The 548,402-nt window shown below is 32.6% G+C and overlaps 47 protein-coding genes, 3 long non-coding RNA genes and 1 other non-coding gene across 108 annotated transcripts; 27 read left to right on the forward strand and 24 right to left on the reverse strand.

Moving 5' to 3' along the window:
* Positions 1-405: 405 nt before the first annotated feature.
* Positions 406-11,232, forward strand: LOC146527714 (uncharacterized). The gene is made up of 5 exons (XM_085204577.1): positions 406-520; positions 1,293-1,418; positions 3,217-3,405; positions 3,870-3,992; positions 10,341-11,232. Exons 2-5 carry the CDS (start codon positions 1,305-1,307, stop codon positions 10,413-10,415), a joined length of 501 nt encoding a protein of 166 aa, XP_085060703.1. The 5' UTR covers positions 406-520; positions 1,293-1,304; the 3' UTR covers positions 10,416-11,232.
* A 344-nt stretch (positions 11,233-11,576) lies between these two features.
* Positions 11,577-15,155, forward strand: sing (MARVEL domain-containing protein sing). The gene is made up of 4 exons (XM_085204575.1): positions 11,577-12,305; positions 12,509-12,691; positions 13,863-14,003; positions 14,638-15,155. The coding sequence occupies exons 1-4, from the start codon at positions 12,162-12,164 to the stop codon at positions 14,713-14,715; spliced, it is 546 nt and encodes a 181-aa protein (XP_085060701.1). The 5' UTR covers positions 11,577-12,161; the 3' UTR covers positions 14,716-15,155.
* A 5,196-nt stretch (positions 15,156-20,351) lies between these two features.
* On the forward strand, positions 20,352-28,594 carry LOC146527716 (uncharacterized). 2 transcript variants are annotated; one of them, XM_085204991.1, is made up of 4 exons: positions 20,352-20,592; positions 27,103-27,178; positions 27,584-27,734; positions 28,027-28,594. In XM_085204991.1, exons 2-4 carry the CDS (start codon positions 27,139-27,141, stop codon positions 28,190-28,192), a joined length of 357 nt encoding a protein of 118 aa, XP_085061117.1. In that variant the 5' UTR covers positions 20,352-20,592; positions 27,103-27,138; the 3' UTR covers positions 28,193-28,594. The 2 variants fall into 2 exon arrangements, with proteins under 2 accessions (XP_085061117.1, XP_085061118.1); XM_085204992.1 differs by lacking the exon at positions 20,352-20,592 and adding an exon at positions 21,038-21,088.
* Positions 28,595-30,620: 2,026 nt separating this feature from the next.
* LOC146527717 (uncharacterized) lies at positions 30,621-36,867 on the forward strand. Its single transcript, XM_085204988.1, has 4 exons — positions 30,621-31,275; positions 32,889-33,178; positions 33,388-35,240; positions 35,545-36,867. Exons 1-4 carry the CDS (start codon positions 30,947-30,949, stop codon positions 36,034-36,036), a joined length of 2,964 nt encoding a protein of 987 aa, XP_085061114.1. The 5' UTR covers positions 30,621-30,946; the 3' UTR covers positions 36,037-36,867.
* A 548-nt stretch (positions 36,868-37,415) lies between these two features.
* Positions 37,416-47,774, reverse strand: r (carbamoyl-phosphate synthetase 2, aspartate transcarbamylase, and dihydroorotase rudimentary). Its single transcript, XM_085204987.1, has 11 exons — positions 47,654-47,774; positions 46,877-47,029; positions 45,709-45,850; positions 44,726-44,999; positions 44,247-44,563; positions 40,998-44,139; positions 40,747-40,851; positions 40,363-40,611; positions 38,457-40,214; positions 37,961-38,344; positions 37,416-37,726 (listed from the first exon to the last, which is right to left on the reverse strand). The coding sequence occupies exons 2-11, from the start codon at positions 46,992-46,994 to the stop codon at positions 37,520-37,522; spliced, it is 6,696 nt and encodes a 2,231-aa protein (XP_085061113.1). The 5' UTR covers positions 46,995-47,029; positions 47,654-47,774; the 3' UTR covers positions 37,416-37,519.
* A 327-nt stretch (positions 47,775-48,101) lies between these two features.
* On the reverse strand, positions 48,102-57,481 carry Ect3 (Ectoderm-expressed 3). 2 transcript variants are annotated; one of them, XM_085204990.1, is made up of 13 exons: positions 57,312-57,481; positions 54,623-54,754; positions 53,110-53,267; positions 52,387-52,537; positions 52,234-52,297; positions 51,618-51,712; positions 51,315-51,495; positions 51,007-51,228; positions 50,656-50,774; positions 50,123-50,398; positions 49,728-49,862; positions 49,179-49,415; positions 48,102-48,972 (listed from the first exon to the last, which is right to left on the reverse strand). In XM_085204990.1, exons 2-13 carry the CDS (start codon positions 54,743-54,745, stop codon positions 48,745-48,747), a joined length of 1,989 nt encoding a protein of 662 aa, XP_085061116.1. In that variant the 5' UTR covers positions 54,746-54,754; positions 57,312-57,481; the 3' UTR covers positions 48,102-48,744. The 2 variants fall into 2 exon arrangements, with proteins under 2 accessions (XP_085061116.1, XP_085061115.1); XM_085204989.1 differs by having other exon boundaries at positions 54,584-54,754.
* Positions 57,482-62,617: 5,136 nt separating this feature from the next.
* Positions 62,618-79,887, forward strand: LOC146527720 (carboxypeptidase A2-like). Of its 2 annotated transcripts, none has more exons than XM_085204876.1 (9): positions 62,618-63,402; positions 71,720-71,914; positions 71,991-72,250; positions 72,318-72,527; positions 72,720-72,909; positions 72,989-73,139; positions 74,491-74,680; positions 78,673-78,819; positions 79,442-79,887. In XM_085204876.1, exons 1-9 carry the CDS (start codon positions 62,688-62,690, stop codon positions 79,649-79,651), a joined length of 2,268 nt encoding a protein of 755 aa, XP_085061002.1. In that variant the 5' UTR covers positions 62,618-62,687; the 3' UTR covers positions 79,652-79,887. The 2 variants fall into 2 exon arrangements, with proteins under 2 accessions (XP_085061002.1, XP_085061003.1); XM_085204877.1 differs by having other exon boundaries at positions 62,618-63,390.
* A 3,182-nt stretch (positions 79,888-83,069) lies between these two features.
* LOC146527721 (uncharacterized) lies at positions 83,070-84,967 on the forward strand. The gene is made up of 4 exons (XM_085204667.1): positions 83,070-83,319; positions 83,401-83,538; positions 84,152-84,389; positions 84,837-84,967. The coding sequence occupies exons 1-4, from the start codon at positions 83,192-83,194 to the stop codon at positions 84,951-84,953; spliced, it is 621 nt and encodes a 206-aa protein (XP_085060793.1). The 5' UTR covers positions 83,070-83,191; the 3' UTR covers positions 84,954-84,967.
* A 439-nt stretch (positions 84,968-85,406) lies between these two features.
* On the forward strand, positions 85,407-95,854 carry LOC146527722 (neural cell adhesion molecule 2-like). 5 transcript variants are annotated; one of them, XM_085204662.1, is made up of 16 exons: positions 85,407-86,155; positions 86,733-86,850; positions 87,343-87,533; positions 89,274-89,411; positions 89,889-90,092; positions 90,736-90,911; positions 91,108-91,258; positions 91,593-91,729; positions 91,984-92,137; positions 92,440-92,655; positions 93,034-93,215; positions 93,347-93,536; positions 93,929-94,105; positions 94,523-94,794; positions 95,018-95,335; positions 95,423-95,854. In XM_085204662.1, exons 1-16 carry the CDS (start codon positions 86,083-86,085, stop codon positions 95,462-95,464), a joined length of 2,739 nt encoding a protein of 912 aa, XP_085060788.1. In that variant the 5' UTR covers positions 85,407-86,082; the 3' UTR covers positions 95,465-95,854. The 5 variants fall into 5 exon arrangements, with proteins under 5 accessions (XP_085060788.1, XP_085060789.1, XP_085060791.1 ...); XM_085204663.1 differs by having other exon boundaries at positions 87,346-87,533; XM_085204665.1 differs by lacking the exon at positions 87,343-87,533.
* Positions 95,522-108,448, reverse strand: Nup154 (nuclear pore complex protein Nup154). Its single transcript, XM_085204661.1, has 25 exons — positions 108,267-108,448; positions 108,004-108,141; positions 107,770-107,926; positions 107,326-107,559; positions 106,798-106,979; positions 106,435-106,706; positions 106,171-106,302; positions 105,300-105,427; positions 104,526-104,717; positions 103,929-104,071; positions 103,207-103,375; positions 102,536-102,894; positions 102,321-102,456; positions 101,773-101,887; positions 101,281-101,437; positions 101,020-101,106; positions 100,395-100,582; positions 99,761-99,899; positions 99,121-99,214; positions 98,564-98,744; positions 98,263-98,497; positions 97,616-97,850; positions 96,878-96,998; positions 96,287-96,467; positions 95,522-95,996 (listed from the first exon to the last, which is right to left on the reverse strand). The coding sequence occupies exons 2-25, from the start codon at positions 108,139-108,141 to the stop codon at positions 95,925-95,927; spliced, it is 4,047 nt and encodes a 1,348-aa protein (XP_085060787.1). The 5' UTR covers positions 108,267-108,448; the 3' UTR covers positions 95,522-95,924.
* Positions 108,449-110,175: 1,727 nt separating this feature from the next.
* LOC146527724 (uncharacterized) lies at positions 110,176-115,930 on the reverse strand. Of its 2 annotated transcripts, none has more exons than XM_085205145.1 (11): positions 115,779-115,930; positions 115,514-115,698; positions 115,107-115,258; positions 114,605-114,719; positions 114,155-114,301; positions 114,013-114,079; positions 113,778-113,871; positions 113,000-113,213; positions 112,423-112,552; positions 110,778-110,983; positions 110,176-110,480 (listed from the first exon to the last, which is right to left on the reverse strand). In XM_085205145.1, exons 1-11 carry the CDS (start codon positions 115,819-115,821, stop codon positions 110,337-110,339), a joined length of 1,497 nt encoding a protein of 498 aa, XP_085061271.1. In that variant the 5' UTR covers positions 115,822-115,930; the 3' UTR covers positions 110,176-110,336. The 2 variants fall into 2 exon arrangements, with proteins under 2 accessions (XP_085061271.1, XP_085061272.1); XM_085205146.1 differs by having other exon boundaries at positions 115,514-115,695; positions 115,779-115,851.
* A 2,328-nt stretch (positions 115,931-118,258) lies between these two features.
* Positions 118,259-127,414, reverse strand: LOC146527725 (uncharacterized). Of its 2 annotated transcripts, none has more exons than XM_085204993.1 (10): positions 127,127-127,414; positions 124,582-124,733; positions 124,182-124,296; positions 123,468-123,614; positions 122,525-122,579; positions 121,994-122,087; positions 121,436-121,649; positions 119,747-119,876; positions 118,904-119,109; positions 118,259-118,529 (listed from the first exon to the last, which is right to left on the reverse strand). In XM_085204993.1, the coding sequence occupies exons 1-10, from the start codon at positions 127,283-127,285 to the stop codon at positions 118,398-118,400; spliced, it is 1,404 nt and encodes a 467-aa protein (XP_085061119.1). In that variant the 5' UTR covers positions 127,286-127,414; the 3' UTR covers positions 118,259-118,397. The 2 variants fall into 2 exon arrangements, with proteins under 2 accessions (XP_085061119.1, XP_085061120.1); XM_085204994.1 differs by lacking the exon at positions 127,127-127,414 and adding an exon at positions 126,277-126,409.
* A 2,567-nt stretch (positions 127,415-129,981) lies between these two features.
* On the forward strand, positions 129,982-155,114 carry Cht10 (Chitinase 10). The gene is made up of 52 exons (XM_085204107.1): positions 129,982-130,243; positions 130,323-130,384; positions 134,311-134,453; positions 135,237-135,339; positions 135,459-135,541; positions 135,622-135,671; positions 135,884-136,090; positions 136,679-136,879; positions 136,968-137,076; positions 137,449-137,635; positions 138,065-138,250; positions 138,503-138,622; positions 138,791-138,914; positions 138,995-139,172; positions 139,340-139,439; positions 139,561-139,639; positions 140,284-140,472; positions 140,657-140,919; positions 141,019-141,243; positions 141,444-141,645; positions 141,717-141,823; positions 142,291-142,510; positions 142,716-142,940; positions 143,408-143,578; positions 143,780-143,956; positions 144,031-144,207; positions 144,344-144,445; positions 144,710-144,895; positions 145,266-145,417; positions 145,639-145,867; positions 146,100-146,215; positions 146,304-146,490; positions 146,607-146,783; positions 146,943-147,154; positions 147,346-147,624; positions 147,725-147,922; positions 148,053-148,252; positions 148,359-148,670; positions 148,986-149,119; positions 149,339-149,550; positions 149,820-149,955; positions 150,035-150,177; positions 150,259-150,444; positions 150,655-150,946; positions 151,274-151,383; positions 151,843-151,977; positions 152,437-152,570; positions 152,961-153,094; positions 153,186-153,397; positions 153,476-153,748; positions 153,839-154,021; positions 154,100-155,114. Exons 2-52 carry the CDS (start codon positions 130,361-130,363, stop codon positions 154,361-154,363), a joined length of 8,748 nt encoding a protein of 2,915 aa, XP_085060233.1. The 5' UTR covers positions 129,982-130,243; positions 130,323-130,360; the 3' UTR covers positions 154,364-155,114.
* Positions 155,115-155,833: 719 nt separating this feature from the next.
* LOC146527727 (serine hydrolase-like protein) lies at positions 155,834-158,819 on the forward strand. The gene is made up of 3 exons (XM_085204110.1): positions 155,834-156,511; positions 156,841-157,051; positions 157,275-158,819. Exons 1-3 carry the CDS (start codon positions 156,413-156,415, stop codon positions 157,952-157,954), a joined length of 990 nt encoding a protein of 329 aa, XP_085060236.1. The 5' UTR covers positions 155,834-156,412; the 3' UTR covers positions 157,955-158,819.
* On the reverse strand, positions 158,134-160,526 carry LOC146527728 (tRNA methyltransferase 10 homolog A). 3 transcript variants are annotated; one of them, XM_085204112.1, is made up of 4 exons: positions 159,713-160,526; positions 159,428-159,570; positions 159,140-159,245; positions 158,134-158,404 (listed from the first exon to the last, which is right to left on the reverse strand). In XM_085204112.1, exons 1-4 carry the CDS (start codon positions 160,224-160,226, stop codon positions 158,247-158,249), a joined length of 921 nt encoding a protein of 306 aa, XP_085060238.1. In that variant the 5' UTR covers positions 160,227-160,526; the 3' UTR covers positions 158,134-158,246. The 3 variants fall into 3 exon arrangements, with proteins under 3 accessions (XP_085060238.1, XP_085060237.1, XP_085060239.1); XM_085204111.1 differs by having other exon boundaries at positions 159,428-159,574; positions 159,717-160,525; XM_085204113.1 differs by lacking the exon at positions 159,428-159,570 and having other exon boundaries at positions 159,717-160,526.
* Positions 160,527-160,787: 261 nt separating this feature from the next.
* Argl (Argininosuccinate lyase) lies at positions 160,788-164,334 on the forward strand. The gene is made up of 8 exons (XM_085204109.1): positions 160,788-161,232; positions 161,311-161,508; positions 161,736-161,957; positions 162,039-162,139; positions 162,557-162,750; positions 162,845-163,188; positions 163,587-163,774; positions 164,151-164,334. Exons 1-8 carry the CDS (start codon positions 161,224-161,226, stop codon positions 164,317-164,319), a joined length of 1,425 nt encoding a protein of 474 aa, XP_085060235.1. The 5' UTR covers positions 160,788-161,223; the 3' UTR covers positions 164,320-164,334.
* Positions 164,335-166,556: 2,222 nt separating this feature from the next.
* Pitslre (cyclin dependent kinase 11B pitslre) lies at positions 166,557-182,688 on the reverse strand. 2 transcript variants are annotated; one of them, XM_085204299.1, is made up of 12 exons: positions 182,407-182,688; positions 182,130-182,282; positions 181,292-181,983; positions 180,763-180,987; positions 179,700-179,913; positions 179,210-179,381; positions 178,781-178,963; positions 169,437-169,581; positions 168,920-169,041; positions 168,489-168,713; positions 168,194-168,412; positions 166,557-167,882 (listed from the first exon to the last, which is right to left on the reverse strand). In XM_085204299.1, exons 1-12 carry the CDS (start codon positions 182,481-182,483, stop codon positions 167,676-167,678), a joined length of 2,634 nt encoding a protein of 877 aa, XP_085060425.1. In that variant the 5' UTR covers positions 182,484-182,688; the 3' UTR covers positions 166,557-167,675. The 2 variants fall into 2 exon arrangements, with proteins under 2 accessions (XP_085060425.1, XP_085060426.1); XM_085204300.1 differs by having other exon boundaries at positions 181,292-182,032.
* An 887-nt stretch (positions 182,689-183,575) lies between these two features.
* LOC146527731 (sorting nexin-29-like) lies at positions 183,576-190,797 on the forward strand. Of its 4 annotated transcripts, XM_085205223.1 has the most exons (12): positions 183,576-183,626; positions 184,646-184,812; positions 184,901-185,028; positions 185,146-185,287; positions 185,589-185,692; positions 185,785-185,907; positions 186,145-186,523; positions 186,597-186,720; positions 187,074-187,247; positions 187,484-187,624; positions 188,009-188,136; positions 189,019-190,797. In XM_085205223.1, exons 1-12 carry the CDS (start codon positions 183,591-183,593, stop codon positions 189,107-189,109), a joined length of 1,737 nt encoding a protein of 578 aa, XP_085061349.1. In that variant the 5' UTR covers positions 183,576-183,590; the 3' UTR covers positions 189,110-190,797. The 4 variants fall into 4 exon arrangements, with proteins under 4 accessions (XP_085061349.1, XP_085061348.1, XP_085061346.1 ...); XM_085205222.1 differs by having other exon boundaries at positions 185,785-186,523; positions 188,009-188,182; XM_085205220.1 differs by having other exon boundaries at positions 185,785-186,523.
* Positions 190,798-190,992: 195 nt separating this feature from the next.
* Positions 190,993-208,686, reverse strand: Khc (kinesin heavy chain). Its single transcript, XM_085205219.1, has 19 exons — positions 208,357-208,686; positions 207,620-207,791; positions 207,360-207,503; positions 207,136-207,279; positions 206,930-207,054; positions 206,553-206,806; positions 206,230-206,338; positions 205,803-205,937; positions 202,712-202,884; positions 200,041-200,230; positions 199,561-199,851; positions 198,928-199,089; positions 197,924-198,090; positions 197,518-197,619; positions 195,024-195,141; positions 194,725-194,952; positions 194,389-194,503; positions 193,957-194,076; positions 190,993-193,254 (listed from the first exon to the last, which is right to left on the reverse strand). The coding sequence occupies exons 1-19, from the start codon at positions 208,501-208,503 to the stop codon at positions 193,244-193,246; spliced, it is 2,907 nt and encodes a 968-aa protein (XP_085061345.1). The 5' UTR covers positions 208,504-208,686; the 3' UTR covers positions 190,993-193,243.
* A 323-nt stretch (positions 208,687-209,009) lies between these two features.
* mys (position-specific antigen beta subunit myospheroid) lies at positions 209,010-224,317 on the forward strand. Of its 2 annotated transcripts, none has more exons than XM_085205224.1 (17): positions 209,010-209,191; positions 213,292-213,617; positions 213,696-213,872; positions 214,024-214,252; positions 214,383-214,467; positions 215,259-215,429; positions 215,852-215,959; positions 216,221-216,373; positions 218,792-218,911; positions 219,128-219,295; positions 219,553-219,789; positions 220,265-220,439; positions 220,571-220,677; positions 220,914-221,058; positions 221,746-221,879; positions 222,570-222,722; positions 223,160-224,317. In XM_085205224.1, exons 2-17 carry the CDS (start codon positions 213,326-213,328, stop codon positions 223,223-223,225), a joined length of 2,520 nt encoding a protein of 839 aa, XP_085061350.1. In that variant the 5' UTR covers positions 209,010-209,191; positions 213,292-213,325; the 3' UTR covers positions 223,226-224,317. The 2 variants fall into 2 exon arrangements, with proteins under 2 accessions (XP_085061350.1, XP_085061351.1); XM_085205225.1 differs by lacking the exon at positions 209,010-209,191 and adding an exon at positions 212,072-212,410.
* Positions 216,705-218,740, reverse strand: LOC146527734 (uncharacterized). The gene is made up of 2 exons (XR_014879200.1): positions 218,701-218,740; positions 216,705-217,330 (listed from the first exon to the last, which is right to left on the reverse strand). It is a non-coding gene; the product is annotated as an uncharacterized LOC146527734 (long non-coding RNA).
* Positions 224,318-226,312: 1,995 nt separating the features above from the next.
* On the forward strand, positions 226,313-275,061 carry Rbfox1 (RNA-binding Fox protein 1). Of its 16 annotated transcripts, none has more exons than XM_085204164.1 (15): positions 239,408-239,684; positions 249,239-249,283; positions 260,010-260,264; positions 261,314-261,559; positions 261,640-261,693; positions 264,310-264,402; positions 265,174-265,228; positions 265,413-265,448; positions 266,229-266,249; positions 267,021-267,123; positions 268,582-268,642; positions 268,788-268,808; positions 269,978-270,189; positions 270,654-270,717; positions 271,555-275,061. In XM_085204164.1, exons 1-15 carry the CDS (start codon positions 239,673-239,675, stop codon positions 271,597-271,599), a joined length of 1,323 nt encoding a protein of 440 aa, XP_085060290.1. In that variant the 5' UTR covers positions 239,408-239,672; the 3' UTR covers positions 271,600-275,061. The 16 variants fall into 16 exon arrangements, with proteins under 16 accessions (XP_085060296.1, XP_085060302.1, XP_085060292.1 ...); XM_085204161.1 differs by lacking the exon at positions 267,021-267,123 and adding an exon at positions 267,194-267,332; XM_085204165.1 differs by lacking the exon at positions 267,021-267,123 and adding an exon at positions 267,194-267,332 and having other exon boundaries at positions 270,014-270,189.
* Positions 275,062-275,318: 257 nt separating this feature from the next.
* On the forward strand, positions 275,319-282,991 carry LOC146527736 (cGMP-dependent protein kinase, isozyme 1-like). Its single transcript, XM_085204191.1, has 11 exons — positions 275,319-275,587; positions 277,944-278,308; positions 278,544-278,827; positions 278,914-279,083; positions 279,364-279,602; positions 279,841-279,941; positions 281,101-281,317; positions 281,394-281,625; positions 281,710-281,808; positions 282,215-282,471; positions 282,678-282,991. Exons 1-11 carry the CDS (start codon positions 275,486-275,488, stop codon positions 282,835-282,837), a joined length of 2,226 nt encoding a protein of 741 aa, XP_085060317.1. The 5' UTR covers positions 275,319-275,485; the 3' UTR covers positions 282,838-282,991.
* Positions 282,992-283,844: 853 nt separating this feature from the next.
* Positions 283,845-297,350, forward strand: LOC146527737 (ATP-binding cassette sub-family C member 9-like). Of its 5 annotated transcripts, XM_085204180.1 has the most exons (27): positions 283,885-284,174; positions 285,600-285,838; positions 286,370-286,509; positions 287,212-287,587; positions 287,978-288,187; positions 288,278-288,607; positions 288,689-288,886; positions 289,134-289,434; positions 289,521-289,705; positions 289,795-290,113; positions 290,221-290,326; positions 290,416-290,567; positions 290,870-291,114; positions 291,248-291,466; positions 291,574-291,713; positions 291,944-292,060; positions 292,180-292,250; positions 292,521-292,654; positions 293,377-293,532; positions 293,704-293,925; positions 294,011-294,168; positions 294,786-294,981; positions 295,228-295,444; positions 295,582-295,706; positions 295,796-296,087; positions 296,266-296,468; positions 296,646-297,350. In XM_085204180.1, exons 3-27 carry the CDS (start codon positions 286,373-286,375, stop codon positions 296,799-296,801), a joined length of 4,965 nt encoding a protein of 1,654 aa, XP_085060306.1. In that variant the 5' UTR covers positions 283,885-284,174; positions 285,600-285,838; positions 286,370-286,372; the 3' UTR covers positions 296,802-297,350. The 5 variants fall into 5 exon arrangements, with proteins under 5 accessions (XP_085060309.1, XP_085060306.1, XP_085060305.1 ...); XM_085204179.1 differs by lacking the exon at positions 285,600-285,838; XM_085204181.1 differs by lacking the exons at positions 283,885-284,174; positions 285,600-285,838 and adding an exon at positions 286,170-286,271.
* Positions 297,351-297,356: 6 nt separating this feature from the next.
* Positions 297,357-311,637, reverse strand: Mondo (MLX interacting protein mondo). Of its 3 annotated transcripts, none has more exons than XM_085204186.1 (17): positions 311,176-311,637; positions 309,506-309,612; positions 307,829-307,902; positions 307,618-307,743; positions 307,305-307,479; positions 307,101-307,196; positions 306,837-307,007; positions 306,551-306,763; positions 305,983-306,356; positions 305,496-305,630; positions 305,189-305,390; positions 304,531-304,658; positions 302,439-302,636; positions 301,919-302,046; positions 301,008-301,131; positions 300,427-300,556; positions 297,357-300,005 (listed from the first exon to the last, which is right to left on the reverse strand). In XM_085204186.1, exons 1-17 carry the CDS (start codon positions 311,466-311,468, stop codon positions 299,884-299,886), a joined length of 2,796 nt encoding a protein of 931 aa, XP_085060312.1. In that variant the 5' UTR covers positions 311,469-311,637; the 3' UTR covers positions 297,357-299,883. The 3 variants fall into 3 exon arrangements, with proteins under 3 accessions (XP_085060312.1, XP_085060313.1, XP_085060314.1); XM_085204187.1 differs by having other exon boundaries at positions 307,305-307,455; positions 311,176-311,636; XM_085204188.1 differs by lacking the exon at positions 311,176-311,637 and adding an exon at positions 309,654-309,874 and having other exon boundaries at positions 309,506-309,574.
* A 262-nt stretch (positions 311,638-311,899) lies between these two features.
* LOC146527739 (RPA-interacting protein-like) lies at positions 311,900-317,626 on the forward strand. Its single transcript, XM_085204211.1, has 3 exons — positions 311,900-312,549; positions 312,624-312,838; positions 317,106-317,626. Exons 1-3 carry the CDS (start codon positions 312,454-312,456, stop codon positions 317,419-317,421), a joined length of 627 nt encoding a protein of 208 aa, XP_085060337.1. The 5' UTR covers positions 311,900-312,453; the 3' UTR covers positions 317,422-317,626.
* Positions 317,627-318,653: 1,027 nt separating this feature from the next.
* On the reverse strand, positions 318,654-323,616 carry S6k (Ribosomal protein S6 kinase). Of its 2 annotated transcripts, XM_085204204.1 has the most exons (10): positions 323,267-323,616; positions 323,061-323,101; positions 322,709-322,970; positions 322,461-322,594; positions 321,233-321,424; positions 321,059-321,149; positions 320,658-320,900; positions 320,442-320,549; positions 319,609-319,796; positions 318,654-318,939 (listed from the first exon to the last, which is right to left on the reverse strand). In XM_085204204.1, coding segments are annotated over exons 1-10 (1,359 nt in total). In that variant the 5' UTR covers positions 323,366-323,616; the 3' UTR covers positions 318,654-318,938. The 2 variants fall into 2 exon arrangements, with proteins under 2 accessions (XP_085060330.1, XP_085060329.1); XM_085204203.1 differs by lacking the exon at positions 318,654-318,939 and having other exon boundaries at positions 319,608-319,796; positions 323,267-323,567.
* A 1,125-nt stretch (positions 323,617-324,741) lies between these two features.
* On the forward strand, positions 324,742-361,253 carry LOC146527741 (phosphatase and actin regulator 2). 9 transcript variants are annotated; one of them, XM_085204194.1, is made up of 14 exons: positions 324,742-325,008; positions 328,639-328,743; positions 339,592-339,759; positions 340,095-340,193; positions 340,527-340,724; positions 350,986-351,093; positions 351,332-351,526; positions 351,915-352,128; positions 353,280-353,312; positions 354,293-354,481; positions 356,160-356,287; positions 356,370-356,509; positions 356,898-357,034; positions 358,247-361,253. In XM_085204194.1, the coding sequence occupies exons 1-14, from the start codon at positions 324,918-324,920 to the stop codon at positions 358,260-358,262; spliced, it is 1,821 nt and encodes a 606-aa protein (XP_085060320.1). In that variant the 5' UTR covers positions 324,742-324,917; the 3' UTR covers positions 358,263-361,253. The 9 variants fall into 9 exon arrangements, with proteins under 9 accessions (XP_085060320.1, XP_085060321.1, XP_085060322.1 ...); XM_085204195.1 differs by having other exon boundaries at positions 354,296-354,481; XM_085204202.1 differs by lacking the exon at positions 324,742-325,008 and adding an exon at positions 330,419-330,572 and having other exon boundaries at positions 328,644-328,743.
* Positions 327,397-328,504, forward strand: LOC146527742 (uncharacterized). Its single transcript, XM_085204210.1, has one exon. It carries the CDS (start codon positions 327,643-327,645, stop codon positions 328,471-328,473), a length of 831 nt encoding a protein of 276 aa, XP_085060336.1. The 5' UTR covers positions 327,397-327,642; the 3' UTR covers positions 328,474-328,504.
* Positions 352,234-354,384, reverse strand: LOC146527743 (uncharacterized). Its single transcript, XR_014879147.1, has 2 exons — positions 354,245-354,384; positions 352,234-353,461 (listed from the first exon to the last, which is right to left on the reverse strand). It is a non-coding gene; the product is annotated as an uncharacterized LOC146527743 (long non-coding RNA).
* Positions 361,254-361,491: 238 nt separating the features above from the next.
* LOC146527744 (atrial natriuretic peptide-converting enzyme) lies at positions 361,492-377,577 on the forward strand. 2 transcript variants are annotated; one of them, XM_085204189.1, is made up of 12 exons: positions 361,492-361,783; positions 368,760-368,952; positions 370,204-370,408; positions 372,600-372,753; positions 372,834-373,091; positions 373,382-373,565; positions 373,892-374,107; positions 374,499-374,694; positions 375,058-375,257; positions 375,430-375,608; positions 375,798-376,166; positions 376,462-377,577. In XM_085204189.1, exons 1-12 carry the CDS (start codon positions 361,718-361,720, stop codon positions 376,645-376,647), a joined length of 2,406 nt encoding a protein of 801 aa, XP_085060315.1. In that variant the 5' UTR covers positions 361,492-361,717; the 3' UTR covers positions 376,648-377,577. The 2 variants fall into 2 exon arrangements, with proteins under 2 accessions (XP_085060315.1, XP_085060316.1); XM_085204190.1 differs by lacking the exon at positions 361,492-361,783 and having other exon boundaries at positions 368,822-368,956.
* LOC146527745 (uncharacterized) lies at positions 375,294-381,150 on the reverse strand. Its single transcript, XR_014879148.1, has 2 exons — positions 381,023-381,150; positions 375,294-375,612 (listed from the first exon to the last, which is right to left on the reverse strand). It is a non-coding gene; the product is annotated as an uncharacterized LOC146527745 (long non-coding RNA).
* On the reverse strand, positions 377,826-378,083 carry sloth2 (ubiquinol-cytochrome c reductase complex assembly factor 6 sloth 2). The gene has a single exon (XM_085204213.1). The coding sequence runs from the start codon at positions 378,081-378,083 to the stop codon at positions 377,877-377,879; it is 207 nt and encodes a 68-aa protein (XP_085060339.1). The 3' UTR covers positions 377,826-377,876.
* Positions 377,826-378,457, reverse strand: sloth1 (sloth 1). Its single transcript, XM_085204212.1, has one exon. It carries the CDS (start codon positions 378,301-378,303, stop codon positions 378,085-378,087), a length of 219 nt encoding a protein of 72 aa, XP_085060338.1. The 5' UTR covers positions 378,304-378,457; the 3' UTR covers positions 377,826-378,084.
* A 44-nt stretch (positions 381,151-381,194) lies between the features above and the next one.
* Positions 381,195-388,792, forward strand: LOC146527748 (uncharacterized). 2 transcript variants are annotated; one of them, XM_085204185.1, is made up of 6 exons: positions 381,195-381,400; positions 385,142-385,300; positions 385,387-386,725; positions 386,831-387,410; positions 387,506-388,323; positions 388,489-388,792. In XM_085204185.1, the coding sequence occupies exons 1-6, from the start codon at positions 381,344-381,346 to the stop codon at positions 388,587-388,589; spliced, it is 3,054 nt and encodes a 1,017-aa protein (XP_085060311.1). In that variant the 5' UTR covers positions 381,195-381,343; the 3' UTR covers positions 388,590-388,792. The 2 variants fall into 2 exon arrangements, with proteins under 2 accessions (XP_085060311.1, XP_085060310.1); XM_085204184.1 differs by having other exon boundaries at positions 387,506-388,792.
* Positions 388,790-393,832, reverse strand: Ciao1 (cytosolic iron-sulfur assembly component 1). Of its 2 annotated transcripts, XM_085204206.1 has the most exons (6): positions 393,654-393,821; positions 391,074-391,291; positions 390,194-390,325; positions 389,842-390,018; positions 389,438-389,634; positions 388,790-388,998 (listed from the first exon to the last, which is right to left on the reverse strand). In XM_085204206.1, exons 2-6 carry the CDS (start codon positions 391,274-391,276, stop codon positions 388,814-388,816), a joined length of 894 nt encoding a protein of 297 aa, XP_085060332.1. In that variant the 5' UTR covers positions 391,277-391,291; positions 393,654-393,821; the 3' UTR covers positions 388,790-388,813. The 2 variants fall into 2 exon arrangements, with proteins under 2 accessions (XP_085060332.1, XP_085060331.1); XM_085204205.1 differs by lacking the exons at positions 388,790-388,998; positions 389,438-389,634; positions 389,842-390,018; positions 390,194-390,325; positions 391,074-391,291 and adding exons at positions 391,929-392,864; positions 392,946-393,133; positions 393,218-393,526 and having other exon boundaries at positions 393,654-393,832.
* Positions 393,833-394,020: 188 nt separating this feature from the next.
* On the forward strand, positions 394,021-396,744 carry LOC146527750 (methylosome protein WDR77-like). 2 transcript variants are annotated; one of them, XM_085204208.1, is made up of 7 exons: positions 394,021-394,174; positions 394,249-394,390; positions 394,470-394,636; positions 394,902-395,078; positions 395,363-395,528; positions 395,857-396,028; positions 396,519-396,744. In XM_085204208.1, the coding sequence occupies exons 2-7, from the start codon at positions 394,279-394,281 to the stop codon at positions 396,715-396,717; spliced, it is 993 nt and encodes a 330-aa protein (XP_085060334.1). In that variant the 5' UTR covers positions 394,021-394,174; positions 394,249-394,278; the 3' UTR covers positions 396,718-396,744. The 2 variants fall into 2 exon arrangements, with proteins under 2 accessions (XP_085060334.1, XP_085060335.1); XM_085204209.1 differs by having other exon boundaries at positions 394,042-394,390.
* Positions 396,745-397,842: 1,098 nt separating this feature from the next.
* Positions 397,843-404,942, reverse strand: Tdc2 (Tyrosine decarboxylase 2). The gene is made up of 10 exons (XM_085204192.1): positions 404,414-404,942; positions 403,264-403,315; positions 403,055-403,125; positions 402,593-402,829; positions 401,195-401,734; positions 400,913-401,102; positions 400,765-400,829; positions 399,403-399,620; positions 398,263-398,343; positions 397,843-398,015 (listed from the first exon to the last, which is right to left on the reverse strand). Exons 1-10 carry the CDS (start codon positions 404,726-404,728, stop codon positions 397,904-397,906), a joined length of 1,881 nt encoding a protein of 626 aa, XP_085060318.1. The 5' UTR covers positions 404,729-404,942; the 3' UTR covers positions 397,843-397,903.
* An 8,310-nt stretch (positions 404,943-413,252) lies between these two features.
* On the reverse strand, positions 413,253-414,834 carry LOC146527752 (uncharacterized). Its single transcript, XM_085204214.1, has 3 exons — positions 414,486-414,834; positions 414,147-414,304; positions 413,253-413,545 (listed from the first exon to the last, which is right to left on the reverse strand). The coding sequence occupies exons 1-3, from the start codon at positions 414,733-414,735 to the stop codon at positions 413,423-413,425; spliced, it is 531 nt and encodes a 176-aa protein (XP_085060340.1). The 5' UTR covers positions 414,736-414,834; the 3' UTR covers positions 413,253-413,422.
* A 1,404-nt stretch (positions 414,835-416,238) lies between these two features.
* Rpp25 (ribonuclease P protein subunit Rpp25) lies at positions 416,239-417,828 on the forward strand. The gene is made up of 4 exons (XM_085204226.1): positions 416,239-416,444; positions 416,529-416,713; positions 416,939-417,058; positions 417,309-417,828. The coding sequence occupies exons 1-4, from the start codon at positions 416,349-416,351 to the stop codon at positions 417,424-417,426; spliced, it is 519 nt and encodes a 172-aa protein (XP_085060352.1). The 5' UTR covers positions 416,239-416,348; the 3' UTR covers positions 417,427-417,828.
* Positions 417,823-419,662, reverse strand: Mob4 (MOB kinase activator 4). The gene is made up of 4 exons (XM_085204225.1): positions 419,404-419,662; positions 419,156-419,319; positions 418,792-419,001; positions 417,823-418,341 (listed from the first exon to the last, which is right to left on the reverse strand). The coding sequence occupies exons 1-4, from the start codon at positions 419,455-419,457 to the stop codon at positions 418,095-418,097; spliced, it is 675 nt and encodes a 224-aa protein (XP_085060351.1). The 5' UTR covers positions 419,458-419,662; the 3' UTR covers positions 417,823-418,094.
* Positions 419,663-420,085: 423 nt separating this feature from the next.
* LOC146527755 (T-cell immunomodulatory protein) lies at positions 420,086-422,891 on the forward strand. The gene is made up of 2 exons (XM_085204223.1): positions 420,086-421,611; positions 421,684-422,891. The coding sequence occupies exons 1-2, from the start codon at positions 420,264-420,266 to the stop codon at positions 422,112-422,114; spliced, it is 1,779 nt and encodes a 592-aa protein (XP_085060349.1). The 5' UTR covers positions 420,086-420,263; the 3' UTR covers positions 422,115-422,891.
* Positions 421,640-424,722, reverse strand: LOC146527756 (corepressor of RBPJ and splicing regulator). The gene is made up of 5 exons (XM_085204224.1): positions 424,375-424,722; positions 424,210-424,304; positions 423,853-424,103; positions 422,885-423,137; positions 421,640-422,493 (listed from the first exon to the last, which is right to left on the reverse strand). Exons 1-5 carry the CDS (start codon positions 424,444-424,446, stop codon positions 422,433-422,435), a joined length of 732 nt encoding a protein of 243 aa, XP_085060350.1. The 5' UTR covers positions 424,447-424,722; the 3' UTR covers positions 421,640-422,432.
* Positions 424,723-425,376: 654 nt separating this feature from the next.
* Positions 425,377-446,711, forward strand: LOC146527757 (receptor-type guanylate cyclase Gyc76C-like). 4 transcript variants are annotated; one of them, XM_085204215.1, is made up of 25 exons: positions 425,377-425,536; positions 425,913-426,103; positions 432,832-433,039; positions 433,674-433,871; positions 433,947-434,012; positions 434,301-434,541; positions 434,743-434,889; positions 435,237-435,433; positions 435,933-436,116; positions 436,443-436,603; positions 437,051-437,341; positions 437,699-437,818; positions 438,192-438,332; positions 438,699-438,770; positions 439,686-439,775; positions 440,070-440,145; positions 440,224-440,382; positions 440,725-440,896; positions 441,211-441,351; positions 443,328-443,550; positions 444,104-444,248; positions 444,576-444,778; positions 445,099-445,234; positions 445,497-445,596; positions 446,068-446,711. In XM_085204215.1, the coding sequence occupies exons 3-25, from the start codon at positions 432,860-432,862 to the stop codon at positions 446,579-446,581; spliced, it is 3,957 nt and encodes a 1,318-aa protein (XP_085060341.1). In that variant the 5' UTR covers positions 425,377-425,536; positions 425,913-426,103; positions 432,832-432,859; the 3' UTR covers positions 446,582-446,711. The 4 variants fall into 4 exon arrangements, with proteins under 4 accessions (XP_085060341.1, XP_085060345.1, XP_085060343.1 ...); XM_085204216.1 differs by having other exon boundaries at positions 425,412-425,583; XM_085204219.1 differs by lacking the exon at positions 445,497-445,596 and having other exon boundaries at positions 446,068-446,210.
* LOC146527758 (guanylate cyclase 32E) lies at positions 446,665-481,153 on the reverse strand. Of its 3 annotated transcripts, none has more exons than XM_085204220.1 (26): positions 480,932-481,153; positions 475,582-475,717; positions 475,199-475,314; positions 473,839-473,946; positions 473,180-473,302; positions 472,858-473,059; positions 472,708-472,785; positions 472,006-472,250; positions 470,284-470,429; positions 465,073-465,190; positions 464,088-464,178; positions 460,589-460,765; positions 459,864-460,093; positions 456,596-456,700; positions 456,038-456,109; positions 455,178-455,349; positions 453,271-453,493; positions 452,819-452,953; positions 452,457-452,569; positions 451,171-451,322; positions 450,835-450,933; positions 450,393-450,537; positions 449,663-449,761; positions 448,517-448,736; positions 448,107-448,215; positions 446,665-447,768 (listed from the first exon to the last, which is right to left on the reverse strand). In XM_085204220.1, exons 1-26 carry the CDS (start codon positions 480,986-480,988, stop codon positions 447,562-447,564), a joined length of 3,678 nt encoding a protein of 1,225 aa, XP_085060346.1. In that variant the 5' UTR covers positions 480,989-481,153; the 3' UTR covers positions 446,665-447,561. The 3 variants fall into 3 exon arrangements, with proteins under 3 accessions (XP_085060346.1, XP_085060347.1, XP_085060348.1); XM_085204221.1 differs by having other exon boundaries at positions 459,864-460,089; positions 460,585-460,765; XM_085204222.1 differs by lacking the exons at positions 473,839-473,946; positions 475,199-475,314; positions 475,582-475,717; positions 480,932-481,153 and having other exon boundaries at positions 473,184-473,302.
* A 1,375-nt stretch (positions 481,154-482,528) lies between these two features.
* LOC146527759 (uncharacterized) lies at positions 482,529-488,184 on the reverse strand. The gene is made up of 6 exons (XM_085204943.1): positions 487,982-488,184; positions 487,488-487,684; positions 487,035-487,145; positions 486,682-486,846; positions 483,168-486,586; positions 482,529-482,957 (listed from the first exon to the last, which is right to left on the reverse strand). Exons 1-6 carry the CDS (start codon positions 488,014-488,016, stop codon positions 482,946-482,948), a joined length of 3,939 nt encoding a protein of 1,312 aa, XP_085061069.1. The 5' UTR covers positions 488,017-488,184; the 3' UTR covers positions 482,529-482,945.
* A 974-nt stretch (positions 488,185-489,158) lies between these two features.
* LOC146527760 (syntenin-1-like) lies at positions 489,159-492,563 on the forward strand. Its single transcript, XM_085204597.1, has 4 exons — positions 489,159-489,694; positions 490,017-490,348; positions 490,562-490,825; positions 490,923-492,563. The coding sequence occupies exons 1-4, from the start codon at positions 489,467-489,469 to the stop codon at positions 490,969-490,971; spliced, it is 873 nt and encodes a 290-aa protein (XP_085060723.1). The 5' UTR covers positions 489,159-489,466; the 3' UTR covers positions 490,972-492,563.
* LOC146527761 (sterol O-acyltransferase 2) lies at positions 491,422-503,604 on the reverse strand. 2 transcript variants are annotated; one of them, XM_085204596.1, is made up of 10 exons: positions 503,228-503,604; positions 502,330-502,547; positions 501,454-501,605; positions 499,800-499,936; positions 497,964-498,106; positions 497,190-497,319; positions 496,505-496,651; positions 494,512-494,649; positions 493,937-494,114; positions 491,422-492,937 (listed from the first exon to the last, which is right to left on the reverse strand). In XM_085204596.1, the coding sequence occupies exons 2-10, from the start codon at positions 502,542-502,544 to the stop codon at positions 492,780-492,782; spliced, it is 1,398 nt and encodes a 465-aa protein (XP_085060722.1). In that variant the 5' UTR covers positions 502,545-502,547; positions 503,228-503,604; the 3' UTR covers positions 491,422-492,779. The 2 variants fall into 2 exon arrangements, with proteins under 2 accessions (XP_085060722.1, XP_085060721.1); XM_085204595.1 differs by lacking the exon at positions 503,228-503,604 and adding an exon at positions 503,069-503,212.
* Positions 498,277-498,349, forward strand: TRNAF-GAA (transfer RNA phenylalanine (anticodon GAA)). Its single transcript has one exon. It is a non-coding gene; the product is annotated as a tRNA-Phe (tRNA).
* A 2,689-nt stretch (positions 503,605-506,293) lies between the features above and the next one.
* On the reverse strand, positions 506,294-508,094 carry LOC146527763 (fungal protease inhibitor-1-like). The gene is made up of 3 exons (XM_085204598.1): positions 507,937-508,094; positions 507,155-507,354; positions 506,294-506,616 (listed from the first exon to the last, which is right to left on the reverse strand). The coding sequence occupies exons 2-3, from the start codon at positions 507,351-507,353 to the stop codon at positions 506,498-506,500; spliced, it is 318 nt and encodes a 105-aa protein (XP_085060724.1). The 5' UTR covers position 507,354; positions 507,937-508,094; the 3' UTR covers positions 506,294-506,497.
* Positions 508,095-519,487: 11,393 nt separating this feature from the next.
* On the forward strand, positions 519,488-543,404 carry LOC146527764 (5-hydroxytryptamine receptor-like). 2 transcript variants are annotated; one of them, XM_085204967.1, is made up of 6 exons: positions 519,491-519,629; positions 519,715-519,870; positions 539,839-539,926; positions 541,263-541,523; positions 541,764-542,007; positions 542,112-543,404. In XM_085204967.1, the coding sequence occupies exons 4-6, from the start codon at positions 541,292-541,294 to the stop codon at positions 542,971-542,973; spliced, it is 1,338 nt and encodes a 445-aa protein (XP_085061093.1). In that variant the 5' UTR covers positions 519,491-519,629; positions 519,715-519,870; positions 539,839-539,926; positions 541,263-541,291; the 3' UTR covers positions 542,974-543,404. The 2 variants fall into 2 exon arrangements, with proteins under 2 accessions (XP_085061092.1, XP_085061093.1); XM_085204966.1 differs by having other exon boundaries at positions 519,488-519,870.
* Positions 543,405-548,402: the final 4,998 nt, after the last annotated feature.

Raw genomic sequence — 548,402 nt, forward strand, 5'->3', positions numbered from 1 at the left:
AATGGCGGAATTCAACGCCGCGCTTTCCCTCGTTACTATAGCGATTATCAAAATATTAAATATTTCATTATTTTATTGAAAATATTGGATATGCATGTCACGGCTGCGTTTACAGCCACAATACGATAGTGCCTCTTTGCTACAACAGGAGGCCTGTTTTATTTTATAAATTATGGATTAGGAATGTTACAAAATATAATTAAAGTCGTCGCAGGTGAAACAGCCAAAAATTATAAGATATAGTTACCAAGTATATGATCTTAATCTTAAGTCTAAAAATGAATAATTATATAATTATTGATTTTTATATTAATATTCGGTTTTAAATACATTAATACCATGAATCCTTATCCTATAAACGAAATAATATATAGACATATTATATGTAAGTATATATTATATATGTATAAGTCTGTCTGACGTTGCGAAACAACAAGTGAGTCAGTGCCTGAGTTGCAGTCGCTTACGAGCGCCGTGTCGCGCTACCGTTTATAGCAGTCAGGAGTTGATAAAAACAAATGTAAGTAAATACCTTCATATAAATAACAATTAGGACTTCTAATTAATGAATTATTTCGATAATTTATTTTCTATTGGTAATAATCTATTTCGTCTCTTTAGATTTCTTTCTTATCTTATTAAACAAATGTAAATAACTGATAAATTGTGTTCAATATTTATATATATATTAAATTGGCATTTATTCAATATCAATCTTGTTTTATATATATACAAGTTATTATGATGTTGTGTTATTAAAAAATAAAAGGGCATATTCCTTAAAAGAAATTTAACGTAAATTAGAATTAATTATTGTCTGGGAATTGGATAATAATTGTTTTAGGATGGTGGGGAATTTTGTTTATGTACGTATATTCTTGTAAGTAGGTGACCCTGGCATATAAAATTGTAAGCCTTGCTTGTGTGAACCCATCGACCTAGACATCTCTTTGGAAAATCTATTGATGGTGTACCTAACATATGTATATGTCTATCTTAGATCTCTATGTTGATATCACAATCAATAGCCCTATTATCAAATAGCAATAAAATGTTGCAAGTAATCAATTCTTTAAATTTAAATGTGATAACTAACATGAGTATTACATTAATTTTATAAACAATACTCATTTTTCTCTTTACAATCTTATTTATAAATTAGTTATTAATTTAGTCTGCGAAAAGAATGAATATGGGTTTTTTATATCGAAACCTCGGGTCCAATGGCATGTTAAAATAATAAAACGAGGGCTTGGCGACCTACAATAAGTGATTCATTATGCCCATTTCAGCTGACTTCCACAATGTCGCACACGGTCACAATTACGAGGACAACCACTACCACATCTGGAGGTACATTCTTCACGAACACCGGGTACCTTAGCTCTACTCCAGGGTTCCTCAAGCTTGTACAATTGGTAAGAAAATTTGATATTTAATCAATCCAGAGAGAAAATTTTACAATTCCAGATACACAAGTCGTTTTTGTGCTAGTTCTTTTAGTATTAGGTACTTTATTTAATAATTATGTGTCAACTATTATACAAAATGTGGATTAAATATAATAAATTTATTTATTTTGTGAGTAATGTTTGCTTACATCTTTAGTGGAATTTTATGAGTTACACAAACTGTAGTCATATTTATTTTTAGCTTATTAGTACACATTCAGAATTGTGATATATAGTTTCCTTAAATGAATTAGGTGAGGATGTATGAATGCTTAAAAATATAAGTCCTTCCGATTTGCCTTGGATCGTGTAGATGATGTCAGCGCTTGCGTCACTGTCATTGTTTTTGCACGCGACTGCTAAGAGATTGGGCGTAAGCGACAAACGGTAGCGAAATTGAGTTGAGGATTTTTATTTTGATGAGTGAACATTCTTAAATATGTAAATTATATAAATATGATAAAATTTTATAAGAAAATTCCATCCAAAATTAAGGCCGGCAACGTATCTGTAGCTCCTCTATTGTTACACTCTGGTGTTGATCGTGGGCGGCGGTGACTTACCATCAGTTGGTCCGTACGCTCCTTTGCCTTGTCTTTTCCATAAAAAATAGTTATTGGTTTCGTATAAAATAGTTGTTTTATTGCAATATCCACTTATATCGTTCTTGTATAGAATAATTAGAATAAAATATAAACAAATTAGAATAACTATCTCTCCCTATAATATATCAGAAGATTATTTCGTACATTTAAAAAAACTAAGATATTTTTAAAGAGTAATTTAAAGCAATATGAAAGTATAAATCAATCAATTGCTTTAATTTGCGACGCATAGGTACTATAAAGATATTTCGGGATGTTGTATCTCAACATTGCGCATGCGCTACTTATTTTAGGTGAAGCGAAAACAGCTCTCCATGCAAATTTTGTAAATATTCCATCTTACACGATTTGAAGCAACCCAGCTCTCCTCTTAATCTTGAAGTAGAAATTAAACAGAATAATTACGTGTAAATAAATATATTTGATATATTTATTCTAACAATTTTAAAGTTTATTATATAAATAACGTTAATAAATTTATACAAATAATTGTTATTATACAAATAACTTTATTAAATTTTCTTTAATTTAAGCTATATCAGTGAGCTCGTTATCTTTTATAAAATTAATAAACAATTTGAAAACACGAATGAAAAGACAAAAAATATAATCTATGAAATATTAATAATATTATATTACTGTTAACTAGATACTATATGTTTTTTTAATTTGTGAAATATATTAAATGGCATATAGTTTTTCTTTTTTTTAGTGACATGCTATATCCCGTACTCAGGAGGTGGTAGGCAGGGGAAACCTAGTGGTAAGACACTCCGTTCCTCAATTTCCGCCGAATTCTCTAGAATGCGTCTTGGCATTGCGGGTTGAGTGGCGGAGCCCGACGACGTCGCAATTTGCCTCAACATCAGGGCGAGGAACTGAAAATATCAAATATTTCATTTCCTCGAATGGGAATCGAACCCACTACCTATCGTTTTTGGAGTCACACTTTGCGTCTCTGCGCCACGACTTGCCTGAATATTGGCTTATGTTATAATTATGATTGATATAATTTCTTTAAACTTTACCAAACCCTGCGATCTGTTATATTTGGGAAATGCATAAAACAAAAAAAAGGAATATGAGTAATAAAATAATTAATGTCAAATATAATTTATAATGATCGTTATATTTGAAATAACAATAAAAACTTCTTCCAGCTTTTAGGCGCAGCGTGTGTTGGCGTCGTGGGTTACTATTTAGATCCCGGCTATAGTCGGTACAATGGACAAAAGCCTGAGTTATTTTATCTACTAGTGGCGGTGACGTTCTTAATCGGTACCTTCTGCTTGTTCATATCATGCCTCATGTCCTGGTCGACGGCTTCTGTGATATCAAAAACATTATATGTAAGTTGGTTATTTCAAAAATATACCTACTCGATTATGTTTCATAACAATTCATAAAAAAGTTATATTAAATATTGTTAGAAAATACAGCTTCACGCTGTATCCCGCACACAGCAGGGTAGGCAGAGGGAACCTAGTATTTTTAAGACACTCTTTCCCGTCAGTTCCCCACTTTCTGCCAAATTCTGGAGACATTGCGTGTTGAGTATTTGAATTTCATAATAATAATTAAAATTATTGACTATTATCACATCAAAACAATTTGGGTACCGAATGAATATGGGTACCAAATGAAAATGAGGACGGGTATATGGTTACTACTTACTTTAAAATTTTGTTGCTAGATTAAAGTAGTGCCTATAAAAGTGTTCTTTGTTTTGGAAACGAAACTATTTGGTGTATATCATCAGTATTTTCACTTTGATTATTGAAACAAAATTAATTTAAAGTTTTATAATTTTCAGGAAGTTATCTACCACGGCGTCGCATTTGTTATGTACTTAGCAGCTGGTCTTACCCTAATGATTGAAGTTAATCATCAAAAAAATAGTTACAGGCGAGACTTTGAGCCATATTTGGCAGCAGCGGTCTGTATTTTATAACATATTTTGATTTTCTTTAATAGTTATACCTAATATTTTACTTGTTATAATTTACAGCGTGTATGTTATAAGATATTAGCTTGACCCGTGTTGAATATTTTAAAGTTAAATTGACGCAAAAATACAGTACATTTAAATGAAATATGAATTATGAAGCAAAACATAAGGATGACACTAGGCAGAAATATTTCTTGTAGAATTGCTCCCACCACCTCAATCACTTGATCTGAACTCTATCGAAAATGTGTGGAATGAATTGGAGCGTATACAAAGGATTAAAATATTAAAAAAAACTTGCTCTAAAATTATACATTTCCGAAAGTGTCTATATAAGTGTAATATTAAAGTAACCTCCCTACATAGATGCTAACATAAATTGTAACATTTTCGACATAGCCCGATGAGAACGTATGGCTTAGTTAGTCAGAATACTTGGACGCTTTTGAAGAGGCGCGGGTTCAAATCCCACTACGTGCAAATTTTATATATTTTTAAAGTACTCATATTTTATTAACCTAATAATACTGAATTTTCAATAGTAGATAGGTATATAATTTACTAGTGGACCCGGACGCGGCTACGCCTGCTTGAACTATAAGAATATTTTCGCGTCGGTCATACTATGCCGCCCGTAGGCTAGGTCATTTCGAATCAGTGACATCTCCTTAATTATTTATTAGAATGTTATACAGTAAACTATAATTTCAATCTAGATAAAATGCTAAAAGTGACTTTTATTTAAAACGCGCGGAGCGCGTAGCCAAGTGTTTTTACAAACAAAACTGGCGAGCAGCACCGTGTGTTATTTTACACGAACCATTTGAAGCCACTTTTTACCTATTCGTAACTCAAAAACTATTCCATCTAAAGCTGTCATATTTGGCTCAAATATTTAGACCCCCTACCAGTATACGTGCATTAAATTTCATAAACACAGCTCAAACAGTTATTTAGATAATGACGTCCAAAAATCGTAAATTTTTAGGGGGGTGACTGACCTATAGACCTTAATGTTAACCAAGTTCCAGATGACCTAGAATGGTGAAATTTAGCATCCGGTTAAGTAATTGGGTGTATATTAAGGGAAAAATCCGAAACTAGTATTTTTTTAATATTTTCTTATAATTTTTCAATAAATAGATTCAATTAGTAACATTTACTTATAGTGCCTGTAAAGAAATCATAGCAATCAAAGTACATGATAATTGATTTTTAGGCTTAGCGCCTGACAAAAAAATAAGAGCAATGCATTATTTATATATATGTTGCTTTAATTTATGTCACGCGTTAGTAAATATTTTATTTGTTATGGAGACTAACTTCACTATTACTTACGTAAGCCATCTAAAACAACACGATGCTTTCAAGTATATTTTATAATATAAGATAAGATATGTCTCCATTTGTAGCTGAAGATGCCTCTAATTTATGTCCTGACAAAGCCTGCCATCATGTGGACTTCAAGGGCTTCACGTACAAATATAAAAATATAATAAATGGATTAACATCCTTCATTATTATTTATTATAATTTAAACATATGTTTTAGTACTTATTATACTAAGAGTATTTGCATAGTCGATTAACGTATTTGATATTAAATTATTATTACAATATTTAAGTACTAAGTCCTATATAAGATCCTATAAGGGTTCTGTTTTATTGCTTTCGAGGTACAGAACCCTAAAACAGAAAAAATACACTAAAAAATAAATATATAAAAAATAAGTATATTGATAGAAATATATATAAAATTTAAGAATAATATACTATCTGTAAGGTCAGTCGTGGCACAGGGGCACAAAGTGTGACTGTTAAACCGACTGGTAGTGAGTTCGATTCCCACTCGAGGAAATGAAATATTAATTTAAACTTATATTTCCATTTCTTCGCTCTGGTGTCGAGGCAAGGCGCGGCGGAGAGTTCCGTGACTCAACACGCAATGCCTCCAGAATTCGATGGAAAGTGGGGTTACTGAGTGTATTAACACTAGGTTTCCTCTGTCTACTCTGCTGTGTGCGGGATACAGCGTGAAGCTGATTTTATTTTTAATTTGATATATTGTCAGCCTACCAGCTATCTTAACAGAAGTAATTGTAAAGTAATTATTAACAGTAAAAATTTAAGTAATTGTTAATAAAAAAATAAGAGAAAAAAAGAGAAAATTAAAAATTACTTAAACAAAATAATAAAAAATAAATAAATCCGCTTTACGATGTATCCCACACATAGCGGGGTAGACAGAGGGAACCTAGTGTTAAGACACTCAGTTCCCCTCTTTCCATCGAACTCTGGAGGCATTGCGTGTTGAGTTATTCCAACAAAACAATGAAATTAGAAAAAAATAATAATAAATATATCAGATTTCTAAACGCAGCATACATTCATTATTTTCTAATCTGACAACTGCCATTTAATCAACAAAATAAAAACTATAGTCGAGATTCATAGATAAATATAATCTATTTTCATATATAATTAAATATCGTCTTAAGAGTAATAAAACATAATATTATTGACCATAATAAAAAAGTAAATACCTAATTATATTAGATATATTTTATTGTACGAAGGCGCTCATATTTTAATGGTTTTTTTGGCCTGGGTTTCATGATTTTACTGGTTTTAGGAACACTTGTGGAAACGGCAGAGAACGAAGTCGACCTTGGGATCATATCAATTCAGATTTGTACCGTCAGCACTTAATAAACTTATTGTTTATATTTTTTCCAAGACATGTTGAACAATGAGTCGTTCAATAGAATTGCTTGTGGTTGAAACAAGAACCTTACACCGAATTGTTCCAATGCCTCCCGATGGGAGCTGTCTCTTCCATGCTATTGCATATTCTTCGTTTGAGCGTATTGATATACAACAAAGTAATAAATTGCGCGAGACTATGGTAGAGTACGTATGTCGTAACTGGAATGATTTAAGTATCTACACTAGCGCTCGAAACGGGAATCTTTACTCTTCTAAAGAAGACATGCTTTGCTTAACTACGTACGGAGCTACTTCCGAAATAAAGGCTGCAGTAGATTTGTACAGTACTAGCGGACGCGCGCAGCTTCGCTTGCTTATTGCTTAGGGGTGAATTCTAATAAACTTTGAAACACGTGTTCAATAAAATATTTTTAAGAGTCTCAATTTCAAATTTTATAAAAATCGGTGGCGATTTAAAGATTTTTCCATACAAACTTTCAACCCCTTATTTGCACCCTTAGGGGGTGAATTCTAGAAATCCATGAAACACATGTTCAATTAAATATTTTAAGAGTCTAAATATCAAATTTTATAAAAATCGGTGGCGATTTAAGAATTTTTCCATACAAACTTTCAACCCCTTATTTGCACCCTTAGGGGGTGAATTCTAGAAAATCATGAAACATATGTTTAATTATATACGTTTAAGAGTCTGAATTTCAAATTTTATAAAAATTGGCGACGATTTCAAAAAAACCTATACAAACTTTCAACCCCTTATTTGCACCCTTAGGGGGAGAATTCTAGAAAATGATGAAACACGTGTTCAATTAAATACTTTTAAAAATCTAAATTTCAAATTTTAGAAAAATCAGTGCCAATTTAATTTTTTTTCCATACAAACTTAGAACCCCTATTTCACCCCTTTAGGGTTGAAATTTTTCAAAATCCCTTCTTAGTGGATGTCCAGATTACGAAAGTAAACTTTTGTCCAAATTTAACGTTTCTACGCACAGCGGTTACGGCTGTGCGTGCGTCTTACCTCAGTCAGTGAGAACAAGTCCTTTTATATATATAGACTAGTGGGCCCGGACGCGGCTACGCCCGCGAAAATATAAGCCTAAATCATTAAAATAAGTTAAAAAATAATAATAAGTGGAGATTTATTATTAGAAAAAATATCTGAGTAACCGAAATGAACAAACCAAAGAAGTAAAAGTAACTAAAGGAAATTCTTAATATTAGAAAAAAAAACCTAAAGTTTGCTGTGCGCGCGTACTAAACATTTTTCTATATTAAATAATTATTAATTTTTGCGAACAATATTAAATAAAATCTCAAATGATTAAAATTACGATATTTTAAGTGTATAACATCGGTATAGATAACCAAACTGAGATAAATTAATTATAAGCAGCAAATAATTACATAAAAAATAATAGTAATTCGAAAATCTATAAAAATTTACAAAATCATCAAAGTCATCCGCCCGTTCGCGTCGGTCATACTCATATTATGCCGCCCGAAGGCTAGGTCATTTGGAATCAGTCACATCTTAATTATTTATTAGAATGTTATACAGTAAACTATAATTTCCATCTAGATGAAATGCTAAAAGTGACTATTATATTTATTTTCATAAGGATGAATATCAAATTATAGAAATCATCTAATTTTTGTTAATGATTTGTATAAAGAGATTTGTATAAATCTATATCGGCGCGCACCATGTATGCATTAAGCAAACTCACTGTGGGTGACGTTTTCTTAAAACAGCAAACTTTGCAAGCCGTTGCTTAGCAACGCGTAGCGACGATTGTTATTAACATGGCGGAATAAATTCCTTGTCAAATTAATTATTTTAATATATTGGTATATAACGAAAATATTACAAATATGAGAAAAAAAAAGTATCCTATGTTCATCCCGGGACCCTCAAGTATGTCTATATGAGTATTTTATCACAATTAAATTAGCGGTTTGGCCCTGATTGCGGAAAAGACAGACAGACAGACAGACAGACAGAGTTACTTTCGAATTTATAATATAGGTATGGATAGATAGATTAAGATAGAAGTGTATTATCACAATGGTGTCCTACTTGGTTTATTCGGCGAACAGAAATGTCCTATGAGTTTTTTATTGAGCAACTATTGAGTTTCTTGCCGTAGTAGCTTACTATAGGAAAAGTACTTGTAATGGCCAAATTGAATAAAGAATATTTCGATTTTGATTACATTATAAACCTTTCTGCTTATGATTTCTGTACAAAAAGTAATGATATCCCGTCAAAAACATAAATGTAAAATGAAAGCCAAGTTCAGTAATAAAACATATGCTTTCAGCGATAAAAGAAGTGAGATGTAAATGTATGCCAAGTTCAATGGTCAGTCCTGAAATTTATTTTTAACAATATAAAATATTTTATAACAACTGTAAATGCCCATTCTTCTTACAACTTGGAGACTTTATTTATGTCTAATATCTGATTTGGCTAGTTTTCAAATTAATTTACATCGATATAAATGAATGTATTCAAATTGTATTCTACTCAGATTCTATTGTAAATTCATAAGAAAACTAGCCAAATCAGATATTAGACATAAATAAAGTCTCCAAGTTGTAAGAAGAATGGGCATTTACAGTTGTTATAAAATATTTTATATTGTTAAAAATAAATTTCAGGACTGACCATTGAACTTGGCATAGATTTACATCTCACTTCTTTTATCGCTGAAAGCATATGTTTTATTATTGAACTTGGCTTTCATTTTACATTTATGTTTTTGACGGGATATTTATTTTCATAAGGATGAATATCAAAATGTCGCGGTAGCGGTTGCGTAGCGACGCGACGGTTGTTATTAACATGGCAGAATAAATTGCATGTCAAATTAGAAAGTACTTTAAAATATATTAGATTATATGTGTAATGTAATGTTATATAGCCTATAGGCTATATAACATTACAGTACACATACACTTCTGAAGAATGCAGCTTTCATACAAAACAAAAACATAGTAAATCGGACCAGTAGATCCAGAAATCTTAGCGTTCAAACAAACAAACAAACAAACAAACAAACTCTTCCGCTTTATTATATTAGTATAGATAAATAATTTCATTTACTTTATTTTCAATTCTTTTTATTTTGTGAATATAGGATTTTACGTTAGGATTTTAATGGATAAAATTGATTCGATTTGAAGTAAAGTTTTCTTAAATTATTATAAATTGGTTATTATTATTTATTTTTATTAAAGAGTAATCCGATGGGCATCGGATTTTATAGACATTTCTTCACTGATGCTCATATTATGTTTAATATTTATAAAATATTAATTTCATTACTCTTAATGTCATTCTTCGTACACTTAACACTTCGTAAAACTTTACACCTAACATTTCAAAAATATGTAATTTAATAATTAAGTAATTTATATAAATTTAGAAGAGTATTCCAGGAGGAATACAAGAATGTCCATAAAAACTTATCATTAGGTTCTCGCTTGAATTAATTTCAAAACTTTTTAAATTCTAACAAAACACACCACATCTGTATATATTTTACAAACGATAATATATATTTATAATATTCTAGTCTATTTTTATTTTCTGTTTCTTTTGCAGGTAATGGGACTGGTGATGGCAGTTCTATATTTATTTAGTACGTTCATAGCAGTGAGGTCCTATCGCGGTATTTAAGTTGCCGAGAATCTCTATAACACTAACTTTATTAAAATGCATTTCTGTGTTGTTTGTATATTCAAACCAACAAGTATTTTGCTTTGTACTTTTTGTAAGACATTTAACTATTCCTAGGCTCTATATTAACTATGGCGTCCGCCTGTATGTTGGTATGAGATATGTCTATTGACGCTTTTGCAAATCTGTATACAAATATCGATGCTATTACATTGCGAGGCTAGGTTGCTTATTGTAATGTCTACTACAGGATAGTAAATTTATTTATTTTCAAAAAATAATTTTTTTCCTGTTCAGGTTAGACAGGCAACGACCGTCATTGACTTTTGTGGGTCGAATAAGGTCTTTATTTATTTGGAAAAAGGATATTAAGTACATTTTCTCTTTGTACCGAATACATTGTGGAAGATAATTAGAACCTACAAGTAAAAGCCATAACAACAAATTGTTTTAGAAACCACGTTTAAGTGTTCAACAATTTTTTATCTGTAGCAAATTATAACTTAAGTATATTTTTTTTATTTAATTTTATGTTTGTTTGAAAAATAAGTCATGAGTTTATTTAATTTGTTATGATTTATAAGAATAAGATGCAATTGATCGATAGATCGGTACTTATGCAATTGTATAAATGAAAAATATTTCTTATTCTTGACATATTTATTGAGTTTAATATATTTATAAAGTAATAGAATATTTATAGTACCTATTATATAAAAATGTGGACTATTTCAATGACGATTTGTACTGTGAATGTTGTGAACTGTATTTTTTATATATTTATAAACAAAATAAGAAAGTAAAGATTTCTTCATAATTTTTTCTTTTATTTTTTTTTTATTTGGTTAACAAACAGTATTTGATGAAAATAATGATGTTTTGCAGGTTAAAATATTCAAAGTCAAAGTATAGAGACGATAGTTGTGGAATCAATGCACTCTCATGGGGTTGAATATATTTAAATCCTTTTGTAGGCAAAGATGCAAGTCGTAATGCAAGGTTCCCTCTGCCTACCTTTAACACACTTCCGTTGCACAGTTTCCGCGCAATTCTGAAGATAGCGTGTATAATGAATTCAATATTGCGCTATGCTTCGTTATTATAGCAGGAAAATGGCAATATTAAATATTTTACCCTCGAGTTGGAATCGAACTCGCAACTGTTTACAGACCCATGCTTGTACCCGTTCGCCGCGACTGTTGTTATTTATATATTTTATAAATGCTCTACTTTATACGAAATTCGGTCACTGTAAGATAAAAGTCGAAAGATGATGGTATTAAGTTTAAAATAGAATTAACCCTCCACGTTGCGCTCGTGTTAAATTCTATTTTTAAAAAATCCTAACTCCTAAGCACACGCCACAGACAAATATACTTTCCAAGTGTCCTGACGTATCCTTCGACGAAAATTAAGTATTCTAAAAATTAGATAATATTTTAGTATTTTTAGTGTTACTTGTATTATTAAATGAAAAAACAACTGTACTATAATTAAAGTATGCGTTAAAACTGGGTCACTGAACTTTTTAGTGTTTATGTCTACGCAAAACATCTAAATATATTGCGCGTGAGTAATACTCGTATGCGTGAATGGTGAAATATTCTAACCAACCCGAATTTCCTGTCAGTTCATTGTGTTGCGGCTTTGTCTGGATACTGACTCTATTCTCTACTCTACTATTCTTTAAATTGATCCAGTTTTCTGGTGTGTGAAATTTGCCACGTTTTTTTATATATATTAATAATGGCCCGGGGTCCAACTATAGTACGAGTAGCACCAGGGGGCGGCGGTGGGAGTGGGATCAAATGCTGCTGTTGTCGGTGTTGTGAATGTCTTAATTTGGGATATTTAACAACACAGCATGGTGCAATTAAACTAGCGGAAGCAGTAAGTTCTTAATACCATTTATTATTCTTTCTCAAGATTATTATAAAATTGAAAATTATATGATATTCCTAAAAAAAAAACATGTAAATATTTAAAAGTTTTTATTTGTATGTTCATCTTTATTGAAAAAGCTTTCCTTTATCAATATAGTCGCATTGTTATAGCGATTTATTTTTTCATTGTTGTTATTTTGACATCAACAGATGCTAGGATCTTTATGCCAAAGTCTGTTAGTTAAATATGGATTATCAGAAGCTAGCAGTATGGGTTCAGCATTCCATGGTTTTCTTACGACAGCGTCTGCCTGTCTGTTTACAACAACTCTGTTAATCTCCTGCTACATATTGTCAGCAAATACACAACATCTCATACGACAATCTATTTTCGTAAGTAGATTTTATTGTTACTTTTTTAACTTTCCTTATATAAAACATTATCTTTTATTTTTTACATTCCTAGTTTCTCAGTTCCTATATTTTGTTAACGTAAAACCAGATCAGACTAAAATCCATTTTTTTACTTAAACATTTGAATAGTTAACTTTGGCGTGCATTGCGACAAGTCTTAACTCTACCACCAGTCTGTTATTTTGTAGTGTCAGATCCAATTTGTCTCTACGTTAATACGAATTTTAATAAATACAAATACCGTGTATAACATTAAAGGCATTGAGAATTATTCGAAGATTAATTTTTTTTCTCCACAATATATTTATCTTTGTATGAACAATTATGCCAAAAAATTATGATCGTAAATACTATGCATTTCATAAATACTATGCGCAGGTTGCGCCAACAAATTAATTGTAGAGAAAAACTGAGGTTAAAAAATAGCTAGTCATGGCGTAGGGGACCAGTTGACTGTAGACGAGACTGGTTGTTGGTTCGATCCCCACTAAATGAAATATTTATTTCAAATTTATAATTTTCATTTCTTCGCTCTGGTGTCGAGGAAAAGCGCGGCGTTGAGTTCCACCACTCAACACGCAATGTGCGTGAACCTAGTGTCTGAACACTAGGTCCCTCTACCTGTGTGCGGGATACAGCGTGACGCTGAAGTCGACATTTGCAATTCAAAACACTGATTGTCGTTATTGAGTAGGGGCTTTTGATATGTTGTTAATAGAATAATCGCATAATGACCTCATCAACAGCGTCATTAAGGATGTAATCTTTTGCAATCTCTAAGTGGTTCTCCAGTTTTATCTTATCTTTCTACCCAGTGAAAGAGTACAATAACAAATTAATCTAAGGTATTTTTATATTAAATCGAATTTCCTAGTATAAGAAGTAATCCCGTCAACACATAAATATGAAATGAGAGCCATGTTCAATATTATCAATGCGTTGTTATCGACTTCACCGATAAAAGAGTTGGAGATCTGCACGCAAACAAAATAATTTAATCCTTCGAATGGGGATTAATACTTAAACAGTGAGACTGTATTTCATTGGGCAACGGAGGGCTTATTAATATTATTTATAACTTAAAAATTACTAGATATTTACATATGTGGGGGGGATGAGTATATTGTTTTTAACGTAAGAATTTTTTTAGGAATGTATGTACAATGCTGTGGCGTGTTTCATGTACCTTTCTGCATCTTCGTACATGGGTGTAGCGGTGAATATTTACTTGTATCCAAGATATGCTATAGTCAATATGTACTCGGCGTACCCAGCGATGACCGCGGTATATGTAAGTATATTTTTTAATCAATACTTACTCTACTTTACATTCTATTATACACTTAGGCACTTGGAACTGAAACGTAGTGGGAATTTAAAGTAGAAATAAACAGAAAAAACGAAAAATGGTTATTTATATGTGGAAAATATGCTGTTGCATGTCAAAATTTAAAAGTAGAACCTCCTGTTCACCTATAATCATGAAATTGGCTTAGTATCGGTCAAGTGCGAGTCGGGCTCGCCTTTATTCGAATTTTAGAGATTTGGAGTTGAACCATACGGCAGTGCTTTGTACTTAAGGCTTAACACATGTTCTCAACAGATAATTAGGTGCGAATTTTTAAATTAAAATTAAATCAGCTTCATACTGTATCCCGCACACAGCTGGGTAGGCAGAGGGAACCTAGTGTTATGACACTCCGTTCCCCAATTTCAACCGAATTTTGGAGGCATTGCCTGTTGAGTGGTTTCAACTCAACACCGAACTTTGTCTTGTAACTAAAATGAAAATATTAAATATTGTATTTCTTCTAATGGGAATCCAATCCTCAACCTGTCGAGTTTCCAGTAACATGCTTAAGCCGCTGCGCTACGTCCAAATTTTTAATTCTATAATAGTATCTAACTCCTTGTATTTGTTTCAGTATATCGGAGTAGTTCTTGGAATACTGCATGGCGTAGATGCTTATATATCATATAAGTACTATAAAGGAATTCGGTGAAATAATATATTTTTGAATTACCAAGGTTTCATAGTCATTACGAAAGTTATATAACCAAGAGAAGGCTACCGTAATTATAAAGAAACAATAAGCACTTCTATAAACCATGAACTCTACTGTGCGCTGTGGATAGATTATAACCTTTGAATTATGTATGTATGTATGTACGTTAAATGTATAGAAAAAAATATAATAACAATATTTATTTATTACAATTACAATTTATTTATTATTTTATTATAATGTAATTGTAAAATATTAGGTTAAATATCTATTTCTGTGTTATTTAACTTTGTACCGCAACAATAAATGTTGTTAAAATTCAACCGAAGTGATTATTATTATTGTAATTACCTAATACGTACTGTTAGTTATTTGTACTATCATTTAATTACCTATAATATCAGAAACGATAAAACAGCCATTAACTCTGTCAAGATACGGGTGAAATTAAAAAGAAATTGTGTAATTAATATAGAAAAATATATAATAAAACAAAACATAATATGAATTGTTTTATTTTATTATATTTGAGACCGTCATGGCGCAGGGGCACAAGGGTGTGACTGTAACGCGACGGTTCTGGGTTCAATCCCTATTCGAGTGAATGAAATAGTATTTCTTAATATTTTAATTTCTTAGCTTATGGTACCAAGGCAAAAGCTCGTTGATTTCCCCTAGTCAAGGCTCGGCAATGTCTCTAAAAATTTGTGGGAAACTGGGGAACGGAGTGTCTTAACTCTAGGTTCCCTATGCCTACTCTTCTGTGTGCGGGATACAGCGGGAAGTTGATTTAAAAAAAAATATTAAGTGAAGGAATAAGAGATGAATTGATTGAATTCAATTATTTTTATGTGTGGAGCGGTGTTATTGAGACGTCTCGTACCAGGCACGACTTGGCGCCGTTCGCTGTGTTACTACTTATTAATTCTACTACGTACTAGTACGAGTAAGTATTAACTTAGTCTCTTGTATTGTAAGTATATTAGTAAAATACTAAAATATGTGAAAATTACTAACTTATTACTACTTCTGTTAGTAAGTCCTTGAATTTTCTGGAAAAGCTTTTATATACTAATATATATAAAAAATATAAACAATTTAAACATCGAAGTTATACATTCATTCAATGAATATTAAAAATAGTTAAAAAACTAAAACCACGATTGACGTCAAGTCTCTGCTATGACGAAAATAATTTAAAGTAACTTATGCTAATACTACTCATTTGAGTAGCAGCAGCAGAGTGCAAGCCTACAGTTTTCTTAATTTGTCGTCGATATTCCGTCGCGGATCTTCAGGCTCTCCTATCGCACCAGCTCGATGGTACCATAACATTGTATTGTCACCTGATCTATGTATAATTGCCAAACTTCATGACAATAGATTAATTAGTTACAGCTACGCAGCTTACTAATACATATTAAAAAATCGTAGTGTCTTAACACTAGGTACTCTGTATATTTACTTTGCTAGCGCTTGTGAGGGATAATTTTCATTGTATTTTTTTTTAATGTATTTTTTAGTAATTTTGAAACATATACATCTATACTAATATAATAAAGCGGAAGAGTTTGTTTGTTTGTTTGTTTGTTTGTTTGTTTGAACGCTAAGATCTCTGGATCTACTGGTCTGATTTACATTGTTTTTGTTTTGTATAAAAGCTGCATTCTTCAGAAGTGCTATAGGCTATATAACATTACATTACACATATAAACTAATATATTTTAAAGTACTTTCTAATTTGACATGCAATTTATTCTGCCATGTTAATAACAACCGTCGCGTCGCTACGCAACCGGTACCGCGACAATTTGATATTCATCCTTATGAAGTTTGATAAACAATTAAGGAGATGTCACTTCGAAATCACCTAGCCTTCGGGCGGTATAGTATGAGTATGACCGACGCGAAAATATTCTTATAGTTTAAGCAGGCGTAGCCGCGTCCGGGTCCACTAGTTATAAATAAAGAACAAACAAACAAATTTAAATATATTTGCTAAGTAATTTAGTCTTACTAAACTGCTGTAGAGTTGCGTATTTAACGTTATATTGTCCTAGATAAGCTATTCTTTCCCTAGATTCAACTTATCTTATCACCGAGAGTAATGCTCTAAAACTAACACCTACCCATGTGTGTGTAAAGTAGAGAAATTTCATAAATATTACTTTGTTGCTTTGATGCATATTTTTTATGTTATGAAAATGTTCTTTATTTTATGAGATTAGTTTAATATTTTTTTAGCGTAGGTACCCTTATAACATTTATTGTACTGTTGGTTGTCTAGAATGATGAAATTTGGCAGCTTATATATTTGTGGTTAAATCCTTATAAATAATAGTTTTAAAAAGGGGGATACAATTTGATATTAAAGCTGTTGTTAGTTCAAGTGAAGTACCTATCATATGAAAGGGCTCTAGCTAAGCTAAGCCTAAATTTCAGAAAAAGCTTGAGCCTTCCACGGAACCATCGATAAGCGAGCCCGAGCCCAGTCAGCTTTTTTATTAATGAATTCATCATTTTACACTATCAGAATTTGATTATACATTAAATATCAATTGCGCTAGGTTAACAGAAATTCATAATGATAATTTCATCATAACAAGTATTTTTTTTAGCTGCACCCTGCATCTTGTACCTACATAGCAAGGCAATTCCCTGCTATTCACCGACTTCTAGAAGCATTGCGATACCAGAGCGAGATGAAAAATTTCGGCTAGTTTGTGTCTCTGCACCTAGCAGTGCCGTAGCTAGGGGGGCATCAAAAGGAAAGGTAGCCAATGTGACATTTTTTTTAAAGGTAGCCAATGTGACATTTTAGTGTCTGACACTTGATCTACGTGAGAGTAGAAGACTTTGTTTTTATAGACCTTAGACCATTTTAAGGGCATCAAGTCCCCTAAGCCGCACCGGGCAGCAAATACCTTAGCTACGCCAGATTTTAGACGCCACGCGCTTGATTAGACGCCACGCGCTAGATTAGACGCCACGCGCTAGATTTTTTTCTGGAGGTCACTCAAGAAAACGGCCTGTTGTGTACCAATGCTAGCAAGTTACAATGGTGCAGCTATCGATGCAATCTCAGCATCCGCAGGTGAAGGTAGTATTGGAAAGTAGGCCAATTCGGTAGGGATCTTGTTTATTTCTTAAATAAATATCAACTTAAAAAAATTATGAACACGAAAGAATGAAGTGTTATTATGAACATAAATAAAAATATATACAAAATTTAAACTTCATAAATTATGATAAAATTTTGTAATGCTTCCCGGAATTTGTATTTAAATCATAAAAGGAAATATTAAAGATTACATATTTCTGGTAATTATTAATCATATTTTGATATAATCAAACTTATGATATAAAACGAAGGGGAATACCAAATACTATTACGAATATATCTATATATGAATTAAATAGTGGACCCGAACGCGGCTACGCCCGCTTGAACTATACCAATATTTATTAAATATATTTATGAAATTATTTTCAGTTTTCAATAGAGAGATGCGTTAAGCAAGCTCATTTTGGGTGACGTTTTCCAACAACAAACTTTGCAAATCGTTGCTTAGCAACGACGGTTGTTATTAACATGGCGAAATAAATTGCATGTCAAATTAATAAGTATTTTAATATATTGGTATATATCGAAAATATTACAAATATGAGAAAAAAAAGTATCCTATGTTCATCCCGAGACCCTCAAGTATCTCTATATGAGTATTTTATCACAATTAAATTAGCGGTTTGGCGCTGATTGCGTAAAAGACAGACAGAGTTACTTTCGGATTTATAATATAGGTATGGATTACATTTATAATATGTACTGATTTACCTACATCATACATACATGTATGTATATCTAGTATTGGTTTAACAACGACTCGAAATTCAGTTATCATCGAATGTTTATTCATCTCATGATGAAGATAAAATTATTGAAAAAGTATTCCATTTTTTTCAATAATTTTATCTTTGATCATTATCTTATCAATAAATTAATTAACAATATCTTTATTAGAATATATTGGTATTATATTTGTCTTATTGTTAGACTTTTTTATATCCTGTTTTTTACAAAATTTTATTAATAAATTTATTTATTTTTACTGTAATAAATAAATAATAAGAAAAATAACGTTTTTAGCGAAATATTATCCACTTATCTGTTATTGTACGTTTATCTCGCCCTAATGCATCCAATATCAGAAAATATATGTAGATAAATAAATAATTACGAACTTCTAGTAAATAAAATTGAGATAGTGGTTAGAACAACGACATTTTTTCTTAGAATCTCATAATGGTGCGATAAAATAGTCTCCTAAATAATAGCTTTCACTATAACTACACAATTTTTCAATATCTTTAATACTTTTATAGATATATAAAATATCTAATTTGATTTTTATGACTGAAGTAAACTGAAATTAAATACAATCATGTTTATCTCATTAAATGTAAATAAGACACGGCTGACTTAACTCTATAACTATGTTCGACTGTTTTATATAAGTTTATTATTTTATTGTATCTTTTTTTGCAAGGACTCAGGTTCAACACATAGATGCCTCTTTAGAGAATATAAAAGTATTTTACTATGACGCATTGGGCGAGATTCATCTCTAAGTAACAACTGGTAATTGCCCAGAGACGATCACAGGATAATGCACAAGAGCTACGGTTAATATGGAAAACAAAATTTGGACTGTGCAAAGGAGTTTTAATGTTTTCCATCAGTTGGACTATTGAAGGAAACAAGCGGACGTTCGAATTTTGAACCATGATTTGTTTCCGGCTCGATGGGCCTCGACATTAATTAAAATATTTTAATGTCATCTCGAATTTGGTTACGGAATTTAAAGAAAATTGTAATATTTAGGCATCTATAAACTTTATTTTGATTTCCTTGGATTATTACAGTTTTTTAAATAGTTTTATCGTTAATTGTTTCCGCGAATAGTGTGTCCGATATTAAATTATGCTGACGTTTTGTACTTATGTACGTGACGTAAAGACCTGTTCTGCAGGTTCTACTTTCACATAGGAAATTTGTAGCTCACCAACAATTATAAATGACTCTAAAAGTGATTGCTAAAATTCACAAAGACAATGTCTTTTCGAAAGATTTTTAAAGTTTTCATTGCTATAAGCATAATAGAGTGTATTAATATACAGTTATAAGTATATATTTATTTTCTAATTATTAAAGATTCAATTAGAAACAGGAAACTTAAATGATAATAAGATAAAAAGTGTACGGAAAAATCCGCAGTGTTATAAAAGATATTAATAATATATAATAATAAAAAAAACTACAATTCTAGCACAATAATATAAAACATTATCTTGCGGAATACTATTTTGTATGGAAAAAAATAAACCTTATCAGAGCTATCTATGTATACTGTACAGACGGGGGGCGTAAATGAGATACCACTATACCAGCGAACATTCCTATATGAGTCACAGGTTCCCAACGTCACCACAACGTGTACGCACAAATATCACCGTTATTTGATTTCCTTTTTGTTTATCTACCCGACATTTAAAGTTATTCAAATTAGTTTTTATGTGTGTCACGAGTTGACAAAATATTATTGTTAGCGGTTTAAGGTATCACAGTAAGGTGATCTCGTCGGTTACCGACGCAGTAGTGACAGACGCGCCTTGGAGCGCAGCGCTTGCGCCTACATCTGGCGCTCGGATCGCTTTTTTTTGAATTACCAAACTAACTCGAACTATTCATTCTGTGATATAAAAGCATTGTAATAAAACTATCACAAGTTAATATTGAAAAAGTAGATTATATAAGAAGATTGTTTAAATAATCGAAGTGAAAGGATACCTGAGAAACCTCCTCGTCGCCTTCATGTAAGTTCGTGGAAATATACTCGAATGCGAGAACACTAGCATATTACTAATTGATTATTCGCATTCCTTTATATTGATATAAAGCGTAAAATTTACAATTGAATATAAAGTTATATAGACAAAGATAAGCTATTCTGAACTAAAAAAACAATATACAGTTTATAAGTAAGAAATATTATATAATATACATTATTTACTAATATATAATAAAGTATAGTTATTTCTAAATCACAACAATGCTTATTGGGTAATATATACTAATCGAGATAGGTACTAAGTCTACAGATAACAAATACTTAACATTGCTCAGTTTTAATCAAGGTAATGATAATTTAGAATTAAGTATTCCAAGATATGTGAGTCGTGATTTGTTTTATTTCATAACGCTATCGCAGTTCAAATATTTATATATCATAGTTTAGACAACATTAAACTACCATAAATATTTGGACACAAGACAATGGGAACTGTAAATTGATGAAGAATGTTAGCCGAGGTAATGACGCCCTAGGTAATGAGGATATTCAGATATATGTGATTCGTTCTTGACACATTTTTGTTGTATTATAATTCCACGTAACACTATCACACTCCTTTAGAAACAGGTAATTTAATTTAACAAAAAATGTTGTTAGTACTATTATATTAAGTCAGATCTCATATTAAAATAAATATAATTATATATTTCCATTTCTTCGCCCTGGTGTCGAGGCAAAGTGCGGCGTTGAGTTCCGCAATTCAACACGCATTGTTTCCAGAATTCGGTGGAAAGTGGGGAATGGAGTGTCTTAACACTATGTTCCCTCTGCCTATCCTGCTGTACGCGGGATACAGCGTGAAGCTGAAAAAAAAAAGCAAAAGCAAAAGCACAAATAAAAAGATGGAAGATTATACCACAACTACCCGTGATCAATGGTAAAAAATAAAATTAGTATCACATAGTTTATTATTTAATTATTTATTTGTTAATTTGCTTTATAAAATAATATGATCTTGTACATACATTAGCACTATGCTAGACAGCAATAACTTAAATCAACAAAAAAATGCGAGTTATTTCAAGGATTATTTGTAGAGATCTTAGAGGATAGAGATACTTAGATTGTAAATATTTTTCTGTTATTATAATATGTTGTATTTTTTTAAGTGGCATATAAATAAATGAAAAATAAAAATAAATCGTTAAAAATCCTATAAACACGCTTTACACATTAATAAAACGAATATAATGAGCACAAACTCGATATATTTTCTACCAGCCATCTTCCAATTCCATCATCAGACCAGCTCGATGGTACCGTACTATTGTATTGCCATGATGAAACTTGGCAGATAATTGTCAAGTATGATGATGATGATGATTCTTAGATTTTGTTATTACTTAATTACTGCTCGACTGTGAAAAACGTGTGCTAAAAAAATACGCGTATTTTTCTCAACATCAAACCGTAGCAACGGCTCTTTTTTCATTCAAATTGATAATTTTTTTTATGGTGCAAAGAAAGATAAATATATCTTTTTAAAGAGGGCTATAAAATTATATTTAACCGTCCTTAAAATGTTATCTTCCTTGCCTGGAGTTTAAATATATTTAAATATAGATAGCCAAAAAAATATTTTTATTTGAAAAGTTTTGTTGCCAACCCAAAAATTGTTTCATATATTTAAATCCTATGAAAAAAAAAACCAAAATATTTCAGGCGGAAATGTAAACACAGATATACTCATCAGTTTATTTTTTTTAATTTGCTAACCGTATTAACTTTTTATATTAGTTAACAGGCCAACTTTTATATAATGAACTAGACAATGAAATAATATTAGGTCCTTGACGTGTCATTTATTTATAAAATGTGAACAATACATTTTATAAGAACTAAAGATATGCAATCGATAAATTTAAATCATTATCCGAGAAGATAATCGATTGATATTTAAAATAACAAAATTTTAATCAAAGTATGTAATCGCACACAAAAACATCACAAGAAATGGCGGCTTACGTTGTTATATTTTTGTTATAATGCAAGCGACCGAACAAGCTTCCAAGTGCAAGTTCTTATATAGTTTTTCCAAAATTTTCTAGATTCGTTTTGCCTACCTTGCGAAATGCGGGATAAAAAGCAAAAAAATTATGTATATTATTAATTGACTTAGGTACTCTTATATTTTTCACTATTTAGATTTCAAAGCTATCAAAATAATATGAATAGACTGTCACATGTCACGTACTGCGCTGGAGAATTATAGTTTAAAGAACACTTATAGATTATAATAAGTGTAATACTTCATGAACTGTTCAGTGCTTTATTGTTATATTTAATTAGTCACGTAGGATCCAACTATATTCGTATTGTTACCTATATTGCCTTATCGGAGGGAGAAGACACACAAACGACTGTCTGTTAACGCGACGGTTGTGGATCCGGTATATCAACTCAAGGAAGAGATTTTTTTTTAAATATTTTAATTTCTTCGCTAAAATTCGGCAGAGATTGGGCAACGGGGTGTTTTAACATTATGTTACCTCTGTTATATGCGGGAAATAGCAAGGTAGGCAGAGGTAACATAAAGAATGAAGCTGAAAAAAAAACTACTTCATTTCGAATATATTTCGAATTTGGTTAGGTACGTGGAGGATCTGGGACAGTGACTCTTGAGCCCTTGGGTCGTATTTCCAGGCTCCTTCCCTGCAACGTGATGGCCCTGGCATCCGCATAGCGAATCCGTAGAATGCAGTGTCTTTTCAATTGTCATATGTCACATCAGAGACTTGTAGCTTATAATAAATTCACAAAAATATGAATAATAACGATTATTATAAATACAAAGAAATACGTCCGTAGATATAAATCTAATTTAATATGTAATATTTTAATATGTATTTATTTAGAGATAATTTTACCACTTATTAGATACTAGCTGTTGAGTGTGACCGTGAACACCGCGCTTGCGTCACGCAAGCATATAGCAGGGTAGGCAAAGGAAACCTAGTATTAAGACATTCCTTTTCCCACTTTCCGCTGAATTTTCGAAGCATTGCATGTTTTTGCTTTGTTACCAGAGGAAAAAAAAAGAAAATATTAATAAATATTAATCCCTCTTCCGAGAGGAAATTAAATATACAACCGTAGTGTTACGGTAACACGTTTGTGCCCCTGCGTATATCTAATTAATAATTAAAATTAGCTATATTTTACGGGTTTCAAAATATATCCATGACAACAAGACCTGTTAGTAGGTATTCAACGTAGGTATGCATTTACGTCTTAATTAATCTACTGCATATATCTAAGATATTAAAGATAATTGTTATTTATCTATAATGCATGATATTAACATTTTTCATTTTCATGATGTGTGTTAATTCACAAAAGCTATATTCAACTTGTATGATGCAAATATGAAATTTAGAAGAATTTTTTTAAGAACTAGTAGATGAACATTAAATTATAATTTGATAGATATACTGCATATATTTAAGGTTTGATTTTACGAACAGAAATATATGTTTACATTTGTGTATATATATATATATGTATATATATATATATTAGGCGGTATATTGCCATTAAAAAGAACTTTAATCGACTGCAAAAAATCTATCAGATAATATATCGCTACCTCATATTAATATGGTAGTCTTCATATAGATATAATCAAAATGCGATCGATACGAACAACTATCGAAGAATCTTAATTACACCCGTCATATTTTCTCCATTTCTAGGAATTGTTTTTTTCTTTTCCATAAATATTTATTTTTGTTATAATGTATATTTAGAATTTTGCATAGGGAGGAAAAATTGGTTGGTTATTTTACTACGGGTATCTATAGGTACCTACTGTTATCCACTTCATAAATCGTAATTTAAAACGTTTAGCATTTTATTTGATATCACGAAAAATTCGCGCAAAATTTACCGTATTTAATAGATAAATGTTTGTTTTGCTCACGTTAATATCTATCTCGTTGGAAGTCTGCGATAAAAACCTATATGATATTCCACAGGTTCTTTATCGGAAAGTGAAAATTTGGCTTTTCCAAAGATAAGCCAGAACAAACAGACAGACAAAAAAATTAAATTGTTTGTTTGTGTTTTAGGATCGTGTAAATACCTATATGCACTTTAATAAATACGGTTATTTAGAAATCACCGAGAACCATTTTGATTTTTTTAAATACTTAGTCTTGTTAAAGTATTGTTACAAAGAAAAACATTTATTTTATTGTATGTAGCATTTATTACTAATAGATAAATATAAAACCATTAACCAAAAATATATATAAAGCTTGTTCGAAGGTCCATTAGTTGCAATACAGTCCTTTACAAGTCCTTTAACAGCAGACATTCTTGCAGATTTTTTTCTGAAAATTCTTCATTGCCATTCGTAAGGATTGTTTTAGGGACTCTAAATTATTATAACGTTCAGAGCAAGTTCTGCTGATCTTTAAAACTAACGATAAATCATGATACAGTATTCAAAATGTACGTTTAGTAAGATGTTTTCAGTATGATGGACAATGCGCAGGTGCAGGGGCACAAAGTGTGACTTTAACGCCGACTGGTGGTAGGTTCGATCCCCACTCGAGGAAATGAAATATTTATTATAATTTATATTTCCATTTCTTCGCTCTGAGGTGAGTTCCGGCACTCAACACTCCTCCAAAATTCGGAGGAAGGTGGGGAACGGAGTGTCTTAACGCTAGTTTCCCTATGGGTACATGGTATACAGGATAGCCTGTTTTAATTATTCGATTTTATAAACAATATCTTCTATATATATAAAATCGAAAGGTCACTCACTCATCAGGAAATCTTAGAAACTACATGAGGTAGGAATCTGAAATTTTGCATAGGAATTACTAATAGGACGTAGGTGCTCGCTAAGACGGGAATTTGCAATATTCGACTTATAAGGGGTTGTTTTTGGGGTTGAAAGTTTGTATGAAACTTTGTTACTACAAATGCTAGGAGTATCAAATTTTACATGAACTTATAGGATATAGGTACTCATAGAGACAGAAATTAATAATAACGTAATTCGCGCAGGCGAAGCCGCGAGCGGGCCGCTAGTATTATATAAGTAGATAATGACAAATATGCTCGGATTGCTCGGAAAACGAAGCATCCAAGTGTAATATAAAATATAAAATTTTATTTAATAAAATATTAAATACCAATTAGTTAAGTAGTTAGTAATTTACTAGTAAAAAAATTGTAAGTATTATCTTACTAATTGTTTTTAAGAATATGCAAATAATACAGTTTAAGTATCTAATAAATTGTTTAGATATTATTGTCTTAATTTTCGACATTCAATATCGTTCACGATATTAAAATTATTCCAAGAGATCAAAGAACATTTCCAAATTAGACTTTCACAAAGCGTTGTACTAAGTATCTGCATTGTGAAAAATCGGTTTTTTCTAAAATAATTTATTAAAAATTCAATAATTTATTAAAATATAAGTGGTCATAAAACTTTACTTTTGTAATTTAAGAAAATATCCATATTTTACACTAAATATGGGTGATGCCTAACTTACCACGTAACCTTGAGACGATATTTCACTGAATACTTTCAGTTTTCACAGCCTTGTTTCAACAATGCATGAAAATGAAACTGATAAAAAAGGCAGTTAATGGCGTTGCTTTGCTTAAGTTTGCTTTGTATAGTTGTCTTCTTATTTCAATTCTAACCGGCATGGTATTACATTTAGCTAGCGGTCCAAAATTATTAATAAATTCACTATGCTAACAATGAATATTGAACTTTCGAAGCTAATCATATTTTATGAATAAAAATTGATGAGCCCAACTCCATTCTATGTTAATTATTTCCCTCAGTCTAATCTACCTCTGTGTTATTTACACGTTCTCTGTCTTTACATGCTACTCCTTATTTCCGAATTTCAAGGGTTCTGGACGTCCTGGCGCGAGCATTTGGATTCAGAGTTTTTAAAATAAATAAATATAGTTGCATCTTACGTGACTAATTAAATATAACAATAATGTATTCTTTATGTAGTATTAATAATATGTATAATCTGTGCGCGTTCTTTCAAATATAATTATCTAGCAAAGTACGTGACAACGTATACGTTATTATTATTTTGATAACTTTGAAATATAAAATGGTAAAAAAATATAATGATGATGTTCATTTTGTGTCAAAACTACTTGTTTTGATTAATATTGATTTTCGTGTTTACAGCCATGTGCTGTACCTACTTCTGCACCATGACAGCCTCCTCAGTATATGTGATATATATAGTATTTTTAATATTTAATGATAAATAATATTTATTTCGCTAGCACGTACTTAAATTTTACTACTAATAGATAATCTAAAGATACAACAATCTTTACTTTTTATTTATTGCGACTGGATAGTTGACTTAGATACTTTTATTTAAAAAAAAATCCTAATAGGACTAAATTCATTTTTTTATATGTTTAGTTTTAATTATTCTTTTTATAAATATTTTTAAATTATTTTTTCCAGATATGATTGGAATGAATCACAACAAGTTAGAGCAAGATGGATACAAACATAAATGACTCTAATTGGGATGATGGAGGTATTATAACATTCTTTTTAGCTTCATACTGTATTCCGCACTTAGCAGGGTAATCAGAGGGATTCAGGGCTCTGGTAACGGGGTAAAGCACGGCGTTGAATTCCGCCACTCAACACGGTATGCCTCCAAAATTCAGTGGAAGGTGGAGAACGGATGTAGATTTCTATATAGAGATGTCTTAATGAGGAACAGAGTGTTTTAATACTAAGTTCTCTCTGAATACCCTGCTGTGTGCGGGATACAGCGTGAAGCTGATTTAATTTTGAATAAATATTTTTTGTCATGTAAATGTCCATTTATTAATAATTAGGTACTTAATAATATTTTTTTAAAATATGATTATAAATCGTATTTTAAAAAAATAATCATACTATAATAAATATTAATATATACTTTAAATTGTAGATTTCGACTCCACAGCAGATCCGAGCGTATTGATGATAGCTGAAGAAGTTCCTACTTTAACCCTGGCAACAATTCTAGGAGTTACCGTAGTTTTACTTATTGCTATAGTGCTAGTTTTCGTTCTGGGTTTTCTCGTTGACTGGAGACAACAGTAAGTGTGTTGATTTAGTTTTTTTTATTTTAGTAGACTTGCAAGTTATAATGCTATACAATTTTAATTGAATCTACTTATAGTGTAGTAGGAAGCCCAAGCTCTGTTACTTACAACTGTTTGAATATCATGTTAACATTTAAAACGTCAAAGTTATCAAAAGTTATTAGTGTTTTTTATAACTTTACGGACTTTCGATCTCTATCTCTATCTGAGATAAATAGGTACCATATTACATTTTCTAATTTATTACTAGCACCTCAAATGTTGATATTACATAAATGGTTTACAGGCGTTTGCTTGACAAAAGAATGGGAGAAGTGAAACGAAAGAAAGCTTTCGGAAGAAAAAGAACCAAGGCGGCTGGAGATGTTGTGAGCATAGCGAACAACATGGAGGAAGCCAGCACGAGCACCCCACCTGCGGAAGCCCTTAAGCATATAGTCACCATAAATTAAAAGCTGATTTGCATAGAAAAATTAGGATTTTTTTAACGTTTTGTATTAGATTAAGATTCATTTATTTTTAAGGTAGTTCTATAAGTATTAACAATTTTATTAGTTGTATTTATTAAAGAAAAGAATCCTGAATATAAATATAAAAAATTGTGAAGTTTTTGGTACTTTCTTAGAGACGAGAATAACAATGACGAAATATGTAACGCTCTTGCTGGCATTCCGTTCAATTAAATATCTTGCTAGAGATGGATTTTTTTACTTATTTTGGTTTTAAAATCTCTCATTTAATATAGCTACTAGATAGCATATGTATAGATTTTATTTTACAACAGACTTTATGATAAACCAAAGTATAAATAAAATATGAAAAATATCGATTTTAATAAATTTGTCACATAGGTATTTATTTTATTTTATTCTTCCTTCATTAGCTGTTCATTTATACCAATCACGTAGTTACCTCTGTCTCATCTTTAACATTTCAAGGGTAACAGACAATAAGTAGGTAATGTAATGATGTAAAAATATTAAATTTTTCCTTCTAATCAATCGAAAAAATATCCTTCTCAAAAGTATTTAAATTCTTTTTATAAATTTTGAATTTTGGTTTTGATCCCGAATTTTGAAATCTCGGTGTTCTTTATCATCATACAAATTGAATGCTAAACATTCAGCCAATTCAGTAAAACAGTTGTATAAAATAACTTATAGCTATTAGCAATTAGCAAATTTGTCGAAGTTTTAATTCAAATACTACTTAAAATTACACAACATTACGTTACTTTAAATTCACATATTTTTTATTTATGAACCGATTGTAATAAACAATAGTGAATACGGCATTTAAATCGGTAAAGCCGATTCTGAGATTAGCGTGAACAAACGCACAGACAAACAGACAAACGAACAAACAGACGAACAGATAAAAGTTTTAAAAATCGTTGTTTTGGGTTCTACAGTAACATTTTTTCTTATACAGGCAAATGCCGCGAATGACTTTAATACGTTTATGTCTGAGTGCATCGTTCTTGACAAATGGCGTAACAACAATAAAATCACTTTTTTTTATTTTTGGCAAAATCTCTTTTGTTTTATTTGTATTAGGTTATCATAGAGTAGTTAAAACTGTGGCGATGAGTAAAATACACACACTGGAAACATTACATGTTAAGTGACGGGACTCTATGTTGCGCTTTACCTCTTCATCAGAGCTAGGAAAATGACAATATTAAATATTTAATTTTGAGTGGGAATCGAACCCTTAACATTTCGCGTTTGTAGAAGCATGCTTGTGCCCATGCGCCATAACTGTTCTATAAAGTTACTGAAGGCGTCTAGGTTGCTATCCTAATTTATTTATCACTTTGTCAATAAATTCAGTGTCCTCTTCCAGTGCCTTCGCTCTGGCGTCGAGGCAAACCGCGTCATTGAGTTCCGCCACTCAAAACGCAATGTCTCCAGAATAAGGAAATTTGGAAAAAATGGTCTCCAAAAATTTGGAACGGACTGTTTTAACACTAGGTTCTCTCTGCCTGTGTGCAGGGTACAGCGTGACGCTAAAAAACGGGGGTTCATTGTAATATGTTACATATTACATAGTACAGTTTGTGTAAACATATGCAATGTATATTAATTAAGCACCAAAAAAATTAGATCACACTATTACGTGTTTATTGCGGTAACAACTCGACTAACTGCCGGGAATGTAGTCTGGCTAGGTTGAATTATTAAAACTGAAAGTAAGTCTCACATTGACTAAGTTTTACGCAAATATAATGCAGTTGTTATATACATATCTATATAAAATTTATAGTTTTAAAGTGTCTTAGTAATAAATTCCTTATGTCTACCCTTGCTTTATAAAGGATACAGTGTGAAGCGTACAATATACTCGGATCGACGGACGATGATTTCTCATGATTACCTGAAAAAATAGTATTTCTACATTTACTAAAAAAAAATATGGCCATTTATATCGCAAAAAACTTGTATTTTGCACACTGCAAAAGGCACCAAAATTAATAGGGTGCTTCCGGTTGACCTAGCATTATGAAATTTGGCAGCAATACTTGCTATAGAAAACTATACATTTTTAGTTAAATCGTAAAAAATAATATCCTTAAAAGGGGGGCAAAATTTGGTATTAAAGCCGCTAGTTCAAGTGAGATATCATTTGAAGGGGCAAAGCTAAGCTTGAATTTCAAAAAAAGACCTCTAATATTTGTAAGGAAACCTCGGTGGGAGAGTGTGACTCGCGCTTGTTCAGTTTTTTATACAATATAATAAAATTAGATATTAGATATCCCATTATTTCACTAGATTCAGCATTCAGAAGTTTTCTTCGAAGTGTAATAACATTTTACTTCCGTTGTCTTTCTTCATGTTAAAGATAATCACAAATGGTCTATTACGTGTAAGTATAAGGATTGCAGTCAGTCAGTAGCATTGTTTCTAGTTAAGCGCACGATTTTTATGAAATATTGCAATTACACGTAAATCAAACTCTTTGATGACGGTTGATAAATTAATTATCGACTATAGATTAGATAAATAATAATGATTCGGTGTCATGAATATTTATACAGTGTACTTTGATATATTGAAGGAGTAGAGTGCTTTTGTTTTTCTTTTAATTCATTTTTTTTACCGGAAAACACACGCTATGTTTATTTCGTTATTTTAGTTGAAATATGTACCTTACTATAGATTTTTTATTATGACAATAATTTGATTATTACGTGAAATATAAACGTTATGGGTAATTCTAAATCTAAGAAAGTGCAGAAGGAGCCCGATAAGTTCTTCGAGCGGGAGCGATGGAAGCAACAAAAAATAGAAGAAAAAAAAAAGAAAAATGCAAGCCAATTGAATAAAAGAGCAGCAGTGAAAGAGCCACCTATAGCTCTTTCTGCAACACTATCTCCACCTATCCCTGGTCCTGGGCCAGCGCCGACGTCGGCTCAAGTTCGTTCGTATGACGACGAAGCCTTGGATCGAATGCGCTATCAACTTAATAATGATAGCGATGCCTTTTTACTGAATAACATTTTATTGTCAGTGCAATTCTTCGAAAATTATGAAAGGTAAGTTAATCTAATGTAAATTCAATAATTTTATTTCCATTAATTGATCATAAATGTACAAATTTGTATTATTATTAAAAAAATATAAAATTTATCAAAATGTGTTTTGTTAAATAGTGTTCAAGCAGGATAAGAAATACTAGAATAAATGTATCAAAAATTAAACTGTGATATATTTATGATGATTAAATAAAGTAACTATTAATACTTTCTTCTTTTTCCTCGATCTCACCTGATGGATAAGACAAAGCGCCATTAGGTTCGCCGCCCGATACCCAATGCCTTTAAAATAGACGGAATGTGGAAAGTGGATTGTACAGGCATCCCTCGTATAACACGGTTAATTCGTACCGTGCTATATCAAAACCGTGTTATACGAAACCAGGTATACCATACTGTACCCCGTGTAGTATCGAGACCTCGTCTTGTGTTATATCGAAACCGTGTTATGCGAAACTTTGAAATCATACAAATAAAGGCAATGCGTACCGTGTTATATCGAAACCAAATCTTAAGGTGTAAAATTTTATGATAGTGGAAATTTTGTTCCAAATACTACATAAATGAAAAAGGAAGTTACCTTGAAGTTTTTATTAAGAAAAATAAATTAAATTCAATTTTATGATGAAATAGAAAAATTAGAAAATACAACAATAAAATATATTCAAAGGCTAATAATAATAATTACATAGTATAAAACAAGTAGAAACAGCTTATTGAACGAAAAAAAGTTCAAATTTAAAATGCATATTTTTCAAAATAGTGTTGTACTAATATCATTTCTTGTATCGTGTAATATCGAAATCGTGTTATATTAGTCTCAATTCTTGGACCGTGTAATATCGAAACCGTGTTGTATAAGTACCGTGTTATACGAGGGACGCCTGTATTCGAACTCGGTCGTAAATAGAAAATTAAAAAAAATATTTATATATGAAAAAAAAAAACAAGCACCTACTCCATTCTAAATAACTTGTCTCATTACAATTTTTTTTTTAAATATGGAGAGTAGAGGTACCTCTATCCTCTCTGTTCTAAAATAAACCGTTAATCTTTCTGAACATATATTAAATGTTAAATATTGAAGCATAATTTAATAAGAAATTGTGAAGTAATTTAAATTAACTCGTCGGCTCCTTTAGGCCTTAAAATTTATCATCAAATATTAGGTATTGCTTTAAATTAATATTTAAGTTATACAAAATTATCATTTTAAATTCAAAACTAAAATTCTTAAAATTCTCTTATTCTCTATTACTGTTAAATTTAATGGATTTATTTTATTTTGTTTATGTAAAAATTATTTAGCAACAATAAAATTATCAGTAATCACGATATAAGTTGGGTAATTGAAAGTAGTGTATAATACATTAAGATATTTATTTATGTTTAATGTAAGGCTTTAACAAAATACCGACAATAATAATTAAAATTGACGTATATGATATTAAAGTAAGTTATTATTATAGTGATAACAACTCAAGAACATGTTGATTCAGATACCGTTATCACAGTTATATTAGCGGTGATTTCTTTGTGATTTTAAAAATCTCCAATCTATTGAACGTACATATTTTATTTTGAATTAATATGAAAGAAATATAAATTTTCAGAGAGCTGTATCTGATTAAAAATAACCCTATCTCTGAGTGGCAACATGAAATGGACGAAGCGATGGTAAAACGTCATAAGCATGTATTTTTTGCTGATAGAATACAAGAATGTGTACAGGAGCACGTAGTTTACCAAAGACAGAGAGATAGGTCGGAAACTTTAGTAGCTTCTAGATTATTCGTCATATATGATAACGTAGAAGCGAGTGAACCTGGAGATAGTTCTGATTACTCTGCTGTTCTTGATGCACCCTTTTATAAGCTTCGTATAGAAGATTGTAAAGAGCCAGGTAAGTTTAATTATGTTAAATTATAAACACATTATAAATTAATCCTATAAGAGTTTCGTTTGTTTCTTTTGCGGTACGAATCCCCTTAAAATCAACTGATATCAATCATCTTCACTCTCAGACACTGACTTACTGTGTCATAATAGCGTATCTGTATTAAAATTAATTAAGCTGTCAGTATTATATTAACATGTGCTATACCTTTTTAGGATATATAAAGCTAAAAAAACTTGAAATTTTGGAAAGTTCTCTGGCTAAAGAAACAGAATCTAATATTATACCTCCAGTGAACTCTGATGATAGTATATATACTGACTCTGAAAAAGAGTCTAATGCCTCAGATGAGATTTTATGTTCCTCTAAAGATGGGAATGTAATAAAAAAAATTGAAGGAAAATTGACGGAGTTAAAGAAAGATCAACACGTCGATTTAGAAAATACTGCGAGCGTGTCTCACGAAGAAAATAAAATAAAATCTTCAGATGATGTTTGTGAGGCAGGCACAACAAGTGCAAAATTTATAAGTGGAACTCGTCACGAATTATCTTATAACCATGAGGAAAATGAAACTGTTACAGATCAAGATATTAAACCTAGAAAATCAATATTAAAAACTGTAAAGAGGCGTTTTAGCGGACCAACAAAAGACATTCTCAATAAAACCCAACTTGGTGAACCTCGTTATATGTCGTCAGATAACATAACAGCCGAAGATACAGAAACTTCAGGATATAGATCAAATACCAGTAGTCGTCACACAGAGTCAAGTGAAACTGAATCGGATTATGGATATGCAACAATTACTGAATCGACAACTCCAAAAAAACTGGAATTGACCTTACAATCTAATTACACATCGACTTCAGGGGTCCTTCCAGATAATGCTTGGGTCTCTATAAATGTAAAAGCTATTGATTGGAGTGATGACGAAGAAGACGATACAGCTTCTAAATTGTCCTTGAGTAGAAATTTGTATGAGACACATCAGTATCTAAGTTCTATTACATTTATGCATGATTTTGTTGATAATTTTATACTTGATTTAGGATCTGGCCTAGGATTTTCTCAAGAGGCTATCAAAAATGCTTTAACCCAAGGTGCTAGCATTTATTGCAATGCTAGTAAGCCTGGTAACAATATCAACAGTAACTATGAAGTTTTCCCTGCTTTGATTGCGGCTTGGCCAAATGCTGCAAATCCATGGATTATTCGAGAAAGGAAGATAATCCAAAATCCTAGAACTAATTTTGCTTATCAATGGCCAACTAAATACATGGTAAGCAAAGCTATTGGATTTGGATGCCTTCTAGTACCTATAGGATTTAGACCAAAACGTGGAGTAAATCCGGACCAGCAACTACAGTGGCGGGTTATATTCCCAGCAGCTGAACGTTACTTGGAAAGTTGCTTAGCTCACTCACACATGCGTTGCTACTTGTTTGCTTTAACTTTACAGAAAACTTTTATGGAGAGCGAAACTTCGAAAACTGGTATAGATGCTGGTCATCTTAAAAATCACTTATTTTGGCAATGCGAGGATAATTACGCTAGATGGCCTGAAGATAGACTAGGTGAATCACTGCGTTTATTTTTAAGAAGTTTCTATGTACAATTTGGGAAATCTCGATTTCCAAATTATTTTATGGAAAATTGCAATGAGTTTAAGTGTATTCCAAAGCCTTTATTGCTCAAATTGCAAAGAAAGCTGGCTGATATTCTTGAAACACCAGTAATGCATTTACTTCATGCAATTAATAAAATTAAATATACAAAAAAGGATTTCTATCCAACATTTAACGTAAATAAACTGTATGAAATTTTAACCTGCAAAAATCCACTGCGTATGCTCAATCCACATATACCTGCTATTGTTCCAAATTATAATGAGAGCTCTGATAGTGATGATGAGTTCACTAATATCTGGGACAGAACAAAAGCTCATGATAAACATTATCAATGGAAAAAAGAAAGACAGCGACAAATGAAAGAAAGAAGGCGGGTTAATACAACAAATAAAAAAATGAGAAGTAGCTTGAAGGCAGAAAAGGAAATAAATGAGAAAGTGAGTATTAAACTATATAATTTAAAAATTAGTAAGGTAATTTTTCTACTTGTACAATATTTTTTTATACTGGTTTTAATTTAAAAAAAAAGATCTGTAAAAAATAATTATCAGTTTTATAATATTTACTTATTATAAACCATGGCTTCAACTTAGAGAATTAAAAAAAAAAACTAAAGGAAGCGAGAATTCACGAATATGAAAAAATAAGCCCTGTTACGATTTTTTATGAGTAAATTTCTATTACTTTTGGTATTGTATTGATTGTACCCATCTTTAATATAAATGTATTGTTTTATTTTAGATAATATTGCCATCTAAAATGGAACCTGAGCGACGTCGCCTTGTGATAGAGTTCTTTATTCCTCATTTCATCGCGATGGCTCGTTCAAGTGAGAAGTTTGATGCATTAAGACAAGCTATTATTTACTTAGAGCAAGCTCAGAGGTTATGCTACCTTCTGCGCGAGGAACCAGGAGGTGACACTACAGCAAGTGAATATTTAGATATCATTCGCGACAAACTAGCAGACTGTCAGCGTAAAATTGTAAGTCAAGGTGGTTACAAAATGCCATTAAGAGAGAAAAGTTTTTTGGAAAAAAAATCTCCTCATGCCAATTTAATTCGTAAACAGCGTCCAAGGTATGAGCATATTGTAAATCAAAACTCTCCTACTGATGGTACCAACTTAGCCCCACTTACTTTCGTAGATATTCATGCCGAAAATTTAAATAACCAAAATTCTAAAAAATATTTGGAAATTAATGATATTAATTCAGAGGAATCAAAATTATAAATTTGAACGTGAATATTCACATAAATTACATTTTTATATTTTTCGATATAATTGTAATTCTGAGTTAAGTCTTATAATAAAAATGTAATCTAATTTATAATCTTAAAAAAATAATATAATTTTTACATTTTTATATAAAACTTATGTTATAGGTAGGGTAGAGTTAAAAATTACTCAATGAACTTGTTTAATAAAAAAAAAACACAATAAATTGGAATCTCTTAATATTAAAATACCTATTAATACTTTATAAGCTATGTGATAAAAGGATATGAAAAAAAAAGGATTTAATAAGAATATACTTAAAAAAGCAATATTATTTTGGTAATGAATCTTTATTGTTATAAAAATGTAATTTTTTTAATGCTAAGTAGATTTAAGTCCATATGCTATTTCAAATTATATATTATGTTAATAATATTTTGACTATGTGAAACTTTAATTGGCTGTCTAAATTAATAAATTTAACCCAGTAAACTTGACGAGTAGTGTCATTGCACATACCCTGCATGTAGTTATATATTAAGCTCGCTTGAGGCGGGCAGCTCGCAGATCTGAATCAAATCTGGCACGGCTTCATCTTCGGAGATGATTTTAGTTGCAGTCAATGTCGACGTGCTCGCACCATTAATTGTGGAGAAACAACCAAGACAACGCGCAACTAGAATATCTCTTAACATTAAAATAAGTTATAATTATTTATTAATTTGTGTTAAATATATAATTATTTACTAAGCAAAGCAAATCATAACAAGTTGCTTAATAATAATAATAACATTTTTTTAATATTGTTAATTCAAATAAATTCATCTAAAATATTTTTATTCAAAATGTTTTTTTATTTACTATATTACTATTACTACTACTATTATTACTATACTATTTTTAATTAGTTATATCTTTAATATTCATCCGTGTATTGTATATAACTGAAAACATTTTCATTGAAAGAATTTTCGATTAGAAACCATTTAATTAAAAAAATATATATATGCGTCAAAACTATCTTTTCGGATCATGCCAGTTTGAGAATAGAAGGTGTCTATAGAGCGGCGTGAGACAATAGGTAAATAAATCATAAAAAGGTTACTTTATAGGTCACGATTAATAGAGTTTTATGAAAATAATTATGGCAGTAGTAATGGGCTAACAGCACTGTAAATAATACTATATAATAATATCTCTGGAACTTATAATATAACCTCTTAAAATTTATTAGACAACGAATATCATAAATATGTACTTCGTACACATATCAATACTAATAAATTATATAGTAAAAATTATTTTATTTTACATTTCAATAATAATTATAATTGTTTATGTAAAAGTTACAAGTTTATAGGTATAAGAATGATTTTAAGTAAAAAACTATATACGTACTTATCAATATTTTATTTTAGTATATAAAAAACTTATCACTTCGTTGATATTTTTGCTTATTTAAAAAGATGATTCTGTGATATATTACAGAATTATTTTTTTATATTATAGGATTTACTCCAGCCACCATAGCGAGGAGCGCCATTCGGACGTACATGCCATATTCTGCTTGCCTGAAGTAAGCAGCTCGTGGGTCGGAATCGAACTCGGGCGAGATCTCATCTACGCGGGGGAGTGGATGCATTACGATCATACGACGACGTGCACGTGTCATCAATTGTGGAGTAACAACCAACAAGCCACGCATCTGAAACGCATAAATATAACATTCTCAGCTATCATTTAAATAGATGTATTTTGTCACTTTTTAAGTAAGATATTATTATTAATATCTTAATTGAAATAATACTTATTAATATTTTCATTTCTTCACTGTGGCTTTAAGACAAAAGCCAGGGGTTGAGTTACGCCGTGCGGAAAGTAGGGAACGCAGTGTCTTAAGCTTAGGTTCCCCTCTACACAAAAACAAAAATAAATTTACCTTTTCATATTCTCCTTCACTTTCAAATCTTTCACGCTGGATACGAGTCATATATAAAACATGAGTGTCTCCTAAAACATCTTCTAAGCGTTCATAAACAGTTTGACGTATTCCTTTGCGTGCTACGTAGTCCATAATGTGTTTTGGCATTCCTAGACCTGGTGGACTAACATATTGTAATTGCACTTGATATAACGTCAGTAAGCGCGCCAACGAATGTACAGTCCGACCATTTTTGAGATCCCCTACCATTGTGATAGTGAGACCGTTAACAGTACCAATCTCTTCTCGGATAGTAAAAATGTCTAACAATGCTTGTGTCGGATGTTCACCAATTCCATCTCCGGCATTTATTATTGGTTTTCTTGATTGTCGTGCGGCACGCTGAAACGATGAAATTGACGAAAATTATTGTTATATTGTATATATTGTAATTTTTATATATATTGTAATTTTTATTCTATCTCTAAAAATTTAACTGTTATATTATACTCACCGCTACTGCTCCTGGTTCCGGATGACGTAACACAACTACGTCAGCATAACTAGCCATCACGGTTACACTATCCTCTAAAGTTTCACCTTTTTTAGCCGACGAACTCGTTGCATCTGTATGAATTACGGATCCACCGAGTCTCTGCATAGCTGCAGCAAAGCTACAACTTGTTCGTGTGCTAACTTCGTAAAATATTGACGCCATTACTTTACCACGTAATATATCATCTAAGACGCGTCCTTTGTTAACACTTGTTTTCATAAATTGGGCTAAATTAAATATATCATTTAAAATATCTTTTCCAATTGTATCAACTGTTAATATACTTTTTCCAAAGAGATCGCTACGTTGTCGCTGTGAGCCTTGTGAAGGATATGAAGAGCTATCGCATCTTTGTCTTGTGACAGGCGGTTGGGGAGGTAGTGGTGAAGCACTTCTTAAACCAGAAATATCGTTAAAATGTACATTCAGCTTATTACCTTCAGGTTTATTCATTTCCATATGCTCTAATTCGACATCACTGTATCTGCTTAATTCGAAAGAATTGTGTATATCAAGTGCAGAGCTAGGCCTACTCGTTTCTTTCTCAATCTTTTCAATTGCAAAACTAGGCAATATTTGTTTTTTAGGTGCGGGCCAATCACGCACATTCTGACCGAATCCAGGTGGAACAAGTATTTGGCCCTCCACATAAGCTATCTCTCCTCGTAAAGTAACACGGTGTATTGCTCCACATACTCGCATGCCGGCAAAAGGGGTCCATTTGGATTTTGAAAATTCTAACGCTTCGGGTATGGTCCATTCATAATCCATATCAACTTCTACATATGTGTTAAGTTGCTCCGGTAAATTGAATATTTTGCGAGGATTTCTATGGAATTTATTTATTATATCATCCATGCTTAAACGTCCTTCATTAACAGCATTTAATAAAAGCGGTAAGACAGTTTCTAACCCTGGAAACCCGGGTGGAGGTTTTTCAGAACTTTTTTCATCTACAGAATGGGGTGCATGATCTGTAGCAAAAACGTCTATAATATCCATATTTTTCCACAGCTCTGCTTGATCTTCAGGGCCACAAAGAACCGGACGCACCTCAGCTCGACCTTTACCAATTCTATCGATATCATCGGTACTTAAAAATAAATGATGCGGACATACTTCACATGTAACTTTTAGGCCTCTTTCTTTAGCCGACTTTATAATAAGAATTTCCTCCTTTCTGGCAACATGACAAATATGGATCGGCCTATCTAATAAAGAGGCCATTAAAATAATAGCACCAGTTTTTTCCCGTTCAGCGTGAGCACATATTGGCATTTTCTTTGGCCAGTTTTGAAGGTGTCGTTGCCAAACAGTCATATCATCAAGTTTTAAAGTAGTAAAAGTTTCATTCAAGTACATTTTTAAGGCGGCAGCCTGTGGTGCCATCTCGGCAGCTGTGTCGCAATTTGTTGTTGAAGCACCAACAAATAAAGCGAAATCACATCGCGCGCTTACGCGGGCCAAAGTTGAGACATAATCATATGAAGTGCGATCAATAACTGGAGGATTCGTATTTGGCATTGCACATATCATTGTTATACCACCCGCTAATGCAGCAGCAGTACATGAATCAAAATCTTCTTTGTAAGTAGCTCCCGGCTCCCTGACATGAACATGGACATCTATAAATCCAGGCAGCTTTATAATATTACGTGAGGTCATACAATCTGTATGTGTCTTCATAGGTGGAGCACCGCCACACTGCAACATTGCCTGTAAGGAAATTAGGGTCTTTCACTATCGAGATTTACAATTTTGGCCAGTAGAGCAGATCGTCGCTATGATATCAAAAGACGATCGTCATACACCATCTTGCGTTTGTAATAAAAATAAAGACATTTAAAATATGTATCTAACAAACCTTAACAAGAAGCTTAGCACATTTCACATCGGTAACAAGAGGAACAGCATAGTCAACAGCCAGACGACGAGTACGATAACCATGTGTACTAAATGAGGAAACTCGGCGAGCTCCACCCCGCATTGGTAAATTAATGACAAGATCAAGTTCCCTTCTTGCCATAAAATCTGCTAAATGCATAAGTTCACCGTCTGATCTGTCATCTTCAAGATCGCCGATGTGGTCAAATGTCCATTGAACACTTTCAACCTAAAATTGTTTTATAATTCATATTATGATCAGAAAAATATTTCAGCTATAATGGAACTATAACAACCATGGTTTATATAAGTTCATTTTATTAGTTGAAATTACTTTATAATTTATTGTATGTTACAATAATACCTCGACTCCATGTTCTGTGTAAAAATCTCCTGTCCCCATACTAGCATATAATTTATAACCCAGCTTCTGTAAATTTCGAACACTGGGCAGGAGCTCCATCTTATGCTGAAAATTATTAATATATATGTAATTTGGAAATCATCTCATTCTAAAATAGAGTAGTTTAATATTTAATGAAATAAAATAATATTAATATGTTTTTTAAAAATAAAGGAAGTAATATTAAAAATAATTATGAAATATTTTATTACCTTAAACGTCCCAATAGAAAGTAATATAGCTTTTTTGGGTATTCGAAATCCTGTACTCATCAATGATTTTAAATAAGCTTCATACCGATTCTCACCGAAACAGGCTACCTCTCCAGTTGATGCCATTTCCACACCGAGCATTACATCTGCACCAGATAATCTTGAAAAAGAGAATTGTGGTACTTTGACTCCGACTTTTCCACATCCGCCCATAACATTTACAGGCTCAATTGATTTGCCAAGTATTACTTTGGTTGCCATAGCGACAAAATCATGATCTAAGGTTTTTGATACAAATGGAAAAGATCTAGATACTCTGACGTTACATTCTATTACTTTAAGTTCATTGTTTTTAGCAATTAATTGCATGTTGAACGGTCCGGTAACATCGAGCGTTTCTGCAATTATTCTAGCTATTTCATGAATTTTATCTAATGTTTCATTATTAATATCTTGAGGTGGAGTAACTAATGTAGCATCTCCAGAGTGAACACCTGCATTTTCAACATGTTCTGAAACTGCAATACAAAGAAGGACACCATCAGCTGCTACTACATCAACGTCTATTTCTTTTGCGTCCAATATGTATTTTGAAATGACAACAGGATGATCTTTATTAAGTTGACTAGCAGATTTTAAGTAAGTGTCTAGCTCCTGATTAGAATACGCTACATTCATTGCTGCCCCACTTAAAACATAAGAAGGCCTTACTAAGCAAGGATATCCTACTTCTTCGCAAAATTGAATAGCAGATTCAAGATCAGTGAGTTCTTTCCATTTCGGCTGCAAAATTCCTTTGCGATCGAGCATTCGAGAAAATTTAAATCTATTTTCTGCATTGTCAATCATATCAGGAGATGTTCCTAAAATTATAGCTTGCTGTCGATGCAAGTCCATTGCAATATTATTAGGTAGTTGACCACCCATACACAGTATAACACCTGAAGGTTGTTCTATATTATATATATCCATAACGACTTCAAATGAAATTTCTTCAAAATATAACCTGTCACTCATATCATAGTCAGTGCTGACTGTTTCAGGATTATAGTTAACCATAATAGTTTTTTTATTTTGATTTTTTAATTCCCGTAAACATCCGACTGCACACCAATCAAATTCTACTGAACTTCCTATCCTATATACTCCTGACCCAAGAACCATAATAAATTCCCCTGGAAACTGTAAATCATGTGTACTGCCATTATAAGTAAGATAAAGATAATTCGTTGATGCAGGCCATTCAGCGGCAACTGTATCGATTTGTTTAACAAATGGAGTTATTTTAAATTCTTCTCTTAGTTTCCTTACAGCTAACTCTGTACTTTTTATTGCGACAGCTATTTGTTTGTCGGAGAATCCCATCTGTTTTGCGCTTTTTAAGATTTCGTGAGTAATTGAGCCGGAATTTATTGATTCTAATATCTTATAGTACTCTACTATATTTTTGAATTTTTCAAGGAACCATCGATCAATTTTTGTTAATTCATACAACTTTGCCACGGTATAATTTTCTTTAAGAGCTGCTGCTAGAACAAACATTCTCTTATCTGTTGGTTCCCTTAGTTCATTTTCATTAACTGGCTTTATATATGGGTCAAATCCATTGACGTTTTCATCAACCATTCTCAACGCTTTTTGAAATGCTTCTTCGAAATTTCTACCAATAGCCATAACTTCTCCAACGCTCTTCATAGAACTTCCAATCTTTGTACTTACTCTATTGAATTTTGCCAAATCCCATCTGGGTATTTTTACTACACAATAATCTAAGCTGGGTTCGAAACATGCTGTTGTTACTCCAGTAACTGAGTTCTTTATTGTTGGTAAAGGAATACCAAGCGCTAATTTTGCAGCAACATATGCTAGCGGATACCCTGTTGCTTTACTGGCTAATGCAGAACTTCTTGACAATCTTGCATTTACTTCTATAATATAAAATTCTTCTGAATTGGGATTTAAAGCGTATTGTATATTACACTCCCCAACAATTCCAAAATGTCGTATAACTTTAATAGCAGTGTTACGTAGCATATAATATTCTCTATTGGATAACGTTTGACTTGGGGCAACAACAATAGACTCGCCAGTATGAATTCCTAAAGGATCTACATTTTCCATATTACATACTGTTATACAATTATCAAATGCATCTCTCACTACTTCATATTCCACTTCCTTCCATCCTTTCAATGATTTGTCGATGATGAGTTGTTCAGAGTGTGACAAGGCTTGATGTGCCAAAATTTTTAATTCATCTTCGTTATTTGCGAATCCTGAGCCAAGACCTCCCAAAGAAAATGCAGATCGTGCCATTACTGGATATCCAATTTGTCGTGCTGCTGCAAGAGCTTCTTCTATTGAACATACAGCTGCACTTGGTGCGACTTTTTCACCTATTGCATTAATTTTTTCAGCAAAAATTTTCCTATCTTCTGTGTCCACTATAGATTGAACTGGGGTTCCTAAGACATTCACGTTATACTTTTCAAATACTTTTGATTTTTGTAATTCGACTCCACAATTTAAAGCTGTTTGACCACCAAACGTTAATAAGATACCAGTCGGGCGTTCAGCTTTGATAACTTGCTCAACATACTCTGGTGTAATAGGTAAAAAATACACTTTATCAGCTAAACCTTTCGATGTTTGGACAGTGGCTATGTTAGGATTAATTAAAACAGTTTGAATTTTTTCCTCTTGCATTGCTTTTACTCCTTGTGAACCAGAATAATCAAATTCTCCTGCTTGCCCGATTGATAAACCACCCGAGCCAAGAATTAACACTTTTTTTGGTCTTTCGTGTAGGATAGGAACATATTTAAACTTTTCATTTATCTTATCACTTATTAAACATGTTTCATTCCTCTTATATGATTTAATAGCGTCAATAAATACGTCAAAAAGACATTCCAAGTCAGTTGGACCTGCTGTATGTTCCGGATGAAATTGAACACTAAAATAAGGGTGTGACTTGTGAATTATCCCTTCATTAGTTTTATCGTTTTCGTTTGTAAACAAAATATCCCAGGAACTTGGAAGTGAATTTGCATCTACCGCGAATCCATGGTTTTGGGAAGTCATAAAACATCTACCAGTAACAGAGTGTGTGCAAGGTAAATTATGACCTCGATTTCCATATCTGTAATGAATAATTTTTAAAATCATAAAAGTGAATTATGATTATATAACAGAATATTATAAACCATAAATCTCCAAGAGTCCTAAACGTGTAAAAAATATAACTACCGTGTTTTGTAAGTTTTACCACCAGCTGCTGTTGCTAGTAGTTGATGTCCAAGACATATTCCAAAAATTGGCTTTACAACAGCCTCATTATTCATGACATTTCTCAAGTTTTCTACTACTTTTTTACAAACTTCAGGGTCTCCTGGACCATTGCTGATAAATAAGCCGTCATAGTCTTTTGAATCAAATTTATAATCCCAAGGAACTACCACAACTTTGGCATTTCTATTGATAAGACATCTTATTTGGTTATATTTCAAGCCGCAGTCGATCGCTAATATTGTAATATCCCCGTTTGAATTAAACGTTTGCAATTGCTGTAATTATAAAAATAATTATTTAACCTTAATTTGTAGAAATGAATTTCATTTTAATTATAATGGATATAATATAGTGTGATGATATTATTTTTATAGATTTATTAAATTAAATTTTAAGAACTAAAAAAATTGTAAAAGACCATTTAATAATAATAATACCTTTGTTGATACTTCAGCTACTAAATTTCTTTCATTAGGATCTTTAAGCGGCGGTAATGGTCCAAAAGGAGCAACGCCTTGAACAATTCTTCCTAAGGTTACACCTTCTCGAAGTCTGTACGTAAGTGCTCGTGTGTCAATATCGCATAGACCAGGAACACCTTTGGACGCCAGCCAACTCCCTAACGATGTATGTGCACGCCAGTGGCTGGCGTGTGTACTAATTTGGCCAACAATAAGACCAGCAGCCCAAACACGTTTCGATTCAAGCCACCTGAAAAAAAATATAGATATAAAAAAATACATATTATATTTAAATAATACGTCCATATTAATAAATACTTAATTTTAAAAGTAGCTAATATGCAAAAAGAAGAAAGATCAAAATAAAAATTATTAACAATAATTATGTCATGATTATAACGTAAGAAGCCGTCATGGCGCAGGGACACAAGGGTGTGACTGTATCGAGACGGTTGTTGTCGATCCTCACTCGAAGGTACGAATATGTGTTATTATTTTCATTTCTTCGCTCTGGCACCAAAGTACGAGCCCAGCGTTGAGTCTCGAAAAAATAGGGCGGAAAATGCCTCTGCCTACCCCGCTGTTTGTGGGATACAGCCATACAGCGCGAAGCTGATATAATTTTGATAAAAAATATTTTTTTATTATTATAAAAATTTTCAATTAGCATTTCCAATTAGTTACAATTAATCACGAGATATTTTTAAATATAATAATAATTATAAAATATAATTGAATCGCCGCTGTGGCACAGTGGGAATGCGTCTAAATTTAAAGGCAATGAATGTGGGATCGACCTCCTCTTAGGGGAATGATTATATTCAAATTATTTTCATTTCAAGTGCAGTGATATTGACAAAAATTGAGTGCCACTACTATTTTACTATTATATTTTAGAAAAGGCTCTACAATAGCTTTAAGTTGTAAGTAGGGAAAATGATTAATTCATATAATTGTACCTTGGCAAGTTAAACTCGTCGTAATCATTCTCATCGGGTACGCCGTAGTTACCAATTAGTGGGTACGTCAGTACCAACAACTGTGCGTGATACGAAGGATCTGTTAAGGATTCTGGATAACCTACCATGCCCGTTTGAAATACTGAAAAGACATCATTGTTATCGAATGTAGAACACTTATCTTACCACATTTTCTACATCATTTCAATCTACGTCTAGGACCACAAACCAAATTCGGATCACGACCATATATGATAATGTTATCTACTATTATATAAATTTCAGGACGTTATTTCCTGAAAATTTGACTGTTGTACATTGTACAACTAGTGATATTTGAAACAAAAAATATTAATATACTTAGGTACTTTGTGAAAAAAAAAAGTTACATACACTTGAATGATATTATATAATATCATTAGAGCGTGAAGTAGGTAATTCAGATTAGTAAATAAATAATTATATAGTTCAAGCGGGTAATAGTTATTATTAATAAATATATAAAACTGTTTCAAATTTCCTCGAAATAATACGTACAAAGTGTTTTGAGGTAAACACAAGCGGAATCGATTCCCATTTGGGGGAAAGAATTATTTATAATTTTAATTTTCTTGCTCGACTCGACACGTTATATCTTATAAATTCGATGAAAGTATAGTGAAAAAGAAAATGGAGTATCTTAGGATTAGGTTCCCTCTACATACACTGCTTTATGTGCAAATAATATATTATGCACTATGTACATGTATAGTACAGATATAACACACATTTATGGCATAAATGTATTTTTCGTATTTTCCATTAAAATTACATAAGTTATTCATAAGCAAATATATAAATAAAGTAAATCACAGTTAGCTTAAATGTTACAAATAAATTATAGCATTAGGTCTAAGATATAAATACGCTAGCGCTTAGACGATTTAATTAATAATTAATACATAAATGATAAGCCGATTAAGATAATTTGTAACATATTTACCCCATCATAGAATAACGACAACAAGATTATACGTATTTATACGTACTTACTATACAGGATATATATTATGAACTTTAGTAGAGACTAAAATTTAAAAAATACTAGAATTAAAATAAATAAAAAAAAATAAAAACCCCGACCCCGTTTAAAATAAATTTATTGTTAATATATAAATAGTGCACCCACCAACTTCTCCTTCAATTGGTACTTGAGCACCAAAACTTTTCCCTTCAAAAACTGTACCATCAGCCAGTATCAGGCTACATGGTGGCCCGACTTTGCAGCTTAATTCGTGGTCTTCCATAGTTAGTGGACTAAAACTCTCTCTTTTTTATTATCCTAATAAAAATAAATTTAAGTTATCTTACAATAATAAATATTATTTTTAAAAATATTTTTTTTAAGCATGGAGCATGGTGTATACTACACTGTTTAGATAATTATACTAACGTAGATATACATGTGTACATATACAACTTTTTACTAAATTATGGTATTTTTTTGAATAAGCCTTGAGAAATATTGTAATCAAATTTAGAACACACTTAACACATAACGAAGGTCATCCTGTCAAAGGTTGAGGACTATTTCCGATTTAGGTTAAAATTTTCTAAAAAATGTAATATGTTCAACAACAGTACGAAGAAAATATGTGTACGTAAGTAAACCTAATTCTTAAAACTTATAGATAATACAACTAGAACAATACTTCTATTAAATTAATCATAAAAGTTATACATAAATATAACTGAATAGGATGTAAGTAACATAAAATTTATAGTAAACAATAAGCATCGATCTTAAGCATTTAAAACAACACTCGAATTACGATGACATCGTGGTATTTTACAGCGTTATATTTGATCGTGGACTATATTGATAAGAGAGCAAGCAGAAATAATTGACTTATAAAAAGTTATTATGAAGTCTCCTTCAGTAGAAATAAGTGCAATAAAAACTTACAAAACTTTTTAGGGCTAACTTGCCGGCCACGTGGTAAGTTGCGAGTGCCGTGAACAGTCCGGCGCTGTCGCGAGCCTCGCTACGACAGACCCAGGTCGTTCAACATAGCCTCTAATTCCAGCCATTGCCATCTTATCATCACTAACCAGTTTATTACCATCTCTCTCGCTCTCATCATGATAATATATTTCCTTGTCCTTCATACTGCACGTAGGAACCATTCATCCAATGGTGTCACTTTTGTGATTAATACAATGAAGTTAGGTGCGTTTGTGTGGCGTGAACGCAAGTGTGCTCATTTTTATTTGTTCGACTTTCGATTATAGAATATTATTTTAAACGTTTGTAAAATATTTTATGCTATCCAGACTGGCATGAAAGCCCCTTGAGATAATCATTTCAATGAAATAAACAACAATAAAAACAATAATAAAAAAATAAACAACAATTTATAATTAAAATAAATTTATTTCAATATCTGTAGATCTTAAGTTAAAGTACATCTTTGGGTGATTTATAAAATGCAAATCAAATCGTAAGAAATACAATTTGTTATTGATATGTCTATAATAATAAACAATCATGATATAATATAGATAGGTGTAAAAACATATAGTGTATAAAATTGATTTACACATGAATATCTAAAAATTGAAGACAGTCATGGCGCAAGGGTAACGTGACTGTAAAGACGACTGCTTGTGGGTTTTATCCCCACACGAGAAGATGAAATATTTATTTAAATTTATATTTCCATTTCTTCGTTCTGATGTCGAGGCAAGGTGCGGTATTGGGTTCTGCCATTTAACGCAATGCCTTCGGAATTCAAGGGAACGTGGGGAACGATGTGTGAACACTAGGTTAGCTTTGCCTGCCCTGTTATGTGCGGGATACAGTGAAGTTGATGTATTTTGATTTAATTTAATATTTAAAAAAAGTTTAGTTGTTAATAAAAGTTAAGAAATGTAATGTTTACTTTTAATTGTTAATATATTATAGTAAAACTTATTTATAAATGAACTAGCGCCTGATATAAAATATAATATTGTTATTTTTATATTTATGTGCAGGTTTGCATTAAGAAACAGTAATTATAACCCGAAATTTAAATAATTTATTAAGCTGCCTGTTCTATTCAATATTGGGTAGTCTATAAAAGTAAGAGAAAGACATTGCGGTGTTTGTTCTAATTCAAGAACTTTGATAATATTTTGCGCAGGCGCTGCTCGAAGCCACACACCCGGAAGATATAGAGTCACTTGAGGTCCGACCTTTGGCCAATATCTACCAAGGTTGTGCCCGTTTACAAATATGTATCCCTAAAATAAAACAAAATATATATGACATCAATATTTAAAAACAGAAGATGAACGTAGGTTTTCAAATCAAAATACTTTAATTATAACATATTAGAAAAAAAAAATAGGTAGTATCTATAAATAAATATTTCAGTTACGTTTAATATATTTGTAGAGTATAACACTATAACTGTATAAATTTATACATAAATAAATTCTTCTATTACCTTTCCCCAACCTGTAGTATCTATGAATGTATCAAGCGGTTGCTCTCCTTCTGGTAGTACCAGTATTCCTTCAAGCAATGATGGACCTTCGCCAGTTTTTATTTGGCTAAGGGCTAAGCTTTGTTTGTGTAGATCTATATTGTTTTTAACTTCCAACGGATAACCAGTGATTGACCAAGGGCCATCTAAATTGACAGAACTGTTTTTGCTATTTAAGTTTATCGGACTTAAAATTCCCTGAAAATAAAGATATGTATAAAGGTTTCTTTTTCATATCTTATATTTGTTATTTAGCATGGAAAATGTAATGTCAGCACTCTTCATTTTTCTATTTTCATTCAATTTAAACACATTAGATGTTTGGTAAAGGACATACTGGTGAACTCGGAAATCGATTCCGTAACTGTTATTAAATCGGTCAAATATTTAGTAATTAATTTTAATTAATTTTATTAATATTTTGTAATTATCTTATAATTTATTTAATTAATTAATTAATTTTCTATATTACGATGTGAGAAAAATACTAAAAATATTCATGTAACTTACCTTGAAATCATGAAGCCTGTCACCATAGTTTATACGTCCTTGATTTTCTACCAGCAATGATAAAACTGAGTTTTGTTTAGCTTTTATTTTAAGTTCGTATTGTTTCAACATTCTACTTATAACTCCTTGCAGTTTCTATAAAAAATATATAAATTTAAATAATAAAATAAATTTAATTTGTGTAATAGATTCTCTTGCTTCTTAAATTTAGCAGGCGCATTTTAATATAATTATTAATATTGTTTGATATTTAATTGTAACTTTATTAAGTCATTAATCATTATCATTATTCATTAATTCAATTAAAATTAGAGCTGCACAAGGCTTCCGGGTACCCTACACAACAATCGAGATATATATATGTTTATCTTATATACTTTTGGTAATGTACATACACTGTCCACGTAAACTAAAATCCAATCCCGAGGTTCTGTTATAGTTAAAACTCCATCAGTTTCATTGAGTGTTGTTTCATACAAAACTAGTCCACTGCGTTGTCTTAATTTTTCAAAAGTAGGTAAATTTATGCCTTGTATGTCTTCATATTTTTTACCGAGTTTTGATCGACCTTCTGGACTTAATAGATTTATTTTTGGAATGAGTTCTAATTGTCCATATTTTCCTTTTTTAGATGTTACAGGAGCAGGCAGATTATATGGCACCGAATGAAACTGTAAATAAAAAACAAATGTCTCTATACACACTAAGCACAATATCGTCATTTAGATATGCAAAATATAACAAAAAATCTCATCTCATAGTACTTTTATGTTAATATTATAAACCTGAAGATCTTATTTGATTAAATTCTTTGGATTCTTTGGAACTACTACTTCGAATCGAACAACTTTTTTTGAGCTGGATAGTCCATTTATATGTAGGCTAATATATAAGTGTAGTTGAGAATAATGGATACAGATTTTCATACTTGTGCTAAGGTATTACGGATGGCGTTATATTTTGGTGTTGGATCACCGGCTTCTGTCAGAGGTGCATCATAGTCGTAAGAAGTAATATCAGGTTGGTAGCTGGAACCATAATTTGCACCTAAAAATTATAAATTAATATGTAGTAAATATGTATGTAAACAAAACATTTAGGTCAATCTATAGATGTACAGCGTATAATTAAATTTAATAGAACGTTATTTTCGTATCAATATCTATGAAAAAGTATTATAAGTACTAACCGAACTTCAATTAAGTATTAACCAATTCCACAAATGAAGTCAGACTTATCATCAATTGGTCATTTATCTATTAAAGTGGGTCACATATACCTGCACTAAATTCAAAGTTGGTTCCCCCAAAGAACATGTAGAAGTTAAAATGAATATTGTTGTTAATCATATCCTGAAGTGTAAACACAACACGCTCTGTGGATACCTGCTGGATTTCTTCGCTCCAGTGCGTGAGCCATCCTGGATAATACTCCGAGTTCATAAGAGGACCGACTGGCATGAACGCACGTAGTTGTTTAAATGAGTCTGTAACGCGGCCACCTGAAAGAAACATTAATGTTTAAAGCTTGAGATGAATAAATAATATTGTAATTATACATATATCTAATAATACATATTTTTTTTACCTGTCGGTCCAAAATCGATAGTAGTAAGTGCACCAGGAACAGATCCATCATAAAAATAAGAACGATATTGTCCATCTGTCGTATACAGTAGGGCTTTATCACCAACATGCTCCTTTATTATATCACGAATTGCTTTCATATATTGTTTTGAACTACTGTAGCTGCCGTATTCATTTTCCACCTGGATATGTATAACAGTATTTTATACGAGCTTTTCACGTGTTTAAAAAAAATATACAAAATCAATAACATTATATTTTAAATAATAAATTTTTTTGGAGATAACATGTTAAAGTACTTTACCTGAACCATTATTATGGGACCACCGTTACCATATAATAAAGGGCTTAGTTGTAAAAAGAGCTTTGCCATCCATTCTCTAGTTTCAGCAATAAAATCTGTAAATAAAAAGAATTATGTATTTTAATGTTTAAAAATTTAAAAGGAAAGTAATAAACTAAAATACTGTCCAATTTTTTTTAAATGTTATATTTCTCATAGGTAGTCTATTTCACGTCTGGTAAGAAAGATAAGATAAGTGGTAGAAAGATATCGCCTAAAACTCAAAAAATTCTGTAAGTGAAAGTGTATAAAGTAGAACATTAGTGGACGAGTAGAATATAAAATTAAAATATTTTTCGGTCTTCACTTTCTATGAAACTAGTGTAACAGCAACTGGTTGTTCTACATTAAGGAAAATCGTATTTTGTACTTTCCATTCAGGATTATTAGTATGCAGTCGCTGTCGATTGATCTTGGTCTTAATCTAAGAATAAAATAGTTTGTGACCCTTTTTTATTGTTTTAAATTTGAATAGCAAATATTTAACGGTAAGTATATATTAATATAATTGGTGTTTTTTAAATTAATATACTTAATTGGAAAAAATATCAACTAATTGTTTTTATTAGGTTTTTACCTTTGTCATTGGACCGCAACTTTATTTTTGGATATTTGCTGAGTAGCCAATATGGCAAACCTCCCTGAAAGTAAATTTATAATAAGAGAATTATAATTAGTTAATTAGAATTAGAAGTTAATTATAATTAAATATATATGTTATTTCAATTACCAAGTCTCTCTCAGCGCATATATACGGTCCCGGTCTTAACAGTACATGGAGATTTTCTTCTGCAGCGATTTGAACAAAGCGTTTTATATCATTATCACCATCAAATAAATACAAATCTTCTTCTGGTTCGTGACTACTCCACTCTACATATCTAAAAAATATTTTTATTATATTCTTATATATTTTGTAAATTAATTGTCATATACATATTTATGTACGTTGTTACATTTTTACATGTATGTACGTTGTTACAGTTGTTACATATTTTAGGGTTCCTTACGAAAATACAAAAAACCAAATCGCTTTTCAATCAAATATACCTAACTACAAATATAGTAGACCAAAATTAGTTAAAATTACTTAATTTTTGTGTGGTTCCAAAATGGGGCCGATGATGATAATAGATAACGTTATCATATTTTTTTACTAAACACTCTCCAGAACCCTCCAAGCGATCATATCTCGCATTCGACTCGATGTTTTTTTAAATTGAACAAGCTTGCGTTTGACAACATCAAGCCTGATGAGCGTTAATGCGGTCTACGGTGGTGTGGTCTTCTGCAGTATGAGCTAGTGACCCATCGGGTTTCAGTAGTGCAGAAAGTGAAGAGCGAGGGACGTTCGCTTCAATTGATTTGGATAGGGACCAAAACTCTTTACTACCAATGTTTTTCATATATTACTAAAAATCCAAAATATTTAACATGCGTAGTCTATACTTACGTAGATACTGTATTGAGACCAGCTGCTCTAAGCTTTCTTAATCTATCCCGCCAATATTCTGAAGGTAGGCGGAAGTAGTGAAGGGACCCCGACATTATCCGAATAGTTTTGCCATCCAAAACAAAATCATTTCCTATTATACTAATATTGCGGTCAATCTAAAACATTAAAGATTGGTTTATGGATGGATGGATGTATTGGTGGTACATGTTTCTTAAATCAGCTTCACGCTGTAGCGTGATTAGACACGGGATACAATCCCGCACACAGCAGGCAGAGGGGACCTAGTGTTAAGACACTCCGTGCGTGTTGAGTAGCAGAACTCAACGCCGCGCTTTGACTTAGCACCAAAGCGAAAAAGTGAAAATATAAATTTAAATAAATATTTCATCTCCTCGATTGGGGATCGAACCCACAACCGTTCACAGTCGCACTTTGTGGCCCTGTGACACTACGGAACCCCACAGGCCGCGTTTTCGCTATCTATCTTACTATTAGTAACAGACCTACGAGTATGACAATAATTTACAAATTGTTTATGTGCCTAAAGTCTACAATAAACTTATTTATTTTATAAAAAAAAAGACGTAATAATTTTTTAAAGACATTGTTTTCATTTAAGAAATATTTATCACCTGCAACGTCATTAACGTAAGCTTTATGGCCATTGCTGTAATGTTTTTATTTATCGGTTGTCAATTATTTTACTGAGCTCAATGTGGAACAGATTAAAAAAAAAATTAAAAAGGAATCCTATTTTATTATTATTTTTCACACATCTTTAATAATTTTTCTTAAATATATAAAACATCAGGTACATATGCATAATTCCAACAATATGTTCAGACAGATGCAGTTTTTATAAGAACTACTATTCTTAGAAAATAACAGGTTATGTTGAATGGCAGCTATAAAAAGCAGAGTGGGGCTTAAACATTGAACATCTCACACAAGTTCTTACGGTCTTTTTTGTATTTTATATTAAAAAAATAATCAAATAGGTACTTATAAATAATTCATCCATTGCACTTACATAAAGGAATTATTGTGTATTTATAAATAAACAAAAGTATATAAGGCAATGAAATATTGATTGATGTTAAGTAAATTAATCAAATCCTAATAAAAATAGTTTAGTGAACTCATCCAATGTTTACATGGAAATATCTAGGTACACGTTTATCTTTTTCGTGTAGATAACGCTTGGCATTTGGTTTTGTCCAATACACGTACATTACTTGTATTTAAACATATTATTTACATTTTTACTTGTATTTAAACATTTTTTTTGCTTGTATAGGTATATTCAATTTTTTTCATTCTACATAAAGCAGAAAAAAAAATTGCCTAACCTAAACCTATAATATTTACATGTTAATTAAAATAACACTAGTATTCTTTAATAATATTTTCAATATCACTTTTTCTTTAAGTAACCCTAAAGTTTATAAGAATTAGACAAATCAATATTTACTTGGGGCTCCCTCTCTGATAGTTGATAATTTTGGCTTACACTATCTTTCAATTGGATTACTTCTGGTGTTACATCAAGACTGCTCATGGCTTGAGACCCTCGTTGTAAAATGAAGTAAAGTTGAATGGACCAGATGAGACTTCTCCATGATGTTTCCTTCATGTCGCAAGCCTGCGCAAAGAAAAATGATGTTCATATCAGTGTTAGCAGCATTTAGTTAACTCGAAAACCATCTTTATTATTTGGACTCCTTGTCTTGTAGAATTTTAAGCTAGTTTTAAAGTTGTTATGACGGAATTAAAAAGTGTCTGATATTACGCGTTAGTCTAACGGACCCACTCCATTATAATGTACCCTCGCATGAAGCGTGGTCTCAGGTTGATCCACCCAATACTCAATATCTTTCAATGGGCAAAACTCATCAACACTTGTCCTGGTGTCAATGATGACTGAAATGACTCGAAGTTCATACATGGCGTAGAAAAGTATTGGTACACTTATAATTAAAAAAATAATAGTTAATTTAATTAAAATAAAAAAAAAATTGAATAGAGATGTATTTAATTCAAATGATGTTACCCTTTCTTATTTAAGTACTGTTATATACCAATAAAACTTTTCCTAATTCGACTAACAGTTAACTGATCTTATCGTAGTGCAGCTCATTAACATATCTAAACAAAAAAACAAAGCCAACGATGAGTTGGTTTTTAAATATGTCAATGGCCCATCATCGCTGCTTTCAGAATAAGTAACCATTTAATTGTATAAATAAACAAAGTCAGATAACGTTAACTATTCTTAATAGTAAATTGTTCTAATAATTTTGAATTAAATATCTTATATCTATTACAAGTACGTATTTATTCCGTTCTATGACGCTCCTCTATTGCATTAAATAACGGCTGTATAAAAATCTTTTACCTAGATATATTTAAAAATTAAATGAAGAACAAATCAATAGACTTGGCCGTATATTTGTCCGAAGCACTTCTACATTTTTAATTATTTTTTAATTTATTTTCTTTAGCTTCACATGAGAGGGTAGGCAGAGGGAACCCGAGGGGAAATTAGTGTTAAAACACCCCGTTCCCTACTTTCCGCCGAATTCTTGAGGCATACTCGTGAGTGACGGAACTGAACGACGCGCATTTTCTCGTTACCAGAGCGAGGAAATGAAAATATTACATATTTCCTCAAGTGTTAATCGAACAAATAATCTTTGAACTAATAATCCTTTAAAATCGCATACTTTTTTCCCTTCGCCACGACGACCTTTTTGCCAAATTTAATTGCGTCAGCCAGGGCCGAGTACACGTAGGGTTCGTCTACCACCACGTAAGTAAATATTTAGTAAACAGATCTATGCATCCTTAGCACTGCTCACTTTTCAATCATAATTTTTTTTTGCCATTTTGCTGATTATAAGAATTCAGAAATATATTTTTTTATAAAACTGCTATCCGTGGTGGCTATAACACTCGTAATGTGTGTACATGGTGTAATTATTTCAAGGACCACCCCTCCCCTATTCCTACGCCCATCTTGGTAGAGCTTTATCTTTTACCTATAAATAAAATGTAGTTTTTGTTAAACAAAATATGAATGAAAAACAACTAGGTAAGTATGAAGCATTTTGAATTTTTAAATTACAAAATAAATGCATTTAATATTTAAATACATCAGTCGACCATTAATTATCCATAATGATATTACTAACCGTAACCATAACCGTATTTCTTAAAATTTATTCGTAATTTAGAAAAATAGTCTTTGTTTTATTATTCCAGCAGTTACATAAAAGTATTTAATGAAAGCAGGTTTCTTTTTTCTCATAGAGATTCGAATAGAATTATTCGTAAAAATTTAAAGGATATATAAAAATTTATCCATATAAGGTCGAGTTAAATTCCAAAATTTAAACTTAACACCGGAAATTAATGCGGTAGAGGATTTATATAAAGCGTAATACTAATAAATATTTATTAGTTTTTTTTGTAACTTATTATATCTAGTAAGTTGTTTAAAAGAATATTTGCCTCGTATGCGATTGTTATCTATATTTTAAACTCACGATAATTATTATCATTCAAAATAATATAATATTGTAACGTGCAAATGTATGCAAATTTCATTTAATTTTATTCGCTAAGTTGGATCTTTACAGAAACAATAATAATCGTGACATATGCTACCATACATATAAATATGTTAAACACTTCTACATACTTTCTGTTATATTTAATCTTGTTGTCGATATACAAATCTATATATACTAAATTTCTGCTTTAATTGTATTATTTCTTATTATCTACAAAATATAGATATTTTAGGTAAGCATAAAGAACTAGTGAAACATCTAATGGCAAAGGTCACTAAGATGTACTGTGCTAGTGTGCAATAACCTGCCGTCTTTATCTTTAGTTTTTTTTTTAAATGTGTGCAAAGATATATATTATAATAGTGATATATATAAATATAAAAAAAAATAATTGTTTATCATTATTTAGTACTACATAATAAATATAATTATGCTTTATTTATTAAAGAAAATAAAATTCACAGGCATTTATTAAATTAAAATGCTAATGGAAAAAGTAATAACAAGACGCGGCTAGCATCTACCGTTCCTCCATTTCCAGTCGGCAAATTGTCGTTGACGGGAATAGACAATTGGTATTCGCTCGTACAGAATATCATATTACGAATAGAACATATGGTACCTTACCAGTCGTACGGCAATGACCCCGTCGTGCGGCTAGAGGTGGAGACTGCCAGTGAACTCTTGACAGACGCAGTCGAGCTAAGCAGCTAGGTTATTAGAGCGGACGAGGCAATACGTGGGCACGTTACACGACCGCTCGCTATGCCACTCCCTCGGAAACTCGATGACTTTGGCCCTGTGGCGAAACAGACGTGCGGCTATGCCAAATCGCATTATGCCATTCCTGACATTTTTTCAACATTTTACATAAATAAACGCATAAAAAAAAATTCTAATCATGTTGTTGTTATCAATAATGTTATTTTATATGAGTGTATTTATTAAATTTGAGTTTGAAGCCAGTCGTGGCGCAGGGGCACGAAGTGCGTTTACAGAAACGCGATGGTTGCGAGTTCGATTTCCACTCGAGGAAATGAAATATTTATTTAAATTTATATTTTCATTTCTTCGCTTTGCTGTCGTGGCAAAACGCGGCGTTGAGTTCCACCACTCAACTCGCAATGCCTCCAGAATTCGGCGGAAAGTAGGGAATGGAGTGTCTTAAACAATAGGTTCAAACAACGTGAAGCTAATTTAAAATTTTAATTAATTTATTAAACATTTTACCATATTGTTGTTTTAAAGTAAAAACACAATGGAAGGCAGTAGCAAAGGTAATAAAACCTTCATTAGCGGATGGCACGATCTCAACTAAGAAAACTTAATAACAACGCTTAATAAAATTTATGAAAATCTAACGGTACATTGTTCTTTATAATGTGTAGGTTCTTGTGCTCATAAAATAAGTACTTACACTGACATTAGGCTCAGTATACATTTATGACATAATAGTTAAAACCAAGAATTTCCTACTCGCTTAATGATTGGTTTTAAAAACTTAAATGACTAGTTAAAATTATAAAGTAACTAATGTTTATATATTAAGAGCCGCAAACAGTTATTTGTTTACCTGCTAACCTCATTTTTTATTTCTACTGTACAATATCATTATTTAGACGAACGTTAATTATGTTAGAAGAGAAAATTTTCTGATAATTATTGCTTAAAATCTTTCTTAAATAAAGACATCATGATGGATCGTAAAGTAAATTGTAACAATATAAGATTAACTCTAATTTAAATTAAAAATATAAAGCAGGTGTTAATGTAAGTTTATCTTTTTTTTGTTTTTTATATATATGTATACTTGTCGTGATTCTTTATTATGTAGGTAATTCGGTACTTCAAATATAAATGATCTTTAGTATCTACCTCAATCGTGGAGCAGTGGCACAAGCGTGTGTAAGTGCCAGGCGCACTTTAGGTTCGATTCCCACTCGAGGAAATAAATTATTTAATATTTTAGTTTCCTCGCACTGGTATGGAAGCAATGCGCGGCGTTGAGTTCCACCAATTAACACGCAATGCCTGCAGAATTCGGCGGAAAAAGGGAACAGGAGTGTCTTAATGGGGGCAGAGTTTCTTAACACTAGATTCCCAGGTTCCCTCTGCCTACCCCGCTACATGCGGGATACAGCGTAAACCTAAAAAAAATATATAGTATGATAATAGTGAAACCTATGTACTCGTATGTAGATATAATATATAGGTAATTTATATGCATGTTGGTAGCACTGTCGTTAAAGCGAAAACAAGCTATTAAGTACAATTTTATTGCTATATGTCTATTTTATAATCACTATTAAACAGAATAACTATTTATAGAGTCGTAATTAGGAGAGACGTGCTAATTTTGATGAGAATACTTATAAATTCAGTGAAAATTCGTCCTTCTATTCTAAACATTAATCTTATAGTAAATTTATATATTTATATATATTAATTAATATATTTATTTTAAAATAATTTCTGAATAAATTAAGCTTTTAGTGTCACTAGGTCTTCTTACTGATTCTTAATAGACTTAACATCTCACTTTTATGTGGGTTATACTTTAAATTAATCATATTATACATTAAAAGAAAAGTAATTGGCAAACTGTAGATAAAAGTAATATAATTTAAAAATTACAAAAAATAATAATAGAAAAGAAGAACCGTAATTAAGTTAATCTAAAATGATAATGTTTTGATAATATTAATATATGCTCTAAAGCAAACCAAAATATGCTTACTTACCTACGTTTACTTTTTATTGCAAAATTATAAAGAAACTAGAGACCGTCGTCGTGGCGCAGAGGAACAAGCGAGCCACACGCGTGATAGTTATGGGTTCAATTCCCACTCGAGGGAATGAAATGTTTAATAATTTAATTTTCTCTCTCTAGTAACGAGGCAGGTGCTGCGTTCAGTTCCGTCACTCAACACGCAATCCCTAGAATTCAGTGGAAAATGGGGAACGAAAGTGTATTAATGGTGTTCCAAGTATAATACGCGTTTCCATAGCAACGTGTATAACATGATATGCTACACTTTTACATATTGTCAAACATATGGTAAGTGTATATCACATTTATTTTATAAGATATGAATATTAGCATTCTGCACTCTTCTTCCATATTAATTATAACAGTGTCAAAGTTTTGGCTTCCCGTATTAATATACCTATAGCCATATATTTGTTCCTTTGGCAAAGCGGTTAGATTTTTGAAGCCAATTTTTAGGTTGCCCTTGTACCTTCACCCCAAAATGTCACAGACAGGTTCATAAAATTACCAAATTGTTTTTATATATTTCATAAGAATAAGGGAATTGTAGAGTCAAAGCTTGTAAACCTGAACAAGCTAGGGCCAGTGTTTTAAGTTCTTACCTTAACGTTATATTTTGGGAACTAAAGTGTGTGCAAAAGGAACCTAATATTACGTAAGACATTCTATCTTCTTCTATTATTGTTATGAATAAAAAAATATTTTATAAGTTAACCTCAATCCAGTATTAATCTATATGTAAGCACAGTGAGTAATCTTAATTCTATAATCGCCAAATATACTTATTTAGCAAATTAAATAATTTACAAAATCTCAAAATGTTACCTACCTAACAATTAGACCAAAACAAGAAAGCGCTTAAAACAATTATATTGTTACGTGGAACTGGAAGCTTTTCATTGATAAATTTAATAGAAAGTGATTAAATAACTAGCCATTTAGAAGTAGACAGACATACATACATATATATATCCTCGATAGACTGTACGCCATTAGTTGTTTAGTGAGAGTTTAATAATTATATTTTTACCATTTGTTCAAAATTGTGTTTTTGAATTTATTTCTAATTTGTTATTCTTTTTTAGTCATTTTACAATGATAAATATAATTCACCATTCCAACTACCTTAAATGGTTTTTAACTTTTAAAATATTTTCCTATTTATTATTTTCCCTCTATTTTATGTTATTAATAGGAATTTAAAGAAGAAGAATACATTATATTATATTTTCGTAAAAAATAATTAATATAAATTTCGTGTTTGTTTTGGGCAATAGACATTTCTGAATATAAAAAGGCCACACACATCTTCATAAGATCATCAAAAGAAAAACTTCTTATTTAGAAAAATAAGAAGTTTTCACTAAACTTCAAATAAGAAGTTTTCAATTCACTACAATGAAATATGTATATAATAGTAAGCATGATACAAAGAACACAAGTACTCCTCTCCCTTTTTACTATTAGGTAAAAGTCATTGTATTCTCTCTATTAATCTCTTATTTCACACGCTATATTGTCATTATAAATACGACAAATGCATATTTAAGGATTAAAGATAAATATCTAAATTTCCATTTTCTTATCAATTGTTATTAATGAATAGAACCTTATATTATTTACTTTAAACTAAAATTGCAAGCGAAGTAATTTGAATTCTAGGAAGGTCAAGGGCTGATTAGTAGTGTAATATAAGCCTCTTAAAGTTTATAGTATAGGCACTACTGGTTAACGGTATAATTCTATTCAATTGGATATATTAGTCTTAAAGTAAGAAATACTCGCACAATTATAATTTTATTAAAAGTTAAAAAGGTTAACGTTCAAATGGTTACAAAAATTGTTTTCTGTAGACAATTTGGCACTACTAGTATAAATAGGTTATAAAGTTATATAATAGGTTATATATTAGCACTCTCCTCTTCTAGATTGCAAAAATCATCATCTATGTATATAAGATCTATTATTGCGGGCATTTATTAATGTAATGGAAGCAGAGACAATGATTTTTAGCGTATTGTACGTTTGTGTACGCTAATCTCAAAAACGACGTAACAATTTGGATTCGGTTCGGTTTTGCCTTTCATCCGATAAAATTGCTACAAACAGAGTGAATAGGCTGAAATTATAGTTTTTAATCATTCGATAAAACTTTTAAAACAAGAAAGAAATTCCGATCAGTAAATAACAGCGGATGCGGAACAGCCCACTTCCTAGTGAGTAATAAATAAAATCCTATACTTAATATGATATAAGTCATAACTATATTTTACAAACATATCAATAAATTGGATAAATAAACATCATTAAAAATTTCTATAGAAATTTTTGGAAAGCAAAAATAATATATAGATTAAATTTTGTTATGCTTAGTGCCATTAATAACTATTATGAAGCCAGTGAGTTGTGACCCCTCTCTATAATATCTGTTGGTCACTAAGCTGTCAAGCGAACCATTTAATATGGACTACATTTCACGCATCGAGGTATTCACTTTTGCAAGTATTTCTCTAGATATCTAATATCTAAGTATAATAGCTAATTCGGTGAAATCTGAATTTTTTGTATTAATTTATTTTATTTGAAAGTTTAATAAATATAGGATATCATCTTAATGTCATTAATAAACATGCAGATTCATCATTCATTAATTTCACATTTCATTTAAGATAATTTTTAATGTTAAAAAAGTATATAGCGTTTACAAAGTTTTTTTTTATTTACATATAAAAAGTCTTATTTGCATAAATGTAGCTTACATTTTTTTATTTAAAACAACTTCGTGAGATTATTAAATTAGATTTATATCTATCTAATAAATCATATTTATTATGATTTCGAAAAAATATACCTATTTCCTTTTTAGTTTTTATCATCATTAGATATTTAAAATATTTATTTCAATGATATTTCTTAAAATAATATTTACCTATTTACCTCTACATTCATTATAGAACATTGGAAAGCGGTATTAGAAACAAGTAAAACTAGGTAATGCTTAAGGGCGAAAGGAATTGCTAACGAGATGAATTAAGCGTAATTGATGATTTGAGAGGTAAAGCTAGGGTAAGTTAACAGTAGAGTCTACTTATGGAGACATAGCACGGTGGTGGTAGCGTTGAAAACGACCGTCGCATAATGACGGTGGCAGGGAAGGTGGTCGCGCTGGCGCAAGTAACCCGCGTCAGTGAGTACAGTGCGCGCGCACCTCGCCATGCGAACACGCTCACCACATGGCGCGTCGCCTGGCGCTGCTTGCGCTGCTGGCGTGCGCGGTGCTCGCGAATCCGACCCGCCCGCCTTCAAGACTTCCAGACAGTTCTGATTCGTTCGATCTAGTTCTGTGGGACGATTATGAAGAATCCATCGAAAAATCTTTTCCGTCGCGACACGGTACCGTTAAACCGAATCAAATTAAAATGACTCTTAAAGTTCCCAAGTTGAATGTGACAAAGAAAAATGCTAAAAGTAGTGACAAAAATAAAGTAATTAAAACTACTATTAATATTTCTAGTTACACAAATATAATTGTGACGAAACGTCCCCCAACAGTGTACTCCGGCACACGTGCCCCCCAACAGGTATATGTCGATGTAAATAGTAATCACAACGGCGATATTTCATTGGAAAGTGTTGGCGAGGTGGTGACTACTAGTACGACGAAAAAACCTGCAAAATCACGAATATCTACCACCACTCGACCACCAGTTAAGACTTCCCGCCCTCGGATAAAATCTACCACGCGTAGAACACGCGCAACTACCAGGACAACCCGTCGTTCTACCACAAGAACCATCCGAACCACGCGCAGTACCACCAGGACAACAAAAGTTTCCAAGACAAAAGTGCCCTGTATACAAAAAAATACAGGATGGATATCAACATACTTTGAGAACAATAAGATAAAGAAGGCACCTAAAAAGGAAGAAAAATCAGGTTGGTTCGTAGGTAGGTTAATTACATATTAAATTCAACGTTCAATCGTCTTTAAAATTAAAAGAATTCATTCAAACAATTCAAACATTAGACCTTATAGTAGTTAATGTATTTTTTATAATCGTTTTTAGATCATATCTTCGTAAGCCTGTCGCGATACTTAGTGTTCTCGTAAATAGATAGAAATAGCTGTATTTTAATAAGCGCTAAGGAGAAAAGCTGCCCGTACCTTTTGCCCCATGGTGAAGCTTTGAGGTATCACTTTAATCTTAACATGGTTCGCATTGTTTGGTAGACAGGTAACAGCTATAAGCGAATCTATCCTCTGAATGAGACGCTTTAAACGCGACATTGAGATGATGAGAGATGATTCTCTTTATGGAGAATCCTTCTTTTCGAAGGGAATCGGACTCACAACAACTGTGTCACTCTATTCTCATTACGTTATTTCTGTTCACTGCTTCCCGTCGAATTCTCGGGGTTTTGCGTATAGAGTAGCGGAACTTAACGCCGCGCTTTGCCTCGTTACCAGAGCGAGGAAATGAAAATATTTAATATTTCATTCCCCCAAGTGGGAATGGAACCCACAATCGTAACTTTTACAGTCGCACGCGTTCGCCCCTGCGTCATGACGGTTTCTTATTATGTGTATGTCATAGGCCATATCGAATTTGAGGCCAGTCATTGCGTAGAGGCACAAGCGTGTAACTGTAAGCGCGTCAGGTTGTGAGTTCAATTCTCACTCGAGGAAATTAAATATTTTCATTTATTTGCTTTGGTAACGAGGGAAAACGCGGCGTTGAGTTTCGCCACTTCACACACAATTCCTCCTGAGTTCGGAAAAAGTAGTCAATGGAAGTGTCTTAATGAGATCGGAGTGTTATAACACTAGCCAGGTTCCCTCTGTTGACCCTGTTGGATACAAAAAAAAAATATTTACACAATAACAAATGGAAAAGTTTACAAAGTAAAAATACGGTACAACACATATTTTTTCTGTGAAACAAATTAATTAAAAAGCTACAATGTTATAGCGGACCACGAAGTCCACAAACTAGTCTTAACGCGTTACCATATATGTACGTGTTTTATAGCTATGAAGTACGTATGCACTATCTATATTTTTATAAAAGTAAAATTATATTGTACTGTTATTATGCATAATAAGACACAGTGGATAGTTTTCTTTCCATGTCGTATGATAATTTTCTGAGCTTAGATACGATCAAGTTTAAGTTTTATCTTCAACACAGATTTATTAATTAAAGAATAATTTTAATTTTATAGTCATATTTTATAAGTGTATAGCACCTACACAGTGTAGTCGTATAACTAATGATCATTCGAAATTTTTAATTTTTAATAACAACTAAGACGTTGTTTAATCTCGTCTTTATTATTATTTATTGTATAGTATACCTAACTAGCTCGCTTAATTTATATAAGGTAAAACGTAAAAATCAGTTAGTTTTATTCCGTTCCTGCAGCAATTCTGGCGCTAGGGCTTCTCTATACTCCCCCAAGGACTTCCCTTTACCAATGGCGAATTTCAGTTTTCTATAATGAGTAGTTTGTGTACCTAATGATTTTTTATATATATGATAGAGAGTTAACTAACTTCATTTGAACTATTATCGCATATTTTCTATTTAGCGAGGTAAAACGAGCTAGCTAAATAATACAATTCAATTTTTTACTTAACTTAGCTTCATGCTGTATCCCTAGCGGCGAAGTCAGGAAGAACGGAATATCAAACGCTACGGTTCAATCAATTTACAAATAAACTTATTGATAGATTATAATTATTATAAGCCGCTCCTCGCTCTTACAAGACAAAGTGACCACACTTTGTGACCATTTCCGTATTACCCGTTATCTCTGACATTTTTAGTTAGCATTACGGGACCCCGCGCTTTGTTTTCCCGGGGCGCAACTTCCCATTTTTATTTACCCTATATGATTAAACTTGAAAATATGTTGTTTATATTTTACTATAATCACGTATAGGTAAAAGGCACTTTCTTTTTTATTTTTATCTATGTTTTAATTTTAAGTAATTTTTTTACTTGGACTGTAAGCTATCAGATAAAAGTTCTACCCATTCGTATATTTTTTTACAAGAAAGTATTGAGATACCAATAGCGGTAGACTTTCTTTTTTAAGTTTCTATTGAGCGTCTCGTGAAAATTATCCAGTAGTAATTAGTAATAATTATGTGGAAATACTTAATAAATAATTAACGTTAATAAGTAGAAGTTAGAGAAGAGTGTAATTTTTTACAGAAAGAACATATTTATTTAATTAGATAGTCAGTTTAACAACGAGCGCTCACCAGCTCTTTTCGGGCAATATCGATTGGACAAGAAACATACCTCTCTAGTATATTTTTTTGTTTTGATGTGATACTGACATTTCCAAGGCTGTGGCTTGGTTATCAGATAGTTAAATTAAATCAATTGGTTTTGTATACATTTTACGTATATTAACTTAACAGGAAAAATGATAAAGTAAACGTACCGCAGAAATTCCAGTTGGGCCTCGTTCTACTTCGTGCCCTACTGACATATAAAGTTTCACCTTTTTATAGATCTGTGTAATTTTAAACACATCCTTTGCATTTCGTATTAAATAGTTATGACGCAAAAGAAAGTAAACAAGATAAAATACGAAAGAAAATATACCACTCTAGGATACGTCGGATACGATCTAGCTTATTTATTTATTTATTTATATATACTTTATTGCACAAAATTACAAAAAAACAATGTACAAAAGGCGGGCTTAACGCTAAAAGCATTCTCTCCCAGCCAACCTTGTCATGTGGCATAATAAGTATGCAGGTGTGCAGAAGTAAAATATACATACATATACATACATACACATCCAATAAATATATGAATATACATATAATAAATAGTTATACATATAATATATAATTATAATAAAATATTACGGATATTATAAATAAAAGAAATAAAAAAAAAATACATAAAAATATAAACCATATAATAATATAGCATACCATATATACTCCAATATATACAATTAATTAAATAGATGAATATTATATATTTATGTTATTTTTAAAAAAATACTCTTTTACCCGGCGCTTGAATACCTCACGAGAGGGAGCTTTTCTTATGGGCTCGGGTAGCTCATTCCATAGCCTGACACCGGCGACCGCAAAGGAGTCAGACATGAACCCTGACGTATGCCGGGGTGTGGACAGCATAAAATTGGATTGGGAACGTAAGGATGTATTGTGGAAAGAGGAAAGGAAGGAAAAGTCAGAAGATAGATAAGTGGGAGACTGAGGATTGAAGAGGATGGAGTAAAGTAAACAAAGGACTCTAGACTTCCCGCGATCAGCCACAGAAAGCCAGCCAAGCTGCCTCCTATAAGATGATATACGGTCATACTTGCGGAGGTTATAAATAAAGCGTATACAAGTGTTGAGTATCCGCTCGAGCTTGTTTACCAGTTCTTTATTCATATCCAAGGAGCAAGCATCACCGTAATCAATAATAGGAAGCAGCAAGGTATTGACCAACTGTAGTTTGGTCTGCACAGGTAAGAAATTTTTGAGGCGCACCATTGAATGCAAGGAAGCGTAAATTTTGCGGGACATATCTGCCACATGATTGCTCCAAGTTAATTTATTATCAATTATAATACCTAAGTCTTTTACAGTGGTGGTGAAATTGATGACCGTGCCATTATAAGTTAAGTTGGGCAGTTTGCTGTAATCGAACTTGGCTAGCTGTCGCGAGCTGCCGATAATTATAGCCTGACATTTGTCAGGATTAACATTTATTCCGTATTTGGACGACCAAATCGAAATGTTACGAAGATTATTGTTAAGAGAATTAACAACACCAACAATATTATCTACACTAGCGTGTTCATAAAGCTGCAAGTCATCAGCATAAAGATGGTATCGAGATGTTATAACGGAAGTGATGGAGTTAATGAATAATGAAAAAAGAAGAGGAGATAGAATACCGCCTTGAGGGACACCAGCGGTCACATCATGCCAGTCAGAAGAGGTCTGGCCTACACGAACCGACTGCCGACGCCCCTGAAGATAAGACGAAAACCATTGTAAAGCTGTGCTGGAGACGTTAGCGCAGGATAAGAGTGCAATAAGAAGATCATGGTCTACGGCATTGAATGCATTACTGAAATCTATTAAAATAAGCACAGTTAAGTGCTTATTTTCCATTGCTGATCTAACGTCTTCAGTGACTCTCAGTAAAGCAGTAGTGGTGCTGTGACCAGTTCTAAATCCGGACTGTAGAGGGTTTAATAGATTGTATTTAGAAAAATGCCTAGAGATTTGTTGGTAAGCGGTGGATTCTAGAATTTTAGAGAGGAAAGGTAGGATAGAAATGGGACGAAAATGTGACGGTAGCGTAGGATTAGATATTTTAGGAAGTGGGAGAACAAATGTCTTGCGCCACATCACGGGAAACTGACTAGAGGAAAAAGAAAAATTAATAATGTGGGTTATTACAGGAACAAGGATGTGTAAAATAAGGGTGATCATACCACGACTAATATCGTCAGATCCTACTGCTTTAGAGGAGATAGCTAGAATGGTTTTCTTGGTATCATTATCACTGATAGAAGAAAAGGTAAAGGTAGGGAGGTTAATTTTCGGCAAACTGTGAATTTCAGAAAGAGTACAGGATTTAACACTAATATCAAGGGCAGAAGATGATGAAAAATGCATATTCAGGACATTCAAATTAAGATCAGGATTAATTGAGGAAGATGAAAGTTTGCCAATACCGAGGGACTTTAAAAATTTTAAAGTCGCTTCGGGAGAAGAATTGCGTATTTTATTAAAGATGTATTGGCGTTTTAATTTTCTACCCAACTGGTTACACTGATTCCTTGCAGCCTTATAAATGGACCAATTGAGATCACATCGATTGTTTTTAAATTTTGAAAAAGCCCTATCTCGCTTAGCCCTGGCTTTACGAAAATCGTCGTTAAACCATAAAGCTGGTTGGTTTTTGATTCGGATGAGTTGCGGCTTACTATATTTTGTAACTTTTTGTCAGTTATTAAAAAAACACACAAAACCCACACACAATAAAATAAATATATATTTACGTATAATATATAATATAAAAAAAAATATAGGGTATTTTAAATTCTGCAAGTATAAGAGTGTTCATGTGCTCCTGAGCTGACGCCAGTGCCAGTGCGATTGCTCCGAGTACAATAATACATGCACGTGAACATGGGCGTCCCCCAAGATTGCGTGTTGTTACGCGTTACGCTGTTTCTTTTGCATATTAATGACATATTAGAGGATTCTAACAACACAGTAGATGCTATATACTCCGGCCGCACAAGTCTCTCTCGGGAAAAAGTCGACCAGAGCCGGAATAAACGTCTGTCTTTTGTTGAGACTCTGAAATGTTTCCTTATGGGGTGAAATGAACTTGGTTCAATTCAATCCCCAGAAGATACAAGTTAGCGCGTTAACCACTAAGAACAACATCAGCACATTGGGCCTTAGCGTTTCGAGTGACTGTTAGTATCACGATGATCTGGAAAAGAAGACCAAGTTGACCGCAAAGAAACTGGTGGACACAAGCGAGACAGTACTTCACGCCAAAACACCGATTAATCCGGCCATATGTGATGTACTGTTTTCATCTCTGGGCCGGTGTACCAACCGGAATAACAGCTTGACCCATTTGATCGCATACAACGTAGAGCCGTTTGAATCGTTGGGGACCCAATGATCTGTGAAAAACTTGACACCTTGGCTTTGCATAGAGACGTCTCTTCGATGTGCGTTCTCCACTGCATTTATCATGGGGAGTGTTCTAGGAAACTATGTTGACCTGGTATCTGCTGCAGAATTTCTATCAACACAAACTCAAATGGGTCATAATCAGAAAAGTGGACATTTTCGAATTCGTAACGTAACTGATAAGTAACAACACTGATAATGTTTGTTACGAAACTGATGATATAAGGCATTATACACAACAAAGTAAGGATATTATACGAATAAAACTACTGTTGTTTTTATTTAATGAGACATAAATTAAAATTTTAAAGATTCAATCGTTGAATTAACAGATTATAAATGTAAGAAAACATAACAAAGTGACAATATTAACAATATAATAATGCTAGTTCGTAACGTAATAAACTTCTATTTCTAGTTAGAGATCACAAAGTTAATGATAAAATTAAATCCACTTTAAAATATATCAAAATTTGAGTCGTTATCACGGGAATTAAGTTTAATTCTTTGTAAGTGTTTATTCCGCATATCTTCATATTTAATAGGATTGGTATTTTTAAGACGTTCTCTATATCTTTTATGTGTTTCAGCATTTGACATAGGAGCCATGACGCTTACTGAAAATAAAAAATATTTATCAATAGATATTTAATAATATTTTATGTTTATTGTTTAGATCTTTAACAACGCTAGTACAGAACGTATTTGTTTTTAAATAAAAGCTTCACCCACTTGAACTACATATTTATTAATTCACTATCTCCAGAGAAAAAAATAGTAATTACAAAATCACAACTAATTTCAGGAAGAATAAAAAAATGTTTTTAACTAAATCGGTTAAGCCGTTTCTGAGATAAGCGTGCACAAACACATTAGACAAACAAGCAAACAGGCAAAAAACTTAAAAATCATTATTTTTGGTTACTTTACGTTATCAAAAGTCACCAATTATTTTTTTCATATGCCAGCAATTTTTTTTTATATACATATCTTCCGATGGTAACGTAATTATGAACTAGGCTTCATATTTTCTCAGTTTCGTTACGTAACGAAATATAACGCAATTGAGAATAAAGTCTGAGAAATTCTAACCTTTTTAAATATTTGCTCATAAGCCACATGTTGCATGTGTAAGCACTGAAGTTCTTTTTTGAGATTTTGTAAAAAGAAGCAAATAACATAAACAAGAAAACGAAATTATTGAATACTTACCAAAATAAAAGCCGTTTATAACCCTGAGATGTAATTTTACATATTCCCTCTAAAACATTTGAACCCCTCAACTGCTGCGAGAACACTACTTGTTGTAGCTACGACAGCATTGACTTTTAGAATTATGGTGCCACAATAAAAACTAATATTAAACACCATCCAAAATAATTGCATTCATAATTTAATTGTACGTTACTAGCCCTGAGTAACAAAAAAGACAATATTTTGGGACAAATTTACTTAATTCATATATATTATTTATTAAATAATATATCAATAAAAGTACTTTTGTTTAATATTTTGCATAAAGTAAAGTAATATAAACATATCTGAAATCAAATAAAACCATAAACATTCGTAACAAATCAATTTTTAAAAAGTAAAGTGGTGAATGGGACACGAAAAATTGTATGGAAGCATTTTGAAAAGTTTTTTGCAACTAACAAAAAATACTATTAATAGCCATAATACATTTAAAATATTACAAAAATCTTTAAGTTAATAAGTAAATTTATCTTAAATGGCAAAATATTTAAATTATCTTTAAAATTGTATTTTTAAAACGCATTCAAAGTAGCGGGACAAGAAAAGACACAAAATGTACACTTTTTCTGATTATGACCCAAATATCATTCGCACCATCTAGATATGTGGCATTCCACTATTTAGCGGTTTCTTAGGAAAGCACTCTCACTCTTCAAAAAGCAGCTTTTATCTCCGCTTCAATGGCCGGCAGCGGTCCTGTAGCACCTCCTGGGGTCGTGGGCGGCAGTGATCACTTACCATCAGGTGATCAGTACTCTCTGTTGCCTTGTATTTTTCCATAAAAAAAGCAATATCCTACTTATCGCCATTGTAATTTGTAGTTTAAATATGAATTTCATTCATTATAATTAATATTTAGTATATGTAGGTACGGATTCACCTGAATCGTGTGATCGTTAAATCAGCATCCTTTACAATATTTATAGTATATCATTAAGCATCAATTCATTTTATAACTTACATTTATGTATAATTTAATAACTTTCGTATTATATTGAATGACATTTCGTTTTATGATCTACATAAGTCTATGTAGGACAATGGCACTAGTAATCAACACTTTAAGTAAATAGCATATTTTCATCACTGGTTTAAAAAAAAAATACAAAGCATTGACGATAATTATAAGCAAAATCATTAATTAATTAAAATAATAATCAACAGCCAGTAATCGATATATAATTATCGATTAAGAATATAATATGGGCCCCATGGTGATATATGTATGTCTTTTATTCGTATTTTTGGTATGTTATAAGCAGAATTTTTATTTTATGGTAACGATATCATTTATATTCGTAGGTTTATTATCCAGAATATATAGCTGGTTTGTAGAATCTGAATCTTCTTGGTTTGGTAACGGATGGTCTGAAAAGAAAACAACTGCAGTAACTGCGACTACGACACCAATACCACCTACCACTTCAACTGGCAATTGGTTTCAAGTATTTCTTGATTCTGAAGATACGGACAATACAAATGCGGCAAGCGAAACCAGTTAGTAAAGCTTAAAATTGCTATTGTTTTAAATAGGATATTTGGACAAATTCGTAACACAATTGTACTATTTCAGTGAAAAAATCTGCGAAAAAATCGATTAAGAAATCATATGCAGGATATCAATTGCTTAGAGCATTTCCAGACGTGCAATGGAAAGTACATTCTTTATTGGATTTACAAGATGAAGCCGAGGGATCCGGGTTAATGTGGTGGACTTCACCGTCTTTAAACGGCACAACCGACATTCTAGTGCCGCCAGATTTACTTGAAGATGTCAAGGACCATTTAAAATCATCTAAAATTGATTTTGAAGTAGTTATATGGGATTTGCAGGTACTGTTTTTTAAATTTTTACTTTACCAGATGTTATCTACATTATAAAGAATTTATTATTTCGCAGAAAGCTATTGCTTACGAAAATCCAAAAATGTCGAAAAAGCAGCGTCTTGAGCTAGAGCAAATACGCGGTCATCCAATGACATGGCGGCGCTATCATCGCTATGCAGACATAATGAGGTATTTAGAATACCTGCAACATTCGTACTCTGATATTGTGGACTTGGTGCCACTGGGTCTCTCCTCTGAAGGGCTGCCTCTAGTAGCTGTTAAGGTATGTTTATGGTTTTTTAATATACAGTGTAGCTTGAGTTCGGCAAGTCAGCCAGTTAATTTTGTCAATATTCGTTTCCATTTTTGTTTTGGAAACTACTTCTTTTTTTCAAAAATATTATAAAATAGTTTTACCGTTTTTTTTAATTTAGCGGCAACGTTAAAATGTATTAATTAATAACGTTATTCAAAGGTTTCGTTTCCTACAAATGAAACTCAAGCAAGAAACTCTAACAATAAGTCTCAAAAGAAGAAATGGAAATTACGATCACATCTAAAACCTGCAGTATGGTTAGATGGTGGAGCTCACGCACGTGAATGGGTAGCTCCCGCTGTAGCGACTTGGATCATTCATAACCTAGTGGAAGGAGATAAAGGATCCGGTATATAAACTTTGTAAAATTATAATATTATTTAAATACGTCAAATATATTTTAATTAACGTATATACTTTTAATATAGGTGCTGACCAGGATGCTCTCAAAATGGCAGACTTTTATATTATGCCAGTGATGAATCCGGATGGATACGAGCATTCGCATACTCATGATCGACTTTGGAGGAAAACTCGCTCACGCAGCCCCGACCACTCCGATGATTATTACGTTGGCTGGTTAGTAATCATAATCTGTTCCTACAGACTAGTTGTTGTTGTTGTGCTTTATTTAGGGCGTTCCGAGCGTGCCAGTTTAGCACGTTGAATGAAAAACACACTTTGTGTGTACGGTAAAAAAAGACAATATTATGCAATAGGTGAATGCACGTTAAAAAGAGATCCAGCTAAGATACTGCCTTCAAAAAAAAAGGAGAGACTAGAGTCTATTATTTACATAGCATTGACAGTTGACACAAATAAACTCATCTACACATAAAATTAATATCTAAGATTTATTTAAGAATTAGCTATTAATATCTGAGATTCATTTAAGAAAAAAATACACGTCTTTTTAATCTCTCAATAAACTTATATTAAAAAAACAATTAGTTTCGTGCGGTCAAAGGCGAGACTAAGAAACGCACTCCGTATATTAATATTGTTAACCTCTTAGAATTATTTTTAGTATTATAATAACCTCTTGGAAATATTGGATTTAATAAAAAATATTTAACCTGTAGCAAACGTATTTAAAAGCAAGTTTCTTTTAAAAACCGGATGAAGTTTTTTAGCTTATCACTATATTTAAGTAAGACACTTCAACAACACTTGTTTCCTGTGAAAGCGTCGATTATTTACTTTGGAATTTGCTACGACTAAGAAATCTAATATTTTAAATATGTTTTTTTTTCATTTCTCGCTAATGCCATGTACCTAGTTCTTTTTAAGTGGATGAATCACATATAAGATTTAATTAAATTAGTAATATTTAGAAATCGTTATTGAAATACAGCGGGTAAATAGTTTATACTGTCATATACATAAATGTTATTTTTTTGCCGTAACAGTATAACCATTTTTTCGGCCGAAAACGGGACATTGTAGGGTAGTTTTCTTTTTTTCTTTAGGGTATGCTTTTGTATTTTTTATTTTTTAAGTCTGATGATTTTTTCGTCTTTTTAGGGTGGGTTTCATTATTTTTTAGATGTGAGCTTTTGTTTTTCTTAGAGTGTCTTTCGTTTTTTTAGGTATAATTGACACTTTAATACTTCTTTGCAAAATGGCGATATACCGTACTGCGACAATCGAGGAGGACGTTGTTTCGATCGACGAAATTTACATGCCATTCCGAAAAAACGGGACTTTTTAGTGTCCCGGTGACATGTTTCGGGATACCGCGAAACACAAGCTAAAACCGGGACAGTCCCGTTAAAAACGGGACGTAAGGTCACGTTAAATATAACCCATAACACTAACAAAACTTTGTACTCGTAAATAGGTAAATTAGATTACAAAGTCCTTCAGTCAAAAACATTAAAGACGATAAACTCTTTTAAAGTTTAGTCACATAATATGAAATTTTTGCCAGGTTTCCCTGGAACTGGGGGCGTACAGAGTGTGTGGGCGTTGATGCAGATCGCAATTGGGATTATCATTGGAGTGAAAAAGATTCATCAAAAGATCCATGTGCTGACAATTACGCCGGCTCGCATCCATTCAGCGAGCCAGAAACACGCGCCGTTTCTGAATTTCTAGCAGAACATAGGGGGCAGTTGCAGGTAAATATTGGCCCTCATATAATATCCTACTAAATATTGATTTATTATAGGATCATAGGTGTAATTGAGCTCCTTATCTACTAAAGTAAAGGAAGTTATTACATAGATTAATATTTGAAATTAGTTCCAGCAAGTAATAAATATTTGTAGTAATTGGCGTCAGATGCTTCCACAACAGATGGGCCACTTCATGGCCAGTAAAGATTTTAAATAGCACTGAACTCTTGGATAGTGATTATAAAAGTTTTTTTTAGCTTCACGCTATATCCCGCATATTATAGCAGGGTAGACAAATTAAACCTGGGAACTTTAAGACACTACGTTTCCAATAAGTTCCAGTTCCCTACTTTCCGCCGAATCCTGAAGGCAAAAACGTAATATTTATTCCTTTCATTCTTAAGGTTTCGTCATTCTTGAATTTGAGTGGCGGAATTTAACGCCACGCTTTGCTTTGGCATCAGAGCGAAGAAATAACAATATTAAATATTTCATTTCCTCGAAAAGGTATCGAACCCACAACCTCTCGCGTTTACGGTTACACACTTGTGCCCCTGCGCCACGACTGGCCTATAATTAGTTCGCGCTGTAAATCAGTTTCACGCTGTATCTCGCACATAGCAGGGTAGGCAGAGGGAACATAGTGTTAAGACACTGCGTTGCCCACTTTCCGCTGAATTCTGGAGGCATTGCGTTTTGAGTGGCGGAACTCAACGCCGCTCTTTGCCTCGACACCAGAGCGAAGAAATGAAAATATAAATATAAATAAATATTTTATTTCCTCGAGTGGGAATCGAACCCACAACCGTCGCTTTACAGTCACACCTTTGTGCCGGCCACCAGACATTTTTTTATACTATCAATTTAAATGTACATGCGGATGAGATAAGAAGGAACAGAAAGTTCAATATCCGTTTTGAAATAATTTCGTAGTTTTAGATTTCTTCCACGCGTCTTTGCGGAGCATATCATAACATTTTAAATGTCTTTATGTCGTGCCCCCGATTTACGTTAACGATTACTAGACGAGGCTGTAATTGACCATTTAATGTGTGCCTGTGCACCGTATGGTGAATCGTCTTTATATAAATTTATAGGATTGTATTTAAAATGTAATATTAATTTATATGTTTCTATAAATAGATAAAGACTTTTTATTTTTATATACATACTAGCGGCCCGCCCGCGGCTTTGCCTGCGTGAACTACTTTATTATTAATTTCTGTCTCCATGACTACCTACGTTCTATAAGTGACGAGCATGCAAAATTTGATACTCCTAGAATTTGTAGTAACGAAGTTTCATACAAACTTTCAACCCCAAAAACAACCCCTTGGAAGTCGAATATTGCAAATTCCCGTCTTAGCGAGCACCTACGGCCTTTAAATAACTCCTATGCAAAGTTTGAGATTCCTAGCACTTGTAGTTTCTGAGATTTCGCGATGAGTGAATGACCTTTCGATTTTATATACACACACCGGCATAATTAGAGGAACACAAACAAAAGAGGATTTTTTTTTACAATTTGTGGGTAATAGTACAAGTGGTTCATTTATTTAAATTATTACTCTCGTTTAATATAAAATTTTGAGACATATTGACATTTTTCAATAATGCAACAGAAATTATACCCTTTTAAGTGTTTGTTGACAGGCAGCGCTTTTAAGTGTTTTCGATAAGAAGTTTGTTTATGCAGTCAATGGTGGCCCTAGCTCATTTTGTTGATGTTGTTTGGAGATTTAACATTGTATTGCATACAAAATGAGTGATTTACCTGCAACCGAAGTCGCCAGAGCTGTGACATTGATAGAGGAAGGTCACACATACCGTTCAGTGAGTCAAATGTTGGGTGTATCAGTATCTGTGATCCACCGTAATGTGAAACGATACAGACAGACAGGATCTTATGTGCGGAGGCGGAGACAAGGCAGAAATCCTGCAACCAGTGTTTTATAAGGGTGCAAACTTTGAGAAATCTTCGTCAAACAGCTGTTCAGACCCGAAATCTCTTGGAAGAAGTACGTAGCGTGCATGTAAGTGAACGAACGACTAGAAGAAGGCTTAATGAAGTTGGTTTAAAGTCATACGTACCAGCCAAAGCGCCTAAACTTGAGGTAAGTCATCGAGTTGCAAGATTATTGTTCGCTCGTCAACACCAACATTGGTCAGATGAATGGAGTCGTGTTTTATTCTCTGACGAAAGCCGGTTTTGTGTGAATTTCATCGATGGACGGGAAAGGATGTGGAGGTATCGAGGAGAACGATATAATCAAGCAAATTTTACCGAAACAGTGTCATACGGTGGAGGGTCTGTCATGGTGTGGGGTGGCATAACTTTAACAGCCCGCACCGCTTTGGTCATAATTGATAGCGGTTCCCTTACTGCACACAGATACATAACCGATATCTTGGAACCTCATGTAATGCCTTTTGCCCCATTTATAGGCCCAGATTTTATATTTATGCACGATAACGCACGGCCCCACACTGCTCGCGTAGTTTGTGATTACATAAATGAAGTCGGAGTTACCCAAATGGACTGGCCAGCACGATCTCCAGACATGAATCCGATAGAGCATGTCTGGGACATGATTGGACGAAGGCTACAGAAGAGAATTTCATCCGCCAGGAATATTGAAGAGTTAAAATTAGCGCTGATTGAAGAGTGGGACAATTTGCCCCAGGAAATGATTAAAAATGTCATTATGAGCATGGGCAAACGTATTCGAGCTCTATTAAGTGCCCGCGGAAGCAAAACAAGATATAAGAGCAGAACAAGAATAATGATTGTCAATAACCTTTGCAAAGAAAAATTGATTTTAAAAAATTATCGTAAAATTCAAAATTTCTCAAATTTGTTTTTTTGTCTGTATTTTTATAAATAAATAATGTTCAACCCTAGTTTCTGTTGTCTAATATTCATTTTGAATAACAAAACTTAAATGAACTGAAAAACATACACGAAAATCTAGTAATTAAAAAAATATATGCTTTTTTTGTGTGTTCCTCTAATTTTGCCGGTGTGTGTATACCTATAGATATATGTATGTACAATTATACATTATTATTTTAAGTGTATTTAACGTGATTAAGTATATGACGTAGTAAGTACAAATTGTAAAGAGTCTCGTATGAGTATGACAATTTATCACTCGCTTACAACTGAGGTAGACCGCACATTGCTCGGGGAATTGTGACGGAATACGGTATTTGCCCACATCGTTACTTTCAAACATTTTCTACTACACTTTCGACAATTTCCTTGTAGAGAACTTGAATGGAGCACATTATTATTGTTTTTTTTATGTTTATCTAAATTAGACGAATAAAAATCAGAGATTCGCTTAAAGATTTTTTATTAAATCGTTGTAGGCCTCGTTTACTATTTAGGTATGGTAGGGTAATAGTTTAAATTAATGTAATAAATCCTAGATATATTATACTAGATAGACCTATATGTATGAAGTAAAATTCCAAGTCTCAGAACATCGAAAGAAAATAAACAGTTATTTGCATACATACATACTTAATATACATTTCTTTTTCATAACTTTCTAAACTCTCTTGAAGGATGAATTTTCATCTGCTATAAATACTCCTTTTCAATTTTCGTCTTCATAGGTTGAGCAGTTTTCTCGATTGAGTGATATTTTTCCAAGAAAAACTTACGCAATTATTTATAAGTATCTCTTACAAGTATAATTACATACTCTATAGGTAGCTGAAGTAGCATCTATTTAATTTAAATTTCATTTATAAGTGCAATTACATTTAACCCGTAATAATAATACGTCACAATATTAGTTTTATAATATATTCATCTGGTAAGTAGGTACTTATAAAACAAGTAGAAGAGAGAAAAGAGAGTAAAGCAAGCTTGCGTGCTTAAGTTCTCTCTCTCTACTCTGTATCTTTTTTAACCGACTTTTGTAAGAAAAGGAGGTTATCAATTCGACTGTTTTTTATTTTTTTTTATTACTTTTTATTTGTTGCAGGTATATATATCGTTGCATGCATATTCTCAAGCTTGGCTACTACCAAGCACACACACGCAAGCAACGTTCGCCGATGACGGAATGTTATTAGATATGGGTAAGCTGGCTACAGCTGCTCTCGCTGATATCTATGGAACGAAATACCAGGCAATATATTTTATTATTATTTCATATTTACACTTTATACATTTATTAGTGTATATTTTTTATATTTTTATTTAAAATAAATTAAAATTAAATATCCCGCACAGAGCAGGGTAGGTAGAGGGAACCTAGTGTCCGTTTTCCACTTTCCGCCGAATTATGGAGGCATTACGTCATGTTGAGTGGTGAAAGTCCACGTCGCACTTTGACTCGTCACCAGAGCGAAGAAATGAAAATATAGATTTAAATAAACATTACATTTCCCCGACTGGGAATCGAGCCCACAACCAGTCGGGTTTACAGTCACACATTGCCCTCCGCCTCTATAAAAAAATAAAAAGATACGAGCGATTATTCTTTATTTTTGGCGCATATTATATGGAATTCGCCATGTCTAATGTAGCCTATACTCTTATACTATGCCTAAACTATTAAATTTGGCAAGAGGACATAAAGAGGATAATAAATAAATAAAGAGATACGAACGCTAATAATAATGGTATACTCGTAGATATAACACAAAAAAACAATACAAATTTATTTTTGTACTTAAAATTGAACTTAACTCTTATAAATTGTACTTTATATTTTTCTATAATCATAAAATGTTTTCTTTTTGTTTCAGGTCGGCACAGCCGCCGAGATTCGCCAACCGGCTTCGGGAATGTCTCACGACTGGGCGAAAGCTCGTGCTGGTATAAAGTTCTCTTACCACGTTGACTTACGTGGTTCTCTAGGTCCTTACGGTTTTCTATTGCCAGGATCACAGATCGTGCCCACTGCTCGAGAGACTTGGCAAGCCGTTAAAGCAATTATAGATAATATTTCGCCTTGATCGAAATATCATTAACGGGAGTCGGGACTTTAATTAATACTCGTATTTATACTTCCAAAAAATTTCTTGTTTAAGATAGTTTTTAAGAGTGTTCCTATTAAATGAAATCAAATTTATGAACTGTTCGGGCTCATTCTTATAAGTTAAGTGATAATTTAATGTAATGTTAAAAGCACTATGTGAAGTTTTAGATTGCTCATTATGAAGTTAACAAATTATTAATAAATGGTTTATAAGTAGAAATTAAATTTGTTTTATGTACCTTCTTCTAGAATTTTTCTAGCTTTTTTAGGTTACGGTTATTATTTTAAGGTAAGTATTACTTGATAAAAAAGACGCATACAATAATTGTTCAATATAAGATGGCGTAGTGTCCAATCACTAAAAATACTGGGCTCTTGACTCAAAAATTAACAATATTCTTTAGATGTCGGTCGAGTATTGCACCGTTATCCACAAAATTATTCGCCATTCAATTCATTCATCAACTTGACATATTAGACTACACTTGGTATATTTAGAAGCCACCTGTTATATTTTTTTTATTTAGTCGTGATTATTATAATAATAATAGTATGCTCAGCCCAAAGAGTTTCGGTATAAAATTTACAGCTTGTCATAAAATTTAAATGTTTTGAAAATTTGTCACCCAAAAAACAAAAAACTACAACATTCAGCCAGTTTCAAGTTGCATAATTAAATGGGACATACGTCAGAGAATACAAAACACACTAATATAATCAGTGGAAAAATACTTAGAATAAGTTAGAGCATTTTATTGCACACATATTACTAAAATAATTTTTTTGGGTCAATATACCGAAAACTCTTTTCGAAAATTTCCGATTTGGAAAGGATTTCCTCTATCACCAGTATCACCTATATAAGTTCAACTGTCGAGCTTCGTAGCTTCGACGTACTGAATTAAGAGAATTTAAGAGGGATTAGTATCTACTCTTTTTTTATAAAAAAAAACTACAGAAAGAAGAGAATGTAATTTATCATAACGACCTTTTTATTCGGAGTAAATAATATAATTATTTATAATAAAGCATTAAAAGTATATTTGTATAATAAAAATTAATATAAAAAACACTATCATGTGTTCGACATACTGTTTTATATAAGTGATAAACATGTTGCTAATGCAATTTAACGAAACTGATACAACATGTGCAATTTATTAAATAACGTTCGATAATAACGGCCTGTTTCGAATCTTTTGTACGATTAATTGCTAATATTATTTAAACGATAAAATAATTTAATAAAAGTTTATTGTATAGCTTTAAAATTAAAATAGTAATATCAGTTATAAGTATATTAAAATAAATAATACAAACACAACAAGTATTGAAAAAAAATATTTTATTTTTTCAATAACGAACAAAATTTCAATAGAATTAATAAAATTGCATAAAATTCTTGTCTTATTAAGGTAACTTTAAATTGTTATATATACTTTGGTTAAATACTCATTATTTATTTGATCTTTACATGACAAATATAAACGAAAGAATGAGGATATAATGCACATACCATGCAAGCAGTCTCTTTTCCATTTAAACTCACATCACCACATACTTTAAACACAGTGTCAATTTTTCTCATTTATCAACTGACAAATAAAATTCACATAGTTTCAAAATTTATTTCATTACAGTTTTATGTTTAACTTGTTTGTATATTTAGCCATTTTAGTTAACCACGACAAATATACGTACCCACTAGGTCCATATTCTATTCGTGGTACGAATAGAATATGCCGCTGCCGCTTAAGATAATATTTATGTTACATTAAAAAACAATTAATTAAAATTTATTCTTTTATAAAATACATACCTTAATAAAGTGATAAATAGTTGAGATAATGACTTAATTAAGAAGTTTAAATTATACAAATTAGCTTTTCTTTCGAGTCATCGACATTATTATACTCTGTATATATTTTATTATTTTTACGAGAATTGCATTGAACACCAGGATGAAAACTATCCTTAAAGTTACTTTAGGCCTTAACATATTCATGGCATGTCAAATTTCATTTACTTTTATTCAGTAGTTTAGTTTATATTCTTTTTTACGGAAACTCATAGGGATAAAACTTTAAAAAGATGTACCTCTCGTACGCTCATTGTTTAAAAATTATTATACATAATATTGTTAGCATAAGTCAGAACTACTGAATGCATAAAATTAATAGAATAAAAGAAATAAAAAAATATACGAACATTTTATACATAGTTGAGTAGTTGCAATAATATAAACTATAAAGTTTTATTGACTCAAAAAGAATCTGAAACATGAACATATACATAGACTATTTACTGTTCTTTATTTAAAAAAAATTAAATGTGGTGTCGTGGGACACGAGGTAGGAACGAAGTTCCTTCGGCTAATGTAGAATCGAAAAAAAATTGCAAAAAAAGTCGTGCTCAATTTTATGTAGGTTTTCTTGATTTTTCTCTTAAATTTTGCTGATTAGTTTTTATTTAAGTACAAGAAAGTATTTAGGAAATTCAGTATTTTAGGAAATAATAAATTACTTAAAATAAAAAAACATCGTAATTCAAATTATCAACTAAAATAACAAAATATGTCTCTTTATTTTTGTTTGACAACATAAAATTACATAGAAATGTCGCGCCTGCGGACGTCTCATTTAACGGTTTTATTCCACGCATTTTTCTTACGGTTTTACTATAACATTTTTTTCAGTTCGGTCACGCAGTGAAATCCCTATCCCTTCCAAGCCTGCCGTAAGGAACTTTGTTCCAAATTGCGGTCATATGCGTCAGTCCTGTAAAAAGTCATTATTTCACTAAAGGTTTTAGAAACTTAAAATATTGTGTTCTCCATACAACCTGACATTGGCGAAGTAATTGGGCTCAACTGGCACGCTCGAAGCGCTTCAAATTAAGTACTGAACTAAACTTAAAAGATATAATTTGACTGAACTAATAGTTCCTGGGAGCTTTGATAATTAGGTTAAAAAATGCTCAGATACATTACTTAATAGTAAAAAGGAATAATTTAAATACATTTAAATTAATTAAACGTGAGGAGGTTTCTGCTACTCACAGATACTATATTTTTAAGCTCTGCTTTTAACTACAAATAATAATGTAGAGGACATTAAATATATTTTTATCAGTTTAAAATTCGACAATCAGATTTTGAGCTAGGTGTTAGCAGCGCCATCTATGTAGAGTGTTGCGTTTTCTTATCTAATACTATAATGAAGTCTTAGTTAAATTGAGTAATAAATTAATATCAATTTTCTACTTTATATTTGTTTTAATGATACCGCAACAAAATTGATTATAGCTAGTGCGGTAGGAGCTTGTTATAATTATTATGTTCTGTACAGTTCTTAATTATTGTTTCTTTTTGACATGCTTCCTCATGACAGCTTTGAGTTTTGACTTTGACAATTGACACCATATTAATGCTTAAATTTAATAGCTTGTTGACAAACAAATCAAGCATTTATTTTTAATAAATACTTTAATTATATTGAAATTACAAGCAGATTTTAATATGGACAACGCGTCTAATGAAATTTGCAAGCTACCTACTAAAAATCTGATTGATCCAACGGGATTTGATGTTACAATGAGTGCTTTATTGATTGGCTTAGGCGCTGAAAAATATATTGAAATATTTAGGTAATTAAGATTATCCTACTGATACTTATGAAGAATATTTTTAAAAAATATTAATTAATGCTACTACGTTTCTATTTATAGAAAACATAACATTGGCCAACTTACTTTGATGGAATTATCAGATGAAGATTTAGACAAATTAGGTGTCGATGATTATGAAATAAGAGTACGATTAATAGAAGAAGTCAAAAATTTACCAATTTATGACGAAAAACAACCGTAAGATTATTGATAATCTGAAAACTGGCTTAATTATATTTCATTAGAATAATATGACTTCATTGTGACACAGTTGAGCAGAACGCAGTTGTATTGTAGTATTATTTCCATTTTCCTGATCTTATGAGACAAAACTGGATATTGAGTTTCATCTCTTAACCCATAGTTTATAAAAATAAAATACAAAAAATAGAATCAATACTCAGATATCTCTTACTATAGAAAAAATATAAAACCAATTTCCCAAAAAATATATATTGATTAACATTTTTTTAAAAACACTTTAAAAAAGGAAAGGAAAATACTGGTACTTTTTTTCTTTCCTAAGTGTAGAATAACACTTAGAAAATAGTATTCTCTCTTGGCAAATGAATATTCTAAGTAATTATCTTTGGGTAGCGGAAATTTATAAAAATCTCCCTACAGAGATGCTATCAACAAATATAAGTTGAAACAAGCATATAAAAATTTCAACAGCTCGATACAATTGTATGGCTTAGTTGGTCAGGGTACTTTGACAATTTCCAAACAGGTGCAGGTTCAAATCCCACGATGTTCAAATTTCTATGTTTTCTTAATAAGTAAGTATATTCATATTTATGTATTTTTGCAGAGCTCATGCATCTAATTTAGATCTCATGGAAATAATAGATATTTTAGAGGAAAATGCACAACATATATATAGAATTTACTTAAGTATGATGACAAACTCTCTAGCCCTCAAAAAGAAAAAAATTGAGGATTGCTTAATATACAAAGATAAATATGCTTCAAACATTTCTATTGCCACACTGAGTAATATGACAAACATTTTAAATTCTATGGATATTGCACTACATACTCAAGTTAAGGTGAGTTAAACAAAAAAGAACAAACATAGTTTTAGGTAATTTTATAATAAATAAATATAACACTTGAATTAAAGATTAAAAAGAACTGGATTTGTATTTGTTACTTTTTAAACATATGTTGAACATATCTTTTATATCTTAATTGGAAGTTAGATATAACAGATATGTTATTTATTGTAGATCCATTTCATTTCTTTTTCCATCTCTAAGCCACACCTTATGTATATTGCAAAAATATTATTTTAAGATTTGAAGAACTATTTATTACTACTGTGTGAATAAAATTATCAGTAGTAATAGTTCTTCAGATCTTATATCTGTAGGTACTAAGAGATCTTTATAATTATATGAATTTAATCACCAAATATCAGTATTCATAGCCACATCTGTGGATTTACACTTAACAGTCACAGTGTAAAATACTTATATTTTGCGTATTTGTTACAGATAACAAGAAGTTCAAAAAATAAGAAGATTAAAAAAATATTAATTGGGTCTCTAGGTAGTGCACTTGCAACTGTCATAGCAATTTTATTTGTTCGTTCTTTAAGAAATCTTGAGTAAAAGTGTGAAATATATTGTTAAATATTTCATTATCAAACCCGTATACTTTAAATTATTATTTTAGAAAACATGATAATTTGGGTGTAATGGTGCTTAAACTTGTATCACTTAGAAACCACCCAAGCACTTTGGCCACTAGGCCATAAATTCTTGTAATGTAAAACTAAGTCGAAATTCTTATATCACAACTTAGTTATGTTGGATTGAAAATGTCAAAGTAGTTCGACATCTTTTCAAGTAACATTTTTAGAGTTTGTGCTAATGTAGGTAGGATGTTTTAAAAAAATAAAATTATTTTTATTAGATTTGGTTTGGTGTATTTAGAATAAGAAGTTATCTATTTGTAAGGAGTATAGATGTGTGTTCATATAAGCGGACATGTGGTCGCATTTATGGATACGTAATCACAAGCTTGGATGTGGAAGTGATATTACACGAATTTCAGAAAAAACTCGAGACCTCAAATTTTCCCGATTCGCCCGATTCGCGTTTGTCTGCCTTTTTTTTATTTGTCAACATAAAAATGTATGTGCGAAATAAAAAAAATGTTTATCTGTGTCATAGATCGGATCGGATATAGATCCGTAGTTAGTCATAATTATAGTAAGTAACTTTAAGTCATGCTTGAATTACTAGTGGGGCCTATAAAATGGAGAATAAAGGGAAAAAAATATACCCAAATATTACATGATAATCAAGTGCCTGTTTATTGTGTGAAAAAGGAAGCAGACCCTCAGGAGGATAAATAAATAAATCGGAAGTGCTAAGTGACTCAAAACAGCCGCACAATAAGTAAATCCAGTTGATGTGACCTAAATCGCAATTGTTTCGACCTCATCAATTAAAAAGTGTAAGGTAAATGATGAAGCGGGCAGTGGCAGTGTTTGAACGGGCCGGGCGGGCGTGACGTCACGGCCGGGCTCCGGAAGTGACCCGGAGGCTCCCTGGACCGACGGCACCGTTTATTGCAACCGAACGCGCCAATTGAAGCGCGTGTCCGCTGCTCGCCCACTCGAGCGCTGCTCGCGCCGTAACTCGACTTCGACTCGTAATATGTACGATTTTGCGCATCACAAACTAATATATAAAATTAAATATTTATAATTTGTTATTGTGCTAATTGTGGAAAATGAAAAGTTCGCTTTTGGGCGTTATTGCGATACTGATACTGAAAAATTCCAAAGCGCAGGATGTTATTACAGGTAAGTAGATAGTTATGTATTTTTTTTTATTTTGGGCCTAATCTTTATTGTTTAATATGTTTTCGTATATAAACCTTATAATTAGTTACGATTTATTAAAAAAACAAATGTTCAAGAAACTTTAAATTTTATAATATTACAAGATTAATCATTACATTATTTGAAAACTGCAAATGTAATCTTTAGGTATATCCTGATTATTGGCAAAAGTATTCTCACTTGGTATGAGTGTAAACTCCAACCACAATATAAGTAGGTAGATATTCAATTGAAGCATATCTCTTCAAAAAATGCATAATTACTGTCTGGAGAGTTTTACTTCTTAGTGAGTTGAGTCCAAAATTTTATCTCCACTTAACTTTTTACGTAAATATATTGTTGTTAATGATGATATTAAAATAATTCATTCAAAATATGTACAACCCTTTCTAGAGTGGCTTTGTCGTTATCGGTTTTTTAAAACTATATAAATACTTTATTTAAATGATTATGTATAGTCATCATATAAACATTTAAAATAGTTATCAGCGATTTACATATCATTTATATTGTTTACACTAACACAATCATACTTCAGTGGAAGGAGTCGTAGGGAACACTGCGGAATTGCCTTGCATCGTCGTTGCTGAGAAAGCAGATGACAAACTGAATATCTTAGCGTGGTACAGAAATGGATCGACAACTGCCTTTTATAGGTGATTATTTTTACTATAATATTTGTTAATTAAGTAGCCTTATCCTTATAATAGGCGTTTAGACAATCTATGATATATCTACATTTAGAAAAAATATTACACAAATGTTTTTATGACGCCAAAATTGACAAATTATTACTTTTTTGGGCCTTTTAGTTGTACAATATTTAGTCCTAATGTATAGAACAACATTTAGTTTAGTACCCATCGTAACGTAATTGGAAAATGATTTGTGACCTTAAACGCGTGGCGGACCCTACTACAAACCCACTGACATTGTAATTATATTTGTTGCCTCATTCATTGATGAACATTAATATACCTACATATTATAAAATATAACTTCAAAAAAGTTAGTATAATATGAAGGCAGGGGTAATTTTAATAATGTACCCGTGTGACCCATGAGTCACCTACAGATTCTTTCATTTTATAATATTTAAAATTATCTAAACATTGAATATAAAAAATACATGGCAAAAATTGTACTAGCAGTCGGGACCAGCGCGGAGAAGGGAGTGTGATGTCTTCAAACAAAAGGTACAGGCTGGTCTCTCAGAGCGACGGAGTAGACAGGCTTCAAGTGCTGAATGTACGTCCCTCTGACGCCGGCCTTTACCTCTGTCACGCAGACTTCGTCAGCAGCCCTACACGCAAGACATATACACAGTTAATTGTTATTGGCAAGTTTATAACTATTTAATTTTTCCTCTACTATAACTGGACTGATTTTAATTGAAAACTTATACCTTTTGGAACTATTTATGCACAACAGTGACATGGGTCGTAAAGTCCACGAAAACATTTACTATTTTAATAAAATAGAGCTCTTGAAATATGAATCTGAATTGATTTTATTTACATTTCTTATTTTATTTTACATTTATATTTCTTTTGGAAGGTTGTAAAAGTTGATATATTAATATCCAAAGACTACACTATACAACGATATTTGAGTAGATTAACATTGACTGTTAGTTGAGAAGCCTGTAAGGCTGTAAGCCGATCTTAGATACTAGGACTTGTACACGTGCACACATAGATAAATCACAATTTTAAGATTCTTAATCATAGAAAGACCTAAAGAATATATTAATTTTATAAGACGACATAATCACACACACCAAATACTATACTATAGGTTGTCGTGGTATAAGCGTGCTATTTTAAAAGCGACGGTTCTAGGTTTGATTCCTACTCGGAGAACGAAATATTTAATATTTTCATTTCTAGGCTGTGGTAACGAGGCAAAGTTCCCCTTAATCTACCCTACTATGTTCAAAATTAAGCGTAAACCAAAAAAATACCATAAACATCGTAGTAGAGTTGCGTTTTGATTGATAGCAATGGCTATGGGTTCAAAGCAGATTTATAAGTTTTTACTCTATCTGGCTAAACAATGCGTAGCGTTGGGTGAAATGGGCTGAAAGTGGATGAAGTGATGAACTCCGTTCTCGACTCACCGCCAAATTATCAAGACATTACCGAGTTAAAATAGAATCCACAAGCGCCGGGCTTACAGTCAGACATTGTGCTATTATGCCACAGCAATGTCTGAATAGGTGAATAGTTTAGAGTCTGAACAATTAAATAGTAAAACGTGTTTTTAGCTTTAATATTATTAAACTTGCAATATTGATTGCACTGTCAGAATTCTATATATATTGTATAGGTAGGTTATCTACTATTTCTCAAATTGTAAAATAATAATGATGATCAGAAAATTAAGTATTACGATCTGGTAAAAATCTGAAAAAGAAGTTTAAGCTATAGCTATGACAGCTTTATCTCTTTTTTTACATCAATGAAAGTAAACGGTTATCTGAAAGCTGGTTTGCAAATATTTACCTTTCTAGTGAAATAGCGCTCCGGCTTCTATTAATTGGTCCGCGGGTTAATGAGGAAGCTGACAACGCCGGAACAATTCACTCCATTTACCACCAATTACGTGTTGTAAATATTACATAATAACTATATTTAAATTTTCTTCAATTATAAACTTGTTTAAAAAAATAATTTTATTGACATAATTTGAATTGGTAAAAATCTTATGCACTTTTTTATTTTTGTCTAGTTTAGTTTCAATTCTTCGTTTAGTTAGTATATAGTTCGTATAGCATAAGTTTTAAGTAAACTATGAACAATTTTTTTTTTAATTGTTACTATAATATGTTAATTACGGTACCATCCACTTGATTATGTCTCACTTAAGTTTTTAGTTCTTATTATTTTCTAAGTATAAGATCAAATCTTATAACCTCTTAGGATGTCTGATCAGAGAAAGCAAGGTTCTGAAACCCAAAATTTGGAAAGGGAATGGTGGTTCGTCAACATTTTTTTTTCCTTACTTTCCAAATATTACCAAAAAGTAGAGAAAATGTTTCTTTGAACCGATGTATATTACTTTTTTTTATTTTCTACAGAACCCCCGCAAAGGTTATGGGTTGTGCACGAGAATGGGACCCGAATTGCGATGGCTAGTATTGGTTCTAACACCAGCAAAAACATTGGCCCTTATTACGTAGGAGATACGATTCACCTCGTGTGTGTCGCTTACGAAGGTAATTTTATAATTTCCATTTACCATATTTTTTTTTCTTCAGGGTAGGCAGAAGGAACCCAGACACTTCGTTGCCCGTTTTCCGCCGAATTATTCGAGGCATTGTGTCACCGTAAGATGTCAACTGCGAGCTTAATATTAAAATTCCCTCTAGGATCGAACTTACGACCGTCGCGTTACAGTCACATCCTCGTGCCCCTGCGCCACGACCGACTTTTTTAACATAATATTTTTGTAATATAACAAAATATTTTAAATTTTAGTACAATATTGATTTTAAGACTATTGAAGTGACAAAAAAATTATTAGATTGGATTTTTTGTAAAATCATATGTGAAAACCGTTTAGATTGTTTGTCTCTTTCTTTTTATATGAATAGGCACTAGATCATTGGAATGCCTAAATGGCAGTCACAACAGTACATAGACCACTACAAAAACCATTTTTATAATGTAAATTTTCTTTATTAATATGATAGGTAAACCGAAGCCAACGCTGTCCTGGTGGACGGAGCAACGATTTCTCAAAAACACTAACACACCGCTCTCGGAGCAACGTGTACGCAGTGATCTTATATACGGTCCTCTGGGCAGAGAAGACCACGGCCGAGTTTTCACGTGTTATGCTGAAAATAACGAAAAAACGGAAAAACTTGCTATTGATGTCGTTATTGATATGTACTGTAAGTATAATCTATTATTTAATTTTATTAAACTACACTTTTCCGTTGTTTATATTGTATAAACAATAGTTAACAGACCATCATGGTGCAATAGGCTTGATAGTAAACGCGATGGTTGTAGGTTCGATCCCCACTTGGTATAAGGAATTAATCAATAATAGTTCTACGTTCTGTAGTTGAAAGTTTTGCTTAATTTGGGTTGCTGAAAAAAGCTGAAAAAAAACTAGTTTTATTAAATCTGTACGTCAATGTATAAAATACTTTCTTATAAGAAAGTATTTGTCATACATATCACATTTCAAAGTCATGATAATTATAACATTAGCGCCACCTAAGTATAACGCCATTTAATATTAGGCATACCTAAATATAGTTCTACACTGCTCAAAACAAAAAGGGATTTGTGTATAATATTTTAATGTAAATTAAAAAAACCTGGTAACGTTTACTTTAGTGCAGTACCTGCTAATGGAGATCTTATTTTGTATTGTAGGTTACTAATTGTGATCATATTTAAAGAACTATAAAAACTCTGACACACGCCTACAAATAAAATCTTATTAAAAAAATATTACATGTCATAGAGTATAAACGTTTTTGGTGTAGACGAACATGGCGAAGTAGAAGTAATTTTTATATTCAGTACCACCACAGCTGGTCTCGGTGAGGCCCGCGGGTGGCGCCGACGTGGCTGCCGGGAGGGTCCACGCGGGGGAACCCTTAGCGCTGCAGTGCCGAGTCATAGGAGCTCGCCCGCTACCCTCCGTCATTTGGCGACTGGATGATTCACAGCTAGTGAACTTAGAGCAGAATGTTACGGTAAATGTCAAACTCCTTCACAATTACTGTCTTGTGCTAACTTAAAAAGAGAAATGTAATGATACGATAAACATTAGTTATAACATTTAAACATAAAAAATTACCTACTTAACTAGCTACATCTACAAAACTTCGTATTTAGTAACCATATACTGTTAATTGTATTAATATATGTTAAGCAAGTTTTCTTATATAGATAGATTCGTCTCAACGCCTGGTCGTAAGCGAGATCCAGCTCAGCATCACGCACGAGTACGACGAATCGCAGCTCACGTGCTGCGCGCCGGCGCACCAGCCGCGCGCCGAACAGTTCATCTGCGCTACTAGCTTTCCTCTCACCGTTCTCTGTAAGTTGGAAATTAATAGTATGTGTAACTCAGCTTCAATTAATAAAATTAATGACTGTTATAATATCAGTCGTAGCGCAGGGACACAAAGTATGGCTGTGTACGCAACTGGTTGTGGTTCGATTCCTACTTGAGGAAATGAAATATTTTGATATTTTCATTTGTTCAACCTGGTGTCGGGTGTTCCGCCTCTCAACACGCAATGCCTCCAGAATTCGGTGTAAAATGGGGAACGAAGTGTCTTAACACTACGTTCCCACTGCCTACCCTGCTGTGTGCTAGATACAACATGAAGTTGAAAAAAAACTGTTATATCATTTTATCTCTTCACCAGATCCTCCAGTGTTACAAATTGACGTAGACGAGGAGCTCATTAACAACACTCTGTCCGTGATAAAGGGTTCGAACGTTTCATTGAATTGCAGCTACCAAGCAAATCCTTCTATTTATCAACTTACTTGGTTCCATGAGGTAACTAGTCAACAATAATTAATTTAGTAAATATTTTTGTCTACTATAGGTATCTGTTCTAAGATTTAATAGCCAATCATTATTTATTTATTATGATTTATATTTTCATTCCTTCCCTCTGGTGTCGAGGTAAAGCGCGGTGTTGACTTTGTTTTCGTTTTTTTAGCCCTACGTGGCTTTATTTGTTAAAACATAAGTATTGATATTTAATCTTATATATGATTTCATTTTCAATTTTCTATTTTATATTATAGGAAGATATGTTGTCTCACAGTGTATATGAGAAAGCTGTAGTACCAGTGTTAACACTTCCAAACGTGAGCGAGGAAAATGCAGGCGAATACGTTTGTGCTGCCACCAATGACGAAGGCTCTACCTACAGCGAACCCGTCATTATTGACGTGACATGTAATGCTACTTTTTATATTTTTTAACTAGTAATATATTTTTATTATATTTGAATACATTTTATTAACTATTGGTTAACTCCGTGGGCGTAGGAATGTGGGGAGGCAGGGTAATTCACTAACTAACCCGCCTAATAAATTATAACATTTGGCCGAAAGAAGGAATCTGATGACATCATTTCTTTTTCCACTTCTTGCTTATTTTTTAAAAAACAATATAAGAGTTCAAATTTAATTACTAAGCGTCGTGAAATTTCAACATAAGTACTATGGTTTAAAGATGAAAAAAAAAAACTATTTTAGATCCACCTTTCTGTGACGACGACGAAGCCTTAGTTGAATACGGTGTAGGGGACGACGAATGTGTCAATCTGACTTGTAAAATAAAAGGCAACCCAGAACCGACTACTTACTACTGGCTGTTGGAGAATATGGATGCAAAGCCACGGGAAAGCCAGCCCGTCACTTTAGAGACAACGGAGCCTTTGTTAATGTATAAGCGACCTAATGGAACCACATGTAAGTAGCATTTAGAATATTTAAATTCGAGAGGCCAGTCGTGGCGCAGGGACACAAGTGTGTGACTGTATACGCGACTGGTTGAGGGTTTGATCCCCACACGAGGAAGGGATATGTTTATTTAAATATATATTTTCATTTCTTCCCTCTGGTATCGAAGCAAAGCGCGGCGTTAAGTTCCGCTACTCAACACATGATGATTTGATTTAATTCCCTTTGCCTACCCTGCTGTGTTCGGGATACACCGTGAAGCTAATAACAAAAATAGAAACAAGAACTTGAAAGTTAAGATACTAAAGTCCACTGTTTGATATAAGTAGTAATTGCCATAAGTAAATATGATTATCTACATTGATTTATGTTATTTTGCGGTTACAGCTAAAATTTCATGCTGGGGAGTCAACGGAGTGGTTAGTAATGACCTGCAAACGAGTAAGTGTAGGTTCATGGTTACGGACCAGACGGTGCCGTTCGCGCCCACCGACTGCCTCGCCGTCAAGAGTACCGCCAAAGAGATTACGGTCACCTGCGATAAAAGTTATAGCGGCGGTTTGGAACAGGTGACTATTGAAAATATTTAGAAATTTAGTTATAAAATTCGATTTCTGAATGGAATTTAGTTTACATATAATTATTATAAAATTGATTTCATTTACTTTGAGGTATTTGAGCATTTTTTTTATTGTTTTAGAAATTTAAATTTATGGTAATGTCTTTGGATACCGAAGATCAAATCGTGTCAATTATTAATATGGAACCCAAGTTTATGATTGAGGAACCAAAGCAAGAAAATTATAAATTTGTGATTCTCGCGTTTAATGATAAAGGGGAGAGTGCAAGCGTTGAGATTGACAAGGACAGTATCGTTGATGAAAGTGAAGGTATCATATTTGTCATTTTAGCGCACATTTAACTTTATATAATTATCAACATCTCAAGATATATTGTTATTTAACTTAGTATTTGAAAGTTGAAACCCTTTTATAATATATAAAATTTGTAAAAACCCTAGTTTTTTTTCTTCACGCAGTGGGAACCTAGTGTTAAAACACTTCGTTCCCCACTAGCAATACTAACGCCGCGTTTGTTTTGTTACTTGAGTGAGGATATGAAAATTACACATTTCCCCGAGTGACAATCGAATCCACAACCTTTGTATTTATAGTCAGAGGTTATGCTGTTCAACGTCCTCAAAAACTTCTGTAAACTTTTGAAATTAAATCCGTATGTAATAAAATCTTAATCAAGTTATACATTAACTGTAAATAATCAGCAACGCGGGAGACGATCAGCGCGGTCACGAACATAACGACGCTGGCGCTGGCGCTCTGCGGCGGTGTGGCGCTGCTGGCGCTGACGGCGTGCGGCCTCGTGCTGTGCGCGCACGAGCGCGCCGCCCGCGACGCGCCGCGCGCTCCCGACCCGCCCCTGTGCGCCTACAACACTGATGGTAATCCCCTCTAACGACGTTGTTAACATATATTAACTTCACGCAGTATCTGGTATATTTATAGGGTAGACAGAGGAAACCTACTGTCTCAGCTCAATTTTTGAAACATGCGTTTTAAATTGTGGAACTCAATATCGCGTTTTGTGTTGTTACCAGAATGAGGTGAACGAAAATATTTCTTTTCTTCGAATGGAAATCGGACTGACGACAGTCATATTTATGTGGCTTATAAAAAAACATTAAATTAAACAACATTAACTACAGGTACAAGCAGCGCATAAAAATTATAAACAATAATCCTTTTCTTATTTAATATCCGATATGTTTTAACTAAACCTCTAGCTATTCTAAACCTAAACGCATAGACTATAAAGCTAACGGTCGGAACATAGTTGATTTCTCAAAGCTTGTTATTAGAATCAAACTGCGAGACATACCACGACAGCGACGAGGGCAGCGAGTGCAACGTGCGGCGCTCGGAGTCGTTCCGGCGCGCGGTCACCAAGTACCCGCCGAGGTACGACGTTCAGCGCACCAGCTCGTTCCACGCGCACTCGCCGCACGCGCCGCGCCTCGCCGCCTGTCGTCACTCGCTGCAGAACATCAACCGCAGAAGGGACGCCGACCTGCTGTGCGACCACCTCGTTGTTCACCTGCCCACTGATGCCGACTACAATGTGCCTAAGCCGGTATGACTCTCCTCCAATTCGAAGGTTAAACAGACTCCTAAGCAAATATTTTACATGAAACTATCAAATATTAACAATGATATTTAAACACACGAATAAAATTACAAACAAGTCCGTAGAACATTAAAAAAAAACAAAAAGATTAATCCAATATGCCACTACACAACAATGCAACAGTAATACTACTTATTAGTTGTTATAAACAAGTTTAACATTATTCTAGATGAACACGTTCTACACGATGCCGCGCAAGATGCGCCACAAAGCAGCCAAGGAGATAAGCGACGAAACGTCAGAAATGACGCAGAACTCGGACGGGTTCTCATTGCCGCCGCCGCCCGACGAGTTCGGCACCTACCGCGCCGCCGCGCGCATACGGGACGTGCCGCTGAAGTGCACCCCCACATATACCACCATCACCAGGCACAATTCCGTCAACAGAGACCCAATTAAGTATATGAACACTGTGGGACTACCCACTATGCCCACAATGCCCGGGATGTCCACACAAACTGCCTACACGTATCCAGATGACGATCAGGTAAACACGAATCCTTTCGATGATTCTTCGTAGTGCAATTTTATACTTAGGTACATTTAGTGAATTAATATTGTTTTATTTCTAAAGGACTTGCTATATGGATTCGAAAGTAAATATACGTACATTTAAATGTCTATTTAGATCTCACTGTATAAAAATCACGAAGTAACAGAATGAAACAACAAATTTACTTTGAATGACAATTTATTTACAAAAATAGAAATCACAGTGGACTATGACTGGCAGAACCACTTTAATATTTTTTATTTGTAGAAGCACGTTTAGAAATAAGTAATTTAAGTAGCTTACAATATCGCATCGAATGTATATAGCACTTAAATATATAGATACTGAACATGATTAAATATTAAGTTATTTTAATTTGTCAGTCACTCACTGCCATCCTATAGATTAAATGAAATGATACAATATTTTACTTTATCATTCTAAATATTTGATGTAACAAAATATGAACTTTTATAATTTTATTGTAATTACAAATATATTATTTCAGAAACATGTCAAGGCAATTTTATTTCCTAAATTAAACCATTGTATTCATATGAACTCGGAATCCTATTATTTTAAATTAATCCATACGATCAAGGTGCGCCTGCGCAACTGTAAGCTTATCTATGAGGTGTTGTGTATTTGGCCGGCTCTGCAAAAATAAAAATATATAATTTTTTTATGTGTGAGTAATGGCTATCAAATAACTACAATTAAATTTATGATTTATTACGCCCATTTGCGTGGAATTAACACTTTAAGGTAAATGAGCGGAGCGGCTAGCATACCAACCAGTAATTAATATAATTAAGTAATGGAAACAAAAAACAGTTCTATAAAAAATGTTTTAACAAAAGGTATATGTGCAACAAATTGTATTAGGAAGCGAGAGGGGAGATTGGATAATGGAGTCGTATAGTAAATAGTAGGAACACCAGGCACCTGCAGCGCGGACAGAGCGGCCTCGTACAGGTCCTTGCAACGCGCGAGGGCGCGGCGACTCGGCGCGGGCGGCAGCGGCGCCAGTTCAGCGCGCGCGGCTCCCAGCAGCAGCGCCGCCGCCGCGCACACGTGCGACTCGTCGCCACACCCCAGCCACACGCGCTCGTTCACGCTCACCAGCCTGCAAATATATATGTACACGTGTAAACATTAGGTCAGTCGTGGCGCTGCACTCGATGAAATATTATTTAAATTTCGTTGAGTGTAGCGCCACGACTGACCTTTTCATTTCTTCGCTCTGGTGTCGAGGCAAAGCGCGGCATTAGTTCAGCCAGTTAACACACAATGCCTGCAGATTTCGACGAAAAATAAGGAATGGAGTTTCTTAACGTAAGGCTAAGTGAATCTGATTTTTATATACATTCTGGAGCCTGTACTTCAAGAAAACAAAATGGAACCTTAATCGGCGTGAGCCTTATTCACAATTTTTAAAATTATTATCAAAAAGTACAATTTTCCAACAAATTTTATGATTTAACATAATAGTATTATTTTATGAAATTGTTTCAAATACAAAAACACTACACTCACTTTGTGTATATATCTAACACCTGCTCCAAAGATACTCCAATGTTAAGCACAGCTCCAAATACCATACTTTTTTCGGCTTGTAACTTGCAGCTCATTATTTCTAATTGTCGAACGATAAAATCTGTAACAGATGAATGTATAATATTATAATATAATTATTAAAAAGGTTTCCATCAGAAAGGCAATATAAATATCAGAAAAGCGCGGATATATCTATAGAGATATAGAAGAGTAATAAAATCATATTGCCTTCTCATACTTATATTGTCTTAATATATAGATATTTAACATATAATTAGCACTACCTATTACCTCGATGATACAATGAACATAAAGGTAAAAGTAATAAATACGAAAGTGTTTAAAAAGCTAACAAACAAAACTCTCATTCTATTTCTTTGTTATTATTACAAAGAAATTCGTCAGATATCTGCTATGTAAATATTCTACTGCCATCGGATTCAAACTCGTGTAAATTTTGAAAAAAGTCCGCCAGAAGTTGGCCTAAATACTATTGCATATTTTTTATATTGACAAATAAATAGATAGATACAGGTAAAGTGATAAGTGTATTTAATTAAGGTAATCGTGGCAAAATAAGACAGCTTCTAACTGTAAACAAGATAGTCATGAGTTCCATCTCCAATTGGGGAGGCGTTTAGTGACACTGAGCATATTTCGAATTTAGGCGGAAAACAGTAAATAAGATTCTCTAAAAAAAATTAAAGAATAACTCACACAATGGGAAGCAGTGCCCAGTATTGACATACTCCCTGCCCAGTGCAGTAAGTTTACTGAGTACGGATGCTAAGCGTTCTTCGGGTGAAGCGAGCGCACGTGCGGCCGCCTCCGCCTCACCAAGGATGTTGCTCCAGATATTCTCCACCAGCAACGCGTCGTTGTGCCCCGAACATTGCACTATCGCCAGTTTACACTCCCACAGGTTGTAGCGGTCCGCATATTCTTCGTATAGCTGATATTTTTTTATTTATGTAGATTTATTTTGATAAAACAATGTGTATTACACACTTCCACTTTAATTGTATATAGATATAACAATTCTAAACTATTTTAAACTTCCCAGACATGTAGTCAAATTAACGACCATGCATCTCTTAATACTAAAATTGGCTTTCATATTTTTTTTGAAGAAAAATGTTTTATTTTAGTAACTTATAAATGAAATTAGATTTATATTACTTAATTTAATAAATTTAATTTGTAACACTAATATTATATAATATACTTTATATACTACACATTGAGTTATGAAAACAGCCTGATTCTTAACGAGATTTCTTCTATCTCATCTTGGGGAAATGACACTCGATACGCAATACCTTAAATTATAAACTAAGGGTTCGGTCTGAGCAACCAGCATTTACCTGCGTGATCTCAAGTAGCTCATCGTCTAGCCTCTGCAGGAGGTGCGCGGAAGGGTGTGCAGCGGGCGCGGCGCGGAGGGCAGCGCGCACGGCCGCCTGCACGCGCGCCACCTCGGCCGCCTCCTCCAGGCGTCGCAGCAGTTCGGCGCCGCCAGCCGCGCGCGCGCCCGCACCCCGCACGCACACCACGCCTGACGACACCCACGACATGCGCTGCGCCAACGTTGCACCCGTACTGTAAAATATAATTCTAAATGAACTTTATTTAACACTTTTGCTATGCTATTAAAACACAACATACCCAGGTTTGGTGGCTAGCCCCTCGAGCACGTGGGCTGCGGCGAGGTGGTCGCCCGCCTTCTCTAGAACCTTCCACAGCAGGTCGAGCAGCTGCAGCGCGGCAGGCGCGGGCGCCTGGCGCGCCGCCGCCTGCAGATACGTGCGCAGCGACGGAGGTGGGGCTCCATTCAGAGACAGCAACTCTAATTATAACACATAAAATATTTTGATTTTTTTTGGATATGACTGTGAGTGTGACTGAAAACGGGACAGTTGTGAAAGTGTGTGTTGAAAAGTATCATTTTAATATCCCCACTCTGGTAACAAGACGAACAGCGTTAAATTTCGCCAGTTAACCCGCTTTACCTCGAAAATTGAGGAGTTGGGAAACGGAATGTCTTAACAGTAAGTTCCCTCCACCTATGCTTAACAGCTAGGCTTAACAATATGGCCAATAAAGAAAAATAGCAAAAAGATTTAGAGAAACTCAAATCTGATGGTTTAATGTAACGAAAAAATATTATATCACTTATAATTTATTTCCCATTCTAATTTTTTTTGACATACTACACACATTACCTGATCCAAGATTTTTCGATACTAGCCACTCGTACACAGCGACGTGTAGAATTTCGTCATCTCTACACAAGCAGTCCCACACCAATTTTCTTCCCTATAAATTAATATATAATATTTTAAAATATTAAAGGGATTGCACGCTTTCTTGTTATTTTTTCACCTTATAGAATAATAATATTTTTTTATTCTCCTAATAAATAACATATTAAAGCAAGTATGCACCTATTAGTTTTCTGCGTTTTAATATTAACTTAGTTCAGTTAATACAGCGTTTTTTTTAAATAAGCTAATTCAAAAATCTCTTCGATTAAAATTAATGTATTTTATGCTGCTCTTTTCAGCACAACTGCTTTTCAAACGTGTGTTACCAATGCACTTTTAAGCATACTGATTTAATTAATTATTCGACAGTATATGTAAAAGTCTGATATGAATAACGCTCATTTAATTATAAATTAAATTTTAATGTAAACTTGGTGTTATGTGTTCGGCTCCCACTCGGGGAAAAAGGGTATTTTCATTTCCATCATAATGTAAAACAAAGTGCCGCGTTAATATTTGGACTTAAGGCACGCATCCGTCTCGAATCCGAGCAGAAAACGCAGGTTTTCTGTGATCACAAAACAAGGAAAAAAATAACCTGGCAATTAGCATCAGCAGCGGACATGGCATGCAGCGCGTCGGCGGAGGCGGCAGCAGGCGCGCCGTTGGCGGCCGCGTCCGCGCTCCGTTCGTACAAGCGGTCCAGTGCGTTACAAACCTCGCGGTACATTTCCATTCTGAAATAAAGTAAATGAGTTTAAAAAAACACCTTCCCATTTTTGCCCGCATACCAATAGACAGAGACCTAGTGTTAAGACAATCTGTTCTCCAAGCACCAAAAATTTTTCCAAACTTTGCGAGTTGAATGTCAGAACTCAACGCCGCGCTTGGCCTAACAGAATCCAGAGCAGTGAAAAAAATAATATTTTAAGCATAATAATTCTACCGAACGAAGATGGAGCCATTCTCTACCACCACAATACCCATATCCGTATGCCTAAAAAAGGTACACAATATCATTCACAATAGAATTTTTCATTCGCTTATTTTTGTCCAAATCATTTTAAACAAAAATAACGGACCTCTTTCTATATACATATTACAAATAATAATAAATTTATTTTAGTTTTATTTAAAGTGAATTGAATTGAATTCAATTTGAAATATGATTATATTTAAAATACACTAAGCAACATATGAACACTTTAAATATGTTTAAAATATTCAAATACCTTCTATAGTAGGCCAAGTGACCTTCTCTGTCCTGCGAAGGCTGATCGCTTTTGTAGTAATAAAGCGCTTTATCTTGCGGGTCTATTTTGCTGGCGCACGCCACGCACAGCTCCACCACACCCGAGTAGAAACCAGCGGACACCAGTTTAGAGCACACAAGAGGTAGATTCACATTAGGTGCTACATCCTAAAACATTTTTTTGTCATTATCTTCATGCTGCATGTTCTAAACAGCAGGTTAGGCAGATGGAGCCTAGTATCATAGACAGTGACACTTTTCCTTACGCAACGCCATTTTTGAGCCATTGCATTCTGACTAAAGGAATTTAACACCACACTAACTCTTATTACCAAAGTGGGGAAATGAGAATAGTTAATTTCCTGAGCGGTAATCAAACAACCGTTGCGTTTACAGTCAGATGCAGTAGCGCTGCGTCACGAAAGGCTTTACAGTTGCAGCTTTACGCTATATCCTTTCCAATCCCTCACTTTTCCTTTACATTCACACACTTGTGTCCCTTGGCCTCAGCTGAGGTTAGTCATGGCTATTTTAAACTATTCTGCCCGGCCTATTTCATAAATAATATCAAATAATAAAATAACCAAGCAAATTCTTATAATTACCTTGCAAAGTTTCAAAGCTTGTTGAAGCATTTCTTCTCGTTCAGCTGGATTTTTTTGCTGCTTTGCAAATATTAAGAGTTCATTCGCCTGAAATAGTAATATTTATTTACAAAAAACTATCAAAGTTACTTAAATTAATTTCATAATATAATACTTTAAAATGATAAAGAAAATGATAAAGATGTTTACTAAATGATAAAGTTTGTAAAAGAAAGAATTTAGAATGAAAAATCTGTATAAAACAATGTAAAATACACTCACTTTAGAACAAGTGGCATCTTCTTGTCTATATAAAGTGGGGCAAAGTTGCCTAAGCTTTTGTGAGATTCCATCAACGGAGGCGTTATCGCGTAGATATCCGGCCACAAGGGATCCCAACAACAAACATGCTACTTCTTGACCTCCTACCAATAGTTCCCTAAAAGCAAAGTAGAAATAAAAAATTCTATAATATAAAAAAAAATATTTGCAAGATCTGCAAATGTTGCATATTTTTCAAAATACTACAAGCCCGATAGACATTGTCTTGTCTGTTACTAATGTTATCAAAATAGGCTCATCATGCCAAAGTTGTACTACTATTCCAGTATCATTTATGGTGTATTTTCAAGAAATTCAACGTATTTTGAAACCATCTGAGAACTTTTAAAAATATACACACAAAATTTTCTCTAAATCGATCCAGCCGTTTAGGTGTGGAGTGACAAGAAAATATATACAGGAAATTTATATATATAAAAAAAAATAACATACCTAAAACTCGCCGCTTGTAATGCACTCTGCTGTTCAGGAGGCAGGCTAGCTGCTATTACATGAAATTGGTGTTCACAAAGTACTTTCCAAAGACTCAACATTTCTATTGCCATGGCTATAAAGAATAAAAATAGATTATTGATGTAATTACGAATTCTATCGAGGCAAAAAGCGCGGCGTTGAGTTCTCAACACGCAATGCCTCCAGAATTCGGCGGAAAGAGGGTAATGGAGTGTCTTAACACTATGTTCCTTCTGCCTATCCTGCTGTGTGCGGGATACAGCGTGAAACTGATTTCATTTTGATTTTTTATTTATATTTTTTACTCATAAATAATTTATCTTAATGATTTTACTTTAATTTGTTGATAACTAGTGTTTTTCTCACCGTTACATGTTTAGGTTACACTTGGTTACATTTTAATAATATGTATTTACATATTACACATATGAAAAATCTACGTGTTCATCGGTGGGGTGAGAATTTATTTTGTACTGTGTAAACATAATAGTGTCTAACATAAAAAACCAAGTTAATAAAATACTAACTGATGAACAGCTTTAATGAATGCAAAGACGCTTGTTCCTCAGGCTGCGTAGCGGCTACCACACGCATAAACGCAGACACACGTTGCAATTTCTTCACTATATATGCACAGTCTTCACCAGTTACCTTGCTTGACATCTAAATTAACAAACTTTAATATTTAAAAGTATCACATATACAAAAGATTTAATACACTAATATGTATAATTTTACTTACAAGCTCTTTGTTATCAGCCGTCATTGATTTAGTAACGCATTTCAAATTCCATATAGGAGAGAATATCCTTCCCACATAAATATATAGGCCGTTATGTTTCGCACTGTACTCCACTTGCATCGGATAGTTATCTCTTTGTTGCTGTGTAACATTACCCATGAAGGAAGACTGGTTAAAATTGGTTGGACCCATCATGTTTTGTTGGTACCCTTGAGGCATCATGGACTGATTTGGCATACCCATTGATTGGTTCATTTGTAGTTGTTGGTAGGACTGATTTAGTTGACCCTGCCTCATTTGATCTTGAGGCCTTGTTGACATTGGTGTTGACACTTGTCGCGGTGAAAATTTCGGAGAACCTTAAAGAAATATGACAATAACATATTGACAATTATAAAATCTATTTTCAGGGTTATAACATATTTACTATTGTAAAATTAGTAGCAATTTTACCATTTGATGATCAAAGAGATTTACCATTTAATGATTAAAGAGATTGGCGGAACTCAATGCTGGGCTTGGTGTTACTATATTGAGGAAATGAATATAATTTAAATATAATCCGCGTGGGAATTAGACTCCACAGCTTTTTTTTTAGTAGACAGAGAAAGATACTCTGGGAAAGATACTCTGTTCCCATTAAGAGATACAAAAATTAAAAAGACTTATACCAATGACGTTAGTGGTTTGCGAGTGCGTAAAAAGAGGCACGGGCGCCGGCTGGCTGCCGTATAGAAAGAACGCGCGCGCCGCCCACTCGCTCACCGATGCGTCGCCGCCCGACGAGTCCTCACACGCCAAGTACACAGCGCACGCGCACGCTTGCTCCGCTCCTTGTAACTGAAATACAACTTTTTTTTTAGCTTCATGCTATATCCCGCATATAAAGGGTGGAGGGAACCCAGTGTTGACACAAATTTATCCCACGCACCAGCCTATTTTCGACACATTATTTGTTTAGAGTCGGATGTCGTTCCACTGCACCATAATGGCCCCAATATTCATAAGTGCACGTGGGTTATTATTCACCAAGTTAGATTGAGACTAATTATGTAGAAACATAAGGAGAAAAGTATTACATATGTTTTAAAACATTTATCTTTTTACAAAATATTATATAATATAATAGCTAGGTATAAAACTAAATAAAATAACAAAGTCGTATATTTATAAGAGAAAGAAAATAAGGTGTAGAATTAAAATAAAATAAATAAATAAATAAATAAATAAATAAAATATAAATAAATAAATAAAATAAATAAATAAATAAATAAATTGTCACTTACAATAACATAAAATGATCACATTTCATAAAAATATATGCAAACCATATGGGTCATTGATTACTAGTATGGCCACGAAATAAGTATACATGGATTGTACGTCTTTATACCTGAAACATATCCTTGACCGGCTGCGCGTCCGGTCCGCGGTAGTCGCGCAATAAGGTACGCAAGAGGTCCGGCGCCGCGCCCGCCGCTAGCAGCGCCGCCCCCCACGCGCTCACCACCGCCCATCGTGATGATGACCAAATTTCTAAAAAAATATTTAACATATTTTTTTTGTACTTCAAGCTGTATGTCGTACAAAGCAGTGTAGGCAGAGCGAACTTGGGAACCTAATATTAAGCCACTCCATTCGTCACTAAGACACTTTCCTTCCCCACTTTCTGCTAAATTCTTAAGGCATTACTGTCGCATTTACAGTCCCACGCTTATCCTGGTTATTGACTACCACAGTATTACTACAGTATTCATAGTATATAATTTGTTTTTAAGTGACTAGTAGAATTAAGTCTGTTTATTAAATTTCTCATAATCTTTTGAATGTTCTTAATAAGCACTAATCCAGAAAAATGCCAGTTAGAGATTGATGTTAGCAAGGCAACTTCTGCATATTTTTGTGTTCTCTACTGTATTCTCTCTGTATACCATAAAGTATATCTATATTTCTGCTTATTTATCAATAAAATATAAACAACAAAACTGACCTTTTTTGGCAAGTAGCGCAGGTGATATGTGGTCGGCGTGCAGCGGCGGCAGCGCGGTGAGTGCCCACGCAGGCCCATCCAGCGCCAGCACGGTGTGCGCCTCGCTGAAGCCGGGCGCCGGAAGAGCGCGCGACAGACACCACAGTGACTCCGCCTCGCCGCCGCCCGACGAGCACACCATCACCAGTGTACCTGGAGAGTTTAAAATATATATATTTAATTGATAATTGCCACGTAAATGGTTAGACCGACAAATACTTTATGACGTTAGTGAACACTGGCACGAGTCTAACTGGCACATGTACAGTAGTGTGCATAATATTCGTCATTGTGTGCGTTTGTACAAACTGTCGCAGTATATGACTCAATGTCGCGTTCTACTGTACTTTTAGTGTTGTGATCGGGGGGTAGCGGTGAGGAGCGACGGAGTGGACGGGGGCATCTCTTTGTCGATATTAAAATATGCATTCTCGTAATGTAGGCGCGATAATTCGTAAAGTTCTTGTCGAGTTATTTAATTTTTTTTCATTAAACATTGGGTGCCATACTTGCAAAGTGACATACTTTGACATCAATAAATCTAACAAAGAAATGCGCTGATATTGATAATAACTTATACACCAAGGTTGTGTTGATTACTTGATAAAATATGTCATTATATTGTTAACTTAACAATTATTTAACAAAATAGCTAATATTACATTTCGCTTCTCTTCTTACTAGACTTCAAAAGTATATAAAATAAAAGGACATTTAACAAGAAAACATACTAACCATTGTCATATACAGCACTGTGCACTTGTTTAGGTTTCAGCACTGAGGCATTAGGTGTGAAGCCAGGAGGCAGTCTCACATGAAGCAATGAAAGATAATGCGGCCTTTGGGATCCACCTTGGCTGGCACTAAAAACATATTTGTTTTCATCCAACATTATGCTATATATGATTTTTTTAAAAGTTTTTAAAATATAACAATTGCAACTTAAAAATGTAGAGTATTAAACAAATGTATATTACATTAATAGATGTATATTTAAGAAATATAAATTAAATAGTAGTATAGATATTGTGTAGTATAATAAACATATTGTGTTAAATAAACTGATTGAATAAAGATTCTGGTACTCCAGTTAGTCATATTCAAATTACGATAAATAAATCAAAATATAAACATCCTTCAAAGGAACTTGAAGTTATAAATCCTTTGTTTTGATTTAACATGGCAGTCATTTATATGATAAAACCAATTACAATAATGTAATGTGTAATTGTGTAGGGATATAATATATTGTGTCCTAAAATTACCACAAGATTTAAATGCAATAAAAAAGACATTCTTGTGATTTTGATTTTTATTAGTCTATAATGTATGGGTTATTAATACCTAATTAGTATTAGTATTTTGTTGATGTAAGTTTTTTGTCTAGTAATGGCTTGTGGTGGTCAGATTGTTGAACTTTGACTTTAAACAACCTGATATGAAATCTCATGTTGCTGAGTGACATTAGCAAAGGGGTCAATTTTAAAATTAAAATTCAACTGTCAAATTGTTGATTTTCCAGGGTTTGATACTACTGTAAAAATGAGAGCAAAATTTAATCTTGCGTTAATATAATATAGATCAAGAATTATGTAAATTAACTTACTCTCCACTGCCAGCACTAAAATAAAGTCTAGCCCCGGTCTGTGTGACTGCTACTAAATTAACATGATCTGATTCCATTTCTTCCACAGCTGATATTGCTATGACTGGCTTGAAGTTATTAGCTTCTAATGTCCTAGGCAAAAATATACATATTTTAAAAACATTTTCATATAATACTAATAATAATACTTTACACATCCACTTTACTTTTCATAATTGGTTACTATATAATAAGTAATTTTAAATTTTTGAATTTTATACTTACTTGACAATATCCAAAGCTGCCGACACAATCTTTCCTTGAGATAATCTCATCACTTTACTTATACCTTCACCATCAGCTCCTAAATCAAATATTTCTATACAACCTTTTTCACTTAATGTGTACAGAATGTGACGAGAATTGTCTACTTCAATTTTTACTATGGGATCTTCATCATATAAAGCGGCATTAAGAAATGAAGGTACTAAAAATGACAGAGCACTTGTGGAATGATTTACTTTTTTACAATGTTTGCCGAACCATCCTAATTGTGCCTGGAATTTTAATTTACAATTTCATTTGTATAAATTGCTTATTGTAGAATAACTAGAGGACTTTATTTTTTAATTACTGGATTTAATTTACCTGATATGTTATTTCATATAAACAACCATCTTTGCCTCCCATAAATATTCGACCTTTTGAGGTAGATTTGACACATAACATTGATGCACCATCAGTAGGTAAAACAAAAACAGGTTCAGGCACTAGGTGTATTTCTTCAAAATCTGCATTTCCTTCTTGTTTACTATTTGAAAATGTTACCCCTGTTTAAAAGTATGAATGTATTTTTTTTCTATTATAACCATTTACACATATTTGACAGATAAAGACTCGTAGTCTTATTAGTGATATTTTAATATGTTAAATCGCTTTATGGGTCTTTAACAAACTAACAACATGGTTACAGTGCCGAAGCACAGTGACCAATCCTGCAATATGTATTTGTAACTCTCTTTTATAAATAATAAAAGAGATTTTTGTATATTTAAAATTTTATAGTTAGATAACTCCAAAGAAAGAAAAAAGAAAAAACAATCATTTCCAGTTATATTTTTTGTAAAAATTCTATAGTTTGTTGTATAGAAAAAAATAAAATTGCCATCAACTCACCTAATACCACTATTTCTACAGTTGTTGTTAATACTAATAAATATTTAACAAAACTTTGAAAAACTCCAGGTTTAGGCTTCACTAACCCCACACTAACAATAGTTTCACCGAGGCCATCAAAATAGGCTACATCACTTCCATGTTCAAAGGCCCAAACATAAATATTACTATCTATTGCCAACCATACCCTGCTTATTTCTGGAAAAACTCCCATTAAACAATGGCACTGCATATCTGTCGTATATTATCAGGAATATTATTTTTATTTTTTTTATATTTTCAAAATATAACTAATGATAATTTAAATGTTCATTATGTGTGCAATGCATAATGAACATTTAATTTATCATTAGTTATACTAGGCATATTTGTTTAAAGAAGCACAATAATTATAAAAATGTTAACTGTAATAGAAATATTAGTCCAAGTCTATATAAAGGATACGGGCGAAATGTTCCATTATTTCCGGTGGCAATGGAACTTTGTTCAATATTTTCAATTGTGATAAATTTGGATGATTGAGTAAAGCAGATAAATTTCTGTAATCTCCTGCATTTAGGCCACTGCATGTTGGGGTTCCTTGAGACGCTATACCAGTTATCTAATGATATAAGAATACAAAAATGAAACAAATATCAGTAGTATGACAGTAATTAAACTTTAAATTTTGCAACAAACCTCCAAAAACGAAGGGCGGGAATTGTCGGCACTTATATACCGATCAAGAGTACATCCAGCAAGTTCTAAGCACTCAAGCTGCATCTTTGGTGCTTCAGGCTGTCTCAGTCTTTCAGATTCACTTATCACACTCGGCATCTAATATTTCCATAAAACATGATTTTAGAAAATTTTTATATTATTATTTTTTTAGAGGTTATGTATGTTTCACTGTCACTAAATACTGTCAAATTTTATAGTTGACGATACTCTTATTTACTCACCTTGCATCTGTATTAATACTGTTTTGGCCGTGAATGTCTATGTTTATTATAATTAAAATGTCATATTTAACAAAGTTGTCGTATTACAAACTATTTTTAGCTTTTTAAGTACCAAAACCGGACACTTGGGACATTTAGTCTTTACTCTTATTAAGTTTTTAGTTTTAAAAACAAGCGACGGTTACGCCAATTACCACAGATAAGGTTTTATTCAGTATAATGTTCCTTGGTTTTACTTAAGACACAAAATACTACCTAATAATTTTTGTTCTTTTTTTTTTTAATTACATGCATAAATTTAAATGACTTAAAACAAAAAAAATATGTTCACAGATGTTGAAAAAAGGTTATTCTGAAATCGTTACCATAATTATGATTATAGGATAAAAGTATCTCTACTTTCTATACATATGTATTAGTTAAATGTATTAGTTAGTTTATTTTGAAGCTGACGTACTAATACTATTTATATATTTTTTATTATCTGGGACATAGCTGCTGTCAAGGAATATATACTATAGAGGTAGAGGTATGGACTAGTGCCCAGTAAATGTGTTCTGTGCTAGTGCCGTATCCATATATGAAAAAGTGTCCATCAAAAGAAATAAAATAAAGGTGGCGCTGTGATACCATAGGATATACCATTTGGTACACAATAACTTACGATTTTTTTTAAATACCTATAAATTTTTACTTTTTTCCTTTATCTATATATATAAAATCGAATGGTCACTCACTCATCACGAAATCTCAGAAACTACATGTGCTAGGAATCTGAAATTTTGCAAAGGAGTCACTTATAGGACGTAGGTACTCGCTAATACGGGAATTTGTAATATTCAACTCCTAGGGGGTTGTTTTTGGGGTTGAAAGTTTGTATGAAACTTCGTTACCATAAATGCTAGGAGTCTCAAATTTTGCATGGACGTCACTTATAGGACGTAGGTACTCATGGAGACAGAAATTAATAACAACGTAGTTCACGCAGGCGAAGCCGCGGGCGGGCCGCTAGTCTATGTTATAAGACGTTGCTTCGTATCAAATTTCAAGATTCTAAATTAGGTTTTGATTCTTTTGAGAGTTTCTAACCTCGGCTGTAACTTTTGAATGCGTTGGCTTAGACGTTTAATTTTTTTCACAACTCCAAAGGGACGGTAGACCTGAGTATTTCATGTAAATTTCAGCTTGATACCTTCCACGCGTTCCTGAGAAAAAGGGTCTTGAAAGACTGATGGTTTGTTTTTTCTTTTCAAGGTACGGAATCCAATGACACAAAAAATCTTTCTATGTAGTTTTCTTAATGGTTGTGGTTCAACATAGGAAAATAAATTATTTAATATTTTCGCGCTCGCTTCCTCGCGCTGATGCATGAAGTACGGCGGCGTTTAGTTATGTCAAAATAATGTATTGTATGTTTATTATTTATATTATATACTTATATATTTATAAAATGTAAGGAATTTCATTAGAACTATTGAGTTAAGTATTCTATAATTATATTATTATTAATTCATGATTGTTGTATTTTTATAATAATAAATATATCGAAAGCTACAATATGTTTTAAATACTTGTAGCTTTTTAAATCTCTCGAAATGTACAGAATCGCACTATTTTCAAAAAAAAAATTCAAAAATCATAAGAGATTGCGTGTTTTTGATCGACTTACTTATATGTCAAGACTCAAGAGTTAAAATGTTAACGCAAATGAAATCGGGGGAGATAAGTATTTACTCGTATCTAAATTTAAAGTTTTTATATCGCTTAACATACACGAAAATATTATTAATTATATTGTTGTATTGTTATATCATATAAGTAATATGGAAATTGAAGCTTATCTTAGTATTTATTTCTTTTAATTTATTAATACTTACAACTAGAGCGATTTGTAATAAAATCCTTCAAATAACTATTTAGTTTCAGTTTTATTCGCTTCTCGAGTCAGTAATATTACAATATTTTTTTCTTAAACTAGGTACATGTGCTGTACAAGTAATTATTTATATTTGTAAATTTGTAAAAAATAGGTAATATTTAAAAACAGTCCAACAAAATATCGTTTCAATATCATAGTTTTGACAACACATCTGCGTTTATTATCAGCTGTCCTACAGGACTTTGAATGTCTTCACCGTTTGAGTAAATTTGTTGACCTCTTAAATATGTTTGCATGACCTTTCCATTAAGTACTCGCTGCATATAAGGACTTAGCTGAAAGCACAATGAGAATGTAGCTATACATTTTTATAGGCGAATAATTATATAAGTAAATTTAATAATGTAAATTAATCTTTAACTCCATATTGTTTTAATTAAACATACTAAGTATGCAATTGTAGCATAAACCTAAATATAGAGGCCGGTCGAGACGCATGAAAGAGCGACTATAATCGCGACGGACTGTGGATTCGATTCCCCCTCAAAGAAATGAAATATTTAATATTTACTACGAGGTAACGAGGCAAAATCTGAATAACAAACACATCTACTATTCTTATTAAATATTACCTTGTTTTTGTATAAAATAATCTCAGGCGTGACCACGAAGGATGCTTCAGGGTCAAAGAAAACAAGGTCAGCGTCGAGGCCAGGTTTTAAAGCACCTTTTCGATTTTGCAAGCCGACCATATTGGCAGGACCGGCAGACAAATAATGGCTCACGGTGCTCAGACTGTATCCTCGAGCTTTAGCTTCAGTCCAGAATAATGATAGACCTAAAATATAAATTTCAATCAGATGCTTATTCGAACTTAGGTTCGACTTCAATATATTTCAAGTTTATTGAGTTTAAGTTTACAATAATCAAAGGTTCTAAAATATATAATATTATCGTTAACTCAAGCCAGATAAAGAGCCAGACCCACTAACAAAAAATATTTTCTATAAAATAAACTAATAAAAATACGTAAAAAAAGCATAAAAATAAGGAAAGAATCGTGTAAACTGTAAATCGCTAAACATAATAACGAAAAAACGTCAAAATAGTTCTCTTGTGCCTAGTAGCGTTTTTTTTTCAAATTATCGGATTGCTTTCTAATAAGTTTAAGTAATTTTCTTTACTCTTTAAATAAATTAGCACTGCCTGTAAAAATCATAAACAAATCAAGATTTCAAGGCTTTTTAGTTATAATTATGCTATAGGGAAAATTACGCATGTTAAATTACTTAAATGTAATTTATTACAGTTAATTAATTTTGTTTCCCCAACCACAGAGTTAGGGGCTGTATTGTAAAAAATAATAAAACCGTTTAACAAGTACAGTCCGTGAGGTCTAAGCTAAGCTGACATCAGCGTCATATTTTACATACCAGTATTTAATCCTTAATAAATTTATTTTTGTGTTCGTTTTATTAAAAGTTCAAGATAAAGTTGGCTATGACTGCACAATAATGTATTTGTATGACTAAGCAGTAAAAAGAGAACAAAAAACGTTGGCACAAGGCTGTTATTGATTATATGTATAATTTAACGAAATAATTAATTATCGATTCAAACCACCCATCAGAAGAAATATTGCAATGATGAGATGAAAATGACGAGATTGCAATGTACGATATAAAAAAAAAAAATTTTTAATCTCTTATAATAAACTTAAAGTTAAAAAAAATCTTAACTTAAAGTTAAGAACTTTAACTTAAAGTTAATTAAATTCTGGCTCTACTTGTAGAGACTCGCAGCTCAGCTTGCGTTTATATCTATGAACTCTTAATCGTCAAATTTTATCAAAAATATGTCATGGGGTCGTCAGAATGTATCGATACTTAGATATTTTTGTATTTTTTGTTTTCCTTGTAAAGTATTATCTAAAATAATCTCTCAGTAGGTTAAATTTATGTAACATGATATTTGTTTATCAATATATAAATATCAAAACATCCAATTTTATGTAGCTAATTATTATTTAAAATGTGTGTAAATGAGTGTTATTATATAAAATAATAATTCCATTAGTAATAGTCAATAATAATTAAAGAGTAATCTGTTAATATTAAAATGAAACGAAAACGGAAGGATGGGCAAAAGCTAGAAGTTGCGGTAAAAATGTTATCTAAGGAAATCGATTCATAGAAATGAACTTTTATGCATACCTTACAAGTTGTGTTCATAAATAGACGTATATTACGTACTAAATAAGGTAGGTAATTTACGTACCAAATTGTACAGAAGAGACTCCTCCCCACGCGGTCATGAAGTTTGGCCCCTTTAAACTAGCGACAGAAGGAGAATGGTCTGACGCTATCAAGTCAATTCTTCTATCTTTTATGTACTCCCATAGTTGTTGCTGATTAAGATAAAATTAATATTATAAGTATAATTTTTTTGACCCAAAATATTAAATATCTACTAACAGAGCTTTCGTGACTGTTCTGTAATAATATATAAAACACCTGTAAATTGTGTTTAAGCGTAAAGTAACTTGTCCTCGTTTAGGACAAAAAATATTGCAACTAAAAATAAGAAAATTTAAATATATGTATAATGAATACTACGGAAACGATGTACCCACATAAATAAATCATCAAGCTCTATATATCTGTATTTGGCAGTATAAATATTACAGAAATTAATTTGTGGCTGTTAATTAATAAGAACTATAACTATTAATGAACTATTAAACGAATATTAGTTTTATTTAACTGTTTACTTATTATGATAATATTTATATTATATACTATTAATTTTATAAAGTAAATTTAACAAAAAGATTGTAATTTTGATAGCTAATTACCTTATTGGTAAGGTTTCTAATAGGTGGTGAGCACTTGAACTCTGTGTGTCCAGGTGGTATTTGCTCCGAACTGAATGTTAGGTAATGATGACATGTTTCAGCTGTTACGCCGCCTCGCCAGCGCGTCGAACCAGCCTTAATTCTTTCTTCTCTTGCTTGTTCTAATATAGGAATGACACCCGCGGCTGACACGTGTACTACGTGCACGCGGACGCTATGAAATATTCAATATTCAATTATGTTAGGTATATCAAATTTATGATAATAAATAAAATTATGATAATAAACTACTAATAACTTTTAGAACTCTGTTTTTCTACAGAGATTATATTTAGTGAAGGTATCTTGACTGGAATTTAAATATGTAAAAGTAAAATCTGTTAAACAAATTATTTATCAAGCTGAAAATAATTGAGTATCTGTGGTAGGTCCAAATTCGTTATTATGTAAAGAAGCAACTACATTTTTCGTCATAAAAACTATATCAATAAAAAAGAAACCTTGAGATTAGATCTCAACTGAATTATAACAAAAATTAAAGCATTATTAGTTACACGTGAAGGCGGTAATTGAAATTTAAAAAATATATATATTTAAAAAAATAAAAGGAGGGGGAAGGAGGATATTTCTATTAAATTTCAGATAAGTTGCCTTTAGGTAATTCACAATAATTGTTATTGTATATTTAATCATACTTAGTCTTATTGCCATGGCTAGATAAACATAAATAACGTTTTAATAATTATTATATTCAAGGAACAAATCAATTATATCTTACTCATATTTAGGTATATAACTGGCCAATAATGACGCAGCCTTCTGTTCCATTTCTGGAGGATGAGACGCAAGATATGTGCTGTACAAATTTGGATCTGTAACAATAAAAAGTTTAATAATATATATGGAAATGTAACTTAAAAATGACGCATTTCTTTTGTGCTATGAATTCACAGCCATTAATTCAATAGCAAATAATACCTTATTATACACAAAAGTAATTCATTGTTATTTACCTGGACAATCACATTTTTCACATTGACTATTATCAACGCTATTGCTTACTGGTAATTCAGCGTGAAACTGAAAACAAATTACAAATTCTATTAGCATCTTTTAAACTGAAACAATGAAAAAAAATAAACAATAAGTACTTACAGCTATTACCACATCGGATCCATTTAAAGTAGAGAAAATGTCATCTAACTCGATAGACTTCACGTTAGGGTATTCTTCAATGCCGCTGTCTATTAAATACGCTTTAAATCCTATGACACCAGCACTAATCATGTTTTGTAATTCGTTCTGAAAAAAAAATTTATGTAATATAACTATACTTTTTCAGTTTTTTTTAATTCTATATTTATGTGTAATAGCAGAGAGCAGAGAGAATATGGGAATCTAGTGTTAACTCACTCAGTTTCCATAAAGACACATCCCACGTTTCACACTTCCTACGGAATTCTTGAGGAATTGCGTGTTGATTGGTGAAAATTAACGCCGCGATTTGCCTTGTTACCAGGGCGAGAAAATGAAAATGTTAAATATTTCACTCGTCTCAGTGGGAATCCTCAAGGTTTCCTCAAGGAAAACAGGACAAAACAATACCTCATTTCCTGGAACGACGCCACCCCAGAATGCTACATCTATGTACACTTCCTCCTTTGCAGCTGCAACTTTGACTTTCAAGTTTTCTACAGTTGTTGTAGGCGGTATTGAATTCCTATTAAATAATTATGTAAATATTTGTATTTACTATCCCTGTTAAAAAAACATATTAAAAATGGCGTTTCCCATTTTCCGCCGAATTCTGAAAGTATTGCGTTTAGAGAGGCGGAATTGAACGCCGCGCTTTGCCTCGACACCAGAGGGGAGAAATGAAAATTTAAAAAAAAACATTTCCTCGAGTTGTAATCACCACGCCTGGCTTCTATTATAGATATTGAAATACATTTTTTATTGTTTTCCCTAACACTGACCTTCTGTGGTTTTTGCCTCGAACTGACTAGACTAGAGTTATTACATAGTAACCTTTAGAACGACAATGCGCTTGAAAACGAATTATTTATGATAAAATATGACGTAATTTGTCATTTTGTGTATAACTCACAGGGGCATGTCGACGAGCGTAGTGATGCCACCCGCTGCGGCTGCCTTTGTAGCTGTTGCGTATCCTTCCCATGACGTCCGACCGGGTTCGTTTACGTGCACATGTGAATCAACCACACCAGCCATTAGAGCCCAATGGCCCCCATCTATCACCTAAAAATTTTCAATATGTGTCAAATATAGTACATAGTGAATACATGTCGGTATGTATGTTATCCTACATATTTATTAAAAATATGACATTATATAAAAAAAATGAGGCAGCGAAAAAACATCAGTTGTGAGCCAAAATTTATACTATTAAGTATGTGAAAAAAAATAGTATTTTTTAAGTACTCATAAAACAATAAGAATCTACTGCAGCTATAAAATATTTAAAACATATATTATACATAGTTCTAACATTACCTGCAGCGAGCCATCGTTATGTAAAAGATTTTCGGCAGATTTACGTGTATAAATACCACTAATAATACCATTTTCGTCCACTAAAACACCTCCGTCAAATTCTCTCGTGTCTGTTACTACACGGCGACTAAGAAATAGTTTTTTACTATTTTCTTTATTTCGTAATCCTCTACATGATACTCCTACTGCGTAAAACAAACAAAATATATTAAATGAAATCAATATGAAGTTGTTTGAATAACGAAAAAAGTAAATATGAAAATACCTAATATAGTCGTTATAAGAAATATTAACCGAAGAGACAACATCCTAGAGCGGCGTTAATTATCAACTGCGCTCTATAAGTTTTTGAAGTCTCTTAAGAACGTGACGTTATCATTAAATTTTTAGTTACAATTTATGCTTCCGACTTTGTGCGCTATAATGGACAAAATCGGGAAAAATGTTATTAAATATTTTTATTTATATTTATAAGACAATTGCCGATGTTCGCACACGCACCACAATTTTGTAGGATGTCGTGGATAACTACTATTTATCTAAATACCAAACAGTCAACCCTTTCCAAAAATATTCTTATGCCTCGATACCAGAGCGAAGAAATGGAAATAGAAACGTAAATAAATATTTCAGTTCGTCAAGTGGAGATCGAACCCATAACCATCGCGTTATAGGCACACCCTTGTGCCGCTGCGCCATGACGGCCTCAACAACTCACAACAATATCACCTTCTGTAGTATTTTATTGTATATATTATTTTATATAATAAACACAACAAAATTGTTGTTGTCGTCCAATGTGTTATCAGAAGCACAACTTATTCTGTAAATTTCAATATAAATCTTGACACGATTATTTTTTGTAAAATAATCGAACATTTCGTTTACGTTAAATATTTTATAAATTATATTCTTCTTCTATTGACGTCATTTAGTAGATATGAACCAAATTAACGAAATAATAACACAATTTGGTTAGTAAATAATTAAATATATATCTCTATACTTAAAATTATATCTATAATTATTATTATATATGTATTTCTTACTTTTTTCGTATTATATATCTTAAGAAATTCATTTAGAATATTAATTGGTCCGAACAAAGAAAATGTATGATCTAAATTAAGCACGTACATAATGTACCTACACAGTACTGAATAATTACATTTAAAAAGAACATCTTTATAAAAAGAGCAGGTAAGCTTCAAGGGTACAGCGCGATGACGAATAAATGCTCTATTTAGCATATAGGTGATTATTTTTCAAGTTATGATTTCTAACACTAAAACATAATATATATTATGCAAAATATATAAAATATCGTTTTTTATATATATAAAATACCTCTTTCCTATGAAAAGCAAACTCTAGGGTTGCAATTTGCAGGTTTAACGAATATCGTGTATTGCGTACGATATAAGAGAGTTCTACGGAGAGAAGGAACGCACTATGACATGTTTTTAAATTAATTACCTACACAAATTTTAACTTAATGATATATTTATATGACATATTAATGACGTATTATAATTAACTTAATGACATACAAATGATAATTTGCCTATAATTTTTATTCGTAGCTGAATACACATAGGTAATGAAGACAACTTTGCGAAAATTCTTTTTCGTTAATTTGTTCTTATCAAAATAATTAAGTGTAACCAAACTACCTTTAAGTTGCTCATTACTGTGAAAACCTGTTTATTTCTATATGTTTTATCAAAACATATTTAATTGTATTATTTTATAGGGTTCTTTAGCTCAACAGGAAAAACGGCAACCTTATAGGATCACTCTATTGTCCATCTGTCCGTCAGTCGAATTGATATCGAATATTCAAGTCTACGGGTACGGTCTCTTGGAGTACCAAAAATTCAACGCATTCAAAAGATACGAGCAATTATGCATCGTTTTTGTTGCATTTTGTATAAAATTCGTCACAAAACCTGTCTATGTGCTTCACGTGCACTTACTTCCGTGCACTACTATTAAGAAATTTAGCAAGAGTTTTTTTTTAACTTAACGCTGTATAAAAAACCAAATGCTACTTGACCAGGAAACCAAGAGCTCCTTGACACTCCGTTCAATGCCTCTAGAATTCGGCAGAAAGTGGGGAACAATTCAGCAGAATGTCTTACACGGTTCACTCTGCCTACACTGCCGTGTTCGGGAAATAAAGCGTGAAACTGATTTATTTATTTTACATAATATTATGGCAGATGCCATATTAGTATTTCATTGGCATTGTGGTCCGAATAAGGTTTCAAAAATATTTTATTGGAGATTTATACTACTAATAAAAAATAGATTTATATTATTAGATGTTGTTCAAGTGTTCTGGTCAAATATATAATGAGACTGCAAATGAGCTTATTAGTCTTTTAGTGGAAATTCTAAATACGTAGTCAGTTTCCATTTATTGAATTATTTTTTAAATCAATTCACTTTGAAAATATAAATATTCCCTTTTTTATAATAGTACATACTGTCTAATAAAAAAGTTATTGTTACTAGATTTAAGGATATGTCCTTGCAGAGACGAAAAGACTACCTCAGTAATTTAGTGATAATGATCTACTCAGGTTTTTTTTAAAAAAAAACCAAATAATAAATAACAATAACATACTATAACAATAACAATAACATTTTCTAAGATTCATATTTTCACAATGATCTTTAATGGTGTCTAAAATTCAATAATCTTAAGTGTTATACATAAGAAATAAAAAACTAAAAGACAAGTTTTAAAATTAGCATAATTTATTTTTATTCATAATATATGAAAAAGTCTTGTTGCTAGAAGCTAAAAACAAATGAAGTGTAATTTTACCGAAAACCAGTTAGTTGCTCTTGAAATAAATAAATCAGAAAACATTTTATACTATGGTAAGTTTTTTAAAAGAAGTTTGCCCTTTGGTTGCCCTGTGATTTCGCCATCGGCGTAAATTAGCTGACCACGGAGATATGTTTTCTTGACGACTCCTTTCAATTTTTTTCCAATATATGGGGTAAGCTAAAAAATAAAACGTTTGATATAAAAAAGCATCATAATAATTATGCAATTACGATTGAGGCCATAAAATAAAAAGATTTATTATATTTTTTGTTTCAAAAAATTTAAGTTACATCATAAATTAGAGACCATGATTTTTTTAAATGAATATATTTGTCAATTTTTAAACCAACGGGACAACCTAACGGTAATCCAATTGTCAATATTAATCAACAGGTACTAGGCTACTTTTGTGTCTCATATGGCTTAAAAATTCGCTTTCAATAGGGAGAGAATTAGACACTTTTGTAGCTCGTACCAGGGACTAAAAGCGACCTTTTCATCAAGGTGCGACAAAAGAGTATATTTAATGATTATGCATTTATTCATGATACCTTATTTTTATGGCGAATAATGTCAGAGGTGACAATAAAGCTGTCATTAGGATCAAAGTATACTAAATCGGCGTCAAGACCAGGCTTGATAGATCCTTTGCGATTTTGTAGACCGCACAAATAAGCTGGACTATTACTTAGATATTTAGTTATTGACCTCAAATCTAAACCACGCTCGCTTGCTTGGGTCCAAAATAATGACAAGCCTGAAACAAAAAGGTGTAAGTTAAATATGTAATAAGGGCATCTTTATCTTCGGCGTCAGTGTAGGAACTTCTAACTGCAAAAATATTTTTTTTACAATACTTAGATAGTAAAAACGACCTTAAACTACTACGAGCTAGATTGTAATGTTTTATCAAGTCAGCCTGCTTACAAGTTAATTTATCATTGCAACACTGGATACAGAGATATTTTCAAATAATCATTAAAAAATATTTGAAGCTATAGTTATTCCTTTTGGTGCGTTAGAAAAACATAATGAGAGTAAATTTTAACGATGCAAGCTCACATCTATTTTTAAAAAATATTTTTAATGCGGTATAGATTTCTTTTAATATTAAAAAAATATTTTTATTTCTATTATTACTCTCTCTTTCTCTACAAACAAAGGATAACACAAAAGATAAATTTTTTAGAAAGATTTTTAACTTGTTATAGAAAAAAAAATAGCAGTTACATCTATAGAAGCTCGCCGTCGTAGGTACTGTACCTACTGACGCGGACGATAAATGCAGTAGCCATTATGATTAAATGAGACAGCAAAGCTATTTAATTAGAATATAATAAAAAAATATATAAATATTATAAGATTTAAGTAAAATATACATATTTCGTTTATACCAAACTGTACAGAAGAAATGCCACCCCATGCTTCCAAGTTGTTGCTACACTTTAAATCAGGGGTACAAGGTGAGTGATCCGACACAACCATATCCAATTTGTCTTCTAATAAATATTTCCATAGTTTTTCCTACAAAAGAATAGAAAATAATATAGGAAAATATTATATGTATTTTTGTAAATCCAATGTTAAACGAAATATCAATTATATACAGGGTGTCCCAGGAGCCAACGATAAAACGAAACCAGGTGATAGACCAAGTCGTGACAGTTATGAGAAAAATATAAAAAAAAATCTTTGTCATGTATTTTTCATATTATATTGATTTTAAAAAATATCGCAAAAACCGACACCCTGTGATGGTTTTTCACGTCCCTGGACTACAAATATTACTCTTTCTTCATTTTTTTTTCTGTAATGTAATCATGAGTAACCCTTCTGTGAATTACAGTTTAAGATTTAAACATACCTGCATCAGTTTTCAATAAAATGTGGTGTTTTTGCCAAACATTAAATTCAAAATATTTACTACACCCAACTTTAACCGACTGTACTATAAAAAAAATGTACTACACTGTTTTTGCAAGTAACTTTAAAAGTTGGCGCATTTAATCTGGATTCCGAAATGGTACGACACTTGCTGGATTACTTCTTTGTTGAAGAGAGAAAAATCGAAATACACGATAATCGGGATGACATTCAGCTTTTTGGTATCTTTTCCGATACATTCTAGCTGCAGCATTTGCGTTACATAACCATTCTCCATGAATGAAATGCATATTGGCAATGTGTCAAAGACCGAGTATATCGCCTGCGAGACCCCGGACTCGAGCACTGTCCTTATAAGTCCTGGGTCCCCATCCCCTAAGTTGGAAAAGTTCAGGTACCTTGGATCTTTGGATTGGAGTCTGAAGGCATCGATCACGATCTCTATAAGACGCATAAGAGTTTGGACGGTATCCTGCGATCACAGACCACACCAGTCACCTCCCTAAACTAAACACTTAGCCCAGGCAACGCTTATCCGACTTAGGGGCTGGCCCAGGACTTATAAGAACAGTGCTCGAGTCCGGGCTCTCGCAGGCCATATACTCGGTCTTTGACACGTTGCCAATATGCATTTCATTCATGGAGAATGGTTATGTAACGCAAATGCTGCAGCTAGAATGTATCGGAAAAGATACCAAAAAGCTGAACGTCATCCCGATTATCGTGTATTTCGATTTTTCTCTCTTCAACAAAGAAGTAATCCAGCAAGTGTCGTACCATTTCGGAATCCAGATTAAATGCGCCAACTTTTAAAGTTACTTGCAAAAACAGTGTAGTACATTTTTTTTATAGTACAGTCGGTTAAAGTTGGGTGTAGTAAATATTTTGAATTTAATGTTTGGCAAAAACACCACATTTTATTGAAAACTGATGCAGGTATGTTTAAATCTTAAACTGTAATTCACAGAAGGGTTACTCATGATTACATTACAGAAAAAAAAATGAAGAAAGAGTAATATTTGTAGTCCAGGGACGTGAAAAACCATCACAGGGTGTCGGTTTTTGCGATATTTTTTAAAATCAATATAATATGAAAAATACATGACAAAGATTTTTTTTTATATTTTTCTCATAACTGTCACGACTTGGTCTATCATCTGCTTTCGTTTTATCGTTGGCTCCTGGGACACCCTGTATACTTTGTTATCCAAATCTCGAATGGGTGGAGCACACTTGTATTCACTTTGTCCTTTTGGTATCTCGTTAGAGCTAAGCGTGAGATAATGATGGCAAGTTTCGGCAGTCACTCCACCTCGCCACCCCGAGTTGCCTTTAGAAATGCGTACTGCGCGGGCTTTTTCTAAGAGAGGCACAACTGAAGAAGACGACACATGTACTATATGAACTCTTACACTAAAACAAGAAATTATTTATTTAAAGAACACATTAACTAAATATTATTTCTTTTTTTTTTCAGGTTCACGCTGTATAATGCATATAGCAGAGTAGAAAGAGGGACTACGACACTTTGTTTCCCTCTTTTCGGCGAATTACTTTTGACGGTTTAATACCAGAGCGAAGAATTATAAAGATTATATAATGCAAATATTTTTGTTAAAGCAGCTTGTGAGCTTTGCTCTCACGAATCAATCAGGCGATTCTAAACACTTTTTTTTCATCGCAAGATTTTTTCTTCTATCTTCTATATTCTACGTTTTTGTATCAAAATAATTTATAATGTGTTCCACTGTACGTACTTTGTTTTTTCAACAAAATTTGTAATAAGGTTGATAGCATTTAATTCCATCGTTGGCGGTCGTGACTCGAGATAGGTTTGATATTCTTCAGGATCTAAAAAGATAAACCAACCATATAATAACAAAAAAATATAATTTAATTGATAATATATTTGAATGTCAAAAAATAAATAAAAAATAAAAACGTAGGAATAATTGCTGTTAGCATTAATGAAAAATTATAATTCTTCAGCAGTTACATCACATATTTTTAATATTGTTGTCTTGACTGGTGTCACAAACCAATGAACATTTTTCAATATTTGTTTTCTTTTACATTGAATTATTGGCGCACCTGTCCAAACTATGGAGATATACATATAAATATAATTTGATTTAAATATTGAAATAAAATATTTCCATACGTAGGACAGGCCATTAACCTGCGAAACTTTAAGACCAGTTTATTTAAATTTGGAATAGTAAATCAATTTAAACAATATCGACCGCTATAACAAGATAATTTATATAACTGAGGAACTAGCATATCACCTGTATTATTTTTTTTCTCAGGGCTAGGACTGTCTTCTTCGAGTTCGGCATGGAACTGAATTCAAAAACAACAATGTTAGAAATTGTAATATCAAAGTGTTTTTTTTTCGGATTCTATACCACAATTTACGGTCTTTTGAACCACAAAAAACCTCAAGCTTCTAAGTCAACACATTCAAAAGACAAATATGCAAAAACGATGCATAAACGTCGCGTAGAGTTTACTCTGTGGGGTTCGTAGCGCAGTGGTACACGGGAGTAACTGTAAGCACAACAGTTGTGGATTCGATTCCCACTTGAGGCAATAAATTATTTATTATTTTTATATCCTCGCTCTGGTAACAAGGCAATGCGCAGCGTTAAGTACCTCCATTCAACACGCAATGTCTCGAAAAGTCGACGAAAATGGATGTCTTAACGTTAGGTTCATTCTGCCTATCCTGATACAGTGTGAAGCTAAAAAAAGTTTTTCTGATTTTAAACCATTTATGAAGAAATCATTTGAATAACGTCTTTCTTAGAAATATGTATAGTATTTAAATTTACTAAGGCTGATTTAGTATTTTATATAGAGAATAAAAATAACGGACTTAGTCTCTACATGGCGCATGTTAAATCAAATGAACGGCACTCGATATTATACTATCAGAATTTTTAAAAAAATGTTATGTAATCCAAACGCGTTTGAAGCCTCTTAATCCAAACTAACTCTTCAGACGTCCTAAAAACGCCTAAAACTTGCTAAATAAATTATTTTTTTGCTTAAATAGGTTAATACTGATTGAAATTAAAAATATTTATTAGGTTTAGAAAAGACAGATAGATAGAAGTAGAATTTAATTTTTCCTGTAACATAATAATAATATGCGAAACTATGTACAAAATATTTATACATGAATTATAGTGAAAAATCCATGATAGCTATACTTAATAGAAATCTTACCGCTAAGACTGATCCAGTTCCTTCAAGTGCTTCAAAAGCTAATTCCAAATCTTTGACTCCAACATTGGGAAACTCATCAACGCCACTTGGACACAAGAAACACTTGAACCCTACAACTCCAGCTTCAACCAAATCTCGTAAAGAATCCTTAAATAAGTAAATAATGTTGTTTATTTATTTGTCTATAAACATACGTTTTAAGTATAAGTGCCTAAAATAATAGTAATTTTAAAAGTAAATAGCATTAAATTGTTTGATGGTTCTATTTGTTTAAATCAAACAATCTTAGCTTCGGTGTTAAGTGATAAACAAAAGGCTGATTCATAAGTGCAGGTAACTTGCCTCTCATACAAACAGTATAGAAAGTACATACATACATTTTATACATACATACATAAATTTTGTTTGATCACTATATTATATTGTATGAAGTCATTGATTTTTAATAGGTACCCTACCTTCAGGTAAGAAACAGGTTACCTTTAAAACATCTGAAGTCTAACCTAAGATTTCGTCGCCCATCCTTAATATCTTCCAAAGACCAGTATCTACTTCTGAGTATCTTATAATGCATTAAAACAAATAGAAATTTTTACTAAAAAGTAAACTTAGATTTTTTTACTAACAAATCAACAATATCGTACCCACCCTGGATTTTAGCATTAAAAAAATTAATAATCAATGAAATCTATGTCACATACACAATTGACTCACCTGATTTCCAACAATTACTCCTCCCCAGAAACCAACATCCACATAAACGTGTCCTGTGGCCGAGTTCGCCTTTAATTTTAAATTGTCCAATGTTGTAGTAGGTGGAATAGAATTTCTGTAAACATATATAGATGTACATAAAAGCTTCTCCACGCTATATCCCCCATATAGCAGGCTAGGCAGAGGCAACCTAGTATTAAGACACTCAGCCAAATATTTAAGAACTCAACGAAAACATTAATAAATAATAATTCATTTCCACGAGTGGGAATCAAACCCAAAACCATCGCGTTTATAGACACGCTGGTGCTCCTGCGCCACGAAAGCCTCAAAATGTAGTTCATTTATCATTAATATTTAATATCTTTATATGATATAATGTATATATTTGTGTATTTACAAAGGCATATCAACAATTGTAGTTATTCCTCCAGCTGCTGCAGCATTAGTGGCGGTCCGGAACCCTTCCCAGGCGGTCCGTCCTGGTTCGTTCACGTGCACATGAGAATCTACAACGCCGGCTATTAGCGCCCATTCTCCACCGTCAACTACCTGTAACAATATTATATTATATACGTAATTGAATTATTACCTAAACTAAAAATTACTGAAGTATTGTTTATTTAGCTTAGCGCTTTATCTTGCATTTAGCATTTATCACGCGTATGGCACAGTAAACAGAGAGTATTTAGTAGTTAGACACGAACCTACAACCATCGTTCATTACTGATTTCTCCTTTTTAAGGTTCCATAACTCAAAAGAAATAAACAGAACCCTTATAAGATCACTTTATTGTCGTTCTGTCTCTACTCGTACATCTGTTCCTCTGTTAAGACCGTTTATCTCAAGATCGCGTGGAGATATCAAGCTGAAATTCGTGTCAAATATCTAGGTCAATAGTTCCTAGGAGAACAGAAAAAATACTTTTTATATAAAGAAGAAACGATACGAGCGTTTATACATTGTCTTTGCAGTTTATTAACCGATTTCTGTAAGAAAAGGAGGTTATCAATTCGACTGTATGTTTTTTTTATATGAAATTCGTCGAAAGTCTATAGGATATTTCCCGTGACCCTACAATAATGAAATTTGACAAGAAGAACTTACAATACAACCGAAAGAAAAAAACCAAAATATGGAAATTTATAAACGTATAAGTGTCTAAGAAAAAAAAGATCAGAAATAATATCGCACGTTAACTTACTTTACTTACATCCCTTGTCTTTTAAAGTAAAATATTCTTTATTGCACACCAAATAATTAATTACAAATATGTTTATAATGATACAAGAAACAGCGCAATAGGCGGCTTTATTGCTAAGCCAGCAATCTCTCCCAGACAACCTTTGGATAGAGGAGAGCATTTCATTAAATTAGGAGGGATGTACTAAATAAATCTGAGTACTAAATAAAATATATAAATGGGCAAATATATACACATACACATACATACATACACTTATACATACACATACATACATACAAACACATATACATATATAATAAGATTTTGTGGGAACAGTAAACGTATTAATTAAATTAAATTTGTCAACTATACTTAAGATTCTCAAAGTGTCAAATAATATTCCTTCAGCTTTTTTTTAAAGGTCATTAAAGTTCGAGATTGCCTAATTTTAACGGGTAAAGAGTGCCACAAGCGAACAGATTTAACAGAAAAGGAATTTGTGAAGAAGGAAGAAGAGTGGCAAGGGATTTTAAGAGATAATGTGTATTGGGAGCGGAGGGAGAAATTATGTGATTCACATAAAAACTTAAATCGTTCTTTGAGGTATGAAGGGGAAGATGGATTAAACAGAACGTTATACAGAAGACAAAGAACATGAGTATTCCGGCGAAATCGAATAGGGAGCCACTTGAGCTTTTTTCGAAATTCGGAAATATGATCGTATTTGCGGAGTCCAAAGATGAACCTTACGCAGACGTTTTGGAGACTACTATTGTTATAATTCATGTATTTTAAATTTAATTTATTTATTCTATAAAGTTAACCATATCCATTTATGTATTATAAAAGTCTTTTAACTCTGTTTTATTACAAATATATCACACCATTAATAACAACCGATTCCTTACTTTTATGGCGTTTCGCCAAATCCACAGTAATGCCAATAATAAAAAAAGTTACGGCCATAATTTTATATAACCTAAGACAAATATTACTGCTCTGTTCTTTAATAATGGCAAAAAAGAAAATGTTGCAGAACACAAACATTAATGAATTTAGATACATCGATGTCTATCTACAGAAGAAAACTTCTAAGTACCCACATAAGTTAGTATTTAACGTTAAACATTTTGTTATATACATACAGCTTTTATGGTACCACTTAATATATAATAAATAACCTGTCGCAATAATTGGTCATAATTTAATAAATATTTTATTAGAGGCGATTGTCTTTTTGTTTAATAACAACAAAAAAGAACCGACCATTAAGAAATGGTATAATTTTGTGATATCTTAAATGGTAAAGTTCAATTCAAATGCTTTAAAAGTGACGGTTGTAAAAAATATTTTCGAAAAGTACCTTATAATAATAAAAAAAAACATAATATTATTGATAGCAATTTCATATTTATACCGTAGTGGTTATAAAAAATAATCAGAGGACAGAACAGAGACATAGAGTTAAGTTACATTTTACTTAATAGAATGTCTAGTATAGAGTATCTAACCTAAAATAAACAATACATAATGTTTTCACTAAAGTCTAAAGTGCTTTGCAGATTTAATTATTTTCCGGCGTCCTATATTTTTATTTTATCAAGAATTACAAATATGTTGAGCACGCCTGCAAAAAAATACAGGCTGTCGCCCTTATCGACCTCTCAAGGTTGGATCTGCAATGCCGGAAAGAGACGGCTAACCACATGTTTAAAACGCTTAAACATAATATGCTTCTATATTTAACACAATTCTTACATCGATCTCGTTTTCTTTTTCCTCGATTAATTTATTTGCTTCGTTCCTGCTCAAAATCTTTTCAATGAGTCCATTTTCGTTGACCAGAACACCGCCATCGATAATATTAGTTTCTGTTACCAAATGTTGGCTTAAAAACACTTGACGCCGTCCTGTCATCGCTGGCTGAGTCACGCACAACTACACTAATTGAGACACGCTCTTCAACTACCAGAATAATGTGATAACGGAATGCTGAAATACTGATCTTGCCATAAATCCGTTTTAACTATTTTCTTTATTTTGAGTGACATGTTGATAACAATATAAATATATTACGATAACCCACTCGAACGCTAGGAAGATTGAATTGTTACTATGTCGTCAATATTGTTTATTCCTTGTTAATTTAATTGCTGGTAGTCAATAATCATAGCTAATAAAATAAACTTAAAAACACTAGATTCCCTCTGTCTACCCTGCTGTGTGCGGGATAGCGTGAAAGCTGAGCGAGAAGCTGAATTTTTTTTTTTTTAAATATACTTAGATAGATATATTTCGTTCACTATAATGTAATTGATTTCAATTTATAAATAGCATAAAAAAGTTAATTTGTGAATGCTTCGTTTACGAGTTTATTTTTTAATCATAAAAATTAGTTTTAATTTTATACATTCCATGACCTATTCTAGATTAATAACGACACTGCTCGCAAGAGACATCTATTGTTTTATATTATATTTTCTTATAAGTATTAACATTTTATAGCTAAACTAAATAATTTCATTAAATTATTTTAACTGTATCTATCAGAAAAAAAAGATAAAAGCCAATAACCTATTCTATATAAAAATAAACCAACATGTTTTGCTATTTATGAATATGCATAAGTATGTACCAATTCAATACCTATGTATGTAGTGACTTTGCTTTAAACATGTTGACGAATCATCTAACAAATGCCAACGATTCACCTTGAACTTGACGTGCCTTAATTAAGCACGCGGGATGCTCCCGTTTGTCAATGACTTCGGTTAAGGTTTACCTCAATACCTACTACAAACTATATACTTGTTCTATATACTTGTTCTTCGTCCGAGGAGTTTCTGAAGACCTAGATCAAGTACAAGCTGGACCGGTTCCAGCTAACATTTTTAAAGGGCAATGTCAACCACTTAAAATGTTTTCACTACAGTGGATAAGAACGATATATGATTATAATAGCTTCCTGCAAGCGCACTAATCCATATCTAATAACATTTGAATTAAATTTTATTAATTGATCGTAAATCTTTATTGTTTCTAAATAATACCTAAGATTATAATTATTATTAGATACAAAATACAATCCTATATTCTTTTCGTGCATAACTCTAAAATAATTATTTTGTAAATTATTGATGTTATGTCAAGAAGCCGTTGTAGCAAAGTGGCACAAGGTGTGACTGCAACGCGACAGGCGTGGCTTCGATTTCCACTCGAGGTAATGAATTATTATTTATTAATATTTTCATTCCTACGCTCTGGCATCAAGACAAAAACCCGGCGTAGAATTCCGCCACTCAACATGCAACGCCTCGAAAAATTCGGCAGAAAGTGGAGAATGGAGTATCTTAACACTATGTTTTCTCTACCTTCCGCATAACAGGGTGAGGCTGATTTGATGTCACGTTAATTATGACTTTCATACTCGATCTCTGTTATTAGGTATAGAAAGTAAATTCAAACAATAACTTCCTTAAGGAGGTTAATTTAGCGGTTCATTTATTCTACATGTACGAGTATAACAAGGGTAAAGCCAATTTCAGGGTCCACTTAGTCAGTTTACTGTTAGCTGGCGATGCCTCGGCGACTGTACGGCAGTAAACAATGTGGTGACATTGGCGGGAAGAAAGGAAGACACGCTCGTAGAATAGTAATCGTGCTTCACCTCTACACTCGCGGAACCACGTACCAGCTCTACTCTACTACCTGAGCCACATTAGCTGGGGACACTGCGGTTTACGATAACTATAGTTTATTGTGATTTATTATTTTTATAATAATTGTGTTTAGTAAAATATTTAATTAATTAATTTAATTAATGTGATTTTCACTTAGTGTGATGTAAAAAATAATTTTAATGTAAGTACATTTTATTGATAGTATCTAGTTACAGATTAAAAATTAGTTTGTAATTATTTTGTAGCATTTCATGGATATAGCAATTGTTACAATTAAGAGATATTAAAAAATGAATTATTTAAAAATGGAAGGCTTATAGTGTACTTGAAAATAAAATAAATTAGATATAAGTACATAAGTTTTTAAAAACAAAGAAAAGAAATTAACTAAGCTTTACAAAATAAAAAAGAAGTTATACTGAATAAAGTAAGGCAAAATTTTATGTTACTAATGGACAATAAATATATCAAACACCTTTACTCTTTAAGCGAGTATAAGGGCAAAACAAATGTAAAATTAAAAGCTGACAATAAAATTTTTTTGATCGATGAATTGATTTTGCATTCCTAATTGTATCGATTTGTTGCAATAAAATACTGTTTATGATGTTGAATATTATTTATTAATGTCTGGCTATGGAAATCTAAATTATTTAAGTAACTCATGTCTAGACTGAATTTTTTTTATTGTCTTAAATATCACATAGTTTTTTAAAGAAAAATATTAAGTAATTAATAATGGCCACAAAATCATTAAATGAAAATATTTACTGGGCCCAGCATAGCATTTAAAGATTTTAAACCTTCTACAAAATAAGGCTTTACTATAAAATCTTTGCGTAAACGACATATTCAGACTGAAACTGACATACCTATATGAAATACTGAAACTGGAAGTGTCCTATTGTTGTTGAAGTGTCCTATTAAGTTAAACATAAAAACATTGATTATGATGAATATACTTTATCTAACAAATTGGTTTGAATTCAAGTGTTAAGGATGGACCTGTTCTAAGATACCAAGATACATAATATACGCGTAGGTGAGATGTGAAGCTCGATGACACCGAGGTATTAACACTAGGCGACGCATGCGCAGTCCGCTCAGTCGCACGCCGTTCGCGACGACAACGCAAACACCGAGAAACCTTCACCTTAGCCAAAAATTTGCAATTTGTAAATATTCATTAAAATTTGTAAGTATTTTTATAATTATAAAAATTCTTGTTATTTTGTTTAATTAACTAGGTAATCATTTTTAAATCGTCTTTTCAGATCGTTTTGAGGCATCCGAAGAAAACAGTTTCCCCGTTATGGGGCACAATATTTTAATTTGGGTAAGTTTGTGTAAAATTTTACATTTATAATTATTTTCGTTTTGAATAATATAAAACACAAAAATGCAATGTTTAAAAAAATTAGGAAAACTTTAATATTGACTAACTTATTAATAATAAACATAGTTAAAAAAAATAATTTTTAATCTATTCATCGCTACCCCAAAATTTACCTAGCAAAGAGTTTTAAACGTCTAAAATAATAAATCTAAAGGGCTCTCTCAATTTAAATACTATACTTATTGTTTTATTTTATAACATTTTCTACTTCACAATTTCCTACGAATTAATATTCATTTAAATTTTAAACGATACCGATACCGAACGATAGCCGAATAATATTGTGACTTAATAGGACAGGCAATTAGTCATTAAGGTCATAGATATATTCATAAATTGATTTATAATAATTTCGACAATTCAAGTCAAGTTTCTGTAGCGGTCTTACTGATTTTGTAGTTTCGGCTCACACACTCTTATGCGTAGAACTGCATCGTACTATTAATACATTTTGTATCCTTATTATTTCACCTATAAGTTTTTATAACTAATTTAATATGCATGGTACATACAAATTCAAAGTTATGACTCGTTAACATTTATCGGGCAGTAGGACATAGTGTGGCCACTGGCATGTATCTATGTATATCGTCGGCGCCATTGCAGTACTTTTAAACTGCAATCTGGATTTTTTTTTTTTGGAAAAATTATTGAAAATAGCACAGTCTAGTCTAGTCTTTAAAGTATTCACTTCGCTTTTAAGGCACTTTTTACTGCTGTAAACTTATTTTGGCATTTAGAAGATCCTGCACTAATGCCGGCGATATGTATTGTATTTTGACGACGCCTAATAAATCATTAAGGCATTTAAGCTTGTTCAGTCTCTAATCAAAATATCAAATATTTATGAGTGAGTCGCATATATGCATTCTAGATGTTATTCTTTTTATCTTGATAGGTGTTTGTTATAAATCGTTGAGCTTTTTATTATTTCAAATGACATTCAAATATCATTGCATATGTGCCTTCTGATTGTAAACTACAATTTAGTTGACATATAATTTTATACATATCTCAAGTTGCTTTTAATATTATATTTTTTAACATGACATACTACTTTGACTTATTTTAATTGTTTTATGTTCTCTTAGATTTTATCTATTCCTACAGAATTTTACGTTTCTTATATTACTATATCTTCTACGTTCAACCTATTTAATAGAAAAGAATCATATATACGAGGAATTGCTTAATTCCCTCAAAGTGTCCTTTAACATTAAAACCTTGGCGGTTTGATATTCTAAATAAATAGTTGAAAATTCAAAGCTCATATTTAATTGTAGAGTTCGGCGGAAAATATGAAACCCTGCTACATGCGGGACACAGCGTGAAGCTGAAAAAAATTGTTAATGTTCATGAATATACCTACATAAACAATGAAATTACTAAGGTAATTTAAAATTAATTTACATATTCGATGAACCTCTTAGTTTATCATATCAAAATAGTTCATTTGTGCCTACTTAATATGAATGTGATTAAATGTTGCTGTATTTTAGTATGCTATTCACGCATATAAGAAGGTCGAATAAAACGACATTTCTTTGTATGTATGTACTTATAAGTTATTTAAATTGTATAAGTATTATTATGAAAATGTTTAATGTTAATTTTAACTTAATAAAAAAGTTTATATGCCATCAACATTACCAATGTATAGTACCTATTAGATACGTAAAATCACAGAACGCTAAATACATCCCCTTATAATATACCTAACATTATTTCTCATTGTAGTTTATTTATTTTATAATAATAAGAGCTAGTTTAGATTGTTCATGATTTGGAAATATAACTGAACGTTATTATGATTATAGAAAATCTGCAAAAATTGGTTAAGTTTCAGTACCTACGTTAAAGCTGAATATGTTTATTTTAGTTTCTTATTAAAAATACTAAAATCTATATTACTTATAATAAAATCGTAACCGGTAATCGTAACTTTACAAAAATTATTAAAAAAAATTAAAATAGTCTGTTTGTCTGTATGTCTGTGCGTTTGTTCACGCTAATCTCGGAAACGGCTTTACTAATTTAATGACAGTTTCACTGATGTATTTTGACATGCTTTCCTTAACATCATCCACAAAGTGTTTGTTTTATCTCAATCGGCTTATAAATAACAAAATTGTACCATTTTAAAGAATGTTGTTCCACAAAATTGCTATAAACATTTAATTGAATTGGCTGAAACTTTGCTTTCCATTACAGACAACTATAGATATTGTTTTTAAAATGATATTATTATGAGAAAATGAAAGTAATATAGATTAGTATATGAATAATTATGTAGTTAAAGCCTGCGAAGATGCGAGTGGGTCGCTAATATAAAATAAAGAAGAGTTCTTAAAAGTATAAAAAGGAATATTTGTCCTAAACGTTGCCAAGATGTCACTTGAAAATAGGTGGAATGGACTTGTCCTGTTGTGATGACGATGACCCCAAAGCGACTTCGACTACCTGCCAATGATGCCTATATGCAAATCGTGTATTTTGAACGAGGCGTCAATGTACCTACCAGCTCGTTTAGAAAATATTTATTAGATCATGACCCGATGTTAGAAGAAAAACCTTAATCACATTTTTTACAAGCTTCAATTAATTTTAATGTTTTTTTTTCTTTATAAGCTTAATACATTTTAAATGATCTAGTTTATTAGGTTGCCTATACATAGGACATAGAAATGGTTATTTCAACATCTACCTATATATAAATTCTACAATATAATATGACAATCGAATCTCTTTTTGCAAGGAAGGAGAAGCGAGGACATTTTATTTTCTCGTCTTTTTATTAAAAATTGACTATGCTTTGAATAAAATAATTTTAAATAGAATGAATCTTCAAGTTGGATCGAATCTTCAACTATTGTGTACACAATTAGGCACTTCACCATTATTAATTAAGTCTTAACGTACCTATTAAAATTAATTATTAACAAAATTGGGATAAATTTAGTTTAAAGCGTATTTAGTATTTATTAGTTTTTTTACTTCCGATTTGTATATGGTCATCGACTTCAGCTGTGGCTATTTAAAAAAGTAAATAAATATTAAGTTTCGTGAACCTGTCTCAAGTGTTGATCTTGGTTTCGACTCTATCACGTTATGTAAATTAAACGAAGATAGAGCTTTACTTGATTGTCAGTTCAGTGACCGACGATATCGCCGGCACCCACGTTTACGTTTACAATTCGGTATGTCACGCAAGTACCACAATGGTGGACAATTGAACATAAATCATATTCGAAACTTAAATTAACTTCAGCATTCAATTCATTTCGTCAAATTTACTTGTAAAATCAAATCAAATCAGCTTCACGCTGTATCCCGCACACAACATGGTAGGCAACCTAGTGTTAAAACACTCCGTTCCCCACTTTCCGAAGGCTTTGCGTGTTGATAAGCGGAACTCAACGATGCGTTTTGCCTCGACACCAGAGCAAACAGATGAAAATACAAATTTAAATTAATGTTTATTTTCCTCGAGTGGGAATTGAATCCAGAACCAGTCATTTACAGTCGCACTTTCTGCCCTTGTGCCACGACTGGCCTCAAATTTGCTTGTGTGGTCTTTTATTTCATCTAAGATGTATTTCAAATGTTAACGGGACTTAAATAAAGCTGAAAATTGTCTCCATGTAATTGTTCGCAATGTATTGTTGACTAATGGATGTAAAGCTTTTTTATAAGGTCAACAACCGCCAAGCCTTTGTTCGATAAATCGATTATTTATCCGAAAATTGATAGGTATAAGTGGTATCTAAAATATCTTATTATGTTTATTGTGAACACAAACTGTTAATAAATATGTAAATATTATGGAATATTTTTAGCACATTGGCTTTTTTGTTATTTTTGTATAGTTCTCAGTACTATGTGCTGGCGTGACAGCCTCGCCAAGGTATCCCGATGAAAGCCCTTTCGCCCGTATTGCAATTGAAACAACTCCTGAACATGAACCTCTTGCTCCCCCTATTCGGTCTTCAGTTGAGAGCATACCATTGAGGTAAGTTTTAAATTAAAATTATATATACCTAAGTGCATATACCTAATACCTAAGTGTACGTCGTAGCGTAGGGGCATACGCGTGTGTATGTGAATGTGATGGTTGTGGATTCTATTCCCACTCGGGGTAATAAAATACTTAATATTCTCTTTCTTCGCACTGGTAACAACACAAAGCCCATTGAATTCCGCTACTCAAGGCGCAATGTTTCAAATATTCGATGAAAAGTGAGAGCTAGAATGTTTTAAACTAGGTGCCCTCTGCTTACCCCGTTTTATACGGGATAAAGCGTGAAGCTGAATAATAATAATAAATAAATATTGTTGACAAAAATACCTAAAATAAAATACCTTGTATTTGAACGTAATAATAAAATACCTTGTATTTTAAAGAAGAACCAAGAATTCAGTGGTAAACACGCTGTTCATCATATGTGCGATATAAATGTTCCTTCGACTGCATCCAGAAGCCACAACCTTTATCTGAATAAATTGAAAATTCCATCCATTTTGAAACATATGTATAAAAAGAAGCGATGAACATATTTTGACTATAAATCTACTTGATAAATGGTCCATGTAAGGCCATAAAATCTTATAAAACTGTTATGATAAGTTTAACCTTCAAAAATATTTTTCTGTTTATAATATAAAAATAAAAAATGTCTCCACACACTTATGCCATTACCGTATATGAGATTGTGTTGATTTATAAGCAATATTTCTTTTGGGTAAATAATCATTTTTATGTTAAGTACTTATTTGCTATTCATTACCTTTATAGAAACTTATACGAGGAAAGGGAAGGAAGATTACCTTTAAGAGACGCCGTTGAGAAACGCCCGATCCCGGTACCAGACCGCGAGACGCTATATAAATATTTAGAGGTAGGATACATAGATATATTGCCTCTTTGAAATAAAAAAATATATATTTTTAAAACACACAACACACACATATTATTTATAGCTTAGTATGAAAGTTAAAATTTTTGTAAAATTTTAAGGATGCTGCTGAAAGAACAGCAGACGATGCGGAACGTTACGAAGAATTTAAAAAATATTATGGAGCTGCCAGTCATTTGAACAAGTAAGTATTATACTATAGTTATTATTAGATGCTTATTTAAAATTAATAAAAGAAATATTAACATATCATTCTTTTTCCAGCGTCTCACGTACTGAGGAAAAGTTAGAGCAAGGAAATGCTAATCTTCAAGGTGTGTTTAATTTAAATTTTTAAATAAAATCAAATGTATTGTTTTAAAATATTGGTATTTCCAAGTTTTTCATTTGGGTACATATAATAGGCAAAACAAAATAATATTTATGCTTAATTATATTAGACATAATTATAATAATAATATTTTTTACTAACAATATATTTGATTTATATCTATAATATTTATTGTATGATATTTTTTGTTTTTAGAAATGCAACAAACAATGACAGAGCCCAACACTAGACGGCTCGTAGTCTGCTACATAGAGTCTTGGGCGGCGTATCGCGCGCCACCACTGGCCTTCACCGGAGGACTTGTGCCTAAATCTTGCACTCACCTGCACTACGCGTTCGCAGTCCTACACCCTCACACTTACGCGGTAATATCTGCAAACGAAGATTATGATCTTATCAAAGGTAAATGCATAAAAAAAAACATATTTTTTAGTGGTTTATTAATTTTTATCTACATTTACATTTCATTTCATATCATAAATACTCTTTATAAAACATGGTGTCGATGCAAACGAAATAATGAATGAGGATTATTTAGATGATGAGATATTTATTGATTGAAGTAATTTATTATGAGATTAAAAAGTTTTAAATATGGTGTAAATAAAAAAACATGAACATCACCAATTAATATTTATTTTAATGTGCATTAGTAAAAGTTTCAACTGTCTAACCCCACGGTTCATAAAATACAGCTCGGTCACAGACGTACAGACAGACAGACGGGCGGGCAGCGTAGTCTTAGAATTAGGGTCCCGTTTATCCATTTGGATAAGGAACTCTAAAAAAGAACTACAAAGAAGTGTCGTTAGAATATTTGTTTGGACAAAGAAAACATTATTACTAAGCCGTAAAACCTTATACCCACTCAATTCCACATCAAACTAATGATCGCAATATATTTAAGTGCGTATGTTTACAAATCTTTGGGTAATAAATTAATATAATTTATAGGAAAATTATTTTTCATTGGCCATTACAATTCACCAGGTGGATATCGCATTGCGACGGGCTTGAAACGTCGTATCCCGGGGCTCCGCGTCCTTGTCAGTGTGGGTGGTGACGGGATGGAGCGCCTGTTCAGCGAAATGGTTCAAGAGCCCTACAGGCGAAATTCTTTTATAGACAGCGCGGTCACCTTCCTACAAGAACACGATTTCGACGGACTCGACCTTCACTGGGTGTATGCAGGTAAATACTTTAAAAATAAAACAAATCACGTCTATGCTATCCGTCGACAAACTGCTCATCTCTTAATTATTTTTTATGTGTTTTTTAGGTGACAAAGATGATAGGGAAAAAGAATTATTGACCACTCTACTATACGAGCTTCGCGAAAAATTCTCTTCTTATGGATACCTTTTATCTACAGTCCTGCCTCCATTCAGGTAAAATTATGGCCATTATAAGATTATTATTTCTTTGGAATGACTTTGTCTTTACCCGTCCTGTTTGTAAATCACTGTATATATGTACATGCATCACATAATACAAAATAGTGCCTACTTAAGGTACACCTACATTTTTCTCCAAGATAAAAGTTGTTTATTGCTAACTCTGTTTTCCATTTTCCACTTGAATTCGAGACAAGCAAAGTGACAATTTTGAATGGCAGGATTTACCGCCACGCAAATGAACCATCGCATTTAAGTACAGTCAGTCTGTCCCATGCGTTACGTTAGCCTCATAATAAATTAATAGTAGGTAATTAATATTTTACAAATATAAACTAAACATTATTACTATTATTATTTGCGTAGATATCAAATAGAAGACGGCTACGACCTGAGCGCCGTAAGTGGTGTCACCGACTACACGATCCTGCAGGCGTGGGACATGACGCACGCTCGTCACGGCGGCCAGGAGGCACCGCCGCGCGCCCTGCAGCATAGTCCCTTGCACCGCGACCCTGGTGCCGCCGCTCGTGACCAACGTTTTGACAATATCGTAAGCTTAATAGTTTTTCTTAATATATCTTTTTTTTAGCTGAAGTACAGCAGGCTGAGGGAAAGTAGTATTAATACAGTACATTCCCCACTGAATAATTGATTAATTGATTTCATTGCGTGTTGAGTTGCGGAATTATAAACGCCGCGCTTTAGTGTGGTACCAGAGCGGAGAAAAAGAATATATCAATAAATGATAAATCAATCCCTTGAGTCGAAATTGAACCCATTGCTATAGCGTTTACTAAAACACGCTTGTGTCTTTTAGTATATACTTACTATTTAGCACTCTAATTTTATCGTTTTTCACTTATCGCTGCTTAATGTAGAAGTACTAGTCGAGGTAAAAATAATCACATACTTAATTTTAACATTCTTTTGAATAGTAGATATTTCTGATATATCATTAATAATATTCTTTATTCAACAGGAATTTATGGTTAAATATATCCTTCGCCACGGTATGTCTGCCGAGAAACTAGTCTTAGGCATCCCATTATTTGGACGCAGTTACACACTTGCTGCCCCCACACTATCAGCACCGGGGGCTCAAGTAGATGGCTGGGGAGACGAGGGTCCTTACACGCAAACCAAGGGGATGCTATCATATTTTGAGGTATGAGTATATCTTGAAGATTAAAATTAATTAATTATGACTTAAAATACTATTTAAAGAGAGTACTTACACATAATTAGTTAAAATTCATATTGAAATTAAACCCGACTCCCCGGTTTTATAAAAACAACGCGATATTATATAAAAATATTTTTCTGCTTATCCTATAAAAATAACAGGATACGTGAAAAGAAAACTCAACATGATATTTAATTTATTTACGTTGTCTTCATTAAAAATGTTCATTTCCAGATCTGTATGAACGAACGCGAAGGTAAAGGAACCATTGGAATGGACGCAGCCGGAAATGCTTACGCTGTTTTTGACAACCAGTGGATCAGCTACGACACCCCAGATACTGTGATAGAAAAGGTATTATTCTTTTCCTATACATTTAAACATAAAACAGTCAAAAAAAGTTAATAATTGTTTAAGTAAAAATTATATCCTTTAATAAATATAAAATATTAAATATAATAAAAAATATATAAAATATAAAATATTATATAATTAAATTTTATTTCTTCTATGTAATCTTAGATGAAATTTGTTACGAGCATGGGACTAGGCGGAGCTGCCGCATGGGCCATCGATATGGACGACTTCCGCGGCCTGTGTGGAAGACCATTTCCCATTCTAAGCGCAATATCTACCAGCTTAAACAGTAAGTTTCTTACGATATTTAGAATAAATATTGTAACGATTTTGTTGAGAATTAATAAATATTTATCAACGAATCTGTAGGTGAAGCAACACTCACTGACCAATCATCACTCAAAGTCGGCTCATGCGAGTCAAATTCACCATACTTGGCGTCAGACGAGGAGTCCTGCGCCCATTTTCACTTTTGCACCGGCGGCATTAGCTACAGAATGATCTGCGAGGATGAGAGACTGTACGACCCTTCTACCGGCTTTTGCGGGTAAGTTTAATATACGTATGGCATCTTGTAGATAAACTATATAGAGAACTATATTTACACGTATCCGGATCTGGTAATATTTTCGAAGCATGTTTAATATATATTTTTTTTATTTTGAATTTTTTAATTTTTTTTGTTTTTTTGTTTAATTTTTTATTTTTTTATAGGCACCGAGATGTTGGAAAATGTATTCCTGGGCAAAGCTTGAGGATAAGCGTTGAAGATGCTGCTCGGTTTCTAGCTCAAGCTTATGAAAATGATTTTGAAGTGAGCACATTTTTAGTTAATACAATATTTATTAAATTATATTTAACGACTATAGAATTGAACCTAAAAAAACTTAATATCTTTAAAACATGCTTAATAATAGTTATTTGTATATTTCCAGTGGAATAGTGCAGCAAACAAAGACGTCCACAATTTAGAAGCTGATAGATTACTTACATATCAATCACAAAAAGGTCAAGGTATGTACATATCTATATTAATATATTTTATTAAATCTTTTCTATTATATCTATCGATGTCTTTATTTTTCCTATTTACTTCTGCTTAAATTTCCGCTTGCTTTTCTTAGTAATGCATAACATCGCTGCACTTAAAAGGAACATAGGAAAACTTGCCAACGTTCGCCGTATGCGACGATCACTAAATTATAGATTGAAACAAAGTGTGTATGGCCCTTGGTTGAGAAAACAATATCGAATATTAGAGAAAAATATTGTTAATATACGAAATAAAGATCAATATAAAAATATCGCTTTAGATGAGGAAGGTAAGACTGCTTAATGCTTTTCACAATTTCTTTACAATGTTACTAACAAGGCTCTTTACATGACTTTGCTTGTTATTTTTGTTTGATATAAATAACATATTAACCATATACCTAGGCGAGTCCCGATTATTTTGCATGCTAGAAATATACGGACATTGACTGGAACTTTAATAGGTAAGTATATTTTTTTTCGTAGACCATTAAACGTAAAACTGTATTTTTTTTCAAACCTAACTCTCCAAGAACTATAACTCTGATTTCTACACTGTGTGGTTTCAGCTTTGCATTGTCTGCCAGCCAGTTACTCCAACTACAGGAGTTTTTTTCTGCTTTCAGGGAAAGACAATGGAAAACGCGTAGTCTGTTACATGACCAGCTGGGCTTTCTACCGACGAGGTGACGGCAAATTCGTCCCCGAGCACATCGACACGCGCCTCTGCACCCACGTCGTATATGCTTACGCCTCTCTCTCTCATGACGAACTTGTCGCTAAAGAATTTGATCCTTGGGCGGATATCACTAACAGTAAGTCGTACAAAAAATATTTAAGATAATTTCGAAATATCGTATCATAAATTTGACTGGGAGAACTAGGGATAATAAAATTATAAACATTTTAATTATACATTGTTTCAATATATAACTACTATTTATTATAACCCATTTTACCTACAATATTTATAAAAACTAATAAATAATAATGTAACAGATCTTTACGAACGTGTGACGTCATTAAGCGACGTGAAAGTGATGCTGGGTCTTGGAGGCTGGACGGATTCTGCTGGGGACAAATACTCCCGTCTAGTCTCATCTCCTACACTCCGAAACCGCTTCGTAGATAGAATTGTCACTTTCTTGCGCATGCACAACTTTAAAGGACTACATTTGGATTGGAACTACCCAGTGTGTTGGCAAAGTAATTGCAAGAAAGGTGCAAAATCTGATAAAGCCAACTTCGCTAAATTTGTTCAGGTTAGTTCAATAAGCAAATAAGTGAGTTTTTTTTATATCATATTTTATGTGTATTTTATTATATTTTTATTTCATTTTTCCATATTTACAATTTGGCAGGAACTATCGAAGAGCTTGCATGCGGCCAATATGGAGCTGGCCGTGGCTCTCTCCGGTTATAAAGAAGTAATCGAATCTGCATATGATCTCCCAACAATTTCCTCTGCCGTGGACTTCATGAGTGCTATGACGTACGATTACCACGGTGGATGGGAGCGCGCGACCGCACATCATACTCCACTAGTGCCCTTGAAGAATAATGATCCTCTTCCTTATTATTCTATTGTAAGTTTGTAATAACATTATAATATAAAATGTGTAGTTAATGTGCAGACAATACTAGTTATAAGCTACGTTGTCTATGGTCCTAATTTTTATACCTTTGCATTATTTGTTAAATAGTAGTTTATAAATTAACAATTATTTTTAATTAAATAATTTTAAAACAAAAATGTTTTGTACACACACGGAAACATATTTAACAGGAATACGCAATAAAAGAGCTGATAAGCGGTGGAGCAGATCCTAATAAACTGCTCCTCGGATTGGCGTTCTACGGACAGTCATACAGGCTGTCGGAGACGGAAGGCACCCACGGTCCCGGAGCATCTGCTGCGGGACCCGGCGAGCCTGGAGAATTTACTAAACAACCCGGCATGCTCGCATATTATGAGATTTGCTATAGAGGTAGGAATTTTATTATAAAACTAAAATAACAAAAGAGGTGATTTAAACTATAACGTAATATATCTTTACAGTTAAAAATCTAAGATGGAAGACAGGTCGACAAGAGATGGCTGGACCTTATGCATATTCTGATAACCAATGGGTTGGATTTGACGATACGAAATCCATCACAGAAAAGGTGAAATATAAATCCTTATAAATTTATAATCCTTATCCTATTAAATATTGTTTGTGATATTTTATAAAATATGTGTTTTAATTAACAAATTACATTATAAAAATAAAAATTATTACTACTATAAAACGACCGACTGTAAACGCAATGGTTGTGGGTTGATCCCCATTGAGGGGGACGGACTATTTTCACTTCGACATTTTACCAAAAAAAACAGGCGTGTTGAGAGATGTTTATTCGTTCTTGGTTATCTCTGTCAAAATCACATTATACTGTTTAAATTATTACAGTATATTAATTCACATTATTTCTTCATCTCAAAATATTATGTGGTACCTAAGTAGTTGACATAATTCAAAGCCGCATTTTGACTATAAAAAATAGGCAGTATGGTCCAATACCTACGTAGTACGTACATATATTATTGACAATGAAGAACTCACGTTTAAGTAAAAAAAAATCCAATACAGGTAGAGTGGGCATTGCGGCAAGGGCTGGGCGGCGTGACGGCGTGGGCGGTCGATTTAGATGACTTTAACAACCGTTGCTGCAACGAGCCCTCGCCCTTGCTCCGCGCTGCAGGGCGAGCACTTGGCCGGTCCGTGCCACCGCCGCCCTCTGCGGCCTGCGAGCGTCCCCCTGAACCCGTCACCCCCGCGCCACCCACCACCACCCCCGCTGAGTCTGATGGTCAGTGCATTTTTGTTTGTTAACCAAGCTTCTTTTTTATTTTGTTTATATTGCATAATATGCTCCGTATAACAGCCACTTAAATTATATCAATAATGTTAATTGAATTTAATATATTAATCCCATTAGATTTTAGTTACATATATAAAATTATTTTCTTCATGTTTGTCTACATTTCATGTTTTCAATATTTCTAAATCTACAGGATCTGCCGTTGGTGGTGGTGATCATGGCAACCATGGTCAGCATACATCCACAACCTGGCCAGGTTGGAGTCCTTCCACAACACAGAGTACCACAATGCAGACGTGGTGGTCACAACCTACCACTACTCCCATGACTACTACTTCAAAGAAACCGACAACAACATCGACAACAACTCGTCGACCAACAACGAGCACGACAACAGCTGCACCTCCTACAGAAGATGGTAATTACGATCTTAAAATACACATAAAATTAACAAAAAAGTATATAATACGGCAGGAGATATTTTTATTAAAAGACTAAAGTTAAGACGTACGCAGTGACTGTGCGTTATGATTGTTAATTCAAATGATTAAAATAGTAAAATTATATCCATAAGATAAATAAAAATTTGCTCTACTCCTAAAAAATATTTTAAATTATAATTATTTTTTTACCTTTACCCAAGAAAAATATCCTGTTTTGGCAACCTGTAAAAAGCCATAAAACTAAAGAGATGAACTCGCTCATTCCTGAAATTAGATCTACTGATATACATTAAAAATGTCTATTAAATAAAGGAAACATATAAGGCATAAGCTACATTAGGGTCATGGACAACTCTTTAATTGTTTCCATTCCACCATGGAACGAAGATAAAAGCCAGCAAAATAATATGGAGCATAAACCATGTATGTATTTATAATATAGGAGAAGAAGGATCAGTATGTGAAGCTGGCGAGTACAGCGCGGCTTCAGGTGACTGCGAATCGTACTTGCAGTGCGAGTCGGGTCGCTGGCGCAAGCACCGCTGCGCGCCCGGTCTGCACTGGGCTGCAAAGGAGAAGAGGTGTGACTGGCCAAGCTATGCTAAATGTTCTGGTAAGAGCACAGTTCTCTTTTTCTTTTTTTCAGCTTCAAGCTGTAATTCCACATGTAGCAGGGTACGCAGACTAGTGGATACTCCGCTCCGAATTCTGGAGGCATTGTATGTTGAGTTAACATAAAATGTCTCCAGATATAAAAATAGGTTCCACTCTATAAAATTCAGTATAAATTTAAACTTTAAATATAATTTTACAGAGACATCAGTTAGTGAAGCAAGTACAGCTTCAACTACTCTAGCGCCTACGACATCAAGACCACCTCCCAGGCCCACTACGAGTAGAAAACCGACAACTACGTCAACTACTACGACAACCACGACCACTACCACCACATCTACAACTTCTCGCCCGTCAACCTCAGCTCCAAGTGAAGGTAGATTTTTTTAAAATTCGCTTATCTCTCTAATCTGTATTTGTATTATAAAACAAATATTTTTTTTCTTGCAGATGATATATCAGAAGGCCAGCCCTGTAACGGGCAGGATTACCAAGCGGTGGCAGGCGACTGCAACTCGTACCTGCACTGCGACGGGTCGGTATGGCGCTTGCAGCACTGTGCTCCCGGATTACACTGGAGTGACAGACAGAAACACTGCGACTGGCCCAGATACGCCAAATGTGAAAGTAAGTATTTTACTTTTTAAGATACATTTTACAAAATATACACTAAAGAAATAGAATCATCATACATTAAAGAAATAGAATCAAAATTTGCGTTTATATTTAAAAATCGTTGTTAAATATCGGTCCTATTTCATAGGTTCATCCTCATCATCGACAACTACCACGACTACTACTACTACGGCAAAGCCAAAACCGACAAGACCAGTAACTAAGCCCCCGCGTCCTACTACTTCAACAGGTATTACTTTTGTAATATTAGATATGTTTTCTTTTTAATATTTAAATAGCTTAGCTAATTTAAATATTGATAATATTTATTCAGATTAATTTTAAACCTTTGATACGCGCTAATGGTTATTTAAACCGGCACCATTTCCTTCCAATACTCTATAGCGCTAATAAAATTTTAACTTATCTGTATCACTCTCTGCCAATGGACCTAAAAGAACTGCTGTGTGCTGTATAATAAATACTATTTTAAAAATAATATCTATGTCGGCAGCGCCACCAGACAAGCCACAAGAGAACGGCGAGTGTTTGCCCACTGAGACACACGCACCGGCACCAACGTGCGACGCGTACCTGCAGTGCGTGGGAGGGCACTGGCAGCGCCACATGTGCCCGCCCGGACTGCACTGGGACAAGCGCACCAATCGTTGCGATTGGGTTGAGTTCGCTATGTGCGAAGGTATGTTACACTTTTTTTTTGTATCCTGTATATAACAGGGTAGACACTAAGCAGGAATCTAGTATTGAGACTCTCCGTTCCTCACCTTCAGCCTCATTGGGTGGAACTCAACGCTGTTCTTGGCTTCACGTGGGAGTCGGACCAAACTGCATTACAGTCAATCAACTCCAATCTAAAATGGTGTCAAGCAACAGCTTACTCTTAGACGATAATAACTTTTTTGTCTCTATTTTCTATTCAATCTATAAAATCTTTCAAATATTTTAATGATATTATGAAATTAAATTATTTGACTTTATGTGTTTTTTCAACTATATTTTGTTATTTGAAACAGATGTTTACTTGTATGTGTATTTTTTTAAATTTACAGTGAGACAACCAGAGAAAACTACAAAATCTCCATTACACAATCTTTTCACCACTACCAAGAAACCTAAGACTACAAGGAGGCCTACGTCGACCCGAACAACTACTACAACAAGGAGACCTGTCACCCAATCCGGCCAATACCAGAAACCAACGGTAAGGATAGCTATAAACTGAAAATTATTTTTGATCGTTTCAATAATATTTTTCATTTCTTACATTTTTGCCGCATCTTGCTTGATATATGCAGCATATTGAAATCGTTAAGTTTGTTAACTTTTATAAGTAAATTGTACCTTCTTTCCGTTGATTTATCTTCGGTGGACGAGTCCGACTCGCACTTTACCTGTTTAATTTCTTTTTTTTTACATTCTTAGCGTTGCACAACCGGCACGTACCATGCGCACCCTCGCTGCGAGAAATTCTACGTGTGCGTAAACGGCGCACTTGTGACACAGAGCTGCGCGCCAGGACTCGTATGGAACGCGCCGCGGTCCCAGTGTGACTTCCCATCAGCAGTCGCCACCTCCTCCTGCACCGACCGCCGGCACGTCACCACCGCGGCGCCCAAACCCAGTGCCAACTTGCAACTTGAGGACAAGCCTCGTAAGCTTGAACTTGTTATTTCTTATTTCTTAACCTACAAACATTTCATCTGTATCTTTTTTTAGGAAAATGCCTCCGCTTTTTCTTTTGAAATGTACGTATACTTACCCTTATAGGATCACGCTATTGTCCATCTGTCAGTCTGACAGTTTATTTTAAGTTTCAAATATTCAAAATGTATTAAAATAATTCCTAATATTAATTAATGGCTAACCCTTCTTCGTTCTTTTAGAATCTTGTGATAATGGACAATATGCTATGGACCCAGGAAGTTGCTCTCGTTACTTACATTGCTTGTTTGGTAAATTCGAGGAGTTCACGTGTAGTGCTGGCTTACATTGGAACCAGGTAATAGAACAAACATTTTTCATAATGTAATGTTTCGTATATGGATACATATATTTATGATGATAATGTAAATAATAAATTGTTATAGGAAAAACAAATCTGCGACTGGCCCGACAGTGCTAACTGTAAAGTACAGAAAGTCACAACTTCATCTACAACATCAACAACAACAACAGACGTAGCTATAATAGATGCTGAATCTGAAGAGGTGTCGCCGCCCTCCAAGCCAATTATTGATATTGTTGATCCTAATACTAAACCAGAACTTGCGAATAGTAAGTTTTACTGATATTTTTGTTTTATAAATATATATAGATGAAAAGATGAAAGAAATGCCACTTAGTATTAACTGTTTTTTAATATAATTATAATGCCTTTTTTTGTTTTCTAGCACGTTACAAGCTCATCTGCTATTACACAAACTGGTCCTGGTACCGCCCCGGCCTCGGTAAATTCAATCCTGAGGACATAGATCCATCTATTTGTACCCACATAGTATATGGATTTGCTGTTTTGGGTGACGACGGCTTAATCAAAGCTCATGATCCTTGGGCGGATACAGAAAACCGTAAGTAAATACAATGTTAATTATAGACATAATAATTGTAGCAATGTATTTTAACTTAAGTATCTACTCCAAACTTTAAATTGCAAATTACGAGAAATAATTATTTTTATGATCTAATTGAAATTTAAATTAACTATTTTTTAATGTTTCAAATAATAGGATTCTACGAGCGTCTAGTAGAATTCAAAAAATACGGCGCTAAAGTATCTCTAGCAATTGGAGGATGGAAGGACTCTGTCGGAGATAAATATTCCAAGTTAGTAAATGACCCTCAAGCCCGCTCCAGATTCGTGACACACGCCGTACAATTTATTGAAAAATATGGATTCGATGGGTTAGACTTAGATTGGGAATATCCAAAATGTTGGCAGGTTGGTATACATTATAATGGTAAAACTCAGAAGAATAATTATGAATGTGAACAAATGATTCAATATAATAAGTTTAGTATATGACTACATACGTGTACAATGATCTTATGTACCTACTTATAAGTACGTATACATATATTAAGAAAATAAGCTTATATTAATATAAATAATAAAATTATTATATTTTTCAGGTGGATTGCTCAAAGGGTCCGGATTCAGATAAAGAAGGATTCGCTAACTTAGTCTTGGAACTTTCATCAATATTAAAACCCAAAGGTCTTCTATTATCGTCAGCGGTTTCACCTAGCAAAATGGTAATCGATGCTGGATATGACGTACCCATACTTGCCCGCAATATGGACTGGATTGCTGTCATGACTTACGACTTTCATGGACAATGGGATCAAAAAACTGGTCATCTTGCTCCTCTTTACTATCATCCTGACGACGATTACACTTACTTTAATGCTGTTGGTATTTGTTTATATAATAAAATAATGATATTATCATTTTCTTTATCACGAGTCACGACAAAAGTATACTTAAATAAATATTTTTTGTTATTTTTAGAACTACACAATGCACTATTGGATGGAGAAAGGTGCACCCGCTTCCAAATTGGTTATGGGTATTCCTCTGTACGGGCAGTCTTTTACCACTCATTCCAATTTAGACAACTATGTTGTAAATGGCTTAAACATACCAGCAATTGCGGGTGGAGAGGCTGGAGAGTACACGAGAGCCAGCGGTTTCTTAGCTTACTACGAGGTAGCATATTATTTTATAGAATTGTCATAATAATAAAATATGTTATTTTATAGTGTTGTCAAGTTGACATTATTAAACTTTTAAACATAATAATATCCATTGAAATAAAGTGTACACGTTATATTTTCAGATTTGTGAACGAATTAGAAATAGGGGTTGGAAAGTTGTAAAAGATACTGAAAATCGAATGGGACCTTATGCATTCAAGGGCAATCAATGGGTGTCATTTGATGATGAGGATATTATTAAAAGGAAAGTTGACTTTATTAAATCGCTTGGATTAGCCGGTGGAATGGTGTGGGCCATAGATCTTGACGATTTTAAGAACAGGTAAATACTATTGACAGTGGTTTTTAAAGTTATAACATTTTATAAACCACTCTTATTTTTGATAACAATAATAACAATGTTTCTGTATTCTCTCCGATGTTTTCAGATGTAACCATGGAAAGTATCCATTGCTGAATACTATAAAAAAATCTCTACTTAATTCTAATGTAAATTCACAAGATATACCAGATGAACCTTTGTCCGACCCACAAAATACCCTAGATGATGACTTCGAAGACATTGAAGTAAAACCTGTTTCCAAACCCTCGAAACCTCCTAAGCCTTCTACTTCTACACTCGCTCCTAGACCTATCACTACAACCACTAAAAAGCCTACCACCACCACTACTGAAGTGCAACATGATGAAGAAGAAGGTTTTAAAGTCGTATGTTACTACACTAACTGGGCATGGTACAGGTATGAAACGTTCATTAATAAATATTAAAGTAAATTTTATGAAAACTTCGTTCCTATCCCATAAAATAATCGATACCTCTTTTATACTCGTCCTTAATCACAAATTATTTTAAAGATCAGGCAGCCAGATCTTATTGTAGATAGTGAATTAATGATACTACATTTTTCCGATTCCAATATTTTGTATATGAATCAAATTAGGTGGTCTAAATTAAACATAAAGAAATTTACTGTGTTCTTCGTCTGACCTACATTTGAAGAAATTGATGAAGTTGTAATGCATAATTTAAATTCACAATATTCGTACTTTTTCAGACCGAGCGCAGGAAAATTCACACCTACAAACATCGATCCGTCTCTATGTACGCACATTGTTTACGCTTTTGCAGTACTTGATAGTATGAAGTTAATTATGAAACCTCACGACAATTGGTTGGATATTGAAAATAGTTAGTAAAATTTTTATTTATGGTGACGGTAATATCTAAAATTTAAATACATGCTACCTCCCTCTATATTATAAATTAAAAAATTGGGTAGTGACTAAATAGTATGAATTGTATGAAGTATCCTATCGCTTTACAACACTAACTTTTCTATATCTACTGTGTACTTTTAATACTGCGACAACATAAAGTGATTTTATATGTTTTACCAAAATGTTTTAGAATTCTATGAGAAAGTCGTCGCACTAAAGAGTAATGGTGCTAAAGTAGTGATAGGATTGGGCGGATGGAATGACTCAGCTGGGGACAAATATTCCCGTCTTGTTAACAATCCTTCAGCCAGGAGAAAGTTCATATTACATGCTGTTGACTTTATGGCACAGTACGGATTCGACGGCTTAGACCTTGATTGGGAGTATCCTAAGTGTTGGCAAGTAAGTCGAGATATCTATTTTTACATGCAATTACGATAACATTCATTTGAAAACATCAAGCCGTCGTGCCCCAGTGGCAAAGCGCGTGGCTTTAGTCGTGGCGGTTGTGGGTTCAATTCTCACTCCAAGGAATTAAATTTTTCTATTTCTTCGCCACAGATGAGAAACGAAATGTTTTAAAACTTGACTTTCCCAATCTTTCCTACTATATGCTAAATATATTTTCACTTGGTTTCTTTTCAAATATAACTTTTGTCATTATCGTTTAGGTTGAATGTGAGAAAGGACCCAGTACCGATAAACAGGGTTTTGCTGCCTTAGTAAAAGAATTAAATGCCGCTCTTGCTCCACGTGGCCTTTTACTGTCTGCTGCAGTCTCGGCCAGCAAGTACGTCATCGATTTGGGTATGTAAATATCAATAGTTATTTTTTGCAATTATTATTTATTAATTTGAGTATTAAAAGTAATTCATACGGTTTTTAGCATACGATGTTCCAGTATTGGCCAGGAATTTAAATTGGATTTCTCTCATGGCTTATGATTACCATGGACAATGGGATAAAAAAACAGGACATCTTGCGCCGATGTATGCAAGCCCGGAGGATGATGACAAAACTTTAAATGCGGTAAATATTAATTTTATAGTTTGATGTAGCTAATAACTCGTAAATTACTTATTTCCAAATAAAATATATATTTTTTTTCAGAACTTTACAGTCAGCTACTGGATAAATCAAGGTACTCCACCCCACAAGCTGATTTTGGGCATTCCTTTCTACGGACAGTCATTCTCTTTGACAGAAAACTCTGGTAATGGCTTGGGAGCACCAAGTTACGCTGGCGGAGAAGCCGGAGACGAGACTAGAGCTCGAGGCTTCATGGCCTTCTATGAGGTAGTACTAATTCTAATTTTTTAAAACAAATAATAATAATAAAAAAAAATTTAACCTATTGATGATATGATAATCTGTTCCCCGCTATCCGTCCAAAATACTTAATTCCTTTGGTATCCTCTACACCGAACCCACAAACTTCGCGTTTACATTTTGATTCTCAAACTACGGCACTACGGCAGCTTATTTTATGCCTATTCAATATTTCAGATATGCGATCGTGCACGTGTAGGCGGATGGCGCGTGGAGCGCGACGCAGGCGGACGCATGGGGCCACACGCGTGGCTCAAGGACCAGTGGGTGTCGTTCGACGACGACTACATGGTGCGGCACAAGTCGGAGTACGTGCGCGCCATGGGGCTCGGCGGCGCCATGGCGTGGGCGCTCGACCTGGACGACTTCACCGGCTCGCGCTGTGGCTGTGGAAAATTCCCGCTGCTACTAACCATCAACCATGTGCTGCGAGGGAGAGAAGCGCCACCGACGTGCCCTCTGGAAGATGGTATTCTTTTGTTTTAGACAACGTATAATATATTGAACATAGGGGGGGCTTTATACGTATATCTCATTGGGCAGAGCGCTTGGACGGTTTCCGAGGCGCGAGTTCAAGACTGTACGTTCAAACTTTATAAAAAAAATAACTTCACGCTGTATCCTGCATATAGCAAGGTAGGCAGAGTAAACTTAGCCTAGTCTTAAGACATTCCGTTGTTCGTTCCCCACTTTCCGCCTAATTTTCGGAGGCAATACGTGGCGGAACTCAACACCGGGCTTTTGCCTTGATGCCAGAGCGAAGAAATGAAAATATTAATGAAATTAACATTAACAGTGCAAGTGGAGAACGAACCAGATGCTGCAGTAATACCTGCTCCTGAAGATCCAATAGAACCCGAGGAAGAGCCTTCTATGCCTCTGTCAGACACTGAACTCTCAAATGAGGTAAGCTTTACAATCGTGATAATTATTTTATCAACTTGGTTGATGGGAGCACAAATTAATAATAAATAAATAAATATATATATATTCCCATCCTACGAATTTTACGAATTAGTTATTGCAAAACTTTAAACTTATTACCACACAAAACTGCAACAATTTAGTGCCTTATATTGATGTCATCGATGTGGGTATGTAATTCTCATGTAACTATTTTTATGTTTTCGAATATATAAACATTACCATTAATTGTTAAAATATACACTAACGATAAGTAAACGATGTCGAAAATATAGGTTGAAACAACTCGACTTTGAAATACCTATAATTCGTTTTGTTTTAAGTAAATAAAGTGCTATGAGATAGTGCCTTACAATTGTTATGTCTAAAAGAGGCAACATTAACATTAAATGACTGAAATAATTGAATTATATTGGATATAATATTGAATTATTTTTTTAGGGTGCTTCCTATGAAGGCCAGTCCTGTTCCGGTATAACATTCCGGGAAGAAGAATCGGACTGTGCCAAGTATTACTTATGCATGAACGGCCACTACATGCAGCTCCAATGTCCTGCGCCATTGGTTTGGAATCAGGTAAAACATCTTAGTCTATTACAACTAAATAGATAAATGTTTCCAACGTAAAGAAAATATAAATAACTTTTTTTGTTTAAATTATACAAAATCAGATAATTCACCTTTATCTACCTATAACTAAAAGTAATGCGGAACACTCATAGCATGTAGTGCGTGACAATCATCTATATTAGTTTCACAAATGATAACACCTGAGTAGCTGTTGTTAACATAATATTTGTTATTGCATACGTTATCCATATCAATATGATAAAGAAAAAGCGTAACTTTACCTGTCTGTTACTAGTTTGCTTAATTGACTTCAGTATTTTTTTATGCAAAAAAAAACACAATCTCGTAGAAAAATCCTAGCAAACAGTTTGCTTTTTATAAGCTGCATCCTGCTAAAATTTATTGTTATATAGTTTATGGTTATAAATAAGTATTTCCAATACTTATACGAATGTATATTTACAGAATCATTGTGATTTTCCTAATAAATCTAAATGTAAGGGCAAGAACAGCTTGAGAATAATTGATGGCAGCAATGAAGTTGAACCTGAACTAAAACCTATTATTGCATGCTACTTCACGAATTGGGCTTACTACAGGTAAATTTACAAATTACAAATAAGTATTTGCTACAAGTTGTTTTCTTACATTTTTCAAAATAAGCACCTACTACCTCTGTATATGGCGGCGGAAGATAGAAGATGAAACTGGAAGAACATATCGAATTTTACATACTTACTTTAATAATTTTACTTTAAGAAAATAAAAAAATCTTAACCAGGGATTACAGTTCACAGATATTACGTATATTAAAAAAGTCTTGTTTCTCATTAAAGTAAATTTTCGCAACTTACAAATTCAGATGGAATTGGTTTTACCTTGGAAAACTTAAAACTTATTCCATAAATTAATTGACATACCTACAATCATAGTTATCCTGTTTATGATTTAAATTAATAATTATAAATAATTTGTGATTTCATTAACAGGCATGGGAATGGCAGTTTCGGACCTGAACAAATAGATCCCACTCTATGTTCTCATATTATTTACTCTTGGGCACATCTCGACGGTGACAAAAATACAGTCGTCGCTGGCAATGCAGAATTGGATATAAGGAATGGTAATTAAGGCGAACTATTAACACTAATTTGTATTTATCGAAACAACTGCCAAATTAAATACACATTGACATTATTTTTTTCTTGTTTTAGATTTCTACGGCAAAATAACAGAATTGAAACTGAAAGGCGTAAAAGTGATCCTAGGTGTTGGTGGTATCGAAAACTCCATAGATGGGAAGTGGAGTCGCATGGCTGCAAAGCCGGAAAAAAGAAAGATATTCGCACGATCGCTTTTGAAATTTATTAAAAAATGGAAGTTCGATGGAGTACAAATAGCATGGCAATATCCTGCATGCAAGGAGGTGAATGAATTCTATATTATCATAAAATATAAAAATTAATTATAATTGTATCTGTCTCTAATGGTTTATTTGTTTTAGGCGCCTTGTTCTGAAACAAGTTCTGAAGATAAAGAAAACTTTAGTATTCTGTTAGCAGAACTCTCAAAAATTTTCCGTCGTCACGACTTGGAGCTTTCTGCGATTGTTGCTGCTGATCCCGAAGTAGCATCAGTAGCGTATCAACCCGCTGTACTCGCCGCCACGCTCGACTGGATCGCCGTAGCTGCCAATGATTACTATGAGTCTAATTCTAAGAGAACTGCCTATTTGCTACCTTTGATAGCCAATGACCCGTATAAACTAGACAACTTGGTAAATTAACATTCATCATATTGGCTTTTCAAAAACTTTACTAGATTAAACTTTAGTATATTTTTAACATATGCTTATATTTCTTTATAGCAAACCATACTAGAATTCTGGTCGAGCATAGTCCCAGTGAGACAGCTAGTAATGGGTCTGCCGGCGTACGCCCGCTCCTACACACTGCGCAGTGAACTAACTGCTGGTGTGGGCGCCCCCATCGCTGGTCCTGGCGTTCCCGGACTTTACACCAGGATACCTGGTTTTCTTGCTTATTACGAGGTAAACATTGATAAATAGGAAAATATTTATGTATATTTCTTAATTCTCTTGTATTAACCGATTCTACTTTGATCTCAGGTTTGTCAAAGCAAATCGAACTGGAGAGAGATATCAACAAACGAAGGAACCTACGCTTTGAGTAATTCCCAATGGATATCTTACCTCCGGCCGCAGGAGGTGTTTAACGTAGCGATGGAGATGGCTCGCGCGCGAGTACGGGGGGCCGCATTGTGGGCACTGGACCTGGATGAGTGGCGCGGCGCTTGCGCGTGTCGACGCCCCCTACTTTCCGCCTTAAGACAGGGACTACTTGAACCTACCTCGCAAACTCTAATATGTTAATACTCATAACAAATAAACGACATTTATATATATAACTACATACATACTGTAAAAGTTAAATTACTAATAATGAAAATCTCATTATGGACGAATTATTTTTTTAGTTAGTAAACTACTAAAGTAATTCATGCGATGAATTCAGCAAAACAAAGGTACAAGCTGCAATCTGTATATAAATTTATATATTTAAGGCCATACATCCAATTATTAATAATTATAATATTTAACTACTGCTTACCTTACATATAAGTATGTTGTCAAAAATGGATCTTATCTAAAGCAAATCACAAAAAATAAATGCTCTTATAGCAGAGTACTAATTAATTAATGCAATTTAAAATTTATCATTACTTTTTATGTTCTACATTTGAATTAGTCGGTTTTAAGTTGTTTTAGTAAGTATTTTTATTATAGGTACACTACCTCGAGCGCTGCTCACATTGTTGTATGAGTAAAGAGGTAATACGCGAATTATAAACATTTCCTATTAAAATATTACATGTATAAAATATCTTAGGTATAAAAATATAGTGATACACTTATTCTCAAAATGTATGTAAAATACTTTGATAAATTCTAATGTGATAAATTTAAGTTAACTCATAAGTTATAATGTAGGTACCTACTTTGCATTTTTTTACTTTAATTATATATTCAGTTGTAAAATTTGACTCTACACATTGTACATATATTAAACAGCCCTTTTAAAATTACGAGAGTAATGGAATGTTTTGTGGTAATAAATTTTTAAAAGTGACAAGCGTTTTCTTTTTAAATCACTTGACTTTTATTTTGATTTAAATAAAAACACAATTGTTCGTGGATCCATTTTCTGAGAGAATGAGATATTTTTTAATTAATTTTTCATTTTGTACATGGCAGAAAGTACAAGAACAATTTTATATATATCGTATTATACCACAAACCACTTAATAAATATACCTATTGTTAGAAATCGGAAACCGTTAATATTTTCAAAATAAACATGATAAAGTTACATACCATACTATATGTTTTTAACGTACTCGGATAAAGGTTCACGTAATTATAATAAGTGACATATCACTCAATAACAACACTACACACTAGATACCTTCCAATCAAGGCTTCCCTCTACAAGCAACTGTTTCCGTTTGACACAATTCCACTGCTTTTTCACCTAAATCTACCCACTTTTACACGAGTACGCTAACAATATATTAAACAATACAATATATTAAAATTAATCAATAAACGGTGGAACGATTACAAGAATCTTTAATATGAATAATTTGAAGTCTTGATGTAGAGCTTACAGTGCTTTATTTTTTTATTTTCTCATACTTATCTAATAGAAAATTTTGTGTTGCAACAGATCATTTTTATTTTTGGGCACATGACAACATTGCACAATTAGAAACTTTTAAATAATTACGCCACAATAACGTTAATCCAATCATGTCTAAATTATTACAACAGGTATATATAATTTATAGAGTAGACGCAATAAAGATAGTAAAGTCGATAAAGTGGACTTTGACCAATATACGTTTCTTTATATGCCTAATTAAATTAAAAAGTTATTTTATATTTTTCATAATCATCATAATCTTATAATTCTTATTAATTACATTTTATACAATATTATACCTATTAAAAATGCTATCGTACAAATGAACATAAACAAACCAATAATAAATATAATTATAAACCTACCTAAGGTTTAAAGTCCTTATGAATTTTAGTTTTCCTGAATCGTGACCTTGATTATACGTATTTGCCGAGTCTTGTTTTACTAGCTCTAGCAGTACTATTATAGGTTATGACGAATTTAGTGAAGGTTAACTGTGTTTGTGTAAATACTTAATAGTAAATCAAAATTATTTTCTAGTTATGTAATACTTAATATTAATTGTAAGGAGGATATTAAAAGTACAAATAAAATAATTGTAAACGAATAAGAAATTTATGTGAAGTCTTTTGAGTAAGCCATAATAAAATATACATTGATCGCGATTACTCCGATGATACTTGACGTACTGTACTGTTAGTATTCCACAGTAACAGAAAATGACTTGGAAATTATTTTCATCATTAATAGTGCACCCTAATAAACAATACATAAGATCGATATTTCTAAATACAACATTGAAGAAACTGCATACAGAGGTACGTTTTATTGTAGCTTTTGTTTATTTTAAAAAGAAAATTGTTTTTTTTATATAACAACAAGTCCTTTTATATATATAGATAGTTTGTGTCATCACATTTAATTGATGACATAAATTATTGTTTTTGCTTTTGAATTCTTTATATAATTTTTATAAAATTAAATGTGGGAAGTACTTAATTATTTATATATATGTATATATATCTAAATATTGTTAGTACATGTAAAATATATCCAACCCAAAGGTCATTAAAATAAATCTGAATTCTCAAATATTTACCTAATTTGCTTTACCAATTTGGGTTTAAATAAATAATATTTTTCATAGGTTCCAGTAAAAGAGATTCAAATTCCTGTCAAATGGGGACATATAGCATGCAAATTGTGGGGTAATGGCAATGAGCAGCCCATACTGGCCTTGCACGGTTGGCAAGACAATGCTGGCACCTGGGATACACTTGCACCCTTACTTTCTGACAAGCGACCAATATTAGCAATTGATTTCCCCGGACATGGGTATTCTTCATGGATTCCAGCAGGTATTACTTACTATTAATGCAAATAATTTTTCTACATTTTTTATACTGTTAAAATTTGTGAATTTTATATCAAAATAAAATTAAAAAGGGAATAGAAATTTAAGCAAATTATACTTAAATTTCTGAAGTTACTACATATATTTTAATATAGGCTGTATGTCCATCTTTTAACATATATTTGCATAAATAAAAAAAATTAACAATTTTAAATTGTTTGATTCAGGAATGCAGTACTATCCATGGGACTTACCTCGTCTAATACTGCAAATAAAAGATTACTTTAAATGGAACAAAGTATCACTCTTGTGTCACTCCATGGGCTCCATAGCTGCTATGCGGTTTGCCTGCGTATTTCCAGATGATGTCGATTTTTATATTGCAATTGATAGTCTTATTATAGATGACCATGACTTAAAACAATATGTGGATAATTTACCTAATATTTTACGAAAAATACAAAAAGTACATCAATTTAAGGGTGAGCCTCCAGTTTATACTATGGAAGAAATGATAAAAGTATGGCATTTAGGTACTTCAAAGTCTGTAGCTATGGAAAGTGTACCTCATCTTATCACCCGTGGAGGTAAAGAGTCCAGTACAGAGCCCAATAAGTATTACTTCACACGAGATCCCAGACTAAAGAATACCATATTTAGTATTGAAGATAAGAAGTTTGTTGAGACATTAGTAAGGAGATTAAAATGTCCAACACTTTACATAAAAGCAATTGACTCACCATATGCTGCAGATGAATATTCTGTAGAAATGCGAGATATTATTGCAAAAAATAACAGAAATTTTGAATGTCACTTCCTGCCAGGCACTCATCATATACACTTAAACAATGCTGATCTAATTTTACCTTATATTTTGCAATTTATGAAAAATCACAAATTTTTATAAAGGAAATTCATGTTTCAGTATCCTTAGATATTCTCGTTTTTGTATGCACTTGAAATTTTTACACACAAATTATGTTGATTAGGAATTAACATTATACTTAATTTATTTTTTATAAGTTATAAGAACTTGTTTTAAGTGTCAGTGTAAAATAACTTTTTTATAAAAAAAAAATAAACAAAATCGTAAATAAAGTATATTTATATTAATTTATTACATAATTGTAAGACTAATAAGCCAGTACATATATAGTGTTATTAAATAACTGCTTCTATTCTAAGTTGTCAATTTATTGTTATTCTATTAATTCTTTTTCACAAGAATTATCTGTCATACTCGGTGAGCGACTGCTGGTAAATTCACAAACATGGACTCCTTTTCTTACAGGTAACACTTTAATTAATGCTTCTTGCCATGTCATTCCTTCACAAACTCTCAGAACAATTTCAAAAACTGAAAATAAAAATGCATTATTAACTTTATATCTTAACCATAATTAATGTTGTTATTCATAAAAATAATTAATGCTTGTTAATATTTTTGTCTATCTGTTACACAGTTTTAAGTTTCTTAATTTTGGACTTTGTCTTTTTTGTCTGATCCTCAATGATTTGTAAAACATAATAAACAGTTAGTAATATTAAGTATTATTTTGTGAGTAATAATAATAATCTCTTAATGTTCAGTTGTGAAAACTATTTATATTTGAATGTTACATGTTCAGTTCAGTTCTTTATTTATGGCGCTTCGAGCGTACCAGTTGAGCACTAATCACTTTGCCAATGTCATGTTACATGTTACAAATTAGCCATTCTGTGATTTTTATAAGCTACCTTTAATATTTTAATTATTAAATGTATTATATTTTTATATTGTTTTTATTTTCTAAATTGAAGTCCACCTGTAAATACTAACAGTTTCACCCCTCAGCTCACATATAACAAGGTAGGCAGAGAAAAGTTAATGTTAGTATGCTCCGCTCTAAGCCTTCCATCTCAATTCAAAACATTACATGTGTTGAGTGGGAGAACAAAATGAAATTACTCATTCCCTTGAATGGAGAAAAAACATCTCATTTAACAGATGCTGTCCAACAGGACACTAAATATAACAGATTTGTTGCCCTGTTAGCTCTGCCTATACTGCAATTAGTTATCTAAGTAGAAAAATCATATAACTTCTACATACCATGATCTATTGTCAAAACTTTTCGAGTTTTCATATTAACATATTTATTTAATGGTAATTGACCATGTCTTATTCCCTGTTTAACAGCAATTTTATGACAAAGTCCCTGAAAAATATGAACTTTAATATTACTAAAATATTTTAACTTAAACAATATTATAGAACTCTAATAATGCAGAAATTTAACTGATACTTTTTAGGTAGAAGTTTGTTTGTCATAAATTTTAAATAAGACATAAAAATAATTATAGTGTATTTAAGTAAAATAATTAAAGTAAAACTTTATACTTTATATTGGTTGTGATCAACAATTCCTCCTATTATGTAGTAGGTATCTTCTTCAAAATTCTCAATTATGTTATCTGATTCACTTGTCAAATAATATAGTTTTTCTTTTGGGAACACATCTAAATAATTTTCTTCATGAAAACCTATCTGAATAATAAAATTACATAATACAATATTTATTATTATTAAATGTGAAATTTACGAAATAAATGTTGTGCATTATAATAGTTCAATTGTATAATAATTTAAAATAATAATAAATTATAGGTACTTTCTAAAACTTACTTACGTCCCAATTTTCATACCCATTATGTCTCGACATATCAATTTTAGCTTGATTTCCAAGGCTAGTTATAAAGAATTTTAGAGGTGATTCTGATCGCCTATTTAATGAATAACATCTTAAAATCTGTTTAATGACTTTATATCTGTCTTTTTCAATCATTAAATTATCAAAACTCAAATCTATTATAACTCCAACTTTGCTTTTTGGTCTTTCTAATTTCATTTTCTTCAGCACTTTTCTACTAGGACCTAAATCAATATTAGCAGCAATTGCTTCTCGTTTCCTTTCTTTAGCACGGGCTTTTTCTTTAGCGCGTTTTAGTGCTTTATTATTTTCCCATCTAACTTTCTTTAACCATTTACGCATTTGACTTTTCGTAAACGGTCTCGGTATTTCAAGACCTTCTTCATCTTTCAAGCCGGGGTCAACTTTAACATCAAAAAGAGTAATTTGGGAAAAATTTACTTCATTGTTCACTTCTTCTAATGAATCAGTAGATTCTTTTACCTCCATTAGACATTAATTTATTATCGTTGTTGTTGTTTTTTATTTACGGCGTTAACATTAATTTAGAGATTCTTTAAATAATATGTGTTATAGACACACTTCAGTCAGCCTTTTTTTAAAATGAATATACGGCTAAGTAAAAATTAAACAAGAATTGAAATTATTATAATATTATATATAATTCTCGATATATATTATATTAGTACTTATTAGATATTTGTAGAGTTGTAAATATATTTTGTTATCAATTTAAATACCCAGACCCACATGTGCTTGTGACATGGATAACAGATGCAAAATTTATAATTGACATACAATTGTCAATTTGTCAGTGTTAACAGTATATTTCCGACAATTGTCTCATTTCTTAATATGAATCAAATGGGAGATAAACATTTTAATTTAGAAATCCTTTCTATTATATCTTATTAATATTGGTAGACATCTTAAAACAAACACCAATATGCAAAAATGTTTCATTTCATATTTTATAATCTAGCTTCACGCTGTATCCCTAGCGGGGTAGTCAGAGAGAACGGAGCGCCAATCACTACGGTCTCTGCATACCTCTTTCGCCTCGTCTCGTCCACAGTCATCAACCACGTCGTACATGCCCTAGGAGGGTCCTTAATTCCTCAAGCTTTTTACGTGGCCTTCCTTAGGTCCGTTTTCGATGAAAATGAACTCAATGAAAAGGAATGAAGTTGCGGGCACCATCTAGTTAGCATAAAAAATAAGTATATCTATTACAAAAAAAAATATCTCAACATAATAATGTAATAATGATTAGCATTATTTGACCTGCGTTAACCTTAAAGATATAACAGGCTCACTCTACCCAGTAAGAATACAGACACAAGAATATTATCTCATTCAAGTACAGAACAAACACTGAACTGAATATTCTTTGTTACGTTACATAAATCACGCGACAAAAAAAATAAGCTATACATGTATATAAAACTGTAATATATAAAAACACCGACAAAATATTCATATAAGAATGTCTGAGGTAAGTGTTATTTTCAATTATATGTAACAAGTCCGTACTGTAAGAACGAGTGTAACAATAAACGAATTTTATATTTAGGATCGTTACAAACTATGGGGTGGTTGTTTTGAAGAGGAACCTTCAGCAGTTTTAAGACGTCTGAATGACTCACTCAGCATTGACTCACGTCTATTTCGAGAAGATATAAAAGGAAGCAAAGCATGGGCTGCAGAACTGCACGAAAGCGGATATTTATCCAAAGATGACAATGAGTCAATACAGACAGGATTAGATATTGTAAGTAAAATGTTAATGTACTTAATTAGTTTCTATCTGTTATTATATTATACTATTATAATTAACCATTATAGCGAATTGAATAAGCCTCCTCGACTTACTTATTTTCAAACACTATTTTGCAAGAATAATTCGTCAATAAAAGTCATCAGTCAGAATTGTATGTATCATATTTTGCAGACCAATAATCTTGTTATAAGTATGTATAACTTTTTCCATTTTCGTAGGTAGAAAAAGATATCGAAAAAGAACTTGTTTGTGGGCCTCTAAATGATCCTGAGGAAGATATTCATTCTGTTGTCGAAAGACGATTAAAAAAATATGCTGTAGAGTCTGCTTTGCGCCTGCACACGGGGAGAAGCCGAAATGATCAGTCGGCTACTAATACGAAATTATGGATGCTAAAATCGATGCCGGGAGCACAGTCTGAAATATTGCGTCTCATCTTGGTATATATTTGAATATATTTATAATAACTTTAATTGAATTAGAATAGGTAAATTATTAAATGTTTTTCTTTTATGAAAAAGGTATTAACAAAACGGGCACGTGACGAAATAGACATTATAGCTCCGGGATATACTCACCTGCAAAGAGCACAACCAATTCGCTGGAGTCATTTTCTGCTAAGGTAAGGTGTAATTGTAATTTTATATATAGTTAGTTTATTTTATAACTAATCGTCCCCTCGCGGCTTCGCCCGCTTGAATTATTCGAATATTTATTTAATAGGAATATAGGTTGGTTAATGTAGTATCGATATCTATAGATACTGTAATACATAATAAATCGTAATATAAATCTTTGGAATTTTATTTGATTTTGAAATATTAATTTATTTCATATTGGTATTATTGGTTAGTAAGGAACGCGCGCACGACAAAAGTGTTTTTCCCCATGTCACACTCGATCCCAATAAAAGTAGCCTATCCATCCATCCATCCATTAACGTCCACTGCTGGACATAGGCCTCCCCTAAAGTAGTCTATATTTTGATTCAAACAGCACTCAATGTTTTTATTACAATGTACTTTTAAAATGTTTTTAGTTATGCTTGGATGTTTCGCGATGATTTTATAAGACTAGAAGAACAAAAGAAACGTCTCTCAATGTGTCCACTTGGCAGTGGTGCCATTGCCGGTTGTGCATTAATAATAAATCGAACTAGACTAGCACAAAATCTTGGATTCGACAGTGTTACTCCTAACTCTATGTTTGCTGTTGGCTCGAGGGACCACATCGGTAATCATAGTTATCATAGTTTTTCACATTTAATACACGTACCCTTAAGAATACCATCAGCACTTTTAAACAAAAATATTAATAATGATTTTAGTGGAATTCCTCAACTGGGCGTCCTTGTGTGGCATGCATCTCAGCAGATTAGCTGAAGATTTAATTATCTTCAGTTCTCAAGAGTTTGGTATAATTCAACATTCAGACCAATTTTCTACTGGATCTAGTCTTATGCCTCAAAAAAGAAACCCCGATGGTCTGGAACTCGTGCGCGGAGCAGCTGGACTTTTGTTAGGCGATGCATTTTCATTGAGTTGCATATTAAAAGGCCTACCCAGCACTTATAATAAAGATCTACAATCTGATAAAGAAATACTGTTTAGATCCTACGATAGATTGATTGATTGCCTAAAGGTGACAACTGGAACTATCAACACAATGAAAGTAAGAAGTCATGGTTTTTTAAATACTTCACAAACAATAACTATAATTAACGCAATTTTACTTAAAAAGTAGATACTGACAAGCAATAATAGAGTCTTTTTTATAAGTACAAATTTCTTTTAAAATCTGTAATAAAAATATGCTACAACTATAGGTGTCGACTGTTGGTAGAGTTACACTAGAATAAATTCTATTATTAGCTAACATGAAAACAGACACTTTTTAGTTAACACGCTACGGATACAATATGAACACTACTTAGTCTGTTCTAGTTAGTTATGGTGCTCTATTTAAATTGAATAAGTCATAATGAAATCTATCGATATCGAAGCAATAATCGAGTATTAAATATAATAACTATTATAACAATATATTTGTTTCTTTCACTTTAAATTCAGGTAGACGCCAAGAGAGCTTTAAGCTTGTTAGATCCTGGAATGTTCGCAACGGATCTTGCTCATGCGCTAGTACACAAGGGAGTGCCGTTTAGGCAGGCACACCATCTTGTGGGCTCTCTTCTACGCCGCGCTGCCTCGCTGGGTGTCGACCTGCAACAGCTACCGTATCCTGAATACATATCCATATGGTACATATTTGTTATTTATTTACGTTATTAAATTTGTATTAAATTTATAAAACATTCATTTATTAGATAAGTAATATATTGATCTTTTGCTTCTAAGAATGATTAGGAAATTAAAATTCAATGAGTGAAAATATTTTAGTTTCGCAATATATTTCCAATATTTCTCGTATAAACTCTTTATTTACTTAAGAATACAAAATAAACTATCAGTGTTACCGAAGTGGAAGCTAATTACTATGTTACCATCTCATTTTTAATTCTTGAAAAAAAACCTTCGATCTCATATTATCTTTAATAGTGCATAGGTAACATGATTTAATAAGAATATCTATTATCGTATGACATTTTTTTAATAGAGCCGTTATTTTCTTTTCAGCCCTGAAATTGGAACTGAAGACGAATTAAGAAGAATTTTTTCGGTTGAAACAAGTGTAGAGCAATACAAAAGCGAGGGTGGAACCGCAAAGAATGCTGATTTTCTTCAGTTACAACAAATCCAGCATTGGGCAGAGCACTATGAAGCGCTTTGTGGAATTAAAAAATAAATTCATTTCATATAATTATTTTACTTTCACTTTATTCCTCAATAATTATTTAGCATAGAAATTTTATCATTAAATAAGTTTACTTAATGATAAAAAAAAAACAAATCAAAACGCGCCCAATAACACCTGATTTCTTATCATTTCAATAAAATGCTCTGTAAGTCTGTAATATATTAGCGTCACTAGAGAAATAAAATTGAAATATACATATTTCCGCATAATAGTGACAATCAAGAATTAATGAAACAGATTTTATTACTAGTCCTTTTGATTGAAACCTTTGAATTTCTTTACGTTTCGATTACGTAAAAGGTAGGTACCTACCTACACATTTATTTTCTATGAAACTACTACTACTACTAACTACTTTCTACTACTGCTACTAACTACTTTCTATTTACATATAAATTTTCACTTTGTTTTTTTTCTATCATTTGTATTATAAGTCTTCACCTCATTTCGTGCAAAATTTCATAACTAATACTAACGGGAAGTAGCCTGTTTACCTTCCATTTGATTACACGAAACCCTAAAAAAAGTAAACAGATTTTTTTTAATTATACGCAGTAAGTAATATACCCCAAATAAATATAAAAAATTCGCCTTCCCTCTCTATAAATAAGCACCTAAATAGATTAGTACCGATGCAAGTGTACACCCACGTAACATGATATATAGTAACCATGGGATTCATCACTTTCCTTTCAACACTGGACGAAACACCAGGTTTCCTGAAAATAAACAAAAGTAAGAGAGCCACTTTATTTCGATTATAGTTAAGTTTATTTACAAAACAAATAAATATCAGTTATAGATATATTTTGTAGTATAATACAATATAATATCCTTTCGATAGAATTAAATATTTATGTATAAATAATAATTTCAGAATGTCTCTCCCAGTGCTATTGAAAATGTCTTTGATACTTAGCGTTCTGCTCAGTGCACACAAAATTTTGGCATTTGAATTGAATTCTATGATCATAGAACCATATCCACACATTCAGAGTCTACAAGAAACACCAAACTATTCTAACAGCGACGAAAACGTAAGTTTCTTGCCAAGTTTATACTGAGCTTTGCGTTTATGTGAGTAATTACTAAAATAAGAGATAGAAAAAATTAACTTATTAACAGAAGTTATTATTATATATCAATAAAAAATGTCGTAGCCTGTTAAGACACGAAGCTCAATGGAGCTATTTGAGATCAGATCGATCAAATATAAACATTAGAATTTTCCCGGGCGAAAAATCGAATCTACAACCATCGCATGTGCAAAACAGTTGCACAACGCCGTAATGACTTCTACCTTTTGTGTTTAGCTGGCGTTGTTTTATACCTACGAGCTCTCTTTTGGTTTTTTTTATAAAAAAATAGCTGTTTATTAAGAACATTATATTAAGCAATTAATTTATGTTATTACAATTAAAAGCAAGCGAGTTTTTATACTACTATTGTTCTGGCACAGTTATTTAACGCGTGGTATCTATTCGATTTAAATAAAAATGTAATAACATTAAAATTTGACAGTTTACATATATTTTTTTTAGTGTCACGCAGTTATCAACATTACTCGCAACCATGCCATGATTACATAAAAAAACTTCGTAACAGTAAAAATTTTTATTTCTTTTGAACTTAAGCACATAAAAATTAGGTATTTCATTAATTTTTCGGCAAAAGAAACAATACAATTGCTTTGTGTATTGATTTAGCTAAGGTAGGCGGTGCGTAGGCATTACAAGGGTACGATGCGTGTGATATTAGTCACGCTATCTCATCGAAAACTCAACTACCCGTAACTATTAAAGCTGTCATGAATGTTTCTGTATAGAACATTTAAGCAACGTTAACATTATTTTATATATATAGATTGATCATTATCAAAAGAATACTGAAATCAATATGAAAATATTTCGTGTTTTAACAGTACATGCTTTTTACTAATGTAACTATTCAATATTCATATTTTATTTCAGTACATTCAATACATATATTCATTGGGGAAACCATATAAAGAGAATATGAGTAGAAAAATATTCGCAAAATCTAATGAATTTGGTAATAATAATCGTCAAAATTGGAAGCGCAATGGTGACCTCATCAACTCACTCTTAGGTTTTCCGCTTGATATGATGGAAGCTGGACGTTAAAATTATTTACTTGGTATGGATATAAGATTAATTTCTTATGAAAAGGTTCAAGGATCAAAGAAATAAATAAAAATAAATATATTTTGTCAAAACATATATTGTACCATATTATTTCTAAAACTAGCCCTTTCGTGTCTCTATTCAATTTATGAAATATTTACATTTTTCTCTAATTATATAAACATTTAGTAGTTGTAGGTTATACATTATTTTTAATATACCAAAATATTTGCATATAAAAAAGGTAGTGTAACAAAAATCTATTGATGGATATACTGTAATGTTTCTCTCTCATGTTTGCAAAATCTTTAAAGATTTTTGTAAGAACAAATTAAATTTATTTTTCATTTTTTAATCTCTTTTTATTTAATTTATTAATTTTATATAAGTACAATTATTTCAACAAAATTTACTTTGATTTGACAAAGGTTTATTTTTGCTAAAGCTAATATTTACTAAAAGAATTACCTGTATTTATGTATAATTTTAATACAAAATTTAAACAGGGAAAAATTTGTATATTGTAAGAAATGAACACAGCTCTTTGAATATGGCAAAGAAGAATGCTAATAGAAATAAACATATGTTTATCTTTAAATTATACTCAGTAATGGTCGCAAGTCACTTTTTGTATCAGAAATTAACACAATTTACATAGCATCCCAGTTGCACATAAGTAACAAAGGATAAAAGTTATAATAACCGCACCATTATTTTCAAACACATTCTTTCATCTTATTATAATTATCTTAAAAAAATCAGTTTTACGATTTTATTGTTACTCATATCTAAAATATCGTTGATAAACATTCAACAGAATAATATACATATAAACACACTAGAGGCGAAACGTACGAAGTACAGACATTTGGTTTAAATATAAACGTTTCTCTATATCATGGGCTCCCAAACCTTCCTTGGCCGCAACCACTAGTTATTTGCAGAGACCACAAATTAAGTAAAAAATAAAATTTGATTGTAGTTGTAAAAATCATTTTTTAAATAATCTAAGTAAAAACAATAAATTACATTTTTTAATACAAAAAAATATTTAGTGATGGTGGGTATATGAAACGCTACTTTTGATTTTTATTTACGAGTTTTATGATTGACTGCAATTGGATACAATAAAATGACTGACTCCTTCGTATACGAAAAATAAGAGCTCAAAGCGTATGTAAATCACACGCGCTTTGGTCGCTAGAACTTAAGCGAGAAGCCGGGCGCGACATTGAGCGCGCGCGCCTGCACGTGGAAGCCGCGCGTCTCGTCGGAGTCGGCGCGCGCGAACTGTGCGTAGGCGGCGCCGCCGGCGGGCGGTTTCGGGCTATGTGTAGTGCGCCGGTTGCCCTCCGACTTGGCAGGCCACGTGGGGAACATGGCCGGCTCAATCGCCACCGGGTGCTCCTGCGAAATGTTACCTAGTGTTAGGACATTCCATTCCCCATGCACCACCCAATCTTTGGGACATTGCGTATTGAGTCAAAGAATGAAAATAATTAAAAGCCTACAGTCAGACGCTGCGCTGCTGCACCACGGCTAAGTAAATTAGTCCATTAAAAATTGAAATATCAATTTTAAAATAAAATATGAATTTTTATTACTTTAGAGGCCAGTCGCGGCGCAGGGACACAAAGTGTGACTGGAAAATCGTGGATTTGATCTCCACTGGAGGAAATAAAATAAATATTAACCGAAAAGAAAATTATGTAAGTTACCTTAAAATATGCATGTTCTAAAGCGGCATCGGCCGTCAATCTTCTAGCGGGATTGTAAGTTAGGAAGCCTTGTAGCAAAGAGTGTCCCGACTCCGAGAGCAGATCGGAGCCGATGCGCTGGCGCAGGCCGCCCGCCGGGTGCTCTGCAAACGTCATCTTTTGCACAGCGGGCAGCTCCTTGTAGCCCGGCCAGAGTAGCTCTGAAGGTGTACCCATATCCTAAGGAAAAATCGGTAATTAATATTTTGCAAAAATTATTAAAATAATAATAATTCAAGATATATAAAAAACTCACTTTAAAAATTCTATTCAACTGATCGACTTCAGACTTGCCAGGGAATAGTGGATTCATACTGATGAACTCCGCAAATATACAACCTACACTCCATATGTCGATGGGAGTCGAATACTCTTTGCAGCAGAGCAGCAGTTCGGGGGCGCGATACCACAATGTGACCACTATAGGCGTATATTGTCGCAATGGAGATCCGTATTCTCTAGCGAGACCAAAGTCACCCACCTGCAAAGGACACTCGATGTTCAAATATAATTTAATGAGGTCGTCGTGGCGCAATGGCATTACATCCGACTTTAAAGGCGACAGTTATGGATTTGATTCCCACTCGGGTAAACTTTCCTTTGCCTCCCGACACTCAATGTAATTTATATATCTACCTATATTTATATATGTAACTAATAACAGAAACCAATAAAAAAAAAAATTACCTTTAAAACTCCTTTGTGGGATAATAGTAAATTACTTGTCTTGAGATCTCTATGCAATATCCAATTATCGTGTAAGTGATGGACAGCTTTTAGTAATTGTGTCATTAAGCATTTAACTTCACCTGAAAAAATATATTTTATAAAAATTAAAATCAATTTATTATATTACACAAACTGACAGATTTTAAAAGTAACTATGCTGACTCATACTAAAAATAAATAAATCAGCTTCTCCTTAGAAACTATCTCTTCTTAGTACCTAGTGTTAAGACACTGTTTGAGACACACAAGATATTTGCCGCCGAATTCTGGAGGTATTGCTTTATTATATGAACTGTTCTTATAAGTCAGTAGTCTAGTCATATAGTAAATAAATTACTAATTAGTAGACTTCAATCTTACCTTAATTCATTAGCATTCTTAAACAAAAAACGTACTTCCAATATTTACAACACGTCCAAGCATAGCACATTATCGTGTACTTGTTACATAAGATGCTAGCAAAACCATTACAAACCTGGCAGAAACACTTGTTTCTTCGCTCGCATGGTCTCCATGAGGCTCTTCAAATCGTGCTCGACATAGTCCATAACAATGAATATTTTGTCCATGTTCGAGCCGACGACGATCTCTCGCACCGTCACGATGTTGGGGTGTTGGCCCTGCAACACATAAGTAGAATGTGCGACTTGTCAGTCATAGGAATATAACAAAATTTCGAGATATTGCTTTAGCTAAATGTAAAAATATAATATCATATATAAATCTATACTTTTTTAGAAAACATATAAAAAAATTGACCATAGAGGGATTTGGAACCGCCTCTCATGAAGACCGTCCAAGACGGTTCGATTTCCAAAAGCGCAGGTTCGAAAGAGTTCCTCTATATTGAAATTTTTGGACATTTTCTAAAAAAACAACGTATTTTTCTTTCCTAAGTGTGGAATAACACATTAAAAATGATAAAAATACATATCCATGTTTAGTACATGATAAAAAATGTATTATATGTTTAAAGTTACAGAAATGAAAGAAAATATATAAAAAATACAATGTTAAAGACATTTAAAATAATTGAAACATGCCTCAATCACCTATTTTATAAATATTGCAACTCATAATAAGATTTCCACTATTAGAAGATGAAATATAGTCTTAAAATTCAGTGTAACTTTTATATATCGCTCACGATTTCATTATCTCATATAAAATTCAATATCCCAATAGAATATGTACAAAACGAAACAATTGTTTAAATTGTACTTCTTATAATATAGTTATTTTAGCCGTGCGGTTAAAAGAACTATTAAGTAATGACTTCCGAAGCATAAATTGTGTATTAAGGAGAATCATCAATACTAAAACCTGTAACATAAATGTGTAATTGTATGTGCAACTCTTACTTATAAAACCTATTTAACATTTTTCAAGTTAATGTACACAAGAATTGTTAGAAAACTATATCTCCTCATATATCCTCTTTAATTTATTCACTTCATTTTTGTCTGTATATAATATAATTATGTTAATATTTAAGTTTTTTTTTTATTAAATTCATTTAACACATTTCTTTTTTTATATCTATGTAGATTTTTGTAGGTCTGAAAACCTGTACGACAATATAAAATCGAATTTAAAAACTACTTTTAACTTTTCACTGACAAATATATAAACGAAGTTTATATTAAACTAAGCGGGATTTTACCCAAATAGAGGAAATCTGCAAAATATATATTAGCCCGTCTAATCTCGTATACATAACAGTGATATTTACACTAAGAGTACAAAAATTATAACAAAAAACAATCTACATACATACATAGAATCGATAATTCAATTCAATTAACCCAACATATCACACACAAATATTAAAATAAGTTTTTATAAATTAATACTCCATACATAATCACAAAAAAAACATATAATATTCACAAAATAGCAGATGACTCCCATAAAATCCACCATAAGCCAAATGTACCAATCGATTAGTACACAAATTACAATTTTTAAACATATTCATATTAAGATATTGAATTTAATTACAAAAAACCTCCGCCCATCTTTTATTTAAAATTATTTAGATATATCTATATATCATAGCCATTATAAAAAACACCGTAATTGCATAAAAGTAATGTTCTATATTAAAAAGTTTAAAAAATATAATTTCTCAACAAAAAAAAATATATATTACGATTGATTATGAAATCCTAAAAGCAACTTGTATACTATTATCACCACACAGACTATTATAAATATATGTACAATTTAATTTTAATGCTAGCTCAATGTGACATAAACATAGTATATCATTATATTATACATGTATTTTAATACAATAAACATTACATAACTTTAAAATTCTTGAATTCAAAAAATGTCATTAAATATATTACAATGCAACTTTTTGTTAAGAAATTACATTAGAATATTACGTTCTCGGAAAGTTATTTAAAAAACATAATAAAAAAAATGTTAGCCATGATATATAAACTCTTTAATATCTAAAAAACTAGGCGGTATATATCAACATGATACATAAACACATCACTCAAATTATTTTAGGATTTTTTGATGAGAAGACTTATTAATGGTAATGTTAAAAAATATGAACGAACAACAGAAATGTCGATAAAATTGGTGGTAAAAATGAAAAAGATCATCACAAAATGAACGCCTTTTAAATTTACATTCTTAAGATTAACATAAAAATGTCTCCCAGTCATATTTTTTATTATGAAATATATATTATGAGCACCTATAGTTCTGATATGGCAATACAAGATGACACTATTTTATAGTTAATTATACCACCCACTACGCACACATAAATTTAAAATTTTTACTTAAACAATATATACACTGATAGCTGTATTACTATTATACTATACTTTTAACCACTGCTCCAAAAATGTAAAAAGAAATATTTTTTTCTTAAAATTTACTTAAATTAAAACCATTTACCAATTAATGTTTGAAATATTAGCCTTTGAAAGGTAGAAGAATTAAAATCTATATTAAAAATTGTCGGTTGTGAATTAAGTAATCATTTTTTAAATATCATTTACTAGCTTTTTACCACCGGTTTTACCCCGTGGTCAAATGAAAAAAATAAAGCACATGGGAGCTTCAAGTAGGCTATAGCCTTAATAGGCTTTCCCATTAAATTCGAACCAAGATTTCTTGAGATTAGTATGTTGAACTAAACAAACTCTTCAGCTTCATAATAAATATAGATGTGAAATGGCAACCAGAACATAAAAATCTATATATATAAAAGGACTTGTCCTCACTGACTGAGGAAAGACGCGCGCACAGCCGTAACCGCTGATGGTTGAAACGTCAAATTTGGACAGATGTTTACTTTCGTAATCTGGACATCCACTAAGAAGGGATTTTGAAAAATTTTAACCCTAAAGGGCTGAAATAGGGGTTGAAAGTTTGTATGGAAAAAAAATTAAATCGGCATCGATATTTATAAAATTTGAAATTTAGATTTTTAAAAGTATTTAATTGAACACGTGTTTCATCGTTTTCTAGAATTCTCCCCCTAAGGGTGCAAATAAGGGGTTGAAAGTTTGTATAGATTTTTTTTAAATCGCCACCAATTTTTATAAAATTTGAAATTCAGACTCTTAAAAATATTTAATTGAACGCATGTTTCATGGTTTTCTAGAATTCTTCCCTTAAGGGTGCAAATAAGGGGTTGAAAGTTTGTATGGAAAAATCTTAATAACGCCACCGATTATTATAAAATTTGAAATTTAGACTCTTAAAAATATTTCATTAAACATATGTTTAATAGTTTATTAGAATTCACCCCTAAATAAGCGAAAGCGAAGCTGCGCGCGTCCGCTAGTTAATTATATAATGTATACCACATTACATTAGAGGCGTAAGCTGGGCTTTGAATTTGTGTAAGTGTACACAGATAATGTAGGTTTGACGATGGCGTAATTGTAAAGCGTAATTGTAAATGCGACTGGTTGGAGGTTCGATCCTCACTCGAGGAAATGGAATATGTATTTAAATTTATATTTTAATTTCTTGGTTCTGACGTCGATGCAAAGCGCGGCGTTCAGTTCCGCCAGTCAGCACGGGGAACGGCCTGTCTTAAACTCTTGACACTGGGTGCCCCCTGCCTACCCTGCTGTGTGCAGGATGCAGCGTTGAGTGATTACCACAATAGACGAGATAATTGTTTTGTTGATAACTAATGATATTTATTTTAAAAATAATTCTGAATCTACTTTTGGCGACCACTCACACAAACACGAAGCTCAGCTTACGCCTCGTGGACTGTACAAACTCGCACTTTCGATTCGGATTGTGATCGAAAACTTATGTTGCCCATTTTATAAACACTAGTAAATAACTTTATTAGTTTTAAAGGATTTTTTTTATTTTAACATTTGGTAGTTATTGTGTAGTTGAAGTTACTCTTGTTACAGATCTACAAAGACATACACTGTGATACATATGAAGCAATATTAATTTTCGTTCAAAATATTTACGTTATAATAAAAATATAAGATACAATATAAATTAACCGCTAATTAGTTTATATAATGGTCTAGAGATATTTAAAACAGGACATGACTTTTTAAAATGGCCGATTATAATTTTTTTTCAATTGTCATTTGAAGCTAGAGAATTTTTTGATAAACACAAACACACAAACTACGCATTACGCTTATTTTATGCATAACCACTAAATAAATATTTCGTTATTTTTTATACATTCAAATATTTTAATTTTAAATGGTTGGGTTATGACAATGGAGTAAAATGTAAAGATCAAATATTTATAACTATAATGTGCGAAATGAGAAAATACTAATAGAAATAAAAATTAAGATCAACGTCACAACTGTCATATTTATAAACGTTATTTAACTTAAATAAACATTATTGGAATAAAAGTAAAGAAATGAGCTGTTATAATAACGCATCAACATATCATGTCGAGGTAATCCTCCCTACTAATATTATAAATGTGAGTTTGTCAGGATCAGTGGGGAATGGCGTAGTGTTGTTCTCTACCTATCCTATTATATGCAGGATACAGCACGAAAACTATACAATCGAATTGATAACCTCCTTTTCTTACAGAAGTCGTTTAAAAAGTATGAATCTTTCTGATCTTTTTTCCGTTAAAAATGAATTTGTTATTTTTATATACCTCAAAATCGTCTTAACTGTCAATAATCTTTGCTATATTAAAAAAATTGCGCTAAATTTATGAGGTATATTTATTGTTTGATTTTCATATTATTTTATTTACTCTGTTTATTTTATTATTGTTATTGTTTATAATTTAAATTGAAAGAAGTTACGATGTGGGTTGTTATTGTTTTATGTAGAGTTGAACGCGGACTTATATAATCTAAATATTAAAATGTATGGAAGGCATGTATGGATAAAAGTGATATGTCACTAAATTCAGATTAAGAGAAAATTAAATTACTTTTAAATATGAAAAATAATTAATTATTCCGAACAAACGCACAGATTAAAAGCATTGTTTGGAGTTCTATTACATTGATAAATACCCTCAATAATTGCTTTTCTTCCATAGATATATTCAGATCAGTTACATTTTTACGGATATATGGCTTACAACACCGCAATACCGACATCTTGGTATTGGATGTGATGGAGAATCCTCTCAATATTGGATCCCATATCACATAGAAAATTATGTAGATTAATTAGGGTTAACATTTAAGCTATAAATTAAATAGAAGCATAAGTTATGAATTTATATAATGTACCATATCAAATGAAAGCACGCTTCTACTCTTATTTGTTTTAAATAATTTGAAATAATAAATAAATATATGTCTTAATCTTAAAAGTAAAATTTATAGTAAATTATGTAAAAACTTAACGAATTATAAGTACATAGGGGTAAGATCGGTGATGGGACAAGACTTGCCGGCCGGACCAAATTGCCGGCTAATTACGAATATTTTTTTAATATTACCGGCACTTAACGCTTTGCCATTTCATGTCGACTTGGCGGTCAGAAGTTGCCACAATCTCCGATAGGTGTCTAACCTATGTGTTTAGGAGGTATATACACTAGTGTTATACGCTGATAAATGAAACAAGGTAATTTTTGATAAATTTTGCGAGGACAAAAGTCTTCAATAGACTCTTATTAAAGCAACAGAAGTTAATTTAAATTAAGTCCGAACATACTCCTTCCTGAACAATTTACTGTCATGATTTAAACAATATCTTGAGTTTACAAGAGTCAAGACCGCAATTTAGAGCTTTACTAACTTGAAGCTGAAATTTTTCTTGTTATACTGTTGTAGCACATCAAAAACACGCCCATTATTACCCCAACGTACCTTTAATTATATCAAAAGAGTATTTTAATTATTGTTATAGCAATATTAATAAATTATTTATTGAGATTTATGGTATACCGCAATCAAGTGCTTTTGTTACTCGTCGAATACAAAAATAGACAACAAGGAATCGGCAGATTTGGCTATTTTTCGCCGAAATTGTTTTTTTTTTTCAAAAAAAGGCTAAAATCGAAACTGGACCTGCGGTCGGCTTATTATCTTATTTTTTCGATTATTTTTATCATGTCTCGTCTCTTTATACGTCTTTTAATTTTTTATACGCATTTAAAATATACGATTATGACTTATATACATTTAACTACCATAATCAAAAAATGTGACTTATCACCTTTATCCATGAATATCTTTAATGGTAATATCATTTATGTTTCACTCTATATTAACATTTTAACTATTTTTATAACAAAGTACTCACACATCCACTTTACGAGAAAGTCCGCCAGTACAAGCTCCTTCTAATCTTAACACAAAACAATTTATTAAATGCTTATATAATTTATGATCAATGGTTAAAATAAAATCTCTAGACCATTAAAAAAGTAATTAAAGTAATTATTATAAAAACATGACGATTTATTAACACAACTAAATTTGGTGAATAGAAAATAAATAGGTATATAATTCTTATTTCTATGCGCGTTTTAGATTTCAAATAAAGTGTATCTATTATATGATGCATAGTTATGAGTTAATATATCTATGTAACATTTAAAGTTTTTTTTCTAGGGGTATAGTTTAGTATAGTATATGTATAGGGTTTTTATTATTGTATAATATTAAGGAACCCAAATAACGTCCTAACTTTAGCCGTCTGTCAAAATTATACGCAAAATACAGATATAACAGAATTACAAAATCACTGAATTCATATTTTGGAAGCGTTTTTATTTTTTATGTATTTTACGCTTGTTAGGCGTTTTTATGATAATTTGCTTTATTTTTATCGAAAATTCAATCTGATTCATTTTAAAATTATATTGTTAGCTAAAAGTACGAATATAAGAATAGAATTGAATATTTTAGTCATATGACTTTAATTATAATCACCATATACTCAAAGGTCAAATAAAAAATTATCAATATTTGTTTGATCTTATCAAATACGTATTAATATTATATAGTTTTTACTCTCGTCTGACGTATCATTTGTTAATAATGAATCTTTGTATTATATCATTAATCTTAGAACAGTGTAATATCTGCAATTATATTTTATCTTTCTTTACTTAATTTACTGCTTGGTACTAATGCTAATAAATAAAATGTATGTACATTTTTCCATTCTTGCACAGTGATAGTGCCAATTTTATCTTTCATTTTTAAAAAATCGAACACAAAAACAAAATATAAATAATTAAATGTGTGGTGAGAGAGGTGTAGGCTAATTGTCAAAAAGCAGTATAAACCGGTTTGGGCGACACAAGTGACGTCACACCTACACTGTATATAAACACTCACACAAATACAAAGCTCAGCTTAGACTCCGCGGACGGTACTTCTTTTTACATCATATAATTATAGTAGTAGTCTTTACCTTTTATCTTTATTCTTTGTAAAAGTACAAAAAAAGTTCTAAATACTTTTATAATTTTATATGTTACTAGCCACTCACTGGCTTCTTCCCCTTGAAATTCGTGAAATGCTTCACTGATTTTATTATTTTAATTGAGGTCAAAGCGAATATCTAGCAACTTCTTAAAGTTATCGGGTCATGTGACATTTCATGATACTTTATAGTAGTGACCGCACTCTATCTGTACAAGTGTACTAATTGTTTTTTATTAGAAAGTAATTTATTTTTATTTCTATATATTTTTTCATTATCGGCTAAATAAATATTCAATATCATCTGTATTTCCTTATAGTTTTCTTCTTATTACTCAATAAATAAAAATATATAGCCATGTAAATAAATATATATTTTAAAATACAATTCAACTTAAAGTCCATGTTTAATCTTCTTTATATAAGTTATCATGTGACTTTATGTAGAGCTGTATGATAAGTTAACTTCAATAAGATATATAATAATAAGATAAAAGAATAGTTCACCAACACATACATCTAATTCATTAGTAACAAATGGTTATCATGTATAAACCCAAATAATCATGTAAACTAAATATAGTGTATATAATGTTATCTAAAACGAGTTAAGACGGAAAGGTATTTCCGACAACTTGTGAAGTTTGTCGTGACCTTACAAACAAGGAAGCACAATGTGTATGATTTGTATTGTTGTTAAATAAGAACATTTTGCAATTATAAAATACTACTTGTTAGGTTCCCGTCGTATCCTGCCTTTAGCAAGGTAAGAAGGGGGAACTTACTGTTTACAATCAGTCTCCCACTTTCCACCGATTTGCGAGACACTGCATGTTAAGTAGAAGAACTCAACGCTGCTCTTTGTCTTGTTAACAGAGAGAGGAAATGAAAGTTATCCATTCCCGTGAGTGTGAATCAAAATTGCATTGATCCAAAATAAAAATCAATTTATATGGTCTATCAATTCTATGCAATTAGACCCATAAAATGTGTTCTTCAGGCCAATCATGGCGCAGAGCATAAAGTGTGACTCTAAAACCGACTGGTACCAAAGCGAAGAAGTGAAAATATAAATTTAATATTAACTTTCCCCAAGTGGGGATTAAACTCACAAAGATGTGCTGTTGGAGCTGAATTCTGCCATCCAACTTATATCTAAGTCATATGAGATAAAACCCCTATGAGTTCTTAAAATATTATATTTAGCTACTAATAATTGATGAATAATTGAAAGTCAAACGCAATATCTGTAGAAATTAGCTGTTCAAAATCGTCATGTTTTTATAATCAATAAAAATATTTAGCTTTAAACATTATTTAAATAATATTATGTCAAAATTCTTACACATTTTATTATTTCACATTTTATTTTATTGATCTGTATCAAATATCAAGTTGCTTAAATGACCCAAATGACTGTAGTTTCTACAAAAGTTACCTTCATTGATGCTGACATGGTGATTGACGTTCTTGCAAACATGCTTGATTGATTGTATATAAAATAATTTTTGTATCGCCATTTCAGAAACCTTTCGGTGTTCATAGTTTCGGAGAAATTTACGAAAAATAAATTACTTTTCAATGAATAATTAATTCGATGGGGAGAGCATTTGAGTATTTTTCCCCTGGAATAAATTCCTTATAAGATACTTAGGCCCGCCCGTGTATCGAAGTTGTTAACCCTTGCAATTGGGTCACACCTCTAGCACTACCCTCTTCAGGTAAGAGGTGCCGGGCCTGTAGGAATAAAATACAAGGCATTAATTTTGTGAATTTCACACGTGAGCCATCGAGTGCACAGCAGCTCATGGCTCCAGGAGCTGCACATGGAGAGAAAATAAAACAGACAATCATGAATACCTTAAATGTGTGCAATAAAGCAGCACGATGGCTCAAGTGAGCTTAGAACTAATAATAAATGATATTGTGAGCCTACCTTGAGCAAAGTATTGATTTCCCTCAATGACGTAATTGGAAATCCTTCCTTTTCCTTTTCCATTTTAAGTCGTTTGAGAGCGACTATTTCGTCACTTGTCTTATCACGCGCTCTGTAAACAACTCCATATGTGCCTTCCTCGATTCTATTGAGACATTGAAACTCCTCAACAGATCGACATCCCTATAAATGAAAGTTGATTAGCAAGACAAATAATAGCATGGTACATTGCAAAATTATAATAAATAGCTAATTCTAAAATGTTTTGAGACTTACACATAATTTGATGTTCCAAGAACAGTTAAGGTTCAAATTCACTTTACTGTTTTTTAGCTAAATACATCATATAATATTCATAATATTACAAAATAAGAACATAATGATTAAACTAGTGAAGTTATGTTGAAAAAATATAAAAGAAATAAATACCTGTAATGCGGGAAAGTATGGTGGTAATGCATTCATAGCCTCTTCCCTAAGCTTTGCTTCTTCATCATCTTCTTGGGATTTTTCTTCTTCAATATTAACTTTCCCATTTTCACCAGGTGGAGGAGGTGAAAATGAATGTGATCTGCTTCTACTTTTTGACCTTGAGTGTGATCTAAAATATTTATTTTATATTTAAAACTATGTAACTTAAAAGTAAGCATGTATAGTTAATGTAGTTTTAAATTGTATATTAAAAATATAATTATGTTAGCAATACAAGGGTGTGAATGAGCATTTTAAAATAACATCCTCTTTAGGAATACAAAAATGGAAAAAGGAAAAACATCATCATTTAAAAAGAAAACTTTATTTCAAGTTTTCTTTCTCTATTTCACGTCAATTATTCTAAAAGATAAAAATGTGTTATTAAAAATAATAATAACTAGAACAGGTGATACCACTTAATTATTAAATATTACATTTTCTCTACCTCACAGATCCATGTGATGATGGACTTCTATGAATTGATTTAGGTGATACTGAAGATTTGGAATTTGGTCTGGACTTATGAACTTCATCTACTATCTCTTTTTCATCTTCTTTATCTGATTTTACATCTTGGTTTTCATCTGCGGATTTAGAATCCGCATCTGATTCTGAATCACTGTCTGTGCTTTCATCAGTGTCTGAATTAGTATGTTCGCCTGGAATTCCATTATAAAAAAAGATGTTAAAGAAATTCATATGTGCAAAAACCTAGGTTATAAATTATTTATATTTAGAGCCATAGTGGTGCAGTGGGACAGTATCAGACTGAAAATGCGACAGTTGAGGGTTCACTGAATTATTTCCATTTCTTTGCTCTGGTAAAAAGACAAAGTACAGCATTAATTTCCATCCCTTGACACTCAATGTCTTGAAAGATGAGTGAAAAGTAAGGTTTGGAGTATCTTATGTATGACATACATTATTAATAATTTTCTTTATTTCTAATTATGAAAATGATTAATTATAGTAGCAACAGCATTTGATAAATAAGTATGTTAAATTAATAAATCAAAATCATATAAGTATAACATTTTCTCTTTCTCCATAGCAAAACAATTGTTTAAAGTAAAAAGGATATAGTAAAACTTGCATATAGTAAAACAATATACAAGTTCAATGCCAAAGTATTGTAACAAAAATGCAAAATAATTAGTATAATAGCATACACATTTACATTAAAAAGATGTATATTACAGTTATAAAATCAGCTTCACGCTTTATCCCGCACACAGCAGGGTAGGCAGAGGGAACCTAGTGTTAAGACACTCTATTCCCCACTTTCTGCCGAATTCTGGAGGCATTGGAGTTGAGTAATAGAACTCAACACCGCGCTTTGCCTCGACACTAGAGCAAATAAATGGAAATATAAAGGTAAATAAATATTGCATTTCCTCGAGTGGGGATGGAACCCACAACCGTCGCGTTACAGCCTTGTCCCGCTGCGACACGACGGTCTCACACGGTAATCATCACAGTAATTCAGTGGAATAAAAAAAAATGTTTACCCTCTTCTGGTTCAGAATGGACTGAATCACTTTTCATTTCTATATCACTAGCATCTGAAACAGTTACAACTGAGTCCCCATAGTGTGGGGAGTGATCAGTTTTATTCTTCTTTGTTGAAGCCTCGTCGGGTGAAACAGACCTTTTCTTTCCACGGCGTCTTCGGTCTTCACGTCGAGCTTCAAGCTCTATACGGGATTCATGTTTTCTTTTAACCATTTCACGTTCTAATAAAACAAATTACAGAAAAAAATGTATGTATGTAATACTTAACCCATGTATTACTTACTATACATGAGGTAATAAAACAATATATTCATATAAAGAATGACACTTTCCACTTTCAATTATTTTTAATTTGCAGAGCTGTTAAGTTTTAAATGAAATCATTTTAAAAAATCTAAGACTTTATAAGCAACAAACCATAAATATTAAAGTACAAAAATAAAGTGCTTAATTAATAAGAGATATTTTTTAAATTTTTTGTAACACAAATCTTTAGATAAAGTTAAAATCTAAGCTTTATTATACCTGCTTCCAATAGCCTCTTTCTTCTTTCTTGTTGATGCTTATCAAGTGAAGTATGCCGATCTGAATTTCTTTCCCTATCATAGTCCACATGTTTTTTACTTTCTTTATCATAATTTTTTGCGGGATCCTGGCCTTGTAATTCCTTTGAAATCCTTTTACTGAGCAATCTACTTCTTAAATCTTCTAATTCTTTATCACCTGATGTTTTGTCCCTATTTTCTTTTTCACTGTTTTGAGCTCTTCCATCTTCCGCTAACAGTCTTAACCTATTTTCTATTCTATCAGGTTCAGCACGTTTTCTTTCAACATCTGCATATTTATACTGACGATCACGGCTAATATACAATTCTCGCTCCCTTTGTACATCCTTATCTTTATATATTTCTTTTTCTCTGTAAGCTTCCTTGGGTCTACCACCCTCTCTGTAAGATGTGTCTCTGTAAACTTCTCGCTCTCTGTAATGTTCCCTCTCTCTATAAGGATCCTTTTCACGATATATGTCTTTTTCCCTATAAACATCTTTATCCCTTATTTCTCTTTCCCTGTAAATTTCCTTTTCCCTCATGTCTTTTTCACGGTAAACTTCTTTTTCACGGTAATATTGTTTATCCCTATAATAATCTTTAGGTATATCGTCACGCTCCATTACCTTACTAAATTCTCGTTTCTGTTTATCCGATTTATCACGTTCCCTGTTGAAAAAATAAATATTTTGTTGTACATCCCCAGAGCAAGTCAGACCTTAAATAATATGATAGTTATTAATAAGATAATATAAATAAAGAACTCGAATTAATGTTACGTTATTTGGCATACGTATCATAAGTATTGAACTAACCTGTAAAGATGCTTTTTTTCCTTACGAGTTGTTTCCTTATATCTGTCTTTGGCAGAACGTTTGTGAGATCTTTTATCTCGATGAGAACGAATCACGGCTTGCGGTGGTTTTATAACTAAGGAATCTGTATTGTCTCTATCTTCATCAGATAGACTAAAACAAGACATTAAAATTATAAGTAATACAAGAACATGAAAAACGCAATCACTGGATCAATATACCTAGGTAACTTACTTCATTTGAAAAGATTAAAATACGTTTCAAAAGGAAAACCTACCTAAAATCCATTTCGTCTTGTACAGGACTACGTGCTAGTTCACCATCTTCGCTTTGATCATCTTCGTAATTGCTCATGGTACAATTATACAATTTCACTCTTACAATGGAAAGAATCTCTTAACAATATGTTAAAAAGTTTTTTAATTTATCTAAGTAAGAAAAATTTAAACAGTTTTTAATAGAAATGTAACAATTATGGTTTATAGAAAAACGGAAAAAATAAAACGCCACCAATACTACAAACTTTATAACTCAATCGCCATTTTGTTATTATGACGAAACAAGATTTGGATTTCGGAAATACTAAAGAACGGTAATGAATGAATGATTTAACATACAGAGTAAATATAGTGGATATTTAAATAACTTTAATTATTCGGTAAAGTATCGTGTATCTAATACGGTAAGACGAGAATCGAGACGCTCAGACGAAATTACGTACATTAATATAAATTTTTAAATATTAACATTGAAATCTATAAGTATTACTAAGCTATCGTTAATTTAATTATTTTTATTTCCATTATTAGACTGAAATTCATAAAATTTAAAATACAAATCCAGGTACTTATGACTTCAACTTAGACTTAATTTGATTTTTATTTTGTTTCCGAATTTAAATATAAAAACTATAGTACTATACTTCCTTCTTTCTCAGAACTGAAGCGTGACTTCATCTTTATCAGTACTTTCGTCTAGTGTTCTGTCAATTCTTCCCTCATAATTTTTAAATAATAATGGCAGAGAATACTTTAACCATTTCCTGTTTCATAAGTGGCTAAGCTGCTGTGTTGGACGCAGTTATTCCTCTTTGATCGATGTATCTTAAAACTTCCAGTTTCCTATACGATAATTCAAGACTCCAAGCTTGGATGTCTCGTGCGGCTGCTTCAAAATGGAAACAGATTCCTTATTCTAGCTACGACTACATATTGGTTTGTTCCTAGGACAGCATCCTAAGCACTCACATGTCCATAGCTTAACCTTAAATATACTGATCCACTAGGAATAAGTCAATCATACTTTTCACGGTGAGAATGTAGAAGAACGTGCGAATGGATCGATGACGAACGAATAACAAAAAAGATTTTGGAAGGAAAAGTGAGCGGTAACAAAAGGGGGAGACCTCGGTTGATTTTTGAAAACACAGCATCAATACTGCAGGAAGATCACGTAAAAAGCATGAAGAAATTAATGACAGTGGACGAGGTGAAAAAGGTATGTAGAGATAGTAGAGTTTGGCGTTCCGTTCTCTCTGACCTTCCCACTAGTAATATAGTGTGAAGCTAAGTAAGTATTAATTTTAATTCTTTACATATTTGTGTCATTGTTGGTACCACAGCATCATTTTCATTCAGATGCTTATCATTATTCTATACTAATTGTCATTGTCCATATCAACACATTTTTACGAATTACATTTTTTTTAATAAATAGGGATAGTTCATAGATGCCACTTCAATAAACGTGCATTATAACGTCCAAGCTTATATGTCAGTATGTCACAGCAAAATTAAAGCTTTACACGCTGGTTTAAAAAAATACGTATTTTTTAGTTAACAATAATAACTTTAGGAGAACTGTCATAAAAACTATGTAAATATAAGATTCATTCTGACTGCTTCTAGTATAGAATAAATTTATTGCTTTAAAGAATAAAATAATAGATTTACTTATGAAAATCAGTAGATATTATTAAAAAAACCTTTCTCTATGTATTAAACCCATTTTATCGGTACCGTATGATATATTGTATATTATATTATATATTAGACATTGTGTGTGGTATTCTGTCAGCGTAAAAACATTGACTCATATAAATTAATTATCAGTCTGTATTTTTAAGATGACATTTTATAAAAATAATTTGACAATTTCGATATTTTCGATATCTCTGTGTATTCTGTGGTTCGTGGTTCCTTGAGTCTTACTGACTTCAGTCAGACGTGTTTGTTTTCGTATTTTGATTGAGACTTAAAATTGAAATTACACTATTGATCATAAAATATTATAAAAAAATCAATTTATGTTTATTTGACGATTTAGAATAAATGAATAATGGTAAGTATAGTCAACTATATTATAATATGTATACTATTATGTACCTAATCGTAATTACTACTATAAGGGAAGACTTAAAAGACAAGGTTAACAAATTTATTAAAGTATACTAGAATAAAGGAGGTGTTAGAAAGAATTAGTAAAATCATACCGTAACAATTTTTTGTGATTTTCAGAATAATAAACTTTTAAGTTCTATAGCAAATGCAATAGACAATAAGGACGACGTAAAAAAACGAATAGATACTGGTAAAGCTGTCCTTCGTGAATTACAATGTTGTGTAGAAAATTGCCAAAACCGTTTTGGAGGTAAATCTGAATTGGCAACAGAAGATGACATAAGGTATAACAAGACCTATCTCAATACAATAAAAAAACATCTCTCACAATGTACTAAGTTAAAATATGATATTCAATTAATATTGTTTTAGAATAGTCAATTTATGTGAAAAGTGGGAGAAACTCCTCAGTCATGGACTCAAGACAAACCTCTCAAATTCAACACTTCAGAATTTTGTTTCAGCTGGCTTAAATTTCACTTTTAATATATTCAATATTGGTATGTTTTTTGTGAATGAATGCTAAAATTTATTTTTATACCTTATGACTATACATTTGAAAACTGCTACTTGTATATATGTGTAATAAAACTTAATTTATATTTATTGCTCTTCAGGTAATTCACTGTGGAGTTATACTTGTCTTCATCTTACAAAACACGAAAAAGAAAGATTTAAAATTCTATCCAATATCAACACTCCTTTAGGCTACTTCAGGGCTTTCCTTAGAGCTTCCTTGAATGAAAGATCCTTAGAAAGGTAATCTAAGACTTTTTGTAACATACTAAATTTAATTAAGTAAAGAGGATACTCTATTTCTTAATATTCTTGAGGCCATTGTAGTGTCTTCTCTCTGGTGTCGAGGCAAAGTGTGGTGATGAGTTCTGCCACTCAACACGGAATGCCTCCCTCCAGAATTCGGCAGAAAGTGGGGAATGGAGTGTCTTAACACTAGGGTCCCTCTACCAACCCTGCTGGGTGCAGAATACAGTGTGAAAATATATAGATTTTATGATAATCTATTTCTTAATGGCATTGTTTATCTTTTCTTAAAAATTAGATATTTGCAAAGCTGGATATCTCATGGTCTTGTAACAGAATATTATGATGAAGGTGCATTTATTAGGAATCCAGAAGCAAATTTACTTCCTAGTATGGCTTCAGGTAAAAATAAAAAATTATCATGTTAGTGATACTGGTAATATATGTATCAAACATATATTGTATATAAATATATTTAATTTTTATTATTACAGGCTTATCAAGTGTTTTATTTGCATTATCCATTGACAGAGCAGAATTGAATGAATCACAACAATTGAGTCATGTAAACAAAGTTGAGCTTGTAATACCACTACCTACACCAATAAAAACTTCGGGTAAATCAAAGAAAAAACCATTAAGACAAGTTATATCTTTCGATAAAAAAGAAGAGAAAAATGAAACTAAATCAAAAAAACACACGGAGCCAATTATGAATACCAGTGGTTCATTTTGGAATAGTGCACCTGCTACATGTTTGAATTCACCAGATCCAAAAAGTACTCCAAAGGTGGTCTCCACCAGTGAACCTACAAGCTCAGATTGTAAAACAGGCATTCGTCATTTTTTTCCAGATAGTGTGAAAGCGATAGAGAACCCTTTACAAATACTCTCAAAATTATCAGAAAGTGCCAAAGAAATATTTTCTGGTTCTCAGAGCAGCATTGACAAAAATACTATGTTTAAAGATGATATGTCAGATTTGAGTGTAAATTGCTTAAAAATATATGAAAGTGATAGTGAAGAGGTTGCTGGCAGTATAGATGGCAGTACTTCATGCTTAGAACTTTGCTTCACCGAAGATGAATCTGCACCAGATGACAAAAGCATTAATTCTGTGTTAGAATCTAGAGAAAAGGAGTTTTATAATTTACAAATGAGATATAATCAGATTGATGCTATAAGTAAAGAGAAGATTTACAAGTTAGAGAAACTTGTGTTAGATTTAAGCAAGTAGGTATGCTGCATAATAAGATTTAGAACATACATTTATTAACATATTAAAATAATTTTATAATATTTTTAGAGAAAACGACCGATTAAAAGATCAGTTGAGAAATTATATGTCAGCGGTTGAAATGGGCAAGGCTCTAAAAAGTAACAATGACCAAAATGAAGAAGTCGGTCAATATGAAAGGAAACTAGTGCAGGTGAAAAGACTTTTTTATAATTTGTTTGTTATCAAAATAATAAAAAATATATAAATCCCTAATTATGTAATATATACAAGGCCATCTTGGCCTATGGGCACAGTATCTGAGTGTAAACAAGACAGTCGTGGGTTCAATTCCCATTAGGAAAATGAGTTATTTTCATTTTCATGTTTTGGTAACAAGGCAAAGTGCAACATACAATGTCTCGAAAACTGCATAAGGAATGGTGTATCTGGGTTTCCTCTGCCTACCCTGCCATATATTGGGTATAATGTGAAACCAAATAAAAAACAAAAATAAAGTTATACAAGATAATATTTTAAAGATTTAAAACTTATTTTCATTCATAGGTTGCTGAAATGCATGCTGAGTTAATGGAATTTAATCAACATTTGCAAAAACGCCTTCAAGATTTGGAGAGCTCAGGCTTGGAAATTTTAGATTTTCCAGAATCAAACGTAAAAGCTTATATTCCCAGTGCTTTCCTGGTTGGAAAAAAGACACAGTCTTACCATGTATATCAGGTGAGAAATTATGATATTATATGTATGCAATCAGAACAGTTCATGCGATTCTGGGACACTGTTGTGTACTGTGTTTCAAAACGGTGTCTTAAATTCGGATGTATAATGGAGACAAATAAAATATTTTTATGTTTAATTTTTCTGTTTTGCTATTTGGTAAAACAATGCAATGTCTCTAGGTAGGTGAGATATGACTAATGCTTCCTCTTTAAAAAAGTAATTTTTATGATTTACAGATATTTCTTAAAATTGGACAAGAAGAATGGAATGTGTACCACAGATATGCAAAGTTTTATGAGCTACATTCCCAACTAAAGAAATGCCATCCTGACATAGCTAATTATAAATTTCCGCCAAAGAAGACTTTAAGAAAGCGAGTGAGTGCTAAATATAATTAATTTCGACATACTTAAATAATAAAAAAAAAATGTTCTCATTATTAATAGCTTGCTAGTGTTTTTAAAACTTTAATATACAAAGGTTTCTTTGTATATTAAAGTTTTAAAAACACTAGCACTGTTGTGATCTTAGAACATAAGCAATCTAATCTTGCATAAAAGGTTCTAATGGCTTGGCAGACACTATCACATCTATTTTTATCATAACTATTCTTATTTCGCACAAAACAGAAGTTACTTATAAAAGTATATGTGGGAAAATTCTGTTTAGAATGATCAGGTTCATACAACCATTTCCATAGCTCACAAGTTGTTTATATAAGAAATAAGCAATATTACAAAAATATGAATATGTAACGGCAGGACGCGCGCGTGGTGGAGGCGCGGCGCGTAGCGCTGCAGGCGTACCTTCGGCACGTGCTGCTGGCGCTGCCCGAGCTGCGCGACTGCACCAGCCGGGCGCACCTCGTCACCTTGCTGCCCTTCTTCGGGTAAAATATAACGTCGGCTCAGAGTGTGAACATGTTTTGTCGTTATGTACCCGTATATTTTTTTTATACTATTTTTATAAGTGTAAAAAATAATTATCATTTTTCACAAAAAAAAACTGACTTAAACCGGTTGGTGAAACTACCCTTGAAGTGTAACCTTTCCAATAAAAAAGAACCATGGAAATCGGTTGGCGAGATATTGGGTTATTCGTCTATTTGTCGCGCACATACTTAATGCAAATTTAAGACTTATATGATTTGTTCATAGTTATCATTGTCAGAAATGGACCAAATTAAAATGGAACTACACGGGAAGCATTAGCTTTCAAAAAAAAAAAAAGAACTATTAAAATTGACTCACCCAATCAAAAGTTCTGATGTAACAAACATAAAATAAAATACTACAATATCAACCTATTATTTCATATAGAAGAGAATATAAATCAATTTTGGAAATTGTAAAAACTAATTCTTTCCTGTCCTTTCCTGAAAAGGATACGGACGAGGGGAATCGGAAAATGAAGGACATTCAAAATATAAATAACGTCCACTTCGCTTTTTAAAAAGGAAACAACAGTTTTAATAAACAATCAAGAATAAAAAAGGCACGGACGACTAAAGTCTGTGGCGCTTAACAAGTCATTAAAAAAACTAATTCTTAACAATTATCTTTGGGTAGCAGTAATTTGTAAAAATCTCCCTACAGAGATGCCAACAACATAAATAGTTATAACGAGCGTATAAGAATTTTGACGTAGCTTGATAAGAACGTATGACTTAGTGGTTAGAGCCCCTGGTTGGTTTCCAAGAGGCGCGGGTTCGATCCCGCTATGTTCAATTTTTTATACGTTATCTAAATAAGTATGTTTTTTTTCTTTCCAGAATTTCTTCCTCTGGAACTGAAAATGGCTTTAATACTACATTAACACGTCAACAATCCAACGAATCTACTTCTACGTTTGACCCACTTTGATATTAGTACCAAAATAAATAATTACATATGTTTATACATTTTGATACTAGTATTCGTCAACACAATTGTGTGATGTGGGTTCAATTCACGTTTAGAGGATATAATTATTTTATATTCTGACTCTGATAAGATAAATTGCTTTCCACCACTCAATTCGCAACACTCAGCTCGGAGTATCTTGGCATTAGGTTCTCTCTGCCTACCCACTAAAATGGCATAGTAGTATCTATAATATGTATTTAGTATTCTATTATGTTTGTAAGAAAATATTCTTTTTGTTATTTTAAGACGTCGCCTGTTTTGTATGTAACTTTAGGTAAAAGTTATTACTTGAAATGTATTATGATTATAAAGATTATATCTACAATTATTAGTCTAATATTTATAGACTTCGCCCGTGGGCCCTATGATTTAGTTTTAATCCTTCATGTTTATTTATTTAATACACTCGTTAGTGTAAAATATTTATACTTTTAAGTACTAAGTATTTATTGTTATGAATTTGTAGTGATAGCTTGATGTAAATGATTAAATAAACACCATCAAAGTAATAATTATGCAGCTATAACTTATTCTTAATTTATAATGTACATGAAATAATAAGAATATTGCCGATTGAATTACCGATTTGCCTTTTATACATAGTATTTTTCTAAAATTACCTGCTTGTTAAACATGATTTGAAGAAACTCTAATAAAAAAAAATGTTAAATTCAAGGCAAGCTTTTTGTTTTACAATATTTTCGAAATGACTTACGTATGTGTATCATTTTGATTAGTTATTGTTGGCAATGATTTAAATTAAAGCTACATTGGTCTAAATGTAAATAGATATATCTATAGATAAATTATACTAATAGAACTAGTATTTATAGAAATGATATTTTTTTCATTAAATGACAAATTCAATTTCTATGAAAACAAAACATTTTTAATTAGTTAAAAAATTGTATTGTAATAATATATTATTTTTGTACCAGATAGTGTATAAATTAATTAATAAATTTTTGATTGCTTGTACATACATAAATTTAATAAAAATATATTTTCAAAGAATTTTCAAATAAATGAGTTTATGTATTATAAAAAAAGTCTATGAATCGAAGAGTGTTATTCTGGATTACTTTAAAATGTTGCTGTTCTTTTAATAAACATTCTCACATATAATAATTTATGTTTTATAGAATCTGTGATATTATTAGTCGTAAAATTGACTTTATATTATTATTGTCTGTTTTCCCTTCAAATTAATCATTCTGTTGTGTGATAGATTTTAACTTCTTCATTTTAAAATAATTCTTAAGAGTGTAAGACGATACATAAATAACAATAAGTGCAAAGATTATTAATACTAGCGTTATTTATTTATTGTATTAGATCGTAAGCGAGTTGTAATAATTCGTAACTACTTACCAAAGTGGATTATTTTCATAGAGAAAAAATACCTACTACAATTCTCTAGTACTTGAGGAGAAATAGTTATATTAACTATATGTATTATGAAAAAATGAGCATTATCATATCACGGTTGTAGCTTTATGAAATTGAATTCATTTATATTTATTCATAATTCATCTGGATGTAATATATAAGTTTATCAGAAATATCATGTACAATTAATGAATCATGCACATTGTAACCAATACGTAATCTGTAAGCGTTATTGAATAATACACAAAATAATGAAATATCAGAATTTTTATTTCTTAAATTAATGTTTACGAAATTTTATTTCTATCTCGGCCCCATTTTTAATAAATAAAAACATGAATAATTTATTTTATATTAACTGTGTGTGTGAATATTTTTGTATAAAATGTAATTCCAAGTTGCAGAAAAAGTTATAATAAAAACAAATAAGTAGATAAATAAAAGACACTGTAGCAAATTAAATTCATAATTTTATTTTTATAATAAATAAAAATCAAGAAAACGCTCGTTTTGAGAATTTTCTTTATATTAAATACATCGTACAAAAGATGTCAATACAAACTAAATCACTTGGTGCAAAGGCAAGCCTGTCGGTTGGGTTTGCTTGCGCGCGCCCGGCGTCACTTTGAGCTATCTATGCAACAGGCATGAGTGAAGCCGAGGATAGCCTCATATACGTACAGCCTACATACACAAGGAAAGATACGAACTGCCTTCCACGCGGAATGCATCTCTGCAGGCGTCTCCCAATTTCTAATTATGAAAAAATATGCTTTTGATCATGATTATAAAATGTTGTAAATAGAGGTAAGAAAAAGCGTATTACACTTCAAAAGTGAAAAAAAAAACGCAACAAGTTTATTTAGTATAAATAAATAAAAATAATAAAATCATGTATCTAACTTAAATATGAAATAATTTACTACAATTTTACACCTAAACGATATAAATGTATTGCAACACTCGAAGGAGCTTTGGAACCGTTGAATCGATCGGGGCTTATATTTAATTCCAGTTGGTAATAAAATAATCTCGAATAATAAATCTATAAGTTGTGATTTATCTTTGGTTTTCTAAAACATGTGTCGACCCTAGTTCCATAACTCCTCGCGGGGACAGCGCGGGCGGCGCGGCGCGGCTCCACTGGCCCGCGCTGGATTGACTCTAAAATGATTAATTCATAAGTACTTACATAAGTTGCAGATCTACTATGAAGCTAATGCATCTTATAAGCAAATAGAGAACTTTAACCAAATCGAAGGCGCATCTAAGTCAAATACTACCGAAATGAAAAATGATAAGCCTAGGGATCTGTCAATAACAGTTACAAAGCTTCAGTTAACGCGTGTGCTAAACGGAAACGAGCCTTCGACTCGATATATAAATAAGTGACTACGATACGATTACACCACTGTGCAAGCGCGATCGAATTCCACTAAAACATCACAGCTCAAAATCAACGTGAACACGACGCAGATGCGATGGGCCAAAGAGAACGAGGCGGGCGAGGAAGCTCCACGCCATTATACTGTATTATAGTGAAGAAACCATCAAATATTACGAATATTGTATCGGAAACAAAATTAAGCATTGGTTTATTGTTAGTTGCTGTAACCAGGCAATGTTTGTATTAGTTGATAGAGATTTTCATATTCCGCTCTAGAATATAAAAACCACCCACTAAAATTTCGCGAATCCATCTGGCGCAGACGGTACCTAGAGGCTTGGAACTTGCTCGTTGCAGCAAGTCGCCCAGGACACACGCTTGGAGACCAATGCCCGTCATGCAGCATGGCGGCACGACGACTTATCTCAATATATAAAAATATACGTTAAAACAAGCTTACACTATAAACTACACACTGAAGACGCACTCCGTTATGCATTCGCCATCACACTTGCGACATTAGATGCGACGACCGTGAGGATAAACGTGATATTTTCATAGTATTATCATTTGTGCTATATGCTGCCGCATATGCAAGTTGGAGCGACTCACGGCATATTCTAATACATACAGACGTGTTGCATCTAGAGTGGTGTCCCGCGGAAGAAATGACGACACCCTGCTTCTTTCGCAATATGTTCTGGTAACTGGCTCGGTGATTTTGTACTGATCATTTTAAATATTCTCTTGTCACTGGTAGCCATTTCTTCCGTGCGGACATATCGAGACATCGAGTTAGCAATATACGATGGTAGTTTTTACATTCGAAACTAACGTTAATACTTGTCATTTTAATAAAAAATATTTTTTATATATCTATATATCTGATCCAGTGTAGGGAGCGACTTTAAGGATTGAATTTCGAAATTGAATGAATTTAATACTCTGTGGACTTCTAATGGCTAAACAGTAAAGGGTTTAAGAGCCTGTGTCTATACGTAACATGACAAAGTTTTAGTTACATTGAAGCGAACCAGTATAGACACAGACAGAACGACAAAGATCGCTAGAAGCTATAACGTTTTTAAATACATGTGCACTTATTGACTTTAAGATTAGACAGCTCGAAACGTTAAGCCTAAGAGAACTACTTTATTTTTTTATCATTTTGTTGTAGCTTATATTAGGCTTTTCATAAACATATAAGTAGAATTATTATATTATGGATATATTTTCCAAGAATGATTTTTGCCGCCTTATTCTAGATACATCTATGAAGTTTCATTTAGATTCTCTATTATGCAACGGCTGTCTCTTCAACTCTCATCTGAAAAAAACAAAAGGCCAATTACATTGGAAGTTCTTAAGTGGGTATTCACAATTACTTTTAACTGCTAACAATAAACTGAATGGATTAATCATGCTTCTGTCCCTGCGCAGCGACGCCCTTTTAGTTCATATAAATGACAAATTAGCTATCTCCATGAAAACATACTTTAAATAAAATAATAAATAATTATCCATAATTACAATGTTTGTGTACTTTAACATTCTAAATAAATTAAACATAAATAGTCAAAATTAGTAATATTTTGTTGGCTGTAGGGTTAACATGCCGTCGTGGCGCAGTGGAAGTGTTAGATTGTAAACGCGATAGTTAGGACTTCGATCCTCATTCGATTGAAAATAAAAACGATGAATCGGATATTTACCCGTGTTGAAATATGAGTAATGTCTCAAAAATTGGGCGGTGCGGGTAACGAAGTGTTTTAACATTAGGTTTCTTACTCTGCCATATGGGATATAAAGCGTGAATTTAAATAAATAAATAAAATTAAAAATAACTTTTAATCTTCTTCTTCTTCCTGGAATTAATCCCGGGTATCTGGGGACTCTGCTTTCCTACTCAACCTACTAGAGCTAGACCATTGGCTCTCATATCCTGCATCGCGACATCTATCCTGCGCTCTTGAATTTTATCAGCTAATTAATAACCTAAAATAAAATCATAAATAATTCAAATTCTTACCACGCGCGCCGACAATGATGGACTTCCGCTTGATGTCCTGCGCGGGCGCGTTGGCGGGCCGCACCACGCCCACGCCGCCTCCGCCCACCAGGTGCCCGCCACCAGCGCGGATCGGCTTGGCTGCAAACACATGTTACTCATATATTATGTGATGATACTCCTACCCCCCCCCCCCCCATTTTTCTCTAGACATTACGCAACTCTCAAGTGATCACTTTTACTCATTTTTTATATTGTTTCAAAAAAATTGCATAACAAATACCAATGTATTGTACATAAGTCATAGACGCAAAATAAAAGAGAGACAAAAATGGTTAGCAACTTGCGCTCAAATAAGTTACACTTGCATACCCCTCTGTATTCAACTTACGAATAAGAAAATACACAACGTCCAGCGAAATGTAAAAAAAAGACACTGTGATGCGCCCTTACCGATTTGTGCCTGCACTCCTCTTCGGGCAAGATTCTTAGCGCGTACTGCTTCCTTGATTCTGTCGACTTCGAATTGGTATCTCTTACGGTCACGCATTGCACCTTCTTTAGCTTCCTGTAATTAGAAAAATATATATTATAACAAAATAAATTTACTTCAATTCTATATAATAATTAATAGTAAATGATGTGGCGGTAGGTTCGATTAAATACCAATGTGACAAGACAAAGCGCGGCGTCGACTTACACCCAACTTTAATATTTTACAGCAATATCTTGAATTCAAGGCAAAAGCGCGGAACTGAGTGTCTTGACGCTAGTAATAAAATATCAGACCTTAAGTGCAGTCTCAAGCGCTTTAACACGCTCCATGGTGGCGCGCAGGCGCTTCTCGAGCTTGGGCAGTTCGCAGCGCAAGTCGGCATTGTCGCGCACCAACTGCTTGTGAACCTTCGTCAGCTGCTCCAGGTTGTTCTCCAGGAAGGAAATCTTCTGCTTCTGCGCGAGGGATCCTCCCTCCTCTTCTGCTCCTTCTTCAGAGTTCGTAGATTTCTTTATTCTAGCCTATAAATGTATTAAGTATCATATGAAAGTAACGTTTAGAAAAGAATAGAATCACTTCATTCAAAAGTTACCTGCAAATCTTGTACGAATAGTTTTCGCAAGTTGTGCAGAGTCTGCAACTCCTTAGCCACAGTGTCTTCCAGGCCCTTGAGATCGGAGCGGGCTTGCTCGCGTCTTTCCACACTTTGGCTGTATAAATATTTTACTTTGTAAATTAGATTTTTAAAGTCACAAATAACCTTAAATAATGGGAGCGGCTTGGTCAAAAATAAATTAAGCAGAAATTAAATGTAACTTTTAAAAATGGAAACTCGTTTGAAATGTAGAATTTAATATATCCGATTGTAAGGGAATGTGTTAAAATTTACCTGAAAATGCGATCGAGCTTTTATCTCCCAGCACGCACCCATCCATATTACGCAGCGCGATGCTCAAATGCCGAATTGAAAATGCCAACTCCCGGCAGAATGAATATGAATGGGATACGTGCGGAATAAAATGACAACTTAAAAAATAAATAAAAAGCGAGCCATTACAAGACAACTACAATTACTCGTACTTACATTGACTAATTAAGTATACTTAAATATTATTATTGTATCACAAAATAGTTAACCATTTCGTCTCCTCGTGTTTTGTAGGTTTGATTTAGAAATGACAATAAACGCAAATGGTCATAGATCAAACATTTTCTAGATCCAACCGAGGGCTTGTTGACTCTCCACGACACGGCGTTCTGATTCAAGTGCAAATAGACGTTTTAAACATTGTCTGAATAACACTAAAATGGTATGTGAGTGGATTGATATCTATTTGCACAAGTTCACAACCGATCGGTCGAGGTGATCACTCATCGGCATTTCGAGTGCTATCATTGACTAAGGAGGTGATGTGGGTACTAGGGTAACAATAAATGCAATTAAATATTAAGTAAGAGGCGTGGATGAATGAGAGGACTGGACGAGCGAGGCGGTCATGCTGATTATGAAAATAATACTGTTTGTTACTTGTTGGAGCATATGCTTATAAGTTTCCGTCATTCTTTTTTTTTCCATTCAAGTTTTCGATTATTATTATTCGTCACAATAGAAATTAAGCATATATTCCAATATCTACAAATTAATAGTGTGTGTTCGCTATGGTTCTTTTTTTATTTTAATATAAATGCAAACGTCGGAATGTTGTAGTCGCAGGAAATTTCCTTTTAATGCTTTAAAATTCTCCCTTAAAATACTTATACCCTAACCTACCGTCAGATCAAAACCTCTAATATTTAAAATATATGAATGATATTTGTAAATAGATATTTTGACGTACGCTCGTTTAAAACGCTTTCGCTAGAAGACTGATTTCCTTATGGTCGTCATATGATATACAAAAATATTTTAAGAAAAATATTTACGCATTGATTCTCTATACAAACGTTCAACCTATATACAAATAATTAAGTTATATACATTAGACTAAGTTTCGTAAAGTCCGGCCGTGAACATTTCATGGAACATAATTCGCTATAAAGCCAAGTTAAAAATTTTGTGCTCATTTGTTAAAACAAATCAGTTTCTTATAAAAATATAACAGCGCCTAAAATTTTCAAATAAACCGACTGTAGCAGTTTACAAGGCAGTGATAATTAATAGCTTAAAGATATATTACATTATCAACTAAGTAACTGGATCGTTATCACTAGCAACAGGTACCGATTTGTAACAACCACACGACACAATATTTTACAAAGAAACGGGAAAACATCTAAAATACTTACGATATACAAATATCGAACTATAGTAACGTTCACGGTTCTATATATTGTTACTTAATCTTCATGCTTTTTACTCACGATTGTTAATTTTTATAAAAAACATGCAATAGACAAAGTACTAAGTGAAGCCTTTTAGAAATAAATATTTTTTTGTAATAGACTAGACACGAACTTCGAAGCGAAGCAATAAATACTTTTTAAATACAAATAATGAACCCCCAAACAATTAACGATTCACGTCGATGTAATTTCGCATACTTCTGTCTCATATAAAATTTTACTATAACTATGTTTTATTATTGCCACATAAGATCATAGGAGACAGAGAGCATGGAAATATGCGTTAATGGATTGGAACAAAATATCATGGATCTCTCGTACACCAAAATACATGTAACAAAGAACAATACAAAAGTAAAGGCACCGATAAATAAATAGTACCAGTTGTGCGGAGACCCATGATGTCTGTGATAACAGAAGCGAGCCGACAAGCTTAAACCAAAACGACAATCTGGGGATAGCGGTGAGTGAGCAGGATCATGGTAACAGAGATGAGCAAATGAAGCTGGAGGGGGTGGATGTTGCAGGAGTGGCGCGGAGGGGACTTGGGGATTGCCGAGAGCGACTTTTCCTCGCCCGAAGCCTTTTCAACTTGAAGGCTGGCGCCGTACGAGAATCCTAGCTTCTCTTTTTTCGGAGATATAATATAATCTCTAAAGTCGTCATCTTTGAGCAGCATCTGCTGATTGGCAACTTCTTTCTCAGCTTTATCGAGGTTACGGCGAGGGGAGCGCGACACTAACATTAGTTCCTTGAGCTTGGCGGACTTGTCGGCCTCCTCGCGCTTCAGCTTCTCGTAGTCGTCCTGCAGCTGCTGGCGCGCCAGAGTCAACTCCTGGTAGGTACTGTGGAAAACAATACGTATGTTTAAATAAAAAAAAACTAGGACGTATATAAGTATGATTCAGATTGACTTCTTGCAGTCATGATTGCAGGTACACAGGATAACTCAATTTATATGATATTAAGTACAAATATAAATTTGTCTGACATATACCTATAAATTATTTTTTTTGGTTTTTTTTCTAACATTTGTACTGCAAGTCCTTACTTATTGTCAAATTTTATAATTTGACCTCGATATAAAATGCGTCTATAGTAAGAATGAACGATCGTATGTCGTCGAAGGTGTTGAGTAAGAGTACTAACTCCTTGAGGTCCTGGTGGTGGCGTTGCAGCGCGGCCAGTTCGTCACGCAGCGCAGCCAGCTGCGAGGCGTGCGAGGCGCGCAGCTGCTCCAGCTGCGCCTCCAGCGCCGCGCGCACCTGCGTGTCTGCGCGCTGCTCCGCTGCCGCCAGTTGTACGCGCTCCGCGGCCTGCGCACACAATACTATCACTTATCTATCTTAGCTATACCTGTTAGCATCTCCATAGGGATATTTTTACCAATTTCAGTAGCAAAAACAATCAAATTCAAACATTTTGTACTTTAAAAATGTCAATATTCATGATGACTACATATAAACAAACATTTCAAAAGAAAACGTATACGGTGAACAGGTATTCTGTGATTTCTGTTAAGATTCGCCTTGCTTGAAACATTTAAATAAAATTATAAATATAATAAAAAATAATATAAATTAATATTAATTTTTTTTAAGACCAAGATGAATTTTCTTGTCCCCTAAATCTTATATATTGACATGTCGGTTTATACATATTCATATTTCATACCCAAGCCATCGAAAATTTATTCATATCTGCTATTTGAAAAGTCATTAATTATAGTTGGTGTTTGTTGAGCTGTATGTGAGTTATGCATAAAATGGAATTCAAGATGCAGTAATCGCCTGCTACACTTATGTAGTCAATACGGCGCTAATTTAACATTTATAATAACTTTCTGAAGCGTTAATTAAATGTAAACGTTTTATTTCTTTTCATCACGCAAATCACTAGTATTTTCTTATAAAACTATGTAACGAAATATTTACTAGCATGTTATAAATAGCTACAGAATAACTAAATAAAACAATTTTTAAAAAACATTTTGTTATAAAAATCGCCATGGTGCGGACGACTGTAGACGCTACGGTTGTGGGTTCGAGTCCGACTCGGGAAAAAGGAATTATTTTCATTTCTTCACTTTCGTAACAAGAAAAAGCGCTTTCTTGAGATTCGCCACTCAACACGCAATGGGGAAGGTGGGTGACCTGCAGGCGCGCGCACTCCTCGCGAAGTGCGTCGGCCGCCTCTTCGAGCTGGCGCTTCTTGTTCTCGGCCTCACGCATGGACTCGGCCAGCGACGCGCAGCGCGCCTCGTGCTGCGAGATCAGCAGCCGGCACTCGCCCAGCGAACGCTCGTACTCCTCGATCTGTTATGTTATTTATATATATATTTATCAATACTTTTTGCACCTTTCGTAAAAATAGTGCATATTTTAGAAAATATATCAATTTTTGCCTGTAAGAAAGCTTGTCGTGAGTGATAAGGTTGTTTATATTATAATTGTCTATTTATAAATTAATATCTGAAATTATAATGTAATTAAAAAAATAATTATATGATGCTTAAATTGAACAATTTTGTTACATAAATTGCACAATCCTTGATTCTAGTTAAAAATGAAACATTCATATTGAAATAATTGTGTAAATAAATGTATGAATAGTTAAATTAAAATGTGCGTAAACTTTATATGAATACTTTCTTATATAAATAATACTTATTTCATGATCAGCTAATGATAAATCTTTCTTTAAAAAGGAAGATTTATCCTTTTACCATTGTCTTGATATATGTTTAAAAAAACGCTACTATATAATCTATGTGCCATATAACTGACCTTTTGGTTGGCATCAGTATTAGCAGACTCCAACGAGCTACAGCGTTGTACGATATTCTTGATTTCGCTCTTTATTTTGCTGATATGGAGGCGGGCGACGGTAACATCCTCTTCTAGCTTCCCTATTGAGTCGACGTTCAGCTTAAAGTCTAGTTCAGATCCTCCCACGGCGACAGCGATCTCCGCCAGGTCTCGAAGCAAGTGTGTGAGCAGTTCCGCAATACGTTTGCGTTGATGAACTGAGAGGTCACGCAGCTGCTGCACCTCAGCCGACGCGGTTGCCAGGGCACTCTGTTCAGTAAATGTATATATATGTAATTTAAGACCATGTTGTTTTAATCATTTACAAATTGGGTTCATATGATTTAGAAGTAAAAAACTTTTTTACAGTTTATGGGGTATATTAATACATTTTCTTAAGTTTTTCCTACCCCGTAGCTCAAATATATACTTATAAAAATAAACAGTGTTTTCATTAACCTGCTTGGTTTGCAATTCCTCAGAAAGTTGATCACACTCGCGGCTCTTGCTGTCAACCTCCTGCGACTTTTGGTCGTAGTTGACGGCGAGCTCCTCGAGCGCTTGCAGCACTTCCTTCACCTCCTCCTTAGCGGCCTCGTTCTCTTGCTGGATTCGGTTCATGTCACCTTGAAGAGCTTCATAGTCTCGTCTGACAAATTGTTATTAAGACAATATAAATGTTACATGTTGATTATATATACCGTACACTTCAGGATTAGTAGGATGAGTGACTTCTAATGAATGTTTTAACTGTGCTTATATTTCTTTTCATCTAAAAAAGCGACACATATTTGTATCTAAACAACATTTCATACTGTTTCAGACAATATAGATTATAAATAATGAGAAGTGTATTTTTTGGGAGCAGCTTTATATATCAGTCCTTGAAATAACACCCAAAAATAATAAAACGTGGGGCATTTTTAATGAACCCCGAAGCCATTTAGAAGCTAAATAAGCTACAAATATAAATCAGCTATCATATGGTAAGCATAAGTCAACATACTCGTTATTAATAAGGACTTTGAAGTATGTGAAATTTTTGTACATGTCTTGAAATAACTTCTACATATTTCAACCCATTTAAAATTATTATAAAGGCTTTTAGTTTACAATTTGCAGAAAAATATATAGCCAAACTTCATATGTTTTAAAATAAATAAAATGCCACGTAAGTGTCATGAAAACTTGGTTACATCTAAACTACTACTACTACTACTACTACTACTAAACTAAAAAATTAATTACATTTTGTTAAAAAAAAAACGAAACGGTCAGAAAGTTGTATGGACCAAATAAAGGAAAAGAAATTTAAATATTTTTCTCTAAGTGTGACAAAACTAATTGCATTTACAACAAAATTAATTTGAAATTAAGGCCATCATGGCAGTGAGTATAAGTCGACTGAAAACGCGATGGTTGTGGGTTTGATCCCTACTCGAGGTAATGAGTTTATATAATTTCAACCCTTTGAAAAGATAAAACACGTTGTTAAATTAATCCACTCAACATATAATGTCTCGAATTCAGGCGGAACTACGCGCCCTCTGCCTATACTCCTGTATAAGATACAATGTTAAGTTGAGAAAAGAAGAGCATTAGTGATGTAACATAATAGATGAATTTTTAAAGTATTATAATCTTAACTTTTTATACAAAGGAATTCCATTTTTTTGTCAGCTTTAGCAGGGCAGGCAGAGGGAACCTAATGTTAAGACACTCCGGTCCTTACTTTCCGCTGAATTCTGGAGGCATAGCGTGTCAAGCGGTTGAACTCAAAGCCGCGCTTTGCCTCGACGCCAGATCGAAAAAATGAAAATATTCAATATTTTATTTCTTTGAGTGAGAATCAGACCCACACATCTCGTGTCTCGTGTACGGCTGTACCTCTGAGCCAATGGCCTCATAAAAACACTCCATTTATTACACTACTGTGTAGTATCCACAGAAAGGAAAATATTGAGTAATTTCACTCTAAAAAAAGATTCTAAATAAATAAAAATGTAATATGTCTAAATATAGCTAAGCTATTCTTACAATGAATATTTATAGCCTTTGTCTATAGTATTTTTAGATATTAATAATCGCAATCGCAATCTATAAAACGATTCTGTCTACAATCTCATTATATATTCTGTTCTAATTCCAATCAATGGCATTGTATGCATGCACAATGCACATACTCTCAGTGATTACAAATAAGTCATTACTATTGTACAATTTACTGATATAGTAAAATTTTATGCTCTTTCCCTCACAGCAGGTTACGCTGAGGGAACCTAGTGTCGATACACTCTGTTTCCTACTTGCCGCCCAAATTTCGAGACATTGCGTGTTGAAGGAGGAAACAGATAGCTTTGCTTTGTCGTTTTGGGATCAAATGATAATAACCCATGTTCCTTAAGTCGAAATCGAACTCACAACCGTATATAAAACAAATTCTTAACTTAATTTCAAAAACCGAAATGTTTTAATGTAGCCTTATATAAAAATAATAATCTTCAATAGCTATTTTTGTTTTATTTGGAGTCAAGATGTATGTAATTACCATACAATTAAAATACAAAGTAAGAAGTGTGTGGTCGTGAAAGTTATGAAATACATCTTCGTATTTTCATTAATTAATTATAACTTTAACTTTCTAAGACTACTGTGAAACATACGTGCGATTTTTTTTCAATGTACAAAATGTCGCGTAAATTCTTATAAGTAACGCACAGAATGCGACAAGCACTTTTGATATTGTTTTATACCGCTTATGTAAATCGTTTGCTACACGCCGCTCACTTTAATACTTCAATTTGATATGCAATTTGCAAGTGGTATTAGAATTACATCACATCTATCTTATAATTATATAAAATAAATATTAAAAATTGTGCATAATATAAATACAGTAATAATCATCGTGAAAATATATTTACATACCATAAAACATTTTTATACATAAGCATTAACATGGCTTCATTGATTCAATATTAGTATAATATTAAAGACATAATTTAATAAATCTAACTATTGCAAACATCGCCTACACACAAAACAAGTTGGTTATAATAATGACGAATAAATTGGATTAATACATTTCAATAACGTACGGATTCGAACAACAAAACTCCATCGTACTTACCTCGTGCACGCGATCAGTTCCTCTTGCTCCATCATTTGCTCCTTGAGTTTCTCCACGAGCTGTGAATGTTGGTTGATCTCTTCGTCCTTGTCGTCTAATTGTTGGTACAGACCCTCCAATTTGGCCTGCATGGCCGCGTCCTCGACTGCGCTTATTACAGCCACTGGCACCGGCTAGACGAAATATGTATATTTTTATAATCTATACTCATAATAAATTCGTAACACATCGGCGTCTGTATCCTGCATGTAGCAGGATAGGTAAATAGGGGGAGCCTAGTGTTGAGACACTCCGCTACACATTTTTCGCAGAATTCTGGAGGCATTGCGTGTTGAGTGGTGTGGAACCCACGCGCTTTGTCTGGATACCAGAGCGAAGAAATGAAAATATGATATAGTTCATTTTTTCTAGTGTGAACCAAATCCACAACTTCGCTTGTGCCCCTGTGCCGCAACTGTCTAAAAATGTTTTCAATATATTTTATACAATATTTTATGACAAGTCTATTAAAGCTAATCAGAGTTAATTAACCTTTAAGTATGGACGTCGGGTCTGACAGACCAGACAGTTCTACGAATTCTACAAATCGGCCACTTCTCGGTGACCTCCGCCACTGAGTCTCTCAGTACCTTTCGTATTTATGACAAAATGAATGTAGATAGCAGTGGTTGTGTCTCTGGGTTCAAAACACGTGAGTATTTAACTTTCTAAACGGGGCCTGGGTCTGTCAGACCCGACGTCCATGTTTCCCATACATGAATGATTTCAAAACGCCATATATTTTTATAATATTACAAAATATACTTTAATATTTTAATTGTATTATTTGTATTCAAATGTTTTTATTGTTTTATATCATATATTATTTGGCATTGTTTGTTATATATTTTAGTAATATAAATATTATTTACCTAAAAAAGATTCAATTTTTTTAGTTTTTATGATAAAATGGAAAAAAATGATCGACCTAGCACGTCAGAGACAAAAATATCGGTTCTTTATAATCAACATCAAACAAAAGAATTGGACGACGACATTTTATAAAGAAAATAGCACTTTATCAAATAAAAAGACGCGTTTCGTATACTAAACTACTCTAAGAATTGAGAATGACTTTGACTCGCGTTTCGCGATCTGATCTATCATTTATTGAACATGAAGCTAAAAAAATAGTTTTGGGATCTTGAAAAACATGTACACTTTGCCCCCAAAAGATATATAGAAACACAACACATACTTATGTTGACTGCAATCGTCCTGTTTGCCTACAATGTTGAAAGCCATTGTGTATCGATGTTCAATAATACCTTATCTTGAGGTGTTGTCAAAATTTTTATTTTATAACATAAGATGTAATTTCTTTATTTTTTTTATTTGTTAGACTTTATATTTTGTTAAAAAAATATTTATTTTATTATCTGTCTTTTTTTTATAGTATTATTTTCTTAAGAGTCATCCCATGTGGCCAAAGACTGAAATTGTGACTTTAAGTTACTTAAATCGTTGTGATGCGTAAACTTTAATAAAAAGCGATTTTATTTATATAGATTTTGCTTGATTTGAGGCTATTCATGTAAACTAAAACATAAAATTGTCTTATTCCTTTAAAAAACAGACGGAATATGACCAATAAATACACTGGTCTGACAGACCCGACGTCCATATTTGTGTTATAAAAAAATCACGTCCATAGTTAAAGGTTAAACAATTCTAAGTAAATAATACATAAAAAGTAGTATGATAAATGCTGTTCATTTTAATTGCAAATTGTGTCATAGTATTATCTTCACAAAATGTTTGTTGCCGTAGAGTGGTTACGTTCGTTATTACTTATTAGGAACCACACGTTTTATTCGCCACACTGGTCAACAGACGATTCATAACAAATTTAGATTATTACAATTTTCCTTAGTAGGATTTACTTCGCCTATATGGTGACATTGATAGTAAACAGTATTGTAAGCTTGGGTTTCTTTAACATCAAAGTGATGAGATGATACAAATAACAAAAATATTTATTTCACATTTCATAAGTATAATATATATAAAGATAATCAAACAGAATGAAACACTAAAATTATCTATTTGTAAAAAATCTCATCACGATTAAATTGGTTTTATTTCATTCGAAAGCTTAAAAAAATTCTAAGTATTCAGCATTTTTAGCGTCACGCTGTATCCTGCACGTAACAGGGTAGGCAGAGGGAACCTAGTTTTAAAGACATTTCGTTCCCCATTTTCCGCTGAATACTGGATTTATTGCGTATTGGCGAAACTCAACGCTGCACTTTGCCTCATCACCAGAGAGAAGAATTGAAAATATTAAATTATAAATATTCATTATGTGCGTATTTTAATTCTAAACAGCAGTGAGTAACAAAGTGACGCGTTGTACGTTTATAACGAATTATAGTTTTGTCCAGTAATAGGCATTTCCACCTACGTTGAGAACTGAGAAGTTTGAGTTGTGTGTCATCGCTCTATGTTATAAACACACTTCATTGTATACAAGGGTTAAAATACGAAGATGTTAACGAATTACAAGACCGTTCTGTAACTATAGTAATATTTAATTAAGTCCTACATACATTTACATCCTCAAGACAAAGTATTACTGTATTACTAATACTTCCTTTAGTATTCTATGAAATAAATTAATGTGATCTTTAAAAGCGAGTCTAAAATGAATTCAAATTATTTTTAAACTCGTAATTTAAACACAATTTAAATTATATTTGCACATCAATAATAATAGTTGGTTATCTTATATACGTAAAAAAATATACTTTGGCATAATCCTGGGTATAAATTATCTTCATGCCTTATTTCATCCACATCTAATAGACCTTTTTTCTTGATTGATAAACAAATAACAACTTTCACATTTACAAATATTCATAGCATTAATTTCTTGCTTTTAAAATACTTAACTATTTCCTACAGTTACATTTAATTCCTATTGAAATAGAATTAGAATATGGACAACAATTTAACAATAATATTGCTGCTATATAATATGTTATATAGATATATAAGAAATGTCACTTAACTTCTTGTTATACCCAAAAATAATAATAATAAAAACACTCACCGCCACAGGTGGTTTCTCTTCAATGAATGATGTAACAGGTGTAACAGCCTCAATCTCCACCAGATTGACCTGTTCCTCGGGTCGTACTGTCTCACCTGACCGCCAACGACCAACTTCATCCTCCAACTTCTCAACCTTAATAGTGAAACAAAGAATTATAAAAGATAAATATAATAGATAAATATTTTTTTTGGCCGAAAAGAAATCAAAGAAAACCGTGTTTGACAGTTAAGTATATTGGATTAATTCTCGTTAGGCAGAATGTTCTTTTTTAACTTTTAGATAATATGTGGTACTGAGTTCCACAACTTAGTATGCTGGGTCAGAATGTCTTAAAATTGGTCAGCAAGAGGGGAATAGAATGTCTTTATACTAGCATGTTCCCTACTATACGAGGGAATCAATAGCCACATCAATAATTAGTTACCTTTCCTTTAAGTCTAGCCACCTTCTCTTTCTCTCTTTCATATCGACGTTTCCATTCTTCTGCCGTAAGTTCCTCATTGACACATACCACATTTTTAACAGTCTTCGCCCTGTACCATTAAAATTTTATAAGTATATAAGCTATTACTGAAGTGATATTAAGATGTCAAATAAGCAAAAAAGCTTGTGTAATGTGAAATTTATATTATTATATTAGATTATATTTTGAAGTTTACTATATTAAATTTCTTTTATTTTTAGCATTAAATATATACCTTAGAATAATTTCATTTTATAATAATAATTTTGATATTAGTCAGTTACCTTTTACCAAAATCGAGTGTACTCTTGGTCTCACTTTCATTGAATGAGGCTGGTGAACAACAGATAACAATTGTAGTCCTAGCATTACCACCGAGTGATTCTTGGAGAATACGCGTCAATTTGGAGTCTCTGTATGGGATGTGAGATTTATTGCCGTCCGCTAATGCAGAAATTACATTACCCAGAGCAGATAATGATTTGTTAATATTTTTCGCCTCATCAAGAACTGTACCTTCAGCACCAGTTTTAGACACCTAAAATAATATATCAACAAAAACAAAATAAATTCCCATAGGAAATTTTATTGATAAAAATGGACAATTTATGTGAATTTGAAATAAAAGGACTTTTTGTACTATTATCATTACTTATGTTACCTTTTCAGAACCAGCCAAGTCCACAAGATACAATTTTCCTGATAATTTTTTTTGGTTTTCTAAATTTTCTTGTTTAACATTTATGAGGAAGACTGAATGAGATCTTGATGAGTGTTCATTCATATCTGAAAAATATATTTTATTAATAACTCATTTTTTTAAATCTTTATTTTATATCTTCTTATGAAATAAAAAAGAATACATACTTGTCACTGCAATATGCCTATTTGATTTTCCTTCCTCTATAACTTCAAATACTTCTTCTGGACTTGACACAAATCTTTCTGTAGCACCTTTCACAAATGGAACTCTATTTTTGTCTTCATGTACACTGAGGTTCACCTTTGACACTAAATTTAACACCAAATATGTATTTATCTTGATCATAAAATATATTTTAGGTAAGTAAATAATACACATGTAAAATTACCATCTAAGAGATCCCGAATTTTGTCCATATAAATTTCAAAATAGGACACTTTAATGTGAAATTCAAGGTTTTCTTCCATTCCATAGATATGATTGAAAATATCATTAACTATCCTTGGAATTATACCCTGTTTACCTGGATCTCCTGTAATTGAATTTTTATGTAGCATACATCATAACAAATAATCCATTCAAAAGAAATTAGAATTTACTGTTCAAATGAAATATTGAAAAATATTTGTATATAATAACAATGCTTACCTATGACACCCTCCATAGTATGTGTTTTACCAGAACTTGTCTGACCATATGCAAAAATTGTACCATTGTAACCAGCAAGTACATCTGCCACAATACTTTTAGCTGCTTCATTATATACCTTTTCTTGAGTTGCGTTGGGCTTAAATACTTTGTCAAACAAATATACTTTACCCTAAAAAAAAATGCAACATTTCTTAAAATATTTATTTTTAATTTTAATTAGTATTTTATATCTTAATATAAAATAAATTATTTTATATTTTTACACAATATTCGTATGTAATATTACTTATCTTGAATTATATTTCAAAATATCTAATTTTTTATTTCATAAAAATTTCCCTAATCAAAATCCTTACTTTTTTTTATAGTATTTATAATATTTTGATTCATGATTACAATAATCTAATATTAACAAAAAGAATTGTTTATAAATCAAAAAGTAAACAATAATAAAAAATATAAATATACAAATTATCCTAGGAATTCTCAGGTCAAGGTCGGGAAAGTATTTGTATTGATTTTCGACAAAGTAAAATTAGATGTCCAATTTTGTTAAAATACATAGAGATTCTTCAAATTTTCATGATCGCAATCATAATCAACGAAGCGGAATAGAAAAGAAAGGCCATTTCGTAGCAGGTGAACACCACTCGTAATGTATTAGTCATCATGGTCTAAATTAGGGCGATGATAGAGGACTACAATGAGGGTATATTGACAAAAGTATCACTTACCCCTATGGAAATGCAATTATCATCAGGTCCCGAAGGGAATTTTACGATGAATTTGGAACCAGCTTTTTCTTCAGAGTCATTAAGTGGTCTAAATCGGCATACGACTCTTATGCTGTCTTCAGCAGCTATTTCGCGATCTGCTGCCATATTGTAAAAATTATAGCTTACACTAAACACTGTCTACAGAATTAAAAAAATAAAACGTTACTGGAACATAAAACCGTGCATGAAGAACTACAAAGTTAGAATTTGTCACTGGGAAATCTTCATGACAGCGGTATCAAAATGTCGGCCATATTCTATGAAGAAGAAAGGCCTGAAAATAAGTGTCTTATTGGTCGAAAAATAATCAAGATGCCAACTAAAGCAGAAAAAATCGATTCGTTGCCAACACTATTGAAAACGAGTAAGATGCGTTCATTCATTCCATTTCAGTTTTTTAATTGTTATTTTTAGATGCACAGGAAAAATGTAAATATTTATTTGTATGTACCGTATATAAATATTTTCATTCGTCTTATTTATTTGCTTTTCATAGTTCAAAGAAAAAAATGAAATAAAAGATTTGCTCATTTTAATGTCGCAAATCAATATAATTATTTTCCTTTTCATTATCTATATTCATGACATAAGTCGATGTAAATGTTGAATTTTGTTCAAGTATATTTACTCTATATTTAAAGTGTTATATTTGGTGTTGAGGTTTTTTATGAAAAATTAATCGTGTGTTTTGATTTATATTGCAATGCTTGTTAAAGTAGGTCATTAAATCAATAAAATGATCAGACTTAACTAGCTTATAGCAGACGAGACATATAATTGAAAATTTTATCTGGTAAGTGAGATGAGTTCACTGTACTTATTACATTAAGTTTACTTTACTTACCTTCTATGGATCGTTAATGGTATTGAATGACATACAATAAAAAATTTACATTAACTTTATCTTTATAATATTATAAATATTATAGTCAATGTCTTGAACACTTTGTTTAATTCAGGATGATTTCCTCGTAACTGCAAATATCATATGCAAACAGAAATAAAGTGATAATAAAGTACAACATGTAACAAAGTCAAACCATTCGGTCATTGACTAAACTTTCTCTGATGATTTCTTTAATCTGAATACTTTATACCTATACACAAATTTAAGTAGACAATGTTATATTATTTATTTCATTACACAATGCTATATTATTTTTAAAACATACTAAATTTGTTTATGGCTTAACTGACTGACTAAACTGGCTTTATCATTTTGGCTTTTATTAGTTACTTTTTATAAAATATACTTATTAAAATATTGATATTAATATATTGTTTAATTTATACTAATATGATAAAGCTGAAGAAGTCTTAGTTGAATGCTCTAGGCTCAGAAACTTAACCTTTTTTTTATTGCAAAAGCTTTTTGTATTCTATTTATTAAAACTATGGGCTAATTACATTTTGATAATTGTTTTGAAGTGACCCATTGTAACTGCATTTCATACCTTCCTTTTTACCATGAGCTTGAAACCAGAATATGTCCATATGATTACTTATCCTAATAAATGGATAAAGATATAATTAGTTTGTGTATTGGTAAATTTTTATGTAAGACTAATTAATTAATATTATTAAAAGTAGTACTCTGTCCTTATTATATGAATCTTATTGGGGGAAAACTTTTGCCCCTTAACACACAAATGTTATCATGCTTACAAAATAATAGAGAAGGAGGTGCCCTGACACAAAGTTCCCTCTGCCTAACTTCCTGTGGAAAAAGGTGTGAATCTGACAATCTGTACTGCACTAGTCATAATGCCAAGAATTTCTAATTGGTTACTCCAAATTTGTCTTACTTACTTGACCTTCCAAATTTTTTAATATTAATAAATAATAATTCATTTCCTTGGGTGGAGATAAACCTACAACTGTCACATTACAGTCACACCCTTGTGCCTCTGCACCACAACAGCCTCCACCATTCTTCTTAATAAGAAGTTGATAAACAATTAAGCAAGTAACTAGATTATGATGAATGTTCAATTTTCTTAACCCTGAGGGAAGAATATAATAAACTAACATCCAAATGTCTGACATACTTGAATTAGTATTCTATTTAAAAAGTAAAGTCTTGTGTTACACACTTGTGCCCATGCGCCAAATTTGGCAGCTATCATCTACCAGGTAGTAGTTCTAGTTCTGGAAAAAATCTGAAAACTATACATTTGTGGTAAAATCCTAAAAAATTTAAGGAGGCAAAATTTAGTATTAAAGCCGCTAGTTTGCATCCTCAGTGGGCGAGCCCGACTCGCGATCGTCCGGTTTTTTTAACTATATTGTCAAAATAACAATTAGTCTGCTTAATTCGATTTCTGCTGCAGGTTAAAATATTGAAGTATATCCATAAACAAGTGGTTTATATTTAAGGTTTTGGTTAAACTTTGATATACAATTAGAGAACAACAACTCATCTTACATTATTCTAAATGGTGAATATGTTTAAACCAAGAAATAAATAAAAGTTATATTAAAAAGTTATTAACTGACAATAAGACTGAAATTACTAATTATTATAATTGACTTTATGAATGCAACAATAGAAAAGTTTAAAAAAGTGGTCATATAGATATCTAAATATATAAAAACTCTAGGGTTAAAAAAATATTCCACAGTTTTTAAAAAATAAAATTAACAATATAATACACGCTATGGTCGCTCACACTGCACTTTATGTTACAATCGAGCTACATTTAAAAATTTATATATATAGGGATGTTAATGTTAGATGGCGCCGCGCCCGGGTCGTTGACCCTCTGTGCACCCTCCACCGTTATCGACGGTAACTGGACTCGGGTTACAGTTTACACAGGTAAAGGACGGGATTCTGTTATACGTGTTTACAGTTAGTATAAAAAATGTACTAGCCTAAAGTTCCCTTTAAGGAAACAAGTAGAGATTTTGTTATGGCTAGGAATGTTCTATCAGCCACTGTCGGATACCGGTATAAATATTATGAACCTTACTTATGTACTAATTTATCTTAAAAGTTAACTTTAGATAACAGTTTTTTTTTATATACTTATTTTCACTTATTTTATAGTTTACATTATAGTTAAATATAGGTAAATGTGCTACGCTACGGCCCACGACATAGTTAAAGAGGATAGTTGCCTCCTCATAGGAGTGTAAGCATTGATAGGAACATACTATTACTCTGAGAATATGGCTTATGGACTAGTGATAAGGTGAATAATAAAAGACTAAAGAGGTAATCATACAACAAAATTACTGTAGCGCGGTTGAATCATCAGATGTTGTTGAACATGACGTAATTTCAATGGCCTACAAAACACAGGTTTTTTTACTTTTAGTCCTTGATTTTATTAATATGTGGTAAATCGATTGTATTTTTCGTTTATTTGTAAGTAAAGATCTACGAAATAGTCATTTATAAAGTGTTACCAAGACACTAAGTTATATTTGAAACAAGAATAATTTTCAATTTGACGTGCACTCAGCTGGTTCTGATATTTCAAGTGTGCCTAATTGGACAATATTTTTTTGCCATTCTCAATAAAGAATATTTACATAGTTTAAGTTTAATATTAATTGCAAGGACCGTAAGCTTATTACATTGAATACGATTTGGCACGTATTGGTTCTAAGAAGGAGTGGTGACGGCGCCGCTGTATCACTCGCTGACGAAGTTATTTTCTGTACCATTAGTCACGCGGGTATCCGGCGCGAGCTCGCCGCGCTCACTTCACACGAGCAACGAACGAGCCCTACATCGAGAAATAACATAAAAACTAAATTACAATTGTCTCATTTGTATATACAGTGATTTAGTTATATTTAGTGCTATTTAATTTGTTATTATATTAATAAGTTAATATTAACAAGTATTTAAAGTTTTTTTTTATAGTGTTTGTGAAACGAAAAATATAATATATTTTATTGTGATGAATCGCTCTTTAGGCTAATGTGACTAATTACTGTGATAGTATTTGAATTATAAATTGTTTTTTTTTGTGACATTTAAAGTGCCTTATGTAGTAAAAAGGTGAGTTTTATTTTTTATTATTAATTATTAATAATGTTATTATGATGGTTATCTTATAAAACATTCGACGAAAAGTATATCTTTTTTATTAATCATTTTATTCTTAGTATTTATCTAGTTAATGACGATTTTATTAAATCATTAGTACACTACACGTTTAATATTACAAGTCTGAAGTCATATTTAATTCTTTCTATTATTATTTACATCAGTAATATCAAAATTTATTTTGTTTAACTATAAATTCTTGTCTGTGCGTGTATCTATTAAACAAAATAAATTTCTGTATGTCACTGTCTGTTTATTTACCCAAACAGAACTGAAGGCTTCTATTGAACCTTTCAAAAATATAAAAAATAATTATAACTCGGACATTACTTCTTTAAGAAGTTTCTATTGTGTTATTAAATTTTGAAGTTGGTGTGGAATTTGCGCCTATATACGCTCCTATAGTGTAGTACAAACGTCTCTGAAGATTAAACGTTTGTGGTACATTGATTTACCATTTAGTATATAGAGTTTATGTTTGCGACGTTTGTTTAACGCGCGTCGCCCGACCTCGTTATACTAGCGTAGGCGCCTAACCGCCCGCGCCGCCCGCCCACAGGTGCGAGCGTGGTCACATAATAACGTGAACTTTTATATCAAACTGTCTTTATTTGACGTTGTTTTCAATTTTCATTCATAAAATTAAAAATAGAAGACTCTATACATATCTTATTGATAATGGTAAAAATCAAGTATACATATAACTATTCGGGGAATTTAGGCTTTTAAGGTTTAGAAAAGAATATGAGGTACATATAAGTTTCTTGAGGATAGAAAAAAATATGAGGAATATTTAAAAAAAATCTTATTTTTAATTTAAAATCTTGTTACAGATATTTATATAAAACGAAAGTAAAACTACAAAACATGAATACACGAACGAGTTTACTACTATGTACGTGGGCGAGCTTGTTGATCATGTGTTTGGGACAACGTGCGGAGCAGCTGCTTGCACAGAACCCATGCTCCAGCAAGACCACGTGCAGCGACTGCGCCCGGACGCCGTCGTGTGCGTGGTGCTTCGCCCCCGAGTTCAACGGACCCCGTTGCTTCAATCCAGCGATGGAGGGTGGCACGGCGGGATGTGATGAGGCTTACATATTCAACCCTGACAATCAACAATCAATAGATCCGGTTTATAATAGAGAACTCACTAGAGGTAACAGAATTTTCTTTAATATTTTTTTACTAAAACGATGTTTTTTTCCCTATTGCTAAGAAATAATTTTGTTTACAGCTAAGGGTAGGATGGGCATTGGCATGGAGTCGTCATATTATGAAGAGTCCATGAGTAGTAGTAGCAGCAGTAGCAGCAGCAGCAGCAGTATAAAGGGAGGTTACGCCGGAAGTGCTGCCGGAGGCGAGAACCTCGTTCAAATCAAGCCACAAAGAGTAAAGCTGCAATTACGAATGAGTAAGTATTAGTAGAATATTAGCGAGTGAATAATACTGAACAAATTTAAGCAGCTGAAGCAAGGTGATTTGGTAGTGTATTTCTAAATTCAACATTTCAAATTATTCTTCCTTTTCTTCTTTATTTGTGTAATGTATTGTTTGTGTTGCAGATCAAATGCAAAAGATGACATTCTCGTATGCTCAAGCACAAGATTACCCGGTGGACCTTTACTACCTCATGGACTTGAGTAGATCTATGAAGAACGATAAGGAAAAGCTCAGCACCCTCGGCAGCTTACTCTCGAGCACGATGAGAAATATTACTTCAAATTTCCGAATCGGTTTTGGGTCGTTTGTCGACAAACTTGTTATGCCATACGTTTCGACTGTACCTAAAAAGTGAGTAGTTTTTTTTTGAAAAATTGCATCTAGAATATTGTTTCTTGTTTTATATATTTTGATAAAAAAACAACATTATTTAACAATAATTTAATATAATATAATAATATATATACAATTTGTTTACTAGTTTAATATCACCTTGCGATGGCTGTGCGGCACCGTATGGGTACAAGAACCAAATGTCGCTTAGCAACGACACTGACTATTTTGACGTAAGTAATATATATTTTGTAACACTTTCAGTCTTTAATTTGCGTAAATTAAGTTTCAATCAGTACTGTTATATTTTTATTTCCGAGGAACGTCTGAATTTCAATACTTTATGTCTAATGTCTAGCTTTGTCAAGACAGCACAAACAAAAACATTTGTGTATAAACATTGTCCCCTAAGTCCTAGTGATGATAATCGTGTATGCTGACAGATACCAATTGCCACATCATGACGTCTTCATTTTTTGTATATTTTGAAAGTATAAAGCATGTATTTTAAAGAGTTATCAGATACAAAAGAGAATAATTTTAATAATGCAGATCCCGAAATCTTTGAATGCAATCGACACAAATGACCTAAACTTATATAATGAGATAAAAAGCCTGACGTAAAAATGAATAAGCCTTGACCCTAATATATAAAGTTTTTGTTTAACGTTTTTAAATAAATACTGTGTGCAAGTTTAACCTGAATATTCTGTAACTATTCTGTGAATAAATATTTTCCTCATTCGATGTCATGTTTAGTGGTAAAATATTATTAGGAATATTTTGAATTGGCGTGTTTGTATTTAAAAGGACAAAAGGCACCCTTGAGGATGACTGATGTATTTGTTCTGTTACGAGTTTTTAACATGTTCGAAAAATGTCTCGAAAATATTGTCAATACAAAATATTTCTAATAACATTTTAGTACTATACATAACAACAAACGAGAAAAATAAGTATATTTAATATTTAGTGCATTTTCAAATATCATCCATAATTATTTTTTTAATATTTTTAAACACAGAAAGCGGTCGCTCAAGCGGATGTGTCGGGTAACCTGGACGCACCGGAAGGGGGTTTCGACGCCATAATGCAAGCTGTTGTGTGTAAAGGCGAAATAGGATGGCGCGAGCACGCTAGGAAACTGCTCGTCTTTTCTACAGACGCTGGTTTTCACTACGCTGGAGATGGAAAGGTATTTTTTAGGGTTCCGCCTTGTTGAGACATTAAGATGAAATTAACATCATACATTACCTTGAAGCCGGAAAAAATAAACTTTTATGTCAACGTAATCTAAAGAGAAGAGTGTTTATGCTTCATTTTTGTTGTTTTTGCCGCATGCCACAAAATCTCTAGGGTATTTTCCGTTGACTTAGAATTGTAAAAGTTATCAAAAGTATGAACAGTACAAAAAATAGAATTAATCCAAAACTCGCGGTGAGCAAGGCCGACACCGCCGACTTTAGAGTCAAAATATAAAAAATATTTCTCATACTCATATTTTCTTTGTTTTCCTGAAATAGATTTGTTTTCCCTTCTCATTTAATTATTTTTTGAACTTAGTACGCATCAGCATAAGATCGGCAATAATTTAATTTTCACGTATTTTTCTTGTAGTTGGGAGGTATTGTACAACCAAATGATGGAGAATGTCACATGGAAAACAACTCCTACACTCATTCCACTACTCAAGACTACCCCAGCATTTCACAAATTAATCTCAAGGTAATTTAGTTTTAAACACAATTATTGTACTCTGTAGATATTAATTCAATTATTGGTCATTTCATTTCATTCAACTTATAAAAGATATAAGGTATTGAAAACGTATCAAACTAATGGTTGTTTAATTTTTACAAATCTATACTTCTAAAGAAAAGCTAAAAAAAGAAGCTAAAATAAGTAAAGAATTCCTTCAATTGGAGATCGAATACACAACGATCGCGTATACAAGTACGTTGGCTAACATTTTTTATGCATATACAGGTGAAGCAACATGCAATCAACGTGATATTCGCCGTGACGGCGGAACAGATTAGCGTGTACGAGCAGCTCAGCAAACACATAGAGGGCTCCAGCTCCGGCATACTCAGCGACGACTCGGATAATGTTGTGGATCTCGTACGCGAACAGTATAATGTAAGAATTTGTTTTTTTTTATGCCCAAGCGGGACTGGAACCCACGATAACCTCAATTTGATTATTTTTATTATTAATTTATATTCATGTGTTGTAAAAAAAGTTGCAAGTATATTTTTTTGTAGATTTTAAATAAAAAACTAAATGTCAGTGTATGAAAAACCTTAATATACCTTCATAAGATGCATATCGTCGGGGATAGTGCAAATCCGCGTAACTAGCATTGGATAATTTCGCGTAACTGACATTTGTAGCTAAATCTCAATTTCACGGCCATTCGACGTAAGATCCCGATTGGCAGCCTCCTGTTTGATGGGATTTTTTTTTCGACCAATATAAAGCTAGATTTCGCCTAAAAACAATACTGCGTATCTATAATCGACAATTAACAGTACCGCGTATGTCTTCAAGTGTCAGTAGAAGTGTATTTTGTAGTTTATTTTTGCTTTCAAACTCCGTCAAAACACATTAAAACAAGTAGAGCTTACTAAAGAAATCGCTGGCACGCTCGAAACGTCATAAATTAAGAACTGAACTGAACTGAACTAAAGAAATCGAAGCTTTATCTTGTTGCGACACAATCACTTTTAGATAGATAAATCTCTTTATTGCATACATATAGAAAATAAAATATTTTACAAGAGAAATATAGACCAATATTAAAAACAGATAAAAATAAAAACACAACACAATAAAGACATTTAGCGCATAGAGGCAGTATGCAAAGGCAACCTTATCACTACTAGTCATCTCTTACAGGTATAATTAAATAACAATAAGATTTATTTGTATCTATTCCTTTTTACTTTTCACTTTTAGTGCATTCTGCTTAGAAAGTCCCAAATTACTGTCTATTTTCTGAAATAACCAATGTTGCATCGGTAGCTTCAACATCAACATGTAGCAATAATGATTTGTTTCCTGAAAGAATCCTGGAACGTGAGGCTGCCATTGAGGCTGAAAAAAGATGCATGTGATCTATGTTGTTCATATAAAGCTGGCAAAATTACTTAACAAATATATCAATAACGTGTGTCACGTAAAGATTTAGCAAACGAGAAAAGACTTTAGACAAAGAGGCTGCAAAAATGGAAAGCTTCACGTAGTAACAGCCGATTTACAAGCTGTGAAATTATGTCCATTTTTGAAAGCTAGTGCAATGTATTTTAAAATGAAGTTAATTGTCCATATGAAACGCTATTGGTTTAATGAGACAACATCACATTTAAAAGCTTCCACATGCACTTCCTTTTTTATCGATTATTTGAAGAAAATCTTAGAAGAGAGTACTAAAAACGTCGTAATTTATATTGATGGCTTACATCACAAAACAAAAACGTCATAGTTTTAAACGCACTTCCGCATTTTTTTAGAAAAAGACCATACTCAAATGGAAGTGGATTCAGTTCACTATATAATAGAAAGTTAAAACATCCGGAAATATTTTTATATAGTCAATACTCCTCAGTTACCAAAGAAGCTAGCCTGAATCCATTTCCATATGAAGTAGTAACGTGTGACCACACTTTTTTCAAGGATTATAGCACTAAAAGTAATCTTATATATGATACAATCCGCCCTGGAAGAGGGGCTGGTACAGAGTGCGGCAAAGTGGTTTTATTGAAAACAAACTGAACTAATTTCAGCTATTACTACAAATATTAAAAAAGTATTACCCCATTTATTCCTTATTCACTATACTTTATTCTTATCTAAGAAAATGACTGCGACTTAAAGTTTATTTATATAAGGTACCTGAAGAATCTATTATTGTTATTCATATATTAAATATATAACAGTAATTTGCTTTTAAATTTACTGATAATATATTTTCTGAAAAAGCTCTTGGTCTTTTGTGTATTAGTACTTTGAAATTATTTATACTTGTAATACTTAAAGTTGTATAAAAGGCTGATAAAGAATCGCTCAAAGCTGATTAAAAAGTGTTATTGATAGTGTGTTTTCAATTTTATATTTAAGGGGGATTGTTTAAAAAAATACATTAATTAATAAATAATAAAATCTTCATTTTATTATGAAATATTATTTGGAACATTAATAGCACGTTTGATTTTAAAACCGTGTAACTAACTGTCAGGTTTCAATTTAATAAGATCGTGGTCAAATCAAATCAGCGTAAGTGGCGTGTCGCTTAAATTAACCACTTGTTAAACACTGTAAAGGATGATATATGACAAAAATATGTAGAAAATACCAATTATAATTCTCTATGTTAAAATGAGACCACTTGGACTTAAATTAACGATGTTATAAAGTTTTAACCTCCTCCTGTAAAATCTGATCAAATGCAGATACGCGCTCCCCACCTGTGGTATATACGCGGTTCTGCACTATCCCCGACGATATATGTTTATATAGTAAGTATATAAATATAAACAATTAATTCAATTATTTCAGAAAATTACGTCAACGGTAGAAATGAAAGATACATCAAATGATGCAGTGCAAATATTATATTACTCATCGTGTCTCGGAAGCAAGGACGTGATGCAAACGAACAAATGCGACGGCCTTAAAGTATGTATCATATACTATTTTTTTTTTAAATAACATTTTGAGAACGTAACAGTGTTTGACGCTCCGTTCTCTCTGTCTACCCCGCTAGTTATAAAGCGTGAAGCTAAAAGGAGAAGGTATACGTAAAAAAATTGTCACAAAAATTTTTTTGTTGCAAAATATTTTTTATTGATTTAATTAACAAAAAGAAATTAAAAATATGTAAACATTTTATAGGTTGGCGATGTAGTTGAGTTTACAGCAGAAGTCACGCCCAAAGAATGTCCCAAAGATCGGAATAAGTGGAAGCAAAACTTCAGCATCTACCCCGTCGGTGTGTCAGAGAGCCTCAATGTTGAACTGGAGATGCTCTGCGACTGCCCCTGCGAACATCCCGGCCATCATGTGAGTATATTAAATGTTATATTTTTTTTGAATCAACGTGAACGGAGAATTTTATAATCTTATTAGTCTACTTTTTGCGGAACTTTCTTTAGTCTGAGTATTTACTAGTACATTATATGGAGTTACACTGTATATTCTTTTTATAATTACATTCGTAGTAGGTTGGAAATATGTCTATACCAAAGGTTCCGTACCAATTAATAAAAGAAGAGGTAAATGGCAGTGGTAAAGTGTTTGAGTGTAACTTGTAATTGCAGGCGTACAATGACAGCCCGCTGGTGTGCAGCGGCGAGGGTATCTCGGCATGCGGCGTGTGCGTGTGCGCGCCGGGCCGCTTCGGCAAGAGCTGCGAGTGCTCGGCGCACGGCGGCGTGTCGCTAGAGCAGGAGCGCGGCTGCCGCCCCACCAACGCCTCCGCCGGCCCGCTGTGCTCCAACCGCGGCACCTGCATCTGCGGTGTGTGCGAGTGCAACAAGATGGAGGACCCGCTGAAGGTATGCCAAGATAAACCGACGTGCGTGTGAAAAGATAAACAGACGTCTTCCATTTTGACCAGATCCCATAATCAAAACCTAACCAAACTTTCATCGAACAACCCTTGAAGTGCACACTTTCCAATGAAAAAAGAATCATCGAAATTGGTTGGCGGGATAATAAATGTCACGAATATACTTAATAATTGTAAGACTTATGTGATTTTTTCAAGGATACCATTTTCAGAAATAGACCAAATTAAAATGGGACCACACGGGAAGCATTAGCTTTCAAATAAAAAAAGGATCATTAAAATCAGTTCACCCAGTGAAAAGTTCTGACGTAACAAATATAAAAAAAAGCATTCCATTTCATATCCTCCATCTTACGGAAGTCGATTAATAGACTAAATCAGAATCGTTTCATCCTTTTAAGAGCTACAATGCTGCAAAGGGACATACAAGTCAAACTTATAACACCCCTCCCTTTTCCCAGGTGATATCGGGCCCGTTCTGCGAGTGCGACAACTTCACGTGCGACATGAACAAGGGCTTCCTGTGCTCGGGGCCCGACCACGGCGAGTGCGTGTGCGGCAAGTGCAACTGCCGCCCTGAGTACAGCGGGCCTGCCTGCCAGTGCCTCGAGGACCAGGCGCCCTGTATATCGAGAGGTCGGTGGAGACTTATTTATTTAATTATATTTGCGTCAATTTATTTAATTATATAAAATATATACATTTCTTTTGCTTTAACCGTTTTGATTTTTTTTGTGCCTGCTCCTAAGTGAATTTTTTTTTTATAGAAAACGGTAAAATCTGCAGTGGAAATGGAAAGTGTGTATGTGGTCAGTGCGTGTGCAACGTGGATGACGACCGTCACTATTCTGGGAAGTTTTGTGAGAAATGCCCAGTAAGTTCTTAACTAATAACGTAACTTCTAATTATAAAAGTAATATAATTTTAATATATCATTTAAAATAAAATATATCAAGTGATTACTTGATATATATTCAGCAAGTCAGTATGTCCGCTCAAGGGTAGATTTATCCCTAAATATACGCGATCAATGTGGTTTAAGAATTTTATTTAAAATGTGTAAAATGCGACAATCAAACATGTTATTACAATTGTCTACTTCCACAACAGACGTGCCCGGGCAAGTGTGAGGACTTTAAAGCGTGCGTGCTGTGCGAGGTGCACAAGCGCGGTCCCAATTACAACCCGGAGGAGCCGGCGCGAGAGTGTGGTGCCTGCAACCTGTTCCCCGAGGTTGTTGAAGGAAAGGTCGAAGGTGATATGAGTATTTAAATGTAGTATTTTTATATAACAGGGAAATAATACGTGTATTACATTTTATGATAGCGAAAATGTTAATTAACTTAGCTTGGTGTCGCAATTGGAGTTACACTCAGAATTAGAAATATTTTCATTAATCTTTGAATATACTTGTAGTAAATTATTGAGACCATGTCCTTGCACACTCATTGAATTTATTTTAACTTATTTTATTGAAATAAAATATTCAATAAAGTTTTGTATACAAGGCCTTGTATTGTGGTGCTACATCCGCTATATGTAAATGTTACAGACTTGTCATTCCCAATAGGGATAATTAGCTGGTGACGTCATTCAGTACAATAACATGCGGTAACATTAAAAAATATATAATACTCGTTGTCGACGATCAATTTAAATTTTTAGACAGGTGGCGCTGTGGCACAGCGTCTGACTGTAAACGCGATGGTTGTGAGTTTGATTCTCACTGGTGGAAACTAATTACTTACATTTCCTTGCTCCAGTAACAAGACATTCTACGAAGTGTCTTAAAAAGAGGGCTGTGTGTGAGGAACGGAGTGTCTTAACATTAGTCCCTCGGCCTATCCTATTATATGCAGGAATGTTTATTTTGTATTCTAATTATAATGTTTTTTTTTACTAATATTTTATATATATATATTTTTTTCATTGTTTTTAATAGCTAATGAAACTATGAACGAACATTTATGCAGTTTCTACGATGATGAAGATTGTCTGTATGTCTATGTCTATTCCTACAATGAATCTCAGCAATTACACATTAGAGCGCAAAAGGAACACGAATGTCCAAGAAAGGTACACAATTTTTATATATAATGTATAATACTCTCCTAAAATAATAAGAGTATGTAAAGAGATTGGCATAGATTTTTTATAATGTAAAAGTATTCTCACATAGAATAATTAATAGTTATTTATTTTTATATATAGAAAATGAACTCTTATTTATTGATCACAAATTTCTGAATTTCCATAGCAAATAAGAAAAATCGTATTTTCGTAGTAATCGTATTGTATATATTCAATGTTCGGGCCATCCAAAATCACGTCACATGTAGATATGGAGGGAGGGAGCTGACGCATTATGATAAGGGAACGATTCTAAATTTCATGACATGTTTCAAAATATTATACAAATCGCGAAACTTAAACTAAACTATATGTGTGTGTCTAAGAGTAGAGCCAGATTTTTTTAGTAAAGTTAATTATTAGAGATCAGTACAAAAAATATTTGTCTTTTTCTATTGCTTAATCACATACAATTCTCCATACTCGTACAGTGATAGTGCTAACTTTATCATTAACTTTTAATAAATCGAACACAAAAATAAATTATTAATAATTAAATATGTGTTTGCTCAAATGTGATTAGCTGTGACAAGGACGAAGGAAACGTCAAAAACCATTGATTGAATTTATGGATGATTCCTCATATATATTTGAATTAACTTAGAGTCATTGTTAACAATAATTGTGAATTCTCAGGTTCCCATCCTTGGCATAGTACTAGGCGTGATAGCCGCCATCGTTCTGGTGGGGCTCGCACTGCTCATGCTCTGGAAGATGGTCACCACCATACACGACCGCCGCGAGTTCGCGCGCTTCGAGAAGGAACGCATGATGGCCAAATGGGACACGGTAATGTGATAAATGTATTATGTAATTGTCCAACACGCTTCAAGCTTTTTATAGTAAGGTAGGCAGAGAAAACTTTACTGTCGGGACATTTCTCCATAGTATTCACACACGCTAAAGAAAATGCAAATTGGAATAGGTTAAGCAGGAAGGCAGACGCTGGCAAACTCCAGGAAGAAGAAGAATCTAACCAACCTATTATTGTTCAACAACCGTTGTGTTTAAGAACAGCGTCCATACTTTTACAAAATGTATTTTCAATAACACTTAAGTTCTCTCTTCATGAGTAGTGAGTGAATATTTCAATATACTTCATTATGAAAAACCACTTACACTAAGAGTATGTAAGACTATTAAAAATTACCAAAGCCCATATTACGATGCTCTCCTTATTTTTATATAATATTTTATTTTTCTTTAACAATTTTTTTTCTTTTTAGGGGGAGAATCCTATTTACAAGCAAGCGACATCCACTTTCAAGAATCCGACGTACGCCGGTAAATAAGACAGATAGAGATAGATATGTTGGAATAATAGCAATAATAACCAAAAGATCATTATCCTACAAATTTAATGCATTTGTATGTAGTTAATTGTCAGTATTTGCTTATCAAATTAGACGAGTTTAGATTGCCTTATAAGGTGCCTTCCAACGAGATGACTTTAATAAGAAAAAAAAGCACAAATAGAGTCTCATTTTAAAAGCTTTTGAAAATGCCATCGAGGTCTGTATTAATCTCGGTAAAATTATACATGTTATATTAGTACGCTTTTTGTACTTAGTGTGTGAGTGTGACGTATGTACTTATGTGTGTAGTTGTGTATTGAATGTATCATTGTTTACAACATTACAGCGAATTTATGTGAACTATGATACATTTGATGTTATTTAGCTTCATATTAGAAATTTGACAAAAAATATAATATTTATGATTAACATTTTAATACTAAATATGATATTTATATTTACTTTTTGACCTTCGAATAAACTTCTGATTAACTATTGATGTGACTGATAGAGATGTGCCTTCTTGAGTTGGAGTCAGTTGTTAAAATAAATGAAAACACACTGCAATCTTTAAAGAAAATACTTTTTGTATGATTTATATATATTTTTATAAATAATGAATGATATTGATATAGCATATAGGTGATTGATATGAAAATTATGTATCCATTATAAGTACCTAGTAGGAATTATAAAAATATACAGCTATACTGCCTTTGTCGCTATACATCTGCAGTAGTGCCTTATAATATTATGATGTTAGTGCCATTACTAATGATACTTCATAAGCATATTATTTATTACGATATTATTTTTTATTAAATAAATAAATTTGGTGTATTTTACAAAAATAAATAATTAAATATAATGTAAGTTTTTAACTATTTTAGTCAAGTCATTTAAGAATAACTTTTTATTATTACTTTTTATTCATATTACAACAATTTTGATACAATATTATACCAATATTTTTATTTAATTTTTAATGTGATAAACTGATTATAATTATCGCTATTTGTATATAATTTAATTTTATCTTCTAAAACTATTGTGGCCTTTTAAAATGTCTAATAAATTAATAATTTAAACTGATTTTGTCCTTTTATTTCAACTCTCCAACGTTATTCTCGTAGTAAAAGTTCAGAATAAATATAATTCTTCACAGCATTCTTATCAACTACAGACTTATCAATATCAACGAATAAAAAAATATATTTCTAGTAAGAATTAAATTGTGTATAAAAGTATAAATTGAGTATTATAGAATAAACAGCTATTTGTTATTTGAATATAAACGTCTCAAACGGAATTCAGAGCAACTGCATCAAATACTATAGCCCGTCTGGCTTGTCTGGCCGAATAGTAACTTATATTCGGAATTTTGAGGTATTTTATACATACTAGGTGTCTTTTTTTGGTTTTTATGAATTTTATAAAATATCTTTTACTTAATTTTATATTCAGTTCGATTCCCACTCGAGAAAATGAAATATAATTTAATATTTTCATTTCTCGCTCTGATGTCGAGGCAAAGCGCGGCGTTGACTTCCGCCACTTAACACGCGGCGGAGAGTGGGGGGCGGATCTTAATACTAGGCTCACTTGCATACCCTGCTACATGCGGGATCCAGCATGAAGTTGACAAAAAAGAGTTAAATAATACCCAAATACAGATTTTTGTATTTTTATTACTGATATCAAAAATTACAATGTTTGATCGTCAAATCTGTCATGTATGTACCTAGTCGTATATTGCGAAACAGAGGAACATAAGCAAGTAGCCAATTAGAGCTGTACTATAGCAACAAGAGCATTTCACATATTTTATTATTCATAAGCGCGGATGTTAGTCAAGTTGTTCAGCGCGTTTCTGATGATTTTTGTAATAAATATTGTATGTTGACAGGTATTTGGTATAGCCAGATCAGGGAAACTTAAGTATTTTAGTACAACCGTTATGGTTACAGCCAAATTAATTATTTTAGTAAATAAATCCAATAAAAATTCATCCACTTATTGAATTTAGTTACTGTAATTAGCTATTAGGTACATTTAAAAATTCTTGTTGATTTCATAAGGAAATAAGGATCATTATAATGTAAATATTAAAAAATGTATGAAGCTCATTCATTATGAGCTTAAGTAATCAAGACTCTTGATCGTAAAGCCTACAATATGAAACAGTGTCGAGTACCCTATCTCCTGAACTCAATTCATTTTCATCATTCATTGCTATTTTATGAACGTCAACTTTATACACTTTTGAAAGGATTGTTAAAATTCATTATTAATTTTAATGCCATTAAAAAAAAGCTATAGATTTATATTCAGTACATTCATACTTTCTATGTTAAGTACATTGTATATATACATGATGGCGCTGAAGAATAATTAATTTAGAAAAGCTGCAAAATGTGCGAAACGGACTCGCCCACCGAAGGTTCTGTACCAATTTCGAGGAGTGGAGATCAACAGGAAGTACCTACAACATACAAAATTAAAACAACAAACTTAAGTTTGCTAAAGTTTTGTCAACTCTAGCATGGGCGCATTCACTTATTTTATATGTTCTACAATTATAACTTTATAATAGCTTTTTTCTATGAAATATTTATAAATTTTATTTTTTCGGGATTTTACCTTCATTTATATTGTAATTTCTCACTTTGTGCCTAATTTCATAAGTGTAGGTTCACGGCAAGTACCCTATAGGTTTTGAATTTTATGAATGTATCTTTTGATTGGTGACATAGAAACTCGTTGACCTGAATATTTGATATCAATTTCAGTTAGATACCTCCACGCGATCTCGAGATAAATGGTCCATTTGATTCCGTTTTTTTCCCTTTTAAAATACGCAACCTTAAAAATAACAAAATCAAAATTAGATTTAATGAAATCATTTTGTTTTTAGAAACTCAATTTAAAGATATTTTTATTTAAAACAAATAAATTATTGTGTCGCTACATTGACTGAAATATACACAGTAATATATAAATTCACGAGTTATTATTTAAAGATTGTTTAGAGAAAGAACACATTAACGATATACAAAGGCTCCGCAGGTGGGTCGGCGATTAATCACAGCGAAGAATTCGCGGCGGGGGCGGAGGCGGCGTGGCTGCCCTAGTGCCGCGTCGGTAGCCGCGCTGCACGCCCGCCCGCCCTGCCTTCGCCTCGGCCCTCGACACATGGCCTACGACAACCCTCGCTAATTCCTTCTCTGCTTACGATAAGGTAAGGATCACTTCACGTTAGTTATATCTCATTATAGTTTGTTGTATTTTGTATACATTTATACTTAAAATTATGATACTTTTTACTAACTTACGTTAAGTTAAGAGTTGACGGTATACAAAAACTTTATGTAAATATGAAAGAAATGGATAATATTTTGATTATTATCAAAACTATTTACATTTATGTAAAAATTGTGAAATGTATCTATGTGTATAAAATTTATGTTTTTTTACTTTACTTTTACTCACTTACTTATGTTGAAATCAGGATACACATATTATGTCGTTTGTAAATAATAGTATAAAATTCGGGCAAACAGATAAATTGAGGGGTTGTTCTAGGGAAATATATTTACTTTTAAATATAAATTTGGCGCGAAAGACAAATATAATATTTTAATACATATTATATGTATCTATCTTGTCCTTATTTTCACGAAATTGTAATTTTATAAAGATTTTAGAAGAGCCTCTTACAAGAGCGAGTAAATTAAAATATTAAATACTTCATTCTCCCATGTGGGAATGGAACCCAGAATTTTTACGCTCTACAGCTGCAAGCTTGAGCCTCTCTCTCTCACATATAAAATATGTAAATTTTGTATATAAATACCTATATCTCTTAACATTATCACTAAAATTATACTAATAAGTATATATCATTTTAAAAGTGAGCTCTCATCCTAAGCAAGAATGTACAAATATTTTTCGATTCAATAAATAGTGTCTATATAATCCGGAATCGTAGTTTGGATATTGGTAACTGAAGCGCACTCTGTTTAAGGCGATTAATGCAACGTATTGTTGACGTTAACGTGATTGCATTCGGGGAATAGGCACCGGTGTTGTCGAACTACGAGTATTGTAGACAGGCAGTGTCGGGGATTGTAGTATGTATCGAATGGTGCTTTATTATTTTCCAATATTTATAAATTATGTTTAGTTTGTAATTAGTTATGTATTAATAAAAATGCATTTTTTTATTGTACAATAAAATACCTACATGTGTCAATAGTCGGTTCCTAAGCAATTTCAACTTTAGTATACCAAAAAATAAAAGAGTAAAATTATGCTTTTCAAATTCAAAAGTTACCTTAAGTTATAATTAATTTATTCAAAAACATAAATAGAACTTGAAACAAAAACTTCAATTTCTTTAAATCTCCAATGTTCCCTCTTGAAGAATAGAAAAACGTGCGCTACGATAACTGCTATCGATAAAAATAAAATTGAATTTCTTTTGGAAATTAAACTACAATGATACTATATGACAAATTGTATAAAGAATATCACTTGTTACTTTTTATAAGCGTCTTATTGCCAATATTAAATATATCTACTTATTGTGTAGCAACTAGAAATAAAATTATATGTATATTTATTTCTATTATATTTTATTAATTATTATTTATTCAATTTAGTATTTTAGTACAAAATAATAATTATTTATTTGCAACACTTTGCAAAATCGCCATATTGAGTTCCGCAATGCCTAGCAAAAATTCGAATTCTAGAAAAAATGGGGAACGTAGTGTGTTTACTCTTACCCTCTGTTATATACGGGATATAGCGTGAAGTTTAAAAAATATTGCAAATATGATGTGTAGGTATTTGTGTATTCAAATATTATAAATTTGTTTGGTTGAAGACGCTATCTCAGGAACAAGTGTTATGAATTATAAAATTCTTATCGTGTTGGTAGGTATGTCTTCTTATCAATGATAGTTATCGGTAGGATATAAAAAGGCTGTAAATTATGATCATATTCACCACGAGCACTTAGAATGTTTTGTTCCATACACAACTCTCAGTTCAGTTAATTCAATTTAACATCAAGAACAAATTCACAGGTAAAAGCAAGTTAGATATAGAAGTCAAATATTATATCCCACCAAAAAAGAATGTTACATACATACATAAGTATGATGTATAAACATTCTTAGTATGTACATATATTATGAAAGTGGAAAGAAGCTTCATAAAACGGAAATACCGGCTTGTGTACTTTACGAACAGCAAAAAAGCTAGCAACAACCCTTATTATATAAAAGGCCCTGACGCCGTCCGCCTTAAAAACATTTACATCGTCTACGTTTTATCTTTTTTTTTTTTGCTTTGGTGAAGAAGTATCTATGCAAACGGGTTACTCGATTCTACTTCTATTTAACTTTAGCAAAAGTTTCAAAATGTAATTGCATATAATTAAAATGTGAATATGTTATTATGTAAATATATATTTGTACAATTAAGAGGGAGGTCTTCTCGAATTCCAATGTGTTAATTCAATAAAAACTATTACAATAATCAATATCTAATTCTTCTGTTGAATACAATTACGTACATATAAGTAGTTTAAAAAGTTTTAGTTTCCATGACACATAGCGTAATTAAATACGAGTATGGTAATAAATAAATGTATATCATAATTATGATCGACAGAATAAACAGATCGACAGAATAGTCAGTTTTGAAATATTTTTTGCAAGTTATCACGCTGTATCCCTCACATAGCAGGGTACCTAGTGTTATGACACTAAATTCTTATTAATACACTTCCGTTCCTCTTCTGGAATCCACGTCGCGCTTTACTTGTTATCAGAACGAGGAAGTAAAAATATTTTCAGTTTCATTTCCTCAAAAGAGAATCGAACCCACAACCTGTCGTTTACAGTTACCTGTTAGACTGACCTCAAGTCTGTAAATTATCAAAATAAAATTTATTCGTTTATGATTCTTTTATGATTTAATTATTCCCTAATTGTCTTGACTGAAAGAAAGACAATCTAGTTTGTTTATTGGCTTAAAATTTTTAGAATGCATACAATCGGTAGAAATTGTTCTAAACTAAATGTTAGATTGGCGACGAGGTCGACTGAAAACGATGCACTTAATCATGTTGCGTTAGGACCGGTCGTTTGTATTTATGCAGATTGTGGACTCTAAGCGATGTATTCTAACTGAATTTTTAACGTGATTTTTTATTTTATGATCATTTGCTTTAATTTTTATTTTACATTTTATCTATATTATAAAAGAAAACTACGTATCTTTTTCACATCTTAAAGATAAAATATACAGAGTGGATTGTAGAAGAGTTATTTTCATATTACTAAATATATTCTTAAGCTTATGACAAGTAATTGCATTTTACTCACCATTTACTTAAAAATATAAGCAAACAATAATAAAAGATGTATTATTACAGTACGAGTACAATGTTTTTATTAATCATATTTTTTTCATATATACAAAGACAAATAATTATTATTGCAATGTACGTTGGTTTATTTATATATACTCGTATATATAGATTCTTACTTAAATGTAGTTAGTGTAAATACAAGTTAAAGAGAATATGTCAAGTGGCTTTCTGTTCTTTCTATTCATTTGTACAGAGTATATAATGACAAAATGTAAGCCTTAAAATTGAAATACCTACATATATCCTTCTCTACAATAATTTTATATTTATGCGTAGTAGGTAAGTCAGCCTCAAATAATTATTATGATCTCTTTTTCTCCTATATTAAAACACTGAAGTATCATTCAAACCAAGAGTTGAGATATTTATGAAGTAGTATGTTTTTAACCGACTTCTTTTTTCAAAAAATAGGAGGTACCTTATTCGAAAACTATATTTTATATGTGTGTCCGTCAATTTCTCCGTCTTTTATTTTCGTTTTACCGATTTATACACCGATTTTTAAATCTTCTATAAAAAAAAAATATTTTATAAAAAATATATATCAGAATATATAATGTTTACTTTGTTTTGTGTTACAAAAAAACACGCAGTTTTTTTCTAAATATTTTCATTACAATTGAGTCAATTTAGAAATATTAATAAAGTTTATCCTTGATTTAAAAATTAAGGAAATTAAAAATATATTAATATTTACGACAATTTGGGCAGGTCGTGTTTACGTTATATATTCATTAAAAAAAAAGATAATAATCTCCCCAGATTGCCTGATTGTTTTAATGAGATGGAAGTGTCTTAAAACTAACTTCCCAGATCTCTTCTGCCTACCCTGCTCTGTGCGGGATACAGCGTGATGAAGCTACAAAAAAAGGCTAAAATAGAACGAATGTTGCATCTTTTCAACATACAATTAATAAGTAAGTTAATAGAATTAATGTTGCATTTTCCCAAGATGTGATTACACGATAAGTTAACTGTAAATCTAACTTTGAATTTGTTCCGATTCAAATTGGCCTATTTTAGGCTTATCAGAGAAACTGAATGCTCTTTAGCTCTTTTATATTTCTCACTAATAGAATGATGTAAAGGATCCTTTAGAAGGAAAACCTTGCCAAGTAGGTACATGAATTCGGGTACCGTCAAAACGACATAAACCTTTACATTTTTATGTATTATTAGCCATAACTAGAAATTAGAATATTAAAGCTGCGAAATTTGATAATTTGGAAAATAAACATATTTTTAATAAATGCAGGTTTCAAGTTGTATTTGTTGTTAACTTAAAAATCTATTGAATCTCTAGAGTCGCGATCCGTTTCTCGTTAGACTGCTGAGTTTTGTAATACTGGTCTACAGAGATGTTAAAGTCAGTAGTTGTAAATAATAAAGATTTTTTAAGTCATATTACCCGTTAACAAATAAATATTCTTTTGTTAGGCTATTTACACAAAAGTTACGGTTGTGGTCTAAATATTAATTGTAATGTTCCTACATTCTTCGCTAACTTGGCCATTGGCCAGTTACATAGCAAACAGTTTATCACATAGATAGGTAAATATTATGCATAATCTATGGCGTGCTCGGGTAATTTGAAAAGAGAATGATTATTATCCTATTATATCATATGTTATAAATACACAATGTAAGCTGGTTCTCCTGAGAGATGCGGACCACTTGGCTATGTCGCTACGCCCTCTCGTATCCCGTACAATTCCTATTTGTTTTCATATTTTATTTACGACTGACTTTACTACCAGGCGCTTTTGTTCTATCCATTCACAATAAATAAAATGCTCTTGTGTGATTGAAAAGAACCACCTTACGTTTGCGGTCTGATTACTATGTTTTTATATTCAATTTTGTTATTATTTTTAAATGATATAATGAATAAATGACATACCTTTATTGTGTATATCTTTTTCTCGAAAAACCCAAATATCCTTAGGTAGGTTTTGGAAAATAAAAAACAAAATGGCCGATCCGAAAAAAATATCGTCGACACCAATCTAGAGGGGCATGAAAATGAAGGGATTTTATACGGATATTTTTAAAAAAAGATCTGTATGTTTAGAGACAAATGGACTTTTTTAGCACCAAACTTTTAACCAAAATATCTTTGTAAATTTTACTTGAGACTCAAGTCGCATCATTTAGGTCTCTTCAGCCGACTTTTATCAAGGTTGCGAGAAAAGTGAGCTGAAGAGACCTAAATAAAAATATTAATTAAAAACACCAGACTGCATACAACCAATAAGAAAAAATAAACACAATAGTTCTTAAGGATTAACACCTACATCTCATTACATCACGTTAATCTTTTCGATGTAACTGAGTTATGTCAGCGTCAGAGTTAACTCTAGCATTTAGAATGTGTGCATAAATAATTATTGCGTTTTCTATTTATAATTTTTTATAACAATTAAATAAATAAATATTATAATAATCAGCAAATCTGTATGTAGATATACAAAGAAGGCAAAGATTTTTTACGTTTACATTTTCTTTAGTACCCAATGCACGCTTAAAAGTTTTCAAAACTATCAAGTTCCGAGTTATACGGCCTGTTGAAGAAGTTTATAGTAATAGGTCAAGGTAGTACTTTACTGCTGAAATTGTCGAATGATTTGCGAAAGTCCAAGAAGCTAAGCATAGCAGTTACTTGCACGCGATCTTTGTTTGCTTTTGGAAAACGCTTCATAGCACCTATTGTAATTGTTACGATTATATTCACATTTCCTTTTTCCACTCTATAAAAGAAAAGGGACTACAATAATCGAAATGGAACTGCGTTCCCATATCTGTTTCCTTTGATCTTTACTTATTTCTTATGTTTTTAAAAATGACTTAACGTTACTAGCAACTGTTTATTAACTAAAAACTGATTAAGTGCGAGTCGGACTCGTACTGAAAATAGTATGAATGCTTAATATTGAAAATTTTTGTTTCATTGTCATTGCGATAGTTATGAATATAGTTAAGCTGGATTGTTCTGCTTATTCATCAAATATTCCAAATTATCTACTTTTAAGCTTTTATGTAAAAGGAAAATATCTTTTATCCAGTTCTTAGTTCAGACGTGTGTGTAAAAATTTAAAAAAACATACATATTTAATGTACAGACATAATTTTGTCAAATGCTTTTAGTAAAGGGATTCCCTCATCCTGAAAATTCAACATTTAACTATATATTTTCACCACTGTCTGTGTGCTACCAATTACTTTGGTTTTAAACAAAAAGCTTTCGCTTTTGTTAGCCGAAGCTTAAGTTTCTGAGAGATTGAAGTAAAAGTGGGTAGAAAGCATAAGTACCTATTTAGTGTAACTATAATTCATAAGTAAAGAGAAATAGTACTCTTCTTTTTCAATATAAACCTCAAGAAATTGAAATGTATGTTAATGAAAATATTTAAAATAGATAATCCCTGATACAAAATTCATTAGTGAGGTATTATGTTTTACTTTTTAGGCAAGTCAGTCACTCAGGCGGCTAAGAATTAGTTAAATATAACCTTGCAAGATTATCTTGTACAAATTAAAAGAAAGATATGGGTGGAGCTTATGAAAGCCAATATATTTTCATTCTTTCTTTCTGTCCTAAATACCTTAAAAGTACTGAACAATAACGTTCTCTTATCGAAAATCATAGTGATTCACCGACTGGGTTCCGTTTTTCATTAGCAACCTTCGACCATTTGAAAGAAACCAAATTGAGGCCTAAATAACTTTTTTTTATCAAAGAATGTTATTAAAAGAAAATTACAGAAGTCACGAACTTTTCTTTATTAGAACCATAAAAATAAGGATTCGCACTAATTCTTTTCCTCAGTTTAATTTTTTTAAGGTACACACACGCTTAGGGTACTTAAAGAGGAACCTGTTTTAGTGCACACAGAAGATTAATCCTTGATCAATCGCATTAGGGAGTCTATCGCTTTAGATGACTAAGCCCATTATGTAAAGCACATGATCTGACAAATGGATAATAATTGAACATTTTATGACATACGACTATATCTTGATATAATTCTAAATAATTATTTCGTATTTTTTTCTTATTGTGATGACTTAGAAGCTTTATTTTTTTCTGGGTAGTAGACCTGATCATTTGATAATAATTTTAGCTTGATATCTCAACGACATCTTGAAACGGACAGAGCGATCCTATAAGGGTTCCCTTTGTGGTGCAGAACCCTAAAAAAAAAATAATATATTGAACCCATTAACAGTAATTGTCATTACAATTACATTTTCTTCATTTTAAACAATAATATTTACAAACCTACATATAATGTTTAAATGTACTCAACATACATGTTTGGATTGTCTGCAAAACACCTTACATATTATGTACATATATCTCGGTCCTCTATTCCGAGAGTAGTCATTGAAAAGTGTGGATTTGGTAGCGACGACCTAAAAACATCGACGCTCGCGCCGCGCCGCGTCCTATCGTTGAGGCATAATGCTCGTAAGCAGTAGGTACCTCTACAGTCTACATGTATGTATGTAGACTTTAACCAACAGCGAATCATTTTTTATGCAACAGCCAATTAAAATGCCACCCTAAAAATATTACAGACATAACTTTCCATTTTTAATATTACGCACGTTTACTCAGGCTAGCAATCAGTGTTTTAGTTAACTTCAAAATTTTTTTTTTTTGCGTTACGCTGTATCCCGCTCACAGCAGGGTAGGCAGAGGGAACCTAGTGAACCTAGACTGTCTTAAACAGTCTGTTGCGGACGTTTACGCACGTTGAGTGGCGGAAGTCAATGCCGCACCACCAGAGCGAAAAAATGAAAATATTAAATTCATTTCGTCAAATGGCAATCGAAACCACAACCTGTCGCGTTTGCACTCACACTTTCTGACTCTGCGCTACGACTAGCCTCTAAATAATATTGTTGGCATATTTATTTATCTAATATTATTTTGAAATAATTATGTTAAAATCACACTCGGGATTCACAAAGTCAAATCCCTCGAAATATACACGACAAAATTTACAGTATACTCTCAAATTAACTACAATATTATATAATTGCAAACGCTTTTATCAGTTGTTTTTCTTACACTTTTTATTTACAGAATTTTTTTGCTATTTGTTAATCCAAGCGCATTTTACACAAGTACTGTCTCACGATCTTTGTTACGCAATCTTATTCACCGTACCGTACATATATGCAGGGGACAGGCAAGTAAGTGGGTCGGGGGTGGTCGTGGCGGCAAACAGACGGAATGACTGATGTCCGCGACTTCCCTATGACCGCCCACAACTGCGCCCTACAAGGGTTGTCAACTTTACACACACAAAACCGACTACAGCTAGCGAATTTTAATGGAACTTTTAATGTTTGTGTCTCATTTTTGTGTTTTAAAGTTGATACAAAATAAATGTAATCTATCGTATACTATCATAATACCACGTAAAATACACTGGAATTTAAAAATTATAAAGACCATAAAAGATTTGTGTGTCTTTCTGTACTCTTTCGTTATATAAAATTTAAGTATGGCAAATTTCTTACTCTTCCATCCGCATAATTTTTGATTTGAATGGAAGTTGAATGTTTTTCCTTCATGTATAGATAAAGATAAAAGTTGATATTGCTCCTTTAGCGATAGAGCCTCTCTCTGTACCTACTGGTTTATATGTGTTTATATGGGTTGTTGTTCTTTAAATGTATGTTATACCTATATTTATTTTTAGTGTATAATAAGGAGTTTTACTTCACTTTATAAGTTGTTAATATAAAGTAATTTATGTCTTTGATATAATTGTTACATTTATTATTATTGTAAATTACTTTCGAAGTTGAATTTATTATGTTTATAATTTTTACAGGAGGTAACCCTATTTTTGCCACTTAGTCTAGCTTTCATGACCTGCCTCTTTCGTTGTAAAGCATAGTTTTAAATATATTTTTAGTTGGATACAAAATGTCTTGAAAATCTTTTATGTAAAATAAAAGATTTTTGCCACAATTATATTTTATTTTTTAATAATAATAATAGTAATCTTATTCTTACATTACAGTTTCCTAACATTGAATAATTTAAAATAATATGTAATATTAATGGATGTAAGGCGACCTCCTCTAGCTTCAATTGCTTCAAAATTTCCTGTTCCAATATAAATATAAAATTCCTTAAAGTACACCAATATATGGATTTTGTTCTCCGTTATCCTTCAATTGTAATACTTCACCATCATTCATCCCCTATAACTCTCCACTCCTAATTTGTCATTTGTCATTGTCGTTATGCATCCAAAAATACTAGAATAATTAAAGAAATGATCATCTTAATTTGTCACTGTTATATAAATCACTCGATACTATTTTATATGCAGTGTCTGGAATTTGTCCAAGACCAAGTATCGGTTTAAGGATTTATCCTTTTAATTTACATTTGACGAGGAACTGCAATACAGAGTATTTTTATCACCGCTTTAAATCAAAACCACCGTTTTTACTACTCTATAAAAGCCTCTGAAAGAGTGATTTTTTCAAACAAAGTTAAATAATAAAGTTATCGTTGTAAAATAAAACGTCATTTGTCAAGACCGACACACGCAGATACCTATCAAAGGGACACCGCCGCACACGCCTCATTCCGAAATCGAGTCGTAGGTATTGACAGCAAAGTTCAAAGTTGTTTAACATTTAGTAGTATTTTTGTAGTAGTATTATTATTATTATACTACAATATATAGATGAAGTACATCATCTACATATTGTAGTACAGAGTACTCTGTAGTCTGTACCCATTAACAAAATTATGTAATCATGGAGGATAAATATAATGGCATCATCAATTTGTTTAAATTTTTTATTGTTCAATTATAGGATTTTACATTAATTCGCTATTAAATTTGAATTTTATAAAATTATATATTTACTCCATAATTATTATTTTATTATTAAATATACATTTAATTATTATTTACCTTTGCCACATGTTACATATTTCTGAAAGATAAAAGTGATCGATGATTCGAAATTTAAATATTTCGTGTTTATAGTGCAATATCGAATTTTTTATTTTAAATGCAGCCAGTTATCAGTAATCAGTTATTTAATAAACGTGAAATAATTATTGATTATTTTATATTTTGTAATTTAAAATTTAAACAAAAGAAAAATTCGCTTATAATAAGGGCTATGCGAGCTAAATATCTATTATTGTTAGAATGGAGACAAGACTGGGAGAATCTTAACAATTGTATTTGGGTAAGTTGATTTTGATAAATCCAATAGTTTTTACAATGAATGATAATTTTCTAACGGTGACCAATATATAAGTATTCATTAACAGAGTTTTCTCTGTAACGACACAGAAAATTCTGTTAATACCTAAAAACCTGTAAAATGTTAACCTAGTGGCCGTTGTTTGCAACCAGATTCTACAAAGTTTACTTGAGTAGTTGCTTTGCGCTTCACTAGAGAGCGTTAGTTTCTTCCAATAAATGCGATTAGAGGGCACCACTCGTTTCTTAAGTTACCTATTTATTTGTTTTTCCTGCTATCCTGCACATCAATATTAAAAATATAGTTAATATTAAAATACTAATAGGAAACGTAATGTCATTATATATGACATTACGTTTGTATATATAATTTTCAATATAAATTATTTTAACCGTTTAACTGTCTTTATAAGTATACTAGCGGACGCGCGCAGCTTCGCTTGCGTATTTAAGGGTGAATTCTAATAACCCATGAAACATGTGTTCAAAGAAATATTTTTAAGAGTCTAAATTTCAAATTTTATAAAAATCGGTGGCGTTTTAAAGATTTTTCCATACAAACTTTCAACCCCTTATTTGCACCCTTAGGGGGAGAATTCTAGAAAACGATAAAACACGTGTTCAATTAAATACTTTTAAAAATCTAAATTTCAAATTTTATATAAATCGGTGCCGTTTTAATTTTTTTTCCATACAAACTTTGAACCCCTATTTCACTCCTTTAGGGTTAATATTTTTCAAAATCCCTTCTTAGTGGATGTCCAGATTACGAAAGTAAACTTTTGTCCAAATTTAACGTTTCTACCATCAGCAGTCACGGCTGTGCGTGCGTCTTACCTCAGTCAGTGAGGACAAGTCCTTTTATATATATAGATTATTACTATTTTTTAACGTTAAAACGTAATAAGCCGACTGAAACTGGAGTCATAATATTGGAAAGTGCAAGCATGTGCATACCTATTTCTTAATTTAACATACAAATCATATCAATACAGTTAAATGGATGAAGGACTGGAGGAAGGATGGATGGATGGAAGGACGAACAAATAAATTCTATTCTAGAGCCGAAATATATTCTTATATTTTCTTATAAGTCAACTTAGGCGATTTAGTATTAAATAATTGTAAATAAAAATGAAATTATATAGTTTTACGAATCGTTGATAGTACAAGTCTACTTAAACAAATATTTATAAGGTAAAATTATTATTTTATTGAGACGACATATAAATTTAATATATTTTTTATTTTTTTTTTTTTTATATATTTTTATTTATTTAGTAAGTATATTGTTTTTAATTGGTACCTATATAAATTGTATTCTATATAGAGTGTATAATATACATATAGGAAATATCTCTTACTTTTGAAAGAAAGTATTTAAAGTTTGAATTTTTTATGTAGCTTTGAGTTGATACACATACATTACTCAAATTTAAATTTATTTTAAACGAACCTATTCCTTACTTAATTATTATACTTGTATTAAATATGTACATACTATAACAATAATAAATATACAATAAGTATATTAATGTTATCTAGATAACCAATGTTCATTATTAAAAATCAATATACTGTTTGCCTATTAATTTATATTAATATTAAGGAAGGAAATTACATCTGTCCTCCTGATTTAAAAATAACTAAGTCATCAATGATAATTTTATTTAATTACTAAATTTCTCCACGAATCTCTAGAACCGTCCCGTTTTTTAAATAGGTATTAAATGTTCTAAATCATAAACCTTCTTCATAATAAATTGAAGACAAATCCACAATAGGAGCCTTTATCTAAAAGTAGATGTCTTATTACTATTCTTTAAATGTTACACAAAATAATTTACACATTCTGTGTTTGCTAAAAATGAGTTCTTACGAGCGCGATATGAAATGAGAGGGAGCGTGCTACACACGTTGGGATGATGCCGGGATCGGGACCGGGACCGGGGCCGGGGGGCCTGGGAACGATTCATTGATCCAAGCCCCTCTCGGCTAAACGACAGGGACGTACGAAGTAGATGCCACTCTTTGGGCGTCGCATCGTATACAATGTGAATATTAGAGAATATATACAAATTTCTAAGTTAAATTGATTTAGATTGTAAGATTTTCATTTTCGGTTCTGTCTCTTTTATGTTATACACTTTTGTTTTGTCTGTCTATTCTACTGATACCCAAATATTAAAACATTAATAAATAACAATAAATATAATAATATAAAACTCACATTAAATGTATCCGACTTACTTATTTGAAATTAAATACAAATATGGCAGAAATAAAGTTATTGAAAATACCGAAATAGTAAGGCTTTTTATTTGTCTAATTGTATATTGTATGCTAGACAAAGATAGAGTACGAACGGTTTGAGGTTGAGCAGTGAAAATTCGATTCTGTTCGGTGTATCACTGTCCCTTTCTCGCAGACGGCGGCTCGTATGAGTTCGGTGCGTCGCCACGCGCGGCGCGCCTGTTCGTGCTCGTTGTTGCACATCGACGTCAACCGCTTTCAGTGCTATAGCGCGTTCCTCCGCGCTATATCTACATAACCTAAAAATTTACAAATTGTTGTATCTTGTTCACTGTTATACTATATTAAACACCCATGAATACCTCGAGTTTATAAGATTTGTGGTGTGGAGATAACGCCAAATCGAGTGGCGTTGGTTGAGTGTCATTTTGTGCTACGCAAAGTAAATATAAACGGCAAGCTGTGGGGTTCAGGGGCCTTTTTTTTGCCGCCGCAGGGGATGTACTATCCTGTGAGTATTTTTGGTTCTTCTAAATATCTTTACTAACAAAACGAAAAAGAACATTTCTAACGAATAGATTGTCTATATAGCCATATAGTTTAGAATTAGTTTGTTTCTCCATCAATAATGCGTAATGAGATACAGAAATAATAATGTATTTATAGAATTTAATGGATCTACAGCAAACAACATCATTAATTTATAAACATTACCAATATTTCTTTGTTTCTAGTAATGACAAGAATGAATAGAGAGTGAATTTGCAGATAAGCTATTATTGTAGATGTGCACGAATATAAATTGGTAACGTCTATATACGTACTGTGTACATGTTAATTGTTGCTTATTCCAGTTTACTTTATATAAATTGTATTAAGAAAACAATTTAATGAAACGTTATACGTTGTTTAATAGTAGCAGTCGCTAGTTACTATAGTAAAGATTACGACGGCATCTTATACCTAACTATATAAATAACTATGCCCATATACAATCCATTGTTGTGACATTGAACTGTGAATGAATTCATTGTTGTTGTTCCTTTCTTCAGAGTTGCGTTAATTGTATGACTAAAAGAGACAAAGTATGGCAATAAAATCGGGAATAAATTTCCAAAAATGTACTCGTGAAACATAAACTGTATGTGTTAAATAATTTAAAAGGCAAAAAATTGTTGAAAATCATCGTCATACTTCATATTTTCCATTTACTTAGCGCATGCGGTATTTTTATCTCCGTCGCCCCTCGCAAACAATCCGAGCAGTACCGAGGCTGAAAATATCATCCTATACTTGGGAATGCTGCTGTGCTTGGGAATGTTTTGATAAAAATATACCTGTAAATTTACACAAATATTATAGTGGTAGTACCTATCAGTACAGAATCCATTTCAAAAACAATATATGTACAGATATGTGGACAATCTATTCTATATGTATAATTTTAAATATCTCTGTAACATCTGCGTTTTACATTTCTGGTGCTTGAAGCATTAATTTAGAACTGTACTTTTAGTTATCGTATTATGAAAGAGCTGGCAAATACTATTGTTGTTGTCACACGATCCATTGACTTTACGGACATTATTGTAATTTATTGTTTCCTTTGATGCACCATCTGTTTTAAATAATAAATTCTAAACCAATACAACCCTGCAAATTGAAACTTTCGTATCCTTTACAATAGTTTTTTTAAACAAAATGTAAAGAACTATTTCAAACATTTTATAGAGAAGAGTTTATAGAAGGAACTGGTTCAGGACTCCCAAGGTGAGCACGATGAGCCTGTGTAATGTGGACAAATTATTCACATACCGCCCTTTGTCCGTATTTTGGGTTCAGGGACGCGATTATTACAGTTCAGCTTGCTACCTGCCCAACAATCGTTGAATTTCGAAATCAGGTAGCTATTGTTCGTTAGCTTTTCGACAAAAAATACCAACATTTTCGATTTGGTATTTGTTACTAAATTTCTATGGAATATATTATTTAAAGTACATTAGTATTTGTATGTTAAAGCTAGATAATTTAGACCTTTGGTTGTCTATTATAATTATCACGAGTGTATCAGTATTAGTTATAGGGGCGAATACAATATCAAAATTAACTGCTAAGAAAAAAAAATACATACGTGTTAATGTTTTTTTAAATCAAAATATAATTTTAATTTATACACATATTAATTAAATAATCATATTTTAGTCAATTATGACAAAGTAATAGCTTAAAAATATCTGAATTTATGTAGAAGTGGCTTTATTTTCCATAAATTTTAAGTTAAGGTTTTTTCTTACTGTCAAGTAACTTAAAAGAAAAAAATGGAAGCGTAAATTAAATGTGTATTTAGGTTACGCTTATAATAAATAAAAAATCAAAGACAGTATTGATTGTTGTGTAGGGCATAAAAAGTTTTACAAAACTTAACTCGTATTACAATCGGTAGTAATAAAGCTACGTTATATTAAACTAGCGACCCGCTCGCGGTTCCGCCCGCTTTAACTACTTTATTATTAAGTTACTAGCTGCATTACTTTCCTGCTCTAAAAGCATTACCAGTTTAAAGACAACATCTGTACATCAAAAACTAAAATTTCATTTTAGTTTTTATTTTTTTTATATATTTTTATAATGCAGTTAATATCATTTCGAACATTCGAACAAAATACTTCATATTGGTTTAAATGTTAAGAGAAGTTTGCCAAAATACAATTGTAAAAATTGAATTTTAAACGGGTAAGCCTTTTATGAGATTAACGTGTGATTAACAGACAGACGAACAGGCAAATATTTAAAAACTCATTGTTTTGGATTCTATTATATTCTATACAACTCTTCCATGTACAGGACATCGACTCCTTATGATTTTATTATTTTGGGGTAAGTAGTTACGTACCCACAAAGCAAAAATTTTCATCTATAGAAATGGCATTAATTTTAAGTATTATATCATACATGATAGTGTTGTCTAAAAGTAGTACAAATCTACAACATGTATGTACTTGTATATATGTACGTAAGTGGGGGCTGAGCAATCATGTCTCGTTACTCGCGATACCGGCGTGCAATGCGTGATTGTGACGTACGAGTCTTCAATTACACTGTACGACGGACGTTGAGCTCTAATGCTTCTCTTTTATATGCACTTTCTAACTGAGCCTCGGTCGGCTCGGTTTTTAATATGCGGCGGTAAGTCGTTATGTACTTTTCGCTTTATATTATAATTTTAACTATAAAGATAAAATGTACACTACAAGTGATCTACAAGTGAAGTTAAAACGTTAATGCGTTGCTTTTAGGGAAGGCATAATCGTTATAATTTTATTTTATTTTAAGCTGAAATAATGTATTATATAAATGAATATTATCTTTTAATATACATGTATTTTGTTTTAAAAGAATACTTAATTAATACATGCTTTTTATTCAGAAAACAATTATCTATTTTGTAATCACAACAAGATGAGTAAGAGAAGGTCAACTATGTCATGTCTCGATTTCCAATCACTGTTGCATCATTTTTTTTAATAACATAACAGTCTTAGCTCCTTCCTTTTCTGTCTACTTTTATTTTTTTTATATTTCCTTTGTAAATGATTGTAATAACACAACAACTATACAAGACAATAAAACATTAACTATAAAATACACTTAATTGCGAATTATTATTTTATCTATAGTAATATAAATTTACTACTTTAATAACCAATTGTATAAAAATATTGTATCAATAAATATTGAAATGACATTAAATATAACAAATACATAATATCATATACAACTCGGCAAGAAATTTTTCTATTAACAATTTATCAAAGGAGAGTAATTAATGAATGAACCATTAACTTTATGTAGTGAATAATTTTAAAGATTAGTTCCTTACAAGCGGCCGAAAACTCACTCAAAATCGTTCACTACATGAATACAAAAAAATTAATTTATTTCGCTATGGAAATGGATTATGTTTAGATAATAAAAAAACAAATATACATAATAATATTTCATATATATTTGTTGAGTTTGATACGAGTAGAAACAGATGAATGAAGTGTCTCAATCAATTTATTATTGAATTACAAACTTGATTAAATATAAATATTTTTTTACAAAAATGTAAGCAATCCATATTAAACATTCATATGACAATAATCTATATATATAAAATCGAAAGGTCACTCACTCATCACGAAATCTCAGAAACTACAAGTGCTAGGAATCTCAAATTTTGCATAGGAGTTACTTATAGGACGTAGGTGCTCGCTAAGACGGAAATTTTCAATATTCGACTTCTAAGGGGTTGTTTTTGGGGTTGAAAGTTTGTATGAAACTTCGTTACTACAAATGCTAGGAGTGTCAAATTTTGCATAGACGTCACTAGGACGTAGTCATGGAGACAGAAATTAATAATAACATAGTTCACGAGGGTGAAACCGCGAGCGGGCCGCTAGTATATGTATATAATTTTCGCAAAAAAACGTTAATGAAAATCAAAACTGACTCAAGTCGGATAGTTGAGTGCGTGCCATTTGACGATACAATTGGTATCTTATATTATAAAATAGGTATAATTATGAAAATACATTCATAATTAAATATATCGTTCAAAATGTCTTCTCCTATTTAAAGGTCCAGTCAGTTTTAGTAGCTTAGCATCGTAATTTCTCTTTGGCATTTTATCCATTTAATGGTCGACTTCATTGTTGTGGTTTCCTCGAAAAAGTTACAAATTCAATTAATGTTCATGGTACAACCCTTTTTTCATTACTGCTAATGACTTCTTTTAACTTTCTTTTTATATTTTGAAGATAAAAAAAAATGTTACCATCAAAAAGAAAGATGCCATATTTAATTTTTGTATATACTTATTTGCTAATTAATATAATTTTTATGTTATGAGCTCATTAAGCTACCTAATGATAGATATTTAAAAAATATTTGGAATATTTATGAAATATATGTTTTTTTTAATATTATCTTTTATCAAAATTTGTTGAATATTATAAAAAAATCTAAAATTAATCATTTATTGCACAAAAATAATTGCTAAGAATATATAAACCAAAAGTTGCCCAGTAGGCTTATATGTAGACAATATTTTATTAATAAAATTTTCCATTGAGAAAATAAAATTATAAATTTACTGCCTTCTAAAACATTGTTTAAGTTCAATTTTGTAGGAATGTAATATATTTGTAAGTACACGCTTATCGAAGTTATCGGGGACCTCAACCTTACCACCGAGGGCTCCTTTGTTTGTAAATTGGTAACTTTATGATAATAAACTCAAGTCCAGTAGAGTAAATTATAGTTCAGGTGTGTGTATCTGTCTATTGCAGACTGCCTTTGACTGTTCCACCCGTGACTGTTCCGTTACCATATAACGTATGACATATATATAAAAAAAAAAAAAAAAAGATTTATTAAATATTTAGTTTATAGGTTTAAGACTCTAAGTCATAGTGAACGATATGAAGACATAATTGGCAGCTTTAAATTGCAATTGCTTTCAAACCGTAGAGATCTCGTAGACATGAAGTTTCTACATAATTTATTCAAAGGAAAGATCGATGATAGTGAACTGTTGAGTAGATTTAATATTAAGATACCTCAGAGAGCCCCTCGCAACCCATGTCTGTTTTTCAAGACGGAAAGAACTAGAACGAACCTTGGACAAAATAGTCCCATTAATCGCATCTCTCGTTCATTTAATGAGTACTTGAAAGAAGATGTCACGTTAGACATTGGTTGTGATAGGCTCTCAGTTTTCTTAAGAAAATGCAACCATATACTCAATAAAGTTAATTTATAGAATTAATTGTAAATGATTTTAACTATTATGTAATATTAAGTAATCTTATATTTTTGTTATATATTTATTATTATTTTTTTCTATAGTGTAAATTAATCATTGTTATTATTGATGAATGATGTGTTCTCCTATAATCAGTTGTACATAATAGTATTAGTATATCCTAAGAATGTATGTAATGTAAACCAATATGTACGACAGTTGGAGATCCGTATAAATAAATAAATAAATAAAATAAATAAATATTATTAATATATAGTAAGAACTGATTTAATTTATAACGAACAGAATTCCACAAATTTAAACAAAAATCACAGATTTTATGCTAAATTTCTTTCAAAGCACGTTGGGTAAAATTTCAGCCATATCTGAAATAATTGCAATATAATATCTCATTTGGGCACATCTTAAACAAACACAGCGTTCGTGACATAACATAATGGCAGCCGGTGAAATGAGTAAGCCACCTACTTTCTTTGTGTATATTTTTTTGCTACAGTGCAGAAATGTTCATTTTTCCTACATGTTGACAACGACCGTAATACGTGTATTGCAGGTACTATGTGTTCATTTTTATGTTACATATTTATATTACGATGGTTGTGAGATGAAATAAATATATTTATATTTATTTAAAATTATATTTGAGAGTAAATAAATATAATTATATTTATTTAATCTCACAACCTACTGGTATAAAATATAATTTACGCGAAATGTAATCTTTAGATCAAACCTATAAAAATGGATATAAAAAGTATAAGTATAATTAAACAGTTTTAAGTCTTAACAAGCCGTCAGGATAAGACCGGCGCAGAGGCACAAGCTAGCGACTGAACGCGACGCGTGTTTTATTCTTCTATTCCCAGTCGAGGAAATAAAATTTTGATTTCTGTCATTTCCTCACTCTGGTAACAACTAAACAAGACAAGCTCGGCGTTGAAGCCCGCCTTTAACATGCAATGTCTTGAATATTCGGCGGTAGTAGAGAAGTATCTTAACACGGAGCCCTCTGCTATACCCAGCTATATGCAGGATACAGCGTGAAACAAAAAAAAGTCTTAACAATTTCGGAAACTTTACAGACAGACAAATGAACTAAACAAGCACACCTTTTAAAATTTAATAACGATACGATTCGATAAGAAAATATTTTGACCTTTATATTTCAATTAAATATTTACTTTAATACTATTAAGATATTTTTATTGATTCAATATTTATATCATTTCCCTTCCTGCTTATATTCGACAAAACACTCGGTTGTTATTGTTGCTGATATAACTAGAAAAGAATATTTTTAATTTTTCAATATATTTCAATAAAAATTAATAGGAGTTAAAGATGATGAAGTCATGAAAATGATCGTATTGCATTTCTTATTTTAATATTGTATCTCCTTAAGAATATTCGGCTTCAAAAGAATTATTTCCCTCGGTTTCTTTTGGCACCCCTGTATGGGCCAAATAATTTCATGTATAACACTAGAACATTAGAGCCATAATGTATTTATCTATACAATATTTAATTTATATTTTTTATTCCGTGCGAAATCTCAAAACGTTTTTTTTTTAGAAAAATCGAAAAATCTTTTCAATATCAAATAGATCCTCTTACTTATGTTTAACTAAATTTCAAGTTCAAATACCAATACCTTTAGAGGTCGTCGTGTCGGTGTGACTCTAAACGCGGCGGATGTGATTATATTATCTCTGATAACAAGACGCGCGTCGTTGGGTTCCGCAACTTAACACAACGTTTTAAAAATACGGCGGAAAGTCTCCACTTTTATTTGACAACGAAGTGCGGGATTCAGCGTGAAGTAAAAAAAACTTATAATTGAAAACACGCGTTAACGTACCTATTCATGATGAAGTTGGAGATATCGGTTTCACAATTATATTGATTAAGATGTTTTTTTTTTATTGTTTGAAATTAAAATAATATAATTATTATGGTTATAAATAAATAAATATACAAGGCGATTTACTAAGTATGTGATATATTGAGTATCGCATTGGCAACAATTTGGTGTATATCGCCTCTAAAGCGTTGCATGTAATATTTGAAGGCGAACCAGTCGGTTATCCCCTGGTTAGTTGATCGTGCACTAGTGTATGTTGGAAGTTTCGGCAATAGTAGACAAAGTTAATAATATTTGAGAACAAGTGCCCAACACGCACAAATGAGTATTGCGATTGCAGTCCTAAGATTGCGGACGGTAGTTGAATGGTGTGATATAGTTTAGCTTTTTTTTTATGAACTTAGTAAACGAATTACTGTTAGAACGAATTGAATTTATTTTTGATTTTGATATAAGCGTATACTTTTGTTATATTTGAAAGTAAAAATATTTTATAATTCTTCTAATATTATAAATGTAGAAGATTGTGAGGATTAATATTAGTTCCACTTTCACGCAAAAATTGCTGAACGGGCTTAGATTAAACTTTACAGTAATCAGAATAATACATGAGCTACAATTTTATGTTAAGATTTTGTATAATTTGGCTATAATATAATAATCAGTTAAAGCAAAGCCGCGCTTGGGTCGCTAGTACTACATAAACAAATAGTATTTTTTGTTAATTTGATGAAATTTAAATGAATACGCAACTTGGTATAAATAACGTGATAAATAAGGAGAGTTTAGGTCAGCATAACTGGTGGTAAAATAGTACACTCTTTGATGAGGCATTCTTTAAATACAGAGTGGTCCACGACCCGAATATTAACCAGTTTCTCTGTTTTAAAATTATAATAGTTTTCTGATGGTTATAATAATAGGTCTTCAATGTCGAATAGGTTAAGTAATAGTGTTGATAATATTTTGTTGGTATAAATCCGGTTCGAGATGCAGATTGTACAAAAATTTGATAATTGCAAAATCTTGACGTTTAACTTAATATATGAATATTTCTATGTATGTCTATTTTATATTATTTGTATATTGTTCTTTAGAAATGCAGCTGCAGCTTTTTAAATATTAGGTATATAAATAAAGTCGTATTATAGTTATCAATATAGAATCTAAGTAAAATATTTCTTAATTGAAGTGCAATCTTCTAGATAAATATACATTATACATAATATGTTTCTTTTGTCGATTATTAATGTAATTTTTATTTTCGTTGTATTATTACTAATTCATACATATATGTAAATTATGCATTCTCTTTGGTGCTCTGAACTGAATATATATACTGAATATATATATATACGTGTAATAAATATTGGAATGGGGATGTGCATTTTAAACCTTTATTTAAACGATATGATAACTTTAACTTAATATAATTTTCAATCTATAATAATATGATGGCGATGGCCGCATTTATTATCCCGAAGATACGTCGCAATTGTTTAGTTTATTCAACCCTAAAGGTTATCTTCTGTTACATTAACGGTTATCTATTCTGTTGGCATATGGGTAACACTCGGTCTATTAATTTGTAATTTATTGAACAGTAGCCACATTATGTGCATTATTAATTTTCTATATCCCACTTTCAAGTAATAATTAATTCTTAATGGTAAAATTTTAATTGACACAATTATCGAAAAAAAAACAATGAGGCGATACCTTTTTGGAATATGTATTAAAACTCTTGCATTTTGGCGGCAACATCCAACACAGCTAAAGTTTTGCGAGTATGCGATTTCAACTTTACTAGAAAATCTTTTAAACATAACCTAGCTTGATGCTATATTACTAGCGGGAAGGTCTACGGAGGTCTTCCTATACGTCTCTTACCAAGGAAAATAACTGAATAAATTTGTGAGTTGAACAGTTATTATTAACTTGATCTGAAACAGCGCTATGTAAATATATTCCAATTCAGGTGAATAGGGCATGTTATCCCGGTATCTAGCGGGCAAACGAAAGATATTTGGGCAGTTGCCAGTGATGCTCAACCTCGCGGCCGACGTGATGCTTCATAGAACCGCAACGATTGGTCAATTATAATGTATATAATACCGTACTTTAGAACGCACTGTTCTAATAATTTGCGTTATACGAACTCTATTCATATTTATGAATAATATAAGATTTTCAGTATAATTCTCAATGTTCATACGATATTGGTAACAAATCAAGAATAATACTCACTTATGTTCCTTTTTATTTCGGCCTAAAAATAAACACTACAAAATTTATACATACTTAAAATGTTATAAAAGTTAATATGGATAATAAAAAAGAAATAAAAAATATATCCGAATAATATTAATTAAAACAATATTTTCGTTTATTGCAGGTGAGTAACGGCAATGTCATCGATACAGGGACACCTACCTTACTGGTATATATAATTTTTTATATAAGCATGGGAATGCAATAGATTATTAATATACCTACTATGTTTAGTTTTCATTATGTCATTATTTATGTTATAATTCGCTTGAATAAAAATAAAAGTTATGCTTTTATATCATACAAAATCGATTCGATTGCCAAATACGTCTTATGTATTTGGCAATTTATGTTGCGTTTATTTAAAATAATATGTCCCTTCAGTTATTAAATTATCGTTTTTAAAATATTTTTAAAGATCGTCGATCGTTATTAAATGTAATAGCTTATATTTTATTTAATATAAATTAGGTTAGCAGTGTACACAGATGGAACTATAGTGTGTATAAAGACACTCCGTTGGCCGCTTTCCGTTCAATTTTCGAAATATTAGCGCGTTTAGCGATGGAACTCGACTTTGCCTCTTAGTATGTAGAGGAAATTAAAATAATTAATTCATCTTCTCACAAACGCCTGGTTTACCGTCTGGTATATTTGAAACACATAATATAACAATCGTAGAAATATCATTGAAATCAAGGTATATACCGACAAGCAAAAAACCGATCTCATATCCTTCATTGTGCATATTATTTTAGATTGTATTAAATAAATCTTTCTAAATATATACAAAGCAAACTGTTGCATTTCATGTATTGACCATGAAAAGCCTGAATTAATAACTAATATATTAACTTTTATGTGGGTATGTTTATAATTATATGTATACTATAGAGCTAATACTGTATGTTACAAAATAAGGTATGTTTCATCTCAAAACAACGTGATGAAGCTGAATTTATAAACGTTGTTAAATATAGCCGCAAGACGTAAATTTACAATGAAATGAACTTTTAAGAAAGATGAAAGAAGTCAGTAATACAGTACAATAAGCTTTCATGATGGCAGCTTTCATAAATTCAATAGTTTTATGCGTTTTGGTATGTTAAACTTGTATTTAAACATGATAGCTACTGTCAGTATTAGGCATTTAAGTTGAATATATAATTTAAATTAGTAAATACGTAAAGAGTATATTACTATATTATATTTTTTTATTTGCCACGCTTATTTCGCATATATAGGTCATGACAACTTCATTTTCACTTTTTGAATATGCATTAACACGGTTGATTTCTCTTAAACAATTATAATAGATAAACTATACACAATTATACAAAATTTTAGCATCCATGAATCCCTAAGGTGATGCATCATCTAAATTTTTTATCAGACAGCTGACTGACGCTATTCTGGCATTAGGTAGAAATTATTTAAATAAACATATTTAAGCATTGAGGGTTATTAATTATATGGTGAAAATTATTATCAAAAAATGGTAATAACCTCTTATTATTTTTCTCGTTTAACTTCATATTATTTAAATCGGTCACCATTGTCCTAAATATTAAAGTGCCCCAAATAATAATTAAATAAGCTTATAATAATAAAGAATAACGAATTATTAAATATTTTCTCTGTTTATAACATCCAATGTGTCTTGTATTTCTCTGGCTGGTTACATATCTAGTACGACGAGGTATGGTATCGATACCTTCGTAGCAGCACATGTTTTGAATTCAAATTAACGTTCCCTGTCCCTCTGCTGTAAGCAACTTTGAACTTTAATACATATATAAAAAGAATATTTTTACTTAATTAAATATTTTATATGGACATGTTTTCTGATGCATATAAATAGCGTAGTCTGAGTGTTAACGTTACTATAATATTATTTTTACCATAAGAATAAGCTTATTGTCCTCGCAATACTTTTATGATAAAATCCTATGCCATGAATCAATACTTTTTTTTTCTCTTTAAGTTTCAAGCTGTATCTCGCACATAGCAGGGTAAGCAGTGGGAACCTAGGAACCTAGGAACCTAGTGTTAAGACACTCCGTTCCCATTCCCATTAGTATTTAAGAATATTTTTGGGTACCATTCACTTATTAGTATATATATTTTACTTTTGAGATTAAGAATTCGTTTGGCTCTTTATGTTGCAAAATTTTCCCAGTGCCCCTGGATAGAAATAACCTAAAAGATGAGATAGATTCATTCACGAAGACTTTTTTTGGGGTTTGACGCCGGCGTCAGTCTCGTCAGTCTCTCGCTCAACTTACATTACATGTTTTTTCAGAATGCTGCATGCATTATATATTACCTGTCGACCATAATACTTTTTTTAACCAGTCAATTAATCTTAGTGTGCGTGTGCACAGATAAATAATAATTGCGTAACGGCAAAACTAACACCCTAGCCAAATATTGCACACTTGGATTATAAGCGAGTAGTTATAAGAGTGGGGCGCGTCATCATGGATGGCCTTTCTACGTATAAAATTGACATTTCTCATACATTAAAATGATTGGCGTCATAAAATATAGCATATAAGATTCTTCCAAAACGGGACTGGCCATCACTAAAAGAATACGAACCAGTAGTTTCTCAGATAAGCGTGTTCAACCAAACAAATATTTACTTAAGCTTCATAAAATTTGTATAAATAGTTTAAATTTCAAAACAAATAATACAACGTAATTTCTTTGTACAATAATTTAATTTTTTTTTTAATTTTTTGTCGCATATAATTACAGTCCACATTGTTTGTTTTTTATTCTATTGTTGATTCAAAAACTTATAATATAATTGGATCGTATGGATGCATAACCTTTAAAACTTGTCATATATCGAAGTGCCATTAAGGCCTCTCCTGGATCTGTGCCAGAGTTTGGGATATTATTAGCACGTCGACAACGTCCGAGTTAATCAACTCAAATAAGATCAATATTCCTGTAGGTGATTTTCTGAAGGACGCAGCTCTTGGCGCCGCTTGCTTTTAGTTAGTGTTATAGTCCATAATTGTTTATTGTATCTTCTACTATCCTCATACTTCGTCGGGAATATCTTTGTGGCCCAACATTTAAGTACTGCTGTTCCGCCATTTTGGATACACGTTCGATCGGACGCAGTCGTGCAAAATATTTAATGTCGTTAAGTTAATGAGAACTTCATAAATACGGATATTCATATGCATATACTTTTTAGAAAAATATGACACAAAAAACAAATAATATTTTATTTATCTTTCAAGTTTATTTTAAACGTACGTTTAAATAAATGAAATTTTGTGTTAGAGAAAGCTATGTAATAGGTACTAACCTGAGTTTTAAACAACACAGACCTGTTTCATGCGAGAGTAATTTCTTAGTACCAGGTCTCTACGCCCTACTGACTGGCATTCTACTAAAGTTAGAAAAAATTATGTTAGTGCCTTACAAAGTGTCGGGGAACGTGTTTAAAGACATATAATCACGAGAAATTTATAATATAACGTTACAATCGTTTAATTTGGCTCGATTTCAATATCAATGCTTACGATGATCTCCTATGAAGTGATATTAAATTTAGACATTTTTTAGGTCAATTCCTATCAGTATTCCGAATATTTTTCGCTTGGTTTTTAAATTTTAGGGCAATTTGGATAAAAAAGATATGTTACTAGCTATGCTATTATAATTGAAACGAATTAAGTTTTATCAAACGCATACCGCTATATTAACCTTACGTCATTAGATTAGTTTATCCCGGACTACAATTGTGTCAACGTGCCGCACGTTAATAGGGATATGGTATTCAACGCGGTGCTTGTGCTGCCGTGCTGGGGACTAATTTGTCAATTGTATCCACAAGTGCGCTTCTCCTATCCCGCATATGTTTTAATATTGTACAAGATATTTAAATATTATAATACTTTCGTTGTTATTTGTGTCTGGGTGTACTACAGCCTATTTGAAAATTTTAAAAAACATCAGATTTCTCCAGTATTGATATTTAAAAATAAATTTATATTATGTAACCTCTAAGCTCATAGGTTCATTAATAACCAATAGAAACACTAGTGATTCATGTACTTAGGTAGTTTACATAGGTTTATGTTGCTAGCTACGTACCAAGGGGTGGTCGACGCCAGGTTGAGGCTGCGCGCATCGCTAAGCACTGTAAATAATGCCTCAGTCACGTAGAGCCCCTCAAAACTGTTGAATATTAATAAATTATATTATACAAAATAACATTGGTAAAAATCTTGGCAAATATGGAGGCAATCTTTGTTATAACTCTTGTTCTGATTTCGAAATTCCACTACTGAATGATTGACAAGACAGCCGAAATCCAAAACTACGCAGCGTGGAAAAATGAAGTTTGGCATGTGTGGTCCTTGGGGAGCGATTTTCTGTCTCGCTTCCAGAAATTCCTATGGGAACAGGAAAAACCGGGATTTTCCATTTTACGTCTATAAGTCCATGAAAACATAGATACGCACGACGACTAGTTGTATACATATATCATTTTGTATATAAAAATGTAAAAAAATATTCTTTCACTTATACTGTACATATCGTTTATTTCGCGTAATTCGCGTTGTTGTTGTAATTTTTTTTTGTTTTAACTAGCTTATGAAAAAATTATTTAATATATAACCTGTAAAAACATAATATATATATTTGAAAAGAAAATGAAAAAAAAAAATGAAACAGCACCCATATTGAGCCCACACTCAATATACGTAGTTTTATATTTTTTTAAGTAAATGTAGTACTAGTACTAACTAAACTACGAGTAAAATATTTAAACATGGTCGTTTCTACTTTACGCATTTTGTCCAGTTAAGATCAATTACGGTTAATTGCTCGTAATATAATTTACTAATTGTGCGCAAGTGTTCACACTCCGCTGAATTTTATTCTAGTGGTAAAGTTTTTAATATAAAATACACAACGTTATTTTCTGTTAAACTAGTAACTCACATAATTTTAAACAAATATAAAAAACCATGATATATAAATGTATATTAGCATCAATAGGTTTAGTTTATTTATATTAAGTAAATTACAACTGGTCTTCCTTTAAAAAATATCTCTGAACGGTAGTAAATCGGTAGATTTAACATAATTCTTTTTAAGAAAATAATTAGTAAATAAATGCCCTTATTTGTCGATTTGTTTACATTGGTAAATATATATGTTTAGTGAGTAATAAAAGCCAGACCAGCGGCTGCATGCTCCGGGAATCGTACAGGCGCTCTATAAAAAGTCAGTATGTTTACATGTCCGACCCGGCACGGCGTGCCGGATATGAGTGAATGATGGCAGGCCGCATGTGTAATGGTTTTTGTTACTTTTATCCTTCCACTAGTGTCTTGTTTATATAAATGGTTACATTACTTGTGGCATTTAATAGTCTCTCTGTATCTGAAGAAATTAAATCATATTTATCTTGCATTAAAGAATCTAAATTATTTTAATTTATTCTGAAGAATTAATCTGTAGAAATTAAATCATATTTATCTTGCAAAATATCTTCTGTGAAACTCTTCAAAAATTGGTATTTGTGAGGTGTGATGGCTACGAAGAAAATATTACCTACACATCGATTTGACTGGCGTGACATTTTATTAATTAACTATTCCATACAAGGGCGTAGGGAGAGGGGCCAGGTGGTCCGTGCCCACATCTGAATAGTCTGGTGCTAAAAAAAAAACAACATTTACGTGGACATCATCAATCAAAATCAACCTGTAGAAAGCTAAAGTCGAAACCAACACCCCCCATAGATATATTAGGAATCTAATCAAAGGAAGACAGATAGCTTTGTATACAATACTCATACATTAAAAATATTAATACACATACTCTACATTGACTCTATTAAAATAAATAGAAAAAAATAATAATAGAATATGTCTTCTAAAAGTATATAAGTTAGTATCACAAGAAACAATTAGAATTCACGACCTAAGAGCACTTCGTCCCCGTCGTATAGCGGCGGCTCTTCAGTTAGTGTCGTATATAATTTGCAGCTGTGTTCATGGAATTCTAAATATACCTACGGGTATGTTGTCTCTATCGAATGCTATTTAGGCCATTATATTATTTTTTTTCTTTGTAAGATATTTGGAAGTGTTGTATTTAATTATGTAGAATAAAAAGCAAAAAACGTTTATAGGTCTATTTACTAAATTTCCAATAAATTTTCTTTCATCCGTATAAGAATATTTCATTAACGTATACGGTATACCATCCACCCCTATTTAAGCAATATACCACCCTAAATTGAAGCAACCTACAAAATGAGCCTTGATGATATTTTTTTCGTTAGCATGTTGTTCTATTGTAAATGAAACACAATAAGAGTAAAATTTTGCTTTACATGGCTATTCAAAACATTTTGGTTCAATGTTTGTTATATTTCTTGCCATTAATTTTGAAGTGTATTCTTGATGCTTTATTGCTTCTTCCTTTGTATTCTACAACGTTTAACATGAAAAGACCTTTTTGGATACGTTCTTGTTATATAATTACTATTCATTATTGTATATACCATGTTTTTTAAATTATTATTACTTAAAGTAATAATTAAAATTATAAATATTTGTTATTATTATCCTATCCTATATCTTATAAAATAAAGTCGCTTTTTGTGTCTGTCTGAACTTTCTAACTCTTCTTCTTCTAAACCACCCAACGGATTTTCATGTGGTTTTCACCATTAGGTCGAGTATTTTTCAGGGAAGGTTTATATATAGTTTATTATTTGTACATTCTTTTGTAAATTAACATAAATACGATAAATGTGTATAAAGTCCTACCCGCTGAGACACTTTGGCGCATGCGCTGCTTTAATGGTAAATACTACATGAAAAAAATGTACTGGAGTATTGTTCCTCTTAATAAGATCTACAAAAAAGTCCGCGATGGCATATTCATATCTTTTAAGAATAACGTGTAGTGATCATATTTCTGTCTAAAAATAGTAATTTCAATATATTTTTTATTGTGAGGGATATTTTTCCATAATGGTATTAATCCTTATCCTTTAAAATACTTTATTAAATTTCTACGTTAAACGAAGATAAAATTTGCTTTTTAAACTATTTCGAAATTGCGAATAGTTTTAGAGAAAAACGCATTTAATTATTGACACATCACGCCGTTCACACATCAGCTGTATGTTACTCAAGTTTCACTTATCCCTTACTCTCAGCATATAAATAAGTATATTAGTTACGTTGGCCATTTAATGTAGATCAAAACTGTCATTTACTGTTTTTCATTTTAATAAGTACTTTAGAAGTTGTTACAATATCAAAAAATCCTTGCTGCGAAACGCGCCTCGCGACGTTATGCTTATACAATACCCGCCTGCCTTACACGCATCGGTGGTTCAGTGGTACAATGCTCGCCTGCCACGCGGGCAGCCCGGGTTCAATTCCCGGCCGATGCATTCTATTTAATTTTCGTCACAGGCAGCCACGTAGTGCTTGCTTTTCATCAGGGACAGAATACCCTCTTCAGCATTAACCACAAGCTCGAAAAAAAAAACCCGCCTGCCTTTATAGCAACGAAGATTTAGATGCGTTTGCACGTATTGGATAATTCGAGTTGAATGTATTATTTAATGTCATTTAACTATCTAAAAATAGTAATTTAAATATATTTTAATAAGTACTTGAAAAGATTAGTATCACAGATATAAAATTACGGTACCTACTTAAAAATCCTTGCTGTGTAAAACAATTGGAAAATCCTTATTGAAACAACGAAAATGCGGGTTGCATTAGGGTTTAATTAATTTTCACATTATCTTAAGTGCTTTGCAAACCTACATTATATGAATATTCCAGTAGTAAAAGCGGGCGAAGCCGCAAGGGGGTCGCTAGTATCTTATAAAACAAAGTCGCTTTTCGTGTCTGTCTGTTGTTTCTAACTCTTCTTCTTCTAAATCACCCAACGGATTTTGATGCGGTCTTCACCATTAAGTCGAGTGTTTTTCGTAGAAGGTTTATATATAGTTTATTATTTGTACATTCTTATGTAAATTAACATAAATACGATAAATGTGTATAAAGTCCTACCCGTTGAGACACTTTCGCGCATGCGCTGCTTTAATGGTAAGAACTACATGAAAAAATGTACTGGAGTATTGTTCCTCTTAATAAGATCTACAAAAAAGTCCGCGAGAGCATATTCGTATCTTTTAAGAATAACGTGTAGTGATCATTTTCTGTCCAAAAATAATAATTTCAATATATTTTTTATTGTGAGGGATATTTTTCTATAATGGTATTATTCCTTATCCTATAAAATACTTTATTAATTTTCTACGTTAAACGAAGATAAAATTTGCTTTTTACAATATTTCGAAATTGCGAATAGTTTTACAGAAAAACGCATTTAATTGTTGACACATCCCGCCGTTGACACATCAGCTGTATGTTACTCAAGTTTCACTTATCCCTTACTCTCAGCATATAAATAAGTATATTAGTTACGTTGGCCATTTAATGTAGATCAAAACTGTCTTTTACTGTTTTTTCATTTTAATAAGTACTTTAGAAGTTGTTACAATATCAAAAAAATCCTTGCTGCGAAACGGCTCGCCACTCGCCATGCGTCCGCCGTGCCCGCTTGCCTTACACGCATCGGTGGTTCAGTGGTAGAATGCTCGCCTGCCACGCGGGCGGCCCGGGTTCGATTCCCGGCCCATGCATTCTATTTAATTTTCCTCACAGGCAGCCACGTCGTGCTTGCTTTTCATCAGGGACAGAATACCCCCTTCAGCATTAACCACAAGCTCGAGAAAAAAAACCCGGCTGCCTCTATAGCAACGAAGATTTAGTTAGAAGCGTTTGCGTATATTGGATAATTGGAGTTGAATGTATTATTTAAGCGCGATATATTTGGTTTCACATTTTTTGTAGTAGTTAGTAGTAGGTAGGTTTTTGTTTATAATTTCTTCCGTTTAAAAATAGTCATTTAACTATCTAAAAATAGTAATTTAAATATATTTTAATAAGTACTTGAAAAGATTAGTAGCACAGATTTAAAATTACGGTACCTACTAAAAAATCCTTGCTGTGGAAAATCCCTATTGAAACTACAAAAATGCGGGTTGCATTAGGGTTTAATTAATTTTCACATTATCTTAAGTGCTTTGCAAACATACATTACATGAATAATCCAGTAGTTAAAGCGGGCGAAGCCGCAAGAGGGTCGCTAGTTATTATTATATAATTCTTATATATTTCTTGGAATTATTTATACTCCACATAAAGTTTAAAAATAAACATTTAACATATACCATGTATATTTACTAATATTTATCCATAAAACTACGAGTTATACATATCTATATAATACAGTAGATATAGCTTGTATGATTGAGTCAGACGTGTTCAAAGGAGCTTAAGCAATTGTAGCCAATATACCACATCCTAATTTTCTCGTTTCCGCACATAGATTGTGTACTGCCTCTGCGAGTATCGCTCTATGAACAATTGAACATGTAGAACAAGAATATAGCGCGCAAAAGGCCGTTTACTTATATTAGATGTATTATATAACGTCTTTTACATTATATACAATTAAATAAATGTAACGTAACTTAATTTAGAAAATAAAAGGATTTTAAAATGTATTTCCGACGACGGTAACATCCAGTTGTCCAAATTAGGTGTATAGGATAAGGGTTGACATTTCGTGTTGGTAATTTAATTTTGTATTCGACGAGGCTTCAGTATATTAAATAAAATGAATGTTTGTATGTAATAAAAAGTTGTTCACGAACAGTATTCGCAAAAAGTGTAATTTAAGTATCTTACGATTCTTTGCTCTTAACTCTTGACTATTGCTTGGTTTTAGTAATTTATTATTAATAAATTATGATATTTTTTTATTAATCGATCAATAAAATATATATATGCTAGTAAACTAGGTATCTAATACTTAGATCCGTGGGGTGGGTAGGTTGCCAGCTTCACAGTTCACAACCCTTTTGTCCCATACGCCGCTGACCCTGATATTATGCGAGTGCTCTTTTCATGTCAGTAAAGCAAAACTACTTTAAGCGATATATACATTTTAAGAAAACATGAAAATAGTAACAGCATATTAAAAGTTTTCAGTCGTAACTTTACGATTATTTGAGGCTCTAATAATAAGAAGCAGGATAAATATACCAGAAAAACCCTTAGTGCCCACCTACCCTTCCTAGCCTACCTCCAGGCTAAATTTCAATAGGTATTTTAAGTCCAGTAGTTTCGTCTATACCTACCTTGTCTGTCAGTCATACATATGTACCTAGATTATTTGTCTGGGGAAAACTTTAGTAAAATTTCTATGAAAATAGTTAAGTTACACAAAATTCTTTACAACGGTCATGTTTTGGCACGAATGCTGTTTGACAATATTTCGATTCGTAGCCCAGAAATGTCGGCTATAAGCTGCGCGGTTAATTTATTACGACAGAATTAGTTTAGATTTTATCCCCGAGGCAAAAATATTTCAGCATGACTTAAATATTTGTATTAAAAATTTTGTACGTGCATAATTTTCATATGCAAAAGTAGAAATTTGAAATGAAATATCATATCATATGAAAAAAAATCATGCATCTGAGTAATATGCATGTAGGTATATTATTCGGTTACATATTTTGAACATTGAGAAATTAGGTGCCTAACATATTTTGAACGTTGAGAAATTAAAATATTTTTAATATTATAAATTGCTGAGAATATAAAAAATATTTTTTAACAATAATTCCAATCGAAAGAAAGAACTTTTGATAAATTATCTTTTAAAATTAAAAACATAACTATACATAGTAATTTATGGCATTTAAATAATATTTATTTAAATAGTGACATTAATTTGGAATATATGTTTTCCAGCACATGGTGGGCACGGGGATGGCGACCCCGTTCCCTGCGGCGGCGGCGGCTGCGGCGGCTGCAGCGCAGTTTGCCGCGAATGGTGACCTGACAGGTGTTAAAGCAGAAAGCGGGCCTACAGCGCAGGCTCAGCCTTCACTTGTCAAAAGTGAGGGCCCACAAACACAAGCACCACTTCCACCTAGTAATTTTTCACCTCAACCTCCATCGCAGCCGCACACGCAGAATTCGATAGATACTCAAAACAATAACTCAGTAAGTATTCTTGGACTAATATTTTTAAATAAACAATCTTATCTTTTGATATTATTTTATTTTATAGTTTAGTTCTTTCACTGTCGAATTTTAATATGGTTTTCACATAATTATTTGACAATTATTTTTTATTTATATAATGTATAGAATACATATAATTTCTTTTTTTAATTATGTACCAAGACATTAATAAAAACCGGATTAAACGCGCTATTTTTTATCGTGAATAAAAAGAACTTTAGATTAATATGATCATAAAGGTCTCCTTGCCGCCTACGCTACGACGTTGTCTTCCTTTCTTTTGACATGGGCACCAATACATCACGTCTCTAGATCATTTACCCTTATTACTCCAAATAACGTGGCTTGGTCGCCTTCATTTTAGTTTCGATTACAGTAGTAGCATTTCATCATCATCATCATCATCAGCCTGTCCTCGTCCACTGCTGGACATAGGCCTCTCCAATGGCACGCCATTGAGCTCGATCTTCAGCTCTTCGCATCCAGCCGCTGCCCGCCACTTTACGAATATCGTCACCCCATCTAGCTGGAGGACGTCCTACATTACGCTTGCCGAGGCGTGGTCTCCACTGTAGAACGCGCTTACTCCAACGGTCATCGGTTCTGCGGCAAATGTGACCAGCCCATTGCCACTTCAGCCTGCTAATCCTTTGGGCAGTAGCATTTAGTGACCTAAAAAAATTAAAACATACTCGTAATTGATACTAAAATATTATATGCCCATACCTAAATTGAATTGGGCTTGATGTTGGATGTAATTGAAGCTGAAGATATATGTATCTGAGCATTTTACTTTTATTTACCTATCCCTTTTCGTTTCACTTTCGTTTTCACTGATACTTTTTCTTTTGTTCTTTGGATCCAATAATCTCCCCAATATGTGTTCTGTTATGTTATAATAAAGTGTCGGAATATCGGAATGTTGTCTTAAAATTAACATTATTAGAGAGTTTATAAAAGACTTTAAATGATTATTATTTAAAGAGAAAATCAATAAATTTATACATATTTTACTAATTGTTCGACAGCAAAGTGAAGGAGAATCGAACGAGGAAAGCACGCCAGTAAGCGTAGCTGCGGCGGTGGCACAGCAGGCAGCGGCAGCGCACGCGGCAGCAGCGGCCGTGAGCGCCGCCGTCGCCGCCGGCGCCGCGCCCCCCGCACCGCCCGATAAAACCCTCGTCCCGGTCTCACAAGCCTCACAACCCAAACGCCTCCATGTATCCAATATCCCCTTCAGATTTAGAGATCCCGACCTAAGAAATATGTTTGGGGTGCGTACATTTTTTATTAGCACTGCATGTCGCGATGTCTTTTAGATATTAGAACTAACGAGAAACCTTTTACATTTCAGCAATATGGCACAATACTTGATGTAGAAATTATCTTCAACGAACGCGGTTCCAAGGTAAGCATTTTTCTATGAAAACGATAAATAAAAATTGCTTTCTGAAATCACCTCGGTGATTTCACGGAAGCAATAGCTGACAAATTATATTATAAGGGAGAAGTAGTAAGCCATTTATAATTAAATGAACAGAATACAGACGTAAATGGTTTTATTGCTTTTCCAACTGATGGTTTGTGCATTACAGAAAAATGTGATACATAAATTAATTATATAAGAAAAATATAAATGAGAAAATAATTTAATTTTAATTTTATTATTCTGTAATGGACAATAGTATCCTCAATAGTTATTGCAATTTAATTTAATTTTATATTAACTCACACACAATTACACATATATACTTAGTAAAATAATCAATATGCAATAACTTATGAGGATCTTAAAATAATTTTATAACTGCTGCCCAAACTAAAATTTTATTATATTCTTTGAAAAACATGTAATGTAAATTTATCTATTTCAATAAAGTAATTTTATTTATCGTAGCTTAACAAAAATTAATAGGCAAATGGGCTTAGATTTTATTCTATCGTGATTAAAACAAAACTATCATAGTACATTCTTGGTTTTAATGTTTGGTGCAGTATCTCTAATTGCATTGTATATTACCATATCGTAATAATTTCTTTAAAATTACTGAAATTAAAACATATATTTAAAGTACTTATGACATACTTTCTTTGCTTAACTTTTTTGATTATTGTATGTAAATGTGTTTTTTACGACATGCACTATTTGTAAAGTAAGTCATGTGTATTTGTGTCTAAAAGGCATCATCTAAAGATTTTTCACTTTTATATGATTCTCAAAAAACAACTCACTTTTAATGATATTATTAATTAAGACATAGCAAGAGATACTCTTCAAGAATTTTACAATAATTGATTGGATTGACCGCTTTTTCGTGTTTACTGCTTTCCTTGTGTCAGTTTGGTGACCGACCCTACAAGTAGTCCATGCTCGCTCATGTCTAAAACGTATTTTACTCTTTTGATAATTGCTCCGAATTATTTTTTCTTCAATGCCTCACATTGGGATATGCAGTATTACTTATTAGAGAATGATGCATCGTCACTATAACAGCTGATTTTCTAAATCGTATTTAAAGGACAGCTCTATTATTCATCACTAATAATATTGACACAACTGACCAAACTGCTTGTCATTTTTAGATTTATTGTATTATTTGCTATTAAATTAAGCAATTTTTTAGAATAAATAAAATTATTTAAGAGTAGGTAACATGAATGCAGTTTGGGCGGGCGACATTTTCTAAAATATATTATTCGGATGTTTAGATTGATTTTGTTTATTTTTGTTTCTGCCAAATTTATTGTAATATTTATTACTTTATCATCCGCTTCCTAACAAGGGAATATAATTGATTTGTTTTGGGCATGTAAACTTCGCTGAACCTATATGCCGTATTAATAAATCGTTAACGCAAGTCAAACTTCTTAGAAGTAACAACAATGGTGCATCAATTATATTATTAGTTTCGCTTATCTTGAATGTCATTAGCGTCTTCCTCGCCCATCGAATCGAGTTCTGTATCGTTAGCTCATTGTGCGACTCTTGGGTAATGGACGGGTGCTAGTCCTTGCTTCCTTTCAGTATTTTTATCTTCTATTTCACTTTTCGACAAATACTTCTCTTTCTCTCTGCCCCTTTATTGTTCTATTCAATTCTTGCACTGTGAATTTATTTGTAATAATAGAGCTGTCATGCTTTTATAAGTGTCTCGTGTAATCAACATGTTTGCCACTTTCACGACTCGTCTCTCCCACTGTACTGTGTGCTGTGCTAGCTGCTTTTTGTATCTATGGGTTATCACCGTGTATTGATAGTAGTTTGACATACCTTTAGCACGAGTGAATATATTTAATTTTACAGTATTAGATGACAATAAATCTGTTTGTTATAAAATTATAGATTTTAGTTGGTGAATATTACGTGATGTGTTAATCATACACCACTTATAATGTGACGGTAAAATTTATATAATGGCTTTTATTTTTAAATGCTATATTTTAAGCACTGTACAGTTATTGCACACTTTTTTAATTTTGAACAATAAAAAACGATAAAGGGAAAATGTTAGCGGATACATTGCGCTATATGCAAAAGCCTGACGATTGGAAGCCGATGGCCAACATTCGATGAAACAGGCCATTGTAAAATTTCCAATCATGTTTCTAGCTGGTGTAGAAAATTGTAGATCCCTTGCATGAGCGATGACTTTTTAGATCAAATTGCAGCTAACACTCCATTTAAAAAAAATAGAAATTTTAAAAACAGTAGTGTCTATCATTTTAGTTTCTATAATAATCCTTACGATATTTGTCAATATACAGTGATACAGCTCTTTCCAATAGTTGAACTGCTAGGTCGAGCATAAACATATATTATTTATATTGTTATCCAAACGCTTCTGTGTACCCATTCAGCTAGATTACGCTCAAACTACCAACGAAATAAAAACAACAATATCCTATCGATTATTTCACTAGAATATTTAAATAAAATATGTAATGCATAAATGTTAATTTTTGTTGCACGTTGTTTTTTGAGCGACGCTGTTTTTAATGCATGTTTTGTCTGTCTTGCATGCAGGGATTCGGTTTTGTAACATTCGCAAATAGTGGTGATGCGGAGCGAGCACGAGAGCGTCTTCACGGCACCGTGGTTGAGGGCAGAAAGATAGAGGTGTGCATGACTCAGTGAATACCATCCGTAGCACTATGTAACTTATAACATCCCGCTCCTACGCCCACCGCCCACCGCAACCTGCGCTCGTCTGCTCTGTAGTTACTGCCATGCTAGTGCCGAGCCGGGCCCGGCCCCGCATATTAGCACTAAGTATGCCCTTATCTAATCCACAAACAAACCTTATTTATTTTATCCCTTTACTCTCTAGACGGTCATTTAATATGCCGATCGATTGAGAGAGTCTCACAGAGAATGTAGAACGGTCCCTACCACTCGATGGCGCTCAGGTAAGAAAGACACCACACACTAATATATACTAAGGATAAATTATAAATATTGGTTGTGAATACAGAGGCTAAGGCACAGAGCGTAAAAAACTTTTACATTATATCAGAATTTTGGAAATATTTTTTCTTTACCTTTAAGTCTGTGAAACGCACAGACAAAAAATTTAAGACTATTATTTTGGGTTCTATTTCATTTATAAAACATGTCCCCAATAATATATTATCTTGTATATCTTCCATGTGCAGACAGCGATCAGTTACATTTTTATTATATGTATAGATAAGGAAAACACACACATTAGTCGAACACAGTTTCGATTGTGGGTTCGAATCCTCAAACTTAAGTTTCATTGTGCAATACATTTTAAAAGGTAGTAAGTACGTCACTTAAATTTATATCAAAAGTTTTTATGCTTTTGAGCTGTTCGCATTTGACATTTTAATATTAGTCATCTCACATGTTTTTAACTTCCCTAATCAGGTTAATAACGCTACAGCAAGAGTGCAGACAAAGAAACCACCAGCGGTTCCAAACGGTGAGCATCACGACTTTTTTGTTTGTTATAATAATGAAAATATAAAAAGAAAAATACTACTAAATGATGCACTTATTCCTTCCAATAGATATTTAAAACACGTCCAAAGTAATGATAATATCCAATATATTTATATATGTAATAATATAATGCATCTTAGGATTTTCTCTTTTAACCCATCCAGATATTCTGGCTAGAAACGGATCAGTTCCCACTCTGGGTGAGAGTGCTGGCTTATACACATTGGTGTTGTCCATGTTAATGTACATTGTTACATGTTGCCTAGATCCGTTGAATGCTAGTAGGTGAATGCTCTTTAGATAATAATGTTGCCAGGAATAAAATAAATTATTATTAAAAACCCCCGACACAAAGAGCTCTAAGATGTAAACAAACAACTAGCAACAACAAGAACAGCTCATAATGTACAAACTGCTGAATATATTGAATCTAAAGCTACGATGTCACGGACATACAGATTAACACATACACGTCAAACTTTCAACACCCGGCAGTTTTGGTCGGGGATTAAAAATATCTTCAATTGACAATTGATATAAAATAGATTTTTAAACAAAATTTCTGCTTAAACCTTGGCAATATTATTAAAGAATGTGTCGCTCAGCGGCCGGAGACAGTCTACATTGAATACAATTTAGTTAGTTTTTAAACCACTTACTTCACAAAGTAATAACACAAATTACTATAATTAAAGTATCATATTTTATTAATTAGTATACCTATGATTTGCGAACTGTCTCCGGAGCCACTGCGCTGACCAGACACCCTTTTTTTCGGATAACACCAGAACTAGTCAGCTTGTTAGTTTTCACTTTCATTTCCTCTCTCTTGACCTATGTTGGAATGAATACATTTTCGGCCTTGCACTAACGATATTTCCATTCTGTAGTGGAGAATGTCTTCTAGGAACGTTTTCATTGTCTTAGTCTAGCGTTATACAAAAAGTTGACGAGTTTTAATAATTAATTATTTGTTGCAGTGTGTGTCCAGTGGCCGGAAGGTGAGGAACTTTCCAATTTCCTTGATCGTCCTTCATTTATCGATCCAAGCTTTCGCGTTTACATTGTTACAATAACATTCATTCGAGCATGATATTTTCTTACTTATGTGGTGGGACTATGGTTAATTAGTATATTGCTCGATGACATGTTGTATGTTACCTACCAGTTGAATTGAAGGCATCTGTAAAAATCTACCGCAATGGCCATGCTTCTTTAGAGCAGATAGTAGATACCTATATTGTATTGTTCGATCGCACACTGGTGACATGACAAAGTGCTGTAATGTGGCATGGCCTTGACTCTCGGTACACTCGGTGTGAATACAACATACAGTTATACTAGTTATTTGAATTGCATATAGTAAAATAGTATTTAGTAACATAGTTTTATTGTTTATTTGTGATTAATTACTGAAAAATAACGAATTCGCATTTTGGATCTGCATCTAATACAAGAGTGAAGCGCAGTATGTCCTCTAAATTGGGACCGATTTTATGTGTTTCTTAATGTCTATTAAGTTTAAATTAAATTAACTGACAAACTAAAATATAATAGAATCTTATGTAGAGTAATCATACTACATTGCAATGGTAAATGTATTATGATAAGTTATTACAATGTTTTCATATTCATTTATTGAAAGATAAGCAAAACATAAGGGTCAACACACATATAAAGCAATTGAGGTCGGATACTTGGATATATGAGCCAATAGGGCTGGGCCGGCCGGTCAGTGGTAGTCAGTGTGTAGAGGCGCGATGTGTGCGCAGGGCTGCGGGTGTCCGGCGTGACGTGGCCGTGGCTGGGCGCGGCGCCGGCGGCCACGCCCGCGCCGCCGCTCGTGCTGGCGCCGCGCGCCGCGCAGCGACGCAGGTAACCGCACCGCGCACCCCGCACCCGCCCCGCACCCCCCCGCATGCCCGTATCTGTGTGTTGCATGTAGGTCCGGCGCTCCGCAGCGCGGGCGTGCTGCGCGGCCGCTCGCCGCGCCTGTCCCCCGCCCCCGCGCACCCCCACCCCCTCCAACCCGCCGTGCTGCCCCGCGCCGCCGCGTACGCATCGCCGTTGCACGCATATGCACCGTGAGTACTCACCCCCTCACCCTCACACCCTCACCCCGATGCGACAGCGCACTTCCATTTGTTTCCTATGTAAAAATGTTGCAACATTTTATAATTAAAAAATAATTACGAACCTTGCATTCTCCCTACGCTATAAATTAAATTTCTCATAATTAAATTTTCAAATTCTAAATATTATGGTGGTACTAAATGTGTACTTAAACATTCCGACTTGTACTAAATACACTAATTTAAAAACTTGTACAGGAGGCGAGGATTGTCCCTAGAACACATTCCAATAAACCATAGCCATTAAACAACACCTATCACGTCCTGTCCAATTCCTATATTTGGTATGATTAGTTTGTTTGTACTATAACAACCTTAACTGTCATAGCTTTAATGCAAAATTAAAATTAATTTAAATGTTAATTCATTAGCATTTAGTATATTTAGTAGAATTAATACCATGTAAAATATAGCCCACTGTCGCATTTGGTGTTTAGTGCGGTAAGAATATTACTTAATATAAACTTGCTAATAGGACAAGTTCAATAATAAAAAAAAATATTTAATGCTATAAGTTTTGATTAAGTAAGACTGTGTTTGTATTTCTTTAAATTTTATATATTTATACACTACTGCAAAGTAAAAAATATAGTAAACAACAATTAATGTCATATTTTGCTTGACCTATTAGAGTTTAGACCTTTATAGTTTATTAGTTACGTAGAAATAAATTTAATTTGATTACTGTGAATTATTTATTAATTCACCCAAATTAGTACTAACGATACAAACCATCGCATGGAGCAATTTAAATTAAGATAGCTCAATATAATATGATGTATATAGTAAAACAAAATATAATACTTATCGTTGCTTTGTATGAAGTAGTGTACGAGTATTAGTTTAGTTTCTTCTTTTTTCTTAACATTGGAAACATTCTTCTGCACTAAACATTTTTATGCTTTTTAATAGTTTTAGAATTAATAGGTTATGGTGACGACTAATAAATCTGTAAGTGATATACTCAGTTTTTCCCCCTTTATTTTGTTATTATATTAAATAATATATATATATTTTATTATTAGTATTTAGGTTTATATTCCAATACAGCATTTTCAAGTAAAAGTTTAAAGATATTATATTCAACCCAATCCCAATAATCTGTTTGATAGTGTTATTTACTTATATATTTTATTTATGTTGTATACCTATTTTCAATTAATTCCATTGCTGTTTAAACGTGTAATTTTTTAATTCGCAGTGTGTATTACGACCCGTTCTTAGCTGCAGCTGCTACGGCTGACTCTAACTACAGACTCCAGGTAATTAAATGCTTTACAAATTGTTATTTATAAATTGTCATGTATCATCTATATTAATAATTTAACTATATATAATATGATATGTACAATTAATGAAGTACATTTTAAGCCAAGTGCGGAGGTGACCGTCCGTGTGTTGTTGCAGGCGGCGAAGCCCGCAGCAGAGGTAACAGCGCCACCTCGTATATGAATATGTCTGTTTTCTATTGCTTCCTAATTCATGTTCCACCACGCTAGTACGGTTTGATAATCATTGTGGAGTGAGTGCTGGGGTTTTGGTTGCTCGTTACTGTCACACAGCGCGGTCCCGGCAGCGGCGCGCGACGGAGGGCCAGAGGCCGGGAGGCCGGGAGGGCGTTTGCTTTGTTCAGTTGATCCTTGTCCGTTTAGTGCTGTGGTGGGTGGTAGCCGAGTTGACGCCATGCTCCGAGTAGAACATTGAGCCCACAACGCTCGAACCTCCTTCTCATTTGTGTTTACTAACGTTCACTCAGTATTTAGTCATAGTGTGTAATGTTGACACTCGGTCATTTTGGTAGTTTGTGCCACGAGCCAGTATTATTTCTCATCGATTGTATATTGCATGCCTTTCGAAGATTTTTATAATCTGGTGTTTTTCTGCATCAAACCAAACATAGCATTAAATATTATTTGCTGCAGAAAAATGTTCATTTCAAAAAGTAGGTTTGTTGTTCGGGAACGTTGCATGGTAATAATGTAAATAATGAACACGAAAATGTCTATATTGTTTTTGATTCTACGTTTTTTATGCATTAATATTGCTTTTTTTGGCAAATTTGATTAATATTATGGCTTCCGATTATCACAAATTTTAAAAACATTCGATATTCATACGTCGGAGGCGCAAATTGGTAAAGTATTCATTTAGAATTTGTCTCTAATTTTGAATATTGTTTCTTTTAAAACATATGTTCAATCATTGACGCTTATTAAAATCAAAAATATTTAACTTTTTCTTATTTTTTTAAGCCTTTGTGGGCTCATTGTTCTTTATATGAGAATAATATTAATACATATAAAAATATATATAAGGAACTCTTTCATAGGTAACTAACGATTTTATTCAGAAATTCTCGTAATTTCTCGATCTACACTAGTGTACAAAATATATATTTTTTAAATCATTGTACCTATATTTTAAATACACAATACTCTGCATATTCTTGTAACGCAACCTAGTAATGTTTTAAAATAATTGTTTGAATTATCTTAAACGAAATATTTAAACCTATAATTGTAAAATTAAATAAAAGTATGTAAAAGTACAGTTAGTACAATATTATAATGATGTTGGTTTTTGTCGGTCCCTCGTAGCATTTGATCGCGTCACATGAACAAACGACGTTGCAGGCGGCTGCGGCAGCGGCGGCGGCGGCGGCGCCCCTGCTCAAGTCGCCGCTGACGACGGCGCAGCACGCAGCAGCGGCGGCGGCGGCCGCCAACTACGGCGCCGCAGCGCGCGCCGCCGCCGCCGCCGCCGTCAGTGCCGCGCCTGCGCCCGCCGCGCTCGCGCCCCTCGCCGCCACGTAAGTACCACATACACCGCCGTAATACCGCGCTTCGGAAACGATTTTAATTCCTGGCCACGTATGCCATGACGACCTCAATAATTTCGTAAATGTCATAATTTTTTAAACCCCTTTCCATCTAGTATGATTTGAATATCACAAGATATATTCTCTCTCTCTCTGAAATTAACGTGCACAAACGCATAGACAAACACAAAAAAATTAAGACCATAGTTTTCGGCTTAATATTACTTTTTCTCGTTTATCTTCCATGTACAGAGTAATTAATTACAATTTTATTATATATTTGTATAGATTTTACAAAGTAATGTCACTTAGGATTTTTTCCAACCCCCTGTAACACTTCAACCTCTTTTACGTCCCCAAAGTACAACGTAATTTATGGATGAACTCTCATTGCCATTTACAGACGTATGATAAATGTTTGAGTTACAACCTAATAAATGATTCAATTAATACAGATACGGCAGGGAGTATGCAGATCCATACCTGGGACACGGTATCGGGCCAGTGACAGGATACGGGGTATGTACTAATATTGTTAGATATTATTTGCGACTAGCGGCCCCCCGCGGCTTCGCCCGCTTGAACTACGTGATTATTGTTGTTGTTGTTCTTTAATTATGGCGATCCGAGCGTGCCAGTTCAGCACTAATCATCGCCAATGTCACGTAACCTGATTATTCATTTAATAAACAGAATTGACTGACAGTCAAATGTGTTGATATCAATGAATAATTTAATTTACTCGTTCATAAACAGCCTTAAACGTTAAATTATACATTTGGATAAGGATTTATAATATTCTTTGTAAAATAACTGTAATGATTGCATATTACAAAAAATACCCAAATCAAATCGAATAATCTAATATCGAAATAGAATCCAAAATCATTAATCGAATATCGAATCGAAAATAATTAATTGAGAACCTCCTCCTTGTTTTGAAAGTCAGTTTAAAATATAGATTAATTACAAACAAATACAGATTTATTATAAGCACAGATTGCTATATATTTGCAGGCAAACTCATGCTTTGAGTTCATTCAAATGACTATAACTTTTTTAATGAGCCGATTTTGATGAAATAAACTTGTGTTAAAACAAAGAAATTGGTGAGTTTTACGTAAATCGGTTCAGTACTTTCAAAAATTTGCGTGATCATACGTACAGACAGACAGACAAGAAATTAAAAAAATATATTTTTGCTTTCTATTATTCTTTTTAAGTGCCCCTCTATCCATTTCAGTCAAAAATACAAAATGTACAGACAAAATATTTTTACTGTTTTATTGTATATTTGCGATAAAGTAATAATAATAAATGTTGCGTTGTATTATAACTTTACTATTGTGATTTCAGACGGCTGTATACAGAAGCGGATACAACAGATTCGCGCCATACTAAGCCAGTGGAACAAAGTAGGATTCTATTACTCGAATATGAAACTACCTTCGTCATCTTTACGTAACATGACAATGAACTCTCTTTGTAAACGTACAAACATAATTATATATAGTATCAGTAGCGGTGGCCGGCGGCCGGCGAGACCGGCGTCGGCCCGCCGGGAACTTATGAATACCAAAGTCATTAAAATTTCTAACGGAAATAGCTTAAGTCCAACGGTATTGTAAATTATGTGAGAGATGCATAATGCATATACAAGTGCGAGCAGCTAACGGGGTGCATTTGTTCTTTAGATATTTGTAAGATATATTTTAATATTTGGCGAGGAGTCACTGCGTAGAGGTAATGCATAGTTGTTACATTCGTATCGTACCGTTGACAATAGAACATTTCGTTTAACGTATATTAGTGAGCTTTGCACTTGCATATCATATGAACTGTAAATATTAAATTCGAGCACGTTTTACTCATTTAAAACATAACTTTAATTTGGTCGATCATAAGTTGTACGCTTCATAGTACGCGGGAGTTTTTAAAGAACTATAAAAAAGTTTTAAATTTTTCATACTCGTGTTAGAATTATATAAGAGAAAGGTGTGCTGTCCCCTGCGTTTGTTTTACCGTGAAATGTTATTTTTGATACTGTGTTTTATTTAATCTGTATTTTATACGTATACCTATCCTACATAGTAGATCGTTTGTATTCGCGAGGATACGCTCGGTGTGTAGCTAGCCGTTTTGTAGTATATTTTATTAATATTTACAACGTGGTGCGATTAGATAGCGGTGCCATTTTACTCGGTTGTTATTTACACGTATGTTTTCCGAAGGTTGCCCTCTAAAGTGTACTAAGAGGAGTGGTAACCTGTAGCGTAATTGTAGGTCTAATCGAGCGTCGTTCGGCTCGTAGCGCCATCTGCCATCAGAAATGAAACAATTCAAGACAATAACACGATAAATATCCTAACTTGGATATTATACAGTTATATATAGTATATACAGTTGTATACAGTTATACACAGGTATCGTAGCAATGCCAGAGCGCTATGTTCGAGCGGCGCTCTACAAATAAGCGTATATTTCAGTCGTGCTGTACACTTCGCTTCTTGTCGATAGATTTATTGGAATGTTTATTTTTAAATCCCGAATGGTTTATCTGTCGTTAGTACTAATATCTAACTTTACTGGAGGTAGAAGTATGCTTTAGACGTAGCGTTTAAGTAAAAGAGTACTCCGCGGAGTTCTTCTTACATATCACTGAGATTTCTCCTCGTAATTATGTTTTAATATTTTTTCTACTGTATCCAATTTACAGTGCTATCTGATATACATTCATTTTACTGAACAAATATGCGTACGGGTCCAAACCCTTAGAAATCGTAATTTTAGATCTAACCTTTGCATTAGGATTGTAAAATATTGTTAACATCTATAAATTCGCTCAACGTTTATACCAAAGCACAAATACCCATCGATTCATAATGTAGCGGAGCTGTCGCGCGTCATTCATCTTCTCATTAGATTTAATAGTCTTTCAGTTAGAAAAACTTAGAAAATCTACTAGTTATACGTATTAAAACCACATAAGATTTTAGATTATTTAACTTTGCTATATCGTTTTCTTTAACCTCTTACGTAATCGAGTACATCGCAGATCTGACGCAAGTTAGCACTCGTCCCAATATTGTGTCCGCGAAGGGATTCTACGTGTCCGTCTAGTGTTTAGTGTCTACCATCGGACATGTCCGCGCGTGTACCGTGTCCGTTGTCAATTGATAAGATGCGTGGTGCCGTCTGCATTAGCTTTAATTACCCTCACAATAACGTTAGAGACGAAGGAAGCGTCTCCGAGACACCTCTGATGTATATTTCGACTCTATAGAATTTCTAGTCTTTTCGCGCACAATGGTGTAGGTTCAAAGGTGCTCGCATTGCACCCACTGGTTATTATTATTATTATGTGATAGTTACGAAGTACAGTTTCGTATATCTGATTTTTAAACTAAGTTTTTTTTGTGTCATATATTTTGAACGCCGAACTTGGCACTTCACTCACCTAGTGCCCCTGGCTTTATGTTATAGATTAAATTTATTATAATACGTTAGTGTAGTCAAGTTGCAGCTTTGAACAATACACTGCTTTATCGCTAAATACTCATGTGTGAATGTGTAACTTTAGGATTTTATTTTATAGTTTAGTGCGATTTATATTTACTTTTTAATGCGAGCTCGTACCTAAGTACATAAACTGAAGTACACGTGATTTCTATCGATGATTATGATTTTTATTGTATATTATTTTTAATCAACTGTGTCACAAATGTTTGTGATTATTCGAATATTTTTTAAATATGATTTTACAAGCGGTGTACGCGTCGCGCACTTTTGACGCGGACTGAATCTAAGGACTGAAACGAAACATGATTAGGCTTAAGAAAACGCTCTCTGGTCTTCTTCCTCTGTTCGCGCTAAAAGTCGCCACGCGTACTCGATCTCTTATTATCTCTCTAAATCTTATTGATTTTTTATTATATTTTTACTTTTTAGCACATCATTTTGATTAAATTATAGAACGTAGATCGAAACGTACGAAATGAATTATTAAGATTTTAGATGTTTTCATAATCTAAGCCAAAAATCGTTGTTACTTGGAGAAAAATCTGAATTTAAATGACATATCTGACAAAATGGTTAGTGTGCTACAATAAGGTTTTGAAAAGAAATCATCAAGATCGATGTATTATAAATATAATAATCGTTATATTAAGGATAATATTATGTATTTTGTATCAACAATTGTTTCTCGTTTTTAAGAGATGTTAAATGGAATGAAATCGGATCGCTCATTCGATACCGCTGTGCACAAACCGAGGCTTGCGTGGCCGCGCTGTACATACTGTTGTTGTTACCTAGCGAGTTAATAAGTCTCACTTGTTCGTCAATTGCACGTCGGCGCTGCTCCGTTAGCGCAGTCTACTCAGATATTAGCAGGGTCGAGCGCGTCCGCGGAGGACCACTATTTAGATACTAATTACCGTGCTCAATTTCCGTATCTCTATGTTGTACGTATAATGTTAAAACTTAATGTTTTAAAGTTTTTTAATATACCTAAATACCTACGTTTGTTATGACTAATGGATGTCTTCCGTTCGGCACGTTTTATAGAATCGATGCACGTTTTGATCTAGCACGGAAGCTCAGAAGTGGCCGTCTTGCGGTCCACCGCCGTCGGAGCCGACCGAGCCGAGTGCACAGCGATCTTTTCTCATGCGATTTGTGATAAATTAATGAATAGATTTTTCGTGTGACAATTTTATCATAGATTGCAGAGCTGATTTTCTCTTCTATTGTAAATATATATTTTTTTTCAAAATGAGAAATGTTGAATGAAGTGAATCATTTAAAAAAGCCTTTGGCATTGTGTACTCATTTACGTTATTAATAAATTATAGTATGAATTTATTTGTGTTTTTATTTTTTACATAATCCTTTAATTAGCACCTAAATAGCAGTAAATACATATAATTAATATAAATATATATCCCATATGATATTGGAGTATAACTAAAATACAAATAAACGAACTATTAATTACTAGTAGCATCATCAAAGTCTGATAGTGACAAACTTCATTATAGTTAATGGAGTTTTGATTTGTGGAAAACGATAATGATAAGATTACAAGGTTCTTTGATAATAAATAGAAATCATCATTTAGTGCGGAATAATTAAAACAATCGGTAAGGCAAGATAATCTGACAATGCGATAAGGGCTGCTTATGCGCCGATCGAGCAGTCTTAGTTTGCAACGCGGCTGCTCCGCGTCGCGCCACCTGTGTCCTTCCATGTCATGTGTAAACTACCTTTAGTGACGTGACTCTTCAAAATGGTGTTGTGTCCGCCCTTCAAATGGGCGTCTAGAGGTGGGTTCAACCTCGCAACCCCAGTTCGTCGCACCGATTCTGACGATCGTAGACAGACTATTGTCGTAAGTATTGGCAATCTATCTTCTCTACAGATTTCATTATAAGCATTACAAGTGCTTAGTTCTACACAAAGAAGTCAATTGATATAAAAAAGGAGTGCAACGTAGTTTATTTCTCTATAATTTCTTCAGTACCTACAGATTAGAAAATGTTTTAAAAAATATGAGATTAATGACATTAAATTATAACATTTCCTAGTAAATGACATATATAATTTATATCTTATAAAGCATTACGATAATAATATACCTTCACGCTACTTAAGCGAGCTGTAGGTATTGTAGAACAATAAACAGTAACTTTTCCACTCTTACTTTTCACTAATATACCAATTGGTATACGGTGTACCCTACAATCTACGTAAAATCTGTAAATATAAGAAAACGACTACTTGAAGCCGTAGTGGCGCAGGGGTATAAGCGTGTGACTAACGGTTGTGGGTTCGATTCCCACTCGGGTAGCTTCATCGAAACTTGGATAGTTTTATAAGGATATTTTTGGTAGGATAAAAGTGACATAAATATATCATTTCTATATTACGGATTCCTACCTCAGGATTGTAGATCAACGGGAAGTACAACTTATAAAAGTTTACCTACTAAGATTTACGGGTCTTATTTGAAATGAGCTACAAACATAAGTTTGTAATTATCTTTTTCTTTGAAATATCTATAAAATTCCACTTTTCGATATTTTTCCTTTATTTGTGTTGTAAGTTCTCACTTCATGCCAAATTAAATTTCATAACTGTAGGTCCACTAGAAGTACGCTTAAAGTTTTGATTACGCAACGAATTTCATACAAAATTCAGCAAAATCAGTGCATACTTAAATGCTGGTATGTTTTGACTGCGTCGACGTTAAGCTTGATTTTTTCTGTGCTTCAAGGAACAATAGACCGAAATATTTGGCATTAATTGCAGCTTGAAACCTCCATGCAATATCAAGATAAATAGTCTTGACGTAACGGACAGACAAAAAGTGATCTTATAAGGGTTTTGTTTTTTCCTTTCAAGGTACGGAATCCTAAAAATGATATTTGCCCGCGTACGAGGTAACTAAATTAATTTTTGACCACCAAGTACGCACGGTATCTTCTAAGAACAGTTTATTGACACCAGTTTATTATTGCACTATAGTTTTTTTTCAATATTGCATTAAATCTTTCAATTGAACTTTATTAGCTTTTTTATATAGAAATAAATACAATAAAAAGCCATTTATTTCTTGGTAAAAAGTAAAATTGTAAGAAAGGTAAGGAGAGACCTCGGTTGACCTCCGAAAACATATTATCACCCTTTTTTGTTTGGTCTGATAGTATGAAATGTCATCATTTATCTTTTTTTAAATCTGTGTGTATTAAAAAAAATAGTTTTCACACATGTTGTGTTACGTAATCGTACGAAAAGGTAAAGATCAAAGAAATTCATAATCAAATAAAACGTAATCAGCCGAAATGATTATTAAGATGTAACAAAAGATAACATATTTGGATTGATTTTATCTGTATTATATTCATTATTTAAATAAATCGATTTAATTTAGCAAGATTAAGTATTAAAATCTATATTTTGTTAAGCGCATTGCATGTAATACGTTTTTTTTATTACTTTTAGTTTTTACTCCAATCCCTAGGTATAATATAAAGCGACAAAATGATTTCATGTACATCCTCATTCATTCAAACGAAGTGATCATTTGTTACGATTGTGGTATTGTCTCTTTTATTTCCTTTAAAATATGAGATATAGGTAAGGAATACAGTCAAAGGAATACTATACAAAGAAAAACCATATATTATACACTTTTGAAATGAGACATAGTAATGAGCACGTGATTTTAGATATATATTTATTTTTAAATATAGAAAACATCAAGGTGCCTGCGTGTGCGTACCTCTTTATTCCCGTCCCTTGTTATCAATTCTTTCACACATCATGTGTCCGCCCGGTCTATTCTCTGGATTTTAAGTTACCTTCCTCTATAGGTATAGACAGTATCATCGACAATATGATCTCGGTAGACATCCAAGATCTTCCTACCTTTTTAGTTTCTAAACACTCACTCTTGCATCTTTAATCGTTTTACCATAACTCACATCCATTTCCTATTAAAGTATTAAGCTCACTTGAACACGATCATCTTAATTTTTAGCAAGACAAATGTATTATCTCTCTCTGTTTGGATAAAGTAATATTCTACAAAATGTAATTGATGATGCTAATTGATGTATCTTAATGGGAAACGGAGTGTCTTAACACTAGGTTTCTTCTGTCTGCTTTGCTGTGCGCGGGATGCTGCGTGAAGCTGATGTATCTATATTATATATTTCTCTTTATGAAATTTCATTCTATTCTAGAGGCTGCCCGAATTAGGTCCAGATGTTGCAAGATTCGAAAGTAGACCTGCCAACGGAAATGTTTCACATTTCAAAAAGAGTATTAGTCTTCCAGTTGACTCTGCAGGTTCTAGTAAAAAGTCCAGTTACATGAGTATAGGGAGTGAAAAATCTTCCGGGAGTTATAACGACCTTAGGGATTCATATTCCGAATACCGAGATGAACGGAAAAGCAGTGCCGGCCGTAAAACAATTTCTGACTTAGTTCAATCTGATCCCGAGAAACGTGCCCGTCGGAAGCGGGGCATCATCGCACCGCATGCTCCACTTGACGCGGGAAAATTTCCTACTGACTTGAACTATGAAAAATTTGAGAAAGATGAAAAGTGAGTGATTTTATATAAAATATATTTACATATACACAAGTAAAAAAAAAATAAGTTAGAATTAAAAACAATATTGCCATTCTTATCTTAAGTCATGCTTATACAAATAAAAGGAACTCTATCAATATCCATTAATATATCAAGATCCCAAACGTAGGTTTTTATCAATTAGTTGATAAAAATAGACTACTATGACTCCATTGGTTAACTTTATGCATTATTTTTTCAATATTAGGTCTGCTGAACAGATCAAAAAGGCGATAATGGCTAATGATTTTTTGAAAAATATAATGGATGAGGAGCGTCTTAGAGCAGTAGTAGAGGCCGTGGGTCCCCAACAATTTCCTGCCGGAAGTTTGATGATTCGTGAAGGAGAAAGTGGAAGCCACTTGTACGTTTCTGCATATGGCCAATTTGAGGTCTTAAAAGGAGGCCAAGTTGTTAAGAATTTTGGTCCTGGTGAAGCTTTTGGGGAACTAGCTATTTTATATAAAGCAAAGAGATTTGCATCCATAAGGTGTAAGTATATTTAATATCTTAATACCGTTAGAAATTTAGAATCTCTAGCTGTCAGTACTTAAAATTAAAGAGCTATATTGTTCTAGGTATAACAGAGGCAAAAGTATGGACTTTAGAAAGACGTGTGTTCCAAAAAATTATGGTGCGCAGTGGCCGCCAAGAGCAAGAGGACAACATACGATTTTTATCTTCTGTACCACTGTTGCAAGGGATTCATCCTATTGAATTGACTAAAATTGCTGACTTTTTAAAAAGGGTAAATTACAAAATATACCTATTAATCTTATACAAGAATACTAGTACAAATTGGTATATTTGCAACTAAATATTTCTATTTATAGGGAATAGAATAGTACCTATTTGTTCATTAAAGATCTATAAATTATTGTAAGTAATAATTGTTGATATGGCCGCGATCCAAATACATAAACTGATGAGTGCGTATTACAGCCTTGTGATTAATAATTTGAAACAAACAAGATTCATGAAAACGTTGAACTAGAACTGTTAAAATGAAATTCTTATTGCGTTGGCAGGAGTTCTTCTCTGCTGGTACAGCAGTAGTGCGTCAAGGTGATCGTGGTGATAAATTTTATTTAATCCGTGGCGGTACAGTGGTGATAAGTAAACGTGAAGAGGATGGCGAAGAAAGACGTGTTGGTGCTCTTCGGAGGGGAGATTACTTCGGAGAACAGGCATTACTTCACGAAGATAGGCGTCTTGCAACTGTTACAGCTTTGCCTCCGGGCGTCGAATGCTTAACATTGGAACGCGGGTAAGTTTAATTAAATATTATTCCGGTTCTCTTAAATAATTTTATTCTAATATTACAATGTAAAAATACATATGGTTTAATTGTGTGATTTTGATATTTGCCCTAGGACATTATCATGATATTAAAATGGCTAAAAAGCTTCAATCTGTGTCGTCCCGCCGTAGGAGGGCGATTATATTTATTTAAGAAACATTATTGAATATTTAATTTAAATACAACAAATATTTTTATTTTTTAGACCATTTACAGAGCTGTTGGGCAATTTAGAAGAACTGAAAAATGTAAGACACTCAGATCCACGGCCCTCCCAACACAAAAAAACTTCTGTTGTTAAAAGCGGTAAGGTCAAAGACAATACATATGACTGATTAATATACTCACATTTATCTGTGGCTAAGCAACGATAAGACAAATTAGAATGATTAATTATACTATTTATCTTTAGCTACTCACATTTTACACATCAGCTATAATATCATATTCCTCACATATTCTAAATTTATGTCTTTATTTGTAAATAAAGGACTGTTCAATGAAACTATTAGTAAATCATCAATGCCATTGTTAGCCATTTTTTTAAGTGGATTTTTCTTTTATCTATATATATAAAATCGAAAGGTCACTCACTCATCACGAAATCTCAGATACTACATGTGCTAGGAATCTCAAATTTTGCATAGGAGTAACTTATAGGACGTAGGTGCTCGCTAAGACGGGAATTTGCAATATTCGACTTCTAAGGGGTTGTGTTTGGAGTTGAAAGTTTGTATGAAACTTCGTTACTACAAATGCTAGGAGTCTCAAATTTTGCATAGACGTCACTAGGACGTAATCATGGAGACAGAAATTAATAATAACATAGTTCACGCGGGTGAAACCGCGAGCGGGCCGCTAGTACATATATAAGATTGGTTTTTAATATTAGATAATGCACAACACAATGAGATTCATCTAAAAAAAGAGAATCGACAATTAAATGTCCATGCACTTATCCTCTTATTAATGCTTTTTCCAATGATTGCACTGAATCACACACAAGAAATAATTATAATTAACATCAACTCTTATATTCAAATAATTTAAAAGAAAAATTTGTTAGGAACATCTATTTTTAAAATGGTCGCCACGGCAAGCGTCTATCTCCAATGCTTATTGACAGAGGCGCCATCTCTCAACTAAGCAACCGATACGGTGCTTACACATATATCTATAGTATTAAATTATTAATAAACCACAGAACTTATTCACCTTAAAAACATATCTATATGTAATACCTAAAATATTTTAGAAATCATACATATGATAGTAAAAATTTAACATTTAGCGGACTCGAACCCGCACCTCTCGATACCGTCCAAGATGCATGGATTTGAGACCCGCTATGTTATTTTTTTATGTTTTCTAAAGTATGTTGTATTCTTATTATATTATTTTACATATTAATTATTAATTGCAAAAAGTGTGGACCTACCATATCTGTATTTACATATTTATTTAGAGTACCAATTCGTGGAGTTAAAGGACCTAGAAATTGTTGGTACTATGGGAGTCGGTGGGTTCGGGCGCGTGGAACTGGTTCAGTACAAGCGGAACCCATCCCTTACATTTGCCCTTAAATGTTTAAAGAAAGTGGACATGGTACAGCAACAACAACAAGAACATGCCTTTAATGAGAAAAACATTATGATGGTCTGCAATAGTAGATTTATTTGCAGGTAATAATCATTTGAAAAATAGAAGTTGGGAGAAAGTTAAATTCTATCATATCTAAATTTAATTATTTATTTACAGACTCTATAGTACGTTCAAAGATAATAAATACATTTATTTCCTGATGGAGCCGGTGTTAGGTGGAGACGTGTGGACAATACTCCAAAAACAGCGGTACTTTCCAGAAAATATCGCTCGCTTCATGATCGCTTGTGTGATCGAAGCTTTTCAGTATTTACACTCCAAAGATATTATTTATAGAGATCTTAAACCCGAAAACCTTATGCTCGACAAACAAGGTTATATTAAATTAGTAAGTAAAATAGGCCATTTTTTTTAATTAAATAGGTAGTATAATTGTACATTATTATATAATGCTCTTCTTTGGCATCTACAGGTTGATTTTGGATTTGCGAAAAGGTTAAGTTCAAACAGCAAAACATGGACATTTGCGGGCACTCCTGAATACGTTGCACCTGAAATTGTTCTCAACAAGGTTTGTACCGTCGTTACTAAGGGTAGTCAATATTAACTTACTTTAGATTTTTTAATTATATTTGTGGCCAACTCATAGGAACACTTTTCATAGGAATACTATTGACTAAATGTAAATAGGTATAACAAGATTAGGATATGAATTTTTTTATATTATTTAGGGAGCATCTTAACGAAAATCTTTTACGCCTATATGACCTGCCGTTGTTATTGTAATGTTATTGTAAACTAATTGTCAGTTTGGTTCACACTCGATCAGCGCCAGTTGGTAGACAATGTACTAGGTCGTCCGTCGTACTTAAATTACTAGTACATTTATTTACCTGGCAAAATTAATGAAGCACGGTGAAAAGGGGCTACATAAGTATATTCTTTGAAAAATAACGTAATAAATGTTTTCTTTTTAGGGTCATGACCGTGCTGTAGATTGCTGGGCACTGGGCGTTTTCGTGCACGAGCTGCTAGTGGGCAAGCCACCGTTCCGGGCTCCCGGCGGAGACCACATGAAGACATACACCCTCATATTGCGAGGCATCGACGCGGTCGCCTTCCACCCTCGTGTGCCCAAATCGGCGCAGATGCTCATTCGTAAACTATGCCGCGCAGTGCCCGCCGAGCGACTTGGCTATCTTAAAAATGGAATCAGTGATATCAAAAATCAAAAGTAAATAATATAATTTTTATACTGTAATGTCAAATAATTCTTAGTTAATATTAATAATTCTTAGTTAGGTAATACATGGATGTGCTCAAATGTTAAAATACATATACATAATTATCAAAACAATTGAAAAACTGAACAACAATTGTAAAATTGAACAATTGTAAAATTTAATTATTTTTAATTTTGATATTTTTTTAAATTTCCAGATGGTTCCTGGGTTTTGACTGGGAAGGTTTGCAACAAGGCAAGCTTAAGGCACCTCTGATACAGCCAGTGGCTAATGATCTCGATTTGTCTAACTTTGATAAATATCCCAAAGATAAATTACCTCCAGATGAAACTTCCGGCTGGGATATTAATTTTTAAATCGTCGCATCGGCTTATATACTTTTGAGTTATTAAAGTAGAATTATAAATATATGATATAAGATTTTTTAAAATTATTATATTTAATGTAATGAGGATAAAGACAATTATTTATTTACCGACATAATTTACACAATAAAATATTTTAGCTGTAGTTCTTGTTTTTATACCTATAGAATTTGTACACGTATATTTTAAAACTAGGTAGGTACTTTTTAACTTTTTACTTGGGTATATTTTTTTAGCTTCACGTTGTCCCGCATATAGCAGGGTAGGCCAGGGGAACTTAGTGTTAAGACACACCGTTCTCTACTTTCCGCCGAATTGTCGTGGCAATGCGTCTTGCAGCATAGAAAATATTATAGGGTATATTCTTATAATATTTGTAGGTATTATAAATTATTTACGAATCTAATTTAACTTTAATATATCTTTAGTTGTATGTATTATACGTATTCGGGTCATTAACACATTAACTTGTTTGTTGCCTTCAAATTAGACTTTAATCAGTCTAATGTCTATACTAGGATGAGAATATGTAGTCAACCTCAACCTACTACAATTGAACTCGTGACATGTAAACGGCAATAACACTCATTGCGCCAATAAATTGCTATAACTAAACAATAGACAAAATTCTTACAAGTCAAAAAAACTGTAAATTGTATAGTCTTTTTTAAAAAAAAAATCAAATTTATAAAAATGCAAGTTAACCAGTCGAAATGATGAGAAACACGTTCAAACTAACTTAGTTAATGAAAAGGAGGGCATGCTCTACACGATAAGCTAAATGTAGGTTGCACGGCGACCTCGTACCCCGGTGCCCCGCACTTTTCCACGCCTGCACCTTCGGCTGTTCTGCAGTGCAAAACAATAGGTATAGTATATTTGAAGAGAAAGTATTCATAATAAATTTGTTTTCTGCACCAGTATTTTAATTAAATGAGTGCAGTGCACCGACTGCTGGCTGCAGCGTCTGGGGCCTGTCGCGACTTGGAGGCATCCGACGAGAACGGATGATAAGCAAGGTTCGACCGCACTATTCACATTCAGTATTTAGTCTCTCGCGAGTGTGTACGGAAGGCTGGCGTGGTCGCGCACCTATGTCGCGTCATTTCGATTTTTGCAATACTACCGCGTCGTTCGATGAATACAAAACATTACACGTACTTACTTCACGCATTTAAATCCAACTAGGTATCATTTTAAATACAATGGACTGTAATAACAATATTATAATTTATTTTGTTCCATTCCGGTGGCTTTAAAACAGAGTGTATTCTTGTGAACTTGAATTTAAGTGAATAACATTGATAATTTTGTGAATACTTATATAGGTAAGATAAAAAAATCACATAAACATCAACACTTTCTATGTATGCAACCAATTCTGTACTGTTTTCGGTCTGATTCATTTTTATATTGTTGGATACCAAGGCTGTATTATAGGAGTTCATATTTATATACATTATTTTTTAAGAAAATATAGAAACAGACATGCAGATTGCTTAAGAGTTTGAAATTTAAAACTTAACAAAATGAAATTTAAAAATATAGGAAATATCAAGGCATGAGTAGAAAAAAAGAGAAAGATTCCAAACATTCAAGTGTAGTGTAAGGAGATTGTATTTCGAGGATGTTGTGTAAAATGTAAATGTTTCGGTCTTATAGCCTACCCAGTACCTACTATGCGTTCGCTGTCGATATTGACATTCCTAACGCATTCTATTTTACTTTTATTTTCTCGCTTTGGTATCAACTTTATTTTTGTTATTGGAAACAGCAAAATCTAAATAATCTAATATTGCAAGATTGTGTACCAACCATTACATTTGTAATTTTGCTATTTAGATTTTTTTATTTGTATGATTTTAACATTACTTAAAAATATATAGTAAACCACAAGTAGATATATTTCAAAAAAATTAAACATTTTCTTTAATACATCATCTCAATCAATTTACACGTTCAAACGGAAATTGTAGAATTCCATTGAGTTGGGAATAACCAGCCGGTGCTGTCAATTGAGCATGACGTAGTGACCCTAACAGTGCATTCCTCTGAAGTACTAATACGATATACTTAATAAATTATTAGAATGCAATATTTTTATAATATAAATGGAGCAATGTTTAGAATTTTTACAAACCTATATAAATAAATAATTAAATAGCACCATAAAATATTAGTAAAGTAGTTAGATACATTATTTTAGTCTCGTATATCTTAGGAATCATCCGCGTAATAGCACATCCATGATCCAACAATCTAATAAATAAACATAAAACAAGAGTTAATTAAATAAAATCAAGAAGGATACAGCGAAACGAATAAAAATTAAGTCTTTAATCATATTTACATTTTTTAAATTTAATTATCTATCCTATAATAAAAACGTGAAAAAAATGTGTTTGTCCATATAAGTATATTTAGGACCTACCCATGACTTTTTAAATCTTTGCCTGTTTGTTTGTACACATCTTGGGAACTATTGGTCGCATGAGTCCTTTTATTATGATATAGCTATAAGGCCTGCGGAGAATCTATGCTATAGTTACTTTCCTTTGAACACTAGCATGCTTGATGTAAAATTATAGTGGTCCAGCTAAACAACAGCTATTGAGTGTAATGAACATTTTCCATTGAGATATCAAACAATGAACATCTGTTGGAAAACTACAACAGCCCAAACAATTTTCAAGATGTCGCCTTATAGCAAAAGTTATACAGTATGCTATAGAAGGAAATTTTAATCTATACAGATAAACAAAGGCCAGTCGTGGCACAGGAACACAAGCGTGTGACTGTAAGCCCGACAGGTTGCGTCAATCTCACTCGAGGAAAATAAATATATATTCGTATTGTTTAAGCAGGCGAAGCCGCACGTGGCCGCTACTTAATAAATTAAATGTCTTTGAAAATTTAAGTTAAGACCATCGTGGCGCAGTGGACTTTTCACCGTTTGACTGTAATTGCGGTGGTTGAATTGAATTGAATTAAGGTCTGTCCTCACGAAAATAATTATATTTAAATAGTTTATATTTTTCGTCTGAATTTGGGTAAAAAGCGAAGAAATGAGTTTCTTGCCATATATTCTGCTTGCCGACTAGCTGCAAATTTCAGTCACATTGGGAGATAATTGAAAGTAGCATGGCATTAATTATTTTAGCGTTAATAGTAAGCTGTCGTGAGTATTATTTGTATAAACTTTTGAGTTAAGTTTCTGAATTCAATATGCTTATATTGAATTATAATACTGTTAGCGTACAAGTGGGTAGATTTAGGTAAAACAAAAGACAATAAAAGCAGTGGAATTGTGTCAAACGGACAAAGTTGCTTGTAGGCGGAAGCCCTGATTGGAAGGTATCTAGTGTGTAATGTTGTTATTGAGTGATACGTGTCACTTATTGTAATTACGTGGAACCTCTGTCCGAGTACGTTGGAAACATAGACGTTATGTGTTTTTATCGTGTTCATTTTAAAAACGTTAACCGCTTTCGTTTTCTAACAATATCTTTTTTATAACTACAAGAAAATGGAGGCAGTGTGCGTGCACGGTGACGGCACGTGTCAGGTGCACGCGCTGGCTGCGGCACTGCATACGCTAGGCCTCTACTGTGCTGCCATCTCCACAGCTCTCATCTGCTGCTGTTCATCACGACGTCCTCGCTGGTTAGAATCTTTTTAAAATATTAATTATTCTTATAATATTTATATATAAGTACAATATAAGGTAACATTTAGTTATGCAAATTTATAAATGTGCGATTAAAAACTATGCCTATATTTAAATAACGAAATAATATAAATTATTACTAAAATCCCGTTTTATAATTTTAAATATTTCAAGTAACATGTGGAAATCCAATAGCGCAATTTGGACTTAAATGCAAATAATCGTATATATATCACCTGGACACAAATTCTAAGAAGCGCGATAATTATCAAAATTGAAATTATACGGCCGTAGATAAAACATTACTTAAAACCAACTTTAAAAACATACTTTTCTACACTAAGTGCTTTAAATACTATTATTTATTTATTTATTACCATTTAACGTACTCGGAGCTATAAGTTATATGAGCCTAAACTCGAGTCTTATATTAGTAACCTCTGAAGAGTTCAGGTCCTGGCTCCATCAACAGCCCAGATCGATGATACCATATTATTGTGTTGTCACCTAAGTTACGTATTAATGCTAAGTTTTAAAGTGGAACAAATTCAATTTCATAGATTTAATTACATAGTTACAGCTCTACCTATAAAAGGGTGTTGATTTTAAAATAACCGCACGTTAATACTTCATTGTAATTGAAATATTTTATAACATAATGGCTTTAATTATATTATATGATACATGAAACGTTTCAGGCATGGCGGCCGGTGGCGTGGTCAGAATGTGAGAGGCATAGCCAGCCTTGCTTTAGGAGTAATATGGTGCTGTGGTGCAGCTGCCGCATCTCTCCGCCCCGCAAACACTGTGCGGCTGGTAGCAGCCCTGATGGCGCCCTTAGCGTGGCTTGCTGCAGCAGCGATGCATGTGTCTCTGTGGTCCCGACGATTGTCAGCTCCTATACTCTACTTAGTAATCTATTGGCTATTATCAGCTACTGTTTCTGGTACCATCGTTTACCACTTCGTGCTCGTCGGTGTTTCATCAAATCATGTAGAAATATATATACATGGAGCTGGAACGTTCTTAGCGTTCATTATTTCAGTAGTGGACTGTCTATGTTTTTATGATGAAGTAAGTAAAATTAATAAATAATGATTTAAATGTTAACATAAACATTATAATGGTGTCAAAATGATTAACATAATCATGAAAAAATTACATTTTACTATCTCTCTTTATTTTATTTTTTTTGCTTATAAATAAAACAAACTTATATAGACGGCGCAGGGGCAGAAAGTGTGCCTATAAACGTGATTGGTTATGGGTTCGATCCCCACTCGAAGAAATGAAATATTTATTTAAATTTATATTTTCATTTCTTCGAACAACACGTAATACTGCCATAGTTCGGCGGAAAGTAGAGAACGGAGTGTCTTAACATTAGGTTCTCTCTGAAAAGTAAAGCTGATTTTTTGTACATATACTTAGACTATGAGGTAAATCCAAAATTAATTACAACAGGTTGCGCGTCGTCCTCAATGTTGGCCGAAAAGTACAGGGGACTTCGACAAGAATTTATATAAATATAATGAAACACATTTTTATTCAAAAATAACTTTCTTTTGGTTAAATCCTCTGCTATATAAAGGCTTTTGGTCGCCACTAGAGAAAGACGACTTAGGTGATATACCCGAAAGCGAACATGCAAGTACATATTTTGATAAACTAAAGGTAAACAATAGAAATAAACACGATTCATTGTTGTGTCTTTTAATGTTTTGTTTTTAATTTATATTTCAATAAATTTTGTTTGTATTTCAGGTTGTATTTAATAATGAAAATATGCTTAGCTTATGGCATGGTTACATGCGCATGGTTTGGCCTAATTTTTATATTGCAGGCATATTGAAACTTTGTAGTGATTTAATAAGCGTCGTACCTGCCCTAGGTTTAGCAACTATTATTCAATTTGTAAATGATCCAGTTCTGAACAACGATTTTGAATCAGAAGTGACTATTCAAGAATTGCTATCGAATGGTCACGCAATGCTCGTAATTGTCACGCTGGCACTGATTATTCAAGCTTTATTGTCACAAAATTCCACTCACTTGGTTACAGCCGAAGGTACTCGGCTAAAAATGGCGTTGCAAGTAAGTCACTTCAACGTGAATTCTATGCTTGAAGAAAATATTCGCCTAATATTCGCTTAAAATTTCCGCCTTTTTTTGCAGAGCACAATTTACGACAAATGCACAAGATTGTCCCTGTGGTCTGCGGACTCGGACTCGAGTGAGAAGTCTCCACTGATGAAACATGAAGGCGAAGCTAATATTCAGTCTGGCCTACTCACCAATTTAGTATCACAAGATACTTATAATATTATGTCGTGTATTTGCATCTTTCATTACACATGGGCGATACCAGTAAAAGCAAGTATTTTACGAATTTTATTATAAAAATTTAAACAAATATACACTTAACTAGCGGCGCGCCCGCGGCTTCGCCTGCGTGAGCTACGTTATTATTAATTTCTGTCTCCATGAGTACCTACGTCCTATAAGTGACGTCCATGCAAAATTTGAGACTCCTAGCACTTGTAGTTTCTGAGATATCGTGATGAGTGAGTGAGTGACCTTTCGATTTTATATATACTTAATAATATTTTCTTCATTATAGGTAATTTTTATTTTATACCTACTCTATACAAAATTGGGTATAAGTGCTATTATGGGCACCATCATCTGTTTCTGGATTATAACCCCTTTACAACTCTATATCGGCAAAAAGATCTCCGATAACTCGCGAGATATTTCAAAATGTACCGATCATAGAATATCAAAAATATCTGAAATTTTGGAAGGATTGAATGTCATAAAATTATATGTGTGGGAAGATTTATTTAACGAAAAAATATTGCAATTAAGGGAAGTCGAATTAAAAATGTTAAATAAAGATTCTGCATACTGGGGAATATTGAGTAAGTATATGCACTGTATAAATACCTTATCTACGAGTATAATTATCATTCTAATTACAATTTCATGTTATTTTTTCCTTTGTCAGATTTTACAACACATGTTTCGTCAATATTGGTCGCTGTCGTAACTTTTACGTTGCACTATTATTTCGGAAACAGCACGATGAGTTTAAATGCTGTCAATATTTTTGCTGGACTAGCTCTATTTAATCAATTGACAGTTCCATTTTTAATTTTGCCTGTGACCATCCTTATGTTCATCCAAGCTATGGTAAGCTCGTGATATAATTTACGTTATTTTCAATTGTTGTTTGTTTTCTGTTAACGTGAAACTACCAGTAAATAAAAGAATTTCTTTAGGTGAGTACGAAACGAATAAAGGATTTCCTGGAACTTCCAGAATCCTACAATGATGCTAATAAAGAAAAAAATAGTAGAAAAATACCAAATAAGCAAAATGAGACTGTTCATGATGTCAGTCCTGAAGCCAATCCACTTGCAGAATACGATGAGGTCGATGCGGACCTTGAAGATAAACTGTTTGATGACAACTGCAAGATGTCTGGTCACAGAAATCAAGAGCAATATTTAATAAGGTTTAAAAATACTGCTTTTTCATGGAAACTGAAAGACTTTCAAAATTTTTGGTTAGAAATCGATGATTTGGATATACCAGCAGGTAAGAAAAAAAATTATATAATATTATTATTAAATTATATCTGTGTATGTATGTAATAATATTATATACCTATCTACTTTATTTTTAATTATATGAATTATCTTTAGGCAAATTAATAATGGTGGTTGGAGCTTCTGGATCCGGTAAGTCTTCTCTGCTTTCAGCTATAATTGGAGAAATGTATAATGAAAAAGGAGATATAACTATTAGCAGGTATTTTAAAAAGAACTATTTATACAACAACTATACAGATCACGGGTAATAAAAAAACCATTTAAAATTACACAAATTCTGTTTTTCAGGCATTGCCAAATGTGGTATTGTGGTCAACCTCCTTGGTTACTTCATGGTACAATAAAAGATAATATAGTCATGGGAAGTATGTGGTGTCCTCAAAAGTATGCAAGAGTGTTACGTGCAACGGGCTTGCGACCGGACTTGCAGATTTTACCAGGTTATTTAAATTTTTTTTTACATTCACGCTGTATCTCGGGGATATATAGGGATAATCAGACGAAACCTAGTAGTAGTCTAGTATTAGCATTTTTCGCCCATTTTATGAAACCATTTACCTAAGCGGCTGTAGTTTATCTTCTAATTTTATTTCAATCACGTTGACAAGCAGATGCTGTGCTAACGCGCCACGACGGCCTTAATGTCATTACTACTCATAGTATAAAATTAATTAGGTATTAAAAATAAAACAGAATATAGTTTTTTCTTTTTCATTGTTTGTAAACAATTCGCCATCTGTAGATGGCGACAATACTTTTTTAGGAAATTATGGGACACCGTTGTCTGGAGGGCAACGTGTGCGCTTGTGTATAGCACGCGCACTATATTCTCGAGCAAGACTAATTGTGTTGGATGAGCCGTTTGGTGCTTTGGATGTTATCTTAGCTGAGCACGTAGTAACAAAGGCACTGCTGCCCGCCGTCCGCTCTGGGCGCACAGTTGTATTAGCCACTAATAGATTGGAATTAATACACTACGCCGATATGGTAAAATATATTTTACTTATACCTATATATTTAAAATTAACTAGGCTGCTTATTTTGTATAGTTTCCTTAATTATGTTTATAATTGTACATTTTATATATTCTTTTAATTCACCCAATGTTATGTTTAATTAGATAATAGCAATGGAAGACGGCCGTGTAAGCGGTGTTGGCCGTTTAAATAAAGTGTGTAACGGCGTGATCACCGAATGGGCACAGCTGGCAGCGGAAGCACGAGCAACAGCGGGACGCACCGGCGCCGGCCCTCCTGGGGGCAGCACACGGGAAAGACTACAACTTCTTCGAACAATTAGCCGCAAAGAATTTGATAGGCAAATGTCTGATGACACTTTGGTGCGTGTTTAGTGCAAAAAATATTTTTATTATTTTCAACCATTAGAGGTGCTGGCCCATTAAAATATTACTTATAATTGGGATAACTGGTGATTTCTTTTTATTAGATAAACGAAGTAATTGGAGCTCACTTACTGACGGAGGTACCAATGTGCACAGCTGGCACTTGGCGACGAAAAGCAAAACAAATGGGACTATCCTTTTCACGTCAGATATCTTCCCCGCCTACCTTTGTGCAACGTCTAAAGTAAGTGGGAGAGTGCATGCTGTGCTAGTTTGTAATACTGGAATATAACCCTTCCAAAGAAGGATTGATATGATCCCTCGCTGGAAGAGATTACCCATGACCATTGCGACTGATATGAGATATATCATGACTCCAACTCCGTCCCTGAGTGGGAATCGGAGTCAGACTATATATTCTCTTGCAATAATTATCATGTTAGAAAATTATATTCTCATTTTATTACAAACAAGGTGGTCTCGAGAAGTAAGGCGAGCAGTTAGCGCAGACGCCACAAATGAAATGTTGCAGCATGAAGCTAGTTTACTGCGGCGTATATTAAGTGGACGACCTTATCGGACTTTATCTAGGTATTGTTTATTGTATATAAATATACATGAATAGTGACGACTAGGTTAAAAAGATAAAAGATGAAAGTACTTATATAAGTACGAAGAACCTTCTACAATTCTATATGTTTCCCTTACAGGTGGACTGATAGAACACTTCAACGCCTTTTAAGCGTAAATTCTGAAACGTCTAATGAGGTCCAGACGAATGGTGAGCTTAGATTGTGATTAAAGATACGAGAAGTGATTAGTATTGATAAAAAATTAAAATCATCATTAGATTTTTACCATAATGTGTCTTTTGTCCAAAAGTTATTAAAAGTAGTACCTACTTATATAATATAACAAAATATATAAAGTGATGTTAATGTAAGTCATCTACCTTATGTTACTGCTACAATAATGCATATAAAGTTGATTAAAACTCGAAAAGATTTTAAATAAACAAGTAAAATGATAGTTGTTATATATTTGTTCTAAGGAGTTGTAATGGAATCGTCACCCGATGCGACATTCACCTCAATAACTTCAAATGGTATCGAAACATCCGCTGCGCCAGATTCTAACTTCCTAACTACTGCTAATAAAGAAGTTACAGAACCTGTTTTGAGCGAGGTAATTATATTTATACATATAGGGAAACTACAGATTTCTATGAACTCGTGGCACGTACTTTTATTTATTCATCTATGGTATCTTCGATATTGGATATCACTTCTCAATTTATGCTTGGTTGTCTCACTCTCTTAAGGCATACAGTAAAACCAAGGTCTTTAAAATTTTATTTCACTGCATCTATAGTGTTATGTTTGTAAGTTATATTACCTATATAGGTTAAAATAAAAAAATGTCAAGGAAGTACGCTGTCTTTGCAGAGCATATGATATGATGTTAGTTAAGTTTTCTGTTAATTGTCTGTACGTGCTTACACCGTATTATTTTTACCAAAAATTATACCGGTATGTTGTACCGAATAATTATAGTATTGGACCGATATAGGTGCTTTATAGAATCGAATCTTTATAGGATCGAATCGATCTTTAAAAAAACGACTAGCAATATGGAAGTGTTTTGATATTGTTTAATATAAAAATTTTGCCGACATGTTGGCCATTTGTCAGAGTTCACTTAAAAATTTTACTAAAAACTTATGTTTTTATTTAAAACTACAAATAAACAAGAGACGTAGATAGACATTTACATTTTACGCCAACCTTGTATAAAGTTAGATTAAGTAGATATTTTCTTTGAATAGGTACTAGTACCCTACCGCAATTTTGTTTGTGTTTAAATATATTGTATTTAAAAAGGATGTAACATTATATTTACTTATTTAGTGTACAATATGGTGGAAATATTCTCACGCCTGCGGTTGGTGGGGCGTCGTCTACCTGATGTGTGCGGCGACAGCGCAAGCCATCTGCCTCACTGCTGATTATTGGCTTTCGCTTCTAGCCACAAAGAACTCGCAACAACCTCTCTCCTATGAACAGGTCACAAATCTTACTATTCTACAAATTAATAATTTTACAAATCTCGGTATAGATGGAAAGTAAAAACCTTTTGAACTTTATATTCGTATTGAAAATAAAAACAATTCTGTCATCATAATTATATTTACTTAAAATGTGTTAAAAACTATCCATGATATTTATAATTTATAGATATGGGGCATGTTACGCGCGTACGCTCTGTGGAGTGCCGGTGGTCTGTGCGTCGCAGGTTGTGCCCAGGCTGCATGCGCTTGCGCAGGCGCGTTTTCAAGAAGAATTTTACATGAACGCTTACTCCATGCTACTCTGCACGCACCAATCGACCATCATAACACACACGCAGCTGGGGACACATTACACCGGTTTTCTTCTGACTCATTAGTTATTGATAAGGTATTTTTTTTTCATAAATATCATTATGTAAGTACATTATCGCCCACGTTATAATATAATTACTGTATATTGATAACCATTGTAGAAGCTGCCGACGGCAATAAACAGATGGGCTCAGTTGGGTTTCCTGTGCATCGCTGCCATAGTGGTCAACGTAGTGGCTTCACCATGGACGCTTCTTGCGATGATACCGGTTATCGTATCATACATTGTTCTGCAATCGATATATCTACGCAATGCTAGGTAAAAATAGAAATATAAAATTATATTAATGATTAACTATATAAATTTACTAAACATATCTTTACGTGATTTTGTTTCAAGAGAATAGATAAAAATTAGTTCAAGTAAGGTATGAAGGTAAGATGAAAGGGCTCTGGCTCAGCTAAGCTTGAATTTTAGAAAAAACTCGAGATTTCCAATTTTTGTACGGAACCTTCGGTGGGCGAGCCCTCCTCACGTCTAACAAACTTCTTAACACTGTGTAACTCATGGCAGGGCATTAATTAACAAATAAAATTGAAATAAGAATTTAGAATACTATTAGGTTTTTATATACCTATGAAATTGGCGTTTTGTTCTACTGGCCACTTAATCACAAATTTCTCCTCTTTGGTACCAAATTCAAATTTATATAGCTATTTACACATGTATTTGTGTTTCGTTAACCGTCATTCATTTGTTTATTTTTTCTGTTTACGTCACGCATTTCAAAATGAAAAATTTGAAATCTACCGTGGCACCAGTGCTGCGGAAATGGCTCGAAGGGTTAATGATGTGTCTCTGCCTTCCTTGGTACATGTAGAATACAGCGTGAAGCTGAAGAGGAAGCTAATAATAAAATAGTAACTGTGTCGCAGAGAGCTTCAACACATGGAAGCGGAGAGTGCGGTGCGCGCGGTGTCACTGGCGGCGCAGACGCTGGCGGGCGCAGCCACGGTGCGCGTGGGCCGCATGCGCGCACAGATGCTCAGCGCTTTCTGCCACCGTCTGGATGACAACCATTATGCACTATTACTGCTCAATTCTGCTAATCGATGGTTAAGTTTGACATTGGTAAATATTCCGGTTATTAAAATCGTTAAAGTACCTTATTATTAGCTAGGATATACATATATTTTTCATTCATACTTCCTGGCTTTGCACCCATTGCTGTTCATTGTGTTAAAGTAGCTACTAGGACGCCCAACACAAATATCATTAGAAAGTATTAAAAAAAATACTTTCCCAAGGTTTTCATGTCAATTATTAATTAATTACTATTTCTATATATATATTTTCATAATGGTTACTTGTTGCTAGGACATGGTGGGTGCAGCGAGCGTGTGCGTGTCACTGGCGGCGGCGCTGCGAGGCGGCGGGGGCGCGCTGGCGGGGCTGGCGGGCGCGTACTCGCTGCTACTGCCGGTGTACCTGGCGCACCTGGCCAAGTGCCGCGCTGACTTAGACTTACAACTCTCTGCTCTGCAGCGAATACTAAGCAGTACTAATATACCACAAGAAGATTATAAAGAAGATTGTAAGAATTTTTATAAGGTTCTTTTAATTATTTAGTATGACAGTAATGGTACAATTAAATATATACTTATATATTATTATTATACTTAAATATTATATATTGCCTTTAAATTGTTACCCACTTATATAACTTTACAGGTCCGATTCCAAGAGACTGGCAAAGAAATGGAAAAATAGAATTCCAAGATGTAAGCATACAACATCAGGAAAATGCAGCACCAGTGCTCAAGAACATAAGTATCACTATAAAGTCTGGTCAAAAGGTTCGTGTTAAAAACTATACATTTAATTACTCTGCTCATTGTCATTAAAATTTCAAGATTCTGCATTTTTTTGTCTATGTTCAATGTAGGTAGCTATTTGTGGGCGGAGCGGAAGCGGAAAATCAACTTTACTTCTAAGTTGCGTTCGAGCCACTTACTTCCACAAAGGCCGTCTGTTAGTCGACGGCCACGATATCAGGCACGTCCCACTGCGTGCCTTGCGACATCGTGTAGTCGTTTTGCCACAAGAAGCCTTTATGTTTTCGGGAACACTACGAGAGAATCTCGATCCACTCGCAGTACATACTGACGAAGAAATCTTTCGATGTCTTCGTGCTGTAGGACTGTATGACTATGTGACTGCTCAATCAGCTGGTTTAGGTATCAAAATTTTATCAATATTTTTTAGTTTTGTGTTGTGAGTTCAACCCCTATTTGCGGGCATGGTTATACTTAGATTATTTTTGATCTTGGTAATGTAAAATGTATGGCTGAGTTCAGCCATTCAACATGTAATGTCTCGACTTCAGAAACGTGGCTACTGTGTGTATGTTTGTAGAGTGCAGCGTAAGCGGGTGGTGCGGGGAGTGGGGCGGTGGGCGAGGCGCACGGGTGTGCGCGGCGCGCGCGGCTCTGCACGCGCAGTTCGCGGCGGCGCTGCTGCTGGACGAGCCCGGCGCGGCGCTCGACGCCTCCGCCGAGCGCGCGCTTCTGCAGGCCTTCTCCGCTGTGGCTCCCAACACTACTATTATAACAGTCGCTGTAAGCATTTTATAAAATAATTTATTAATACTAGATTCAATCTCTTTATTCTACTTGACAATACGACATAAATGTTAAATGCAAGAGTTGGAACACTAACCTCATATAAAATCATTTATATCCGATGTTTATATTATCTAAACAACCGAAGTTATTCAATGAAATAATATTGTTCAGCATCGCGTGTCGTCAGTGCGTGGCTACGACAGTGTCGTCGTCCTGGAGGACGGGGCGGTGGCGGAGCGCGGAGACCTCGACGCTTTGTTGAGCGCGCCCGCCTCGCGCCTCTCCTGCGCCCTTGCCGCTGCAAACACGCGGCAGAGACAACTCTGAACACTTAAGAAGTTATTCTTATTACTTCGTACTATTGTATTCTGAGGACAGCAATTCTCCAAACACATTTGACTTATAAAGATATTTGGTACGCGCTTTAATGTACTTTTTAATGAATACAATAATATAACTTATTGTACATTACATCTTTTATCACAGAGCACACTAACATGTGCATTTCTGACGAGATTTTTTCTATTTGTACATAAATATTTATATATATAGGTATTTTATACTACTTTCTGACATTCCTTCCAAGAACTTATATGCAAAAAGTTCATAAAGGCGTAAACATTTTAGCCACTTTTATTTTTGTAACAGTAACGTGGATTAATTTTAACAAGTGTTTAAAGGGATTGATTTATAATTCATTTATAATTTATATCACATGCATTCAGATATTAGATAAAGTACAGTAAAATTTCAAAAATCTATTTCACCAAAAATAATAATTTATTTGTATGATTGCGACACTAATTTTTCCTGTGTATGTAAATTGTAATTTAAGCGATGAGTGACATTTATTGAATAAATATATAAATAAAACAATTTAAATTTCATTCCAAACTGTATTTTCCAATAGAATAACAACTGCAAATAACTCATTAAAGCTCACTCGAGGGCCGCGCGCCCTCCCTCGCCGCGCTACCAGAGTCAACGATACATCATAAAATTATATTACTACATAACAAATTACAACAATATTTACGTTGGCACCGATTTATACAGTTTATATAAAAATATTTGTGTGACGACACAAACCATATAAAAATATTCACTTTTAAAGTACCTTACTCGCGTAAATATACTTACAGTAACTCTTAATTACATCTCGCCTTACCGCCGACCTCGACATCGACTTATTAATAAATTCTGTTTTTTTTTTCCTTAATTACTACATTGGTATTCACGTGTAATGGAACGGCAGGGCCGACGTAGTTGCATACATCGTTCGGTTATATCACATTTCATATATTAAATTGGGATCGGTGGAGTTATTAGAACTTTATTGATATTATTGTATAGTTAATATAAATTTAAGGCACAATTTTAAGCCACCGAGTTACTACACATATAAAACTTACAGTAAATTCGTTGCCGCACATTTACCACTTACATTGAACAACAAACAAGCATATTTGGCTCATATCGACCACCACACACAAATGTGCTAAATTACGAAAATGAAATTAAGGAAATCAGGGTCCATCACGTAATATTGTGCGTAATAAAAAGTGAACACCAATAGATTGCACAAACGTCACTTTTTTTACTTACTGAGTATTGTTTCACTTTAGGTACAAGTAGGGATCTTATCATAAAGTATATAATTTTTTTTCCTACATAAATACCTCACGCGTGTAACACATACGATTACTTACTGCAATCATGAAGTTATACACATGTGCATAAACATTGAACAACAATATGTTTGACTCATTTATAAATTATATAAAATTGTAACATTGAACACCAATAAATATAAATATTACTCGATATATATACAAAAAATATTCTACAAGTGATATTTCTGATATGTAAAAAAAATTTTTGAAAGGGCAACACCGACCAACACTGCATTAGTATAATTGATATATTATATAAGATATAAAAGTACATTGAATGTATCATTTATATCGTTGTATTGCGGGGAGGCAGAGTGAACTCCGTGGTATACTGCGTGCCCCACTTTCCGCCCAATTTTCGAGACATACGTGTTGAATGACGGGAGTGTTCAATACAGAACAAAAACAAGAAAAAAAATCATTCCTCCGAGTGTCGTAGTAATGTCAAACACCTGCGCGACGATGGCCTTCTATCTCAATCGAGACAAATTTAAGTAAATGCAGTGTTTTTCGGTGTTCACCAGCGATGCAGCTTACCCCTTTACGATGAAAATTGCACTCATTATTATTAATTAAATCATAAATAAGTATGTGGCAAGATGGGAAATATAACATTATAAAATTACCTAAATTATTTAATAGATTTGATTATAGAAAATAATTAAACGCTTTAATAAATGTATTATTTACGTTTTCTTATGTGCAAAAAGCATCTTTTCTATATTTAGAATTTTGTCGCAGTAATATTTTCAATGCAAATTTTACCGTAAAGACGTAACACTTCTAATTCTTAAGTCACACGAAATAATATTATTTGATACACACTCCGTTGTAAAAATATTCATTTTTATTATTATAATATTACTTCAGTGTGACTACTAGATATTTTTTTAATAAAAATGCACGAAAGACTTTAAGAATCAAGGCAATCTTATTGACTTTAATGATTGAACATATTTCATAATGTGTCAACATATTCACGCTTCATACCACATAATACAGCAGTTTCTTACATTCCACCCCATTTTCGGGACATTGCATATTGAACGGCAGAAGAAAAGGCTTATTCTTCTTAAGTCTTCTCTTATCTTATTAAGTCTGTCAATTTTTAATAAAAAGCGCGAGTAAAACAAGTGACATGTAAACTTTATATTGTAAATTTAAAACCAAGATGCAAAACGATGAATTTGGAGTTCAATATCAATATTATTATGAACAATTTAGATAGGGCACTATAATAACAATATAGTGAGGTTATTGCAATCTCGCTTAACCCGCGAATTGACAAGTTTAAAAATTGACGTCAAATCTTTCTGACTAAGAGCATTTACTTTAACTTTTTGTAACAAATATTATATTTAAGGTGAAGAATTGACCGCAATACCTAAGGGCTTGTCCTGTTGACGCGTTTTACTTGCTGGGGACTGGGGTACTGGAGGCTGACACATTGCGTCGCTTTCGCGACTAAGGTTCATCAAATCCTCACTCTAGTGCCGGTCACGGTTCATTCTTGGTCCGATCTCAGACTACAAAAGTATTCTTAAGTAAAGTGTTGTTGATCTGGCCTTAATCTGCTGCAGAAGCAGGTACTTCAAGTTGAGCTAGTCCGGATGTCATGGACGTAGGCAGGACAGAATCGAGTGATAAGATGATTGTTGATCTTCCAAGTGGCCTATGTTAGATATCCGCTATAGAACGCGTCATCCCTAAGTATGAGCGACGGTAAGTCCCGCAGGTTACGAAGGCTCACGCTTAACAACGGCGGCGACGGCGGCCGCGCGCGCCTCCTCCGGCAGCCGCTCAGGGCTCGTCAGGATGTCCGTCTTCGTGCACAGCCCGCGCAGGGAGTTTAGAACGGCTGGAGGAACACAATAATTAGAATTTATATTCTAAACTACTTTTATTTTCTTTATAAAAAATATTTTCAAATCAAAATATATATTTTTTTACTTTACATCGCAATAAAAAGAACTGACATTACTCAATATTCACTGAGAATTGATTTTCGCGATTTTTACATATTTTAAATCTGTAACTTGATTATGCTCGTATATTTTAGTATTGTACATTTTTCGAACACTATGTAGTATCACATAAAATATATAGGTTTCTAAAAATGTACAATACTAAATGTCTGACTGTAGAGCATTTCAGTTATGGCTTCAATTATATATTTTTTTCATTTCCTCACTCTCATAACAAGACAAAGCTCGACGCTGGGGACTACTCTGCTGTATACAGCGTGAAGTAAAACAAACAATGAAAACAACAAAGCATACCAGGCCGCATCTCAACGAGCGAGCAATGTTGCTCGGCCCACAACAGCGTGGTGCGCACGAGGTCGGCCGCGCTGCTGCACGACGCGCACGCACTGAACGACTCCACCAGCGCCGCGCTCACCTCGCTAAACTGATACGTTTTAAGGAAATCTCCTTCGTTGTTAAACAGTTCAATATAATTATTAGTTTGTATAACTTTCTTTTCTCTAGTTTGCGTCGGTTGTGAATTCGCGTTCTCATGAGAATATATTCAATTTTGCATTTTTCTAAGTTTAATAAACAAAATAGTTTCACCAGGCGTTTATTAAGTGAAATTTCATTAAATTTATTCAATAATAAAATATAAAATAAAGTATACTATCCCATTAAAATTTTCCCAGATTAGTAAACGTACCGCAATGCTAATTTCAGTAACTTAACACACAATGTCTCAAAAATTGAGAGAACGAAGTAATTAAATTAATTAAATTTCCTCTGCCTAATCTACCGTCCGGTAGTCCAAAAAAAATGCTTTTATTTAAATTACAATAATAATAATAAAATGAAATGAAATCCAACATTTCGTTGATACAAAAGGATACGAGCCAGTACTTCCAGTTGGCGGCGGTGCGCGCCGCCACGTGCGCGTCGAACAGTTCGCGCAGGCGGCCAGCGCGCCCGCGCGACACCGGCGCGCCCGTCGCCGGCAGCAGCGAGTGGCAGTTCCTGCAATCAATGCCAACAGCGCTATTAACTTATTCTAGTGAGTCTCATCTAAATAGATTCGCCATCTTTCTGGTCACTCTCAAGACGGCAGATCCCGGAATCCCTTAATTTTAGAACATGAAAATATACAGAGATTAGACTTGAACAAAGAACTTGACAAAAGAATGGGATAAGGGGATTCGGGTGGTCCCCGAAAGAAGAAATACATATGATATCAACTGTATTTTAAATATTTTATTTTGAGCGCCTCATATGTCTGCTTTTAGGTACGTCAGAATTATTAATTCTTACGTACTCGTACACATTTTAGCTCCCGGTTTTATTTGCGTAGAGTATAAAACGTAAAATCTCTTTTTATTCTGTTCCTATAAGAAAATTCAATTTTGAAAAAACCTCTATTTATGGAGCCCTTTATTCCTCGAGGGATATGGTAATCTCCACGCATTAAATTCGGGTGTTCGATGAAAAACAGAGTGATTTGAAGGGTTGATACTAAGTTCCCTCCGTTTTTAGATAATAAAGCAGGTAAAAGTTTTTTGGGATTAAAATAAAGAAAGTATTAAACAATGTTAAATAAATCATATATAATGTATACTGAAGCAATAACATTTTATTGATAAAAACCACACCGATAATATTAAGGTTAAGTAGATAACAAAACAGTAATTGTTTCAACTTAAACTTATGGCTTATCATCGCTTATATTGATACCAAAATGTTCTTAAAGGCTTTATCAATAAAATAAGTATGTATTTTTCATTGTGTGTGTGTGTGTGTGTAAACTTACGAAATGGAATTATTTAAGCACTCTATTTGCTGGCGCAAGCTTTCCATTTCTTCTCTTATCTGGTTCCTCTCCGACTTCAACTGCTTGATATACTCCGCCCCTTTTTGTAACATCGCAGCTTTGCTTATCTGAACGATAAATATACAATATTAAACAAATATGTTAATAGACATATTTTGAGTATTGCTTTTCTAGACTTAATAAGGATTCGTTACCCAATCACTGCCCAAATTATGGGAAATTGCTAGTTTTGTAGCGGAACTATACGCCGCAATTTGCCTTATATCAGAGCAAAGAAATGAAAATTCATCCCCCCGAGTGGGAATCGATCCCACAACTGTCGCGTTTACAGTTAGACGATGTGTCAAAGCGTCACTCAATTATTTACTGTTATTGTTTTTGTTTCAAGTATTATAATAAATCTAAAAATGTTGTACATTTCTTATTTATTGTATTTTGTCTGCTCCTCCTCACTTGTGGATCTATAAATGTATATGCACGTGTATTGTCAAAGTGGTACCTTGGCGGCGGGGTTGGCGTTGAGGTGCGGTATGAGCGCCTGCAGCGTGTCGAACCCGTTCTTGATGTTGTAGCGGCGCTTCTGCTCCGCGTGCAGATGCGTGCGCCGAGACTCGCGCGCGTCCCGCGGCGAGCCCGCGCGCTCCGAGCCCGGCGACGCGGGCGGCGACGGCGACGGCCCGCGCGACTGCGCCCGCGACTACACGACAATATAATTATTTTTACGTTTAAGACTTTATAACGATCATCACTTTTTTTATTATATGGCCTAAAATAATGACGTCTTCGGCGTATTTTGATAAATTGATGCAGATGGAGTTGGCCATCGCCACTGGTGGTTGAGGAGGAGTATCGTTAGGTTTTAGTAAGTATTATGGACGGCTTATGTTTGCATCAATATTATTGTATGTGATCAACTTAAAGCGAGCAGATAGTAATGAATAAATACTTATTCGAATTTATATTTATTGATCTTGTTTGTAAACAGTTAAAACATCGAGTCTTGAAAACACTTGTTTGGAAAATAATTAGGGTCCTTTGTGACCTTAGGACTAAATGGACCACATCTCGAAATATTAATACTATCATCTTTATTTTTTTGAAAAATAAAATTACATAAGTATAAGATTTAATTAAGGTTATACACAGTTATTATAAATTATTGTGTATGTTATTATAGCAGTTATTTTTCTGATACCGATTGTACAAACAAATAACAAAGATTTATCGTTAGACACAAAAAATACTAATTACAATAATGTTGTAATTTATTAATATAGGCGTATTGCATTACATATGCATTTAACAACTTATACTGCGTAACTACATAACTTAAAACATTTTTTTATAAACATATATTTATCAGTGTCTTATATATTTTATTATTATAATATTATTATTTATAAAGTGCAAAACTAAAATTTTAAACACCTACACAAAAAAATATGGATTTTCCACACCTATTATCAATTGTGTAATTCAAGCCTACCAAACTAAGACAGTGGCGACGGGTGTTTTATTACTTTAATGTAGATAAGAAGCGCGGGATCGAAGTCTGGCATGAGACGGCAAAGTATACACAACTTTGAAGCGTGATCCACGATAAAAAAATATAATATGACAAATTGTCAACATCGAACCATTAGATTAGGATAACAAGTTTGCAAGTGGCTGATAACATCCTGGGCCTATGAATAAATAATTTCCACAGAATGTTTAATAATGTTAATAATGTTTTTCCTGGTTTTATTTTGTATTAATGAGTTTCTTTAAAAAAATTAGTTTCACTTCAGCGTAGTTAAGACACTACGTTCCATTGTGTGTTAACCGGTGGAACTCCACGCCCCGTTTTGCTTCGACACACAGAGCGAAGAAATGAAAATATAAATTTAAATACATACGTATATAGCCTCCTGGCCTCAACGAGTTCATTATTCATTATGTATTCTCACGTACGATTTTTTTACGATTTTTATGACTGTTATAATAAATTTAATTAAATATCTAAAAATAACATAATTTGCAAAATATCTTCTTTCCTGAATATTCTCTTTATTGGGTATATGATACTAAGAGAAAATTATCGTGTATACATATGTTTAATTAATAACCTATTGTGTAGTCCTAATAATTTATATATCCTTATTTATAACATAGATCTTATCAACGAAGTACGTGCGTAAATAAAATGCAAGTGTACGTCAAGATTTTGAGAATAAAACAAATAATGATTAGATATAAACGGGTTCTCTGAAACTATAAGTCTTTTTGTTTAATAATTTTAAAAGAGCTAAAAATATACATACGGTCTCTCGTAATCGTATCGTATTTCTAATCTTTTTTTAGTGAAATATTTAAATTTTATCGCTCTGGCAAAAAGGTAAAGATGCGTTACGCCGCTCAGCTCGCAGTCGCTCGAGAATTGGCGGCAACTGAGGAAGGGAGCGTCTTAACTCTAGGTTCCCTCTGCCTACGATTCTCTAAGTGGGAATATACAGTGAAGCTTAACCAAACATTTATCAGGATAATTGACACGATTATTGAACCGGCGGTTGTTAATTTGTTAAAGATTAAGATTAAACAATAACACTTACGTGATGCGGTGATATAATGTCGCTGCCTATGGGCGAGGGCTGCCCTTTGAGAATTGGTAACTTTGTAGAATCACTCACTCCACCAGTTCCATCTTCTAAACTATTATTTAATTTATACAAACTCTGAGCTAGAACCAAAAAAAAAACATATTTAATGTAAAATTACAATATTTAATTACATGATTTTTTTATGTCTAATAGTAATGTTTTTATTTCGTTGATATTGTTCTGTATATGTTGTATTTTGCTGTACTTTTATACTTTCGTTTGTGTTCAAAAGTTCTAAAGTTCTTAGTGGATTTGTAAGTTTAACTCTCACTCAATCTCTATTTTAATACTTGATTAGGTGTTTGTTGTAATTGTAGTATTCACTACACGTGATGGCCGTCGTGTTTAGTCAGACGCTGACTGTAGACCATACGCCACCCACCCCTTTAATTAATAACGTGTATACATTGCTTACTATAACTTATTGTTATATTATAGCCAAATTATATAAAATATTAACATAAATGGTGGCCTATGTATTATTCTGATGTATTAGCTATATAACTACAAAAGTTTCATTTAAATCTGTTTAGTGGTTTTATTGCGAAACAAAAACATCCATCCTTACAAACTTTCACTTTTATAATAGATATTAGTAGGATATACGAACAGTGCTGTGCAGACAAAAGCTGCGCAAGCATGACGCTGGCCTGCGGGAGGGTCGGCTCGGACGCCACGCTGGTGAGGGGCGGCGGCCGGCGCGTGCCGCTCGGGCCCCCAGTGCCCCCTACAGGCCCCGCCACCTCCGTCGCCACGCCCCCCGACGACGACCGCGATCGCATGCGGATCGCCCCAGTGTGAGCCTCGCGTGCCTATAGGTGATAACATTTAAAAATAGAATATTTTTTTTTAACTTCGATGTAGCTTAATAAGTCTCGTGTTTACACCTCAGCCTACATTACAACATGTTAACTGACCCGAGGCGCGTGGTGCGCGCTGACGGCCCAGTCGGCGTTGAGTTGCGCGCCCAGCGGCAGGCTGTGCGAACGGTACTGCTCCTTGCCGCGGACCGCGCCTGCCGGCACCACGTTCACGCCCACCGACACCTGCACCTGTCACATCATGCGTTTCACTCATCTATCACCCAAGTACCACCCATTATTTAATTATCTAAAGAATATGCAATTTCACAACAAAAATATATTTTTTATATTCACGCTGTATTCCGCATGTAGCTAAAAAGAGAAGTGAACTTTGAGTTAAGACACTCCGTTCCGCACTTTCGCACAATTTTCGAGACTTTCTCTTAGATAGCGGAACTCTTACTGGAGCAACGAAGTGAAAGAAATTCAAACTCCCAAGGACGAATCGAAATCACAACCATCGCGTTTACAATCAGCCAAAAATGTATAAAGGCAACAAAAATGTATACATCAATAGTTGAAAGTACCATCCGGGAATTACCTGTTGCGTAGTCACGGGAACTAAGGGTGGGGACGGTAGCTTGAACGAACGTGAATTAATAGCATTCGGTGATGAATTCGATTTGTAGTCGACGGGATTGGGCTGCAAGTATTGCATTTGCGGCGGCGAGTGGCGCACTGAAGACCGCGCGTCGAACCCCTGAGGTGCCACTTGCACGGGGCTCTGCAGCGGCGAGTACCCCTGGTAGTGGTTGTTGGGCATCTGGTTGGGGTAGTGACTGAGTCGGGAACGCGGCTTCTCCCGATTGTAGCCACCCCTCCCTTGCAGCATGAGAGGAGAAGCATACTTCGAGGTCTGCACCGGCTGCTGCAGGAGCGACACAGTTTCTGGCGCGGTTTGTGATGGCGGCAGCGCTAAAAAAACATTGCGAAATAAGATAGCCAAATAAATAAAATCTGAGTGTTATTTTCAAAAGATATTGACCCCCGAGGAGAATAAGCGAGATAATTTTGAATGTACAAATTTCACTTTTAGTTGCTAAAAGTATATTAATGACAAGTTAAAACTTTGTCTTAGAAGATATGCCTAAATATTTTAGTGTACCTACCAGCACTGTATTTAGGGTATAAGACTTCGGGCTGGGCTATCTTTCCCTGCGGGGCGGAATAGGCGGGCGCGAACGAGGACATCATGTCCTGTGCGCCCAGCAGGCTGTTGGCCATCTCCGTGGACGCGAACAGCCGCCCGTTGTCATACATCCTCATCTGCTCGTTCTTACTCTGCTCGGGCATCGTCAGCATTTGTGTGTTGTTACTGGTTCCTAGAGACGCGGCAACATTTATATTTATGATATTTAAATTCAACATTTAGTACGATTAATTTAGCGAAAATACCATGAATTGTCATCTGACTGGTAGGCATTGTGACTGGTGTAGAATTTTGACTGTCAGTAATATAGCTCTGATTATATGTATCTACTGACATTCCACTCCTGTATAAGTTATCTTCAGCAGCAATCGTCGGCTCTTCCGGTACGGGCGGCAAACGAGAACTTGATAGAAGATCTGTACCGGCGATAATATACTTAGTCAATACAAAATTCAAACATGTGTAATGTGCTTAGTAAAAGTAAACAAAATGAGATGTTTCACACCGACCTTGGAGCGGATCCAATGTATCCATGAAATCATCGAGATTAGGCTGCAGAGGACCTAAGCTTGGTTGAATGAAATCAGCTAAGCTTGCACCTCTGGCTAAAATCAAAACCAATTATGAGTCAACATATACAATTGAGTAATATAGCTTTTTTCACTTTCATTGGAATAAGTAGCATTGGTTGATATTGAAGTAAATAGCAATACCGATTTCCCTGCAATCTGGGAAAGCGAAAGGTTGGTGATTTGTGATGGTTGAGAAAAGTGTGTCACTCATGAAGTTGAGATAGTCCTCGTCGGTGAGCATGTTGGCGGCGAAGTCGCTGCACTGGGACTCCACGGTGTCCATGTCCGACATCTGAAAACCGCATAGTATTGACATCTGCAAATGCATTCATCAACTTTCTTTATAAACTAAGCTCGATACTATACTTTCTGATAAAAACTATAAAATACAAAGTTTAACTCGTTACTAAGCGTATCTAGCGAACTTAAAAAATATTAGCCCACAAATATTTACCGAGTCCTGGACAGAGGTGTCCCCCTTGCCGAGGAGCCTCATAATATGAAACATGCGCCATTTTTTATATTCGGCTATTACGGCTTCAGCTCTTCTCTTCCAATATTTTCCTTCTAGTATAGTTGTCTGCAATTATTAAATAGTTAAGTATTTATAAGAAGTAAGTATGCAGTCACATATAAATATATAATGAAGTTAATTATGACCGCACCTCTGGTTTCACGTGGGTGTCAACATCTAAGGGAGATGCGAACTGACATACTAAAGTATTTTGTTTCTTTATAACTGAAATAAAAAAGCGGAATTAACAGTTATTCGATAATGAATTGTATTTTACGATACAATATGTAGATAAGTTTAGATAATTATCATCTACAATTATTTTCTTTAAAGATTTCTACTGTTGTTTGTTGAAAAAAAAATTGGTTAACATTCGTGGTATGAAATATACTTAACAAGTCATCTTGCATGTTGCTTCGAAATTAAAACGATCTTAAAATGAGGTGTGAAGATGAATAAAAAAATGGGCAATAATTTTATGTTAAGACCTCAAAGACTGAGCAATAACATCAAGGTGCAGTTGGAAAGTGTCGATTTGCCATGACTTGGTTTCTCTATAGGGTTCCTAATTATATCTCTAATACGCGGTAATTGGTAAACCGACAACTACGTATAGGTTTTGGGATGTGTAGGAAAAAAATGGCGTATATGAACTTAATATATATAACCTAAAATCATATTTTAACTTCGAAATTAAGCATTACTGGCAATTGACGATATCGATAATACTATCAGCAACACAACGCAACTCTCAATCACTTGAGCAATATTGGCTATGTACTTTTATCAATATAGGTGGACGACCCTGTGAATTGAAATTAGATCACAACAGTACGTAAATAATAATATAATAATTATCAAATTATTTATTGCTGTGCCAAACAGTTAATAGTAGTATCTATATAATATCAGAAAATCAAATATTCCAAATAGTTAAAACACTAAAATATTTTAAAATAAAAATGGCCTTAAAGGTTTTGAATTCATAAAACATAGCACATAATCTATATATATAAAAGGACTTGTCCTCACTGACTGAGGTAAGACGCACGCACAGCAAAATTTTAAGTTTAGATTTTTAAAAGTATTTAATTGAATACGAGTACATGTTTCATAGTTTTCTAGAATTCTTCCCCTAAGGGTGCAAATAAGGGGTTGAAAGTTTGTATGGACAAATTCTTAAATCGCCACCGATTTTTATAAAATTTGATATTTAGACTCTTAAAAATATTTATTTGAACATGTGTTTCATGGTTTTCTAGAATTCACCCCCTAAGGGTGCAAATAAGGGGTTGAAAGTTTGTATGGAAAAATCTTTAAGTCGTCACCGATTTTTATAAAATTTGAAATTTAGACTCTTAAAAATATTTCTTTGAACATATGTTTCATGGTTTATTAGAATTCACCCCTAAATACGTAAGCGAAGCTGCGTGCGTCCGCTAGTCAGTAATATTGAAGTGTAATGTAATCAACTTTTAAATAATATACCATACCATTAGTATTGAAATAATATGGTCAATATTGAAAACATTTTTTTTTCAATTTAATCTTTGTTTTCCCATTAGCTGACATGATGAATAGCAACATTTAACACTGTACTCTTCGTTAATAGCACTGTAGTAATTATCATGTATATGTAAACTATGAATATTTGTGTCATTTATAGTTAGTTAGTCATAAGATATTGTATATTTTATAAGCAGTCTTAAGATAAAATCTGATATCAAATAAATAAATAAGATTGCATAAAATAAAAAGTTTATATGAATAACCGACATAGCCTTATTTTCAATAATAAACTGAAATATATATCACAAATAAAACTCACACTGCATGTGCCAACACCTCCATATGACGTTGTTCAATCTTATTTTGTCTTTCCACCGGAGTTTGATACCTTTGAAACGATTCCATTTAGGAGATGTTAGTTTTTGTCTGAGAAATAAATAATTAATTTTCTTTATTGACATACTTACCATACTTTCATATACTTAACGTCACAAACTACTATTTGATAAAAGTAGTTTCATAACTAAATTCACTTTAAAAGTTCTTAAGTTCAAAGGAAACATTTTTGCTTTGAAAAGATTTAAAATATACATTATTCTGATATAAAGGTATAATAAACAATTATTGCAGTAAAATACAACTACAGTCTCAGGGGTAAAACTGTACTGACAGGAAAGGCGTAAATGAGCATTCGGTGAGCGTTCTTATCTTTTGTCACTATCTGTAAATGATCTTAAGCTTTTTACAAATAACACTTTGATAAGAAATAAACCTGACTATATCTTATCATTATTTCTACCACTCAATATATATATAAGAACATAATAAGTAAAATAAATAAAAGTAAATACATATAAGTACATACATTTGACTGTTACTAAAAGTGTAAAAGACATTAGAAGATTATTTCACATATTAAAAATTACTAAACAATAAAAGGATATAAAATAACCATTTAGTGTAGCAAAACTCAATTACAATTTTATTACAGAAAAAAAGGATGCAAAAAAACTATATCCTTTTTTAAAATAAAATAAAATTTTCTAGTACAATTATTTAACACTGATTCAACACTGATTAGTGCCCAAAAATTATAGATTATAGTTTATTTATTTAATATTTTTTTTATAATATAATTCTTGAATAACCAAAGTTTTTATACATTTAATATCTAAGCTTTTCTTTCCTATTTTAATATACATTCTTCGGCAATTATATGTATAGTTTTTCTTAAAATCTTAATTCATATTATGATTATTACATTAAAAATCCTCTTAGTGAAAATAGTTTATTTTATAATTGTAAGTACAATTGCCACACAAGGGAATATCTCCAGTAAATTATCTATTTAGATAAGTTATACTATAAGGATATGTATTGCAACAAACACCTTTAAAAAAACAATGTTACATATAAAACTAGAAGCAAGCAAATAATAATTTGTGTGCTTCTAGTTCTACACATAAGTGTATAAACAGTTTTATGTTAATTTTGTTAATGTGCTTATAATATTGCTACAAAATAATTTAACATCTTTTATTTTACTTTGTCAATATCTCTTGTGTGTGTGGTGTAGTGTTTTTATGTGAAATAAAATAATATATTGGATAATATGAATGTGTAATAATTAAAATAATTTTCTCAAAATAATTTAAATATTATAGCTTTATAGACTATGTTATCACATTGTGTGACCTGTCTTCTGTACAGGCTATGATAACCTTTCATCTTATCTTTGCAAAGTAAGCTCAACCAGAATTATGTTTCCTTATTTTCAGAAAGCATTTTTGAGTTATAGTAAATATGAATAGAAATACAGTCAGGTAGATAAAGTTTTGAATGAATATTCAAACCAATTTGATTATACAAGATTTAAGATCAATAAAACCATAAAACCGTCCTTCAAAATAGAAATATAATGTCTTCCAATTGAAATTAATAAATGGATAATCCTTACTTAGTAAAAAACATCTCAAAGTATTTACTTACCTATATGCCAAAGTCATACATTTGAATAATTTTGTTAAAGATATCTCAATAGAAAGATGTTGGTGTTGTTTACTTTCTTCTTTATCAGAACGCTGTACTATTTCAGAAGACACTGGCAAAATATATGTTGTTACAGCCGATTCCTTTGGTACATTTTGTTCTTCATCAGGTATAGGGACGGCTAAATCATCAAAATCATCCTGGTCCTCTGCTTCAAAGTGCGATACCATAAAATGTCCAGAATGTATTGTCTCTTTGCCAGGACGATTCTGGTGTTTCTCGACATGAGTCATTTTAATTTTTGAGAAGATAAAATTAGACTTAATAATAATGTTTTAAGTTTCAGCTATTCATAAACTTTAACTTTTATACCTAGCCATATTTTCACTTATCACTCACATTGTTTTTTTCCATTTCTATCCATTTGACATTGATTTTCAATGTTGCTGTAGCGAAGACAACATAGAATAGATAGAATAACGTAAACGTACATTATCAACGCTACAGCTACAAAATCATTTAATGTTACCGAACCGTATATCGTGTGTATAGTGTAGTAGTTTAAAATAGTAATATGATCTAATATAAAAAAATAGAGATTTTTTTTTTTTATTATTATTTTATATACTAATAAGTAATAATATCCATTTTGTTTTCTCGATATATATAAGATTATTTATATGTATGTATACATAATCTTATATCATAATCTTTGTGATACTGATAAACTTTTACCATACCGTATTGACTTTTCATTTTCTGTTACATTATATATTCAAATTCAAATTCAAAATATTCTTTACTAAAATAAGCTTATTATAAGCACTTTTGAATCGTCGAATGAACATATGAACAAAAAGCTACCGCCGGTTCGGAAGGCAGTTCTGCTGAGAAGAGCCGGCAAGAAACTCAACAGTTGCTCTTTTCAAAATCAAGGGTACAATCTATTACATTTGCTGGCAGCAGCACCTGTATCTCATTCAATAGACATTAATTCCATACATGTTTATCTTCTAAATATATTCTATTTGGAAATCTGTATAATCTGCGATCATCAGTTTTCATAACTAAAACAAATGTAAAATGTTCTGTCATTTGTAAACATTTAAGTTTTAAATATTAAACTATCAATTGTTATGTTCCAAAATATATATGTTTTTGTAATGTAAAATTATTATTTTGTTGATATTATATTATTTATATAATTATTTTTTAAATTATATTCATTCATATATGTCACGTTGAGTTCGTTATACTTAATAATTAGAACTTTGTAAAATGGATTTAACTAAAATATGTTCTTCGCCGTCTTATAAAAACCTTAAAACAAAGCAAACACAGTCGCCAATTGAATTAAAAGAGAAAATGAGAAAGGTAACTAGTTGTAATTCACTTAACAACACATAAGTGTTAACTTTTCTTTATTTCAATTACATTATGTCGTCTAGGATTACAAGAATAAGGTGCAAAACTGTCGCAACATGCTTATTAATAAGTTCCGAGGCACTGGAGAAGTAGATTTAAAGATGACTCTTACTAGTATCTACAATAAAACATTTAGCAGTTACTATAGTGAAATAAAAAATGAAATTTTAAATAGTGTCGAAGAAATTGAAATATTGGAGGAAATTAAACAAGAACTTATACAGGAAGAATTAGATTGGTATTATTTTTTTTACTTTAATTATTAATTGAAGCTTTGTTGCATAGTGGATCTGCATCGGCAAAAGAGAAATGTATTATTTTGATTTCCCTACTAAAGAAAGACTTGCAGTATTGAAATCAACATACAATGTAACAAATTTGGGCAGTAACTGTGAATAGTGTGTCTTGATACTAGGTTTTCTCTGTCTCTACTTAAATGTCACAGAGTAAAGCTTAAGATACAGAATAATCTAAATAAATATATTTTATACTATATTTCAGCTATTTTAATATTTTATTTTTGTTACCAAAGTATTTAAATATATTGTGCACAGGGGCACATCCACAACTAGTTGTGGCTTCAATCCCCAGTCGAAGAAATGAAATTTTTACATAAAATGTATATTTCCTTTTCTTCACACTAGTATTGACACTAAAAGCCCGGCATTGAGTTCCGCCACGGACTGTCTTAACACTAGGTGCGCTCTGTCTACCCTGCTGTGTGCAGGATACAGCGTGAAGCTGAGCATCCTCTCCTGCCAAATGATATTTCTAAGTAATTATCTTTGAGTAGCAGATGAAGAAATGGGGAAGTGCTATTCTACCCGTGAAGTGCCGGGTCAGAATAGCACTTCCCCATTTCTTCCCGTGGGTGTCGTAAAAGGCGACTAAGGGACAAATAAGAGGGATGGGCAGCAGCATCTCCTCTCTCACACAAAAAAAAAAAAAACTGCGCTCGCCCACACGCTTGCCCAGCGCGGTGAGTATGGGCATTTTCATCCCATGAGTGTCTCAAGTAAAAACAGGCCCCCAGTTCTCGGCAGACCCGCTAGGCCCAACTACGGTAGCGGTTGTGGTATCGGAGGGTCAGGGGGTGCTAAGAATCCCCGGGTTACGGCAGGCTACCAAAAACGACTTTATCTGGCAACGTACAATGGACGCTCGATGAGACTGGACGAACACCTTGTTGAACTAGAAGTAGAGTTAAGCCACATTAAGTGGCATATTCTAGGTTTATCTGAAGTCCGAAGTATGGGGGAGGGCGCGATAACCCTGGAGTCAGGCCACATGCTTTACTTCCGCGAAGGTGAGCAAGTCTCCCAGGGAGGAGTCGGTTTTTTGGTTCACAAATCTCTCATAAGCAATGTTGTAGAAATCAGTAGTGTGTCGAACAGGGTTGCATACCTTGTCCTTAAATTATCTAACAGGTACGCCCTGAAAATTGTACAGGTATACGCGCCGACTTCGACACACTCTGACGATGAGGTTGAAGAAATGTACGAAGACATCGCTAAAGCCCTCAACAACACCTCGAAGGCTCATTACAGCGTTGTTATGGGAGATTTCAATGCTAAAATGGGAGTACAAAGAAGTGGCGAATCACATATTGGACCCTTCGGTTTGGGCGATAGGAACCAAAGGGGTCAATTGCTGGCAAACTTCCTCGAGTCCCAGAGGCTCTTTTTAATGAACTCGTTCTTTAAAAAGAAGCCTCAAAGGAGGTGGACCTGGCGAAGCCCCGATAGTGTAACAAAAAACGAGATAGACTTTATTATCGCGAATAAACGGCACATACTTAGTGATGTCTCAGTGATCAATAGGTTTAATACCGGAAGCGATCACCGACTCGTACGAGGCACACTAAATATTGATTTAAAAGCTGAAAGAACGCTACTGATAAAATCTACTCTCCGACCATCAGCGTTTCAAGTTACACATAGTTCCGAAACGTTCCAGACCGAACTCCAAAACCGATTCAACGCATTGGAAACCACTAGCAACATTAACCAAAGAACCGATGATCTGGTCAAAACGCTGCACAATGTCTCAGCCAAATATTTTCCCCCAAAGCGACGAGTCAACGCAACGAAACTCTCAGCTGAGACACTCGAGCTTATGAGAAAGCGAAGAGAACTGCCACCACCGTCTTCGGCAGAAATGAGTGCCTTAAACCTATCCATCAGAAAGCTGACGCGTCGCGATCTCCGTCGCTCAAATACACGCGCTATCAAAAGTGCGATCATGCGGAATCGGGGATCGAAAGTTTTCGCTCGCAATTTAGGAAGGTCTCATCCCACGAAACTCAAAAAAGAAGATGGTAGAATTGTTACATCTATATTTGAGATACTCAATGAAGTTGAGCGTTACTACGAGCAGCTATACTCGTCGAAATCAGGGAAACCCGGCAAATCCAGAGCTAGTGACCAGCGCGCTCTTTTAACGCGCCATTACACCGAAGAGCTCCCGGATGTTGACCTCGGTGAGATTAGGATGGCTTTGGAACAGCTTAAAAACAACAAAGCTCCGGGCGATGACGGAATTACTACAGAACTCCTTAAAGCAGGTGGCACCCCAGTCCTGAAAGTGCTAACAAGCCTCTTCAATTCCGTTATCCATCACGGTAAAACCCCGGAAACATGGAGCAAGAGTGACGTGGTACTGTTCTTCAAGAAGGGAGACCAAACTCTCTTGAAGAACTGTAGACCGATCTCACTCTTGAGCCACGTATACAAGCTGTTCTCCAGAGTTCTGACGAATCGTCTTGCCAGCAGATTTGACGAGTTCCAGCCGCCAGAGCAAGCCGGGTTTCGATCAGGCTACAGCACCGTAGACCACATCCATACTGTTCGGCAGATAGTACAAAAAACTCAGGAGTACAATCGACTGCTGTGTATGGCTTTCGTGGACTACGAAAAAGCCTTTGATTCTATCGAAACCTGGGCGGTTCTGGACGCACTGCAGCGATGCCGTATCGATTGGAGGTACATCGAGGTGCTGCGAAGTTTGTATACGTCTGCTACATTGACTGTCCAAATCCAGAAGAGTAAAACCAAGGCGATCCAACTGCGCAGACGTGTAAGGCAGGGTGATGTTATATCCCCGAAAATGTTTAACAACGCATTGGAAGACGTCTTCAAAACCCTGGATTGGTCCAGCTTTGGAGTCAATGTAAACGGCGAGTACATCACACACCTCAGATTTGCCGACGATATCGTAATCGTAGCAGAGTCGCTGGAACAGCTAGCCGAGATGCTGCAGAGCCTAGATGAATCTTCGCGGCGTGTTGGTCTCGGTATGAACTTGAGCAAGACAAAGGTCATGTTCAACGAGCATGTCATACCGGGGCCGATATACGTGGACGGCACTCCTCTTGAAGTTGTTCGGGAGTATATATACCTAGGGCAAACCATCCAGCTTGGTAAAAACAACTTCGAGAAAGAATTCAACTGGGTTGGGCAGCGTTTGGCAAGCTACGTCAAATCTTTTCGTCGCCAATTCCGCAATGTCTGAAGACAAAAGTCTTCAACCAGTGCGTTTTGCCAGTCATGACATACGGTGCCGAAACGTGGACACTAACAGTCGGTCTAGTCCATAAGTTCCAAGTCGCCCAACGTGCTATGGAGCGAGCTATGCTCGGAGTCTCTTTGAAAGATAAAATCAGAAATGAGGTTATCCGGAAAATAACCGGAGTTACCGACATCGCTCGCAGAAATAGTACGTTGAAATGGTAATGGGCTGGACACATCTGTCGAAGGACCGATGGCCGTTGGAGCAGACGAGTCCTTGAGTGGAGACCGCGGATCGGCAAGCGTAGCGTAGGGCGCCCTCCAGCTCGATGGACCGACGACCTGAAGAAGGTTGCTGGCTTCGACTGGATGCGGAAGGAGGACGATCGGGAGCTTTGGCGCACCCTGGGAGAGGCCTATGTCCAGCAGTGGACCCGAAAAGGCTGATTTGATTGATTTGATAGCAGATATTTGTAAAAATCTCCCTACAGAGACCTATGATCGACTTACTCATGACAACAATTTTACAACAAGGGTTGTTCACTTATAACTTCACCGGGAAACAAAGAAGTTCTTATTTAAATATTACTGTAGGTTCATGTGAGAACTTAACGTAATTTTAAGTGTAAAGTTTAGATAAAAATACAATTATTCATGTTGCAATGTTCCCTCTATAACAACAAACTTTTTAATCACTACTTCTCTATTTTGGTTTGTATTTCTTCGCTTTTACACGACAAATCATTTAGCATGTTTGAGGTTGATGGTGCTGTTTTTACCTTAACTGTTTCACAGTTTTATTTTATAAATGTATGTTTACGAAGCTTACTACGTAATGAAATTTAAAATAAAAATTTAAGTATGTGTTGGTGGTGTCATCCTGAAAAATAATCCAAACTAGTTTGAGGTCCCACTGTCAATTAAAGTTACCCAGATTGACTGTACCTATTTGAATATAATTAAATCTCTCACATACTTTACTAAAAATGTATTTTCCAGGTGGCTTGAAGAGTATGAGAAGTCGCAAGTTGATAATGTAGATTGGTCACTATTAGAAAAAGATGACAATATTATATGTTTTATTTGTCAAAAAAACAATTTAAGACTAGAAAATGAAACATTGTCTTGCAATTTTTGTAATATCAATGTTAAAATAAATATAAATATACAAGAAATTAAAGCAGTTGTCAACGAAAAATTAGAAAAGCACAGTAGCTCCTGTAATTGTAATGTACAATTTACAGTAGTTGAATCTGGTGAAACACATATTTATTATATTTGTGAACATTGTATGGATATGCAAATAGTTATATAAAAAGAATTACATTGCTGTTTAATTTTTTTTTTTTGGGAATAATATTGGATTTCTGGAGTGATAGGGACTTAAACTTTCTTATTATTTTATAAATATAATATACTTGATTATTCTGTTAATTTTGTTTCTGTGTTTAAATTACATTTTATAGTTCTATTTTTTATCAGTCAATGTAATTAAAATTTGTTAAAAATTTATAAAAATACATATTGCATTTTATTTGTGTACAACTCTACTAAGATGATTAGGATAGAATAGTTTAAATACTTTTATTTTGACTTGAGACATAGTATATAAAGCTAATCAGAGAGAACTTATTTTCGAGACACCATCATTCTGGGCTATCCACTCTTTTTATCTTCTCAAAGCGAAGCTTCTTAGCGAAAATAATAATTATTTTTCCTATCCATGCATGGGACCCACAATCATCACGTTACAGTCAGTAAATATCACAGTAACGTGATAGTCTCAAAAAAATATTTATTTTATTTCAACAATACAGACACTTGACACAGTGGGGAACAAAGTCTTTACACATTCCCTTCGCCTACTTTGCTGTGTGCAGAATACAGCGTAAACCCGACTTATTTTTTAAGACACTTGGTTGAAAAAAAAAATTAACCTGTATAGTTTTTATATACTCAATACCCTAGATTTAAGATAGGAATACATTTCAGATCGAAATATTATTAGCTTTAAACATACAGAGTGGAAGTACTCCATTTACGGTAGCAGCATATAGGGATAAAATATCTCAGTCATACCTAAAAAAATATCAAGATTTGTCAACAGATTAGACGTAGGATTTTTTTTTTTCATTTCACAATTTTTATTGATACTGATTGATTGATATTGATACTACAAAATATTCTCGATCTGCCACTTGTCATTCACCAAAACACAGCGGAACGAGAAAGGTATATCTAGTTTTATTTTACGTAATTACTTATTTTTTATAATAAAACGAATATTTACATATACCTACGACTCGATTTCGTGAACGAGGCGTGAGCGATGTTGTCGCTTTGATAGATTTGTCTGTGTGCGTAATTCTTACAAATGGCGTTTTATTTTACAACTAATTTTAATAATTTTATGAATAATTTTGTTTGAAAATATCATTTCTTTTTTTGGCAAAATATCTTTTTGGGATTTCATTTGAAGCGGTGATGACAAAAACACTTTGTATATTAATTGTCAATTAGATGAAATTATAAAATTAAACACCAATATACAAAATAAAAATGACCTTTTAATTCAATTCATTAAGCATGGTAACAAGGCATATTGTAAGTAAATTTTATTAATTATTTTTTCATAATAGTTGGGTTATAACATTTTTTAATACATGTTTAATTCCTACCAAAACATTAAACTAAACGGTAACTTGTATAAAATGTACATCTAATAATAGTTGTATAAAAACAGTACCATTATTTTACGGACATTAGATGGGCAGCATTTGTAGTTGAATTCATCCTTTGTATAAAATAGCCAACTATATAAATTATTCTAGGCCTGAAAAAAAGGCGTTATATTAATATAATAATAAGATGTTACAATTTATCACTTGAAGTCTGATTAGTCAATATTAATGTGTACATACACAAACTACATACTTCTTTTTTTATAACATCTACGATTCAAATAAGAAAGTCCAATAAGCCTCGAGTCAAAAAAAGGAACGCCTTATAATTCAAAAACATATATTTTAAAGTTAATAAATGTTAAACAAAAAATATGTAAATAATACACACACACAATCACAATTTGATATCTACTGATTTTGGGTCATCCATAAACCACCTGTCCCTGTCGCAGCCCCGCCTACCTAGTGTGACATTACATATTTTGCAATCTCGGACCTATAAATGAATTAAGACAGCAGTTCGGAACTCCATTTTGTTCACAAACATTTCGTATGTTAGGTGATACTCAGATATTGTATTTTTTAATGTGATGTCACAAAATTTAGGACCCCTTGTCTCAATATGTCGACATATAACTTGTGACGTAAGGGAGGGACGGGGGAGGGTCTATGGATGGCACCTATCATATAAATAGAATGTAATTGTTGAAAGACATTTTGTATTTATTTAATAAATTTTATTATATTAACTTTTTTACATGACATAAGTCAAATTGAGGTAAGTAAGTTTTTTTCTTGAGTCTACGTGATATACTCACTATATAGGTAAACCTTGTACATCCATAAGGTCCTCTTGAGCGTGCGCGTGCGCGTGTGTGTGGGCAGTGGAGGCGGGCACGGTGAACGCGTTGTGGTTGTGGGGCCGCGGGCGGCGCGGTGAGCGGGCTGTTATCACGCGAGGCTTGTGTATCTCGTCCATTACAGATGGCGCTACGTACGTGAAGCCCTAACACGGAAACAAATAATACTTGAAACTTTAAAATTTATATGTTTAAAGTTAACGCTGTAGCATATAGCAGGTTAGGCAGAGGGCCGACTTTCCGCCCAATTTAAGACACTGCATGTTAAGGGCGAAAATCTACGCTATTTATTCTGTTACAAGAGGGAGGAAACAACAATAATTCATTTATCTTAGTTGAAAACGAACCCACGACCACCGCGTTTACAGTCATATGTCATAACCACACTATTGTTTATAATTTAAACAATAGTGTGGTTATGACGTATGTGGTTCATAGTAAGTAATGCATGATGCTGGAATGAGTAACTTGTGCTTAACTTTAGAAAAATAAACGACCACAAAACTAATATATAGTTGTAACTGATAAAAGTCTGGGGGACAACCACTGCAGTACACAAAAATTTCGTGAAAACCTTTAAAAAATGAATATTCTACATGCCTTTTTAGTGTAATCTTTGCTAATTTCTGTTCAAAAATATTCGTAACTAAAGTATATATATTTTTTACTACTTTTAATGAAATAAGTCTGTACATTTATTATATATATTTCAGTAATTTACTGATTTTAAATTAATTATATAGCTAACTAATTTAATTACTAATAAAATTATGTAATATAATAAGTCTTACCTGGAACATAAGATTAGCACTTTCACTGAGAGTTGATTCATCTGGAGAGTCAATTGGTGTTTGCAATGTAAATCTAGTATCGAACTGGGAAACATCATCTTCACTGGCCTGGAAATAATAACAATAATATTATTAGATACCACACAGATATTAATATACTTTAAGAAGTAATAGTATATAAATGTCATTTTATGTTGTTATTATGTAAAAACTTACTAAACGAGGTTTAATAGGAGGCTCTAATCTGCGAGCAAAAACATCATCCCAGTGAACATGTTTGAAGAAAGCATGTCCACGTACCGCCGCTGCACCGGTAGCACCTAGACGCTGTGTTTCTGAACGTTTCATGAGACGTCTTATCAGATCACGAGCATCTTGTGTGAGGTAGGCCGGTAACATTAATTTACCCTTAAGTATTTTTTCTATTGTTTTTGTACGATTATCTCCAGTAAATGGTGGCTAGATGATAAGAACAAAGCATTTTTAGATATATATTTTTGAAAGTCAAATATTTCTTACAGTGCTAATTACTCTAGGTATAAAAAATAAATAATTATAAAAAATAAACTATTTGTTTATTTTTTATAACTATTTGCTAAAATGTGAAAAGATCATACCTGCCCAATCAACATATCATACATTAATGCACCAAGGCTCCACCAATCCACTGCTTTGCCATGACCACTTCTAGTTAAAATTTCAGGTGCCCTATCGAAGAGGGATAAAAATTATAAATATACTATAAATAACAAGTTCAAAGAGTTAGTGATGTAATAGAATGTTTTACATACATGTATTCAATGGTTCCACAAAATGTGTGAGTGACAATACCCTCTTGAATGTGTTCCTTACATAACCCAAAATCTGTCAATTTTACATGTCCTTGTGCATCCAAAAGAACATTTTCTGGTTTAAGGTCACGATAAATTATACCTAAACTGTGTAAGTGTTCCAAGGCCAGTATAATCTCTGATAAATAGAAACTGAAAATACAAGATCCAATCAAATTAATTTAGCTATGTGACAATATTATATTTTATTGATATATTAGAACAAACAAATCAACATTTTAGTGGTATGAATAGTGAGAAACATTTAAATCTAAATTGCTTTAAAATGTGTAAATGGAAGAATAATATAATAAACAAAATATGTTGAAAATATATAATTATACACATATATGATTAAATAGTAATAATATACTACAAATAATAATATGAGAGTGTATAAGATAAGATTTCCAGACATTAAATTCATTATGATCCTTTTTTAATTATACAAGCTTAATGCTCAAGTGATAATAATTGTATATACTCTGCGGAGGTTCATACATTTTTCATTTCATTTAATAATAATATAACTATTAGACAACCTTATATCTTATCTGATAAAAGTATCTGAAGGCCTGAATATATAACATTACTTCTAATTCTTATTATTACGTTCTTGAGACCAGTTATAGAGGCACAAGTGTGAGACTGTAAGTGCAACAGGTAGTGGGTTTGATTACCACTAGACAAACAAAAATATTTCATATTTTCATTTCTTCACTCTCTCTTCTCAACATACAATGGCTCCAGAATTCAGTGGAAAATGGGGAGAGGACTGTCTTAACACCAGACTGCCTCTGCCTATCCTGCTACATGTGGGATACAGCATGAAGATGAAAAAAAAATGAGAATAAGTATACAATAAAATATTTGAAAGGTATCCCAAATTCTCAACGAATAAATAAGGGAATTGACAGTTCTCTTCCCTATATTATTGAAGTCTTATCATATTTTTTTATGAAGAATTTAATTATGATATAATAATACTTTTATAAGATTTAAAATATTAATTTAATTACCAACAAATGCTGATATACACAAAATTGTGGTATCAAAATATGTTTACATAACATGTTTTATAATCCTTTAGAAACCTTTGCTTTCTTACAAAAATATTTTAACAACATTCATCCTCTAATGTAAACTATATTATGTTGAACACTTTTTCTGTAAAAATACTATTACATACCATGCTGTGTCTTCTAGAAATATTCCTTCACGTTCCAAGTGCATAAATAACTCTCCACCACTTAAATATTCTAAAATTAAATATAATTTACCTCCAGTTTGAAAAGCATATACTAATTCAACTATAAATGGATGCTGAAAACAACAATGAAAAATTTGTATTAAAGTAACAACATTTAATTTCTCTGAGTGGAAATTGCATCCACAGTCAGTAATGTTAACTTAAAATATATGGATTTTACTAGGTACCTTAACTGCTTCTAAAATGTTTCTTTCAGCTTTAGTGTGAGCAGTGTCCTTTTGGTTGCGAACAATTGAAGCTTTCTTAAGCACTTTCATTGCAAAATGTGCACCTGCATCGGGTCCAGTGATCTTACGTACTTGAAATACCTTTCCATATCCACCTTTTCCTAAAACTTTTCGTAATTCAAAATCTTGAGGACCAAGTCTTTTGCATTGTCCTGGATTTACATTATCTTCAGAAAGTTGTATTGTCTCAGATCCTTCCGCTCTTAAAATTAAAAATGAAATTATAAAGTTTACTAAGCAAAAGTATTTTATCAATTCATAAAATTATCAATTTGGAGATGTATTTGCTTACTCTACTATAGTATTGACGTGTAGCTCGGGATCATAATCGACCTGTAAAAAATAAACAATTGAAATGTATAACAAATAAATAATGAACATAACAAAAATGTTAATTTCGATTCATCTCTTTAACGAAATATATGCAACTTATGTATTGGTCAAGATTTAGGTTAGGTGTTTGTTTATTAATCATAGTCAGAAATATAATGCATATACCTCATCAACTTCTATAATATCGTCTTCATCAGAGTCTGCAACTGTAACTGTATCCACATCTAAATCTAAATCAAAAACACCTGCCATATACGATGACATCTCAATTAAATCACATCAGCAAAATAAAATATTTGTCCAGCACTTTAATGATATAGAGTGATCCCTTAACCAACTAAGACGACACAAAAATTTAATTACAGTAAACTAAAAATTAAATATCTTAAATAATATCGTGATTTTTTATGAATATGAAGAAGTCAAACACAGCACTGCTACTTGGTTTTTGCGAGCTCAGATTAAAAATAGGTATACAGATTACAAACACAGAGGATCTGTTTTATCTGTTTTGTTGATCTTTATATAATTTTATCTGTTAATTGTTTTAGAGCATATATACAGATAAGCAAGAAAATAACATAGAATAAAGAATTGTGTTATCTAAGTTACGGACAAAAATATTTTATTATGCATGCTTATTTTGTCCTACAAATTTTGATTTCTCTATCAAGGTACTTCATGCTCCCCTATAATAGTAACATTTTCTCTATGACAACTACTAGTGGAGATATTAGTAGGAGAAGAGTTATATTAGAGCTGTTATCAAAAAATCTACCATCACATTGAAAGTTATGATTTACAAATGTATGATTTACGTTTACGTTTGCGTTTATTTATAAGGATTGTTTTCTATTTTCCATAAATACTAGTATAGTACAAATATACCTTTTGAAAAAATCTTTATCACTTGAATGTATTATAACAACATTAGAGAAGTCAAATTTTTGTAAGGAATAATAAAGTTATATGAGGCCGTCACTGGCGCAGCGCCACAAGGGTGTGACTGTAACGCGACGGTTATGGGTTCGATCCCCACTCCAGGAAGTGAAATATTTATTTATGTTTATATTTCCATTTCTTCGCTCTGGTGTCGAGGCAAAGCGCGGCGCTGAGTTCTGCCCCTTAACACGCAATGCCTCCAGAATTCGGATACAAGGATACAGCTGAAGCTGAAAAAAATAAAACTTATATATTATATTTCTAAATATGCAATGGAGAGATAGAGCAGTAAGAGACGCTGGAAGAAACCTTCGAGAACACAATATCGATGATATTTAAGGATCCTTGATTGAGGAATGTACGAGAAGGTTGATGACATGTGACGAAGAGAAAGAACTATACAGAGATGTTTGGCGCTCCGTTCTATCTGGTTGCTATCTTAATAGAGTTAGAACGTGAAGCTATAAAAAAAAGCAGAACAAAGTACTTCGAAGTAAATTGTACGATACTTACGATATAAACACTATAATAAAATATGTCTTTTTCGTTTTTCAATTATTTATTTAATCGAATCAATTATACAGTACTAATATTATATAATTAATAAATTGAGAATTTTCCAGGAATATTAAAATAAATCACTATATAAAAATTAAATTATATATTTTATAGTGTAGTGTAACAAAGTTTTTGAACAGATGTCAAACAGTTTTTAGTCGTCGAGGGTGTAAACATGTATTAGTAATCATTTAATTAACGAAAAAACTGTTTTGCTACTTTTATATATTTGTAAAATATAATGCTGTTCCGTAATGTTAAATTTATAATTTTATAACAATTTTAAATCAACTGATGATTGTTTAAGAAATGTTCGATGGCTAGTGACAACGAGAAAAGTTTGTGTAATCATAATTCAGATGGTTCTTTGAAAAGTAACAAGAAACAAAACAACAGTGTATTTGTTGGTAAGTCATAATTTAATTTTTCTATTATTAATCTTTAAGGTCTGTGACCTTATTTATAAATTTTGTTGAAGCATAACCTCCTTATAATTATATGTACAGTGTAACTTAATGTACTTTGACAAAGCTAAGTCAATTATGTATATTATGTTTTAAAATCAATCATAGAGAGCTATAAAATATTTTGTGTTTAAACGGAAAATTGTGCTTTCCAAAGTGAAATTAAAAGAATCTTATTTAATTAATTCATTATTAGTTATTTGGTTTTGTTAGATTAAAAAAAATTAATCAGGGTTAATAGAAATGTAAAAAAAACATCCATCTGTTGTTCAAATTAAAGATATATAAATTTGTAGTAAGAAAGCAAAATTATCACTGAAATAAGAGAGAAACAAGCTAGTGTAGTCCATAACTGTGTTTATATTCATTTAGTATGTATATGTAATATGGACCATGATCCCAAATATTTACTATCATCTTATTATTTTCACATTAAATAGCTTGACAATAATACTATGTAACTTTCCATAACTTTGAATTGGTATACTTTACATTTAAATAGCTACTTTTTTTTAAATATGATTTAAAAACAATGTCTAAAACACCTAGAAATGTGTTTTCCATATTAGGTACAATTAATATTTTAATATATTTTTTTATTGACTTTTTCAAACTTACATGTTTGATCTTTATAATGTTGACTTGTTAGTTGTGACTATGACTGTGAAATACAGCTTTGCCTCACTTTCAATACTCCAGGCTTTTTTAAAGTTAATTTGGTTTTGCTCTCTAAATGACCCAAAAGTATACCTTATTTGATAAGTAAACCCCAAGTACTTTTAAGCTCTAGGTAGTTTAGTAGTGCAAAGAGAAATGGAACTGGAAATCTGGAACTTAAGTACTGATGTATTTTGGCCGTTTTTAGGGATATACATACAAACTTATGTGTTTCAACTCTATTCGCTTGTACTCTATTTGTTTTGGCATGAGACAAATTGTAAACAAAGAAATGCCGTTACTGAACCTTTTATGTAACTTTTTAATTTCTATTTAATTCAGGATTGCTCACATTTTAAAATATAAAAAAAATCTATATAACAAAAACAAGGTAGAGACCAAGAAACTTAACAAAAGTAACAATGGAATCACAACAGTACTGTCTTAAAACAGGTTGATTAATAGTAAAAATGGCAGATATAATCTGACCGATAACTAAACGTCACATTTTAGTGAATAATGTGCAGTACCTGTGCTCTATATATTTTTATAGTAGTTTATTAAAATGTGTCTGTAGTGTTGAAATGTGTCTCAAGTTTGAGAACCAGTTTGGGTGTTTTTATATGTCAAATATTAAAACATTATTATTAAAACTTAAGAAAATAATTTATGGTATTTATCATACAATAAAAAGGGGCAAACAGATTTTTAAATTGGAAATTTGGATTTTAGAATGATCCTGGCTTTAAATTTGAAAACCATCTTTATTTTGGATTATTATATTTGTTTCTTTTCACCTTGCAATTTTATTAAATTTGAAAATATAAATATACTTTATTCAGCTACTATACTAAGCTCCATCAATTGTGACCTGTAAAATAATCTTTTTTTGATTTGCTTGCCTTTTATCTCATGCCTGCATGAAAGGGGTGTCTTGTTCAAAAAAATATTGGTTGTATTTCATTCATGTTAGTTTAAATAGAAATATTGTAATAAAAGAGTAGAAAAAAAAATATTTACTAGATATTTAAGGAACATTCTGAAAATAAAGCTAAGGAAACCTGGCTCTACCACAACGTGGAAATTAGAGAGACAGAGATTAATAATAAAAATATCATCACAAGTGCAAAATTAATGCACATAGTTTTTTTGTGTGAAGAAATATTCCCATCTCGCCCATGTAATAAATTATATCTTGATCTGTATGACAGTGTATTTAGTTGCTTTTTTGTTAATTTATTTATATATTTAAAAAATAATACCTGTAAACATGGGTCATTTACATTATAATAATAATTGTTTTTTTTTCATCCAACAAGATGCATACAAACCATCAAAAGGATTTTTGGATACAGCTTATTTTAGAGTACAGCTTATTTTACAAGTTTCTAACATAAGTTTATATTTATCAAGTTTTATGCTAGTGGTACAAATATTAATATTCATTCTACTATAAAACCTGACTGAAAATCGAAAATGAATGTTCTATACTTAACATTATTTACAAAAGCTGTTATTAAAAGAATATTGCTTTTCAAATTACCGTACATAATTTCAATTAACTTTCAATTTACAGAATAAAAATTATTTAATCATTTATGATGAATATACATATTCTTATATTCTATGCTAAAGGTTATATCAGTTTCTGTTATATGTCAATGTCACAACTCATGACTAACTGAAATGACAGATGACATATATATATATATTTATTTAAATGGTGTATGACTTATAAGTTTTGTTGCTCTATTTGATTTTCGAGACTACTGTGCAACCTTTTATATGATAAAACAATACAAAATATTGAATAAAGTTGACTTGAAGTACTAGCAAAGAATTTTATTTGTTTGGCTCACATTCACTCTATTGGAAACCAGAATAAATTTTGATGAGTTATATTCTATAATCTCTAAAGCTATGGATTGTAAACTAGAACATATTACTTCAGAAAACATTCCTCAATATTTTACAGAAATAGTGCAAAGAATATTATCTAACAGTGAATCTTTGGACGTAGCCAAAGAACAATTCTTTCTTACAATGATTATATACATTATTTCTGAAAATGGTTTAGCTCCCAAACTTGAGGAATATGAGGATGATAATAAAATTATTGATTTTCATCCAATATTGAAGTGGAAAAAATCTTCTGGAATATATGAAATACCACTTAAAATGACTAGTTTCATTGATAGTAATATTTTATTAATGATGGTACCAATGGGTTCCTCTGTGTTATTAGATATCTTTATCAAAAATGACAACAATGATGTGTATTCCGCTTGTCTCCCTTTAAGTCAATATAATTCACCAGAACATACAAATGTTGCCAAGATGCTCCATGATGTAAAACATCTATCATTTACATTGAAAGAGAAAATAATAAATCCAGCGAAAAGTTCTGTTCTTAATTTTTTGGGTTATGTCAGTGCCAGTCTTACAGGACTACCTCAAGAGCTGCTTTTTAATATATTAATAAATTTACCAATAGTTGACATTGTGAGTTCAGCAAAAACTTGCAGAAAATTAAATTTGTTAATGAAGAATGATAATTTCTGGCATAACTTATTCAAGCGAGATTTCAAAAGTAAAATTAATGACACAAACACTGATTGGAAAACTGCATATATAGAAGCATTCTCTGCATTACCTGCATCAAGAACATCATATTTAGGACCACCACCTAGATATTCTGATTACTTAGTTTTTTCAGAAGACAGTTTGCACTATCCTTGGATTATTTTATAGAATATAAAAATAAAATAAAATTTTGACTAAATTTGTTATTATATTCCTATTTATATGTATAACATATTACCATAAATACTATATATAATATTTTAAAAATGTAATTTTTGTCTTTAGTAATATTACATAAATTCAATACATTATTATAAACCATAATTTTAATAGGTGACAGTGGGGAAAAATTAAACCTGGTTACACAACAGTCCATCGGCAAAGGCGGGAGGCATTTGTCTATACCTTTTGATTCATCAGCAACTAATGGTGACTTAAGTAAGTGCAAAATTCCTTGAGCTATTTTATAAGTATGTGTTACTTACATGGAAATGGTTTTAAATATACTTTTAATATACCATGGTGGGAGCCATTGAAAATTAAAATTTCCTTTTTTATTTCACTATAATATATGTATTAATTCTTATTATAATTACTTATTTGATTTCAATTAAGATTAAATTGTGTAAGGTAATGTTTGTACTGAAGATTTTTAAAATTAACAATATTTTTGTGCTTTACAAGAACTTTTTAAAATATACTTTATAAGGATGTTTTTCTGTATTTTGTATAGTTATAGTTTTTACTTTAGCTGACGTTTTTCTTATGTGTAGCATAAAATAAATCTATTTCATCGGATTAAAATGTGAGAAACAGTTTAATAGGTACAACATTCCATTTTTGTATATAATTTTTTTTTACTAAGCGTATAATACAGGTTATGTAAGGACCTATAGTAAAGTACAGGTTATATATAGGATTACCAGCCTGCCCGCGGCTCCGCCCGCTTGAGCTACATGATTATTCATTTAATGTTTATTAAATGATTAATCATGTAGTTCAAGTGTTGTCGGAGTTGACTGACTGTCAAATGTGTTGATATCAATGAATAATTTAATTTACTCGTTCAGAAACATTAAATGTTAAATTATTGATTTGGGTAAGGATTTATAAGGATTTATAATACTTTTTGTAAAATAACTGTAATGATTGCACATTACAAAAAATACCCAATTCGAATTGAATAATCCAATATAGAAATCGAATCCACAATATTTAATCGAATATTGAATCGAAAATATTTAATTGAGAACCTCCTCCTTGTTTCGAAAGTCACGGGCATGTGTCCGGAGCAAAATCCGTCGACAGCGACCTTGATGCTGCGCCCAAAAATTCTTGGGATGCCCTTAGGATGGAAGTTTTGCATGGAGCGCCCCATGCCATTTCGCCATGTCCAAACTAACTGCCTCCTCACTTGCTTTCGATAACCGCAGCCCAGCGGTGGGTTAGGTAGACCAGAAGATCACCAGTTGAGCGACTATGGCGGAAGCGATATTGACGATCTTTAATTAATCGGTGATCTTTCAGATAAACCAAGATCTAGCTATTTATAATGCTCTCCATCACTTTGTAGAGCAGGAGGTGATAGCAATAGGCCTGTAGTTAGATGGATCGGAACCATCCCCTTTCTTCGTGATCGGATGATAAGAGCGCTCTTCCACAAGTCAAATATAGGTGCTTGCTTATGTAAAAGCTAATAGCTTGTATTACCTTACTAAATACTAGTTTACTTAGTTTCTAAAGATATTGCGTTTTGAGCGTGCTAAAAATATGAATGTGATTTACCAAAATGACATATTAAAATTTTGTAAAAAAAAAATAGATTTAAGACATATAATGTGTAGGTATTTTAATATTTGGATATGAGGTTTAAATTTTAATTATGATATTAAAGGGACAGGTACAACCTTCTTTATACATATATGAGATACTTTATGTAGACACACCGAGGATCGGGATAGTGTAATGTGAGAGGGTGAGGGATGCGCACGTTAGATGCGCCGCAGCTTCCAATCACTCCATCGCTTCCGTGGCTCCGCCATCAAAAGCTCCGAGCGGGCTTCGTGAGTTAAACGCCATACCAATAGCTGAGTTGTGCTTTAATATCTTTAAGGCTCTGCCTGTGCCTTGGTTATGTGCTTATGGGTTGGAGGTGAATAAAGCCGTGGAGGGAAAGCGGGCGGGGCGCGACGGGCCGCCGTGGCGGTGCTACGGACCCATGCTCACTCATAGTAGATCTGATGGTGATTTTCCTATTTATGCGAAAGGTGAGCTGAAACATTGATATATTTACAATAACTATATATATATAATTTGTTTGTTGTTCAGAGAAAATAATTACATATTTGTACAATATTTAATAAATAATTCTTATAATAAAGTTGTACCTATACCTAGTAAATATTTATAACAGTTGATGTATAGATAAATTGTTATGCATTAATTTTGAAATAACGTTGTGTATGTAGTATTTATTCCAACGAATTAATAAATATTTTTGATCTTTAATTTGATTTAATTAATTCAAATAAAACGTCTACATGGGATGGAAAGGAATGGTTGAGATACCAATATTTATTTATAAGATATAATACACGAGGTATGGCTCGTAGATTTTTAAATGTTTTTTTGAACGTATCTTCTGTTATATAGTTCAGGCTTCGTCGCATTCATTACATGCTCAAATAGCTCTGAGCTTGAAAATACGCTCGATTTATTTTCTAGGACAAAGTATCTATTAATATAGAAAGGTTACATGCTTAATCAAACCGAGTTCACGCTAATATCAGCTACATTAAAGAAAAAAATATATAAATAATTAGATATAGGGACATACCCTTGTCTAAAAAATCCCTACCTCATAACATTCAATTTTTAATTCAGCTATTAATTTTTTTTAATTAAAACAAGTCATAGATATGTTTCATATTAATACTTCTAATAAAAAACAATGATCAACGTCATACTTATCAGTTGGTATCTAATCTTATATCGTTCCTATCCATGTCTTAGTTGTAATTGGTCGTTCATTTCGTTCGGTGACATAAAGTAGACAAAATTGTAATAGTTGAAAATGAAATAATCTACATATGTGTTCGTGATGGTGCAATATGGACAATACAGTGATTAAGATTAAAAACTCTAAAAAACGCAGGCCAGTTGATGACGATACGCAAAGCGATAGTGGAGTTCTAGATAAAGATGTAGCAGTTTGTAAGTTTAAAAACTTCTTATTATTTAGAAGCAAAGTAGGGTTATCTCTTATAGTGTACACTATAAGGGTGAGTGTATGTTTAATAGATAATTAAACTCCTATATTTATTGACCAATCTCCTACGTGTAAAGTACGTAAGTAAAGTCTACGTGACATTGGCAAAGTAAATTGTGCTCCACTGGCACGCCGTAAATGAAAAGAAAATAAACACAACGAATTAAAATTTTGATGATAGTGTTCTTGATGATGCTTTTATAATGTGTAGATGTTTGCTGAGTTTTTAAATACATATACCTACCTAGTACTACACATACGTATACGGCAGAGTAAATAGAATCTGCAGTGAAGAGATAAGAAGATGAAAGTTCTCCATTGGTTAGAGTAAAGAATTGTAAAGCGACTGGTTTACATCTTCCAAAACAGTGTTAGTTATACTGAAAGATGGTCTTTAGAGAAATAGGAATTACATACTGCAGTTATTATGTATCTATTCTATTGTACGCTAACTAATAAAACAAAACCTAACTCAATTAAAACTATGTAATAGAATATCTTTGAAATATCATTATAGATCATTTTTTGTAGACTTGAGGCCAGTCGCGGCGCAGTTGCCGAAGTGTGTGACAGTAAACGTGACTGGTTGTGTGTTCGATCCTCACTCGAGAACATGAAATATTTATTTGAATAAATATATTCATTTCTTCGCTCTAATCAAGTCAATGCAAAGCACGACGTTGAGTTCTACCACTGAACACTCAATGCCTCCAGATTTCGGCGGAAAATAGGGAAGAGAGCATCTTAACACTAGGTTCCCTCTGCCTACCCTGCTGTGTGCGGGATACAGCGTGAAGCTGATTTTTTTATATAGACTAGATTTGTAGAGAATATATAAAACTTGGAACATACATGATGTGTGTTATGTGATAGATTCTTCCACTCAGTCTTCTTAACTAAAGTCAAGTTCAGGAGGGATAAAAAAAATAATGTGATAATGAACGGGAAAAAAGAAAATATTTTTATCCGTAGTGGAGATTCTTCCTCACTTTAAAAATGTTTAAAAGATTTAATAATGGTATTCTTTCTTGCCATTAGCAAATCTTTGGACAATGGGAATATGTAAAATTCTTCCTACAGAGATGTGTAATGTAATTTCCACATAGCTTGACAGAAACTTGTGGTTTAGTGATCAGAGTGCTTGGTTGGTTTCCAGACTTTCGACAGAATTTGCCCAGATTACCTCAGCACTTTTTCATTCTTTCTCACCGTGAAATCCAAGCTAGTACCTACCTGCTATTGTGTTTCTCTCTTTTTTTATTGCGTATTCAGTCAACCACTTTTACGGTTAAATTGACTGGACTATATTAATCAAAGACTAGACTATATACGTCAAGTAACGGGTAAAGAGACATTGTGACTATATACATTAAATCAACGCCCTTTACAAAGTAAGATCGAAAGCTGTTTATTTTTCGATCTTTATAAAAGATGGTTGCATTTACGAAAGGTCCTTTGTATACTTTTTTCCAGTCCCGCAAAATCAGCGGATCCCGCATCGTTAATCCCGCAACTCGCTGGACTGGATAATGATGCAGGATCCCGTAATACCAAGAACTTGGTATACCAGGATTGGATGCCCTAGTCGTGGCGAAATAGCACAAGCATGTGTCTGTAAACGTGACGGTCGTGGGATCGATTCCCACTCGGGGAAATTAACTAAATAATTTATTACCCCGAGTGAGAGTTTGCCTCTAAATTTAGATAATACATAAAGGTACCTTCAGAAACTTCTTTTGGTATGTTAGATTTTTAACTGATATCGTTTATATTTGCCACATATTAAGTTATATTAAACCATATCTTTATGGTCAGTCTTGAACGAGACCACTTTTAGAAGTTGTTTTAAATGGAAAAAAAGAGTATTTCAACATAATATTCTGTGTTGAAGTACTGTAGAAATAATTGGCCATCTTTATGTTGTTGTGACGTCGTCGTCATGTCAGAGTTTCGCCAAAGTACGCCATTACTATGGCAGTTATTCCACGGATCAGCGAACGAAGCGCGTCGAGTGCAACGTGCAGGGGCGACAGAAGCAGGCTAGCAGGCAGGCCCCCTCCCTTTTACGCCGCCCGTCTCGACCCGCGCGCCAGTCCGGCGGCGTGCGTCCCTCGCGTCGCAGGTACACTGTACAGCGACTGCATATCGTACTAATAGCTGGAATATCCATGTTTGTGTTAGTTCGCGAGTGTTTCTTTGTTCAGTGTTGATATACTAGTGAAGTGGTGCGTTTGTTTTCGATAGTGAAGATGTCGATCGTACGGCATGGCTGCGTGTAGTTGACATGTCGTTGAGCGCGCCTGCTCAGGCGGTGCGCAGTACCAGGACCAATAGCCTCGACCAACTTGATTTTCAAGAGCGCAGGCAGCTGATTGCTAGCTCATTGTCACTTACGGACTTCCTTCATGTCGGGGCTAAGGAGGTGGCTGCTGTTGCTGGTTAGTTTGATTGTTCATCTAGGAATTAAGTGCAAAAATCGTATGAACCTTTTAAGGTATTATACTTGTATATCATTTAATTAGAAAAACCTGCCTTACCTACTAAATCGTATGAATTATTTCCTCTAAATTGACGATCTTTGAATAGTAAGGAAATCTAACACCTACTTTTATACTATTTACGTTAGATTTCCTTGTTATTTATGAACTCTTAGGAGCTCTTCTCTATAATAGTACGCGCCTAAAATATAATTACACTACTTATGCCTTATTAAGATTAAAATTATTTGTATAACACATAGCTAAATAGATAGAAATAGAAAAGTTTATAAGACACTACCTGCAGGAAGAAAGATCAAAGAAAATGAAATGCATTTTTTAGCATTTTAAAGAAGTCTAAATTTTGTTTCTGTTTGTACCTTTATTACCCTGGTGTACAAAGGGTTGTTGCAGCTTAAACATGACGCTTACTAATTATTCTAACTTTTACTTGAGACTAGTATTAATAAGTCTACTGTATATGTACTTACATTTTTGAAAACGTTTTGCGAAAATAAGATATTTAACAGCATTTAGATTGTTATTTTATCAACAACAGTATTGGTGATGTCATATCCAACTTTTATTATGGGGCATTGACGTTTCTGTTCTAGGGTTTTAATCTGATTCACTATATCCTTCTCTATCATTTACTGACATATTAAAGTTGTATGTTGTTTTGATTGCAACACAATGATTTTAAAGTAAAAGCAACTTTGAATTGCAATATAATCGTAAATTAAAAACTGTGAATAATTCATTCTGTAGATGTTGAGTGAAAGTGGCGGTATTTTCGAAAGAGTTCATTGTTAAAAAACAGTAATTATTTTTAATATACACTTAATTGCATTATCTGTGTAAGAGAATATAATTTTATATTTATTTTTGTTTTTAAAATTAACTTATTTAAAAAACTGCTTATAATTAAATTTTAAATAGGTACTAAATAATACATTCTATAGTGTTTTTTTTTTTACTTTAGAAATCAGATGGTCCAATTAAATCTATACTAATATATTAATGCGGAAGTTTTTTGTTTATTTAATTATTTCCGAAACTACTGCTCATATATTTTTTTGGGAAAAGTTACGTTCTCATGAGTGCTATATGGCCTACATATAACATTACGGTGTACTTCTTAGTTAACCAAAAATTATAGAAAATTGCAAGGTGATTTTTGATCGTTATAAACTTAACGATATATGTCTATGATTTAAAAATAACCTTTTTCAAGTGCATATTATTATTTATATGATACTAAAATACATACAAATAATTTTGTCCCGGAATTCCCGCGGGATAGGGAATACATGAAAAAACCACATTCACCGTGCGCGTATACCTAAACATGGATATGGAATAACTCAACATTTTTCTAGATTAACTAACCAACTTTTAAATATACTGAAATTACATGGAACAAAAAAGGGGCCCAGGGGCCATTAGTCATATATTGTGTTACTAAATAATTAGAAATTTTCTAGAACACTACTTGTTCATTGGTCATGTTTATTTAGTGCTGCTTTATCTCAGTGACTGTTTATATCAATATTCTTAAGTTTCTCGACAATTAGGACATAATGATAAGAGAATAATTTATGAAATTTTATATTTGATATCATTTTGATTTATATATGTTTCAATTAATTTAATTTTAGCTAGTAATGTTAAAATGTGTAACAAATCGTAATATTTACAAAAAATATTTGAATACATCTATTATTTTGGTGACATAATTTCATAACTCATAATAAATAGCGCAGTACTACTGGATATTTTTATCATAATTTAAGCTAAGCAAGTACTTTAGTATAATGCTATATCATAACTTTCCTCATGGATGTGTTTTTATCTTATATCAATACAAAGATCTTTTTAATTTAACCTAGCGACATTTTATATGAATATCTATCTATTTTACCCGACTTTGCGATGTAATGAAGGGAAATGTTTGTTATTCTATGTGTGTGTGTGTGTGTGTGTGTGTTTATATCTATGTGGTGTTTTAGAGACGAAACAGGTTGACCGATTTTGATTATTATTACGTCAGTCGATTTGTCTTGACCTTGAGAATCACTAAAGACGACAAAAATCTAAATTCCCCATAGCGACAACCTGAATATTTAAAAAAAATAAAATCGCCGAACTATGTCAAGTAGTTTGATTCATTAAATCGATATTAATCGAAAATGATTTTAAGTAACTTTCGTCATTTTTCATTTTAAGTAACAGCATTGGGCAATGGGTATATCTAGAGACATTTTCCATGGGGGCCTACTCGTTAAATTTAAAGAGATCTTTGTGTATTTCTTCAATTTTCTTGTATTAGCAATCATTCGGGGATTGACGGGCATCACAGTATTCGGGTACGGAAAAGGATGGATTTACTATTATAAGATGATAATAGTAAATCCTGTCATGAAAGCTAATAAATCTTAACAAAAAATTTGGCGAATAGTTCAACGGTTACCTAATCATAATAAACTAATTGTGCTTGTTTTTTCGTGTATAGTTTTGTGCAATCGGATTTATTATTTTTTTATAATTATTAATATACGTAAATTTGTATCTACAAAATAAATAAGGCGAATTTTCTTTGCCTCAGTTCTATTATCGGTATATATAAATTGTATTAATAGTTGTATTTTATTAGCGCTTGCGTTAATATTGATAACTATTTACAATTAAAAATAAAAGCTGAAAATTGATACGTACATCAACAATAATTATCGATGCTTGTTATATAGTATTATTTTTAAAAATTCGAGCTCCGCTTTAAATTACTATATTACCAGGTAGGTAAAAAATCGCCATGTTGCTCGTAGCATTGTTTACACTCTTAGAATACAAATTGTTCAAACAGAATGTGTTCTAATGCAAAATCCGTATTCCAATGTTTGTGTGATTCCTTACGAGTAACATACTCACTGAACTAGTTTCTAGTAATAAGATTTGTATAATCTAATAATTTCTAGTAAGAAAGATCCTACCTATATTTCAAACTTAATTCATAATTTTTGTACCTACGTGATTCTATATACAAGTGAATCTTGTACTCATATTATATGTACTCTTTATTTGTAATTTTCATAATTATAATTCTTGGTTGTTTTTAAAAAATATTCCTAATGAAATATACTGTTGCTTGTAAAATGTGAAAAAACTCCTTTAAATAGTTTTTGGTCTCAGTGATAGGTGCGGTGCGGACATTCTTAACAATAGATTCACGACGTAATGGTGCCACTGATTGTATGTATGTGCTGTGGCTGTACGGGGGGGTACGAGCTGAGCCTGGTGAGCGTGTATTGGTGCGCTTGTCTGATTGTATCTCAGTGTCGTTGTGAAGGTCTAGTTTGTTATGAAATCGTGATAGGTTTGTAGAATGTTGTTGCAATTTTATCTCCGTATAACAATCGTTTTTAAAGCTAAGCTAAAATAAGAATTGAATTAATTTCTGTATCTAATATTATCAATGTAGGTATTTCATATAAATCAATTGATTTTTTGGATTTTAAATTAAATAATCTATACGATTATAAAATTTTATGACACATCGTTTAGGTGTATTTTATACATATTTAATTAAGTATATCTTATAGCAATTAGGATTGTTACCTAAAATATAATAAACTAGCGGACGCGCGCAGCTTCGCTTGCCTATTTAGGGGTGAATAGGCAAGCGAAGGTAGGTAGGTAGGGGGTATAAACCACGAAACATGTGTTCAGTGAAATATTTTTAAAAGTCTAAATTTCAAATATTATAAAAATCGGTGTGAATTTAAAGATTTTTCCATACCAACTTTCAACCCCTTATTTGCACCTTTAGGGGGTGAATTCTAGAACACTATGTAACACATGTTCAATTAAATATTTTTAAGAGTCTAAATTTCAAATTTTATAATAATCGGTGGCGTTTTAAAGTTTTTTCCATACAAACTTTCAACCCCTTATTTGCACCCTTAGGGGAAGAATTCTAGAAAACCATGAAACACGTGTTCAATTAAATATTTTTAAAAATCTAAATTTAAAATTTTACAAAAATCGGTGCCGATTAAATTTTTTTTCCATACAAACTTTTAACCCCTATTTCACCCCTTTAAGGTTAAAATTTTTCAAAATCCCTTCTTAGTGGATGTCCAGATTACGAAAGTAAACATCTGTCCAAATTCCACGTTTCCACCATCAGCGGTTAAGGCTGTGCGTGCGTCTTACCTCAGTCAGTGAGGACAAGTCCTTTTATATATATAGATTAAGCTCTTTTCGATAACAAAGACTACTCATTATTTCTGCCCATAGAAAAAATAAATAAATTTGTAATAATCATTGCACATATTTCTTATAGATCTTAAATTGTTAGGCTGCTATTTTCTTTACTCCAAAATTGTTATTTTATTGAACACTATGAATACAATTTAATAATTTCATTTCGATATCATTGTAAAATCAGTTTCTTTTATAAATGAGCGTTTAGATTGAGTATAATATTGACATGAAATATAAACAATAACTCTCCAATGTTCAGTAACAGAAATAGCCCGAAAATGTGTTGTTTCACACTTAAGAAGGAAAAAATTTTTTTAGAAACGTATAACAAATTGAACGTACTTAGCGAAATTATAAAATTTTTATAAGTTTTTAAAAAAATATTTTTCTTTGCTAAGTGTGAAATAATAATTAATTTTATTTTTTATCTTCATTTTGTATCTCGCACACAGTAGGATAGGATAAGCCGAGATACGAAATATAACGTAGTGTTAAGACGCATCGTTCCTATTAAAACACTTCCGCTTCTCACTTTCCGCCGAGTTCAGGAGGCAATGCGTGTTGAGTGGCGAAACTCAACGCCGCGCTTTGCCTCGTTGCCAGAACCGGAAGGAAACCCAGCCACAACCTGTCGCGTTTACAGTGGCACGCGTGTGCCCTTGCTCTACGACTGGCCTCATGATATAATACATGAATATTATTAAATATATAATATGTTAGACATGTTTGGAAATTACAATTGCCAAGGTGATTTTTTAATTTGTGAACCAAATTTGTAATCTTTTAGTTAATACTATTTTATGGCTTGGTATTTAAAAAAACAACAGATCTCCTAAAGGATTATTTCGCTGTAAATCTGTTGTCTGTTCACCTGTTTGTCTATCTGTCAAGACGCTCTGAAGAACTCGTAGAGGTGTGAAACAGACAAATTTCTATTTTTTGACACCTTTTAGTCAAGTTGTGATGTTGTACTTAACTCACAATACAATCATGAAATTGGTAAGAAACCCTCGATCTGCTTGAGTCCGATTTGATGTCGGGCTTGGTTTATTCCGAATTATTGTATTTTATAAAAAAAAAAACGTGATAGAGAAATAAATATCAGTATCTCAGAATATATTTCATTGTAGCATATTATTAGAATACTAAGTAATTTTATTTATGTTAAAAATGAAAGCTTTAATTTAAAAATTCTAATCTCCATACTCCATATAAGTAAGTATATTATTAGTCATAAGTAGTCGTTGGTCATTTTATAGCATAATTTTCTTGTTACAGTCAAAAAACAAAATGGTTCAGCAGTACGTACCAATAGCCTGGGCTCCGGCGCGCGCACACCGCCCGCTGAGAGAACCAAGTCAAAGTTTTCTGCGTTTGGTAGACTATTCAAGCCATGGAAATGGAAACGGAAAAAAAAGTCTGAAAAATTTGAAGCAGCTTCTAGAAGTAAGTTTGTAATTCGAACCCAACTCAATTTCTATTTTTGTGAAAAAATACTATTAAAAATAATATTGAAAATATCTTGTATAATATTAAACTAATTGCTAATTTAGTTGTTGATTCTGATTGATAAAACAACAAAACTGCGCTTTGCAATCTTAATACATATATTAGTAACGTACAATGAATACAGTTGATCAATTTTCATATTCCTAGTTTTTCCTTTGCTATTGGTTCACTTCTGTTTACAGTAATGTTTCACAAATTGCTTATAATTTATTGATTTTTCCTAACATTTAAAAATAACTGTGTAAAATTTAAATGTATATATGTTTTTGTAGCCTTAGAAAGGAAAATATCCGTCCGTGCAAATAGAGATGAGTTAGTTCAAAAAGGAATTCTTCTACCTGAAAGTCCAGTGACTCCCGTACCTGAATCAAGTAAGAAAATTTTGTTTAAGTATTGTAGAAACCTAAACTACTCCATGAATTAGTCACAATCAGTGATTGATAGAGTGAGTTAGGTAGAGCATTCTACTATCACATGCTATTTCCTGTTGCTTTCTTTCAACATTAAGTTAAATTGTTGCTTCGTGTGAACTTGTGAACTTTGAACAGATATGTTTTGTAATATTAAACAGAGTTACATAATATTTTTTCACTCAAACACGAATAAGACCAAATGTTTTCGTCCTTTATTACCTTAGTGGGTAGGCCAAAGGGAACAACTTACCAATCGTAGCATTACTTTGATTTATATAAAATGAATATCAGATGAAGAGTCCTCGTACGGGGGCGATGACGGGCGGCACGAGAGGGAGACTGCTATGAGCGAGCGCAGTGGGATGCACGCGGCATTGCAGGCCCAGCTGGCGTCGCAGCTCGCGCAGCAGCAGGCGGCGCTAGCGGCCGCTGTAGCCGCAGCCGCCGCCGCAGCAGCACATCATCACCATCAGAATAACAATGTTATCGGTATGTACTATATTTTGCCTGTATTTTTGTAGCCTTTGTGGTGACTATAAGAGATATAAAATCTATGCAAGACAGTGATATCAGTAAAGTTAACTAAGTAGCTTGCTTTCATTAGGGCAAGTGGGGTCCTCATTATGTCAGTCAGATTAATAATTCAAGTTTTATTTTTTTAATTGAAATGTCACAAACGGTATCAGCCATCATATGACGTCATATAATAAGTAAGCAAGAACTTTATTTCGTTCCCTGACCTGATCATACTTAACCTAAAAAAAATATAGCAAGTAAATATATTTGCTATATTTCTCGTTCATACCAGTAGAGTTAATAGAGTATAGTAGAAATTAGTTTAAGGTAGAGGTAGTAATAGAGTAGGGTTTAATTTAAACTTTGTAAAATTGTGCTTTTTTAATTATGTCAACTGTTTGTTTATTAATTTTGAATGAATTCGTGAAATTTAGAAAAGGAAGTATTGGGTTTAAAATTTTTAAACATCTCTATTAATTAATTACATAATATCTTTGTCCGTTGTTCGTTTTGAAACATTAAATTAATATACAATTATTATGTATTATATGTAATTATACACAACTTATCGTGTACATAAAGTTAATATCAAGTAAGTCGGTCTAATAGTCTCTTATGAATAAGTATTGTTGATCAGTTATAAAGCGGTGCACTTCCACGTCACATTTTGGTCGACTGTCTTCGGGTAGACGAAAAAAGAAAACGGGTTGTACGTATACATAAAAGAAGTAAGGCAAGCAACGCGTAGCGGGAATTAGCGGCTTCCTGACAGGACGAGCAGGGAGCGTTGACCCCCGGGGCCGCGCCACCGTCCGCACGTGACGTCACCACCAGACAGACAATGCTAATTAATTATGTCTTCGAGCTGGGATTGCTCTTTTAGTGGTAGCATTACTTTATTGCATTCATTATTACGTCTTATTTCGTTTTTTTTTTATTTTTTTTTTAATATTCGGCCTTTTTACGTTTGTGCCTTTGAAATAACAAGATAAAGAATTGTAGTTTAGATTTTCATGCATAATTTAATTGCCGTTGATATTTGTTGAACAATTGTACATTTCACTGATGGGGGTTGAGCGTTGAGTCTAGATTCAGTATCGGGTTATTACGGGGGTGCTGCAGGCGGGGGTGGCCGGGGTGCGGGCGACGCAGCGGTCTGGCGGCCGGCGCGCGCCTCAGTGCTGGCCCGCCCGCGCCCGCGCCCGCCCGCGCTCCTAGCCCGCAGACTTAACCTTTTTACTCGCCTGTCCTTCTATAGACGCACTTGCGTTAACCACAATAACCCCCCATGATATTGCGTCCACATACAGTGACAGTCCACGATTCATTTGATCCACCAGTAAATGTGTTTCATACCTCAAAATGCTATAAATTAAATATATAATAGTATTTAATATATGAGTATTTATTTGTGTTATTTAAGTAATGAGTGCTGATATATTATTTTTATATAAACGAAATTAATTAATTTAGGTTATGTGTGTTTAATATAATATTTTAACGTTCCAATTATAGTTTAAAAAATGTGTTTATAGTTTTTTTTTAATTAAGTTAAAAGTCACCATATTCAGCTTAAAAAGCTTAGTATATTACCGGTGATATAGAAAGGGTCGCGGTGGCGCGAACTTAGCAAGCAGCAATATCGATCGACAACGGTCGCAGCACGCGATCGCACTTACTGCACCGACCATACTTTCAAATTCAAAAGCTCCTACAAATATTATGCATTTTCATTTTTTAAAATGATAATTAATATTTATAATAAATTTATATAATGAAAACAATTATTATCGAATCAGTGAAAGCTTTCATATATCCATATTTTCCTGATCACTACGCAAATCACTCACCAGTGTCTGTGAACTCTATTGTTTTGATAAGTAAAGACCATGGATCTTAAAGAACGGCACAATAACTTAAAATACAATAAAAGTAACTTCGATGTAATATCTGACGGCGACACGGCACGGTACGGCGGTGGTCCGAGCGGGCGCTGCGGGCGCGGGAGCGTTGAGTGTGGTGACCGGTGAACGATCACGAGCGCGGTGTCTCGAGCGCAGCCCCGCGGCAGGCGCGTGCCGCAGCCACGGCCGCCCGCGCCGCCCCCGGCCCCTGCGTCGCGCCTGTCCATGATGGGCTACATCATGGGATGTGCGTGCTTGAGAGGTGTGTACCTCTTTTATACCACTACCTTGTCAATAAATTACATATAGAAAAACGGCATATAGAAAAACGGCAATTATTTATTATTTTTTATTAATTGGGTGACGTCAAATTTTTGGGTCAGTGTGCTTAACTGCAGCTATACTTTATTAACGTCGACCTCATTTTTTAAATTGAATACTTTTTTCCTATCAATTTATTATTAATTTGCATCTATATTTATTTACTTATAAGAGGAATATTCTTAACCTTATTATTTGTTTCTGTTTTGGTTGTAATAAAATAATGTATGTAGGTACAATTTCATCATTTATTGGTACAAAAGTAGATAAAAAAATATTAAAAATATTTTTCATCGTTTTTTCACTGGTCTCGTCTTCAAAGTTGATTTTCACTCGGTTAATTCTCGTCAGATTACCGTTTCGTTTTCTGTAAGCAATATTGGCTATAATTTTTTTTTATTTATTTTATAATAATTTATTTGTATTAAAAAGCAAACGTACTTGAATCTAAAGTATCTCCTAAAATCTCAGGTGTTACGACGATTTCTGGAAGTTTGTTACCTTCGAACTAAGTTCCTTTTCACTTTCCGCCGTATTCTCGAGGCGAGTTGTGGGGAACTCATCGGCGCGCTTTGCATTGTTACCAAAGCCAGTAAATGAAAATATGAAATATTTTGTTCCTCCGAGTGGGAAACTGAAATGTTGTGACCCTGCGTCACGACGATCTATAAATATCGCTAATAATTGTTTGTCATCAAAATTTGTGACTGCTCACTCCGCCATAACAGTTCGACTGAGAGGCGCAGGTGTTATAATAGTGACATACTAGCGGATGGGCGCAGCTTCGCTTACTTATTTAGGGGCGAATTCTAATAAACCATGGAACATGTGTTCAATGAAATATTTTTAAGAGTCTAAATTTCAAATTTTATAAGAATCGGTGGCGATTTAAAGATTTTTCCATACAAATTTTCAACCCCTTATTTCCACCTTTAAGGGGAGAATTCTAGAAAACCATGAAACACGTGTCCAGTTAAATACTTTTAAGAATCTAAATTTCAAATTTTATAAAAATTGGTGCCGATTTAATTTTTTTTCCATACAAACTTTCAACCCCTATTTCACCCCTTTAGGGTTAAAATTTTTCAAAATCCCTTCTTAGTGGATGTCCAGATTACGAAAGTAAACATCTGTCCAAATTTCACGTTTCTACGCACAGCGGTTACGGCTGTGCGTGCGTCTTACCTCAGTCAGTGAGGACAAGTCCTTTTATATAGGTATATATATTACCGAAAAAAAAATCTTAGGTAGATGTAGATTCGACGCAATATTAAATGTTCATCTTACTGCGAGGGATCACCTCGTACACCTTTCCCCGTGCATATTAATAAATGCATCTATTCGGAGAAATAAAAGGAATAAATAAACGTTCCACCAAAACTTAGCTATTGTTCCAGCGACAAAGTTATGCACAAAGCGAATCGTCACGCAGCGTTTAAATGATTTCAACAAAACGCTTTCACATAAAAGTAATGGATCATATCTGAGACTTTCTGTTTTGCTATTGTTGTATTTGCTCCACTCTCTTAAATCACGTGTACACTCGCTGCAGTAAGAGGTAAATCTTTTTTTTTATAGTTTTTGTTTTTTTTTTTAATAAGTTTAGATGTTTGGTATATTTGGTATGTCAGTATAATGCTCGTAAGAATTTAAATGAACTTTAAAATTATGTAATTAAATTTTTTCTCAGCTTCATGCTTTATCTTGCGTGTAGCAGCGTAGGCAGAGGGAGCTTAGGGTTAACCATTTTCTACCGAATTCTGGAGGTATTGCGTGTTGAGTGGCGGAACACAACGCCGCGCTTTGCCGCGACATCAGAGCGAAGAAATGAAAGTATCAAACATTTTATTTTCTCGAGTGGGAATCGAACCTACAACCTGTCGCGTTTACAGTAGCACGCTTGTGCCCTTACGCCACAACTGGCTTCAAATGTTTTATAACATCCCTAAAACGTTTTAATCTTATGAAATAAAGTAAAATTTGAATAACTTTTTACAATGAATATTGTTTATACATAAATTGCAACTGACTATAAAATGACCGATGAAGAAGATAGAATGTGTAAACTTTATAGATTTTCTTTGGTACTTTAGCATAAAACATAATTGTTATTATTATTAAGCATACGAGTACCTATATGAATTCCACAACAGCAAGTAGGTAGTAAATGTCAAGGTAGCTTAATTAGACACGCGTAGAAATTGGTTGCGTCCAAAATTTTTGTTCTTAGTTTTAATATTTTTTTCTAGTTAGGAAATAAATAAAAATTAAACCCGGGAGGCAAGTCGAGGAAGTGAAATATTTAATATTTTAATTTCCTCGCTTTGGTTACGAGGTTAAGCGCGGCGTTGAGTTTTGCTACGTAAACGGAATACCTCTAAAATCAGCGGATAGTGGGGAACGAAAGTGACTTAATGAGAACAGTGTGTCCTAACACTAGGTTCCCAGGTTCCTTCTACCTACGCTGCTATGTGCTGGATACAATGTGAAGAAAATAAACATAGTAACATGTTTGCGCTGTATAGTTATTATATCGTTAAAATTAATAAGATCATGAAGAAGAATTTATTTAATTACAATAATAATTATTGCACTTGACCATATCCCGCTGACGTCAGAGCGCTCACTGCATATAGAGGAAATATATTGACGCGTAGGAGTTTGACGCAGTTGAACTTCCATACCTATTTCTGAATTGCCATTTATGAACATTACAGGTATAGGTGTTGGTGAACCTTAAAGCTTAAATAATAGTTACTTTTATTATTTAGCCAATTGAGGTAAACAAGAAGAATAATATATGTATAGAAAAATATATTATTCTTTTTGTTTACGTTATAGCTATTAGGCATATTGAGATAATTTAATTTATCTATTTTTATTTTATTATTCTAAGATATATCTTAGAATAATAAAATAAATCCAATTGCCAAGCAATATGTTTAAAAATATACACGTGTTCGGATCCGATAACATTATTTCATAGGACAACCCTGCTATCCTTAACTGTTTAGAAATTAAATAATCTTATGTAATTTCCAATCACAAATATTTTAAAGAACTTAAATAAGACACTTGGAAAAAATGTAAATAAAATTTTAAACAAGTCATGTAAATTTTCAACTAGAGGCAAAATTCATATAATATGTAATAACTTAATATTAAAATAAATAATATCTTGATTTAATCTTGATGTTATTTCATAGAAGTGTAACTTTTAAGTTTATCGTACATCTTATATAAACGATAGATATAAACGATAGTCTCTGCTTATAGTACAAATATAACAAAATAAACTTGAACAGGGGTAATGACATGAATTTAAAAAAAACTTTTAGTTATAAAAATATAGTAGCGTAATTCTAATCACCAATATATTTAAAAAAAACGAAATTTAAAATATTGTGGATTAGAAAGATATTTTCCTTTGATCAGTTAGAATGTGTGAGAGTAAGACAACTTTGTGATTGACATATTTTATTATGTGGTAGTGCATGTCGTTGTACCAACATGCAATACTTATTGCGGGTCATCGAACTTGGCAAACCATAATGGTGGTAGTTTCTCGTTCCACGTAACATCGTCGCGGGATGAATGGCGTTAAATTAAAAATTGAAAACAAAGCGAGGCAGCGTGTGGGCGGTCGGCCAGAGTGCGGAGGGCGGGCGGCGATCGAAGAGCGCGCGCGGAGCCGACTCGGCGGAGCGGGGCGGGCGGCCGGGGGTAACGATCAGTCCGCAGTCTTCCAGCCGCGAGCGCGCCGCGAGCATGAGCGACGTCGGGACGCTCGCCGCCATGGACGCCTTCGCGGGCGGCGCCCGGCGCAGGCCCTCGCGCCTGCCGCCGCCGCCGCCCTTCGTGCCGCCGCCGCCGCCCCAGCGCCACGACCACTACTATGTGCGCCGCAAGTCCCCCGTGCCCAGACACTCCTCTAACCTTACGCTCTTCGCGCGTTCCAATGGTACATCACCCACCACGCCAGTGCATGCCAGCCAGACCGTCATGTTGCATCTCATTCTTTAGAAACTTCTTAAGTTAACTGCACGTTCTATATAGTCGATCCTAATTGAAATCTCAGGCTAACTACAGTTTTATATGTATTGGAAAACTTTTTATTATCAGATAAAGTTATATTAAAGCGCATGAAATTCACATTTCATTTTAAATATAATTTATTATTAATACTTTCTGTTAACACTTTTTTACTTTTATTATATTTGTTAATACTTTTTTTTTTTTATTATTGAAAACGTATGTTACATAAAAATTATTAGATATATATTTTTATCAAAATGCTTGTGAGCGGTCGAACTTACGTTGAACATGAAATAACAAAGGCAATTATACTATACATTAGATATAAAAAAGGAAACAATATTAGTAAAATATATACTATTTGTAATAATTATTATCAACATAATATGTACATATCATACCGAAATGTTCGAAATATACAGAACATTAAAATAAGCAATGTGAGTATAATGTGAGGTGCGGCAAGCTTCTCAGCCTACGTAATTAAATACCGCAGTGTCATTTCGTATGTAACATAATGTTTTATTATAAAAAGCAATAACACGATATTATATGACGATAGAAAGTTTAATGTTAATGTTGTAGAAATTATTAACAATTCTAAAGAAAATATAACAAATATTGCCGCTAATAATAAAAATTATATCACTAACAAAGAAGTATTAACACTGATAACGTTAAGATTCTAATTTACGATTAAAGATTTATTAATTAGGGTTGCCTCTCAATGCCAATAAATATATTATGACTATGGCGACGTGCCGTGGCCTCGTACAGCTATTTGAGGCATGTTCGTGAGTTAAGCCTTCTATATCATGTATGGTTAGTACTACGACATTTTAATTGCATCTCTAGAGTGACATTCAAACATGCCAAGCCAGATAATAAACGAATAGATAGCGATAGAAATATGCTCGTCATCGTTGCTCTCGAAACAATATTTTTTGAAATGTTGAAATCTCAGTATTTATATAACGAAAATGAAATGAAAATAATGAAAAATGTTTTAAATAGTTCAGCGTTTTAATCATTACATAAAGGCATCTTTGTTCGAAACAAAAGGCGTGCCGTAGCTAAAGGCTATAATTCAAAGAATGCAAAGCTTATGATGGTGAGAAGGTTGGCGGTAGCGGCCGCGGAGCGCCCTTGACCCACCGCGGATGGTCCCGCCCGTGCTATCCGTTTCTTCCTTTTGTGCTATCCATTTCTCTATTGTTTACTCTACATTCGTAACTCTCTAAAATATATTTATTCTTTATTGAAATAACAAAAAAATTGACAAATTTGTATGTGCATTGACATTGGCTATTCATTTGTTGAAACTTTACAACGTAGAGCTATTACTTGTTGCGACAATGGGCGTGCAGGTGCACGGTAACGGACATACATAGCTTTTAACATTTCAAGCCATTTATACACATTTATTAGATCCCATTTGTTTTTTATTGTTAAACCAACACCCAAGTGAATAACTCAATGTGGTCCATATAATTTCAAATGTGTTAACGTAATATTATGTTAAATTATATATATATAGTTCTTTTTAAAAGTAGTAATATAGATTTCATGCAACGTTTAAACTTATTTATGTATAAAAATATTATCATATGTTTCATTCACCGCCCATATGCATTTCGTCACTCGCAAATGTTTTTGCCACACAAATTATACAGTGAGTGATTGTTGACCTAATTCTGTCTAAGTCGTAATTAATAATTGTGTTCACATTTTTATTTTTATATACAATCATAAGTTCTTTTCAGTAAAAGTGCCTTTGTGTTATAAAATATGTAAAATAATCTAATAAATCTCCTTTAACCCTTTGATTTTGAGAATTTAATATTAATGTATACGGGTAAACGTTTTAAATTAATTTACTTAATTTACTACTTACAAATACCAAATATTGTTTTTATTAATAACTCTAAAGACAAGCTCGCGTCTTCGGTCGCCTGTAGTTCATTATTATTTAATTATATGAATTACTTTCGTAATCTATTAACATCGTGATCTTAAAAACAATATCCATACACTAAAAAATAAAATATCGGTTAATTCAATAAATAGTTATTTTGTAGCAAGTTATTCGAACAAAATATTTTATGTTAAATATTAGTTTCTGAAATATGCGTTCTCAAACCCGCAGATAAACAAACAAAAAGACAAACATTTTAAAAATAATTGATTTGGGTTCAATCCCATTGATAGATTCCCCCGATAATAATCGTTTCTTTAGCATATCTTCCATGCACAGAGAGCGACGAGGTACACTTTTGTTACATATAATCTCATAGAAATTTTGGATAATTTGTAATTTTTGTAATTAATATGTAAATTGTATATGTAGTTGACATCTATATACTTAGGCTTTGTACCGTTGAAATTATTTTTAACCAGTTTGTACTCCACCTTGTATATTACAGTACAAGTAGACACGTATATATCCATATATATATATATGTACGTACGTGTGTGTTACGCATCATGACGAGAAACACGATGGCACGTCGTCCACGCGTTTTCTCTGCGTAGTATGTACTCTTGACATTGTATGTTTCTATTATCGTTTACTCTCAAGCTATCACTCATGCCATTGGCATATTTCAATAGTTACATCATCAGTTTTTTTATTATTATTAAGGACATATTATTTATTTTAAGTATTTGTTGTTTGAGAAGAATACTACGCATTTCATTAATTAAAATAATATTCTCTTTAAACAATCAATATTAGCTTTTTAACATTTTTAAAGTTTCAAATCCCGCTGCGTTCAAGTTTCTATGCGTTTACTATAAAAGTAAATGCTATCGTTAATAATATATAAATACGCATTATTCAAATAATTTTAAATTATAGAGCCTAATAGTATGACGATCTATGAGTAAGAAAGACAAAGTTAGTCACTTACATAACCGCCGCAACGATATCCATCCTCCGGGCGAGGGCCTCGGCCAAGGGCGAGCGCATCGATCGTCGTTGAATCCTCCATATCCAAAATGTACTTGCGCACCTCATTCCTTTGCCTGTTGAGTCAGTGTTGCTGCTACTTACAATAAATATCAATTCATTCTAAAACTAAAAGGTATACTATTTTGTTTAACTTCGTTTATTTTATAGTCACTATTATTTAATATTGGTTTTTCATTATGCGCCATTTAGTTTTAATTATGTTTTATATTGTAATTAATTCTGGGATATGACTATATATTTAGTAATAACTAGGTGTCTCATTTTTTTTTAAGTGACTTCTGTTAAAGGAGGAGGTAGTTGAAAGCTGATGTTTCTCGTGTGGTCCTGGGTTAATTTTATTCCAGGTGTAACAATGCCCTCCGTGAGAAAATAATAGAAATGTTAAGATTGCATAGTTTAGTGCTAAAAGTCTGTTTTTTTTTAAATTATAATAATTGTTGTTACGTACGACAACAACATGCAGGTTTACGTCCTTGCTCATTTAACGCTCGCCATTAAATGGAATCGCTTAATACAATTCAGTAATTTGATTACTTTGATCGTATAATTTTTACGGTTGTTTAGGTGAGTATATTGTCTGGTTTTTACCAGATGATGATGAAGGAAGAAGACAGGATGCGTTAATAATAAACAGTGCCATGTGATGAAGGTCGAACGGAGCCAGTGCCGCAATGAATGAGTGTCGCGTGCCGTGGGCCGACTCGACTCGACTATCACCTATTTTTAGATCTATTGACATTGTACAAGTCTGGTGTGTTGAATTCCTTTACGACACCACTGTCCTCCTATAAAATACTGATTTAGACATTAGACATTAATCTTATGTTGTTGTAATCATGAAAATTCATTAATAATAATTATTATAAATATTACTATTCACGGATGTCATTACCAATACTAAATTATAAAATGATTTAGTATTGCATAGTGCAATATAAATGCAAACATTTACTTTTTTTAAAAAACATGTTATTTACCTACTTCATTTTTCAATTATTTTCAGAACCAAAGAAAGATAAATTGGAAAATGGTGGCGAGTTGGTGAGGCCAGAGAGACCAAATTCATTAACTGCTGGCAAACTCCCGAGGCGGATATGCTATCAAGGAGATGGTGAGTCACAAATACCATCATTATCTACCTTTTAAGGAAAAACATCTGTCGCATTACTCATAATAAGCAATGTATACAGAATAACTATTAGTAAATAGTATTATTTAATTGATTTAAAATTCCTTAAAAAATGTATTATTTTATTGTTTTATTATATATTAATTAATTGTATCACCTACTTCCAAATTGTACATATGAACTAGATATTAAGAAGTGTTAATCTTATAAATGTTTGCAGTGAATTACGGTGGGGGCATGGGTGGTGGCAGCGAGGGCGACGTCAGCGCGCACGAGCAGTTCATGCTATCAGAATTGCCGGAGCCTCCTATAGCGCTGTCAGAGATCGGCCCCATCCCTCCGCCTCCCATGTTCAGCTCTCCGAGTCCCACGAGACACCACCATTCTCATCCACTGACAAGTACTCTCTCCGATTGTAAGTACTCAAGACTTACTTTACTTTATTGTACAGATTGATATGCATTAGTGAATTAATCTATGTATGTATAGGTACCTATATATAAAACTTTTACGTTATTGAATGCCTGACAGACAACGGATAGTCAAAACTAGTAGTCACTGAGGAATGAAATTTGATATGTAGGTTTTTTCATAACTTATAAGCAGCTTCACTCCAGAATAGGGCTTCTGCAGGGTGTATAAAAAACACTCCGTCCCATTTTCGGGATATTGCTTGTTAAGTGTTGGAATTCGAACAACTCAAAAACTCGCGTCTTCTTACCAGAGCGTGTTTACTTTACGTTTTAGTTACGTTTTCAGTCAGACGCAATACTAAAGTAACTAATTATTCTGTGGCCCGGTAGCCGAGGACGAGGACTCCCAGGACGAGGACGAGGCGGACGCGGGTGTGAGCGACACATCGCGCGTGGAGGAGATCCCGCCCAAGGAGCCGCTGTTTAACGCCGTGCCGCTGAAGTCGGCACTCAAGAAGCGGCCCGCGCCCGCTGCTTCGCCTTCCGCCACGCCGCTCACCACGCCACTCGCGCCGCGCCAGGATCACCACCACGCGAGCTTCAAGTCAGTATAAAAAATTAAACTTTTTGAAAAAATATGTTGCCATTTTTACAAGTGATATACTATGCTTACTAAGGATAGGAAATATTATAGAAAATGTTTAAAAAATTGTTCCTAGTGGGACTCGAACCCGCTTCTCATAAAGGTTTCGAAGAGGCGAAGTTTTTTTAAAACAAATATTTCTTAATAAAAAGATGTTTATTAGCAATTTTTGTTACATCTAATGGTACCCACACTAGATATTCCTATAACATGTACGATTATATTTTATTTTTGTTAAATTATTAGCCTGTTTATTGTATTACTGTTGGTAATTATTATAAAAAAATAAATCAAATATAATCAAAATGCTTTGTAATTTTGGAAATAAATCTAAATTTTTATTATTATTTCAAAATCAATTCTAATATCATATTTACAGGCTACTTTTTAAACTATTTAAATATTTTTATTCCAGATAGTCAGATAGGTCGCCTTAGACTATAAATTATAATATATCATTGTAATATTATAAGGCTATATTATTACAGTGATAGATTATAAAAACGTAGTATTAGTTTATGGGGAACAATTAATTAATTTTACATATAGCTAATTAATGCCACTTTATTCAATTACTTTTTGACCTTTGAGAGTAAGTTCTGTTATCTGAAATATATTTTATTAACATTAGTTTATATTTTATTATTACAATAAGAGTATTATTCAGTTGATGTGATTAAAGGTACATAAGTAAATGTTATTAAATTATACATGTCTCAACAATTAAATAAAACAAATCTACAATTTTTTTGTTTGAATCCATCTATTATATTGTATTTTAATTAACATAAGAAACTAAAACAATTAAAATAATACTTTTCTATGTTACATAGTATTGCAAAGTTATAGTTTTTTTAAAATGTACGTTTACTAATCGCGTAAAATGTTTACACTTATACGAATATTCATTTATTAGCCTTATTAGCAATTCTAACAAAAGAAGCAATAGCTATACGTTTGCGTGGACGGACATGCATGCGGTTACACATAATATTTCACAAAATGTAGTACAAATTGCAAATGTCTTAAATATATATTACAATAAACTTGTCAAATTGGTTTACGCGAAAAATGTATTTTTTATTCGTTTGTTTTCATCATGCGGCGAGCAGGCGGCCGCCGCCCAAGCCGAGGATCCGCATATGGTAACGAACCCTCTCGTTATATCGATGTTGTCGAGCCACGTCTCACAGACCTCCCGACGGTCCGCTTGCCTCCGCTCATGCATCGTGCATCGCACGCTTCCGACTCTCATTTGTCTTCACATCTCCAGCTTACACCCTGAACACCACCACTACACCAATAAATAAATATAAGCATTAGTAACACGATACACTAATACAAAGTCACGCATACTCCAACACCACCATCCATGAGACCCACTACCGTTTGTGTCTAATTATTTATCGATTCGTAAGCCACATAACTCGAAATCGTGTACTGAATGATAAATGTTTCGTAGGTATACTTGGCTGTTTTACGCTATTGTTCTATTACTTGTTGTCTGTGCTGCATGCATACTTATTATGTATATACGAGTATGTAGCGGTGGCATATCTGTAGTAATCTACCGGATATCTGCGACTCGTATACCTGTGTGAAATATGTAAGTGTCGTAATTTATGCACTTTGTAGTAGAGATTAATATATTTATTTTTGATGTTTCGGTGTGTGCTTCGCGAGTAATGTACTGAGTATGTATCATATAATATAATAATATATATAAAAAGTACACTTATATTAATGCAAAATAGAAATATGTACGTGGCAATGTACAATACGGCCAACAAGTTGTGTCGGCCCTAGATTTAACTGTGGACGGCTGCGCAGATTTGATTCTAAGATCTTGCCTTATTTTTTAATAAATCTGAATGAACAATGCGCATAAGTCCAGAATATCTAATGTTAATGCGGCCACAACTTGTTGACTTAAGGTTGACGACTACGTTCTACTTTGAGGATCCCTAACAAATCTGAGACAATAAATGGGTTGTAGCACGTTTGTACGGTTTTTGCGACACTTACATACCACTTACATAAGAATAGTATATAACATTAGACACAACACATTTAATACCATGTAGAAGGAAGCAGTAAAGATGTAACCCGCGTTGTGGTTGTCCAGCAGCAGCCGGCCGGTGCGCGTGGGCAACGCGATGGAGAATAAGGAGAACGCGCGACCGTGGGAGGGCGCGGGCGAGTACCGCGAAGACTACGCGAGCGAGTCGGAGCGTGTCGCTGCCAAGCTGGCGCGCAAGGAAAGCCTCAACATCAAGCTGGCGCTGCGCCCCGATCGACAGGAACTCATCAACAGGTCTGATATTCATAATGTTTTATTTTAGCTTCCGAACATAGCAGGGTAGGCAGAGGTATCCTGGGAAGCTAATGTTACGACATTTCGTTCCCTATTTAAAGACATTTCCGTTCCCCATGTTTACCTCATGTCGTTACTAGAGCGAGGAAATAAAAATATTAAACATTTCTTTCTCCCGAGTGGGAATCGAACCCACAACCATCGCATTTACAATCGAAGATATTTTTAAGGTTTAAATATTTAATTATATTAATATTTTGATGTCGTCCTAATGATATTAGATATTACGACAGTAACTAAAAAAATGTTGTAACCAAAAACCAAATAGCAATGTGATTTGCACTTGGGAACGTAGTAAATAGTAGGAAGTACCTTGAAAGTTTGCCGATATAATCACACATCCGGCAATGAGCCAATTCTGGCACGCGTGCTCTCTAGAATAGTAGAACAAACAAATAGTATTAAATGCGTAATTTAAACGACCTGCTCATCTTCGAACTATGTGAATGCAAATGTGTTTCGTAACATATTTGACAGGCTTTAGACATGGTAGAGCACTTTCCTCACAACCATGCCGAATGCGAGGATCGCTTCTTTGAAACATGTTAGTTATGTATGTACGTAGTTGTAGGAACTCGGTCATGTCTTGCGCCATATTCATTCTAATACAACATAAATATAATATATTATGTACTAAATTCATAGCTACTGTATGTGTGCTAATTTATACTCCTTTCGCGAAGAATAAAACGAGATTTTATTACGAATTATATTAACAAAATATTAAAATATTTTATTTGCGTAAAAAATAATCAAATAGAAATTAATAAGCGTCTACTAAAAAATATTACATTTATTTAATTAAATCACCAGAACTTATTTACCTTATTATTATGTATATTTATAAATATCTTTTTATTCCTTCATTTTAAGTAAACTCACAATTTGAATATTTATGTAAGTAATATTCATATATAGATACGTGTAAGATATTGTAGTTATAAAGTGCCTATATATTCATATGTTATAATGTTTGAATGTTTAATAGTCCCGCTGTTCCCCTTCACAAACGGCATCGAGATAAATTAATTCTTTGAATTAGTCTCATTTATGATAATCGAACTCTGTATTGTTATACAACACACAACCTCTCAGTCCTATAATAGCCGCGTATGAGAGAGTATTATCGCTTGGTCATACAAACGCCTGGGAGTTTTATTTTCGTTAGCACACTCACTCTCTCGGACTCATTTTCTTCCTATTTATGTGATAATAAAATTCTTGGCAGTGACATTAATGTGTATTATTATTCTACTTATTAAATGTAACGTAGTGATGCTATAGCAAGATGGAAGTTACTTTTACCATAGATAAATGCAAAGACCAATAAACGAACGACCACAGTTAATTAATTAATCTAGACTAGATTATGTCTATTGGGAATAAGCCAAGAGTTTATGTTAATCGGACATTGTAAACATGCTTACGGCATCGAACAAGGTTTGGCAAATTCTATGCTGTCCTCCGTTCGCCAGTACGCGTGGACAAGTGAAGCGATTGTATTTTATTAATACTCTTTTGTCACGGTGTAGATTGAAAATTGCGTTAGTATAATTACGAGAATTATTTTAATGTTTAAATATAAATAGTGAATATTAAGTGTTTGGTTTTGTTATAGGAATATACTGGTAGTGCAGAGTGAGCACGAGAGGCAAGAGTCGTGGGAGGCGATAGGTGCTCGGCTCATACGCCGCTTGTCCATGCGCCCTACGGCGGAGGAGCTCGTTGAAAGGAATATACTCAAAAGTAAGCTTAACAGTTTCAATAAATATAAAATTATAAATTTCGAAAATGAATTATCTAATTATGCAAATTGTTACATTTGTAGGTCAGTCGCCTGCTGAAGAGAAAAAACAAAAGGAGGAGAAGAAACGGTATTTGCTACGCAAACTTAGCTTCCGACCTACAGTTGATGAACTGAAGGAGAAGAAAATTATACGATTCAGTGACTATATTGAAGTGACACAGGTACACAGCCATTCCATATTTAAAATGATTACTTTTTGTTTTTCCTTTTTTTATTCTTATCATATATTGATTTGCGTGGATCTGAGGATGTAAAAGCGACGGTTATGGATTCGATTCGGGGCATTGAATTATTTTTGTGTCGCTCGTGTAAGAAAGCGAAGTATGGCGTGATTTCCGCCACTCAACACGCAATGTCCCGAAAGTAATAGGAGTTGCGTTTGATAAGAACAAATGTCGCGTTAAGTTTCGCCCCAGAGAAAAAAAAACCTTTATACTTTCATTTTATGTTGTTCTCGTTAACCTACAGCAATACAATTGTTAAAGAACCTTCGGTGGGCCTGCCTCGCACTTGACCGGTTTTTTATTAATTTAACGTGGCACATTGCAGGCGCACGATTACGACCGCCGCGCGGACAAGCCGTGGACGAGGCTGACGCCGCGCGACAAGGCCGCCATACGCCGCGAACTCAACGAGTTCAAGAGCTCCGAGATGGCGGTGCACGAGGAGAGCAAGCACCTCACTAGGTATATCCTTAAATTCTATATGATTAATAATAAGATCTGCGGCTGGCTGAGAGCCAACAAGATGGTTAAGGGTGCAATTTCCACTCGGAAATTTAAAAAAAATCTTTTATTGCTCTGGTAACAAGACAAAGGGCGGCGTTGAGTTCCTCGAAAATTAGGCGGAACATTTTACATAACTCAACTTTACCCAATTTCTCTTGAATGGGTATGTACGGAGTGTTCTTTCCGAATTCGCCGAATTCCTGAGACATTGCGTCACTGACGCTTGCGCGCACCTGTGATTTGCCTCATTACCAGAGCGAGAAAACTGAAAATATTAAATATTTCACTCCCCTGAATGGAAATCGAACCCACCTTCGCGTTCATATTCGCACAACTGCCTGCTCTAAGTTTTTTTATTTCGTCATATTGAGTTTAAAATTTTTTGGAGCATAACCTAGCATACAGAAGCAATTATTATGTAATTAGTTACTTTTACTAAACATAAATTGTTTCTGGTGATTCGTAATTACTCAATATAACCTAATTATTAGCATTTAGTTAGAATTCTGGCATGTATTTGTTGCCAAACATATCTGATCTTGCTAACGAAGGTTGCATTCATATCATTTGCCAAAAGATGATTAAAGCTGTACCGAGTAGGAACCAAGTACTTATAATTATTATTAATAATTAAATTAATGATCGAATATAATAGTGACGTTTGCAATTAAAAAACAATATATAAATAAAATTCTCACTTACAATCTTCTTACTAAAATCAGTTTTGAGCCATTTATTAAGAATGAAGATTACCTTTATAACTAAAAAATATATTTTTAAATAATTATACATGCCTCTCAATATGTGTAGACTCGAGTAACAAATGAAGAGTTTATTTTGTATCCTAAACGTGGACGTTAACTGTGTGTGTGGCAGTCGTGGCGCAGTGGGATAGCCTCTGATTGTTATCTAGTTAATTGTGATTTCGATTGCCATTCGAGGGATGTTTAAATTATTTTCGATTTCCCGTTCTGGTAAAAAAGTGCAGTTTCGAGTTTCACCACTCAACAAGCAATATCTCGGAAATTAGGCGTAAAGTAGTGTCTCAAGTATTAGGTTCCTTCGTCTACCGCGCTATCTGCCGGAATAACATGAAGCTTAATATTAGTTATCTCTATAACTTGCAATATTTATGATATTTGTTTTTTTAATAAGCATTTATTTTTGCAGGTTCCATAGACCATGACGGCTGTGCCTTAGCCCCGGAAAAAAGAGCGCGAACAGACTCCCGCGCCCGCGCACCTGTGATTTAAATGTATTATACTTTATTAATATTGACTACTTCCCACCTTCGGAAGATTCGTATGCAATAATTACAAGAAAATACAGCGGCCGTGTGTGTATTCGAAGCCCACACTGCCGCCGTCGCGTCGGTCGACTGACTCGTCCCCCCGCTCGCGTAATAATACTATAGTAATAGTAACATTTATATTTAGTTGATGTAACTTAAGCATACCCGTACATTCTTTTTATTGACCTTCGAGAAAGGTTAGTGATAATAATTAGTTTGTCGCGGTGGACATTACACTTTTAAATTAGTTGCGATGCGACAGGGTCGTCCCTGTCCCTGTTATGATAAAAAAACTTGTGATTCTCTTTTCGTTCTCCTTTCATTTAGTAGTCGTTAAGCTAGATGGGATTTTTGAACGTATTTATTTGTAATAGTTGTTTATGGTCACAAGTTAAATTTTATTATTTGAGTACGTAGCGGTTATATAGGGTTAAAACGAGCTTCTTTTGCTTAATATTAAATTAATATAATCGTTGATCTTTTGGGTAGTTGTATAGCGAGTTTTTAATACTGTTCACTGAACTCTTCGCTTTCCTCGGAGATACTGCCACAGATTTTCATCGTTTCAAAAACATGTATTAGAGATTGCGGTATATTTATTCTATTGCATTCTATAATGAATTAGAAGTTGCAAAAATAATATTTTAACCCTACCTATTGATTGATATCTTTCTTGAAAAATTCGTAGTTAATCGGTATCTAATAGAATTTTTATATTTTTAATTTCATTTGAATTTATTTAAAATGTTTATTGTTTTTTCTTTTTATTAAATTAATTTTATATATAGAACTATAACTCCACCAGCTATGTATAATTAAATATAGTAATTGTATTATCACAATTCACCTTTGTAATGCTTGTATTAAACCTTACCAGAATAATAAATAATTTTTTAACAAGAATGTTAAAGATGTATCATAGATAATATTAATTTGTACGGAATTTGTTTTTAATTTTTTTTAAATTACTTTAAATGTAATCCATTATATTTTTAAGTTAAAAAAATACTTTTGTTACTGGTTATAAATGAAATAAAATAAAAAATATAATAAAATTTAGTTAATATTCAATTCTAAATTTGATTTTTACCATTAGTACAGTACAGGGAGATACCGAGTGATCGTAAAGTATAAAATTCCTGTTATTGTTAAAATATCTCAAAATAAAAAAAATACAAATATATTGATTGGACCGTTCAACGGTAAATATTTAATATCAAATATAAAAAAATATAGCTTTTATAAAATGTTGCCATTAAATTTCTACTAAAATATAAATAATTAGCCATTGAAAGGTCCAATCAATTTCAACTTCGTTACAAAAGGCCACGTCCAGCCAGTATGGAACGAGCAACCTCGGCGGGAACAACTTGTTAACTCGTGTCGCTCTAGCCTAGGGTAGTATAAGATTCAAAATTAAACGAACTATCCATAAAGGATAATTTATAACTTAAGTAGCTATTTCATTATTACTGTAAATTATTCGAGATTACTACATTTTATATATGTGATAATTATATCTTGTTTATTTATTGTTTGTATTTCTATTTATCAATTAATATATAATATAGAGCAATAATAGTGCTGAGATTGTCCTTCAATTATGTTGTCATGTGGTTCTTTTTATTAAAAATTTGGTCGTAAAATTAATATATAAATAAAATACAATTATGTATTTTGTCTAATCGACATTGTCTACTCGGAACCGCGAGTGGTGCCATTACTTATAGTGTATTTGAACTTTCTTATAAATTAAATTAATTTGAATTGCTCATTCTCTTAGATGTATATTTTGTTGGATATATTGTATAATATATAAAATGGCAACGTATTTTTTCAATCACAACATTTATAAAACAATAAATAATTAAGTAACAATCACAATTGCTGTCGATACGTCGTTTGTGGGGCTGCGCGCGACGGCTACTCGTGAGACCATTCCATTTTAGGATAAAGTGGAAGCCAAAATGACGACTTATTTTTCTATAATCAATTTTGTTATAACGCAATTAAAGTTATATACTTAGGTAAAATGTAGATGTTTATCGATATCGTAATCATAAGGCGTTCAGATTTCCAAAGATCGAAGCTCAACTGAAATTTTTAGCTAGCTTGATGGTTTGCCATTCGTCGAGGTATGTATGTTAGTTAGTGCGAACTGTACCTACTGACCGAGAATAGGTAGCATGGAGCTCATCCGACGACACTCCGCGTGTACATACTTAATTACCATAAAATGTGATAAGACTTTTTACGTTGTAGTATTTTTTATAATTATTTAAGTACACTAAATTTTCATTTGTATAAATTTTCTATGACTATGAAGATGTGAAATGGTGCTGTTCTTGAAGCAACAGAATTCCTTCTGTAAATTTGTAGTTCACGGTAGCGTTGTATTTTGTATGTTATCTATACGGATGAATAAGCTATTTCTACTTTACTTTAACCAAATTCATTGTACAGTGGGAAATGGTACTTCTAGCTAGAGAGAATTTTTGTCGTGTCACTGAGCAAAATTATCTTAAGACATGCGTTGTTTAGCATATAAAAGTTATTATACGCGAAAAAAATCGCCATGTTATTTGAAAAATTAAAAAAAAAATTATAACTCAATTATATCGATAGACGTTCTTTTATTATATCTGTACATAATTTAAGTACGATGTAAATTATGGAATCTCTTTTTTTCCATTTATATCACACGTATCTTTTTAGTGCTATTAGTTCAATCGCTATAATCGGTTCATTGTTGCTTTTCATTTGAAAACTATGTAAATGATTAAATGACATGTTGTAATAGTAAGTATATATTAATAGCCATACAAATATTTGTTTTATATAACATAAGTTTGTAAATACTACGATTATACATTAAGTTTTATACTCTATGGTTTTTGATTTATCCCGTTCCTTTCAAAGTATATTAACACAAATTTAGCTTAATATTTATACATAATGGAAGTTGATTTTATTATGCAACGGGAAAGCGATCCGCGGCGCCTCGAAGACGTAGATGACTGAGATCGTGGAGACTTTCGATAGAGCTTGCGATAAGTATAAGCATCTCTAGCCGGAGAAAGTTAACTGTAGTGCGTGCCCGTTACCGCACTGCCGGCTGCCCTCCTGCTCGCTACTACGCTAGTCACTCCGCGACCGGTCCGCGCTCACGGCGCTCGTCACTCGCAGCGGCGCCTGGACACCATGTTTACACTTTGCCCAACCATCCGGCAACAGCGCGACGGAAAGCGATAGTGTTCCATATTGTGAGCCTCTTGTGTACGGTGGACAGTGGACTCTGTAACATAATCACTAGATAGTGCGAAGTGCGACGACCCGCGTAAAGGACGACGATGACCTTCTCTGGGAGCATGAAAGAGGGCAAACCCAGAAATGTTAAGGATACCTGGGAGTCCGAGGTAAAACATTATATTTTTATAATAATTTTTAATGGAAATTATTTTCTTAATTATTCATGTAAGACGTCTATGATTCACATACGTAATGAATGGTAAGATCTATCAATGGGATACTCATTATCTTGCGCGAGTTTCTTCATAACTGCCTCACAATTGACACTTTCTCTTTAAAGAAACTTTTATGAGCTTTGTAAGTATATCAATGTAATAAATATCCAGTTGTAGGTATCTAGTATAATAAAATAAATATATATTAAAAACTTGATATGGAAACTATGTCACCAAGATTTCTCTTATATTTTGCTACCGCAAAACAAAACACACTAATATAATTATATCCATTCCCAAGTGGGACTGTACATAGGTATGTTGATCGTTTTTATTAATAAAATAATAAATTTATTAAAATGGACTTTAATAAAAATCTTAAAAATAATATTTCCTTTATAAAACTGCCTTACTTAATTCTCACTTCGATTAAATTACGAAATCTTATAGACAACTATGAAATGTTCTTGCCTTATTTTTCACTCGACAGCTACCGGTTTTTAAAAACACCCTTTTATGTGTATCGCGATGTGGACGATAAGGCTTGCTTACAATCACCATTTTCTACTCTTGCTTTTTAAAATACTTTTTTTTTTATATGTTACCCATGATGATAATAATAGTAATAGGAGCCTTAATTGTATTAGGTACGGATGAAAATGTATGAAATGGTGATAAAATATATAAATGCATAACTTAATGCAAACAGTCATATGTAGAGTCATTTTAATTCCTTGTAATTGCTCTTTTTAATAAAACATTTTGGTATAAAAAAACAGAGCTTCTTTCTATAATTATAAAGATAAAATAAAGTTAACAATTATGATTTAGTATGTATATTGAATATACAAAAAAAATCTAAAGCTCTTGTCTTTTTGTGTAAATGACCTGTGCTCGATGACATCGGCAGCGACACATTCCGACGTAGCAGGAAATTTAAAACTTAGATCAACTGATTTAATATCGCATGTCCTTGCATTTGCCTCTCACTCGTGTAGCGTAACAACAACTATCTATATACTATAAATAGAGCGCGATATTTATTAATATTACTTACTTACCTTCTTTGTTATTTTTTAAAAATAATATGCCATTTTTTTAATAAAATCAGGAGACTATTTTGAGTTAAATTCCTCACGTACTTATTTATTTGTAAGTTTATCTTTTCTTATTATGTTATGTGTTTTAAGCAAATATTAAAATCAATTTTGATACAACAAAAACATTGTCAAAACCATAGATAAAAGCAAACTAGAAAACAATATTTTTTAATTTTTAAGTGAAAGAAAGTCAAAAGTTAATCCAGTAGTCACAATAATGTTGTAAAGCTGGGTAAAATCATTGTAAAATGAACATAATATGCTGATTAGCATAATTAATGGTACACTAACCTTAAATACTTGAAATCACATACCTTCGTATACAATTTCATAAGTTCTCATGTATAATATGGCTGTAATCTTTTAATTAAATTCGTACGACCACGTTTGTGTGATATGTAGCGAAACAAATAACGCGTAACGTAACATGCGTCAACGAATTATGAAATATTAACATAAAATTGCATGACAATTGATTTTTTTTTTATAAATTGTGGGTTAGATTCCCACTCGAGGAAATGAAATATTTTTTTTTCTTTATTCTGGTATTGAGGCAAGCCGCTGCTTTGAGCTTCGCTTCTCAATACGGAATAGTTCAAAAATCCGATGAAAAATGGGGAACTGAGTGTCTTAAAACTAGGTTCCCTCTGCTTACCCTGCTGTATTCGGGATATAAAATGAAGCCTAAAAAAATTACCTATAATTATTCAATTTAAATAGTTAAAAATTAAAACTGATTTAAAAAATCTGTAGAATATAATGTATTTACCTTCAGATAATATATTGATTAAGCTTGAACAGCGTTGGCGTGGAGCTTCTGCTTTCCGGCCCACACGTAAAGCGACTCGGAGCCAGGGCCAACAGCTATTTGACCTTTCTCTAAGCAATACAACAAAACACCTGTACTTTTGGCTTTGATTTTCGTTATTTCGGTATATCGCGAGTGAGAGTGGAAGTGTGTCAGTAGATAGTAACGGCGCCGAGTCGGCCCCAGTGTACTCCGTGATCCGGGTCGCTGCCAGTTCGCTGACCACAGCTACTTGCTTACCCATGTTCTGTATATTCTTATTACGTTTACGTTTAGAATTTACAAGAAGTCAATTAATAAATATAAAATGACTATATTTGTATGACTAAGGATATTTGATCGCGAGCTGTGATGTTCCCATAATACAAAATACATTATGCAAATTTTTAATGTTGCGTAAATAATCGACAACCAGTCATAGTAATAAATTTTTGCATCACAGTGAACAAATTTCAAAAGTTCACGGACTTTTAAGTAAGTCACGAAGTTTTATTTTCTAAGATTTTTCATTTAAAAATTATTTCATTTACAACATCAAAACGTTTATATATGTAGAGTACTTATTACTGTTTTAATATTTAGTACATTCTCATTTCTCCTTTATCAATTTACTTTTTGTTTATTACATAACTATAATTTAATTATTGTTTTTGTTCTGATTTTTTGATTAAAAGAAAAAATGATATTTTTTCTAAATCTAAACTTAACAGTCGCCCTGGCTAGTTGCTTTATAATTTTTTTCAATGCTGAATCCTACGACTTGACTATAAAAAACTGTCTTTCTTATTTACTGTACGTCTGCTCTCATAAAGTATCCCAAGTTTAAAAATAAATATTATATCCTACACTGTTTTACCTACCTACCTAGCAAATATTCAGAAGTCAGAATCAGTAGTTGATACAATGTAATATTGCATTGCTTGGAATCTCGAAACTTTTCTCTTGTAACGTGACTAAAGGTAATATCCATAGATCGTAATGCTTTATATTGCATTATTATAATCTCTTTCATGAATAAGTATCTAAAACTGGTGAATATTCGATGTCCACTTTCGTAAGTGTAGAGTCATCTATTGCTGGTAATAAGTAATCAATCGTTTATTATTGATTGTACACAGTTGCTAAAATAACAGATCGTTCATTAGAAATATAATTACAAAAGCTTTTATGAAAAGAATTTTATTTACAATATAGGACACCTAGCATCTTACCTGCCCATGTTCCCGCTAAATCACTGGATCGATTGCTATTAGAATAATCATACTAATTCTTATTTGTCACTAGGAATCATTACTACAAGAAATATACCTAGTAATATACTTTTGAATATATTGCTGAACAACAGGTGTAAGTAATATTCAGTATACAGTGATTGAAAGTGAAGGCGTTCGCATTGTTTGGGCTGGAACTCAATAGAAACCGGCGAAAAGACTGAGGCGTGCCCGACTTAGTATTTTGTAGTAGCTACATAGTGCTGCGAGCAAAAACGTGAAGAGATGTAGGTCACGCCGGCAAGTGCTATTTGCACACGCCTTTTGAGCGAGGACTAGGAGTAAGTGTTTGTGGTCTATTGCGAATAGACAACATTAAATAAATAAAGTAAACAATAAATGGCTACCGTGTTTTACACTTTTTTAAGGTTTAATACCAATCCCACACACAGCAGGATAGGCGGAGGGAACTTTGTGTTAAGACAGTCCGTTCCCCACTTTCCACCGAATTCCGGAGGGATTGCGCGATGAGTGGCGGAATTCAACGCCGCGCTATGCTTTGATACCAGAGTGAAGTGAAGAAAGAAAATATGAATTATAATCGTTATTATATAAAATTATAAAACAAGCTTCTAATTATTTGTCATTTAGTAATTACTGCAATCGAAAATGACAATTTATGATTCATATCACGTATAAATAATAATAATTAAAATAATGTAGACACATAGATAATAATTATTGTTTATTTTCTCAATAGTACCTACGTATACAGTTTGATCTCTTTGACCTCTAAGCACGGCCTTGTCCACACCTTAACTCGAACCTATGAGAAGAAATCGACTCCAAATACTTATCGACATTATTCTCTTTGTTAAGCCCGTTTGTGCTGAAATGTCAATTGTACACCAGAACACCGCCTCGTCCTGTTTTTGTGAGATATTCTACCGTAAAATAGTAAAACATTCAGCGATATTGTCAATCACTTCAATCTAATAATTACCTATATGAATATAATTTGATTTATTACAAATGTAGGTACCTAGAGAAAAATACCTACTTGAAAAGATATTTATAGAAGTAAAGGTTGATAGAAATCTTTGACTATTTACATCCATTCTTTTCTTCAGTCGGCTCTCCATTTACCTAGAAGCTTATTGCCGCAACATAACCAATTTAAAGCGTTGGCATTTGCAATATCTTGCCGCCAGTCTAATATACTTTTCTTAAATTAACTATAAAGTCTTTGTGTTTAGATCTTAATGAGATCTCGTGTTGAGAAATTGTTTTTGTAAATTATACTTTGCTTACGTACTTTTTTATGTAATAAAATAAAGAAATATAAAAATGTGTAAACTTTTATAAACTTATATTTTTACTTATACATAATTATCATAATTAAAACTTATACATAATTATTATACATTTTATTAATAGTTTCATATTATCTATGACTAGTGGACCCGGACGCGGCTACGCCTGCTTCAACTATAAGAATATTTATTAAATTATTTTCAATTTTCAATAGAATTAGTAAGAAAATTTAAGCTTAAACAATCAAAAAGGATAATAAGTAGATACACATTATTAGAAAAAAATATCTGAGTTATTGAAATTAACCAACAAAAGGATTAAAAGTAACTAAAGGATAGATATTCTTAATATTAGAAAAAGTACCTAAAGTTTTCCGTGCGTGCGTACATAGATATCGACTCTACGAAATAACTAAACATTTCTCTCTATTAAGCAGGATAATTTTAGCGGGCAATATCAAATAAAATAAGAAGAGAACCAAAGTGTAGCTTAAATTAATTATAAACAGCAAATAATTACATAAACATTTACAATAGTTCGAAAATGTATAAAAATTTATAAAACCGTCAACGTCATCTGCCCGTTCGCGTCGGTCATACTGTGCCGCCCGTAGGTTAGGTCATTTGGAATCAGTGACATCTCCTTAATTATTTATCAGAATGTTATACAGTAAACTATAATTTCCATCAAGATGAAATGATAAAAGTGACTCTTATATTTATTTTCATAAGGATGAATATCAAAATGTCGCGGTAACGGTTGCGTAGCGACGCGACGGTTGTTATTAACATGGCAGAATAAATTGCATGTCAAATTTGAAAGTACTTTAAAATATATTAGTATATATGTGTAATGTAATGTTATATAGCCTATAGCACTTCTGAAGAATGCAGCTTTCATACAAAACAAAAACAATGAAAATCGGACCAGTAGATCCAGAGATCTTAGCGTTCAAACAAACAAACAAACAAACAAACAAACTCTTCCGCTTTATTATATTAGTATAGATAAAGGTAATTAGATAGTATGAATGTATGTGTGTCTACCATTTTCCAAGAGTAGATTACATAAGACCTGTTGGAAACAGTTCCCATCGCTTTCATTATACTATTTAAAGTCGCAAAATATCTAATGTACAGAAAACAACTACTTGTAACACTTGTAATAAAAGATTTCGCAGTCCATATTACTTAATATTTTACAGAGCAGTTCGACTGTGACGTCTTAATATAGAGTAAACAAATTTAAATTAATAGACGATGCAATAGAAAATAAATAATTTGTGAACAATTATTATTATCAAACAATATATATGGTAATAGGTTTTTGAGGCCAGTCGTGGCGCAGGGGCACAAGCGTGTGACCGTAAACGCGACAGGTTGTAGGTTCGATTCCCATTTGAAGAAATTAAATAATTTATATTTTCATTTCTTCGCTCTTGTGTCGACGCAAAGCACGGCGTGGAGTTCCGCCACTTAATAATGCAATACCTTCAGAATTCAGAGAAAAGTGGTGAGCGGACTGTCTTAACACTACGCTCCTTCTTCCTACTGTGCTACTTGCGGAATAATGAAGTTTTTTTTTATGTGGTAGCTCTGTACGATACATTAGTTATAGGTAATATCTTTTGACTTCGATATTGTTTATCTTTTTTAGTTTATATTTAAAGAGGAACATAATAAATATAGGTATTTTGTCAGTATATTCCCATCATTTATTTTAATATATTATTCTTCTTTTGCATTTGTCCTAAAAATTAACGGTGATTCGCTTTCTTTTCGAAACTTCAAAATGTTTGTACAATAAGGAATTCACTGTCCGAGTTAAATATGTAAAACAAGTTTTGGTTGACTAATATGTTGACATGGCTTAGATGTATGGCAGTAGAAAATCGTAATATTATATTGGGTCCGACGTTTTAAATTTTGTCACTAATTGGGATCTTTTTAAAAATATTTTTAAATAATTAAGAACCTGTCATATGTAGGAACCTATTTTATATTTATAAATAGTATTTTTCAGTTTCCTTTAAGAAACATTTTATAAATATTTAAAAAAACATGAGAGACTCTTGGTCACATAGGGTTTATCGTTTTTTGTATAATTTTGGCCAGATCAGCCAGGTTAGTTTAGGTTAGTTTTGTTAGGTCTACATTGTCTCAGTAATAGTTATTTTTCTAAATTTAACCCAGTAACTTCTAACTAATAATTTTAAAAAAGTATCTTTTTCTTTAATTTTTTTTTCAATATTTTTTTTAATTTAAAAAACTGATATTTACAAAAAACAGAAATCATAATAAACAGCATAAATTAAAGTACAGATCCACTAATGTATTTTGGCAAACTTGCCTTAATAAATAACATTTAGATTTATTTCCCGTACATTTATGAATGTTAGTAGAGCACGAAGGTAATTCAGTTATCAATAAGATACTTTAAATCCTTATTATAAGATCTATATTAAAATTATTCATCTAACATTTTTTATATAATAGCTAGGGTATGGATGGTCAAGGAGTGGACAGCGTCGAGGCCGCGCACACCGGCCGCCCGAGTCCACGATGTCCGTTAGCAGCGACATCAGGTTTACCCGCCGCAAGCTCAGCCGGACCTGCCGCGGCTGCTGCGCGGCGGTAGCAGCCATGCTCGTATTGCTGCTTCTCGCCGCCGTCGCCGTCTACCTCGGCCGTTGGTACCACTCTTCTTATATATTATATTATAAAAAACATCATAACTTACTTTTAAACCATATGGTTAATATATTACATTTATCGAACACTTAATTCTTTTTACAATGTTTTAAAGTGTTATTCCACACTTGTTTATACGAATTCTTTGATTAATAAACATGTTAAGAAAATAATTTTCAAGTTCCAGTTTCTCTGTTTAAATAAAAACTTAAAATATCTTGTAATCCTTGGCTTCGTTTGCTCAAATGACTTAGCGCCAAATGAGTAGATGTATTCAATATCTACTAGAAACCTAATTCTTCTTACCCAATGTTTAAGCCTTTTAGATAATATTACCGATATCATGTTAAGGTGAACCATTTGCCCTAGAACGCAATTTTAACAACAAAATTATAATTACAGAGGCGCGTAGTAGGTTCGATCCCCATTCGAGGAAATGAAATATTTATTTAAATTTATATTCTCATTTCTTCGCTCTGTTGTTGAGACAAAGCGCGGCGTTGAGTTCTGTCACTCAACAAGCAATGTAACCCCCAGAATCTGGCGAAAAATGGGGAACGGACTGTCTCAACACTAGGTTCCCTGCTATGTACGGGATAGAGCGTGAAACTAATTTTTTGCTATCTAAATAATTTTATAGCAACATTTACAGTAAATCATAAATTTTATATTAATTTTATTTCTATATAAGTACCTATATTCTGACAAAGTATAAAGTATGTATTTATTTTTATATATCAATATGATATCTGTTCTTCATATACCACGGCGGCATTTAGATACCCGTCACTGCTAAAAGGCCAGTATCTTATGCGACCTTGCATTCGCCTATACAGTGCAGGTGCAAATCAAAAAATACGAATATTCAAGCGTATTTTTATTCGGTTTCATCATACATATATTGTTATTTATGCATTCAATTCACTTATTTTATATGAATATTATTTTTTATTTCATTTTCAATTCTTATATATAAAGATAAGTAACGTTATATAAGTGGTTAAAAATATATTATTAGCGTTAATGTAATAAAGATAAAGTCAATTAACATAATAGCAAACATTTATAGCCATTAACGCGCTGGTTGAGCAGTTTACCAGAAAGGAAAGCGGTCATTAAAAATTAGACTAATTGTAATTTGTAATTATTTATTGCAGTAATATTTCAAAGTTGCATAACGCTTTTCCAAATGTTTAGAAAAGAAGTTTATATTATTTATTTAGAATAACAAATATATATTAACTTACAGATATGTACTTATTTGGCGACCCACTGAACCGACAAACGTTTCGAGGATCATTTGTAGCATCCTCATGGGGGACGCAGGGAACATCGGCATTGGCAAAGGACAATAGCACACAAGAACAAGAGCTCCAGGAAGCTATATTTAAATCCTATAGAAATTCAGAACTACGATCATGTTTTGTGGACGCTGAGCTTCTTGCCTTGGATAAGTAAGTTTTTTATAGATAAAACAAATACTAAATATAAAGGGAAAATTGACAAAATAAACAGACAATTTAAAAAAATATTATTTTGGGTTCTATTACATCGATCGAGGTCCTCAATTATAGATGTTCTAATATAGATTCTTCCAAACCTTCCATGTACAGAGTAATAATAAAATAATAATACTTTTAGTTTCTTATTCGTATTATCATTGTTGTTAATAGAGAGAAATTAAAAACGTAACCTTGAAATATATTTAATCTTTAACTTACTATTTACTCATTTCACTTTTTACTTATTATTCTATATTGAAAATACGACTATAATTTATAAATAACCACACAGAAATAACAGTTTATGGAGAAAGTTAGCTTTCTAGAAGTTTCGTTCGTTAAGATAAGCGTGATATGTTATTTTAAAGAATACAGATATGAAAAGATCTTGCAATGGGTCCTACAAATTTTATCTGCGTAATAAAGAGAGAAAATATCGATTGATTTCATTACCGCTTCGTGTAACAGAACAATTATAAAAGTCTATAGATATACATTTTATCACCATAGTAAATCGTTATACCGCAAGATGATTCTATATCATAAAATTGTGTCTGATCGCCATCTGTATGTGGAAAATATATTTGAAAATCTTTTATTGAACACTTCCAACTCAGAATAATGTTTTTATAAATTTGTGTATATAGGTGTGTTTGTGCGCTTTTGCACGCTAATCTCATGAACCATATTGATTTAAATGCAGATTTCACTATTTTATTTTGGCAAATTTCCCTTTTCTTCGCTTTCCGGTAATATTTAGTGTTTGTTTTATTTGAAACGGTACATTAATAAAAAAGTTATAAATCAAATGAAATCAGCTTCACGCTTATCTCGCACATTTAATTTTAAATTTATGGATATTGTCTCTAAAGGGATAATTTTATTGGAACATGAAGATAATTCAGATTAGTAAGAAATAAATAAATAAAGATCAAGCGGGTGAAGGCTTTTATGAAAATATCTTTTTCACGTTTTATCTAATTAATAATTATTTAATTATGTAAACTTTTCAATCTATAGTCATATAGCACAACATTTTATTCATATTCAAGACACAAAAAGAAAGGGCCACATCGACCTTGATTTTAAAGTTAACAATATAAGTCTCTTAGAAAGTCCAAAGCTTAGAAACCCAAGCACGCATTAACTTTCCCGTGTCAATATGATACACAAAGTATCACGCCGTGGTTAATGTAAACGGATCACTGCACTTCACTGGCATACTTTGCTGACTAAACGTGATGGCTGACTAAAGTTTTCAAAAAATATTAGTAAGCTTTCTGCTCTTCTTTACTCATTTTTTTAATATACCTAATATAAATTTGAAAGCATTAGTTTTAATTTATCTTAATTTATCAGGTAGGTAATATACGTATATGACGTGTCGTACAGAAAGTAGACGTCAAAACCGTCATGTAATATTTTTATAATAAATTGAACGATAAGAGTTTAATATCTAAACATAAAAATAAATCAATGTGTTTATAACGTAACTAAGTAGGTGTCAAACATGTTTAACTATTTTATTATCGTATTTCATAATGTAAGACCCCCACGATTTACATAATATTAAAAAAATTGCAAATTGGATATATAGTTTTCTATATACTTGCGCTTACAACTTTAGAGTTTATACTCCTAGTATTACTAATATTAGTTACCTAGACCACAGTGGTCAATACTGTGGCTACGTTTCAATATCTTTGTTGTTCATTCATACTAGTTATCTTCTAATTAATACAATAATTAATAGTAAAAGCACTTACCTATTCCGTTGGTTAAATACTTTTTGGTCTTAAACTTTCTTATATAATGCTAGCGGACTTGGGCAGCTTTGCCCGCATAAATAAAGGAAAAAATAATATAGCATGGAAAAAATATTATATACTAATATTTCATACAAAATTTGCGCAAATTTAACTTTGTCAACTTTTATGAATTGTACTTCCCGTAGACATAAGTACTCGTACATCTCCCGGTTTTTTAACCACTGTGTGAAATAAATCTTAATTAGTTGCATTTTGTGAATGTGTAGATGACTGTATATGCTAGATGAAAATTATCCTTATTAATAAACAAAATATGTTAAGGACTATGACATATGTTATGATATGATTATTTTACAAATCAAATATTTTTTTAGCTCGGAAAAAGGAACACGTGTACACTTTGAAGTTTCCTTTGAGCCCATTTTTACAGCTGTGAGTACGGCTGAAGTAAGCGCTGTTATGACAAGGGATATCTTAACGCCTTTTTTTCAAAATATTGGTGCAATACCAGCTACGTTGCATATTGAGGTATGGCATTTTTTGAAAAACACTAATAAAATAATATGTTTTCTTTCAATACGGAGTTATAATTATTTGTGTCTTTACAGGAAAGTTCCATGATCTCTTCACAGCCTCTAAAAGAGAGTGATGATCCTGTAACTGAAGTACCCACAACCGAAGGAGTAGCTTTTGAAGAAGAAGACCTGCGAGAGTGTTCTCCATTGGCATTACCTTTATGTTCACATCTGCCTTATAATACAACAGCCTATCCAAATTTAGTGGGACATACATCTAAAGAAGTTTTGTTTCGTGATCTAGTCGCGTTCAGGGAGTTGTTAGACGCCGAATGCTCTCTTTTAGCGCAGGTAATTTCTTTTTCTGTTTTTTTTCCCGACTCGAAGAAAAGTTTTTATGCAACCCAGATTTGACACTTCAGTAGTTTTATAATAATTACGTACACTCTCCAACTGTGCTGAGTATAATGATGACTCGAGATTTTAAAAAATGTAGTAGGTTACCTACATTAAGATTTTTCGAATAAATATTATAATTTTAAGTAGTCAGTAGGTATATTTTTTTTTCGTTTTGAACTCTATTTGAGTACATATATATTAATACATCTATTCTATTATTAAATAATCTAAATTTAATTTAGGATTTTGTCTGCCAAATGCTACAACCACGATGTGTCGATGAGAGGCTTGTACGGCCATGCCGTGCTTACTGCCGCGCCTTTCATGCCGGTTGTGGGGCACGTTTGCCTGAACGCCTTCGTCCACATTTCGACTGTGCCCGATTTCCTGAGTACTACGGACCAGGATCTTGCGCTCCAGAACCAGGTAATAATATATACTTTCAATAGTATACGCTTTTGCGTTCGCTTATATGGAAAAACTAAAGCTACGTAATTTGCATTATTATCGTTGCATTTTTATAATTTATTCCATGGCAGCAGGTTCTTTGTAATCCAACATTTTAGCATTTTTCGTTTGGTTACGGCTTGGTCGGTGTTACGTCACTGACTGAGTTATACCTATAAGTTATAATTCAAATGTAGTGCAGTATAAACGAGACTAGTTAACTAGGCTACTTATGATGTTATCACTTATTAAAACTCAAAATCATTATTAAATTCCATGACTTTTAAAAACAAACTGAATATTAGATTGTACGGGCGGCCTACAAAGGCTAGCGCTGTCCCGGCGAGCCTGCGACGGGGTGCCGGATTGCGCGGACGCGGCGGAGGAGCGTAGCTGTGCGCACTGCGCGTCGGCCGGCCCTGGAGCCCTGCGCTGCGCGCTGCTGCCGCGCTGCCTGCCGCCGCATCTGCGCTGCGACGGCACGCCCGACTGTGCGGACGGCAGCGACGAGAGTGGATGCTGTGAGATTCTTAATATTGATACTTTGAATTAGAGTATACGATTTATAAATTCAAAACATCCGTTAAATCTGGATTGATGAAAATAGGTCACTATGTAGCAAAGTAACTAAACATATTCTTGACCGAAGACCGACAATCTTTGTTGCTATCTTCATAAAAGAAAGCCCATCCAAGATAAGAGTACTTTTAGTTCCGCTTCTCACAATCAAGTAAAATGCTTTCTAGTACACTTAAGTAAGTAAAGAACACACTCCAGGGTGTCGATGTTTTTAATATTTTAAAATGAAAACAATAGTAAACATACAAATGTGATAAAAGAATAAAATAAGTGATTTTACCAAAATTTTACATCAGATACAAAATAAATTCTGAAATTGTGTAATCATTTTAGTATGGATATCTCGTTCTTTGGCTACATGGAGACGGGAGACCAGCGAGACTACGCTGGGGGCAGTGCGGAGTCGCGCCGGGTACGCGCTGTGGGCGGAGCGCGGCTGCGCCGGCAAGATCTGCGCGGCGCCCTACGAGGACGACAGACGTGCACTTATGAATGTTGCGACGTCTCTATGTACCGCTCTCACATTCAAGTATGACACTCTAAAGTTTCAAATCTTACATATTTAACACACTTTAATAATCTATTAAAGACAAAGTCCAAAGTCTGCTTAACGTTGTATCCGGCACCCAACATTGTAGACGGCCTAGTGCTTAGATACTCTGTTCCCCAGTTTCTGTTGAATTTTTCTAATTGGCATTGCGTGTTGAGTGGTGGAAACGCCCAGCTTGCCTTGGCGCCATAATGAAGAAATTAAAATATTAATAAATAACACTTCATTCCCTCGAGTGGGGATCGAACCCACAACCATCGCGTTACAGTGAACCTAATAATAATCTATTCTCTATAAAATTTGTATTACTCTGTAAAGTTCACTTTCATTGTTTGACAATAGATCTGCCATCTCAGCGGAGGCCGTCCTAGATACTGAAAACGAGTCTGATGAGGATATGACAGAAACAGTCACGCAACACAGTACCCGCAAAGAAACACACGAGTATGTGGAGGTCGTTGACCCGTCCGCACCAGAAATCTCATTCATTAAAAGTGAATGTCCACAGCGGAAAGTGATTAGAATTGTCTGCGATCAGTTAGGTAAGTGGTTATAGCTGTTTTTCAATGTTTACAAACTTCTTTACAAAAAATACATATGTATTTTTATTAAATAAACATATAAGTATATATCTTGATTAACAAGCCTAGCTATGCTGTACTATAACATTGTATGTGTATTATAATATTCTTCTTGAACAATGAATGCTTCCAGAATGTGGTGTACCGTCAGCTAGAGGTGGTCAAGCAGCTGCAGGTGTAGAAGGCTTGCCGCGGTCGGCGCGGCCTGGCGACTGGCCATGGCATGCGGCGCTACTCCGGTCGCATGTGCACGCCTGCGACGGCGTCCTTATACACCCTAACTGGCTCATCACCACGGCTTCCTGTTTTCAGGTGCCTATAAATATTTGAATTATTTAAATTAATGTAAAAACATTCACAAACACTTATCTTTGTGAATGTTTTGGTAATGGTCCTTAGACCATTACCAATACTTCAGTAGTAATCAACAGTGAATGAGTTAATTAAGCTTACTACAATTTTTTTATGATTTTAACATACATTGTTTTGCTTAAATATCAGGGCCAGCCAAAAGCTGAATGGACTGCAAGACTAGGCACAGTAAGGATACAAAGCACTACCCCATGGCAACAAGAACAACGTATAGTAGGAATGGTTCGTTCTCCAGTGGAGGGCAGTATGCTAGCTATGGTCAGACTGGAAGAGCCATTGGAAATGACTGACTTCGTCCGTCCGGCGTGCCTCCCAGAAAATGGATACAAAATGGATGAACATGGTGGAATTTGTAATACACTAGGTTGGACTAGGAACCGCGATCAGTTACAAAGAGTACAAGTGGTACCTACTTCCATGAATATCTGTGAAAACGTCAGTATAGCAACTGGAAATGGAATGTGTGCTGAACCATTGTATGATCAAGATGATTGTGATGTAAGTATTAAGCATTTTTTTAGCATTACGCTGTATCCTGTTTGTAGTAGGGTAGGCAAAGGCTCCCCTCCCCATTTCCCGCCTGGAGGCATTGCGTGATGAGTGGCGAAATTCAACACTGCCTCTACAATATAGCGAAGAAAATGAAAATATTAAATATTTAATTTCGCCGACTGGGGGAATCGAACCCACAATCTGTCGCGTTTACAAATACACAATACTGGCCCCCAGCTGAGCATTATCAACAAAAAAGTATGTTTAATAGGATTGTTCCTATATAATCTTAAATTTACAGGAAGAGGAATATGCTGGCAGCTCTATGATGTGCTTTGATGACAAATCTAAACACTGGTCGTTGATTGGTGTGAGCGGTTGGCGGATTGCTTGCTCTAAAATTGGACTTGGTCGTCCTCGTATATACGATGTAGTGAAGTCTCACATAGACTGGATTCGAAGAACTATTTCAAATTCTTCAAGATGACTTATTAAATAGTACTAAAACAAATGTTTAAAAGACTGCAAAAATGACATCTAATGTCTACACAATATTCTCATTTTTCCCAACTGCTAAGGAAAGGTTATTACTAGATATATACTATACTTATATGACTCTTTAAATCAAATCAAGCAAAATATTTCTAAAATCCAAATTCAATAAATTATTTTAAAATCTATATCATAGAAAAACCTATTAATATAAATATGTACTGTTAGCTTTATAAAAATAATACTTGTTTGGTAAGTCATTTCATAATATTTTTTCTTAATCTGGTTGCCTGCCATAGTAACTTATAAGTTACTATACAGTGTCCTAATAGCGATAGCAAGTTGAGAATAGAATGAAATATAGATTTATAATTAATTTCATTACTAGATCTTTGGCATTAAAACAAAAACTTTTCTTATTTTTTAAGGTTTTTCAAAACAATTAAGTGGTATAAAAAAATAAGCAGTTTAAAACCTATAGATAATAGAGGCCAAATACATCCAAATTTTTGTTATTTTAATAAATTAAATGTTTTAAATAGAAATCTTTAGATAAACATCTTAAAATATAAAGCCTTTTTTTACTTTTATAAATAGTTAACATAGTGTGACTTCAAAGTTATGATAAGTATAAACTGATATAATATAATATATAACTGGTATAAAGTGATAACACTATTATATACATAATTTTTTACTTTCATTATGATATGCCATCGTGTTAAAAAAATATTTATTATTGAATTAATTTTAAAAACCACATTTTTATGCTAAAAATATCAGAACAGAAAATATAAAATAAGATATGTTAGTGCCTAAAAAATAATTATAAGTTGTAGATAAGTAATTAGTACCTACAAATTGTAAATTTTTTTGTAAATATATTTCAAAGTAATACCAAATTGTTAATAAATTAATTTATGTACTATTATAGTTTTATTGTAACATAATATCTGTCTTGATTACAAATAAAAAAGCTATGGGTAAAATGATTTGAAAGAGCTAATAAAATTTATTATCTCTTAATTCTTTTACTGCTGCACAAAAAGAAACATACTTTATATTACAAAATGACTACTACTACTACTACTACTACTACTACTACTACTACTACTACTACTACTACTTATAACAGTTATTTCAGAAAATATAAATAAATTAAAATTACAAGAATTTAGGTAACTAGATTTTATTATATACACATGTTTACAATTAAGCAACTTTTTACTTCAATATTCCTTCTTCTTTAAGCTCCTTTCTTACCTTTTCCTGCATATTATCAGGCAAATTTTGTAATTCTTTGTTAATATAATTATGAAGATCTACTAAAGGTTGATAATGCATGTGAACTAATTGAGATCCAGCTATCATTGAAGCCATAGCAGCTATCGAAAAGGAGATATATTGACCCCACGTTACACCAGCAGGCATTTTAAGTCAGAGTATATTTCTGAATTTTTTCTTCAACTATATCTTTAGCTTTTCTTTTCTTGAAAGTGTTATAAAAATTCACTTCACCGACTTTCCAATTTATCATTGAATATTCTAAGACTGCGCCCAAAACAAAGAATACAGGCAGAAATCTATAAATACCAAGTTGTTTCTTGCCTGGCCATCTATCTACAAATTTTTGAAACCATCCAATTCTCATTTTATGATCAAATCATTGACATTCTTACTTATATATAATATTTCCTGAATAGTATTTGCGTATTAACTAGGAATATTTTATATAATCATTAATCTCATATTATAACCTGAAAAGAAATTTAGAAACCTGCAGTCTATACTCTAGTCTATTATATTGTCTGGCCGACACATACACGTACAATAATATTGTCAATAAAGTACGTATTGTCAATAATATTGTATGTGTGTGGCCGGTTGTCAATATTATTGTAGATTTCTAGAAATTCTGTTTTAGCCACTACAATATTGGGAGGCAGGCTTATTGTCAATAATATTGACAATATTATTGTACGTGATTGGCCAGACTTAAATATGTCAATTGCCATATAATGTACTGTATTTGTGAGTGGTAATCTTTATTAAATTCAAACTTCAAAACAAAGTTTAAATTATTTTAGTATAATAATTAAGTTCAAAATGTTAAGCTCATATTAATTGCTCAAAATCATATAAATTGCTATCTCTACAGTGATATTATGAAAATATTCAAATCAGAAAAAGATTATACCAAGTTTTTTACGGATATACATCCTATAAAATTATCAGAGAGCCGATATTTGAAAATAAATACAAAATGTTGGGGAATTTTAACAGACTATTTTATAGAGTCAGTAAAAATTAATCGTTATAAACCAAATGATGTATCAGCAACAGCAGTGTTGAAAATTGGTGATGTTTCGGGGCAAGTCACATGTGTGTTAAAAGGAAAAACAATAGGCCTCCTGTTTGGATTAACAGAAACAGAATGGTCTGAGATTGAAGAAGCCTGTGATTGTGGTCAGCAACTGTTTTTTAGATATTTTAAAGATGGTCTTAGTAAAAACTTTAGTTGTGAACAGAAACATTTTTACAACTTTTGTTTAAATAATCAAAAAGAGGATGTGTTCATTGCTATATTTTGTAGAATATATAACACTAGGAACAAAGATAAGGATGATGCATTTCTTAATATTTTTGAGCTACAAAAAACAAATAGTGATGTATTAGACATATATTTAAATTATATTAAAACAAAATAATGATTTAAAAATATTTCATATGAATTGATTTGTTCGATTGTTACCATGTAAAAAATATACATAGGTAAAAGAAACTCATGTATAGCTATATTAACAACATTTTTATGATTGAAAATTAAATTACCTGTGTATAATCTTTGTTATTATGATCAATATTATCATGATCAATTTAATATATGTTATTTTTGCAACTTAAGAGTTCTGTCTTTTTTAGCTTCACACTGTTTCCTGGGTTCTGCAGGTTCCCTATACATACACAGCATGTTATGCAGAGAGAAACTGGGACCGTAGTTGTAAAACACTTTCATTTCCCATTTTTTGCCAAATTCTGAAGGCAGTAGGGGAAATTTCATTTCCTCGAGTAGGAATCTAACTCACAACCTGCTGCACAAAGATTAAATTAAATAAATTTGCACAAACATGCAAAATATGAAGTGTTATTAAAAAAAAAACAATTTATGCTACATTAAATGTAATCAATGTTTAGTCTCTATCTCTAAGTAGTTTAGTTCTTTCTCCATGTGAAGATTAAGCTGAAAGAAAGTTTATAGTCAGATGCTCTCAAGAAAACTGGTTAAGTGTGAGTCAGACTCTCCCACTGAGGCTTCCGTTTCAATGGTTCCCATGGTTCGTCAAAGGGATGTACAATTTAGGAAAGTAGATAAATTTAAGTTTGTGGTGCACTCATCTTGTACTAAGTGAATTAGAAATATAAATTTCAAACGTTTTTTTTTCAATTAAATATATATCCATACATCATTTATTTGTATTGTAAGTTGTCACTTTGTGCGAAATTTTATAACTAGGTCCTTTTTTTTTTTCGGTCTTGAGGTTAATGCTGTTAGCCCTATTGGCCTTTACAGCGACACCGGGTGGGTAGGGAAGAGGGTACTCTGTCCCTGAAAATATGCAGGCACTGTGTGGCTGCCTGTGGGAAAAGTGTGCGGCGGCCGGGAAACTATAGGTCCACAGGGAGTACCTTATTATAGATTTTGACTAGCAGCAAATTACATATAAAATGCAGCAAAATCTATACATAAATCATCAGTCATATCTTTGATTGTGTTGACTTAGGGTAAGGGTTCGGTTTTCACCTTTTGAAGTAACGAACCCTAAATACGAACGAAAAGAAAGACGTACAATGTTTCGGTAAATATTAATGTTACTTTATATTCAAAAGGCGAGCAAGTGGGTATCATGACGTCATCATGACACACTTAAGGGCCTTTCAAAATAGACACGGTAAGGGTATCAAATCACACCAAAGAGAAATAAATAACACATTGTCTGTAAAGTTGGTTTACGGACGATGGTTTTACGTGATAACGTTGTAAGGATACACTGATAAAAATTGCATACTTTAAGAACTGAATTGTTATCATTAAATTATCATTATTTTGTATTATACAAAGACGGTTAATGTGCTTTAAATAATAGTAGGTAATTTCTTTATTTGATAATACACATTATTTAGAGCAAGTGTATATTGTTTTAACAAGCTCCCGGGATTATTTATATACAAATAGGTACCTACATTAAAGAAACAATCACCATAGAATTAATATATAGTATCATATGTTGAAATGAAATGTAAGCTAAAATATTATATTATTTATTTAAGTTGATGAGTGATAAATTAAATACAAAATTCATAGAGCATACCATTTGGCATGTTGCAACAACGTCAAGTGCGTAGGAAGCAACTTGTCCTGGGTACTGGGTAGTAGCTTAAAAGTATAGTGGGCGTTGACATCGAACTGGTGCCTACAATGTTTTTGCTAAGAAGAAATAAAGATATTAAAGTGTAAGCCAACGTTTCGCGTATATGCGAGGTATATAGATTCTATACAGTCGACAGTAGGCTTCGCGCCGCGACGACGAGCGAACGTGAGCGCGTAATCTAAGTTAAGTTAACCTTTAAGTGCACATCATCTACGTGTGTTGCTGCAGCGAACGAAAAAACGAAAACATTCACTCACTGAGATGGAAGTGGCGGGTCAATGGCGTCGGGAGTGGGCCGGGACAGCTGAATACGGAAAGGTAAGTCCGGCGTGGGCTCCCTGGATTTCAAATCAATTCATTCATTTAACTAACAAAGCAATATTTGCTTCACTTCTGGATTGTAACTATATTGCTGCAAAATTAAGCTTTTGGAAGTCGATAATTATATAGACATACTTAATATATATTTCATGTTTTCAAAATCCATTAACATTAACACAAGAAAAGGATTATGACATTTAGGTTTACAGGCGGTCATTGCCAAAAGTATAAACTTGTCATTTCCTTATATGGTTTAAAACTTAACGCGGTTCGATCGTCCGACCAAGTAATATCTTCTGATAGGCCAAAATGACTCATCTAGACTGGTGATCTTAAGGTCAACATCTGTATGCTCGTTTTCTTTATCGCCACTCGACCAGTTTAGTTTATTGTTTTTTTGGGATAAAACCAAAACAAGAAATAAGATTAACTATCCTAAAAGGTTTATATAGCAACTAAGTATATATGTGTTGGTAAACTACTTACTAATAAAATACGTGCATAAAAAATAAAGTAATTATTATAAACAAGATAAAATTAGTCACATTAGGTGCTAGTATCTCGTCATTGAATATACAATTACTTATTACTTATTCTAAAGATTCCTAAGGGGACACATATCTAGGTAGCTAGTACCTATTATATATTATACGTCTCTTGTGGTTATAATCCAATTGATACCCATTCATCATGAACAATATTTTTACTAAAAATGTTTATTAAAATGTTATAGTATGCTGTATATCTAATTCCTTTAAAAAAAAATTGATATAAAATTAGATTTTAAACTAATTGTAAGATAGAGAAAGTGTCTAAGAAAATCAAGTTATTAAATAGTGTTTACTGAGTGGTTACAACATTTCTAAGGCAAAATTTCACTTCCCACTAATATATTATACACATACGCATTGTTCACTATCTATTTCCTTTATTCAATCGGAAGCTCGTAAGATGTCTATTATGTGTGAGAGCGCTAACGCGTTGATGTCTTTTTCTTTTCTCTGTAGAAAACATACTGTTGACTGCTTATATTAACTACTAACATTTATACATATTTATTCTTATGTATGAATATTTATATTATAGGATTATAGGAAGTAAAACAGAACAAACAAACAAAACAAATGTATACCAATTTAAAAAAATCGAAAATCTTAAATTTGATACCTCTCATGACGAAATTGTGTGCAATATCCCGGAAATCCTATACAAAGGTCGTTCCGAGGCTTTGTTTACCAAATATCAAACGCATTGTAAATAATTAATTTTGTGATTAAATGTCAGCACTAATCTGTTTAGCAACTTAATGGTGTCATAAGTTTTTTTAAGCTCATTAAAAATGTTAATAAAAGTTTCAAAATTGTAAAACATTTTATCTTCGGTAGAGGTAAAATACTTAGTAACGTGAAATGTTTATTCTCAGAAATATAAAAAAATGTCAATTCAGTGTGGGTGGCTTGTTTTAGAACATGATCTAATACCTACTTATACTTAAAATATTCTTGTTGGATATCCCCCTAGCATTACTATAAAATTTCATCATTCATTAATAGCTTTTCGCTCGTCATATATTCGTATATGAAATAATAAAAAAAATATTGATTTGTTTACCCGACGCAGTGAGTCAGTAGTTTTAGTGTAAAATCGGTGTTTTCCGCGATGGTTTCTACTTTCGACGTCATCTAATTATGAATGTAAAGCGCCTTTGCAAATGTCAACGACCATGCATCGCACCATACACCGGCCCCCGCGTCTTACATCCGTCCATCGCTAACTGGTCATTTATTTGAAAATTCACACATTTTTAATGAACTCTAAGTACGTCTGTACGTAAGGATGACCGTTATGCATTAAAACATACCATATTTACTTATATACATTATTTCTTCGCAACTTGTGGGTTGTATCGACCTTAGATTTGGTCTCAGTCAACATATGACGTCACTTATTTCTTCGATCTTACATCACCTTGATCCATTAGTTAAACCAGTAATAAATTGGCCGTTGTTATTTATAAATATGTATATGATATACAATACATATTTATGAATGTTTAAAAAAGTTTTCGGTTATAATTTTTATTCAAATATTCTCATTATATTTTGCATTTATATTGTTTGTTATAAACAAACTATTATCTGCTGATTTAGTCCCTTGAAACATCTAATAGTTATAAATACAATTGTATTAATACATAGGTACATATTAATAACATTTTATTGTTAGAGGCCAATCGTGACACAGTGGCACAAGCGTGACTGTAAAGGTGACAGGTTGTGGATTCGATTCCCACTCAAAGAAAAGGAATATTTAAAATTTTAATTTCTTTACTCGGGTGACGAGGCACAGCGTGGCGTTGAATTTCGCCACCCAACATGCAATGCTTTCAGAATTCGGCGGTAAGTGCAGAGCGGAGTGTCTTAACCTCTTTTAGTACCTTTGCCTTCGCTGCTCCACGCGGGATACAGCGTGAAAATAAAAAATATATTATTATTTTATATGTCACATTTATTATTATGATTATTTAAACAAAGAATGAAAATACGTCTGCAGGATTTAATCCTTGTAGAATGGCAATCAGTTACCATTTCATTTCGCCCCCGCGTACAGGTCATTCACAACAATAATTATATACTTACCTGTTATGAATGAAGGTCACCACGAGAATGTGCAAGTTATTTAACTCATTGCAATATTCTGATGTAGACGTAACGCAGCCAATATTATATGTATAATACGATAAATAATAATAAGTTCCAAACAATATAGCTCGCTCAAGTAGGGTAGGTTAGGGGATAAGTAGGTAGGTTGGTTACAATCTACGAGATTGTAACTACCTCGTATTTGGTAATTTATTTCCTTCATAATCATTATGTACTTACATTAAAAGTTATTTAAAACACATTGCAATTAGTTATCCATTCCTTTGTATAAATAAACGGCTTTATATAAATTTGTACTATAAAGTTTATTTAAAACTATAATGTGCATCCACGTTTTTAATAAAGACAAACCTTTCAAGTAAAAGATTCAGGATGACATTGGCAAGAATCACAGAATCGTTAGAATCGTTAGGTATTGGAACAATTAATTTTACACATTTAGAGGTTTCATTAGATTTAGGTAGGTACGTCGTGTTAGTTACATTATATAGGTAGGTATATTTTTTTTATTTCAAGAGATTAATGAATCTTATAGATTCTTAAGTTAATCTATTCTAAAATATAAAATAGAATTATCTACTTTAAATCATAGATTTGATTGAAATTTCACAAGCTCGATCTAATCTTATACGATTACAGTTTAAATTACAACAGTTATTTAATATCCGTTTGGTAATTTTATTGCAATGTGTGGTGTTCAAGTGTGGGCTTGATATACTTAGGTATAAAATTATATAGTGTAGCACGTAAATAATACAATACCTACTATTAATTATAATGAACGAAGAGTTATAACTCTACATATCGTACCTAGGTGCTTTTAGAAAATTATAACATTGTGTGAAAGATAGCAAAGACAGTTTTACACTTCATTTCACTAGTATATACTTAAGTCGTATCCTAGAGTATCCTATATCGAGTGTGCTAGTGCCCAGGCCTAATAATTGTACCAACAAAAAAGTTTCATGCATGTAAGACCAGTAATTCCTAAGATGTGCGTGTACAAGCAAACTAATAAACTGAACTGAGTGTTAAATTTTATTTTAAATATTTAATTAAATTATTTTATTTACAGGTTACAGAGGGTGGTGTAACTAGACAGGTAGCTCGGGCGATGGAAGTATTGCACGCAACCGCGCCAGGTGCGCGGGTTCGTGTAATGAGAGCAGCTTATCATTCATCTTCTGGTCCAGGAGCACCAACATCTTCCTATTTAATGCATTCTTCTAGAAAAGTAGGTATTACTTTTTATTGACAAAAAAAATATTTTGTGATATTTCACAATTCTGTTTATTAATTTTGTTATTATCAACTTTACAGGTGCTCTCGTCCGGATACAATTTTCTAGAGCCATCATCATTGCCAGCTAAGCCATTGGAAATTTCCTCCACACCCTTAGAAGCATCACCAGAGAGTGAAATTGGAAATGAGGGGTATAAAGTAACTGAACCAGATGACTATGATATTTCTGAACCATCTAAGTGGCGAGGTTCTGCAAGAAAAAATTCAATACGAATGCCTAGCGAGGAGTCCTCTTCTACAGATAATGCAAGTATAATTGATCTCGATTCAAGAGCAAGTAGTAGAAGTACGTTGCAAAGGAGAAGTAATGAAAAAGAAGATTTCCATAGAGTTCATCATATCAGTACAAGAGTATCTCCGTTACTTGACGCTCCAGTAGCGCTAAGCACTTTAAAATATACTTCTATCTTAAATGGTAGTGATGACTGGAACAGTAGAAGAAAAAGTTTTAGTTTTGAAGACACGTCACCGGTAGACTATGCATCCCCTGTTAATACTTTGTTTACCAAAGATTCATCTACAGACAGCGGAATATGTAAATCATCTGAAATTGTCAATGACAACTTGAGTAATATAATGAATACACGAAACAGTTCAAACGTTTCGAAAATGGATTATATTCAAGAAGAGAATTTTAAAGATTGGCTCTCCAAAAATAGATCAAATTCCTTTAAAAGATCGACTCTATCTAAAACAAGAGAAGTACCTTTAACAGAATCCAAAGTCATTGAGAACAAAATTACGCTTCAGTCATCTGGAAAAGTAACAATTACATTACCCATTGACGTCTACAAAGATAAATATACTGATGTGAAGACCTTAGACGACATCGACAAAAAGACAAAAAAGGTGGAATTTTGTAAAACAGAACTACACTTTGCAGTAGATACTGGAACTGTGAATATTATAGAAACTGATGAAAAACCACCACCCTCTAATGACTTCAGAAAAAGAAGAAGTGCCTTTGTGCCCCTAAATGGTAAAATCGATAGATCAATTACACTTTTTGGTGAGAAGAATGATGTGCTGGAAGTTAATAAAGAACATTGCATTGCGAATAGTGAGATGCGTGATTCCGATGAGAATATAGCAGCTACAAAAAGTATTCTCAAAAATAAAATTCCGAAACCCAAGCCATATCTTCTTGGAGAGAACATGGTATTTGGGTGTTGCGATGACAGTCTGAACGAGCGTGGCCTAAATAGTAGCAGTCGAGATACTTCTACGACCAACGCCGTTTCTTTAATTAATAAACAGTTACAAGCTGAAAGAGAGTCCAAAAAGAAATGTGTATCTAGTTATGATTATATATCAAGTCCCTTAGAAGTAACGAAACCAGTCAGGACAGGAAATAAAGGCAAGAATTTTTTATTTCGTTTTTATATATTTTTTATTATACAATAACAGATTTCTACTTCTTACTGTTGTAACGTACTTATATTTTTAATTTAATTTCTTTCAGGTCCACAAATATATAGTGACTTTAATCATACAAATTTAACAAATGACTCGGTTTTTAGTAAGCCTTCACATGACGTAAAGAAGCCTTTAAAAATTTCGTCATCGGGTACATCAAAAATAAGAGAATTACGTGGGTCGGATTTAGCTTACTTTGGACTCGATGAAAATAGAAAAACCCAAAGCATTCGTAGTCAAGACAATTTACAGGAAGAAGAAATATTCCAGTCAGTTAAATTAGTACAGCAAATATCGAATAGTGTATGCAATAGTGAAGCAGAATCCGACGACACTTCAGAATATCAAAATATTTCATTTAAATCTAAATCAAAAATTGCACCTGTTCCGAAACCACGATCAAAATATATAGAAGACATTGAGAAAGTAAGGGAGCCACGAACATTAAAACCTATCATAGAACACGATACTCAAAAAATACTACATGTAAATCGTAGCAAACTCACTACAAGAACCGAAGAATCTAAAAGACAACACCGTACGGTAGAATCACCTAAAAGTTCAACGTCAAAATCAGTCCCAGTAAACTTTAAAAACGACTATACAAATGATTTGATATTAAGGGGGTATGTATTTAATAATAACTGTATAAACGTAAAAGAGAGACAAAGTCGGATAACTTTTAAATGATTGTTTAATTTGTTTTTATTTACTTTTACAGGAAAACCAAAAACATTTCTTTGAGTAAGACAAGTAATAAAGAAAATGAAACTGCCAAATTAACTGTTCCGAAGATTAAAGAACGGGATAGGAATAAAGCGGAAGTACCTTTATATGTCAATATTGACCATATTAGGGTAGAAGAAGGTACACCGATTGTTGATAACTCACGATTCAAATACACAGAACAAAAGAAAATGTTAAAAGAAAATAAACAAAATATAAATGAAAATTACATCAAAAACCAGAAACATACTGGTTCTGACAACGAAAAATCCTTGCCAGAGAGAAAACAAGAAACAAGGCAATGTGAAATAAATGTAAAAAAGCACGCTCCAAAACGGACTGAAAAATTGACTACTCCAGATCACATCCACGAATCCACTAAACGACGCTCTTCGAATAATAAAAGTCCTACTAATAAGAATTATACTAAGTCCAAAATTACTGTCGAGGAATCACAAAATTCTCTGAGAAGACGCGAACGTAGAAAGAAAGATATAATTAACGAAGCTCCTAAGCAAAGAAAAGAAGGAATAAAGCACGAGACATCTAAAAACACATTAAGAATAACAAAAGAAAATGACAAGTTAAAAGACGATATTTTAGCTAAGCCCAATTCATCAAAAGTAACTAAGGAGCATTCTCACTCGCAAAATTCTATTATAACCAATAAAAATAACACAGATAAAATATCAAACATGAAAACGGTAAAGCAGGCCGGTACAAACAATAAGTCAAAGCGCAGCAAGTACGTCATAAACTACGACGATAAAAATGGAACAGTATCGTCCATTTGCAAAATAAAAGCGGGGCCTGGTACGTATAAACGAAAATTGATTACTGTCGATAAAGATAAAGACGCTGAGGACTCTAACAATAATAACAAAAGTTTAAATAAAATTGCTTTAAGAAAGTAGTCGTTGTGCATGCTAAATAATAAAAAGAGAGTGGTTAAGTCACACCCGACCATCCACATTTCAGTACCACTCAACGGGGAACAAATTCGAAGTAAAGACCTATATTATACGGAGACAGTAAGAAAACCAAGCGTACATGTGCAACGATCTTGCCAACTCTTATGAAGCAGCAAAATATTAAATGAAGGTGATTAGTAAAAACGATTCCTGTTTATAACAATGTATATTATTCCTATTATTACATTTTAAAAATTGTGTCATAAGTTAAGATAGTAATGATCTCACAATTATATATTTAATAACAAATATTCTAATGACTGCCTAATACTAGCTGTAATGTGATTTTTTAATTAAAAACAATAAAATAATATATATTTTTTATTTCAATTTTATACTGTTGTTAAGGGGTCCCTATCACACTTGCTTACTAAAACTTGAACTTTATTATCAAATTGCTTTTGGAGATGAGAGGAGAAGTCCTCAAGGAAACCGCGCTCAGAGTCAGAATGGTTGGTAAGTATTACTGATATTCCTCTTTGGGCTGCATCAAGAACATCATGGTGAAGCATTTCGCCTATCGGAGAATAAAAAATAGAATTATGCTTTAAATTACATTTTAAATATATTATCTGAAATCTATATTATCTATATCAAAATTGCAGAATCTCTTTAATATAAGTAAATACGCCTAAATAACCTTCACAAAACTATCGAAATCGATAAGAATCAACTCATTACTCGGATCTCAATAGGGTAATAATTTAATAAGATTTAATAGGGTTATAATTTAATAAGAAAAAAGTACAAGATAGAAGGAGGGAACGGAGTGTCTTAACACTACTTTCCTGTTATGTGCAGGAAGAAAGTTGAGTAGTGAATGTATGATGAAAATGTACAATATTAGTTACACTTACTACAGAAATATACTAAATGTAAATATAGTTAATCTGTGATAGTTCTCTATTAAACATTGCCAACACGGTGTTTTTTCTATGTTTATTGAAATCTTTTACCTGTTAGAAATAAATCAGCATTTTCAATTTTTTTCAATACTGATCCTCCCGAGCCGGCACATAGTGCAACGTTAGTCACTTTATCGTCCAAAGTTTTGCCTTTGCCGACAGCCAGTCGAACATGTGACAAACCAGTAAGCTTTTTTACATTTTCTACAGCTTCAGCTAATGTAAAAATAGATTCGATGCTTAAAACACTGAAATAAAACAAATTACATATATATTTATTTTATCAAAAATAAATATAACCTAGGTAGGTTATATTCTCTTATACTCATTAGGTAATGAGTAATACGTTTTAAAACATTTTCATTTAAATAGACTTTAAGTTTTAAAAGATTTTAACTCACGATCTCTGACTACTGAAGTCAGAATCAGGTTCTACTAGAAAACTAAATAGTTACCGTCCAGCTCCTGTGTGGGGATCCTCTAAAGGCACTATGGGCAGTGATTCAGCGAAAGGGAATGCAGACGCCAGCCAATCGTTCACACCGCCCTTAACACTGTCCCAACTCGTGTGAGGCGAATACAAATAAATACGCTTTTCCAATAGCAGTGCTACGATTCGTTCCTTCCAGGAACTGTAAGCAAATATTATACTTTTATATTGTCTGTCTCAGCTATGTTTATTAGTAATTGAATTTTTATTTAATGCATTTAAATAAAAATAAAAGGTTTTAAAAAAATGTTTACGAAATAATATTTAGATACTCATCATTTGTACGTTACTAAAACAATAAAAAGGCAATATCTTACCTTTGAACAACACTTTTTAAGGGCGCAAATATAGGGGGATGATATGAAATAATCATTTCACATTCATTATTTACACCTTCAAGGGCTACATCTTCAGTCAGGTCATTTGTTAACAGAATTTTTGTTATGTTTCTGGAAAATAAAAAGTTATAATAAAAAATATATTATTATTTTTACGCACCTCTCTCATAGTTTATATTAGTATGTAAGTAGAGAGAACCTAATCTCAAGACTTCATTGCTGTGAAGCCCAGAATTACTCTTTATCCACAATACATACATCTTAATGGGGGAAAAAAATTGAGACTTCCCTGGGCGGGAACCGGGGACTTTACATCCATTGCGTACTTTGACAAACATTTTTGCAAACTGAGTCACCATGGCGTCTTATAGTAATAAAAGTAAATTAAAAAAACAGCAGTAACTGTACCAAAATTTCAGCTGTTTCTTCAGTGAAAAATACGAAACTATAGTTTGTTCATTGGGGCGTGTGACAAAATGTAAACAAAGAAAGTAAAGTTTTTCAAACTTTTATTTCGCGAAGGGTTTCCCATATTTCAAGCAGCTAGCTGTACTGTTTTTGTGTTTATTCATAAATTTAAATGAACTATATTTATATTTGTAACTTTTCTTCCCGAGAGAACTATGCGCATAAGATCATAAAACCTAAACAGCGGCTACCATTCTCGACTCAATTGTACTGTATTTTTTGTAAAGTTATAGGTTATTACTTTATACTTCTAGATCTTTTATTGAAATATAATGAAACACAAAATAATACTAATAATTACTATAGCGTCTTGTACGCGAGTCTCAAAACGAACAGGTTGCCATTATAAAATCTCTCTGTTAAAATTGTATTAAAAAAATTATAAACATACCTTGGCGAGTATGGTTCAACCAGCAAACCTGTGTTATCCCAGCCTTCAGATAGACGTTTCGGTGCGAAATTTTCCAATTTAGACAGAACGCTATTCAAGCTCACGCCATGTATTTCTCCATCAGACATTTTAGAGGCGATAGCACAGTAATTTTTTAGATTTTTTGTTTTTGATATAAACGACTTTCCTAATTTTATAAACATCAGAAGTAGAGGTACCTAGAAAAATTGGAATTTTATATTTGTAATATTTTAATGTCCTATTTCGCTCACACATTAATGTTTAGTAGGTACCTACAGTTTTTGTATGATGATTTTTAAAATTTTTGTCGGTTTGTCTGATTATCTATGCGATTGTGCACGGTAATCTCAGAAACGGCTTTAAGTGCATAAATTAAAAAGTTATATGAAAATAAATTACGTATGTAACTTAAGTATTTTGTTTGTCAAAATTACTATAAAATTAATGTTTTATTGAGCTGGCTGAAATTTTACTCAATATATTAGTAAATAAATAATTGTGTAAAAGCGGGCAAGACGTAGGCGGGCTCAGTGAAGTTAATAACAACTGTTTAAATAATATATAAATAGTAGTTTAAAATTTAAATAGCAGAATTAGTAATAATTTAAATTAGCATAAAAAATATTCACAATTTATAAATTAGACTGTCATTAATTATTATGGATGACTAACTTTATAATCACATCCTTTTAAAAAATACTGACATAAAAATTATGCAATAGGAATTACATTCTAGTTTTGCTAGCATTATGTTACCTAATGCTGGAAAAAGAAGATAATTTCAACTATAGAAGCCACATTTATACCGGAATGAGGGTAAAGTAAAAACATGTATCAAAATTATCCTTTTAATATATGTATGTTATGTACATAATTTGTATAATAAACAGATCAAACCCAAATCTTTAACAAAAATTAAATATATAAATATAACAATAAGGCTTGATGCATACTAAAGGCATACTCTCAATATCTCTCTTGGTCTGATATAAATCTTCTCTTATTCACTTTAATGCTTAGATTATGATTTAGTCTATTTTCATCTATCAATTTAAAATGTTGTCTATTTTATTCAGTGAGCACTGTAGGTAGTCAGGCTCAATGTTTTTATGGTAACAATTAAAATATACCAACAGACAAGAGAGTATATTGAGAGCCACCTTATAGCGTAAATAGAGTACAATAATGCATTTTTCTTATTTTTCAATTTTCTATTTTTCATTCGTCACTTAGTTTCCAAATCTTTATTTCACCGTCATCACTGCAAGAAATTACTTCCTTGTTTCCCAAAGGATTCCATTGTACACAATTGACATCTTGAGAATGTGCATTCAATTTGGTACAAACGAGCTCAAATGAAGGGGCATTAGGATCTGATTCTTCACATTCCTTAAAAACTCTTATGATATCATCTCCGCAAGCAGTGGCAATAAGGCCAGTCACATGACACCATGTTATGTCATATATACATCTAGTGTGGTAGCCAGAAAGTGTACAAACACATTTCCATGTGCTCTCTTGATCAGAAACAATAACACCTTCTTGGTTATCTGGATCATATTCATGCCAAATTTTGACAGTCTTATCATCACTGCAAGTTGCTAATCTTTTACCTGTCTTGTCAAATGTTAAGCTCCATACAGTTGATTCATGTGATTTCAAAGTGCCTATGCATGTCCAATCACTATCTAATTGGTCTTCCTTGTACATTTTTATTGTGTTATCATAAGAAGCAGAAGCCAATACATCTGAGGAAGGCTGCCAAGCAATCTACAAACATAATTTTTGTTTGATTATCATAGTACAGCTTAGGGGAATGTATTAACTATTATTTTTAATTTTTCTACCAACTTTTTTAACATCTTGATTGTGAGCGTTGAGTACTGCTTCACATACATATTCATCATCGCCAGCTACTTCCCACACCCATACTGATTTATCTCGACCACATGTAGCTAACAATTGACCTGAGGGAGACCATGCTACACTTTTTACTTCATTTTCATGTCCTTCAAGAGTAGCATTACATTCAAATTGACCTATGAAATATAAAACATTATAATATTTACAGTCTTATAATCTTTATCTTATTGTAATGGTGATTTTGATATGATTATACACACCACTCTTTTTATCCCAAATAGCTGTAGTACCATCAAAACTCGCCGAGGCTAAGAAATTTCCACAAGGTGACCATGCAACTTCTCTAATGGTTCTCTGGTGTCCATCGACAAGGACCGTTTTCACTTTCCAACTTTCTCCTTCCTTACTCCATAATTTAATAATTTTGTCTTCACCACAAGATGCAAAAATTTTACCAAGTGGATGCCATGACACATTCCAAACAATACCCTTGTGAGCAGTCAAAGTATGAAGTAGCTCCAATTTTGCCATTTCGTTTGTATTATTGAGCTCTTCGTCACTTAAACGTCCTTTTAATACAAAATTATACAATATATAATAGTGTCTAATAGTCAACTAAAACTTTCGCGATTATAAATTATCTTATCCTTATATGTTTGCTGAAGTACTTAGAGAAAATGTAGACATAGTACTTACCAATTAATTAATTTCAGGATACTAATCTATTCAGGACAACTGATATTATTTCAATTCTTCAGGAGTACAGTTAGCACTTAGCACCTAAGCGGTCACGTTATGTATTTTTCTTTTATAATATAACCAAAAACCAATAATAATTAAAACTAATGTCTGTCAATGTCAATGATAACGTAAAATAAAATGTAAATTAAATGACACTTCAAGTGTCAAAATTAAATTGTCATTACAAAAATGAAATATAACAAAAATAAATTGACTAAATCTAAAAATCTAAATCAGTCCACCATATTATCTATTATATGATCAATTTTTTGCATCTTTTGCTCTTCTTTTCCTAATTTTAAATATCATATCAACTTTGACATTTGACATTTTTGTCTATGGTAGATTGGTGTGTTTAATTAAAGTTTAAAGTATCGGCTATCTCTTTGATTATTAAATTTTGAATATACAACATGCAATCGCGCCTATAAAGTAATTAGGATAAAAAATTTTATGCGATTAACATTTATTAAAAGGTGATTGTAATCGTCAAAACACTTTTATTACATTATTAAATAGAATAAAAACAAATCCATTTAACCTATCTCAGATTATAAACACATCTACATAATAATTAATAATGGATAATAGCAACAAGATAGTTCCACCGCATTTAAATGCAGAAATATATCGGACTGACACAACTGGAACGAGCACACAATCATATTTTGATTATATTCGTCTTCACGAGGGTAAATTTTTGATTGCATATTAAATTATAATGCTTCTAGTATGCTTGGTTATAGTCAATGTACATATAATATTTTGTAGATGGGACTGCTTTAATTGGATGTTCTGAACTTACTGGAAGATATTGGAATGGTGGTGCAAGCATATTTGAAAAAAATGGTGACAGAAATAATAGGAATATTTCAAAAAAAGACATCTATTTAACTAATGGCACTGCTGACGGTTGTTTCATAGAAAATTCTAGTAAGGTAAGGGTTTCATAAGTAAAAAAACACATCAATTTTATAATTATTAATTTGTAATAACTTTATGCAATACCCTGCGTGTAACAGGGTAGACAGAGGGAACCTAGTGCAAAGACATCTATTTCACACTTTTCGTAGTTGTTTTTCATACTAAGACTGTAATTAGCTTATCCATTGGCAAATTATATTTATATATTATGTTTAGAAATGTACTGCAAACTTGTATTCATATAAAGAAATTTATGATATAATTATTATTAAATAACAGGTTCTACTATGTGACGACAGTGGTACAATAAGCATATGGTCATCTAAACAAGATGAGGCTTGGAATATTTGGAATGAGGATAAGTCAGCTGCCGAGCATGATGGGGCTGTACTAGGTTTAGATTGCATGGTGCCTAATAAGGAATATGTGACCATTGGTAATGATGGAAATATAAAGGTATAAATATTCATGATATTAAAACTGACTATTTTTCATTGTTATATAATAAATATTAATTCCATTATTTCATAATGGTACAGTATTGGGCTGTAAATATGATCATTGTGGGTTCAATCATATGGGTGGCATAAAAATATAACTTAACAAGCAGTGTCTCCAATTGTCTCCAACCTTGCTACATGCAAGTTTGAATTGTTTTTTACTTACATAGTAAGTAACTAAGGAAATGACTTTTGAAAAACAAATATTTTTTTTAATTATATTCATATTTCACTTGCCAGGTATGGGATACCATAGATTTGATATGTATAAGAAATTACATTGCAGCACATAGTAGATCTATATATGGAGTTTCAGTTAGACCATCATCTGTATCTAGTTTTGTAACTGGTTCAGTGGACTACAGTATATATTTATGGGATGAGAATGTTGCAGAGCCAGCCATGGGTAAGGAGTTGTCCTATCTTTGTTGTAGATATTGTAATTTTCTTTTTCCTGCTTGTATCCTATATATGGCAGGAATTATGCAGATGGAACCTATTGATAGGACACACTGTCCACTATTTTCCCCAATGTTGCATGTTAGATGACATAACTCAACTTGTTAAAAGTTTTAAGAATTGAATATAATTTGTTCAAGTGGGAATCGAAGCCACATCCTTCGCACTTACAGTCAAGTGTTATGCCACCGGGCCACGAGAACCTTGATATTTTATAATTACTGATGATTACTTGATATTTCTTAAATGATTATACAGAATATTTACTGTTTTAGATGTTCTTAAAAATGATTGTGGAGTGCGATGTTTGCAATGGCTTAATGAAAACCATGTAATATTTGGAGATGAAGCTGGAAGTCTAAGCCTAATAGATATTAGAAACCCATTGTCTTCAGAAAAGCTTGCAGAATTTCCTGCTGCTGTTCATAAAATATCTATTTCACCTCAGTAAGTTATAATTTATTTTTACATAATCATATGTTTTTCAGTTTGAAACAGTTAAAATCAATTACATTGGTCAATTCCAAATTAAAATTTCTCTATAAAAAGAGCTTTCCCTGTTTTTTTCCCAAATAAAATGTAGATTTTCTTAAATATAATTCATACATCTATATATCTTTAGTAATACATAGAAGTATCTCACAAAATACATTAAAAACTTTGTTTTGTTCATGGTCCTAAATCCAATTTTGCTTGTATGACCAATTATTTATAATAATTTATTACAATATTGTTATTTAATATTTTTATTGATTTTTATCACAATCAACAAATATGCCAACAGACATTTTTTACTTGGTGGCATGAAATGAAATGAAAATAAAAAATCAATTCCCCTCACTATGACTGCTCGACGAGATGTCATCTACTCCTTATTGTATTTCAGAATTATTCAAATACAAATATATATCTATTATAAGTACACTTTCTGTTTCAGATCTAATCAGCTATCAGTCTGTTGTGATAACAAAATTGTGTCAGTTTTTGGAATCGGGAACGATTTTAAATTAAATTTGGCTTATGAAAGTAGAAATTTGCATACCAATTATGTAAGGGGAATGGCGTGGGATACTAAAAGTGATAATGTTTTATATACTGTAGGTTGGGATGGAGAAATGAAGCAGCATGTGTTGTAATTAAATATATAAATATAAGATACAAAACTTTTTCTTTTACCACCTTGGTCCTGTTTAATTAAAAATTCATTAAATTTACCTAAATTTGTCTTTAACCTTGTAAGAAAATTTACCAACATATCGACGGCAGCAAAGAGCAAATCTACAAAATCACTAGTTTTCAGGAGAGCGTTATTAGGCCAAAAAAATTTGGAATACGTAATTATTATAAAATTATATACTATTTAGTATAGGCAAAATTTCAATATGTTTATTATTTTTCAAAATACGGTAGATGTCTTTTTCTAACCCGCTCGAAATGACTAACAAAAAACTACGTATGCTACAAGAAACTTCGTTGCGATTAAACTAATAGTATAGATGTAAAAGCCAATATAAGTATATTCTTGTAGGAAATTAAACGATGTACAAAAAAGGTTTAATATGTTTTTTTGCTAATTTGGCTCATTTGCAAATTATTCCAAGTTAGAGTTATAAAATAGTCAAAACAGCTTAAGTTTCATTTAATTCAAAAAAAAATCTCGGTAGTGTTCACATGTTGAGTGAAGCGAGAAATAAATTTTAGAATTTTTAATTTTATTTTAAATACTCTTAAGATTATTTACTTTTGTCGTAACTAAAAAGAAGGCTCTTTTGAGATATGACAAAACCGCTTTCCAGCATCGATATGTATATACATAATTATTTTCCCCAATTAATCTCTACATTGGATCTATTGTTTTGGGTGGCAAACATTAAGTTTCAGTAGGATTCGAAACAATAAATACAATACTATCGTCTTCTGTATCTTCCCTCTTTTAGCCAATGACTTTTTCACCTTGGTAACCGTCAATATCATTTTCGTGCGTAAAAAAATTAATTATTATTTGTGTACGTGCTGTATGTACTCTAATAGATGGATAAGATAGGGATAGATAGAATTGTGTACTTCTGCCGTCTGCGGCAGGCCGAGGATTTTTGAAACAGACATAAATGCATGACATTAAGCTTAGTATCGTCGTATCGCCATTACGGCGCAGTGGAGAAATGTTTAAATACGCGCGACGGTATTGGGTTCGCTTTAAATTATCCTCACTATCGGGTAAAAAAATATGAAACCACTAATTTAAATAAAAACCATTTGAATGCTCATACGGTTATTTATTTATAGAATAGTAGGTAATGAACGTCGAGTAGGCAAGCACGATTAATTTGCAGAGGGTGACGGCGCGCGGCGCTCCGGAGAGGCTCCTGGCGACGATCCACGTCTGCCTTGGTTAGGACTCTTCAAACGGACCATGGTGTCAAGATGGCGGAATCTAAGATAAAATATTTTACTATTAGAATAATGATTGATGTTAGATCTTAAGCTAAAAACATAAAATAAAGCTATCGATTGTTCTATATCTTTTGAGGCCGTCGTGTTACATGGTCGCCAGTGTGTAACTGTAGCGCGACGGTTGTGAAATCGATTCCCATTGGGGGAATTATTTATTATTTATTAATATTTTTTTGCTCTGGTATCAAGGCACAAGCGCGGCGTTGAGTTTATTATAAAATACAAACCTCAGTGGTACATCGTTACCGTCGTGATCAACACTCTGGAAGAAGAACGCGAGGGGCCAACTTATCCAAGATGATTGTTTCCTAAAAATAAAAACAAATACAATTTTCTCATTTATTATCTCTTATATAATAAAACAGTAAAAATATTTTGTCTGTACATTTAGTATTTTTGACTGAAATGGATAGAGGGGCACTTAAAAACAATAATAGTTTAATTTTTGTTTTTAATTTCTTGCCTGTCTCTCTGAATGTATGATCACGCTAATCTTTGAAAGTACTGAACCGATTTACGTAAAAGTTTCACCAATTTCCTTGCTTTAACCCAGCTTGACATGACATCTAGAGTTTGTTTCATCAAAATCGTTTCATTATAAAAAAGTTATAGTCCTTTGAATGAACTACTAACTTAGAATGGCTAGGCAAAGCATGGCTAGGGGGCGTGTTTAATATATATTCACAACATTATTGTTGTATGTTACTTTGTAAATCCAACTAAAACTAATAAGTTTAAAAATATGAATCTGAAAAACTAATTAAGATATGAAGGTAAAGTAAAATTAGTGCAAATTATGCAATATGTCTATTGACTATAATTACAAGGCGACTTTATGTGTATATTCTTTAAGCCAATATCTTTAAACCAATAAAATCATTTTTATTCGTAAAAAAATGTTTCGAAGAAATAACATCTGGAATTTGGACTTGTATCTACTAAAGAATTTTTTGAAGAACAAATAAAAAGACATTTTGATGCGCAGTACACAATAGTTAAGTGTCTGTAGCCTTTGTTACTACATTTAAAAGCCTCAAACAAAGAACTAACTCTTGTAGTCATTTTATTGTAAATTTAAAACGACACCGTTACGCCTATAGATATTTGTGATATATATAAATAGTATTGAATATTAACAACTTTATAAAAATGATTTCATGATCATCATGAAATCATTTTTATAAAAGTGAAGATGAAGGGTTATAGAAATAGAAAAAACTTTATTGCACACAAAAATACATATAACAGAAGGAAAAAAACAAATATTTTATAAAATGTATGCAAAGGCGGCCTTATTGCTTCAAGCAATCTCTTCCAGGCATTTTTTAAAAATTAAATGATGATTTTTTAAAGCTATTTAAACTTACGGAGTCGATGGCACAAGCTGTACAGAGCCAGCGTCGGAAGGCGTATCTGGCGTGGCGGGTGTCGCAGGGATCGGACTTCCGGGGCTGGTGGGCACCGGCGGCGGGGTCTTGTTGATAGCAGGATTGTAGATCTTCGGATCGCTGACCATGCGTACGAAGAACGAACGTTTGTGGGCAAGGGCAGCCCGGTTCTTTCGTGCTCGCTCTTCATTCAGGTCCTGTATTGAATAATTAATATATAGTAAATTTCTTAATTTTCTTTTTCAATTATATTAATAGTTTATGTGCAACGTTTATTTTAACGTAAGGTGTTGCTTGTAATTATTAACTTAAACTACCAGATAATCAATTAAAATTAAGCATATTTACTAAGGAAGTCATAACACCTTAATACTTATTTATAAAATTATAGAATTTAATAATAAGAATAATTTGGATATTTCATTAATAATAAGAATAAATAGATTTTTATGTTACTTCAAAAAACAAAAAAAAAATGCTTTAAGAGTAGAGCTGGTTGTATTATAATTTTATAAATCTAATTGAAGAATAAATACTGATGTAAAGGTGTTTTTTTTCAATAATAATATTTGATTTTAAATATATTTTACATACCTTGTAGTATGACGATATCCAGGTAGTGGCCCCCGCCATTTTTTTCGGAAATAGCTCGCGTTATCAGATGCCACGAGTACGACGCCTTAGACGACCAGTACATATACTACATACACTCATTCAACATTGTAAATGTGTGCTTTGCAAGATGTCGGACTACAGAGCGGGGAGGCTTGCAATAAACCTGGAATATCCTCAGCCTCTCACGTCATATCAATTAAAAAGTTTTTTGTAATATTCAAAATGTAGAGAAAAATTATTTGAGCAAAAATCACATACAATTTCAGTACAATATACTTTTGAGAGATAAAAAAACTTTTGAGGTGATTCTTTAGGATCACCTAAAGTGGTGAAGACAATGGTGACAATGAGGAATAATACCTAATAGTTCTTTATAAAACATTAGAAAATATTTTTATGCTAATAATCAATGGGATGATTGAAAATAAATACTTAAAATGTAATGCCTATTTTAATAATGAGAAATGTTGATGAAAACAACTTCGACGCATGGGTTTGGTGAAATATTTGTCATGACCAAGTGAGGAGATTAGTCCAAGCTAACATCCAAACGGATAAAATTCGTCGACTGACGCGAAGCAAGATATTATTATTTAATGAAGATACAACAGGAGGCATTAGTTCAGTTTCTTGTATGCTGTTTTCTATTTGCAGCGGTGGCCCTGGTGGCTTCATTGTGGTGATCGCCTGTAGGTATACAAGTATGTCTGTTTCTTTAGTACATACCCTTTCCTTATCTGGTCCTTCCAATAATTCCGTGGCAAAGTCTGTTATAACATCCCAAGCAAATTCTGCAAAAGCATATATTATTTATTATACTTAGGTATGTAGGTATCATATAGGTAAGTATTTTTATATATTATTAAATAGTTACCTATATCCTCACGTGTTGCATGCTGGGATACAACGCAAAAGCGAATAACGAATTTATCCCGCACCAAAGCTGGGACCATGTGAATTTTTCCCGATGCATTCATGTTAGTCAAGAGCTTCTTATTTAATTCATCAACTTGTTCCGCCGTTTCATCGGGTCCTCCTACCAGTCGAAAGCAAACTAACCCCAACTAAAATTTTATTTTTATTATTTATCTAATATCGTTGGCAAAGATAATATTATTATATGTATTTTACACATCTATAATTCTTTAATACATACCATAACTTGATTGCACACTTCAAATCTTTCATCTTTCTTCACTAGTTTTTCAAAATATTTAGCAAGTTCGCAATGTCGACGCACGTATTTTTGCAGACCGACGATACCATAGCTTCTCAACATAAACCATAGTTTGAGCGATCGGAAACGGCGGCTTAGAGGTATTCCCCAGTGGCGGTAGTCAATGGCGGTGTGGTCGTAGCAATGTTGTAGATAAAGCGGATCAACAACTAGTGCCGACGTGAGTAAGTATCGATTAGTCACCCACAGAAGAGAACAGTCGAAGGCAGTCAGCATGAATTTATTACAGTTTGTGTTGAATGAATCAGCATATTCAACTCCTGCGAGATGATATTTATGTTCAGGACAGAGAAAGGAGCCACCAGCGTATGCAGCGTCCACGTGAAGCCAGACGCACGGAAACTTGCGAGCTACTGGTCCAATTTCAGCCAAGTTGTCAAAAGAGCAACAAGACGTAGTTCCTAGTGTGGTTGATACGAAGAATGGCACTAACCCTGCCTCCTCATCCTCCTCCATTGCCTTTAAAACATTTAATTATTAATATGTTATTACTACTTACTACAGAAAGTTTTATACAGTTCACAAAATAAAGTACAAAAATTTCTCAATTATTCCAGACAAATATTATTTAAAGATCTCATCGCGAAATTAATTAGATTCTGAACGGGTTTTATTTAAATCGTTTCTTTCATAAGAGGGTTGAATGATGAATTTTCAGTATTCGCAGCATAGAAAGTGCCGCACAATACGGGCTTCTCGGCCCGCCACGTATTTCCGGAATCTACTGACGATTCATTAAACTCCCGACGCGGAGGCGTCTCCGAGGTCTCAGTATGACGCGACCCGCTTTTCCAATTATCGCCCGGTTAATATCTAACTCTAATCGCAGTCAACTTAGTTATTTCGTCTACCAAAATATATTGTAATAATTGAAAGTATTTTTTTTTTATATTTAGCAGGGACCCTTGTGTTGTGGGGTCGATCCCTACTAAAAGAATGAATTATTATTTATTAATAGTCTCATTTCTTCGCTCTGGCGCCAAGGGAAAAGCCCGGCGTTGAGTTAAGCCATTCAACACGCAATGCCTTGAAACATTCGGCGGAAAGTGGGGAACGGAGTGTCTTAACACTAGGTAACGGGTAACACTAGGGTCCCTCTGCCTACCTTGCTGTGTGCGGGATACTGTGTAAAGCTGATTTTTGTTTAATTAGTTATGTGACTAACATACTCTTTTCCCCGATTGCTAAGGAAGCGTTATTTATATTAATTTATCATCATTATATGCGCAATCAATTACTAATCTAAATAAACTAATTTTAATTTAAAATGTAATTAGTACCATAACGATTCATAGTAACAATTAACGTGGGATTTACCTCTTTTAGAGTGTCTCCTCTTAAGCTTCCATTTTCATCAGGCTGTAAGATGCGTAATTTGACGAAGCATATCATAGCAGCCTTTTCAACGCAAGAATGAGCTTCTTTAGAACAATATGCTATTAATTTGGACAGCAAGAGGCCCTCATCGACAGTGGGAAACTGATGCTTCAAGCGTTTGATACCCGCAGCCCTCGCCGCTAGCATCGACACAAGGACGCACTCACTGGCTGACCCCTACATCGACATAAAAGTATACAATATACAATATCCTAATTGTGTCATGAAAAATTAAATATTAAGAATGGAGGAACTCTGAACAGTCAACGTTATTAATTGTTATAGCGTATAGACCAGATGTAATCTTTACTTAACATTCAATAAAGAGGCTTCGAAAAATATGCTCCACTATTTTTTTAATGGTTTCAAAGTATAATAAGCTCTCGTTCTCTAATTGCTTACCTCTATTACACCACCTCCTTTGCTACCCTCTCCATAGGTTAAAAATGATGAAGGTAGCCCGATAGCTTTTCCTGAAACAAATCGAATTTTATAACGTTTTATTATTAATGTTGGTTTAAAAGTAATTCATAGTCAAGCACCATGAATTGGATAATTATAACGCAATTCAAGTAGATAAATAAATAATATTCTTTCATAAAGATACTTACCGAGCCAATCTAACATAATTATTTCTAATTCAGTACATGCTGGACTTGCCGCCTAAAACAAAAAAAGTTTTTAAAACTATTAACTATTAAACTTGACATCGTCCATTGTAATTGTCTGTGTTTATTTAGCCTAAGCCTTTATTGAATTGACTGGAACTATAGCTATCTATGTATGGATATGACTTTAAAATGATAATGTTATTAGATCATGAAAGTAATTCAAATGAGAAAATAAATAAGTGGAATACATGCGGGCGAAGCCGCGAGAGGGTCGCTAGTATATAAAAAACAAAAAAAAACCGTGCTGAAATTTGAATACCTACACAATCATCGTATTAGGATTTAGGTACTCTTATTATTTTATTTAAAAAAATCTTATCATAAATGCACCCAGTTAGACGCGGCATAACTTATTTAAACCTACTATTTGTGGGCTGTACAGAGTACACGGACAATCAATATTATTGCAACCCAATAGATATACGTACTATTGTCATATACTGCCAGAATGAAATAAAAATGATATTTGCAATAGCAATATTAATGCTAATATGTATTTGCATTTGGTATCAGCTTCACGCTGTATACAGCAGGGCGCAAGGAACCGAGATAAGACACTTCGTTCCCCACTTTCCACCGAGTGGCGGAACTCAACTCCGCGCTTTGCCTTGACACCAAAGCGAATTTCCATTTGGTACCTACTAAAAATTTATTTTCTTTAGTGAATAGTTTCAAAGAAATAGTTGTTACATAAAAACAAATTGATAATGCTGATAAATATGAAACACTATGCTTCAAAAGAAAAGCCATTACAGTTTTATCATTTTAACGTATTGTATAAAATCACACCGTAACTGATAAACAATCGCTACAAATTGAATGGATAAAATTGCAAGTCGTAATATTTATATAAAGATCGATATAACTGATAAGAAAAATATAATAATGAGTAAAGTTTCTATTCATGCTTAAAAGCTCCGCACACATGATCACGCACCTATACTAACTGTAATAATGATTTAAGTAAATGAATTTTAAAAGTTTTATATGATTTAACTCCTTAATATATATTATATATTACATATTATATTTTTATAAAAGACAGCAATTTTATAAAACAAAAAATATATATATATATAAATATAATTACCCATGAGAATCCGATGCATCCAATCCCTGCAGAGAGCATATCCCCAAGAATAGAAGGATATCCATTACCCGCCGGGAAATATGCGTGAAAGTGAGGATGTTGCCAGTGGGTAACACCAGCCATGATCTTGTTCTCTACATCAACCATCACGTCATCCCAGGACTCGGGATGCATGGGAGCTTCTGAAGGGAGGGCCGCTCGAAGATATCCAGGTTCCACAGACGGAGTTACTCTTCGAGTCTTTAAAGTGTTCATGTAGGTACATATGTAGTCCACCATCTCCTTACCCCTTACACGAAATTCTTCCGAATCCATTGCTTTGATTTTATGATATGATTATTGCTTAAGAGCTTTAATATGACGTCTTTGAAAAAGCAGCTAGCCGCATCAGAGGGTATGGTGTGGTGTCGACGGTGCGGCGTCCTCTGACTGACTCGAGCTCGACCATCAAGCGACAGCACTTCTTTGGTCGAGAGGCGGGCGGCGCGCGGGGAGCGAACGCGTATGGTGAGCGCTACGACTCCTTAGGTTGGAGATGTACTGAGTTAACAACTTTAGTACTATTCACTTTTATACTTACGTAATTAGTAAATGAGCATAATTTTTAATAATCAATTATTAAACAACGGCCTTAAGTAATTTACATAACTATTAAATATATATCGGCTGAATATGTAAAATCTACTCTATACACGTACTTATATTTAATAAATCAGCGCACATCTATTCGCAAATCCAAAATAAATTATATATATACTTATTTAATTATGTGTGGAAAGTGACGTATACAATTATCAATAAAGATAATAGTTTTTTATATACTAATAAATTTATTTAGATTTTTTTAATATAACTTTAAAGTAAACCAATGCCCGCCCGCCTTCGCCAGAAGACGCGGCGATCGCCCTTCACAGCCACTTCATTGAGTCAGCTAAACGTTCATTGTGGTTCCGAATGTAGTAGGGTAATATATGTAGTACGGTAATAGCCAAAGAATAGCAGCAGTGGACCTACAAGTGTATCACTTAAAATATCTTTTTTTGTTACATATTTTTTATATTTTATCATTTTCTAATTACTTATACGAAAGATTTTTGGATAAAATTTTAGCTAAGTGTATGGAATTTACTAATTTTAATTTAATTATGCTATTTATGTTATGTATTTGATAAATTTGGTTGAGTTTTAAGTCTAACTTATATTTAATTTATCATATGTTTTTTACTTATCTTCGTTCACATAATGGTTCATTCTCAGAAAAAATAGTTGAAATCGCCTTGTCTTTTTCAAATTCTGTAAGTAGTTATAATTGAATATATGAAATGATAGAAAATCCTCTCCTAACATTAATGTTTTCACATACTCTCAGATTTTTTATTTACTATTTTTTTTAACTTAGAAATATTATCTTAAAAAGAAGTAATCAGGCTAATGTAGCAACAGATGTCAAGTAAATTAGAAATATACCCAGAGAAAGGACAATATATTTAAATAACATTGTTTATTTGGAGTAAAAAATACAGTTTTCAAGTTTCGAGGGCTAGAGCGCACCAAAAGATTATATCATATAGAGAAAAGTATTTTTATTGTCCATCAAGCGCATTAAATACTTATACCGATTGGATTTACTTTGGATATTCTCCTCCTTCCACCTGGCATTGGACCCAAAAAAACCTTGTAACTAAAAATTGATTACGAATTACAGATACTTTCTATTAAAAAAATATTACAAACTTAGAACTGTAAGTCGTTTCATAAAAAATGAGTGCATACATCAGCAAACTTAAGTTATGTCAACAATTGTGAATTGAATAGGTACTTCCCGTTGATCGACAATCCTGAAATTGTTACAGAACCTTCGGTATGCATGATCGATTTGCGTTTGACTGGTTTTTTTTTACAAACTACTCATGTAATCCGACTGAAACAAGGTATTCGAAACCAAATCTTCCAAATCCAAATCTTTGGACTTGGTCTCAGTCTGGGCTGAGACAAAAACCGAAACTTTTTACTAATCAGGATAACTGAAGGTAAAATGAAACATTCGATAGAAGTGGTTATTTCCAACTATTTTTATCCATACGATCTTAAATCTTTAAATAATATTATCTTTTCCGATTCATTTTAATTTAAGTGGATTTATCAACAGGCAAACCTCCCGGTATTGGGTCGAAAAGAATTCCAACCTAAAGCATCCGCATAAAATTACAGTTTGGGCGGCGATGGCAGCCGAAGAAATCATCGGACCCCATTTCTTTGAAAATGAGCAAGGCCAGACTGTAATTGTAAAGAATTTTCACTTTCACTAAATGTTACACAAGTAACATTGCAGTTATTAGAATTAACTTTGAATATTTTTATAATTTGGAATTCAATAATTAATTGAATATAATATAAACACGTTAGCCTTCATATTCAACATAATAAAAAGTGTATAAGTATATTAATAGGTTAACGAGTACTTTAATTATTGTTGTTATAGTGACCGATCGAAGTTTGTTACATATACAGGATGTACCACGATTGACTGATCAACGGCTGGCTATTGGTAGAGCTTCGAGAGATTGTTCAGCCATTTTTGGTGGTTCAGCAGATATTTGCAAATTTGTGATTTTTTTTAAATAATCTAATTGTCACAAAAAATTGGCAAATACAGGCAGACAGTTCGATCTGCGCCCGTGTTTTTTTTATATAGCTCAGCGGGAGGCTTTTTGTATCATATAATGCATAGCTTAAAACTATCGGTTTATAAATCTTGAAAATAACGGGGTTGTTGAAAAAAATGTTGCGGGGAGGAGCTCAGAGCAGTGCCTGGTGCTTGCGACCCATATGTAGGTTTAGAGGGCTTCGTTAAATACTCATTTAAAATCTCTCTTTTTATCTATATTATTTTTCATAAAAATTCTTAAATATGAACAGTATTTTGTATCAAAAATATATATATAACATTTTTAAAGTATTTTAAAGAGTTTTATAAGTAGCAAAGGAGGTAAAGATTTTCCCATAGGGTGGGGGGTGTCATCGGTGGCACGCCGGGAAGTCGCCTCGCCGGAACGTGCATTCTTCCCCGCTCCAGAATACCAATGGCATATTATTATGTGTGATCTCCTTTCATTGTGCTTGATATCTACTCTTATACCTAACATACATATAACGTTAGATCCATTGACATCTTATGAAATTAATATGGGGGTCACGTTTGATCTCTTTCCATCTATTTTTGTATTCAGCTTCGTGTTGTATTGCGCTATATAGCAGGATAGGAGAAAAGAACTGAAAGTATCAAGACAATCTGAACTCTGCTTTTCATATAAATTAGTTTCTAAATTTGACTTGGTGAATAGTGCTTGCCAACGCCGCGCGTTATCCACCAAAGGTTTTAGGGTCATAATCAGAAAAGTGGACATTTTCGAATTCGTAACGTAACTGATAAGTAACAACACTGATAAAGTTTGTTACGAAACTGATGACATAAGGCATTATACACAACAAAATAACGATATTATATGAATAAAACTATTGTTTTTTTTTTATTTAATGAGACACAGATCAAAATTTTAAAGGTTCAATCGTTGAATTAACTGATTATAAATGTAAGAAGAAAACATAACAAAGTGAGAATATTAACAATATAATAATGCTAGTTCGTAACGTAATAAACTTATATTTCTAGTTAGAGATCACAAAGTTAATGATAAAATTAAATTCACTTTAAAATATATCAAAATTTGAGTCGTTATCATTGGAATTAAGTTTAATTCTTTGTAAGTGTTTATTCCGCATATCTTCATATTTAATAGGATTGGTCCTTTTAAGACGTTCTCTATATCTAAAAAAAAAAAGCATTTGTTTCAGCATTTGACATAGGAGCTTACGCTTACTGAAAATACAAAAATATATATCAAAAAATAATAATCACAAAATCACAACTAATTTCAGAAAGAATAAAAATAAATTTTAACTAAATCGGTTCAGCTGTTTCTGAGATTAGCGTGCATAAACACATAGACAAACAAGCAAACAAGCAAAAAAACTTAAAAATCATTATTTTTGGTTACTTTACGTTATGAAAAGTCACTAATAGTTTTTTTCATATGCCAGCAATTTTTTTTTCTTATATACATATCTTCCATATACAAGCACCGGTTCGATAAAATTTTATTATAAACATATATAAGAAAACATTGGTACCGTAATTGTGAACTAGGCTTCATATTTTCTCAGTTTCGTTACGTAACGAAATATAACGAAATTGAGAATGAAGTCTGAGAAATTCTAACCTTTTTAAATATTTGCTCATAAGCCACGTTTTGCATGTGCAAGCACTGACGTTCTTTTTTGAGATTTTGTAAAAAGAAGCAAATAACATAAACAAGAAAACGAAATTATAGAATACTTACCAAAATAAAAGCCGTTTATAACCCTGAGATGTAATTTTACGCATTCCCTTTAAAACATTTGAACCCCTCAACTGCAGCGAGAACACTACTGGTTGTAGCTACGACAGCATTGACTTTTAGAATAATGGTGCCACAATAAAAACTAATATTAAATACCATCCAAAATAATTGCGTTCATATTTTAATTGTACGTTACTAGCCCTGAGTAATAAAAAGACAATATTTTGGGACAAATTTAGTTAATTAATATATATTATTTATTAAATAATGTATCAATAAAAGTAGTTCTATTTAATATTATGCATAAAGTAAAGTAATATAAACATATCTGAAATCAAATAAAACCATAAATATTCGTAACAAATCAATTTTTAAAAAGTAAAGTGGTGAATGGGACACGAAAAATTGTATGGAAGCATTTTGAAAAGTTTTTTGCAACTAACAAAAAATACTATTAAAAGCCTTAATACATTTAAAATATTACAAAAATCTTTAAGTTAATAAGTAAATTTATCTTAAATGGCAAAATATTTAAATTATCTTTAAAATTGTATTTTTAAAACGCATTCAAAGTAGCGGGACAAGAAAAGACACAAAATGTGCACTTTTTCTGATTATGACCCTTTAACATTAGCGCAGGATACTGTGTGTGCTAAAGAAACAGCAATAATCTATCTTCTATATAATATAAAAGGACTTGTCCTCACTGACTGAGGTAAGACGCACGCACAGCCGTACCGCTGTGCGTAGAAACGTCAAATTTGGGCAGATGTTTACTTTCGTAATCTGGACATCCACTAAGAAGGCATTTTGAAAAATTTTAACCCTAAAGGGGTAAATAAGGGTTGAAATTTTGTATGGAAAAAAAAATTAAATCTGCACCGATTTTTATAAAATTGTAAATTCAGACTCTTAAAAATATTTTATTGAACACGTGTTTCACGGTTATTTAGAATTTTCCCCCTAAGGGTAATAAGGGGTTGAAAGTTTGTATAGAAAAATCTTTAAATCGCCACCGATTTTTATAAAATTTTAAATTTAGACTCTTAAAAATATTTAAGCGAACATGTGTTTCATGGTTTTCTAGAATTCACCCCTAAATAAGCAAGCGAAGATGCGCGCGTCCGCTAGTACATTATATGAACGTGATCTAGCACATCCATGTATTTTTTCATTCACATTATTTTCAATTTATGGAAATTGCGTAAATGTATTTAAGATAACAATTTCGGTCATGACACAAGTGGATTGTAGACAACTCGACATTTGCCATTCGTGTGCATGATACTGATCGAGTCTAAAACAATTTAGGCGCGCCATCCACCATAATCAAATTTCCCGCTGCTACGAGCTACGCTGGGGCTGCATTCCGATATAATTATGAAATTAAAATTGTGTTACGCGTATATATTTAGTTTTGTTTTGGTAGTTATCTATATATTAATAAGTGAAGATAAAATTTTGTACCCAAAGGCCTAGGGATAGAGAGGGCCTGGTGGGCCGTGCCCACCCCATAAATTTTACTAACAAAAAAATTGTGCTCTAGATACGCCCATGTTGTATCTCATTTTTACAAAAAAATTGTGGACGTAGCAGTACGAAATTTAGCACAGTTATAGTTTGTATAGCAAAGAAGTGCAAAATGCTATTATGTTTTTTAAATAATACATAAAAGAAACTTTAATTTAATAAAATAAGTATAAGACAAACTACCATAAATTTGATAATATAATAAAAACTTCAAAAGGGGGTAAAATTTAGTATTAAAGCTGCTAGTTCAAGTGAGGTATGAGATGAAAGGGCTCTGGTTAAACTAAGCTTGAATGTCCAGTTTTTTAAGTTAGAAATTATACTTTGAAGATAAATACGAGCACGACTACGGCGCTTAAGTTCCGCCACCCAGCACGCAATGCCTCCAGTATACGACAGATAAGATCGGGAGTGTCTTAACACTAGGTTCCTGCCCTGTTATGTGCCATAAACAATGTGAAGTTAAAAAATTATAAAAAGATTTTTAAAAAACCTGAAGAATATTGAGTCAATGTAAATAATAACTAAGTAATTAATGTTGTTTTATACGTAAAAGTAATATTTAGGCTATAGGTAATTAACTACAACTATTAAACTTATCATATCATTTAAATAAGAGAACATAACCTTGCTAGTTCTATCAAACAATTATACACTAATTGTCACCAATTAAAGTAAATGTTAGCTTTGTATTCTATATCTTTTGTTATTGTGTTGTAAATTAAAATAAATAATGTAGAAGTCATGAAGTCTTATCTGAAGTAGTAATAATAAGTATGGTATGCAAATAAAGGTACTGATTAGTTTGAAAGTAATTTCCATATGAAGAACACACTAAATTTCCCCGAATTCTTTTGAATTGTAGTAATATATAATTACAAATTATGGAAATAATTAATTAAACCAACGAATATAATTATTAATTTATATAATCGATAAATTGAGCTTATAGATTTGCACAAATCGAAATTATAATTTACCTCATTAGTCAAAACTTTAATTACACATAGATTAAAAAATAAAATATTCTATTCCATACTTATCTAATTGAATTGTTCCTAGAGATAGTTAAATAACCTCCTCACAGGAAATGCTATTATAATAAATGAATTTAAGATTTTTAAACGGATTTTAATTGGATACAATTTTAGAATATTTAGCAAATATTTTAATGTAGAGTGGTGATATGATCTATTTCTGGTTTGACAGTTATTTAAAGAGACCTATAACATTTTTGCGAAGGCGTTCGATTTTCCGCGGGAATAAAGATGCAGAAAACTCGTAGAAAAGAAAATGGACTCGTTGAAATCTAATTTCGCGTAACCATAACGGCAGCTCTTGAGCTCGATGAGCTATCCGCGACAGACGCCCGCCTCATATCAATTCGTTAATTGCCACGAGATCTCTCTCTCTTTAAACTAAGACTTTTTTCTTGTATTTTATTATCAACTAGCGATCTGATTTCGTCTTCATCAAAATGCGCTCGTTCTATTATAAGTACAATAATTTTGTTACTCGTTTATTTTTAGGTATGGCGTAGAATTTATTTTAATCAATAGCTATAATAAAAGTAATCAGATTAAAGCTCAAGAAAATTGTACAATTTTTTTACTAAGTTGTGTTATTTTATCGCCATTAAACCACGTAAACTACTGGACGTCAGCCCTCTCCTGGAAAAGATATCTACAGTCTAGACACGCTCATACTTATAAACCTATAATTTAATTATATTATAAACTTCTAAATAAAAACATGTTAAAGTTTTATTATGACAATTGAAATATAGAATATTTATTGCCTATTCGTAAGCTTTAAAATATGTAATTATGTGTAGTTAGAGATCTTCTTGTACATTTCTTTTAACAGTTGTTCAAAACAAGAATGCTGAATTATTCTTCATATTTAATTTTAAAATTCTCTTGGAGATTCGAACCTTCAACCATTGAATATTAGAAATGGTAAATTACATATTATATTACATTACATTGTATTTAAAAAAAAACATAATAACTATGAATACATTTGTCATTTTTATTACTCAATTGCGCGACGTAAAGGAGAGTAATTTGTTTATCAGTCTGCTATGTGTGTGTGTGTGTGTGTGTGTGTGTGCCTATGGAGCATTGTAGTGACCAAACAACTTGACAAATTCTGATGATTTTTACGTCAATCGATTTGCGTTAACCTTGCGAGTGTCATTTAGCAAATGGCTATAATTATAATTCACCATAGCGGCAACTAAACGCCATATTGTAAAAATTGACAAAAAATCGACGATCTATGCCTAATGGGCTATTGTTGAATATGTATTCAAAAATGATTGCTAGGTTCGTTTAAGTAACAGCTTAGGATATTTTTTTTTTTACATAATTTAGATCCTTACTATTTGCCTAGCTTTTTTGAAATTTATAACACGGAAACCATATATTATTATGTACGTTATTTCGTCAGTCTGCTCTTATCACGAAAGTTGGAATAGACGAAGTTATCTTGAGAAAAGGAGCACAGGCCGCCCTCCAACCAGGTGGACCGACGACCTTAAAAAGACAGCGGGAATCCGCTAGATTCAAAGGGCGCAGGACCGGACGGAGTGGCGAGAATTAGGGGAGGCCTATGTCCAACAGTGGACGTTGAAAGGCTGATGGATGAATCTTGAGAATATGTTTATATAGGGTAGGCAGAGGAAATCTAGTGTTCTCAGGAGGCATTGCGTGTTGAGTGGCGGAAAAGAACACCGCACTTTGCCTCGACACCAGAGCGAAGAAATAAAAATATAAATTTCATTTCCTCAAGTTGGGATCGAAATCAAAACTTGTCGCGTGTCATACACTTGTTCCCCTGCGCCACAACTGACCTCAGTTTTAGGTAGGCCTATAGTTATAATTTTATTACTAAGTACATTATTATTTGCTCCAATTTTATAGTTTAGTTTAGCAGCTGCCGTATTCAAGAACTCAAGAAGTCAGCTTGGCTTATGCTACTAAAAACAATGAACACATCAAAATATTTATTTATAATATAATCATAATTAACTAATTAAATATTCTATCATGGAAATAATAAATTTATGATATGCCGATTATTTTTCTGATTCCTCTCCAGTGTTTATCTCAGATTCTTGAAAAATATAATATGGCCCCTCATTACACTTTGGCCCATCACAAGAAAAATTGTCATATTCACAAAATTCCCCAGTAATGACCTGAAATTAACAATTTTATTTATTATATACAATTAAACTACTAATACTTAGAACTACTAGAACATATCTAAAAAGTGCATAGTTTTTTGTCTTCACATAGTTACACGAGGCCAGTCGTGGCGCAGGGTGTAGGTTCGATCCCCACACGAGAAGATGAAATATTTATTTTAATTTATATTTCCATTTCATCGCTTTGGTGTCGAGGTAAAGTGTGGCGTTGAGTTCTGCCACTCAACATGCAATACCTCCAGAATTCAGCAGAAAGTGGGGAACGGAGTGTCTTAAAAGCACTAGGTTCCCTCTGCCTACTCTGCTGTGTGTGTGTGATGCAGCGTGAAGCTCATTTATTTGATTTATTTTTACATAGTTACATTAACGTATTTGCAACTATTCTAAACCGAAGAAATACCTAGTATACTTATAAATTAAATTTAAAAAGACGGTCAAGCGAGAGTCCGGCTCGCCCTCCGGACCCCTAAAATATCGTCAAAATCGACCTAACCGAATAAAAAAAATAAATCGACCGATGTTTCATGTATAGTTTGTCGGTATCGATCATGAATTTATTGATATTTTATGTGATTTTTATGTAAAAATATACCTTGCTGGGGTGCATTGGATCTGGGTTTGCATCACAAAAGCAACGTCCGCATACACATTTCCCCCGTCCAGAACATTTTTGTTCTAAATCACCCTGCGGACAACTATTTTCCACCTCTGGACCTGCGCATGCGCATGCCGCGTTTTCTTCTAAGCTCACTAAAAAAACATAAAATTGTTGCTCATTTTAATGTTTTATATTTCATTCAAACTATAACGAACGTGAATTTTACTACAGCACATATTTTTAGAGTAATTAATATTTTTACAAAGTAAAATCAATTTATATAATAATGAGGCAGTACCGAATTTATCTAATAGTGCATTTTGTGCTACTCACGTCTATGCGGCGGATGGCGTATCCTTTTTTCTACGCAAAATTGTTCATTATGAGGTAAATATTCAGAAAAACATTTATTTTCCGTTGGACACCAGGTACAGTGAGGCAATTGAAGGCAATCTACACAGGATTGTTTAATATTACATATCCAACGTTCATCTATACTTACTACATTTAAGCGACTACCAATTACTGACGTTACATGAAAAAAAATGCAAAGAAACACTGATATATTTTTGAAATTACGCATATTCAAATTTTCAAATGTACATAGATGTAAACTTTATAAGATTTTACAATAAATGTTTAGCCATGGCTTAATTTGTCCTTTTATCGCAAAAGATAACCTTTAGTTCATTCTAACTTATTACACAAACATTATTTCTACTACCTACTCTAAAATTCTGTAGATATAAATGTTTATTTATTAAGAGTTGTATTTAATACATACTCACTTAAAAAAATATATATAATATTAAACAAAAAATATTCTTTCCCCCCAAACATAAATCCCTCCCATCAAAAACATAAATCTTGAATAATGCGTCGTTCTCGACTTCACTGATCTCCGGACCAGATGAACTGATTTTTATGGGACTTTCACTGGAGGATAGGAAAGGTTGTGCCGCAACATAATTACTATTTTTACCCCGGAATTCCAGCGGCAAGAATCACGTTTACCGCACTATTTTCTATTTAATACGAGCATAGTGCCTTCCTAAAATGAAACTTGTATTTATTAAGTGTGTAATATTATATACTATGAGAAATCTTTTTCATCTAAGTATACTGATTTTTGCACAATATACGCATTTGACTAACTCGGCCTTAAGTGATATAAGTACAGTATTCCTCACAGAATCATAAAATTAGACTTTCACACACTGCCATAGTGCCCCTATTGTTTATCAATTTCTATCCAAATATTAAGCTCATAGCCATATCTACTCTATACATGTACTCTTACTTGAGTAACATACTCGTAGTGTACCTATTGCTAGTACTCATGAAAATTCCCATCGTGATGAAATATCAAAACAACTAGCTCATGGTGGGAATAGTTATTTCTTGACATTGATGCATGCATGTTTTAGTTACGAATATTCAGCCGAATCGATCTGATAAAGTGCATGTCATGGAAATTGATTCAGCAAAATAAAATTAAGAAAATTTCTGGTCTCATCATGTTCCAGTGTGCAGTGTGCAATCTTTCTGATAATCAATGAAGAGCAATGGATAATTTTAAATTATAAAACCATTGAAAAATAAATGGAACAGCAATATATTTCTAACAAAATTACTTATATACTAGATAGCTAGACTACCGAAAGCCACAGTAGCAAATAATCAGTGAACATCGGTCCCCACACAAGAAACTGTAACAAACTCGTTCATTGTCGAATGTCATTCAAAGTTGCTATACTTGCAAAGGACCGAGATCCTTTAATCCATTCGTCAATCCTATAAAGTCGATGAAGCACCGATAAAATATTGAAATATAAACAATAAATAAAATAATCAAAACCTATTACCAACAATGTTAAGGAAAAAAGTAAGGAAGTATTTATTGTTGTGTTAAAACCAACATTATAAGATTGAAACTATTTTCTATTAAGTTAGTAAAATAGCCTAGGACTATCTACGGAGCGCAGAGGTTCTAGCTTCCACGCCTAGGATTATTAATATTATTATTAGGTATACTTAATATTTTTTGGCAACACTAAATAATATGTCATTTTTGTTTATTAAATTCAGATTTCTGACAGTTGACATTGAGTAGAGAAGTACGAAAACTACGAAGTGCTTATACTTTAAAGTTAAAATATCAAAAAACGTAACGCAATATAATTTTTTAAGACTTTAATGGATAATTACTTTAAAGGTAAAAATGTGGAAGAGGAATTGGAACGAAACAAAATACCTATCAGCAATATTCCTGATAACTTTTTGTGGATGCAGGTTATACCTACAATAAAAATAAACATTAGAATTTTATAATATTTATTTAAGTGTTTTTTATATTTGAAATAAATCACATTACAGGTAAAAGGTGGAAGCAAAATGACAAATTTGATATCTCACGCTGCTGGAATCATTGAAGATAAAGCTGCAACAGCTGTTGTGTGGACTGGTGCCGGAGTTGCAATTGCTAAAGCTATTTCATGTGCAGAGATATTAAAACGACAATACTCTATACAACACCAAGTGACGAAATTGGCCTATAAAAAGTATATTTTAATAAATGTATTCAGTTTCATGTTTTTACATTTGTTTCCTTCACCAGAGCAGATAAATGAAAATTATTCAAATATAATCAAACCCATAACTATTGCATTTACAGTCATATTATTAAATAACCTGCACTAAAACAGCCAATATAGCATATACTCAATGTTTGTAGATAAATTAAATATATAAACTGTTAAACAACTACTAATACATTTTAATTACAGCGTTGAAGAGTACTGGGAACCAAAAGTTGATGGATTAGAAACTATTGTTGTTAAAAGACAAATTCCTGTTATTCATATCTTACTTTCAACAGAAGATGCTCATAATTTAAATCAACTTGGGTATGTGCAGTATTTGTATATATTTATAATTTTACTCCCATACTTTGAAAATATATGAGCCTTGAATTATGAAATTCCTATTATCAAGATAATCTTCATAGCTAGTATTTTGCAAATTACTATCCTTTATTACTGTGGGTATTTTGAATTTAGTTTTTTATTTATCTGTTGCTAAACTTAGCAATATTATCACTAGTATAAAATACAAATTAACTATAAAAAATATATCACAATTTGTATTTCTTTATAGGTATCAAAATTCTCAAGAGAAAAAATTTTGGGAAAAACATAATACTAAGCAAAATCACACCCAAAAAGCCAAAAAACCATTTAAATATAAGAAATCAGAAAAGCAATCATCAGAATAAATGACAAGTATTTAATGTATTTCAGTCTTTTTTTCAACAATAACTAAGAAATTATGTACTATGATATAGAATAAGAAGAACCACTAATGTTTATATAATATAAAGGTAACATTATTGCTCATATTATTAAAGAGATTTTAATATATTAATGTTAATTTACATTTTGCAATGAAAAGTCTAAGAACACCTATCCATCTAACATGAGACCAACAGCAACTCTCAGGCTCAAGCCTGAACTCTTGGCAACACACTGAATGGCAGGAGTCCATTGCATGACAGATCCTGCTAGTAAGAGAGAACCTCTTATTATTAATTTATTATATTATTATTAATTTCTACCTACCTACAACAGCATTGAAGGTATAAATGTTTTTGTTGTAAATAAAACAAATTATGAAAGCAGTCAAATTTTTATTGGAGCTAATGTTTAAATAACTGAGACAACATACAATTATAATTGCATGCATAATGTTCAATGCAATCTTATATAGGTTTTGACAAATTGTTTACAAGGCTAAACTTATAAATTGTCAATTTCAGTTCTAAGAAATTTTGTCACTGAATATATATAAGATTAAATGTGAAACCTAATGGTTAATTAAAAGTTAAATATATATTTATATTACTGTAAACACCAAACTTTGCTCTGTCAAGAGTAAAGTGAATTATCAAGCTTCTGATTCTCCTACAGGTTGATTTATAGGTGTTTCATCATCAAGTTTGGGTAGAATTAGTATTTCTTTGGAAATTATAGAGTATTTTGTAACAAAATATGTAAATCTTTTACATAAATGAGTTTCCTTTTCAAAGGCATCAAATATTGACCTGTGATGAAAATATGCATGAGAAAATATTCTGTAGACTCTTCTACACACTGATCCTAATTTGGCCACTGAAGATTCTTTTATGCTCACTCTGAAATAAATTTAGAAATATAATCTTAATATGAAGAGGTTGTGTGGCTGTAACAAGATGGTTTTGGGTTTGATCCCCACTTGAGAAAGTGAAATTTTTATTTACATTTATATTTGCATTTCTTTGCTCTGGTATTGAGGCAGTGTGGCATTCAGTTCTGCTACTCAACATGCAGAAAGTTGAGAATGGAGTGTTACTAGATTCCCTCTGCCTACCCTGCTGTGTGTAGGAAACAGTGTGAAGCTAATTTAATTATTATTTTTTAATATTAATATGAAATATAGTAATTGTATTCTAAGATAACTTATATAAGCAATAGTATTGTTAAAAAATATATTTAAAATGATCAAAAATTGATGTAGTGGGATTAACCCACATCTTTTTTTTTTAACTTAGTGTTCTATTAACACTTCAAAACATGTAAAAATTAACATTGTTATTTGGTTTTACCTGCTTGGAAAATATTTATTGCTGTTCAACAAACAAGCGGCACCATCTAGGGTGTGTCTTGTATAATCAATAGCAGGACATTCCTTTGGAGTTTTATGAGCAGCACATAAGAATATCCATTGTTCTGTAGCTGTCATTTGAGTACAAGTTTCAGGTTTGCATTCACTTTGTAGCCTTACTGCTAAACCATTCAGTTCCATACAAAATTGCCTGTAAATTTGCAGAAATAAATAAAAAACATTGTCAACCTAAATATTAAACCGATTATTTGTCAAAAATCTTGAAAAAACATATAAATCTAGATAACACAATTTTAGACAATTATTTTAATAATAATAATAAATTATTTTTTAATTGTTTATACCTCAAATGTTCATATTTCCACACACCATCATCTTGTGCTTCTGGCATTTTTAAAATAGCTTCTAAGTTAGAGGGATCCCGTCTTATAGTTTGTTGAATAAATTGTTGGACTGCCAAAGTACTATCCATTTCTTCAAATGGTTCGTCAGGCCATCGACAGAAATCCTTGAACATTAATTCAAAATATAACTTTTTAAAGGCAGATAATTTCTACAGATTGACATTCAAAATGCGGATACTATTACACACCTTGGCTTTAGAACCAGGACGATTCCGCCGAAGTATTTGCACTCCATCAGCCATTTTATGTTTATACAGTGTCTATTGATCCAAAGCTGACATAAAAATTACAAATACGTTTTTTTTAGATAACTTATTCACTTTTACTTTATTTACTTATTATGGTTTATCAAAAAAGGTATAATGAAAACTAAATAAGTCTAAATTACATTTATTGCACATTACCTACCTACAGGCTACAAATAAGAATAACGATATTACAGAATACAGATACAGTTATCTTGTCAGGTGTTGCCACTTTAGGGATGCCCGATGATCATCGATTTTCGAGTTCTCGTCTTTTTTTACAGTTAAAACATCGATGTTTTAACATCAATGTTGCAGTAAATAAAACGTAACATCGATGCCAGCAGGGATACATAGGTAATTGAATTTTAAATACACACATAAATAAAACTATTTTTTTATTTTACATAGAGTATTTATATGTAATCAATTCTGATTGAATTGACTTAATGGGTTACCTTCATTATTATTAATATCAATTCATATTGTCAATGATGTAACTTAAGTTTTATTTATATTCCAGACAGGCTGCTTATAAAATAGATTTCATAAGTAACGGGATGGTAACTATTTTTTTCACATTATTTACTTTTTTTTTGTACATCGCCACTCTGGCAATCTTTATTTGTAGCCACATGGTAACATTGCGAAAATACACCTTCAAGTTTAATTATTTATTTATTTAGTTTTTGTGTGCAAACATGTTAAAACTATAAAATTAAATGACACATCGATTTATTTTAATAATATTCTCAAATTTCATTAGGTTAATTAGTGCAGTTTTTTAGATTAAATTTGGTAACATGTTTATCAATATGTTTGTAATTCCGTATTTCTTTATTTTATATATTAATATCGTTCATTGCTTATTCGTTAGTGATATGACAGAAACTTCTTTTGGTAATATTAATGAAGGTTTAATTGCTGCTTTTGGTGATTTTAATTCAGATGAGCTTACTGATGCTTTCATAATCAATGCATCTAGTGTAGAAGTACTACTTGCTCATGACAAAGAGCCATTTCTAAGACCTTCATTATACAAATGTAATTTTAATAACCTTAATATAACTAGTATAGTACCCGGAGATTTTGATGGAGATGCATACATGGATATACTTATAACTACACAATTACAAAATGTTACCCCTAGTGTACATGAAGTGAGAATACTGTGGGGTGGAATGTCTACTTTAAATTGTTCTGATGCACTCTTAATAAAAGCAATATCAATTGGACAACCATTAGTACTGGACTACAATAGAGATATGATTTTAGATTTATTTGGAATAAACAGTCAAAAGCAAAGAGTATTTTGGGTATTTGATAAATCAAGATCTACACCAACTGAAATTATGATGAGTGGACAGAAATTAAAAGATATAAAACTGCCACATTCACATTCTTTTCTCGATGTTAATGATGACAATGCTGCTGATCTGTTGGTAACAACTGCTTTAGATGTTGAGATATGGTTAAATGAAGAAATTGGATTTAAATATAACAGTAGTATCGAATTATTAGTTGGTCATGCTACTATTTATGGTCAGGCATTATTTATAGATGTAGCTCTGTCTGGTCAATTTTTTTTAGTTATTCCAGTATGTTATGATTTAGAGTGTATTAATAGTACTATTTTAATATATGATAATCATCAATGGCATGATCTTCAAGTTGATTTTAATGATGGTAAAGGGACTTTATGGAGATTTATCCCTCCTAGAGATGAAGTTTATTTTGACACAATTACAATGAGAAGTGGAGATTACAACATGGATGGATATCCTGATATACTCATGACACTAAGCCCTGTCAATGGCAAAGATACAAAAGCTTTTTTGCTTCATAATGTGGCATGTAATTTACCAGGTTGTAAATTTCATAGGACCTTTGAAGTACAATGGGAGAGATTTAATTCATTTGGCAATAATGTTGTAATGGCCACTTTCTATGATTTTTACATGGACGGGGTACTTGATGTCATTTATGTACAAAAAAACAGCACTAATTCCACACAGAAGTATATTATGAAGGCATTCAGAAATGAATTGGATTATGATACAAATTTTATAAAAGTTATTGTGGTAACTGGACTGAGTAATGAGAAAGTTCCCACTATTAATGGGACATTATACACTAGAAAAGTGACATTTGGTAAGTTTATTAAATGAAACAAAAAATATTTTTTATAGATGATATATTTATTTTTATTTTTTTATATTTAAGGTACTAATCTACCAGGGCCCAAAATTGGTTACAACACTTGGTCACAAGAAAGTACTTATAGAAAAGGAGTATGTGCACAATTGCCACAATCAGCATATTTTGCTTTACAACTTCCCTATTCAATATTTGGCCTAGATAGGACACCCAACTTTGTTGATACATTAAGTGTTGGCTTATCAGGTTACTCAAAAAGTTGGACACAGATTATACCCAACTCACAAATAGTATTAATCCCGGCTCCACCTGATGATCCATCACAATGGCGAGCTCAACTCTTTGTAACACCAAGTAAAGTTATTTTGAAAAGTGTTTTTGTACTGACAGCAATACTAATTGTTATTATTGGATGTGTACTATACTTACATTGGAAAGAACGAAATGATAGACAAGATATAATAGAAATAGATGAAAAGACATATGTTAAAATTTAATTATTAATTTGCTATATTTAAGTATTTATCTGTGATTGTCCTTATTATAGACATTATTAGATGATTAAGCACTGTTAATAATTTTATAAAGTTGAATTAAACAACTTTTAAATACTATTTAAGTCTTTTTTGTTATAGTATTATTATGGACTTAGCAATAGATTTTTGCACTGAATATCTTTAGTTATACTTTATACTTCCAAATAAACCAATTTGCATAAAGTCTTACATGATTTAAATGAATTGACTTGGTATATTTTTTTGAAGTATCATAATGTTATTGAATATATGTATAGTATGATTGTTCTTTTTTCATGGTTAATGCTTAGATTTGTGTTTGTGTTTCTTTTCTTTTTTCTTTTCCAATTTCTCCAATTTTCTGAAAATGATATTATATGATAAAAAAGGTACTACTTTTAAGATTTTTAAATATTTACACACTTTGGAAAGAAAAATATTTAGAAGTTAATGAAAAGTCTGACTGAAGCTGAATTTAAATTTACTCTTTCTGTATACTATCCAAACGCTCTTACCAACTAAGGTGTATGTTCTTATGGCATGTCAAAACTAACATGTTTGTTACATAGTTGTAAGTAGCATCTTCATAAAAATTTCCCAACAGATATGCTAACAACAAAAATATTTTAATATTTTTTTAATAAGTAAGAAGTATATAATTTTTTCAATTTTGGTTCAAGTCAATGTTTAAAATTTGTATATGTTTAAATACTTTTCTTTCCTTCGATGAACATTTAATATATGATACATACTTTAAAAGTTTTTTCTTTTGTTTATCAGTTAATTGACTGATAAGATCAGTTTCAGTGAGTGATGTGTCATTATCCACTATTGTATTGGCTGTAAGAGGCATAGCCCCCGGCTTCATTACAAGACCGGTGTCTCTCATTTGTTGCATTAATGTTGGTACATCTGGTTTTTCATCTTCGTCCTCAGGTGCAGCGGCTGAAGCTTGTAAAGCTCTTGCCTCACTCATGGAAAGTGAATACATCAAACATTCTTTATCTGCATAAAATAGATAAATATGTAAAAGCAGTAAATTTAAATAGCAAAAAAAAATATTGAGCCAATATATGGTACAGAGGCATGAGCATGCAACTGTAACCATGACTCGTAGTTGGTTTAATTACCAATCAAGGAAATGAAATATTTAGTATTTTAATTTTCCTTGTTCTGGTAATAAGGCAAAACACACCATTGAGATCCACCACTCATTACACAATCCAGAATTCTGCTGTAACAGAATGAGTCTTAATGGGAATAGTGTGTCTAAACACTAGGTTCCTCTATCCCCTCTGCCTACCCTGCTATGTGTGGGACACAGTTTTAAAACTGAAAGAACTAGCTAGAATAAACAAAATTTTCAAAATATTTATTTAAATTGTAATAAAAAATTAATTCAGCTTCACACTGTATCCTGCACATAACAGGGTAGGCAGAGGGAACCTAGTTTTAAGATATTACCATTACCCATTACATAATTCTGGAGGCATTGCCTGTTAAGTGGCAGAACTCAACATAGCACTTTGCCTAGACTAAGCATGGTGTTGAATTCTGTACAAAGTGAAAAACGAAAATATAAATTTAAATGAGATATTTGTTCCCCTGAATTGCAACCAAACCTACAATTGTTGTTTTACAGTCACATGTGCCTGGTCACAACCTCATTGGATGGATGGATTGGATGGATATTTCAATATCGTTTAATAAAAAATTTTACCTGTGTTGATGTGCCCCCATTTATGGCACTTGATGCATCTGACATTTCTCACTAATATTCCAAATGGTTGATCTCTGATTTCATTGTCACCTTTACAATAACTTTCTCTAGGGGCATTATATTTACGTTGCCATTCAAATTTATACTCTGGTTCATTGTCCTCACGTTCTCTTTCTTTTTTGACGCCCGGTGGAGGTTCATACATAAAGTTTAAGCTTAATTTATCCTTACTGTCTTTGCTTAATAAGGCTCTAAAAAAATATTAAAATTAATTATTAAAATAATCTGTTTCAGATTAAATAGACTATAATAGATAGAAAAAGGGAGTCATTCGATTCAAATCAAATGTGTACATACTTATTTTCATGTAATTCCTGCTCCTTTTCATACTGTACTCTTAGTTCTTCTTGCTTTTTTTTGTATGCGTCAGTTTTCTGCTCTGCCATCCATACCTATATTATAAAGTAAAGTAAAGTTTAATAAAGTAAAATATCATGTAAGCATATAATATATTCTACATACCCTTTTTAAGTTATCCCTGGATGCTGGATGGAAAAATTTCTTGCACATATAATTATTAAAACCTTTTCCCATTTTTGCAAGATAATTTAGATTCTTCACTAATGCAAGCAATTGATAGATTTTTTAAGAAACGTACAAGTGACTAGTACGTAACACTAACAAAGATAAAGAGAAAAAAATGGACGACATTTATAAACATATGTCAAAACAAAGATAATAAAAAGCATGTATAAATATAAAATTACAGATTAAATAATAGTGATATAGATTATACCCAAATAAATATGGTTAATTATAATATTGTTAGCGTACAAGTGTAAATGTGGGTAGATTTAGGTGAAAAATACAATAAAAGCAGTGGAATTGTGTCAAACGGATGCAGTTGCTTGAAGGCGGAAGCCCCGATTGGAAGGTATCTTCACTCACGTCACGTCACTTAATGTAATTATGTGGAACCTCTGTCCGACTACTTTGGAAACATATAGTGTGTTTTTATCGTGTTTATTTTAAAAACGTTAACCGCTTCTGTTTTCTATCAATATATAATATTTACTAGACAGGTAAATAATAGAAAAAAAAATATTGTCCATAATAACTCCGTCTAACGAGTTGCCAAATGGGCAACTTTACCATATTATCCATATCTAGAGACGCGAAAAAAGGATCGATAGTTTGTGGTATCGAGTACATTGCCTTTCAATACCGATACTTTTGTACTCGATACTTGTACTTATCAAGCACTTTTTAGTAGGTATTGTAGCGAATAAATGACCCAACTAACTTGGCTTTTCGGCTTATAATTGTTAATTGGTAAATCATATTTAGATAGCTGGTAACCCAGCAATAGCATAATACTACAGTTATATATGTAGTTTACATTTACATAGGCAAATTATCGCTATCTCTAAGCGTACACGCGAATGACGCATCTATTCCCTCTAACTACGACGCAGTGCAGTGCCTCACGAAAGAGACGGCGATAGCCAATAGTCGGCCTGGCTTGCTGGATGACATGATAAATCCGTAATCTGTGGTGTATTCTGTATTGGCAACAGTATATTTTTGCGTTGCTCACGTTGAATATTGAGACTTGAGAGTAGTACCTACTCTATTACTTCGTTGTACAGTTTGTCCTTTTGTTTGTGGTGGTCTACTTGAATATGTAATTCTACAGTTTAAATATTTTACTTTCAACTTTCTAGTGTTATAGTAATGTAACTTATTTCCATAACTAACAACTATCTTAACATCCCGTGTCATATACTTATTTGATATCTAAATGCTCTCTGGTGTTTTAGTAAACTACGATTTCATATGAGTGTATCGTTTGAGATGTAATTTTAGATAGTATATTCGATGTTTGCTTTTACATTTTTCATATTAAGTGGCTAAAGTGATAGACTACAACTTGTATTCCAATATTTCAATAAAACTAGCGGCTAATCCGGATCCACAATCCACATTTACTCATTGTCATCGTTGTGTTGCTTTATGTTTTAACACATTCATACGGTTTTATCGTATTGGTGTATTTTTAGAACTCGACTGTGGTATTGAGCCTGATGTCTTTGTAAACATTATATGATTGTAAATACTTGCACTACATATATTATGACTAAATGAAATTCTAAAGTGAATTACTTAAATGATTAGTTCCACCTGAATGTGATGAATATAAATTTTGCCTATGAAGTGGAAAAATTTTAAGAAATATAATTTCTTATTCATGGTAAGTAAATATTTAAATTATATTTTAAGTAAATTTGTATAGAATAATGATATTATCAAATCAACCTGACGTTGTCTGGGTTAAAATTAGTCTATAGATTAAGTTTAGTCGTAAGTGAATCCGTATTACTAAATAAATCAATTAGAATATAGCTTCAAAATCAACAAAAAACATAACGCATATACATATATGCTTATTACACTATTTATTGATAACGATAAACGTATGTGATATCATAAAAGTGAGATTATTACTTCAAAACATTGATCCAGAGACTTGTTTTTTAAAAGGTCTTCAAAATATGAATAAAGAATAGTTTGAATTCTGCAACATTGTTCTTTCAGGGGAATCATAAGACAGGCTTTTATGTCTTTGGACAAATAACAATCGCCGACACTTTATTTCGTTATTCGATTTTCTTACCCCTATTTTTCTCAACCAATATACATATGTATGTAAGAATACTCTGGTCAAGTATAAATGGAAAGCCGACGGCAATACGCCGACTTTCGTTTGAATAGAGCAGGTGATACAAGTGTAACTTAGTAGTGAATTATGTGTAGTGGACGCATCTATATTTTATTAGACTACTTGTTACACGCAAATTCGTTTCCGTAAAATATATAACCCTTGTCATACAATTTCTAGTTATCACCTTTTGTAATTGATAATAAAAATACGACTCAAAATAATATCCCATATTATTGTATACTTGTGCTACGAGTAAGACGAGAAAATGTCCGTCACGTTAAACAACTTGCTATTTCTACTATGGTATATTTTATTGTAACACCAGTTATAGTAAATATTCCAGATATTTAGTTTTTGTACGAAGCCAAATATTTGTACCAAAGCAGGAAAATGTAAATAAATTAATTATTTAATATAATTATTAAGTAAGTGGGCATCGAAGCCATAATTATTCCGTTTACAGACAGACCATTGTGCCACGAACAAATAGAAATGATTGAAAATACTCATTTTTTATATCACGATGTTGATTTGCTAACGTTACATTTGCTAAGAATTGTTACAATATGCAAGTTTTCAAAATAGTTTTTTAGCACCATATGCCCCGTCTAAACCTTATAATACAATAAAAAAAACAACAAAAGTCAATAGTGTCAAAGATGTGCGTGTACAAACAGAAAAATTGACAAGCAACCTGTAAAAAAATAAAATTATACATTAATTTTATTTTTTATCTGTCCACTTCATTGTTCGCAACTTCGTTTACGTATTAAACTTAAACATGTCAGCTTTAGGCACCCGGTAGTTTCAGTCATCCGTTGTCCATTACCGCTCAGTTTGAAGAGTAATAGATTGAAAAATATTATTTCGTGCAATCAGTCTCGCGAGTGTGAATCGCGTTCTTTATCTATATCTTTTTTTAATGTAAACGGCCTTGCAAATCAGATGGAGCCGGTCCATGAAATCATTAAAGGGCACCAGTTCGCAAATTATAATACCATTCGAAAGGACAGAGAAGGAGAAGCGTACCTACGTGAAGGACGTAATCTCATTTTCGTTAGGACGCTCGCTCCATTCCGTCTCGTATATCATAGGAGAATCAGTCGATGAATGGTAAAAAGGTGTCGACGGGCTATAAGAAAGACGATTCGCTATCTCGAAGGATCTCCGAAATGAGATAAGGCGTAAAAATAAAGTTCGAAAAACCAAAAATACCTAACTAACTCCCGGTAACAGTAGTAGGTAAGCTCTGGAGTCTGAGTCTGGAGTTTAGTCATAGTTGTATTTGGAATACAACTATGACTAAAAATTATTAGAGAAGTATATTTTGTATTTTATTTTGTTACATCAATTAATACATTGCTCTACATTAATATTAAACAGCTTTTAATATCTTAAGTCCAATTGAATGTCGATGTATGCCTTTTCATTGCATAGTTTATATGGCATGTATTTATTATGAAAATAAGCGGAACATTAGATTAATATGTCGCAACTTCGTTTTTATTAAATCTGTTCGTAGACTAGTAGAATTCTTTGTAAGAAAGTACAAAATAGGACTAGAAACAATTAATAGAATTTATATTTTATACATATTTTGAAACAAGAGCAATTCTATCTTGCTGTTTATGGACTATAAGAAAACAAAAGTAGTCAAGTGCGAGTCGGTCTGGTTCACCGAAGGCTCCTACTAATTTGTAATTGTTTTTCCTTACGCGGCGAAATTAATACAAAATGCAGCAAAAACGGTGCATAAACGCTCGTACTTTTTGATTGCTTTAATGAAGAAATAATTTAAAACATTTTTTTTTGCTTCAAGGGATCGTAGGCATGGCATATTTGATATTAATTTCTGCTTGAGACCTCCACGCCATCTTGAGATAAACGGTCTTGACACACGGACAAGAAAGTGATGATGAGGGTTCTTTTTTTTCTTTTGAGGTGTGGAACCCTAACAATACGCCTTAAATAAATAAAATATTTGATACATATATTTCGGCAAAATAATTGTGTTTGTCTAATAACATAAAGCGAGTAATAAAATTAGGCGCACGTAGGTTGGGTTCTTGAACTCTCAACTCTTTTTTTTTGATCTGAATTATGTTTTTGGTTTTTGTTGTATGTAATGTAATATAGAGTCAGTATGCTGGCGGGGCGACGTAGAGTGGTCGATTTTTATTATCTTATAGGGTGGGTGTGGTTGGGAGTGGCAGGTCAAACATCAACTTATGGAGATCGATATTAAAGCATTGCGTTATTCAAATGTTCTAAACAGTGGAATAATAATTACCTGCTAATAATTATAAATAAATATAATAATAATGTGAATCTGTTCAAAAACATTACAATGAACGTACAGACTCACGTCATTTACATGAAATATAGTCCTAGTATTTTAACTTTTTCTTTTTTGAATAAACAATTTAGGCTTCTTTAAAAGAACTTTTTTTTTTGAGTTAAAATTTAGCATTTTTTTATCATAACTCCTATATAAACTGTGCCGTCTTAGGAAATGTCCTAGGTTCACACATTTGGCTCCCAGAAGTGGTATCAAACATATTATCTGGTGGTAAAGACGGAATTGACTATGAAATGTATAAATAAAATATTTCATTTTTATATTTCGCTCGAGTGAGAATCGAACCCACAACCTGTCGCGTTTACAGTTGCACTCCACTTTTTTACTTGATTATTAATTATTATGAATGCCAATTAGGGACTTACTAGTACACCATAGTCCATAACAGGCCTAATTTCTGAAGTAGCCATCATTTATTCGATTTGTATTATAATTGAAGCTTACGTTTGTTTGAGGATCAAGACAATTTGTGAAAAATCATGTTATCGTTTATTTGATGACGTTTTTACAAAGGCACCAATCAATACGTCATATACCTAATATATTGTAAATCCAGAATTAGTATGGGAAAACCTGAGTGAACGATAAAACAAAAATGTAATAATATATTTAAGTTAACTTTGATAATGTACTAAATTCTAAGCAATCAGGACGCTGATTCAGTAGTTTCGTATGAGCTATTAATAACTTAGTAAATATATTATATGAATAAATACGCGTGTATCAAAGTCGAGGTTACAAATTTTGTCTAGTAGCTATTTATTATAACAAATATGAGCGTGAGTTATTGGAATGTTATACTACATAAGTTGTTATAAACATACCGCTTTAAATACATAAATATTGTTATAATAATGTTTTATTCACGCTGTATCCCGCACATAGCAGGGTAGATAGAGGGAACCTAGGAACTTAAAGCTAAAACACTTTTCCCATAAGACACTTTTGTTTTGCCACTTTTCACCGAATTCTGGAGGCGTGTGTGTTGAGTGGCGGAACTCAACGCTGCGCTTTGCCACACTACCAGAGCGAGGAAATTGAAAATATTTAATATAATAAGCTCCCCTGCCGCTGCCACAAGTCTTCTATTAAGTACCTTTTAATTGGTGCCTTAAAATCATTGAATATGAAAATTACTATAATTTGGTTGATATTATATGCACTATTTTTCTTCCTCTGCTGCAAAAAATTGTATAATGGTGTTTAGGTAAGACATAATTTTTATTTTCTATACTTTTTATTTAACGAGTGCGGTGAAAGTTTTATCAATAGAGATATACCTAAATAGAAAACACACTTCCAGATATCACGCCCCGTGCCCATCTGTCTTAGCTTGTTTTAATTTATATTTTATGATCATAGACATCAGATTTCTTTTAAAATTTTACGGTCACTTTATTGAATTTATTTTTTTATTATTATTAACTATGAGATAAATTGTATTTGGATTTTGTATAGTATTATGTTTAATTTATATAAAATATATGAATTGTATTATGGGTTTTTACATCAATTTTGTTGTTCTATTCGTAAAGGTTATTTGGTATATGTTGATAATATGAGATGAGTAAAATAAAAAGTTAAGCGAAAATTGAAATATGAATTCTAAAGAAGTTTTGTTATAAATAAATAACATCTAACAAGAGACACATCATCACAATATGAAATCTTTTAGTTTAAGTAAATATTTTCAATTCCTTAAAAAAAAGAATCTCGCCACATTACCTTTTTATTAATGTCTAAATATAGCTCCATAGCGTTATCGCTGACGTTATCTCAAGGCGAGATCGCAGTTGCTGCTGGCCTGTATCGGAGTATCCGTCTGATACCCACAACTCTGCCATCACAAATCTACGACCCTAGTTAATAAACAACAAACAAAACATTATAATAAATTTAATACAATAAATTATCTATTCTAAAACAATATAAATAAAATAAATGGCTTCTGGGAAATTTTACGTTTGCATTTAGTTTACATATACTATATAAAATAGTAACAAGTAGTAGTGTATGTGTGGAACTCTAGAGCAAGTAAATTTTACTTGTGGACGATGTTTCTACTTATAGAAATCTAGTCTATCCAGTCCCATTTGCAACTGGAAGAAATATTAAGTATAACGTTAAAAGATTTTGTATTTCACGTTTCTTATACGTTCATGCAAGTGACGCTCGTTTCCATGAAACTGGCTTTACACAGTCATATTGTCAAAATAACATCACGTCAATTGGTTTAATCGGCCGCCGGCTGTGAGCCAATTACTTAGTTGACAGCAGGGAAGTAATTCCTACATTTGAGAACGGAATACGTGCCACGGGAAGTCTTCCTACTAACATACAAAAATAGATGTTTCTTGTATTTTTTCATTTGACTTTTTTTTATGTTATAAGTACTTATATGTAATTATTAGCAATCTCTCTCTCTCTCTCTCTTTTTGATAGCAACGGTGAAAATATTTCTATTGCAATATATTGATATGTTGCATTTGTAGCGGACTTTACTAATAGATAAATAATAATAAAATAACTGTGCCAGATAAACGTTTGTGCTTATGCAAAAAAGAGCCACGTCGCACAGTGCCGTAAAATGTACGTCGCGTGGAAAATTTACCTTTTAAGGAGTGCCCTTCATTGGATTTTATTATTTTATTTTTTATTATAGATATGGCTTGAGGGGTTAATGCTCAATTACATCTAGATTATAATAAAAATCAAAATAATAAAATCCAATGAGGGGCACTCCTTAAAGGGTAAATTTTCCACGCAACGTACATTTTACAGCACTTTGCGTCGTTTTTTGTTTAGGATTATGAATTCAAAATTTCATTCGTTGTTTACATTTAATACGACTGTGCGTCGCAAACGAGGGTAATATGTTTATGTATGTATATATGTGTGTCCCTATAGCATTGTAGAGACCAAACGCCTTAGCCAATTTTAATATTTTTTACATCAATCGATTTCTCTTAACCTTGCGAATGTCACTAAACACATGGCAGTAGGTAATCAAGATTCACTATAGCGACAACCAGTCACTATATTGTCAAAATGAAAAAATAACCCTTCCTTAGCGGAAATGATAGTCGAAGAATTACGTCAATAACTACTACTCTCTTCTACTGCTACTCACTTGTAATAGTAACAGTAACTCAACTATTTTGTGGATTATGAAAGAGGGTACAAATCCCCACTCCCTCAAGGAAATAATAAGATGTTATAGCCAAAGATATTTTCCATTAATTAACTTATCATACGAAATAAAAAAAATATAATATTCAATTGGCTTCTTTTTGCATAAATATAGATAAATGACATTATATAAACATAATATTAATTATGATATTCTCTCATGTTATGAATACATATGCATATTATTTTTATTTATTGGTTATATCTTTGTAACTCATGTGTGCCAGCACGTAGAACTATTTTGTTAGACTCAATGTTTACAATTTGATACTAATATTTCCTTATAAACGACACAAAGATAAATTAATTAACAACAATGTTAAATTAAATTTATCATAAGGTTTTGTTATCAATAGGCATTTGAATGCCCTGTGCTTGGTTTTTTAAACGTTTAAGGTTTTTTTCTTGTGGGGAAGTGGCAAAAGGATGTGACTATAAACGCAATAATTTTGAGCTCTATTTTGATTTCCATTTTTTCGCTCTGCTTCGAAAATTGAGTGGAAAGTGGGGAATGGAGTGACAACACCAGGCTCCCTCTGCCTATCATGCTATATGCGGGATATAGCGTTAAGCTAAACTTTATTAATAGATAATTTGTTCCTCAAATAGATAAATATTATTTTATATCCACATATCCCTTTATCGTTTCATAATATATATTCCAAGTTTTTTTCTCTGTTTAGTAGTACATTTTTAACTTAATTTCCAGGTGCTAGAACTGCGGTGAAGGCGACGGCATGTGGCACGGCGCGCGGGTGCTATTGCTCGCGGCGCTGGGGCTACTGGCCGGGCCTTCGGTTGCCGCACCCGCTAAGAAGTTCAACATTACCATTGGTTACCTTCCCTCAATTAAAGGGGAACTTAGAGATAGACAGGGGCTGGCAATCTCTGGGGCCCTGTCTCTGGCACTTGATGAGGTGAGAAATAATCTTATTGTATCTTAATTTTTATACCTCTTTCATATTCTAAACGAAATATTTATTTAAATTTATTTTATTTTTTCATTATATAAATTTATATTTCTTCACTTTGGTGTATCGTGTCCGCCACTTAACATGCAGTGCCTCCAGAATCACATACAGATCTCCAGGTACAGCGTGAAGCTGATTCCATATTCTACATCGAAAATAATTTGATATCCTATTGGATATTAGCCTACATTGTATTGTGTAATATGATCCGCTTAAAATAATATGTACTTGTACGTATGTATAAACTAAATGTCCCTTCAAACATTGACATTCCAATTCTAGACATCAAATATTTACTGTTTTACGTGCACGCACCGGACTGTGTTGATATCCTACTTTTCTAGTTATTTGCACGTGACTTTTCATTAGGCAGCGTTATGTTGTTAGTAAATATTATTAGGTACTTGTTACCTTTTAATTATGACCTAAATTATATATAGATTTAACAGTCCTTTCCAAGTCTTTGTAGGTAATTAATAAGATATTTATTGAAATCTCTTGTATCAAACGACTCCATCTATATTATATTAAAGATATACAATATATCAATTTCTATATGTATTGTTTTTGCTTATTACAGATTAACAATCGTACAGACTTATTGCCTGATGTGCATCTGTCGCTAGAGTGGAGCGACACAAAATGTGATACAGTGATCGCCACCCGACTGCTCACTGACATGAGCTGTTCGGGTGTGGTGGCCTTCTTCGGGCCCGAGGGACGCTGTCACACTGAAGCCATCATAGCTCAGTCCAGGAATCTACCTATGATCTCCTATGTAAGTTTACTTTATTTTGTAGTATAAAGTCAATGAATGAACTGTTCATTATTACTTAAATTTTTTTTTTTTCAGAAATGTTCCGATTACCAAACATCAACGTTGTCAAATTTCGCAAGATTGGAGCCGCCCGACACTCAGGTAAAGCGTGGTTTATTTCTCTTTAACTTTATACAAATTCTGTTCATGATCTTTGAAAATTCGAAATTTTATAGACTTACATATTCCTGTGTTTTTAATTGTGAGATTGTACTTAATGAATCAAGTTTTCAATACATTATCTTCTAAATCAAATATATTGGAGTGTATGTGAATGATCTACAGTATAACATATAAATAAAAAAAGTATTATATATACATATATTTTAATATTTAAAAATACATTTAATTATATAATACTATTTAAAACTGGCAATGATTATATTTCAGGCAACAAAATCTGTAATATCACTCTTACGGTACTACAGATGGAATAAATTTTCAATACTTTACGAGGAGTCGTGGGTGACGGTGGCTCTCACTCTCGAGAACCACGCGAAAATGAATAACATGACGGTGAACCACCAACGTCCGGTCATTGACAGCTTCAAATGTTGCGAAGAGAAGATGACCTGCTGCGCCCCTGGCTTCTGGTATCAGTTCATACAGGAGACTAAGAATAGAACACGAAGTAGGAAAATATTTCTCTTTGTATATAACGTTTAGATTTTCGTTTATTTTTTCAATCCAGATCTATTGAAATAGAAAGAGACAAGACACAATGATGTTTTATATGAGTATATATATTGATAAGGCCATCTCCGGCCGGCCTTCCACCAAATATTACCCGAATGTTCCCTAAGCACCTAAGAAGTTTTTTTTATTTTTTCAGTTTATGTGTTTTTGGGTTCAACGTCTGGATTAATAGACATGATGTCTGCAATGGAGTCTTTGCAATTGTTTGTGAAAGGCGAGTACATGGTGATATTCGTCGACATGATGACCTACTCACCTAAAGAATCTTTGACATATTTAATAAGTAAGTAAATATCGTCACAAAATATCTTAATACAGTTAAATATTAATTGAAGATAGTATAATATATATTAGACTAACAAAAATGTTAGGTAAATAACACATTCTCTCTAACATAAAAAAATAAACATCAGTATTACCTGAAATAATATTTTTTTGTCTTTAAGAAATGGAAATATATATTTTTTATAAATATTTCATTTCCTCGAGTGAAATTTGAACCCACAACCAGTCGGCTTACAGTCGCATTTTATGCTACGACTGACCCTTAATTTAATGTAATAATGTAAATAAATTCATAATTAAAAAAAAAACAAAAAATAAATAATATTATTTTTATTTATAACACAGAAACGGAGGATCGCGCGTCCAAACTGGTGTGTCCGCGCACAACAGAGTTCCGCAAGCGCGCACAGTCGCTGCTAGTTGTGGTGTCGTCGGAGCCGGAGGGTAGTTATGAGTACTTTACAAGTCGAGTGCGCGACTACAACAGTATGGAGCCTTTCAAGTTCCCTTTGCCAGCTGTCTTTGAAAAGAAGTTTAATAAGGTATTAATATTAGTTTTGCTTACAATGTCTATATTGTGTTTAATGGAATAATAAAACAGAACTTTCGATTATAAATGTGAAGGTTGTGGGTTCGATGCCCATTTGGAGGAATGAACTGTTGACAAGACAAAGCGCGGGGTCGAGTTCCGTTAACTCGAAATATCATCCTTCATCATCCTTCGCCTGAAATGTTGACGTATCTTAATAATTTTTTTTTTAGGTGTGCGTTTGAAATATTTTTCCCTAAATGCTGCTCCCGTAAAAGGAGCGCAGACGCTTCCATCCTGTATAAGTTTATCAAATTAGATAATGTACAACTGGTCAATCAATTCTATATTTAAATGCTATTTCTTAATAAGGTTGAAATTTCTTATATACATGAATAAATTAGTATATGTTTTCAGTTATTACACCTTTAACATTAGTATTATAATATTATGATCTCACCAACAACTATTCAGATATTCAACAGTTAGATATTATCTATTGAATGTTTCAGTTTGTTTCCATCTACGCCGCATATCTGTACGACTCTGTGAAGCTTTACGCGACCGCACTCCACACTCTTATTAGAGAAGAAACTGTTCTTAAAAATGAAACTTTGACTTATCAAAAGCTAATGAGTGTAGCGACGAACGGATCTCTTATTGTGTCGAAAATGATACGCATCACTCCATTCAGAAGTAAGTTTTTTTATTTAATATACTTTCTCACTTAAATGTTTGCTTTCTAGACAAAGAGCGCTGTTGCATTCCGCCACGCCACGCAATGCTTGGACCGTATTTGTCATGATAGTGTCACAAGGTTCTCCCCAACTACAATGCTATATGCTCAATAAACCGCGACGTTAAAAATCCTTTTCAGATAAAATTCTCATTTTGAGTTTAAAAAATATTTCTTATTAATTGCTTATTTATTATCTCTTACAGCATACAATTAAACTATTATTAGTTTTAGTAATATATATTTTTATATAAAAATAGTTTCTTAATGACATTGTATTTTAAAGGTGTATCGGGAATGTCAATCCGTTTGGACGAACGCGCGGACTCTGAGGGTAATTTCTCAGTGCTGGCATTCAAACCGACTAACTTCACCGACGACGACAACAACTGCACGCATAGTATGATACCCGTGGGGCACTTCCAGCAAAGCGCACGCGAATTTCCCGTGAGTAGAGAATGTGAACTAAAGTATGCTGTTTATATAGTATTGCTATTTTATATAGTAGAGAATATAAATAACTTCTAATAATACATATATACTCATAATTTTTAAAGACGTTTTTTTGTCTTTCCTGATAATTTGCTGAATAGGCTGTTAGCAGGTTTACACTCTAAGCTGATGATATATTACGTAATACTACTTTTTGATAAAATTCATAGATTGTGGGTTCGATTCCCATTCGGGGGAATGAAATGTTTAATATTTCCATTTTTTCGCTCTGGTGACAAGTTCTGCCGTTCAACACGCAATGCCTCCAGAAAGTGGGAAAAGGAGGTCTTAATAGAAATGGAGCTAAAAAATTTTACACTAGGTTTCTGTCCTACCTAAAAAATGTACATAAATTTAAGTTTAAGTTAAATTTTAATATTTTTCTATGTTCTGTTATTACAGGAGTATAAGCTTAACTCAAAATTGCCTATCGATTGGCCAGACTCAGTTAAACCGGAAGCTGAGCCATCTTGCGGGTTCCTCAACGAGAAGTGTCCAAAGGACGATTCGCAAATAACATCACTTGTAGTGGCTGGGACACTAGCTGTGACACTGTTCTGTGCTCTCGTCGTTACTATCAGTATATATAGGAAATGGAAGATAGAGCAGGAGATAGAGGGCCTGCTGTGGAAGATAGACCCTCATGAGATAGGTGGATATTTGAATAGTGGACTCGTTTGGTCGCCTAGTAAGGTAATTTTTATTAGGTATTTTTAAATTGCCTATTATATTATAATACAACTGGTAACAAGTTAAGTTCCGCCATGCGACAATTAATTTCTCGAAAATTGATTGGAAAATGGGAAACCGAGTGGCCTTAATACTAAGTTTCTTCTGCTTAACTTGCTGTACGGGGGATATGCCGTGAAGCTAAAAATAATATTTATTATATTACAATATTTTTCATAATTTATTAACGAGATTCGAATGTCAAAGCTTAATACCGCACTCTGTACCAGAGCTAGGAAATCAAAATGGTTTGTTTGCGTTAGCTATAAAAATAAATATTTACAAGAAAATATCGATAAATTGTATTTTTAATGTTCACAGTTAAGCTTAGCAAGTGGTATGTCGTATGAGAGCAAATGTTGCACGCAAATATTTACATCGACAGCCCAATACAAAGGAAATGTTGTACGCATTAAGGAGTTGAAGTTCAGCAAAAAGAAAGTAAGCAACAAATATTGTCTATACTATCTACTACTACTAACATACAATGTTAGTGATTGATAAAGTTATTTTTATTTCTATTATATAGTTAAATTTGTGAATATCATGATGGTTTTCTTTAGCGGAACCAATGAACAATGGCCCATTTGTGTAAAGAATATTCCGATTTCAAATTTCTCTTATTAATTTTATTTTTTGATCGAAAGAACATGCTTTCATATTTATTGCGGTCGTTGCTCAGCGGCACAGAGTCCTGCTGTAAACATGATAGTCCAAAGGCATTAATTTCTTACGACACCTACTCTCATACACTGGGATACAGCGTGAAATTTAAAAAATATATTTATGTGAAATACTCTTTTGTATGGTCCAGGATATACCACGTGACGTGATGAAAGAGATGCGCCTTCTTCGCGAGCTGCGTCACGACAACCTCAATTCCTTCATAGGCGCAGTAGTAGAGCCTTTACGAGTTTTACTGCTAACCGACTACTGTGCCAAAGGGAGTTTGTATGTAAGTATCCATGATGTACTGCCTTAACCCCCTTTTTTTGAATTTTGGGGAACTTCTTTATGTTACATTTATTTACAGACACTTTTGTTGTTTTATAACGTTTAACTCACTACTTTGAATTAATGCTGTTTGTATTCATTCATCTTTAGTACATATGCATTTAATGTAATTACCGCTTTAATGTCTGTCACACGAATCAATTCAATTCAGTTCAGTTGAGCGTGCCAGTTGATCACTAATCGCCAATGTCACGTTGTAATCACGAATTAATTATTTTTAACGTCACTGTCACCAAATAACCATTATTTATATTAAATGACCTTCTAAAACCAAAAAAGAGTTGTTTATTTTGTATTATCATTGCAGGATATTATTGAAAATGAAGATATAAAGTTGGACAAAATGTTTATATCATCACTGGTGCATGATCTCATTAAGGTAATATAATATTTAGATATTTAATTTTAATAATTTTGAATTTGACGTTATGATTAGAATAGATGTAAATTTTTTTTCATCTATTTTTTCTTTTTTTACGTTTATTTCAAAATCACAAAAATTCAGCTGTTGCCATCCTTAAAAATAGATGAATTTTAGAATTTGAAATATCTTTTGCAAATTATTAATGATTACTTTCCGTTATTACAATTCACGTAATGTTACAAGTTAAATAAAGAAATAAGTTAAATATACAACCAAATTTTGAACATTATCATGGCAGGGGCACAAGTGTGTGACTGGAAAGGCGACTGATTGTGGGTTCGATCCCCACCCGACGAAATAAAATATTTATTTAAATTTATATTTTAATATCGCTCTTGTGTCGAGGCAAGGCGCGGCATTGAGTTCCGCCACTCAACACGCAATACCTCCAGAATTTGGCGGAAAATAGGGCAGGGAATATCTTAGCACTAGGCTCCCTCTGACTACCCTGCTGTATGCGGGGTACAGCGTAAAACTGATTTTATAAAATTTTTTATGAACTTGTTTTCGAAGATTGTGTTGTATTTAATGCAAAATGTGAGCTGAATTTTCACAAACTAAATGTGTTGTGAGTAATACGCGATACATATAATATGACCTGTAATTTTTATCTTTAGAATTTCGTACCTTCTTTGTTCAGACAATGCTTACAAAACATGACGTAAAGTTATTTATAACTCATCTTTTGTTTTCCTGTTACACTCCAATGATTTACGTAGCTATGTAGTTGAATGTGCATACAATCTATTCTTAGGACTTGTTTGAAGTTAAAATATAACCGCCATTTCGACGTAACCGTTAAATATCAAGTTATTTACATTTAATATATAGTTTCAAAGGAGGACATAATAACGTGCGTTTTCTTTTCAGGGTATGATTTTTATTCACTCTTCTCCATTGATATATCACGGAAATCTCAAATCCTCGAATTGTGTAGTGACGTCTAGGTGGATGCTACAGGTAAGAAGTTGCCTATGTTAATATTTTTGTAATACTTATGATAATAAATAGGAATGTTATGGCTCTATATATGATATTTTCCGAAATTAGTGGATAATCTGATTTTTTTTATTATACTTTATTTGTACACCACTTATAGAAAATACTTATAAAAAAAGAAAATAAATAATAATTATACCCCTAATCGAAACCAAAATAATATTCCTCTTATATCTATATCCACATCTAGATCCAAAATATTACATCTGTAACGTCCTTGATGATAAATTTGAAATATAGTTTGTTTTTTGTTAGATAACTGATTTTGGCTTACATGAATTGAAAAGCTGTGCGGAAAACGACTTTATTGGTGAACATCAATATTACAGAGGTATAGTAATTTTATTATTAAATATATTTTTTAATCTTCAGATTTAAATATTTAATACCTATATTTAATAATTTTAAGGCTTGCTATGGAAATCACCTGAACTGTTGAGACAATTGGACGATCCTAACTGTACGGTGGGAGGCACGCAGAAGGGCGACGTGTATGCTTTTGGAATTATTCTTTACGAAATAATTGCACGACGAGGCCCCTTTGGTGCCACTTCTTTGGAACCTAAAGGTAAAAACAAAAAAGTTTTTTCTCACTACAACTAAAAACTCATTCCCCTAAGTGGGAATCGAACCTACTCAACTCAACTCACTATAACAAGTCGACATCCAAACTCACAACCAGCCGCTGTGTCGCTGCGCCAGAATAGCCTCCTTTTTAATAAAATTAAGTTTCCGTTCGCCAACTTCTACTTATTTTATATAGACATTGCGTGTCTTTTTATCACAGCGAGGAAAAGAATAGAATTGATTCTCCCAAATACCAATTGAACTCATAACCGTCGCGTTTAATGTCAAATAATAGCTTAATTTACTTTGAACAAAATCCAAACACATACACTTATATACACAGAGATAGTGGAGCGCGTGAAGCGGGGCGAGGAGGCGTTCCGGCCGGACACGCGTGCGCTCGACGCCGACGAGTTCATACTGGACGTGATGCGTGACTGCTGGGCCGAGGAGCCCGCCGCACGCCCCGACTTCCCCGGTGTGCGGACACGCCTCAAGAAGATAAAGTCCGGCAAGTGAGTATGCAGTAAAATTCGGAACACAGTCGGAAAAAGATCCAGATGTCGCTCACCTACCAGATATTTATCCCACCAAGACCACAATCTTCAGCCATGAGAGACCGTCCATAGTAGGAGAGACCTTGTTTAAAAAAAAATCCTGGCTCTGCTTTTATAATCACTTTCACAAATGCAAAACTCAGCCTAATTTAAAAAAAGTTCTTAACTTTTTGTAATTAAGTAAATCAAACGAATCTAAATTATCGTATGTTGTCTGCTAAGTGCAGTACCAACGATATATATTTTTTAAATTGATCATCCTTTTTTTTCAGCTCAAAAAACATTATGGATCAGATGATGGACATGATGGAAAAGTATGCTAATAATTTAGAAGAACTAGTCAACGAGAGAACGAGGCTTTTGATAGAAGAGAAACAGAAAACAGAAGATTTGCTGCATAGAATGCTACCAAAGTAAGTGTCCATTTTGTACAAACCATTTAAATGTTTCTGCGATATAATGAAGTATTTAAATACTACATAAGATTTTTATCTTTCTGTCTATTTAAAGAAAATATTCGTGATTTCTATCTAACCCCCTTCTTTCAACCTCGTTATGTAGTACTTAAATACTACCTTTGTAATTATTTAATTTTAAATATATCAATGTCACCTTTTTAACATATCAATGTGGCTTTATTAATTATTCTGTATGTTTTCAATGTTCAGTCTTTAACTCCTGATGCACCTCTTTAACATATATTACATTTGACTTATTCCCATGTGGGTTACCCATTTAAAACCAGAATTTTGTAAAAATAGCAGTCTTACTATAGTAACTGTATATCGAAGATTTAATCAAGATATTGTCGACGTTAAATGTAAATAATTATATGTTTACTTGAATATTATAGTCAATAATTTCGAGAACTTTTTTTTATAGTAAAATATATTTAATTAAATGGAGTGTGCATGTTAGAGCTGGATTTAGTGTTAAGACATGGCGATGTTATCAGCTATTCGTTACTAATAAAGGTATGTAATGTAACTAATGTACTGTATTAATGTTATCTCCGGTACCAAGACGCAAATACAACAAGCCCGCACGCGGCCCCGCGACCGCGCACTGGTTTACATTCAGTCCAGTCACATGTTACTCTCATTTACATTATTTATATATGATTACGTCTCATTTTACATTCATTTACTCAACAATCACAAATAATGTGAAGACGCTTTGATGAATTTCATTATTATTCAGATTGAACGGTTATTTCTTATGATTATCATGTTTAAGTTATTTATTATTTTCTTTTTAAATGAGGACTATGATTCTATATTATTATAAAACACTGTCTGCCATATACACGATAGTTAGCCACTACATCACTAGCGGTCAAATTATTTCGTTTATTATTTATAGTTATATTTTTTCTTTTCTAATATAGATAGATATTTAGGCACAGATATTTATCAGAACATCTTTAAAAAATGAAAATTTATAATTTTTTTTATTCCACTAAATAATAAAAAAATATTGTAGTAGCACACTCGTTTAGAGATACAAATTATCCCACCCTAGCGCCATCGACGTGGACTCGATGTAAAGCAGTAGTACATGCACTCGTAGCGAAAGGAACAAAAAAAAAAACAATTGTATTTGTATTCACTTTGTTGTACTTGTGTTCTTTTCCAGATGTGGGGGTTGAATCCATTATAGAAATGTCGTGAAAATGTCTTGAGGTAATTAACTCTCTATTGGTGACTGTAGGCGCCGTTGTCTGCGACTCGGCACTCCTAACCGACGTAGTATAGAGCTTGCTTGGGTTCATGTGATGGTGACGCGCATTACGGTATTAGATCGGTGTTGGAGATTGCTTGTAGACTTTCTTTAGATACTCTGTAGATTTTCTGTAGACGTCCGGGACCCCTTGTAGACACCATTAACTCCGATGAAGCATGTTATTTTTTTTAATTATTTTCTTTCTGTATATGGTTTTTTCTTAATAGTGTTGCAATAATACTTATTTGATTTACTAATAATGTGTTTTCTTTTATTATAAGTGTTTTCCTATTTTGGAAAATTAAATATATTTTATGTATATTTGTACTATAATACATTTTAATACTTTAAATTACTTTTACAACAATAGCCCTTGCATCATTTTTTCATACTCATATTTTATCTAAAGTAGAGATTTCGCATGATACTTAGACTATAGACTAGATTAATAATTAAAATGTTATAGCTAAATGAGTCGAAAATGTAAACATAAAATTGTAAAGTAGGTACATCTAACTTATATTGTTATTATAAAAATATTTATATCTGAAATTAGTTCCCAATCCAATAAATATAAAATGCTGTAATTCATTCTATGTAGTGATAGTAAGACTTTCAGTAAAACATTATCTACATACAAAATTAAGTATTTGCGACGTTGTTGCAGGTCAGTGGCGCGGCGCCTCACCACGGGCGAGGGCGTCGAGCCCGAGTCCTTCGACTCCGTCACCATCTACTTCAGCGACATCGTGGGCTTCACCGCCATGTCCGCGGAGAGCACGCCGCTGCAGGTCGTCAATTTCCTCAACGATTTGTACACGGTGTTCGACAGGATCATACGAGGCTACGACGTGTATAAGGTGGAAACTATCGGCGATGCGTATATGGTGGTATGTGTTGAATAATCTTATATAAATTCATTGTAATAAGCGTATAAGAATTTTAACCTTTGATAAGAACATAGATACGAACATAATATGATGCGGGCTCGACATAAATTTTTTAAAGGTTTCAAAAAATATTTTTTCTACGCGGAATTTAAATTTTCTATGTGGAATAGCACTAAAACTTTTAAAACATGTTTCTATAATCTGCTTCAATAGAGTAAAAGTGATATTGGGTTTGTTATTTAATTTTAAAACCAGCGCCAGCCCTAACGTTAATTTGTTTGAATATGTAGAGCCATTATATTAAGAAATTTTTTAAATAAATATTACTAAATCTAAGTTACGTAGCTCTATGATACTTCTGTTAAAAAGTAACATCAACATTTAATTCAGGAGGCACTGCATGTTGAGTGATTGAAAAATTTAAATATTTTATTTCCTCCTATTAGTGTACAGCCACACGCTTTTGCCCCTACGCTACGATTACCTTTGATTTAGCAATTTTTATATTTGTGTTTTGTATAAAATGATAATAAAAATGTGTGATTCTTTTAAGGTATCTGGGCTACCTATAAGAAACAACGACCGACATGTGGGTGAAATTGCTTCCATGGCGTTGGAGCTGCTTAACGCTGTTAAGACACATAAGATATCTCACAGGCCAAATGAAATTTTAAAATTAAGGATAGGGATTCATACGGGTAAGTAAAATATATAGTTATAACTTTTTTGTTTCTTCTATTATTACCGCTATGTTTACGTGATAGAACGTAACGATAAACTGTTTGGATTTCATTATAGACTAACTTTGCATAATTTTTATTTGTCTAAATTTAAGTTTTTTTAGATACTTATAAAATTGAAGAAATTGAAATTGTTTGGAAAGTATAATATAATAAGTACCGTAAAATAAATAGAATAACTTGCGTCACTTTTAAAAATACAGCTTTATCCGTAACTTTCGCAAAAAATTTGTAATGAAAATTTTTGAAATAATCCAAATTTCCCGTCGTTATATTAATGAACAGGCGCCGTGGTAGCGGGCGTGGTGGGTCTGACGATGCCGCGCTACTGTCTGTTCGGGGACACCGTGAACACGGCGTCGCGCATGGAGAGCAGCGGGGAGCCGCTCCGCATACACATCTCGCCGAGCTGCAAGGCCGCGCTCGACACGCTGGGCGGCTACACGGTTGAGCCGCGCGGCACCATACCCATCAAGGGGAAGGGACAGGTATTGCTTCTTTATACGGTGTACGAAAGGGATGAGAATTTAATGACTGTATTATCGTTAACTATCCACTTTTTGAAACATTAAGAAATGTGGAAATGAAGGTACCTAATTTATTTATAATTAAAATCAAATGCTAACATGGCCTTTTAGTTAAATGGTGGCCTGTTAGATAAATGGTTAAGTTAATCTGTTCATACCAATATTATCTTTTAATATGATTATTTGATATGAATAAAAAATGATGAAATATACTTTAAGCTTTGTTATTAAACTGTGTTTAAGGAATAAATTTTCAACATTATTATTTTGTATCTCTTTAGGTGCAAACATATTGGCTCGTCGGCGCTACCGAGAAAGCTATACAAAAGAGGACGGTGGAAGGAGAAGAGCGACCGCTGTTCTGTCGCCCGCGTAGGAGTCCGCGTCTCACCGACTCCAGACATCCGTCTATCACAGGTATATACAAAGTAGAAGAGATAGGTATTTTATTATGCGTGGACTTGGCATTTTTGAGAGCATTTTGATATTATAGCATGATATAACTATATTTATAATTATTAAGTAATAATTTAACAGTTTATATTGTCAGCATGGTATTGATAAAAATACTTCAATGAAATATAAAATTTAAATGTACTCTCCTCATACCGAAAATTTATATATATAATAATATGGAAGAGTTGAGACTAGTGGTGTAAGACCGGAGTTTGTCCCACAGAGCTGAAGGGCGAGTGCCGCATCCGCCAGCGCCTGCATAGCGGCGCGTCGCTGCCCGCGCCCGCCTCGCCGCAAGTGCGCCGCGGCAACGTCTACAACAGGTCCGCATCCCGACAACCACTGATTTTTTATTTTGTTTGTTTTTAATAAATATTTTGCTATTTTGTAATAACTGTAAATGCTTAACTAACTTGCATGTTTTTTTATTCCACTAGATATTAAAGGAAATATCGTCGGCGTAACAGATAATAATAATCTCGTAACTCCAATTTTCGAAATAAAAGTCATTTGTCAACATGATTACGTAAACTATCTATTAAGTGGTGCAATGATAAATTAATTATGTTGTAAGCACGCTGGGCCGTACAATCGAGTACCTTTTTAAAGTATTCACGCCGCTTTTCAGGCATTTTTTATTGTCTACTGTATAAAACCTACTTTAGCATTTAGAAGGTCCTACACTGAAACCGATGATATATTATTGGAACGCATTATAACTCGTGACTATATTAATTTTTAAAAATGTATCGTGAGGTATGTTGTTATGTATACATGATTAATCTGCATTGCAGACGTGCGCTGAGCTCCATCGCGTCGTCGACAGCGTTCGAGGCGGCGTGTGGAGAGGCGTGCGGGGCGCCGTGCGGGGCGGCGTGCGGGGGCGGCGCGGTACTGCGGCCCGCGCGCTCGCTGGACGTGCTGGCGGCGTGCGGGCGCCTGCGCCGGCACCTCACCACGCGCTCGCTGGACGCGGACCACCCGGCCTTGGCCATCGCCACGGTGTCGTCCACGCTGTGCAATGGCGCGCCGGCCGAGGACGCGCGCGACGAGGACAGCCCGCTGCTCCGTAAGGCCAGCCTGAGCAATAAGCTGGAGCGACCCAAGCGCAAGGTGCCGGAATCGGACTACATTGAGTTCTACAAAAAGTGGCGCTCGCTGGAGAACGTAGCAGACGCGAAGGGTGCCAAGACGCCGCGCTTCGCCATCCGCTCGTGGCTGCTGGGCATCTTCGGCGGCGGCGCGCGCAGCACCTCTTCGTCGCTGCGCCGCGCGCCGCCCCTGCTGGATCGCGAGTCCGCCGTGTAACCGCTCCCCTCCCCCTTCCCCCTGTCTTATATGTATATGGAAACCCGTTGTAAATAATATGTGTAAGTAAAACGATGTTACCGTCAATTGTGAAATAAGAGTTTAATGTTATTAAATAATTTCTATTGAACATGGTTTCTTAATAATACTGACATAGATCACATTAACGCTAAGTATGGCTACGACGGCGAATTCTTCGCGTCTTATGGTAAACATAGAAAGTATAGTATATTATATTCTTTTTTCTTATCTTAAAAACATTTCTTAAATATATTATTTCAATATTAAAGTCTAGTTATTCTACGCACAAAATTGGGACCTTATATTTTAAATATAAAGATTATATATATAAACACAACAGATAAAAATATAACTTAGGAATCATTTGCTATGAACCACATTGAGCTGTGTTAAATTCGTCTATATAAATTTAATAGATAAAATATATGTATCATCAATCAGTTATAAATATCTACATGTAACATCGCTCAAATTCCAACATCACAAAAAAAGGTTTTAAAACATCCTATACGTCGATATAGGAGAAGTTAGCATAGTTTATAATAAGTATTTTACGATTCACATCACAAGGGTAATAAAACAGTTTTAAAAAATATAAAATTGAACGTAGTTGAACTTGAACTCGCGCCTTTAGGAAGTTTTCCAGGCGCTCTGACCACTAGGCCATGCATTCATGGATGAAATAACATCAAAATTGTTATAGGCTTATTCACTTACGTTGTTACATTTCTGTAGGCAGAATCTTATGGCTACGCAAGAAGGTTCATTTTGCCAAAAATAATTATTTGGCAGAGGCAGATGCTATGTTTTAAACATCTAAAACATTTTTTTTCCTTAGTTAAAACCATAAAAATAAATAAAATTTGCTTAGTTACTTTCAAAATATGAAAATTGGGTAATGAGAGAAGTTAAGCGAAGATACGTAGTGTACCTGTGTATACGGTATTGTGACTAGTGGGTTACGCATCAGCGAGAAGCGGAATGCCGGCGGTGTCGACGGTGTCGTTGTCGAGTGTCTCGTGCCCGTTGACGACGAGGCGGATGTCGCAGCGGGTCTCCGCCTGCTCTATGATGGGACAGGAGACACTGGTGTACTCGTGTCGGAGACTCGGCGTTTCTAGCAGCTCTGGCCTTTTGGTGGTAGCCGCCCGACCTTCGCCAACCACCTGTAATAGATATTTATGTTTATCTTTCAAAGTAAATAAAGTAATAAAAATTCAACACTTCAACACAAGAAGCTTTGTTAGGAAGCGAAACTGAATATGCACCTATAATTTTCAAAAAGGAAAGTACTCATCTTACCCAAATAGTTAAATCTTATAATGTAGTTTATTTAAATTTGAATGCTTAGTGTAATATAATAATATAATAATATATATATATCTTTTTTTAAATCCACGCTATTTGTCACCAAGAGAACGACTCTGTTTAAATGAATGAAATTAAATATTAGTTACTTTATTATATGAGTGAATGATATAATATAATAAATATAAAAACTCACTTCCATCAAATATTCATCACTACGATGATGCAGGACGCTGTCCGTGTGAGATTCTAAATGATTTCCAGAAGCGAATCGAAGTTTCTTTGGAGATTCTAAGCTGCAACATCTAAAATATAAAATAATTTTATACATAATATGTTTCATTGGATGTCTTTAATATCAAGGAATATATAATTTTAATTTTCCCGTTCTGGCTGGCAAAGTACAGCTTTGAGCTTCGCCACTCACAGGTCTCGAGTTGTTTGTCATATAAAAGAGTGAAATTGAAAAAAAAAACTAACAAAGTTTTTGTTAAAGCCACCTCTACAATGCACTTTGCTTATTAAGGTTGATAACGACGACTTTTGTCTATGAAGCTGATTTTTTTTATAAAAGGTTTGTAATAACGACGTTTGTGTTAAACCCACCTGTGCAATCCACCTTGTTTCCAATTATTAGCTTTAAGAGAGCTCCTGGGCTCTGGCAGGCGCGGTCGCCTCGACCGTCGTGGGGCGGTCTCGCCGCGCAGCCACCACGTCACCTGGTCCCGCTTGCCTTTCATGGACACTACCCCGCGCTCTTCCAGTATGTACCCGCCGAGCTGGTCGAGTAGGCTCTTGCATGCGCCGCTGCAGTGTATTTTTAGAGCTATAAGGGAACAAATACGTACATATTTATAAAAATATTTTCACTAAATAGAATTTAGTATGTATGTGCAGCTACAGATACATTCATAGCCATCAGCGTCTGATTGTAAACGATGGTTGTGAATTCGAATTATGTACATTACTTCGTTTTGGTAAAGAGACAAAGCACGGCGTTGAGTCCCGCCACTTTACACGCAATGATTCGAAAATTGTGCGGAAAGTTGTGTCAACATTAGGTTGCGTCTGGATATGCATGCGGATACGGAAAATGCGTGGAACTAAATTAAACATTTGGAAATAGAATTTTGAATATAAATGTATTTAATAATAACAGTTTCGTGCGTATGTTTTAGTTCTAGTCGAGGACATTTACTAGGAGAGCTGACAAAGCGGCTGGTTATTTATACCTTTATTACGTAAATGTGCGAAATGTTAGAAAAGCGAGTAATGTGTCAAAACACATTATGCAAAACAAAATGATGTTTGCTCGTAACGTCTTATTTCAACTCTTAAAAGTTCAAGTTTGTTTCGATTTTAAATTTCAGATTTTAGATTTTAAAATTTCACTTGTAAACTATTGTATAGAGTTGATCGAAGCTTGTAAATTGAAATTTCAAAAGAGCAAAAGTATACTGAAAAAATTTCAAATTTCAAAGAAATATATACCAATTTTTTTTCAGCTTCACGCTGTATCACGGCAGACGGAGGGATCTTAGTGTTAAGACACTCCGTTCCCTATTTTCTTCCACCGTTCTTACCAGAGCGAGGAAATGAAAATATTAATAAATAATAATTAATTTCCCTGAGTGGGAATCGAACCCACAACTGTCACATTTACAGTCTATGCTTATGCCACTCGTGACGATGCCGTCTATAGTATCGTACCTCATAATTTTTTTAAACGGTTTTATTATGAAATAAACTTACGAGCGCCTGTAGATTCGAATCGACTGGCCGTGTTAACGGTATCGCCAAATAGACAATATCTAGGCATTTTTAAACCTACAACTCCCGCACACACTGGACCTAGAAATTTAAAATTAAGTATTAATTACAATTTTGTTTTGTAAATCAAGAGAATTTTATGTTAAAATATATTAGTAGATTTTAATATTAAAAATGCAATATAACACCATAATGTTATACATATATCTTCACGTTATTATCTAATGAATTTTGCTGAATTTTGCTTTTGAAAAAGTTTTGCTGGGTTAGTTAATAGTTACGTATAGATAATGGAAGATAATGGAAGATAATGCTTATGTCATAGGAAAGATGTGTTTCTTAGGGTACTCATGCTTAACAATAATTTATTATATATTTTCTAAGTTAGAGAGTTCAGGAAGGTTTGTGGCTTCGATGTTCCCTCTGGGGAATATATTATTATCATTTTTCCGTCCTTGTAGGTCAAAGAACGCACAAGCGTGCGACTGAAAACGTCACGGTTGTGGGTTCTATTTCCACTGGGGGGAAAAAATAATTAATGTTTTCATTATCTCACTCTGATAACGGGGCAAAGCGCGGCGTTAAATTCCGCCACTCAACTCGCAATGCCTTGAGAATCCGGTGGTCTTAACATTAGATTCTCTTTGCCTACTTTGCTATATTCAGGCTAAAGCGAAAAGCTGAAAACAAATAGAATGTACGACATAGATACCAGAATGTATCCCGACGCGCAGCAGGAGGCGGTGGTCAGGGCGGTGTCGCACGCGGAAGGCGCGCGAGGCGGCCAGCAGCGCGAGCGCCATCGACGCCACCTCGCCCGCGTGCTGCAGCCCGTTGCGCAACGGCAGCCCCGACACCTGTACAAACAGTTCAACTCTAATTTACTTTTATTTATTTTATTAGCTTCACGTTGTATCCGGCACTCTAATGGAAATGCCATTAAGAAATTCTGTACCTGGAAAGAGTTCCACCGAATAGTTATGCTCCTGCGCCCCTGCGCCACTCTCTATGAAAGTTTGAAACTGTCTGTAAGAGCTACTCTTACAAAAGTTTAAATTGAAATCTAATAAAATAAAATATATTGTAGGTATCTACCGGTGTCTTTATCGTATATTTTTTTATTAAATTAAAAGTTCTAAACTATATGTATTTACCACCATATAGGCGTCTCCTATCGTCTCCACCTTGTAGACATCAAAATTTTCCAGAATAGAGTCAAAGCATGTGTACAGGTCATTGAGAAAATCCACTACCTGTAATGAAAATAGTATTTATTATGGTTCCGTTCCAAAATATCTGCTTTATCACCATTTTTGTAATTTTTCATGTTTTCAATTAAAATTCAGTTAGTTGGTAAAAGAACCTATCTTACAGTACCCAATTGATATTACAGACAACTTGTAGAGATAAGTATAAATTGTTTTACAAAAACAATTTGATAAAATTAAACAATAAGCACTAAAATAATTAATACAATATATATTCTGGACCTGCAGCGGTGTGCTCTCCGCGGACATGGCTGTGAAGCCTACGATGTCGCTGAAGTAGATGGTGACGGAGTCGTAGTTCTCGGGCAGCACACGGCGGCCGCGCTTCAGCTGTTCCGCCACCGGCGCTGGTAGCATCTCCTCTAATAACGCCTCTGTTTTGAATCAAGTATACATATTTTTTATTAATAAACATATTTGTTTCATATTTTTATAAGCTTCACATGTATCCCGATCTATCTATCAATCAATCTTTCAATTAAATACATTTTGCAATATTAGATATTTTGACCACCTTTTGCAATTTTACTTGCTTGTTAATTAACACTTGTGATTCGGTTCTGACAGTGCAATACTTTTATAGCATGGCCCTGGAATCCTTCCCAGGAGAAGTAGGTGTCATTTTTAGTTCTTTTAATTATTTTGTTAGTATATCTTCAATTAGTTACTACGTGAAGAACGAGTGTGGTGATATTAAATTTTCTCTGCTTACCCTGTTATGTGGTGCTATAAAACACTAGATCTATACTTTTTGATGAAAATGAACATTTAATAATCATAGAATCTGTACGATTAAATATGGATTACAAATATTTTAGTTATTAAATTAGGTAAATAAATTTAATATTTAGTCAAAGGAAATTCATTACAGGAGAGACTGACAGATTGCGTAAATTCATAGTCACGGTAATGATGCTTTTCACAAGCAAATTTGATTAAGTTTAGCAATTACACCAAAATCAAGACCTATGTATACATAAATATACTGTTAACATTTTGTATTCTTGTTTCTTCTGTTTGATGGAAATCGGCTATTTAGTAGGACTTCAAGGTCAAAATTTTTTTCTGAAGAATTTGCTTATAATTTGTTAAATAATAGGTACGAGAAGAAATAAAATGTCATTTTTCCAACATTTACTTCTTAATCACATAGAATTTAAACGAAATGACACTATATGAATGCTACAAATGGATCATCCTAATGTTTCTAATAAAATTATAAATAAAAGTAACCGTTGCTCACAGATGGTTAGTGGAGCACGCAAAAGCAAATATTCAAATGTAGTGGTCCGATCGTGACTGAAACTTTAAGTTGGAATGGAACCCTTCAGCACCAAATGTTGGAAACGTGTGGTGGTTTTGAATTTAAATGTAATATAATACAAACAAACGGTAACTTTAAAAGTTTATTGTAATCGTTTACATACATACATGAATTATGAATAAATAAGACAGTGACAGTGATACCCCATGATGCAATATTAACCTCGTATTGTTTCGACACTTACCAGTTTTCTTTTTCTCTTCTTGTAACTGGTCTGTCCTTTCATCAACGAGTGCCTCTAAATTATTTGCATATTTCTCCATCATTGCTATCATATTGTCAAATATATTTGGTTTCCTGTAACAAATATATTTTTCAAATTATTTACACACTACATTCCTATAATAGAACAATATGTTAATAAACAAACTCACAAGCATATCTTAGAAAAATTAAATGCCTCAATTTTGTGCCTCATTTTCGAAAAACCCTTATTTAAGTAAGATAATCTTAGCTGTAGATAAAAGCTAGTGTAGCATAGAATTAGATAACATTTTACTAGTATGATGAATAAAATAAGTAAAGAACGTTCTGTTACCAACGTACATGCCCTTCCGTAGTGGTCGTAGTCTCGCGCGTATGGCCTTGAAGTCGGGTCGCGCGGCGCCGTCCTCCACCCAGCACTCCCCGCAGCACTCGCGCACGCAGTCGAAACGCCCCGCCAGAGCCTCCAGCGGCGGTCTTAACAGCAAACAATGTATGTAAATAACATATAGTAGGGGACGAGAACCTACTTACTATAAACCATCGCTGCCTACCTTGATATATGAGGGGATCAATCGCAAGTTTTTTTTTTTTCGCCCAAATTTCGGACATTAGAGGTTGCCGCGAAATTAAAATAAAAATATTCTCTTGAGTGGGATTGAACCCATCGTTTGTATATTCAGGGACTGTGTTTTCATAGGCTGTATAAAAAATTATGATTGCCCAATTGTTGTTAATTAGAAAAGATATATGTTAGTGTGTACACTGTATGTGTGCGTGCGACACATACCTACCTGTAGGGCGCGGGGTGCGGGTGCGCGAGGCGGCGCAGAAGCGCGGGCAGCGGCGGCGCGTCGGCACCGAAGGGCCCGCGCCGCGTGTGCAGCTCATACAGCAGCAGCGCAAATGCGTACACGTCGCCCGCCGCCGACCCACCCCGCCCCGGCACCCCCGCCGCCACCCGAGCGCGGCCCCAGCCAGCCGCGCGCAGCTGCTCCGGGGGGAGGTACACCAGACCTGAACGAATAACCAAAAACAAATTATAACACTGGATTTTTTTTGCAATGTCTGGAAAATTAGGCTGTTCATGTGGAAAACAATTCTTTAACACCCTGTGTCTTCTTTGCTACATCGAGATATAGCGTAAAGCTCAAAAAATATAATTAAATTATAAAAACTAATTTCTTTACTTAGTTCTTGACTTGCAAAAATACTTTAGTTATAATCATGTTGTAATCATTCATCTTTCCATGATAAGTTTATTAATTAAATGTAGTACGGGGTCAAATCTTGCGACGTTTGCCTAATAGGTAGATATATTAAGAAATTTTCATTTATTCCTAATTATGTACAATTCGTAATTATAGCCTTAGTTTTTAGATTTGTTATAAAAATATTTTTTTGTATTATCTATATATGGACCGTTTATTTTGAAAGTGGTGTAAGTCCATTTTTGAGAAAAATGAGCTATCACGTAATTCATGCTTAATTTAATATAACTAGTCCGTGTTTAATTTCTCAAAAAAAACCCATGTTTTGAACAACTTAAAATCGGTCGGTAAATGAAATTGCATAATCATCGACATACTAATCATTAATTTTCTCGAAACAAAAGAAAATGGACTTACACCACTCTCAAAATAAACGGTCCATATATAAAATCGATAGGTCACTCACTCATCACGAAATCTCAGAAACTATATGGGCTAGGAATCTGAAATTTTGCATAGGAGTTACTTATAGGACGTAGGTGCTCGCTAAAACGGGAATTTGCAATATACGATTTCTAAAGGGTTGTTTTTGGGATTGAAAGTTTGTATGAAACTTAGTTACTACAAATGCTAGGAGTCTCAATCCTCTCCTCTCCTCCTCCTCTCCTCTCAATTTTACACGGACGTCACTTATAGGACGTAGGTATTCATGGAGACAGAAATTAATATTAACGTAGTTCACGCAGGCGAAGCCGCGGGCGGGCCGCTAGTATATTATATAACGTGGTACAGATACTACTATCAATGTAGGCAACTTTGTAAAGTATTTACGTAAATATTTACATATCTATGGCAAACTTACACTCAATACCATCATATTATGTATTTATTAGGAAGGGCGTATTAGGTTGCTACTGATGTTTTAAATGTGTTTGGTTTAGTTTTATTTCATAGCTTCGAAATCGATTCAAACCTATCGATTCTTATAAAAATATCATTACATAATATTTTGAGTGCTTTCAGGAGAACGCCTAAAAATGTTTCATCATTGGTTTATTGCTGGTTCAAATAGTTTAATGTATCCGTGTCCATTTTCGATATACATATTGGACTTTAACAACATTAAAAACATTTTAAAATTACCATGATTTTATAGTATATCGTAAAGTACAAAAATATCTTTAAAACAGTTTACGTTCAAATTCTATAGAGAAACGTGATTAAAATAGTAAAGATAGATAATTGTAGCACTACTACTTAGGGACAAATCAACTTTGGTATTAACTTATTATTGACATTTTTCTATTGAGAAAAGCAATAAAATTCTAAATCATTAAAGATGTTTTGTATGAAATTTTACCCTACAGTTATTATATAGTTCTACTTGCCAGTAGTTTAATTTATTTTGCGGGTTTGAACCTGTATTCAAATTAATTATCATAAATCTGAAACAATTGTTACAATTTAAACTCAATTAAGGCAATACTTACTATCAATATGAGATCGTAGTGCTGTGGGGTCGGATGGCGGAACTTCACCCCTACGAAACTCTCGGAGGCCGAAGTCAGCCAGCTTTACCACCCATCGGGCGTCCACCAGACAGTTGGAGGGTCGGAGCGCGCCGTGGTATTGTAATGGAGACTCGTGGATGAAAATCATACCCTAGTATATTAACATTGAAATTTGTTTGTATTGATGATAATAACATTTTTGGTGATGGATATTTAAATTTATAATACATTTCTGGGTTACGACCTAGCCTCAAGTGTTCTTCCCGTCTATAATTTGTAATACTTATATTCAACTAGTTATACAGTTTCTTAAATGATCTACTACTAACTACTACTACTCTCTACTACTGAATCTATACTTATTTTCTCGAGCTGCATTGCTTTTAATAGTCAAAGGAATGGATTAAATATTCTTTAATACTAAGTATAACCTGAGGTTGTCATATAATTGCTTAAAACAACGCAAACAAATCATTTACTCATTAAATACTTCTATTTATCACAAATAGATATGTATGTATTTTAATTGTGCTTACAATAACAGGTACATATGTTTAATATTCAAAGCACGTGTGGTATCTATGTTTGCATCATTTATCTATAAATTTTAATAAACATCATAATTTATGCTAAACGTATGCCAATTGGCATTACATCGTATTGTACATACATTCCGAGATTAGCCACTCTTAGCTTTAATGTTTTAAACAAAGACTTTCAACGACATACTTATACTATAGATTACAACGAGATTTATTTAGATTTATTTTTAATATATTATTTTATTAAGAAATATATTATTGCAAATAATATATATGTATGTATGAGTACTAACTCACCCTTATAATGTCACCAACAAGCGAGGCGATAAACATATTATCTAGTTTAATATCTTCATTTTCTAATATATCCTGCAAGATAAATTAATATTATTAATTTACAGTTTGTTACTTATTAGATGTGATTACTTTAAGATTAAGATTTCAATTATGTACAAAATATTTTATTGCAAATAAATGTACTGCGCTTTGATAACTACATTAACTAAAAACGAAATATACTTATGCAGCAGTTTCATAAACATGTACCTATGTCTTGTTATGAAACTAGAGAATATAATACAAGCCATTAAAAGTTAATATTTTTTTTAGCGACACGCTGTAACCCACAAACAGCAGGGTACGCAGAGGGAACCCGGTAGGTAGTATTAAGACATTCCATTCTCCATTTTCCGCCGAACTCTGAAGGCATTACTTGTTGAGTGGCGGAACCTAACGCCGCCCTTTTACGTCGACACCAGAGCGAAGAAAATGGAAATTTAAAATATTTCATTTCCTGCCTTGCGCCACGACTGCCTCATACAATGAAAATATTGCTAATTTAATAATAATAATTACCTTAAGACTACCTCTAGTACAGTATTCGGAGAGAGCGCACACGTTAGGCGGTTCAATGCACGCGCCCACAAACCCATTCACGTTGTCGTGCTGTAAGTCGCGCATCTGTGACAACATACATACATATATATTATTACTCGTGAGTTGCGACTCTCGTCCTCCATTGTAGAGCTACTGCGTGGGACGTAATCGGATAACATTGAAAAATGAGCTTTTTCAACGCTTAGAAAAATTCTATGTAAGCTTTAGATTTATAATCTTCATACGGTTACTTCTTTATATGGGTACTGTCGTTATCTATGTTTAAATATTATGTATTAGTTTAATATTATAAATATTTTATTACAGATGGGTTAACTTAAAAATATCACAAACCTATTTGTCTATAAATCTCTTGCTTTGAGTTTTCATTTTTATTTACCTTCATGTTCTATCCCGCAGGATAGGCAAAGGGAACCGAATTCTGGAAGCGTTGAGTGTTGAATGTCAACTCAACAACGGCGCTATGCCTCGCCACCAGAGCAAGGAAATGAAAATAATAATGATAAGTGAGAATCGAACCCAGAACCATATTCAATATTTGAAAACTTTTTTGGTTGTCCATATAAAATAATATGTTGTTCTACGCACCTACATATAATATTTAAATAGGCACTATTGCTTGTCGAATATAATCATTTTAGTGTTACATGGGCGGAGGCAGACATGGACACGTGCGAGACTTCTCAGAATGGACGTGTTACGGACGTTGATTATGGCCTATTACTACAAAACTGTTTTAAGATAATGTTTTTAAAATAATAAGCATGGAAATTAAAAAAAAAGAAGAAATGTTAATTATGATTAATAACGAAATAGATGGGATTATTTTACTATTTATATTTTTTTATGTATAAAAAATAGAGTTTAGAATTGTACTTTGTACATTTAAGGAAAATAATTTTTACTATCACTCTTCCAAGTAGTATTTTTCTCTATTTACTTTGCGGTATGATGGTAAAAATAATTTATAGTTTTAATTCATCGCATGACTGTCGCTTAATGAATTATTAGCAATGTAAGATGAAGAAACTCAAGGTGAATCCCTATTGTTTGGATAACAATATTGCAAGAAAAACAAATAGGAGTGGAGGCTATTGTTTTATACGTTTTTATTGAGGTAGCTACACTGAATTTTCAGATAAAGCATGTGATAAATCACGTACCCAGCTGTGCCGATCTTAAATCTACGGATACTTGTTCCTTTTAATAACTTTAGTCGTTGTTTCTATTCACAACTACCGTTTCGAAAGTTTTCCTTCAAATGTTTTAACTTAGTTTTTATTGAATTGAACCACATTATTTACAAATGTTGCTTTAGGATTTTTAAAAAAATATATTTTCGTAATAATTGATAATCACGTTTCGGGGTAGTTAGCTTACAGTCTGTCTTTTAGTAGTGTTTTTTAAATAAGACAATTGTTTATAACTTACATCACAAGCAAACAAAATTGGATGTCAGACTAGTAATGATTTATTTATAATATTGATGTAGATTTTCAATGCAATGGAAATTTTCTTAGAAGTTCTTTGAATACCTCGCAAAGAAGGTACGTAGAATCTATATTTATAAACAATAGTTACTTATTTATTAACATCCCAATTTTAAATTCTTTGAATAATAATGTTATTTACTACTTAACGCTTGACTGATTTTATTCCACAAAGGTCTCATTTTGTTCAAGAGCTTAGAAAAATAACGTAGTAAATTAATGAGATACATCACTTCGCGTCCCTTCTCCCTACTCGGGCGATTTAATCAGCTTCGTCAGGCTAATGTACTCATATTTCAGTGTTAGTGGTGGACGCGATCGAGTAATTACGATAATCGGTTATTATTATTATATTTAATATCGTAACTTTATGCTATTTAACAGTCTTTAAAATTCAACATAAGTTCTCGCTTAGGTAAGATAAATAAAGACGATTACCAAGTTCGTTTGCCCAAGGCCAAGTTTGAGATTCTTTGTGTTGACTGGTGGAACGCCAAGCTACATATTATCTATTAGAAATTAATATATTTCATTCTCCTGATTGGGGATCGAACCTCATTACCTTTGGTAATCATTGCGCCATGATGGCCACAAATTTATGGATACCCATATAAAAGATATCCATATAAAAATGGTAATTAACATGTAACCACGCAGTAACGTGTATAATATATGTACAAATCATAAAGTCGTATACTGATACATAATGACGATATACGCCGCAGGACACGTTGTGAAATAGCTTAAAAAGGTCATCTGTTGATCTAAACAACAAATGTATGTACATCGCTGAGTACACAGCCTTGAGTGTGGTATGTCACTAAGTAATAACCATAACTAAAACGAAATAAACATATTTTTGTAATCGATTCATTTTACCGCTAAAATGACGATGATTTTTTAATCGAATCATTTTAGCGGTAAAATTATTCGATTATAAAAATCGAATTCGCCCATCCCTATAATAAATGCTAAAGCTTTTCTGTGATGAACAGTTTGTTGTTACCTGGGGCGTTAGTAAAGGTTTTATGAATGAGAATGATTTATCTCCATTTACTCAGTCGTCCTGGAGCTATTGTGAGAGGAAATTTCATGTTTTGCGAGTGATAGAGCTTTAATAGGCGTCGTTACTTTCAGTTCCTTTACCGAGGGATCCGGCGTTGTGAGGCTTAGGCGTAATACGCAGGATGTGCCCTTTACAGCCCCTTTTATTAGGAATAGGTATATATCAACTATATTAGTTCCTTAGTTACTACATTCGTTAATGTTGGATGAATTTAACATTGTTTTATTTTGTTATTTATAAAATGACTAATCTTAATTCGAATATAAAAAATAATAAAGAAATATCAATAATGTTTCCTTGTTTGAAAAAATAAGTTACCTACCTACCTAAGTATATATCATATATTTTTATGAACCATTCATTTTGACTTATTTTACAGTAGACTGTACTCTCAGGTTTATTCCTATTATGTAGAGTCTCAGGTAGTATTTTAGTATTAAAATTGTATGTACGTGATATGTATGCTTAAATAGTTATAATATAGCGTATTTATTTTAAAATTACTGTAACATAGTGTGACTTAGAATAAAGTTTCTGCAATATACTTAATTTTTTACGTTATAGAGTTAATAATAGTTAAAATCATTAGATAGAATGGGCATTTTCGCTATTTATTTCAAATTTTGTATAACATTAATATTAAGATATTTTAATCGCTCATAATACTTACTATTTTAAGTTCTTTCTTTATTTCTCTATTGATATCAATATGGCTTCTGCGAACTCGTTTCACAGCAAGAAGTCGCCCTCGGTAAAAGGCAACTTCGGTAAATATCGCAGAGTATCTAAAGTCCAGGTCGGGATTGGAACTGAGGGACACCTGGCTGGAACGAGCGCCCCCTGTACTGCCCTTCTCGTTCCCCGCACTATTAGAGTTCGTGTTTACACCCGCGCTGCTATCTTGCTGAAAAAAATTAGCTCTGACCAACTTGCCTGTATACACATATAATTATGCCAGATGTATATTTTGTTACTAGAGAAAAAACAGAGAAAAATATAACTTTTTCTAGTTTATCTTTCAAATTATAAGATAGAAGGAATAAAAACTCTCATCTTATCTACTAAGTACTCGTAGATAATATTGCTTATGACTTGGTAAGCAGTTTCCTTAAGTTAACTATTTTTAATTTTTAAAATAAATATTCTATTCAAAGTTTATGTATTACATTTAAAGCATATAATAAAATAATAAATGTAGTCCCTCTAACTTACAGCTACCTAGAAAAATACATAGAGGTACAAAAAATGTTATAAAAAAAAATATATTCAAAGACGTCCAAGGATTGAAATTGCTCTAAATTCCAACAATGTATCTAATATAATTACAATACATATATAGTTACTCAAGCACTAAAGCATTCATGCAAACAACATGTATAAGATGCGTTTACCTACTCAGTTTGTTGGTACGCTGGTCTTCATCTGGCAAGTGGAGGTCTCTGAAATCTATTTTCCAGAGCAAGGAATCTAATTCTTGTTCGTATCGCCATCCCCGATATAGCGCTAGGGCGGCCAGAGCTAGCAGCGCTAGAGTTCCCCCTGAAGCTCCAAGGGCCCAAGCACCCACGTGACCTACGATTTAGTAATAATATACACTGATATGCATAATATATGAATTATATAATTCATATTTATAATATGATGGATATTAATTTAATGTTCAGCAGTTTATTTTTTGACAAACGAAAAATCTTGAGGGCTTAAAATGTTACAAACTTTTTAATTATTATACATTTAATGCCAATATATAATTAACATAAATTAAGTGTGAGCTAATACCGACACTATTGCAGTGAAAACTAAAACTTCATAGCAAACTGAGTAGTTGAAGCGTATCTAGTGTCAGCTACAACTTTTTAAATCAACATTTCCAGCAAATATTACTAGAGTTTAAATTACTTTAATAAACTTTAGAACTAAAATTTTAATTTAAATCCACGCTTCACGCTGTATCCCGCATACAGCAGGGTAGTCAGAGGGAAGGCAGTGGTTAAGACACTCCATTCCCCATTTTCAAACAATTTCTGAAGGCATTGCGTGTTGAGTGGCGGAACTCAACACCTCGCTTTGCCTCGACACCAAAGCAAAGAAATAAAAATATACATTTAAATAAATATTTCATTTCCTCGAGTGGAGATCGAACCCACAACCAGTCGCGTTTACAGTCTACACGCTCCTGCACCACGACTTGCCTTTCAGCAGTCTTTTAATTTAAAATTTACAATAAAATATTATTAGCCTTATAAATCTCCACTTGTTAATAGTGTAATTTATATCTTAAACAAAAGATAATAAACAACAAGGTACTAACGAATAACTAAGTAAGCCATTAGTCAATTTTTAATTAGCTTTCGCGCTTTAGTTTATTATGCTGTACACGTTGCATGACTGACAAGTTGCTGTTGACTGCGGGCATGGTAGTTCCATTTAGTGTAAAAATTAAATCAGCTTCACGCTGTATCCCGCACACAGCAGGATAATCCGAGAGAACTAGTGTTAAAACACTTCATTCCTCATTTTCTATTTTCTTAAAGTTATACTAAATATCGATTTAGTGTAATTTAAACAAAATGGAAAAACACAATTGGATGTAAGTCTTATATATAAAAACAAATGGTTGAATAACAATATACTTAAAATGTCCATTTTCAGCGAGACAAGAAAAAGTTCAGGGATTTTAATAAGCCTTTCAATTTATAAGTTGGATCCAGACGGGATCTTCGATAAAATAATAGAACGGATTTAGAGCTTCTAGTCATTTAATGGAAATAGAAAGAACTCGTTTCTATGCGTCTATCATTTAGGTAGATTTTTTTTATAAAATGTTTAACATTGGCAATTTTAAGGAGAATTCATATAGCTTAAAAGATAAAACAAAACGATTCGCTCTGGTGTCGAGGCAAAAATGCGGCGTTGAGTTCTGCTGAAAGTGGAAAGCGGAGTGTCTAAACACTTGGCTCCCTCTGCCTACCCTGCTACATGCGGGATACAGCGTGAAACTAATTAAAAAACATTAAAAAAATTAAAAACCTTGTATATCTATCTATATATATAAAATCGAAAGGTCACTCACTCATCACGAAATCTCAGAAACTACATGTGCTAGGAAACTCAAATTTTGCATACGAGTTATTTATAGGACGCAGGTGCTCGCTAAGACGGGAATTTGCAATATTCGACTCTTAAAGGGTTGTTTTTGGGGTTGAAAGTTTGTATGAAACTTCGTTACTACAAATGCTAGGAGTCTCAAATTTTGCATGGACGTCACTTATAGGACGTAGGTACTCATGGAGACAGAAATTAATAATAACGTAGTTCACGCAGGCGAAGCCGCGAGCGGGCTGCTAGTCTATCTATATATATAAAATCGAAAGGTCACTCACTCATCACGAAATCTCAGAAACTACATATGCTAGGAATCTCAAATTTTGCATAGGAGTTACTTATAGGACGTAGGTGCTCGCTAAGACGGGAATTTGCAATATTCGACTTCTAAGGGGTTGTTTTCGGGGTCGAAAGTTTGTATGAAACTTCGTTACTACAAGTGCTAGGAGTCTCAAATTTTGCATAGACGTCACTAGGACGTAGTCATGGAGACAGAAATTAATAATAACATAGTTCACGCGGGTGTAACCGCGAGCGGGCCGCTAGTGTTTAATAAATGTAAATAAGCTACACATGCCCGCTAGTAACTAATATAAGTTTGAACGTGTTACCAGGGATAAGTTTGCAAACGCAATGGATCAATCTGAGTTGAAACTTTGTAATACACTTAATACCCACCCGTTGGACATGATTACAGAGATTTGATTTAGCTTAAACTAAAGACGGTTGTTCCCGAGATTCTTAATCTGATGCATACTTGCGATGCCACTACATCAAAACCAAAAGGTTTACATTACGTTTGTTTATCAAAGGATAGTTTATAGTGGTGTAATGAGTGATTTCTAGTATATTTATAATTTGTAGAGCATTCGGTTTATTTACATATTGCTTATTGCGCCATAATCCACATTCTGGAGTACGTTGAGACTCTCCATTACGAAATTTTATATGTGTACACAAAACATAAATAGTTTTCAGTATGTTTATTGTAAGTCTAAAATGTTTTATGTATATATTGTTTTCATTAGCTTCACTCTGTATTGCGTGTGTAGGAGGGTAGGCAGAGGGAACCTAGTGTTAAGACACTCTGCTCTCTACTTTTCTATTCATGAATTTTCCTTTGACTTGAATAAAAAAATATTAACCAAAAGGTTTTCTTATATACATTGAAAAGCTTTATGGTTTAAGTAGTGAATTATGTTACGTATATTATTAGGGTAAATTCCCTAAAAAGCTAAAGTACAAGTCGTGTTTAGTCATAGGAGGTATTGCGCGGGGGGTCGCAGCGGGAGTCGCGTGTGACCGATGGCTCGCTGCTGCTAACACTTTATACGTTTTCGCTAGCAGGGTTGTTACTTGTTACTTATTTTTTTATGTTGAACTTTCAAAAAAATCTATATGTTAAATATTTTAGGTGAAAAACTAAAATTGATATATTTAAATTTTATAGTTTATTTTATTTAAGAATGTAATAAGAATAATTTTATAACTGGGGCCATGACAACCCTACTTACGACTTACTTCAACCCTGAACCTTGTAGTTAATGTTATTCGACCGTTAACGTTTTTCACCCGTAACGCTAATGCAGGGACTAGAGAAATGTGAATAATACATAATCTATTTTTTTTCTATTATCTTAAGTTTGTATAAGATAATAATCTATAATTAATAGAGCCTTATTTTGGCAGTAAATTGCTATTAAGAGTAGTAACAGTGGAAAATTTTGATGATTACTTTTTAAAAATTTTAACTCATTTTTAAGCATAATTTATATTATATTATACTTACTGACACATTTCTCTCCTCGAAATCCACACGGAGGCTCGGAGAGTGGTACACGGCCTCCTGGCCATTTGATATCTCGGAGGAGTCGTAATTCCTGTGTAACGAGTAGAGATGGACTAATTAAAATATAATTATTAAATTAATCTTAGATTTTTTTTTTGTTTTGGAAAGGTGGATCTTATGATCGTCAAATTAAAATTATTATTAGAAAGAGAAACATATTAGTGTAATGAACGAACCACTTTGACGGATTATACCCAACAATCATTCAACAACAACATCAAATATCATATATTTTTGCATGCGGTCAATATCATACAAAATTATATTTGTATATTTCAAAAATCTAAATTTTACAAAAAGCTGAGTAGTGGAAGCCGGAACCCAAAGAAAAGTAATTAAAATATTTAAAAAATACATTCCCCGAGAGTATATGAATTTACCCTATACCTATAAGAAATAATAAACTAAGTACGCTTAAATCAAATTATATAACAATTCTATTATAGTTTTATTGTGGGAAAGATCGCTATTTGGAGCGAGCGCTTTGAAAAATTTTCTCTATTAAAAAGACCAATAGTCACGGCTATATTGCTCAAGAGATTGTGAACAAAGCCATATAGCCACACTATCACTTTAAATTTATTATAAACATTTTAAAATCACAATACGTATAAGCATAAGAATATAAAGCACCATAAATTCGTACTTCAAAGGAATAGTTTTGTGGATAAATAAATATATTTAAGAAACAAAAAATAAATTATGTTATCAAGGAATATTATATCAGACAAACCTGACATCTTTAGAGAACCATAATATCTGACATTAATTCCGTTTTCGCAAAAGGACGTAAGCCGTTCAGATGATGGTCTTTGGAAACGATTTACCTTTTGTACCGTAAAGTACTTGGCTTATCGGTACTGCATTCCGAAAAAATATATATATAAATGAAAAAATATATATATAAAATAGTAAATTACGTTACCGGAGCAATTTTGTGTAGAACAGCGAGTGGGTAGAGTCCCGGGGAGCGCGCCGGGTCCATTGATAGAAGCGTATAATTTCCTTCAGCATCGCCATTTTCATCCATGTGTACCCAATACCTAGTGTAATATATAAAATCTGCATTTATTATAAAAAAGACGATTTTACATTAACTAAATAATAAATATAATATATTTATTTCGAAGTTTAAATTATGTATTTATGTATTAAATTTATTTTAAGACATATACAAAAGTAAAAACCTTAAACTTTAAACCTTAAGCTTAAGCTCCCTCCTTTACCTATCCTACCCCCCTCTATTTTCCTCTCCCTTCGGTTTTTCCCCACAAAGGGGGTTTTGGAGGTCAGACGGCAGTCGCTCCAGGAAAACCACAAACAGCCACAATATGGAACGGACCAACAACAGACTGGGTACGGCTAGGGCGTCGCCGCATAACGACGCGCAGGCACATCGCCCTACACCTGCGACAAGTGGGCAAGGGCTACCGTGTCAAGTACGGGCACGGTTAAAGACGCAAGTACCCAGACGAAAACTCCGCTTTGCAACGTGGAATATTGGCTCTCTAACCGGACGATGCAGGGAACTCGCAGATGTACTCATGAGACGTCGGGTCCAGTGTGCTTTCCTCCAGGAAACTCGCTGGAAGGGCAATAAGTCCCGTAACATCGGACAGGGTTACCGGCTTATATACACTGGGTCACCTTCGGGTAGAAACGGTGTAGCGGTAGTGCTTTCTGAAGAGCTTCAGAATGGGCTCCTTGAAGTTGACCGTCGCTCCGACCGCTTGATGCGAGTGAGGGTACTGATTGAGGGCGTTATCACAAACTTAATCAGTGCCTATGCTCCCCAGGCGGGATGTAGCGCGGCCGAAAAGGAGACATTCTGGGAGCAGTATGAAGGGGTGCTACTTGCTGTGCCGTCTACCGAAGTGGTCTTAGTTGGGGGGGACTTGAACGGGCACGTCGGTAAGGCTGCTGAGCCGTATGAACGTGTTCACGGGGGTTTTGGGCACGGTCTTCGCAATGCAGAGGGAGAAAACATTCTCAGAACCTGTATTGCGTCTGATCTGGCCGTCGTGAATACGTTCTTCCAAAAGAATTCTCAGCACCTTATCACGTATAAGAGCGGGTCCCACTCAACTCAAATAGACTACTTGTTGACCAGACGGTGTCATATGGGCAGGGTAACTAACTGTAAGGTCATTCCAGGCGAAAGCCTAACGGCCCAACATCGTCTTCTTGTCATGGACTTTAACGTCACTCCGAAGAAGAAAGTAGCCGAGAAACGTAGGCCTCGGATCAAGTGGTGGTTGCTGAATGGACCGATGCAGACCGACTTCCTGGCAGAGGTGAAAAGTCACGATATTTCGACGAACACCGAGACTGCTCAGGATGCTTGGGATCGGGCTCAGTCGGCAATCATTGCGGCGGGCAGGCGAGTTCTTGGCCTTTCTAGGGGAGGACGTGTCATCGACAAGGAGACATGGTGGTGGAATGATGAGGTGCAGGAGGTGACTCGTGAAAAGAAGGCTGCCTTTAAGAAGTGGCAGGAATCCAACTCTCCTGAAGACAGACTGGAGTACACAGTAGCTAAACGTGCCTGTAAAAGAGCTGTAGCCAGAGCCCGCAGTGAAAGTTTGTCACCATTGTATGATAAACTTGAAACTGTGGAGGGGCAGAAGCTCATTTACAAACTGGCACGTTCCCGGGATAAAGTGACGCAAGATATTGCAAAATGTCTTTGCGTCAGAGATTCCCAGGGCACGCTGCTCTGTAATTATGACTCTGTGAAGGAGAGGTGGAGAAGCTACTTCCAGGAGTTGCTGAATACTCAGCACCCATGCAGTCTTCATCACGACCCACCGCCTAACCTCGGACTTATTGCCCCAATAACCCTTGACGAAACACGTAATTGCCTTCGACACATGAAGAACGGAAAAGCGGTGGGACCTGACGACATTCCGATCGAAGCGTGGAAATCGTTGGGCTCTCTTGGTGTGCTCATGCTTACTGACCTTTTTAACCATATCTTGAACACTGGTAAGATGCCGCATCAGTGGCGGCTTAGCTTCATTACCCCTATTTACAAAGGAAGGGGCAGTGTTCAAGATTGTGGTAGTTATAGGGGCATTAAGCTTATGAGTCATACCATGAAGCTCTTCGAGCGCATGATCGACCTCAGGCTCCGCCGAGAGTGTACTATCTCTGAGTCTCAATATGGATTTCAGCCAGGATCGGGCACCATGGACGCCATTTTCGCCCTCAGAACTTTGATGGAGGCATACAGGGAAAAAAGGAGAGCTCTGCATGTGGCCTTTTTAGATCTGCAGAAGGCCTTTGACTGTGTGCCTCGTCAGTGTATCTGGTGGGCATTGCGATCCAAAGGGATCCCTGAGGCCTATATTGAGATTATCAGAGACATGTACCACGATTCCGCTTCTATGGTTAGGACTGCTGTTGGCGACACTAGACCCTTCCCGATTACAGTGGGGGTTCACCAGGGCTCGGCTCTTAGTCCGTTCTTATTCAATGTAGTGCTCGATACTGTCTCGGCTCACATCCAGGACCAGCCTCCATGGCTGATGATGTATGCCGACGACATAGCACTCATTGCCGAGAACCGACTGACGCTGGAGCGTAAAGTGAACCTCTGGAAGGGTACGCTTGAGAACGGCGGTCTTAAACTAAATGTGTCGAAGACAGAGTACATGGCCTGCGAGAGCCGGGACTCGAGCACCATCCTTATAGGTCCTGAGCCAGCCGTTAAGTCGGAGAAGTTCAGGTACCTTGGATCCGTTATGCACGAGTCTGGAGGCATCGATCACGATGTCCAAGGGCGGATAAGCGCTGCCTGGGCCAAATGGCGGGAGGTCACTGGTGTGGTCTGCGACCGCAGAATACCGCCCAAGCTCAAGGGGCTGATATACAAGAGCATCATCCGACCGGTTCTTTTATACGGCAGCGAATGTTGGCCGGCACTATCTCGGCACACTCAGGAGCTTCACGTCACGGAAATGAAGATGCTGAGGTGGATGTGCGGCGTAACGCGGTCTGACCGCATACGCAACACATTCATTCGAGGTAGTCTTGGGGTCCGTGACGTAGCGGATAAGCTCCAAGAGCGCCGCCTGAGATGGTTTGGCCACGTTACGCGCCGGCCTAAGAACTATGTCGGATGCAAGTGCCTTGCTATATCAGTTCCTGGAGTGAGACCTCCTGGACGCCCAAGGAAGCGCTGGCTGGATGTCGTGATGCAGGACATGAGAGCCAATGGTCTAACCACCGAGGACGCAAAAGACCGTGCAAAGTGGAGTAGGTTGAGTAGGAGGGCAGACCCTGGCAATAGCCGGGATTAATGCCAGGAGGAAGAAGACATATACAAAAGTAAAAAAAGTGTAAAGATACTTGAATTTTATAAATATTTTGTAAAAACCAATAAATTGTCATTATCTCCACCAACCACCCGTTTCGCAACGGTTATTTTAAAATGTTAAACAAACATCAAAACAATAATTCTAATCTCGTTGAAGCTTCGATTATTATTCTTCAGTTTAAAATTCTTAATATACCATATTTTTCCGTTCCGTTATGATTTTATTTATCGTGATGTTGATATGTTTATTTGTCAATAACATAGTGTAGTTTATTTGTCATGACATAGTGTCCTATGTCATGCCAACTTATATAGCAATATTTGGAGTTATTTGCGAAGTTTACTAATGATTCACCAAAATGTTCTGTAACTTTTAACGTGACCTTTGTATATCTGTGATACGTACCTACCGTACTCATTTGATATGAATTATAAAAATGTTAATGTTAAAAATGTTATATCGTTCGTATCATGTGTTTAAAATTACAACACAAAAAATTTAACGTGTTTTTTGTAATATAATTTGGAATTTTCGAAATTGATGTTAGAGTAAAATAAATTTTAAATTACAGATGTGAATATTAATACAATTTAAACAATACGGATATTTTCTCTCTATGTCTCCTACAATGTAAATTATGATTCTGTTAGGCTTATAAAATATATTTGAATACTGCTATTAATGATATATGATTCAAAATATAAATTATATTAATTAGAAGACTCTTACATTGCAAATGTAGACATATTGTAATGTTTTGTCGAGTTTTAGTTAACCGCTTGCGATATGTATCTAGTATTTACTGCCAGAACAGTAATTAATGTTTCCGTTGAATTAATCTCAAACCGTAAAACAGGTCATTACCATTTTCATGCTGATATACGAGTATTTACTACGTGTTTGCTTTAATTAAGAATCCTCTCTTTCAGTATTATATAGCCATGAATTATAATAAAATCGTATTATAATAAATTATTCTAAGCTGGTTTTATACAATAATTCAAAGAAGAAAAGAAATATTCGATAAATTTTTCCTTTACTTTCTTTAATATTTATATGATTTCCAGGCCATTTTTCATTCATCTATACATATCAATTTTATGCAATTAAAACTGTCAATGTGGAATTTTGACAAAATTTACGGCAGTCTAGTCTGCTAGTGGAACAGTATAGCGGTTTGAGTATACGCTACAAGCATACTAAAGTGTTGTGTGGTACGTGTTATATAATAAACACGACGCGTCAAGTTTATTAGCGACATGTGGGCCACAGTAGTGCCTTAGAATGCGAACTGTCCTTCTTTAGATATATTTGAAATGTTATTTTAACACTCTAATACCTAAATTAGTATCAGTTAGAAACAAAAAAAAATTATAAACCAAAAATATATTGTTAACTATAGCCTTTTTGTATGTCATTCCTTTGATTATAGTTAATGTGTTTTTTATACGCGAACCCTTGTCGATTACGACGTTCAAGCCCCCACGCTATATTGTGTTGCCGACAGCGACATGTAAAAGGTATTTATTTAAGGTTATTAATTTTCCATTATGTAAATACGCCCACTGAGTTTCATTAGAAATGAAAAATTACTTTCGTCTCAAGCTTTTGTAAGACTCTACTCTTGTAAGTTGCCTCAATTTCACATTGTAAACGATCTAAAGTTAACATAAAAATAGACACTCTGTCATGCATTTCCTAATTATTAAATTAACCTTACACCCTACTTTTAAACCAATATTCATATTATAAACAATTTTGCCCATTTCATCAAATTAATAATATAGGAATGGATTGAATAAAAACCCAGTACTTACCCCATAACACTGCGATATGTTGTATTGCGCATTCTCATGGCTATCGCTCTACCGTCCCGAGGACCCTCCCCCGTGCGGAGCACATCAGCCAATGCTCGTGCGTATACCCAGACGGCATCATGCAGCCACGCTGCTTCCACCGGAATCTAAGAACAATTTCTTATCAGCTTCACGAGCAGAGACCAGAGCGAAGATATGAAAATATTAAATATTTCATCCTCATACCTCGAGTGGGAATCGAACCTGCTGCTTGTGTGCCACTACTGGACTCATAGATCAATTATGCTTAGAAATAATTCATTAATAAAATATTGCGTCTATTATATATATTGTAAAACAGTATCATTATAATTGTTATTAAAATAATACCAGTTTAAAATCGAAATATACTGTTTACCAATTTCAATAATATTTCTTCTAAACAGTCACCGAAAAAATTGTTTACAAATTATCAAAATTCGAAAGTCATTTAACCTAAAACTCGATATTATGATGAAACTTGCAAACATTTTTAATTGAATTTAATATATTAATTATATGAATGCACGCATGTTTAATTATGTAATTATTATCTTTTTAGCGCTGGTAATTGAGTAACAACGAACGGACATTGGCCGCCTACGTGTATGCATTGACATTTTTATATTATTTATTTATTTAGCTTCACGCTGTATCTCGCACACAGCAAGGTAGACATAGGGAAACCTAGTGTTAAGACACTCCGTTCCCCACTTTCCGCCGAATTCTGGAAGCTTTGTGAGTTGAGTGGTGGAACTCAACGTCACGCTTTGCCTCGACACCAGAGCGAAGAAATAGAAATATAAATTTCAATAAATTTTAATTTACCGAGTTCATAATATTAGTATATAAGTATATAATTTCAATAATTAATTATAAAACATTATCCGAAGAACATACTCAGTTGTAAAGCCAGTCGTAAAAAGTATTTGTAAATTACCCTAATAACCATTTACGTATTGAGGGCAGTCGTCATCGCTATCAGCTATCCGGTTTAACAGATAACACTAAAACCAGCAAAAAAGATCGTAGGCAATTCTCTAAGTAGGCACTTCGAACATAATACTTCCACATTTTACAACTTCCCGGATTCTAATATTTTTATATTGTGCTATAAACAAATAAACATGAGTATGTACAATTGTATATATATTAGAGCTGATTAATGTCTCAATATAAAAAAGTAAGTTAAATTACCTTTTAAAACTTAATAAGTATGTTAAAACGATAATTCTCTGAATGTAAATGTGTCGAATTAAAAACTGGTTTTAAAGCCAACAATCATAAAATTTAATTAAAATTATTTTTTCATGAACTCATAATGTGTTTTAACTGAAGTTATACTTTACTTACATTTTTTTAAATATTCCACTTCTTAATATTAATTAACCTATAAGATAAAGAGAAACGAATGGAATTGTTATCTTTTTTATTACTGGAAATATAATAAAATAAAATATATTTATAGTACCTATAGTATTTAGATAAATATATATTGAAAAAGTCATTTAAACAAAAGACGAAAAATAAAAAAGAAAAAATACGATTCACTTTAGAATATTTTAAACTTTAGGTAATTAATGCGAATTTAACGACCTTATTTGAATATCTACATATTCAAAGCAGCACTTTCCAAAATACAAGTTAAAAACTGAAAAATCCGACTGAAAGAAAATATTGTTTTGTTCATTCAATGTCACTTACCACTTTCCCTCCACCTAGTGCGAGAAGAGGATTTGTATAGTTGAATGGCGACATTTGCAGTCGTCTATTGACTTCTTTTGCGAATACAGGATACGAAGGCGCCGGCGAAGGGGCCACGGCGAGAAACGATCGGAAAGCATTTGGTACCCTCGGGCCCGGCTCTTTGCGGAGCGGGCCCGAGAGGTATCGAATCGCTTCCTCTGGTTCATACTTATCAACATCTACACCGACGGCAGCGTATTCCCCTGTAAATACAAATTCAAATTTAATATATTATTTTTTCAAATAAAAATGGCTGCAGTATATGTATGTAGCACTGCAGCTATTCTGCATGAGATTCAAATAATATTAATTCCGTTAATTATCATTAAAATTAGTCGCTCGCGGCTTTGCCTACTTGAATTTCATAAATATTATGACCTGAATTACTTTAAATTTCTAATAATAATATATTTTTACATATTGAGGAGGAATTTGAAGAAAGAGTTTCCAAGAAGCTAGACAGCTGTGATACAGAACGAGATTGTGCCATGTCAACTTGTTTGCCCAAAAAGTATTTGAGTAGCTAGAAAAGGTTGATGAAAAAGTGACGTGACGGAAAAGTTGAACAGAGACCGTAGCATTTGGCGCTCCTTTCTCTCTCACTACTTCACCAAGGATAAAGCTAAAAAAATAACCGTAATATATTATATTAACTTTTACCTGAATCTAATAGTTTCATCGCATCCAAAGCTTGCATTAGCCCTATATGGTCATGATAATATCCAATGGATACATAAACTGAAAAAAAAAGCTTGAATAAGATTTTTCAAAAATAATTAAATCGGAAATTAAAACATCAACTTAACTTACTCCTAGTATCTTTATAAGTTTCTCGCACTATGTCCAAAAAAGGATTTCGCGTAATGTTTTCCAGTATATCGCCATAGTAATAAGGCTGTCTGTAGACTTGGACGGTGCGAATCGAAATCTTTTTCTCATTAGCAGCTGTCATGATAGCGTACGCCAGTCGAGAAAAGTCATGGTTTGGCGCTTTCAAATATATGATGGCAATCTGTTCAAGATTAAGATCAAATTTTAATTCTTTAGTATCGCTATAAACAAGTTAAATAAGTAAAAAATATTGTTAAATACGAAATTAATTTTAAAAATTTGACATAACGTATATGATTACATGCATGAAATTAAAATGCGTGAGCACGGCGACAACCGAACGAGAGATGTCGATGTCCGAAGGCCGAGTGCGCGCGAACGTTGCATACACACGCTTGTTGGAGCTCGCGACGTCCCTGCAGTACTGGAACAATGTTCGCTTATAATACTTTTGTGATGATAATTCCTAAATTAATTATAATAATTGAAATTTTATCATTTAATACATATATTCTGGGAGGAATATGGAATAATTTGCAATTATTCTCAGAGTAAATGGGCTTATCTAATTCCGATTATTAACTGCTTTAATTGCACCAATTATAGTAGCGGAATCTTCAATAATACCTAGATAGTTAGAATTCTTCAATAATTTATGCAATTTGTATATACTAGTATGTGCACTACAAGTCTGGAAATTGTATTACTTTATCATTATTTATAATTTACAAGGATAGAATGGAAAAATATTTGTAACTCAGATTGTATCTTAGCTGTAAACATAAATAACATGCTGGCACCAAAGCTACTTTTAACAGAAATAAATAGCAAATCAGATTGCTTTCTTAGATTCCTATAAAATAAAATAAGGATTCCTATAAAATAAATAATAATATAAAATTATGGGAATTGCGACATATTTTTGGTTCAATTCAAAATGAAGTGCTTATGAATACGTACGTAGCTTATCATAGGTAAATTAAATGCGGCAGCCATGCGACCCTCGTGAACGCACGTCTCCTGCGGACCGATAAACGCTGATACGTTCGCTGCCCATAAAGCAGCGACCTGATGACAAAATAAATAATAAATAATACTTTTCTCTATGTCTTTACCTGTTAGCTTGAACTCTATCATAAGGTAGAACCAAAGTGTCTCTAGACAAAAGAGCAGCTAAAAATATAATTATAGTATCAAATTACTTTACAACTATCTAAATAAAGAAAATGTTATCAAAATCTTATTAGTCTATACTTAACAATTATCGATTAAGATCGTTTTCGATGTCATCGTCTTACCAGAGTGAGGAAATGAAAATAATTAATTCCCCTGTATGAAAATCGAATCCATATCTACCTGTGTCGCCATATGAGGAAGACAAGCTCGATATTTATTTACATTAAATCGGCATAAGAGTCGTATAAGTTGCTTTAAAAACACGATTACAATGATACATTATTAACTTTTATGTTTCATAAAGTGACAAAATATATTGGAGCTGGCAGCTTTTATGTTGTAAGAGGCAAATTAAGGAGACGTCAAAAGTGCCGCAGGCTTCGATTCGGTAATAAATTCAAAAAGCCTTATTATCTGAATTCTTAACCTTCATGATTCATTGCAACTTTCAAGTGTCGACCTAGCTTGTCTTTTTCATGGTTTGAATACCATTGCGAAGATATCAAAAATAGTATTATATAAATATTATTTATTTTGATGCTCTATCTGGTTTCAATGTCCATTTTATACATTTAGATTACACCGTCCAACTAAATTGTCTCTTAAATGGTGAAAAAATGAAAAACGTTATCTCCCCTTAACTTGTTTAACTTGACAAATACATAAAAGTAGAGTAATATTAGAAAAAGAATATATAAAGTTAAATATATTACATTGTTAATGTCCACCTACATTGTGCAAATTATGATTTGGCACTTAAATTTTATGTCAATGTCTGACATCACCACGAAAAATGGTTAAGTATCCAAATGGTTCTATCGAATCATGTCTGTCGTAAAATTTCCCTGTTCACCATAAAACTCTCATTACCTTTAGTAAAACTGTCTTATCAGAAGTGGCAAGGGTAAAGCTTTTATGATTGTGTCTAGCTACTACCTATAGGTAAAGGATAGAACTAGATAAATTCAAAAGTGAAAATTTATAATATGTACATATATTTTTGAAAATAGGAGTCTTTTCAAAAGGTGGCATCTATTCAGGGTTTTCCATTAAATCAAAGGATTTTTTTCGAAATATTTTTAAATTACATATACTTATTGAAATTTACATGTAATGTTCTAAATTAAAATTAACAAAAAAATACCTGTCGTATTGAAACCTCTTCCTGTCCATAAGTTTCGGCTACGACGAAATCTAATGAGTGCCCTATTGGGCCCAGTAGTTTTTCGTTAACTTCATCTACTGCCATCGATATTGCACCTGTAAAAAAAATCACTATTAACACTATGCTTTGTTTTAGCGAATATTTATATAAAATAATATGGTTATGGTCAATAAGAACTAATGTGTTACAATAAATTTTTTATAAAAAAAATTGTTTGAATAATGATTATTTTAATTTCCTTATAAAGCAGATCAGATCAAGGATGATGTTATAATAACTAACTTTTGCAAAAAAGAAAGAAAACAATTCTTCTTTTTATGTGGCAATTTTATTATTTTACATTGATACTTAATTACAAATACCTGATATAACTCTTCCTGGTTTGGGATAATTTAAGTCACCCGGTCGCCTTTGAGAGCCAGTTAGATATCCGAGAGTGAACTTTTCACCCAGAGTAGTATCCATGGCGACTATTAATAAACACCAACACCAGTTCCACTGTGAATAAAAATAAGAGTATGAAACATTTTTTTAGCTTCATCATCATAGCATTAAATTTTAAACTTACATTTATAAATCTAGGTAGAAAGTGTTAGGACACTACGTTCCCCATTTTTTTTTAAATTTTTGAGACATTATATGTTAAGTGCATATAACTCACCTTTCCCTTTACACCCTGTGCCATTGTAATTAAAAAAAAAAAATTACTAATGAATTTTAAAATGTTTCACAAATTAATGCTTATATTTTGGATTACAGTTATGACAAACATTTAGTTTGTGAAAATATATCACATAAATGATAATTGTAATTCTTGTTTAAGTCAAAATTAAAATATAAGAATGAACAATGTAAAACGGAATAAGTTCTAATTTAAATTGTTTTCAGTCGCCAACTGTTCCGCACACGTGCTCCTAACATTTTTCCGATATTGCCTGCTCGTAAAATGCTTTGAAGTGCAGATAACTATGGCTTTAAAACACACACTCTTAGTTTGAAATAGAACATCGTTTATATACAGCGATCTAGGGTAATGCATAATATTTTAAAAAATACATATAGATAATATGACAAATATCTACTTAAAAGGACCTAAAATAAACATTTAGCAAATTGAACATCGAGAATAAATTTTATTCTATAACAATTAGGAAAAAAATATATTTATCTCTTTAGAAATAACTATGGAACTTTTTTTATTATTGCCATTCACTGCTGAACGTAGACCGTATCATAGACGATAGCATATTAAAAATATTCTGTAAAATAAGTTTACATACTACACTAAATATCAATTTTTTAAATTTTAATTTAACGACGCGCTGATACTTTCAATCAGCGTAGAAATTATATTGAAAAGCTTATTCTTTTACGTTAATTATTATTATAATGTGGACAGCACATACGAAATTGCTCTTCGGATTCCTTACGCAATGGCAGTTTTAAGGAGAACAACCAAACTTGTTCACTTGTGACAGGTTCAAGATTATAAAACTGTACATTCAACTCGATTTGTATTGTGAAAGTGGACATCCCTCACGTCGGTAATTATAGCTCTCAGTAACACATGACGCTACCATACGCTCGTATACCATAAGTTAGTGCGATGAAATTGAAACAAATATTTACATTTCAAGAGTAATTCAAATCAGCTACTTGATATTAGAAAAATTCTCAATGCTTTTGAGATTTTATCTATACTAATATAATAAAGCGGAAGAGTTTGTTTGTTTGTTTGTTTGTTTGTTTGTTTGAACGCTAAGATCTCTGGATCTACTGGTCCGATTTACATTGTTTTTGTTTTGTATGAAAGCTGCATTCTTCAGAAGTGCTATAGGCTATATAACATTACATTATACATATAAACTAATATATTTTAAAGTACTTTCTAATTTGACATGCAATTTATTCTGCCATGTTAATAACAACCGTCGCGTCGCTACGCAACCGTTACCGCGACATTTTGATATTGATCCTTATGAAAATAAATATAATAGTCACTTTTGGCATTTTATCTAGATTGAAATTATAGTTTACTGTATAACATTCTGATAAATAATTGAGGAGATGTCACTGATTCCAAATGACCTAGCCTACGGGCGGCATAGTATGACCGACGCGAACGGGCAGATGACGTTGACAGTTTTAAAAATTTTCATACATTTTCGAACTATTGTTAATTTTTATGTAATTATTTGCTGTTTATAATTAATTTAAACTACACTTTGGTTCTCTTCTTATTTTATTTGATATAGCCCGCTAAAATTATCCTATTTAATAGAGAGAAATGTTTAATTATTTCGTAGAGTCGATATCTATGTACGCACGCACGGAAAACTTTAGGTACTTTTCCTAATATTAAGAAATACCTATCCTTTAGTTACTTTTAATCCTTTTGTTGGTTCATTTCAATAACTCAGATAATTTTTTCTAATTATATGTATCTACTTATTATTCTATTTAATTATTTAGGCCTATATTTCCTTACTAATTCTAATGAAAATTGAAAATAATTTCATGAATATATTTAATAAATATTCTTATAGTTGAAGCAGGCGTAGCCGCGTCCGGGTCCACTAGTTTAATATAAAATTGTAATGTATTTTGACTACAACGAACGTCTTTACGTATATATCTACGAAAGAAATCATAATCCTTTTCCAAGAGGTCTTCGTGGCGCAGCGGCACAAGGGTGTGACTGTAACGCGACGGTTGTGGGTTCGATCCCCACTCGAGGAAATGAAATATTTATTTACGTTTATATTTCCATTTCTTCGCTCTGGTGTCAAGGCGCGGCGTTGAGTTCTGCCAGTCAACACGCAACTCCGCCAGAATTCGGAAGAAAGTGGGGAACGGAGTGTATAAACACGAGGTTCCCTCTGCCTACCCTGTTGTGTGCGGGATACAGCGTGAAGCTGACCAAATTATTTACTGTTTGTTTTTGTATAAAATAGCAACATTTAGGACACAGTCAGTCCGCACTAGACTGAGGACATTTTGTACAATATATAGTTAAAAATAACACCAGTGGGAGATATTTATATAACTATGACCGGGTTAAGTCAACGTTTTATAAAATAGGGTCTTGAGTTTGCAACATTGTACTGTTTTAAACCAATTAAATATCAAACAACATCGTTTAAGTATGATTTAAGGTCAAAGAAATTTCCATTGTTATAATTGATCCAGCGTAGAATTTTGACACAAATATTGCTTAAGCTAGTAAAAGGGATTCGAGGATTCTTTTATTAGCCACCACCTACTAATTTTTTATTGATAATTTATATGTTGTAATATTTGTAATATTCAACCAATTCAACGATTACTGAAATCTTACTATCATATCAATACAAAGTCTATTAAGGTTTTTTGCTACTAGAATAAAAAAAATATGATTGCTATTAAGGACGTAATAAGTTTTCCTATCGCAACAAAACACGAATGACCAAATTTCTTTGTAATATATCTCTGATTTTCTCGGCTATCGACTATCAGTATCAATGTCTGCACAAAGTTAAAATTAGTGTTAATGACTCTTGCAATTTATACAAGTATTATAGATGGTATATAACTATATAATTAATATTAATTTTCATGTTTAAAATTATATTTATAAAAAAATATTTCAAGGTAATAAGTAGCACTAATGCGAAATATCACAAATTGTTAATTTAGATTAATGATAGAATAATTTTATTTTTAGATGCTTTTTATTCCTCGCATGTAGCTGAATTTACAGACAAAATTTTATGAATAAAAGAATTACAAATAATAATTTAAGTAAAAAATTGCGATCGCAATTTATTGAGATATTACGGCGAATATATAAGATAAACACTTATATAGAAACAATGAGTAATCGACGTTGTTTTCCTCTCTTATTATTTCAGTTTGGAGGACTAATTCTTGATGTCGTTTTCCAATAATAATCGAAGAGGTCGATAAGAGTTAATGTAATAGATAGTGCAACGGAATGGCTACGGCATTGACATAGTTGCTGCGTCACTACGACTACAGCGGGGCGAGAAATGTATTCGCACGCGTCAGAAACACAAACCCCCTTTTTCCATCTACATGGAATTAATTGTATGAAGTGGAAAAAACATGTGAAGGGATCGTATTTTTTTTTTAATTTAAATTTTTTTTAATCAATCTCTCTCACACTCGTGTCTCGTTACCAGAACGAGGAAATGACAATAATAAATGCTTCATTTCTCCGAGTGGGAATCGAACCCACAATCTTAGTGTATACAGTCCATACCCTGTGTCACTGCGCCATTGATTTATTATTTATTTATTAGTATTAGTATTTTGTCAAACTAAAGTAATTTCCTAAAGTAATTAAATGGATCCCATTAGATGATTGTAAATAATTTATTAGACAATTTGCACACTTAAGAGACATTAGTATTCATGGCGAGTGGACCCGCACTGAGCAGAGGTTTGAACCCGCATCAATAAAACAGCGATGATCCCGGCGCCCGCGCAGCCTTCTTACCAAGCCTGCGCCTGATACATATTAATGTTGCCCTAACCGTGTCTGAACTTTCGTTGAATTGTTAGAAAATAATTTTCATTATGTACGCTTTTTAATTCGTCAGCGCCTTACAAAATACAATTTTAGCCAAAACTTTTGGATTTATCTGCGAGTGAAGGATAAATTTATCATCACAACATTTACAGATAAACATTATAATTTATGTAATATAATTTGTATATGTAATATATATAAATCCACATCACACGATGGCATCATATTCTGATTATTTTATTTCCTTACATTATAAGGCGTCGGCGTCGTAGGGGCAAAAGCGTGTAATTGTAAGCGCGACAGTTGTAGGTTCGATTCTCACTCGGGAAAATGGAATATTTGTTATTTTCCCTCTCTCTGGTAACGAGGAAAAACGCGGCCTAGAGTTCCGCCACTCAACACGCAATATCTCGAGAATTAAGCGTAAAGTGGGTAACAGAGTGTCTTAACACTACAGTGATACAGTGTGAAGCTAAACAATAAAAAAATGTATTGTAGCTACTAATATAATGAACACTTAATAACTAAAAATCAATACTTGTGACATTATAATTTAGCTTTTTCAAAAGCTTAATTCTAATAGTCGTAGTAGTCTTTTAATTAATGTTTTGGTAATATTATTAAAAATATTATATGATACCTATGCTATTAATTATTTATAAAATTCTTTTGTGTAAACAAATGTAGACTAACAGATCATAGAGAGAGAGAGAGAGAGAGAGAGAGAGAGTATATTCTGTCTAAATTAAGTCTTCTAACATAAACACACAAAATGCCATGAAGCTTCAAAGAATGCCAGGAAGATAGAACATTGAATTTTCGTTTTATCAAAAAATAAACGTAAAACTCGTTACATACGAATTTAGAGTGCAAATCTTACTAGGGATAATATGTATTTGCTTTTAATATATTTTTTTTATATTTATCTTTCAATCTATATATTTTTGAAAGCTAAGTAGATTTTATATGTTTGAAACTGCTCAAGTCTTTTCTATTTACAAAAGCAACCGATGTCATAAATAGGGATCAAAAAATTACGATTATAGAGAAAACTGTGAAGTAGCGTTTAAATATACAACTTAGTAATTTACAGTTGTATTAGAAAAACAAGAATAACACAGACATGTCAAATTACATTTTTGCTTCTAAATGCAAACAAGATCGCCGTTTATTTAACTTACCACCAGCCACCTTGGTTTTTTCATGATTCTTCGGAGGTACCGTTGTGAAACACTCATTGATGACAAATATAACACATATTAACACAGTTTAAATTTATTTAATTAACTTTATCAAAATATTACTCGAATTATTTACGCGCCATGATGCCAAGTTTCCCGCGCTCGGCAGAGCTGTTAGCGGACAACGTTCGTGAAACGATGACGCTTACGGACTGAGTTCGACTTGCGAGTTGCTAGTGTGACTTCGACTCACGTAATGTCTTATGATATGAATACAAATATAGTAAAATTATTTTTCTGAATAAAAATAATAATTGTATAGTTTTGTATACCTGTTTATTATATTAACTTTAAAGTTTAAAGTTTAAAACTTTAAAGTTTATAATTATTAACTTTATAAATAATTTCGATATTAAATAGTTCAAGATACTATATTATATGCTACTCCTCCTCGAGTTACATCGAAAAGCATCCTGAGCCTGAAACATAGAGTCGCCATTATAAGTGTTACTGTAATGTTTTTGTAATTTTATTTCAATAATAACCATTGGAATATGGAATTAAGTCGTCCTAAAATAATAGAAACACGTTTGCATAAACATAAAAGTATCCTAAACGTTACAAGTTGCTATGTAGGTATGAATGGTATCTTTTAAAACACTAAATAATTATTACAAAATTTTATTTTTATAAAATTTTATAATTACGAAGAAATGTAAACGCATGGTTATGTTCATTATCGGTGTAATAATTCAAAAGTGACAGATAAATGAAATTTAAATTATTTCACTATACTTAGCACTTGAAAATGCTATTATTAGGAACTACTGAAAATTAACTCTCTCACTTATATTTAGCCATCACTGTCCTCTGCTTCTCAGCTGAGTTATTTGTCAATTATTTAAATATATTTTATAAATATAAAGTACAGGTAGTTAGTAGGTATAGGTTTACTTCTTAAAAAACGTCTTTTGAAAAAATGTCTTTTAAAACGTTACGAAATGTCTATATGGATCAGTAGATAGGTACTGCTTATGTGAATAAAGATTTATTTACAAATATTTTTTATCATCTAAACCTTTTGTATGAATGAACTACATAGGTAGGCATCGAGCGGTCAAGGTAAACTACCATAATGTTACATACAAAGCGAATTTGTATCTCCACTCGTGACATGCGTCATTAACTAATATAACTTATTTCCATAGCAATGTGTCGATATTCAATATAAGAATTTATTATAGGTATAAAAACACAAGACGAAGAAAAGTAATTTGTAAAATAACTGTTTACATCGTTGTGTAAACAAGTCTGTTGTTTAAGATTATAAATATCCTATATCAATAACATAATTCGGTTATACACTATTGATAGTACTTAATTGTTACTGGAAGTACAGATGAAGTCATGGACGATCATGATTTCGTCTCATCTCAGGGTCATCGTAATGGGGGATCCATTTCGTAAGAAAGTCAAAAGGATATTAATAGTAATTTCCTTGTGACTTTCTGGATAGCCAGAAAACTAATATTTTGGAATTTACAAAATAACAAATAATATTTTGATTAAAAATCAAGAAGAAAATAAAACAACTCAAAACAATAAAATAATTTAATATAGTAAATTTAATAAAACTTTTTTACATTTATATACAATATGTGTAATAAGAGCAAATAAGAGGTAATTACATATATCAAACTTTATTTTCTTAGTCTAGTAACAATTACATTAAAAAAATATTGGTTGTATTTACAGATAACAGTAACATAGTTCGTGATTTTGAAAGTATCAAAAGTTTACGTTATACATATAAAATTATCTATCCTGCATTCTTGTAATTTCCACATTCTGCGAATTATACAAGAAAACTATTTTCATATTGAATGAGGACGCATATCAACGTATCTTTACTGTGATTTAAACAATTCAAGTGACCAAATAATATTTTAAAACAGCACAAACAACGTATAGATCACTGACGTTTATTCTCTGTCTTTCACACATAACTTTTGTGTCATTGCACCTTCTGAAAGTAAAAAAAATGCATATAATAATATATTTTGACGAATATACTTACTAAAATAACGATTAGTTTTATATTTTACCAATAAGTGAAATCACATATTAATACCGGTCCACCCTTATTTTCAACAGGCTATTCTCATATGGCTGTAATAGATTTCCTTTGAAGTTGAAGCGGTATACGGTAGTTGAGTTAAAAGAAAAGTTAACTTACCATTGTTATTTCTGGAAACAATGCGCTAAGGTTAAAGTTTGCTCGTGATGCTACAGGAATTCCGGATAAGGATCGATCTACATTAGACCCAACATTTTGTATATTCGACTGCATTAAATGGCTGTTAAAGAAATCTGGTTGATATTGTGCTGGCATCTGGTTTCCCATGTAATTTGGAAAAGTCAACTCTTCTGACATCATATTTTGATGTTTTTTGCTTTGCGTTTTATTTTGCCAAAACAAATGAGAAGAATCATTCCATTCGTCAACTTCATTGCTTAATTTAGCTCTTTTACTTTGATATTTTTTGCTGGATTCTTTTTTAGAACATTCTAATTTATGTTTCGCAGCAGTTTCTCTTCTCGAACTTTTATAATTGGGAAGATCTTTTTCTTGATATGTTGGTGCATTGCTTCTGAGTTTACTGTCACCATATTTGTGATTAGTAGTGTAATTATTACATTCTGCACTTTGATTATAATCTACAAAATCTGTAGAGAATGGTGCGCTCGAATAGTTGCTTGTCATTAAATTGCTACTGCCAGGCATAAAATTGGAATAAAAAGAATTAGATATGGTATTTGTTGTAGAATTATACAATGTTGTTCCTGAAAATTGTTGTCCAGCGTAGCTATTATCTGAATAATCAAGTATAGGTGGAAAGTGTGAAACTTGAGCAACTCCACTGTCTTGGGAAATATTGAATTCATTATATTTTTGAGGCATCATAAACTTTGTCCCACTATTGTCGTGCAATTTTTGACTACAAGATGTACCACCTCTTATTAAAGCTTCGGCTGAATAACTATTTTTCTGTGTTTTTGAACTCTTATCAGGTTTATTAGATTTCGCTTTGGGCTGCGTAAAATGATTAATGTTTTCAAACGTATGAGAAATCTTCGTATCACCAAAACCATAACAAACTTGTGGATGATTTTCTAATCGCGTTTTCCTGTTACCGTCATTTATAGAATTAGAAATATTTTGCTTTGATGATTTTTGTGCTTCAGCTATTAATCCATGAGGCCGTATAGACATATTTTCGTTAGACCGATTCATTAATTGGGTGACGGACAGAAAATTTGCACAATTCTGTAAATCAGTATGTGGTAAAGTTCTGTTAAGAGCTTCATTTTTTTTCTTGTCGTGAGGTCCTAAAGCTAAATCCCCAACAAGTGTAGGTAAATTGATAGGAGGAGGTTCCATACTTATTTCTGTTGTACCCGCTGGTCTTGTTGTTGGCCACGTAGTAAGTTCCTCATGGTTAGGTTGGGGAAAATGGTGCATATTTATAGGAAAGTAGTTAGCATTATTTTGTACATGTTTTTTGTTTACTTGTTCATTTTGAGTATAAGGTATTTTAATATTTTCTTTCAATTGAGTTTGATTTTGGCTGCAGTTATTTTGCATAGGTCTAATTTCAGACGTCATCCAGTTAATGTGCATTTTACTAGGAGATTTTTTGGTGTATTTATCAACTAAATTATGAGCAGCGGCTGAAGGCTGCTTGAGAGGAACTTCACCAGTGTTTTCACTTAATTGTTTAGCATCAAACGGCTTTACAACACTAGCTTTTAGGTTAATATTTGTTTGTAGGTGTTCTGTTGTAAAATAATTTTGTTGTTTAGAATTAAAATGTTTTGAAGCGTTATTGTTCGTGTGTATCGATGCAACATCTTCCGGCCATAAATTTGTGCTTTGGTTATAAAAAGTAGTAATCTGTTCGGGAAATGTGTTAGGTTTACTATTTGAATTTTTCTTACTTGAACTTGGAACTAAAGGAACATGAAATTCAGGGTTGAAAGGATTATAAGCGTTCGAGAATGGTGTTGATGTATTAGTTAATATGTTATCTTTATGAAAAGTATTAGCACTAGTTGTACAATTTACAAAATCAAAACCTTTATGGGACCACCCTAAATCAATATCGTAAGTTAACCTAGAGGTATTAATTTTCATAATATTATCGTCAACGTTAGTGAAATCTGTTTTATTTTTGTTTGAGTAGTTTTCCATTGCACACGGGTAAAGGCCTAAGGTATTGTATTCATGGCCAGATGAGATAGTGCTAGTACTATAAATACTGTTTTTGACTGTATTGAATGGGTCACCTTTGTAGAAAATATTATTAGTTGTGCTACTATATGTTGTTACTTGACTTGTTCCGGATTTACCAACAGTGCAATCAAAATCTATTGTAAATGAAGCGTCAGTTAAGGTACAAGTGGTAGGTATAACGGATGGGAGGGGTAAGTTTAAAAAGGGATTCTCATTAGCGACCAGATTCGAAACGGAACTAGACACTTTAACCGCAGCCGGTTTGTTACTTTCGTATTTATGTTCACTGGACTTAGTAACCGGATTATTAACATTAGTACTATTTTCATTTTCAGGCTTATTATTTAGTTTTGTTTTATTCTGGGGTACATTTGTCTTTTCAAAATATGAAACTGGTTGAGTTAATGTTTCAGTTCTTTGATGATTTTCTTTGGAGTTATTAGCTTGAGTGTCATCTGCTGGACTGTCTGCTCTATTTCCACTAACAAGAGGAAATGACATTAAAAATGCCGCCGTAGGCGAAGCAGCCAAAAACTCTTCTGCCAATTCTAGCCTGGCATTGCCTCCGTCTACAACGTTTTCGCATATTGTAGTATCTAATATATTTTGTATTTTATTATCTTTACTTTTAAATTCTTGAGTTGGTTTATCGGGAGGATTTTTTTCAGGTTTATTATCTAATGTGCTGACGGCCACAGCCTTTGACATATTCTGTAGCTGTTGCTCGGGAAGTTTTTTGCTGATTGCTTTAGTTGGAGATGGGTCAGAACATTTTGAAAGATTTAACAATTTATCACTGTTATGAGTTTCTTTCGTCACAGTATCTTTTTCAGTTTTATTTTCAGGTTCTATATCACTTGGTGGAATATTTTTTTTTGTTTTGTTACTATCTTCATCAGGTGATTGCATGGAGTTTTCACTTATATTAGAATTGCTAATTTCTATATCTTCGGTTTTAGAATTTGGAATAACTTCTTTGTCTGGGTTAGAATTTTTTTTATCAACACATTTATTTTCTGAGTTTTCGTTACATTTTTTGATGGTTGAATCTGAGGCCTCCTTGATATCTATTATCTGATTGACTTTTTTTGACCCCTTTTTTGGTGCACTGGTTCGAACCTTGTTACTATTTCTTTTTGACTTCTCTGACAAAGGACGAGAATAGGCTGATATGGGTAATACATTAACCATTGTTGTTTTAGTAATATCGTTACCATTTCTACCAATAACAGGAATGGTTGTCGTTTTATTTATAGGTTGTAAATTGGCATCAACTAAAACAATAGTTGGTGGTTGTGGAAATATAACTGGTCTTTGTGGAAAAATATATGGAGTTGCAGGTAACATAACAATAGTATTTTCTGAAAAATAAACAAAAGAATAATTAGTATCTCAAAAAAAATATTAATTATACAGGAATTGTGGAAATTAAAATAATAAAAAATAAGAAACATACCTTTTTTTGCTTGAGTCAATGGTAGTAGCTTAGGTAATTTGGGTGGAAATTTATTTAATAAATTGCCTTTCTTTAGATTTTTTTCAGAATCTTTAATAACTTCTTTCTCTTTAACATTTTTCTGTTTAGATTTTTGCACCATCAATAGTTTAAGATATTTATTATCTGTAATCAAATGTGACATTTTTTGTTTTTCAGTCAGTCAAGTGAGATTTTATTATGAATAATTTTTTTTAAAATAGAATATGGAGTAGACCTCGGTAGAGAAGGGCCATAGCGCCGATGGGAGCAGTGCCCATAAATGTTTTGCAATATAATATACTCATGGTTAAAACATTACATAGAATACTTACTTTGATTTTTTTTGTTCACTCCAAGAGCCGCCTGTAATGAAACATCTTTTCTGTCTAGTTTATTTTTTTCAATCGCTTCTAATTTTATTTCTAAGGCCAGTATTTCTGCTTCTGTAAAATAATATAATCTTTTAACATCCATAATAAAAAAAGCTGAAAAATTTAGTGGGTTGAAAGTGTTAATTATAGAAAGTATGGATTTGAATGGAAAACTTCTTTTTATTGTGAATAGTCCATTTATCCAGGCTGAACCCATTAGATACATTTATTATTTTGATGTGACCAACTGTATATCTATTTTAAGTGTTACTTTGGGTGATTTCAAAATATTTTAAAATAAAAGAAAGTTTGTAACACTCTATGAATGACATGCGGGTACAGGATTCATCTGTACAGAGTGAGGAGCTCAGAGCAGTGACTTGGATTTGCAGCTTAAGTGTAGGTTTAACTTACTTAATTGTGTTTTTTCATTAACAAAATTTGTTAAACAAATGATTGCTTTTTGAATAACCTCAATTTTTGGATATTGCACATTATCTGGATCTTCTAATGCATTGTTGGTTTTATTTATTGATTTCACTAGCTCTCCAAGTTTTGATATAGCATCATTAAATTTTAATCTCCTTTGACGTTCCCATTCTCTACACCTACTGTAAAAAAAAATTATGTATTTACATTACTTTCTAGGCATATACAATAAATGCTGTTATATTTATTAAGCCTTTTTATAATTATATTTATAAACATTAAAATACTGTAGTAGTTTTACTATTCTTGTATGTTTTTAGCTTCTTATGATACTAATAAGTGTCTATTACACACTTAAATTATTATGCAAGCTTAACACACTAAACGCTTTAACAAAATATGAACGACGTGGTTTTGAATTTAATATTTATTTTATTATTTAAAACGCTTTTGTGTGTATTAATGAACATACAAGATACCTTGGAGTTCGTTGTTTATTAGTGGTTTTATCCATTTGAAGTAATACAACAAATCAATTCTATAACGCATTAATATATACAGAAACTTGTTAATAGAGTTATTTTCGTCATTAAGTTTCTTTTGCTCATATAACTATTATAAGTGATAAATAATAAGTAACACCAGTACATAATACATATTTTGACAATATATTTGGCATTTGAATTTGACGAACATTGACATCAGGGATGCCCGATGTTCATCGATTTTCGATTAATATCGATGTTAGCCGGTAAAAATATCGATATTGTAACATCGATGTTAGCAGGAACACATTCATTCAAAATTATTATTTTTTCAATAACTTTTTGATTTTTGTTTTAATTAAATTGTAGTTGTTAGGGTTCCGTACAAAAGGAACCCTTAAAAGATCATAGAATGAAAGGTACTAGCGAAGATGTTACGATGAGAATGAAAAAGAACTTACTCAGTTGGATTCAGTTCAGTTGGAATGAGTGATGAAAGAATGGAAAAAAAGATTTATAAAGAAAAAGTGGGCGGGAGGAGAGGTAAGTCTCAACTCGGTTGACCTTTGAAATCAAAGTATCAAAGATACTGGAGAACTAGACCCCCAGAGGGCACGTATGAAGAGATTGATGACAGTGGACGAGGCGAAAGAGATATGCAGAGACCGCAGCCTATGACGCTCAGCCCAGCCTATGTATGGGGATACAGTGTAAAGCTAGTAGTTGTAGTAATAGTAGGAAATAGGTATGAAGGGTAATTGCTATTGTCGATTTCACATAGAATTGTATACGGTAGCATAATTGTATTTTTCACTTATTAAATGAATATTGAAAGGATAGGTTAATTAAGATTCAGTATGATAGATTTTTTTATTGAATTGAAACTTATTAACAAATAAAGAAAATAAATGGTCCAAAAATAATCACTCAGAAATCGTACTACCTTGTCAAATATACATTAATTAATATCTTCTAAGTACTCTGTTCCTTAACAGTATTATACATAAGTTTTAAAAAATATTTGTTGAATTGATATAAAATTTTAATTTGAATAATTTTAATTTAATTTGAATTAAAAATTTCTAATATTATATAATTTTAGTACGGTACCATCTATATGTGTATATTCAAATTAAAATATATATCGATAAAGTTGTACAGCACTATGTTATTTTTGTGATTCATTTTAATTTGTGATTAGACAGAGGGCACCTATTAGACATTTTGTATTAATCAGAATTTGTAATCAAGTATCAACGTCTTTTGAAAGCTTGTCGAGTTTGCACAATTGCATTTCCTTCTCAATTTGCTATAGAGTTGTTGTGGTTTCTAATTCTGCTTATTGTTGTAAAATTTTAATTAAAACTATTTGCTTCACTTAAATTCAACTCGGGGTGTGTAAAATATACTTTGTAATAAAAGATTTAACGTGTAACAGAATATTTTCTAAACCTTGTGCAATAGTAAGGCGCTATCAACATGGCTCTATATCCATCATTAGAAGATATGAAAGTGGATAATATGATTCGAGCACAAATGGCTCAACCAGATATGGCACAGCCTTCTTATCATCAATCCTATCATACACCAGTGGCGGCTTCTCCAAGCGCACCTAGACAAGTATATCCTGCTCTTGGTGAATATATGGGATTAGAACTGTCACCAGACATTATTGCTATGAATATGCCTGAGTATCAAATCCAAACAGTAAGTTAAGTTTATAGCTCATATTTACTGAAGTATTTTTATTTACACATACTTTAAATACATATTTAGCTTTATACCGTAACCTGCATATAGCAGATAGGCAAAGGGTACTTAGTGTTAAAAAACTTCATTCCTCACTATCCACCCAATTTTCTAGATATTGCTTGTTGAGTGGTGGACCTCAATTCTGCGCTTTCTTCTTAGCAGAGGGAGGAAACCAAAATACACTATGCAATATTAGTGTGTGTAGGAATCAAACTTACAATCTTGATTATATAAAGATGCAATTTCATTCTCAAATTTATATTAACTTTTTCTAAAGGTACAACCTATTGGACCGGTATCTTCTATGATAGCTCCACTTTCTTCACAATCTTCCAGCATATTGAAGGCAACTGTGACTCAAGGAATAAGACAAGTTATTCTTTGCAAGGATAAAGATGGAAAATGTGGCTTGAGATTGCACTCAGTCAACAATGGTATTTTTGTATGTTATGTTGCGGCTGGTAGTCCAGCAGCGCTAGCAGGATTGAGATTTGGTGACCAGATTTTAGAGATTAATAATGTAGCCTTGGCTGGCATGACTATGGAGCAGAGCCATGCCCTATTAAAACAAGCACCAACAAATGGCATTAAAATGGCTGTTCGTGATAGGTAATTATGATAGTTTGATTTGTAATTTTCCTTGTATTACTAACATTTTTTAAACAATTTTCTATATTTTTTTTATGTTATGTGCCTTTATATATGATCTGTGTGTGTGAATACTTAATTAATTTAATTTTATATCATTGCAGCAGAAGTAAAGAGAAACATTCTTCAGTTTAAACTATTTTTCTTTGTTTTCAATTTACTATGTTATTTCAGGCCTTTTGAAAGAACAGTTACATTGCACAAAGATTCTCTAGGACATGTTGGTTTCCAATTTAAAGATGGAAAGATTGTTGGGCTTGTCAAGGATTCTTCAGCTGCACGAAATGGTTTGCTCACAGACCATCAGTTACTAGAAATAAACACTATTAATGTTGTTGGTATGAAAGATAAGGATATATCAAAGGTTATTGAAGCCAGTCCATCTGTCGTAAATGTAACTATAATTCCGCACTACATTTACAAGCATATGATAAGCAAGTGAGTATATTGGTACTGTTCTATACATGCATATATGTAATTAATCGATAGTACTGTTATACTTATATATTAATAATTTCTTAATATTTCTTTACAGAATGTCAAATTCATTGTTCAAGGATCTGGACCGCACTCCAGCTGTTTAAAAGCAGCAATGGTATATATTCTACGTAATTTCTCTACAGAGCACGAATTATTATCTTATTTTAATAAACAAAGCACATAAGTTTAGTTTTAAAGTATAATACATCTAAGGTTATTATATTTTTTTTATAATTGTACAGGTTTTTCCTATGACAAACCAATACATAACTTTTATGACTCATGGACAAAAGTGATGTATTAATCTGTTTGAATTCAATATAACTGTAATTTTTACTATTGGTTTATTTTTATTATTTATAAAAAAATTATAATTTATAAACAACAATTAAAAATTGAGCACAAAAAGACCTTAATTTAAAATTTGACCCTACCCTACACATATAGTTTTTATTTAAAAATATATATATATTCACTAGCTTTTGCACATTTTTGCCATATAATAAATTTATAAATGATAATTTGTAACATTTAAGTAAGCAATTATTTTAGTCAGTAGGCTGTGAGATCTGAAGGTGACTTTCTATTTGTTGGTGCAGTTTGTAGTTGATAATCACCCATTTCTATATTATTCTATATTGATATTATAATTTTTGGTGCTCATTTATATTAAAACTGCCGATTACTGATTATTACATATTTATGTAAAACATACTACTTTACATTAAATATAAACAATATTTTATTTGATTTTGAATGACATTTTTTAATAATATATGTAAAACAATCCTAACTTTATATATGAAATATAATTTAGTTTATCAATAGAGAAATATAATGTTGAAATTATATAATAAATAACTATTATTAACAATTGAATTCCGCCGCACATTACGTAACATATAGAAATTTGAGGGGTATCGGAGGAGGAGGAGTGTCTTAATGTTAATACGTACTAGGTTTCCTTTGCCAACCCTACTATTTGCGGGAAAAAGAAATATTAACAGACTCATAGCATTAGGATATTTAGCATATATTAATAGTTTCTTTCGATAACTGTTAGCTCACATTCCCTTAATAATGTAGAGTAGTACTGAAGCAGTTAGATTTTTTACAATTATTTATGTTTACTCTCATGTTTAAGCTTATATGAAATAGTTGGACTATATTTGTCACTAGGATTTTTTGTTTGTACAAAAAAAAGTGTTATGAACAAACTGGTGCAATTTACTTTTATATTTGAATATTTAACGGTCTTTTCAATATTATTATTTTTTAAAATCTATTCCTGCATAACATTTTTTGTTAGAATAAGAGTATTGTAAACAGTTATCATTAAAGATTTTTTATATAGAGATATTATATTTGTGATGATTTTATAAAACAGAGAGATTACTGTTAAAACGTTTTTGTAGTAGAAATTATAAAATAGTTTAATTATTATTATAAAAAAAAGTGGCCATTTCTTTGGAGTATTATCTTAGGTTAAAAGGACAACTTGATATCCGATCTAATATTAGAAATAATTTGAAAACTAAATGAAGTCGAAACCATTTCTAGTTTTGTTTGATTTTTTTTGTTATGCAAATTAATAATTACCGATTGAAATAGTATGATCATACATATGTCAAAATAAAACAGTTCTAGAATAAGTATTTATAAGATTTTATTAATGGAAATAAATATATTACACTTATTCTGAGTTTTTTTAATATTTACTATTAAATTCAAAAATGTCTAAAAAGGTCTTACAATTTGTAAGATAGTATAAATTATAAAAATATTTATTTGTATTGCATAAGAATATACGCTTTAAAATAGCTCTAAAATATCATAAAATTGTAACTCTTACACAAAAGTTAATTATATTTTTGGATTACAGTTTCTCTACTAAATGTTGTTATTACTAATGTTAATATATTATGTCAAATGGATTTTGAAAAGTCCAATTCGGTTTCAATACAATTTGTGGACAAGACCAGGATTTTGGCACAAAAAAGCTGTCGTTCTCTGAGGGGGGACAATTTTTTCGTGCGAAAAACTCCATGGCATATAAGCTCCATAGAAGACCTGAAAAATAGAGATATATTAAAATTTCTTATACAAATTAACGATTTCTCATTAAAATATATATTTTTTCAATCTTATTTTTTATATTACCTTATAGCATTGGACACCTACCTATATCCATTAATACTGGATATTTTTCAGCACTCGAGTTTGATGGTGAGTTTAATTTTCGTAATAGATTAAAATAATATAAGTAAGCAGGAAAGTGTCTCGGTAAGAACATTCTCTTGTCGTGGTTACAAAATTTTACGGATTAGACTATATATTAAACATATTAAAAATAAGCGATGAGTATGACTGTTAAAAAATAGCTCTATTTCTCTATAATATCGCAAATGTATTTCTTCAATTGCGATATGTCGTTTATTTAATTGATATGTTATGAAAACATTCTTCAATGTTTAGTATTATTGTAACAATAAAATATCTAGATTGTTATGATATCCGTCTGCATTCTAGAAACGCTACGTTCGTCTGTACGTATGGTATCTACGTAACAAAGACAGCTGTTTAAATCACTAACAATATAGAAATAACAAAGAGTGAAATGTAGATAGATATTTCTATAATGTTAAGAAAAATATTATCGTGGATAAATAAATATATATTAAGATAATATCTATCCTTTTACCCTTTAAATCTTTCAGGGTAATGTGTCTTTCGAGTTATAAATACAGGCCTTAGACATGACAATAATCAAAATATACCAAAGCGATAACCAGACGTGTTTTATAAAGAATATTTTTTTTATTAATCGACGAACTACTTGTCAAGAGTGGGGTTGGAGAAACGGTGGCCAAATATTAAAAAAATCCTTTAAATAAGAGATAAAGTTTTGCAAAGTTATATTTGAGCGTTAACTTAAATTTGTCAACTTTTAGAAGTTCTATTTCCCGTTGACCTACAATCATAAAATTGGTACAATGCTCTTGGTGGGCAAGTCCGACTCGCACTTGGCACGTTTTTTATTCAACTAATAAACATGAGAAAGATACATACCATTTCCTATAAAAAAGCAAAGCCACATCAAAAGATTGAAGGTACTAGGAAATCTAAATCCTATAGTATCTGTCAAAGGAAGCATCAGAACGCCCACCATTCCAAATTCTATCATGAGTACCGGGTAGAAAAACCCAAAGGAGAGTGCTAATATTACTTCGTGTGCAGCGGCAGAGACCTTAAATATATTGATAGTTTAGTGTTTATAATAAAAGATGTATTAATAAAAATAATTAAAATAATTATATGTAAGTATTATCATATTGAAAAAATGTCACACAGCTTAAATAAAAACCACAAATATTATCGTAGTGTAGGTAACATAAAACTGTACTTGATGAATGTGGCTTCAAATCCATTGCAGGTACTTTGGGTGAATAGTTACTTTTCCCAAAAAAACTAAACTAAACTACTGAAGCTACTACTAAACTTCTAAACGTCTATGAAGAAGTTATCTTTTACTAGCTAAACACGTGCATTGGCTTATTTCGCAATATGTTATAATTTGAATTATTATTATCAATTTGGTAAGTTTGGATTGTTAACAATTTATCAAAAATATGCAATGTACTAACCAAAAATACAATTACAGTGGCTATAGCGCGACCTGCGACTGGAGCTAGAGGTCGATAAATATGGTCGCGGAGCCAAGCATGCACTACGAGATTCCAAGCACGGAAATAATTGGAAAAGCGAGACTTAGTCCACCAGTCCTGAAAAGATAGAATCAATGTAAAGTAATATATAAAAAAAACAATAAATGTCCTTATAATCTATACTAATATAATAAAGCGGAAGAGTTTGTTTGTTTGTTTGTTTGTTTGAACGCTAAGATCTCTGGATCTACTGGATCGATTTACTATGTTTTTGTTTTGTATGAAAGCTGCATTCTTCAGAAGTGCTATAGGCTATATAATATTACATTACACATATATACTAATAAATTAAAATACTTTCTAATTTGACATGCAATTTATTCTGCCATGTTAATAACAACCGTCGCGTCGCTACGCGACCGCGTTCGTTACCGCGTCATTTTGATATTCATCCTTATGAAAATAAATATAATAGTCACTTTTAGCATTTCATCTAGATTGAAATTATATTTTTGTAGAAATTATATTCTTATATTTCAAGCAGGCGTAGCCGCGTCCGGGTCCGCTAGTAGATAAATACAATCTTACGATTTTTTAGTTAAGGCTTATTAATAGTAGTATAACTGTATAAATAAATTGATAAAGATGTTATATGTAGATGTACAATATATGCATATGTCTACAAAGATGCGTATAATTTATATTATAGATGGAAAAAAATAAAATATATTTTATTAATAAAATATCTATACCTAGTAAAAAACATACACAGTACCCACTATTAGTAGTATAGACTATTAATAAAATATTAAAAAGCACAATAAATTACATTCCTAAAAAGAATTTCTTTATGACCGACACACTTATTCAATTTTCTTTAATTCAGCAATTCAATTCCATTTATACTCTTTCCCAAATATAGCGTTGGTAAATACTTACTTAATACCTATTGATGTATTATATGTAAGTGAGTAATGGAAACGTACCTACGGGCTACGGGCTACGATACAATAAGTGGACCAACTGGGTCGAATGTCAGGAATTTCTCAAGCTACCTTGCACTGTAGTTTGAATAGTGATAAATTAGTGCATTTGTACATGAAGTAGTTAATCACTATGCTGCATTGGACTGCAACTTGGTGTAGATAAAAGACTCGTACTTTATTCTTTTAGCTTTTAAAGTTCACTAGAGAACGAAAATCAAATATATTATTGTGACTTTATTTTGCTACTTAGATATGCTGTGAGTGCCTTCGTTGTTATTGCTGGTTCGAATTTCAGAGCATATTATTATTTTTTCAATCTATAAATATTTCTTAAAAAACTAAAGGGAAGTCTATGAAAAATATTTTGTTTTTTCATGATTCAATTATGAAAACATTCTATGTCAAAGTTGTTAAGTAAAGAAGAGATACAAAAATTTAAGTATTTCTATGTAAATTATACATAAATTATGAAGATGTCGCTTTTTACTTAAAAAGACATTATTATTATAAATAGGATTTGGTGGGGTACTAAGGAATTCAATTCGACAAATCCGGATTATCTAAATATTGCGAAGATGGTTTGATACTGTAGTATTAAAAGTTAACATTTCATAGACGTCAACGATAAATAATTTAAAATATAAAGTATAGAATATGATACAGGTGTTACTCGACCTGTTGCATCTTTCCATTTCACCCACGTATGTTCAGCGATTTTCAGTGGTTCACCAGATATTTAAGAGTTTGTGATTTTTTAGAAAAAATCAGATCCTTGAAGAAAATTGGTAAATACAGCCCGACTGTTATGTATATACGAAAATACGAAATGATAAATAAATAAATGAGAATATAGGAATATATAATAGTCATATATTAAATGTAGAAGAAATATGATAAATAATAGTTCTACACCACCTACTTAATAAAACCATATATTTATATGGTTTTCACAGAAGGAGTTGCATAATAATTTGAAGTGCGCTTACCTCATAAAACAGTCTGTCACCAAACTTCAGCATTTCGGCAAAAGCATTGTGCCACGCGTGCAAGAGGCAATAAAAACCACACAAAAAGGAAATGACTCCTGGCAGCACACACGCGAACATACCTCGCACTACAGTACCAGCCTCGATCTAGGAATTGTAACTCTTTTAAATAATATTCTTATGAATACTTATAGTTTAAATTATTTTAATAATATTATATTTATAAATATTATATATTTTTCGACATAATAAGAATATAGCAATTAATTATTGGAATAAGATAAATTAATAGATACTTTTTATTACTTAGCTCTTCACGCAATGCATCCAGAATTTGGCGGAAAGTAGGAAGTGGAGTGTCATAACACTAGGCTCCCTCTGTCTACCCTGCTACATGCAGGAAGGTGAAAAAAATGAATAAATACCTATATATATACTTGCGCATATCGATGTGTGCAATATTCAAATTTTACAATAAATATGCTATAAACATGCCAAATATCAATTATTTATAAAATAAAAGTATGAATTTACTCACTGTAAATTTTATATGATCTTAAAATTGTATTAAAAAAAAATGTATTAAATTTATTTGGAGGCCGTACACATCCCATGTGAAAAGTAAACTGTTTTAGCATTATTGCTCGGGGACGTGTCAGCAATTATGTTAACACGAAAATCTTACCATAGGTTCTTTTCCGTAGTCCGACCAGTACGGTAAAATAAACCTTTCCCATAGAAAACTGTTGTAAAGTATTATAGCTGCTACTTCTAGAAAATGGAATACAACGATTCCCCAATTTATTTTTTTCGTTCTGAAACAAAAAAAAATAAGGGATTTTCTTTAGAAATACAATTATTATAGACTGTTTAATGTTGATACTAATATTATAAAGCTGTAGAGTTTTGTATGCACTTGGGTGGTGGTATCAACTTATACGCGCTCTAGAAACACTATTTCACATTTACAAGTAAATTTTTTGTACCGTCTACTTTAACTATAAACATACTTGAAGAATACAATACAGTGAAAGCTAATAATATAATAATTAATAAATCCTTCCTGGTGTAAGCATTCAATAAATTACTTAAGATATAATTCTATAGAGTTCTTTATGTATTCTATTTTAAATTGGCTCAACATTTGGTTGTATTTGAGTCGGCAGAGGAATAAAGGGCTCGAGAGGATTATACTCCACCATTGCCATTCACTGTGTTGGAGATAGCGACTTGGGACTCTATTACAACACAAACATAGTGTGGGTTTGTAATGTAATTGTTTTAAGGGATAATAGGTTTTCTCAGCAGTGGTGGACGGAACCGTCATGGAATTTTTAAAACATATTTTGTAGCAAATTTAATGAGATTTACTTATTAATGCAAGTCATAGATTTTATTATTAAAGTGTACGGATATTCTTAAATAATTCTAAACATGAAATGTTAATATATATATTTACCTTGGATATTCGTCCCTATAGATGAGTGTGGGTGCAAATAGAAAATATACATAATGAGAGAAGGACGGCAGTGGAGTATTACCGTCATGACACCGGGCAGAACAAGCTGCTGACACTGCCCATAGCTTCATTACGAATCGGAACTGAAAACGATAAATGTTAATTAATTATAATTTAAAATATTATTTAACTTTGATTTTAACTTTAGAAAAAAAAAAGAATAAATAATAATCTTTACGTTTGTTTTATATATATTTATTTATTGAAGCGTTGTTATAGTAATAGTATTCAGTTTTTAAGCAACCATCACGTGGCCGAAATAGCTCAGTTGGGAGAGCGTTAGACTGAAGATCTAAAGGTCCCTGGTTCGATCCCGGGTTTCGGCATTGCTTTTTGGAAAATTTTATGAATACTAACCTAGTTAAATATTTTTTTTACAGTATAAATGAATAAATAGTCCTATAATATTCATTGTCATTAATAGTAATAATAAAAAACGCAAATTATTTAATAACCTGAAGTCATTATGCTTCGTAGATAATTAAATACATGAAAGTACCTTAAAATCATTAATGTTGATCACAGGGTACAATATAAATGTGACTCGGGGAAGCGATGTTCATTAGAGTGATATTTTAATGAAATAAATGACGTAGAGTAAAAAGAGAGGGGTGCCGGCAGGTGGGGCTGGTATGTAGCTAATGAGGTTTCGTCAGATCCAGCCGGCGCGATGCCGTTATTTACTGGCCCTGGCCACGGTCCTGACAAGGGTCCCAGCTGATTTATGTAACATTTCACTTTCGACACTGTTTTGCCGCTTAATGTGTTTTTACCTTTTTTCTACATACCGATCTACATTATACCTAGAGTAATATCATCTACAGGAGGTACTACATTATACCTCAATATTGATTACATTACTATATAAGTACACTGAAACTTAAAATAAGCATTCTTTATTATCTAAGTTTACAGAATCAAATTATTTACTGGCGGTAGGATGGAAACTACTGTAGTTAATTTCCTCGATACTGAGTCACGGCATATAACTAAAAGCTATGGAAACTTTACTAAACTTCACTTAAATAAATGTTTTGTCTAATTAACCTCATCACCTAAACCCTCCCGCAAGTCAAACTTTATATGCTATAAGGGAATCTTGTGCTAAATAAACGTTATGTCACAACGGCGTACTGGGGGCTTTTATTATGTGAAAAGTTGATTCGAGATTTATAGTAACGAAATTATCAATCCAAAAGTCTACCTGTTTATTAGAGCTTTAAGGTTAAATTGTAGCTTAAAACGTAGTTGAACCAAGATGTCTAATTAAATAACAAGTAGGTACACAATCCATTCAGCAATTGCGGACGATTTTGCGATTTTCTAGTCAACATAAAACAGTTTTTTCGCAAAACAATGTCAGATATTGTTAAATAAAGTAAAGGAATTCTGTATGGAAAGAATGAGTATAAAATCCAATAAATGTCATCGCTTCTGTTTGGGAGACGGAATACCAATTGGAATAAATATCCAAGAGTGAGAAAATTACAAGATAATTTTATTATATCATTTCGAAAAGGCAAAAGTGCCTCATAGCTTGAGTTAAGACTTCAAGACGTTAAACGGAATTATTTTGAATTTGGTCAGGTAGAGAGAGGCGCTTTAAAACTACACTCGACTCGCAAGTCCTAAGCACTGTTCTAAGAACCTCATCTTGCAACACGATGGGCCCAACGGACCCATACGGTGAATCCATGGAATGCTAAGTGGTTTCTTATCTACGAGCATGTGTTACGAGTTAACGTAACTCCTATTTAATTTGGCTTATAATCTTACCATTTCACACGTAACAATAGTTGAAGATCCTACTGCCAGGTGGGTCCCGCCTAAATCCCGCGCAGGAACTGCTATTATGATAACTTCCAGTGAAATCACACCAACAATACCCATTAAAGTCCATATTTTGCGTAGTCCTGAAATAAATTTAAACATATTTACTAAAAAAAACAATATGTCAAATAAGACCATAATGTGGCCGCATCTTGGTGCAGTTGTAAAGCTGATGAGTTTTTATACTTAAAATACTCTCATTTTCACAGTCTGTTGAGACAAAGCATGTACTGGTAGTAGCGTACAATGGAATGCTTTGAGAGTAGGTTTGCTTATCCTCACTCCTTACAAGATGGGTGACGTTTAGTTTTGATGCTGATTGCTGAACCAACTTTTCAACAAATTAGGTATTAATAAGTAGAATGACGTGATTAAGCTTAACTTCACGTCACGTCTATGAAGTCTCTCTAGTGACGTGCATTCAGTAGATGACGATGGGCATGGCATTATATGTGAGCAGCCAACTGATTAATTGGCAACAGCGTGAAGCTCAGTGGCCTCTTGCAACAAAAGGTCTTCCCAACGCCTGAAAGATCAGTTGGTGACGTCTATATCTACTACATCTAATGCATGATATAGATAGAATATATTAACATTTATACATAAATGGTAGGTAATTTTTTATTTTAGTTGTTTTTTTTAATTATATACAGCTTAAGTAGTTAAACAATTATTATTATTATAGAGTTTCACCTTGTGTAGCAAAGTAGGAGGGAGGTTAGTGTTGAGACACTCCACTCCGCACTTTCAGCCGAATTCTACATACATTCATTCAAACAACAACGACATGAGTAAATTAATCATGATATATTGTAATAAGTATTTATTGATTTAGCAAATTGAAAACATTGATGATGTAAGAAAAACATTTAGGTCAAAGTTGGGCCAATAAATATAACTGCTCCACTTGGCAAGTTTTGATAAATAATAATTTGATATATATTTTATAATATACATATAGATTTAATTATATATATTTAAATGTTATTTTCCACTCTTTAATTTATCTTATATTTTAGGTACAGTAGAATAAAAAAAGAACTTAATTTAGCATTTTGTGTTATTGAGATATTGTGCATTGGCCTTAGGAACGAGGTGTTAGTTTTAGCACTTGTTAAGACTAACACTCCGTTCCTAAGGTGGCAACCCGGGAGGGTTGCCTCGCTCTCCCCTGCTATGCACATTGCACAATTTTTGCGCTTTTATTTTGTACCTGATTAGATTTACAAAAATTCCCAATAAAAAAAGACGACAGAGAACAACAAAGTATTAAATTAATAATTAAATCAGCTTCAAGCTGTATCTCGCACGCAGCAGGGTAGGCAGAGGGAATCAAGAGTCAAGACACTCCGTTCCCCACTTTCTGCCGGATTCTGGAGGCATTGCGTGTTGAGTAGCAGAGATCAACGCCGCGCTTTGCCGCTACACCAGAGCGAAGAAATGGAAATATAAACGTAAATAAATATTTCACTTCTTCGAGTGGGTATCGAACCCACAACCGTCGCGTTACAGTCACACCCTTGTGTGACTTTATAAGTAACAAATTCCACCAAATATTCGTTATTAATAAAATCAAATTTCACAAAAATACTTCACTGACCTGAATAATTTTTCAGCACTTTATGTACAGCCGCATACAACTTCAAGCCTGGGTAAAAAGCTAGAGCCACCATTAATTCAAACAACCATAGCCTGGCACCACGTCTGATGTCCCCGAAACCATACACCACCGACGTCACACCTATGTTTATTCTGGAATGTAAAATATTAATTTATTTTTATTTTTGTTACATACATATTTAAATCTAAATAAAATAAGAATCTATGTCATTAATTACTTAATTTCATAACTTTTTGGTTAATTAATTGATTATAATATAACATTGTCTATAAATTAATAAGCTTCCTTAACATTTTTACATATTAGACATATAAATAAAATGGAAATTTAATAAAAATATCTCTTTGGATCGTTACCCAAAGCTTTCAGGACCCTTATTGATCCTGTAAGCTTTTCATTAGCATACAGACGGACGCGGTTAGGGACAGACTTAAGTGTCTATTTAAAATTAAGCAAATAATGGAAATAATAAATCAGAATACCCGAAATGAGTTTTTTAATATGCTTGTGGTATTTATTTATTTTTATAATAGATTATAGTCCATTATGTATTAAATGTAAATTTAAATTAGCTTCACGCTTTATTCAGCACAGAGCAGGGTAGGCAGAGGGAACCTAGTGTTACTTACTCTTAAAGCAAAAAATATGTAACATTACTTACATTTTCTATTTTTAATTTTTATTGTAATATGAAAATGTATAACTATACATATTATTAATAATAGAATTTAGCTTTATAATTCTTACTAAAAAAGCGTTATTTATAATATGACATGTACGAAAAAAATATTTTTTTCATTTAAAAGCTGAGAAAAGTTCATGGTCACTTATTTATTAAAAACAATTTTTACTTGCTTTCCGCGTTCTATAAGATCGTATATCACTGTATCACATAGCAATATCACTAGGATGACAACAAAAATGTGATAAATTGCTTTTATATGAAGGGAGTGAGATATAAGAACTGTCAATGGAGACTCCCGAAATGTAAATTCTGGTTTTTTTGTCTTCTCATCTTGAGTAACTGTCCCGTTCTGTAACCTATCTGCTGTAGATCTTCGTAGACTCATTTTCTGTAAACATATTTCACAGTTAAAATAATAAAGTTTTGTTTTTCACTTAAAATATCAGAATAATATTTATATTTGCTAGTCATAAGCAATAAAAAAAACTATTATTTGATCTGGCGTATCCTCTTTAAGGAATACACACAAAAGTAAACGTTTCAAAAGTCATTCACTCTCCTCTTTTTAATTCTGCATTCAATTTTATTTAATATAAGCACAAAAAATTAAAACATATCTAATTGATTGTATAAAAAGAGTGCACAAACTCAATTACAAAAATAACTGTATCGATAAGAAGTATTTTTTAATACATCAAATTTAAAACAAACAAATACATGAAGATTTTTAGCATTTTGTTTTTGGTGCTATATTCACAAATTAACAATTAACTATTATTCCAAAGTAAAGTTCATTGAAAGATTAATTAAGTGATATTAATCTCTTGATTGAATTTGAGCCTATAAATTTGTATTACACGATGGCAGACTCGTTACTATTAATTAAATAATCAATACATAAATACATACCTAGAATTTTAGATGGACCGTGTTATTTATTTAAATAGAAATAAGGTAATTTACTTAGAATTATAAATGAATTACAATAGGAGTATTCATCTTCATAGTTTGTGATATTAAGTGAAGCAAATTAATAAGTTACTATAACATTGTAAGTTATCTACTAACCTTTCACTTTTGATAAGCACGAAGCTAAATTAAATATAACTAAATAAATATTTCGCTTCAACACTTTGTTTTTTTCAGATACATTATTATAAATAACAAATAGATTTAAAATATTTACTATTTTGAAATATAACTCATGACTAAATATTATATGAAGTGGAGAACTAAAAACGTTGCTTCTCTGCTACTTTGCAAGAGTTATTGACACATTTCTTAATATTTATTATTCTGGAGGGTATTTATACAAAATATAGTTTAACTTTAACGAACAAACGTCATATATTTAATTAAACCACTAAACGCGACTATAGCACTGATATAACTGATTCTTTATGTTTTAATATATTTTTTATCAATTATAGCTCATTTTAGTGATGAATTACTATCGTCCAGCTAGTCTACATAGATTACGTAGTTTGTTATGATAAATAAGTGCTATCAGATAATTACTTTAATATTTATTGTTAAGTTTTAGACATTAATTAGTTCTTCTAATCAATTTAAATATATATTTAAATATAGTTATAACTCTTTACATTGTTAGTTAAATAATTTTAAAGGAGGAGATTTTTACATAGTTCGGAAATATGAAGTATCGTTTTGCGTTATAATAGTTCAAATAAAATTGTGTATCATGCAATTATTGATAAAACTATGTTTGATTTTTTCTTCTATGGTGTTTCTTAAAACATAATTCTTGTTATGTAAAAATTTAAAAAGTAGAATCGGTAACTTCCTTAGAATTTTATAATAAAAATAGATATGCCATAAGAAAAATATTTATCTATTGTTAATTTCAAGTTAACTGGGGGCGTAGTGTCTTTACACTAGGTTCTCTCTGCCTACCCTGCTATACGCAGTTTGTATAGAGAAATATATAAATGGTAAAATCTAAACACCCGTCTATTGGTAAATCGATGCAAGGGGATCTACAGAAAAGTGAAGTGAGGCAATTATTTGTACGCTCGAGTTTACATTAGACTTTCATTTAGATTTCTGAATTTGTTTTCTACTTGACGGCTGTGAATAAATTGCAGAAGCGTCTCTGGAGTCTCTTCACCATAACATGGTTCCTAAACAAATTTAATTTAACCTGATGTGTTAAAGAATTTATTCTCAAAAGTAATAAACTAATATATATCAATGATTCTTATGTCTTTATCCAAAGTATTCTTCATATAAAAATGTACAATCTATATTAAGTAAAATAACATAACACAGTAAAATAAACATAACATAGTAAAATAAACAGAGAATATCTCATATACCCAGTCTAAATATTTGTAATTTTGAACTTAGGCCAAACTTTTATGTGAGGCCAGACGTGGTGCAGGAGCACAAAGTATAGTCATAGAGTAGACGCGACGGCTGTGGGTTCGATTCCTACTTGAGGAAATGAAATATTTAATATTTTCATTTCTTTGTTCTGGTGTCGAGGCAAAGTGTAGTGTTGAGGTCCTCCACTCATCACGCAATGTCTCTAGGATTTCTGTATATATACTTGTACTTGGCATGCATATTGTATCTTTTAATTCCTATGTGATTTAGATAAATATGCAGTTAAAAACTCTTTGCTATTATTACTTTTATGATTCAACATCAACATAATCAACATACAACGCACCTGTTCCTCATTAGCCAGATAAAATCAGTCAGGCGGATGATCTAGCATGGATAAGATAAGTAATATTCACAAAGTAATTTCGACAATATTATTTGAAACGCGCGAAACGATTTTTCTATTTATTTTCTAATATAAAATTTTAAAAATATATTTTTACGTTATAATAAATTACCTCTATGAAGCGTGTAGAACTTTAAATATAGTATTTGTTTTTTCAATAAAACTAAGACGCAGCCGTAGTATACGACTAGTTGTTTAATAAGTAAATACCGAAGAAAATCATTTTGTTAAATTGTGCTTAAAATGTCTCCTAAGCGCAATTTACTTTTCCACTTAATATAAAATTGGACGAAATGTCAAATATCATGGGTCATACCGAAAAAAGGAAGAAAATGTCACCGTTGATTATAATTCATTCATTTTTAGGAAAGGAAGTGTGATTTCAAAATAGATGACAGCCTCTGATTCTGATTTGCGACTATAGAGTGACCTTTCCTTACAATTTCATTCATATTGGAACCCCTTTTTACGCGAAAACTTGTTATTGTCGATAACATTTTATTATGCACCAACTTTAAAAGTTATTGTAGGTTTTTATGACATTAAATAACGTATACATTAATAATAATAACTATGATATAGCCAGCAATTCACGCTGTATGCCAAATACAGCAGGGTAGGCAGGGGCAATCTAGTGTTAAGACACTCCGCTCCTCGCTTTCCGCCGAATTTTTCGAGGCATTGCATGCAGAGTGGCGGATCTCAACGCCGGGTTTTTGCTTTGATGCTAAAGCGTAGACATGAAAATATTAAGAAATGATAATTAATTCTTATGAGTGGGAATCGAACCCATAACTGTCACGTTACTCACACCCTTGCTGCCCCTGGGCCTCAACGGCTTCTTGATTACCAGTAGTTACCTATAACATTGTTATATTATATATTATAACGTATTTCAGTTTCACAATATTATTCCAGGTAAATAGTTTCGGGCAACACAAAGTTTTCTTATACGCTCGATTAAATAATCTACTAAAGGAGCAACGATATTATCTTCAAAGATTCAAACTACTTGTGTATCGAGTTTATTCCCTGAAGAAAATTGTCTTATATTTTGTTTATCAATAATTGAAAGGAAGAATTTAAGCAAGCAAGGAATTACGTCCACGACGAGACTTTGTTGTTTTGTCATCTAAATTATTTGAGTTATGACTTGTATTTACAATTTAGGCATTCCGTTTGAAGCTTCATTGTTTGTACTTGCTGTCTCATTCAGATATCTCATTAGAGTGTGATGACGACAACTAATAATAGAGAGCTGATAGATAAATAGGGACTCTTCTATTTACTTTAGAATGACAATATTTTATATATAAATCAAAGACTTGATGAGTATTATGTTATAATGTTTTTGATAGGAAATAATATTAATTAATATAAACTAAAAGAAAACGAAGGTTATATTATAACGAGTAATTAATATACCTCCATACTATAATGGCAATGGTTGTATAAAAATTGACAAAAGTTGTAGATGTATTAAACTTAAACTAATAGCTTTATTAATTTTGATACATATTTATATATAACGAAAAACATATTTATTTCTATTTAACGGTATGTGAGTATAAAAAGAATCCAATTATTTATCCTCTAGGAGCCACTTTAGTACAAACTCCAGAAAGGCACTTCAGAGGTTCTTTGCAGACAGCGGATGGAGTTTCACCGAGCTCCTTACTGTAGACCTTACACGCTGCTCCTTCGGCTGTAATAGTAAAATTACATGATTGTTCTAAATTCAAAAATTAAAAAAAAAATAACGATTACAATTACATACATACATCACTTACTTCATTATAGGTTATTTCTTTTACGTGTTGGACATTTAAAAATTTATATTCTATATTAATATTATAAAGCTAAAGAGTTTGTTTAGTTGAACGCGCCAATCTCATGAATTATTCATTAGAATTGAATAATTATTTTTGTGTTTGACAGAAAATTATGTATACTTAGATTATAATAAATTGCGTCAATCATTTCGATGTAACCCATTACATACTGTACTAGAAGTCAGATTAACCTAGAGTTTTTAAAAACAGATAAAAAATGAACTTAGCGGGATTTAAACCTGCGCCTTTTATTAACCATCCAAATGTTTTCTAAAAAGTATAAGTATAAGTGTGAAGTAATACTTTAAAAATGTAAAAAATAACATAGAGTTACTTATAATAAATAATTTATTAGAGTTACTTATGTATGTATATAAAGAGCTAGAATATATAATGAACGCAAATACTTACATAATAAACTGACGCAGGCAGGACAGCAAGCGCACTTTCCAGCGTGGTTTGCACGATATATTGAAGGAGGACGGCAACTGGAGGAGGCGACACGGACGGAGCACGGGTTTTGCTTGCAGTAGTTAGAGCCGCATACCAGGTCGCCATATGCCAGCGCCAGGACACACGCCATTATCGTTAAAATTAATGTTGTTTTCATTCTGAAATTAGATATTTACCTATTATGCTCTAATTTGAAATTAAATTTTATCCTAAATTTATGTTATGCTTGAAATGTTTTTTATAGCTTCACGCTATATCCCGCACACAGCAAATGTTAAGGTAGTAAAAGATGTTTTTCTTTAACTATGTTATTTACTCGTACATTAGACTTACGTAGTTGTTTATTTAACTAATTAATACCGATTTATGAAGTATATAGGAGTACATAACGAAATTGTAGTGATAAATAATTATCCGCTTTTTAGAAAAAAAAAATTACAGATCTAGCGTAAGACGGACGGTATTGATAAGATGAGTTTGCAAAAACAACGCAATCGGTGGAATTATCGAGCAGACAGAAGAGAAAGCCGACCGTGCTTAGAATAAACAATGTCATTTGGTACGTGGATGACAGCAAGATGTTCACCGTTTATACAAATCACTGAGAGAGTAATATTAAATAAGTTTTTATGAAGAGTTAACTTGGATAAAAATTTGAAAAGAACAGGAATACCTGTATTGTTTGTTTTATATATAATTGTAGACTATTTACTACGAAATTAATTTATTTTATTACTTACTTGTATTAGTAATATTTTTCTTGTTTTAGTAGTTTTAGTTGTATAGTCTTTTCTGAAGCCTTCAAACGAAATGCCAAGAGGAAAGCGGACTAATGCAATTATACGAATAATTTAAGATAACCCCGTCGATGTTTATGTTTATGCCTTAATGTCACGAACCCAAATCTGCATTATCTCGCATTTAGTAAGAACTTGGCGTAATTGGCCATTCTTGTTATTCGCATATTTTCTTCTGTATATTATTAATATAAAATACATAAAAATGTTGTGAATGTTCATAAAATACTTTTATAAGCTTCGCGCTGTATCTTATGCTAACCCATTGAATGAGTTATTTCTCAGGGAATCTAAAAACACTAATAAATTGTAAAAACCACGCAAAATACTGTTTCTTGAACATTTTATAAGCACAAATATCATATTTGTACTTAGAAAAAAAAAGCTCAATATCTTGATAATGGTGAAACTTCGGACCATATTACATGGAGCAAAAAAAGGTTGAAAATTACCTTTTATATATCACCTGTATCGGGTTGTCTATCGATCTATCAATCACCCTGTATAATACGAGTGAGTGACATTGGAGCCCGATCATGTAGACTTATGCCTAATGAACCTTACACCCTTCAGTGGATCAATAAATAAATTAACCATGACAATTTAATAGCATAGGAATAGCTTAAAAATACTCTTTTACGACGCAATTGAGATATTGGTTGTTAGAACTAAATCTTTTCTATTCGCCACATATTACGTCTGTTTTCCATTCAATTTTTTTTGTTCTTTGTTCGTTTTTTATTTGCTAAAAGTTGATACTAATAAAATTTATATGCTCTGTGTGATGCTGAACTCATTATTTTCACTTTATAAAATAAATATGTGACATATATGTATATTGTGTCATTTCAATTTCAGGTAAGAATATTTTCTTGTTTCATATTTTTTCGAGCGTCATTATCGGTAGTCGGGTATTAGTTTTTGGACTTATTTCATTTTATTCGTTAGATAAATTAAAAACAATAATAATTTTAAAAATATTATAAATACGGAGCTTCAGGTCAACCACTCGGCGCGTATCGGTTGCTATAGGTATGTACGTAACAAGTATAACGATAATATTTGAAAAATAAAATATAACAATACGTACGTGATAATACACTAGTCTATATTAATATAATAAAGCGGAAAAGTTTGTTTGTTTGCTTAAACTGTAAGACCAAAATGAATACTTATCATAGCAGAAATGGTTGGCGCTTGATGAGGGAGGCCTACGTTCAGCAGTGGACTTCGATAGGCTGATGAAAAAAAATCATAGCAGGATGTTAAAATAATTGATGAGAAATATAGAAGCTTATACTCGCTAAAATTAATAAAAAGAAATAATAATCAACAGCCTCGTAGTACATATACTACTTCCATATGAATCCTCTCAAAGTTCATGACGCCCATAGTTCAAAAGTCGATGAGAAGCCGCGTCGTGCTCATTATCGCGGCGGGGTATCAATTTTCTACAAATTTAGAACTTGAATATTAACATTGTTTTCGAGCTCCTTAGAAAATATTTTTTACAGAAATTTATTTAAAACGTGTATGATAAGGTAAATGAGCAACACTCTCCGCTTTATGGTCACAGACGCCCTTGCCTCTTCGCGTTTGATCCCCCCCCCCACACATGGGACTTACTTGCCATAGCACGGAGAGATTTTAACCTAACCTAACACAGTATTTTTTATATAGGGCTGGTTTGGGTTGTCTTAAGCCTTTCATCATCGGTCTCCATGCGTTAATTGAATTTATTTATATTTGTATTGTATTAACTTTCAAATAGTTATGTTTTTATATCTTTTAAATTCTGTTAATGGAGATTATAATTATTTTCACAAGCGAAAGATGTGTTTAAATTTACATATACATACTGTAATCGTACTTTTTTTGGTGTAAAGTCAAATTTTCTACTTGTTTAACAAGACAATTCATAAAATAATAGAATTTCATATATATACATTGTAGTTTTATTTATTTATGTCTTAGCTTTCCTCCAAATTTTCCTCCACAGAAAAGAAACATACCGTAACCTTTGACATTTACTTGCGGAGCCCGGTGCTCCTAATGGGCTTTTATGTATTTTATAATAAAATTTCTGCTCATAACAGTGTCAATTGACATATTATGTTACATTTTCGGGGAAATTTGGTTTTTATTTATGTACCTATTGTTATATTTTAAGTTGAATAAAATTATTATTATTATTAGTAGGTACGTCACTCATATTAATAATCAAGATATTATTTATATACGATAATTGTATAAACTAAATTAACAAGTTACAAGTAAACAAAAATAATTCATAAAAAAGGTTTTGAGTGGCGGAGCTCATCGCCGGGCTTTTGCCCCGGTGCCAGAGCGAAAAAATGAAATTATTAATAAATAATAAATCGTTCCCGCGAGTTGAGATCGAATCTACAACCGTCGCGTTGCAGTCACACCCTTGGCTACGACGCGTAGAGAAAACAAAAAAGAGAAAAAATAAAAATCCATTTGAAGCTCACAAACAGATTTCAGTAAACAGTGTACATAAAAGTGACGACTGGTTCCACGAGACGGCGGCGGTGGCGGGCGTGCAATTAAGAACCACAATCTCTGCAAATGTTGACTCAGCGCGTATGGCGCACCCGCCGTCGTCCCTACCGTGGTCGTACATTTTACACCCTTGCTTATATTATGCCAGCTCAGTGACTTCGATACCGTCGGGTATTTACAACATAAAATGATAGTGCCGCTTTTACCTCATGGGAGTGCCAGTGTCTTCAGAAATTCGAATGTTTATATTTCATCAATTGCATCAACAATTTGTTGTTTGTTAAATCATATTTAGAACATTTTCAAGTTTTTTAGAAAGAAGAGAGAGATAGAGAGAAGAAAAATAAAAATACTAAGAAACTTCTAAGCTAAGCTAAGCTATGTAAGGGGCAAAAGCATAAGCATAAAAATATTTATTCAATTTCAGCCAGTTTTTCCTGCGGTTAGCGTATTTAGCTAAATTAACTTTTCAGCTTTATAATATTACTAGTGGACCCGGAGGCGGCTACGCCTGCTTGAACTATAAGAATATTTTCGCGTCGGTCATACTCATACTATGCTGCCCGAAGGCTAGGTCATTTCAAATCAGTGACATCTCCTTAATTATTTATTAGAATATTATATAGTAAACTATAATTTCAATCTAGATAAAATGCTAAAAGTGACTACTATATTTATTTTAATAAGGATGAATATCAAAATCTTGCCATAACGGTCGCGTAGTGACGCGACAATTGTTATTAACATGGCAGAATAAATTGCATGTCAAATTAGAAAGTACTTTAAAATATATTAGTTTATATGTGTAATGTAATGTTATATAGCCCATAGCACTTCTGAAGAATACAGCTTTCATATAAAACAAAAACAAAGTAAATCGGACCAGTAGATCCAGAGATCTTAGCGTTCAAACAAACAAACAAACTCTTCCGCTTTATTATATTAGTATAGAAGTATAGATATTGAGAGTGAAGTTGTCTTCAGACAATTTACAAAGGTTGAACAGTATGATATTTTTTATCTATATTGCGAAGTTTAAGAACTGAATCAGAAAGAGATGCTACGACAATCCCAACCCAATTTTTTTCAGATAATTGCAGTCTTTATATAATAGGAATTATATAAAAAACGAATTGTAACAAATAGAGAAAAGTAAACGAACCAACCAGTTTCATATTTTTTTAGAAATAACAGTATAACTTACGTGACCTGGCTACTATACTCGTATGTAGGTATTCTAAATTTCAGTACGCAGTGTGAAACAATTGATGTCGTGGGGCTAGCAATTATTATATCCTATTATTAAATTGACGCTTATCATTTTATTTATTCATTTATTTCCATTTATTGCTTGTATATTGCTAGAACTGTTTACTGACTAGTATCGATTATAGAGAACATAAAATTAATAAGAAAAACATATAATTCTATGAGATATAAGCAAAATTGATATAAGACATATCTTGATAATTTCATGGAGCACAAGCACATTTTATTTTCTAAGAGAGCACCCAAAAAGTAGATTCAGGTCAATTAATGTTATTAGCCATACCTTATGTATATAAATCTACCATAATGATAGGACGTAAATCCATGAAAACACAAAGGGAACTTCATTAGATCACTTATGTTGCCAAAAAGATGGGTTAGGTAAGTTATTTAATGGTCTTTGTTTTTATTTCAAAATCTTACAGAACTAAGCTGATAGTAAATGTATCTTTAACTGAATTATAAAATCAAAAACATAAATTTATAAAACATAAAAAACGTTAATTTAACAATTTAATTTAGTAAGAAGCATTAAAAACTAATAAAAAAATGATTTAAAACTTTACCCATTAGTGGGTATTGGAATAAATGTCATTTTAGCTTTTACGTTAATACAAAATTGCAGAGTGATGAATGGTCGCAAAGATGTATCTATATAGTCAATATTTTTTTTATATAAATGAAAAGGTTTATAGGGAATCTAGGTACCCAGGTTCCTTATAGTAAAGGTTTATAGCTCACAGTTTTGATACTTTTAACTATAATTTTTAGAACTGTAAGTATATTAGTAGCAGAAATAACTTTATGAACCGAATGAGAATACATTTTTTTTCTATTTTACATGATATCACGAGATTTGCTATATAAAAATATTGTATATGGACGATTATACTTAATTGTGTTTTAATGGATGTCTACTGATTTTGAAATTAACTATTAATTTTAATGTGTAAGAGATTTGTTTAAATTAGGGCTACCTTAAATACAATGGCTTATACTTGGATAAATTACAAAACAAGTCCAATTATTCTACGTAAAATTATTTTTCTTTTATTTAAAAAAACTATAGAATTTGTCAACATAATTATGTAAGTTAATATGCCAAATTCAGTTGGTCAAAATATATAAACAAAATCATGAATTAGTAATTACGTATATACAATTATTTATTTACAGAGAAAAGACAGAGGGTAGTCATTCTGGCAAATTTTCTCTCTTCGTTTCGACAATATAGAAAAAAATACGAGATAGTGAAAGTATCAATAGATATTCAAAAACAAAACCTACGTATGTATCTTCTTATAATATTTTTTCATCCTATTTATTATATTAAACACAAAAGTTTTGTGTACAATTTTTCTTATAGCTCTGAGAGACTTAACAGAGCTTTTAAAATATCAGACTTTAGTATCTCTCTATTATACGGAAACACAAAAGCGAAAAGGCCATTTTAATTAGGAAAAAAATCTTTTAAGCGTAGATTATTTAAAAATAAAGATATGTCTCGTACAATACAATGGAGAATAATTGTTCTTTTAATAGGCATACGGATTATAACCCCAGTATTTTCTTTACTCATCTTATCTACGAGGCTTTAGACTTTGTACGGCGACAAAAGATTGCGATTAGTTTGAACGGTTAACTCGCTTTGTTCGTCCATTACTGACATCACAAGTCCCACTCATCCAGCTTCCTAAAATAACTTACTTAAACATATATGATAAAACGAGTAAATTGATTGAAAAAACGAATTAATTATTCGTTTTTTTTTCTATTTAATGTTAGCTAGTTCTTCAACTATGTACCTAAGGCTCAAATTTTGGAAAAGTACAAAACATTGAACTTTTGCTATTCGTTGGTGTTTGAAATTTGTATGACATAAATCGCAATGTATTAACTTTTTCTTTAGCTTCGTAAGCAGAGTTAGTGTTAAGACGTACCGCTCTCCACATATCACCCAATTTTCGAGACAGTGTTGAATTCAACGCTGCGGTATGTCATTTTACCAGAGCGAGGAAATAAAAATAATTCATTTACCGAGCGACAATCGTATTACAATCGTCGAGACGCTACCTTTATCCTTTAATCTCAATTCTGTCAGCCAGTATAACTTTAAAATGTCTTTAAAGTGGATTATTCTTCGCTTATCCTGCCTGTTGTGATGAATTTATGACAACTAAATTCATACAGTATTTTATTATATAATTTCTATATAAATAGTTTAAACATTAGGACTATATTTGTTATAAAATTAAGTATCAAACATATTTTCATATAGTATGTGAATTAAATATTGAACGTAAAGGCCAACTTATATACCGCATGGTACTTTAAAGCATAATGGTAGGGCTCGGATATTAATTGAACGAATCGTTTCTCTGTAAGGGTATTTGCGTAAACCTCTATAATCTTTTTTGGCTTGCTAACCCTTCTCACAATATAAATCGGACTATGTAAGTATGTATGTATAGTGAAATTAAATAGAGCAAATACAAACAGTAATACTATTTTTTTAATGATAATTTTCTGTTTTTACGATTGTAGCTTAAGGACGACTGGGTGAATTTCACCTCAGACATTTTTGTTATCAAATTTTCTACTTCTAACATTTTTAGCTATTATAAGTTTGTTTGCAAACCATTTTAAATTTATCCTAACTCAGAGGAAGATATCCACCACAGACACGTTACGTGAAGTGAGGCAATATTTCTTTGTAGAACGTTTGCAGAGCTAAATAAATGGCTACTATGTTATATGAGACGAACGATCTAGGACTAGGCCGTAAAAGCCTTTTAGTTTCAAGAGACTCGATAAATTTTACCTTGATATATTGGAGGTATATATATTACATTATAATTATTATGTGTAATTAAAAAAAAACATCTTCACGCTGTATCCCGCATACAGTAGGATAACCAGTAGAGACCGTAGAGTATGGCCCTCCGTTCTTTCTAATTACCTTGCTAGGGATACAGTATGAAGCTAGAATAGAATAGAATGGTAAAATATACATATTTCACATTGTTTTACATACTAATATACTATCTCATGTTTTAATAAAAGGAATTTAATATAGTAAATAAGGAGATATAAATATATATTTAAAAAAAAATAATTGATATTCTATTCATATTTTCCATCCTTTTACCAATTATATCTACTGACGACATCAAAGCGTGGCAAGATTCGCAAAGCGTCGGTATTCGGCTACCCAACAAGCCGCTTAATCATTTCCTTAAATCTTTCAAAGTAAATATAATACTCGTACACCACAGGATTTGCTTTTCGTAACGGGTTTTTATTTCCCAACGATATCGCTTTCACAGATATTTTCACAGATATTGAGCAAATATGCGAAAGTAGTATGTTTTTGCTATTATAATTTTCTGAAGTGTGAATATGGAAAACATGAATTGTGTTTTTGCTTATCATTTCGTATGATAAAATGGAATACTGCTATAAATTGAAACATTTGTGTAAATAAATATATGCTGTGGTTAAATATGCACAGTCAAATTTAATTTAAATAATACTTATTTATTTACTGTAATTACTTACTTCAATTTAATAACTTTTTTTTACTGATTTTTATTCGTTTCTTGAATTTGATGAATCAAATTATATATAAGATTTGAAAAGAGCAACTGTTGAGTTTCTTGCCGGCTCTTCTCAGCAGAACTGCCTTCCGAACCGGTGGTAGCTTTTTGTTCATATGTTCATTCGACGATTCAAAAGTGCTTATAATAATTGCCTATTTGAATAAAGAATATTTTAAATTTGAATTTTGAATTGGAATATATATTCACTTTGTATAGAAAACTATTTTGACGAAAGATAAAACGAATTTGTGAAATATTTCGTTAAGTCTTTACACGAACATAACAAACGGCAGTAAAGCATAATAATCTCTAAGAGCACTTTTGAACAAACATAAGCCCGTAAGTAGAGGAGTCTTCAATTATTCAAGGGGAGCGGTGACTGTGGATGGCGAAGTTACCTTTGTTTCACCAATTCTCTTTAGGTCCCTCCGTGAATGCCAAAGGTCGCTTTTCTGTAATCCCTAAAATTTTATAAACTTTCGATTGTTAGAAGTTGTTCTAACATTCATCAAAGATTTGATGGTTTGACTATTTTAAATATGGTAAAGACCTTATAATAAGTAAGGGTTGCATTTTTGCCATTCGGCTTAGGAACCCTAAAAATTAAAAATAAAATAATAAAATGAAGTTGAAATTTTATATAGACGTTGGCTTATCAAAAACACTTTTACAAACCATTTTATTAAAAACGCAGCTACTTATATACATTTTTAGCGGACTGTTAGATATTAAAACTCAAAGAAGGTTTACCTATCTCCGAGCATACCTTCGGAGCTCATAAATATTATAACTTCCTTCTCTTATAATAATAAGCTAATATCGGGACTTTATTACTTTTAGAATAAAACTACATTGATCGTAAAAACAGAAATCTCCTAATATAAGTTTATATAAGTCGAGCTCTCTAGAGATTGACCGACTTTTATTTTTTCCTATTTCTTTGCTAAATAATAAACATTAGGAAACATATTATATTTATTATTGAAGAATTAATTATCTATATACTCTACACATACTTTGTCTATTGATTGCTTTTAAAGGTTCTAAAATTCCATAATCTTTATTTTTTTCTTATCAACAACGTACACATAATTATATGTGGGATTTATATAAAATTGTATATTTTAAGTAATATTCAAGTATTTTGACTCTGTTGTCTCTATTAGTTATGAAATTGTAACTATAATGTTGCAATTATTAAACTAAAAAATCCTAACTTAATAATTAATGTAATATTTAAAAGTTATTCTTAAAGTAAAAAAAAATAGAAAAAATGTTTTTATGATGATAATTCTTCACATGCGTTACCTTATTACATATAAGGTAGGTGTGACACGTAATACTAGAAAATGAAGACAGGAAAAATGAAATTAAAAAATATATATTATTAAACTTATAAATAGGTACTTAATGTGTTAAGTTATTAATGTTAATTAATATGTTTGTTCTATACCTACATATTATATAGTAAATTTGTTAAACTGTAAAGTTTTTCTGCGGTGTTACTATGACTTTCAAAAAACAGTATAAACGTTAATGCTAAACTCAGCCCAAGCAGCGCCTTAGAAAGGAAGACTTTATTAATTAAGTTATATATATGAAAATAACTTAATTAATCAATAGAATTATATCTCAAAGTAAAACATCTAATCTAATCAATTATATTTAAACATAATAAAAGGTATATATTTAAAACAAACACGTACATATACAATTGCCGGAAAGCGCTACAGTAACAGCATTGCTCTTAAAATATTAATGTCACTCGAAAATGTTGGGAACACGCTGTTTCACGAGATTAAAATGTGGGTCCTTTTACTGGGTCAGAGAATTTCTTATAATAATTATATAATTTCTTTTATATTTTTTGTATCACAAACCTAGCTTAGAGTTATTGGTTGTAAGTTTTTATACATAGTAGATATATTCTACGTTTTAAGTTATGATTATCAATCATTTTAGTGTAGATAAATATGTAGGTTTGTTTGTTTAATTTCGTTCTATGAGGTCATGTGCATACTGCTGCTGCTGCAGTAGGCAAATTTCGGCAAAGAGCTCCCCCCACTAAGCACGAACAATCTCGATTTGGGCGGAGAATGGAGAGCTGAATGACACTTAATCCTGAAGCTGAAAGGAAAGTATGTTATGGAGAGAAATTGTTTTACAATATTGTTAAAAAAAAAGAGATTTCAATAAACACTCTCTCGATCCTCTTGCGGTTCCTCTTCCTCGTAGCCTTTTCAAAAAATCATCTGTTGTGAAATTATATTTATGTCATGAAAGTTTTCCTTTGAAGTATCAGTCTCATCGGAGACTTCCTTGTGTTCAAAGCTTTCATCAATTGACTCTGATAAAATATGATTGGCACGTCACCGACAAACAAACAAATATAAACTTCAATTAAAATCCAATCCCAATCCTCAAGGGTTTAAGTTCACACATAATTATTCTGTTCCTTTGGTCTACTTTGTGTTGACAACAAATGTTCTGAGCATCTTCTTTTTTAAGTACTTCCAGTAAGGTGGAATGCATTTTAATTCCAAAGATTTAACTAGAGAGAGACGTCTAGAGATTTTTCCTAGTCTTTGTTGGTGTATAAATAAAACTCTATAATAAAATATAATTTATGTAGGTATAAATTATAAATTAATATATAACCTATAAATAATTAATTGAAATTACAAAAGAAACATTACCTAATACTAATACTACAAATAATTGAAGACGGAAAAAGTAACTACAAATTAATAATTGGATTAAATGGCAGACAATACTACTCTATTGCGCTACTGTGTTAGCTGGGCACGCCGAGGACACGTGCTCTTTGTTACATAACGCTTTCTGGATTGTTTCCTACTTGTTGGCTCTGAACGAGTTCTTATTGCCCACTAGAGATATACCTAAGTTTGTCTTTTTACTAACAGTATATTCACATCTGGCTGAGGTAATTCGTGGCGCAGGGGCACTAGCGTGCGACTGTAAATGCCACAGGTTGTGAGTTCGATTCTCACTCGAGGAATTGAAATGATGATGATGTAGAGACAAAGTGTGGCATTGAGTTCCACTACTAAATTCAGCCAGATGGAAATATCTTAATGGGACTTGAGGGTCTTAACACTAGGTTCCCAAGATAGGGATCCCTCAGCCTACCGTCCATTTATAGATATTTCTCGACATTTACTCAAAAAGTATTTAAGAATAGTGAATATACCATGAGTATATATAATAGGTACTATGAATGTAAATTGGATAATATTTTTAATAATCTGAAACCGAATGTATAGAACAGCCATGGATTAAATAATCGGCGAGGACATATCTATACATAAATGGCTCTATATTATTTACCAAAGGAAAGTAAAATGTAAATTCTTAAAATAAGCTCATAACCTCTTTTTGTTATTGTTTTCTATCTACATTAATACATATATTATCTAAGTATAAAAAAACAGCGAGCCTCATGAAACTTAGCGACGTTATGTAATGCAGCGATGTTGCATTTCAGAATATGAACAGAATATTCTCACCATTCATTCACTTGGCGCGCTTCCCTTGCCAACCCTATTTAATACGTGATATTCCCGAGCAAAATATAAAACTTTATAAAAAGTTTAATTAGACTATTTTTTCATTTTTAACAATAATAAAATACTATGTAAGTAATATATATGATATACTAGTAAAAAATACACAACACATATAAAAATTTTACAATATTAAATTACACAAGTACTACATATCGGTACAACCTTATTATTAAGAATTCGAAGTGGTAAAAGCTTGAGGAGAAACGTTTTTTGTAACAATCAATGCTAAATTGAACCGATACCTCGATTGTCAATCTCTCCATAGTAAGTATTGTATGTAATTGAAATATAAGAAATACATTATATTTATATTATTATATATTCAGTATTATCCTGGAGATTCTTCATCTCTAAAGGTGCTGAAGCATAAAATGTTATATGATAACGCCCATAGCATCCGAGAGTGAAGCTTTTACGATACAATGATTACTCGTGTGAAATTTTAGGTCCGTAACGGTGACGTCAGAGGGTGACGGGTGCGGGGGGCGAGGCGCGAGTGGCGCGCGCCGGCGACGGTGGCACCCCGGCCGCGACCGCCTCGGCCGCCTCTCAGCCGCTGCGAACACCGCGTACCTATCTGTTGATCTGTTGCGCGCCGAGCGCAGAGGTCGCCTTACGATCGCGGACTCGCGGTCCTCTACGCCGCCCGCCTTACGAGGTGCATTCGTAAACAAAACACTACCTGACCACTACGGACACAGTGCTATAATAATCTTAATTGAAGGCTTATGTGTTCCCAGCAGTTCATGTGCTCCCAGCAGTTCGTTTCGTGAAGTAGTATACGAGACAGCGGGGTAAACGGCCCGTCGGCCGCCCACGGTCTGTAGTAACTGATGCTATAGTAACAGCATCACCAGACGAAAGATCCAGGGGATGCACCGAATATTTGCACCACTTTGGTATGTGACTTCATTAAACATATTTTGCCACTAATATTTGTATTTCTTATCTCATTTGCTGATGTTCAGAATATTGGCATATTTTTTTCATTTAAGTATTATCACTATCAGTTAAGATAAGATGAGCTGAATTAAGTAAATATTTGTTTACACTTATTCATTCATAAATAGAATAGTTAAGTAATATGTTCAGTACATAAATGTACTTATATAAGAAAATTGTAAAAAATGTAGAACTCTTAATAGAAATTAAAATATACTCTATTGACCTTAAAATTAAATTTAGATTGTCAAAAATACACAAATGTTCATTTATATTTTTGGTATCCATTTTAAAATTTACTGTTTAAGACAAACAATTTTTGTATATTCTATAAAAAAGATATAATCCTATGACACTTAAAAAAATAAAAAAAGATATAAAATATATTTGTTCTACTACAATAATATTACTAGAATATAATATGTATAATTAGAAAAATAATTTAAAAAAAAGTTACATTATTATATGTTTTTTTAAATATACAATAACTCATATACTATTTGCGCTTTTTAAGAAATAGAGATAGATAGATAGTGGATCTTATAAATTTTATAAATTATTTATAAATAAAAAAAATCAAGCTTCTAAGTCTACGAGCAGAGTAAGATACGAGCATTTTACACATCGTTTCTGCTGCATTTTGTATGAAATACGCTTTGTAATCAGAACCTATAGGGTTCTTCCTGTAAACCTACAGTTATGAAATTTGGCACGTAGTAAAAATTTAAAATATAAATAAAGGAAAATATCCGAAAAGTGAAAGTTTATAGGTATTTCATAAAAAAAAATAATTATAAGTTTATTAATGTAGTTCATTTCATATAAAAGACCAAAAGAAACTAAATAAAGTATAGTCCGCAAAGTTTTTTTTTTTAACTTTTATTAGTTGTACTTTGGTACGGAACCCTCGATGGCCGATTCCAACTCGCACTTGACCGATTTTCTTTGTCAATGATATCATACGAAAGCAATTCTATAGGAAAATTGGAATTGAAAGGAATTGAGCAAATAATCCACCTGATAAAATAAAACTGGTACATATGCCATTTCAATATTTTATCGACTTCTAAATACGTGCAAGCTTAAGACTGAAGTACTTGAATTTAATAGTAGGTATTACTTTTATGAGTTATGAGAAAACACAGATTCCCTTTGGAAACGATGGTATGGTCTGTTATACACCTAAACTAAATCATGGATATATTTTTTTTCCTTATATTGTTAAAAAATAGGTCGAAAAATATTTTACTAAGACTAAAAACTCTATTCTTTCTTAGACAGCCAACTTAAATATCACCAAATTTCAATTACGCCAGAAATGTATAATAGTAAACAATTATTTATACTGTCATAATATCAATAGGAAATTGCAAGTTACCTTAAATTTTATTAAAAAAAAATGTTTTACTTATACAGGCGATATGTTAAATACTCAGATTCATCAAAGCTTATGTAATATAAAAGAGTTTAATTTTTGAGTGGCACACTGTATCATTTAACTTGCTTATACAAACAATCGATAAATCTTTTGAGATCTGAGATTTAACTATTTTTATTAATATTCGAATATGTTTTTATAAGACATACTATCAATAGACGTTTGCTAGCATTACATCGTTTTTATTTGACTGTTAACGATTATATATATTTTTATGATGTGTACCAATTATTTGTTAAAAAATATTCCTGTTTTTTTCAGTATTGAGTATCAAAGAAATTTCAATATAATTATATTGATGCCCTTCAGAAGCTAACCATATATAAAAATCTATGTTTACATGTTACAAAATTTATGTAAAAAATTCAAGTATCATATTAAAAATCAGCTTCACGCTGTATCCCGCACACTGCAGGGTAGACAGAGAGAACGTAGCATTAAGACAATCCGTTCTCCATTTTCTGCCGGATTCTGGAGGCATTGCGTGTTGAGTGGCGGAACTTAACGCCCCGCTTGTCTCTACATAAATTTAAATAAATATTTCATATAAATATCAATGTTAATGTTATAATATTCATATCAAATAAAATTATTGTCATATTACATAAGAATAGCTCTTGAACCGATTTTCCTATGTCTCTCTACATATCTGTACATATAATTCGAAGTGTAGTTTGCTACAGTACGACTTATGTCGGCGATGCGACGTTATCGGCGGCCGGCGTTACGTTCAATACAAATCCTGCCAATAAAACCAACGCATCGCTGCAATCAATGTCGCTCTGCTATCGTTACTATTTTTTACCTCTACCCTATATCAATATATAGCAATAACTAAAAGAAAGTTCCAAGGCAATTTCATTTATAATAATTTGCATTTACTATGTGTACTTAGATCTAATAAAATTATGTGAGATTTAGGATTTATTTACTTTTATCAAATATGTTATATGTTACAAGTATGTTTTAAAAGTGGGAACTGAGTGTTATACTAGATTCCCAAATTTACTCAACCTACCCTAGGTAGAGGGAACCTGGGAACCTGGCTAGGAAGCTTTGTGTGGGATAGGGTGAAGTTAATAAAATATATGTAACTATGAATATCAGATGTATACTTGCCTTGTCACATCAAAGTTAATTTTTATTTCATTATATACTTAAATATTTTGGGAATATTCTCGCATATCCATCACCTACTATGACGTGAGCGACATGAATTCAATTTATATTCTATCTTACTTGCCGAGAGTGCTACAACGCGCTTCTGGTGCTATAAATAAATATAAATATTGGTGGTGTAATTGATTGGTATTTATTTTATTTTTAGACATTTTTTATATACAATTTCGTTTATAAAATAATAAAACGACGACAAAGAATAAAGAAATGATTTTCCTGTGTTTATTAGTTATAATCAGATTATTTTTACCATTAATCGATTATATTGTTTGTACGATTGAAGAAAATATTTTTAAGCTTGGAAGTGTTTGTTTGACCTCAATAGTGATGAGATAATACGCCATGAACGGTTCTCTACGTGATATTGACAGTGAAACGCTATCTGTATAATGTAAGATGATACTATAAGTAGTACATATAATATATAACACAATAAATAGTAAATATTAAATATTTCATTTAATAGAATTGTTAATTAAATAAAAACAATGGAAAATACGGGAAATAAGGAACAAATGCAAATGCTGTGTGCGGGATACAGCGTGAAGCTAAAAAAAAGGAAAAAAAAGTAAGTAATTAAACTCTCAAGGATTTTCAAGTCAAGTCAAGTCAAAACTCTCATCAGTTTTGACTTGACTTGAAAATCCTTTCTTACCCTCTCACGAGTATAATATCACAAATACTGTATTCTAAGCTGCGCAATAGCAGTCTGTGCCATTTGTTTCCACAAAGGATTTATTCAATGCAGTTTTAGTAGAAGAATCAATATAATTTTCGAAGTACCCTTTTACGAAGAATAATAACTGGCCCTCTACACTTAGCTTTTATTCTCATAGGTATTTGTTTTAAATACTTCTTAGTTAATTTCTTTTATTTTTCAAAAAATAATTATCAGGTTCAATGATTGATATTTTATCTTGCTTTCATTGCTATTTAAATATTGCTATGTAAAGAGCTTATATTCAGGTGACAATGATTTGATATTAGTGAACGTACAAAAAAAATTCCCGATTTCACACTTGAATCTCAAGTACTTGAGAAAGCGAATCTCAGAAGTTCTCTTCCATGTCTATTTTTAAGACGTAGAGCACCAAAACTAAACTTTGATACAATGGTCCACTCATACGCATTTCATGTTCATTCAATAAATGCTTAAAAGTATTGGTTATGAAGAGTTCTTACTATTCATGAAAAACTTATAGTAAAAATAGGCTGGTCACGAATCTATAGACTAAGTAATTTTTATCCCAAAATTTTTAACAATTTCTTTTATATTATATACATAATTGTTTCTACCAATAGTAATTTAAACTTTCTTAAATATTTTATAGAAATCGTAAAATATCTACTCCGCTACACCTTCATATGTCATTGTTTACTTTATTGTAATGACAACAACATAAGCATATAAGATATAAATATATTTGTATTGCGTAATGCATAACATCTGTAACAATATGAGTTAACACACGTTGATTATACTATGATAAATGTGATATATTATTAGAGGAATTATAATTAGTCTTGGATCCTGAAGGCTTGAGGTAATAACATACGTTGATGGTTTCTGAAATGCTAACCGCCACTTTGATCTCGTGTCGACGTTAACAGCATCTACATACTAACAATGCCTATAGATTCTCTTTAAGTAGTACAATGGTTTCTATGATATATAAAGGTGATTGCGATAATATTAATTGCGTGGAATAATTGCCTTTGCATTAGTAATAATCACATTTTATTATATCATTAACTAATAAACCATTATCACTTGAGTATTTATATATGTATGTAGAATGGATTTTGCGATAGTAGTAGAGGGAGTCTAGGCACAGATTAGTTAATATTAGCATTATATTTTATTGTTATATAATAAACAGTACATTTATCATTTTTGGAAAATAAAAGATCATGTAGTATTTCTTTTATTCTATAAGTGTGTTTCTCCAATCCATCCAATGGAATCCAATCCAAAAATAAAAATAAAATGGAAAAATCCAATGGAAGGCAAAAGTATCACAAATATTTTGACATGGCAACATATTTTTTTAAACAAACACGGAAAGAAAAATAGTTCAAAGAGAACGCTCCGCTCTGATCTGATCGTTACTTTTCACTAGAGACTAAAATTACATCTTAGTATTATTTATTCGTTATTTACTTGAAACTTCAATCATTTTACGACTTTACCATCGACTTAATTTTTAAAATAGTGTACAACTATTTAAGTCGAAGCCTTAAAGATTATCGACGAGCATGTCCCTAAGCCATTAAACGTTAATTACGAATGGTTTAATGACACTTTAATTAAACATTCGTGATCAGTCTTTATATAAAGATTTAGTGTTTTGAGGCTTTTATTTAAATGTTTATCGCTCCCCGTTGGTTTGTCATCCGTTTTGTAACTCAGTTACCAAAACAAAGCTCGAAGGATAAATTTAATGCTATTACAGTATTTTTTGACAAAGATTCCTATTGGTATAGATCATATTTATCGGATAATGATATGGTTTCAGCTATGAAATAGCATTAAATTTGAAATATATTAATATTATCCGTATATATTTAAATATTTTTATCTTACATTCTAAATCAGTGGATTAAGATCGGGACTATATGACGGCCAGTCTTCAGCTTTTAAAACATCCGGAACGTTCGTTTCTAATCAAGATTGGGTAGATCGAGCTTTATGGCGGTTTTGGCCGGCGCCGAGTCCTGCTGAAACGACCATTCTTGTTTACTGAATATGGTGTTGTTAAGGGGCTTACCTTCTCAAGAATTAGAATTGTATCTTGATGCACTTGTGCCAATGTTTTGATATCTTTTTCACAAAAATATGGCTGTCAATTCTTCTTAGCTAACACCCCACCAAACCATCACTGAGGTCGGATAATGCCCAAAGGTACTCTGTTGATTAATTAAGAAGCTTCTGTAGAGCTTTTAGCACAAATTAACAAAAACATTTTTGTTTTTTTTATTTGTTAAAATATTGCTCAGTTGTAAACATTTTCTCATGCGTAAACAATATTTTTCTGTGACCTCTCTTTGGGTACCGTTTAAGTTGTTGTTTTAATTTTAGAACTCTATTCTTTTTTTAATTCTTATTATTAAAAAAATTACCACTACGTCCCTTATAGGCCGCAATCCATCGTTTAAAACGTGACATGGTTCTAGGTGCTATCTTCGTCTCCTACAATAAAATCATTTGCTTTCGGGTAGGGTTTCTACGAATTCTTTCACCTACTGCTTTGATTACCTTTTTCATATGAACACTACGAGCGGCCAGATCTTTTTCTGTCACAAACAGTACAGTACAGTTTCATTGTACCTATCAATAGCTGACACAAACATTTGACTAATACCAAGCGTACGGAAGATTTTAAAAATTGGATCCATACCTAGTTTATATAATGCAATCACAGAGGTTCGATGCTCTTTCACCCATTATCCCTCTCCCTTTTAATATCACAAAATATTTCACAATATATTGGCGGGAAAATAAAAAAATGAACACAATGAACAATCGTATAAAAATGACAGATTCCAAATTCAAAAGTGACATTTTATTTATTTTTAATTGTAAGAATATTTATTTCCAGACTAAATATATACATACATATTTATCAGCGATAATAATAATAACCTTCAATATATTTACATTTAAATAAAACAAATAGTCAAATACTTGGTCCCATGATACCCTATTGCTTTATCTCTTGTCTATATAATAAGACACTGCTTGTTGCTTGACATCACTCAATGTCATTTTTCACAATCAAATTGGAGCACTCATCTATTTTAATCAAAGTAAATATTATCTGTGCGTAGAAGTCGAGCGTGGGTACGCGATCAACCTATTACAAATTGCATAATACGGACAGGAATAATGTCGATAATAAACAATAAACATTCCTAATAGCTTGTTTACAGCGAAAAAAACATTTTGTGCACAGATTTAAAATATCCAAATTAAGATATTATTATTAGTATAATTTTACTTTCTCGTAACAATGTTAATTAATCCAACAGGGATTCCATTTCTAATAACGTCGGCGGAGGGAGAACATGATTTATGACCACAGTTGCCTATTTGTTTCGCCTCCCGAGGATTTCATAGCGTTGTGTCAGTTGAGACCTTCTTATAATATTAAGAGCAAAGTTACTACTTGAATGAAATGAAAATGAAAGCGTTCATTTGTATGATGAATTTCGTAAACGGTTATTATATATGTATAATGTATATGTAATATATGCATGTATGTGCAAAAAAGTGGAGGCATAGGGAAACTAGTGTTAAGACACTCCGTTCTCCACTTTCCGCGGAATTTTTCAGGCATTGCGTGTTGATATTATAAATGTATATTGATTTTGTCTTTATTTGAGCACATTTTTTGTTTGTTTGAGAGGGAATATCCACCATTCATTGTTTCATACAATTTTCCTTATTGATGTGTTGACTCTACCAGCCCGGAGCAACGTTGAGGTTCATAATTGTCTAATATAGGAAGGAAACACGGAGCTTTCAATAAATAATTTTAAGTGTATTATTTTGTTGGAAAGTACAAAAGTCATATATATTTTTAAAGTTATGAAAATAATATTACTGCAAACATATCTCTACCACAATACAAGTTAAAATTTTAGAACGTGAAACTTTGCTGAAAACGTACATAATATTGTAATTCTATAAAAACAAAAAAAAATTACGGAAGAACTTACAAATGGAAATTAATATTGAATATCAATATAGTAATGACTTCAGGAAATATAAGTAATAGGTTTATTAGGTTATTAACAATAAATATTCTAATATATTTAGAACATTAGTTTTGTATTTCACACTGTATCCTGCACTCAGCAATGCAGGCATTGGCAACATGGGAATTTAGTGTTAAAACACTCCGTTTCCATTAGCACACTTCCATACTCCACTTCCTGCGGAATTGTCAAGGCATTGTCTTACGCTTTTTATTAATCGCTATGTTAAATTTACTAAATTGAGAAGATAATGTATAAATACAATAAAACGTTATTCTAAATTTGGTTTATTGCACATAAATAAAATACAAACGAACGGCACATTAAAATAGACTTACATAACGATTCGATTCGAATAACGTTTTCTATTTATAAATACAAACCTATACATAATATGTATTCCATCTAAAATGCTTGGGTTACCAATAATAGTTCTTGAGAACAGTATTGTTATTATTTGTATCTAGTGATGGCCACATAAACTGACTGGTACTGATACTGATTTGCTGCCATAACATGTTAGGGAAGGTGACGAGGGTCAAGACTGTTTGAAAACAGACTACTAAAGCCTTTTCTATCTAACTGACATACATAAGTAATAGCATATAACATGATTCCCTTCACTTACCATTAACAAATAAGTCAATTATATTTAAGAGGGTTTCGTTAATTCAGCTTCACGCTGTTTCTAGCATCTAGCATGGTAGACAGAGAAAGCCTAGTGTTGAGACACTCCATTCCTTACTTTTAGCCGGATTCTGGAGGTATTGCTTGTTGATAAGTGGAGATTTCATTCATTCATCATTCCTCGAGTAGAGAATCGACCTAGTGGTGAAAATCGAAATAGTGGGACATATCTCAAAATAATAAAATCCATAGTAAGTAACAATTCACAAGCTGTTGAAACTTTCTCTTCCTCATCCTATTATACCCTCCACTTTCTTTTTTTTATATATCACATCTTAAATATTATCTAAATAGATTACATGTAAAATTAATAATATGGTAATGTTTATAAATATAGTTTTAATATTGATTAAGAATGTTTATTTATTTCAAATGCATTTAGGTTAAGAGGTTGACTATTAGCTAAGTTCGATGCATGTTCGGGTAAAAATAAATGACTGTAATGGTTACGAGCGACCGCAATTGCCATTTCTCATCATCTGCCACGCTGAACGATATTTATAAATACATGTGAAAACTGACCAAACTCATTTGAAAAGCTCGACTTTTATGCATGACAAAATTTTAAATGGTTTATTTTATATATATGGATAATTTTATAAATGCCAACAGAGTATAACAAGAAAAAGGACAGGTGTATCGTTCGATTTGATATTCTCATATTAATATGATTAAAAAAATTTCCGTCCGTCCGTTTTCAGGCCGTCTTGGCGCAGCGGCACAAGGGTGTGACTGTATCTCGACAGTCGTAGGTTCGATCCCCACTCGAGGAAGTGAAATATTTATTTACGTTTATATTTCCATTTCTTTGCTCTGGTGTTAAGGCAAAGCGTAGCGTTGAGTTCTGCCACTCAACACGCAATGCCTCCAAAATTCGGCGGAAATTGGGGAACGGAGTGTCTTATGATAACACGAGGTTCCCTCTGCCCACCCTGCTGTGTGCGGCATAAAGCGTGAACTTTGTTTTATATTTTTTTATCAAAATAACAATAAAAAATAATGAATTATTATTAACTAAAGCTATATTTCATAAACAAGTAAAAAAATAATTGATTTAGAATCAGCGACGTCAAATTAGTAAACATCAAGTGATAAACTTCAATTATCAGACAAAAATTGCAATTTTATTAGGCGGTGTGATCTATTAGCTGGGATTACATCAGTAAATTATTTACAGATAATATAATAAAAATATTTACTTTATATTATATTAGAACTCACTCAATAAGGAAAGTAAGCGCCATTCTTTCAAAAAATATTTATCAATTTCCATAATTTAGCATCTCTTTGAAGATAAAGGCCTGGTAGGTCGGTAATTAAAGAAACGTTTTAATAAAATGCTTATTTAATTAAATAAAACGACCGTTTACAAATTTTGTCTTGGCTTGCGTCTATATAAATTGTGCAATGAAGCAATTTATAATAAAAAAATATACCTAGTTATATTAAATCTTAATATTTTCCTTTGTATTGTTATCTATTTCAATTTAACTCATATATAGTGTAATGATTTTATATAAATAGTTTTTATATTCACAATAATTTGTTATAGAAAAATGTAAATCAACCTGTTTGTTTAATAAAAAGATATATTTGAAAATTTATACATAGAACTAGCGCGAGTTGACAATTTAAAAAAGACGCTTGATGTAATGAAAATTCTGATGCGCATTATTAGATTTGGAGCTGAAGAGGAAAGTGGTCCTCTAGAATAAAATATTGTATTATAATTTAAGATATACATTGTACAAGCCTAATGGTATCTAGCCTTGGAAGAAGTATAAGTTCTGTAAAAGTCCTGAAATATAAATTGTACAAGCCTAATCGTATCTAGCCCTGGAAGAAGTATAAGTTCTGTAAAAGTCCTGAGATATAAATTGTACAAGCCTAATGGTATTTAGCCCTGGAAGAAATATAAGTTCTGTAAAAGCCTCGAGGTGTTTGATTTCTTTACAATAGTATTAATTATGACATCCTCCACTAATACATTATATAGGTATATAAAACACCCTCATATCAGAAATACTACTAAGCTACTCGTACATGCCAGGATACATGTGTATGAAAAAAACAAAGCATCTCTTGTTCATTTCTAGTCAATACGTTAGCTATTCTGAGTTTTAAAATTGCAATTTTTACAGTACAAATAAAATTATTATTGATTTTTATTACTATTGAATTTCTTAATAATAGAAAAGTGGCGTTGCTTTTTGTCTGTATTACAGTAAAGAACATAATATGGTTATAAGCAATTAGCCTAATATCCTTCAACGAGATTAATTGTTACATTTGTCATTGAAGAAGAAAATGAATTTTCATTTTATGACTTGTAAATGAATTTTCATTTCATAAAAACAAACTCATACGCAATGAGAAAACATAATATCGCGACAACCATTAAATATTTCCCTACGATTATACATTTTAATTTATAATAACTGAGTGTATCACGGACATAATGATATTACGTTTAAAATTTATTCTGCAAACATGCCTCACACGATACTTATCGCTCCACAAAATGAGAGTTTGGCGGAAAATTTGAATTTTATATTGCGCCAATATCTATAAAAACTAAGGAACGTACAAAATGTAAAGTCGACAGATTTTATCCATGAAAAACTTATTATGTAACATGTTCAGAATATTTCAATTATTAAATTAATCTATATAAATATACAAAAATATATAATATTATTTCTCAAATATTTGCTTACAAAATGATGAATTGTTCTTTGTTTTTGTATGATGTTAAAATAATTTTAATAATATTGCAGATATCAGTGACGTTCGATATTTTATTTGTCATGTAAAATTTTAATACATGTATTATGCTCTGGGGACTCCCGACTTCGCCCGCTGTAATTAATTATTTTAACTATTAATAGCACTTACTACGGTGCTTCCCTATACAGTACTCGTGAATTCCTTTATCTCTAGCTTGCAGAAAAGTATAGCGAACGAGTAAGCGAGCAGAAGCTCTCTTCGCTCGGAACGTGAACTGTCGCATGCTGTAATGATAACTTATGCTGTAGTCTTTTGTTATTTTATTTAAATAAACATGCCTTACCACATTTTATAAATATTGTAGCAAGATTCTTTTTGTATCCCACACATAGGAAGATGGACCTAGTGTTAAGACACTCCGTTTCCATTAAGATACTTCCATTCTCCACTTCCCGCCGAATTCTGGGGGCATACATTTGTCAGATTTATAACTTTAAATAAATATTTTATTGCCTCGAGTGGGGTTCGAACCTACAACCAGTCAAAGACTAAAAAATATATGATTTCTTTAGTCAAGGCTGCCTATTTACAGCTCATCTTACATTCAACTCATATTATTTATGGATTAGTTATCTTCATCTTATATTACTGCGGTCGAAGCGGAAATGGAAGCACGCGATACGTTTCTGGTTGAATGAACATACCGCGACAATACACTTCTCGCTTTTACGATAAAGATTACAAACTCAGTGAAGATTTATCGAGCTTATCTAGATTTTACCTTTGAATTTCCGTTGTAAAACTAGTAAGGGCAATTTAGTCATTGTTGTTAATAAATTTATTTTAAAATGCTGCCATGGAGAATCTTTAAGGTATACAAAACATAGTAAGATAACTTATCTTTTGTAATTGTGTGCTAAAAATAGCTTTTTGAGCTATAAGAAAAAGAGTGTGGATTTTCATAGTTTTTAATATTTTTTAATCGACAAAATATTACACAAGATTTTTATAGCAGCCATTTTGCTTCAAAGAACTGACATCTAATGAAATTTAACCAGATCCTCCTATCCTAGTCCGAGTTTTCAATCAAATCAACGCTTGCCATTTTCTCTCATATAGATAAGTATAAACAAGAACTTAAAAAACTCTTTTTTCATAACTTAAACCTTATTCTCCATTACCCACTAACCATAATGGATCGTTTTTTTTTGTACTTTTGTAACATATGCTACACATTATTTTTAGGCCTTAGGCCACTACCAGCTTTCAGAAACCTTTCTATTATTAGCTTTTCTTGACCAAGTTGTCCTTCCTATTAATATCATCCATCCTACTTCTGGCTTGTCTGTCTACTTTAAAAAAAAACTGTAAAAGTATGCTATACTTCAAATTTAATTAAAAACCCAGTGTACTCTACATATAATTACGTAATGTAATAAAATTTCTGGTAAACATAAGTAAAATAGAATAAATAAAGTAAAATTATGACAAAACGCGATGAATATTTTAAAGTCACATCCTACATATGAATGTTGGAACTTGGATGTCCTACATAATGTATGACAACAGTAAAAGCTATTTTAGAATGTCATGAATAATATAAGAGCATTATAAACCGTATAAATCGTCTGTGATAAAGTGTAACTGAGCATTATGAATTCATTTAATAGTTTCTGGGAAAATGTTGTCACTGTGTAATAGGAAGCGGGTGTCGTTTACGGAACAAGCCAGTTTCCTCGCCTCGTCGCGACACCGGACGCGCGTTCCTCCCTCTAATTCACATTCAATACCAGTGTTTACATTGTAAAGCTGTTTTTGTTATCTGTGGAAGCTAATAAATCGTTATTGTATATTGAATTTACCTTTTACACATAATTAAGTTTCATTGTCAGCTTGCCATTTTTTTTTATTAAATTTTGACATTTCTTGTTTGTAAATTATTGTTAATAAATGATGAATGGGGGAACTCAACTCCGCGCTGTGTCTTGTTACCAGAGAGAGGAAATGAAAATATTAAGTAATTCATTATTTCATATTTATTTTTATTTTTTGCACCTTTTCGCTATCTTTTATGTAATAAGTCCTTTTACTAATGGTTGCCTGTAAAAAATCGCTTTTAGTGATAAGGCCACCATTGCAACAACCGCCACAGCGTCCCAGCGGCCTCAAAATTAATCATAACTGTATATATAGGTAATATATATTAGACGATCTCGAAATATCTTTGTATATACCTATTGCCATTTGCTACATATTATTCATTTGATGAATTTGGATCCAAACATCTTTAGGGGTAAATATTTAGATAGGCCATATTGATATTATCGTAGCCCATTTGAGAGAGTTCAGTACAACTTTGCAGACAAGCACCAAACATATGTATATCGTCCAAAATAACCCTGAACTATGATAAATTATTATTTATGAATAATATTAGTGCGTCAATTGCCGATAGCGTATAAACTATATCTGTAGTATACTATGTATACACGTATAGACGATAGATTAATAATTAGTTCTCAAGTACAAATAGATACTTTTGGTTTTTGTTTGAACTTCATTTCATACATCATTCTATATCCCTCATATAACAGTGTAGGCAGGCCTTACTCCGAATTTTCAGAATATTATAGAATGATTTTTAAAGTATTCCAATTCCATATTGGATTTAGAAAAATATTATTATTTTGTGTATATAGAGAATTACTTGATTAAATCTAAATTACTCTGTTTATATAAGTAAATAAACAATAAATATCAACATATTTCATTCAGTTTCACTTAATAAAGCATATAAAAACATATGTAAATATAAAGATTTCACTTTATATAAATCAATACGACACGCTTCTATAGACAAACGCCTACGAATTCCACTATAGCAATATCGCAATGTTTATTTTATTATTAATATTCGACTGTTTTTAATCCAATAGGGACCAATTTGTTGTATTTTTTTTAATAATTAACTGATATCTACTGGACTGGTGGTGCCGTTGGGTTGCTACTCAACATCAATGTCTCGAATTTGTGTGGAAAACCGAGAACGGAGTGTCTTGACACTAGATTCTCTTACATATATAAATAGATGACGATCTCTGTAAAAAAGTTACGCGCGTTACTAGTGCAAATATATTAATGATATTCACGCATTTAACAGAGGAGGCAGAGACAATATACTCTTAGTGTAAAGGCACTCCAAGGCGTTTTCCACCTGCTACAAAATTTCACAATATTTTTAAGGTAATAAATAGTAAATTTTAAATAAATATATTTATATTATAAATTCGAAAGTAACTCTGTCTGTCTGTCTTTTACGCATTCAGGGCCAAACCGCTAATTTATTTGTGATAAAATACTCATATATACATGAGGGTCTCGGGATGAACATAGGACTTTTTTTTCTCATATTTGTAATATTTTCGATATGTAGAAATATATTAAAATACTTATTTATATGACATGCAATTTATTCCGCCATATTATTAACAATCGTCGCTATGCGGCCGTTGCTAAGCAACGATTTGCAAAGTTTGTTGTTAGAAAACGTCACCCAAAATGAGCTTGCTTAACGCATCTCTCTATTGAAAGCTGAAAATAATTTCATAAATATATTTAATAAATATTCGTATAGTTCAAGCGGGCGTAGCCGCGTTCGAGTCCACTAGTAGGTATATATATATATTTACATAGACAAACTTTATTTAAAAAATATTTATCACAATTACACCAGTCGGCCTCCCCTCTGTGATTCATTATATACATAGATTACATTATGTAATATGAGATACGTTACACACCGACACAAATGGCTTGTTTGTTTCGCATTTGTCATTCGAAAATGGCCAAAAGCGTTATATTGGCAGTAACAGACAATATGTACCTACTGTGGATTGAAAGGCTTATTTTATTTTTTTTCTATACTTGTAGGTACATGCAGCTTTTAGAAATGGTTGTTTTTAATGTAATTGTTTTTATTTTCCAAAATAGAAAAATTATGATGAGCTAGGTATCAGTTTTTATCGTTTCGTACCTCAAAACGAAGTAACAGAATAACACTTATAGGGTCATTGTGTTGTCTGTTTGTCTGTCTGTCAAGACACAATTATAAAATTCCCATACATGCATACAATTCTGAAGTTAGTACGGAGCCCTTGGTATGCGAGTCAGACTTGCATATGACTAGTTTTTTTTATTATATGGACTTTTATTTTTCACAGCAACGTTGAATTCTTTAATCTCTTTATTTTGATATAAGATAAGAAAAGGGATATAACAGAATAATAAGTAAATAAATTTTCGCCTTTTGGCGGCTGTTTAAGATGGCGCATAAAAATTAACATTATTATTCTTTGCCTTTATAATTAATCAACGTTGAAAGAAAAGGAGTGGCTACACAATAAAAAGATAAGCGAAAGAAAATTAGTTTAGATTCAATTACGGAATGTTAAGATAGAAAGGAAACTGTAGCTTCTCAGCGACGGCAGAATGAAAGTTTAGTTTCACAATACTGTTTTCGATAAATATGGTGGGCTTATTGGAGCTTAACGATGAAGTGATCCTAAAGGATTCTATATTTTCCTTTTGAAGTACGGAACCCTAAAAATAATAAAATACATTTCACTGTTTTTTATTCCAACAAAGCGATTCGTTTCCGTAAAAGAATGGTCCAAACAAATATAACAATACTGTTACGAACAAAATTTCCATTTGGATATACGTAACAAACGTATTGGGTAGTTAGAATAAATAACGTTGGTTCGAACACCAATTAACATTAGCCTGTATTGTTGTTTCTCTATGCCCCAATATTGACTGGTATCGACTTCGATATCGCTTGAATTGTTTATTACTTAATTGGTTCCTGAAGAAAAGCTCCGTTTAAAATTTAATGAAGAAGTTCCCTTTACATTCTTTTATATGTATGTATATGATGAAATAGTGTAAAAATATTATATAATTATTAATTATTTAGTTTCTCAATAATATATTAAGTATAGTAATAGTAGTTACTTGCTTATATGTTCATTCGACGATTCAAAAGTGCTTATAACAGTCTATTTGAATAAAAAATATTTTCAATTTGAATAATATTATTAAAATTTTAATATACCTAGATGAATCTTTCTTTTTTATCACAATATTAAATAAAATATTTAACGGACGACATTGCTGTAGTTCAAATGTCACTAAAGTAAATTTTTACTGAAGTTTTGTTACTGAAGTGGCGAAAAGAAGGGGAAATGTAGAAGATATTCTAAGACTATGAGCTGATTGAGATCTAAGCGAAATAGGACATCATGGTCCGCCTAGCATAAACCCTAGCCTAAACCCTAGTACAACTTAGTAGTTGTAGGCTAAATAGCCTAGACCCTAGTATATCTATTTAGCCTCTACGTATTAGCATTACCTACACATATACATACATATAGGAGCATAGCCTTAAGTGGAAAACGTTTCGTCCTTCGCGTTGGTCGATTTCCGCCAGCAGCAAATATTTATACTGACCTTATAAGGGTTGGTCCCAGCTGAATACTCTCAAATGCTGTGCACGTATCAACCGTATATTACGTAGTTGCTCTGTAATTAATATTCTAAAAGACAAGCTACAAAATGTAACAGAATTTAAAATTAGTATGAAATGGAATTAAAATAATTATAATCTTATTTTTTTCTATCAAGGCGCATTGGAGCATCGTATGTCTGTTTAACGTGATAGTTTTCAATTCCTACTTGAAGGAAGAATTATGTTTAAATTATTTTGATTTCTCAGCTCTAGTAGATGAAGAGCGGCGTTAAGTTCCACCTCTCAAGACGAGATGTGTAAATGATGTCTAAAATTGGAATGAAAGCGGAGAATCGAGTGTCTTAATATTAGGTTTCTACTAGGTTTAGTCTGTTTTTTTATTTATAATAGTTTTAGGTTGATTTGTAGTTCACTTTTTTTTTGTATTAAAAAAAGTAACATTTATTTGTTTAAAAAAATGTTTTTGGGATTTCGTAGCTCAAAAGAAAAAATTAAACATTTATAGGATCACATTATTATACGTCTGTTAAGGACCATTTATCTCGAGATCGTGCAGAGGTAAAAAGCATTATGCATCAATAGAAATATTTATACATCTTTTTTGCTACATTTTGTATGAAATTCGCCACGTGATAAAAAAATTACCTACAATTATGAAATTTAGCACGAAGTAAAAGCTAGATACATGGCCGTTTCCGACTCGCACTTGACCGGAAATTAATTATAAAATAAAATAAGCCTTTATTCACTGACCATTTCAGAATAAACTATACAATAAAATTCAAAAACTTAAAAATTAAAACCATTTAAAAAGTACTTAATTCTAGCAGCCAGTTTTTTGGTCAGGTTGTCCCTCGACATAGGCCTCCCTCATCCTATTCCACTGTTCTCTGTTCCAAGTTAAACTCGTCCATCCTTTTGGTAGACCGTCCTCCCATCTTTTTATTAAGCTTTTTATTAATCACGGCCAAATAATACCTAGATTTTAGCATTAACATTCACCTAATTTTGTACGTATAAATTAAGAATCTTTGTTGTATATTTAGAGTTTGTTAAATAATGCAAGGTTTCAAAGCAAGCGGTAACATTAACAATACCTTGTATTTATTGCTTGTCACGAGTAGGAATAGTGTATTAATAGCAAAACCAAAACTACAATAGACTAACTAAACGATATTTTAACCTACTGGCATATTAATATGCTTTTCCATACGTTACAATAAATTAGGTACCTATATCTAAATGGATTATTATTATTAATACATATTTACCTTCTTTTTAGTTGTATATATGCTTCACGTTATATCCCGCACACAGCAGGGTTGGTGGAGAGAATCTAGTGTTAAGACACACCGTTCCCCATTTTCCGCCTATTTCTAGAGGCATTGCGTGTTGTGTAATAAGTGGCGGAAGTAAACACCGTGCTTTGCTTCGACACCAGAGCGAAATAAATGGACATATTATATATCCTCTCAGTCACATTTTGTTCTTTCGGCGCATATATACTGCTAAAATTATATATGGATAACAATATATAAAATAACATATTCCAATCGTGAATTCTGACACCTGGACAGTTTTAAATAACACGACATTTGACTAAGGCTGAGTATCCAATGTAAAATTCCGATTGATTGAAGAGCTTTTGTGGCAAAATTTTAGTGGAATTTCATATAGCATAGAAATAATATAAAACGGTAACAGCACGGTTGAATAGAAAGGTATTTTGCTTAAACAAGTTAAATACTTGTTCGAGTATATATTTATACATTTTACCTTTACAGTTAGTTTATTAGGCTTAGAAAAGAAATATATAACTTATAACCTTTTTAAATCTTTCTTAGTTAACATATAAAATGAAGCTTCAAACAAAACTTTCCTTATAAGTTAGCCGAAGCTACTGTAAGCTAACTAAAAAATGGGGTGTTTTTTTTAACTGCGCGCTGTATCTCGCACATAACAAAGTTGGCAGAGGGAACCTGGTAACCTAGTGTCAAGACACTTCGTTCCTATTAAGACACTTCCGTTTGCCACTTTCAGCCGAATTCTGGAGCATTATATGAGCTTTACCAGAGTAAAAAAATGAATATATTAAATATTTCATTTCTTCGAATGGGAATAGAACCCACGACCTGTCGCGTTGCACACGACATTGTTGATAATTAATAAAATAAATATTCACATATTACAATTCACTTTAAAATACTCTATGTGTTTATATCTATGGAAATTTCGCTTAAACAAAGCTCGACCCGTCCAAAACATCAGTCCGGCACAATCTGTACGAGTTCAAACAAAGCTTCTTTAATACAAAAGTTAACGTCTAAATATTTCAGACATGAAAAATAATATATCAGTAGCGTTGAAAAAATCTTCTTCAAACTTAACATAAATTTTCTTCTTTCTCATAAGCATAATATAATATTATGGAAAATGATGAAATAGTAAAATATACATTTTTTAATATCAAAAATTTACATGGTCATTACAGTAGAATGATTTCTAAAAATATTTTAACGTCATTGCGGCGCTGTGGAACAAAATCTGATTATAAGCATGATGATTGTGGGCTCGATTCCCACTTGGGGCAATTTAATTATTTCCACTTCTCCGCTCTGGTAAACAAATATGCGATGTTCAGTGGTGGTATTTAACACTCAATTTGTTGAATATGGGCGATAAAAGGAGAACAAAGTGTGTTAACCCTATATTATCCTTGTCTTTCTTGGCGTGCGAAACAGCTTTTTTCATCAGCCTATCGCCGTCCACTGCTGAACGTAGGCCTCCCTCATCAAGCGCCAACCATCCCGGTCTTGTGCTTCTCGCATCCATCCAATGCCAGCCACCTTCTTTAAATCGTCTGTTCATCGTGCTGCAGGGCGTCCTACACTACGCTTGCCTAAGTGCGGTCTCCACTCTAGCACGTATTAGCTCCATCGACCGTCGGTACGTCTGGAGACATAGCCGGCCCAGTTCCACTTAAACAGCTTAAAGCTGATTAAAATATCTGTATTTTCCAAATATATTAAATATAAACCTTATTAAGGTTATATAAACCTTTACATATAACTTTTACCTGCAGTAAACATGTATAGTAATTCGATTGACTCTGTTGACTCTGCAAATAAGATAACCGAATAGCATTTGCTATATTTTGTATTTTCAAGGGGTAAGGCGTCTCATGTACCCTTGTCACGCAATAAGCTTTATTATAAGAGAGAGGTAGAAGCAACATTGAAATTTCAATCCCATTTTACGTGAAAATATAATCATCTTCAAGCATAATAACACATACTTTAGATTATGCTTGAAGAAAAATATTTTTTTTCCAATTTTTATTCATATTGTTATTTTATGTCATTTCGTTATATACCTATTGTTATTTTATGTCATTTCGTTTTATTGTTGTTTATCTCAAATCGTTTTATTATTGCGTTACGTTATTTTAAATTGCTGCTTCCTTTACTAAAATAGATGATTATAATATAAATAACACCTTCAAATATTGACTTTTCAATGGAAGGACATTGAGATTTAATTTTTGTTGATATGATAAATATCATATTAAGCATTAATGTGGATATGAGTATAAATTTATTATTATTTCAGATTGGCGCCACTACGATCAAAGGAGAAAATCATCTCAAAATGACAGCTGTTGCTTTTAATTTTTTTTTTCGAAAATATGACACAAATGGCAAGTATATGTTTTAAATTTTGAGTTATTCCAGCCTTCAATTTATAAGGAATTCAGAAATATTGTGACTGTAATACGACGGTTCTGGGTTCGATCCCCAATCGCGGGAAGGATTTTTTTTTATATTTTCATTTTTCTGCTCTGGTGCCTAGGCAAAAGCCAACAAGCAATACCCCGAAAAATTTAGCGAAAAGTGGGGAACGGAGGTTGCCTCTGCCTACCCTGCTGTGTGCTGAATACACCGTGAACCTGAAAAATAAAACTGGACCGAGAATTATCATGAGATTAGTCACCCGTAATATATAAATCATATAAAAACCTTCTATTCTATTCTTCTACTTCTAAATATATATGTAGAAGCATCAGGGGGGGCCTCAAAGCGGTCTTGGCTATCACTATTCATTTGTGGGCGTTGTAGCAACAAAGGTGTTTCAATAAAAGTCACACTTATATTTTACAATGTCTTATTACTCGTTTTCATAACAGTTTTACAATAAATATCACAAGATTAACAAAATTACAATAGATTAGGAGCCAATAGGTTAATTGGTGAACATCTCACGCCATCGCTGTCAATCAATGACGTCTGCTATTACTCGTGGCTACACCTACTACCCTATTCGGGGTTACCCGCTCCATTTTAAATATTCTTCTAATATAATCCATTACATAAATCAATTAAAATCGAAATGTAATAATTGCGAAATTATAACTAAAACTAATACATAGCAGCGCGCCGTCGTATATTTATTTATAATCGAAAGCCGTCGACTCGACTGAATCGGAGTTATCGCGTTTTGCTGATATCGAGTCGATGCTTGCTATTTGATACGTTTTAGTACATTCTCATGTTTTCTGTGTTATTTCTTTAGAAATTATATTTACTTATTTTTGGATTCCGTTGTTTATAATAATAATTATATGTTGACTTTTTATTATCAATATTATTATATTGATTTTTTGAAAAAACTTTATGTAATTACAAAACTTAAACTTAATTATAAACTTAATGTAACCTTGCTAATTAAAACATGTTATAATAGTATTAAGTGTTTTAATTACTAAATAAACAACAATAATATAAAAAAAATTATTTAATATAAATATGTAGCAAACATTTATCTCCATAAACTTTGTGTGACCTAAATAGTACACAAAAATAAAAACACATTCACAGCACTTTACATTAAACAGAAATTGGTTGCACTGAATTGGCTATCAGCAATCTACTCGAATTTATAAAGAGAGAAATGATGATCATGAGACAACGACGAACATTAAAAATTTACTATTTTCATTCACCAATTAATGTTTTTGATTATATTCACAAAATTAGTTGGTGGTGAGGTGACGCGGTGAGAGGACATGGAGGGCGCGGACGGAAGCGACGACCTGTTGGATTGGGAGACCCTGTACAGCTTGCCAGTGTCGAATACTTCTTGGAACACCACACAATGGATACCTAATGCTTGGAATACCACAGCAGCCAATGCCACTTGGTGGGAGGCGTCCGCGCCCTTTGACTCCCCTACTGCACTTCTGCGCGCTGCAGCGAAAGCCATCCTCCTTGGCTTACTGATTTTGGCAACAGTAGTCGGTACAGTATTTATTTTAATGACTAATTGCTTATGAAATGACTATTGCACAAACAGGAAACCATTAAAATATTGTCAGCTAGTTTCATGGTAATATTATTGTAATAAATGTTTCTGGTCTCATTTAGAGGCGATAATTTGCACGATAAATGTAGAATTTAAAGGATTAATGATGTAGAGGATTATTTATGCAACAATTATTCATATTGATCATATTAATAACTAATATTGCACATTTGCAGGAAACGTATTTGTGATAGCAGCAATACTGCTTGAACGGCACTTGCGCAGTGCTGCCAATCAACTTATTTTATCACTAGCAGTGGCTGATTTGCTTGTAGCCTGTTTAGTGATGCCATTGGGTGCGGTGTACGAAGTGGCCCAACGATGGACTTTGGGCCCAGAGCTATGTGATATGTGGACTTCCGGTGATGTACTCTGTTGTACAGCGTCAATATTACATCTGGTTGCCATTGCTCTCGATAGGTAAGTTGAAATAAATATATTTTAAAACACCACTACGCACTATACATTCCAGAATTATATCGAATTTAGAATGATTTTATAAATTTCATGTTTTTTGTCTACAGATACTGGGCTGTAACAAACATCGACTACATCCATGCAAGGACTGCACGTCGGGTGGGATATATGATTGCATGTGTATGGAGCGCTAGCTTCCTTGTCTGCATTGCTCCACTGTTAGGGTGGAAAGATCCCGATTGGAATCGACGCGTCTCGGAAGATCTTCGATGCGTTGTCAGTCAAGATGTTGGCTATCAAATATTTGCAACTGCATCCTCATTTTATGTTCCTGTTCTCGTTATATTAATATTGTACTGGCGGATATATCAAACTGCTAGAAAAAGAATAAGGAGACGGCACGGTACCACTACACGAGGTGTGGGACCACCGCCTGTGCCAGCAGGCGGAGCACTAGTTGCAGCTGGTGGTAGTGGCGGTATAGCCGCCGCGGTCGTCGCAGTTATCGGACGCCCATTGCCGACCATTTCCGAAACAACAACTACAGGAATTACAAATGTCTCATCTAACAACACAAGCCCCGAGAAACAGTCCTGTGCCAACGGTTTGGAAACAGACCCTCCTACAACAGGCTACGGGGCAGTTGCGGCAGCTTATTACCCAACACTGATACGCCGTAAACCAAAAGAAGCTGCTGACTCTAAAAGAGAACGAAAGGCGGCAAAGACATTAGCAATAATAACTGGCGCCTTCGTTGCGTGCTGGCTTCCCTTTTTCGTATTAGCTATATTAGTACCGACGTGTAACTGTGAAGTCAATCCAGTGCTGACCTCGCTGTCACTGTGGTTGGGTTATTTCAACTCCACCCTGAACCCAGTGATATACACAGTATTCAGCCCTGAGTTCCGGCACGCCTTCCAGCGGTTGCTGTGCGGACGCCGCGGACGTCGCCGTCGCGCCCCGCCTTAGCTTCCTCGCGCGTTCGCCCTTCCCAGTTCAATGGTTCGACTGATCCCAACATTCTAACTCAGTACTAAATATTATGTTTATTGTCTTGTTACATTTTCAGAGATATATTTACACCCCTTTATTTTTTGTAAGTGAGAGTGCGGTTATACATAAATAATATTTAAATAATAACTACCTAGATGATAAATGAAATTATTTTTAATATTTAAGATAATATTAAGTTTTTATAAGTTATTAATGTGAATATTTCTTATTTATATGATCAAAACTAGATACAATAGAACTTTCTGTGATCAATGATTGTAGTCAAGGAAATAAGCTAGGTACTAATTAATATTTTTAAGGACGAAATATCAATAAGTTTTGAAGATGGTTCTATTCAGTTACCTCCAAATATTGTTTTAAATATAATTCCTATAAATAATATAAAACTGTATTTTATTTTACATTTAATTTTTTTATTACTTATATAAATTACTTAATTAATTAATTTATTACTTATATATTCAAAAATCTATCAAGGTCTCTCGCCTATTGTCATATCTCAAGAACAAACACGCTTTAATTAAAATTGATAATTATTTTGTTCTTATCGTCCATTCACCGAAACGTGTCTATATTTTTGTGTTTATCTTTAATATCTTTTCCATTAAAACTTTAAATGAAACACTTTTCAATTGATCGTCAATACAGTGAATTCTTAAATTATGATTCTATAAGAGATTCTGTAGTGCATATGAAATATTTTTATGATAACTATAGTGTAATGATACGTAGCGGTCGTGGGTTCGATTCCCAGTCGAGGAAGTTAAATATTTATTTACGTTTATATTTTAATTTCTTCGCTCTGGTGTCGAGGCAAAGCGCGGCGTTGAGTTTCGCCACTCAACAGGTAAAGGCCCGAAAAACTCGATGGAAATTCAAGAACGGAGTGTCTTACCACTAGATTCCCTTTGCCTACTACTATGCGGGATATAGCGTAAAGCTGATATAGTTGTGGTAATGACTTAGGTAATTACTAAGTATAACTGTATCTATTTACCCTAAATTAAGATTAATTATTATTGCAGTTCAAGTTCAAAACTTCGCCCGTGTTTGATATAATATTACCAAGCTCCGACATTAACTCCGTTTAATGGAATAAGTTAATAACAAACATAAATCGCTCGCTAGTGCAGTAAAAATGGAAACAAAGGTTTTCCTGGTAATCCCATTTGATTAAGCGTAGCTAAGTTTTCTGCATATAATTTTGTTTCATGAAAATTTCTACCATTTTCTTTAATGTAGTACCTAATAAGAAAATAAATAGTAACTGTTTATTTACTTTAAGTATTGTTGAAGGAAACATTTGTGATATTATGCTATAATTCACATTCCTAATGTGAAATAGATATACAAATATAACAAGAAAAAGCGCGGCGTTGAATTTCGCTACCCAACATACAATGTCTCAGATATTCAGCGGAAAGTGGGGAATGGAGGTGTTTTACTACTAGTTCCCTCTGTCTACCTGCGGGTGCCAGGGCGAAAAATTAATCTATCTATACTAATATAATAAAGCGGAAGAGTTTGTTTGTTTGTTTGTTTGTTTGTTTGTTTGTTTGTTTGTTTGTTTGTTTGAACGCTAAGATCTCTGGATCTACTGGATCGATTTACTTTGTCTTTGTTTTGTATGAAAGCTGCATTCTTCAGAAGTGCTATAGGCTATATAACATTACATTACACATATATACTAATAAATTAAAATACTTTCTAATTTGACATGCAATTTATTCTGCCATGTTAATAACAACCGCCGTCGCTACGCGACCGCGTTCGTTACCGCGTCATTTTGATATTCATCCTTATGAAAATAAATATAATAGTCTCTTTTAGCATTTCATCTAGATTGAAATTATATTTCTATAGAAATTATATTCTTATATTTCAAGCAGGCGTAGCCGCGTCCGGGTCCGCTAGTAAATAATAATTCCCTAAACATTAAATGCTAGAAAAGTACAAATTAATATATATTTTACTGATTTTACTCTACTTTGATATACGTGCCAATACCAACCATCTCTCAAGGTTTAAGGTTGAAAGCTTCCAATCTAGAAGCGACCGAGCGTATCAACTTTCGACGGCCAGAAAAAAGGTCGCATCCTGTCCCTTGGGTCCAATCAACTAAAGGAACCTCACCCTGGGAAACATTACATTTTCTTTAATTTTGTTTCCAAAAAAATATACTCGTGACGTTAATCAAAGTAACATTTATAAATTTAAATATCATGAATATTAAAATGAAGTAGGTACTGTAATACCTAACTACATAAATAAAATTAGCTACAGGCGGGAAGAGCAGCAGCATAGCAGGAGGGAACTCAGTATTAAGAAATTCCGTTCCCCATTTTCCACTGAATCTTGGAGACATTGCGTGTTGAGTGGCGGAATACAATGCCGCGCTTTGCCTCGACAAAATGAAAATTTTAATTTTAATAAATATTTCTTTCCCCCTACTGGGATCGAACCCATAATGGTCGCATTACAGTTAGGTACACCCTTGCGCCCCTACGCCACGACGGCCGCCATTTTAGTTACTCGTAATTAACTTGTGTTATAAATTACACAGATTAATTACAGGTAACGATGTGCTATTTAATTACAAGTAACAATGAATGAACAGATGCGTCACAACTCACAAGCCGAACGCTTAGGCCTATCGGGCTTCTCTATCTCTTGCTCCGCGCTCTAGCTTACACTCCTGGCTCAGGTGGAACGTGACAATGAATCATGCTTTTTAGTCCGTGCAACCGGCGTTCATCGATTTATAAGCTGTTATCATGTCAAAAAAGTAGTAGTAAAAGTAAATTGATTAAAGGATGATATTATCAATAATTATTAATTATATAACGAAGATATATAGATTTTTTCAATTGAGTAAATAATGAGAGTAAACAGACAGTAAAACAGCAATATAAAAATATGTTTTATGTTTTACAAAACATTATAAACTATAGATATGTTATTATAAAGAATTCAATATTTCATGCGGCGTTGAAATCCGCCACTCAACACACAATGCCTCCAGAATTCGGCGGAAAGTGGGCAGCGGAGTGTGTTAACACTGTGTTCCATCTGCCTAACCTGCTTTTCAATATTTCACTTTTTGAATAAATATTTAGAGCAATTAATGTGTGTACAAAAACTCTATTATGAGTACATTTTTCATGGTGATTTATCTACCGGGGTAATTTTTTACAATGGCAAAAATTTGCTTTCTATAAAATAGATTTATCTAGACCACATTTGTGAGTGTTCACAACCCAGAAAAATCACGACACCGGAAAATTTTATGTTGGAAATCAAAAAAAAAGGGCTTGTACAATAACGTTAGAATTGAATTCTTTTTGTGGTTCGTTTTAACAATATCGTTACTTTGGAAAAGAAATATTTTTTTTTAGATTTAAACTGTTTAATTCTCTGTACATTGGTAAAGCTACAGTTATAGACTATAAATATCTAAAATATACACTTTTATAACAGTAATTAGGTATATGAAATCTTTTACCTGCATAGTTGTAGTTAAATCACATAATTCCTAGATGCCTAATGCAATCGGAATCTATTAAGCATGCCAGTGAGCTTAAACCACTTTAGTTCATGATCTTCGTCTACTGACATCGGAATTCCATTTAGAACTTTTATTCGTAGTGGGAGATAGAATTACAATTTAGCAATTTTTTTTTTAATTCTTCGTCCAAAGGGGTGACTAATAATTTTTTCGATTTTTTCGATTCGTATAATATTTTTTCTGGTCACGGGTGGACATTATATTAATAATTTTTGTTTGTATTTAAAAATTGTTAAAATAATACGGGTACATCAATCAAACATACATTCATATCAATTATAAACAATATTTATAATTGAAATAACATTTTGTTTATTGTACCATATATCAGTGTAGACAGAGAGAACCTAGCACACCCCCTTCTCTGTTTTCTTCCCGAATTTAAGACATTTTGTTTTGAGCGACTAAATTTAACGCTGACGGAGTAGAGTTCGAACCCACTATTACGTTTTCTAAAATAACACATAATAATGTCGCTGTATAAAACAAAAGTTTCTTAGATTTATGAATCACAAATGTCTAATTTACCCAGCGATCAATATCTTCATTCCACCCCTCTGCTTTTCTCGATTCACATATCACGTACAAAAAATAGGTACATACTTCTCATATTTTAATAATTTATTGGTATTTCATAAATTTGATCGTTTGATTCTATCGAGTTATGGTTGTATAGTATATATTTATTTATATGTATGTATTTTAATTTAAGCATGGTAATAGCTGGAAATATATGGCAAACACATTTAAATATATTATGGCCCGTAGTTATAAATCGCTCTCAAGACTGAGATCGATCTTGAAATGCCGTTTTTATTCATAGATATATAATTTATGAATGATAACGGCATCTCAAGATCGATCTCAATCTCGAGAGGTTTATAAATAGAGGACTTAGAATTATCAGACGGTAGAGTAAATGTGAAGCTTGCGTGTAAGGTACTATTATTTCCGCATCAGGCCTCACCTTGCGGGTTCGCGATACGGAAAGGCCAATACTGATTATTATTATTAGTAAATTTTAGCTGCCTTTGCCCTTGACTTTCAGTACCGTTATAATTTTTAGTTGTATTTATTTATATTTGTACTAACTAAAATAAGTTAAGTGTAGAAATTGTTCATTAAAAGTAAAAATTTAATTCTTATTCTATAATATTATGCTTAATTAACAAAAAGCGTTCTACATTTTGCATTTGATTACAGACTAACTATTATATTATACCTAAGGAAGCCATATATACATATATGTATACCTATTTGAGCATATTTAGTAAAATAACTATAGTCTTTTACATAATTATTTATTAAAAACAATAAGTATCTATTTCGTAAACTAAGGTCGAATAAGGTGAACAATCGAAAATAAAAGGCCATAACAAAGAAAAACAAATGAGTTACGTAAGAAGCGGCGAAGGTCGATACACGTTCCTAAGGCCGCATTAGACGATAATAGGGATGAAGAAGAAATGGTACTTCTCTAATCTGTTCGTATATAAATATAAGTTGTTTGATCGTACGTACGTATTTACCGTAAGTAGATACGTCAATTTGATGTAGTGAAGAATCGTGAATTAAAAAGTATATTATAGTGTTATCTTCTTTATTTAAATGATGACACTTTTTATTTGAAATCCAAATACAATTATTTTTTTCGAGCTCGGAGCAGCTTTCATTTTTGTAACTTGTCAAATAGTTTTCAGTATTAGCACGGTGCAGGGGTCGTGTTGGTAACACCTTAATTTTGGGGTAGTAAACATACTTATTTAGGTATATATTTTTGCAATTTTACTGCACAATAATATATTCTAAACACAACATA

This window comes from Heliconius melpomene, chromosome 20 (assembly GCF_056956725.1).
Source record: "Heliconius melpomene rosina isolate 202511_hmr_F chromosome 20, ASM5695672v1, whole genome shotgun sequence".
Lineage (NCBI taxonomy): Eukaryota > Metazoa > Arthropoda > Insecta > Lepidoptera > Nymphalidae > Heliconius > Heliconius melpomene.

Bases quoted from the DNA above. Each gene is read 5' to 3' on its own strand.
- LOC146527714 (XM_085204577.1), top strand. From the start codon at position 1,305: ATGTCGCACACGGTCACAATTACGAGGACAACCACTACCACATCTGGA. The intron at 3,406-3,869 runs GTAAGTTGGTTA...TATAATTTTCAG, and splicing joins TGATATCAAAAACATTATAT to GAAGTTATCTACCACGGCGT. The intron at 3,993-10,340 runs GTCTGTATTTTA...TTTCTTTTGCAG, and splicing joins AGCCATATTTGGCAGCAGCG to GTAATGGGACTGGTGATGGC.
- sing (XM_085204575.1), top strand. From the start codon at position 12,162: ATGGCCCGGGGTCCAACTATAGTACGAGTAGCACCAGGGGGCGGCGGT. The intron at 12,306-12,508 runs GTAAGTTCTTAA...TGACATCAACAG, and splicing joins CAATTAAACTAGCGGAAGCA to ATGCTAGGATCTTTATGCCA. The intron at 12,692-13,862 runs GTAAGTAGATTT...GAATTTTTTTAG, and splicing joins TCATACGACAATCTATTTTC to GAATGTATGTACAATGCTGT.
- LOC146527716 (XM_085204991.1), top strand. From the start codon at position 27,139: ATGGATACAAACATAAATGACTCTAATTGGGATGATGGAG. The intron at 27,179-27,583 runs GTATTATAACAT...TTTAAATTGTAG, and splicing joins CTCTAATTGGGATGATGGAG to ATTTCGACTCCACAGCAGAT. The intron at 27,735-28,026 runs GTAAGTGTGTTG...AATGGTTTACAG, and splicing joins CTCGTTGACTGGAGACAACA to GCGTTTGCTTGACAAAAGAA.
- LOC146527717 (XM_085204988.1), top strand. From the start codon at position 30,947: ATGGGTAATTCTAAATCTAAGAAAGTGCAGAAGGAGCCCGATAAGTTC. The intron at 31,276-32,888 runs GTAAGTTAATCT...ATAAATTTTCAG, and splicing joins TTCTTCGAAAATTATGAAAG to AGAGCTGTATCTGATTAAAA. The intron at 35,241-35,544 runs GTGAGTATTAAA...GTTTTATTTTAG, and splicing joins AAAAGGAAATAAATGAGAAA to ATAATATTGCCATCTAAAAT.
- r (XM_085204987.1), bottom strand. From the start codon at position 46,994: ATGGAAGACCACGAATTAAGCTGCAAAGTCGGGCCACCATGTAGCCTG. The intron at 45,851-46,876 runs GTGGGTGCACTA...ATGTCTTTTCAG, and splicing joins ACCAATTGAAGGAGAAGTTG to TATTTCAAACGGGCATGGTA. The intron at 40,852-40,997 runs GTAATAAAATAT...AATAATTTTCAG, and splicing joins TTTCTATTGGGACGTTTAAG to CATAAGATGGAGCTCCTGCC.
- Ect3 (XM_085204989.1), bottom strand. From the start codon at position 54,745: ATGAAGGAAACATCATGGAGAAGTCTCATCTGGTCCATTCAACTTTAC. The intron at 52,538-53,109 runs GTAAGTATAGAC...AATATTTTTTAG, and splicing joins GGTCTCAATACAGTATCTAC to ATATGTAGAGTGGAGTAGTC. The intron at 48,973-49,178 runs GTAATAGAAGAA...GTTTTATTTTAG, and splicing joins ATACTACAGGTTGGGGAAAG to GGATACATATTTGTAAACGG.
- LOC146527720 (XM_085204876.1), top strand. From the start codon at position 62,688: ATGGCGCGTCGCCTGGCGCTGCTTGCGCTGCTGGCGTGCGCGGTGCTC. The intron at 72,528-72,719 runs GTATGTTTATGG...CGTTATTCAAAG, and splicing joins TGCCTCTAGTAGCTGTTAAG to GTTTCGTTTCCTACAAATGA. The intron at 73,140-74,490 runs GTTAGTAATCAT...AATTTTTGCCAG, and splicing joins GATGATTATTACGTTGGCTG to GTTTCCCTGGAACTGGGGGC.
- LOC146527721 (XM_085204667.1), top strand. From the start codon at position 83,192: ATGGACAACGCGTCTAATGAAATTTGCAAGCTACCTACTAAAAATCTG. The intron at 83,320-83,400 runs GTAATTAAGATT...TTCTATTTATAG, and splicing joins AAATATATTGAAATATTTAG to AAAACATAACATTGGCCAAC. The intron at 84,390-84,836 runs GTGAGTTAAACA...TATTTGTTACAG, and splicing joins CACTACATACTCAAGTTAAG to ATAACAAGAAGTTCAAAAAA.
- LOC146527722 (XM_085204662.1), top strand. From the start codon at position 86,083: ATGAAAAGTTCGCTTTTGGGCGTTATTGCGATACTGATACTGAAAAAT. The intron at 86,156-86,732 runs GTAAGTAGATAG...ATCATACTTCAG, and splicing joins AGCGCAGGATGTTATTACAG to TGGAAGGAGTCGTAGGGAAC. The intron at 92,138-92,439 runs GTAATGCTACTT...AAACTATTTTAG, and splicing joins CGTCATTATTGACGTGACAT to ATCCACCTTTCTGTGACGAC.
- Nup154 (XM_085204661.1), bottom strand. From the start codon at position 108,141: ATGCCGAGTGTGATAAGTGAATCTGAAAGACTGAGACAGCCTGAAGCA. The intron at 107,560-107,769 runs GTATCCTTTATA...AATATACGACAG, and splicing joins AATAATGGAACATTTCGCCC to ATATGCAGTGCCATTGTTTA. The intron at 95,997-96,286 runs GTGCCTGGTGTT...TTATTTTTGCAG, and splicing joins CCGCTCTGTCCGCGCTGCAG to AGCCGGCCAAATACACAACA.
- LOC146527724 (XM_085205145.1), bottom strand. From the start codon at position 115,821: ATGTTGTCTCTTCGGTTAATATTTCTTATAACGACTATATTAG. The intron at 114,080-114,154 runs GTAAGTACTTAT...ATTTGTTTTCAG, and splicing joins GATCCGATGTGGTAATAGCT to TTTCACGCTGAATTACCAGT. The intron at 110,481-110,777 runs GTAATATTTAAT...TTGTGCTTTCAG, and splicing joins TTATTTTATACAAAAACAAG to CTAAGTCCTTATATGCAGCG.
- LOC146527725 (XM_085204993.1), bottom strand. From the start codon at position 127,285: ATGACAGGACGGCGTCAAGTGTTTTTAAGCCAACATTTGGTAACAGAA. The intron at 122,580-123,467 runs GTAAGATTTCTA...TTTTGAATTCAG, and splicing joins GAACTGGATCAGTCTTAGCG to TTCCATGCCGAACTCGAAGA. The intron at 122,088-122,524 runs GTGATATGCTAG...TTATCTTTTTAG, and splicing joins TGAGAAAAAAAATAATACAG to ATCCTGAAGAATATCAAACC.
- Cht10 (XM_085204107.1), top strand. From the start codon at position 130,361: ATGGGGCACAATATTTTAATTTGG. The intron at 141,646-141,716 runs GTAGGAATTTTA...ATATCTTTACAG, and splicing joins TTATGAGATTTGCTATAGAG to TTAAAAATCTAAGATGGAAG. The intron at 146,784-146,942 runs GTAAGTAAATAC...TTCAAATAATAG, and splicing joins TTGGGCGGATACAGAAAACC to GATTCTACGAGCGTCTAGTA.
- LOC146527727 (XM_085204110.1), top strand. From the start codon at position 156,413: ATGACTTGGAAATTATTTTCATCATTAATAGTGCACCCTAATAAACAA. The intron at 156,512-156,840 runs GTACGTTTTATT...TATTTTTCATAG, and splicing joins TGAAGAAACTGCATACAGAG to GTTCCAGTAAAAGAGATTCA. The intron at 157,052-157,274 runs GTATTACTTACT...TGTTTGATTCAG, and splicing joins TTCTTCATGGATTCCAGCAG to GAATGCAGTACTATCCATGG.
- LOC146527728 (XM_085204112.1), bottom strand. From the start codon at position 160,226: ATGGAGGTAAAAGAATCTACTGATTCATTAGAAGAAGTGAACAATGAA. The intron at 159,571-159,712 runs GTAAGTTTTAGA...TTATTCAGATAG, and splicing joins GTATGAAAATTGGGACGTAA to GTTTTCATGAAGAAAATTAT. The intron at 158,405-159,139 runs GTATGTAGAAGT...TTTTATTTTCAG, and splicing joins AGTTTTGACAATAGATCATG to TTTTTGAAATTGTTCTGAGA.
- Argl (XM_085204109.1), top strand. The intron at 161,958-162,038 runs GTATATATTTGA...TTTATGAAAAAG, and splicing joins AAATATTGCGTCTCATCTTG to GTATTAACAAAACGGGCACG. The intron at 163,189-163,586 runs GTAAGAAGTCAT...CTTTAAATTCAG, and splicing joins GAACTATCAACACAATGAAA to GTAGACGCCAAGAGAGCTTT.
- Pitslre (XM_085204299.1), bottom strand. From the start codon at position 182,483: ATGAGCAATTACGAAGATGATCAAAGCGAAGATGGTGAACTAGCACGT. The intron at 169,042-169,436 runs GTTTGTAATGGT...ATATTTTTTCAG, and splicing joins GAAACAAGTGTTTCTGCCAG to GTGAAGTTAAATGCTTAATG. The intron at 167,883-168,193 runs GTAACTTACATA...AACATTTCGCAG, and splicing joins TAGAACATGCATATTTTAAG to GAGCACCCGGTGGCGATTGA.
- LOC146527731 (XM_085205220.1), top strand. From the start codon at position 183,591: ATGAAGAAATTAATGACAGTGGACGAGGTGAAAAAG. The intron at 187,248-187,483 runs GTGAGAAATTAT...TATGATTTACAG, and splicing joins AGTCTTACCATGTATATCAG to ATATTTCTTAAAATTGGACA. The intron at 188,137-189,018 runs GTAAAATATAAC...TTTTCTTTCCAG, and splicing joins ACCTTGCTGCCCTTCTTCGG to AATTTCTTCCTCTGGAACTG.
- Khc (XM_085205219.1), bottom strand. From the start codon at position 208,503: ATGGCAGCAGATCGCGAAATAGCTGCTGAAGACAGCATAAGAGTCGTA. The intron at 207,280-207,359 runs GTAATTTTACAT...TGTTAAATTTAG, and splicing joins AATTCGGGATCTCTTAGATG to TGTCAAAGGTGAACCTCAGT. The intron at 205,938-206,229 runs GTAACTAATTAT...TTCACTATTAAG, and splicing joins TGGCTAGACTTAAAGGAAAG to GTTGAGAAGTTGGAGGATGA.
- mys (XM_085205224.1), top strand. From the start codon at position 213,326: ATGAATACACGAACGAGTTTACTACTATGTACGTGGGCGAGCTTGTTG. The intron at 214,468-215,258 runs GTAAGTAATATA...TTTTAAACACAG, and splicing joins ACGACACTGACTATTTTGAC to AAAGCGGTCGCTCAAGCGGA. The intron at 219,790-220,264 runs GTATGCCAAGAT...CCCTTTTCCCAG, and splicing joins AGATGGAGGACCCGCTGAAG to GTGATATCGGGCCCGTTCTG.
- Rbfox1 (XM_085204161.1), top strand. The intron at 260,265-261,313 runs GTAAGTATTCTT...ATTGTTCGACAG, and splicing joins ATACTCAAAACAATAACTCA to CAAAGTGAAGGAGAATCGAA. The intron at 265,449-266,228 runs GTGAGAGTGCTG...TATTTGTTGCAG, and splicing joins CGGATCAGTTCCCACTCTGG to TGTGTGTCCAGTGGCCGGAA.
- LOC146527736 (XM_085204191.1), top strand. From the start codon at position 275,486: ATGGTGTTGTGTCCGCCCTTCAAATGGGCGTCTAGAGGTGGGTTCAAC. The intron at 275,588-277,943 runs GTAAGTATTGGC...ATTCTATTCTAG, and splicing joins ATCGTAGACAGACTATTGTC to AGGCTGCCCGAATTAGGTCC. The intron at 279,084-279,363 runs GTAAATTACAAA...TTGCGTTGGCAG, and splicing joins TTGCTGACTTTTTAAAAAGG to GAGTTCTTCTCTGCTGGTAC.
- LOC146527737 (XM_085204180.1), top strand. From the start codon at position 286,373: ATGGAGGCAGTGTGCGTGCACGGTGACGGCACGTGTCAGGTGCACGCG. The intron at 288,887-289,133 runs GCAAGTATTTTA...TCTTCATTATAG, and splicing joins CATGGGCGATACCAGTAAAA to GTAATTTTTATTTTATACCT. The intron at 290,114-290,220 runs GTAAGAAAAAAA...AATTATCTTTAG, and splicing joins TGATTTGGATATACCAGCAG to GCAAATTAATAATGGTGGTT.
- Mondo (XM_085204186.1), bottom strand. From the start codon at position 311,468: ATGACTCATGTCGAGAAACACCAGAATCGTCCTGGCAAAGAGACAATA. The intron at 301,132-301,918 runs GTAAGTTTACAC...CATTGATTGCAG, and splicing joins TGCTTAAATAATTCCATTTC to GAACTGCCACTCGCTGCTGC. The intron at 300,557-301,007 runs GTATCCTTTTGT...AAAACGTATCAG, and splicing joins CCAACTGGAAGTACTGGCTC to TTTAGCGAGGTGAGCGCGGC.
- LOC146527739 (XM_085204211.1), top strand. From the start codon at position 312,454: ATGGATTTAACTAAAATATGTTCTTCGCCGTCTTATAAAAACCTTAAA. The intron at 312,550-312,623 runs GTAACTAGTTGT...TATGTCGTCTAG, and splicing joins TAAAAGAGAAAATGAGAAAG to GATTACAAGAATAAGGTGCA. The intron at 312,839-317,105 runs GTATTATTTTTT...TGTATTTTCCAG, and splicing joins ATACAGGAAGAATTAGATTG to GTGGCTTGAAGAGTATGAGA.
- S6k (XM_085204204.1), bottom strand. From the start codon at position 323,365: ATGTCATCGTATATGGCAGGTGTTTTTGATTTAGATTTAGATGTGGAT. The intron at 320,550-320,657 runs GTAAGTTTTTAC...TATTATTTCCAG, and splicing joins CTCCTATTAAACCTCGTTTA to GCCAGTGAAGATGATGTTTC. The intron at 319,797-320,441 runs GTAAGACTTATT...TTTCCGTGTTAG, and splicing joins GTGCTAATCTTATGTTCCAG to GGCTTCACGTACGTAGCGCC.
- LOC146527741 (XM_085204194.1), top strand. From the start codon at position 324,918: ATGGCTAGTGACAACGAGAAAAGTTTGTGTAATCATAATTCAGATGGT. The intron at 353,313-354,292 runs GTAACGAACCCT...GTGGTTGTCCAG, and splicing joins AAGCCGAGGATCCGCATATG to CAGCAGCCGGCCGGTGCGCG. The intron at 356,510-356,897 runs GTACACAGCCAT...GGCACATTGCAG, and splicing joins ACTATATTGAAGTGACACAG to GCGCACGATTACGACCGCCG.
- LOC146527742 (XM_085204210.1), top strand. From the start codon at position 327,643: ATGGATTGTAAACTAGAACATATTACTTCAGAAAACATTCCTCAATAT.
- LOC146527744 (XM_085204189.1), top strand. From the start codon at position 361,718: ATGACCTTCTCTGGGAGCATGAAAGAGGGCAAACCCAGAAATGTTAAG. The intron at 372,754-372,833 runs GTATGGCATTTT...GTGTCTTTACAG, and splicing joins CAGCTACGTTGCATATTGAG to GAAAGTTCCATGATCTCTTC. The intron at 375,258-375,429 runs GTAAGTGGTTAT...GAATGCTTCCAG, and splicing joins AATTGTCTGCGATCAGTTAG to AATGTGGTGTACCGTCAGCT.
- sloth2 (XM_085204213.1), bottom strand. From the start codon at position 378,083: ATGCCTGCTGGTGTAACGTGGGGTCAATATATCTCCTTTTCGATAGCT.
- sloth1 (XM_085204212.1), bottom strand. From the start codon at position 378,303: ATGAGAATTGGATGGTTTCAAAAATTTGTAGATAGATGGCCAGGCAAG.
- LOC146527748 (XM_085204184.1), top strand. From the start codon at position 381,344: ATGGAAGTGGCGGGTCAATGGCGTCGGGAGTGGGCCGGGACAGCTGAA. The intron at 381,401-385,141 runs GTAAGTCCGGCG...TTTTATTTACAG, and splicing joins GGACAGCTGAATACGGAAAG to GTTACAGAGGGTGGTGTAAC. The intron at 387,411-387,505 runs GTATGTATTTAA...TTACTTTTACAG, and splicing joins AATGATTTGATATTAAGGGG to GAAAACCAAAAACATTTCTT.
- Ciao1 (XM_085204205.1), bottom strand. From the start codon at position 393,488: ATGGCAAAATTGGAGCTACTTCATACTTTGACTGCTCACAAGGGTATT. The intron at 393,134-393,217 runs GTGTGTATAATC...TATATTTCATAG, and splicing joins TATTTGGGATAAAAAGAGTG to GTCAATTTGAATGTAATGCT. The intron at 392,865-392,945 runs GTTGGTAGAAAA...TTATGTTTGTAG, and splicing joins ACAATCAAGATGTTAAAAAA to ATTGCTTGGCAGCCTTCCTC.
- LOC146527750 (XM_085204208.1), top strand. From the start codon at position 394,279: ATGGATAATAGCAACAAGATAGTTCCACCGCATTTAAATGCAGAAATA. The intron at 394,391-394,469 runs GTAAATTTTTGA...AATATTTTGTAG, and splicing joins TTATATTCGTCTTCACGAGG to ATGGGACTGCTTTAATTGGA. The intron at 396,029-396,518 runs GTAAGTTATAAT...TTTCTGTTTCAG, and splicing joins AAAATATCTATTTCACCTCA to ATCTAATCAGCTATCAGTCT.
- Tdc2 (XM_085204192.1), bottom strand. From the start codon at position 404,728: ATGGATTCGGAAGAATTTCGTGTAAGGGGTAAGGAGATGGTGGACTAC. The intron at 402,830-403,054 runs GTAAGCAATTAG...ATGTCGATGTAG, and splicing joins AAGGAGGTGGTGTAATAGAG to GGGTCAGCCAGTGAGTGCGT. The intron at 401,103-401,194 runs GTATGTATTAAA...ATAAAATTTTAG, and splicing joins AAGTGTGCAATCAAGTTATG to TTGGGGTTAGTTTGCTTTCG.
- LOC146527752 (XM_085204214.1), bottom strand. From the start codon at position 414,735: ATGCGTAATTTCAAAAATATATCAGTGTTTCTTTGCATTTTTTTTCAT. The intron at 414,305-414,485 runs GTGAGTAGCACA...ATGTTTTTTTAG, and splicing joins ACGCCATCCGCCGCATAGAC to TGAGCTTAGAAGAAAACGCG. The intron at 413,546-414,146 runs GTATATTTTTAC...TGTTAATTTCAG, and splicing joins ATCCAATGCACCCCAGCAAG to GTCATTACTGGGGAATTTTG.
- Rpp25 (XM_085204226.1), top strand. From the start codon at position 416,349: ATGGATAATTACTTTAAAGGTAAAAATGTGGAAGAGGAATTGGAACGA. The intron at 416,714-416,938 runs GTATATTTTAAT...TTTTAATTACAG, and splicing joins ACGAAATTGGCCTATAAAAA to CGTTGAAGAGTACTGGGAAC. The intron at 417,059-417,308 runs GTATGTGCAGTA...ATTTCTTTATAG, and splicing joins CATAATTTAAATCAACTTGG to GTATCAAAATTCTCAAGAGA.
- Mob4 (XM_085204225.1), bottom strand. From the start codon at position 419,457: ATGGCTGATGGAGTGCAAATACTTCGGCGGAATCGTCCTGGTTCTAAA. The intron at 419,002-419,155 runs GTATAAACAATT...GCAAATTTACAG, and splicing joins TGGAAATATGAACATTTGAG to GCAATTTTGTATGGAACTGA. The intron at 418,342-418,791 runs GTAAAACCAAAT...AATTTATTTCAG, and splicing joins AATAAATATTTTCCAAGCAG to AGTGAGCATAAAAGAATCTT.
- LOC146527755 (XM_085204223.1), top strand. From the start codon at position 420,264: ATGTTTATCAATATGTTTGTAATTCCGTATTTCTTTATTTTATATATT. The intron at 421,612-421,683 runs GTAAGTTTATTA...TTTATATTTAAG, and splicing joins CACTAGAAAAGTGACATTTG to GTACTAATCTACCAGGGCCC.
- LOC146527756 (XM_085204224.1), bottom strand. From the start codon at position 424,446: ATGGGAAAAGGTTTTAATAATTATATGTGCAAGAAATTTTTCCATCCA. The intron at 423,138-423,852 runs GTAAAATTTTTT...TATTTTATGCAG, and splicing joins ATGGGGGCACATCAACACAG to ATAAAGAATGTTTGATGTAT. The intron at 422,494-422,884 runs GTATGTATCATA...TATCATTTTCAG, and splicing joins CAAAAGAAAAAACTTTTAAA to AAAATTGGAGAAATTGGAAA.
- LOC146527757 (XM_085204215.1), top strand. From the start codon at position 432,860: ATGTGGCACGGCGCGCGGGTGCTATTGCTCGCGGCGCTGGGGCTACTG. The intron at 436,117-436,442 runs GTAAGTTTTTTT...TGTATTTTAAAG, and splicing joins ACGCATCACTCCATTCAGAA to GTGTATCGGGAATGTCAATC. The intron at 445,597-446,067 runs GTCCGCATCCCG...TCTGCATTGCAG, and splicing joins CGCGGCAACGTCTACAACAG to ACGTGCGCTGAGCTCCATCG.
- LOC146527758 (XM_085204220.1), bottom strand. From the start codon at position 480,988: ATGAGTGTTTCACAACGGTACCTCCGAAGAATCATGAAAAAACCAAGG. The intron at 473,947-475,198 runs GTATTTTTTTGT...TTTTGTCATCAG, and splicing joins AAGAGGTTTCAATACGACAG to GTCGCTGCTTTATGGGCAGC. The intron at 450,934-451,170 runs GTCCAGAATATA...TTTTCATTACAG, and splicing joins CGGAGAGCACACCGCTGCAG to GTAGTGGATTTTCTCAATGA.
- LOC146527759 (XM_085204943.1), bottom strand. From the start codon at position 488,016: ATGGATAAAACCACTAATAAACAACGAACTCCAAG. The intron at 487,685-487,981 runs GTATCTTGTATG...TTTTTTTTACAG, and splicing joins AATAAACAACGAACTCCAAG to TAGGTGTAGAGAATGGGAAC. The intron at 486,847-487,034 runs GTAAGTATTCTA...ATTTGATTACAG, and splicing joins AGTGAACAAAAAAAATCAAA to ATAATAAATATCTTAAACTA.
- LOC146527760 (XM_085204597.1), top strand. From the start codon at position 489,467: ATGGCTCTATATCCATCATTAGAAGATATGAAAGTGGATAATATGATT. The intron at 489,695-490,016 runs GTAAGTTAAGTT...CTTTTTCTAAAG, and splicing joins CTGAGTATCAAATCCAAACA to GTACAACCTATTGGACCGGT. The intron at 490,826-490,922 runs GTGAGTATATTG...ATTTCTTTACAG, and splicing joins TACAAGCATATGATAAGCAA to AATGTCAAATTCATTGTTCA.
- LOC146527761 (XM_085204596.1), bottom strand. From the start codon at position 502,544: ATGAGTCTACGAAGATCTACAGCAGATAGGTTACAGAACGGGACAGTT. The intron at 496,652-497,189 runs GTAAGATTTTCG...TACAATTCCTAG, and splicing joins ACTACGGAAAAGAACCTATG to ATCGAGGCTGGTACTGTAGT. The intron at 494,115-494,511 runs GTTAGTACATTG...AATATATTTAAG, and splicing joins CCACTGTAATTGTATTTTTG to GTCTCTGCCGCTGCACACGA.
- LOC146527763 (XM_085204598.1), bottom strand. From the start codon at position 507,353: ATGAAAACAACATTAATTTTAACGATAATGGCGTGTGTCCTGGCGCTG. The intron at 506,617-507,154 runs GTAAGTATTTGC...TTACTATTACAG, and splicing joins TGCCTGCGTCAGTTTATTAT to CCGAAGGAGCAGCGTGTAAG.
- LOC146527764 (XM_085204966.1), top strand. From the start codon at position 541,292: ATGGAGGGCGCGGACGGAAGCGACGACCTGTTGGATTGGGAGACCCTG. The intron at 541,524-541,763 runs GTACAGTATTTA...GCACATTTGCAG, and splicing joins GATTTTGGCAACAGTAGTCG to GAAACGTATTTGTGATAGCA. The intron at 542,008-542,111 runs GTAAGTTGAAAT...TTTTGTCTACAG, and splicing joins GTTGCCATTGCTCTCGATAG to ATACTGGGCTGTAACAAACA.